This window comes from Bos taurus, chromosome 1, assembly GCF_002263795.3.
Source record: "Bos taurus isolate L1 Dominette 01449 registration number 42190680 breed Hereford chromosome 1, ARS-UCD2.0, whole genome shotgun sequence".
NCBI classification, from domain to species: Eukaryota; Metazoa; Chordata; class Mammalia; order Artiodactyla; family Bovidae; genus Bos; species Bos taurus.
In genome coordinates this window covers 108,003,221-108,579,936 of record NC_037328.1, presented here as the reverse complement: position 1 = coordinate 108,579,936, position 576,716 = coordinate 108,003,221, and the positions used below count along the sequence as shown (strand labels likewise).

The following is a 576,716-nucleotide window of genomic DNA, read 5'->3' as shown; positions in this document are numbered from 1 at the left end:
TTCAATACCTCACATCGCTGCCAGTACTTGGATCACCCAGCTTTTGATTTTTCCAACCTAATGTATATAAAATGAGATTTGTTGTTTTAATTTTTCTGATTATTAAAGAATTAGCAACACATCTTGGGAGGCCAGAAGACCACATAATTGAGAAGCTGGGAACCTGCCATTTTGCCTTTTATGAAATTTTTACCAATTACCTGGTCTCTCTGAGCATCAGTTTTTTTATTGATAAAATCTGGAATAAAAATAGTAACCTACTTATAGAGTTACTGTTATCCCATTATTATCTCATCATCATAATAAATGAGACAATAAAAGTTAAGCTTTGCCTGGCGCATAGTTAGCACTAAATGAAAATGCTATTATTTTAATGATAATATAATATGATACCTTTCTTACTCAGATTATATACCTCCCAGTACTTGGCACATAAAAATGCTTCATACGGTGTCATTGAGTAAAGAGCCAAAGGCTGCAGGAAGAAGGGATAAGGGGAGGAGGAACAGGTACTCTTGTAACCTGGCCCACCTTCGAGCTGATGATTTATTGCTTCCACAGATGTTGTAAATCTCAGGGCAGCCAAATTCAAGGCTGCAAAAGACAACTCCATTCCTCTCATTTTCTGATGATGCACAGTCGCAAAGACAAGAGTCTACATCTTAAGGGCACTTTCTATTTATTAAATAAATGCCTACCAAGCTCCATGCGTTTCACATACAGATATATCATTCAGTTTTCATGACTGCCCTGTAAGGTAGATGTTTTTATCCCCATTTCACAGGAGCTTAGGTGGTCTGCCCAAGCCACCTCCCTCTTAAGTAGTGGAGGATTTGATGTTGGGACTTCTGGAGTCCACCTGTTCCCTCTAGTTGAATTTAGGTGAGCTCTCAGAGACTATGTGTTTTCTTAAAACCTTTTTTATTGGAGTAGAGTCAATTTACAACATTATGTTAGTTTCTGCTGTATGGCAAAGTGATTGTTATACATATTTCCATTATTTTTTAGATTCTTTTCTTATATAGGCCATTACAGAGTATTAGTACTCTTGCCTGGAAAATTCCGTGGACTAAGGAGCCTGGTAGGCTATAGTCCTTGGGGTTGTAAAAAGTCGGACACAACTGAGCGACTTCACTTCACTTCACAGAGTATTTAGTAGAGTTCCCTGTGCTGTACAGTAGCCCTTATTAATTATCTATGTTATATATATAGTAGTGTGTATATTGGAGAAGGAAATAGCAACCCACTCCATTATTCTTGCTTGGAAAATCCCATGGACAGAGGAGCGAGGTGGTTTATAGTCCATGGAGTTGCAAGAGTTAGACACAACTGAGCGACTAAACCACCACAGTGTATATCTGTCCATCCCAATCTCCCATTTTATCCCTCCCACCAATCTCCTGGTAACCATGTTTGTCTTCTACATCTGTGACTCCAGAAAACATACTTTAGATGTGCAGTGGCTTCGGGAGCCCAACAGCTCATGTTCTCTCATTTAGTCACAGAGTCATCAGATGAGTCTGACTGTATGCAGGGGTCTCTGGGGAACCTTGTACACTGAAACAAGGGTGTGAGAATTTCTGAGTGTTGTGTTACAGGTTCCTCTAATGGCTCCAGGCAAACAAAATACAACATGGTGTGTACTGGAGGCAGTGTTCTAATTCAGCTGTGGTTTGTGCAGCTAGGCAGATGATCTCTGAGCTGGGTCATGAAGCATCTCAGGCTCAATCCAAATGCCATAAGCAGTGTAGAAACTGAGCTGAATACTGTGCCCAATTTGTACCCTGATCTTCGAGTTCTCTTCACAATTGGATTTACAGAACATCTTCATAATTCTGATGGTCTGATGGAAATACTGTTTGCCTGATCTCCATAAAAACTGACTTCAGGAAAGGTTAATTCTGGGCTATAAAAGGACTAAATCTTTTCCTGAACAAGCTTATTGCCTGCCTAACAAATATAATGAGCTAATTAATAAACATGAGCTCAATTTGGCCACTCTTCTGAAGCCAGACAGTCTGATTTTTACTTCTGAGAGGCACAAAGGGACAAGGAGAGCTGCATTATTAAGTGCTGAGTGGAGTCACCTTCCTTTGTGCCTGGTTCCTTGTAACCGCTCCTCTTATTTAAAGGCCAGATGCTCAGATCTGACACCTGGGAAGTTGAGAACTTGGCGACAATACCAGAAGGAAAAAGTGGTACTTAATTACCTTCTTGCACCTATCAGTTCCACCAGGAAGGCAGGCCCCAGGATAATGATACTGACACCCTGAAACTTGTGTCTTTGTGCTTCTCTTTGATAGCTATAAAATGCGCTGACATGTTTCACTGCAAATTACTTCTTAAACCGTTAACCATAACCTAATAAAGAGACATTTTGACAGAATAAAATGGGAGAGGTTATTTTTGTATAATGAAAAAATATTTATGAGTTGATATAAAAATACAGTCTAAGTGACATAACTTTGCTCCAGCATCCAGCATGGATCAGGTGGGCTCCTCCTTAGAATGGATTCAGCATTTTTGAATCTTTTGTGATGTGATCCAGGAGGAACTGCAAGTTTGGTTTTAGCGCAGAATTTTTTTGTAAGACCCAAGTTGTAGAATGGCTCAAAATAGAGGTGTAAGGTGATAATGGAAACCTTCCAACTCAGAGCTGCCTAGGACAGGAGGACTTAAAAGCTGGAGGTGGGGGTGAATATTTGGGGGGTCTCTCAGTGAGATTTTGAGTGGGTGGACTTTGTCTCAGAAGGGTTGGGCAGCCTGGGCTCCCAGAGCCATCAGACACTCCACTTTGACAGCTGTTCTATGTAGGGCAGGGCCATCCTAGGGTGTGTTCAACCCTGGGTGTGGGACCCTGACTATATAAACAAGTCTGATTAAAACTGTGTTACAGGATTCCTGGGCCCAGACTAGGTAAGTGACGTACTGAAGATGATTTAGGATAAAGAGGGGGAAGCAGTGCTGGCTTGCTGCTGCTAAGTCACTTCAGTTGTGTCCAACTCTGCGAGACCTCATAGACGGCAGCCCACCAAGCTCCCCCGTCCCTGGGATTCTCCAGGCAAGAACACTGGAGTGGGTTGCCATTTCCTTCTCCAATGCATGAAAGTGAAAAGTGAAAGTGAAGTCACTCAGTCGTGCCTGACCCTCAGTGACCCCATGGACTGCAGCCTTCCAGATTCCTCCATCCATGGGATTTTCCAGGTGAGAGTACTGGAGTGGGGTGCCATTGCCTTCTCTGAGTACTGGCTTAGGTGTTGGTAAATTGTCCAGTCATTGCCAGTGAACACCTGCGTGGTATCCAGGCTCTGTCTCTTCCTGTTCTCATCTGGAAGCCATCTCTTTGTGTTCTTTATTGTTAAATGCAGTCTTCCTGGCTAATTTCATAGCTCCCACAATCTGGAAAATGTAGCAGCGTTATTGTTGCTCACACTGCTGTGCGTCATCACACTCTGTCTGTATGAAACCCAAACCATCAGTGGAGGGGATAAGGGGGGATCCTGGGGACAGAGTGAGCAGAGGGGCCCATGTGAGCAAGGGCTGTTCATTCTATATCTGGCACAGCGTAGCACCAAGTGTCTGTGTCACTCGGGTCAAGTGAGGACACAAATTGGAAGGGCCTGATAGCCTCACAGAGTAATTGTCTTGAAGGCCCTGGGGATGGACACAGCCATGTGGGAAATGGAGCCTGGCACAGGTAGTGTGGAGTCTGTGGGGATGGGCATTGGAGTGGGAGGGCCTCTCTGCTAGCTGGCAGTGGGGTCACACATTATGGAAGACCCTTGCTGCCACCACTGCCATCCTTGGGTGCTGTACACTGGAGGTAGCACCCTGGTCAGAATACAGACAGGCAAGAACCAAAGCTAGAGCCCACACACGTGGCTCAGGACTGCTGTGACCCTTTGTAAGTGATGTGTCTGACCTGAGTGAGAGTCATCCCCTATCTGTATGTCAGCACTTTGCACGAACCAATCTTGTATTATCCCAAGAAAGAAACACTCTGCCAGCTAGGTCACTGTGTTGGAACTGGAGCTTCCCTAAGATGACAACTGGATTGCTGGAGCTTTCTGAATCACCTGCGGGGCTCTCTGTACAGAGCCTGGGGATAAACAATCCGGGAGTGCCCTGAAGGGGAGAGGTGGGAGCCATATGGTGCTGGTGCAGAGAGTGGCACTGCTGGCCCTGGCACGTCCCAGGCGGCAGAGGAAGGTGCTACTACTGAGTGATAGCCATCTAGGACCTGGTCCAGACCTCCAAATCATGGGGGACTCTGAGGCCCGGGTCTAACAGTGTACATGAACACAGCTGGAAGGAGACCAAGCACTGGGACCATTGCGAAGCCTGAGAAGGGCAGTGGCAAGAGTGGTCACCTTTCAGCCCGGCTGCTCTTTGCCCCACAGGCCGCCCTGCCAAGCCCCGGGGTACTGTGATGCTCACGTGTTGCCCCAGGGTCTCTCTGACTCTGTGCTCTGGATCTGTGTATTTGTTTTTGGCTTTCTTCTTCTAGCAGTACCTAAGAAATTTGTGTTTGCTTCTTCCATTTTGCATATTCTTATTCTCATGATTGCATCTCCAGTTTCTTTTAAATAACTAGCTGTCTCCTCCAACTCTCAGCATGCATTGTTGGAGCAGGACTATAGTGGGCCAGATAATAGTTTTGGCTTTATGGTTTGCATGGCTTCTGTTGCAACTACTTGATTCTGACACGGGAGAGTGGAAGCCGCCATAGACAGTATGTAAATAAATGGGTATAGGTGTTCTCCAGTAAAGATATTTTTACAAAAACAGGCTGCATTTGGTCTTCAGGCCATAGTGTGCTGACCCTTGCCTGAGAATCTAGGGCCTAAAGCAATGGCTTTAAAACCTTTTTGAATGTGAGTCACAGAGAGCACATATTTTACCTTACTACTTTATTTACTGTACACACACACACACTCACACACACACATATATAATTTAAATAAAAGTTTCATGAGGCTCTATTTTCTACTTTTAGTATACTCTGGTCTATCCCCTTCCCTTCCATTCTGTCTCATAGTTAAAACATGCTGCTGCTGCTGCTAAGTCGCTTCAGTCGTGTCCGACTCTGTGCGACCCCATAGACGGCAGCCCACCAGGCTTCCCCTCCCTGGGATTCTCCAGGCAAGAACACTGGAGGGGGTTGCCATTTCCTTCTCCAATGCATGAAAGTGAAAAGTGAAAGTGAAGTTGCTCAGTCGTGTCCGACTCTTAGCGACCCCATGGACTGCAGCCTACCAGGCTCCTCCGTCCATGGGATTTTCTAGGCAAAAGTACTGGAGTGGGGTGCCATTGCCTTCTCCTAAAACATGCTAGTCCTGGTCCTGACTAATTTGATTTTATGACCTACTAAAAGTCACAACGCACCAATTTGAAAGACAATGCCCTAATGAGGTTGACCTCACTGAATGACCCAGGAGTGGGCATGTGGCAGTCAGCACATTCTGTTTCTTTCTACCCCGGGCCCTTCTCCCATCCTGCTAGCAAGGTATTCTGAGTTTATTTCCTTAGGGAAGCAATGGTCTACTGGTTTGCTTTGAGAGAAGAGTCAGTACTTGACTTTTGGCATACAGCCTAATTAAATGTAAAATTTGAAGACAAGGAAAAAGCATTTGAAGGGAAATGCTTTGCAGGGCCTAGTGTAAAATGAAATTGTAAGGGTCCTCATTAAAAACCAAGAATTCCTTGACGGACAGTCGAGCATTACACCAGGCAACCGGAGCCCTTCTAGGCACCAGGCCCTGTGTGGGTGTGTACTGTAAGCCAGCCCTGTGTGAAGACAACGTGGTGAGTGAGACGAAAGCTCCTATCCAAACTGGGAGCAGGAAGGGAAAGGAGAGAATGCGAGGGGAGAGGAGAGGATGAAGGGTCTGGGCTGGAGTGATGTGTGGATCTGAGTTTATTCAAGTCTCTTGATCTCTCCCAGCTCCCATGGGCACTTCTGTGAGTGGAGCCTGAGTCAGTGCTCTGGGACCCCAGTGTACACCTGGGTGAACACTGTTTTTCCTGCATGGCTCAGCTGTCTCTGCAGTATCTGGTGGAGACTTCCCTTCTGCAGTAACGATGTACTGCTGTTAGCCTTGGCCATAGAGCAGGAGAGATGCCCTGGAGGTGTGGCTTAGCCCTCCTCTCATTTACCTCTTTGGCAACAGCCCTCTGACATTCCCAGATGCTGCTGTGCCCTGAGATGCAGGAGTGCCATGGCCATCTGGTGGAGGGGTACCTGCATTTGGACGGGTGGGGTTTGTGTTAGTTTGCCAGGGTGACCTTAAGACGATGTCACAGATTAGGTAACAGAATAACAGAAATGCATTGTCTCACAGTTCTAGGTGGCAGAAGCCCAAGATCAAGGTGTTGGTAGGACTGACTTTCTTCTGAGAAATTCAAGGAAGAATCTGTCCCATGTTGCTCCTCTGGTTTCTGGTGGTTTGCTGGCGGTCTTGGGCATTCCTTGGTTTCTGCTGCATCAGCTCCATCCTGCCTTCATCTTTCACGAGGTTCTCCCTGTGTAAATGTATATGTCCGGATGTCCTCTTTTTATAAGGACACCCATCATAATGGATTGGGGGCTTACCCCATGCCAGTGTGACCTCATCTTATACCTACAATGACACTGTTTCTAAATATAGTCACGTTCTGTGGTGCTGTGTGCTAAGACATCAGAGTATGAATTTTGGAGGGCATAGTTCAGTCCATAAAAGGGCTAAAGGAAACCAGCTTGTCTTTCTCCTGAGCTGCTACAGTGGTGAAACATACTTCTATCAACACAGAACCGTAACCCTGGGAGAGGCTTGTGGCTTTGGGTTGTGTACCTGGCAGTTACTTACAGTCATCTTTTCCTTACCTACTTCCCACTGCTGAAGCTGCAGAAACCAGGTATTACCCAGGTTCTCAACTTTTGAGGCTTCCCTGGTGGCTCAGAGGTAAAGAATCCACCTACCAGTGCAGGAGATGCAGGTTCAGTCCCTGGGTGGAGAAGATCCCCGGAAAAGGAAATGGCAACCCAACTCCAGTACTCTTGCCTGGAGAATCCAATGGACAGAGGAGCCTGGCTGCCTATAGTCCATGGAGTTCCAAAGAGTTGGATATGACTGAGCAACTTAAACTACAGTAATAGCTTCCCCTTGCAGTTTGGGGTGGCTGTATGCCCTAGTTCTGGCTAATGATGTATAAGAGGTGGTCTTTGTAAAGCTTTTCTTCCTGGGTGAAAGGCGAGAGGGGCCAGTGGAGAGGGATACTTTTCCTGTTCTTGGAATGTTGCTGTGTGAGATGGAGGCTTGGTGCCATTCTAGTTTTCTGCCACCATGAGGGAAAGACAAGCAGAGTCACAGAGTGTCACACCCAGCACTGTGACCTCCATGAGCCTCAGACCAAATAGAGGAAGTCTTCCTCTGCCCTGTGTGACATGTGAGGTGTTTGCTGCTGCTGCTAAGTCACTTCAGTTGCATCTGACTCCGTGTGACCCCACAGATGGCAGCCCACCAGGCTCCCCCATCCATGGGATTCTCCAGGCAAGAACACTGGAGTGGGTTGCCATTTCCTTCTCCAATGGATGAAAGTGAAAAGTGAAAGGGAAGTCGTTCAGTCGTGTCCGACTCTTAGCCACCCCATGGATTGCAGCCTACCAGGCTCCTCCGTCCATAGGATTTTCTAGGCAGAGTACTGGAGTGGAGTGCCATTGCCTTCTCCGTGTGAGGTGTTTAAATGTCTATATTAAGACAGTGCTGGCTAGGTATCGCCACTTGCAGCCAACAATATGCCAACTTTTATAGAAGTTCTGCAAAAATAGTTAAATAGATGAGAGAAAATGATAAATACTATCATTCCTCTCAAAGTTTTAGAGTGAATAACAGCAATTCAAAGACTTTACAAAGTTTTTTTAATCCCAGTGTTTCATAAATATTTGTAACTATGAGACTTGTCTTATCCATCCTCACTTTCTCTCCTTCTCCCTCTCTTCTTTCCTCCCTCTCTCTCCAAAGACATCTGTTGATGTAACCATTGTCTCTTTTAGTATAACATATCTTGATGGAGCTCATTTTGGAAAACGCTAAAACTATGGTATCAGACATACTCAAGCTCTTTGCTGAAGCCCAAGTTTCTGACTTTTTCCTGCCACCCACACCACCTCTGTAAATTACCACTCCCAGCACATCCGTCTTCGAAGAGCAGACAGCTCACTACCCTCACCCGACTGTGTCTGGAGAAACAGAGCTGCACACTTTGGCCCCCAACTTTGGGCAGATGGTTGACCACTGAGGGCCCCCTCATGCCCCATGGGAGATCTTCCTAGATGAAGCAGTGACCTCTAATCAGATCATTTACCACCTCTCTCTGCTTCTATTAGAGACAAGCAGAAAAATGTGGGAGCCAGAGGCTGTGCTTAAACTGTCAGCTACAGAAGAGCCATTGTCACCCCGGAGCTGGTTGAGACTAAATTCAGGGAGAATGTATGTGCTTCCTCTCCAGGAGACAGAATGGAGCAGATGGCCTATTAGCCAGAAAGGAGTTTCATTAACATCAGCTGAAACAACTACAAAGAAGCAGCTTTGGTGAATACCACTTGCAGCTTCCAGGGGGACTTGGTTGCTTTTGAACAAAACCTCTACAACTTCCTGTCTTATGCTTTGTTGTTTCTGGGCTGGCAAGGTGGAGAATGAAGCCAGCTTATGCTGTGTTATATTTGTATTGCGTTCTTTGTGTATTACGTTCCACAAAGGCTTCCCTTGTGGGTCAGCTGGTAAAGAATCCGCCTGCAGTGCAGGAGACCTGGGTTCGATCCCTAGGTTGGGAAGATCCCCTGGGGAAGGGAAAAGCTACCCACTCCAGTATTCTGGCCTGGAGAATTCCATAGACTGTATAGTCCATGGGGTCCCAAAGAGTCGGACACGACTGAGGGACTTTGACTCCACGTGTATACAGTTGTTTTCATCTGGTCCCTATGGAAAGCTGTCTTTGCTCTCCCCTTATCACAAGAGGAAAATCTACCTTGTTTCACCCCCTAAATCCACAAAGGTTAGAATGTGCATCTTGTGAATTGCTTAATTCATTCAGGGGGTACCTTCATAAAGTCGAATATCTCAGTAACTGCAGAGTGAAATTCACACACCTAGCACAATGAAACACACTGAGTAGTGGAGAGTGACTCTTAGTTTGGAATTAGACCAAGCAGACCACTAATGCCAGGCCTCTTACAGGTGATTTTTCAGTAAGTGACTGGAGTTTTCTAAACCTCTCTGTCCTCGTTTGTAAAGTATGTGTCCTGACCACGCCATAGCATTGTTGTGTGGATTCCACAGAGAAGGCTGAGCTCCTCATCTTATTCTGTGTCTGTAACAAATGGCAACACACTCCAGTATTCTTGCCTGAGAAACCCATGGACAGAGGAGGCTGGTGGGCCACAGTCCATGGGTCTCAAAGAGTTGACATGGCTGAGTAACGAAGCACACACATTTGTAACATTGGGCCTGTTCCCTGGTGAGTCATAAATATGTAATTAATAAATGTTGAATGAAAGGAGGAATGAATAAGGGTTACTGTTTCTCATGGCACTTTCAAATATTACTCCTAGCAATTATAGATATAGTTATTTGGTTTGTGAAATGGCTTGTTTAATATTTTGACACTTGTTTAACTACAAAATGACATAGAAATATAATAATAACTATAATGTTAATTTTTTCTTTTAACACAGATTGTCCAGGATCTAGATAATTTAAATAGATGTTAGAAGATTATAGATTCCCTCTCTCAGGTTGTAGTCAAATGGTTGTCACAGTGTAGACTCAGACCAGTTCATGCCTTCTTGCCTGTCAAGGTGCTCTCTGTTTATGTTCAGCATATGGAAGTTACAGTGTGTATGCTGCTGCTGCTGCTAAGTCACGTCAGTCGTGTCCGACTCTGTGCGACCCCATAGACGGCAGCCCACTAGGCTCTCCCATCCCTGGGATTCTCCAGGCAAGAACACTGGAATGGGTTGCCATTTCCTTCTCCAATGCGTGAAAGTGAAAAGTGAAAGGGAAGTCGCTCAGTCATGTCTGACTCTTTGCGACCGCATGGACTGCAACCCACCAGGCTCCTCCATCCATGGGATTTTCCAGGTGAGAGTACTGGAGTGGGGTGCCATCACCTTCTCTGTACAGTGTGTATAAGAGCTTCCAAAGGTTAGGTTCAGAAGACAGTAGGGATAACAGAATAACTTTCAGGATATATGACTTCATACTTTTGAGGAGTGGCAATATTTCTTACTGACATGAAGGTGGAGGTTCTTGCCATTTATATATTAAGAAACATACTGAGCAAATATATATATTGAGCCAGGCATATATATATATATATATATATATTAATATATATGTATAATAATATATATGTATATTGTGACGTGATGTATATTGTGATAATATATATGTGTATTGTGACATGATGACCACAATAAGGTTAGTTACACATCACCTCACATAATTACCTTGTATGTGTGTGTGTTGAGAACATTTAAGATCTACTCTCCTGGCAACTTTTAAGCACAGAACATAGTATTATTAATTATAATCAACACACTTCATGTTGTTGTTGCTGAGCTACTAAGTCATGTCTGAGTCTTTGTGACCTGCTGGACTGCAGCATGCCAGGTTTCTCTGTCCTTCACTATCTCCCAGAATTTGCTCACTCATGTCTATTAAACCCTTGATGTCATCCATCTCATCCTCTATCACCTACTTATGCTCCTGCCCTCAGTCTTTCCCAGCATCAGGGTCTTTTCCAGTGAGTCAGCTCTTCATATCAGATGGCCAAAGTGATACTACATGTTAGAGCCCTAGAACTTATTCATGTTATATCTGGAAGTTTGTATACTTTGTCCAACATCTCCCCATTTCCTCCAACCCCTGGGACCTGCTAACCACCATCCTACTCTCTATTTCTATGAGTTTGGCTTTTTTAGATTTCACATGTAAGTGAGATCATAAAATATTTGTCCTTCTCTGCATTATTTCACTTAGTGCCCTCAGGGTCCATTTATGTTGTCACGAATGACAGGACTTTATTCTTTTCATAGTTGAGTAATATTCCATTGTGTGTGTGTGTGTGTGTATCACATTTGCTTTATCCATTCATTTGTTGATGGACGTTTAGATTCTTTCCATGTCTTGATTATTGTGAATAATGCTGCAATGAACATGGGAGTACATAAATCTCTTTGAAACACTAATTTGATTTCCTCTGGATGTATACCCAGAACTGGGATTGCTGGCTCTTATAGTACTTCTACTTTTAATTTTTTGAAGAACTTCCACTCTGTTTTCCACAGTGGAATTGGTGCATCAAGTTACATTCCCATCAACAGTGTACAAGGGTTCTCTTTTCTGCACATTCTCACCAACACTTATTATTTGTTGTCTTTTTGATAATAGCCATTTTCAAATGTTTGAGGTGATATCTCATAGTGGTTTTATCTTAACTGCAATGCGAACCTGTTGCAGAGTTTTTAACAGGGCTAAGATTTATGTTTTTTAAAGATTGTGTTGACTGATGTATGGAGAGTGAATTAGGGTCACGTGAGAGTGAACAGTTCAGAGGTTATTGCTATAAGTCAGATAGAGGATGATGGTGTTCTGGATGCAACAGATGAAGGTAGAAAAAAATGGAGGAATCTGAAATACTTTGGAGGCAGTATCTCTGACTGTTAGAGGAATTGAACATTTGGACAATGGAGGAGAAGATGGATGATAAAGATCTCCAGATGTGGGGCCTGAGAAACTGGTTGGAAGGAGGAACTACTGGAGGAGTAGTAATTTGATGAGAAAGTTTAGATCTATAAACTCAGGGTAACTTTGCTTTCTTTTTTAATTAAGACTTAAATTTGTAGAGGAGTTTCAGGTTCACAGAAAAAATGGGGTGGTACATTTGTTGTGATTGGTGAACCGACACGGACACCACAGCATAATCACCCAAAGTTCATAATTTACATTAGGGTCACTCTTGGTGTTATACAGTTTGTGGGCTTGGACAAATGTATAATGACATATATCCTTCATTATCAGACAGAGTATTTTCACTGTCTTACAAATCCTCTGTGTTCTGCCTGTTCACCCCCTGATGCTCCCCTTTTTATCTGCATTTCCACCTCCTACTGCCAACCACCTAATCTTTATACTGTGGCCATAGTTTTACTTTTCCTGAAACGTCATATAGTTGGAATAAAACAGTATGTAGTTTTTCAGACTGACATCTTTCACTTAGAAATATGCATTTAGTGCTGGAGAGGGTGTGGAGAAAAGGGAACCCTCTTACACTGTTGATGAGAATGCAAACTGGTACAGCCACTATGGAAAAGAGTGTAGCGATTTCTTAAAAAAACTGGGAATAGAACTGCCATACGACCCAGCAATCCCACTGCTGGGCATACACCCCGAGGAAACCAGAATTGAAAGAGACACATGTACCCCAATGTTCACTGCAGCACTATTAACAATAGCTAGAACGTGGAAGAAACCTAGATATCCATCGGCAGATGAATGGATAAGGAAGTTGTGGTATATATACACAATGAAATATTCAGTTCAGTTCAGTCGCTCAGTCGTGTCTGACTCTGCAACCCCATGAATTGCAGCACGCCAGGCCTCCCTGTCCATCACCAACTCCTGGAGTTCACTCAGACTCATGTCCATCGAGTCAGTGATGCCATCCAGCCATCTCATCCTCTGCCGTCCCCTTCTCCTCCTGCCCTCAATCCCTCCCAGCATCAGAGTCTTTTCCAATGAGTCAACTCTTTGCACGAGGTGGCCAAAGTACTGGAGTTTCAGCTTTAGCATCATTCCTTCCAAAGAAATCCCAGGGCTGATCTCCTTCAGAATGGACTAGTTGGATCTCCTTGCAGTCCAAGGGACTCTCAAGAGTCTTCTCCAACACCACAGTTCAAAAGCATCAATTCTTCGGTGCTCAGCCTTCTTCACAGTCCAACTCTCACATCCATACATGACCACTGGAAAAACCATAGCCTTGACTAGACGGACCTTTGTGGGCAAAGCAATGTCTCTGCTTTTGAATATGCTATCTAGGTTGGTCATAACTTTCCTTCCAAGGAGTAAGCGTCTTTTAATTTCATGGATGCAAGCACCATCTGCAGTGATTTTGGAGCCCCCCACCCCCCGCAAAAAAAAAAAAGTCTGACACTGTTTCCACTGTTTCCCCATCTATTTCCCATGAAGTGATGGGACCCAATGCCATGATCTTGGTTTTCTGAATGTTCAGCTTTAAGCCAACTTTTTCACTCTCCACTTTCACTTTCATCAAGAGGCTTTTGAGTTCCTCTTCACTTTCTGCCATAAGGGTGGTGTCATCTGCATATCTGAGGTTATTGATATTTCTCCCAGCAATCTTGATTTCAGCTTGTGCTTCTTCCAGCCCAGCCTTTCTCATGATGTACTCTGCATAGAAGTTAAATAAGCAGGGTGACAGTATACAGCCTTGACATACTCCTTTTCCTATTTGGAACCAGTCTGTTGTTCCATGTCCAGTTCTAACTGTTGCTTCCTGACCTGCATACAAATTTCTCAAGAGGCACATCAGGTGGTCTGGTATTCCCATCTCTTTCAGAATTTTCCACAGTTTATTGTGATCCACACAGTCAAAGGCTTTGGCATAGTCAACAAAGCAGAAATAGATATTTTTCTGGAACTCTCTTGCTTTTTCCATGATCCAGCAGATGTTGGCAATTTGATCTCTGGTTCCTCTGCCTTTTCTGAATCCAGCTTGAACATCTGGAAGTTCACGGTTCACATATAGGTGAAGCCTGGCTTGGAGAATTTTAAGCATTACTTTACTAGCGTGTGAGATGAGTGCAATTGTGTGGTAGTTTGAGCATTCTTTGGCATTGCCTTTCTTTGGGATTGGAATGAACACTGACCTTTTCCAGTCCTGTGGCCACTGCTGAGTTTTCCAAATTTGCTGGCATATTGAGTGCAGCACTTGAACAGCATCATCTTTCAGGATTTGGAATAGCTCAACTGGAATTCCATCACCTCCACTAGCTTTGTTCGTAGTGATGCTTTCTAAGGCCCACTTGACTTCACATTCCAGGATGTCTGGCTCTAGGTCAGTGATCACACCATTGTGATTATCTGTGTCGTGAAGCTCTTTTTTGTACAGTTCTTCTGTGTATTCTTGCCATCTTTTCTTAATATCTTCTGCTTATGTTAGGTCCATACCATTTCTGTCCTTTATCGAGCCCATCTTTGCATGAAATGTTCCCTTGGTATCTCTGATTTTCTTGGAGAGATCTCTAGTCTTTCCCATTCTGTTGTTTTGCTCTATTTCTTTGCATTGATCACTGAAGAAGGCTTTCTTATCTCTTCTTGCTATTCTTTGGAACTCTGCATTCAGATGCTTATATCTTTCCTTTTCTCCTTTGCTTTTTGCTTCTCTTCTTTTCACAGTTATTTGTAAGGCCTCCCCAGACAGCCATTTTGCTTTTTTGGATTTCTTTTCCATGGGGATGGTCTTGATTCCTGTCTCCTGTACAATGTCACGAACCTCATTCCATAGTTCATCAGGCACTCTATCTATCAGATCCAGGTCCTTAAATCTATTTCTCACTTCCACTGTATAATCATGAGGGATTTGATTTAGGTCATACCTGAATGGTCTAGTGGTTTTCCCTACTTTCTTCAATTTAAGTCTGAATTTGGCAATAAGGAGTTCATGATCTGAGCCACAGTCAGCTCCTGGTCTTGTTTTTGTTGACTGTATAGAGCTTCTCCATCTTTAGCTGCAAAGAATATAATCAATCTGATTTCGGTGTTGACCATCTGGTGATGTCCATGTGTAGAGTCTTCTCTTGTGTTGTTGGAAAAGGGTGTTTGCTATGACCAGTGCATTTTCTTGGCAAAACTCTATTAGTCTTTGCCTTGCTTCATTCCGTATTCCAAGGCCAAATTTGCCTGTTACTCCAGGTGTTTCTTGACTTCCTACTTTTGCATTCCAAAAAAGGACATCTCTTTTGGGTGTTAGTTCTAAAAGGTCTTGTAGGTCTTCATAGAACCATTCAACTTCAGCTTCTTCAGCATTACTGGTTGGGGCATAGACTTGGATTACTGTGATATTAAATGGTTTTCCTTGGAAACGAACAGAGATCATTCTGTTGTTTTTGAGATTGCATCCAAGTACTGCATTTCCAACTCTTTTTTGACCATGATGGCTACTCCATTTCTTCTGAGGGATTCCTGTCCACAGTAATAGATATAATGGTCATCCGAGTTAAATTCACCCATTCCAGTCCATTTGAGTTCGCTGATTCCTAAAATGTCAACATTCACTCTTGCCATCTCTTGTTTGACCACTTCCAATTTGCCTTGATTCATGGACCTGACATTCCAGGTTCCTCTGCAATATTGCTCTTTATAGCATTGGACCTTGCTTCTATCACCAGTCACACCCACAGCTGGGTATTGTTTTTGCTTTGGCTCCATCCCTTCATTCTTTCTGGAGTTATTTCTCCACTGATCTCCAGTAGCATATTGGGCACTTACTGACCTGGGGAGTTTCTCTTTCAGTATCCTATCATTTTGCCTTTTCATACTGTTCATGGGGTTCTCAAGGCAAGAATACTGAAGTGGTTTGCCATTCCCTTCTCCAGTGGACCACATTTTGTCAGACCTCTCTACCATGACCCGCCCATCTTGGGTTGCCCCACGGGCATGGCTTAGTTTCACTGAGTTAGACAAGGCTGTGGTCCTAGTGTGATTAGATTGACTAGTTTTCTGTGAGTATGGTTTCAGTGTGTCTGCCCTCTGATGCCCATCTTGCAACACCTGCCCTCTGATGCCCTCTTGCAACACCTACCTCTTGGGCGTGGGGAATCGCTTCACAGCTACTCCAGCAAAGTGCAGCCAATGCTCCTTACCTTGGATGAGAGGTATCTCCTCACCGCCGCCCTTCCTGACCTTCAACGTGGGATTGCTCCTCTAGGCCCTCCTGTGCCCATGCAGCCACGGTGTGGGGTTGCTCCTCCCTGCTGCCGTCCCTGGCCTCGGGCGTTGGGTAGCTCCTCCCGCCCACCACCCCTGACCTCGGTCACGGGGTAACTCCTCTCATCGCCGCCCCTGACCTCGGAGGCTGGGTATTTCCTCTCGGCCACTCCCTCTGACCTCGGACGCAGGGTAGCTCCTCTCGGCTGCCACCCCCCTCCCCCGACCTCAGACGCGGGGTATCTCCTCTCGGCCGCCCACCCTGACCTCAGACGTGGAGTAGCTCCTTTCGGCCGTCCCTGCGCCGTCGCAGTCTGGAACTCTCGGCTGCTGCCCCTGACCTCGGACGTGGGGTAAGTCCTCTTGGCCACCGCCCTTCAGGCATGGGGTCCTCCCAGCTTCTGCCCCTGACCTGGGACATGGGGTAGCTCCTCTCGGCTGCTAGCGCGCCAGTCGCAGCCGCCCGCGCTTAGCGCGCTGGTGAAATATTACTCAACTATAAAAAAGAATGTATTTGAGTCAGTTCTAATGAGGTGGATGAACCTGGAGTCTATTATACAGAGTGAAGTAGGTCAGAAAGAGAAGCACAAATACTGTATGTTAATGCGTACATATGGAATTTCGAAAGACCATAACGATGGTCCTATATGCAGGGTGGCATATAGGACACAGATATAAAGAACAGACTTTTGGACTATGTGGAGAAGGCAAGGGTGGGATGATTTGAGAGAATAGCATTGAAACATGTATATTACCATATGTAAAATAGATAACTAGTGCAAGTTCAGTGCATGAAGCAGGGCACCCAAAGCTGGTGCTCTGGGACAACCCAGAGGGATGGGTGGTGAGGGAGGTGGATGGGGGATTCAGAATGGGGGGACACATATATACCTATGGCTGATTCATGTCAATGTATGGCAAGAGTCATTGCAATATTGTAAAGTAATTATCCTCCAATTAAAATAATTTAATTAAAAAAAGAAATATGCATTTAAGGTTCGTCCCTGTTTTTCATGACTTGATAGTTCATTTCTTCTTAGCACTGAATAACATTCCATTGTCTGGATGTCCACAGTTTGTTTATCCATTCCTCTACTAAGGAACATGTTGGTTACTTCCAAGTTTTGGCAGTCATGAGTAAGTCTGCTGTAAACATCCACGTGCAAGTTTTTGTGTGGACATAAGTTTTCAACTCATTAAGGTAAACAGTGACTCATACAAGAAAGAATCTGCCTGCAGTGCATAAAACTGGGGTTTAATCCTTGGGTCAGGAAGATCCCCTGGAGAAGGGAATGGCTACCCACTCTAGTATTCTTGCCTGGAGAATTCCATGGACAATGAAGCCTGGTGGGCTACAGTATATGGGGTCTCAAAGAGTCAGACATGACTGAGTGACTAACACTTTCATTTTCATGATTGTTGGATCATATGGTAAGAGTATGTTTAATTTTGTAAGAAATCATCAAACTGTCTTCCAAAGTGGCCTTGGCATTTTGCATTCCCACCAGCAATGAGAAATTCCTGTTGCTTCACATGCTTCTTAGCATGTGATTTTGTCAGTATTCTGGATTTTCACTAGTAGGTATGTAGTGGTAATGTTTTAATTTGCATTTCCCTGATGACATATGATGCGCAGCATATTTTTATAAGCTTATTTGCTATCTGTATATCTTCTTTGGTGAGGTATCTGTTAAAGTCTTTGGCTAGTTTTTAATTGTTTTTTTGTTTTCTTACTGTTGAATTTTAAGAGTTTCTTGTTTATTTTACACATGAAAAGATGTTCAACATCACTCATTATCAGAGAAATGCAAATCAAAACCACAATGAGGTAGCATCTCACGCCAGTCAGAATGGGTGCTATCAAAAAGTCTACAAACAATAAATGTTGGAGAGGGTGTGGAGAAAAGGGAAGCCTCTTACACTGTTTGTGGGAATGCAAACTAGTACAGTCACTATAGAGAACAGTGTGGAGATTCCTTAAAAAACTGGAAATAGAACTGCCATACGACCCAGCAATCCCACTGCTGGGCACACACACCGAGCAAACCAGAATTGAAAGAGACACGTGTACCCCAATGTTCATTGCAGCACTGTTTATAATAGCCAGGACATGGAAGCAACCTAGATGTCCATCAGCAGATGAATGGATAAGAAAGCTGTGGTACATATACACAATGGAGTATTACTCAGCCATTAAAAAGAATACATTTGAATCAGTTCTAATGAGGTGGATGAAACTGGAGCCTATTATACAGAGTGAAGTAAGCCATAAAGAAAAACACCAATACAGTATACTAACACATATATATGGAATTTAGAAAGATGGTAATGATAACCCTGTATGTGAGACAGCAAAAGAGACACAGATATATAGAACAGTCTTTTGGACTCTGTGGGAGAGGGCGAGGGTGGGATGATTTGGGAAAATGGCATTGAAACGTGTATAATATCATATAAGAAGTGAAGCGCCAGTCCAGGTTTGATGCAAGATACAGGATGCTCAGGGCTGGTGCACTGGGATGACCCTGAGGGATGGGATGGGGAAGGAGGTGGGAGGGGTTCAGGATGGGGAAGAGATGTACACCCATGGCTGATTCATGTCAATGTATGGCAAAAACCACTACAATATTCTAAAATAATTATCCTCCAGTTAAATAAATAAAAGAGTTTCTTGTTTATTTTGTATAACAGTCCTTTATCAGATATATACTTTGCAATTATATTCTCTCTGTCTGTGGCTTATCTTCTTGTTCTCTTGACATTATTATTATCAGTGCAGAAGTTTTTACTTTTAATGAAATCCAGCTTATTAATTATTTATTTTGTGAATTCTGCCTTGGTGTTGTATTTAAAAGTTACCACTATACCCAAGATCATCTAGATTTTTCCCCTGTGTTCTCTTCTAGGAGTTTCATAGTTTTGCATTTTGCATTTAGGTTTGTATTTCATTTTGAGTTAATTTTTGTGAAGGGTGTGAGTTTTGTGTCTAGATTAATTCTCTTGCGTGTGGATGTACAGTAGTTCCAGCACCATCTGTTGAAAAGATTACCATTGCTCTATTGTATTGTCTCTGCTCCTTTGTCAAAGATCTGTTGGTTATATTTATGGGGATCTATATCTGTGGTCTCTGTTCTCTTTCACCAATCTATTCCTCTATTATTTCACCAGTTCCGCACTGTCATGATTATTATAACTTTATATTGTCATGAAATCAAGTAGTACCAGTCTCCCATCTTTGTTTTTCAATATCTTGTCGGTTATTCTGTGTCTTTTGCCTTTATTTATTTATTTTTTGGGTAACTTTTAGAATCAGTTTGTCAGTATCCACAAAATAACTTGCTAGGATTTTGATTGGAATTGTTTTGAATCTATAGATCAAGTTGGAAAGAACTGACAATTTTGAAAAGTTGAATCTTCTTATTCATGAGTTTGGAAATATGTCCTTTATCTTATATTTAAAAACATATCTGGGTTGTTTTCAAAAGATTCAACTTCTTATTTTTTCTTAGCAGCTGCAGGATATATTCATTGACAAGGAAAGTGAAATTTACATCTGTAATTCTTATGTTTTTATTTTTGAAAGCACACTTGTTATTGGCTGTGTTATGTTTCTTAGTACTTTTGATGCAGATGTTACAGATAGGCCTACGTTAACTACCACACATTCATTTTGTTGAGCTGCATCAGGAGAAATGTGGGGAAATCAGTCATACTTTATGATGAAAGCAAGTCTACTTGGCATTATTTGGCAGAGATGCTGGTTAGATTTCTCAGGTTATTAGAGATAAAGAGCAACTAAGGTGAAAATTTCTGTTTATCCCTTCACTAAGAGCCAGTCATATTAGAAGATTTTTCACAGTGGGAGGAATGGTTGAAGGCAGATTAAGTCTTCCAACCTGCCAGAATCCTTCAACAGACTCTTTCCATACTTGATAGCATTTGCCAGTGGGCTCCATTCATGTAAGGAATATGGTACTTATTCCTTAGCTTTTGAAAGGAGCTTACAGCCCCTTTCAGTTCCACTAAAATGTTTACTTTGATGAAGAATGGTTTATTTTAATTCCTAGGCCTATGGAATTAAATAATTGATAAATTTCTAAAATTGGTGCTTATTTTCTTGGTAGAAAATTTAAAAAGATTTTACTTGAATAAAAGCAATCTAACTATAGTTGAGGTCAAAGTGGGAGATTCAAAAGCTATCTTAAAGAGAATCAGGTGACTTCATTTATTTGCTCAAGTTGATAATCTGAATTAAATGGCATTGAGACACATTGCTAATCATACACTGAAATATCAAAATTGGGTACCAATCACCAGAAATTCCAATATAAATATATTTTGGATCATTTATTGAGTATATTCCAAGTTTCCCATTTATAGATTGTATGTCAAAACAGACAGTTCAAAAATATCAAGTTTAAGATCTATTCTTCATGCAGTGCAAGAGTTAAGTCATTGTGTGAAATATTACATTACCTTAGTAACCAGAATGGGGATGTGGAGAGTGCCATGCTGCTGCTGCTGCTAAGTCGCTTCAGTCGTGTCCAACTCTGTGTGACCCCATAGATGGCAGCCCACCAGGCTCTCCCGTCCCTGGGAGAGTGCCATACACATTTAAAATCTCTTAAATTATTTGACATATGAAAATCCATCTGTGTTACTGTTTATGTAAAAAAGCTCTTCCTATTTCCTTGGCAGCAGCAATTAAGCTTCATTTATTCCAAGCTTAATGATCACAAAATATGGTGCATATACTCAATAAACTTAATTATGAAGACTACTGAGTCCTCCTTGGTAAATTAAATATATTTAAAACCCTCCTCCATGAAATTTAGAAACTTCAGATTCATGAAAGGCTATTTAAGAAATACTGAGATTAGGACAGAAGGAAAGAGAATAAAGTTGTAGGATTTAAGCCGAGGTTAAAAATAATTTTGCAATTCACCAGTCCTTTATTGAGAGTAAGCAAAGGTAATTATACTCAAAAGTGAGAGACAATATTTATTTCATTTGTTATCATTACCTGGATATATTTGCTTCCAAGAGTTACTGTAACAAAGCTCTACAGCTGGGTGTCTTAAAACAACAAAAATTTATTCGGCCTGAGATAAACTCAGGACCTTTAACTATATGCATCTTTGAACCTTGCTCTTAAATTTCTGCTATCAGTTCAGTACTTACTGATATGTTTGACCTATTTGATCACTGGTAATATCCCAGCTTGAGATATTAGTTGTTTTAAATTGCTGGAACACAAAGTTAAATCCTGTGTTTGAAGAAAACCAGGAGAAATCTTCATAATTCTCCTCCTGGTACTTAAATACTAATCGTGAATTCTGCACTCCAGCACAGATTACAAGTAACAGTATTTTACTCACATACAATATGCTGATGTTGAGCTTTCTTCTCCTGATATCTGTGAGCCTAGAGTTACTGGTGTCAAAGTCTTTTCCACTGTGCACAGCCTAGGATACTATTGGTAGAGACTGATGGGGATATCTGTTAAAAACTTCACTTTTTAGTGCCCATTACAAACTGATGATCTGTACTAATTTAGGATTGAAATTTAATTATGTTTACATTTAGGCTATCAATGTCAGCTTCTATAAAAATGATTACTTTTATATTTTGAGTCACCTAACATTAAATATAATTTTTCTATTTATTCATCCTTACAGCATCCCTGCTCTCCTCTCTACTTGTCACAGTACTTTGCATATGGTAGGTTAAATAAATGTTTAGTAAAAAACAAAGAAAATGATAGTAGAAAATTTTTGAAAACTTTCACCTACTACAAAGGGGGCATATTTTAAACAATTTGCTTTTAGAATTTCATTAAACTAACATTTACTATGAACTTATTGCATTTGAGATATTTTCCTAGGTAATGATAACGAATGGGACCTGGTCCTGGAGCTTATGGTCAAGTTGGCCAGAAGTACAGGATTGTCACCAACTATGGTGCTACTTATATAAGTCTCTAGTTGACTCTGCACTTTCCCCATTTCCTAGGATGAGTGTGGACTTTCCCTTTCACTACCTGTTTAAAACCTCCTACCCCTGTTACATTCTGGATTTTCTGGAGTGTGGAGAGGTTTGATGGGGTGAGAACCAAGTAATGTCTGCTGGTGTGGGAGTACTGAGTGGTCAAGGGTGAGGTGATGGAGCAGAGGGGAGAGGAGAAGGACATCCTCTGTGGTGTAGAAGAGGGATCAGGTGGGATCCTGCTCACAGACCCTGGTGTAGGACATGCAAGACTCTCTTTGAAGGTGAAAACTGAGCTGGCCTTGGGCAAGGACTCAGTTCACATGACTTCCATTGGTTCTCAGGCCCCCAGCTCTTTTCATTTCCTTTGCCCTGATTGCTCCCCTTTTTCCTAGTAGCCTTGAGTCCCACCCTTCCCTCTGCCATACAGATTCTCCTCTATTCTCTTCTTCCATAAAAGAACTTATTTGTAAGATGTCTCCTTACCCCCCCCCCCCCCCCCGCCCCGCCCCGCCACCCAGTTTTTTCCTAAAGCTTTTGGAGGTCAGGAATCAAACCTTCAAAGGGGGAATATATTTTCTTTCATTCTTTGCCGCCCAGTTTTTTCCTAAAGCTTTTGGAGGTCAGGAATCAAACCTTCAAAGGGGGAATATATTTTCTTTCATTCTTTGACTGCAACAAAAGAGGGGAAGAAGAATATTTCCATTTCCATATTAAAACAGGTTAGCACATTGATAATTGACACTTAGACACAAACAATTATGGTAGGAATCCAGTGAGCTTTAGTAGAGGCAGATAGAAAAGTTTATGAGAGCTATAAACTTAGTCAAAGCAATGGGTTTTCCAGTAGTCATGTACAGATGTGAGAGTTGGACCTTAAGGAAGGCTGAGCACTGAAGAATTGATGCTTTCAAATTGTGGTGCTAGAGAAGACTCTTGAGAGTCTCTTGGACAACTAGGAGATCAAACCAGTCAGTCCTAAAGGAAATCAACCGTGAATATTCATTGGAAGGACTTTATGCTGAAGCTCCAATACTTTGGCCACCTGATGCAAAGAGTTGACTCACTGGAAAAGATCCTGATTCTGGAAGAGATTGAGAGAAGGAGAATAAGGGGGTGACAGAGGATGAGATGGTTGGATGGCATTGCCGACTCAATGGACATGAGTTTGAGAAAATTCTGGCACATAGAGAAGGACAAGAAAGCCTGGTGTGCTGTAGTCCAAGGGATCGCAAAGAGTCGAACATGACTGAGTGACTGAACAACAACAACAACAGCGTGAGAGCAAAGTGGAGGGAGCCAGAGGTGAGTGCAGCCTTCCCTCGGGGAGTGGTGTTGGACGTGGGTTGGCAGATGTGTAGGATTTTAAGAGGGAATTCCAAGTGGGACAAAGATGTGCAAGGAGCCATAGAGGAAAGAGCTTTGGGCAGGCAGGAGTGGATTCTGTGGGGTAGTGGTGGGCGCTGCGTCAGGGTGGCTCAGGAAGAGCTGACTGTGATGGGCCATGTAAGATGCGCTAAGGAGTTGGGTCTTGACCTTCCAGGCAATGAGAAACTATTACCTAAAACAGAGGCACCCTTTCCTGCCCTCCCTCTAAATCAGTCTAGATGTTAATAGCATCCCTCAGCCTCACAATAAATTTGGGATCGTCCTGCCAACTCGGGCTCACCCCGAGAAGCTGGTGAACAGCTGTCATCTAGTAAATGAACCATATGTTTAGTAGGAAAGGCTCTGCCTTCTCGCATTCCTCCCAGCCTGTCTAGTTAATCAATACTTGTATATCAACCGAGAGCTGAAGAAAAAGAAGGGAAGATAAATTATAGTTGTTGAGTAAGATGGAACCTGCAGATTCATGGAGGCCTTCGAGGGAAAGGCAAGGTCTAATCGGCATTTCTTATCTTCTTGGCTTGGGTTCAGGTGATGAATGGAAATGGATTGATGGACACTGGTGACAAGGCCTGGAGCTCCCAGAGTGATGAACTCCTGCCACCCTTGTCTGCTCACTCTGTGCAAAATGAGGAGTTGGCTTCACTTTTTCCTTTGTTTTCCTCTTGCTGTCGAATAATTTAAAAAATCATTTGAAAAATGAGTTAAAGAGTCATCACTTGTCCTGCCATGTTGGTCAAGAGAGTAAGTTTAAATCCCCAAATAATTTTAAGTAACCCATTTAGAAGTAATACCAAAAAGGTTAATATTTATCAGGAAGGATACACATTTAAGTTTTGCCCTTTTCAGATATCATCTCGGGGGATATTTATCCTTTCAGGTCTCACTTTATCTACACAGTTTTTGTCTTGAACGCATCCTGGTGCCTCGCAGGCCTGACCAGGTGTATTTACTGTGGTAGAGCTTCTGTAAATCTTGTCTGCGGATGGGTACAGCCAGCGACTGCCTGGGTGAATTATTACATATGTGAGCATGAAAACGAAGTGCTCACTTGAAGGGCACAAATGTTGGGAGTTACCTGAGGGCATTTTGAAAATGGCACGTGTCTGTAACTATGATTTCAAAAAGGACATCTCATCTAATTAAAGGCAGTAGGCATCACGTTAAAGTTGTAAATTATGTGCTTGGAATTTCATTTGGGATTCCACACAAAATCTCATTGCAGACATTTACCTGGACATTTGAATCTGGGTAAAGTGAGAGATGCCTCTGGACTCTATTTTTAAAGGCAGATATCCACTGGCTTCCATTGCAATAATTCTTGAGCTTTCCTGGCAGAACTTCTCCCCAGCCTTTCCTCTCCTGTTGATTTCCCCTTTTGGTGGCTGTTGGCCTGATGCTGTCAATGTTAGGATGAAGGCAGAAAGGTAGTTGACTAACAACCATCATTGGTGGGGGTGGATAGGAAGCCCAGGGGTAAAGAAAGGTATTGCTGTTTCTGTTTTTCTTTTCCTTTTAAAAAGTTTTCATTTTGTACATTTTTTTGTTCTGTCACTCAGTTGTGCTGGACTCTCTGCGAACCCATGAACTGAAGATCTCCCAGAGTCTGCTCAGACTCATGTCCATTGAGTCAACGATGCCATCCAACCATCTTATCCTTTGCCGCCTCCATCTCCTCCTGCTCTTAATCTTTCCCAGCATCAGGGTCTTCATATTGAAGTATGGTTGATTAACAGTGTTGTGTTAGTTTCAGGCATACAGAAAAGTGATTCAATTATGCAAACACATGTTTTCTAACTAAAAAGTGTGGGCAGTTGCCCAGGGGGTGTCAATGTAGGTTCTGCCTTTATTTAGAATCCTAACATCTTAGAATCTCATATGCCTGGGATCACACTTGAGATTTGTATTTAGTAATTTTGAGTGGGGAATCCCAGAAATCTGGCTGTAAATCAGACATTCCAGGTGATTATTTTTTTAATAGAATGTTGTTTATTTTTAAAAGTTTTATTATTATAGAAAATTTTAAGTAGTCACAAAAATAAAGTTAAATAATGAATGTCCATGCATCCATCACTCACTTTTATCAATTATCAATATTTTTTATCTATGTACCCATTAAGAGTTTTCCCCTATATATTTTAAAACCAATCCAGATAGCAGGTTGTTTCATCCATCTCTGGGATCAGAGTTTTCAGGGGCTCCCATTATGCAGGTGTGAGTGACTACTCACAGAGTTGATCTCAGTCTCTGATCCTCAGCCTTTGGATGTTGACTAGCACTGCTGATACCAAAGCCCTTATCCTAAAGCATAGTGGTAAGACCTGAGGTGGCCAGCCTCCACTCTGCAGCTATTTACTCAAAATCACATTGTTGGACTATTCTGTGTGACCCAAAGCCAAGGCAAACAAAGATACACCTACGAGGCATCACGTTTCAAGAGCTTAGAGATTATATCCCAGAAGCTAAGGGCAAAGAACAGACCTCTTTTAACCCTTTTTGAGCACAGTTAACTTTTTTTTTTTTTTTACTGTATACCTATTACATTATTATTATTATAACAGAAGGAGAAACCATAACCTGCTCACCAGGGGTACCACTTAGAGTCATTCAGGAGCCATTCATCCCTCCTTAGGAGTGGAAGATCATTCTTGGGCTTGTTCAGGGTCAGCCCAGCACATGTGGTTGGGGGAGAGAAGATGAGCCTGTGAGAGGAAGGAATTGCCTTCTCTGTGTCCCCATTCTGTTAGCATATTGGGCAAGTGGTGATTATAAACATTGCAAATTCTACTTAATAAGTTAGTTTTTCTCAGGGGGTCTGAGATATTAAACCAAAGAAAACCAATACCATCTTTGGTCATAACAAAAGTGATGAAAAACAGTTACACTATAAGAAATGATTAGTCTTGAGTTGAGGTGTTATAAAATTAATGGACATTGTGGAATCTTAGTTTCCTTCTGAACCCTCCAAAAAGTGGTGGTGTTGATTTTTACAACTGGAATTAAAAAGAACTCTAGGTCACTTAACTCTTCCTCTTGCTCACTAAAAACTTCACTTAATCATCTCAGCCAGACTGAAACCTCTCCTAATTACAGAACCTCTCAGGAAAATCTGTTAGATGGGGCTCCTTTTCACTCTTATCAGAGATAATTGCAAAAATGTGCATTAACCATAGGTTATTGAGCAGATACCCCACTGCTTGCTAGGGCACCCAAACGAAAGGATTTATCCTAAGCGTCTGCCTTTGGCCAATGGAAGGAGCTTTGATGATGAGTCCTTACTAGCAGAAACCTTGTTTTACTCTTGTCTGCACTCTCAGTGCCCATCCCAGGGATTGGCAGTCAGTGGGCTTTGCCTGAGAGCCTTCAAAAGGAACCCTAAAGTAATGGTTTCTGTATAAAGGTTTACTGTGTCCAGGTTAGCTTTAGTTTGAAAAACTTTTGAAAGAGCCTGTTTTATTAGTTACTGAAATGATCCACACTACATGGCTCAGCTGGTAAAGAATCCACCTGCAATGTGGGAGACTTTATCCACGGGATCGCAGAGGGCAGATACACTGAGCGACTGTCACGTTCACACTTTCACTTTTACATGCAGAAAAGGAACTGGAAGCCTGTCATGGCATAAAATGTTGGGAATTTTTTTAACAAATTAAGCAAATTAAACAAATTAAACTTATTTTCACAGTGCTGAAGTATCACTGAAATAATAGCCAATTGAGAGTTGATGGGAAGAGGAGAGAATGAAAAACTTAATAACATAGTAAACATACAAGAATAATTAGTAAAACTTGGTATCAACTTAATTAGCTTAATATAATAATAATTTATTTATATATATTTTTAAATGGGGTGTTTTAGCCTTCTTGGTCCTTTTATTTAAAAAAACTTTTTTAATTGGCTGATAATTGTTTTACAGTATTGTGTTGGTTTCTGCCAAATATCAACATGAATCAGTCATAGGTTTTGGTTGAAATATTTCACATGTAAATTAAGTCATTCTTTTTCTGACTTATTTCACTTAGTATGCATCTAGAGATCCATCCATGTGTTGCAAATGGCAAGATTTTTTTTATGGCTTGGTAGAATTCAACTCAATCTTTTTATGTAGTACTCATCTTCTTTATTCATTTGTCTGTTGATGAACACTTAAGTTGCTTCCATATCTTGACTATCGGAAATAATGCTGCAGGGAACATTCACTTATCTTTTTGAATTAGTGGTTTTTTTTTCCCTTTGGGTAAATACCCAGGAGTAGAATTGCAGGATCATATAGTAGTTCTATTTTAAATTTTTGAGGGACCTCCATACCGTTTTCCACAGTGACTGTATTGATGTACATTCCCACCAACAGTGCACAAGGCTCCCTTTTCTCCACATCCTTGCCAACACTTATTTGTAGTCTTTTTGATGATAACCATTCTAAAAGGTGTGAGGTGATATCTCATTGTGGTGTTGAATCCTTGGCATTAGTGATGTTGAGTTCTTTTCATATATCTGTTGGCCATCTGTATGTCTTTGGAAAAATGTCTATTCAGATCCCCTGCCCATTTTCTAACTGGATTGTTTGTCCTTTTTGATATTGAGTTGTATGAGTTCCTTGTATACTTTGGGAATTAACCTCATATTAGATATGTTGTTTAAAAATATCTTCTTGAATTCACCAGGCTGCCTTTTTATTTTGTGGATAGTTTCCTTTGCTGTGCAAGCCCTTTTTAGTTTGATGTAGTACCATTTGTGTATTAAAATTTTGAAAACAGTTTTACTGAGCTATGATTTACATACCATATAAAGTATTAAATTCCACTCATTTAAAGTATTAAATTCAGTGTTTTTAAAAATATATTTAAAGATATGTGCAACTGCTACTGCAGTCAGTTTTAGAATATTTTCATCACCTCAGACAGAAATTCCGTACCCCTTAATTATCATTCTCTTATCTTCCCCTGCCTTCTCCAGCCCTAAGCAATCGCTAATCTCTGTTATATCTCTGTAGATTTCCCTGATTTGGACATTTCGTATGATCGGAATCATATAATATGTGGTCTTCTGTGTCTGGCTTATTTTGCTTAGGACAAAATCTCTGCTTATTTGTTCTATAGCATGTATCAATGCTCCATCTGTATGGCTTCATAGTATTCCACTATAACACATTTGTATGATACATTTTATTTTCTATTTATCATCATTTGATGGATATTTGGGTTGTTCCCATCTTTTGGCTAATATGAATAACATTGTAGAAAATGCTCTTGTACAAGTTTTTGTGTGTACATATGATTTCATTTATCTTGGGTATATACCTGGGAATGGAATTGCTGGGCTTTTGACAATTCTGTGTTTAATTGAGGAGGAGCCAGACTATTTTCCAGGATGGCTGAATTATTTTACATTTCCACTAGCAGTGTATGAGAATTCTGAGATGTCTACATCCTTGCCAAAACTAATTTTCCATTAAATTTTTTTTAAAATTACAGCCATCCATGTGGATGTGAAATGTTCTCTCATTGTGGTTTTGATTTTCATTTTCTTCATGACTAATGAGATTGGGCCTCTTTTCATGTGCTTATTGGCCATTTGTGTATCTTCCTTGTAGAAATGTCTATTTTTCATTTTTCTTATTCAATTCTCCTTAAGCTTCATCTGAAAAATGAGGTTGTAATGCCTAGTTGTTAATAGAACTAAATGAAATGGTACATATAGCCATTTAGTCTGTGTCAGCTCTTAATTAATAATTCTCATTATTGTCATCACTTACAACAACTCTGAACCTCTGTCTTTTCATCTCTGTTGTCCTAAAACTCTGTGATATTTTCCCTAGTATACCACAATTATAAAAGTAATCACTGGTATTTAACATTAAATCATATTCTGTGCTAAGTCCTAATGGATAGATTTATTTGATTCCTGCAGACTGTAATCTTGATATCTGATACAGATCTTCCCCAGCTTGAAGCATTAATGAGAGTGAAATGGACATCCTGGGAGATCATTTGGAGACCCAGTGTTTGAACCTCAGATTCCAGGTAGTTCAGGGATGGCGTTAAAGGCCTGTAACTGGAATGTCACACCAAGAAATCTCAAGAATTAGGTAGAACAAGAGTTAAGTAAATCTGTAGTAATAATTATGGATGGAAAAACACTGTCTAGCATAGCTAACTCTTAAAATAATAACAGTCACTTGCATAGCACTTACTTTGTACTGTACCCTTTTATAAGATACATATAATACACTTATTTAACCTTCACACAAAATGTTGAGTAAATGGAATGAACAGATTCTTAATAAGTGCTTCTTTTGTGCCAGGCAGGCCCTCTCCTCTATGCTGGCAAACCAAGTGGTGAGCCAAAAGCACAGTTTCTACCTTCAGCGTCTGCAGTGTAGATAGAGAGATGACGTGGCTCAACTGATTCCATCAGTGATTGTGGATTACACTGAGATGGGAGCCACAGAGGCATGAACATGGTGCCGTGCAAATGCATGCTGGAGGGGAATTGCCTTTCTGGGGAAATAGATGAGCTGAGAGATGAAAGGAGTGTGTTGGCTGGGGTAGAATGAGATGCCAGAAGAAAGAGTAGGAGCCAATGTCCTGTGGCTGGAGGAAGCAATGTGAAGCTGAGAAACTGAAAAGTCAGGCTGTCTGGAATACAGAGAGCGAGGGGAGCATCCATGAGGTGGGCAAGAGCCCTGTAAGCCTAAAGGATTTTGGTCTTCGTTTTGAGAGCACAGGGAGTGATTGAAAGATTGTAATTAGGGGGATAACATGACCAGATTTCTGTTGCTATGGCTGCAACATGAGAAATAAAGGGGAAGGGGCCCAAGGGGGCTGGGAAGACCAGCACAGATGAAGACTTAAGTGAGCAAGTTGGGGGCGTCCATGTTCATTAGGTGGATGACTCTACTGGCACGATTCACCTTTGTAAGGCTTGGGTATTTGTCTTCCCAGTCATAACACAGGCTGTCTTCCAGGTGCCGGCAAGCATCTGACAGGAAAAATCAATTTTGTGGACATATATGCATATGACCCAGAGACAGAACATGGAAATACTGAGCTCATCCAGGATGCTGTTCTGTTATAAATCTTATAATGCCTGAGATACAGCTCCTCTCTTGGTGCCTTTTTAGCTCTTGACATCCTGCTCAAAGGACCTAATTTTGAGTCCATTTCTTCCTTGATTTCTTTTCCCAGCACTCTGCCCCTCTTTGATCTCTCCTTCTCTGAACTCCTATTAGAGTTTGTCATCTATTTCTAGTTTAGGTTTTTCAAGGTCAAAGCTTAGAGTCTTTACTGCAATTGGACCTCCCGCTGTCCCCAGGTGAATATACCTTTTTATGACCTCATGTTTCTGACAGCTGGGTTCTCCACAGGGAAGGTTAACGGTGAGGGAGAGCAGCATCCATTTCCACTAAATGATACCCAAGAACAGTAGGCATTAGAATCACGTTTGTTAGACTTACTTTGATTAGAGTCACTGAACATATATATATATATATATATATTAGCTTATATGAATAATCACTGAATTTAAATAAATGTTCAGTAATTACCACTACTACTGAGATAGAGACTCCTCCTTGCCCCTGCCCCCCACCCCCACACCTTTTGGTCTGTTCTCAATTCTGTAATCTGAATACTTATAAAAGTGCCTGGCACAAAGTAAGTTGCTCAATAAATGTTGCGTGAATGAGTGGATAGCTGAATGAGTAAATGGAGAATTTTCTGCATGTCAAGCACGTTCTATGTGCTTAACTTGGATAATTTTCCCTTAACCATTATAGCAGCTCTAGGATCTGAGTTTAGTATTACCTTTCTAAAGCAGTGCTGTCCAACAGAAATATAATATGAGTCATGTGTGAAATTTCAAATTTTGTTGTATAGCTACATTTTAAAAGGCTTTAAAAAGCAACATTAATTTTATAGTATATTTAATGTAGTTAAAGCATTTAATATTTAATCAATATAAAATATTAATAAAGTCTCATTTTGCCTATTTTGTCCTTTGTCTCTGAAACGTAGTGTGTATCTCACACTTATAGCACACCTCTGCTCAGAGTGGCAATAGTTCTAGTGTTCATTAGCCACATGTGGCTCCCAGCCATTGGCCAGCAGAACTCCAGAATCTAGGATGGCTCTAACTTAAGAAATACCTAGATATCATTAGGCAAACTTATTAATCCTTAATCATTATCAAGTTTCAGTCAATATAACCCAATAATTCTGTGAGGCTTGAATACAAGGTATTTTTTAGTTCCTGATGAATCTTTCTTCTCATTGACCTCCTTTGGGACTTGCTGTCTGATCCAGGACTTGAGGCCACCTTGCCGTCAAAGCCCCTCCAGAGGGATGTCCCCAGCCTGATTCTTCTCTGTGATTGGTACCAATAGTACCAACAATCTGTTCACATTGCTAAGACCACTGGGAGAAAGGAAAACATGGCCTTTGTCCTGCCTGGTCCTGCTGGGTCCTGAGCACTGGATCCCTCCCTGGTTCTCCTTGGCTCCCTTGTATACAGCGATCAAATTGGAAGGGAAAGAAAACTACACATTTGCCTCATGTGTGCCTTTTCCACCAGAAGTCTTTTCCTATCATTTTGAATTTAGAGTTGTGTCATTTCTACATTTAAGTTGAATAATTCTATCAATGATTACAACCCTGGATGCCATACTTTAGGTTGGACAAAGACTGCTTTTAAAAAGGAGAAATCTTATCTTTAAAAAAAAAATTTTCTGTTACAAATTAGTGCTTATATTTTTCAGATATAAGAAATGATTACCACCCATTTAGCACTTGGTCATTGTTCAGCTTTCTATTGCTATGAAATAAATAAAGCCCAAATTTAGGGACTTAAAACATTTGTTTATGTAGTTCATGATTTTTTGGGTTAGAAATTTTGGAAGGGCTCAACTGGATGGTTCATCTCGTGGCTGGGGAAAGATCTACTTCCAGGATAGCTTCTTCACCTCCAAGTGCCTCAGTACTTCTTAGCCTCTCTTGCTTACCATATGGCATTTCATCCTGCAGGATTTCTCCAGCGTAGCTTGGATGTCACAGACGGATGGTTTCATGGTGACTGCTATTCTTCCACGTAATTGGCTTGTAAGAGGTAGGATGCAGAAGTTTCCAGGATGGTAAAGGGCTATGCTTGGAACTGACATAGTATTACTTCTGCCATATTCTGTTAGTCAAATCAGTCACCAGGCCCAACCAAATTCAAGGGGGTGGAGAAATAGATTCTACCTTTTGAGAGGATACGTTGAGGTCATATTTCACATGAGCATGTGGGATGGGAAATACTGTTGCATCTATTTTTGGAAAATGCAGTCTGCTAGTTTTATGCCATCTTGGATGGTGTCCATTTGTCTCATATTTGTCTCTTTTCTTCCACTGAGGTTACATAAATCTTCATATACCTGCTTTTCTCTTGTTTTCTATAGAGACCATCAGTCCCATAATAGATACTAACTAATTATTATTGATTTGCAGATTGTTGTTGTTTAACTGGTAAGTCATGTCTGACTCTTTGCCACCCCATGGACTTCAGCATGCCAAGCTCCTCTGTCCTCACTATGTCCCGCAGTTTGCTCAAATTCATGTCTGTTGAGTCAGTGATGCTATCTAACCATCTCATCCTCAGCCATCCCCTTCTCCTTTTGTCTTCAGTCTTGCTCAGCATCAGGGTCTTTTCCAGTGAGCCGGCTGTTCACATCCGGTGGCCAAAGAATTGGAGCTTCAACTTCAGCATCAGTCCTTCCAATGAATAGTCAGGGTTGATTTCCTTTAGGATTAACTGGGTTCATCTCCTTCCAAGGGACTCTCAAGAGTCTTCTCCAGTACCACATTTCAAAAGCATCAGTTCTTCGTGCTCAGCCTTCTTTATGGTCCAACTCTCATACTTGTTCATGACTACTGGAAAAACCATAGCTTTGACTATACGGACCTTTGTCAGCAGTGTGTCTGCTTTTTAATATGCTGTCTAGGTTTGTCATAGCTTTTCTTCTAAGGAGCAAGTTTTTATTTTTCTGATAAAGTACCTGAAGATAAATTAATATTTGAAATTTTAGGAAAAATATAAATATTTTTATATTTGTACCTTACATTAAAACCAGTGTTAGCCACATGATTTTCTTAATTTCCCTAATTAATTTTTTTTCCTTTACTGTGCCCACCCTTCTAATTTCCTTCTAAATCATCCTTTTAGATTCATATTATAGCCATCTCCTTCATGAGGTCTTCTCCAGTTAACTCAGCCTATGTGATCTGTCCATTATCTCTACTCTAGCCATTTATGCTGGCTCCAAAACCACCCTTTTATACCCTGCCCAGTGATATTGAGCTGGCATCCTTCAAACTAGATTTTTCTTTTGTAACTATCTTCCTTTCAGGTTTCACCAATACAACACAGTAGAAGGATACTGGAAGGCAGGAACGGGAAGGAATGGCCTCGCTTCTTCCTGCCCGCTTGCTCTTCCTGCCCTGTCCTCAGCAGTTGTCCTCCTTAGAGAGGACAGTTGTTCACCCAGAAGCAATGGCTAGTTCTGATTTAGCTCAGCTACCCACAGAGTAGGTGTGGGTAGCTCAACTATCCACAATGTGGCCCCTCAGAGACACAGTGTCCTCTCCCTGGGAATCTGCATCCTAGCTCCACTAAGCCACTCCTCTGAGCTCCTACTACCAGCCCTAGAGGGTAGTGCTACCCTTCCAGGAGTCTAGGTCTCAACTCCAGGGGTCCTCTTCTATAACTTGTCTGATATCCTAACTCCTTCCTCTTGTTCCCCAGTCCTGAGGTTGGTAGTCCCTTCCTGCAGTTACCATCTCTATGTCACATTCAAATTCCCTTTTTATTTTCACCATCCTCCAGCACCAATCTCTTATATTAAATTTTCTCTGTTGAAATACCTAGAGTGGCCTTTGTGTTCCTGACTGGACCGTGACTGGTATTCTGTGCATACTCCTAATTTGATAATTGTATAAACTGTGTACTGTTTTGTGACATGTTCTCTAGGTGCCCTGAGCTGTCATTTACTTGTTTTTTATTTTATTAAAAGAATTTTTTTTTTGGCTGTGCTGCAGAGCATGTGGGGTCTAGTTCCCTGATCAGGGATCAAATCTGTGCCCACTGCATTGGAAGCACAGAGTCTTAACCACTGGACTGCCAGGGAAGTCCCTGTTATTTACATTTTTAATAATTGTTTTCTCATATTCCTGCCTTTCAACTTCATATTTTAAACTCCTAGAGAGGAGAGACCATTTCTCCTGGTGGTTTGTGATTTATATGTCATGTGTTTTACATGGTAGCTTGTACTAGCTCATAATAACTGTGTAATAAATCTTTATCAAATTTTTGAATCGAGTTGGCAATCCACAATAGAGGATGTGGAGTCCAAGGCAAAGGTCAGGGCAAAGGGATTGATTGCTCATAGAGATGGAGATGTTTCTCAGCCAAGTTATTATTGTGAGCGGCTGGTGGATGGGTCACAATTATAGGATGGCTGCATCAGGGTTGTACGTTTGGGAGGTTACATTCATTGTCAGCTGAAACCCTCTTAACTGGTATTTGAAAACACTCAGTTCCTTGAAGTAATTTTCCCCTCCAGTTGAGGCATTTCTAGTTGACATCTTCTAGGTTACTGAAGTCTCATGTTTTATTTGTTCAGGTTAGTTTCAAAACAGCTTGTTTTGAGCATACATCTTACTTAGGTGGTGAAAATTGAACTTACTTAAGTAAATTGAGATATTTAAGTTTGGATTGTTGTAACAGATGTGGGATGAGTTCTACTTTGATGTTAGTGGGGCTGTTCTTATATGAGCTTAAAGAATAAGGAGAAAACTCTTTACAGTTGTATTTAATGGTCTTCTTTCAAGACAACATCGGTGATGGTTTATGCTTCAGCACTTATGGTAAAGTGGAAATTACTTTGTTAAACTGATTTCTATCTTTCCCCCCCCAAGCAACCCAACCTTCTATTTTGTCAGAGTAAAATTTTCTCCTTAACATTGTCCTGTGTTGATCTTCCAAAACCTGTTTTTTTCAGTTTCTCCTAAGCACTTATATATTTATTGGAGTTAACCAAGCAGGTAAGTCCTATCTGATTCTTGACTTCGCTTTGCTCACCTTGCTGTGAGTTTTAGTAAAATAATGTACTTAATCAGGTGTCAGTGTTTGGATAATGGAGATTTCTGTGGTATCTTTTACTTTCTTTTGGTCAAGCAAATGTGTTGATTAATCTATGACATTAGATCACAAGATAGAAGCCATCAGAATGAACCTTTTTTATTTCTTTCTTGTTAATGGTTCCTGTCTAGATGTGTATATCATTTGGAAAAGGATTAATGGCCACATTAGCATCAACATTAATTGTAAGACCAGTCACCTGAAGAGGGATTTCTCTGTTGAATATCAGAATAAGCAGATAAGCCTACATGGCTTTTTTGGTATTAACAAGTACAAATTTAATCATCTATTTCTTAAATTTGGCACTATTTAAGGATCACATACTGTTTGTTTCATTTTGTTTTAATTAGATTTTAACTTGAGGAACTATATCCATGAAAAGAAAACTGATTACCAGTCATCAATGTGCAATTTTATGTTGTTGATTATGCAACCATCCTATCATCTCTTCTTTTTGCCTAGAAAGCTGATTCATATTTGGTGTTCATAGACAATTTAAGTGCTTTAATAATGTTTAGTACTTTCTGATTTTAGGATCTGATTTAAAATAAATTTGATTTATTAAATGTTTAGGGTGCTTGAACCATTGTTTGTGTATCAGGAATTAGTAGTGTATCCCTGGAGGAATAAATCAAGGCACAGAAGGAAAGTCTATGTGCTGTTTTAAAGTTAAGAAGAGATGCCTTTATAGCTTTCAAAAGTGTTTGAAAATTAAATGTTTGATTTATAAGGGCTGTGTACATACAGGGCTCAAATTATTCATGTATCATTTGGAAAATGTAAAATGCTTAATGTTCTGGCATTATGTGATAATTGCTATTCTAATATATAGTGTCTACTAAATCTTTCTGGGAGCGGGTAAGGGTGGCATTGATATACAGGAGCACATGCTTTGTGTGCTAGTAAATCATTCTTCCATTGAGTTAAGGCCAAGGAGGGAGCAGTGAGTGGAACTTAAAGTAATATTACAGTATCTGGTACTGTTCTAATCAAGAAATATGTAGCAGTGCTAGTGAAAAATGAGTGGAAACACAAAAATCCACTAAGGAGAAAATGCAGTCAGAGATTTATCAGTGATGCTTTTTGCAAGGTTTCCAAGAATCATGATCATCAGTCAGTAGAGTTGCTTTTCAAGGTTGAGGCCATCTTAATTCTCTTTTTTGTGTTGGTACCACTCTGACAACATGTTCTTTGGGGGTGCGTATTCATCAGTGAGGGCTTCCCAGTTGGTGCAGTGGTCAAGAATCTGCCTGTCAATGTAGGAGATGCAGGTTTGACCTCTGCATCGGACGATCCCCTGAAGTAGGAAATGGCAACCACTCCAGTATTCTTGCCTGGGAAATCCATGGGCAGAGGAGCCTGGTGGGGTACAGTTCATGGGCTTGCAAAGGGTCAGACATGACTGAATGACTGAGCACACACATTCATTAATGAGCTAGAGTCCTCCTGGGTCTATCACTAGCCATCTGGGTGAACTTGAACACGTTGCTTCACCCTCTAAGTTTCCTTCATCTTCAGTTTCCATATAGCCATAGCCTACCTTGTAGGGTTAATATGAGTAAATGAGATAATTCATGTCCAGCACCTTACCTGGGGCTTGGCACACAGTAGTCACTTGATACTGCTGCTGTTACCATTTATCTTCTGCAGATACCTGCCCACAGTTATTTTAACAAAGACTGAAGGGGTACATGGTAGAATAGACTAGGAAGAGAATTAAGGAAGGACTACAAAATCAGTGATTTTATCCTCACAGTGCCAGTATAGCAAAATGGAACTCTCTGAGTAGGCATGATGATGTGAAAGACTTGAACCAAATGTGTGTAGGAACTAGTTGACTAATTTCAATACTTCTTTTTGAGTTGTAGAAAGGCAGTTCCACCCAGTGTGCTTTTTTTTTTTTTTAATGTACTCTGGCCTCTATTGGGGAACTCACTTTCTGCCAGTGACAATATAGAGCTCAGTACATGATGAAAGGGGAAGTGTTCCTTAGCTACAATCACTCTCTTTTCTTTTCTGGAAATCAGAAGTCAAGGAGATGAGCAGTACACCTCAGTTTAGGAAGGTGATATATGAATGTATATTCAGAGTGTAGGGGTGAGGAGTGAGAGCAGACAAATAAGGCTAGATCAGATCAGTTCAGTTGCTCAGTTGAGTCTGACTCTGCAAACTCATGGACTGCAGCACACCAGGCTTTCCTGTCCATTACCAACTTCTGGAGCTTACTCAAATTCATGTCCATCGAGTCAGTGATGTCATCCAACCATCTCATTCTCTGCTGTCCCCTTCTCCTCCTACCTTCAATCTTTCCCAGCATCAGGGTCTTTTCCAATGAGTCAACTCTTTGCATCAGGTGGCCAAAGTATTGAAGCTGCTGAGTCAGCATCTGTACTTCCAGTGAATATTCAGGACTGATTTCCTTTCGGATGGACTGGTTTGATATCCTGGCAGTCCAAGGGATTCGCAAGAGTCTTCTCCAGCACCACAGTTCAAAAGCATCAATTCTTTGGCGTTCAGTTCTCTCTATAGTCCAGCTCTCACATCCATATATGACTACTGGAAAAACCATAGCTTTGACTAGATGGACCTTTGTTGGCAGAGCAAAGTGTCTGTTTTTTAATATGCTGTCTAGTTTGGTCATAGCTTTTCTTTCAAGGAGCAAGTGGCTTTTAATTTCATAACTTCAGTTACCATCTGCAATGATTTTGGAGCTCAAGAAAATAGTCACTCACTGTTTCCATTGTTTCCCCATCTATTTGCCATGAAGTGATGGGACCAGATACCATGATCTTAGTTTTTTGAATGTTGAGTTTTAAGCCAGCTTTTTCACTCTCCTCTTTCACCTTCATCAAGAGGCTCTATAGTTCCTCTTCACTTTCTGCCATAAGGGTGGTGTCATCTGCATATCTGAGGTTATTGATATTTCTCTTGGCAATCTTAACTCTAGCTTGTACTTCATCCAGCCCAGCATTTCTCATGATGTACTCTGCATAGGTAAGTTGAATAAGCAAGGTGACAATATACAGCCTTGATGTACGCCTTTCTCAATTTGGAACCAGTCTGTTGTTCCATGTCCAGTCTTAACTGTTGCTTCTTGATCTGCATACAGATTTCTCAGGAGGCAGATCAAGTGGTCTGGTATTCCTATCTCTTGAAGAATTTTCCACAGTTTGTTGTGATCTACACAGTCAAAAGCTTTGGCACAATCAATAAAGAAGAGGTAGATGTTTTTCAGGAATGCTCTTGCTTTTTCTATGATCCAACAGATGAGTATCAGGCTAGATACTCTATGTCAATATTAGGATAATGAGTTCATTAAACATCTTTAAGAGCCAACTCTATAAGGAATATTTACTTTATTACTTAGAATACAGGAGAAAACCCATGCAGGAAATATCATGGATCCCTTGTTCTTGAGGATTATATCACCTAATGGCTATAGCTGCTGCTGCTGCTAAGTCGCTTCAGTTGTGTCCGACTCTCTGCGACCCCATAGATGGCAGCCCACCAGGCTCCCCCATCCCTAGGATTCTCCAGGCAAGAATACTGGAGTGGGTTGCCATTTCCTTCTCCAATGAATGAAAGTGAAAAGTGAAAGTGAAGCCGCTCAGTCATGTCCGACTCCCAGCGACCCCATGGACTGCAGCCCACCAGGCTCCTCCATCCATGGGATTTTCCAGGCAAGAGTACTGGAGTGGATTGCCATCACCTTCTCTGAATGGCTACAGAGTCTGAGGGATTCCAAGAGAGAGGCCATCACACACACGTGCATAGACACACACACACACACACACACACACAGAGGAAATGACCTACCTCTGTATGGGGAAGATCATGACACTACTCATGCCCATCTGGATTTTTTTGTCTCCTTACCCCTTCTTTGTCCTTTGGGGAAGGATAGTTGAAGCCTTGGCTTACTGGTCTGGACTATAGAGAGACCCCCAGACTCCAGTGGAGATAAAGTTACCAGTGAAAGTGAAGTTGCTCAGTCATGTCCGATTCTTTGTGATCCCATGGACTGTAGCCTACCAGGCTTCTCCGTCCATGGAATTTTCCAAGCAAGAGTACTGGAGTGGATTGCCATTTCCTTCTCCAGGGGATCTTCCTGAACCAGGGGCTGAACCCAGGTCTCCCACATTGCAGGCAGACAGATGCTTTACCGTCTGAGCCACCAGGGAAGCCAGTAGGTCTCCTAAAACAGTGACTCTAAAACTTGTTAGTCCTCAGGACCCATTTCCACTCTTAAAAATTATCGCGGACCTTAAAGAGAGTTTATGTGTTGCATCTATTGAAATTTACCATGTTAGAAATTAAAATTTATTAATTCACTTAAAATATCAATAGCACTAATCAATTCATACTTATTAACATTAATAGCAATTACTTTAAGCAAAAAATACATTTTCAAAACTAAATTAGAAGAGTAGCATTGTTTTACTTTTTTTCTACATCTCTTTAATGTCTGAGTTAATAGAATACAACTGGGTTCTCAGATTGGCTTCAGGACTCAGTCCAGTGTGGTCCCACACATCCAGTTGGCTCTGGAAGGCTCCATTATCCATTCGTGAGAGAACGTGACCAAAAGGCAAGTGACAGCATAGTATTAGCATGAAAATAGTTTTGAACTCACAGACACCCCTGGGCCCATGACTGAGGCTGGAAAGATACTGCTTTAGCTGATTTCAAGGAAGGAAGAAGAACGGCTATTACCTCGTAGTTTGGGGACCATCAGGAAGCTGGCTGTGTTGTCAGCGCTTAGAAGTAAGGCTGTGGCTCTACCCTGATTCTGCCGCTTTCTTACAACTGTGTGACCTTGAAGTTACTTAACCCTTTTTGCCTGCTTTTTCATCTTTAAAATGGAGTTTGCGATAGGATCTGCCTCTAATGGCTGTTTCGAGTCTAAGGGAGATTAACGTAAGCAGAGTGTTTAGCTGGTTCTAAGTGCTCAATATTAGCTTTGTTTCTTAGGTGTTTATCACTGTTAAGGTGCCAATCCATTATGAAACTGTTTCCACATCTAACAAATGAGGCTGGTCTAGATGGTCTTAAAGATCTCGCACAGCCCTAAACATTCTGTGATTTTGCTCCGAAGCTTGTCTTTCCCACATTACAGACGGGATATAGGGGTGGTGATGGTGTATACAGTTCTAGTGGTAAGAAAAAGTACTTGTTTTTCTGTTATTTTTGATAATTAGCCACCATTCCCTTTCCCCTTCTCCTGCTTATAAGTCTGTTAAAAACTTTCAAGGGCTTTAAGAATAAAACTTGGTGAAAAAATTGTTGTTTGCTTGGGAAAAATTAAATTTAGCCCTTTCAGTTGGAGCCAATATAGATAACTGAGCAAACAAAAATTTACAAATTTGTTTCCAGGTCCCATGGTGGTTTCAGGTCAAAGTCATAATAGGGTTTATCTCATGTCTAAATTTAATTGAAGGGTAAATGAAATGATGCTGAGAGATTTTGCTGACTCCTCACTTTACAAAAATATACAGAGTAGGTAATAGACTTTTAGTGGAAGAGGAAAGTAAGGAGCCTGGATTCATGGACTGGGGCAGAAGACAGAAAACAGGTGAAAAAGCATTTTGAAAAGGCGAACATTAGACCTGTAGTTTGATTGAGGACCACGATCAAAAGAAATCAATACAAATGTTTTGGTTTATTTTTTTCCCCTCCATTTTCACTTAAGTAGCAGTCTCTAATACAATGGAAAGCTGGCACAAAGCGTATTAGAAAGGAGGTAAGACGAATGGGCTCAGCAGTAATAGGAAGTACCGCATGTGTTGCATGCTGCTTAGTTTAAATTTACTGGAGCCTTGCTACAGAGCCCTGAGGGGAGGCTTGGGGATTTGCATAGGAGGACTTTATTAAAAGGAGATACTTAGTGGATGTCTTGAGAACATCATCCCTAAAGCACTGTTGCTTGCTGTTGGCTTGCAAGGAGAGTACAATAGCAAGGCTTGACTTTGGTGTGAAAATGTGCTAGAATTCAAATCACAGAAGCTTGTGTCCATAGTAGCATCATGAATGGCAGTCGTCATGGAATAATGCTAAAATTCTATACATAGAGGTAACTGTCAGGATAGCAGCTTTAGAGTTTATAGATAGAATTGTTTACCTGATATGGTATGATATTGGTAATTTTGATACTACTGACATCTCTAGAGTGATGCTTAATGTCGACTTTGCCATCAAAAGCCATTTGATATAATAATGGAAAGCAGGGGGTCTTGCAGGTGAGAAACGAGCTCAGGTTGAACCAGCAAACTGCTTCTGACAAAGACAGATATGTTTGTGCTCAAAGGAAAAGAATAATAGCTGTAATCAGATAGATCAGGAACTTTTACTTGTGGTAATCACTGGAAATGTGAATAATACTTTTCATTTTTCAAAAATATATAGATCAGAAGGAGCTGAACCTGGTTTGTTACTATTTGCAACCTAAAAAAAATTATCTCTTGACCTTATCCCATATGGAAGTAGAAGTCATCCACTTGCAGTTTGTTTCATCAATCAAAGCTGTTATCTGCCTGAGTCTTTCATCTATCCCAGGAAGTTTCAATATATGAAAAAAGCCCTAACATGGCAGATGAGCACACATGTACACCATGGGCTCTTCTTTTTGTGTCGAGCAAATATGTTCCCGATTCTGGCCCCAGACAGTTCTCTTGAACTGGAGACACTGCACCTCTGGTTGATGCTTTTGGAGATCCAGGACGTGGTTCTGTGGTTACCTGGTGCTATGGCAGATTTGTGCCCTGATGGCTGTGTCTGGGATCAGGCATCCAGACTGCGGGTCATTAAAATGGCCAGGAGGGGTAACTGGTGAGAGCAGCAGGAACCGCTTTTCCCTCTGAAAGACTGAGTGAGTTGACCTGTACAGCAGACAGACTTCTGTTGATGCTATTGGAAAGTGCCTGGCATTTTCTGGGCACATAGTAGGTGCTTAAGTAACAGTTTGATTGAAGTCCTCAGACAGTACAACAGAGCAGGATGTGCCCATGTAATATAGTCCTCGGATGATTAATTCAGAGAAAAGGCTGGAAAATGATTTCTCTTTTCTGTTTACACATTAGGCAATCTGCTTCAGAAAGAAAATGATGACATTTAAATCCCAATACTGTCTGTTCTTTGTAATAATTGGCACTTTAGCAAAACTCTGCTGAAATAGGAAGGATTGGAAGGATGTTTACCTCCCTGAAACTGGTGGAGAGACATGAGAGAGGAGGGTTTCTGGTATCGACTTCAGCGTGAATTTATGAAAATTACTTAACTTCTTTGTCCTCACTTCTCATCTTTCAGAAATGGGATGCTTCCCTGTGGGAGATGTTGCTAATGCTCAGCTCACCATGTCTAGTTCTCTTTACCTTTCATATGTGTGAGAGGTTTGCACTTGTCAACCCATTTTAAAGTGTGGTGAAACCATGAGGCCAGTATTGGCTAATTGAGTTGTGGGCAGAAGTAATGTGTGCCCATTTCCCAAGGAGAGCATTCAGTTGCTAGTGGGAGAATTCTAGCTTTGTCTTGTCCATGCCTCTGCAACCAGAAATATTCTAAATGGCAGAGCCTCCATCAGCATCTGAGTATCAGTGAGAAGGTAAGGAGCAGAGCTCTCCCCACTTTCACCTGTATCAGCATCAGTGCCCACTCGACATATAATGTGAACAGAGGTTGTTTCGGGTCTCTGGGGTGTGAAGGGCAGCTGTCACTACAGCTAACTTAGTTTATTCCAAATGATACATGCCCATTATTTGATTCTTTAACTTGAGAATTATTTTATTGGTTTTCTTTTTTCAATACACAGATGTCTGGTTCTCAGGTTTCAGAATCATATCCTGCTGGTTCAGTTTGCAGATTTCTGGGCCTTTTTGCCAGAGCATCAGACCTCAGCATACCTGGTAAGAGCTGCAGGTATCTGCTTTAAAGAAGCAAAATGGGTTTTTGCATGATTCTGATTCAGGACGGAAGACCACGCTTCAAGAAATGTTGTAAATCTCTATCATGCTATAAAGATTCTGGCAATTATTTCTCAAGTTCTCCTAAACAGACATGTTCAGATATTAGCAAAAGGTTAAAGGCATTTATAGCAGGAATAAGTATAATGGATATAAAGTTCACCAGCTCTGTTTCAAGGCTGCATGAAGCAGTGATAAAGTGAAGACACAGAGTGGTGATTAATAGACCTGACCACTTTCTAAATGAGAATTCTAAAGATTGTAAATCATTTGGAAATTGAAGTGATGACCTGGAAAACAAGTCAGAATTAAGAAATATCAAGTCAGAAATGGATTTAAAGAAGTAAAAGCAGAAAACATTGAGACATTTCTCTCACAGTTGATTTGGGAGCAAGGTGGAGAGTGCAAGTTACAGGGACCTTAGAGTAGGAGGAGGAGGAAGCTGGGTTGAACTCCACTTGTGGGCTTTGTCCTAGATCCAGATCTCCCAGGTTGATTCAGCATCTTGATATAGTGCCGCCATTTATGAAGATGATAGTTTTCTATGGATTGTGGTTTTTTGACCTTCTGGAGGTGGGTTTTTACTGATTTTGCAGAAGGAATTTGCTCCTCCAAATTTTAAAATAAAAGGCTTTTGGTTAATATAATGATTTTATTCCTTCCACCCACCCTCCAGCTATCTATCAATTCTCTTAGTACTAAGACATGACAGACCTGTGAAGTTAGTAGCATTGCACACCAATTCCATAGACTCATTTAGGGATCCTTCCTCTTATAGTTGTCATGGGCGGTGGGGTGACTGCTCACAACTGCTAAATGCAGCAGTGGAGACAGAGCAGCAGCAGCATGGTGTCTCAGGCAGGGTGGTCCTTCTCAACCTTTGGGTCTACTTGCTTCAGGATTCTGTTTAGAGAAGAACCAACTGCCCAAAGCAGAATCATCCATAAGAAATGGAGAGGGCTTATCAGGGTTTGGGTAGAGGAAAGCAGGAGCAGTACCCACCAAGGACATTAAATCCAGGAGACAGTCTAGCAAAATTGAAAGTGGTTCTGCTAACTGGTATTTGAGGTGTCCTGAAGTCATGGTCTTATACATTGAGCAGTTCATCTTCCCCATCCCGTTATCTTCAGGGAAAATCACATGGGGTCCACTTGTCCCCACCATTATCATTATGCTGCTCAGTCTATCCTTGGGTGATTCCTTTTTCCCTGGAAGTTTCCTTATGCTGTTCCCTGTGAACAAATGGTATTTGTATAAACATTTGAGAAGAGAGGGTAGAAGCAGTGGGCAGCAAAATTTGTTTGGTTCCTCTATGAGGGTTGGCCTGTGTCCTGCACTCTGCACCCTTGCTTCTACCCCGAAGAGATTCAGAGTATAAAATGCCAAAATATACCACTCTGGCATCGGATTATTTTGAACTGAAGGCAATTGATTAAAAGCTCTCTGTCTTCCCTCTATCTGCATAAGAGTAGAATATAAATTTCCCTTATGAAGGTGCCCCTCCCAGCATTTCTCATACCAGGAAGAGAATAACAACCTTATCACTGGAGATGAATGGTACCAAAGAAAAGTCTACACAAATAAACCTTGTGAAATAGCCCTTACCTTCTATCAGTTTCCCCATTTATTTGCCTTCCCATCATTTGCTACCCCTGGAGGCTCAAGGCTCAAGATCCTCTTCTTGTCACTTCTCTAAAAAATTCTTGTTCTTTGCTAAGATGCTATATGTGTCCAAGTTCTAGCCACCCCTCCGAGTTACTCATCACATGTGTATGCATGATGTGCATATCAATAAACTTTTGTTCCTTTTTCTCTTGTTAATCTGCCTTTTGTCAGTCTAACATATAGGGTCCCAGCCTGAGAATCTAAGATGAGTAGAGGTGTTCACTGGAAGGACTGATGTTGAGGCTGAAACTCCAATACTTTGGCCACCTGATGCGAAGAGCTGACTCACTTGAAAAGACCCTGATGCTGGGAAAGATTGAAGGCAGGAGGAGAAGGGGACGACAGAGGATGAGATGGTTGGATGGCATCACTGACCCAATGGATATGGGTTTGGGTGGACTCCGGGAGTTGGTGATGGATAGGGAGGCCTGGCGTGCTGCAGTTCATGGGGTCGCAAAGAATCGGATACAACTGAGCGACTGAACTGAACTTAAGAGGAAATGTATATTTTTCCTCCCCATAGTGCCATATCCTCTTTTTTCACGTCATTATTTTAATGATTTTTAACTCATGTAATTTAGAAGGAAATGTTTTTGCTGAAAGGGAGAGAAAGCCAAACTAAAGTAGGTCATGAAGGAAAAAGAGAGTGCACACATATGTCGTATGTGCGTGCATGTCTGTGTCATGTACTTTGAATAGTCTAGGGGCATTTGTGTTGATTATGTCCCAGTGTATGTACTCAAATGATATTACCAGGAATCTGATTGTGTTTGTCTCAGTCCTGCTTTCTTCTGTGTTGTTTTATTCTAAGATTCTCCTAAAGAGCTAGCAGATATTCTCTTGACTTGCGTTTTTTCTAGATTAGTGAAATCAATGGAAGGAGAGTCCCAATTTCTCGGGAATTACAGAAGTTCTAGGGCTGACATCTGCTGGCTCTGACTGGCTTGTCTTGAATCATATCCCCTCCTTGAGCCCATTATGGCGCATGCATGTTCAGGTGGACTCTGCCAATCAGCCAGGCCTTGGCTGCATTCCCACCCCTGAATAGTGCAGGTTGGGAAATCCCACCTGAACCATGTGAAAGAGATGAGGGTAAAGAGTGGTTCTCTAAAGGAAAATCAGAATATTCTTACCAGAGAGAGCAGAAGTAGCTGCTGGAAGCCAAAATTCAGAAAACTGTCTACAGCAGAAGATGTCTCCTGGCTAGCAGTGAAAATTGAAGTTTTTAAATTAAGTAGGTGGGAGAGTGAGAATTGGATTTACTTCTTTCTCATTCACTTTATCAATATCAGTTTATGAGAGGATAAAATCTAGTTTTCATGAGGAATGTTCTTAGTTTGACCTGTTTTAGGAACCAAGAGAGAATTTGCATAATAGGATTAATGTGGCTTCTTATTAGTGACACATAGTCTAAAGGTCTTCAGGATTCCTATTATAAACTTCCATTTTACTCAAATATGCAAACTTGTCATTTTTGTCAATGAGAGGTATATTGTCATATGTACAGTTCAACATGTATTTCATTATTTTATAGTTGGTGCAATACTCTTTACTGTTTTTTATAATGAAAGTCACTAGTTGTCGTTCTTAAAGGTGCAAAGCAAAGTTCACCTTGATATTGCTTGAAATTTCACTTGAAATAAAAACTCCAGAGAGTTTTTCTGTGATGGAATTCTTTACTTTCTTAAATTCAGTATTAAGAAGATGGATTTTGGTCAAATCCCAGCCACCCAGTGAATGACAGGGTGACCTTGGACAAGTTACTTAGTCTTGTCTGTAAAACAAGATAATCAGAAAACCTCTGTTTCAGTATTGTTTAAGGATTAAATGAATGCTTGTAAAGACCTTAGAACAGTGTTTGGCACATTGTTAGGATTCAATAGATGTTGCCTATTCTAATCTTTTAGACATAGATGGTCTGAATTGTTAATTCCTTTCACAGGAGTTCTTTTTTGGACAATTTTATGTGCTTGTTGAGGGTAGGAGCTGATGGTTTGGAATTTGCAGGCTAAATATTTTTTACCCAATCTTTACAAAAAATTCCACACTGGATTGAGGTTTTAAGTAAAGAAAACTCTAACTTCTAAATGGTTATATTTATCATGAAAAAAGAAAAATAAAGCACTTATAAAAATTGTGGGAAAAAACCCTCCAAATTAATTCTCCATATTGGCAGATTATAAAAGCCTAGGCCTTTAAACAGGTAAGCAATTGGAGAAACTGATTCATAAATATTTTTAAGATATAAAATATTCAAAAGTATACATATATATACTTATAAATAATTGTGCACTCTCAGGGAGGTGAGATGGGGAAAAAGAAAGGGAGGAGAGAACTGAAGATGCTAGTTTGGGGGCTGGTTAAATCTACACTTCTGTTTTCTTCATTCTAGATTCTGCTCTCTGGTATTTCTGATCTGGGTTTTGTGATCTGATTTGACTCTTTCATGATTCCTTTTTCTAGCTTCATGTTTTTGAGCTGCTTCTGAGTCTTCTTGACTCTAATATGACACCTTGGGCATGCACCCCAAAGTGGGTATTTTAACACAAGATCCAGCCCTACTGAAATCGAGAGCATGTTTAGTTCATTCAGAGAAAAAGAAAAAATGTCTTCTCTAGTTATTTAACTAAATTGGGCTTTCAGTCTAAGAGAATGGTAGGCCTGGTATTTCCATTAGGACGTAATCTTATGTGACCAACAGACCAGTGAAAATATTGTGGTTTAAGAATTCATCTGAAAAAAAAAAAATTCATCTGATAAAGCATAGCATCTCAGATAATAGGACCATCCTTCAGTTGGTTAGTCTAGTCAAAACTTCAATGGACTGAGTGTTTAAATGCATTGACCCATGTGATGTTTGCTTTTATCATTTTTTCTCCAAGGTTTTATGTTTAAACTTTGTGGAATTTTCCCAGGAGCAACATTTACTTACATCCATATAAAAACAGAGCACAACCCAGAGAGTTTGTTAAAATAAAGCACAATTGTCATTGGGTCTCTAATTCCTTACATGGAAAATTGATTCATTATATAGGACAGCATTTAAAGAACTATCTAATGTAATGGGTTTCAGTTGTTATATATTGCTTATTTTACCCTGATTTTATCAAATTTGCTTCCAAAAAAAGGCATTTATTTTTTATTAAAATTTTTTTTATCTTTACTGAAGATTTTATTTTTTTTATTTATTTTTAAAAATTTTATTTATTTTAATTGGAGGCTAATTGCTTTACAATATTGTATTGGTTTTCCAAATATTGACATGAATCCACCACAGGTGTACATGTGTTTCCCATCCTGAACCACCTCCCACCTCCCACCCATCCCATCCCTCTGGGTCATCCCAGTGCACCAGCCCCAAGTACCCTGTCTCATGCATTGAACCTGGACTGGCTATTTATTTCACATATGATAATATACATGTTTCAATGCCATTCTCCCAAACCATCCCACCCTCACCCTCTCCCACAGAGTCCAAAAGACTGATCTATGCATCTGTGTCTCTTTTGCTGTCTCACATACAGGGTTATCATTACCATCTTTCTAAATTCCATATATATGCATTAGTATACTGTATTGGTGTTTTTCTTTATGGCTTACTTCACTCTGTATAATAGGCTCCAGTTCCATCCACCTCATTAGAACTGATTCAAATGTATTCTTTTTAATGGCTGAGTAATATTCCATTGTGTATATGTACCACAGCTTTCTTAGCCATTCGTTTGCTGATGGACATCTAGATTGCTTCCATGTCCTGGCTATTATAAAAAGTGCTGCGATGAACATTGAGGTACATGTGTCTCTTTCCCTTCTGGTTTCCTCCATGTGTATGCCCAGCAGTGTGATTTCTGGGTCATATGGCAGTTCTATTTCCAGTTTTTTAAGGAATCTCCATACTGTTCTCCACAGTGGCTGTACTAGTTTGCATTCCCACCAACAATATAAGAGGGTTCTCTTTCTCCATACCCTCTCCAGCATTTATTGCTTGTAGACTTTTGGATAGCAGCCATTCTGACTGGCATGAAATGATACCTCATTGTGGTTTTGATTTGCATTTCTCTGATAATGAGTGATGTTGAGAATCTTTTCATGTGTTTGTTAGCCATCTGTATGTCTTCTTTGGAGAAATGTCTGTTTAGTTCTTTGGCCCATTTTTTGATTGGGTCATTTATTTTTCTGGAATTGAGCTGCAGGAGTTGCTTGTATATTTTTGAGATTAATTCTTTGTCAGTTGCTTCATTTGCCATTATTTTTTATCATTCTGAAGGCTGTCTTTTCACCTTGCTTATAGTTTCCTATGTTGTGCAAAAGCTTTTAAGTTTAATTGGGTTCCATTTGTTTATTTTTGCTTTTATTTCCAATATTCCAGGAGGTGGGTCATAGAGGATCCTGCTGTGGTTTATGTCAGAGAGTGTTTTGCCTATGTTCTCCTCTAGGCATTTTGTAGTTTCTGGTCTTACGTTTAGATCTTTAATCCATTTTGAGTTTATTCTTATGCATAGTGTTAGAAAGTGTTCTAGTTTCATTCTTTTACAAGTGGTTGACCAGTTTTCCCAGCACCACTTGTTAAAGAGATTGTCTTTTCTCCATTGTATATTCTTGCCTCCTTTGTCAAAGATACGGTGTCCATATGTGCATGGATTTATCTCTGGGCTTTCTATTTTGTTCCATTGATCTATATTTCTGTCTTTGTGCCAGTGCCATACTGTCTTGATGACTGTGGCAAAATATTTCTATGCATATTTTGTAGTAGAGCCTGAAGTCAGGCAGATTGATTCCTCCAGTTCCATTCTTCTTTCTCAAGATTGCTTTGGCTATTTGAGGTTTTTTGTATTTCCATAAAAATTGTGAAATTATTTGTTCTAGCTCTGTGAAAAATACCGTTGGTAGCTTGATAGGGATTGCATTGAATCTATAGATTGCTTTGGGTAGTATACTCATTTTCATTATATTGATTCTTCCAATCCATGAACATGGTATATTTCTCCATCTATTAGTATCCTCTTTGATTTCTTTCACCAGTGTTTTATACTTTTCTATATATAGGTCTTTTGTTTCTTTAGGTAGATATATTCCTAAGTATTTTATTCTTTCCGTTGCAATGGTGAATGGAATTGTTTCCTTAATTTCTCTTTCTGTTTTCTCATTATTAGTGTATAGAAATGCAAGGGATTTCTGTGTGTTGATTTTATATCCTGCAACTTTACTATATTCATTGATTAGCTCTAGTAATTTTCTGGTGGAGTCTTTAGGGTTTTTTATGTAGAGGATCACATCATCTGCAAAGAGTGACAGTTTTACTTCTTCTTTTCCAATTTGGATTCCTTTTATTTCTTTTTCTGCTCTGATTGCTGTGGCCAAAACTTCCAAAACTATGTTGAATAGTAGTGGTGAGAATGGGCACCCTTGTCTTGTTCCTGACTTTAGAGGAAATGCTTTCAATTTTTCACCATTGAGGATAATGTTTGCTGTGGGTTTGTAATATATAGCTTTTATTATGTTGAGGTATGTTCCTTCTATTCCTGCTTTCTGGAGAGTTTTTATCATAAATGGATGTTGAACTTTGTCAAAGGCTTTCTCTGCATCTATTGAGATAATCATATGGTTTTTTTTTTTCAATTTGTTAATGTGATGTATTATGTTGATTGATTTGTGGATATTGAAGAATCCTTGCATCCCTGGGAGAAAGCCCATTTGGTCATGATATATGATCTTTTTAATGTGTTGTTGGATTCTGATTGCTAGAATTTTGTTAAGGATTTTTGCATCTATGTTCATCAGTGATATTGGCCTGTAGTTTTCTTTTTTTGTGGCATCTTTGTCAGGTTTTGGTATTAGGGTGATGGTGGCCTCATAGAATGAATTTGGAGGTTTACCTTCCTCTGCAATTTTCTGGAAGAGTTTGAGTAGGATAGGTATTAGCTCTTCTCTAAATTTTTGGTAGAATTCTTCTGTGAAGCCATCTGGTCCTGGGGTTTTGTTTGCTGGAAGATTTCTAATTACAGTTTCAATTTCTGTGCTTGTGATGGGTCTGTTAAGATTTTCCACTTCTTCCTGTTTCAGTTTTGGAAAGTTGTACTTTTCTAAGAATTTGTCCATTTCTTCCAAGTTGTCCATTCTATTGGCATATAGTTGCTGATAGTAGTCTCTTATGATCCTTTGTATTTCTGTGTTGTCTGTTGTGATCTCTCCATTTTCATTTCTAATTTTGTTGATTTGATTTTTCTCTCTTTGTTTCTTGATGAGTCTGGCTAATGGTTTGTCGATTTTATTTATCTTCTCAAAGAACCAACTTTCGGCTTTGTTGATTTTTGCTATAGTCGCTTTTGTTTCTTTTGCATTTATTTCTGCCTTAATTTTTAAGATTTCTTTCCTTCTAATAACCCTGGGGTTCTTCATTTCTTCCTGTTCAAGTTGCTTTAGGTGTAGAGTTAGGTTATTTTTTTGAATTTTTTCTTGTTTCTTGAGGTAAGCCTGTATTGCTATGAACCTTCCCCTTAGCACTGCTTTTACAGTGTCCCATAGGTTTTGGATTGTTGTGTTTTCATTTTCATTCATTTCTATGCATATTTTGATTTCATCTATGATGTGTTGGTTATTCAGCAGCGTGTTGTTCAGCCTCCATATGTTGGAATTTTTAATAGTTTTTCTCCTGTAACTGAGATCTAATCTTACTGCATTGTGATAAGAAAAGATGCTTGGAATGATTTCAGTTTTTTGAGTTTACCAAGGCTAGATTTATGGCCCAGGATGTGATCTATCCTGGAGAAGGTTCCATGTGCACTTGAGAAAAAGGTGAAATTCATTGTTTTGGGATGAAATGTCCTATAGATATCAATTAGGTATAACTGGTCTATTGTATCACTTAAAGTTTGTATTTCTTTGTTAATTTTCTGTTTAGTTGATCTATCCATAGGTGTGAGTGGGGTATTAAAGTCTCCCACTATTATTGTGTTATTGTTAATTTCCCCTTTCATACTTGTCTTACATATTGCAGTGCTCCTATGTTGGGTGCATATATATTAATAATTGTTATACCTTCTTCTTGGATTGATCCTTTGATCATTATGTACTGTCCTTCTTTGTCTCTTTTCACAGCCTTTGTTTTAAAAATATTCTATTTCATCTAATATGAGTATTGCTACTCCTGCTTTCTTTTGGTTTCTATTTGTGTGGAATATCTTAGCCCTTCACTTTCAGTCTGTAGGTATCCCTTGTTTTGAGGTGGGTCTCTTGTAGACAACATATATAGGGGTCTTGTTTTTGTATCCATTCAGCCAGTCTTTGTCTTTTGGTTGGGGCATTCAACCCATTTACATTTAAGGTAATTATTGATAAGTAATAATTGATAGTACTTATTGATAAGTATGATCCTGTTGCCATTTACTTTATTGTTTTGGGTTCGAGTTTATACACCCTTTCTGTGTTTCCTGTCTAGAGAAGATCCTTTAGCATTTGTTGGAGAGCTGGTTTGGTGGTGCTGAATTCTCTCAGCTTTTGCTTGTCTGTAAAGCTTTTGATTTTTCCTTCATATTTGAATGAGATCCTTGCTGGGTACAATAATCTGGGCTGTGGTTATTTTCTTTCATCACTTTAAGTATGTCCTGTCATTCCCTCCTGGCCTGAAGAGTTTCTATTGAAAGATTAGCTGTTATCCTTATGGGAATCCCCTTGTGTGTTATTTGTTGTTTTTCCCTTGCTGCTTTTAATACTTGTTCTTTGTGTTTGATCTTTGTTAACTTGATTAGTGGAGAGTGAAAAAGTTGGCTTAAAGCTCAACATTCAGAAAACGAAGATCATGGCATCTGGTCCCATCACTTCATGGGAAATAGATGGGGAAACAGTGGAAACAGTGTCAGACTTTATTTTTTGGGCTCCAAAATCACTGCAGATGGTGATTGCAGCCATGAAATTAAAAGACGCTTACTCTTTGGAAGGAAAGTTATGGCCAACCTAGATAGCATATTCAAAAGCAGAGACATTACTTTGCCAACAAAGTTCCGTCTACTCAAGGCTATGGTTTTTCCTGTGGTCATGTATGGATGTGAGAGTTGGACTGTGAAGAAGGCTGAGCACCGAAGAATTGATGCTTTTGAACAGTGGTGTTAGAGAAGACTCTTTAGAGTCCCTTGGACTGCAAGGAGATCCCACCAGTCCATTCTGAAGGAGATCAGCCCTGGGATTTCTTTGGAAGGAATGATGCTAAAGCTGAAACTCCAGTACTTTGGCCACGTCATGTGAAGAGTTGACTCATTGGAAAAGACTCTGATGCTGGGAGGGATTGGGGGCAGGAGGAGAAGGGGACAACAAAGGATGAGATGGCTGGATGGCATCACTGACTCGATGGACATGAGTCTGAGTGAACTCTGGGAGTTGGTGATGGACAGGGAGGCCTGGCGTGCTGCGATTCATGGGGTCGCAAAGAGTCAGACAAGACTGAGCGACTGAACTGAACTGAACTGAACTGGGGTGTTTCACCTTGGGTTTATTCTGTTTGGGGCTGTCTGGGTTTCTTGGAGTTGGGTGATTATTTCCTTCCCCATTTTTGGGAAGTTTTCAACTGTTATCTCCTCAAGTATTTTCTCATGGTCTTTCTTTTTGTCTTCTTCTGGGACTCCTATGATTCGAATGTTGGGGCGTTTAACATTGTCCCAGAGGTCTCTGAGATTGTCCTCATTTCTTTTAATTCTTTTTTCTTTTTTCCTCTCTGTTTCATTTATTTCTACCATTCTATCTTCTACCTCACTTATCCTATCTTCTGCCTCTGTTATTCTACTGCTGGTTCCCTCCAGAGTGTCTTTGATCTCATTTATTGCATTATTCATTATATATTGACTCTTTTATTTCTTCTAGGTCCTTGTTAAATCTTTCTTGCATCTTCTTGATCCTTGTCTCCAGGCTATTTATCTGTAACTCCATTTTGTTTTAAAGATTTTGGATCATTTTCACTATCATTCAGAATTCTTTATCAGGTAGATTCCCTATCTCTTCCTCTTTTGTTTGGTTTGGTGGGCATTTATCCTGTTCCTTTACCTGCTGGGTACTTCTCTGCCTTTTCATTTTGTTTATATTGCTGTGTTTAGGGTGGCCTTTCCGTATTCTGGCAGTTTGTGGTTCCTCTTTATTGTGGAGGTTCCTCGCTGTGTGTGGGGTTGGACGGGTGGCTTGTCAAGATTTCCTGACTAGGGAAGCTTGTGTTTGTGTTCTAGTTTGTGGAGCTGGATTTATTCTCTCTGGGGTGCAATGAAGTGTCCAGTAATTAGTTTTGAGATGTCAATGGGTTTGGTTCGACTTTGGGCAATCTGTATATTGAAGCTCAGGGCTATGTTCCTGTGTTGCTGGAGAATTTGCATGGTATGTTTTTCTCTGGAATTTGTTGGCCCTTGGGTGGTGCTTTGTTTCAGTGTAGGTATGGAGGTTTTTGATGAGCTCCTAGCGATTAATGTTCCCTGGCATCAGGAGTTCTCTGGTGTTCTCAGGTTTAGGACTTAAGCCTCCTGCCTCTGGTTTTCAGTCTTATTCTTACAGTAGCCTCATACTTCTCCATCTATACAGCACCCATGATAAAACATCTAGGTTAATGATGAAAAGTTTCTCCACAGTGAGGGACACCTGGAGAGGTACACAGAGTTACATGGAGAAGAGAAGAGGGAGGAAGGGAGATAGAGGTGACCAGGAGGAGAAGAGGGGGAATCAAAAGGGGAGAGAGCAAGCTAGCCAGTAATCACTTTCCTATGTGCTCTCCACAGTCTGGATCCCTCAGAGATGTTCACAGAGTTACACAGAGAAGAGAAAAGGGAGGAAGGAGACAGAGGTGGCCAGGAGGGTAAAAGGGGGAATCAAAAGGAGAGAGACTGATCTAGCCAGTAATCAGTTCGAGTAAGTGTTCTCCACAGCCCAGAACACACAAAGAGATTCACAGAGTTGGGTAGAGAAGAGAAGGGGAAGGGAGGAGATAGAGGCAGCCTGGTAGAGAAAAAGGAGAGTCTAAAGGGGCAGAGAGGAATCCAGCCAGTAATCTCGCTCCAAAGTAAAAATGGGTACTGAAGATTGGGTTCTTAAAGGTACAAAATTGATAACAAACACCAAAAAGCAAAGATTAAAAATCTAGAGTAGAGGTTAGATTCTCAAAAATACAATGTTAAAGAAAAAAACAAAGTCACAAAAATTATAAAACATATATATATATATATGAAGTTTGCTTTAAAAATAGGGTCTTTTTTTGGCAAAGTAAGAGTAGGTTATAAAATTGAAAATTAAAGGAGTAATAGAGGACTTTAACTGCAGATAGTGAGTGCAGCCATGAAATTAAAAGATGCTTACTTCTTGGAAGGAAAGTTATGACCAACCTAGATAGCATATTCAAAAGCAGAGACATTACTTTGCCAACAAAGGTCCATCTAGTCAAGGCTATGGTTTTTCCAGTAGTCATGTATGCATGTGAGAGTTGCACTGTGAAGAAATCTGAGCACCGAAGAATTGATGCTTTTGAACTGTGGTGTTGGAGAAGACTCTTGAGAGTCCCTTGGACTGCAAGGAGATCCAACCAGTCCATTCTAAAGGAGATCAGTCCTGGGATTTCTTTGGAAGGAATGATGCCAAAGCTGAAACTCCAGTACTTTGGCCACCTCATGCGAAGAGTTGACTCATTGGAAAAGACTCTGATGCTTGGAGGGATTGGGGGCAGGAGGAGAAGGGGACGACAAAGGATGAGATGGCTGGATGGCATCACTGACTTGATGTATGTGAGTGTGAGTGAACTCCGGGAGTTGGTGATGGACAGGGAGCCCTGGCGTGGTGCAATTCATGGGGCTGCAAAGAGTTGGACATGACTGAGTGACTGAACTGAACTGAACTGAACTGAGAGGACCTTAAAAAGAAAAAAAATTTTTTTAATTAAAAAAATCAAAAAAATGATAATAGTAAAAGTATATCTAGGACTTTCTCTGGTGTTGTGGACCGTGTGGGGTCAGTTCATTTTCGGATAGTTCCTTGATCCAGCTTACACTTTTCAAGATCTATAGGCCCCTTCCTATGTAGTCGGTGCTAACTGCAGGGTTTAATCTATTGCACTTGTCACTTCTAAAGCGGTTCCCTCTGTTTACTTTAGCTTCTGTTTGCTGGTCTCTTCAGTGTCTAATTTCCGCCCTGACACAAGGGGGCGGTAGTGGCCACTTTTTTAGGCTTACTTGTTCAGTCGTGCTGTGGGGAGGGAGGAACACTGCAAACAAATATCACTGTCTTGTGTAGGGAGTGCCCGCAGTGTCTCGGTCACACTGGGTTTGCCCCCGCTCACGGCGTGTGTGCTTTCCCTGTCTACACTGCTCAGGCTCTAGGTTGCTCTGCTGGGAGCTGTCTGAGGCAGGCCCTGGGTTGCATGCACTTCCCAGGTCTAAACTGCTCAGGTTCAGGTTCTCGGGTACTCCACAAAGGTTGGTTGGGCCTGCGTTTTGTGCCCTTCCCAGGTTCGAGCAGCTCAGGTGACCTGGTGCTTGGCGAGTGCAGTCGCCCCCGGTTGAAGGCTGCGACTTATCGCCTCCCCCATCCTTGCCACTCGGTTTTCTGGGTGTACAATGGGCGCGCCTTCTCAGGTGTGCCGTTTGTCTCTTCTGGGGAGCTGATCTCTGGCTGTGACCCTCCTGGTGGATGTCTACCATCCAGAATCCCAAGAAGTCTTGGTTAACAACAAAGCCTGCTTGCAGTTTGGAAGATGATGCATCTCTGGAGCCGCGATTGCCCCCTTGCAGCTCTGGCTGCCCCCAACCTGCTTGTTTCTGGCGGGGGATGGGCCAGTCCCCAGCCGGCTAGCTCTGCTCATTCCTTTGTTCTGTGAGCGGGCCTGGCGGTATCTTAGGTTAGGGCTTTTCACAGGATAGCTATCCCACAGTCTGGGTTGCTATCTCTAGTTAGTTCCCTCAGATTGCCCTCAGAGCATTCAGGCCCAGTCCTTACCCTCAGCAATGCAGCCCGCGCCTCCCTGCCCAGCCGCGGCTTCCTAGTGGTGCCTGTGAGCGTCTGGGCTGCTTCTCTGCTGGGAGTTGCTGTTAGGCCCGTAATCTGTGGGTTTTAATTATTTATTTATTTTTCCTTCTGATTATATTGCCCTCTGAGGTTCCAAGGCTTGCCATAGACTTGCCGGTGAGAGTGTTTCCTGGTGTTTGGAAACTTCTCTCTTTTTTTAAGACTCCCTTCCTGTGACGGATCTCCATTCCTACCTCTTTTGCTTCTCTTTTTATCTTTTATATTTTGTCCAACCTCCTTTCGAAGACAATGGGCTGCCTTTCTGGGTGCCTGATGTCCTCTGCCAGCATTAGAAGTTGTTTTGTGGAATTTGCTCAGTGTTCAAATGTTCTTTCCATGAATTTGTGGAGGAGAAAGAGGTCTCCCTGTCCTATTCCTCCACCATCTTAGCTACTGCCAAAAAAAAGAAAAGCTTTTAAAAGTCATTTTAAAGTTATTTTTTAAATTATGAAAGTGATAAATGAGAATCCTGGAAGCTGTTAGAAACAACAGGCCAAGTTTGCACACTTTACCGATAGGTCTTAATATAGTTCTGAATGAAAAAAAGTAAAAATAAAATGAAAGAACTATCACAATACTATTTATGTAATTAAAAAATACATTTCAAATCAGTATCACACATTTTACTACACAGCACCATGGTTTTCTACAAGAAAGAAATAGGAATAAAAGAGGAAAAAAATGATCAGACGAGAGAAAGGCCTTGTGAGAACAAATGATGATATATATATATATGCTCCTGAGGACCAATAAAAAATTGTAAGTGTAATGAATACTTACTGTAAAAAGGCAAATAAAAACACACTCATTAATCCACTGTGTCCTACCAAATAATCACTGTTGGCATGTTTATCTTTTCATTTACAGCCTTTCCTTCTTTTCTGAAGAAAAAAATCTTGAACACTTTCCATTTAGTTTTCTGAAGGACAAAAAGGCTTACGGATTTATTCATAGCAACTTGAAATTTGTGGCCCTACAGAGCCAACACAAGCTACTTTATTCTTTGTTTTTACCCCATCCTAATTTACCATTCACCCTGTCTTTTCCTCTCCCCCTGCAGAACATCTGAGCTGAAGTATCCAGGGATAGTTGGAAATACAATCCAGATCTCTTGAGAAGGGCCTGAGTGGTGATAATTATGTGGGTGGTATAAGCTTTTGAAAGCCATTCATTTAGCACATGGTAAACACTTCATTTATTAATTGGTATAATTAATTCTACAGTTATTTATTGAGAAACAGGTATGTGCTAAACACTGAAATAGTAGAGGGAACTGGGGGAGGATTAAGAATCTTGGGATTGGTCAATTCTTTATAAGTGCTTACTGTGTACCGGCCATGAGCATAGTCCCCTAACTTGGAATTTTTAAGGTAATTTGAAATTTTTAGAAGTAAAGTATCTGGGAGTAGAGTCAATATGAAGCAAATCTTCCTGTAAGGAGGAAGGCTTTTCTGTTGGAAGAATTTCCTTCTACACTCTAAAACACTTCAGCCTGTAGATGGACCTTTTCCTTAAAAAGGTTATGTAGAATTTTACCTCTGCTTAAACTATGAAGAAAAGATTGGATAAGAAAAAATTAACTTGTACACAAGATTGTGAGAGAATGTTTAAATCTACTTAAGGACATTTTCAAGCATATTTGCACTTTCCTTTTTGTACAGTGCAAAAATATTCATGACATAAAAATTATAATTTTAAGCTTGTTTAAGCTGCAGTTCAATGGCATTAAGTGCATTCATGTTGTTATGAACCATAATGACCATCTATCTCCAGAACTTTTTCATCTTCCAAAACTCCATACTTACTAAAGAAAAGCTTACCAAACCCCCTCCTCTCAGCCTCAGGCAACTATGATTTTACTTTCTGTTCCTTTGAATTTGACCATTCTAGTGCTTTACACTAAATTCAAATTCCCTCCCAAATCCATGTGTGTGTGTGTTAGATGTTTAGTCGTGTCCGATTCTTTGCAGCCCCATAGACTGCAGCCCACCAGGCTGCTCCATCCATGGGATTCTCCAGGCAAGAACACTGGAGTGGGTTGCCATTTCCTTCTGCAAAAGGAACTATACAAAGAAAGAAAGTGAAGTCGTACAGTCGTGTCCGACTCTTTGCAACCCCATGGACTGTAGCCTACCAGGTTCCCCCATCCATGGAATTCTCCAGGCAACAGTACTGGAGTGGGTTGCCATTTCCTTCTCCATCCCAAATCCATAGGTTGAACCCTAATCTTCATTATGATGGTATTTGGCTCTGGGGCCTTTGTGTGGTGATTAGATCACAAGGTGGAACCTGCATGAATAGAATTGGTGCCCTTATAACAGAGACCTCAGAGAAGGAGACTTGTGAGGACACAGTGAAAAGATGGCTATTTATGAAGCAGGAAATGTGGTCTTATCAATGCCAAATCTGCCAGTGCCGCCTTCTTGGACTTCCCAGCCTCCAGAGCTATGAAAAATAAATATGTGTTGTTTAAAAGCCGCTGCTGCTGCTAAGTCGCATCAGTCGTGTCTGACTCTGTGCGACCCCAGAGACAGCAGGCCACCAGGCTCCCCCATCCTTGGGATTCTCCAGGCAAGAACACTGGAGAGGGTTGCCATTGCCTTCTCCAATGCATGAAAGTGAAAAGTGAAAGTGAAGTCGCTCAGTCGTGTCCGACTCTTCCCGACCCCATGGACTGCAGCCTACCAGGCTCCTCCATCCCTGGGATTTTCCAGGCATTGCTGCTGCTGCTACTGCTGCTAAGTCGCTTCAGTCATGTCCGACTCTGTGTGACCCCATAGACGGCAGCCCACCAGGCTCCCCCGTCCCTGGGATTCTCCAGGCAAGAACACTGGAGTGGGTTGCCATTTCCTTCTCCAATGCATGAAAGTGAAAAGTGAAAGTGAAGTCGCTCAGCCGTGTCCGACTCTTCGAGACCCCATGGACTGCAGCCTACCAGGCTCCTCTGTCCTTGGGATTTTCCAGGCAAGAGTACTGGAGTGGGGTGCCATTGCCTTCTCCTTCCAGGCATTATAAGCCACTAAATCTATGCTATTTTGTTATAGTAGCCCAAACTGACAAAGGTACCTTGTGGTCTCATGTAAATGGAATCATACAATATTTGACTTTTTGTGCCTGCTTATTTCTCTTAGAATAGTTCATTCATGTTGTAGTACTGTTCCTGAAAGTGGGGTCCGGCTGCTCGCTGCTCAAAAGTCAATAAAGAAGAAAGGTTGGTGGAAAGGAAAATTTGCTTTGTTTTGGATGTCAGCAATTGGGGTGGGATGTGGTGGGGCATGAGAGGGGGTTTCTGTCCAAAGGCTGACTCCCTCCTCATCCCCTCTGTGACAATCAGAGGGTAAGAGCGTTTATAGGTGAAGGGAGGGGGGTTACATGCATAAACAGTACAGTCAGCTCTGATAGTCATCTCAAAATTGGTCATGGGGTGGTCTAATCAGTGTCCTCTTGTTCTAAATGCAGTTCATCTTCAGTTCCAGTATTGGTTTGTTCCCATTTCTTTGAAGCCAGATCTCAGAAGTGTGGCAGCTTATGTCATGGCTACAGTCTGGTTATCATGTAGTCAACTTCTTCCACCTGGTAGGGGTTTCAGTATCTACAAGACAGCTCAGAGGAAATAGCTCAGAATATTATCTATCACCCCTGACTATACCTAATGACTAAACTATAATTTTTTAGTCTTGTTGGACTGTTTTCCTTTGTTTTTGAATTTTCTCACTTCTCTGATTAAACTTATTCTTTGGCTAAAGTTTTTCCATAGACAGAAGGCAGGTTGAGGCCATGGTGGCAGAGGAGGACCCTAGGACCCTGTTCCATTTCAGCATGCGTCAGAACTTCCTTTTTAAGTCTGAATAATATTCTGTTGTGTGTATATGCTACACTTTGCTTATTCATCTGTTGATGGACACTCGATTGCTTTCACTTATGGCTAGTAAGAATAATTTGGCTGCTGTGAACATGGGTGTACAAATATCTGATTGAGTGCCTACTTTCACTTCTTTTTGGTATATGCCCAGAAAGGGAATTGTTGGATCATATGATAGTTCTATGTTTACATTTTTGAGGAACAACCGTACTCTTTTTCATAGTTGCTGCACCAATTTATACTCCCACCAGCAATGTACCAATATTTGAATTTTCCACATCTTGGCCAATACTTAAAAATATATATATATAATATATATATATATATATATATATATTTAGCCATCCTAATGGAGAAGGCAATGGCACCCCACTCCAGTACTTTTGCCTGGAAAATCCCATGGATGGAGGAGCCTGGTAGGCTGCAGTCCATGGGGTCGAGAAGAGTCGGACACGACTGAGCAACTTCACTTTCACTTTTCACTTTCATGCATTGGAGAAGGCAATGGCAACCCACTCCAGTGTTCTTGCCTGGAGAATCCCAGGGACAGGGGAGCCTGGTGGGCTGCCGTCTATGGGGTCACACAGAGTTGGACACGACTGAAGTGACTCAGCAGCAGCAGCAGCCATCCTAATGGGGGTGAGGTAGAATCTCATTGTGGTTTTAATTTGCGTTGTCCTAATGATTAGTAATATTGAGCATCTTTTCATATCCTTGTTGGCCATTTGTGTATTTTTTTTAGAGAAACATTTAAGTCTTTCATTCATTTTTAAAAACAAATTGGTTTTGTTGTTGCGTTTTAGAGATTCTTTATTCTAGATATTAATTCCTTATCATACATAAAATTTGAAAATCTTTTCTCCCATTCTGTGGGTTGCCTTTTCATTTACATCTCTTTCAGTATATTTTTTAAAATTAATTTTTATTGGAGTGTAGTTGATTTACAATGTTGTATTAGTTTCTGCTGTACACCAAAGTGAATTAGTTATACATGTACATATGTGCACTCTTTTTTAGATTCTGTTCCCGTATAGATCATTACAGAGTATTGAGTAGAGTTTCCTGTGCTATACAGTAGGTTCTTATTAGTTATCTATTTTGTATATAGTGGCGTGTCTATTTCAATCCCCATCTCCTAATTTATCCCATCCTTCCTTCCCCCATAGTAACCACATAACCACATATCTGTGGCTCTATTTCTGTTTTGTAAATAGGTTCATTTGTACTATTATTTTAGCTTCCTTATGTAAGTAGTATCATATGATGCTTATCTTTCTCTGGTAGAAAAAGATACCAGATGGAGAAAGATACCAGACGTCAATCAGTATGACAATCTCTAGGTCCATCCATGTTGCTGCAAATAGCATTATTTCATTCTTTTTTATGGCTGAGTAATAATCCTGTGTGTGTGTGTGTGTGTGTGTGTGTATACCACATCATCTTTATCCATTCCTCCATTGATGGGCATTTAGGTTGCTTGCATGTCCTGGCTATTATAAATAGTGCTTCAGTGAACATTGATGTACATGTATCTTTTTGAATTATGTTTTTCTCCAGATATATGCCCAGGAGTGGGATTTCTAGATCATACGGTAATTCTATTTTTAGTTTTTTTAAGGAACCTCCATTCCATTCTCCATAGTGGCTATACCAATTTACATTCCCACCAACAGTGTAGGAAGGTTGCCTTTTTTTTATACCCTTTCCAGCATTTATTATTTGTAGATTTTTTGATGATGGCCATCCTGACTGGTGTGAGATGATACTTCATTGTAGTTTTGATCTGTATTTCTCTGATAATCAGTGATGTTGAGCATCTTTTCATGTACCTCTTGGCCATCTGCATGTCTTCTTTGGAGAAATGTCTAGATCCTCCATCCATTTTTTGATTTTTTTTTATATTAAACTGCATGAGCTCTTTGCATATTTTGGAGATTATTCCCTTATTGAGCACTTTGTTTGCAAATATCCTCTCCCATGTGGAGAAAAACTGTGGAGTTGTCTTTTGAAGCATGTTTAATGTAGCTTAGTGACATGTGTTTACATGGAAGTACCCAACATTCACGGAGACACAGAGACAACAGGAAAGGGCCTTTGCTCTGCATCTTTGCATATTCAGGTTAGGGGAGGAGACAAGCACCTTATTAGAAAATGATGTAATAGGGAGTGCCAAAGGTTGGAAGAGCACTGAGGGAAAATCTCTGCTGCGTTAAGTATGAAGTGTTTATATTTGTTTATTAAAGCAGTTACCCCAAAGACTGCTACAGGATTTCTCATCCATCTCAGGGTATCAAATCCATATCCATATACAGATGACTCCCAAGTCCCAAACAGAAGGATGAGAACCCAGTTTTCACTTCTTGACTTAACATCTCTTCCTAGATGTCTTGTAGGTATGTCATAATCTTGTTAGGATCAGTTCCTAACAAATATATTTAAAAAGAAAATATATGAACTTATTCTATCAAAAAGTATAATGATTTACCTCTTCATCAAATTCTGAGTTTACTTCCTTAAAAAAAAATCACTGCACTTTCATTTTCAAGGTCATTTTGTACCTATATGATGCTTAGATGATACAGAATAAATAAAAATAAGTAATTTTCAGCTCAGTTTGTCATTGCCATATTTTGAAATTTGATTGAATGTGAACTATTATTCATAGATGGTATTTAGAATTTCAGCAAGAAGGTTAGTATAAATTTCCAAGACTTTGGGTGACTGCTTTTAATATTCTAGAAAGATTTTGATTGAGTAAATATTTCACTATTTTAAAAGCTGGCAAGAGCTATTGATCACAAAGAAAACAATGTAGGTAACTTCGAGATTCTAAAGTTAGACTTAAATTTTTAATCTTATCCCTAATTTATTTTAGTCATTGAACATTCATATTGCTCATCCATTTAATAATTGATTTTGGATAGCATCATTCTTTAAAGGAGACCAAAACAGAGCAGATAAGTCAGATTTTTCCAGTGCATAAATGCTTTCCTATGAATATATTAGATGTTCAAAATCTATACAAATACTTTCTATAAGGCTGTTTATTATTCATAGATGGTGATAAAATGATGATGAATAAGAGTTATGTGTTTTTTATAGTTTACAGAGCACTTTTGCATATATTACATCATTTTATCCTCATGGAAGCTTTGTGACATAGGCATTATTTTTATCATTTCCACTTTATAAGTGAGGAAATAAAGGCAAGGGAGAATTTAAACAACTTTCCCAAGGTCACTGAGCAAGAGATTGGATCCAACTCTAGCCTTTTAACTACAAACTGTGTGTCTTTTCCATCAATTACCACATCTCCCCTCATGTCTGTTAGTACATGAGTTTGCTTTAAACTTTACACAATCTACTACTGACTTGAGTGAAAATCACTTATGATCATTTTCCAAGGTTTCTCATATGAAGAAGTTGACTCATGTCATTCACAAGAGAAATATGGTTATTGTTGTAGAGGGAATGAATTCTCAGTCCACCAACTGAATTACTTAACTTCTAGTTCATGGTCCCACGCTGCCTAGCATTTCCTACTAGGAAAAGCTCAATCAATCATGATACATATATTCCTTTGTTGTCTCAGTCAGTTCAAGATTTTCTTCCATCACCATCCTTTTCACAAAGACTGCTTCTAAATTCCCAGAAACGTTGTGGAGTCAGGACATCTGTGGAATGTGGGAGAAGCTTTAGGTCCCTGGGTGTCATTTGTCCAGGCTGGCATCTGCTGAACAGTCAATCATCCCATCTGGTCCCCAGGCATCATCTCTTCTATCAGCAGCTGCTGAGATGTCTGAGCTCCCAGCTGGCCTCTGAGCATCAGCCTCCTCTGGCACCTGCTGTGGTGTCATTTTTCTTACAACAAGCCTCGCTCAGGCCTGCTTACTTTCAGTGCCATTTCTTTTGGGCTCTTGACCACAAGGGACAATGGTCTTCTGCTCCTTAGGTCTTGCTCAGAGGCTGTGAACCTGTGGTGGGTTGTCTGTAGACTTTGCTTACTATTCACCAACACTGCAAGGCAGGGAGCCTCTCTCCAAGGCTTGCTCCTCCCTGAGCTGTACCTGGGAAAGGTGTTGCCTTACCATTATTTCCTCCTCTCTCCCAATCATGCCTGGGTATGGATGGTGTGCAGGGAACACTCATCATTGGCCATCTATCTTGCTTTCCCAAGACTACCTATTCCATTCTCCAGTTCAGGCACTTTTTTCCCCTCATGTATATGATTCACTTGAATGTATTAATGGGTTTCCCTGGTGGCTCAGATGATACAGAATCTGCCGGTGATGCAAGTGACCTGGGTTTGATCCCTGGGTTGGGAAGATCCCCTGGAGCAAGGCATGGCAACTCACTCCAGTCTTCTTACCTGGAGAATCCCCATGGACAGAGGAGCCTGGTGGGCTATGGTCCATGGGATCGCAAAGAGTAGGACATGACTGAATGACTAAGCACAACAGTACTCAGTACCTAATACGACTGAAGTGAAGTGAAATCACTTAGTCGTGTCTGACTCTTTGTGACTCCGTGGACAGTAGCCTGCACCAGGCTCCTCAGTCCATGGGATTTTCTAGGCAAGAGTACTGGAGTGGGTTGCCATTTCCTTCTCCAGGGAATCTTCCCGACCCAGGGATCGAACCCAGGTCTCCTACATTGATAGACAGATGCTTTACCGTCTGAGCCACCAGGGGACCTGTCCAATATGACTAGTACTTATTTACTCAATTACTCAATGGATAATTTTCTTTCATCCCTGTGCCCTCCTTCTTTTTCCTCCTTACTTATAGACAACCACTTTAGCTTGTTTAATGTGAAAATTTTTGTTTGCATATCTTCTTAAAAATGCATATTATTTTGTGTGCCCACCTTTAATTTAAATTAATTAACATTCATTTAATAATTAATATCATAGCTAACATTATTAAAATATGATCCTTTATCTAAGTCATCCCCTCATAGCAGGTTGATTCTAAAGGGAAATGGACACAAGAAGCAGATTGTTTCAATTTAGAGAATGGCCCACCCTCTCTGAAATCTTTCTAACCATGTGAAATATTTTCACTTATTTGGATAATTTATTCATTTTAAAACAAATGTTAAGGACTTCTTATTAGCCGGCCAAAAACAAATGCGGTTTCAGCTTTCAGCAGTTCTAGTCTTGAGGGCTTAGTATATGTGGGTGTCTTGTTAACTATGAGAAAAGCCACGTGGTCTGCTTGGTATTCCACTTCCAGAGGCATGAGTGGAGCCGGACAGCATGCCCTACCTTAGGTTGAGATGAGGTGCCATCATGGCAGGCTCTGCAGACCCCTCACTGCAGGGCCCCTACAAGTCATTTGTTTGTCAGAGCTCCTGCTCCTGTCAGGTAAGGAAGCCTACTAGTCCTGGAGTGACTCAGTCCTGGCTTAAATGAAAGAAACATATTCCCAGAACCACTCAGAAATCTAAAAAGACATTGCAGATCAGAATTCTTCACTATCCTCAAGATACATAAATACTAAGCCCTGAACTTAAAATCCAGGCATTTCTGGATTGAGTGTATTCTTTTTCTACGCTGTGAATGACACTCCAAGGCCAAATGTGTGTGGGGCTATTTAAGCACTGTGATGATTAACCATTTTAGCCTCATTCTGTGGCTGCCAATACCAGGCGGGGATCAACATATGGCTCTTCTATCTTTGTTAACATTAACCTTGAGCACAAGGATGGCCAGACTGGGGAGCCAGAGAGAACAGTTCCTGTAAAAACCAAAACTATACATGAGACTGAGGGATGGGATTGGAACAGGGGTACATATGGGGATGGGAAGGTGATGCTAAGGAGAGGTGGTGAAGAGACACAAGAACTGCTTCCTTTGAAGTCTTGGAAGGAGTTTCTTTTTTCATTATTCCTGCTTCTTGCTTCCTGGGTCTCTCATTCCACATGACCCTCTAATCCCCTCCCAGCATTCTATGTACTTACATTCAGGCTGCACTCAAAAACATATGGTGTACTGTGCCTTATAAAAATTATACTTATTTCTTCTCCCCTTCTAGGAAGTTTTACATTGTTATCATAGGAAATTCGGATGCAGAGGCCTTAGTCTATGGTGATTCAATTTGCAAAGAACTCAATCAGTTAGACATTTCTGAGAGATTATGCTTTGGTTAAAAAAAAAAAAAAGTATAGTCTCTATTTTTGAGTGCAACATGGTTCCTGTAATAAGTTTCTGAATTTCTTGAGAAATTCAATTGTGAGGCCATCTGGTTCAGAGGTTTATGTCCTTGTCTTGAGATAATTGTATTATCTATACATCAACAGTGATGTCCTCCTTAACTGAGTCATTCCACAATTTCTGAAAATATTTTAATTTGATCTCTATTTTTGATCAAAGGACAAAAGCAATGCCACCTATGAAAGGATGTTCACAAAAAAGATCAAATATAGCATTTTTCTGGTTTGATTTCTTCAACAGAGCTAAGGTGAATTTTATCTGCTTTTGTTGTTTCTTTCCTTTCCAGTTGTAACCCTGCAGAAAAATTTACTAGGACACAGCATGAATGCAAACTGGTAAATAGTGACAATAGGTAAAATGATCATTTAAGAAATTATAGGTGAGCATAGTGATGAGGAAAATTATAGATGAGCATAGTGATGAAATTAAAAGATGCTTGTGCATTGGAAGCTCCATGAGAAACCTAGACAGCATATTAAAAAGCAGAGACATTACTTTGCCAAAAAAGGTACCTGTAGTCAAAGCCATGGTTTTTCCAGTAGTCATGTATGATGTGAGAGTTGGACTATTAAGAAAGCTGAGCACCGAAGAATTGATGTTTTAAACTTTGGTGTTGGAGAAGACTCTTCAGAGTGCCTTGGAATGCAAGGAGATCAAACCAGTCCATCCTAAAGGAAATCAACCCTAAATATTCATTGGAAGCACTGATATTGAAGCTGAAGCTTCAATACGTTGGCCACCTAATGTGAAGAGCCAACTCATTGGAAAAAGCCCTAATGCTGGGAAAGATTGAGGGTAGGAGGAGAAGGGGGCGACAGAGGATGGAATGGATGGATAGCATCACAGACATGAAAGTGAAAGTTGCTCAGTCAGTCTGACTCTTTGTAACCCCATGGACTGCAGCATACCAGGCTTCCCTGTCCGTCACTGCAGCTTACTCAAACTCATGTCCATCGAGTCGGTGATGCCATCCAACCATCTCATCCTCTGTCATCCCCTTCTCCTGCCTTCAATCCTTCCCAGCATCAGGGTCTTCTCCAATGAGTTAGCTCTTGGTATCAGATGGCCAAAGTATTGGAGCTTCCGCTTCAGTGTCAGTCCTTTCAATGAATATTCAGGACTGATTTCCTTTAGGATGGACTGGTTGGATCTCCTTGCAGTCCAAGGGACTCTCAAGAGTCTTCTCCAACACCACAGTTCAAAAGCATCAATTCTTTGGCACTCAGCTTTCTTTATAGTCCAACTCTCACATCCATACATGACCACTGGAAAAACCATAGCTCTGACTAGATGGACCTTTGTTGGCAAAGCAATGTCTCTGCTTTTTAATATGAAGTCTAGGTTTGTCATAGCTTTTTTCCCAAGGAGCAAGCATCTTTTAATTTCATGGCTGCAGTCACCATCTGCAGTGATTTTAGAGCCCCCCAAAATAAAGTCTGTCACTGTTTCCACTGTTTCCCCATGTATTTGCCATGAAGTGATGGGACCAGATGCCATGATCTTAGTTTTTTGAATGTTGAGTTTTAAGCCAACTTTTTCACTCTCCTCTTTCACTTTCATCAAGAGGCTCTTTAGTTCCTCTTTGCTTTCTGCCATAAGGCTGGTGCCATCTGCGTATCTGAAGTTATTGATATTTCTCCTGGAAATCTTGATTCTAGCTTGTGCTTCATTCAGCCTCACAAGCTAGATGAATTCACATGATGTACTCTGCGTATAAGTTAAATAAGCAGGGTGACATACAGCCTTGACATACTCCTTTTCCAATTTGGAACCAGTCTATTGTTGCATGTTGGGTTCTAACTGTTGCTTCTTGACTTGCATACAGATTTCTCAAGAGGCAGGTCAGGTGGTCTGGTATTCCCATCTCTTTAAGGATTTTCCACAGTTTGTTGTGATCCACACAGTCACAGGTTTTGGTGTAATCAATAAAGCAGATATTTTTTTTCAAACTCTCTTCCCTTTTTGATTATCTGACAGATATTGGCAATTTGATCTCTGGTTCCTCTGCCTTTTCTAAATCCAGCTTTAACATCTGGAAGTTCTTGGTTCACATACTGTTGAAGCCTGGCTTGGAGAATTTTGAGCATTACTTTGCTAGCATGTGAGATGAGTGCAATTGTGTGATAGTCTGAACATTCTTTGGCATTGCCTTTCTTTGGGATTGGAATGAAAACTGACCTTTTCCAGTCCTGTGGCCACTGCTGAGTTTTCCAGATTTGCTGGCGTATTGAGTGCAGCACTTTCACAGCATCATCTTCTAGGATTTGAAATAGCTCAACTGGAATTTCTTCACTTCCATTAGCTTTGTTCATAGTGATGCTTCCTAAAGCCCTCTTGACTTCACATTCCACGATGTCTGGCTCTAGGTGAGTGAAAACACCATCATGGTTATCTGGGTTATGAAGATCTATTTTGTATAGTTCTTCTGTGTATTCTTGCCACCTCTTTTTAATATCTTCTGCTTCTGTTAGGTCCATACCATTTCTGTCCTTAATTGTGTTCATCTTAGCATGAAATGTTCTCTTTGTATCTTTGATTTTCTTGAAGATATCTCTAGTCTTTCCCATTCTATTGTTTTCCTGTATTTCTTTGCACTGATCACTGAGGAAGGCTTTCTCATCTCTCCTTGCTATTCTTTGGAACTCTGAATTCAAATGGGTATATCTTTCCTTTTCTCCTTTGCCTTTAGCTTCTCTCCTTTTCTCAGCTATTTGTAAGGGCTCCTCAGACAACCTTTCTGCCTTTTTGAATTTCTTTTCCTGGGGATGGTCTTGATCACTGCCTCCTGTACAGTGTCACAAACCTCTGTCCATAGTTTTTCAGGCACTCTGTCAGATCTAATCCCTTGAATCTATTTGTCACTTCTACTGTATGATCGTAAGGGATTTGATTTAGGTGATACCTGAATTGTCTGGTGGTTTTCCCTACTTCTTTCAATCTAAGTCTGAATTTTGCAGTAAGGAGTTCATGATCTGATCCACAGTCAGCTCCAGGTTTCATTTTTGCTGACTGTATACAGCTTCTTCATGTTTGGCTGCAAAAAATGTAATCAGTCTTATTTTGGTATTGTCCATCTAGTGATGTCCACGTGTAGAGTCTTCTATTGTGTTGTTTGAAGAGGGTGTTTGCTATGACCCATGTTTTCTCTTGCAAAACTTTGTTAGCCTTTGCCCTGCTTCATTTTGTACTCCAAGGCCAAATTTGCCTGTTACTTCAGATATCTCTTGACTTCCTACTTTTGCATTCCAGTCCCCTATGATGACAAGAACATCTTTCTGTGTGTGTTAGTTATAGAAGGTCTTGTAGATCTTCACAGAAACATTCAACTTCAGCTTCTTCAGCATTACTGGTTAGGGCACAGACTTGGATTACTGTGATATTGAATGGTTTGCCTTGGAAACAGAGATCATTCTGTCATTTTTGAGATTACACCCAAGCACAGCATTTCGGACTCTCTTGTTGACTATGAGGGCTACTCCATTTCTTCAACGGGATTCTTGCTGACAGTAGTAGATATAATGGTCATATGAATTAAATTCACCCATTCCAGTCCATTTTAGTTCACTGATTCCTAAAATGTCAATGTTCACTCTTACCATCTCCTACTTCATGAGCTTTCATGAACCTAACATTCTGGGTTCCTATGCAATATTGTTATTTACAGCATCAGACTCTACTTCCATCCCCAGTCACATCCACAACTGGGCGTTGTTTTTGCTTTGATCCGTCTCTTCATTCTTTCTGGAGTTATTTCTCCACTCTTCTCCAGTAGCATATTAGGCACCTACCGACCTGGGGAGTTCATCTTTCAGTGTCATATCTCTTTACCTTTTCATACTGTTCATGGGGTTCTCAAGGCAAGAATCCTGAAGTGGTTTGCCATTGCCTTCTCCAGTGGACCACATTTTGTCAGAACTCTCCACCATGACCTGACCATCTTGGCTGGGCCTACACAGCACAGCTCATAGTTTCACTGAGTTAGACAAGGCTGTAGTGGGTAACCTATCCCTTCTCCAGCGGATCTTCCCAACCTAAGAATTGAACTGGGGTCTCCTGCACTGCAGGCGGATTCTTAACCAGCTGAGCTACCAGGGAATGAGTTTGAGCAAACTCCAGGAGATAGTGAAGGACGGGGAAGCCTGGGGCACTGCAGTCCATGGGGTTGCAAAGAGTTGGACATAACTTAGTGACTAAACAACAACAAAAGTGATGAGGAAGAAGCTGGAAGAATGTAAGGGGGTTTGCAGTTTCAGGCAGTCAGTGACTTATGACTGAAATACAGAGACAAACGTTTGTATGTATGTGGAGGTAACAGAATTGATTCATGGTGAACAGACCTTAATAAAGGAGAAGTAAAGTATAGCAGGGAGATGGATAAGGAAAAGACATTTAGGAAGTGAGAGTGAAAATGAGGCGAGCTTAACATGAGAAACCTGGGCCTAAAACATTAGGTAAAACACCTTACAACAATGAAAATATAATTAACATTTCAAATCAGTGTTTGTAATTAAAGGCATTGATTTAACAAAAAGGGAAGAAAGGGAATGAACTTGAGAATGAAATCACTGGAGGAGAATAAGTCACCATAGTGATAGTCTAGTTATTCATTTATTTTCTATTGAAAACACTTCTGTGGGTCTGGCTGATATGAAAACCAGTGACCTAGACTCTAAAGCCATTGTACCCCATTAGCAATTTTCTCAGTCATCTTAAAGAAAATTTGAAGGGCAAACAAACATGATCCAGGATAACCTGGTACTATGAACCGAGTGGGAAGCTGAATGAGAAATCTGACCTGTTGAAATGAAAAAGCATGTACCTCATGTTTTTGTCTAAGAGTTTCCTATTTGGCATGAGAAATATGAGTGGTGTCTGGATAAACTGTTTTGGTAATGTTTCTGAGTTCTGTTCTCCTACACAGTTTCAAAGAGTTTTACTTCTCACTCCTCCTCCGCTGCTTCTTCCATTTTGAGGTTTAAGTTTTGCAAACGTTATCCATAAATATAAAGTTTTTAGCAACTTCTTTTCTAGGATTTTATCTTATGGACAAATTCACACATGCAGGCAAATATGAATGTCCACCCCTGTAGAATTACCTGTAATAGCACAAGAAAAAAAGGTCTCAATGTCCATCATCCGGGTAGCATCTATAAGTAAAAGAAGTCACATTTAGAAAATGATTACTGTGCTCTTCTTTCTTTCTTTCTGAGCCCCTGGGAGTCTCCAGTTAGTCTTAGAAATCCATCAGCCTGGGAAGGGAGCATAATCAGTTTCCGACATGCAGAGTCGGATCACGGAGTAAGATGAGAGCCTGGCAATCCAGGCCATTGTGAAGAGAGGATTTTTTGAATATCACTGCTCCCCTGCTTCAACATAGAAAGGAACAGAAATGATATTCTTTCCTATGACAGTAATGCCACAGGGCTTTCTTCTGTATCTTTAGTGATAGAAGGAGCCTCTCAAGCAAGGGAAATAAGAGAAAAGATTGACCTTTTTCTACCCTGGGAGACTTGGGGACAAAGAAAGGAAGGAAGTCAGTGGAATAACTTATGTATGTCCCAGGCTTTCCCTTCCTGATTGTTGCAAATAGGGAGGGAATGGGGCATTAGGTGAGAGAAGATGCTCTGCTTCCCCTCCCCAGGGAGGATCTGGAGAGAGGTCTCCTGTGGGACCACACCTTCATGCATCTGCTCACATGGAGTCCCATTGTTTCATAGCACAGCTTCAAATTCTATGTGATTCCAGCAAATGCAGTAAAAATAGCTGGAATTTTTCCTCTTTAGGAATTCCTTAGTAAAAGCAAGTTTGACATTGTCATTCTTACCTAAAAGCATTGTGCCTTGTGGCCACTGTAGCTGAACTTGGGCAACTGACCACGACTGTGAAATTCTAGAAGGAAATAGCAGACCACCAATCTTGTCAAGACGCTTTGTCAATAATTAAAGAATTATCAGAGAGATATGGATAAAATCCATCCCTTTCTCATCTGGGGTCGAGGTAGGGTATGTGCAGTAGTGATACCAGTATACCCAGACTGTTTATCCCTCCACTCACCTCGGTGTGTCCTGAGGATTCCTGCCCTTAGCCAGGACTCCTCCACACCCCAACAGGCTGCTCTACTCCCATCAGGGGAAGATAAGTCACCACTTTAGACCATTCCAGCTATTTAGAACATCACCATTCTAAGTAACTAGACGGTTTACACTTAGAAATAAGTGGTGGTTTATCTTCATTTTTTTTCTACTATGGGCTGGCTGCAGCACGCAGGCCCGACAGCAGCTGCTTTCCAAATGCCGGTACTCAGGAGTCTCGGAGAACTGGGCTCAGTGCCCCCAAAGCACAAACACGAATGATGAAAATGCGCACCAAAGAAAGTTGGGCAGAGAACAATCCTGGCTTGGAATTAATGAGCCCCAGCAAATCCCTTTCTCAACAAGAGCATTTCATGTCTATTTTGTGTAGAGGTTGATTTTTATTTTTAAATAAAATTCTGATTTATTTTAAAGAGGGCTTAGAGGTATTCCTGATATGCATATTTCTGAACTTGCTGGCAAAATTTGACTCCCAATTCCTTCTCTTTAAAAAAATTTTTAATAAAATTCTTGAAATACAGGAAAAGCACATACCTTCCACGCTTAAGATTTGCCCCTTTATCATCTGGGGTAGACATGTAGGGAGTGTGCAATTAATTAAAAATTAATACTCAAGTTTTAAGGTAAATATTTCATTGGAAAGTAGACAGATTCTATTTGTGGGTTTTCCATTATTTAGTTCTGTGACCTTGAGTGAGCCACTTAACCTTCATGGACTTCAGTTACCCCATCTGAGAAATGGGCTCAGGTTGATTTTCACAAACTTGCTCCTTCCAACCTCGAGAGTGTCTGGATCTGTGCACACACTCCACCTCCCCTTTCTGTGACCTTCTCCACACTCTGAGATGTCTTCTTACCTGTCCAGATGTTCCGTAACCTTAGGCTAGAGACTGTTAGACCTCTGCCCTTCCCACCCCCACAGTTTTTCTGCTCCCTATCCTCCCTTCCCATCTGATCTTCATTGGCTGAGGAAGCCAGAGAGCATGTGAGTGTGGATTGTCCTGCTAGCTTTGGCACTTCCCTATTTCAATTTAAATAAATGCAGTGTCCTTCCAGGCATTTTTTGCAATGGTCACCAACTAACCCTCCATTTCTGTGTACTTGATTAATGCCTACCTCACAGATGGTAAACCTCATGTGGGCAGACAGCATGTGTCTTTGGCCTACCCTGAGTCCCTAGTGCCCAGCACAGTGGCCAGTGCACAGTAGTGGCACAGTTGCGTATTTGTTTGAATGAATGAATCGGTCCTTTCCAGGCAGGACCCCTTAAATCACATTTAGCAGGCAGTGAAGTTAGACCTTGCTGAAATCCTTGTTGGCTTATATAGATCTATCCTGACCCCCAATCTAAAATAACCCCCAGCTTCCCTCCCTCCTTCCACTCATCTACCCTCGGTCTTTCTTCATTCTTGTATCCTGCCTTATTCCCTTTCCCTGCACTCACACTACCTTTATTTATTTGTTCCCAGCTTTGTTACTGTCTCTTCTATCAGAGTAAACTTCATGAATCCAGAACCTTCTTTACCCTTTTTCAAGGCTGTATCCTTAGCATCTAGAACAGCAGCAGCACAGAGATGTTGGCTGAGAGAATGAAAACTGACATATTGTTTGTAGCCAATCCAAATGGCGTGGACTCTCTCTGCTTTGACGTTGGCTAGAAATCTTTTCCTTGCAGTGTCCCAGGCAGCAGTGCCAGGTACGACTCTTCTCCCTGTTCCCAGCATAATATTGGCTCATCGTGTTCTCCTGGTTTCCCTTTCAGGGCCCAGAGCAGAAGCCGTGTTCTTGAATGATGGTCAGTTCAAAACAGGTCATCTTCTCCTTTACTTGTTTTACTTCTTTTTCTTTATTTTTAACTTTACAGAGCTCTGAGAAAAAAAGAGAGCAAGAAACTTGAATAGGGTGTACTAACTCTTCAATCTGATAATGTTTCCTTTGCTGGGCAGGCAGGCATGCATGGTACCCAGGCCTCTCTGGTGAATGAGAAACATCTGCTCTAGCTAAGCCTGATGTCTTGCAAAGCACTCAAGGCTCCTAGCTGCCTCTAGCATGGTACCCAGGGTACCTTTCTTGCCTGCTGTTGCTGCTGCCTATTTGATGGTTGTTTTTCTCATTCTTTTGTGCCTTGGGGTGTGTGTTTTTTGTTGTTACCTACAAAACCTCTGAGCTTTCTTAATGTAAAAGCCAGAGAGGAGCTGGATTAACAGATGTTTTTGTTTTGCTATATAGAGGAGAATTAATATCTTCCTTGTTCAATAAAAGAACACTTTCCTAGTGTTAAATATATTCCTTGTTTAATTATGTTTTAAAGTCATGTGTGTGCGTAGGGGAGTGGAGGTTTAAAAGTGGAGGCATGAGCAGTGGCACATTTGAGATGATTTCTGAGGGAAAGACTTCCTGGCTTCTGAAGATATTATTCTTCATGCTTCTAATAAACTCTCGTGTTTGTCTGTGTAGCAGGCACAAATGAATTTGAATTTAATCCAAAGTGGCTGAGTGATCGACACACTGCTCGCTAAAAGCAGGATAAAAATTTCTAAACATTGGGAAAAGAAGAGAGAATAAAAAAGGGAATGCTAGGGAAAAGAAAATGCTTATGTTGTACAACATTTCTATACAATGAATTTGATAGAATTAGAAGTCACTGACTGCTTTTCATATTATCTTGGCCTTTAGTACTGGCTTTGTAAGAGGTAAAGTCAGCTTTAGTTTAGAAAAACATTCCACTTATAAAGTACAGCTAATTTTTGTGAAGACTTGACTTTCTTGAAATGGATTCTTCTTCTGAACAACAAAGTGAATATTGAAAATAATTTCTCACTAATATGATGTGGATTTGATGAAAAAGTCATTGTTTCTGTATATAATACTGCAACACCTTAAAAAACTATTGTTTAACCTGTTTATTCACTTGCTTTGTATTAGAATCAGACCATATAAATTATTTCTACCAAGAATGTGCTGTTTGATGTGACTCTATTGTTAGCATTCTCCTTCAGATTTCTTCTATAGCTAATTTAGCAAAGCTGCATTTAAATCAGTCCCCGATGAGAGGACCTGGAGTTCACATTTTTGCTTTTAATAGACACATTAGTCTTCCTACATGGTAAGATTTCATAAATGGCTTCTTATTCTTTTCCTGGGAGATAGCTATTATATATCACTCAGTGCATTTCTGGTCTTACCTTAGGGAATTTACAGGGGTTGTCATTGCTTTGGCTTCAGCTGAAACACAAGAGGTTTTAAATTGGATCTTGTATTTGTGTTCAGGATTGAGAAAACTCTTCGGGTACCTTTAATAAGAATCCTGTAAAGATTATGTTGGCTAAACTAGTTTGAATAACCAGATATTACTGTGATACTTGGTTATTTGCAGGTTGCTTTCCCCCAGTAAGAAAAGGAAGAGAGGGACTCTTAGAGGCAGGGGTGAGGTGAGGCTTATGGCAGGGTTATTTACATGCTGGCATTGGGGCATAAAAGCTGTGAGTACAGTCTTCTCCTGCTAAATGAAAAGCTATGGTTGACTTTAAAACATCACACAATATAATTTGCGTTCATAGTAGAAAAGCAGATAATGCAAATTAAAAAAAGTAATAAAAGAGTGTTCATAATCCTACCAGCCAGAGATAACTACTGTTGAAATGTTGTATATAACGTTTTATACTTTTTCTAAAGTTTGTCTTTTTTTAATGCAAAAATGGATCCTTTGACAGGATGTTCAATTAAAAATATATATCTTTACCTGTTCCTCAATCAATAACCCTTGTCTTGTGCCTCATAATACAAATAGTGTTTACAAAGAGTAGAAGAAGGTGATTACCTTCTGGTAATTACCCCAGGCCCCCAAGTGGCCTGGCCTGAGTTGAACTCAAGGAGCACATGGTGGTCCCAGGGAGCTTTTGGGAGAGAGAGAAATGTCATGGAAAAGCTGCCTTAGTGAAGTCTTTAGTTACAATGAAAACAAAAGCCCTGGCTGTGCATGTCCAAGAGTCACAGAACTGAACTGGGGCATGAAGACTCCTACACAAAATGGTTTAGGTGAAGGCAAGCGGGGTTGTGGGATCAGATTTTCAGTATTTGTAACTCCTACCCATTTACTTGTCATTTTTAAGACCTGGAAAGGCTCTGAAATGTGATCCCACTTGCAAGCTAGTAGGTTAGCCTGCTACAGTGTTATGGACGCTGCTAGAAGACACAGGATGCCTGGATCACAGGCAGAGGACCTTATTACTCATGGTACAGCAAGAAGCATGAGCTTCATGTTCAGTTCAGGTTTTCCTGTCCTTCAAATCTCATGAAGTGACACATGGAGGCTCAGGTAGATGTTACCCATAATAACAAGGTACCTCTTTTGGTTTCCACACAGTGGGTGTCTCAAAAAACTCAGACCTTTGTTCCCTTCTCTGTTTAACCTTCACACACATATTCCCTCCTAATAGATGTTCCCTACTTTGGTAGAATAGTAGGATTTTCCCCTAAAAATGTACTGTTAAAATGTGATTGTTGCTTTTCAAAATAGCTATCAGTTTTGAAGGGCAGTTTATTTAAGCATTGGTGAATTCAAACAAAACCTGTTTAAGTACCTTCCCTGTTGAAAAATAATGTGCTAGATGTTGAAGCTTGGGCCTCCTGCAGAGTTTAGGGGCCTATTTCAGGCCTTGGATGAGGAGAATCAGTGATTAGGTTACTATTTAACAGGACACTAGATCATTAAGTCTCAGAGGAGACCTGGGTATTTTACATTTTAGGCTAACTACTCCTTTTATGACTTTAGATGACATCTAATTTGGAGAATAAACACCTCTGTAATTAGCCTAGAGGCATGAAAAAGTATTTGATGTTTCCACCTTTGTAATCAGGATTTGGCTCTGCCAGCCACAGTAAGCTTTAAAACCCTGAAGGTAAAGCCTGTGTGTTCAGGAAACTCCATTAAGGCATCTGGTAATTAGGATTAATTTCCATCCTGGGCTTTCAATTAGTGTAATTAATATAGTGTATTGTGACTTGGTCTGAGGATATGAATTGTAATCTTTCTTCTTTCACAGTATGAGTTTGGTAGGTTTGGACTGATGCTGAAGCTCCAATACTTTGGCCACCTGATGGGAAGAACTGACTCATTAGAAAAGACCCTGATGCTAAGAAAAACTGGAGGCAGGAGGAGAAGGGACAACAGAGGGTGAGATAGTTGGATGGCATCACTGACTCGATGGACATGTTTGAGCAAGCTCTGGGAGTTGGTGACGGGCAGGGAAATATGGCATGCTGCAGTCTATGGGGTCACAAACAGTTGGACATGACTGAGCGACTGAACTGAACTGATAGGTTAGGGTGGGCCCTGGGAAGTGTGATTTCAGGCTTGGCTGGATTCCACTTGCCTCATTTGTTGTGTGCTCAGTCACTCAGTCATATCTGACTCTTTTGCGACCCCATGGAGTGTAACCTGCCAGGCTCTTCTGTCCATAGGATTTTCCAGGCAAGAATACTGGAGTGGGTTGCCATTTCCTACTCCAGGGGATCTTCCCAACCCAGGGATTGAACCTGCATCTCCTGTGTCTCCTGCGTTGGCAGGTGGATTCTTTACCACTGAGGTACCAGAGAAGCTGCCTCGTTGGTTAGAGGATCTTTTAAAAACTGGCTGTTAAATTCCAGTCCTAACCTCCTTTCCCAACCTTAGTTTTTCCCATTGGAAGGATTTGCTCAGCAGGCTATTTACTTTCTGGCAATAGGCAATGAGTCATCTCCAGCTTCATGCCTTTGCTCATGCCTTTCCTTCCCCTCCCTCATGGAGATATTTCCTAAGAATGGCCAGCCAAGTCTTCATCCTTCATAAGCCTCTCTACGTTCATGCCACTTCTCAGTGATGGCTCGCTCCTCTCAGATTCACAGCAGGGGAGTATGAAGTTTGAAGGCAGGAACCTCACCTTCTACCTTGCTTAATGTGCTACAGTACAAGTAGGAAGACTTCAGGGGCCACCTGGCTACTTGATCAAATTAAATCATGAAATAAATAATAAAAGCATGTGGAAGCTTGAGGGATTTAGGGGCTAATTTAGAGAAAAGAATCGCAAGAGGCAGTAACACATCACATGCTTTATTGGGTGGTGACTGGACAGGGTGCATGAGAAGGGAAGTTCTCACAGCACGACACCATCCAGAGGCTTATGGTGAGGGAACCACCATCCAGAAACGTGGAGGAGGGCAAGTGAATTCCAGGGAACAGAGGAATCAAAAGGAGGGCTCAAGTGTCTATACAATGTCCCTCAGCAATGTAGTGGGAATCTCTTTGTCAGAGAGCTCTGAAGGGCAACAGTGGCTTGGGGTTTTATAGCTACAAAGCCCATCTTATCACTGCTGCTGCTGCTAAGTCACTTCAGTCGTGTCCGAGTCTGTGCAACCCCATAGACGGCAGCCCACCAGGCTTCCCCTCCCTGGGATTCTCCAGGCAAGAACACTGGAGTGGGGTGCCATTTCCTTCTCCAGTGCATGAAAGTGAAAAGTGAAAGTGAAGTCGCTCAGTCGTATCCGACTCTTAGCGACCCCATGGACTGCAGCCTACCAGGCTCCTCCGTCCATGGGACTCTCCAGGCAAGAGTGCTGGAGTGGGGTGCCATTGCTTTCTCCGCATCTTATCACTAGTTAACAGCTATTGGTGAGGTCTTGTGGGGTATGCAAAGTAAACAGGTCCTGAATGGATAGAAATTTGCTAGTTTGGGCTATATTTTATTGAGTTATAATTAAATGCAATATATATTAGTTTCAGGTATACAGCATAGTGATTTGATGTTTTTATACATTGTGAAATGATCCCCACAGTAAGACCAGTTACCATTTGTCACCGTACAAAGCTGTTAACTATAGTTTACCTGCAATGCAGGAGGCTGGGATTCAATCCCTGGCTCAGGAAGATCCTTTGGAGAAGGGAATGGCTACCCACTCCAGTATTCTTGCCTGGAGAATTCCATGGACAGAGGAGCCTGGTGGGCTACAGTCCATGGGGTTGCAAAGAGCTGGACACGACTGAGTGATTAGCACTTTCATTACTTCGCTACTTCATAGTCCCTTGTGTACGTTACATCCTCATGACTCATTTATTTTATATATGGAAGTTTGTACCTCTTAATCCACTCACCCCAATTTTGGCTTTCCCCTCAATCCCTACCCCTCTGGCAACCACTGACTGATTTTTTGAATAAGCTAGAATGTATGAGTCTGTTTGTTGTTGTTGTTGTTTTGTTTGTTTTGTTTTTCAGATTCCACACATAAGTTAAATCATAGAGTATTTGTTTTCAGCAATATGACTTACTTCACTTAGCACAATACTCTTTATGTCTGTCCATGTTGGTGCAAATGGCAAGATGTCATTTTTTTTATTTTACGGCTGAGCAATATTCCTTTGTGTCTGTATATGTCTTGTGTCTCATCTTTTATCCATTCATCTATTGATGGACACTTAGATTGTTTTCATATCTTAGCTATTATAAATAATGTTACAATGACCATGGGGTACATATATCTTTTCAATAGTATTTTTGTTTTCTTCAGATAAATATCCAGGGGTGGGATTGCTGGGTCATGTGCTAGTTCTATTTTTAGTTTTTTGAGGAGAGAAACCTCCAAAGATTTTTTGCCTTAGTGTCTGCACCAATTTACTTTCCCATTAACAGTGCATAAAGGCTCCCTTTTCTCCACATCCTCACCAGCACTTGCTGTTTCTTGTCGTTTTGAGAACAGCCACTCTAACAGGTGTGAGTTATTATCTTCCTGATTTACAGTTCCTGGATGATCAGTGATGTTGAGCATCTTTCATGTGCCTGTTGGCCATCTTATATCTTCTTTGGAAAAATGCCTATTCAGGTTCTCTGCCCATTTTTAATTTTTTTTTAAATATTGAATGAGTTCTCTATATATTTTAGATACCAATCCCTTATCATATGTATTGTTTGTAAATATCTTCTCCCATTCAGTAGGTTGCCTTTTCATTTTGTTGGTTTCTTTTGTTGCAGCCCCATTTATTTTTGCTTTTTGGACCTTGCTTGAGGAGACATAGCCAAAAAAATATTGCTAAGACCAATGTCAAAGTGTGTACTGCCTATGTTTTCTTCTACAAGTTTTGTGGTTTTAGACCTTACCTTTAAGTTTTTACAAGAGGGAGGGGATGTTACACATTTTGACATTGGTCTTAGCAATAATTTTTTTGAGATTTTATATATATATATATATATATGTATATACACATACACACACACACACACACATATATATAGACACTTTGGCATTGGTCTTGGCAATATTTTTTTGCTATCTATATCTATATAATTATGACTGTTTTCACGTTTTTATATGGCAGAAACCAATACCACATTGTAAAGCAATTATATTCCAATTAAAAACTTTGAAAGTTTTAATCCATTTTGAGTTATTTTTAATATGTATCAAGTTGTCTCAACATCAATTATTAAAGAGACTCTTTTCCCCATTGTATATTCTTGCCTCATTTGAATAGATGAATTGACCATATGAGCATGGGTGTACTTCTGGGCTCTTGTTCAGTTCCATTGAACTATGTGTCTGTTTTCTTGTGCCAGCACTTTATTGTTTTGATTAGTATAGCTTTGTCATATAAAATAAAGTAAATAAAGCTTTCAGCTTTGTTCTTTCTCAAGATTGCTTTGGCTATTTGGGGTCTTTTGTGGTTCCATATAAATTTTAGGATTATTTGTTTTGGTTCTGTGAAAAATGACTTGGGTATTTTGATAGGAATTGAATTGAATCTGTAGATTGCTTTGGGTAATATAGATGTTTTAATGATATTGATTCTTCTAGTTCATGAGCATAGTATAACTTTGAATTTATCTGTGTCATCTTCAGTGTCTTTTCCTCAATGTCTTACTGTTTTTTAGACTATAGGGCTTTCAGCTCCTTGTACTGTGCTGTGCTGTGCTAAGTTGCTTTAGTCATGTCTGACTATTTGCGACCCCATGGACTGTAGGCCGCCAAGCTGCTCTGTCCATGGGATTTCCTAGACAAGAATACTGGAGTGGGTAGCTATGCCATCTCCAGAGTATCTTCCTGACCCAGGGATTGAGCCCATGTCTCTTATGTCGACCTGCATTGGCAGGCAAATTCTTTACCACTAGTGCCACTTGGGAAGCCTTTCACCTTCTTGGTTAAAGTTATTCCTAGGTAATTCATTCTTTTAATGCAATTGTAAATGGGATTGTTTTCTTCATTTCTCTTTCTGATAGTTTGTAATTGATGTATAGAAATGCAGCGTGTTTCTATATATTAATTTTATATCCTGCAACTATACTGAATTTGTTTATTAGTTCTATTTTTTTGGTGGAGTCTTTGGGATTTTCTATATATAGAATCATGTCATCTGCAAATAATGACAGTTTAACTTTTTCCTTTTCAGTCTGAATGTCTTTTATCTGTTTTTCTTGACTAGTTGTTGTAGCTAGGACTTTCAATACTATATTGTATGAAAATGTTGAGAATGGGCATCCTTGTCTTGTTCCTGATCTTAGAGGAAAAACTTTAAGCTTTTCACCATTGAGTATAATGTTAGCTGTGGGTTACTTATGTCCTCTATTATGTTGAGATATGTTCTTTTTATATCTACTTTGTTAAGAGTTTTTATGATGATGAGATGTTGAATTTTGTCAAATGTTTTCTATGCATCCATTGAAATGACCATATGATTTTTATCCTTTTTTTTGGCTAATGAGAGGTATCATATTTATTGATTTGTACATATTAAACCATTTTTGCATCCTTGAAGTGAATCACACTTGATCATGGGCACTCAATTTGATACTGAACTCCAGCCCACTCTAGCCATCCTGTCCCACCTAAGGAAAAAGAAAAAATCTGAGGAACACTTTTGAAGGACACAGACCAGGATTTAGGCTCACTGAAAGACTGAGACCTAATCATGGGACTCTAGAACATTTCCCCTCCTCCCTCACCTCACCGATACATTACTAATGGCTACTGATAGTAATTCCTTTTACCAAGTAGATCATGTCTGTGTATCAAAAAAAAAATAATAATAATAATGACAAGACATACCTTGATGAGTCTGGGCAAAGATTGTCAATTTAATTTATCTTCTCAAGGAATCAACTTTTAGTTTCATTAATCTTCAGTTTTTTTTTTTTTAGTCTCTACTTAATTTATTTCTGCTCTGATCTTTATTGCTTCTTTCCTTCTTCCAATGGTGGGCTTCATTTGTTTTTCTTTTTCTTTTCCTTTACGTGTCAAGTTAGGTTGTTTATCTGGATTTTGTTTTCCCCTTGAGGTAGGCATGTATGACTGTGAACTTCCTTCTTAGAACTTCTTTTGTTGTGTCCTATTTTGGACAGTTGTATTTCCATTTTCATTTGTCTCAAGGTATTTGTTGGTTTTGCCTTTGATTTCTTCATTGACCCATTGATTGTTTAGAAGCATATTGTATAGTTTCCACGTGTTTGTGTGTTTTTTCCAGTTTTTCTTTTGTACTTAATTTCTAGTTTTATCCTGTTGTGGTTGGAAAAAATGCTTAATCTTAATTCAATTTTAAATTTCCTCTTAAGTTTAATAACACTTGTTTGTAGTCTAACATGTGATTATTCCTGGAAAATGTTCATGTACACTTGAAAAGTATTCTGCTTTTGAGTGGAGTAATCTATATATATCTATTAAGCTCAATTGAACTAATGTGTTACTTAAGGCCAGTGAGTGTTTCCTTATTGATTTTCTGTCTGAACGATGTATCCATTGGTGAAAGTGGAGTATTAAAGTCCCCTACTATTATGGTATCATGGCCCCTTTTCTCTTTATTTCTGTTAATATTTGCTTTATATATTTACGTGCTTCTATATTGGGCCCTTCAGTGTTTACTAATGTTATAACCTCCTGTTGGATTGACCCCTTTATCACTGTATAAGGCTCTACTTTATCTTTTGTTACAGTCTGTTTTAAAATCTGTTTTGTTTGGTATGATTGTTGCCACCCCAACTTTCTTTCTGTTTGCATAGAATGTATTTTTCCATCCCTTCACTTTCATTTTATGTGTGTCTTTAAATCTGAGATGAGTCATGTGTGGGCAGCATTTAGATATGTCTTGTTTTTCTGTCCATTCAGCTACTATGTATCTTTTGATTGGAGCATTTGCTCTATTTACATTTAAATAGGTCTATACTTATTGTCACTTTGTTAACTGTTTTCTGTTTTTTTTTTGGTAAATCTTCTCTGTTTCTTTTGTCTTCTCTTAGTTTCATTCCTTGTGGTTTGATTGATTACTTTTGTGTTATGTTTTAATTTCTTTATTATTTATGTATACCTTTTAGGTTTTTGGTTTGTGTTTATCAATCAGGTTTATATAGGTATTGACCTCTATATATAGCTGTCTGTTTTAAACTGATAGTCACTTAAGTTCAAAGCCATTCTAAAAGTGTTTGAAATACAGTCTTCTGTCTCTTCATTTTGTTTTTTGCTTTTTGTTTCTATGAATTAGCTGAAACAGCTACCTCTCTGTCTTGAGCATCCCCTGAGTAGACTGTTTGCATCTGGTGGCTTTGGCAGGCTGGCTGGAGCTGAAGCAGGCCTGAGCTGAGGACCATCCCTGGGAAGTGCTGTGCCCAAAGCCGTTCTGTGAGAGTGGCTGCAGTTGGAGCAGAAGTGGGCCAGGGTACGTCCCTAGGGAGCATTGCACTAAGGCTGCCTTGGCAGGTGTGGGCCAGGGGAGTCCCAGGGGAAACCCAAAATGACATTGCTGGTTTTTCTACTTTGGAAAGGGTCCCAGCAGTTTTCTCTCTGTTTGTCAGAAGCTCCAGGGTTAGTAAATGGATTTCATTTCTGTATAGTCTCATTGACCTTTAAACTGCCCCTTTTTTCCTGTGTCCCAGGGTGGGTGAATCTGTGCTTGGGCCCCTCAGCAGTATCTCTCCTTGCTGCAGGTTGCCAGGCTGGTGATGGTTCCTGTGGATACTGTGTCTTCATCTTTCCTGCTCGTTTCTGTGTGGTCCCTCTATGTGCAGTAACTGTTCATTCAGACCTCAGGTCTTCTTCAGGAGGAATTACTCTGCATATAGGTATAGATTTGATGTGTTTGTGGAAGGTGGTGAGCTCAAGGTCTTTCTAGCCACCATCTTGGACCTAGTTTGAGCTACTTTTAAAATAACTTAAAGTATTAAAAATTGAGTTTGGGGAAGGAAGATGACAGAAGAGTAGGTGGGTGTGGAGTACATCTCTCTCCACGGATACGTCAGGAATACACCTTCAGACACAGAAATTTATGCAGAATACCAGCTGAGAGCAGACAGGAATAACTGACCAGTGGAAAAGAATTTAAGAACCATGTAAAACTCGGCAGGATGAAGGAGCTAGGGGGAAAAACAGTGTTAGTAGGACTGGACCTGCTCTTGGCAGGTGGGGGAGCTGAAGCTGGGGTCCGATCCCCACACTGGGGCAGTTGTCTGAGTCAGAGGAGAAACACTGAAGGCTGATAGGGAAACAGCTGATCTGTGGCAGCCTAAATGGAATGAGAATCATATAGTCCTTGCCACAGACAGGAATGCTGGTCCCCTGGAAGATACAGCGGCTGGGAGCTGGAGCTTAGGGACTGTGGAGCAATCCCAGGGCTAGAGCTGCTGTTGACTGTGGAGACACAGAGTGAGGGGATGTGAGGGAGGAGACTGTGGTGGGAAATGCTGGTGGAGGAAAACCAGGCAGCCATGGAAGCAAGGTTCGATACTGCTGAGTCACACCTAGAGGGTGGAACCATCACCATAGCCTCTCTCCCCACGCCAGCATTGGCAGCTGAACAATAGAGAGGCTGGCCCGTCAAACACCTGACGCACTGAACTACAGAATAGGACCCCACCTAGAGTGCCCCTTGAAGTGTCTGATGAGCTGATCTACAGAGTAAGACCCCTGCGAGGGGGGCCTCTCTATGTGCTTGACGGGTCGAACAACAGAGGACTCCAGACAAGGGAGCCCTCTAAGTGCCAGAATGGGTGGAGCTATGGATAAAGACTGGCCAAAGAGGCTTTCTGATTGCCAGTTACAAGAGACTAGAAAAAAGACTCTGATAGGGCCATAACTCCTTCAGCGGAGGCAGTCTGTGTTCCTGCACACTTGGCACTGCCACGGTCCCTGCAAACCAAGCAGCTGTGCCACCTTCACACTCAACTCTCACCGGGGCAGAACTGCCACAGGCAAAAAAGTCTTGCATCTATGTGTGCAGGGTCACTTGGGTCGTGTCTGACTCTTTGCAACTGTGTAGACTGTGGCTTGCCAGGCTTCTCTGTCAGGGAGGGGAGTTCTCCAAGCAAGAATATGGAAAGTACTGGCCAATATTGGTTGCCATACCCTTCTAGAACACTATATTTCCTGCTGTTCTAGCCACCAACCCCACTGAGTACTTGGTGCTGCCAGAACCCCTGCAACCCAAGCAGCTGCACCACCTCCACACCTGGCCCTCACAGGGACAAACCCAAGTCCTCCAGGGCAGCCTCAGGCGCAAACCCCAGTGGACGACCCACATGCAGAGGTGGAAATAAAACCACAATTGAAACCTAGGAACAGTGCCGCTAAGGAAGAAGACCCAAAACCTTCCCACCAGCTGTACAAGTTGCAGATTAAATCCACATGATCAACTAGGCAGACTCTGTGTCTATGGAATATATTAAAGGCCATTGAGAGCTCCCACAAAAGAAAATTCACTAGTTCTGATAGCTGTAGACATTGGAGGCAGGAACACACAGGAGTAGGACCAGATTAGAATCTGAGCTGCCCCCACAGCAGGTCCAGAGATCTTCACAGTGTTGGAGGGCATCCTAGGGAGGTGAGGTGGACTGTGACTCCCAGCGAGGGAATGGACTCTGACAGCAGTGACTCAAGAAAAACATTTATTACTCTCATTTTTTGACTTGTTCTGTAGAGTTTTTTGGATTTTTTTTCTTTTTTCTTTTCCTTCCCCTCCCCCCCCCCTCCCCCCCGTTACAGTTGTCTATTTTATTGGCAGTAAGAAATCCAATTAAGCTTTTGAGCTTTTTTTTTCTCAATCACATTTTTTATTGTTGTTACAAACCTCTGCCTCTATGTTGGGCTTTTGCAGATCTGTGGAGTTTTCCTTTTTTTCTCTCTCTCTTTTTTTTAAATTTAATTTTTTAAACCTATTGTTTTTTATACATTTATTCCTTTGTTTGCTTTTCCTACTGTTCTTTTCCTTTACCATTAATATTTAACATATATAAATCTTTATCTACTTCTATTTAACTTTGCATATCTATCTTTCTTTTTTTTCTCTCCTTTCCTCTCAACATATTTGTTAGTTTTATTTTCATTGATTTATTCCCCAATTGGCACCTTTAGTTTTGTTTTCCAGTTTGTGCTTTAATTAGTTTTGTTTTGGTAGATATAATTCTTGGTTTCCCTTGTTCTCCAGGTCAATCTATTGTATTTTATTTTTGTTGCACTGTTTGGATTTTGCTTATGGGTGCATATGTATATGTGTATATTCAGTCACACTTTTTATTGTTGTTATAGACCTCTGCCTCTACATTGGGCTTTTGCAATTCTGTGGAGTTTTCCATTTTTTTTCCTTTTTTCTTTCCTTTTCCATTTTTTTTCTCTTTTTTTAAATAATTTTAATTTTTAAACCTATTATATTTTTTCTACATTTATTCCCTTGTTGCCTTCCCTACTGTTCTTTTCCCCTTGCAGTTAATCTTTAAATGTATATAAATCTTCTTCAACTACCTCTGTTTAACTTTGTATATCTTTCTTTCCTTTCCTCTTAACATATTTGTTAGTTTTGTTTTCATTGCTTTATTCCCCACTTGGCACCTTGCTTTAGTTTTGTTATCAAGTTTGTGCTTTAGTTAGTTTTGTTCTTAACTGATAAATATAATTTTTGATTTCCTTAGTTCACTGGGTCAATCTACTTTACTCTATTTTTGTTGAACTGTTTTGACTTTGCTCATGGGTGTATATGTATATGTGTATATTCCATTATTTTTGTTATTATTTGCCTGATGTTGTAACTGACATTTGCCTGGGGTTCATCTTTGATTTCTTATTCTTGGAAATTTGTTTTCATAGCACTTAATGCCATAACAAACCACTTGTGGAATCTTCATTCTTGACCAGAGATCAAGCCCTGAACCTTTGGAGTGGGAGCACTAGACCCTAGACTACCAGTGACTAACCCTGCTGCTGCTAAGTCACTCAGAGAAGGCGATGGCACCCCACTCCAGTACTCTTGCCTAGAAAATCCTACCAGAGAACTAACCCTAGGGAATATCAAATAGTGAGAACTCACACAAAGGAAACCACTTGAATACAAGACCTGGCCTCACCAACCACCAGTTGCACCCTGTGCAGGACACCTCATTTAAACAACAAACAAAACAAAATACAAACCCTGTCATCAGCAGACAGGATTACCACCTCACTCAGCCTTACCCATCAGAGGAAAAACAAACAAACAAACAAACCAACAAACAAAAACTTAGCACAAATCTTACCCAATAGAAGCTTACACAAACCACTGGACCAACCGTGGGAGGGCAGAAACCAAAAGGAAGAAAGAATTCAACCTTCTTCAAAGAAACTCAACTTTTCTTGAATTCTGGGAAAAGGATATCTCAAACACAATAAGTTTAAAAAAAATAATGAAATGGCAGGAAATACTACACAAGTGAAGGAACAAACTAGAAACACAGAAGTCCTGTATTTGGAAATAGGCAAACTGGAGAGGAAATAGGCAACCTACCTAAAAAAGATTTTAGAATAATGATAGTAAAGATGATCAAAAGCCCTGAAAACAAAATGGAGAAAATGCAAGAATCAATTAACAAAGACCTAGAAGAATTAATGAATAAACATACAAACAACTGAAATTAAAAATACTCTAGAAGGAATCAATAGCAGAATATCTAAAGCAGAAGAATGAATCTGTGAGCTGGAAGATAAAATAGTGGAAATAACTTCTGAAGAGCAGAATAAAATAAAAAGAATGAAAAGAACTGAGGACAGTCTCAGAGACCTCTGGGACAATATCAAATGCACCAACATTCAAATTATAGTGGTCCCAGAAGAAGAAGAGAAAAAGAAAGGGTATGAGAAAAATTTTAAAGAGATTATAGATGAAAATTTACCCAACATGGAAAAGGAAATAGTCAATCAAGTTCAAGAGGCACAAAGTATTCCATACAGGATAAACCCAAGGAGAAACATGTCAAGACACATACTAATCAAGCTAACAAAGACTAAACACAAAGAAAGAATATTAAAAGCAACAAGGGAGAAGCAACAAGTAACATACAAGGGAAACCCCATACACTTAATGGCTGATCATTCATCAGAAATTCTGCAGGCCAGAAGAGAATGGCAGGATATATTTAAAGTACTGAAAGGGAAAAATCTACAACCAAGATTACTGTACCTGACAAGGGACTCATCAGAATTGATGGGGAAATGAAAAGCTTTTCAGACAAGCAAAAGTTAAGAGAATTCAGTACCACCAAACCAGCTTTACAACAAATGTTAAAGGGACTTATATAGTCAAGAAATACAAGAGTAGAAAAAAGATCTACCAAATCAACCCCAAACAATTAAGAAAATGGCAGTAGGAACATATATATCAATAATTACTTTAAGTGTAAATGGATTAAATCCTCCAACCAAAAGACACAGACTGGCTGCATGGATACAAAAACAAGACCCATATGTATGCTGTCTAAAAGAAACCCACTTCAGACCTAAGGACACAAATAGACTGAAAGTGAGAGGATGGAAAAATATATTCCATGCAAATGGGAAGCAAAAGAAAGCTAGAGTAGCAATCCTCATGGACAAAATAGACCTTAAAATAAAGAAGATTGCAAGAGATAAGGAAGGACACTACATAATGATCAAGGGATCAATCCAAGAGAAAGACATAACAATTGTAAATATCTATGTACCCAACATACGAGTACCTCAATACATAAGACAAGTACTAACTGACATAAAAGGATAAATTGACAGTAACAGAATAATAGTAGGAGACTTTAACCCCCACTCACACTAATAGACAGATCATCAAAACAGAAAATTAATAAGGAAACACAAATCTTAAATGATACATCAGATGAGATGGATCTCATTGTTATCTTCCAGACATTCCATCCAAATGCAGAAGAATACACCTTCTTCTCAAGTGCACATGGAACATTCTCCAGGATAGACTACATCTTGGGTCACAAATCAAACCTTGGTAAATTTAAGAAAATTGAAATTGTGTCAAGCATCTTCTCTGACCACAATGCTATGAGACTAGATACCAATTGCAAGAAAAAAACTGTAAGAAACACAAACACATGGAGATTAAACAACACGTTTCTAAATAAACAACAGGTTTCTGAAGAAATCAAAAGGGAAATTTAAAAAGTTCTAGAAACAAATGACAATGAGAATATGACAACTCAAAACCTATGGGATGCAGCAAAAGCATTTCTAAGAGGGAAGTTTATAGCAATACAATCCTACCTCAAGAAACAAGAAAAACATTGAATAGACAACCTAACTTTATACCTAAAACAACTGGGAAAAGAAGAAGAAGAAGAACAACAACAACAACAACAAAACAAAATTAGTAGAAGGAAAAAAATCATAAAGTTTGAAGCAGAAATAAATGAAAAAGAAATGAAAGAAACAACAGTAAAGATTAATAAAACTAAAAGCTGGTTCTTTGAGAAGATAAACAAAATTGACAAACCTTTAGCCAGACTCATCAAGAAAAATTGAGAGAAGAATCAAATCAACAAAATTAGAAATGAAAAAGGAGAGGTTACAACAGAAAATGCAGAAATGCAAAGGATTATAAGTGACTATTATGAACAACCAAATGGCAATAAAATAGATAACCTGGAAGAAATAGACAGATTCTTAGAAAAGTTCAGTCTTCCAAGACTGAGCCAGGAAGAAATAGAAATTATGAACAACCCAATTATAAGCACCAAAATTGAAGCTGTGATCAAAAATCTCCAAAAAAGAAAAAAAGCATAGGACTAGATGGCTTCACAGGAGAATTCTATCGAACATTTAGAGTAGAGCTAATGCCTATCCTTCTCTTTCAGAAAACTGCAGAGGCAGGAACACTTCCAAAATCATTCTACGAAGCCACAATCACCCTGATACCAAAACCAGACAAGACAACACAAAAAAGAAAACTACAGGCCAATATCACTGATGAACATAGATGCAAAAATCCTTAGTAAAATTTTAGCAAACATAATTCAGCAACACATCAAAAAGATCATACACCATGATTAAGTTGGGTTTATTCCAGGCATGCAAAGATTCTTCAACATATGCAAATCAATCAATGTGACACACCATATTAACAAATTGAAAGATAAAAACCATATGATCATCTCAATAGATACAGAAAAAGCCTTTGACAAAATTCAGCACCCATTTATGATTAAAACTCTTCAAAAAATGGTCACAGAAGGAACCTACCTCAACATAGTAAAGGCCATATATGATAAGCCTACAGCAAACATTATTCTCAATGGTGAAAAACTGAAAGCATTCCCCCTAAGATCAGGAACAAGACAACGGTGTCCACTTTTACCACTGTTATTCAACATAGTTCTGGAAATCCTAGCTACAGCAATCAGAAAAGAAAAAGAAATAAAAGGAATCCAGATGGGAAAAGAAGTAAAGCCGTCACTGTTGCAGATGACATGATACTGTATATAGAAAACCCTAAAGATTGTATTAGAAAATTACTAGAGCTAATCAGTGAATTTAGCAAAATTGCAGGATACAAAATCAATACACAGAAATCACTTGTATTTCTATATACTAACAATGAAAAATGAGAAAGAAATTAAGGAATCAATCCCATTCACCACTGCAACAAAAAGAATTAATATTAATTTAAATATTAAATTAAATATCTCTGTGTACAGAGTCAAAAGCACTGTACACAGAAGATTATAAGACACTAATGAAAGAAATCAAAGATGATATAAACAGATGGAGAGATATTCCATGTTCCTGGGTAGGAAGAATCAATATTGTAAAAATGACTATACTACCAAGTGCAATCTATAGATTCAATGCTATCCTTATCAAATTACCAATGGCATTTTTCACAGAACTGGAACAAAAAATTTCACAATTCATATGGAAACACAAAAGACCCCGAAGAGCCAAAGCAGTCTTGAGAAAGAAGAATGGAACGGGAGGAATCAAGCTTCCCAACTTCAGATTATACTACAAAGCTAGTCATCAAGACATTATGGTACTGGCACAAAAACAGAAATATAGACCAATGGAACAAGATCAAAAGCCCAGAAATAAACCCATACACCTATGGATACCTTATCATTGACAAAGGAGGCAAGAATATACAATGGGGCAAAGACAGCCTCTTTAATAAATGGTACTGGGTAAACTGCACAGCTACATGTAAAAGAATGAAATTAGAACACTTCCTAACACCATACACAAAGATAAACTCAAAATGGATTAAAGACCTAATTGTAAGACCAGAAACTATAAAACTCCTAGAGGAAAACATAGGCAGAACACTTGATGACATAAATCAAAGCGAGACCCTCTATGACCCACCTCCTAGAGTAATGGAAGTAAAATCAAAAGTAAAAGAGTGGGACCTGATTAAATTTAAAAGGTTTTGCACAGCAGAGGAAACTATAAGCAAGGTGAAAAGGCAACCCTCAGAATGGGAGAAAATAATAGCAAATGAAACAACTGACAAAGGGTTAATTTCCAAAATATACAAGCAGCTCATACAACTCAATACCAGAAAAACCAATGACCCAATCAAAAAGTGGGAAAAAGACCTAAACAGACATTTCTCCAAAAACCTACAGATGGCTAACAAACACATGAAAAGGTGCTCAACATCACTCATTATTAGAGAAATACAAATCAAAACTACAATGAGATATCACCTCACACTGGTCAGAATGGCCATCATCAAAAAGTGTACAAACAATAAAGCTGAAGAGGGTGTGAAGAAAAGGGAACACTCTTGCCCTATTGGTGGGAATGTAAATTGATACAGCCACTATGGAAGATGATATGGAGATTCCTTAAAAAACTAGGAATAAAACCGCCATATGACCCAGAAATCCCACTCCTAGGCATATACTCTGAGGAAACCAAAATTGAAAGAGACACATTTATCCCATTGTTCATTGCAGCACTATTTGCAATAGCTAGAACACGGAAGCAACCTAGATGTCCACTGACGAATGGATAAAGAAGTTGTGGTACATATGCACAATGGAATATTCAGTTCAGTTCAGTTCAGTCGCTCAGTCATGTCCGACTTTTTGCGACTCTTTGCGACCCCATACATCGCGGCACGCCAGGCCTCCCTGTCCATCACCAACTCCCGGAGTTCACTCAGACTCACGTCCATCAAGTCAGTGATGCCATCCAGCCATCTTATCCTCTGTCGTCCCCTTCTCCTCCTCTCCCCAATCTCTCCCAGCATCAGAATCTTTTCCAATGAGTCAACTCTTCGCATGAGGTGGCCAAAGTACTGGAATTTCAGCTTCAGCAGCATTCCTTCCAAAGAAATCCCAGGGCTGATCTTCTTCAGAATGGATTAGTTGGATCTCCTTGCAGTCCAAAGAGTTCTCCAACACCACAGTTCAAAACCATCAATTCTTTGGCACTCAGCCTTCTTCACAGTCCAACTCTCACATCCATACATGACCACTGGAAAAACCATAGCCTTGACTAGATGGACCTTTGTTGGCAAAGTAATGTCTCTGCTTTTGAATATGCTATCTAGGTTGGTCATAACTTTCCTTCCAAGGAGTAAGCGTCTTTTAATTTCATGGCTGCAGTCACCAACTGCAGTGATTTTGGAGCCCCCCAAAATAAAGTCTGACACTATTTCCACTGTTTCCCCATCTATTTCCCATGAAGTGATGGGACCAGATGCCATGATCTTCATTTTCTGAGTATTGAGCTTTAAGCCAACTTTTTCACTCTCTTCTTTCACTTTCATCAAGAGGCTTTTGAGTTCCTTTTCACTTTCTGCCATAAGGGTGGTATCATCTGCATATCTGAGGTTATTGATATTTCTCCCAGCAATCTTGATTCCAGCTTGTGCTTCTTCCAGCCGAGCATTTCTCATGATGTACTCTGCATAGAAGTTAAATAAGCAGGGTGACAATATACAGCCTTGACATACTCCTTTTCCTATTTGGAACCAGTCTGTTGTTCCATGTCCAGTTCTAACTCTTGCTTCCTGATCTGCATACAAATATCTCAAGAGGCAGGTCAGGTGGTCTGGTATTCCCATCTCTTTCAGAATTGTCCACAGTTTATTGTGGAATATTACTCACTCATAAAAAGGAATGCATTTGAGTCAGTTCTGATGAGGTGGATGAACCTCATTATACAGAGTATAAAAGAACCTATTATACAGAGTGAAGTAAGTCAGAGAAAGATAAATATCATATTCTAATGCATATATATGGAATCTAGAAAAATGGTACTGAAGAATTTATTTACAGGGCAACAGTGGAGAAACAGACATAGAGAATAGATTTATGGACATGAGGAGAGGGAAGGAGAAGGTGATATGTGTGGAAAGAGTAACATGGAAACTTACATTACCATACATAAAATAGATAGCCGATGTGAATTTGCTGTATGGCTCAGGAAACTCAAATGGGTTCTATATCAATCTAGAGGGGTGGGATGGGGAGGGAGTTTGGAGGGAGGTTCAAAAGGGAGAGAGTATATGTATACCTATGGCCGATTCATGTTGGGGTTTGACAGAAAACAGCAAAATTCTATAAAGCAGTTATTCTTCAATAAAAAATTAAAAAATTTTTTAATTGAGATTGGTACTGGTGGGCTTTTGAGCTAATGGTTGTCAGACTGCAGTGACTGCCAGGTCTTAGTTGTGCCACTCTGAATCTTTGATCTTGATTGTGGCATGCAGAACCTTTAGCATAGGGATTTTTAGTTACAGCATGTGAATTCTTGGTTGTGTCATATGGGATCTAGTTCCCTGAGCAGGGATGAGACTTGTCCCCTGCATTGAGAGTATGAAGTCTTAGTTACTGGACCACTGGGGAATACCCCATTCTTATTTCTAACTCCTCTAAGAATCCCTACGCTCTCTATGCCCTCAAAAAAAGATAGGTGGAAGAATTTATATAAACTTGCTAAACTACTAATAGACAGATACCATTTTTTCATATTAAAGGTAGTGGATCTAAACCTATTGTTGAGCAAGAAGTAAAATGCTTACCATCTGGAGGTTAATTAGTTCTCTATGTCATTAGTATACTATTTAAAATATTCAGTGGTCTTTACTTGTGAGCATACTGTAGTATATTAAAATGGTATCTATTGGGAATCACTTCATGCACTATTCCTTTTAGTAATTGAACTAGAGTAGTTCTTTGAAAGTATTTCAGATGGTGTGGCTCAGTCATGGGATTTTGAGTAGGCAAAGAGGTCTTTTCCAAATCATCATCTTGTACTCATCACTTATATTTGATTTTCTCTCTGCTCAGCCTAAACTTCTCCTCTTTTCTGTTTCTCTCTTCTCTGTCTCCTTTTCATAGTAACTCCCTCTCTTCTTGTCATCTTCTATGCTAAAAGAAAGGGAATGCCAAAGAAAGCTCAAACTACCACACAATTGCACTCATCTCACACGCTAGTAAAGTAATGCTCAAAATTCTCCAAACCAGGCTTCAGCAATACGTGAACCATGACTTTCAGATGTTCAAGCTGGTTTTAGAAAAGGCAGAGGAACCAGAGATCAAATTGCCAACATCCACTGGATCATCGAAAAAGCAAGAAAGTTCCAGAAAAAACATCTATTTCTGCTTTATTGACTATGCCAAAGCATTTGACTGTGTGGATCACAATAAACTGTGGAAAATTCTTCAAGAGATGGGAATACTGGACCACCTGATCTGCCTCTTGAGAAACTTATATGCAGGTCAGGAAGCAACAGTTAGAACTGGACATGGAACAACAGACTGGTTCCAAATAGGAAAAGGAGTACGTCAAGTCTGTATATTGTCACCCTGCTTATTTAACTTATACGCAGAGTACATCATGAGAAACGCTCAGCTGGAAGAAGCACAAGCTGGTATCAAGATTGCCGGGAGAAATATCAATAACCTCAGATATGCAGATGACACCACCCTTATGGCAGAAAGTGAAGAGGAACTAAAAAGCCTGTTGATGAAAGTGAAAGAGGAGAGTGAAAAAGTTGGCTTAAAGCTCAACATTCAGAAAACGAAGATCATGGCATCTGGTCCCATCACTTCATGGGAAATAGATGGGGAAACAGTGGAAACAGTGTCAGACTTTATTTTGGGGGGCTCCAAAATCACTGCAGATAGTGATTGCAGCCATGAAGTTAAAAGACACTTACTCCTTGGAAGGAAAGTTATGACCAACCTAGATGACGTATTAAAAAGCAGAGACATTACTTTGCCAACAAAGGTTCATCTAGTCAAGGCTATGGTTTTTCCAGTGGTCATGTATGGATGTGAGAGTTGGACTGTGAAGAAAGCTGAGTGCTGAAGAATTGATGGTTTTGAACTGTGGTGTTGGAGAAGACTCTTGAGAGTCCCTTGGACTGCAAGGAGATCCAACCAGTCCATTCTAAAGGAGATCAGTCCTGGGTGTTCTTTGGAAGGAATGATGCTAAAGCTGAAACTCCAGTACTTTGGCCGCCTCATGCGAAGAGTTGACTCATTGGAAAAGACTCTGATGCTGAGAGGGATTGGGGACAGGAGGAGAAGGGGACGACAGAGGATGAGATGGCTGGATGTTATCACGGACTCAATGTATGTGAGTTTGAGTGAACTCCGGGAGTTGGTGATGGACAGGGAGGCCTGGCATGCTGCAATTCATGGGGTCGTAGAGTCGGACACAACTGAGCGACTGAACTGAGCTGAACTGATGCTCTAAATATGTCATCAAGTGTTCTCAGCCACTATGGAAGATGGTATGGAGATTCACATACCTAATCTTTAAGTTTAACTAATCTCTAAATTCAATCTCTAAGTTCATACTTAATCTCTAAATTCAACTTCTAAAGGAAGGGAATGGTCAATTCTTATCCTTTCAATAGGTCAGAGTGATGGGGATGGAGGCTGATGGGGGAGGTGGGAAGTGGGGGGTAATAATGGAGGAGGGGATTAAAAACTACTAGGCTTTTTTCCCTTTTCTGAATAAAGGGTCAGTTGTGATAGGTTACAGAAAAATCAAAATACCTGAATTCCTCTTTAATTACATGACAAATAGATTCTCCTAGAATTCTACAAGGGAGCAGTGTTGAGGTCAGCAAGGATGAGGGAGATTGAGGAGGAAAGAAGGCATAGTAGTCTAGACCCCCAAAGAGCACCAGCAGCTAAGATAAATAGAGCATAAGAAACCACCAAAAGAAACCCAGGAGATGGGAATATTGAGTGGGGTCAACAAAGGGTCAGTACTGCTGAGCAGTCAAGCGTTATGAGTTTAGAAATGACTTTACTTCATTAGCTACATGGAGGTCATTGGTCATTTTGCTGAGTAGAGTTCAGAGGTACACTGAGCAGATGACTGATTGGAGTGTGTTAAGGATGAAAGAAAGCAAATAACAGAGACAGTTTGTGTGGTCATCTACACTCATTTTTTTTTTTCCATTCTGAGACCCACTGTTTCCTTTTTCTCTCTAACCCATATATTTCAGGGGGTGACTTACAATGGCTCTCAAGGATGCCTGCCAGAAACTGGGTGGAGGAGTGGGCTGGGACAGATTTGTCAAGGCCTCAGGTATATGTGGACAGAGCTTGGGCAGAACATGTTTATCCAGTTAGCACCTCAGTTGAGTTCTCGGATCTGAAGGTACCACACTCTCCTGAATCTTGACTTAAATTCCTATCTCTTCTGTGGATTAAAATGTCTTCTAAAAGGGTGTTACAGTGATGCAGCGTTGAATTCAAGCATTTTTAGACACTAGAAATTAATTATAGAAAGACAGTCCATGACTCTGAAGACTGTGAAAGGGGCCAAATGCCTGGTTCTAGTCACAGATTTTCAAATGTGGAAGAGTTTGAGGAGTGATTCATGCTTCTGAACACCTGTCTGTTAACCACATCTGGCTAATTTCAAGGCATACTGTTTAGCACTACACCAAGTATACTTTTTAAAATGAAATGAAAGTAGCATACCTTATTCATACTATGACATTCTTATTTGGAGCTTAAGTCTTTACATCTAGAGATTATGAATTACTTCTAGCCATTTTTAATAGTTATGTTTAGCCTCAGAAGGACATGCTAATTTTTATAAGCTGAACCCAAGGTTTTGAATTCTGTATCACATTTAAGGTTTGGCATATATTTTTTTCACACAGTAGTCTTTTCCATATAGTGATGAACTTTATTGGCTAATATTTGTTAGAGTTTTATAAAATTTGCATTTTAAGTTTGACCTAGCAAGAAAACATTATAACTGATATGCTAAGAGGAAAGAGGAAATTGAATCATATAAAATGCTCATTTAAAATCACAAAAAATGAAAAGACACAAATAGGAACAAAGAACAAGGACAATCAACAGGGAAGAATATGAACACATGTACTACATATAAATCCAGCTGCTCAATAAACAGTTTGAACATCAACAGTCTAAATGCACCAATTAAAAGAGATTGTCCGAATGGAAAAAACAAGACTCAACTCTTCACTGCCATAAAATTCCACTGCAAATATAAGATGCATATAGGTTAAAAGTGAATGAATGGAGAAAAAGATACTGTGGAAACACTAATCAAAAGAAAGCAGGAGTAGCTGTGTTAATTTCAGGCAGAGTTTGGAGCACAAAAAGTTATCAAGGATAAAGAAGGGAATTATAAAATGATAAAGGTGTCAATTCTCCAAGGAGACATAACAGTCTTTAATGTATATGTACCTAACCAAATCAAACTGCATGAGGCAAAAACTGATAGAACTACACAGAGAAATAGATGAATACATTATCATAGCTGGAGACTTCAAAACCCTTCTAGTAGAAATGGACAGATTAATACAATCAGTAAGGACATAGGTGAACTCAACAACATCATCAAGCAAGTGCATGTAATTGACATCAATAGACTACTTCATCCAGTGTTTGCAAAATATACATTCTTCTCAAGCTCACGTGGAATGTTCACTGAGATAGACCACATTCTGGGCTATAAAACACAGCTTAACACTCTCTGTTGTTGTTCAGTTGCTCATTTGTGACTGACTCCTTGTGACCCCGTGGACTGCAGTATACCAGGCTTCCCTGTCCTTTACCATCTCCCAGAGCTTGCTCAAAATTTTAATACATTTAAAAGAGGAGAAAACATGCAATATCTGCTCTCAGACCACAAAGGAATTAAACCAGAAATCAATAAAGAACAATAACTGGAAAATCCCCCAATAGGCAGAAGTTAAATAATACAGTTCCAAATTACACATAGGTCAAAAAAATGAAATCTCAGGATAAATTTTAAAATATTTTTAAGTTTGAAAATGAGAAAATAACTTATTAAAATTTGTAGGATGTGGCAAAAGCAATCCTTAGAGGGAAAATTGTAGCACTGAATGCATATACTGGAAAAGAAGAGAGGTCTAAAATCAGTAACATACATTTCCACATTATGAAACAGTAAATTAACTCCAAATTAAGTAGAAGAAAAGGAAACAATGAGCAGAAATCAGTCAAATTGAAAATAGGAAATCAATACAGAAAATCAGTGAAGCCAAAACTGTGATCTTTTTCTTCAAAATGATCAACAAAGTTGAGAAGCCTCTAGGCTGATCAACCAAGAAAAATGAAAGAGAACACGAATTTCTAGATTTAAGGATATCAAGTAAAAACACCCAACATACCAGATTTCCCTGTACCTCTTGTTTGACTGCCTTTACAGTTTCACTTCTTCTTTTAATGGTAATTCCTCCTAGTTCCATCGCCACTTCCCCTGCTTGGTCACCTCTAGCTGGGAGGCAAAAGCAGAAGCAGATTATATTCAGAGAGGCTGAAGAGGTTCCTCCATCTGTGGAATTTGCCCACCATTCATCTCTTGATGTCTGAAACCAGTGTTGTGAAGTTTCTTTCAATTGAATGAATGGTCTCTGAAGGGTAGCGATGCCAGCTTATAAAGTGTAAAGCATCCCCTTCAGATTGTTTCTTATAGAGCAGCCAGGTGACACGCCCTGATAGGGAAGAGGTGAGGGAAGGTTGGGTGCTTGGCAAGGTGGGTGCCTGGAAGGAATCTGCCTCAGAAAAACCTGAGAAGCTGAGGGTGGAGCTGGACAGTAGCTGACCATGGGTGCCCATCTTCCCAGTCAGGCCTCTTTGGCTCCCATCTGTGATGATGCTGTCACAGGCCACTCTCCTCATGATCTTGCCTCTTTGTCTCTCATCAGGTGCCAAACCACCTCAGTTCTTTGACTTTAGAATGGCTCTGCGGTCTGCCCTGTGCCTGAGGCCCCTGTGCTCAGCTGCTCAGGCTTGTGGTGGCTCAACACTACTGATCGTGACTGTGAAGACTATGGATGGTGACGTGTGTGTGTGTGTGTGTGTGTGTGTGTGTGTGTGTGTGTGTTTAATCTACAGCTTCTCTGTTTAGCATCATTGTGGTAGGGAGATGGCTGTGATATTTCTGGCTTCCCTGGTTGTGCAGATGGTAAAGAATCTGCCTTCTACGTGAGAAACCCATGTTCAATCCTTGCGTAAGGAAGAGCTCCTAGAGAAGAGAATGGCTACCCATTCCAGTATTCTTGCTTTGAGAATTCCATGGACAGAGAAGCCTGGTGGGCTACAGTCCATGGGGTTGCAAAGAGTCGAACACAACTGAGTGACTAACACTCTCACTTTTACTTGGGATGTGTCTGCTGCAGTGTGGAATAACTGGAAATGACTTTCTTGCTCTTCAGTTATATGAATATATCCTTATTAGAGAGGATGATACTCTTTCTGGCCTAAGTCTTGCCTTATGGATCCTGGGGAGATGTAACTCCTTTTTGGCTTGCATCACTGGGCATATTTAGGACAGTTCAACTGTGGTTTTGGCTAGCCTTACTGGGTAGAGGACTCAGGAAAATTCAGAAAACATTCTTGCTTACTAATATCGTCCTTCTACCCTTTTGGATTCACATTTTAATTTTGGAAAAATCTTGTTAAAATTGAGACCAAAGATAATCTGAAAGGATAGAAAAGATACACCTCAAAAGAGCCAGAAGTCTGCATGTGAGAAGATAGAGTTTATTCAACTCCCCAGCACTTCCCTCCTCCTCCCTGCTTTGAACATTATGTCTTTGTTCCTGAAAACTCCTGAGAGGAGCATATGACAATTTGGATAGTAGTCATGATAGTCTTATTCTAGGAAGGCAGAACAGGAAAAGGTTAGAGGATGGGTTCTGGAGTCGGTGTCCCTGGGTTCAGGTGGGTCATAGGGAAGGCCACTTTAGAAAGCTAAATTCTGAATAATGGCAAGGTGGAAGCCATGCATGGATATGGGAGGAGGGCGTCCTAAGTGGAAGTGTGAAGGTTGTGAATGAACAAATCATACTCAAGAAAGAACAGGGTGTGGAATGGAGCTGAATTACCATGAATGGAGAGAGTATCTGGAGAGCAGGTGGAGGCAGCTTGTATATCGCCTTGTAGACTAGGGTAGGGAGTTAGATCTCACTCAGAATGCAATGAAAAGTTCTTAGAGTGTTTTAAGCAGGTAACAGACATAATTTGATTTTTTTTTTTTTAAGATCACTCTGGCTATCATGGCAAATGGGTTGGGGAAGAGTAAGAGTGGAAGCATGGAGACCAGTTAAAAGCCTATTGTAATAATTTAATACAAGAGAAAATGGGGTCTTAGGCCAGAGTGGTTGTGGTGGGGATGGAGTGAAGTGGGTAAGTTTGGATATATTTGGGTGTGGGAAAAGATGGAAGGACTGATGTTGAAGCTGAAACTCCAATACGTTGGCCACCTGATACAAAGAGCTGACTCATTTGAAAAGACCCTGATGCTGGGAAAGATCGAGGGCAGGAGGAGAAGGGGATGCAGAGGATGAGATGGTTGGATGGCATCACCGACTCAATGGACATGAGTTTGGGTAGGCTTCAGGAGTTGGTGATGGACAAGGAGGCCTGGCATGCTGCGGTTCATGGGGCTGCAAACAGTTGTACATGACTGAGTGACTGAACTGAATTGAACTGAAAATATGGAGACTGATGCTAGATATTTGGGAGTCATTGTATGTAGATGACATTTGAAGCTTCAGGAATGGATGTGATCTTGAAGGGAGTGGGTATAGAGGAAGCAAAGAGGCCTGAGATCTGAGCTCTCTAGCATTTAGAAGTCCCAGGTGGCTCAGTGGTAAAGAATCCGCCTGCCAACATAGGAGACATGGGTTCAATCCCTGGGTCAGGAAATGCCAACCCATTCCAGTATTCTTGCCTGGGAAATCCCATGGACAGATGAGCCTGGTGGGTCACCGTCCATGGGGTTGCAAAGTCAGACACAATTAAACAGCTAAGTATGTGTGTGCGCACATGTGCGTGCGCGCGCGCACACACACACACAAAAGAGAGGAAACTGAGATGACTCAGCCAGACAGGTGTATAAAGTACTTAACTGAGAGCTTGACAGGTAGTAATGGTCAGTATGATTACAACCACTACCACTGCCTCTATTTCATAAAGAGCTAAAATACATAAAATCTCTGATTTTACTTTTCCTTGGAGACATTATGTTTGATTATACAATGCCAGCATTTTATGCATGTTCTTTAATTTCCTTATTTGCCTTCACAGTTGAAGACACAGGCAACTGGCTTGAGTCCAGTGAGCTACCAATGGAGCCTAAAGATTCGCTGTTTTCAGCACACCTAGTGATTTCCAAGTTTGTACCAATTATATTAACTTTATGAGAATTATACTTGCTATCACTAGTATCAGCACTTTCATTTTTACGCTTTCCACTCATTTATAAACCAATAAGGACAAAACGCAATAAAGTATTCACATAATCGCACAAATTGCTGCACAAAGATGGTGCCTGCCAAAATGGAACTGGCTGCAAGCAGGCAGTGCCATAGTGTGATAGATTTAAATGTTTATTACTCAGCTGAGGTATGAAAATATGCACATGAGCACAGTTTTGCAAGGGCCTATGTTTTTCTACAACTGCATTTTCTTCCAAAAGTCAGCTATATGAAAAACAAGACTCACTTGTACATGTCCACGACCAGGTATACCAACCTTCTTTCATATAGGTCTCTAGATGCTTTCTTCACAGAATCCAAAGATCAAGAATTATGGCCCCCATTTGTAATACTGGTGCTTGACTTAGTAATCAATAGCTCAAAATATCATTTAGTCAAATAGTCCTCTTGTTTAATGAGGAGTTAGAGATTGGCTAGCAAACACATCACAGATGGTAAGCAACAGACTTGAAGGGAGCCATGCCAGCCACTAATTACTAAGACATATTTGGTACTTGTCTTAACCCACAAGTGAAAACTTCCATTGCTCCAGGCTTCCTTCCATTTCCACAACTTTGAGGCATGGTTGAAATCAAATTCTTTAGCAATTGGCTTGACTTCCCAAATATCAGGCCATTTTAATTCTGAAGAAAGATCCCTTATCCAGAAAAGATTTAAAAAATTTACTTTCTCTAAGAACTCAATTCCCTCATCCTTGACTTAACTATACCTGCTCCCAAGACTGCCAGACTCCCAAGACTGTCACACACACACACACACACACACACACACACACGTATATGGCTATATATATGGATGCTTACTGATGCATTATTTTAATTGGTGCAGCTTCACTTTTGCAGTCTTTACATTAGTAGTAGAAGCACCCAAATTTACATTAGTGACCCATTTCTGAAGGTTGATCATTGATAAAAGTTATTCTAGTTTACAAATTCTAATGGATATTGTAGTATTTATTTACAGAGAGCTGGGATGAGGAGATGACATCTTAATGCTTCAAACACTCATTTTAAAAAACTTTTAAATTATGTACCACCTATGTCCAGTATACAACATAATAATAAAGTGAACATTCATGAACCTTTAAGAAGAACTTTGCCAATGCTATTGAAGTTTCTGCCTGTTCTTCCTTTCCTCCCCTTTTGTTAGCTGTATGATTTTTACATCATCAGAGCATATGACACTTTCTATACTATTTATTTTCCCCATCCTTATCTTTTAATGTTAGTTCTACAGCAAAATAGATTCAATACTCAGTCTATTCTTTATACTGAAGTTTTCCCAATAATTTCTTTATTTGTTTGAAACTCATTTTCCGGTAGAATAGTCAGGAAATTTCATGGAATCAATATCTCTGAATTCTTACATGTTCATTATTATTTAGTTAAGGCATGTTTTCTGGAAAGATATATATAAAATCCTTGGCTTATGTTTTCTTTCTTGGAATATCTTTAAAAATATTGTTCCATTGTTTTCACCATAAAATGTTGTTGTTATGAAGTCTAACACCAATTTTATTCTCTGCCCTTCATGTGTGACCTGGTCTTTCTGTTTGGATGACCAAATACATTTTCCCTCTTTTAAAAAGTCTAATAGTTTTACAAATATATATGTATTAGCAATCTCATGATGTGCCTTTTCCATATTAAGATGTCTTTTAAAATTTCAGACATATTCATATTTTCTTGAATTATTATTAATTTTTTTCAGTTACATCTGCTTTAGTTTTCTTTTTGAAGACTCAAATTATATGCATGTTTATGCATTTTTCCCCTATCTTTTCTCTCACTCAGATCCTTTTTACTGCTTTCTCTATTTCTGTGTGAGTCTGTTTTCTCTCATGTTCCTTTTGATTAATTTTTTCTGGTTCTATCTTATTTCTGATAATTTTTCATATTTATTCTCTTCTTTCCTGTCATTTTATTTATGACTTCATTTATTTCTGATGGGTGCTATTTTTTTAAACTAAGTTTTCTCGATTTATTTTTGCTCATTTTGAAATATTAGATTATCACTTCTGAGTCCACATTTTCTGGTTTGTTCTCATTGTCTGTTGGGATATTTAACAGCTTATTTTAATCTTTTTTTCTAGCAATCATTTAGTATGGAATTAGGCAGTATACCTATTTCATATTTAAGGGAGATGAGTTTTCTTGGGCTATGTGGAAAGGATTTCTTTTTTTTTTTTTAAGTTTTATTAGAGTATAGTTGACTTACAATGTTGTTAGTTACACAACTCTTACAATGTTGTGTTAATTACAGTAAAGTGAATCAGTTTCATATATGCATATATCTATTCTTTTTTAGATTCTGTTCCCATATGGATCATTACAGAGTACTGAGTAGAATTCCCTGTGTTATACATATAGTAGGTCCTTATTAGTTATCTGTTTTATGTATATGTCAGTCCCAAACTCCTTTATCCCCCCACCCCGCCCTATTTCCTTCTTGGTAACCATATGTTTGTTTTCTACATCTGTGACTCTTTCTGTTGTGTAAACAGGTTCATTTTTACCATTTTTTAAAGATTCCACATGTAAGCAATATCATATGGAATGTCTTTTTCTGTCTGACTTCATGCCATGTGACAACTCTAAAGCTCATTTATTCTAAATTTTGAAACATTTTATACTCAGGTATTTATTTTATATTTGTCATCTGATATTTTCAACTTCAGAAGTTCTTAGAGGTCTTCTTTTTTCAGTCTGTGAACTCATACTCATGAAGGCTTGTTTCCCTTTATGCTTGGCAGGTTTGATTAAACTGATCTGGTGGAAATTCTGAGGGCCTAAATGTTAGTTGTTTTTTGCAGAGAAGATTGGAGTTTGCACCTGCTGAGAGCCAGGAGGTTTGCCAATCTTGGAATGTTTCAGGCTCTTTTAAGAGTCCTTGCTTGAAGCAGGAGCATTGGGTTCAATTTCTTCACCTGGCCAAGGGCGGCCTTCCAGACATCTTATCAGCTCTGGCTTCTGGAAAATTTTCTGACTTTGCTCCTTCATTTGTATTTGCTGACTGGCACAATGCATGATTCAGCTCATCATTTTTCTTTTTTCCCTCTCTTGGTTCTTGAGGATTTCTCCTAAGCTCAAAATGCCTTATAAAATATGTTTGTCTAAAATAATCTATGAGTTTGTCTTATTTATCCAAGCATCTAGTTTTGGGTCCATCATTTTGCTGAAAGGGGATGCTACTTTTCTCCAAAGAAAATAATTTCTCCTGTATATAGTACTTGAAATATGTAAAACTCAGAGGGCAAAGATAAGATCTTTTCCATTAATAAAAATCATAGTGTTAGGTATTCAAAAAACTCCATCAAAAATGGTTCACAACATTCTTTTATTTTTGTCTTGCATTCTTCCATGAAATTAATTTAAATTAGTTCTGTTGTAGCTTATCTATTAAGAATTTTTTTTTTTTTGCTATCACTCTAGTCATGGTTCTATAAATGCATCAATTTTCTTTTTTTTTTTTTGCATCTATTTTCTAAATTCTTTTTGAAAATACATTTTTAAATTTGTGAAATCAATAAAACATGACAGAAAATGTGGGAAAAACTGTAACTGTGCCTCCTTGACCTTGAACTGAGATACATAGAGCCTAGGTAAAGAAGAGGTACAAGGATTCACCTACTCATGGTTCAGTCTTCTGGGATAAACACATGGGAGAATTCAGGAAACCTGGCAAAAGAAATATTCAGAAGGAATCAGAGAAAAAAAATTTTTTTTTCCTTGACACCCAGAGACTAAGAATGTCTGTTTAAGAATGTCTATTCCTGAACACTGTCCTAGACCCACCAGTCAGGATCTGTAGTTTTGATAAATTCTCTTTGTGATGAGTTGCTCACAATGAAATTTTAAAACCACTGGCTTTAGGAATTTCTTAGGAAAGTAAAGAAACTAGATATTAACATCAGACTTCTGACTGCTTTTAGTTGTTCTAATTATCAATGCTTAAGTTAATATGAAGTAGATGTTATATAGTTCTTATTTCAGACTATGGGTTCAGTCCTCCTTAAAAACATTAATATGGAATACATTTTGTTATAATTTCCATAGACTCTTCATGTAACTGTCATTTTAAATTATAATATGGGGAATATTATAATGTGAGGAATAAATAATAATTTTCTTAGTCATTTCTTCATTCTGTACATTTAAACCATTTCTAACTTTGGGCTATAATATATGATCCTTTGATAAACCTTGATGTTGTTGTTGTTCAGTTGCTAAGTTGTGTCCAACACTTTGCTACCCCATGGACTGCAGCGTGCAAGTCTCCTCTGTCTTCCACTATATCGCAGAGTTTGCTCAAATTCATGTCTATTGAGTTGATGAGGCCATCTAACCATCTCGTTCTCTGTCGCCCTTTCCTCCTTTTACCTTTAACCTTTTCCAGCATCAGGGTCTTTTCCAATGAGTCGGCTCTTTGCATCAGGTGGCCAAAGGATTGCTTCAACATCAGTCCTTCCAATGAATATTTAGGATTGATTTCCTTTAGGATTGACTGATTTGATCTCCTTGCTGTCCAACGGATTCTCAATCTCGTCTCCAATACCATAATTTGAAAGCATAAATTCTTTGGTGCTCAACCTTCTTTGGCTTTGTTCATGGCTTAGATGGTAAAGAATATGTTTACAATGCAGGATACCTGTGTTTGATCCCTGGGTCAGGAAGATACCCTGGAGAAGGGAATGGCTACCCACTCCAGTATTTTTGCCTGGAGAATTCCATGGAGAAAGGAGCCTGGTGGGCTACATTCCATGCTGTTGCAAAGAGTTGGATATGACTGAGTGACTAGCACTATACACAACCTTCTTTATGGTCCAGCTCTCACAAGTACATGACTACTTGAAAAACCATAGCTTTGACTATACGGCCGTTTGTTGGCAAAGTAAGGCCTCTGCTTTTTAATACTGCTATCTAGGTTTGTCAGTTTTCTTTCCAAGGAGCAAGTGTCTTTTAATTTCATGGTTGCACTCACCATCTATAGTGATTTTGGAGTCTGAGAGAATAAAATCTGTCACTGCTTCCACTTTCCCCCCTTCTATTTGCCATGAAGTGATGGGATCACATTCTGTCATCTTAGTTTTTTGCGTGTTGAGTTTTAAGCCAGCATTTTCACTCTCCTCTTTCACCCGCACCAAGAGGCTCTTTAGTTCTTCTTCACTTTGTGCCCTTAGAGTGGTATCATCTGCATATCTGAGGTTGTTGATATTTCTCCTAGCAATCTTGATTCCAGCTTTTGATTCATCCAGCCCAGCATTTCACAAGATATACTCCGCATATAAATTGAATAAGTAGGATGAAAACATACAGCCTTGTTCTTCTTTCCCAATTTTGAACCAGTCATTCCATGTCCAGTTCTAACTGTCACTTTCTGACCCTCAGACAGATTTCTCAGGGGACAGGTAAGGTGATCTGGTACTCCCAATCTCTTTAAGAATTTTTCACAGTTTGTTGTGATCCACACAGTCAAAGGCTTTAACATAGTCAATGAAGCAGAAGTAGATTTTTTCTGGAATTCCCTTGCTTTCTACATGATTAAACAAATGTTGACAACGTGATCTCTGGTTTCTCTTCCATCTTCAAAATCCATCTTGTACATCTGGGAGTTCTTAATTCATGTACTGCTGAAGACTAGCTTGAAGGATTTTGAGGATAACCCTGCGATCATGTGAAATGAGGGCAATTGTACAATAGTTTGAATATTCTTTGGCATTGCCTTTCTTTGAGATTGGAATGAAAACTGACCTTTTCCAGCCCCGCAGTCACAGCTGAGTTTTCCAAATTTACTGACATATTGAGTGCAGCACTTTAACAGTATCATCTTTGAGAATTTGAAATAGCTTAGCTGGAATTCCATTATCAGCACCAGATTTGTTAGCAGTAATGCTTCTTTGTCAAGTAAGGTCCACTAGACTTCACACTCTAGGATGTCCAGCTCTAGGAGAGTGACCACACCATTGTTATTTGGGTCATTAAGACCTTTTTTGTATAGTTCTGTGTGTTCTTGCCACCTCTTCTTAATCTCTTATGCTTCAGTTAGGTCCTTATCATTTCTGTCCTTTATCATACCCATCCTTGCATGAAATGTTCCCTTGATATCTCCAACTTTCTTGAAGAGATCTCTAGTCTTTCCCATTCTGTTGTTTTCCTTTATTTTTTTGCATTGTTCATTTAAGGCCTTCTTGTCTCACCTTGCTATTCTCTGGAACATTGCCTTCAGTTCGGTATCTTTCCCTTTCTCCTTTGCCTTTCATTTCTCTTTGTTCCTCAGCTATTTGTAATGCCTCCTCAGATGACCCCTTTGCCTTCTTGCATTTCTTTTTCTTTGGGATAGTTTTGTTCACTGCCTCCTGGAGAATGTTTCGAATCTCCATCTGTAGTTTTTCAGGCACTTTTCTATCAAATCTAATCCCCTGAATCTGTTTGTCACTTCCAGTGTATAATCATAAAGGATTTGATTTAGTTCATATCTGAATGGCCTAATGATTTTTCCTATTTTCTTCTATTTAAGCCTGAATTTTGCAATAAGGAGTTCATGGTCTGAACCACAGTCAGCTCCAGGCCTAGTTTTTGCTGACTATATAGAGCTTCTCCATCTTTGGCTGCAGAGAACATCATCAGTCTGATTTCAATATTGACCAAAATATTGACATGTGTTGTCCATGTGTAGAGTCCTCTCTTGGGTTATTGGAAAAGGATGTTTGCTATGACCAGCGTGTTCTCTTGACAAAACTCTGTTAGCCTGTGCCATGCTTCATTTTGTACTCCAAGGCCAAACTTTCCTGTTACTCCAGGTATCTCTCCACTTCCTACTTTTGGATTCCAGTCCCCTATAATGAGAAGAACATCTTTTTTTTTTTTTGGTGTTAGTTCTAGACAATGTTGTAAGTCTTCATGGAAGTGGTCAACTTCAGCTTCTTTGGCATCAGTGGTTGGGACATAGACTTGGATTACTGTGATGTTGAATGGTTTGCCTTGGAAATGAACCAAAATCATTCTGTTATTTTTGTGGTTGCACCCAAGTACTACATTTCAGACTCTTTTGTTGACTATGAGGGCTCTCCCATTTCTTCTAAGGGATTCTTGCCCACAGTAATGGACATAATGGTCATCTAAATTAACTTTGCTCATTCCAGTCCATTTTAGTTCACTGATTCCTAAAATATCAATGTTCAATCTTGCCATCTCATACTTGACCATGTTCGATTTACTTGATGCCTGGACTTAACGTTCCAGATTCCTGTGAAATATTGTTCTTTACAGCTTCAGACTCCACTTTTACCACCAGACACATCCACAACTGAACATTGTTTCTGCTTTGGTCCAGCTGCTTCATTCTTTCTGGAGCTATTAGTAATTGCCCTTCACTCTTCTCCAGTAGCATATTGGACACCTTCCAATGTCTGGGCTCATCTTCTGGTGTCATATCTCTTTGCTTTTTTATCCTGTTCATGGAGTTCTCCAGGCAAGAATAATAAACTTGGTTCCTATTTCCTCCTCCAGTGGACCATGTTTTGTCAGAATTCTTCACTATAGATCACAGCCTTGTTGTGGTGAAGGGCCTTGTATAACCTTTGTATGCATAGACTTTTTTTTTTTACTCAGTTTAAGCATTATTTCTCTGCACTTAGATACTTAAATTTGTAATTACTGGAAAGAAAGACATGAATGCACTTAAGACTCTTGATGAAGTTTGCCAAATTGCTTTCCAAAACCTTATGCCAATTCAAACTGTTGCCAGCAATGTAAGAATATATTTCACACCACCCCAGCCAGCACTGGGTATTATCATTTATATTAAGCAAGTAGTCATGGATAGATGTGAGAGTTGGACCATAAGGAAGACTGAGCACTGAAGAATTGACGCTTTTGAATTTTCATGCTGGAGAAGACTCTTGAGAGTCCCTTGGACAGCAAGGAGATCAAACCAGTCAATCCTAAAGAAAATCAACCCTGAATATTCATTGGAAGGACTGGTGCTGAAATGGAAGCTCCAATACTTTGGCCACCTGAGGCAAAGAGCTGACTCATTGAAAATACCCTCATGCTGGGAAAGATTGAGGGCAGGAGGAGGAGGGGGTGACAGAGGATGAGATGGTTGGATGGCATCACCATCTCAATGGACATGAGTTTGAGCAAACTCCAGCAGATACTGGAGGACAGGGAAACCTGGTGTGCTGCAGTCCATGGGGTTGCTAAGAGTTGGACATGACTTAGTGACTGAACAATGAACAACAACATTAGGAAAGTATTGTTCTTATTGATTTTTAGTTTTCAGCTGTTGGATTCCACTGAACCTACTTAATGAGTCTTCTGAAAGAGCAGGGCTAGGTGAAGAGGGAAGAGATGTAAGGCAGAGTGGATCCCCATTGTTTGTATATTCATCATAGAATCTAACTAATATCTGTTTCCTCTTGGTCTACCAAACTGCAGGTAACTTTCTTCTTTCAACCTCTATTTTGGCATTTATGAAAACAAATGGCAGGGTCAACTGCCTTTAAGATTCTACCTGGCTTCTAAGTTCTGATAAATCTCTTGTTGTGAACTTCACATTTCAAATCTGTGCAGATTTCTCTGGTTGTCTTGTCAATAGCTGCAGGGATTTGTCTGTCTAACATGCATATTATATTCTTTTCTTTGGTGTCTTGAGTAGGATATGTTTTAACTTTTGTTCCAGCTTTGCTTTCCCTCCTCTTTCTGAAAATTCTGATTAAAAAAAAAAAGAATGCAAATATGGTATATGAATATTTAAAATGTGATTTGCATTTAACAAATTACACATGATCACATAATTCCCAGTGTGATTTTGCATCAGGGTAGAAGTGAGAATATGTGTTTTATATTAAATGCATAGCATTTAAATACTTTAATACAAACAAACTGCGTTTGAATATTAATCTCTCCCAAAAAGACCTTGCCAGACATATTAAATATTTAAGCCTTTTCCTCTTGCAAAGTTCTTGAACCCCTTGAACATTTCTACTTTTCTCTGTTATTTTGAAGTCTGGAGAATCTAGATGTTTTCTATATACCTATTGTGAATTTGGTATCTGTCCTCATGGAGTTTTTCTTCTATAAGGACAAGGGTGAATTAATAGGCCACACTCTAATCCTCAGCATTGAGAGTGTTAACCCCATCATGCTAAATGCAGCCGTGAGGAGAGCTTGAGTCTGTGGTAAAGAGAAGGAAATTATTCAATATTAAGACATGATAGAAGCATAGATTCTAATTGTGGGGCTTGACCTTGAAAGTTGTCAAGTTTAATCATCTACCTAAAGCAGAATCCAGGTAACACATCTTTAGGTGATTGGTTAATCACTTCTTGCATCCCTTTGGTATTACGGAACTCACTACCCCACTACCCCACTACCTGCTTATACTGTAACTAGACAGCATTCATTTGGGGAACATTATCTTGAGTTCAATATTACCTCTAAATGAGCCACTAATTTTAATTTATTCTCCTGGAGCCATTACATGAAATTAGGTAATTCCGAACATGATTTTGTATAAAATAATTTTCTACAGGCATGTTTGCTGTACTTAATAAGTTCCACAAAAAGGAATGATTTTCCCAGTATGCATTGAGGGAATTGAACTCAAGAAAATTTAGGGACAATAAGGGAGATGGCTGAGTAGGAGAATGGGGAGTTGCTGTCTCCTCACAACAGGGTACGTACAAGACACTGGCAGGGGACCCTGGACACCTAAGGGCACAGGAGAAACCCCCATGACTGGGTAGAACATGGGAAAGGGAGAGGTGGAGAAGTGGAAGCGGGATGGGATCAGTGCCCCCGAGGGCTGGCTGGGGAAGGGCAGGGGTTCCTATGCTTGGTGTGGCCCACCCACAGTGAAGGATCAATGGGCACAGGGAGAAACCATGGAGGGATCAGGAATTGGAGGGGAGTGACCAGTGTTTCCACCATCCGCTGGGGCCCCAGATCACCTGCTGAGGCTGTGGGTCCTAAATCTCCTCCCTCAGAAGCCCCTGCAGGCAGAGATGAGTCTAAGCCCTGCCTCCTTAGGCCTTTTCTGGTCACACACATCCTAAGCCCAGGTCCTGCCCAAGCCTACGCCCCACCCCTGCCTGAGCCCCACCCCTCCCAAGGTCATTTCTGGCCCTTTTAAAAATTTTTAAATTTTTTGTTTTGTTGTTGTGGCTCTATTTTGCATTGTTGTTGTTTCATTTATATTTTTATTTTCTAACATGCATCTTTAATTTTTCTAATTTTATTTTTAATTTTTGTTCACCTCCCACATTTTTCTTTTCTTTTTTTTTTTGCTGTACACTTGTGGTATCTTGGTTCCCAGGCCAGGGGTCAGGCCTGAATTCCTGTGGTGGGAACTCTGAGTTCAAATTGCTAGACTAACAGAGAACCTCAGACCCCAGGGAGTATTACTTGGAGTGAGATCTTCTGGAGGTTCTCATCTAGGCACAAAGATCTGGCTCTTTCCTACTGCCTTCAAACCCCAGAGCTGGACACCTAAGGCCAAAACAACCTGTAAGACAGTAACACCCACCCATCAAAAAAAAAAAAAAAATGAGATGACAAGAAAATATGTTACAGATGAAGGAGCAAGGTAAAAACCTAAAAGACCAAATAAATGAAGAGGAAATAGGCAACATATGTGAAAAAGAATTCAGAGTAACAGTTGTAAAGATGATTCCAAGTCTCAGAAACAGGATGGAGACATGGATCAAGAAAATACAAGAAATGTGTAACAAGGACCTATAAGAAATAAGGGATGAGCAAACAGTGGTGAACAATAGAATAATTGAAATGAAAAATACACTAGAAGGATTCAATAGCAGAAGAATAAATAATGAGATGGAAGATAGAATGGTGAACATAACTGCTGAGGAGCAGAATAAAGAAAAAAGAATAAAAAGAATTGAGGACAATCTCAGAAACCTCTGAGACAACATTAAACACACCAACATTCAAATTATAGGGATCCCAGAAGAAGAAGAGAAAGAGAAAGGGTCTGAGGAAATATTTGAAGAGCTTATAGTCCAAAATTTCCCTAATATGGGAAAGGAAATGGCCATGCAAGTCTAGGAAATGCAGAGAGTCCCACACTGGATAAATCCAGGGAGAAACATGCCAAGACACTTATTAATCAAACTAACAAAAATTAAATTCAAAGAAAAATATATTAAAAACAGCAAGGGAAAAGCAACAAATAACATACAAGGAAATCCCCATAAGATTATCAGTTGATTTTTCCACAGAAACTCTGCAGGCCAGAAGGGAGTAGCAGGATATATTTAAAGTGATGAAAGGGAAAAACCTATAACCAAAATTACTCTACCCAGAAAAGATCTCATTCAGACTCCACAGAGAAATCAACAGTGTTATAGACAAGCAAAAACTAAGAGAATTCAGCACCATCAAACCAACTTTACAACAAATGCTAAAGGAACTTTTCTAGGTGGGAAACACAAGAGGAGAAAAGGACTCACAAAAACCCAAAACAATTAAGACAATGGTAATAGGAATATACATGTTGATAATTCTCTTGAAAATTATCTATGTAAACAGATTAAATGCTCCAACCAAAACATGCTGACTGGCTGAATGGGTACAAAAACATGACATGTATATGCTATCTACAAGAGAACCACTTCAGACCTAGGGACATATGAGACTAAAAGCGAGGAAATGGAAAAAGATACTCCATGTAAATGGAAATCAAAAGAAACCTGGAGGGAGGAGGGCGGAGGGTTCAGGATGGGGAACACATGTATACCTGTGGCAGATTCATTTTGATATATGGCAAAACCAATACAATATTGTAAAGTTAAAAAATAAAAAAACAAAAGAAACCTGGAGTAGCAATATTCAGATAAAACAGACTTTAAAGACTGTTACAAAAGATAAAGAAGGACATTACATAATCTTCAAAGAATCAATCCAAGAAGATATAACAATTATAAATATTTATGCACAGTGGTGCTAGTGGTAAAGAACCCACCTGCCAATGCGGAGACATAAGAGATGCAGGTTCAATCCTGGGTCAGGAAGATCTCCTGAAGAAGGCATCACAGCACACTCCAGTATTCTTGCCTGGAGAATCCCATGGACAGAGGAACCTGGCAAGCTACATTGGGTTGCAAATAACTGGACTCAACTGAAGTGACTTAGCACACGCGCACATGTACCCAACATAGGAACACTTCAATACATAAGGCAAATGCTGAGAGCCATAAGAGGGAAAATTGACGGAAGCACAATAATAGTGGGAACTTTAACACCCCAGTTCCTCCAATGGACAAGGCGTCCAGACAGAAAATAAAGGAAGAAATATAAGCTTTAAGTGACACAATAGACCAGATAGATTTAATTGTTATTTATAGGACATTCCACTCAAAAGTGGCAAGATACATTTTGTTCTCAAGTGCATGTGCAGTGTTCTCTAGGATAGATCACATCTTGGGTCACAAGTCAAGCCTCAGAAAATTTAAGAAAATTGAAATCATATCAAGCATCTTTTCTGACCACAACACTATGAGATTCAAAATCAATTACAGGGGGAAAAAAAACCAAAAACCTGTTACACAAACACATGGATGCTAAACAGTACACTGCTAAATAACCAAGAAATCACTGGAGAAATCAGAGGAGAAATTTAAAAAATACCTAGAAACAAATGACAAGAAAGCATGATGACCTAAAACCTATAGGATGCAGCAAAAACAGTTCTAAGAGGGGCACTCATATCAATTTAGTCTCACCTCAAGAAGCAAGAAAAAACAATCTAGCCTTATACCTAATGACACTAGAAAAAGAAACAAAGAAAACCCAGAGTTAGTAGAAGGAAAGCATAAAGACCAGAGTAGAAATAAATGAAATATAAATGAAGAAAACAATAGCAAAGATCAATAAAAACAAAAGTTCGTTCTTTGAGAAGATAAAATTGATAAACCTTTTGCTGAAGTCATAAGGAAAAAAGGGAGAGGGCTCAAATCAATAAAATTAGAAATGAAAAAGGAGAAATGACAATTGACACCACAGAAATATGATACAAAGGACTAATAAGAGACTACTACAAGCAACCATATAACAGTAAAATAGACACCCTGGAAGAAATAGACAAATTCTTGGAAAGGTACAACTTTCCAAGACTGAATCAGGAAGAATTAGAAAATATAAACAGACCAATAACAAGCAATGAAATTGAAACTGTAATTAAAAATCTTCCAAAAAAAAAAAAAAAAGTTCAAGACCAGATGGCTTCACAGGCAAATTCTATCCAATATTTAGAGAAGAGCTAATACCTGTCCTCAAACTCTTACAAAAATCACAGAGGGAGGAACACTCCCAAATTCATCCTATGAGGCTACCATCACCTTCATATGAAAACCCAAAGATACCATAAAAAAGAAAATTGCCAGCCAATATCACTGACGAGCATAGATGCAAAATTTCCCAACAAAATACTAGCAAAAAGAATCCAACAGCATTAAATGGATCATACATTGTGATCAAGTAGAATTTATCCCAGAGATACAAGAATCCTTCAGTACATGCAGATCAATCAGTGTGATATACCACATTAACAAATAAAAGAATAAAAACCATATAGCTATCTCAATAGATGCAAAAAAAGCTTTTGGCAAAATTCAACACTCATTTATGATAAAAAAAAAAACCCTCCCCCTAAGCCCAGAAAGAAGACAGAGGGAATCTACCTCAACATAATAAAGGCCACATAAGAGAAACCTACAGCAGACATCATTCTCAATGATGAAAAACTGAAAGCATTTCCTCTGAGATCAGGAAGAAGACAAGGATGCCCACACTTACCACTCTTATTTAACATAGTTTGGGAAGTCCTAGCCGTGGCAATCAAAGAAGAAAAAGGATACAAATTGGAAAAGAAGAGGTAAAATTGTCACTGTTTACAGATGACATTATACTATACATACAAAATCTTAAAGATGCCACCAGAAAACTACTAGAGCTAATCATTTTAGTAAAGTAGGAGAATATAAAATTAATGCACAGAAATCTCTTGCATTCCTATACACTAACAATGAAAGATTAGAAAGAAAAATTAAGGAAACAATCCCATTTACCATTGCAACAAAAGAAATTAAATATCTAGGAATAAACCTATCTAAGGAGGCAAAAGACCTGTGCTCAAAAAACTATAAAACACTGATGAAAGAAACCAAAGATGACACAGCTGGAGAGATACACATGTTCTTGGATGTGAAGAATCAATATTGTGAAAATGACTATCTGACCCAAAGCAATCTACAGATTTGGTGCAATCCCTATCAAATTACCCATGATGTTTTTCACAGAATTAGAAGAAAAAAAATTGGCAGTTTGTATGGAAACACAAAAGACCTCAAATAGCAAAGCAATCTTGAGAAAGAAAAACAGCTGGAGAAATCAGGCTCTCCTACTTCAGACTATACTACAAAGCTACAGTAATCAAGATGGTATGGTATTGGCATGAAAATGGAAATATAGAAAGCCAGAGATCAACCCACACACCTATTATCACCTAATCTATGACCAAGGAGGCAAGAAGGCAAGAATATACAATGGAGAGAAGACAGGTCTCTTCAATAAAGGGTGCTGGATGGCTCCATGTAAAAGAATGAAATTAGAATACTTCCTAACACCATACACAAAAGTAAATTCAAAATGGATTAAAACCTAAATGTAGACTGGACACTGTAAAACCCTTAGAGGAAAACAGGAAAAATACTCTTTGACATAAATTACAGCAAGATCTTTTTTGACTCACCTTCTGGAGTAGTGAAAACAAATGGGACCTAATTAAACTTAAAAGCTTTTTCACAGTGAACTATAAACAAGATGAAAAAACATCCTACAGAGTGTTAGAAAGTATTTGCAAATGAAGCAATGGACAAAAGTTTAATCTCCAAAATATACAAATAGTTCATGAAGCTCAGGACTTCCCTGATGGCTCAGACAGTAAAGAAGCTGCCTACAATGCAGGAGACCTGGGTTCAATCCCTGGGTTGGGAGTATCTCCTGGAGAAGGACATGGCAACCCACTTCAGTATTCTTGCCTGGAGAATCCCATGGACAGAGGAGCCTGGTGGGCTACAGTCCATGTGGTTGCAAAGAGTCAGACACGACTGAGCAACTTCACTTTCTTTCTTTCATGAAGCTCAGTATCAAAAAATGAACAACCCAATCAAAAAATGGGTGAAAGACTTACACAGACATTTCTCCAAAGAAGATGTACAGATGGCCAAGAGGCACATGAAAAGACGCTCACCATCACTAATTATTGGAGAAATGCAGACCAAAAGTACAATGAGGTACTACCTCAAACCAGTCAGAATAGCCAACATCGAAAAGTCTATAAACAGTAAATGCTGGAGAGGGTGTGGAGAAAGTTGACATTGCCACTATGGGGAATGGTATAGAGGCTCCTTAAACTAAAAGTAGAACTACCATATGACCCAACAATTCCACTATTGGGCATATACCCTGCTGCTGCTGCTGCTAAGTCGCTTCAGTCGTGTCCAACTCTGTGTGACCCCATAGACGGCAGCCTGTCAGGCTCCGCCATCTGTGGGATTCTCCAGGCAAGAACACTGGAGCGGGTTGCCATTTCCTTCTCCAGTGCGTGAAAATGAAAAGTGAAAGTGAAGTCGCCAAGTCGTGTCCGACTCTTTGCGACCCCATGTACTGCAGCCTACCAGGTTCCTCTGTCTGTGGGATTTTCCAGGCAAGAGTTCTGGAGTGGGGTGCCATTGCCTTCTCCATATACCCTGAGAAAACCATAATTCAAAAAGACACATGTACCCCAGTGTTCACTGCAGCACTCTACAATAGCCAGGACATGGAAACAATCCAAGTGCCCATTGACAGATGAATGAATAAAGAAGATGTGGTACATATATACAACAGAATATTAGCCACAAAAAGGAATGAAACTGGGTCATTTGTAGAGACATGAATGGACCTGGAGTCTGTCATACAGAGTGAAGTAAGTCATAAAGAAAAAAGCAGTGGTATATTAATACAAGCATGTGGAGTCTAGAAAAATGGTACAGATGATCCTAGTTTCAGGATGGGAATAGAGACACAGACATAGAGAAGGGACTTACGGATACAGCGGGGGAAAGGGAGGGTGGGATGAGTTGGGAGATTAGGTTTGATCTAAATACACTACCATGTGTAAAACAGATAGTTAGTGGGAACCTGTAGTGTAGCATTCAGTGCTCTGTGATGACCTAGATGGTTGGGATGGGGGTAGGGTGGGAAGGAGGTCTATGACGATATATGTGTGCATATAACTGATTTACTTTTTTGTATACCAGTAACAAATACCACATTGTAAAGGAATTATACTCCAATAATAAAAATAAAAGAACAAGTTAGACTGTTTTTGAATTTGACACCGACAGCAAAGACAACAAAAGGAAAAATAAACAAGTGGGACTACATCAAACTAAAAAGCTTTCAAACAGCAAAGAAAACTATCAACAACATGCAAAGGCAACCTACAGAATGGGAGAAAATATTTGCAAATCATATATTTGATAATTTGATGAAGGGTTAATACCCAAAGTATATAATGAACTCATACAACTTAAAAGCAAAAAAACCCAAAAAACACTTTTTTTTTAATTTGAAAATGAGCAGAAGAACAGAACAGACATTAAAAAAAAGACATCATTATGGTCAACACAAAAAGATGCTCAACATCACTAATCATTAGGGAAATGCAAATCAAAACCACAGTAAGATATTACCTCATACCTGTTGCGTGACTATCATCAAAAAGAGAAGGAGTAAGTGTTGGTGAGGACTTGCAAAACAAAGAACCCTTGCGCACTGTTGGTGAGAATGTAATCTGTGCAACTGTTTGGATGTTTCTCAAAAAATTAAAAATAGAACTACAATCTGACCTAGCTATCCCACCTCTGGATATATATATATATATATATATATATATATATATATATATATCCAAAGGATGAAATCACTCCCTCAAAGAGATATCTGTACTCCCATGTTCTTTGCAGTATTACTTACAATAGTCCACATATGGAAACAGTCTGTGTCCATCAGCAGATGAATGAATAAAGTATGATCTAAATCTAAATCCAAATTAGATATCTGTATCTAAAATGTAATATTATTCAGCCATAAGAAGGAAAGAAATCTTGCCATTTGAAACAACATAGAGAGACATTGAGGGTCTTATGCTGAATGAGTAAGACAAAGAAATATGCATACTTTATGATCTCACTTATATGTGGAATCTAAGAAAAATGAACTCATATGAGCTGAAGATATTGGTGGTTTCTAGAGGAAGGGGGTGGGTTGGGGGAAGTTAGTAAGTGTGATCAAAAGATACAAATTTCCAGTTATAATAAGATAAATAAGTTCTGGGTATGTAATCTACAGTATGGTGACTATAGTTAACAATAATGTATATTTGAAAGTTGCTTAGAGTAGATATTAAAAGTTCTCATAACTAGAAAAAATTATAACTTTGAGGTGCTATATGTTCACTAAGCTTATTGTGGAAATCATTTTGTGGTATCAACATAAATTAAATCATTATGTTGTATACCTTAAACTAAAATAATGTTATGTGTCAATTATATCTCAATAAGACTGGAAAAAAGTGATCAAAAGTCAATGAAGATATCTTTTAATCAGTGATTATACATACTAATGGGGCTTCCCTTTCAGATAGTAAAGCGTCTGCCTACACTGCGGCAGACCTGGGTTTGAGCCCTGGGTCGGGAAGATCCTCTGGAGAAGGAAATGGCAACCCACTCCAGTACTCTTGCCTGGAAAATCCCATGGACAGAGGAGCCCGGTAGGCTACAGTCCATGGGGTGACAAAGAGTTGGACACGACTGAGAGACTTCACTTCAAACATGCTAATATTCATCAGTAGATTATTAGCTTTTTACGGGCACAGTGCTTTCTCATAAATAAATATTGATAATTAATTTGTTAAAAAGAGGAGTTTATAATAATTTAACAACAATAACAATAGCATATAGTGCTTCCTCTGTGCCAGGCACTGCTCTAAGTGCTTTATATATATGGGCTCCTTCAATCTTTATAAACATCTATGAGGTGTATGTACTTTTATCTTCATTTTACATATGAAGCACAGAGAAGTTAAATAACTTTAAGTTTAAATAACAGTGATTGGTTTTCAACTCAACATGTTTATCCAATTTATGTTCTTATCTATTATTCTATGTGTAGAGAGACCACATCATCTATTATTCAAACTGGGATACTTTTGAAAGTAATAATAACTACTTCTTGGAAAACATCCTCACCTCTCAAATCACAGGCTGACAAGAATATATTGAAAGTCTAAATATCACCATGAAGGGCAAATCCAAGTTTTCTGGGGCCTTAATGTGATTTTGAGGGCTTTCAGAAAAAGGACATGAAGCTGTGAATATTTTGTACATCAAAGTGAATTTTTAAAATTAAATTTATTTAGTTTTACTTGAGGGATAATTGCTTTATTGTGTTGGTTTCTGCCGAACGTCAATATGGATCAGCCATAGGTATACCTATGTTCCCTCCCTCTTGAACATCCCTTCCCATGCCTCCCCATCCCACCCCTCTAGGTTGTTACGGAGCCCAGGTTTGAGGTGAATTTTTTTTTTGAACGAAAAGAAATCACAACAAATTAGTGGAAACTTGAGGATACAAGTTCCTTTCTTCTGAGATCTCTTTGGGAACTATAGATTTCCCAAGCACACCAGAAATCTGTGCTTGTAGCTTGCCTTCCCTCTTCACTTGGAACATTCTGTAACTTCACAGGGGCGATGCAAATCAGGGGCCTTGAAATCAATGCTTCATTACGTTTATGATAGATCTACCTCTGCTTATCATTTTCAGGTCACTTGGAAAATAAATTGAACACCTAGAATGTTTGTGGTGCTCACTGCTTGATAAGATAAATAGCATTTTACAGTAGCGTGTCCAGAGATCCCCATAGACACATCGGAATAGCCACTATACAATTCTTTGATCCCAGCCAGTTACCATTTAGATCCCCTGGGATCTATAAGGACAGTTCCTACCCAAGAAGGTGGTTGGGAGACTTGCTGTGAATGGGTTGAGCTCCTGGTTCTAAGTTTTGAGTATGGGCTCACCACTTGTCAGTGTGTTATTTTAACATGACCCTCTCTCTTCCTATTGATCTCTTTGACTCTCTCTTCTAGGTCAGAGATGATTTCATATACCGAGCCTTCGAATGGCTGTTTCTGTGAAAATGTGATTCTGCAAGGTCTGGTCGCCTAATATCTAGGAATCTCATGGTGCCGTATGCATTAGCAACATTAGATCCACTAATAAAAGACACAGAAGGCAAATGCTCCCCACAAAATGATCATTTATTTGTGGTTATGTATGGATTTGAATGCTCTCAGAAGCATACATTAGATTCTTGTTAATGTTCACCTATCGTGCAATACCAACTCCATTCGCTTCCTCTTCTTGCTCCAGTCCTCCACATCTTTCCTCACCCCCATCCCCTTAATCTTCTAGGACAGCCACAGCCAGTGCAGTAGTTTGGGTTAGAAAATCATTTCAGGCTTCTTTTTTTTTTTTTTTTTGAGGTAGTAAGTGGAGGGATAGTGCCTCCGCTGTCTCACAGGAATTTTTTTTTTCTGTGATAACCCCCACTTTTTCCCTACAAAAACAAGTATGAGAAATGGAAATCAAAAAAGTTCCTCCTAACTGTTCTAATAAAGGACAGGAAGTCTGAAATCCGAAGCTAGCTACTGCCTGTCAGCCCAAGTTTTTCATTATATTCCTGTTTGTCTTGTTTAGCTTATACCTCCCCTGGGCAAGAGGCCAGGTGGTTTTATTACAATACCCATCGGTCTGTCAACACCATCTAAATTAAAGCAAACGCTCTTCTCAGATGGCACTTTTTGATCACATCTCCCTACACCCAGACTGCCTAGGACTGAAAGGTTTGAGTTGGCTATGACATCATTAAAATGGACTGAACCCAAATGACTGGGATGTTCTTGAGAAAATTCATTTTCTCATCCTGACATGGGCTGCAGAAGACACATTGAAGCTGTAAAACACAGCTTGGAAATGACTAGGCTAATTTTAGAACCCGTTTACACAGCTGCTCCACTGAAAAGCTGACTTTCATTGTAATTCTTGCTCTGGGAGGACCTGCCTTTTATTTAATTAAAAATGATCCGCAAGGCAGGCTTTTGATATAGCAAGATCCACAGTAACACTGCAAGGCGAGTGGAGTTGCAGTAGCTCTGTGACATTCTGCTTTATTAGATGTCAGTTTATAATTAAAAGTTTGAGTGGCAGAGTTCTGAGTACCCAGAAAAATGGTTTTGAGGATCTTAATTATTTCCAGCCATCTTTCCAGAGAGTATATGAGATTGTGAGATTTGACGTGGGGGGAGACATTTGGCATTGCCCAAACATTCCCTTTGAAAACTGCAGAAATGGGAAATTCTCTAGGGTTTAGAACCCAGGAGAAAGAAATTCATATTTTGAAATGCAATTGAGATCATCTCCTACTAGGGGAAGGAGTTTACGTGTTTGAAGCAATAGATACTAGAAGCAAAACAAAAGGAGTCAAATATCCTAGGGAAAGATATCAGTCTTGGCTATAAAGTTAATTAGAAAAAGAAAAGTACTTTTCCCTTCCAGTTATGCTTGTTATTACTGACACCATGGTATTCATTTTATGGAAATGCTTCATAGAAAAATCTAAATTTTATTTTAAAATGTTATGAGATTTTTTTCCCCCTCTTTGTGCAAACTAATACAACAATTATGGAACATCGGGAGTCATCAAATGCTTTTTTTTTTTTTTTTTTATCACCTATATGCCCAGAACAGAATTAATCAGAATCATCAAATGTCTTTCTCATAAGGGCTATTTATATGTCTGAAATTTGGCATTTCACAAGTTAGTAATAGAAATAAAAGGAATTTCTGGGGAATCAACTAACTCAGTGGTTAACCTTATTAACAAATTACATAGAATAATGTTCACATGTACTTCATATTAATAGAATCAAAGCTTTTTGCAATTAAGATTGCTAACTTCAACATTACCACATTTTAAAGATCTAGTCAAGTTTAAATAATAAAACTATCAACAAGATTACAGTTGAATCTATGTCAAGGCTATTTTAGTGGATTAAAGTTAGGTTCATTACTTCCTGTTACCTAATATTGTTTAATATAGAGACTGATTAACTGATAGGACAGAAACAATGTAAAGAGAGATTACATATTCCAAAAGGCAGTAGATCTATTTGATGACTTGGAGTCTTTGCATCCTTGTTTTCTCGAAGGAAATAGTAGTAAGCAAAGAGAAAATATCCTCTTTTTTTTTTTTTTTTGCCATCATATTAATAGCTGGCTGAAATTTCTGCAAACTCAGTTTGAAAGTCAAGTTCAGAAATTATTAAGCCATATTAGTTTCCAGCAACCTCAGACTGGCACATTTTTAGAACTGTCTGGTAATTCAAATGTGGGAGGTAAATTACAGATTTAAGTGAAGTACACGTGGTGAGTGGAGATGACTTTTTTACCTTGCAAGTTCTCCACTAATTAGATCCCAGGAGGTGAATGAGAGTTATTGTTGTTCTTCTAGGTTCAGCTTTAAACAAAGTGAGCCAGCAGAGTTAGTCACCTATGGGCATTCAGACAAGGTATTGTTTAGAATACCCTCCCTCATCAAAGAAAGAAAAGGAGAGAGAATATGTCATATAGGAGATAAACTAACTTTGGTTGACAAAATGTACTTTCAAAATGTTTTGTTTGTTACATCATCTCCTTCGAATCATCATCACCATTTTAGAATCATAAAGTTAAATAATATATTTTCTTTCAAAAATTCTGGCACAACCTTTCAAAATACTTTAACTTGAGAGTGAGTTCAAGTTATGCCATGTTTTGGAAAACAAGCTCTGAGAGTCTGAGGCGGCAGAATTATGAAAGCTGAAGAGACTGTTAAGCACGTTGACAGAGAGCCTCTCAGCTGCCTATTGGAGAACAATGTCCCTCATCAAGTCCTTATCCAAATTCTGTACTCTGCTAGCCAGCTTGGCTAAGTCCCTCTCATCAGGTTAATTAGTAATGTTGGGAAAAATAAAGGGCTATTGAAGAAATTATTTATCTCTGCAGTGTGTGTTTGAAAGACCAGATTGTGCTTTAAAATTCTTGGCGCAAAGCAGTACTGCTGTGTGCAATCCCCCACTCTCTTTATCATTTTTTTCACTGTAATGCACAATATGTGTTTTTAATTTGTTTCCTTCAATTCCATAAAACAGCACTCAAGCCCTATTGGGATGAATTAAGCCTTTCCCTTCTTCCAGTTTTAACGATTACACGTGTTAGTGCATCCTCTAAAGGTAGTCAGCCTGTATATTGAAAAGAATCATTGTAATAGCACTGATGCTATGCTTAGTCAGTCATGTCCGACTCTTTGTGACCCCGTGGACTGTAGTCTGCCAGGTTCATCTGTCCATGGGGATTCTCCAGGCAAGAATACTGGAGTGGGTTGCCATGCCCTCCTCCAGGGAATCTTCCCAACCTGGGGATTGAACCCAGGTCTCCCACATTGCAGGCAGATTCTTTATCATCTGAGCCACCAGGAAAGCCCAATAGCATTGTTATGTTAATGAATTCATTCAAGAACATCAGATCATGTACTATGAATCACTAATGGTTCTGGAAGTAAGAGTGAATGAAGCACAGTTCCCCTCTTCTGAGGGACTATTGAGGCAGTGCAACAAAGTTGTGCTACAATGAGGGATAATAGAGGACAGTTTAGTTGCTCAGTTGTGTCCGACTCTTTGCGACCCCATGAACCACAGCATGCCAGGCCTCCCTGTCCATCACCAACTGCCAGAGTCTACCCAAACCCATGTCTATTGAGTCGGTGATGCCATCCAACCATCTCATCTTCTGTTGTCCCATTCTCCTCCTGCCCTCAATCTTTCCCAGCATCAGGGTCTTTTCAAATGAGTCAGCTCTTCGAATCAGGTGGCCAAAATATTGCAGTTTCAGCTTCAACACGAGTCCTTCCAATGAATACCCAGGACTGATCTGCTTTAGGATGGACTGGCTGGATCTCCTTGCAGTCCAAGGGACTCTCAAGAGTCTTCTCCAACACCACAGTTCAAAAGCATCAATTCTTCGGCGCTCAGCTTTCTTTATAGGCCAGCTCTCACATCCATACATGACTACTGGAAAAACCATAGCCTTGACTAGACGGACCTTTGTTGGCAAAGTAATGTCTCTGTTTTTTAATATGCTGTCTAAGTTGGTCATAATTTTCCTTCCAAGGAGTAAGCGTCTTTTAATTTCATGGCTGCAATCACTATCTGCAGTGATTTTGGAGCCCCCCAAAATAAAGTCTGACACTGTTTCCACTGTTTCCCCATCTATTTGCCATGAAGTGATGGGACCAGATGCCATGATCTTCGTTTTCTGAATGTTGAGCTTTAAGCCAACTTTTTCACTCTCCTCTTTCACTTTCATCAAGAGGCTCTTTAGTTCCTCTTCACTTTCTGCCATAAGGGTGGTGTCATCTGCATATCTGAGGTTATTGATATTTCTCCCAGCAATCTTGATTCCAGCTTGTGCTTCCTCCAGCCCAGCATTTCTCATGATGTACTCTGCATATAAGTTAAATAAGTAGGGAGAAAATATACAGCCTTGACGTAGTCCTTTTCCTATTTGGAACCAGTCTGTTGTTCCATGTCCAATTCTAACTGTTGCCCCCTAACCTACATACAGGTTTCTCAAGAGGCAGGTCAGGTGGTCTGGTATTCCCATCTCCTTCAGAATTTTCCACAGTTTCTTGTGATTCACACAGTCAAAGGCTTTGGCATAGTCAATAAAGCAGAAATAGATGTTTTCCTGAAGCTCTCTTGCTTTTTTGATTATACAGCAGATATTGGCAATTTATCTCTGGTTCCTCTGCCTTTTCTAAAACCAGCTTGAACATCTGGAAGTTCATGGTTCAAGTACTGTTGAAGCCTGGCTTGAAGAACTTTGAGCATTACTTTACTAGCATGTGAGATGAGTGCAAATGTGCAGTAGTTTGAGCATTCTTTGGCATTGCCTTTCTTTGGGATTGGAATGAAAACTGACATTTTCCAGTCCTGTGGCCACTGCTGAGTTTTCCAAATTTGCTGGCATATTGAGTGCAGTACTTTCACAACATCGTCTTTTCAGATTTGACATAGCTCAACTGTAATTCCATCACCTCCACTAGCTTTGTTCATAGTAATGCTGCCTAATGAAAGGTTGTTGTTGAATCACGTGAATACACTGGGATTCTTGGCCCCCGGAGGAGAAGAATTCAATCCGGGGCCAGAGACGAGGTTTGATCGCTCAGAGCTTTTGTGTAATAAAGTTTTATTAAAGTATAAAGGAGATAGAGAAAGCTTCTGACATAGGCATCAGAAGGGGGCAGAAAGAGTACCCCCCTGCTAGTCTTCAGCTGGATGTTATATAGTCACTAGCAGTCTGTTAATGAAAGAAAGGAATGTCTTAAACTTCAGAATGGCACCAGGCCCCTCACCCGTAAGATGCATTTTGGGATAATCTTGGCACCAAATGGTTTATCCTGTTGCCATAAAATGATTAACTTGAATCTTGAAGAAGGGCAGACCACCATACAAATAGTTTCATTTACATAGATTAGGGGAACAATATCTGAGTATAACATACTGGTTTGTCAAGTAGGTTCTGGGCCAAGAGGCAGAACCGACTTGGAGACAGAGTTTGGGGTAAAGGCATAGTACATTAGCATAGCTTAAGATGGACATTTCCATAAGAAAAAGGCATTGGTTATCTCTAGGCTAGAGAATAGCTAACTTCAGGGGAAACCAGGTGTCATTATGGCAACACAGTATTTTAAGAGAAACCTCCCTTTAAATTTGTATAGAGAAGGAAAAAATATTGCTAGTTTGTTTCCTCCTGCCGCTTAAGTGAGATAAAAATGTCTGACACTTGCAGGCTATTTCCTCCATTTGGAGACCCCTGGCCTTCCTGCCTGTTAACCTCTCTCATTTTCATCGACTCCAGTCCCCAGGTCCTGGTCTACAAAGACTGTGAAAAGTTTGTCCTTTCTTCCTCCTTGAGAATTTCAGACCCCTCTCTCCTTGGGGACCCCTAGATTTCCTATCAACCTGCTTAGGAAATGACTCTCTCACTAAGGCCCACTTGACTTCACATTCCTGGATGTCTGGCTCTAGGTGAGTGAGTGATCACACCATTGTAATTATTTTGGTTGTGAAGATCTTTTTTGTACAGTTCTTCTATGTATTCTTGCCACCTCTTCTTAATATCTTCTGCTATGCTAATACACTAATGGTAGACACATACCTGTATTCATGTTAATATAATCCCCAGAGAAACCCAGAGAGACAGCTATTATTAGCCTCATTTTACAGTTGATGAAACTGAAGCAAAAGAGGTTAAGTAACTTGTCCAATGTCACATATCAGCAAGTAGTTGACCCAGTCAGCCTGGCACATGAGCTCCTTAATTTCTGCTCAGGAGGATATTGGTTCCACTTTGAACCCCATTATTTACTGTCTCCACTCTCCCTGCTCCCCACTCAGTATCAGCAACAAGCCATCCCCTGCAAGGCCCATAGTGGTACCTGTACTTTCATGACTTTTCTTGTCTGGCCTGGCTTTTGCCCCCCAACCCCCCTACCCTTTTCCTTTCTCCGGATTTATATGGCAAGAATTGGGTTGGCAGATTATAAGTATGGACAGCCACCTTATGATACCTTCCTGGTTGGGCTAAGATATGTAGATAATGCATGCCAGTAATAAAATATTCCTTTGACTTCCAGGTTTGAGCTTTCAAATAGTATTGAGTGCATTGTTTTGAAGGATCTTGAGTTCTGAGATAGTGACTGAAGAGGTTTATATTTGTAACATTCCTAACGGTGTATAAAGTGTAAACAGGGAAACAATATATTTACACTGACTTAGTTGTGGCTTTAAGCCTAGAATTCTTTTTAGGTCCACAGACATCCTTATGTAAGAGAAGCCGGGAACCAGTTATTCTTTAAATATACAATAATGATATACACATTGCTTTTCCTGGCTTTGGGCAGTTATTATTTGTTTTCTGGAAATGAGATGTGTGTATATTAATTCAGTAATAGAACAATTCCAAGAGTTATCTTAGAAACTAAATGGAACAGATAGTCTTTCAGTAGGTTGCCTTGATAGTGGAGGCAAGGTTTCTGATCATTGGCCCAGAGAGTGAGTAATAGAATGAGAAAGGAGTCTAGAAATTATTTAATTCCCCATTTTTCAAACTTCAAGTCAGTTGGGTACCTCTTGTTCAAGATTTAAAAAACATACCCATGTTAACTAGCACTATATATTATTTAATGTTTCTCTTTAAATCAACTTCTTGTTTTTATTTAAATTGCATTAAACCGTAAATAAAACCAGTTTTGTATGCCATAAATAGAAATATAGATATAACTAAATCAATAAAGATAAATCAATATGTTAATTCTAGATAGTGACTTTGTCTTTGGAGACCTCAGAACTTAAGGCCTGCCCTCTCTTTCTTAAAAAATGAGATTTGCTTTTATTATGGAGGTGTCAAATCTACACTAGCAACAAGCTGAGACTTTCTCCTTGACTTTAGAAAAGTTAAAAAGGGCATTGAAAAGCAAATAACTTTCTTACTAAGAGATTCAATATTATTTAGTGCTTTTTATAGCTCAGATGGTAAAGAATCTGCCTGCAATGCAGGAGATCTGAGTTCACTACTTGGGTCAGAAAGATCCCTTGGAGAAGGAAATGGCAGTCCACTCCAGTATTCTTGCCTGGAGAATCCCATGGACAGAGAACCCTGGTGAGCTACAGTTCTTGGGGTCACAAAGAGTCGGACACAACTAAGTGACTTAACACACACACCAACTCATTTACTACTTCCACCATTATAGATCCCAAAGCTTGGAAGACATTGACTTAGTTTAATCTCCTTAGTTTTTAAAGTGGAAAATCTAGATTTCACAAAGATGAATTATTGGGCAAGTCAGCCCTGGAACCTATCTCTTGATCCCCATTTTCCCCAAACACTTTCTCCCTGCAATTAAAACAACACAAAAGAGGGATGCTTTTTAGTGGTAACCTGTCAACTTAGGGCATGGTCTATCTGAACTCTCCTATACTTAGGTACCGATAATGCTTTTGGTGGAGAAGGCAATGGCACCCCACTCCAGTACTCTTGCCTGGAAAATCCCATGGAGGGTGGAGCCTGGTAGACTGCAGTCCATGGGGTTGCTAAGAGTCGGATACAACTGAGCAACTTCATTTTCACTTTTCACTTTCATGCATTGGAGAAGGAAATGGTGGCCCACTCCAGTGTTCTTGCCTGGAGAATCTCAGGGACAGGGGAGCTTGGTGGGCTGCCTTCTCTGGGGTCACACAGAGTCAGACACGACTGAAGTGACTTAGCAGCAGTAGCAGTAGCAATACTTTTGGTAATGGAGTACTGTTGCTTTCCTGCCTTCTTTGGGTAGATTCACTATTCCCTTTACATATCTGCTTGCTTATTTGTATATATTTATTCGTATTTGAACACAACACAGTGTATGAATTTTGGAGGTTCTCAAAATTAAAAGACTGAATTCAACTCAACATCAGCAAATCAGCAATAACAGTAAGTGCAATTCCTGCTCCACTCTCACCCCTGCTCCACTGCCTGTGATGAACAGCTGGAGTTTTACTACTACCCAGGGAATGGTTCATTTTGACCTTGTCAGAGTCTACCTGCTTGCTATTCCTAGTATGGTACCTCTTCTCATCAGAGAACTTGAAGCAATTATTATATTATGCTCTTTAAAACCTGGCTATTTCCCAGATGGCTCAGATGGTAAAGTGTCTGTCTGCTTGCAATGTGGGAGACCTGGGTTTGATCCCTGGGTCCGAAAGATCCCCTGGAGAAGGAAATGGCAACCCACTCCAGTACTCTTACCTGGAAAATTTCATGGATGGAGGAGCCTGGCAGGCTCAGTCCATGCGGTAGCAAAGAGTCAGACACAACTGTGCAACTTCACTTTCACTTTTCTTTCTTTAAAATTAAAACTAAAGTATGGCTTAGGACCATACCAAAACAATACACTGGGAGTTGGGGGAGAGGGCTAAGGCACATTATCATTTTCTCTGAGACATATTTCATCACATTTTTTAAAAGGAATTTTACACTTTACACCTCACTGTGAAAGAAAAGAGCAGCTGCCCAAAGAAAGCAGGTTTACAATCACAAAAAGCTTCTGAGTTTTAAGGGTCTGTTTTCTGAAAATAAGTATTATTCTTTTTGGGTCTTCCTGTTATCATTACCCTTATTCTTGTTTTTTTTTTTTTTAACACCAACACCTCTCTTTTATTTAGTGATATCTCTTGAAGTCCCTTCTATATCACTTCGTATAGAAATGCCTTTTCTTTTCTTGCCTAGTATCCTATAGTATGGATATGCCATAATTTATTTATAGTCCTCTATTTGTAGCTATCTTGTATTTTGACAGACTTGTACAGACATGCACTATTAAACCATTGATTCTGTAAGTATTGTTGCACCTATGTAAGTTCCTTTGTGCTTTTGTCATTAGCATAAATTCCTAGAAGTCAAATTCCTGAATCAAGGACTATATTCACATGTAAAATTGAACAGATTTTGCTCAGTTTCCCTCTTAGAGGTGTACCAATTTTTATTTCCATCACAAGAGTGTGTATTTTCCTTGATCTTCAACCTCATATTTTTTGATCATTGCAAATCTTATAACAAAAATTTTCCCATAGTTTTAATTTGCATTTCTCTTACTGTAAGAGTTGTTTGAGCAACTCTCCACAGGTCTAATAGTTGTGGCCATTTCATTTTCTGTTAGTTATCTAAGTCTTGCCCTTTTATCCTTAGGTTCTTGGTCTTTCTCTATTGATTACCCAGAGAGCATATGTTAAGGAAAACAGCTTTGGGCCTGTTATATGAATTGCAATTATTTATTTTCCACTTTTGTGACTGGTATTTTCTTTTACTGGCCTTTTATTATTTTTGTTTGATGTAGCAACTTTTGACTTTTATCTGTTTGTATTTATTGTCTTTTTCTAAAGTCTGGGATTTCATCATTCTTAGAAAAACCTTCCCTGTATCATAAAAATAAATTCTCCCATGTTGTTTTCAGCATTTTATGGTTTCAATATTTACTATTAAAATTCTTATTTATCTAGAATCTATTTTGATATAAAGTGTGAGATATGGATCCAACTTTTTCCTTTTGATCCAGATTAGCATTCACTCTTTATCCAGTCATTTGTATTTTATTCACTAATATAGACTTCATTTGGAGAAGGAAATGGCAACCCACTCCAGTGTTCTTGCCTGGAGAATCCCAGGGACAGGGGAGCCTGGTGGGCCACCGTCTATGGGGTCACACAGAGTCGGACACGACTGAAGCAACTTAGCAGCAGCAGCAGCAGCATAGACTTCATTACATAAAACTACTATATGCATTCTAGCTATTGTCAAACTTCTTCTTCTTCACACTTTGTATTATATTTTACTATAAAAAGTTAACACAAACTTAGTGTTAAAACAATGTAAATTTATTATAATCTTACCTTTCTGGAGGTCAATAGTCTGATATGGGTGTCACTGACTAAAATCAAGATGTCCGCTGACCTGCATTTTTTTTAAAGCTGTAGGGGAGAATCCATTTCCTTGCTTTTTACAGTTGCAAGAGATTGCCTGAATTCCTTGGTTCATAGCCCTCCCCCTCAATCTTCAGAGCCAGCAATGACTGGTGGAGTCTTTCTCATATTGCATCACCCATACATAGCTCTTCTTTCTTCTCCTTCCACTTTCAAGGACCCTTGTGATTATACTGGGCTTCCCTGGTAGCTCATTTGGTGAAGAATCTGCCTGCAATTCAGGAGACCCTGGTTTGATTACTGGGTCAAGAAGATCTGCTGGAGAAGGGACAGGCTACCCAGTCCAGTACTCTTGGGCTTCCCTGGTGGCTCAGCTGGTAAAGAATCTGCCTGCAATGTGGGAGACCTGGGTTCGATCCGTCAGTTGGGAAGATCTCCTGGAGAAGGGAATAGCTACCCACTCTAGTATTCTGACCTGGAGAATTCCATGGACTGTATAGTCCACGGGGTCACAAAGAGTCAGACATGACTGAACGAGTTTCACTTTCACTTGGGCTCACCAGGATAATCCAGGAAAGGCTCCCTATTTTAAGATGAGTTGATTAGTAAATTTCTTTGCATCTGCAACCTTAATTCCCTTTGCCACTTAATGTAACAAAGTTACAATTTCAAGTGGTTGTCTGTGGGGGCACATTATTGTGCCTAATACAGTCCTTTCTTCAAAGTTACGGCTTTTTACATTTAAAAGTAAAATATGTCTTGAACAAAATATGGATTGTTGTAAGGAGATTATCAATTACATTTTAAAATTTATTAGTGTTTAGTAATCTTCTATGTGTTTTTGGTATTTGGATGTGAAGCTTACAGAGATATTAATCAACTGTTTAGTAGGTGGATTTTATAAAGTTTGGTTTTGCTTTTCAATCCACTGCTCTTTCCTTCTCTCCCCCAGTCCTTTCTCTCCACATTTCCCCTGTATTTCCTTCTACTCAAAGCTTTTCCTGTAATTACTGACAAAAGTCAACCTTAACACTTCCAATAGGAGCTTCAGATCCTGAGTTTTAGGGAGAAAAGGATATATTCTACTTATTCTACCTTAGACTTACTTTTTTTTTTGGATTTACTTTTAATTTGTTTTGGCCTAATCGAAAAAGATCCAGATTCTGAATTCAATCATTACATCAACAGATATTACAATTTGGCACCTACTGTGTGCAAATGTGTTTTCAAATAAGTTAAAATGTTTTATATATGGTTTCTGTTTTCGGAGAGGCAAGATGAAGCTATTAAACCAGCATAAGAGTAATGTAATAATACTGATTGACAAGACAGGAAATGTCACAGGCAGCACATGATCAATGATTAATGGGCAAATCAGTGGAACAGGAAATGAATGTAATGAGTTCAGAGAAAGGATAACTCTGTGTTGTGTGTACCCCACGCTCATATATTACCCACTACCACTTAATTAACTCCATCAAGCATACCCCCAAAGCCACTGCAGTTCTCCATATCATCATTAACTTGTTCTTGCAGAAGGAAAAATCTTGGTGCCAGATGCAAGTAAGGTTATAAAATTCATGCTCAGTTTTAGAGGAATTATGACTATTTTCAGAAATCTGGGGCTCATAGGGTTATTTTCAGGAGGTGGTCAGCATTAAATGCTCACGGTGAGTGCTCAGCAAATATTTATTAAAATGAAATGATATGACTCAACTCTTTCTATTTCTCCCACTTTCCTAATTTTTTGCTATCTTAATTTTCTCATGACTCTGTCTTTACCATCTGAGCCACCAGGGAAGCCCACCTATGATTTTATCTTTGAGGGATTTTTCAAGTTATCTGTACAACTTAATTTAAAATCAGTGGTGGATTTAATTTACATGGTGTTTTCTTGTTATTAATGAGCATTAAATAAAATCCAGCCTTATATCATTTTAATTTAGATTTTCCTTCAAAGGACCACCACTTTCATTAATCTCAAATTATGAATGTCTGTATGGGATGGGTTCATTTGACTTTAATTATATAATTTTAGCTGCTGCTGCTGCTGCTGCTGCTGCTAAGTCGCTTCAGTCGTGTCCGACTCTGTGCGACCCCATAGACGGCAGCCCACCAGGCTCCCCCATCCCTAGGATTCTCCAGGCAAGAAGACTGGAGTGGGTTGCCATTTCCTTCTCCAATGCATGAAAGTGAAAAGTGAAAGTGAAGTCGCTCAGTCGTGTCCGACCCTCAGTGACCACATGGATTGCAGCCTTCCCGGCTCCTCTGTCCATGGGATTTTCCAAGCAAGAGTACTGGAGTGGGGTGCCATTGCCTTCTCTGAATTTTAGCTTCTCCTAAGAAATTTAAAACTATAGAAGACTGTTTTTTAAAAAGGCTTTTTTATTTTTTGGCCTTATTAGTTTAAGAAGAAAGGGTAGAGTTTTCAAAGCATAGACTTTGTTCATTAGTAATTATTTATATCCTGACTTATTCCCTGGTAATCATGTTTTTCCTAGATATGTATTGCTTTTAAAAGTTTTAATTGGACTGTTTTTGATACTGAAAAAGACTTTCCGTAAAACAACCTGATTCTGTTGTATGACTCTTAATTTCTTGCCCTCCTAACATTGATATTTTCTTTATGTTATTTATAATTGCATTTTATAACAACAGTGATAACTCAGTTTTGTATTTATGTATGTAATCTCTGCATAATCCTCACAACAGTCTTGCTGATATGAGTGACAGAGTGAGAAAATTCAGAGACAACTGGTGGTTAAATTGCAACTAAATCTCATGAAGCCGTGGAGGTGAGTGTATTAATGATAAGATTTTTCTGTCTGTGCAATCTCTTCCGTCCTCGTCACAACATGTCTCCACCTGATCCTTCACTCTGTTCTGTGTCTCTCTCTCCAGTGTTCTCATCTCAGTAAGATTAAACTACTTGACAATGGAAAGTGTTCTGGCTGGTAGCAGATAACTAGAAATTCTTTTATCTCCTGTCTCATATTATCATTAGCACCAATTATTCACTTTGTAGAGAACATTGTTTTCATGCACACATGTGTATTTTCATGCACACGTTTGCAAAGGAAGAAAGCAAGGGGCTAGGAGGAAGGCCTGGCTAGCTGCTTACCAAATCCTTTTTCCTCATCTTCCTGCTAGAATGTATCTTCCAGTCTCTTTTGTGATAGGTGCTTGTCAAGTAACAAAATGATAGAGGATGAGTGTTTGTGGGATTGCTGTGTGCCATTTCTAGGTTGGCCTCTTACCAGCCTCCTATATGTGATCCTCTATAATCTCTCCCTAACAGACACCAGAGATTAACATCTGACGTGTGCCTGGCATTGAAGATGGTAAAGACACAGTATGGAAGGAGGCTGGGTCTCTGAATCACTGCTTGGAGGAGTCCTCTGCTTTTTTTTTTTTTTTTTCTGTAAACAAAGACACACTTCTCTTGAGTTGAAGTATTTGGTCATTTTGTTATGGCAGCTAATATTAACTTAATGGGAACATTTGTGTCTGCCAAAATTAGGCTCCAATTTCTTCTTTTATAAAATGAAAGAATTTGCCATGCTGCCCTCCTTGCTCTTTCCCAAACACCGAACATTCAGCACTTATTGTTTCTTCGGCTTGAAAACTCTTTTCTCAGAAATTCACGTGACTTGCACCCTCCATCCTCAGTTCAGCCCAAATGTGACCTTATCAGTGAGGCCTCGCTGGCCACTAAGTAAAATGACATTTCCTCTCGTCCACTGCTCTTTTCCCCTCTTATCTTGCTCTACTTCCCTTTATAACACAATCACCAAACTTTTATTTATTTGGCATTCAGTAAAATATTTGTTGAAGAACTGTGTGAATGAAGAGCTCTCTCCAGGGTGCCAAACAGCTCTAAAAGATTGTGTTCCTTAAATGTAAGAATTTATCATCTAAGGGGGAAAATAAAACAGATTAAAAGAAATCAATCTTAAATTCACAAAATGCATATAAACTTTGTCAACATTATATTGTCAAAAATGTGAGGGAAGGTAGGAGTTCTAGTAGTTACTGACCTCTGCATTTGGTCCACTGTCTTAAGGGCAGGACTGCGTAACTAGCACGTACATATCTAAGCCCAGGAGGTGTGCAGGGGAGGTGTTTTGGGCCATGGGTCAGGGGTGGTCTGAACAGAGCTCGAACTTGTCTCTGGGTTGTTGACACACATGTCTGTGAGGCCCCACGTGCTGCTGGATGGACGTGGGATGTGGAGATGTGAAGAGAAGGGGCGGCCGAGGGGTGGGGGTGGCAGCTTCCAGCTGCATCGTTGCTATGGAGCTGCCAGCCACTGGGCTCAAGTGATGTTGTCACTCTGTTCTACGCTCCGTGAATCTTTTTTTCCCCTTGGGGGAAAGGATGTCTTCATAACTTATGGATTTAATTAATTTTGCTTGAATCTTCAATTAAGGAAGTTGAATGATACACAGCTGAATGCAGTATATTTACTGATTCTTCAAGCATTCATTCAGAAGGGCACCAATATGGTATCATCAATAAATATTTGCACTGCCACTGCAGATGTGGGCCTAATCAGAGTGCTACAGGGGAAAAGAGAGATTAGACTCAGCCCCTATTTTTAATGCCCTTCCAGTTTTAGCAAAGATCTTTTATCACGAGAGCCATTTCGAGTATACTAAAATTAACCACCATGTGATTGTAGCATTTACAGTAACATCATGTTTGTGTCTGGCATCTGTGTTTATCTCCTTGTTAATTCCTCAACCTTACCATTTATTTTTCATGTTCACAAAGGTTAATTGACATCGACTACTGTTTACATGAGGAATTCCTGGGTGAGTCTTCGTGGTGGCCACTTTGCAGGGTTTCAGTTCAGTTGAGCAGGAATTTTGATAGTCAATCTACGAGGCTGTCTGGAAGCCTGGCACTTAATTGAAGTTGCACTGCCCCTGACTGGGCTGGACTGTTTAACAAGGGGGAAGTTTGATTTTTCTTGTCTCTCTTTGCTATGGCTTAATCCTCCATACGCTGACTCCCTCTTCAGGTTCTTAGGGGCAATTTCTCCCTTTGCTTAAACTTACGTGGATGGAATAGTAATGATTTACTAGTGATGATCTGGGCTGAGGTAGGTCAGTAAGACTACAGTATATTTGCATACTGTTTTCAGTCAGTATACAAATTAGTATAATAGTGTTATTTCTCCATATATCAATACTGCAAAGTAGGCAGGGCATACATAATCCCCACTACACTAATGAGAGATCTGGGGCTGAGATCACAGAGCTGGGTGATGGAGCAGCAACTGCAACCCTGGGTCTTCTGACTCCTGGTCCAGTGCTGTTCCCTGCTTGGACCCATTTCCTTTGGAGTGAGGATCAAGTGTGCCTGCTGTGGAAATGCCCCATGCTCTGTACAGCATGACATTGTAAAGCAATTCTCTACATACACCCCCACCCCATTCTGAGTGGTAACTGACTCCTGTATGTGTATGGGTTTCCCTGGTGGCTCAGAGGGTAAAGAATCTGCCTGCAATGTGGGACACTTGGGTTTGATCCTTGGGTCTGGAAGAGCCCCTGGAAAAGGGAATGGCAACCCACTCCAGTATTCTTGCCTGGAGAATTCCATGGACAGAGGAGCCGGCAGGCTACAGTCCCTGGGGTCACAAAGAGTCAGACAATTAATTCCTAGGCACTTTCCATACCTTGGATTTCTGTGGATGGTGCTTACACATTGTTCTCATTTTCTTCCACTGGCTAGCCTTTCAGGGCTTGAAAATATTGTCACTTGCTGTTGTCACTTAAAGAATACAATGTATTTGCCTTACAGCAAAATAGAGAATGATAAAGAATTATATGTGTGTCTGTTACATTATCTTGTGAGTTTATAGCAATTATCACCTGCTGAAATTGATGTAAAAAGCTAGGTTGGGGGTAATTAAGCCTAATTGTTGCTAGTTTACCAGAGGTGGGGAAATCACATTAATGTTTTCTTATGTGAGTAAGTGTTTAGGGTTGAGATGTCTGTCTAGCATGGCACCGTCTGTTACCCTTTCATAAAATTACCTCCTTATTCTTTGTCATTTGCATCCAAAGAAATAAAACCATAAGTTTAGGAAAGGGGCTAATACCATCTGCCCTCCAGCTTCCTGTTCCATGTCCATAGGCTTAGTAATGGTGCTCAGTCAGCATCTTGGCTGAGACCCCCTGCAGACCCATGGCGTCTGCCCCTCCCTGTCTATGTAGAGCACCATCTGTGGTTGCTGGCCCCATGGCAGTGCCACATCTCTGGGGATGAGCAGATACCAGAAGCTTCTAAGCCTCTGGCCCTTCTGCCTGAGGTGGCCTGCCAGCTCCTAACAGGCGTTTCACTTATGCCTCAGTTTCACAGTATCTAAGGACCCCAGATGGGCCTAAGATGGACGTGGGTGCACTCCCTTCCCACACACAAGCCTTTTCAGGTTCATGGAGGAAGCTGTGTGGCTTTGGAGCTCACTTTCTATAGCCCCTGACTGTCTTGATTATTAGAGATTTTCTGGAGGTTATTAGAGATTTTTGAGGGGAGATTATTAGAAACTTTCCAAGCAGCAAACATGGATTTACAAGGCAAAACTCATAGGTAGAATAATCTTGCCAAACTCAACAGCTGTGACAACTGGGGCCTCATTCTACTTTAAATTCCTTTGCAACTGAGCATGAGTTGTGTGGAACTGCAGAACCCCACGTGGTCTCTGCCTGTATCAGCTCTACTTAGACATCTGCTGACCAGCACTTGCAGAAGCCGAATTCTTACCTAATGCTGTTTGCCAGGAGTCTTATAGCCAAAGCCTTTTAAATCAAAGGGAATCATCAGGGAGAACAAAAGGTAGTCTCCTGCCCTTAAGACACAAGCTCTAATGTTGTTCCATTAACTGTCTGCCTTAAGTATCTGAACGGTTTAAGCAACTGGGGTGCATTTGTCTCCCTGACTTTATCCTCATTAGGCAGGATGAGCATTAAAAAACATGCACACACATGCACACATGCACACACATGACAATCCATAGTCTGGTTCCTGTGTGGGTATAGTACATGTCACTATCATTCATTGAAATATATGAGATCTCTGTTATGAAATGTTCTGTCTCCAAAAACAGATATTGCTTCTCTTTTAGAAAAAATATCCTTGGCTGGATCCCTGGAACTTTAATTAAAATCCTGGTTGCTCTTTAAAAAAACGTTATTGCATTTCTGACAGCTTGGATGTAGAACAGTGAGGCCAGGAATCAGAGCGTTTTGCTGGTGGGATGAGAGGGCCCATGAGGACAGATCAAAGGGTCACCCGGACTAGCCAGTCTGGTGGGTCTCAGGGGGAAAACCTGCCACTTGATGAGGGCCAGCCCACCTAGCCCTGAGACCCCAGTTTGTAGATGATTATTGGAAGCAGTCACACAGATTCTTTCATTTGTGTTCTTGACATTGTTTGGGCTGTTACAAACTAAAAAGATTATCATTAACAAGTTAGTTAATTCCTTTGTATATTTTTATGGATTGAATGTGCCTTTTCAAAATTCATACACTGAAGTCCCAGCCCTCAACATGATGGTATTTAGAGGTGGGACTCTTGACAAGTGATTAGGTTTAGATGAGCCATGAGGGTGGGACCCCCACGACAAGAATGGTGCCCTTGTACAAACAGGAAGTGACACCAGGATACAGCGAGAGAGTATCTACAAGCCCTGAAGGGGTCTCTCACCAGGAACTGAACCTTTAGGCACCTTGATATCAGACTTCCCAGTCTCTGGATCTGTTGTTTAAGCCACCCCGTCTATGGTAGTTTGTTATGGAAGACTGAAACATGTATTTCAGTAAGCACTTAACTTATGTATTGAACTTATATATTTTGTTGTTCAGTCACTTAGTCATGGCCAACTCTTTGTGACCCCATGGACTGTAGCACGCCAGGCTTCCCTGTCCTTCACCATCTCCCGGAGTTTGTTCAGACTCATGTTCATTGAGTTGGTGATGCCAACCAGCCATCTCATCTTCTGTCATCTCCTTCTCTTACTGCCTTCAATCTTTCCCAGCATCAGGGTCTTTTCCATTGAGTTGGCTCTTCGCATCAGGTGGCCAAAGTATTGGAGCTTCAGCTTCAGCATAAAGGACATAAGATGTCCCCCTTTTTTTTTTTTTTTTGAATTGGCTGTACCTTGAGGCTTCCAAGGTTTTAGTTCACTGACCAGGGATTGAACCTGGCCCCTTGGTAATGAAAGCCTGGAGTCCTAACCGTTGGACTGCCAAGGAATTCCTGAAGTATTATTTTCAAAATGCTTGAAAGCGTTAGACACTCAGTCATGTCTGACTCTTTGCGATCCCATGGACTGCAACACTTAATTTTCATCTCCCTCACTGGACTGTGAGTCAAATGAGGGCAGGAGTCACCTGTGTCTTGTCCATTGCCATGTCCCTGGCACCTAGCTGGGAATATGGGAGAGGCAGATGCTAAAAACGAACAAACTTGTGTAATGCCGTGGAGGCACATGGCGTACATACTAGGGAGAAGGCAGATGACTAAGACATTGCCTGTTTCCACAGGTGAATGGTGTCTTGATGATGATTCAACACTTTTCATTATTATAATGAGAATAATTATTTCTTGATGTATCAGGAATTTTTAAGATTTTTGATTCTCAGAATAACTTGATAAGGTCAGTATTTTTTCTTTTACAAAGGAGGAAGCAGTCTGAGGAAATTTAAATGGCTTACCTGAAGACCCACTGGGTAGAGAATCTTGTCTTCAAACTCAAGCCTGTGTCTCCAGCATTTCTGCAGTGCCACCACCTTTGAACATTGGTGTTATTCCTTCTCTTTGTGCATCAAGGACAAGCTTTTCTGATCTTCTTAACTAGAGAACTAGACGAGAGAGAAATCATTTAATTTTTAGTAGAATTGTTGCATGAAGAGATTTATATTTTAGTTGGTCACAGGAGCTTTGTCTTCAAAATACCTGCCAGGATGGTTTTCTTCCTGAGTGAATGCAGAGCAGTCATGTGGAGAGGAGGCCAGGTGAGCCCTCCCCGCTGAGCTATTCTTATTGTCACCGTGGGTGGGCTTGTGGAACAGAATGAGCTTGTGCTGAGGGAGGGGTGGGGCGGGCAGGCAGGCTGGCCATCTGAGGATGGTGTGGCTGTTCTCCTCCTACATCTATGAGGAGTGGCCTGGACTCTCCTCCACCATCAGAAATTAGCAGCAGAACCTGGAGGAGCTGTTCTGGAAGGCGCAAGTCCACCCTTCCAGGTTCTCACACTCATTAGAAGGGAATTGGCCATAGAGGGGGATGGCGCTGGGTGACAGCCTGGCTTCTGGCTGTGTGACCACTCTACCTGAAGGTTCCAGTAAGTCACTTACTAGGGGGTCCTCTGGGACTGGAGCTGAGGCAGTTGCTGGAGCAGAGGAAGGAGGGAGCCAGTTGGATAGCATGCTTGTTTCCACATTCTGAGTTCCTCAATGGTCCCCTGTGAAGAAGTAGAGAAGGAGACGTGTGCAATGCTGGTTTCCTAGCTCCTTATGCTAAAGCTTCACCCTCACAAAATTCGATTTGCTGAGTAGGTACTTTAAAGCAGTGAGCTGGTAGAAAGGAGAATTCTGAGTTCTGACCAGGCTTGCTGTTGTGTAGGTGCCAGTGTAGCATAGAACTGACTCCCTCAGAGAGGGTGCACATATGTTTTGGCAGAGAAATCACAGACTCAAAGCCCGCCCTGCCCTCTCATTCTACAGATAAGGAGATAGAGGCTCAGAGAGGTGACATGAATGAACCAGAATATCTGCTCTTTCTTTTGCCTGTAGCTTTGGCTTCCAGATCCATTCAGAACCTGTAGATCCAGGCTCTAGGGCACACCAATGCAGTGTGGGATGAACAGACACAGAGGGTAGGTTGGCTTGAGTGGCTCTGCAGCTTGAGTCACAGCAGTGGATGGGATGCTCTCCTCTCAGTTACTAGAGGGCTGGTCACAGTCATGTTGAATCACCCTTACTCCTGTGTGGTGGAGGAAGGAACCAATCAGAATCACCTAGGGAGATTTTCCAAAACGCATGCGCAAACTCTGCTTGCCTCTCCTTGTCAAAAGTGCACCCAAAGGGAAAAAGAGGTGGTGGTGAGCCTAGGTGCTGATAAGTACTTTGGTTGTGCTCATCCCTTCCTGACACCCATTGTGGTACTGCCAGACAACGGTAAGCATCTTGAGGGGGGCCTTGTCTTAAGTGTCTGCAGCACCAGGTGGAGTGTCTCATTCACTACATATTTGTTGAATGGAAAGATGAAACAGATGGCATTGGAGAGATAAGGAAAACAAAACTCCTAGACAGAAAGGACTGGGCCCTGGGATGTGAGGAGGCTGGAAAGTTGCTTGGTCAATACGTGTTTATTGAGCCTGGCCATCTTCAGCTGTCTTGCCATCGACCCTCTTATCAGTGTACATAAACACTGTTCTGCCCTTGACCTCAAGAGTTAAAATAATAAATAGCTTAATTGGTCCTCATTAATTCTACTTTGAATTTATTACAGATAAACATGGCCTTGAAAAGAAACACTCCCACGTTCAGCCCATGTGTTTTATCCCAAGCCTCTCAAAGGTGCACGGGTAGTAAAACAAATAAAACCGGCCTCCCACCTCCACCCTCCCATCAACAGCACATTTGCTATTGAGTCCAGGCAAATGGCCATTTGCAAGGTTGGATGAGTAGTTAAGCCACACAGGCACAATGTAATATGACAACATTCTTCATGGTAATATCGTCCTGCTCCTCATTACATTTGAATATAGATTGCCAGCATGCAACGCTTCCAACCTTGCTCTCTATGCGTGAGCTGAGGAGTTCTTCAGACAAGGTGAAGCCCACATGTGCTTCCCAGGAATTATTAGCCTATTTGTAAGCCTAAACAAAATCACAGCTATTGTCTCTAAGAACTTAATTTGCCAAAGCTCTTTTCTTCCCATCCTTAATTATGTATGTATTTATAGACTTGAGCCACCTGCCTGCTCAATGCTCATGTATAACCGTATCTCTTATGTGGCACTTAATGGCTCAGGGCGCTTCCTTTATACTCTCTTTGCTTCAAACTCTATATTTAAATATCTGTACTCAGCTCGGCTTTTGAGTATTAAAACATTTTTCTCCCCTTCCTTGAAAAGCTGCAAACAAACCTTTTAGCATTTTATCTGGACCAAACAGTAGTGGTGTTACACAAGAAACGAGAACTCTGTAAGTAAATCTATGTGTTCATATGACTAAAGTGCATTATAAAAAGAAGCAATAAATCCAGTTTTCTACATAAAAGGAATTAGATTTTCTAGTTTACCTCTGCACTGGGATTAATAAAATGTGCAACAAATAGCTGATGGAATGATCCATTTGAAGTTTGTAAAGGCATCTTGGGAAGCTGGCAGGAGTAGCCTTTTTATTTTTTCAGAGAAAGGGTGCCTGTTAATTTTTTGATTCAGTCTTGCTCCTGAATGACTGTTTTAAAATGAGCTACGAGACGGCTACCTGCCCATTTCTGCATGGCTGAGCAAATTCCCCCGTAAATCCAAGTTTCTCTTCATTTCCATCACTATACGTCTCCAAATTACAGAGAATTCATTCCTGAGCTGGAGAGGTGCCAGAAGTTTCTCATCTAGCTGTCTGTGGGCTGCCTTTTTCTTTCCCCTCTTTGAGGCTTTCTGATGCCTAGAGTGAGCTCAACTCAAAGGTTTCCAGCCTCACACTCGCCTCACATTCCCCCACAGTCACACCGAGCTCTGGGATTTGGAGGAATAACCGCGTGCCAGCATCCGATTCACAGGCTCCTTTTACCTGCAGGTGTTCCAGAAACTTCAAAATGCGTCTGGTAATGTATTTGCTCCTCTTAACATGCCACTTTGGCATGCATTATATGCAGCTGCTTATTTTTTTTTTTTTAAATCTGTCTTCTGAATAACATGCATGCTAAATGTTAAAGGGGGCTTGGAGGACAGTGTAAGCTTAATTAATGCCTAGGTGTGTGTGTGTGTGTGTGTGTGTGTGTGTCCTTGTTAATGTAGGCATGTTGACATAAATATGTATTATTTATGGACACATTTGTCTGCAGACAGATTTCACTAAAGGGATCTCACTGAAAGCACTACTTTTTATGTACATCCAGGTTTTCTAATCAGATCTGTAAACATCTCACACAGCAGCAAGTAGAGGAAAAATACGTTTTTCATCCCTATGCAAATGGCATGTTTTAGGCACCTTTTTGAAAAACCCTACTTTCTTTCTTAAAAAAAGGTAGTGTGTGTGTGTGTGTGTGTGGGCAGGGAGTGTTGGGTTTTTGAAAATTTGGAGAGTTGTCTTGCTGCTGCACGAAAATTTCTACCCCATGTTACCTGCCTTCTTAAAACTCAGTAATCACGGCGGGGAAGAGATGTGGTTCTGCTTCAGAGTAACCCCATGGGGATGCTGAGCTGCAGTGTTCAGCAGGCATTTTAGGTACTCTAAATACTGGTGCTGGAATAATAAGTAGATGGGGTAAATTTGCTATTGCCGAGTCCTGCTCTGTTTCCTGGCTTGTAGAAATCGCATTCACACTGTACATTTAGGATGTGCGTGTGTTTATTGAACTCTAGTAAAGCAGCATGAGAGTGTGGGCTCATAAATCACATCATTTCTTTGCCAGTACTGGGTGCTAGCTTCTAAAATTAAGAAATTATTAGCAATTAATAATACATTCAGCATCCCTTGTCTCATTGGGTGAGATTTACATCCTGGGGACTTGCTCTTCTAGTTATAGAGACTGATGATTTAAGGTTCAGACTTAATTGCTATTTCAAATCCTTTAGCTAGAAAGATGCTTGCAGTACTTTATTTAAAAGACTTGTTTTGAAAAATGTGTATGTATATTTCTCACTGTGGTGGTGAGCTAATTAGGACTGTAATGTGCTATGCATTTAAGATAAACAACTTCTCTTGAGTATTGCTCACTTGTAGAATAAGATTTGCTTTCTTGTCTTCATATTGTAATAATTCTTTTACTTTGCATTCTGTTCTTGCTTTTTGAGAAATCAATAATTACTAATTGTTGTGAAGATGAGAAAATAATGTAGCAACTCAGAATTCACAAACAAAAGTAGGTTGAATTAGCAGTTTTCTGAGAAATTAAATGAAGCAGATTTTCACAAGTGAGTTTCTAAGTGTGCAGTAGGTATTGATATTTGCAAATGGAAACAACTTAAATATAAACTTGTTAAATATAACAGGTTAGGATAGTGTTAATGCCATCTTGTTGTAGTTACTTACCATATATAAAATGAAGTAGTAAACAGGTTAATTATTTTATATTGGTTATTAATTACTTTTACTTCATGATATTGATTATAGAACAAATTAATTTTAACTTTGGTAAAATAGTTTACTGAATTGTAAAAGTGAAAAGGTATATTCTTGAAAATTAGTGTGAAAATCATTGTTACTTTTTAGTGTTTGAGATCTACTGTTTTATCACTTATAGATCTGTATACTTACAGAGGATTATATGTATTTCCAAAAATTTTGCATACATTTTAATACTTATTTTTATCAGCCATGTTCAATTCATAATTGCTCAAAACAGTACAGTAAAAATGCATTTCATTATGTACAAATGGTTCCTTGAAGGAACATATTATATTAGAAGCCATTAAAAACCGGTGTTGCCTATTAATGTTATACTCGTGTATTGTTCTGTGTGTAATTGATTTTAAGTACTATTCATTTCCAATATTTAAATACATCTAATATTGTGACCTGTTTGATGTAGAAATCTTGTCTCTGTGAGTAACTTGATGAAGGTCTCAAATTGAATGTACAGGATGACTGAAGATTTAGTACTTTTTTTGTATGTATTGCAATATGCATTAATGTAATATACAAATATTAAGCTATGTAAAAACATTCATTGCATTCAACCGCAATACAAAACCCTTTCATCTTACTTTTGAAGTTGGTTATTTTGTTTGAAGTCAGTTTCATAGGCATAAAAAGAGGTTTTATTTTTCTGAGTTTGTGTGGCACTGTGTGGTAACAGGAAAAATACAATGCCATTTTGAAGGGAATATTATGTGTACCAAATAGAGGAAAGAATGCCACATTCACCATCTGTCTCTAATTATGATTTCCTACTCGCTTTTAGATGGATCATAGATCAGGTCTTTATTTTATAAAACAGATTTATCTTACCTATAATACCTAAAGTGAAGTAAAACACTTCCCTCATACAATAATTTCTCTGTTGTATGACTGAGACTGTCTTATGAAACATTTCATTTTTTAAGGTTCACATATAGAAAGAAGCTATAAAAATATAATTTGTGGACTGACCATGCAACATGGCTGAAACATCCATCCTTTAAGTAAGCATTTATTGAGCATCCCTTTGCCAAATCATAACCTGGCCTTGAGTAAGTGGGTGGGTGGGGGTGGGAGGTCTTAAGAAAGAGGAGATGCTTTCCTGCTCTTTTGTTATTACTAATTGGAGAATATTTTGCCCTACCTAGTTTCAAAATGTTTCCATTCTTAGAGTCTGAAGTAGAGAGGAATGATCACAGTTGGGGTGGATAGGGCAGACAAGCCAAGGAAACTGGAGAAGGTGAATTCTCAACCAAGTTTTTAAGGCAGTTATTAGCAGCAATTGAAAGAAAGGACAGAAATAGGCATTTTGCATGGATGGAAAAGAAATCTGAGAGGAAGCAAATCATGTCAGGAGGAAACAAAGGTGGTATTATATGGGGAAGAGGGACCACACTGGGAGTAACAGCAATAGAAATTGAAAAAAAAATTACAGAGGTGGGTATGAAATATTTTAAATTACTCTTTACTAGCCTTAGTATGTCCTATGGAAAATTCTTTGAGCCAGTGGATATTTCTTCTATTTTATTCTGTCAAGCTCTATAAAACAGCATTTCAAAATCTATGCAATAATGTTAATATTTCTTGAACATTTACTCTGGGCCAGGTACTATGCTAATACTTTAAATGGAGGATCTCATATAGTCTTCACTGACTAATTAAAATATTCATCCTATATATGAAGAAATTGAGGTACTGAGAAGTTCTATAACTTGTCTAAGATTATACAAGGTCAGAAATGGGTGAGCTGCGATCTGAACCTAGACTCTGGAGCCCAGTCTTCTAACCACTGCATTTCAAAGCCCCTTCACTTCATCTTAGCTCCAGATTCAGACTGGTGTGACCAGTTGCTGACTAGATGTGTCATTTAGGTCCTTTGGTAACAAATGCTGAGACAGAATTACTGAGCAAGTATTTTACTGGAGGGTAAAGATAAAGAGGAAGGAAGCAGAGTTGTGCAGGGAAAGTCTTCAGACCACAGTGCAGACACAGCCTCATCCAATCCAGGAACGATCTCCAAAAGGAAGACTATCTATTAGAGGAACCCCACACTGGACAGAAATGGCCAGGCTGAGTACCCCTAACCTGCTCAGCCACTGACTGGAGATTCCCAGGAAGGAAGGGCATGGCCGTGTCTCAAAAGTTGAGGCCATTCCTGAATGTTCTGTTAGCTGGAGGCTGTCAGCTACCTGTGCTTCTTGTAGTTGAACAGCAAGTTCTTTTTTGAAGGGTGATCTGCGATGTGTACCTCCTTGGCTGCCAGGGTGATGTCTATAGAGAATATACCATTGAAATTCAGGGTGAGGCAAGCTAGATACACAGGACAAAGAATTTAAGGAAGTGTTCACTTTCAGGGTCATGCAAATGCAGGGCATGGCTTAAGAGTGAGTGCCTCCTTAATTCTATACCCTATGTGCTTTGCTTGTCTCACCCTGGTCTTCCAAACCTCAAATTCAACACACTTAGAATTTTGCTCAGATCCTCCCCTCCAAAACATTCCCTTCCTTCAGGGAGATTCATGGGTCCATCTATCGCTAGTGTCTTATCTACCATCCAGTTCAGTCTCTCCACTGCCAGAGCATCATCTGAGTTAGATGCAACTCTGATTTGTAATTCCAATGCTTAATACTGTTAATTGATTCTCTATAGCCTAGAGAATAAATCCCAAGCTCCTTGCTGTGGCACAGAAAGCCCCTGTAGAGTCTGATGTGATTTTGTGGACAGTGTGGACCCAGAGCTGGAGGAATTTCAGTACTCCAGCTAAGGAATAGCAGAAGTGTTGATTTGTATATATAGAAAGGTTGTATTTGATTTTAGGGTTGAAGGATGCGTAGGAATTTGTAGAGTTGAGAAACTATTTCATTATGGAAGAGGCAGAATGAGGTGATTTGGGGTGTTTAGGGGAATTCCAGCAACTTGGCTGGAATTTGGAAGATATATAAGCAGTTAATGGGAAATAAGCCTGGGAAAATCACTCAGAATCAAAGAACTGTAGCCACGGAGCTTAAGTTTTTCCCCTGGAGGTTTTGGAGCAGAAAAGTGACATGATATAAATGATCTTGTATGAAAGTGATTATGGTCTTGGTGTCAACACTGCACCAGATGGAGAGCGGTCAGGAGTCAGGGAGATCACTTAGAAGGGTCTTTTGCTATTCCAGGCAAGAGGAAGTGGATTCTTGAACTCAGTGTGTAAAGAATGGAAAAGATGTTGGAAAATATGAAGTAAAGGTGAACAGGACTCCAGGATTAATTAAAGGAAGGGGTTCAGGGAAGAGAGTACTCAAAGACAACTTAAAAGTTTAAATTGGGTTCCAGGAGGCTAGTGTATGGCAGCCAGAAATGAACAGGGGAAAGCTTTTGTTAAGGGAAGACAACAAGGGTCCACTGGCTGTGTGCATGACGGACCTCCTCATTGATTCCCCCAAATAAATGACATACAAATCTTTTATTTTTGTCTCATCTCAGGCACTGCTTATTCCGCTTCTCAAGTTTTGACTAATATTTAATTCACTGCCTTAATTCCTTGAACAAAAGATTAAGGTATAGAAGACAGAAGTTGTGTTTATAGACACCAAGCATTCTGATAGAACTTAGGTTCCTTTTTCTAAATTCAACTGTGAAAATACCTATTTTGGACCCACACAGTTTCCAGCAGCCGGTTTGAGTGAATTATTTTTATTATGCCTTTTTTTTTTTTTTTTTTTTAAAGAAGGTGTCTTGGTTTCATATACACCTGATCCTGGCCAGTAGGACCAGCCTATCTCACTGATGGTTTTTGTTCATGGGGGAGATAGAAGAGCTAACTTTGTCTCATGAGATGCAAACATCTCCTCATAGAGAAGACCTGAGCCACTGCCTCCCACAGGAACAGAGGTTATTGATTTTACATAAACAGAAAAAAAGATTAAATTTCTTTGCAAATAAAATTCACATAATATAGGATTATGATGCATAATTGAAAACCCAATTTTCAGTGAAAGGGAAATAATGGCAAAGACATAATGCTAAATAAGCTTTAGGTACAGAAATGATAGTAGGTTTTTTATGGATTTGCAGTGTAATGTGAGGAGCTCAAAGCAAATATTTAATTGCCCTTAAAACTGAACAACATAGTAAAATTTGCATATTCTTTCAGGCTTGCTTATTTTACTGTGTAGTGCAGGAAAATACTTGTGGTAATATTACATTATCATCTGTAGTGTACAAAAAAGTAAACTTTTAAGAACTGATCAAATTAACCTCCAAAGGCTACTAAGTGGCATATACAGACAGACTGGTGACTAACAAACAGTGATAATCAAAGATAAGCTCTGGTAATGTGTTGTTTTGTGATGATAACATAGATCTGATGTCCATTCAAAACTAGGGCTACCAGACATAGAAATAAGGATTTATGTACTCTGACTTCTAGAATGTAACTCTATACGAGTAGAAATCCTCTCAGTTCCAAACGTAGATGTAGATATATATTTTCCTGATTGCATTAAACAAGAAGTAATAAGACGGCAGCATGAAAGGGAGGGATCTGTCTGTGTGGACTTGGGTGATTCTGTTCTGTACTCTCAACCTTCAGGGCAGCAGTCTGTACTGGGTAATATTTAATCTTCATGACAGGCTAAAGAGCTAAATACTATTAGTACTACTCATTTTCCAGATGAGGAAACTATGACTAGAGAGGTTCAGTAACTTGTCCAAAGTCACACAGCACACAAGTAGCGGGGAAGATTTGAACCCAGAGCCTGAACTCTCACACACTGCACTGGTTGTGATGAGTGCGAACAGAGCAGTGACTGCCTGGCTTTTCTACCTGGAAGCCTCTTCTCTAAGCTCCTCTCTTTCTTACAGCTCTTCTTATTTCCCTTGACTCCTTTCTGTATACATTAAAGAAGTACAGTTGTAAACTCAGGAACCAGTGCCAAACTTCATTTTCTGATGGACTGATAGTGAATTGTTCACTTAGATAAAAATATGTTGCTGCCATAGTCTTGTGATATATGTTGCTGTAGTGTGAGCGTCCATCTGCATATCCTCACCCAACTATGTCACTTTTCTTAAATGGGCTTTGTTGATACTTGGAATTGGGGGACCTTAATTCTGCCTTCAATTTTGGTCCACACTGGAAAATTTGAGCTCACTCTTAATGGGAGAGGGCCAATTGCCACTATGTGATCACATGCAAGGGATTAAAAGTACATGAACATTCTAACTATGCAGAAGTCAGACGAAGGAAAGGTTAGGTGTGATACAGCCCCAGATACACTCTATTTATTGACATCAATGACTCTGGGTTAGCCTCCTTATATTGACACATTTCATTCTGAAGACATGGTATAGTAAAATCAACACAAGCTTCAGAACCAGACATGCCTGAGTACAAATTGTCCCTCTGTCATGGGAGCAAGTCACGTTAATATCTTTGAGGAATGGGGATAGTTTATATTGCTGTGAGGACAAAGTGGTGCAGGATCATTTCTGGCATAGAATAGATATTTAACATGTGTTTAGCTCATCAACAGGAGTAGACACATAAGCGGTTATAAGTACCTGACTTGGAGAAGGCAATGGCAACCCACTCCAGTACTCTTGCCTGGAAAATCCCATGGATGGAGGGGCCTGGTGGGCTGCAGTCCGTGAGGTCGCTAGGAGTTGGACATGACTGAGCGGCTTCACTTTATTTTTTCACTTTCATGCATTGGAGAAGGAAATGGCAACCCACTCCAGTGTTCTTGCCTGGAGAATCCCAGGGACAGGGGAGCCTGGTGGGCTGCTGTCTATGGGGTCACACAGAGTCGGACACGACTGAAGCAACTTAGCAGCAGCAGCAGCAGGACTCAAACTTCCTAAGTGCAAATCTGAGCTCTGTCATTTAGCAGCTGAGTGACATGGGATAAGTACTTGATTTCTCTGTGCCTTTGTTTTCTGGTCTCTAAAATGGGAATAATAAAAGCACCTTCCTCTTAGAATTGGGAGGAGGGATGCATGACTTGATCTAAATAAACACTTAGAGCAGTGCCTCGCATGTAGGAAGCACTCCATGAGTGTTAAGCCCCCTCTTTATGAGCTTCAGTTCATTTCAACCTTGTTTCTTCTCAGAGCGAGGAGCCTGGCCATTCCTTACCAAGTAAACTTAAGTTTCTTGGTATCTAAGACCTACGAATATGTATTTTAAACCAGTGTCCACTGAATCACAGATATCATGCACCTAATCAGCCTACTGATTTCTTATACAGTCCACACTCACTGCTGGTGAAGGTCGCATACTGATTGTGAGGGAAATAATAGATTAGTACAGCCACCTTGAGATGCCAATCTGTAATATCATCAACATTTTAAATGCACCTCTCTTGTGACCTCTCAGTGTTACTTCTAAGAATTTTCCTACAGATGGTCTCATATCATTGAGCAAAGGCATGTGGTAGAGTCATTGTTTTCAGCATTGTTTGTGATATTAAAAACCTATAAACAACTAAATATATATCCAGAGAAAAAGTTTAAATAATTGATGGTATTTCCATGCAATGGAATACCACAGAGGAGATTTAACTGTTAGAGCCATATAAGTGGATAGCAAAAGCTGTACAAACATACTTTTAGGAGGGGGAAAAACTCTTTTCAGAGGAAACCCTACCATAAGAATGATACTGTTTGTGTTAAAAATAGGCTAATGTATTTATATACATATTCATGTGCTTATTTAATCATAGAAGAAATTTCAAAATATATATGAGTAACTGTCAGTAGTGTTTGCCAATGAGAAGTACAAATGTGTATTGAGTGAACATCTTTACCTTTCACTGTTTGTGTACTATTTGAATTAACATAGGTGTGTATTGCTTTTGCAATTTAAAAAATAGTCAAGACAAACTCCTTTCTTTCCCCTACCACTAGATATTAGTTTTTAAAAGAGTAGTCCTTCATGCAAGTATAATCCTAAGCTTTGGTATATTTTTGAATTATTGAGCCAAATATCATCCTAAATTAAAATAGAATATGTATCAACTCACTGCCAAAGCTCCAATTTGCTCCCAGGGAGCAGAATACAAAATTACTAAGGAGATTTCCTAACATCAAGTCACAGGAGAGCCTTAAGTCCTGTGGCAAAAATTCCTGTTATTTGAAAGTTCATGCACTTAGCGAGTAAACATTAAATCAAAGAGCATTAGATGGGAGAAGGGAATGTTGAGTCAATAATGTTTCCTCAGGACTTGTTAAATTGAATGCTAAACATGGGGAAATGTTACACTGGGATTTTTTTTTTTTTTTTGCATTAAGGTTTTTCTGTATTTCTAAAGCTTCTTGCTCAGTCTTTTGCAAAATGCTATATAAAAGTTCCGTTGCTTTTGGGTTTCGAGGGCAAAAGTAATTTGCATGCAGGGGTTAATCAAGATTCCTTGCTCTTTGTACTTTTAAAAGTGCTGGCACATACATTGTCTCCTCTGATACTCACAAATGAGATATTTAAGACAAGTACTATAAAGCTCATTTTCTACATGAGGATATGAGGTTTGGAGAGGTTAAATGAGAAGCTGAAGCCAGTCAGTGTGGACCTGAACACACAAGGACCCTTGGTTGTATCTTGGGTATTCTTGCCACCACTGCCAAGAGCAGAGCTGTGAAGCAGAATTACTCCTACGGTTGTGAAGTTGGTTTAGTGTTTTTGTGAAATCACTGCTCTTCTGACTCTGGAAGACCTAGGAATGCCCAGTTGAACTCCACCCCCCACATTGTGAATTATAAATGTGCTCATTTGAATGATTAAGGGACATTAATAAAATCCAGATGGATCCAGGTTCCCATTTTGACTCTACTCCTTACTATGTACTAGCTATTGTTCCCTCATCTATCAAAATAGGAATAATGGTAGTATTAATCTTCCAGGGCTGCTATTAAGAGTTTAAATAAAATAATGTATGACGAGTGCCTGACAGAGTGCATGAAGCATAGCAAAGGGTCAATACGTACAACTACAATAATAATTATTAATAATATTATAAATAAGTCAGAGTCCTGGTCAGTGCAGCAGGCATGGCTCTGATAGAGGCACAGCTTTTGTCCACCTGGAGGTGACTGCAGGAGCTACATCCCGGAGTGGGCACTGATCAGTTTCTTTCCTTTTGAAAGAGACCTTCTTGAAACTGCAAAGAACTAAGCAAGAGCAAAAAAGTTGCCTAAAACCACTGAGCCTCAGTGCTCAGGAAGGGGCTTGATCTAAAGAGACTACCCCTATATTGAAACAGGGTCCATCAGTTTATGATCCACAGTGAGATAAGGCAGGTAAAAAGACCCAGTCATCCAGGGCTTTAACAAAAGGATAGTCACTTCTCCTAAAAGAGCATTCTTGCCCTGGGATTTTGTCTTCAGTCTTTTAAATTTCAACTTCTTAAATCAGATTTTAGGGGAAATCCAGAAAGCCAGAACTCAGAATCCACACAATGAATGATAAAGGAATCTATTTGCTGTTTAGCTTAAAAGTACTTTACTAAATCTTCTTTTGAATTTTTAAAAACTTATTTTTCTTTATTATGCAATTAATTTATACTTACTGCAGAAAATATGCAGAATTAAAGCATAAGGGAAAAAAGTCCTTAGAAGCATTATTCACATTTATTTTGGTATGTAGTTATTGAAACTTTTATAAGTAAGTATATTTATTTTTATAAAAACTGTAGAGCACTAAAGAAATAATTTATGGCCTTTCAAATCCTAACAGAATATTCACATATTTCCATGTCTGTACGTGTTTTTTCTATAGCTTCATTTTCAATGGTTGCTTAGTATTCTTTTGGGTATTTCATTATTTAGCTAATATTTAGATATTTCATTATTTACCTAATCTTCTAATGTTGAATACTTAGGGGTTTTCCTTCCTACAAGAAAAATTTTCTTGAAAAATCATTATATAAATCTTTAATTATTATTAAAAAAATAAATTCCTTTAAGTGGAGTTTCTAGGTTTAAGTGTAAATGCATATTTAAGGATTTGGTATCAAATTATCTGCCAGATAAATTTTATCATATTAGTACAAGAGAACATCTAAATCAATGACTATTTAAGTAAACATAACTTCTATTCATTTATTGTAAAATAATACAGTAATGATTAAGGAACATCTAATAAAATCCAGATGGATCCAGGTTCCCATTTTGACTCTACCCCTTACTAGCTACTTCATAGCTATTATTCCCTTTACACTAGCCTGTATTGTTGTTCCAATAATAGAGTACTTTCTATTAATACCAATATCTCATTTTGGTTTTATACTCTAAACTTAATATATCCAAAAACTAGTGTGCTAATTGTACTTGAGAGGTTGGTTATGATATCAGTATAATATCATTAGCTTTTGAAAGAAATGTTGTAACAGAAAATGTTGAAATAATTTGGAGGAAAACTTACTACAAGCAAACTTACACTGGAGCTAATTAATTCCACCCACATATTCTTTTTAAGGTGTGAGAATAAGACAATCAAGGGTGTATAAACCCTTCCACTGTGGTTATCATCCCTCAGTGTTCTCTAGGGCTGAAAGTAACCCTGCCTGATCTTTTCTGTACTATGCTAGGATTCACAGTAGAAATGTGAAGATTGGAAACTTTTCAGTAGGAATTTCTGTTGATGACACCAGCCTTGCTGGCAGAGTAATTCCTGCTGGAAAGAAAGCATCTGCATTAATGGTCTAATAAACTGAGTTAGTGTTTCAGCTTGGCAAAGGATTAATTAAGGGAAGAGAAACTAACATTTATTTGGGTTCTTTATTTGACAGCCCCTTTATTATTACATTATTGCAATTAATATTCCCTATAAACCTATGAGGTAGGCATTACCAGGGGCATTTTACAATGAAGGAACTGAAACTCAGTCAACAAAATGTCTTGCCTAAGGCCACAGAGCTGGTGAATTGGCAAAGGTGGAATTTGAGCCTAGATTCCCTGCTTCTGGAGCCTGTGTTTATACCGTTCCTTCTCACCAGCTACACAGCATGCCTGACTGTTCCTCTTCTAGAATATTCATTGTAAACATGAATACACTTTTGAACAACTAAACTGCAGTTTCCCTCTTAAACATCAGTGTGTTAGGCAGACTTAGAGACTCAGTCCACTTATAAATGCTGTGTCAGTTAAGGTAATTTTGTAGGCCAGAAACAGGAAGTTCAGTATCTTGTCTAACAAGATATCCTGGGACAGAGGGGCTCTGGGTTTTTTCAGGGGCTCAGTAATTATGTTCAGTGGGAGAAGAGAACACTGTTGCTTTCTAGAAAATTTTATTTTTATATAACCACCATCTACAAATGAACATATTTTTTCAGTGTGGTCCCCAAAATCCTCATTTCCATCACTTTGCTCTAATAGGATTTTGTATTTTTATTCTTTACCCAAATATTTAACTATTCTAACTCTTCTGCACCTTCTTGAGACAGCTTCTAAGAATGAGAAAGTAAAATTTTGCTGGAAATTTTAAACAATGCCTGTGTACTAGACTTAGCACAATTTTTTTGCTTAAAAAAATCAGCGTTGTCTTATTGAGAAGCATTAAGTAAAAGAAACCTGTATTTTCTATCATGAATGAATACTCTGATTATCTCACTGCAGAAAGGGCAAGTGTTTTTTTTTTTTTTTTTTTTAATATTCAGGCTTGAATTAGCACGATTGAAACAGAAATTGAAGTAATGGGATATCCATCAATTGCCAAAATAATTAGTTCAATAAAATAGTTTGTTGATTCAAGGGGGAAAGCTAGTTTAATAATGTTTAAATTGATTTGACTTAGTTCAATGAATTATCAAGAACCTACAATATACTAAAATAGAATAAGTAATATATACCATCAAAAGTCTTACAACCTGGTAGAAGAGTACATTCAGTTCAATTCAGTTCAGTTGCTCAGTCATGTCCAACTCTGTGACCCCATGGACTGCAGTATGCCAGGCCTCCCTGTCCATCACCAACTCCTGGAGTTTACTCAAACTCATGTCCATCGAGTCAGTGATACCATCCAACCATCTCATCCTCTGTCGTCCCCTTCTCCTCCTGCCTTCAATCTTTCCCAGCATCAGGGTCTTTTCAAATGAGTCAGTTCTTTGCATCAGGTGGCCAAAGTACTAGAGTTTCAGCTTCAGCATCAGTCCTTCCAATGAATATTCAGGATTGATTTCCTTTAGGATGGACTGGTTGGATCTCCTTGCAGTCCAAGGGACTCTCAAGAGAGGAGTACATTACCAATACAGAAAAATCATCTATGGTAAACCACTACATGAGATACAGCAAAGGTATATAATAATTTTAACAACAGTAATAATGTATTGAGCACTTACTGTGTTCTAGCATATGCTTTTGTTATACTTTACATGTATTAACTCATTTAATTCTCAAAACAAACTTACAAGAGAAATTTTTTTACTATCCCCATTTACAGACGAAAAAACAGAGCTAATAGGGAAGGATAAAGAGAGTCTCATGGAGATGCAGTTAATTTTGCCCAATGAGGTGTGGGGTTCATTTTTGGGGGGAAAGATATGGAAAAAAGGTGACCTTTCAACTAAGATTGAGGGACAAGGCCTAGATAAAAAGGCCCTGTTGCTGTTGTTTTGTGGCTCAGTTGTGTCTGACTCTTTGCAGCCCCATGGACTGTAGTCTGCTAGGCTCCTCTGTCCATGGGATTTCCCAGGCAAAAATACTGGTGTGAATTGCCATTTCCTTCTCCAGGGAGTCTTCTCAGACTGGGGATTGAACCCGTGTCTCTTGCATTGGCAGGAAGATTTTTTACCTCTGAGCCACCAGGGAAGCCCACCTTAGAATACTACTCACTGGTAAAAAGAGACGAACTATTGACATACACAATTTGATTCATCTCTAGAGAATTATGCTGAGTGAGAAAAACTAATATCAAACATGTACACACTATATGATTCCACTTATATAGTGTTATTTTTTAAAAAACCCTTTTTACTTTGTATTGGAGTATTGCCAGTTAACAACGTTATGATAGTTTCAGGTGAACAGTGAAGGGTTTCAGCCATACATATACATGTATCCGTTCTCCCCCTGACTCCTCTCCCATTCAGGCTGCTATGTACTCTACCACATGGAGCAGAGTTCCACGTGCTTATATAGCATTCTTAAAATGACAAAATCATAGAGATGGAGACCAGAAGTTAGAGATACAAAAGAATCAAAGAAGTTAGTGGTTATCAGAAGTTAGAGAATAGGGAAGAAGGTGGGTGTAGTTATACAATGGTAGCGTGTGGGATCCCTATATGGAACTGAATGGTATTTTATCTGTGGTGGCAATTACTCAAACATGTACATGGGTTAAAATTACAAAGAACTAAATATACACACATACACACAGTGCATATAAAATATAATTACGGAAGATAGATTGTATCAGTGTCAATTTCCCTACTGTGATATTTAGTTATGCAAGATGTTATCTTTGGGAAAAACTAAATAAAGAGTATATAAGATCTCCCTGTATTATTTCTTACAACTGCATGTGAATCTACAATTATGTAATAATAAAAAAGTTAAAAGAATAAGCAAAATGGAAAGACACTGTATGAAGTTGTTAGAAGGGTGGTTTGGTTCTTATAAGCATGTGTTCTCAGAGTTGGTGGGTAGGGCTGGTACCAGGTCTATATCCATGATCAGTGTTTGAGGACCGCGGGAAGATCAGGAGACTTGGTTGAAAGGTGGAAGGTATGCTGTAGGTATGTCATCATGGAAGATCTGGGAGGAAGGGAATGGAGTAAAGTGGAGGTCAACTGTGAGAAATCAAAGTGCAAGCGGGTGAAATGAGATGATTCTGCAGCTGAGTCTAGAGCTGAGGAGAGCCTGCAGCGACCTTCCTTTTCATAAGGCCTGGAACTGGCAGGGCCCCTCCTTCCGAGAGACAGAGCGAGACCTGACACAGACCATTTGTCTGACTTAGTCCCAGGCTTCCACCCATTCTTTTCACTAAATTGTCCAATTGGAAGGCATTGATCAAAGTGATCAAATATCTGGGTTCATGTGGGCGTAACATAAACACATGACCAGCTTTTAGGAAAAAGGAAAAAATGTATTTTTTCTTACATGAATGTTCTGATTTCCTGGTTGATTTGTATAATTCCTACAAATGTAGCTAAAAAGTTAAATTCCTAAAGGATAGTCAGAAACATCAAATAAGGACCTTTTAAAATTATATTAATAACACTGACACCTAGCAACCTAAATTTGAATTTTTTCTAGTGTGTTTTTGAATGCTTCAGCAGTGTCATCTTTATAGATCATCAATCCATCAGTTTTGCTATTGTAACATTCATGAAAAAGAATACTCCTGGAATAAATGGGTGATTACAGGTGTAAGGTAGGGAAAATACATGGTGAATCTGTAGTATCAGATATCTTAGTCAGTTCTCTTCCTGATCTCAATCTACATTACAAAGTTACAGTAGTCACAACAGTGTGGTAACAACATAAAAACAGACACATAGATCAGTGAAACAGAATAGAGAGCCCAGAAATAAACTCATGCATATATGGTCAGTTAATTTTCAATAAGTATGCTAAGACTACACAATGGGGGAAAGAATAAACTCTTCAATAAATGGTGTTGGGAAAACTGAATATTCACATGCCATGGAATGAAATTGGACTCCTGTCTTACACTATACACAAAATCTGCTCAAAATGGATTAAAGACTTGAATGTAAGACCTGATACCATGAAATTCCTAGACGAGAACCTAAGATAAGTTTTTTGATATCACTAGACCATTCAGGTTTGACCTAAATCAAAACCCTTATAATTATACAAAGTGAAGTCACTCAGTCGTGTCTGACTCTTTGCAACCCCATGGACTGTAGCCTACCAGGCACCTCCATCCATGGGATTTTCCAGGCAAGAATACTGGAGTGGGGTGCCACTGCCTTCTCAGTAATCTTTAGGGTTATGCAAATCAGAACTGCCGTAAGGTATTACCTCACACCTGTTTGCTTATTATCAAAAAGACAAGATGTAATAAGTGTTGGTGAGGATGTAGAGAACAAGGAGCACTTGTGCAGCGTTGGTGGGAGTATACATTGGTGCAGCCACTATGAAGAACAGTATAGAAGTTCTTAAAACAATCAAAAATAGAACTACCATATGATCTTGTAATCCCACTTCTGGGTATTTATCCAGAGGAAATGAAATCAGGATCTTGAAGAGATGTCTGTACTCCCATGTTCATTGGAACACTGTTCACAATAGCTAAGATATGGAAACAACCTAAGTGTCTGTTGATAGATGAGTAAAGAAGATTATATATATATATATATAAAATAATAAATATGAATCCTGGAGGAAGGCATGGCAACTCACTTCAGTATTCTTGCCTGGAGAATCCCATGGACAGAGGAGCCTGGCGGGCTACAGTCCATAGAGGCCAAAGAGTTGGACATGACTGAAGCGACTTAGATACAAGCATATATATATATATATATATATATATATATATATATGAATATTATTCCGCCATGAGAAAGAAGGAAATTCTTCCATTTGTGACAACATGGATGGATCTTGAGGGCATTATGCTAAGTGAAGTCAGTCAGACAGTGAAAGACGAACACTGTATGGTATTATGTGTAGGATCTAAAAAAAAAGTTCAACTCAAAGAAACAAATACAAATGGCAGAATGGTGATTGCCAGGGGCTGAGGAGTGGGAGTATTGGGGAGAAATTGGTCAAGGAATACAAACTGTTATAAGACGCATAAGTTTTGAGGATCTTATGTACAGAATGGTGACTATAGTTAATAATAATGTGTTTTATAAGAGAGTGGGTCTTAAACATTTTCATGTGAGTGTGTTAAGTGAAGAACGTGTTAATTAATTTGATTATGAGAATCTTTTCACAATTATTGTGCCAAATTATCACATTATACACTTTAAAGTTTTACAGTTTTCTTTTTCAATTATACTTCAGTAAATCTGGGAAAAAAATAAAGGCAGTGGTCAAAACCTAAGGGAGTCATTAAACACACACACACACACACACACACACACACACAAGATAGCTTGAAGGGGCACCCTTTGGCAAAGTTTGGGACAATTTAAGCATCATAAAAAGACCACAAATGGATTATAACTCATTTAGTAAAATTTTAAACAGTCTATGGGTTCATAGTGATACTAAAAATAAAGGCAGGAGGAGTGAGGAAAACTGTTCTTAGAAGAATGTAAGCCTATGAATGCAGAATTATTTTTTCTAAGAATACAGACGAAATAATGGCGTTAAGCAATCCCTATTTTGAAATTCATAATAAATTAGGCAAAGGTCACCAATGGGTGCTAAAATCATTTTGGAGATAAAGGACATTCTTATAATCTTAAGATATCACCCCAAAAAGGAAAATACACCTGTATAATGAAGTGATCCAGAGGACATCACCTTACCAGCTGTCATTATCCCTGTCATTATGTGCTTCCTCATGTGTAAGAGAATACAGTATCACCTACCAGTACCTTTGATAAAAATGTTAATTAGGAATATAATCAGAAAGAAACAGTCTGAAAAATGAAGAAATCCATTTATAAGACAAGTGGCTGATGTTTGTATAAAAGTCAGTGTCTTGAAAAACAGACAAACAAAAGGCATTGGGGCTATTATAGTTGTAAAAAGTCTAAAGAGAAACACAGCCTCCTAATATAGTTTATGAATATTGGTTGGATGCTAGATTCTCTTCCCCACTACCCATCTTGAGCAAAGACTGTAAAAGACATTTTAGAGACAACTGGAGAAATTTAAATAAGGACTGTATTCAAGATAATATTCTTGAATTAATATGATATTTTTTTAAAGCCACGATACTGCACTGTGGTCCTCGTTATCCGAGGGTTCCACATCTGTGGATGCAGGACCGACTTCAATACACCATTTTATTTAAGGAACTTGAGCATCAGCAGATTTTGGAATCCGCTGTGGTCCTGGAACCAATTCCATGCTGATACGGAGCGACAAACTGTATTGTGGTCATGTAAGAGATACCCTTGTTTCTAGAATATACATGTGAAAGTATTCAGAGATGAAGCATCATAATATCTACAATGAACTTTCAGATAACTAAATTTTCTGGGAACTTATGATCTGATACAACTGGCTTTGATCTTTAACTCAGTGTTTATTAATTTGGAATTTCCCATTTCTCAAAGTTATGACAGTTCATTTAACATCCCTCTGTGGCAGTTTGAACTTTGCCTCCATTTCATCAGCTTTTTGGTTTCTTTTCATCTTTGTACTTTCTCAGCAATGATGAAGCAAATGCCTGGATTTGTATTAATCTCTTGTGTCCTTCAGGATCCTCCACCTGCATCTCAGTCAGTGGGTGTAGATTAGCATATAAGCCTGCATGATCCTTACCATTTTTTAGATTCTTGTGACAATTTTGCAGAAGGAATTTGTCTTTTCCTGGATTCCATCTAACCTTTGTCTGAAACTGAATCTAGACCACTAGTTTCTGAGAGAATAATCATTTAGAAAAAAGTCCGGGACCTCTGTATCACCACTGAAAACCCCTTTTGTGAACTAGTTCTTTAGATTATCATTATTCATGCAGACATATCGTTATTCATATAGATGAGGTATATAAAGACTTCGCATACTTTTATCAAGATTTGACTCCCCCGCTTTCCATGAACTCCATCTCCTTTGTATGGCAGCTGGAGTCAACTGTGTTGTGTGTTGTCCTCCAAATGGAACTTCACCAAAACCTGGTGAGGCTGACAAGACAGGGGCCACCCTCTTTTCATGATGGGGAGATGGAGGCTGGGGAGGAGAATGTGTCACACAAGTAGTTCATGCTTGAGTGATGAGAACAGGCTGGGCCTCCTGGTTCTTTGGGGTTTTTCCCTCCTTTACATGTGTCCTCTTGGCAATGCCCCAAGCCTGTGCTCCTTGCCATGTCTGCAGTGGCATTTTCTTCTGTCTACCTCAGGGGTCTCCAACCTCTGGGCCGTGGACCAGCACCTCTTGTCAATGTTAAATTAGAAATAAAGTGCCCAATAAATGTAGTGTGCTTGAATCATTGCAAAACCGTCCCCCATCCAGTCCATGGGAAGATTGTCCACGAAACTGGTCCTTGATGCTAAAAAGGGTGGGGAGCGCTGCTCTACTTCACTGTCTTCTTTCTTTGCACAACTACAAAATAGTGAGAGCAAATGTGTCACCCCTGGATGGGCTCACTGACGAGGCGGGAGTGGCAGCGTAGCCTCTTGTGAACCCTTAAAGTAGGAGGATGAGATTGAAGCTGCTAAAAGATATCTGCTCTCTGTCAAGTGTTAAGTTCATGAAACTGTATTTTAGGAGATAGGATTTGACCTTGGATGGGTCAAATCCTGAAAGATGTTTTAAAGTTATCTTCCTTGTTATCAACTGTTGGTTGATATACATTTGTTTTCATCAGAACTGTGATGATATTTGTTTAGTATGCATCTGTACAGTGAAATCGGTTGTTACAATATTGAAATACTACTATAATACAAATAGTACTTCCACATTATTTGATTATAACTGCTGTTGCATGAAAACACTCACCTCCACTCTCCCAGCATCCTCTTTGGAACCAAGTCCACCATCCGTATCTTGGAAATCCAGCCACCAAAGGATTGACGCTTGGCACAACAAGGAAACTGGTTGTTATATATTTTGAGTATCCTCTTTTCCCTGTTATTATTATAGTTCCTAATTTCATGCCAATCAATTATAAAGTTATTCCTATAAAATATTCTTATAATTTAGAACTTGGAAAACTATTAAAAACTATTTCAAAACCATGACATCAAGTGAAAACTTACAGTCTTAGTAGTTTTCTAGTTAAAATTGTAAATGTCTATAGATAATGTTCATATTCCTGAATGCTTGACAGAGAACTGGCCTCTATATGGAATGTGGAAACCATCAGTCAAAAGGAAAATTAAGGTAATATCAAGCACAACATAGCTATGCATACCAGAGGCACTCCATGCATGTTGGTAGATTGTCCTATAGGGGATGAGGCTGTTCCATGTGAAGGAGAGAGTTATTTAGTGAGAATCAGCTATCATGCCAATGTGCTTTGTTACAATGGCAACCTTCCCAAGGTATTGACGTCTCTTGACTCCATCTTTGTCAGGAGAGGTTCTGCTAGTGACCTCCTAAGAATTGTCCTTTGGTGTCTCCCATGACGACTTCTCCTCATCCATGGCCTTTAAACCCAGTGTCCTCCAGACATTAGATTTTCCTTTTCTTCTGGTTTCATCAGGTTTAGCCTGAAGTCTTTCCAGGATCAATACTTTTATAATGCCAATATCCATTGTATCTAGCTTGTGTACATTTAAATTTTTTTTTTTTTTTTTAGTGTAGGAAAGGCTAAACTCATTAAATTATTTTGTAGGTAAAGATATTTCTATCCCATGAGAGTATATTTCTGTATATAATTTCATTTATGTACTATTTACACATAACAGCTGTACATTTTTAGCTTCTAGTGTGTTAGGTTGCCTTTCAGATTCAGAAAAAAACGTAATCACAGCTGGCTTGAATCTTCAGAATGGCTGTCTTTGACTACATTTTCTCCTGCTCTTTTGCTATGATGAATGTCATACTAGTAGCCAGTCAAAAGCATATTCACCTAAAATGGTTCTTTGTACAAACAAGAAACATGACTTTAAGTGCTGTACATCAGTTGCCAAGCTAATAAGATAATCCTCTTTTCATTTCAAAGACTATACTCTAATCTTAAAACAGAAGTCTCCTCTCCTCTATGAAACAGTCACTGGATAAAGATTCTGTTATCATAATCCTATTAAAATGTATTCACTTTTGCAGTACACCTTGATAATAGTATTTATCCTTCTAAGCACCTAGGGAGTAGAGTGATAAAAGACAAATCTATTCAAAATTTCAGTAAAAAATAGTTTCAGAGAAAAGAGCAGGTATTTTAGAAGCTTAGAAATGAATAGCAACTAATATCCATAGCTGGAAAGAACAATCATTAATTCATGAATTAGGCTTCTATTTAGACTCTGACCAGGAAAGATAGTAGTTTTCCAGTTGAAATGCCCTGTACTGATCACATGTGTCCACACAGGCAACTGCTGGTTAGGCTGAATTACCTGAGCCCTGAACTAGATATCTGCTCTCACCTGTGGCATTTTTGATACATCATCCTTTATTGATACTAATGGTTTTGAGGTTTCTAACCTTTAAAATCCAAGGTAAGGAGCAGTGGCTGTGATTTGCTGGAGGATCCATGAAGAGATACCCCACATCCAAGGTAAGAGAAACCCCAGTAAGATGGTAGGCTCTGAGAGAGGGCAGACTGAAACCACAATCACAGAAAACTAACCAACCTAGTCACATGGACCACAGCCTTATCTAAATCAATGAGACTAAGCCATGCTGTGTGGGGCTACCAAGATGGACAGGCCATGGTGGAGAGTTCTGACAAAATGTGGTCCACTGGAGAAGGGAATGGCAAACCATTTCAATATTCTTGCCTTGAGAACACCATGAACAGTATGAAAAGGTAAATAGATAGGACATTGAAAGATGAACTTCCCAGGTTGGTAGGTGCCCAATATGCTACTGGAGATCAGTGGAGAAATAACTCCAGAAAGAATGAAGAGATGGAGACAAAGCAAAAACAATACCCGGTTGTCATTGTGACTGGTGATAGAAGCAAGGTCTGATGCTGTAAAGAACAATATTGCATAGGAACCTGGAATGTTAGGTCCATGAATCAAGAGAAATTGAAAGTGGTCAAACAGGAGACGGCAAGAGTGAACATCAACATTCTAGGAATCAGCGAACTAAAATGGACTGGAATGGGTGAATTTAACTCAGATGACCATTATATCTACTAGTGTGGGCAGGAATCCCTTAGAAGAAATGGAGTATAATAGACTCCAGTTTCATCCACCTCATTAGAACTGATTCAAATGTATTCTTTTTAATGGCTGAGTAATACTCCATTGTGTATATGTACTACAGCTTTCTTATCCATTCATCTGCTGATATGAAACGAGTCGCCAGCCAGGTTCGATGCACGATAATGGATGCTTGGGGCTGGTGCACTGGGACGACCCAGAGGGATGATACGGGGAGGGAGGAGGGAGGAGGGTTCAGGATGGGGAACACGTGTATACCTGTGGCAGATTCATGTTGATATATGGCAAAACCAATACAATATTGTAAAGTTAAAAAATAAAATAAGTTAAAAAAAAATTTAAAAAGACCCTGCCCCCCCCCCCCCCAAAAAAAGAAATGGAGTAGCCATCATGATCAACAAAAGAGTCTGAAATGTAGCCATCATGGTCAACAAAAGAGTCTGAAATGCAGTACTTGGATGCAATCTCAAAAATGACAGAATGATCTCTGTTTGTTTCCAAGGCAAACCATTCAATATCACGGTAATCCAAGTCTATGCCCTGAGCAGTAATGCTGAAGATGCTGAAACTGAACGGTTCTATGAAGACCTACAAGGCCTTTTAGAACTAACACCCAAAAAAGATGTCCTTTTCATAATAGGGGACTGGAATGCAAAAGTAGGAAGTCAAGAAACACCTGGAGTAACAGGAAAATTGGCCTTGGAGTACAGAATGAAGCAGGGCAAAGTTAATAGAGTTTTGCCAAGAGAATGCACTGGTGATAGCAAACACCCTCTTCCAACAACCCAAGAGAAGACTCTACACATGGACATCACTAGATGGCCAACACTGAAATCAGATTGATTATATTTTTTGTAGCCAATGATGGAGAAGCTCTACATAGTCAGCAAATATAGGACCAGGAGCTGACTGTGGCTCAGATCATGAACTCCTTATTACCAAATTCAGACTGAAATTGAAGAAAGTAGGGAAAACCACTAGACCATTCAGGTATGACCTAAACCAAATCCCTTATGATTATACAGTGGAAGTGAGAAATAGATTTAAGGGACTAGATCTGATAGAGTACCTGAAGAACTATGGATGGAGGTTCATGATATTGTACAGGAGACAGGGATCAAGACCATCCCCAAGAAAAAGAAATGCAAAAAAGCAAAATGGCTCTGAGGAGGCCTTACAAATAGCTGTGAAAAGAAGAGAAGTGAAAAGCAAAGGAGAAAAGGAGATTTATACCTGTTTGAATGCAGAGTTCCAAAGAATAGCAAGGAGAGATAAGAAAGCCTTCCTTAGTGATCAGTGCAAAGAAATAGAGGAAAACAACAGAATGGGAAAGACTAGAGATCTCTCCAAGAAAATTAGAGATACCAAGGGAACATTTCCTGCAAAGATGGGCTTGATAAAGGACAGAAATGGTATGGACCTAACAGAAGCAGAAGATATTAAGAAGAGGTGGCAAGAATACACAGAAAACTGTACGAAAAAGATCTTCATGACCTAGAAAACCTTGATGGTGTGATCATCACCTAGAGCCAGACAGTCTGGAATGTGAAGCCAAGTGGGCCTTAGGACGCATCAGTATGCACAAAGCTAGTGGAGGTGATGGAATTCCAGCTAAGCTATTTCATATCCTAAAAGATGATGCTGTGAAAGTGCTGCACTCAATATGCCAGCAAATTTGGAAAACTCAGCAGTGGCCACAGGACTGGAAAAGGTCAGTTTTCATTCCAATCCCAAAGAAAGGCCATACCAAAGAATGCTCAAACTACCACGCAATTGCACTCATCTCACATGCTAGTAAAGTAACGCTCAAAATTCTCCAAGCCAGGCTTCAGCAGTACACGAACCCTGAACTTCCAGATGTTCAAGCTAGATTTAGAAAAGGCAGAGGAACCAGAAATCAAATTGCCAACATCCGTTGGATCATTGAAAAAGCAAGAGAGTTCGGGAAAAACATCTATTTCTGCCTTATTGACTATGCCAAAACCTTTGACTGTGTGGATCACAATAAACTGTGGAAAATTCTGAAAGAGATGGGAATACCAGACCACATGACCTGCATCTTGAGAAATCTGTATGCAGGTCAGGAAGCAACAGTTAGAACTGGACATGGAACAACAGACTGGTTCCAAATAGGAAAAGGAATATACCAAGGCTGTATATTGTCACCCTGCTTATTTAACTTCTATGCAGAGTACATCATGAGAAACGCTGGGCTGGAAGAAGCACAAGCTGGAATCAAGATTGCCAGGAGAAATATCAATAACCTTAGATATGCAGATGACACCACCCCTATGGTAGAAAGTGAATAAGAACTAAAGAGCCTCCTGGTGAAAGTGAAAGAGGAGAGTGAAAAAGTTGGCTTAAAACTCAACATTCAGAAAACTAAAATCATGGCATCTGGTCCCATCACTTCATGGAAAATAGATGGGGAAACAGTGGAAACAGTGACAGATTTTATTTTTGGGGCTCCAAAATCACTGCAGATGGTGACTGCAGCCATGAAATTAAAAGACGTTTACTCCTTGGAAGGAAAGTTATGACCAACCTAGATAGCATATTGAAAAGCAGAGACATTACTTTGCCAACAAAGGTCCGTCTAGTCAAGGCTATGGTTTTTCCAATAGTCATGTATAGATGTGAGTGAAAGTGAAAGTGAAGTCGCTCAGTCGTGTCCGACTCTTTGCGACCCTTGGACTGTAGCCCACTAAGCTCCTCCGTCCATGGGATTCTCCAAGCAAGAATGCTGGAGTGGGTTGCCATTTCTTCTTCAGATGTGAGATGTGAGAGTTGGACTATAAAGGAAGCTGAGTGCTGAAGAACTGATGCTTTTGAACTGTGGTGTTGGAGAAGACTCTTGAGAGTCCCTTGGACTGCAAGGAGATCCAACCAGTCCATCCTAAAGGAGATCAGTCCTGGGTGTTCATTGGAAGGACTGATGTTTAAGCTGAAACTCCAATACTTTGGCCACCTGATGCAAAGAACTGATTCATTTGAAAGAACCCTGATGCTGGGAAAGATTAAAGGTGGGAGGAGAAGGGGACGACAGAGGATTAGATGGTTCGATGGCATCCCCGACTCAGTGGACATGGGTTTGAGTAAACTCCATGAGTTGGTGACAGACAGGGAGGCCTGACGTGCTGCAGTCCATGGGATCGCAAAGAGTAGGACACTACTGAGTGATTGAACTGAATTGAACCTTTAAAAAACAAACAAATAATTAGATTTGACTAAATATGTAAAAGCAGAGCCAAAAAGTGAATTAATTCTTCTGAGAACAATAGCTGGTACTCAGTCTTTTAGTTTGTATAGGTATTGTGCTTTTTTCTGTTCATCATATGGGAACAATTAAAAATCCTGGTGACTAGTGACATTTTTGCCTTAATTGAGGGGATCTGTCTCTTTCTCTCTTCCTCTCTCTCACTTTCTCTTTTTGGAAAGAACCAATAGCAGTAACGTTTGGTTGTCTATCCCTGGTATGATCATCCTATAAAAGCTCTATGATATGATCCAACTTCGCTTGTGTAAAAGCTGCATGAAATGATTTGCTACTTCCGCAGGTTTTGCTTTCATTTTTTTGTTTTTTTTTTGTTTCAAATCAAAGTGCATTTCCAAGCATCTATGCATTTTACCTCTAGCATATGCTCTTCATTTATTTTTACATCAGAGATGAGGCTATCATATATTAGCAGTATGTTTCAGGTATGTCTGTGGTTCAGATCACTGAGGAAATATCCACTTCTGTTCACAAAGATTCTACGTGAAAGTTATTTACAAATTAGTATAAACTTAACTTTTAATATTATTAAATGTCTTCTCAGTTGTAAAATGTGCACATAATTAAATATTTGCAGAAAATCTACAGTGTCATTTTATATTTTAAAGCCTTGGAGGATTACTTCTTTTGTAGGTAAATTGACTTATGCTTTCCATTCTTAGTTACTGACCTGTGATTTGACAGACATTTATAAAGCTTCCTGAAATGTGTCATATTCTACTCTTCAGGTGTTTGGTGAGTAGATTAAGCACAAAATGGAGTTGTAATAGCTTATGGCTTGATTTAAGGGTGTTTTAGGATCTATATTTTCCCTTACTAAAGAGCAAGTATGTTTTATAGGGCAGTTAAGGGCAAAAAGTCCAAACAAAATTCATCATTCTCAAATAAAATATTTATGAAACAAGTTTTGTATTTTCCCATTTCTGGGCTAAACTTAAAATTCCATAATGCTGGTATTTCTTACAGAAGTTTGTGGGGAATCTTCTGAGAGCTAACATTTAATCACTGACTTATCTGCAGTGTTTTATATCTACATTGCTGGTTTACTGGACAGATGCAGTGTTCATTTCTCTTTACAGCAGACAAGGGCACTTTAAATGCCTAATAGCTGTTGGGGCTTAAATATGGAATAGATACAATTTTTTTTCATTTTATTTTATTTTATTTACTTTACAGTATTGTATTGGTTTTGCCATACATCAACATGCATCCACCACGGGTGTACACATGTTCCCCATCCTGAACCCTGCTCCCACCTCCCTCCCCATACCATCCCTCTGGGTCAATTTTTTAAGAAGGAATAATGCTGGGTAGTTTCAGTTTCCCATTTTTGAAAAGTAAACCCTGCAATGATTTGATTTAATATATATTAACATTGCACAACCTACATGTATTTCTTTTTTTAATAATTGAAGTATAGTTGAGTTACATATTATGTTCGTTTCAGGTGTACATCATACTGATTCAGTATTTTTATATATTATACTTCATTGAAACTCATTACAAAATAATGACTATGTTTCCCTGTGTTGTGTAATATATCCTTGTTTGCGTATTTATTTTATACATAGTATTTTTTACCTCTTAATCCTCTACCCCATCTTGCCTCTCCCTCCTTCTGTCTCCCCACTGGTAACCACTAGTTTGTTCTGTGTCTGTGAATCTGTGTCTGTTTTGTTATATTCATTTTGTTTGTTTGCTAATGTATGTATATATGTTTCATTTTGAGGCCAGGCTGATGAGGCTGAGAGCACCTCCGTCCAGTCTCTCCCTTTTTCATTTTCTCTAATAGATTTATTTTCAGTCTGGAATCCTTAGAAATAGATCCGGTGTCTTTGCTTCTTGACCTATAGATCTCAAGTGTGATTGTTGGGGAAATGACAGTTTAGAAATGAGCAAAGCAAATGTACCCTGTGCTGTCTGAGGAGGGATATGAACTTGCTCAGGACCACTCGCTGTTTCCCAGGTGGGTCATAAATGTTCTCTCCTTGGCCTCCTGGTGATCTAGTCTCTGGTCTCCTCCTACTCCACCCCTCCTTTCGTTCCTTCCCTTGGTACTTGGACTTGGAGTTGAGCAATTCCCATTCCTCAGTTCATTGGACTCTCTTATCAATAGTTTGTGCAAGTTCTCTTTTTTGTTTTATAAAATTATTTTCCTCTTAATCCATACTCATTCTCCTTCCCCCCAAGACATCCATTCAAATGTGTTTGATGTAAATGTGATGATGTGTGATTCCCTATAAAATATGAAGTCTTTGTGTCTGTTTATATATGTTACTGTGTTATAGCTCTCATTCTTTCTTGCCTTTTCCCCTCAATACATTTAAAATGTCTATTTGTGTGTATAGCTGGTTCATTGCTTCTAATTCTGGGCAGTTATTATGGTATAAAGTCATTATGGTGAATTTATACTTCTCCATTATTCTAGAGCTCCTGCTCCCACCATTCTCCAAATCTGAATCCAGATCATATTGACTTCTTTAGTTTCCTCTAAAGCAGCAGAAGTCTTTGCATCTCCTGTTTGGCCCCCATGCCTATCACCTGCATAACACCTATTGTTATATTGAATATATTATTTATATTTCTTTAAAATATCATTTAGTTTGAGAAGCCATTCCTGATATCCCCTCCAGAGTATGCTTAGGGTCCTGTTCTTCACTCAGTTCAGTTCAGTTCAGTTGCTCAGTCATGCCTGACTCTTTGCGACCCCATGAATTGCAGCACGCCAGGCCTCCATGTCCTTCACCAACTCCTGGAGTTCACCCAAACTCACGTCCATCGAGTCAGTGATGCCATCCAGCCATCTCATCCTCTGTCATCCCCTTTTCCTCCTGCCCCGAATCCCTCCCAGCATCAGTCTTTTCCAATGAGTCAACTCTTCACATGAGGTGGCCAAAGTACTGGAGATTCAGCTTTAGCATCATTCCTTCTAAAGAACACCCAGGGCTGATCTCCTTTAGAATGGACTGGTTGGGTCTCCTTGCAGTCCAAGGGACTCTCAAGAGTCTTCTCCAACACCACAGTTCAAAAGCATCAGTTCTTCAGTGCTCAGCTTTCTTCACAGTTCAACTCTCACATCCATACATGACCACTGGAAAAACCATAGCCTTGGCTAGATGGACCTTTGTTGGCAAAGTAATGTCTCTGCTTTTCAATATGCTATCTAGGTTGGTCATAACTTTCCTTCCAAGGAGTAAGCGTCTTTTAATTTCATGGCTGCAATCACCATCTGCAGTGATTTTTGGAGCCCCCCAAAATAAAGTCTGACACTGTTTCCACTGTTTCCCCATCTATTTCCCATGAAGTGATGGGACCAGATGCCATGATCTTCGTTTTCTGAATGTTGAGCTTTAAGCCAACTTTTTCACTCTCTTCTTTCACTTTCATCAAGAGGCTTTTTAGTTCCTCTTCACTTTCTGCCATAAGGGTGGTATCATCTGCATATCTGAGGTTATTGATATTTCTCCCGGCAATCTTGTACTTCCTTTATTGAAACCAAGATGACACTTTATATTATAATGCTCTACTAGGCAGTAAGCTCTCAGGAGCCGGGATCATGTCTGCTCTGCTCACTGTTGAATGGCTAACTTCTCAGTAACTATTCCAATGTGTAAAACATGGTAGATGTTCTATCAAAATGTTGTTGTTGATAGAATGAACAAGTGTATGAATGAAATCAAAATGTAACCACTGAATCCAAGAAGCTCTTAATGCTCCCAGTGACACAGTCAGTAGTAGCATGCCCATTTTATTTGAAACTGAAGCTCAGGAAAAAAAAAAAAATTCTTAAAGTTACATGCAGATGAGTCATGGAGGTGGGCTTCAGACACAAATCTTTGTGTATTGTGGTATTTTAGATTCTGAAGCCTTTTGGGACTAGTCTGGGGCTTTTTCTGATTGATGATTTTGCTGTAATCAAGACTCTTTTAACTTCTGATACCTAGCACACTTTTTCTGGAGCTGTAGGCTGAAGGGGAAGTAAGTAGAGAAATTCAGCAGAGCATCTCTATTGAACTCCTACTACATTCTAGACTCTGTCAAAGGAGCTGAGAATGGTAGCTGAGGTAACAAGCAAAATCTCTACAGTAGTGTAGCTTATATTTCTCATGGGAGAGACAATGGACAAATAAACATATAGTTTCAGGTGGTTTCAAGAAGCTTCAGAGTGGTCTTATGGTGGTAGTGGGTAATTTAAATCAGTTGGTCAGGATATTGGAATAGGTGAGGATGAGAAGGAACCAGTCACATAGAAGTCCAGAGCAAGAACATTCGAGGCAGAAGGAAGAGTACGTGTGAAGGCTTGGAGGGGAGAACAAGCTTGATGGTTTTTAGAACAAGGAGGAGGCCCCTTGCAGCTTGGTGAACAAGCTGGGAGTGGAGGAAGTGAGGTGGACGGTGGCTCTGTCCATTTGGGGCTGCTGTAACAAAATACCACTGTACTACAGGCTTAGTGACTTATAAACTGTAGAAATTAATTGCTCACAGTTCTGGAGGCTGGAAGTCTAAGATCAGGGTGCCAGAATGGCCAGGTTCTTGTTAGGACTCACTTCTGAGTTGTAGACTGCCAACTTCTCATTGTATCCTTATATCAGCGAAGCATGAGAGAGCTCTTTTAGGCCTCTTTTATAAAGGCACTAATCCCATTCAGGAAGATAAACCCTTATGATCTAATTATCTCCCAAAGGCCTCACTTACATATATGATCACCTTGGAGGTTAGAATTTCAACATATGAATTTTGGAGAGACACAGACTTTCAAATTATATCAGATGGATAGGTAGATGACATGTCACATTAAGGCTTTCAGTTCAGTTCAGTTCAGTTCAGTCGCTCAGTCGTGTCTGACTCTTTGCGACCCCATGAATAGCAGCACGCCAGGCCTCCCTGTCCATCACCAACTCCCGGAGTTCACTCAGACTCATGTCCATCAAGTTGGTGATGCCATCCAGCCATCTCATCCTCTGTTGTCCCCTTTTCCTCCTGCCCCCAATCCCTCCCAACATCAGAGTCTTTTCCAATGAGTCAACTCTTCACATGAGGTGGCCAAAGGACTGGAGTTTCAGCTTTAGCATCATTCCTTCCAAAGAACACCCAGGGCTGATCTCCTTTAGAATGGACTGGTTGGATCTCCTTGCAGTCCAAGGGACTCTCATTAAGGCTTTAGAGGCCATGATTAAGACATTGTGAGTGTATCTGGAAGCCATGGACAGATTTTAAGCCAGGGAGTTACTTGATCTCACTTTTGTTTAGAAAGGTCCATTTGATTGATTATGGAGGCATATAGAATAGAAGGAGAGAGATCAGTTGTTGTAGGAGAGAGACCATTGTTGTAGCCCAAGGAGGTATCCGTGGGAATGGTAAGAAGTGGTCAGGTCTGAAATATATTTCAAAGTAGAGCAAATAAGATTTGCTAACTCACTGGATGTGTCTAGTGGAAGAGGGGAGACTGGGGTGGGGAAGGTGAGAGAAAGGAAGACTGAGTATAGGGAATGATGGAGCTATTGACTGAGATGGGAAAGACTGAGGAAGGAGTGGATTTCAGGAAGAAAGCCAGGACCTTGGTGGTGGATGTGCTTGGTTTGTGATATCTGCTGGAAATCCACGGACCTTATCAAGTAGAGAAGCAACCCAGGGCTGGAGCAAAGGTTAGGCCTTGAGATGGAAATGTGAGAGCTGTCTGTGTATGAAGTGAGAGTGGAAGTGTTAGTCGCTCAGTCATGTCCAACTCTTTGTGACCCCATGGACTGTAGCCCGTCAGGCTCCTCTGTCCATGAAATTCTCCAGGAAAGAATACTGGAGTGGGTTACCATTCCCTTTTCAGGGGATCTTCCCAACACAAGAGTTGAACTCAGGTCTCCTGCATTACAGGCAGATTCTTTACCTTGTGAGCCACCAGGTAAGCCCCTGTTTGTGTATAGATCATTCTAAAGCCAGCCCTGAGGGAGTGAGGGGAGCTAGAGAAGGAAGAGGAAGGGTGAAGGATTTAGCTCCAGGTACCTCCACACTTGGAAGTCCAAATGAAGAGGAGCACCCAGCAAAAGAGACGAGAAGGACTACCAGTGAGATAGGAAGGAAAGGAGAGAAAGATAGTGGAGGAAGTGGTCAAGAGGGAGACTGGTCATTTCCATTAGATGTTGCTGAAAAGTTGCACAAAATCCACTGCTCACTGGATTTGTCAAAAATTGGGGTCATCAAAAACTTCCCCAAGATCTATTTCCTGCAGTGTAGCTGAAAAATGACTGCACATACTTTTATGTTGTTTGTGTTTTTATAAATCAAGTTCTGGTTTATAGATGCCAGAGGATCCTGTTACTTAGAATGATTTTCCTGAAGGGAGTCCTTTTGGGAAGTCAAATATTCTGTTTTACTGCAAATTACCAGCCCTTAATTTTTCTAAGAGCTGTGATTCAGGTGGCAGGCATCTTTCTTTTCTATTTGTTTCAAGTAAAACTCTCATTCCTTTACCTGACATACTCAACTGCTTGATATACTTGAAGTCGTTAAATTTATTTTCTGATTTTAAAATTAAAATTTAATTTAAATTGCCATGCACCTGCTAATGAAACTTCTGTCCAGTTTGTTTAAGGATGGTGCTACTGATTCTAATATTAATACTGTTAAGTGATGAGTAATATTAATCAGACTGAAAGCAATAGTAAAACAACTTATTAGGTATTTACCATGTGCTAGATATTGTTCTGAGTGCTTTACACTTATTGCTTCCTTTAATTTTCATGGCAGCCCATGAGCTAAGTACTGTTATTACTATACTTTATGGATGAGGAAACTGAGGCACAGAGAGGGTAAGCAAATTGCCAAGGTCAAGCACCTGGACCGTGTGGAGGCCTAAGAACCCAAGGCCTGAGCTTCCTAACCCTCAAGGTAGATTGTCTTCATTCATTCACTCTTTCATTAGATGCTCTTGAGGTATTGGGCACAGATGACAGACAGGGACAGCAGCCTTCTACACCCTGAACTTGCTGTCATCCCTAATTCCTGTTTACCAGGGCTTTCCAGAATAGCTGTGAGAATATGCATGTTGCATCTGTGGATTTCCAAAACATTTTCTAGAGAACAACTTGATGGGCATGGAAAGGACTTTAATATTGGTTTGACAAACACAACATTGTCTCTAGTTCAAGTTACTGAAATGAGAACTTGCAAAATATAAGTGCTTGCCAGGAGCCCTGAGGAACTGCCATTGTGATTGCTGTTTCATTTAGAGATTGTAAATATTGACAAATTGAGATTAAATTTCCCAGCTCTCCTTTACTGTCAGCACTAAGGATATTGAAGACCTGGTTAAAATTAATTACTTGATTTCCATGTATTTTGTTAATCAATCGTTCTCTACAAACCTGAATATTTTCTCATCTTGTAGAACAACAACAACAAAAAAATTAGATAGTAACAAGACTAGAAGAGACAAAGACTTAAATTTATAATCATATTTGCTTATTTTAAAGTAAAGGCAATTCTTTGACCTCTTAAGTGTTAATTTCAGGGGATTAAAGAGGAATGTCTTCTTCCCTACATAAAATAGGTGATGAGGAAAGAAAACAGAAAAGAGTTTTTTTGATTTGTTTGTAAAAATACTGTGTATTCTATTTGATTACTTATATCAAGTCTTTCAAAAAAAACCTCTCTCAAATTGTGATTTACATAACCATTAGCCATGAACCTCTTCTGCAGTTATTTATTGGTGAATTTCATGCCCCAAGATGGAGCTCAGCAGTAAATCCCCATCATCCTGATACCCTCACACGCCTACCACTTAGTCCCAGAAGTAACTATTTGAAGTCACAAAAATATAAAATGATTACACTATAAACTCCTTGTGTTTTATTGTTTTCATCAGATTTCTAAGAAAGCACTGTAACAAAAAATGCTGTTGTTTGGCAGTCTCCACCAGGAGATAGGGAGGAAGTGGGGTTTGTGTGTGAAAGGGGATGGGATCAACCCATATTTGATGCCTCCCAGGTCCAAGACTGTGATAGACATTTTAAATACATTATCTAATTTAATCCTCCCAATAACTCTGTGAAGTGGATATAATAGCTCTTAAATTATCAATGACAAGCACTGAACTCAACCAGAAATCTTTAGATATGGATGTTGTTTCTGCCTGTCTCCTGTCTTAACGACAGCTTTGAGCTAAGTGGAAGCCCGGTGGAATGAATCTTGCACCTGGCACTTACTGAGTAGGTTAATGGAAAGTTGTTTCCATGCCTGCTGTTTTTGCTATGATTTTTTTTTCCTTTTGTAGAGTAGAAGGGATTAGCTCCCTTACAAGAGCTCTCTCCAACTGCGGCAATTTGAATACGTAAATCCACCCTTTTTGTTGGGCTCACTTGAGGAGAGCAGGACATTTACAAGGAAATGATCATACAACCTGCAAAAGTTAAGGCTTGGCTTGCTAAGAGCCTTATGATAATGATATTCACTTTCTTTCAACTAAGGAGACAACTTCTCTTTAACTCTCAAAGAGCCAAATTAAAAAAATTACAAGCACATAAAATTTCTCAAAGACTAAGAAACTACATCATATCATAGACTATTTTTAATTGTATTAACCAATAACCATGCCAGTTGTAATTGTTGTCATTTAAATCCCTCCATTTTCAGCAAGAAATAATCATATTCTCGGTTATTTTGCTAGTTTCTAGAGACAGCCTCAGGATTCAATGTTTTGTATAGCTGGTGTGTGTGTGTGTGCGCGCGTATGTATGTATTGATTTCTTAACCTGAAATTGGGACATATGGACTAATAAAGAATTTTGTCTAATTCATGAGTTTATTTATACATGAATATCTTGTGAAGATGTTCATCACATTCCCTTGAGTATTTAAAATCAAAAGTAAACAAAAATTCCACCTTTCACAAGAAGAATGAAATCAGAGTCTGTAATAAAAAAAAATGTCTAATACATATTAGTTAATAACATTGTGTGTGAAACATCAAACCTATCCTTTGCAACAACTTTTGAGGGGGTTTTATAGTATTTCATGCTCATCCATAGAAATGTTGATAGAAATATCAATATTTTTTAGCAGTCAGATATGTTTTTCCTCTCTGCCTTCTACTTCATGCTCTAGCCTTCTGAACAGTAGACTGGAGAGGTGGAAAATGTAGGCTGTGACTATCTTCTTCCTAGTTTGACCTGAACTTTGCCACTTATTAGCTGTAGGATCTTGGACAGGTGAATCTCTCCAAGGCTTAAACTTCTTATCAATAAAACAGGGATAAGTCTGTTGTGAAGACTGAATGAAAGAGAGTGCCTGGAGTGTTTAACAGTATCTGGCACATAGAACCACTCAGTGAATGTTGGCTATAATCTGATTATCATCTTTGTTATCACATTCTACTGTTTGCATCTGTCTTTCTGCTGCATCTTCTCCCACTTGGCCTTTTCCTAATGAACTCCTTTTCATTTTTTTCAAAGCCTGGCAGGAATATCCTAGAATATTCCTCTAGGGATCCTTTCCTCTCCTCTAGCCCAGACACAATGATTGTTCCTCTTCAGTGCTTTTTCCTCTTCTTCTGCTTGATTCTGCTGTAACATTAGATGCCCTGCTTGGATGGTTGTTTCCTGAGTCACTCTTTCCTTGTCCAGACTGTGACTGTTATGAGGAACAGTTCTTTCTTACTCACCATTGTATCCCCAGCACCCAGCACAGTACCCAGGCAGTTGGTGCTCCATGAATGATTACTCAGTTGAAAGTCTAACAGACATAGGCTGTGCCACATTTGGTGTCATGAATCCAGAGACTGAGAATCTGAGGATCCAGGTGTTTAACAGTAAGCATTCTTCTCTTCACCTGCTGCTTCAAGTTAAGATCTGTTTACAGTTGTTGTTTAGTTACTGAGTCATGTCTGACTCTTTTGCAGCCCCATGGACTATAGCCACCAGGCTTCTCTGTCCATGGACTTCCCAGGCACGAATACTGGAGTAGGTTGCTATTTCCTTCTCCAAGGGATCTTCTCGACCCAGGGATCCAACCCACATCTCTCCTGCATTAGTAGGTAGATTCTTTATTGCTGAGCCATCAGGCAAGCCCTCTGTTGATAGACTTAAAAAAAAAAAAAAAAGAACATCCAGTTTGAAATTGTGGTTAAGGAATTTTAGTGTGACATTGTATTGTATACAACAGAACTTGAAAATGACCTGTATCAGAAAAAGACTAGACCCTTTATGATAACAGAAGAGGCTTATAGCAAACCTTATTGATGTGGTCCTGCAAATTATAGTTTCAGATGTTTGTCCTGGGCTTCCCTGCTCTTGCTGCAGGCCTCCTTACTACTGGGATTCCCATCTTGTGGTTTAGCCCTCACTGGGGACTCCCTTGTAACTGCCACACAGTTTTGACTTATATTTGTGATTTTTATATTCCCAGAAAGCTCCAGGACAAGACTTTATGAATACAGAGTGTCCTCAAATCCCATACCAGCAAATGGGTGGGGATACATTCATTGTAGGGGATGGAGTTCAAGTATGAAAGCGATGCTCTAACTTGAAATAATATAAAACTATCCAGTAAAATGATTTTGTCTTAATCATATTACATTGAAACATATTTCTATTTGAGCCAGCTTCCTCTTCTGATTATATGACTTTAAATGGAAAACAATGAAAAAAACTGACAAGTTGACCAGCATCTCTCGAACAGGTCTGTTCTTGAGGGTACAATGTGTATTCTAAGAGAATCTTTACAATTAGGGCTTTTATTTTGATGACAGTGTGCAAATTAACCTAAGCATCTTCTAGGCCATCCTGTAACTGAACACTGGGCTTGTATTCCTTCTCGTATTGGGGTCAAATGATTCCTAGTCTGGACTAAGGAGGAAGCCCAGAAGCTGGCTGAATGGGGCAGCCCCCACATGCGGTGGAATGGGTGTGCTCAGTCCAAAGAACCTGCCATTAGCAGTCAGCAGCACAATGCACGTTCCCAACAGTGACTCAGTTTTGGCAAAAGCACATAAATTCGTCACATTAAAGTAAGGCTATTAATTGGATTTTTTTGGTTTTGTAGTTTTATTTGCATTTAATTTGAAAATTTGCTCTGGTTTGATAGTTGCTTAAAAGAACAATAAGTATATAGGGTTTAGTTTTACATTTATACATATTTAAATAGCATTATAATTTTTTAATGTAACGCAATATTAGGTCTTGAGCTTTTTTTCCTTCCAGTTCTTTGAAAACAAGTCGTATAATTCCATTTTGAGAAATACTTCAATGGGTCATACTTATGACGCTGATTTGTGGGGAAGAGTTTGTCAGTGACCTAAGAGCCCCCTGTTGTATGGCGTACTGCATGCCACAGGTGCCCAACAAACTCTCAGTGCACCTGAGGAGCACCCTGGGGTCTTCCTCTCATTCTGTCCCCTGCTCATTGGGCAGATGTAAGCAAGTTGCAGACTTGGTTTCCTTACCTAACCAACTTGGTGCTTTTTCAGGACTTCTTTAGCTCCTTCCGTCTCCAAAATGACAGCCTCCAGAGCCTGCCAGTGTCTGCCATTTGTTTACTTTTCTACCACATCACCCACCCTGACCCATAAAATTGGATTGTTTTTTTCAATTTCTTGGATATCACTGACAACGCTGCCATGTTTGAGTTCATCCAATCAATTTTGTTGAAACATGAACTCACCTTTCTTATTGGAAGTTGTAAAGTCTTTTTTTCCCCCCTTGAAAGAAAAGAAATATAAGAGGAAAATGCTTAACCCAGACCTTTGGGCTTATAGAAATAGTATATCCCCTTTGAAAGGACTTTAATATCTCGCACAAAGGCTGCTGGCAGAACGCTGAGGAGCGTTGACCGTCCCCTCCCTCCCTCTGCTCTAGGGGCCATCAGTTCTCTTAATTGGTGTGAAGTCTCTCCAGCATGATAACAGACCTGGGACCTGATCCACAGCCATGCACACTCTCGTCTGGGGCCCTGGGGAAGCTGAAACAACTCAACTGTGGGTGGCACGGTTGTGGTACTTTGGGACAGAGCTCGTGCTGAATGAGTGGGGAAGATCGTTTGAGCAGTCTGAATGCAGCCCCAGATTATTAGCTTCCTGGGTCTCTCTGGGGTAGAACCTGCAGAGCTGGAGGGAAAATCAGAAAGAGAAGAGGGAACGCTGTCCCCCACTGGAGGAGAGTGGGCCCGCCTCCGAAGCAGTCAACTGGCCTCAACTAGAGGCCTAAATTAAGCATCAGAAAATTCCTAAAGAAATGGCCCATTTAAGAAAATTCCTCTCTAATGTGTGATTAATTCAGGCTCTTGTGTGCTAGGCGGCAGATTGGAAAAGGGGAATGTGATCTTATAATAATTTTTTGGTTGCTGGGCTGTAGGTGAACTCAAGTTTGATTTGAAGCAAAAAACCATGCCATGAAGAAAAATGTTTATAGTTGCCATTTGGTTTAAAGAGCCCTGGGGCTCCCAGCTTTACTATGAAATACAGTCTTAGAACAAAAATATTTAGCTGTGCTGCTGTGAATTAAAATCTAGTCTCTCCTTAGGCTTATGATTTGAAGTCAAGTTTCTGACTGAAGTGAGATAATTAAAAGGAAAACAGAAGCAAGAGGATGATAGATGCGGCCCACAGCCTTGGCATACAGAAAAGCTCCAGCTATTTTTCTTCTGCTCAGCGGAGACTGTAGATTTATCATCAGGACAGCAAACATATTCAAGGGGAGGAAAAGAAAGAGAAGTTATATATAAGCCCCTTGACAGCATCTGTCACAGAGAAGGAAATGAATATTCTTATAGGGAGATTCTGCTTAAAGAATTGCTTCTTTTTGTCCTTTGAGTTGCTTTATGTCCATTTAATAAGCAACAGAGAGTTCAAAGATAGCTCTGCCTTTACAACACTCATGATACAAAGGGATATTCTTGGCACCTCGATATGATGGCTGGGATAGTAGTTACATCATTGGTACCTGTCAGAGGCTGAGGCCGCTGAGTACAGGGGCTGGGCTGCGAGAGCACTTAGGGATGGAAGATGCACACATGGAATTAACTACAGCTTACTCAGTGATCTCTGATGATACAAAATGGCCCTGACTTAGTGGACTCTGAACTTGTGCATAAGACTTATGGTACTATAATAAGGGGAAAAGTTAAAGGAAAAGTTTGTTTTTCTTAAATTATTTTTAAAGATTTTTTTGACACGGACCATTTAAAGTCTTTATTGAATTTGTTACAATATTACATTTGCTTTATGTTTTGGTGTTTTTGGCCGCAAGGCATGTGGGACCTTAGTTCCCCGACCAGGGATCGAACCTGCACCCCCTGCATTATTAGAAGGCAAAGTCTTAACCACTGGACCACCAGGGAAATTTCACATCTGTTTTCATGCATTGAAAAATTAAGTGGCAGCAATGGTTGAAGAATAAATGAAATATTTGATGGTACAAGCTTGCTAGAAATGATAGAAAGTCAAATGACAGCTCTAGCCGATTATTCTTTTCAGCTCCATACTTGGCTGCTGGGTGTAATTTTGTTATCATTTCCTTCTCCTTCTCTCCACTGTGAAGAAAAAGAAGAAATGAGTCAGAGGTTTGTGTACTTCAGATTGACACTCGTTTCTATGGGTTGAAGAGCGGTTGACATAGGCTCCAGGTCCCTGAGTATATTGGGTTTCTGGATAGTCTTGCCATAGAAACAGTACACTGTATTTTCTGGGGTTCTCTGGTGTGTGAATAATTCTTTTGTATTTCATACTTATCAGTAACATAGGTTTAATTTCACGCAAGACTTCTTGTTTCTAAATGGTTTTAAGTATTTCTTTGGGCTAAATTCTGAGCTCCCTTGCATGCTTAACCCAATGAAAGAGAAGCTGAGAGATTGGTGAGCAAACCACGGCCTCTCTGTACCTCTGCAAATAGAAGCCTGCCATGTCGAAGCTGCCCCTGGTTTCCTCAGCTGCCCAAGAAACAGTGTTGTGTTATCTCACTTTGCCGTTTTCTCTCTTTTTCTGCCTCCTCCTGCTCTGTTCCTGAAGCTTAGGTGAAGAGAAGGAAATTTGGCAGTAGGATCAAGCAGAGGGAGGTGATCAGGTCTCCCAAGTTCCCCTTGCCCTGGGTGAAGAGCCAGTGTATAAGTCATCCATTCAAACCAGGTGACCAAGACCAAGGAGACTAGAAATATGTCGGTTATAAATAGGTCTTTAGAATGTTGTTGCCATTGCTTTCTCCCATAGATTCTGTGGAACACTATTGTTTTTAAATATTAAGTAATGTGATTCTCTTTTTAATCAGTATCTTATGCAAAACCTCAATACTGATCCTTCTCCTCCTTCCCTTGTGTAGCCTCATTCCTTCCAGGATTTAGGGCACCCTCATTAACCAGAGCAGCAAAGCCATCACCTATTTTCTGTACTGACTGCACGTGGATGTTTTTATGAGAAGTTTCCTTGCTTAAAAATTGTTTTAAAACCACTGCCCTAGAACAGTGATGTTCATGATTTTTTGAATTGTGCATCCTGTTCAGTAAAAAGAACATTTTTGATCATACTTTTCAGTATAAACGTATTTATTTGTTTTATACATGTACTACTTTACCAACATATGTTCATTTAAAAATAGCCCAAAATTGGTTACATTCATTAAAATGTGGTTAAGTAGAGGCTACTGCAGTGGATCGTTTTGCTTACCTGCTATAGTACTTGCCCTCCACTCTGGAGACCATTCCTAGAGGTATATTCTTAGTAGGCTGACCAGCAACCTCAAAATCCCAGTGACTTCACATAATACACGTTCTTCTTTTGTGTTGCTGTCCTGGGTCAGGGACCTGGGCTCTTCCTTTGTGTGGCTCTTTCATTTGCCAGGAGTTTGTCCTCCTTCCCGTTCAGCTGGAGGATGGGAAAAAGCCAGCTTGGAGAATTGAGGGAGGGGAGGGCTTTATGCTAACATCACCGCCTTTCCTGTTTCACTGACCGGAACTCAGCCACACAGACTCCTCTGGGGAAGATGTGAAATGTACTCAGCTGTGAGACCAGAAGGAAAACTGGGTCGGGGGAATGTCGACAACACTCTGAACGCCAGCTGAATGCTACACCAAGAAGGAGATTCTCTTCTGTCCAGTCTCCCTGGACTTGAAATCTCACTTTTAGTTTGTTGAATGAAGCATTTAGAGAGATGGGTCTGTGTCTATTTTTCAGTTAGAGATTATGTTCTGCTGATTGTGACAAAAACCTATCTGGAGTGGCTAACTCAAAAGGGGTCTCTTTATTTTCTTTCACTTCATAAGAAGGGCAGGGAAGCAGTGCAGAACTGGGGTTGGGGGTGCTGTCTGGAGCCATCGGTACCCAAGGTCTTTTCCAGCTCCCTTTTCAGTGGTTTTATATCTGTTTTTTACACTTGTTGTCCATAGATGGCTGGTCTTTCTTCAGACATTTTGTTTGTGTTCAAACAAGATGAAGGATGAAGAGCAAATCAAAATCAGTGGAGTCCCATTTAGCAAGAGACCTCTTCCGGTAGAATTTGTTCATAGCTCCTTGGCCATAACTGTGTCAACTTATGGCAAGTAACATGGCGAGTAATTCTGCAAAGGAGTCTAGAAACCTGATGATTTTCAACTGGGTAGACTGCCAACCTGAGCAGGTTGGGGTTCTGTTACTAGAAAGAAGAGAAAAATTGCTCTCTGCAACCATTTGATCATTCGGAAATCTCAGTCCAGCCTGGTGAAAGGAGGCTGGCATGCCAGTTAACTGACTATATCACTGGCATAAGTTACACTTCCCCAAGGTTTTTGTCTGACTTCAAATTGACTACTGAAATCTCTTATAACTGGAGTTATAAATTAAACTATATTTGCTTTGATTTTGAAATTCTTTGCATGTTTGTTTCCTCTAAGTTAACTGTAATATAGACCCTTTGAGACCCACTTTCTAGTTAACAGGAGTGAAGTGAAAGTTGCTCAGTCATGTCCGACTTTTTGTGACCCCATGGACTGGGGCCTGCCAGGCTCCTCTGTAATGGAATTAATATTGTAAAGTAATTAGCCTCCAATTAAAATAAAATTTATATTAAAAAAAAAAAAAGAATACTGTTCCCTTCTCCAGGGGATCTTCCCAACACAGGGATCAAACCCAGGTCTCTTGCCCTGCAGGCAAATTCTTTACCATCTGAGCCACCAAGGAAGCCCAAGAATACTGGAGTGGTTAGCCTATCCCTTCTCCAGGTGACCTTCTCGACCCAGGGATTGAACCAGGGTCTCCTGCATTGCAGGCAAATTCCTTACCAGCTGAGCTACCAGGGAAGTCCAGTTAACAGGAGTGCAAGCACTTAAAACTCAGTCTTGTATTGATTTCCAGATATTTCCCTAACTCTGCTGTCTGCAGCAATCATTTTTTTCAGAAAGCATGTGCTTGGCAGCACTTTATTCTTAACAATCATGTCTTCTTGTTACACATTTAGATTATAGGCAGGACTAGTAATGAAATGGAGAACTTTTTGCAGCCCTCAACATTACTACTTGGAGGTACTGTTTGGTAGAACTTTGGTGGTGGTGGAAAGTGTGTCTCTTTTAAAGAACTGAGAATCTGCTCCTTAACAGGCTTTGAGAAACGTGTGACCCTCCTCCCAGTTTTTTTTTTTTTTTTTCCTTTGCTTTGGCTTCTAGGAAACTCAGAGCCCATTTAGTGCTCATATGAATAATGTCTGATTTCAGATTCACAATTAAATTATTTCTTTTTTCCCCTTTAAACAGCTTCTGATATTGTTTTCTTAACTTCACTCTTAACTATCTGTTCTTGTATATGGATTTTTATCATAAGTTGCCTTTTGAAATATAGAGTAAATATGACAAATAAATAAAGTGAAAATAAATGAGGAAAATCCAGATTGTTTATTAATGTCTTATTCTATCAAAACCATTTCCTTTGGTAGGATGTAATTTAGGCTGTCAGATTTGTCTTAAAGTCTTTGGATTGCAGAATGGCACTTTCTCTTTGAAAATAAATAAATAAGCTACATTCTTCAGTCTGTTCATCTTTCTGCATTTTAACTAGAGTTTAAATCTTGAGGGGGGTTGGCATGAATGGGTAATTACCACCGAGATGAATGGTGATGATGTTTATTATGATGATGTTTTTTCCTTTATTTGAACCTTCAGAGGGAAGCAGCGTCTATCTCAGTCAGTCATCAGATTTGGAAAGGTAGGGACATGACATTTCCCCCTTCTTTCAAAACAGTAAATTTTAAATGTGACAGGCAGTAAGTTATGCTCAAGGTAATATGACAGTGGTGCTTATGGTGAGTGTAATTGAAATAAAGTCAGCACCAGCGGGGAGAAGAGTTCACACCAGCCTCCTGGAATACATGTCCTTCTTAAAGCCCTCCGTGCAGATGTCCAGGATTCGGGACACTCCTGCCCAGTTGACATCTAGGATCTGTGTAGAGGTAACCAAGGAACAGCTACTTTTCCTGGGGGTGGTGATGATAGATGGACCGGAGCTTGAATAAATGAGTTGGGCTGTTCATAGACTTGAAGTCCTTCATGGCACTGGTGGATTTGAGGGTGGGAACAGAAGGGGCAGGTAGGCCAGAGTCTGGGGGCCAGAAGCTGGGGGCTGACTCTCTTCATGTTTCTACACTCAAGTGCCAAACTCTGGAGATCTGAGAAGTCTAAATTCTAACCTTCCAGCCTCAGATTCTTTTAAAAAACCTCAAAGGGCATTGCTGACAGGGCTGAGGAGCTGCCTTTGAGTTGGTGGGATGAAGAAGAGTTTTAGGAATATATAGAATTAAAAACACTGTCTAGACTCTTGCCTTGGGCCAAAACAAAGGAACAGGTCCACATAAAATGTTCCTGTTTTTCCTGGGTTCTGCTGCTGTTGTTGTTTAGTCTCTAGATTGTCTGATTGTTTGTGACTGCATGAACTGTAGCCTGCCAGGCTCCTCTGTCCCTGGAGGAATTCTTTCCCAGGCAAGAATGCTGGAGTCATTTGCCACTTCCTTCTCGAGGTGATCTTCCCGACCCAGGGATGGAACCCTCACCTCCAGCCTCGGCAGGTGGATTCTTTAGCGCTGAGCCACCTGGGAATACATAGGTTCTCCTGTATGAAGTCCATACTTCTTCAGGGGGTCCATCAGGGTCCTATCCCACCTGGTACCCTGATCTCTGTTAGACTCTTGCCTCATCATTTCATTCACTCTGTCTCATTTCAGTGTCCCACTTTCCCTAAACGTCACTGCTTGCCATCTGATCCCTCAAGACAGAAAGGTAGAGTCAGGCTCCATAATTCTTGCTCCCTCCTCTCTCATTTCCAGTCTGTGACTAGGCGCTCCAGAGTCCTTCCACCTCGCATTTCTTTGTGGCCGCCTGTCTGGTACAATTTGCCGTCATTTCTACATGGATTACTATAGTAGCTTGGTCTCCCTACATCTGGGCTGACCCCATACAATCCCAGCTCTACATTGTGGCCAGAGTGATCTCTTTGAAACTAATATCGGATCAGATCTCTTCTTGCTTGACCATCTGCAGTGGCTACTATGGATCCATACCATAGGTGTGACCCACCTACCTGTCCTGCCTCCCATCATGCCACTGTCCATCTCACTCTGTACACCCTACTCACTTCTCACAGGTGCTACCTAAGCCACATGTTGCCCTTGGGGGAAACATGTCATGTCTTTAGAGGAAAAATAAGGAGGTTTCCCTGAAATATGCCCCCATAGCTTCCATGAATTTTCATCATTGCACTTCTCACTGTTTGGAAGTATGTGTTCATTTGTGTGATTACTTCATTAATCTCTTTTTATGTTCTGTAGGTCAGGAGATGTATTTGTTTTTGCTCAACATTGTAACTCCCAGAGTCTAGGACCATGCCTGGCACATAGCAGGTGCTCAGAGTATGGTGGTTAAGTGGATGAATGATGATCTCAGTGCATTTTTCCATAAGGAATCTGGTATAAAAGGAATATAACAATAAGAGTTGTTAATGCTTAGTGCTTATTCTGTGCTGGACACTGTTCTAAATGCTTTACATATATTAACTCCGTATGTGCAACATACTGAGACATTCTATTATTATCCCCAGTTTTACAGATGAGGAAACTGAGGCACAAAAAGGCAAAATATCCACTTTTTTAGTGTGGGCTACACATAGGGACTTCCGTGCAAAGAGTCCATCATGGAGAAGGGGACAAAAAGAGTAGCCATATATAGTAGAGAAACCTGACAAACCCAACCTCAGCCAGGTAGTCAAGGCCAACATCAGTAGTCATCCACGTGAGTAAGTCCTAATGATGATATTTGGTTTGCGTGTGCATGCTAAGTCACTTCAGTCATGTCCAACTCTGTGACACTATGGACTAAAGTCTGCCAGGCTCCTCTGTCCATGGGGAGTCTCCGGGCAAGAACACTGGAATGGGTTACCATGCCCTCCTCCAAGGGATATTCTTGACCCAAGGATCAAACCATGCCCTCCTCCAGGGTATCTTTCCAACCCAGAGATGGAATCCACATCTCTTGTATCTCCTGCATTGGCAGGCAGTTTCTTTACTGCTAGCACTGCCTGGGAAGCCCTCCCTTGGGATGATGTGATGAAAATGGTGCTTTACCTCTGTGATCTTCCTCCCCCAAACACAAGACTAAAGAAGAAACCATCAGTCAAATCCCAACTGAGGACATTCTACAAAATACCTGATTAGTCCTTCTCAGAACTACCAAGGTCATTAAAAACAAAGAGAGTCTGAGAAACTGTGAGAGCTAAGAGGAGCCTAAGGATACATGAAGACTAAATGTAGTGTGACATCCTGGAAGCGATCCTGACTGGAAACAGGACATTAGGTAGAAGTTAAGTCAGTCTGAATAATAGATGGGCTTTCATTAATAAGAATATATCAATATTGGTTTATTAATTGCAACAAATGAACCATACTAATGTAAGATGTTAATGACAAGGGAAACTGGGTGTGGAATTTAATGGGAACCCTCTGTTCTATCTTGGCATTTTTTCAAAGACCAAAAACTGCTCTAAAAACTAGAGTTTATTTAAAAGAAATTAAAAGAAAAGGCAAGGTCACAGAGCTGGTAATGTTCATAGCCAAGATTCAGTTTGCTGTTATCTGACTATATTCCCTGCCCTTAATCTCTGTACTACTATGTGAGGGGTTCCTTAAGGCTGTCCTTGGAAAGTGTAACAACATTCCAAATTCCATGGTGCAAACTTGGATCAGCAGTTCAAATCTAGACCTAATTCATGGCAATCTTGACATAGGGAACAAAGCTGGGGGACCTCCCAGTGTAGCAGAGTCATCGGGGTGCTGGAGGAACAATATTCTAACCAGGTGGGAGCAGAGATAGTCCCTGTAGGGTAGGAAAATGGGGACACTGCTTTCTTGAGTTTGTCTGAGGCTCCAAGTGTGGCAGCTTCCCAGCACCTTATTCTGAGAGACTGAGGGGCTCTAGGAATAGAAAGACTGATCGTCTTTTGTACCACAAAAGGAGTGGTACATTTAGTTGTGTTAGTCAAGAAGAGGGTGGCAATTAGAAAACTTTATCAAACCTATTATCAGTAATTACAAAATATAGCTTGAACAATTATTATCAAAACTTTAATAGAAAGCCACATTATTGATAGCATGCTTATTAACTCAGTGGGAATTACACTTAATTAAAAACCAGTGGGGGGCTGCTTTTGGGTTTTCTGTCCAACATGTACCAAACATTTTGCTGCAATGCAGAAGTTTAATAAATGCTTCTCATTTAATCTGGGAGTTCTGTAACTCACAGTGCTTATTCATGTGATAAACAGTTATCATTGATCCCTTATAAGTTATTAATTCTGTCTACTTAAAAAGAGACCTTGGTCACTTTTATTATAGTGTATCTGAAAGGCTGTAGATGGAAATATTGGAAATTATTGCTTCCTGCTTACCATCTTCATAAACCTATAAAACAAGTCAAAAAATTCTTTTATTTCATTTTGTCTGAATAAACCATAGTCTAGTAAAATGGTTCTGTTTTATATTCAAGCAAAGTTATGTGTTAAAATTCATGGGACAATAAACCAAGATTACCAGAGGATACAATTGTAAGAGAAATTTTGGAGCCTTGTGAACTTGAAGTACATTCTAAGATGAAAATTAGTAATAACTGAGCTTAGCATTGGTTTCAGATATGTCTATGTATGAGCTAGAGGAATGGGTAGAAATCAGGACATCAAATATTAATTTTATACTACCTGTGTCATTTCACCTGGTATAGACATGAATTTTCTTATCCGTCTGATAACAGAATGGGAGTTAGAAACATGTTTTTTCCTCTCTTGTTATCTAGGAATATACAAGCAGATTTCACAAATATTTTTCTAGTGATACCTGTTGGAATTTCCCTTCCCAGGTGCAAGTTTCATCCACACATTCCATGTTCTTTGCAGTGTTGGCACATTGGCCTCTTGTTTCTAAACTTAAATCCTCTACATTAAGTCTTGCTTAGACATTCTCATCTTCCAGTCCACATGCATTCTGGTCCATTCTGCCCACCTGTGTGACCACACATTTTCCCCTAAAATCCACACTGAACACATCATTCCCTTTCCTTTCCCCAAACACACAAGACACTTTTCTTTCCACAGTGCCTTCAGAACTGATTTCCCTTCATGATTTAGCCAGACTCACCTTTTTCTACCTATAGCTTCCCTGGTGGCTCAGATGGTAAAGAATCTGCCTGCAATGCAGGAGACTTGGGTTCGATCCCTGGGTTGGGAAGATCTCCTGGAGAAGGGAAAAGCTACCCACTCCAGTATTCTTACCTAGAGAATTCCATGGACTGTATAGTCCATGGGGTCGCAAGGAGTCAGACACAACTGACTCACCTTTTTCTACCTACCTCACCCAGGCTACTCACACACTCCTCCGTGTTCTATGCAAATAGGGTTCTCTTTGTTTCCTGAACACAGGTGCCTTCTGCTTTCCTGCCTCTGTGCTTTTGGTCCTCTTGATTCTTTGGTATGAAATACCTTCTTTTTTACTCCCATCTCCATGTACTAATGTCCTATCTGTAAAATCAATTCACATGTTCAATAATGCATTTTTTAAACTTTAATTATAAAAAATCACTAAACAACATTAGTGATAATTTGGAAAACAGGGAAGAAAGATTACAGCAATGCCTATGATGTAATTATTATTTCCATTAGGTTTTTTTTGAGATAATTTTAGATTCTCATGCAATTGTAAGATATCATACAAAGAGCTCTCATTTGCTCTTCACCTGCTTTCTCCCAGTGGTGGTAAAGTCTTGTATAACTATAGTTCAGGATGGCAACCAGGAAATTGACGTTGTTACCATCCACTGATCCTATTGGAATTTCACCAGTTTATCATGCACTCACTTGAATCTGTGTGCACGTGTGTGTGTGTGTGTGTGTGTGCACGTGCTCATGGATGTGTTTAGTTCTATGTACTGTCATCACATGCATAGATTGGTGTGGCTACCGCCAGTCAAGACACAGTTCCATTATCAGGATCATTAGTGTTAAGCTTCCATAGCCACAGGCCCCTCCCACCCCTAGCCTCTGGGACCCACTGATCTGTTTGTTCTCCAGTTCTCAGATTTTGCAATTTCAACAATGTTATATAATAGAGTGATACAGTGAACAGACTTCATTATATAATATTCTTGAAATCACAAAAATCTATGGCGTCATACAGTAAACATAAAGAAGGCTTCCCTGGTGGCTCAAAAGGTAAAGAATCTGCCTGCAATGCAGGAGACTCGGGTTCAGTCCCTGACTCGGGAAGATCCCCTGGAGAAGGGAATGGCTACCCACTCCAGTATTCTTACCTAGAGAATTCCATGGACAGAGGAGCCTGGTGGGCTATAGTCCATGGGATTGCAAAGAGTCATACACAACTGACTAACGCTTTAACTTCACAGCAAACAGAAACCTTTCGTAGGCATTTTTCAGGTGCTTGCTGGGAAGTTTTGTGAGGTAAGTACCTCCTCCTTCCTCCTCGTGTCATCTTCAAGGCAGTGTCTTGCTGCTCAGAGTTTCTTTACAGTTGAGGCTCTGCAGAGACTGTATGTGAGATAATGAAAGCTCCTGGGAATTAACAAAAGCTTCCGGGAGAGCTTTGACTTTCAGTGACCACGGAGTTGGTGGATCTTTGAGATCATGATACCTGGGTCTCTGAGACACAAGAGGACTACAGATGACAGTGTATGGAGCTCATCCTGGCCACACCACCTGCTAGCCATGTAAGCTCAGCTTCCTCATCTATGAAATGGGGATGATGATAATTTCAACAACATAGGACTGAGGAGAGGATGAAATACAGAGGTTGTATAACTTCTCTGGCACATAGAGTTTGAAACATAAGTAGCTCTTCAGGTGTAGACTTAACAAAAACTTCTAGAGCATCTGCTATGCTAGGGTGTACCCGGGTTGGATGCAATGGTGAGCAAGGCTATGTGGACCTTTGTGTGATAACTGCTTTTAGTTAAGTAGGGTATATTTTCAGATGACATGTGGAAGCAGGACTAGTGCATCATCTAATCTGATCTACTTTTCAACAAAAGTAGACATATTTAGTAGAATTATACTTCTCCTGGTTAAGGTCTTTTTATTTCTTTTAATACATTAAAAGTGTTTCTCTTTCGATATCTTTTAACAATCCCTTCCATGTTGTTAACAATGGAAGCCCCTTGCTCTTAAGATGCTAGAGAATAGGAAATGGTTTTGCATCACACCTTTAAAATCATGCAGTCTACAGCTTTACTGGGTGATCTTTTTTCAGAAGGCACATCATTCATAAAGCAGCACTCAGTTAGCCAGATGTTAATTCTTATCTTTTTTAATGTAGTCTTAGGGAAAAATAAAATTTAGACTAATGATGAAAGACATATGCAAAATTAAAGATTGCAGCAATAAATACCTGCTAGTGCCTTTCTTATTTTTAAATTTGCAAATTATTGATCCGTGCTTAATCTTTTCTGTTCAGCTAACATGTATCAGGCAGCCCCCATCCTCTATTGCCTAGTCCCTTCTGCTGTTGGATCAAAGCCATTCATTATCATCTGACTTTTAGAAGAAAAGTGTTAATTGCTTCTTTGATCCTTAGCTCCATCATCTGTAAAATAGAGCTAAAATCTGACTTTCTTACCCCTCAGAGTTATTTAGGGAACAGATACAGAAAAGTATGTGAGAGCTCATTTGTGTCTGACTCTTTGCAACACCATGGACTGTAGCCCACCAGCCTCCTCTGTCCATGGAATTCTTCAGGCAAGAATACTGAGGTGGGTTGCCATTCCGTTCTCCAGAGGATCTTCCCAACTCAGGGACTGAACCTGGGTCTCCCACATTGCAGACAAATTCTTTACTGTCTGAGCCACCAGGGAAGCCCCTTAAAATATGTGAAAGAATTGGTAAATAGTGAAGGGCTTACATATAGGAAGTGTTATGAGAGTGATATGGAGGAGTTAAGTGTGAACTTGGAGCCAGACAGACCTGGGTTCAAATCCCAACTCAGCCAATTTGTGCTGGTTGTGTGACCTGCGACAAGTAATTTAACTACTCTGATCCTCAGCCTGCTGACATTTCAAACAGGAATGCCATTACATACATGGGTGTCTCTTAAGGTGTGTTCTGGTTATTTTCCATGCCCCCTTCCTCCCTGCCCCAATCCCTTCTCTGCTTTTCTCTGTGCCTCTGGTGTCTCATCACTGTGACTGCATCATCCAGGCATTTGTTGCCAGTTGAGTTGGCCAGGAGGAGGCATTGATGGTGATAGGAAAGAAGCTGGCATTTCTTTGCTCTCTCCTGCTTCAATGTAAGGAATAACCGAGTCTCTGGCAAGGAATATGCCCTCCTTGATCTCAGCCTCCTGGTCATCACCTCCCTGACAGTTCTTGTTCTTACTGGGCTCCAGGAATACTATCTTTTCCTGGTGAGTGGTGACTGCTACCTGCTCTTGCTAGTCTCTGGGTGCCTGGCCACTCCTTATTGGTTCCTTTAGCCTTCCTGTATCCACTTCCGTACCCTTCACTGAGGTCTGTTACTTTAAACCAGCTGCACTGATTATTGTTCCTGCTGAGATTCCAGCTGGTATAGGTAGAAAGGGATTACATTTAAACATAAATGAACATTGTTTAGTCTTCGATCTGGCACATAAACAGGGGTTCTCAGGATCTCATTTATCTATGTTGTTTTGCCTCATTTTTGTGCAGAGAGTAACTTTCTTTTATTCTTCATGGCTTACATAAAATCTGCTCCTTTACACTAAACACACAAAACACAGAGCAAGTCTGATCCCCCACACAGCGATTACTCCTCTGTTAATTTTCCCCTGCCAGCCCCTCCAACCAGTTTATAAATCCTTACTCTCAGGTTTGGAACACGTGCTAATCAGCCAAGCTCCTCCTGGAGTTTTTAACAGTCTGCTTTTTGGCTGAGAACATTCTGTTGTTGCTGCTTTTAAGATTCAGACTCAGAACTGGAAGCTACCATGGGGTCACGTCCTTCAGCTTCCCTTCTGTAAACAATCTCCAAAGCACTCCTGGCAGATGGGCACCCAGGACTTTCAAGCTCTAGGTAACTAAGGAATATAATTTGAGGAAAAAATTAACCCAATCTTTTCCCCTATGATATCCAAGTATGGATTAAGAGGCTGCCATTTATAAAATGAATTTATGGTTACCAAGGGGAAACATGGGGGGTGCGGTGAGGAATAGTTAGAGAGTTTGTGATGGACATGTGCTATATTTAAAATGGATAATCAATAAGGATCTACTGTACAGCCCATGGAACTCTGCTCAATGATATGTGGCAGCAGCCTGGATGGGAGGGGAGTTTGGGGGAGAATAGATACATGTATATGTATGGCTGAGTCCCTTTGCTGTTTACCTGAAACTATCATAACATTGTTAAACAGCTATATCCCAATGCAAAATAAAAAGTTCAAAAACAACACAAAGATGCTGCCATTTGACGGCCTTTCTGATATTTGTCTTCTCCTAAATGGTTGAATGAGTACAATTAATTTTACAAGTCTTTTTGTAATCACAAATGATTTTTTTAATTATATAATTTTCAGGAGGAGAAATATTGGTGAACAATGAAGTTGTATGGCCAGAGACAAATAACATGATTGTCAGTATTCAGGGTCTAATTCAAGTCTGTTTCTTGCTTCTGAACTCTTATGGTTTTAGAGACAGAAAGAATCGTACTGACCACTGATCAGTTCCTCCCATTTACAGATAAGGCAGCTGAGGCTCAGCATTAAGGACTGACTTGTTCATTTGGAAAGATGCCATCTCTAGTTTTAAGGATAGTGAATTCAAAAGCATAATCTGAGTGCTGCTATTGACCTGAGGACCTTGAGTAGAAAATGATACCATTTACATGGACTTTTTGAAATGAAAAACAGAAGCTTGAGTATACTGATCCACATAACCCTAGTTTAAAATTAAGAAGAAGGTCCTGATGTGTGTCTGTATGCATGTGTCTGTGTGTGTGCTTGCTTTCTTTTTGTTTTTCACTAACAAGCTCTGAAAACTGTGGGCTTCTCATATGGCACAGTGTTGAAGAATCTGCCTGCCAATGCAGGAGACACAAGAGAAGTGGGTTCAACCCCTGGGTTGGGAAAAGCCCCTGGAGAAGGAAATGGCAACCCAATCCAGTATTCTTGCCTGGAGAATTTGATAGACAGAGGAGCCTGGTGGGCTACAGTCCATGGGGTCACAAAAGAGTCTAACATGACTGAGCTTGCACATATGTGTGCATTATTTTATTCTTCTCTTTTTGATATCACTATATTTGACCTATCCATGACATTTGCATGAATGAAAAATCATAGATTTAATTTTAAAAAGACATATACAAGAAAGACAGCCTTTTTTAATTCGTTAAGTATTACTGGCACAAGATCCAGGACACATGAGGTTCTCGGGGCGGGGGATAAAACAGATTGGGACCTAAACAAGAAACCATGGGCCCCACAATTCTTAAAAAAGCCTACAAAAATGAAATTAATAAGTATTTAAACATCTCCTAAAAATGCATTTTTCCAACTTCATTAAGTGTTCAATTTGGTATGTGTGAAAATTTCATTATATTGGAAAACATTTGAAGGTGATATGTTCTTCTTTCACAAGTTCCTAAGTATGCATGGTAATTGCCGAGACATAATTGACATTCTAAATTAGATGAGTTTTTGAGCCAAATAATTTCAAGGTAAAATTATAAGTTAAAAAATTTCATTTTCCTGCAGAGAAAATTTAATGTGTGACATGAATACATTATGATATTATTTATGTGATGTGGATGCAAGCCCTCTAGAATGTTGAAATACATGGATCTTTGAGGGGCTTAAAACCTGTCCAGGGGATGATGAGGGAAGTGGCAGAAGCATAGTATAGTTTGCTAGAATAAAATTCTGTAGCAGTACCGCCCCCCTCCCCACCCACAACATTACAAGTGTTACAAGAGTAACATTAATGGAATGCAGGAAGCTGTGATCACTTTCTATTAAGGAAGTGTATTAGCTATCTATCGCTGTGTAACAAATTGCTGCACACTTAGTAGTTTAAAGCAACACCTTATCTCACAAGTTTTGTGAGTCTAGAGTCAAAGTGTTACTTAAATGGATCCTCTGCTGAGGGTCCCAAAGGCTGCAATCAAAGTGTCGACCAGGCTGTATTCTCATCTGGAGCCTGGACAGGGAAATAATCTAACTTCTGAGCTCACTCAGGTTGTTCGCAGAATTCATTTTCTTGTTTGGAGGAAAGTACAGAGGTCACCACCATCTTTCTTGCTGTCAGCTGGAGGTTGCCCTTGGCTCTTAGAGGCTCCCCAGCATTCCCAGAAGCTATCCACACTTCTGTACCATGCTGGCTTTCCAGTATGGCTGCTTACTTTATCAAATCAGCAGGGAGAAAGAATCTCTATGATCCAGCAATCCCACTGCTGGGCATACACACTGAGGAAACCAGAATTGAAAGAGACACATGTACCCCAATGTTCATTGCAGCACTGTTTATAATAGCCAGGACATGGAAGCAACCTAGGTGTCCATCAGCAGATGAATGGATAAGAAAGCTGTGGTACATATACACAATGGAGTATTACTCAGCCATTAAAAAGAATACATTTGAATCAGTTCTAATGAGGTGGATGAAACTGGAGCCTATTATACAGAGTGAAGTAAGCCAGAAAGAAAAACACCAATACACTATACTAACGCATATATATGGAATTTATAAAGATGGTAACAATAACCCTGTATACGAGACAGCAAAAGAGACACCGATGTATAGAACAGTCTTTTGGACTCTGTGGGAGAGGGAGAGGGTGGGAAGATTTGGGAGAATGGCATTGAAATATGTATAATATCATATATGAAACAAGTCGCCAGTCCAGGTTCGATGCACGATACTGGATGCTTGGGGCTGGTGCACTGGGACGACCCAGAGGGATAGTATGGGGAGGGAGGAGGGTTCAGGATGGGGAACACGTGTATACCTGTGGCAGATTCATTTTGATATATGGCAAAACCAATACAATATTGTAAAGTTAAATAAAATTAAATTAAAAAAAAAGAATCTCTAGAGGAAGCTTGATAGCAAGAAGTCTGAAATATAATGTAATTATGAGGAGAACATCCCATTACCTTTGCCACATTCTATAAATTAGAAGCAAGTCATAAATTCCTTCCTTAATCAGCGGGAGATGATCGCACAAAGCTGTGGATGCCAGGAGGTGATGGTGCCACCCTAGAGTCTATTCAACACACAGAGAATGAAGAGGATCTGTTCACTTGAATGAATTGATTCAGCTTCTTTGATTAGGTGTTTAGAATAGTTCCGCTTTTGGAGAGAGTGATAGAACAAACCTGAGAGTGACCAGAACTTCTGCATCCTTCTTCAGTGGCCTTTTCTGACCATCCTGGGACCCTTGGCAGATCCTTGCTAGTACTCAAATGGTTAGCATTTCTACGGGATGTGACATACCCAAACATGCCTTTCTCAGCATCAGTCCATGCAGAGGACTAGCCCCTCTCCTGTCATGAAAATATTACCCATGCATCTTGTTTAATTTGCTCAGGTCTAAGCAATTAGGAAAATGTTCTTATAAAGCAACACAAGCTCAGAAATTCATAGTTGATAATAACCTTACTTTTTGTCCCGTGTATATATTGCATTTCCGTACTAATAGGGCACAACACTGCATCAGCCTGAGTTGTAGGAATTACGGGGATTTTTGTCACTGAGGCAGACCCACTTGGAAAGATGTTTGGGTGCATTATACCATATGCAGTCAAGAAAGTTTTACCTATAGGATGCTTGGCTTGTGTTCATGGGAACAGGAACTTTGGCCAAAAAAAAAAAAATTTTTTTTTTTCCCTAAGAATCATCTAAGCTGATTGGAAGTGCTTGTTCTTAAGCCTTTGACAGCTTTTTTTTGGACTGAAGCCATCTTTCAGTTTACACTTTCTTCTAGACTGTTATGCTTCACCCTTTGGATTTGACATTTCTTGCAAGGTTTACTTGGCATCTGCCTCTAGCCACTGCATAACTCTGCTTTCCTGTCTAGATAAAGTTTTTCTGTTACCCATGCTCTAGGCATCAGTTTTCAGCCCAGCGACTTGCCTCAATATGCAGCACCCTAGAGGAAACACTGGACTGTGTAGTTAAGACAGTGTTTTGTGTGTGTGTGTGTGTGTGTGTGGGTGTAGAGGTGGGGGAGGCATGTACACTCAGTCATGTCAGACTCTTGCAATCCCATGGACTCCAACTCTTGTGATCCCACGGACTGTAGCCCATCAAGCTCTTTTGTCCATGGGATTCTATACTGGATTGAGTTGGCAATTCCTTTTCTATGGGATCTTCCCAACCTAGGGATGGAACCCATAACTCTCGTGTCTCCTGCACTGGCAGGCAGATTTTTGAACACTACACCACCTGGGAAGCCCTTAGACAGTGTTGCTTGCATGTTGTTGTTTTTAGTTGCTCAGTTATGTCTGACTTTTTGTGACCCCATGACTGCACCACTCAAGGCTTCCCTGTCCTTCACCATCTCCTGGAGCTTGCTCAAACTCACGTCCATTGAATTGGTGATGCCATCCAATCATCTCATCCTCTGTGGTCCCCTTATCCTCCTGCTTCAATCTTTCCCAGCATCAGGGTCTTTTCTAATGAGTTGGCTCTTTGCATCGGTGGTCAAAGTATTGGAGCTTCAGCTTCAGCATCAGTCCTTCCAATGAATATTCAGGACTGGTTTCCTTTAGGATTGACTGGTTTGATCTCCTTGCTGTCCAAGGGACTCTCAAGAGTTTTCTCTGACACCACAGTTCAAAAGCATCAGTTCTTCAGTGCTCAGACTTATTTATGGTACAACTCTCACATCCATACTTGAGTACTAGAAAAACCATAGCTTTGACTATATGGACCTTTGTTGGCAAAGTAATGTCTCTGCTTTTTAATACGCTGTCTAGGTTTGTCATTTCTTTTCTTCCAAGGAGCAAGTATCTTTTAATTTCATGGCTGAAGTCACCATCTGCAGTGATTTTAGAGCCCAAGAAAATAAAGTCTGTCACTGTTTACATTGTTTCCCCAACTATTTACCATGAAGTGATAGGACCCAATACCATGATCTTCGTTTTTTGAATGTTGAGTTTTAAGCCAGCTATTTCACTCTCCTCTTTCACCTTCATCAAGAGGCCCTTTAGTTCCTCTTTGCTTTCTGCCATAGGGGTGGTATCATCTGCATGTCTGAAATTATTGATATTTCTCCCAGAAAGCTTGATTCCAGCTTGTGCTTCATCCAGCCCAGCATTTCTCATGATGTACTCTGCATATAAATTAAATAAGCAGGGTGATAATATACAGCCTTGATGTACTCCTTTCCCAATTTGGAACCAATCCATTGTTCCATGTACAGTTTAAACTGTTGCTTCTTGACCTGCATACAGGTTTCTCAGGAGGTAGGTAAGTGGTCTGGTATTCCCATCTCTTGAAGAATTTTCCAGTTTGTTGTGATCCACTCAAAGATTTTAATGTAGTCAATGAATCAAAAGTAGATGTTTTTCTGAAATTCTCTTGTTTTTTCTATGATCCAAAGGATGTTGGCAATTGGATCTCTGGTTCCTCTGCCTTTTCTAAATCCAGCTTGAACATCTGGAAGTTCTTGGTCCATGTACTGTTGAAGCCTAGCTTAGAGAATTTTGAGCATTACTTTGCTAGCATGTGAAATGACTGCAATTGTGTGGTAGTTTGAACATTCTTTGACATTGACTTTCTTTAGGATTGGAATGAAGAATGAACCTTTTCCAGTCCTGTGGCCACTGCATAGTTTTCCAAATGTGCTGCCATATTGAGTGCAGCACTTTAACAACATTACCTTTTAGGATTTGAAAAAGCTCAGCTGAAATTCTGTCACCTCCATTAGCTTTGTTCATAGTGATGCTTTCCAAGACCCACTTGACTTCGCACTCCAGGATGTCTGGCTCTAGGTGAGTGATCACACCATTATGGTTATCTGGGTCATGAAGATCTTTTTTTGTATAGTTCTGTTTCTTCTTGCTACCTCTTCTTAATATCTTCTGCTTCTGTTAAGCCCATACAATTTATGTCCTTTATTGTACCCATCTTGGCAGGAAATGTTCCCTTGGTATCTCTAATTTTCTTGAAGAGATCTTTCTTCCTGCTAAAGCAAAATTTGATGAGCTTAACACAGTAAGACTATTTCTTATCAGCACAACAGGACAATGCAGGTGTTCCTGGTCAGGTAGCTCTCCCATAGATGGGGTGATACTGGGGCCCAGGCTCCTTCCGTCTCTGGCTCTGCCATCTCTAGCACACAGCTTCCCCCATCACTGTGTTTTTCTGCATCAAGCCATGGAAAGGAAAAGTTTATCAAAGATTGTGCAGAAAGGGTTTTATGTGCTAAGCCCATCAAGTCTCACTTTCTTGGGGCACACCCAAATGCAAGGTTGGCTGGGAAGTGTGATCTATGTGGCCAAGAAGAAAGGGAAACTTAGCTAGCAGTGTCTGCCACAGGGAATCTTTTGACAGCCATGAGGCTACTGTACCCACATGCATACTGGGGAGACTTAGTGGGCAGCACTCTTGAAAACAAGGACAATAATCAGTGGGTTTTTAAATTGAAGCTTGTATTGAAACATACAAAATTTATTATGTTTCAGATGTTGCTCTAAGTGTTTTTCAATAGCCCTATGGAGTAGTCCTGTTATTGTCCTCATTTATAGATAGGAAAATTGAGGCACAGACTAGCTAAGTAGATTACTCTAGGTAATAGCACCACTAAATGGGAAGAGTGAGGATTTGAATCTAGACATCTTGGCTTCAGAGCCTGTGTTTTACCACTGTGCCTCATGGACTTCAGCTTCATCCCCACTGTGATTCTTTCATGAGAATAAATTTTTTATTGATAAGGAAATTGGGTATCCTAGTACAGCCCCCTGAAGAAAGATAGTATTATTCCCATTTTATAGATTGTGTAATACACTTCACAGAAATCGATGAGCCTCCCCACATTACACCAGCAGAGCAGTAAATTGCCCCTTTGGGAAGAATGAGTTTCCTCATGGCCATACCTGGGCTTTGTGGGTGGGTCTTTGAGTGTGCTCCCCTCAGAGGGCATTTGGTGCTACTTTTATGGGCAAAAATGTGAATATCTGAGGCAAAAGACTTATTTAATCCAAGAAGAGCAAGGGAAGACTATGAATTAACTTCAGTTCTTGTAACCATCAAGCTGTCAGGAAGTCTTCAGCATGGTGTGAGTTAATAGCACAAATACCAAGAGTCTTTCCCTGTCAGGTAATGCCAGCAGCCACTTGTATCAAGGAGTGCAGTGAATGTTAGAAAATCCTTCTTATAGCTCAAGTTTACTTATTGTTGAAAAATAATACATGGAGCTATTGATGTGACCTTCATATTTCTTTATGGGTGAAGGTTACTGAGAGTATTAAAGAATATTCCACAGCAGTGATCTGACCTTTACACTTCAGGTAGCAGTCTATGAACAATACCTAAAGACCTGTCTTTTAAGTGTTTGTGTGTGTGTGTTTTTCCTTGAGTTTTTGATGTTATCAGATTCATCATAGGACTTTTAAAAATGTAAAGCAAAAAAATTGAGGACAGTATTCTCTGCTTTAGCAATTCAATTACACTTAGATAATTCTATAATTTTAGCTGTTCTTTATTTTTGACTTATTGACTATCTTAATCCATTCAGATTGTTCTAACCAACTATCATAGACTGAGTAGCTCATAAACAACAAGTGTTTCTTTCTCCGAAGGCTGGAAGTCCAAGATCAAGACACTGGCAGGTGTGGTGTCTGGTGAGAGCTCTCTTTCTGGCTGATGGATGCCTGTCTTCTTGTCGCATCCTCACGAAGTGGAAGGAGTGAAGTTACTGTCTGAGGTCACTTTTGTGAAGGCACTAATTTCACTCATGAAGGCTTCCACCCTCAGCACCTATTCATCTCTTTAAAGACTTCACTTCCTAATGCCATCACACTGAGGGTTAGTTTCTGAATCCAAATTTAGAATTTCAGGGGGAACATAGGAATTTTGAGGGGACACAAACATTCAGATCACAGAATTGACCTTTTTATTTAAGTTACAAGATCATGTATCTGATCTCTTTGGATTAAAATCTGTTAAAAAGTTTTACTCTTCCACAATTTTTAAAAGAAAAATTTAAAAACAAAACCAATGGGTATGAGATATATTTATTCCAATGTAACTTTTCATATTTCCATATACTTTCCTTTTATCTATACATAAACTAGAAATCACAATATTTTAAGAGTACCTTGAAATTTAGAGATGAATTTCATAACATCTTTTTATTTAATATATTCACCACAGCTGTGGGAAGTGAATATAATTATCATTTGATTTCATACATAAGAAGACAGAGGCCCCAGGAGGGACTTGTCTGTGTCCCACAGCTCACTAGGGGACAGCTTGAGGTTCAGGTTTTTCACAAGGACTCAGTGTCTCAGCTTTCCTGCCTCTTCCTGTTGGCAGGGAGTTAATGTGAATATTTCCACTGAAATGTGGTCGGTGGAGTCAGTATAGCCGGAAAGAGCCTTATGCGTGTTCCCAGAAATCTGCTAGGCACCCCACTCTCCTCAGGAGCCTGTCATCCTCATGACAGTTCTTTGGGTCAGTGTTACTGTCTCTCTTTAAATAGATGAAAAGCCCTGAAATTTAGAAAGATTACATAACTTACCCAGGGGTTCATGGTTTATAACAGTAAAATTAGAGTTCAAGCCTCAGTTTATTTAGACCAAAGTTCTGTGCTTTCCCTATACATCTTCCAAAATAAAACTTTTGTTTCAAACACTGTGTGTGCTTGTGTGTCAGTCACTCAGTTGTGTCTGACTCTTTGTGACCCCATGGATTGTAGCCCACCAGGCTCCTCTGTTCATGGACTTCTCCAGGCAAGAATACTGGAGTGGGTTGCCATTCTCTTCTCCAGGGGATCTTCCTAACCCAGGAGTTGAACCCAGGTCTCCTGCATTGCATGAAGATTCTTCACAGTTTGAGCCATCAGGGAAGTCCACCTACCTTTATTGAGTTAAACAGCAAATCTTAGATAACTAGGCTCTGGTACTGGCCTGTGGCTTAACCAGTACTTGAGTAAGGAGAAGTTGGTCATTAGCATGGGCTTGTGTTAAGGTGTGCCTTGTTGGATCAGGTGGGTGTGTTCATGTTCCCTTTATAATCTTTAACACCTGCACCTGAATTTCCCTGGTGGATATGTTCTACTGCTTTCAGATGAGATTGTTCCCGTCTCTGTTTCAGACTGATGCTCTTGGCCTGATAGTCCATACTTGATTTTCTATATGTATTTATTTATTGCGGTCTTTCATAAGAAGTAATTTGGAGGTTTATTCATAAAATAGTGATTGATTCTTATATAAGAAGCAGTTATTTTCTTCCAACACTGAGATCCTGAAAACAAGACCTATGACCTATTTGTTACTTGGCCTTGAATAAAACAATTATCTTTTCTCTGAGACCTTGAAACAATGCCTTTATTTCTGTAAGAAGCCAAGCTAATAGTCAAGTAAATCTATACATTTGCACTTAAATCTTTATAAAATGAATTTTCCTGAGTAAGGAAAGAATATGAAACCACAGGGCATTTTTTTTCTTCTTTGGATTCTGCTTAGTAAGAATGTTGAATTTTTATTTACATGTTTATTTACTTTATTTGTATTGACTTAGTGATGAAAAAGTGAAACCTAGGTTAGTTCTGTTGACATGTTGGTCTTGAAGTAACATAATTAAAAAATAAATTAATTAACTATCTTTGTCTTCACTTCTTTTTTTATAGAACTATATATGAAAACAGCTTTACTTGGAAAAAATATATTTTATGTGATGGCATATTGTTGGCCCTTTTACTGTGAGGCTGTGTGGCTTGAATGCGTCCCAACTTCTCACTCCAGTGTCATGGACATTTTTTTTTCCCCTGGTATTCTTTACACATATCTTTACTGTCAAGCTGCTAAATGATCCCCTTTCATGAGGTCTGGCTCACTGCTCTTACCCCCAGGCTGAAGTCGACTTGCCAAAGTCCTGCTTGGCTGGCTGACCCTGCTCAGCAGCCCAGGAATATTTTGCCGACTGTTGGGGGCATTGATGTAAAGACCAGGACAAATGCCCCTGTGAGCTTGCTCAGGAGCCCACAAACCCAACAGTAGTGGTGGAGATACCTGCTGGGGGGCAGCCCAACAGAAAGATCCTCTTCACACACTCATCCCAACTGGAAGCAACTGCCAATGAGGCATGCCTCAAACATATATTTATTGAGACTCACAGTCATGCATTTGTTTTTCTCTAGCTGCATTACAGATCATGCAAGGAAGGTCAGCAATAGGATGTAGTGTACTATACCCATCTTTCTGATGACGATTTCACATCACATAATCATATCATGTGTAATATCATATGTCACATTAAGATCTGTTGCCCAAGTTCCACAGCGAGTGTTGAGCAGAACCAGGATCAAAATTTAGGTCTTTTAATTGAGTGTCCTAAAGTCACTTTTAAAAAATGATAGGATGTAAATCAAACATTTTTAATAGATTTTATCTTGTAGAGAAGTTTTAGATTCACAGCAAAATTGAATGAACATATTTTCCCCAGTTCATACCTGATGTGTATGTGTGTGTGTGTGTGTGTGTTAGTTACTCAGCCATGTGCTGCTCTCTGTAACCCCGTGGACTGTAGCCCACCAGACTCCTCTGTCCTTAGAATTCTCCAGGTAAGAATGCTGGAATGGGTAGCCATTCCCTTCTCCAGTCACACATGTATAGCCTCCCTTCAAATGCACAGCTGACCAGAGAGGTACATTTGCTACAACTGGTGAACCTATACTGATACATCATCACCCAGAGTCTATAGTTTAGAGTTCATGCTTGGCGTTGTACACTCTGTAGGTTTTGACAAACATATGAAAAGCATTTGCCATTTTATCGATAGTATTGCATGGAATAGTTATGAATTTTTAAAAGAGGGTTAAAAAGGGGCTTCTGATTTGAAGCCTAGTGACTCTTCATTCACTGCAGCTGCCCCAGGCTTCCCAGGAGTGGGAAGGGAAGGCCCAGAGATGAACAGCTGTGGATGGACTGCCATAGAGAGGCTTTGTGCAGAGGCCTGTGGGTCACACACCGGGCTGTTACAAACCTCTACATCCTCCAGGTTTTGAACAACACTGTATGTAAGATATGATCACCCTTTTAAATTTTGTCACATGTCCATAGTGCTAAATCATTAGGCAGTTTCCATAGAGACACCTAAGAGCAAAGTGTGGAGTGTGAAAGGAAGAGTTCATCACAGGGGCAGGATTATATAGGGCCTCTGGGTACAGGCTGTGGAATCAAAGTGCTTGCGTTTCTCTCTTGATTCTGCCGCACACCAGCAGTGAGATATTAGCCACGTCGTTCTGCTGCCCAGTGCCTCAATGTTTCCCTCTGTAAAATGAGGCGGTGGCACCTCCCTGTGCCAGTTTCCTGGGGCTGCCACATGAAAGTCCCACAAATTGGGGTGGCTTAAAACAACTGAAGTGTCTTCTTCACACTTCTGGAGGCTGAAGTCTGAGATCAAGGTGTCGGCCACGATGCCTCTGAAACCTGAAGGGGCGAATCCTGTCTTCCTTTTTCCTGGCTTCTGGTGGATTCCTAGAAACCTCTGGCGTCTCTTGGCTTCCCACTGTACCACTTCAGACTTTGCCTTTGTCACCACGTGGCATGGTCCTTTCATGTATTTGTGTCTCTTTTCTTCTCCTACTCTTATAAACAAGCTGTATTGGATTAGAGCCCACTGTAATTAATTACAATGCCATTTCAACTTGATTATACCTTCAAAGACCCTGTTTCCAAATAAGGTCACATTCTTAGGTTCTATGGGTTCAGATTTCAACATTTTTTTTTGAGGGGGTAATATATATCAACTCATAGTACTACCTCCTAGATTTGATGTGATGAAATAATGTGCATAAAACACATGCCCATCTAGACACTCTGTGTTTTCCATCATCATCAAATCTGTTCAATTAGCAAATATATATTGAGTACCCACCAAAGGCCACATTTGGTGGCAGATTTTTAAAAATCATTTATTTTGGCTGCACCGGGTCTTTGTTGCTGCTCGCAGGCTTTATCTAGTTGTGTGGAGCAGAGGCTACTTTCCTGTTGCAGAGCACAGGCTCTAGAGTGCAGGCTTACTAGTTGTGGCGTGCGGGCTTTGTCACCCTGCGGCATGTAGGATCCTCCCAGTCCAGGCATAGAACCTGTGTCCTCTGCATTGGCAGGCGGATTCGCAACCACTTGACCACCAGGGAAGCCTACCCTGCAGTCTTGATCCATTCAGTAAGACGCACAGGAGCACAAGAGACCCAGGAAGGACTACCTCCCCAAAGGGACAAGATCTCATCTAGTGATTCTAGGAAGGGTTCTGTAAGGAAATTATATTGAAGAACAGGATCAGGGGGAAAAAAAAAAAAAACATCAAAGGTTGACCAGAAGAGGAATGTGGAATAGAAGGTTCCATGCAGAGAGCAGAGACTGAGCAATGTCAGGTTGTGATACTTGGACAGTCCAGAGAGGCTTAAGAGCACTGAATGAGGAGCCGAGGGCAGACAATGAGATTGGAGCGTGGGCAGGGCAGATCCCACAGGACCTAGTAGGATATATTAAGGATTTTGATCTGCATACTAAGACTGATGGGAAACCATTGAAGGGCTTTAAGTGGTAGAAATGGAACGGTTTATTAGAATAATAAAACTCCTGTTTAGAATACTGACAATCAAGAGGAATTTTCCATCTGTATTTATGTCTACAAATAAGGCAATGAAGTGGCTTACATCATTTGCATTAGAGCCCATATTTACTTTGAGAAATTTCTGATTAGCTAAGAGAGTAGAAGAAATTCTCTTCAAATATTGTTAAAACATAGTAAATCTTTTTAAGAAATAAACATTGGTATTTGAATAAATTCTCTTTACAAATTAGAGGTACGATTTAGGTTAATAAATTACTATCCAGTCATATTTTTCCTCCAAATCAGCTAAGCATCTTACTATAAGAATTACTTAGATATCCCATACACTCAGATTTTAATTATATATTAAGTCATGAATTTGTCTACTTTTACAGAATAAATTTTTTATGATGACATATTAAAACATGTCCCATTGTGCTTTGATTACTTTGGATGCATACAGTTTAATCAGATCCAGATGACCTTTTTGTTGTTCCTAAAGGAAAATGAAATAAAGGATTAGTCTCCTCCCTTTTGTCTGTCTGTTCTGTCTGTTCATTTGGTTTGAGTAATTTGAGGCATGGAGTAATTAATTATCTTCCATTCTTAGAGTACTCACCAGTCATTCCTCTGCAGAGTCTAACTATGTTATTATTTTGCTTCCTCCGTTGAACAGATGGTTGTCACAGTTCCTTGAAATGGAGGATAAGTATTTGACTCAATTTTGTATTTTAGTTTTCAGTCTTCATCAAAAACCTGTGACTGCCAATTGAACTGATTGTGGGTCAATCTATTCCCTGAAGATTCCCAAAGCTTGTTCAGAGGGGAAAGCTGTTTGTTGTTGGCACCCCTAAGAGAACATGGGATCTTGGGTCCTTCACAGCAGGTATCCATGGTCCCAAGAACTATCAGTAAGAAGGCATGTCATTTAGGTATTAATGATGGTAAATGCTTGAGGAGCAGGTTGTTACCTAGAGGCCATGTACTGAGGGCACAGGACTTCTTAAAATTTTATTTTTGGATTGTGCTGCCAAACAGTGGCCAAAAATCTGTAATACTGGCTTTCTCACATCCCACTGAGTCTTTTATATTCTTAATAATTTGATAATTGCAACTGATTTTTTTAAGTTACAGACATACAGCCTTAGAGGGTCCTATTATTAATATAGATAAGCCTTTGATATATATTTCTATATTTGATATATAGTCACTTTTGGTAGTGTAAGTGGACATGTGTTTGTCAACAGTGTGCCCAAAATAATTTCTGCAAAAATACAAGATTCAAGATATCCATCAGCCCTTGAGAAGGAAAACATATGTTTTTGAAACAAAATCCTGAAGTCACTGTCTCCATGTCACATAGCCAGTTGTGGGTGTGAAGAAGTCACTCACAGCATTGCTTATAAAGCTGTGACTCATGTGGTCCAGAGCAGGCTACATTTAAAGAATAAGGGCCTAAGTAAATCTTTATTAATATTTCTCCCATTTAAAGAAATCCAAGTACTTGTCCAGACAAATTCTTAGGGTTCTTTCTATCCTTCAGTAGCCTGAACCTTTTGATAGCTTCTGACCTCCCTCCGGTCCCACTTCATCCCAGAAAAATCTCTTTTCTCATCTGTGCTGACTCTTGTCTTTATCATTCAATTCTTCCTTTCATTGTGCCTTCCTGTATGATCCCTCATATTGTATTGTATACCCTCCTCACCACAAATTCCCCACTGGACATTTGTCATTGTTCTCAGAAAAGCAGGGTGAAGGTTGGGGAGGGGAGGCTGAACAATGCTGCTGCTGCTGCTAAGTCGCTTCAGTCGTGTCCGACTCTGTGCGACCCCATAGACGGCAGCCCACCAGGCTCCCCCGTCCCTGGGATTCTCCAGGCAAGAACACTGGAGTGGGGTGCCATTTCCTCCTCCAATGCATGAAAGTGAAAAGAGAAAGTGAAGTCGCTCAGTCGTGTCCGACTCTTAGCAACCCCATGGACTGCAGCCTACCAGGCTCCTCTGTCCATGGGATTTTCCAGGCAAGAGTACTGCAGTGGGGTGCCATTGCCTACTCTGGCTGAACAATAGATGCCTTAATTTTCTTTACAGATTGAGGGAAGAGAAGAAGGCTGCAAAACTCCATGTGTAAATGATTACCTCTGAAATAAATAGGAACAGGTGTTAACTTCAAAATTCTAACCAGTCCATTCCTAATGTGTTCTATAGGAATATTGGAGCCAGAAGGTATGACAGACATCAGAGAGGAAACTGAAACTCTCGTAGGTAAAATGACCCACACAGGCTTGTACATTTAGTTACTTGCAGATCTAGGACTAGAACCCAAGCTTCTTGACTGATCACTCTTACTGTGATTATTCAAAAGAGTTATTTGAAGACTTTTCAGTTATGTCCAAGCACGCTAGACTTGACTGTTGTGTGCATGCAAGTACAGAATAGCTAGCAAATCTTTGGCATGATTTGGGAATCATAAAGGTCTCTGATATTGACCATGGGCGAAACAGTGCTATGGTGGACAAATCCTTTCACGCACATTACCTCACAAAGCCTCACAATATCCCTCTTAGGTAAGCTGACAGATAATATTAGCCTTATTCACTGATGAGATATTGAGGATCAGGGATGCTATGTGACCTGTTCCTGGTCCCATTGCTGGGTAGGTGACTGAGCCACAACTCACTTCCAGATCTCTTGACTACTTGTGATCTATGTTCAGCCTTTCTGAAATATTCAATTTATAGACACACACACACACACACACAATTCCTGTTGTATCAACTATCATAGTATACATTGGATAGAATTTTACAGGATCTTCCTGTCTTCTTTGGGTAGAAAAGACCATACTGCCTATCCATACATGCTTTCTGTGCTCAGTTGCTCAGTCGTATTTGACTCTCTGCAACCCCATGGATCATAGCCTGCCAGGCTCCTCTGTCCAAAGGATTCTCTAGGCAAGAATACTGGAGTGGGTTGCATGCCCTTTTCCAGGGGATCTTCCTGACCCAGGGGTTGAACCCGGGTCTCCTTCATTGCAGGCAGACTTTTTACCACTGAGTCACCGGGGAAGCCCCTTACTGCCTCTGTGTGTGTTAATTGCTCAGTCTTGTCCAAATCTTTTTGACCTCATGGACTATAACTCACCAGGCTCCTCTGTCCAGGGATTCTCCAGGCAAGAATACTGGAGTGGGTTGCTATTCCCTTCTCCAGGGGATCATCCCAACCCAGGGATCAAACCCATGTCTCCTGCATCGCAGGCAGATTCTTTACCATCTGAGCCACTAGGGAAGCCTGTAGGAGGAAATAAATCAATGACTCTTATCATTAAAGACATTTAATGGTAAACTATTTCTTTATTTTTAAATAATTGGATATGAACGGCCTTATTTTAAATAAGAAAAATGTTCATCCTCTTTTAATTGGCTTAAATTGTTTCTACCTTTTCTTCCAGCACTGCTCACAGATGGTTAAAAGTCTGCAGAAGCAAGTCTGAGTGATCATATTCTTCTTTCCCCTTTGTCCCTTTTTGCAACTGTCTGTCTCTGAACTTGAAGCGATGAGATCACCTTCTGGTTCCTTTCATTGGTTGTTATTCAGGTTAGCAGAAAATTCTGCCTTCTTCATCTGTCAGGAGCTTCAGTCTTTTGCTTTCTTTGAAATCTGACCTCTGAACAAGGCTGTAACATCCAGAAAAATAGTAGCTGAATTGATTTATTTCAGATTGTTGCTATGGTGATTCCCTACTGATATAGAGAGAAAATGAAGAAGGGAGAAGAATGTGTTGCAGAGAACAGTGGAGAAGCTGGTCAGACTGAGGAGAAGACATTCAGGGATGTGGAGGGCATTTATGGCACATCTCTTCATAGGTGGAGTCATTTGCGTCCTTAGTTTCGTGTTAATTCATCTAGATTGATCACATACAACCCACTTACTTTTGAGAAGAAGCAGTGAATTGTTTCTGTTACGTGGGTAGGAAAGAATTTGTAACTGTAAGCAACCTTAAAAGTTCCAAAGACTTTTTTTTTCTTCAAGAATAGTGAATATGAATTGTAAAAGAAATTTTTGTGACAGGCAACATTTTGATTCTTGAAATAACTCCTAGGGTTATGCCTTATTAAATATGGTTTTTTGAATCATAGGAGAAAGACTTATCTGGGGAAAAAGATGAATAAATCCATTATTATAAGTTTATTTTTTTCATTCATTTCTCCAACTTCCTATCCATTCTTTCATTTGACAAATATTTATTGATCCTTTATACCAGGGCCCACTTATATATGAATAAATTCAATAAATATTAATAGCTTTAACAGATACTCATTGGGTGTTAACCATGTGCAAGACAGCATGGAGATTGACATGGGATGCAAAGTGTGCCCAGAGTGATTAGAACCTGGGATAAGGTGGGTAGACTAGACCACAGCCACCACAATGCAGAATGTAATCATCTGAGTGATTGAGGAGCTATTAATATTTGTGCCTCAAGGAAGGCTACATGAAGGATATATTTGGGAGAAAATAAGTGCAAGTAGGATCTTGATGGGTGTGTGGAGGTGGGATGGACAGAAGAAGGATGTGAGGGAGATGCATGCTATTGTGATCAGAAAGGGTCAGTTACATTGGCCCCCTTCAGCCGTGGAGGTTGACGGTGTTTGTAGAAACCCTCCTCACTATCCACTTACATTACGGGATTGGCCTTGGGAAGGCAGGGCTTCACCTTGAAATGTGGAACACTTGGGACGAAAGGAAGGCAAGGGTGGAAGATAAAAAAAGAACCAGATGCTGGCTCTACCTTGAAGATATGGCAAATAGTAGAGGTGAGGTTGGGAAGTCTTTGGAAATAAACATTTAGATAAGCTCAAAATCAGAGCGTGGGGGAAAAAAAAGGAGGCAGACAAATGCAACAGAATAGAGTACCACACCGGGTACAGTCACTCCTTTCACATCCCAGGTGCTATTTTCCAACTTTCCTCCCCTACTGTGGCCCTTGAGGTTTTAGAGTTCAGCCTTATGAAAGAATCGAGAGAGGCAAGTCCCACTCCTGCACTTCATGTGACTGCCTTCCCTTAACCCCGCCCCCCACAGGGTTGATGCTACGGACAGTCAGGGGAAAAATCCAGAGTAACTCATGTTTTGAACCTGCTCTGACGCTTACTCTGTGTTTAACCTTGGACAAATCTTTTAACTTCTCAGGACTTTAGGTTTCTCATTTGTTACGATAATACAATCTTTCAGCCAAAACGTTCGTAAAAGCATGATATTAGAAAGGACTGTAATAGCTTCAAAATATATTTTCAGGTGCATAAATAAAAGCCTCCGGCATGAAGGGAATATGTTAATTCTCACTTCATTAATTCACAGGGTATGTAATTCTAAGAACTTTTTGTTTTCATCATATTTTTCAAACAAGATTAAACAGTCAAGGGCTGTCACGGGGGCTTAACTTCCTAAGATTTCATTACTATCACAAATAAACTTTGAAGAATTGTCATAAATAATTAAAATTAATGTCAGCTATTAAAATAAATAAAGGCTGAATCCCTGTTTCTCATGTAGAGTTTTTCAGCATCTGTGCATTAAGTAACATTCCTCTTTCAGTCCCAGGATTTAGCCTTGAGAAAATTCTATTCATTTTTTCACATTTGTATGATTTCCCTTTAATATGTCAATGTAGGATTTATGCTAATTTTTACTAGAGTCAAGCATTCATAGCAAAATGAGGTTTCATCCTTTAAGGATGGGGGAATGGACAGAAGCACTTATTTCAGTGAAAGGGACATGATTTATTTATTTGCTCCTGGAATTCAGACTGAGTTTAAAATATTCATTAAGGCATAAAGACTATCATTTCCAGAAGGTTGTACATCCAAGTCACTTCAGTTGTGCCTGATTCTTTGTGACTCTGTGGACTGCAGCCCATCAAGCTCTTTTGTCCATGGGATTCTCCAGGCAAGAGTACTGGAGTGGGTTGCCATGCCCTCCTCCAGGAGATCTTCCCCACCCAAGGACGGAACCTGAGTCTCCTGCATCGGCAGGCAGGTTCTTTACTACTAGCGTCACCTGGAAAGCATGTATCAGCTGATGCCAAGGACTTTACTTTTCAATTGCTACCTTTGTTCCTTTCTTCCTCTTGGTATCTCAAGACAAAATAATAGTTTATGTTCTCACATTAAGGCAGAAAACACAGAAGATCTCCCAAGAACAAGAATCAGTTTTGTTGACATATTGATCCTCTTTCTCAGAACTTTATATAGTTGTTTGGGGCCTGAGCTTGACATAGATCTTGAAACATCCTAAAACTGACTTTGTGACCTTAGACAATTCTCAGTCAAACTTTTCATTTTGGTGAAGGTTAGATTGGGAATGGGGAAGTAAGGGGGGTTGTAGCATAATAATTAATGTCATGCAAAATTACTATGATTGGATTTTTTGTCAACTGTCTCAGCTTATTCCAAGGTAACCAGTATACAAATTCTGTACAAAGTCTTATCTGCGTGATTTTTACATCTGAATCTCTCTCTGAAACTTGCTAAAAACGGCATAACATAAAGTTTCTAGGGATGCTGACTGAAGTGGAACTGGAAAATTCATTTATACCAGTGGTTTGGAAAATGTGGCTCCTGAACCAGCAGCAGCCGCAGAACTTGGGCACTTGCTCAAAATGCAAATTCTTCGGCCACAGTCCAGACCTTCTGAATCAGAAGCTTTGTGTCTGCCAAACCTTCCAGGTGACTCAGACACACGCAAGATAACTGCTTGCAAACCATTCACTTATAGTGTTGTTGCATACATTCTGTATGTTCACTTGTTGAGCTAAATTTGAAAAGCATCAGATTATAGGAGGGGGCGGTAAAGGATGAGAGGGTTAGATAGCATCACCGGCTCAACGGACATGAATTTGAGCAAACTCTGGGAGATACTGGAGGACAGAGAAGCATGGTGTGCTACAATCCATGAGGTCTCAGAGTCGGACATGACTTAGTGACTGAACAGTAACAACCACAATAAGAAAGTCAGATTACCTGACTATATTGTTGTGTTTATTCTTCACTTCCTGTTCTTGTTTTCCATGGTTCTGTAAGTTGTATAACTAATTAATCTTAAAACTATTATTTTCTCTTTATTTTTAGCTGCTAGGAATCTCACAGCCAAATCTTGTGTTGTGCAAGATCTCATGGTCTCTATCCTAGTTTTTTTATTTTCCACCCTATGGAAAATTTTCTGCCCTTTTGCCCCAATTTCCTTCTACAATTATGTTACATTTTGAATATTCTGAAAGATCAGGTATTAAATAGCAACCTTGTTCCTTGGCATGAGTAATACATGAATATCCCTGATACCATCCCTGGTGTCAGTTCTCAAATTGTTTATTTTATGCACAAAATGAAAACTTCATTTGGGATATTCTTGAGAGAATCTGGAAAACATGTGCTTAAATAGCCAGGCTCATTTTATCTGATCACTCCCACATACTGACATCTTTCTAGTGCAAAGTGATCCATTAGTTTAAATACATTGAAACTGAGAAGCCCTATTTGCCTCGTATAGGTGCTCTCTTTCCCTAATGGTAGTGAAAATTTTCATCAAGGACTCTCTTGCCATCAAAGTCTATTCTTTTTGACACTGCAAAATCACCTCTACCTAATGGCTTTATTAACACATTGAGAACCAAATGTGATTGTAAAGAGGGATTTTTCTTGCAAATGCTTTGAAGATGGAGAATGTCAAAGGTTTTGTAAAATTTCAGCTGTCAGGGAAATTCAGACACACAGCAACCACTCCTTCAGATTGCTAGATACATTTTGACAGGAGTGCCATAATCAGCAAAGTCAGGCTGTAGCCTGATGTCAGCCATATAATCTGGGCCACCAAGCCCTGTTTTATTTAAGTTATGGATGGCACCTCTCACAGTTCTTAATTGTGTCAGATCTGTGAAACAAACATAAATATTTAGGGGAAGACTCATCCTCCTGTATGTTTTGTAATGAAGCTTGTGAGCCCACTAAATAATTAAAATAAACAAATGAAGAATAATTTGCTTATCTTTAATTTTTTCCCAGTCCACATTAGTTAATAATTTACAAGGTAAAAATGAATAGAAGATCAAAATGACTTCTCTTCAGGCTCTCACATCAGCACGATTGCAAAGATTCTGCCTTATTGACTGTTCATTTGTAGTAGAAATAACCCCAGAGAAAACAGTGTTCAATGTGAACCAGGCTTTAATAAAAGGAGCAGCCCACTCCAGAGGGTTTTTTTTTCCTATTTCCATATAATCCCAGGATCATTTGTCTGGAGCTGTTTTTGAATTATTCATACCAACGGTAGCTCTTTCAGATACTGGATGTGAACGGCTTCTATCATACAGTTTCACAGGCAGCATCTTTTTTTGCTGGCGTTTTAAAAATAGAACTTTTTTTTTCCTGTTCCAGCTTGCTGTTGGGTGCTTCTGGGTGGGGTTGTATTAGCAAAGCATTGAACATGAAGAGACTGTATTGAGGCTGATTCTAAGACTTCTCCAGGTAAAAGAGAAGGGAATGGAGAACTAAGATTGGGCTGTAATATTCCTGAGAAATTGTCCTTCTTTTGAACTCAGCTTTTGAAAGTCTCAGCACAGTCACCTGGTATAAGTGTTGTTCAGGAGACTGGAGTTAACATTTCTTCTCAATTCACTGCAATCTCAACTCAAGTGAATTGGATTGAAGGGATTTACTCTGCTGATCCTGTTGTTCTTATGCCCCATTTGACACCAAGCTTTGAGCCTGTGCTTGCAGCCTCCCAGAGAAAAACAACGGTCTCTAGGGAGGCCTCACAGGGCTGGGAGGTATAGTTGCTCCAAACCTCTCCAGTCTTCTCTCCCCACCCCTCCACTCCCTTTATACCACAGCCGTTCCAAAGGCCTTTAAGTTATCCGTCCACCGGGAAGATTCTTTCTCTTTCTCTCTGCTTTTTTTTTTCGCAGTGGTCACATTTGCCTAGGGTGCCAGCATGCCCGCCCCTCCTCCCACTACACCCCGAATTCTCCCTGCCATTACCTCCTTCCTCACCCTGTGGACTTAGGTTACTGCTCAACTCTTTCCCAGAACTTGTTGTGAATGCCTGGTTTATTTCTGCAGAAACAGACCCTGAGCCAGGGATTTGAGTGCTAGTAGTTTTGCGAAAGTGATTCCATGAAGGACTGGTAAGAAAGTGGGTAAGAGAGGGGAGTGAAGGAAGCCAGTGCAAGGTGTGATAGAAGCAGTTTCCTGTGGGCTGTCAAGACTGGGACCTGCTGGGGAACTGGGCGCCAGTGTGAAGTTGGGCCTCCTGGGGAGAATCAAGATGAAGGTGTCCTCTGGTTTCCATCCATCACTGTCTGAGGGTGGCCTGGAGGCACTGAACCCCTGTTAGCTCTGGTCTGTGCAAGGCTGGGGAAAGAAGGTGGAGGGTTGCTGATGCGTTCAGTAGGACACGTAGGTCCTGGAGATTGGGAGGCAAGGGGTTGTGTGTTGGGCATCAGAGCATGTATTGCATTGCCCCCTCCATGTACACACACATGTGCATGCACATGGTGTGTGCTTCTGAATGTTGAGACTAAGAAACTGCTGCTTACTGGCCTCTGTGTCCTCCTTCTCCTAGCACGGTGCCCAGCACACAGTAACCATGCAGGGAACACGTGTTGAAGCAGCACATGTGGGAAGGTGAAGTGACTATCAGACAGATCCGCCTCGAGTCTGGGTTTCTGATGTCTTCTCATGAGTTCACTCTGCCCAGCCTCACATCCTGCCCCTCCTTCTCCTTACTCAGTTCTCATGGGTCAGAGAGAGCCCCGTGCATTGTCCCAGCAACTAGCCCAGTTCTTTTATATTTCTACTTTCTAGAGGAATTTTGCAGCCAGTACAGCCCCCAGTGTGCCCACACTCCATCGGGCCTTTTCCAGTGAGGTGGTGAATGCAGGGGAGCTCTGCAGAAGGTGGTAAGGGTGGAGGTGGTTTCAGTCTCTGTGTCATCTTCTATCTTCCTCCTCAAACACACTGACCTTGGATGGCAGGTACCCCAGAGCCCCACTCTTTGTAAGGAGCACAACCTCTCTTCCAACAAAGCAGTGGGTTGGGGCCCCTTGACCAGAAACAATAACCTCAGCCGGGTGGTGTGGGGAGCCCACTCCCATCTGCTGTGCCCTCCCTCAGTGCCAGCCTGCCCGTGCTTTGTGGCCATGGGCCTTGTATCCTGCCTGTGGGGCCTGGGCCTTCTAGTCGGGTCTGACTGGCTTGGCTTTGTCCTACAGTTGCTGCAGCTGGCCACTTGACTTCTCTCCCTAGCACTTCCCCCCATGATATCCAGACTATCTATGCCTCCCCTCCTTCCACCTACTGTGCCGACTGCTCTCTTACCTGCCTCCTCCCTAACCAGCCGTCCTCTGGGGAGCTGCCTCTCCCAGGGCCATGGCCCGAAGGGAACTCAGTCAAGTCACTTACATGCTAAGTCACTTCAGTCGTGTCCGACTGTTTGTGACCCCATGGACTGTAGCTCACCAGCCTCCTCTGTCCATGAGGTTCTCCAGGCAAGAATACTGGAGTGGTTTGCCTTGCCCTTCTTACAAATCCCACAGAACAGAGGTACTCAGACTAGATGATTTTTAAGATTCTTTCCAAATCTCAGACTCAAATTTCTGTGACCTGAGGTAGTTCCCCCCACCCCTCCCAGTCACGGCTGCATAATTTCTAGGTTTGAAGTCCAAACTCACTTCGTTGAAGTCTGAAGGATGTACAAAGTCCTCTGGCGCACTGGGGACAGGGGAGACACTACAGTGAAGATTCCCACCTCCAGGACCTGCATCTGGTTAGGGAAATGGTCACCAGCCTGTCCTGCTGGTATAAGACGGTGAAGGGCTGTGACTACAGGCTGTTCAGTCGCGGCACCTGTGAAAGCAGGGCACGGGGGGCTTCTGTGGGGGCATTTGGTTGTGCTGGAGAGTAAATGCTCAGCTGAAGAATGCTGCTAATTCTGACTGTTCGGGGCCATAGTCTCCCTTCCTGAAGAGCCCGACCTCCACAATCAGGGTCTCTCAGGGTCCTGCTGTGTTACGAGGGAAGTTGTAGGTAACTCTTCAAGACTCTCTAAAACCAGTAGCTATGTCTCGACTAGGGGAGACCACTGGTTATTTAAGGCAGACTGAAGACCTGGGGTTCAATACTAGCTCAGCCATTCACTGTGTGGTTTTGACCTCTTTTGAACCTCAGTTTACTCACCTGTAACATGGGAATAATACCTGCTCTTTAGTGTTATATGAGAATTAATTCCACAAACAGTTTTGAGTGCTTACTAAGGCCCAAGTTATCATGTTAAGTTTGAGGGGAGAAGTGCAAAGACATAATCCTTGCCCCAGCCCCAATCTGCATTCTAGTAAGGAAGGTAGAAATAGGAACACATAATTCCACCATGGTCTGATACATATAGCAGTGGATGAAGTGAATTAATAATTTGCTTGGAAGTTTAAGGAAGATTTATTTTTCTCCTACTAAGGAGAAAAGAATCTGCTGCAAAGAAGTGAGACAAGGCAGGCTGCTGCAGGTTCCCCTCCTCTAGAGAACTGTCAGAGACATTTACTGCAAAGGCCAGTGGAACTCATACCTGAAGGAATTATTCCTAATCCTACAATAGTAAGTCATATTAATAACCTTGACTGATTAGGAAAAGGTCAAATAGTGTTTCAGAGTCAGGAAAGTATAGAGTATATTTTAGAGAGTTCTCTATCTCAAAATATTAAAAGTATTTATTTTGAATTTTTTAGAGAATGTTTGGTGTATCTCCCTTCCTCTACCCCTAGTTTGAGAATGTGAACTTCTTTTTAGCTTGATATCCCTGGGGCTGCCTCAGTTCTGGGCACAAGACAGGTGCTTAGGAAATGTTAGCTGGATGAGTGAATGAAGCAAAGAAGAAATGAAGGTTTTAGGGTGTGTGTTAGTCGCTAAGTTGTGTTTGACTCTTTGCAACCCCATGGACTGTCACCCACCAGGCTCCTCTGTCCATTGAATTCTCCAGGCAAGAATATTGCACTGGGTTGCCATTCCCTTCTCCAGGGGATCTTTCCCACCCAGAGATAGAACCTGGGTCTCCTGTGTAGCATTCCAGGCAGATTATTTACCATCTGAGCCTCCAGGGATGAGTGAATGAAGCAAAGAATGAGTGAAGGCTTTAGGGTAGCTAACTGAAAAGTTTGGGTAATCTACTAGACAGTGAGGTAGAAAGAATAGCAAACTAGGAGTGGATAGGTCTGGGAGCTGATTTTGGCTGTGTCAGTTTTTAGCTATAGATATTGCAAGTCATTTGCTTGCAGTGAACCACATGGTTTAATCAGATGTAAAAAGGGATGCTTGTTGCTTTTTCACAGGTTGATTATGTAAGTTAAGACATAATAATGTTTTAATTATGTAGAAGTGGGTAAAACTTTGGTGGTGGTTTAGTCACTAAGTTGTGACCCCATGGACTATAGCCTTCCAGGCTCCTCTGTCCATAGGATTCTCCAGGCAAGAATACTGGAGTGGGTTGCCATTTCCTTCTCCAGGGGATCTTCCTGACCCAGGAATTGAACCCAGGTCTCCTGCCTTGCAGGCAGAATCTTTACCAACTGAGGTACGAGGAAAGCCCAATAAAAACTTTAGGGGAGAAATAAAATCAAAATCTTACCATGTATCCTTTACCAAAATCTTACCATACATCTCTTATTAGCAGGTTAAGAAAATTTTCTGTAGGTCTTTTAATCAGCATTCTTTGGATTAACTCTGCAAACAATTTCCCTTGTGGCTCAGCTGGTAAAGAATCTGCCTGCAATGTGGGGAGACCTGGGTTCGATTCCTGGGTTGGGAAGATCCCCTGGAGAAGGGAAAGGCTATCCACTCCAGTATTCTGGCCTGGAGAATCCCCCAGACTGTACAGTCCATAGGGTTGCAAAGAGTCGGACCCGTCTGAGTGACTTTCACTCACTGCAAATAACTGAAAGTCTCCATTCCCTCTGTAAAATATTCTGATGATGCCTCCACCACAGTGACAGTTCAGAGTTACTATACCTACACCTGCTATAACCGATTGAGTTGTAAGGTTGTCAATTGTGCTGATTACTATGTCTGTTTATTCTTTTATTCAACATAAACTTACTGATCATCTGCTCTGTGCTAGATATTGTTTTAAGTCCTGGAGATATGGCAGTAACCAATGTTTTATTGCATTCTGGTTGTATTTGGTTTTGTAATTATGTAATTTACTTAAATATTGCATCAACTGACTAATGAAAAGTAAGTGTGAAAGGAGAATTGGTGACTTTTATGAAAATTAAAAGTTATAGCGGACATCTGTCCTTTATGACTACACAAGATCTTTAAAATTTCTCTCTAAGTCTAAAATTTCCATTTCCCTTGTCACCTAGGATTTATCAATCTGATGCCCCTGTAACTGAAGGACATGGGACTGGGACATGGGACATCTGTTTTGTATTGTGGTTTTAGAGTTGAGTTGGCTGCAGTGGCAGATTCCTTAGGAAATCATTTCTGTGATGTAATTCCACAGAGTTTACTTTGAGCCTACTTCTTCATCTCCTCCCTCCCCAAATTCTGTGTTTCCAAATATTTCTTTATGAATTAATTTTCTTAGTGAATCAGCCATAATGAATCTTGTTGCTTGACACAAAGAGCCCCAACCATCACAAGCCTTCTGAAAATACTTTAAAGTTCCCAAACAAGCACAGAAATTTTCAAGTTGGTTGTGGGCAAAATTATGGTACAAAATTGAAGGGACATTAAATAGCATTAGAAAGAGTTCACACTAAGATTGTTTCACAACTTTTCATATTAGTTTTGGCTCCACTTGGAAAAAAAAAAAAAAAAACTGAAGTGGAAACCAGCACTGTGGCATATTGGGTGGTGCACATAACATGATGGGACTCCAGTCAGAAGATTCAAAAGCAAGAACTTGACTCATCAGGAGATGGAATATGTATGCACAGTTGAAACCGATTGGTGTCATTTCAGGGGCTCTGAAGAGCTCCAGTACCAGAGTTTTTTATGTCTCAACACAGGGAAGAATTCAGCAAGATCAAAGTGATAGATAGGTAAGAAGTGATTTGTTAGAATAGAATGCTTGAGGTGTACAATAAAGAATCTACCTGCCAGTGCAGGAGACCCTGGTTCAATCTGTGGGTTGGGAGGATCCTCTGGAGAAGGGAATGGCAACCCACTCCTGTATTCTTGCCCGGAGAATCCTATGGACAGAGGAGCCTGTCAGGCTAGCATCCATGGGGTTGCAAAGAGTCGGACATGGCTGAGCGGCTAACACCTTCAGGCGAGTAATGCAGTGTCCGGAGAACTTACTGGGCTGCAGTTTTATAATCAAAGGAAAAGTGGGGAGGGGGAAAAGAGTTTTCTTGTTTTTCTTGAGTAGACGTCATGCTTCCATCATCAGCTTCTCCTCCAGCTTGAGCAAGGGAGTTTTCTTGTCCCTACAATGTTCAAGCTAGATCCACAAATTGTCGTCTTCATGTGTGCAGAGAGTGTGTACTAACTTACTGAGCTCACTGGGCAGGATGTGGGTCTCATGCTACCATTGTTTTATTGCTTGGCACATGTCTGGTGCTTCTGCTGCAAGGTTTTGTTGCTAAGCAAGCCTGCTTGGTTTTGTGGTTAAGCCATCCTGCTTTCTTGAGTAATCATTAACTTACAGGGGTGTCCTATATTTTTTCTACTTATAATCCCTAGTGGGGTTATAAGTGGGGTTAATCACCTACTTTGTCCCTTCATTCTGTTCCTATCATATTGATATGTTTTTATTTGAAATAAAATATTTAAATTATTTTTTATGATTTTCAACTTTAATCATTTTGATTAGCCAAGCTTGTGTCAGCCCTGCCTTCTGTCAGTTGAAAAGACTTTCCTATATGACCTGTTTGAGGCCTCTGAGCTTGGAAGACTGTCCAAGGAGGAGCCTCCTCCTCACCACTTCTCTGGGCCTCTTCCTCTCAATGGTTCTGGGGGCTTGGCTCACCTGTCTCTGTGAGCAAAGTCCTTTTAAACTCAAAGATGCCTTTTCAGGTCTGGTATGTCTGGTAGCACCAAGCAAAGCCTCTCTGGTTGGAGTCTGAGAGAGCAGTTACTGTGAATTCAGACTACCTGTAGCTGGGGTGTCATTGTGCATTGTAGCCACAGCTGTCTGGTGTCATAGCTAAGGCCAGTAGCCATGATCATGGTCAACACTCACTGTCCTCTAATACTTACATAAATTTCTTATTTCCTCACATCTTGTCCTTCTGTTGTTCTTTCCTCTCCTCTCTCTGCCCTTCTCTCCTTTCCCCTTTTCTCCCTCTCTTCCATTTTTCCCCTTAATACCTCCTCACCCACCTCCCTCCTTGCATCCTGCTTTCAGTCTTTCCAGCCCTCCACCTCTCTGTTTACACACTTCTTTTTCCAGGCCAACAAGACTGAGATCCTGGTAAGATATGAAACAACTTTCCTTCTTGGAGTACAAAGGTGCAATTTCTCCGGTGATCCTAGCTAAATGGTGTTTCTGGCTGCCCTGCATTGAAGGGCAGCAACCAATACATCATTTCTTCATTTAGAACACTTAGGTAATTGCAGTCCCACCTGTACGACCCCAAGAACTTTGCAGAAGACTACATGTCCTGCTTCTGAGATAATAACACTGTCTTTATGCAGTCTTTTATGGTATCACAGAAAAAAGATTTTAATACGGGACATTTTTAAACAAGACATCAACTTTTGATATGAGAAAATAAAAATACTGTTGATGAGTTTCTAGGCACTCAGGCCTAGTATGTCAGTTTTAATTTGACTTTTTAAAAGATTATTATAGAAACTGAATGTCATAAGCCTTTAAAATATGCAAATCATTTGAAATTCTAGAAAACAGCTAATATTTTAGGCAAAATAAAATAATGACTAAGTTGTACCTTTTTAAAGTAATTTATTACTCATTTAACCAAGCTACCAATAGTACAGGCACCAGACTGGCACTCAGTGAACATTTATTTACTAATGTAGATCATCTCTGAGATAGTGAAATTTAGCTTTCTAGCTAGTGTTAAAATTACCCAACCTATTTTGAAAATTGAACTATAGCCATAACATACCTGAAAGGCATGCCAGAGACACTGAATGCATGTCATCTCCTTTCTAAATATATACATATATTTAGCACTCTTTATGCATTTTAACAGCCTCCAATTTTATCTAATTCCCTACATATTTTCATCAAATATTTCTTAAGCTCTGCTATGTGCTAGATCTTAGAGATGAGAGAAATCTAAGATAAAACTGGATTCTGTTTTGGAGAAGCTTCTAATTTTATTGGGAAGATTGAATGTGTTTATAAGAGATGAATAAAATGCACAGTTCAAGTGAGTGCCACAGAGGTATGAAAAAGCAAGATTTCCTAAAGAAAATGGGTGTTGATGGAGGCCCTGGGCTGGGCTTAGAGGGAGGTGAAAAGTTCAAGTACTAAAATAAAAGCTTGAAAACCAGTACCATAGTCAATGAAAAGACATTAAGAAGTTTTAAGCCCATCCATTGAGTAGTAACATACCAAGATGCACCTCCCAGCCCTGCTACCAAAAGTGGCCAGCCAATGGCCCTTTTCCATTCTCTTAAGTCTTTACAACGTACACTTGACTATTGTTACCAATGGACTTGGCATTTCAAGGCAGTTGATAATCCAAAAGTCAGTCATATTTGGTTTTGTATTGTGCCGCCTCATCACATCAGTGGCAGATTAACCTTCGCAATTGTGTTTTGCTTAGTCTATTGTTGAACTTAATTTGCATTCCTTGAGCATACAATGGCTGGACAGCAGGGGAGGAGCTGGAGGGTAAGAAATGAAGGGGGAAGGGTTGTTACCATCAACTGTGGTAGGGTCAACTGACCATGGTCAGTTTTAGGTAGTGGTAGTCTGCTCAAAAGAATGTAAGTGGCACTCTACAAATTTCAGGAGTATAAGGTTTTTATCTCTTACCTCTGTCCTGCATATGCTTATTTCTGGTGTTTCTTATCCCATGGAAGCAAACATTTAATAATGTCACTGGTCAGAGGAAACCTCAGGCAGTGTTGTCTTGTGAGTAAATATTTATCTTTATACAGTGTGAATAATGACCTCATTCTAGACTATTAGTAGGTATGAGGTAAAACCATGGAGGCATTCTCTGAAAGATTTTTTTGAATAGGTGTTACCCTCTTATGGTCTTACTTTAAGTGTATGTCTATCAGTATAGCTATAGGTTATATAAAAAGATATTATAAAAGGGAAGAATTTCTGTTTTACCGTTGTCAACCATGACACAATTCCCATGGCCCCACAGACAAATAACCACTGTTCTTGTGTGTCCTCCTCCTTCTAAACAAGTACTCATAGGAAGTCTTTATGTTCAGCGGGGGGAAGCTTCTTAGTGATGTCAGCAGCCTTGCGCTTCCTTGATGGCTGTCTAGAAGGGAAGTTTCTGGAACTCTTAGAACTCCAATCTGACCTGAGTTTTGGAGAACTGCTGGCCTTAAAATCAGTACAAAACAAGTCAACAAGTTACATCTGTTTACAGGGTTTTGTGTCATAGAAGCTACAGATCACAGAATTGAGGGACCTATGAACTTACATGAGAAAATTACCTTTTTCTTCTTTTCTAACCTCTGTCTGAAATTAAATGTTTTCTTTAATTTTGTTTTGTGGCTCAGCTGGTAAAGAATCTGCCTGCAATGCACGAGACCTGGGTTCTATCCCTGGGTTGGGAAGATCCCCTGGAGAAGGGAAAGGCTACCCACTCCGGTATTCTGGCCTGGAGAATTCCATGGACTGTGTAGTCCATGGGGTCACAAAGAGTCGGACACGACTGAGTGACTTTCAATTTTCAGTTTTTAAATTTTGAATATAGGGAAAACTACAGCAGAATTGGCAGGATGTGTGATTTTGTCACCGAAGAAATCACAGGTATAGCCATGTCATATTACACACATTGTAAATATTCCACATCATCTGCACTTATCATTATGTTGAAATTATGAATTTATTAGACCCCCCCTGGTAGTGTTCTAAATTTCATAGCCAGGATTTGTCTTAATTAGGTGTGGTAAGACACATGGTGGAGTAGGAAATGGCAACCCACTCCAGTATTCTTGCATAGAGAATCCCATGGACAGAGGAGCCTGGCTGGCTACAGTCCACGGGGTTACAAAGAGTTGGATGCAACTGAAGTGACTTAGCATGCACAGACGCATGCATGCACAAGACACATAGACATGGAAATAATCATATAGGAATAAACTTATACTCACAGATCTCTAGAAATAGAAGGTATGCCATACCACTCAAGGCCACATGAGGAAAGAGTTGGGTTGATAAGGAGGCAGAAGGGAAGAAGGGAAGCGCATGGCCCAGAGCATTTATTGAGGTTTTCAGGTAAAGGAATGAGTGAGGCTGTTACTGAATCAGGTCCAGTGCTTGCCACTCAAAAATCAATATGAAAGACAGACAGACAGACAGACACAAATATTGGTAGAAAGCAAAGTCACTTTTAATCAGAACGCTGGCAATCTGGAGAGATGGTCTACTCAGTGTTCCCCAAAAACCACCTCTGAAGATTCTGCTCAGCCATACATGTTTTAAAGGGAAAAGGGGAAATAATTTCAGTTTAATCTCTGGGGGTCAGAATCATGGCCCTTCCCACTGTGGGCAGACTTGTCAGCTCCTAGTGATCTTTCTTCAGATGCTCTATTGTGCATACAACTTGCTTGAGATTACAGAAGGGGAAGCTGGGGTTGAGATCTGGTAATCTGTTACTTACTTATTCTTCATTTCTACTTTTTGATCTATGAAATAACCAACAGATTAGGCAGGGTATTGTGTGATCCAAAGATTGGAAAAATATGCTAGGGCCAGAGATGAGTAGAGGGGTGGGGTGGGGGTGCCTGGTTTAAGGTTAATGACAAGACAAAGGGGCTTCCTACAGAGAGCTCTTTCCTGCCAGAAGCTGCTGACAGGGCAGCATAGGTATGCTGAATGAGTTTGGGATTTGACAGTTTGAATAATTCCATCAAACTCTGGGTTCCTAGTTACCCTGTACCTGGCCCTGAAGTGATTTTCGATATGGGGGAATATTGGCTTGGGGTGTGAAAATTTGTTCAAGCAAATAGTTGTAGTGTGGGCTCTAGACAGTTGGCTTGTATATCAAAGTTGAGCATGTGGGCAAGTCTTTGCTATCTTTAGGAACTGGCTAACCCTAGGAGGGGCAGTCCCTCTAAGTTGAAGGCTCCAAATGTCTGTGTATCAAAAATACAGAAATAAAAAATACTCAAAAATATTTATATATTATGTTAATAATGAAGCACAGGTACTACATAATTCCAGTTGTGCTTTTAAAAATATTTTAATTACTAAATTTCAATCTGGTTAGATTTCTTTGTAACCCTGTGTATTTTATTTCCTTATTTATGAAATTACTGTTCTGAGAAGGACTGTGGTCTTCACTGGGCTACCAAATGGTCCATGGTCAAAGATATGAAGCTCTGAAGAGAGATTCAGTTTCTTGCCTTCTTTACTTAACTCTCCTGCAGTTTCCATCTGTCTTTTCTTGTGGACCAAAGTTTGGCCAAACTTAGCACCAGAATCAGAGAAGGCAATGGCAACCCACTCCAGTACTCTTGCCTAGAAAATCCCATGGATGGAGGAGCCTGGTGGGCTGCAGTCCATGGGGTCGCGAAGAGTCAGACACAACTGAGCGACTTCACTTTCACTTTTCACTTTCATGAATTGGAGAAGGAAATGGCAACCCACTCCAGTGTTCTTGCCTGGAGAATCCCAGGGACGGGGGAGCCTGGTGGGCTGCTGTCTATGGGGTCACACAAAGTGGGACACGACTGAAGTGACTTAGCAGCAGCAACAGCAGCACCAGAATAAATACTATAAGAGATACTGCCCTAGCCCCACTACAAGCACCCACATATTCACCCATTCTTACACTTGACCTTTCTACACCTGACCTTGTGCTGAATGGAGGAGATATTCATTATGACTATAATTTATTGAACGTTCACACATGCCTCACGCAATTCTATTTATTTTTCAGGTTTTGTCTCATTTGATCCTCATACCTTTTCTATGTAATAGATGCCATTATTATCCCCCTCATTTTACAGGTGGGGAGACTGAGGCATGGAGGGCTTATAACCTGCTCAGTGTCACCGAGTGGTGGCAGAGCAGTACTGCGGTTGGGCAGTGTGGCTCCAGGCCCCGCTTCCTCAACAGTTCTACTGCGTATTCACTATGCTTGAGCTATAAGGTTAGGACCTGTTTTCTGAGTATGTGTACCAGAAAGAGTGCATTTTCTCTTACCAAGACTTCAAGTGATTAACTATCTGAACTTACAAAAGCTTAGAAGCCAATCTGAGTGCCAACGTCAGTTCAGTTCACTTCAGTTTCTCAGTGTCTGACTCTTTGCGACCCCATGGACTGCAGCACAACAGGCCTCCCTGTCCATCACCAATTCCCAGAGCTTACTCAAACTCGTGTCCATTGAGTCAGTGATGCCATCCAACCACCTCTTCTGTCATCCCCTTTTCCTCCCACCTTCAAACTTTCCCAGCATCAGGGTCTTTTCAAATAGTTTAGTTCTTTGCATCAGGTGGCCAAAGTATTGGAGCTTCTGCTTCAGCATCAGTCCTTCCAATGAATATTCAGGACTGATTTCCTTTAGGATGGACTGGTTGGATCTCCTTGCAGTCCAGGTGACTCTCAAGAGTCTTCTCCAACACCACAGTTCAAAAGCATCAATTCTTCGGCGCTCAGCTTTCTTTATAGTCCATCTCTCACATCCACACGTGACCACTGGAAATACCATAGCTTTGACTTGACAGACATTTGTTGGTAAAGTAATCTCTCTGCTTTTCAATATGCTGTCTACGTTGGTCATAACTTTCCTTCCAAGGAGTAAGCATCTTTTAATTTCATGGCTTCAGTCACCATCTGCAGTGATTTTGGAGCCCCAAAAAATAAAGTCTGACACTGTTTCCCCATCTATTTGCCATGAAGTGATGGGACCAGATGCCATGATCTTCGTTTTCTGAATGTTGAGCTTTAAGCCAACTTTTTCACTCTCCTCTTTCACCTTCATCAAGAGGCTCTTTATTTCTTCGCTTTCTGCCATAAGGGCGGTGTCATCTGCATATCTGAGGTTATTGATATTTCTCCCGGCAATCTTGATTCCAGCTTGTGCTTTATCCAGCCCAGCGTTTCTCATGATGTACTCTGCATATAAGTTAAATAAGTAGGATGACAATATACAGCCTTGATGAACTCCTTTTCCTATTTGGAACCAGTCTGTTGTTCCATGTCCAGTTCTAACTGTTGCTTCCTGACATGCATACAGATTTCTCAAGAGGCAGGTCAGGTGGTCTGGTATTCCCATCTCTTGAAGAATTTTTCACAGTATGTTGTGATCCACACAGTCAAATGCTTTGGCATAAGCAATAAAGCAGAAATAGATATTTATCTGGAACTCTCTTGCTTTTTTCGATAATCCAACGGATGTTGGCAATTTGTTCTCTAGTTCCTATGCCTTTTCTAAAACCAGCTTGAACATCTAGAAGTTCACAGTTCATGTATTGCTGAAGCCTGGCTTGGAGAATTTTGAGCATTACTTTACTAGCGTGTGCGATGAGTGCAAATGTGCAGTCGTTTGAGCATTCTTTGGCATTGCCTTTCTTTGGGATTGGAATGAAAACTGACCTTTTCCAGTCCTGTGGCCACTGCTGAGTTTTCCAAATTTGCTGGCATATTGAGTGCAGCACTTTCACAGCATCATCTTTTCAGATTTGAAATAGCTCAACTTGAATTCCATCACCTCCACTAGCTTTGTTCATAGTGATGCATCCTAAGGCCCACTTGACTTCACATTCCAGGATGTCTGGCTCTAGGTGAGTGATCACACCATCGTGGTTATCTGGGTCATGAAGATCTTTTTTGTATAGTTCTTCTGTGTATTCTTGCCACCTCTTAATATCTTCTGCTTCTGTTAGGTCCATACCATTTCTGTCCTTTATTGAGCCTATCTTTGCATGAAATATTCCTTTGGTATCTCTAATTTTCTTGAAGAGATCTCTAGTCTTTCCCATTCTATTGTTTTCCCCTATTTCTTTGCACTGATCACTGAGGAAGGCTTTCTTATTTCTCCTTGCTATTCTTTGGAACTCTGCATTCAAATGGTTATATCTTTCCTTTTCTCCTTGGCTTTTCACTTCTCTTCTTTCCACAGCTGTTTGTAAGGCCTCCTCAGATAGCCATTTTGCTTTTTTGCATTTCTTTTTCTTGGGGATGTTCTTGATCCCTGTTTCCTGTACCATATGAAACCTGGGAATACTTGATTTTTTGGTCCAGAAGGCTCTAAGATAAATATTTAAGTGATTTAGGGGAAAAAAATCTAGAAATGAATTCAACATGTGATTAAACTATTTTTATCAAAAAATTGGCGGGTTAAATTCATGCAAGTGGTAACCTCTTTGAAACTTACCTTTGGTAAAGGGCCATAAAAATCTCAAAGTAACTGAGTCATACCAAAGGCTTGTTCCTGGTTTCTCTGCCAGAGCTATGATTTCTACTGGCTTTTTTTGCTGTTGATACCATAAAAAAGAAACCTAGATCAGGTTAGACTTCTTGCTTCCTCACCATCTTGCCTTTTACAATACTGGTATGTGTAAATCAGGTGTTCACAAAGAAGGAAGTGGCCATATCTTCTTCCTTCAGATTCAGCTACATGGCCATATCTTGCTTCAGGTTCAGCTACATGAGATTGAAACCCAAAATAACAGTGCATTAAATACAAGAGAGTCTTATTTTCTCTTGTCATCCTAGAGAGGTTTTAGAAGGACACCTTCATTATGATTGAAGCATCACTAGGGCAGCATACACTAAGCTCAATTGGCTTGTGAGACAAATAAATCTCCTGGACACTATATCTGCAAGCCCAAATATATAGTGTGATGATAGCACATATCACAAGGTGTTAAAGTGTTTGCCCTCCCAGATGACGCCTCATGTTAATAGGGTCTTATGAATACAAGCACTCAACTCAGAGACCTGCCTCCAGGGGTGGTGACTTTGGATACTGTGTGTCAGTGGAAGGTTTGGGGATTGCAGAGCTCTGGGGGTTAGCCTTCAGATTATACCACATAGGCAACTGCATAGTCTTTCTGAATATAAAGCTGTTTTTGTATATTTAGTTACAACAGAAACTATACTAAACAAGCCTCATTTTGGTAAGCCTGGGCTATTAAGTTTTATTAAAGTACATTTTATAAAATATTGTTTTAAAAAGGAAATGCATATGTGTCTGTGAAAGTTTTTGGAATCTTGCAAATGTATCATGCATTCATTTGAGTCACTGGTTCATTTTCCCTACTTTTCTGATTTGCAAAGAAATAATTTTATTGATTTTTTTCCAGCAGGTGGAAATCATAACAGCATCATGCACGCAGGAAGCAGTTGCTAAGCAACCATTTTCAGTGTGTTAAAAAAAGTCCAAACAAACCTTTCTTTCAAATGTCTGTAGCATGTGAAAAATTAGATAACTCTCCATCCAACTTTAAACGAACTCATACAACTTATAAAAATTACATCATTCTTTTCTGTTTCCTACTCTCATAACTTTCATCAACAATGCCACAATCTTCAAACATGTAGTTTTAGATCTGGGTCAAGCTAACCGTGGAACATAGCAAATACAGTTAGAATTCCTGTTCCACTTTCAATTATGGCTTTAACAATCTGACATTCATTGACATGAGGATTCTTGTAATTTATTTTTGATGTCCTTTGAGTTAAAATTATGTTAGCTCAAGCCTTGGGTGCTCCCGGAAAGTGAATCCTTATGGGCACTGGATTGTAATTAAACGTCAACACTAGCTCCCTCACTTCCCAAAATAAGTGGCCTGGTATAAAAGAAGTATTTTCAGGAATTTAGAAATACTCCTCTTCCCAGCACTAAGAGCAATGACATCATTGGGGGCATTTACATAGTTAAACTTGCTGTTGTGTAAAGACTGGAGGATGGTTTCATAGAAGTATAGGGTACTTTAATGCCAAGGGAGAGTTGAATGGCTCCATCTGGCCAGTATAGTTGATTTCAAGACCCGCCAAATCTCAAAACTCTTCCTGGAGGAAAGAAGGAAGAATATTTTGGCATCTGAGATGTGCTCCCCCAACATGGCTTCCTAGAGGTCATTGGGAGTGACCCCTGGCAGCTGGAGCCGATCTGGGGGCTAAGGGGCATGTGTCCGATATGAGTGGAAGTGTTAGGGGTGATGGAAACTTACCTCTAACTATGTTGTTGTTGTTATTAAGTCGCTAACTTATATCGGACTTTTTGCAAACCCATGGACTGTAGCCCACCGGGCTTCTCTGTACATGGGATTTCCCAGGCAAGAATACTGGAGTGGGTCACAATTTCTTCTACAAGGGATCTTTCTGACCCAGGGATTGAACCCACATTTCCTGCATTGGCAGGCAGGTTCTTTACCACTGAGCCACCAGGGAAAAATTCTGTAGGAAGGGAGCTCAGTATTTGCTAGTCTGGCTGGTGGTCTTGCACATACAGCCTGCTTCTGATCAGACTGGGAAGAGGCAGAGTTTGCCTTTAAACCCTGTTTATTTCCTCTGCTGTGTCCCCTTCTCAAGTATCTTCACCTGACATGGTAGTTACCTAAAACCCTAGCACAGCTGTCTCTTGCCTTCAAAACGTATGAATCCACTGGATTCAGCTAGTGAGGAATTCTCATATTTCTATAGCTCTTTTTAAGTTTCACATTCCCTGTCTCATTTGCTTTCCAAGGTAGCCGTAGCAACAAGCCAAGGCAGAATGCTTTATTTATATTTTCCAGTAAGGAAAACCACCTACTTGGAGCTGAAATTGGAACCCAGGACTTCCTACTTTGACTTTAGGGCTCTTGCCACAAGTTTTAATTCACAGTTTCACTAATTTATGCCTCATTTGGGCTCTGCTAGGGGCTTCCCTGGTGGCTCAGATGGTAAAGAACCCACTTACAATGTGGGAGATGCAGGTTCAATCCCTGGGTTGGGGAGATGCCCTGGAAAAAAGAATGACAACCCACTCCAGTATTCTTGCCTGGGAAATCCCATGAACAGAGGAGCCTGGCGGGCTACAGTCTGTGTGGTCACAGAGAGTCTGACACGACTGAGTGACTAACACTTTCATTTCACTGGGCTCTGCTAAGTGCGTGATTAGTGAATGAGTGAGCGAGTGATAGTCACTCAGTCACATCCGACTCTCTATGACCCCCATGGCCTGTAGCCCACCAGGCTCCTCTGTCCATGGGATTTCCCAGGCAAAAATGCTGGAGCGGGTTGCCATTTCCTTCTCCAAAGTGCATGATTAATGTACACGTAAAAATAAATCAAGTTCCCATATTAGCATAAAGTGCTGTTCTCTGCAGGCAACATTTGACTCTCAATCCTGGAATATAATGCCATACTTTAAAATAACAAAAAGGTGAGGATTTAAGGTGTCATGAATTGTTTCTGAAGATGGAAGATGGTATTTCCAGGCATAATTCTTAAATTAATTAATTCATAAGTCAATACTAATTGAGTTACTACCATGTGACAGGCCCTGGCATTACAACTGAAAACAGACAGACATGATCCCTGCTCTCCTGGGTCTCTCATGGGTCTCACATCCCAGGTAGCTCATTTGTATTCACAAAAATAGATACATGTTGTCTATATCTCAAGCTACTTCTGATGTGAAGGCCCAGGCAAGATTATTGGATCCTGGCCATGACAGAGGAAGAAGAGAAGGACAAGAGATAAAATTTAACTACACAGGATTCCAAACTATTTTTGACTTACTATTCTTTTCAGAGAAGTTTCTCCTCACCTGGAAGGACTGGAGTGGGCAAGAAGAGTCAGAAGGTGAGTGGATACTGGCAGTAAAATCCTTCGTAGAGACAGAAAACGGGCCTTTTATTTTTTTCATTCTGGACATGTGCAAAGCCTCAGAAAGGTGGATGGATGCAGAGCATAGCTAAAGAGTGCTGATGCTGTTGAGGGGACTGGCTGTGAGATGAGCCAGTCCTGCTTTGAGGCCCGTGTATAGACATAATCTGCTGTTTTTGGATCTTTGTTTCACTTATTACCTTTCATTGTGTCCTGTGAGCTTGAGTGGGGAGGCCCCAGACAGAAGGAATAGAGTGACAGTGAAGTTGAAGAAGTTTCTTGAAATCCTAAAATAGGGACCTGTGGAAAGCAGAGACTCCTAAAGTACAGTCCTCCCATAGTATACGCACTGTGCAAAATTACTAGTGATCGGTGGTTTTAAAACCTTCTCTCAGTTATACTTGTCATGTAAATTTTTATGTTAAAAATGCGGTGGATTATAATTGTGGTTCCTCCTCTCCTATAACCACTGCTATGAAGCAATCTTATAAATGGTTTCATTGGTCATAGGTGATTAGATACCAGTTTTGCAAAATCACTGTATTTGAGCAGGAATGTAAGTAACTGACTTTTTCACTGCCTTTATGTGTATTCATTATTTCATCCGTGAGATTAGTAATAGACCACTCTGCCTGTCTACTTAGGCTTCCCTTGCGGCTCAGCTGGTAAAGAATCTGCCTGCAATATGGGAGACCTGGGTTCAATCCCTGGGTTGGGAAGATCCCCTGGAGAAGGGAAAGACTACTCACTCCAGTATTCTGGCCTGTCTACTTCCCATTCTTGCATGAAACAGTTGATTTTTAACACTGAAGATGGGTACTGTTGTAGCTAGTAGTTTGATTTGTCTTCTCATAATTATTGACCACAACATTTATTGTGGAATATTCCACAACATTTATTCTCATTGGTTACTACTTTTTAAACAAAATATTTTGAAGTTATCATTAAAAACAAGTAAGACAAAAACCAAAAGCCACCCCCAAACTTAATTTAACAGAGACAACAGATCCAAATAGCTGATGTTACTCTGGTGTGGGATTTGCTAGACCCAGCAAACTCTCCCAGTGATCCTGATGAGGATGATGGTGACTATGGCTTAGTGTCTGCCACTTTTTTTAGCACATACTCCTGGCACATGTCACAAGGACGTTGTGGCCCTACACTGATCTCTTTCCATGCATCATCTCATTGAGCCCTCTGAGTCCTCATCTCTCCTAAAGGAGATGCTTTTGGTATTCCTTTTTTATAGTTGAGCAAACTAAGCCTCAGATGGCTGAATACCTTGTCAAAAAGCATATAATTTGAAAATAAAGGTTGCAGGTGAGCGTCAATGATGCCAAAGCCCATATTCTAAATTACACCCTAGCTCTAGCCAGTTGCCAGAATAAACATAAGGAATAAAGAATACAGAGGGGCACTTGAGAGCCTTGGTGCCTTGCCTCGTTCCCTCTCAGGATTCCTGACTCCAACTTAGATCACTTGGGCCTAGTTGTATTCTTTGGACTGGAAGGTTATTTGGGGGTCAGATTCTGGGTGTGTGTAGAGGAAGTACTGAAAGAGGAAGGGAATGGGCCCAAGGATTTTAGCCATCATCAAATGTCCTTCCTGGGTGGGATAGGGAGGATAGGATATGAAAACCCTAGCCTGTTTGTGACCATCTAGTGTCAGGTCACCACATCTCAGCAACTCACTATTCCAGGTCAATAATTATAAGTAGATTGTTCCCCACCCATTTCTAGAACTGACCTACTGGATATACTTTAGAGACTCAATCCTAGAAGGAAGGATAGTTTCTCTCAGCAAGTGGTTTGTAAACTTTCTTGATACCCAAATACCTTTAGTGTTATACACCATGACCCTCTTCCTTGGGAAAGATGCACAGCACACCTGCATACAACTTGTTATTCACAATGTTAGGCATGCAGAGACCACTTTTAGCCCATCCACACTTCCACTGAAGTGTGAAGAAGCCCGGGTTAGGAAGTCATAGTAGGTTCAATGTCATAGATGAGATGTTAGTATTTTTTTTAAGATTACACAATAAGTTAGACAAATAAAGAAGGAAAGAAAGAAAAAAGGGGAAGGAGGAAAGAGGAAGGAAGAAAGGGAGGAAGGAAAGAAGGGAAAAGAAAGGAAAAAGAAAAATAGAAATAAAGAAGGGAAGAAAGAGAAAGAAGAAATCAAGTAACATGATGCCTCTTTTTTTCCAGCTAGAATGGTCACTTATGTACATAACTTTTGAGGGTTGTCTAATTGGACTGGTTCTAATGACTAGGGACATGTTCAATTTTAGCCAGTTGGCTATTCTGAAATAAGACCACAGCCAATGAGCTCTTAATGAGCATATCTTTCATGCTTTTTAATGTGCTAAGCAAAAATTTGGTAAGTAACAAGAAGATCTTCAGAGGATGAAAGCCGGGCATCCCTCGTGACTCTCGGCCTAATGTTCTCTCACTCTTCCAGGTCCTGGCTCTTTCTCTTGCCTTTCCTGTTTGAGCTTGACGGTACTGGTCTGAGTCAGAGATTGCCCTAGTTGGGGTGAGATGCCGTGGCTGTCCTGGGAAGTGAGGCCAGGTTGTGAACCTCAGCTCCTCAGATGTCCTGTGAGAAGTGGCAACCTGTCCCCACAGCTTCTGCTATGGATTCCTCATCAGCGTTCTCTCAGAGCCCAAGTTAAAAAAAAAAATGAGCAGTGAAAGTGAAGTCATCCGTCATTTTAGTACCATCTAATATTAGCTTTCCATTCCCAGTTAATTAAGGTGCAATGTTTTCCTTAGTCATTCTGCTAGGCATGATTGTATTTAAATAACTTTTCTGGTCTCTCCTTATGCTTGTGGAAAGTTTTCTTCCTCCTTTGTAAGTTAGTCATTAGTAATTGGCCAGTTCTTTAAATTTTTTTCTATATCAGAATATTCAAACTTTATCTATGTTTAAAGTCATTATTCTTGGAAACCAGTAGGTGAACAAATATGGGTCATGATTAGTCTCACTAGTAATTAAAGAAATATGATAAAACTAGCAATGAGGTACCTTTTAGCACTCCCCTCACCAGGAAATTAACCAACATCTCTGTCTAAATCTGTATCTACCTGCCCATATCCTTGTATCTATGCACTTTTTAGTATGTGTACATACATGATTGTATTTGTATATATGTATTTCTAGGAGTAACTGATTGATTTAATATATCATAGTACATCCCAAAATGGAGTAGTTATTTAAAACGATGGCTGTGAAAGCTGACATTATGGAATAGTATATGATTTAAATCTAAATTAAAAATGTGTAAATGCTATGATTCCAACTGTGAATATATATAATATACATTAGAGACTGGATATGTGTGTGTGTGTGAAATCCAAAGGGAAATCAATCCTGAATATTCACTGGAAAGACTGATGCTGGAGCTGAAACTCCAATACTTCGGCCACCTGATGCGAAGACCTGACTCATTGGAAAAGACCCTCATGCTGAGAAAGATTGAGGGCAGGTGGAGAAGGGGATGGCAGAGGATGAGATGGTTGGCATCACCTCCTCAGTGAACATGAGTTTGAGCAAACTCCAGGAGACAGTGAAGGACAGGGAAGCCTGGCTTGCTGCAGTCCATGGGGTCTCAGAGAGTCAGGCACGACTTAGCGACTGAACTGCAACAACATGTGTGTGTGTGTGTGTGTGTGTGGCTGTGTAGGCATTTGTGCACCAGCAACACTGGATGCTGTCTTATCCAAACAGCCCGTTAGACACGTGGTTAATGTCTGTGAACTTCATCTAGGCTGCTTGTTCACCACAAATCCCTGGACCCCATCCCAAGAATTCTAGAGTGGAGCCTGAAAATATGTATGTCTAACAAGTTTCCAGGTGATGCGGTTGTAGATTCAAGAATCACAGGGTCAGTTAGCATTTCCTGAAGCTAATAATTCTGGGCCCTGGCTGCACATCACTCAAGGGGACCTTGTAAAAAATACAAATGCCTTTGTTTCACTCCAGACAAATCAGAACCCCTGGAACTGTGTCTCAGGGCATAACAGGTTTTTAGAAGTTCTACAAGTGATTATTATGTGCAGCGAAAGTTGAGGGTCACTGATTTTAGACCAGTGGTTCTCAGTCTTAGGGTGTATTATAATCACTTGGAGGGCTCGTTAGCATGGTTTGTTAAGCCCCACTCCCAAAGTTTCTGATTCAGTAGGTCTCTGGCCAGAGAACTTGCATTTCTAACGAGTTGCCCGGTTATGCTGATGCTGCTGGTCCAGGAACCAACCACTGAAAGATCCTGCTTTCAAGATTAGACTCTGATGTTCTGTGCTGGCTGACTGAACTGCAACACTTCCACTGGTTGTCACTGCAAATTGCAACATTTTTGGAAAACATTGTAGCAATATATATTAAGAATCATAAACACCTTTATGCCTATTGGTCTGGTAATTCACTTTGGGGAATTTATTCTGAGAAAATAGACTAGATATGGAAAATAGCTATAAGCTTGATGTTCACAGAACTGATTTTTATAATTGTCAAATATTATTCAGCTAAAAATGTCCAAGAGTAGGTGATTGGTTTAATAAGTGATGGCACATCCCCATAATGACATCCCCATAGTCATTAAAAATGAGAGCTGTGAAAGCTGGCAACATGGAAAAGTGTTATGATTTAAATCCTCATGAAAATGTATAAATGCTATTATTGCAACCATGAAAAAGTACACATAGGAAGAAAATACCAGAAGGCAATAAACCAAAACAATAAATGTCATGTCAGGATGATGGGATTTTTTTTCCTTTCATTTCCAAATTTTCTATGACTGTGTTTATCAGTTTTATAACTGTAATTATAATTATACTACATATAATAAACATACATTTTACATCAGATTACTCATTACCACTTCTTTCATGATAATGGAGTTTTATCTCGGTTTGAAGTAAAATTTAAAAGAATTCTGCATTTGCCTGCAGATCCTAATTGCAACTTTTCCCAAGTAACAGTGCTTGCTCTCTCTGCTACAGCTCCTGTTCAGATATTTTCTGAGTGATGTTAATTATCTCAGAGGTGACATAGAAAGAGCTTAAGGTTCCTATTAGGCAGAGCGCAGCCAAAGAAAGAGGCAGAAGGCCTGTTGATGTTTCGTTTTCATGCTGAATGATAAAGCATTCAAATGAAACTGATCTCTATTCACTATGCATGCAATATCTTAAGGATTTGTAAGAAGCTCCAAATATATTCTTTGGTTCTGTGCTGGTTCATCAGAGATGTTGAGAGTTATTTTCCTATATCATCATGTAAGATGATACAAAACAGATCAAATCCCCAGATCAAATCCCACAACTGGGAATATTATTTCAGGAGATTGCTCACTATAATTAAAATAAATTTAAGACTTAGATGGCCAGAGGCAATCTTGCTTTGCAGACCTTATTAAGACTAGATTACTTGTCATAAACACCCATGCCATCCTTAGGATCAGACTGTGGGCAACCCTTAGGATGGCATACAGAATTTTGAAACAGGAAAAATGAATAAATTCTGCATTTGGTCTTTAAGTGTTCCTTCATGCTAACTTTTTTTTTTTTTAATTATACTAGCCATTTTTTATAGTTTCTTTTCTTGACATTAACCCAATGTTCAGAAATGACATGTCCTTGGAACTCAAGATGATTTTTATATCTTTAACTAGTTTTCTGTATTTTTGGAGAGTATATTTTCTACTATTAGTATTTAGATTTGTAAACAAAATTTACCAATTTGTTTGTTCTCTTTGGTTCCTTTTATTCCACCCTTATCTTCCAAGATAATTTCTTTTCTTGTTGAAGTACACCTCTTATTTCAAAGATCTGTGGGTAATAATTCACTCTTATGTACCCCAAAATGTCATTACTTCCACACTTTCTAATTAAGGTGAAGAATTCTAGATTTTCCCACCAAACATTGGAGATAGTCTGTGTTAACTTTTGCATCTCTTGTTGCTAATGAGTTTGCTGCCAAGTGATTATTACTCCTTCTGGGCAATCTTTTCCTTCCATACCGTTTTCGCCCTTGATATTGTCTCATTTCACTGTAGTATGCATGGATGTCAATTTAATTTTATATTTTCTGCTTGTGTATCATGTTTTCTTTTTATTCTAATGACTCGTGTTTTTCTCCAGTTCTGGAAACCACTTAGCAGTTTTCTTCTTCCAAAAATTCTATTAGGCATATCTTGAAACTTTTGAATAAATCCTTCATATGTGTCAATTTATTCATCCCTTTATATTTCTTTGCTGTATTGTCTGAAATTTCACCAGTTCTAACTTCTAATTCAATTACAATTTCATTACATTTCTCTTCTAATCTACTTGTCTCTGAGTATAAAAAATTATAATAACTATATTTTCATTTATAAAATTTCTAATTGCTCTTTAAAAAAAAACTTTCAGTTCTAGATTTGTATTCTTTTGTTTTTATATTCATAAGCTCCTGGTCTTATTTTATGATTATTATCTTCTCTTTAAAGATTTTTAACAACTAAGTAATTTTCTGATTGTTCAAATATTTATCTTTTCTTGAATATAAAGTCACATTTGATTATAGTTTTTAATTATTCTTTGTAGTTAAAGTAGCTCTAACAGTTCTTTACTTAAAAAAGGAAATATTTCCAATGTACATATAAGCACAGAGATTCGAACAAACACCTATTATTTCTACCCCAGAAAAAAATACAAAAATTTATTATAAATATTTCAGATCATTTTAGAGTAATAATCATTATGTTGTTTTTCAGTTGCTCAGTCATGTCCAACTCTTTGTGACCCCATGGACTGCAGCCAACCAGGATTCCCTGTCTTTCACCATCTCCCAGAGCTTGCTCAAACTCATGTCCAATAAGTCAATGATGACATCCAACCAGCTCATCCTCTGGTGTCCCCTTCTCCTGCCTTCAATCTTTTCCAGCATCAGGGTCTTTTCCAGTGAGTCAGCTCTTTGCATTAGGTGGCCAAAGTATTGGAGCTTCAAGTTCAGCATCAATCCTTCCAATGAATATTCAGGACCGATTTCCTTTAGAACTGACTGGTTGGATCTCCTTGCTGTCTAAGGGACTCAAGAGTCTTCTCCAATACCACAGTTCAAAAGCATCAATTTTTCAGTGCTCAGCCTTCTTTATGGTCCAACTCTCACATCCATATGTGATTAATGGAAAAACATAGCTTTGCCTATATGAACTTTGTTGGCAAAGTAATGTCCCTGCTGTTTAATATGCCTTCTAGGTTTGTCATTGCTTTTCTTCCAAGGCTGTAGTCACAATCTGAAGTGATTTTGGAGTCCCCCAAAATAAAGTCTCTCACTGTTTCCATTGTTTCCCCATCTATTTGCCAGGAAGTGATGGGACTGGATGCCACGATCTCCATTTTTTGAATGCTGAGTTTTAAGCCGATTTTTTCACTCTTTTCTTTCACCTTCATCAAGAGGCTCTTTAGTTTCTTTTAGATTTTTGCCATAAGGGTGGTGTCATCTGCATATCTAAGGTTGTTGATATTTCTCACAGTAATTTTGATTCCAGCTTGAGCTTCATCCAGTCCAGCATTTCTCATGATGTACTCTGTGTATAAGTTAAATAAGCAGGGTGACAATATGCAACCTTGATATACTCCTTTCCTAATTTTGAACCAGTCCATTGTTCCATGTCTGGTTGTAACTAGTGCTTCTTGACCTGCATACAGGTTTCTCTGGAGGTAGGTAAGATGGTCTGGTATTCCCATCTCTTAAAGAATTTTCCAGTTTGTTGTGATCCACACAAAGGCTTTGGCATAGTCAATAAAGCAGAAGTAGATGTTTTTCTGAAATTCTCTTGCTTTTTCTGTGATCCAATGGATGTTGGCAATTTGATCTCTGGTTCCTCTGCCTTTTCTAAAACCAGCTTGAACATCTGGAAGTCACGGTTCACATATTCCTGAAGCCTGGATTGGAGAATTTTGAGCACTGCTTTACTAGCATGTGAGATGAATGCAACTGTGCAGTAGTTTGAGCTTTCTTTGGGATTAGAATGAAAGCTGACCTTTTCCAGTCCTGTGGCCACTGCTGAGTTTTCCAAAAGTGCTGGCATATTGGTACAGCACTTTAGCAGCAGCATCTATTAGGATTTGAAATAGCTCAGCTGGAATTCTATCACCTCCACTAGCTTTGTTCATAGTGATGCTTCCTAAGGCCCACTTGACTTTGCATTCCAGGATGTCTGGCTCTAGGTGAGTGATCACACCATCGTGGTTATCTGGGTCATGAAGATCTTTTTTGTATAGTTCTTCTGTGTATTCTTGCCACCTCTTCTTAATATCTTCTGCTTGTGTTAGGTCCATACCATTTCTGTCCTTTATTGTGCCCATCTTTGCATGAAATGTTCCCTTGGCATCTCTAATTTTCTGGAGAAGATCTCTAGTTTTTACCATTCTATTGTTTTCCTCTATTTCTTTGCATTGTTCACTTAGGAAAGCTTTCTCATCTCTGCTTGCTATTCTTTGGAACTCTGAATTCAGATGGGTATATCTTTCCTTTTCTTCTTTGTCTTTCACTTCTCTTCTTTTCTCAGCTATTTGTAAGGCCTCCTTAGACAACCATTCTGCATTTTTGCGTTTCTTTTTCTTGGGGGTTGTATTGATCACCACCTCCTGTACAATGTTACAAAACTCCTTCCATATTTCTTCAGGCTCTCTGTCTAGCAGATCTAATCCCTTGAATCGATTTGACACTTCTATTGTATAATCGTAAGGGATTTGATTTAGGTCATACTTGAATGGCCTGGTGGTTTTCCCTAGTTTCTTCAATTTAAGTCTGAATTGCAATAAGGAGTTCATGATCTGAGCCACAGTCATCTCCCAGTCTTGTTTTTGCTGACTGTATAGAGCTTCTCCATCTCTGGGTGTAAAGAATATAATCAATCTGATGTTGGTATTGACCATCAATCTACAATAATTATTATAGATGCTTAAAATATATTTTTAATATATTATGAAAATATATGTTTTATTTATCCTTTCTTTCTCTTGCCTTATAAAGGCAGGACACCTCTATCCTAAAGTTGTGGGTTGTATTACTTATCCATACTAATCCATATTTGTGCCCATATATTATGCAATAATATATTTATGATAATATTTATTTGATATCTCAAAATCACAACAAAGTATATTGTGTTATTTTTAAAATGTCCATTTTTAAAATTAGCCATTAAAAAATTATGTATTTATTTATTTTGGTCACACTGAGCAGTATGTGGGATCTTTATTTCTTGATCAAGGATTGAACCTTGCCTCCTGCGTTGGACGTTCTGCATCTTAACCACTGGACCACCAGGGAATTCCCCTGATTAGCCATGTTTTTAAAATCTGTGTTGACACACATAGGGCACACATTTTTGTACATATCTCATCATGTACATGTTTGGAAATCTTTCACGAGAAGATTCTCATAGTAAAATAGCTGGATCATTGACTGGGCTCGTCACCAACTTTGTTCAATAGTGCCATGTTACTATCAAGTTGTTGTACCAATTCATACTCGCATCCACCAGCCATCTATGAAAATTTCCATTTCTTCATTTTGTTATTGATAATTCTATTGCTGATTTTACTTTTTAAATCAACTTTATTGAGAAGCAATTTATATATAATCACTTCAGTTCAGTCGCTCGGTTATGTCTGACTCTTTGTGACCCCATGAACCACAGCATGCCGGGCCTCTCTGTCCATCTCCAACTCCCAGAGTCCACCCAAACCCATGTCCATTGAGTCGGTGATGCCATCCAACCATCTCATCCTCTGTCGTCCCCTTCTCCTCCTGACCTCAATCTTTCCCAGCATCAGGGTCTTTTCAAATGAGCCAGCTCTTTGCATCAGGTGGCCAAAGTATTGGGGTTTCAGCTTCAACATCAGTCCTACCAATGAACACCCAGGACTCATCTCCTTTAGGATGGACTGGTTGGATCTCCTTGCAGTCCAAGGGACTCTCAAGAGTCTTCTCTAACACCACAGTTCAAAAACCATCAATTCTTCAGCACTCAGCTTTCTTTATAGTCCAACTCTCACATCCATACATGACCACTGGAAAAACCATAACCTTGACTAAACGGACTTTTGTTGACAAAGTAATGTCTCTGCTTTTTAATATGCTGTCTAGGTTGGTCATAACTTTCCTTCCAAGGAGTAAGTGTCTTTTAATTTCATGGCTGCAATCACCATCTGCAGTGATTTTGGAGCCCAGAAAAATAAAGTCAGCTACTGTTTCAACTGTTTCCCCATCTATTTGCCGTGAAGTGATGGGACCAGATGCCATAATAAAATTCGCTAATTTAAACTTACAATTCAATGAACAGTAAGAAGTGTATACAGTCTACCACATTTAAGATAAAGAAGATTTCTATCATCCCAGAAGTACATTCTTACTCCTTTTTGATCAATTCCTTTTCCAACCCTGGCCCCTAACAACCACTGGTCTTATTTCAATCATCATTGTAGTTGTTGTTGTTCAGTCACTAAAGTGAAATGTTAGTCACTCAGTCATGTCCAACTCTGTGACCTGATGGACTGTAGCCTGCCAGGCTCCCCTGTCCATTGGATTCTTCAGGCACTAATACTGTAGTGCATTGTTATTCCCTTCTTCAGGGGATCTTCCCAACCCAGGAATCAAACCCATGTTTCCTGCATTGTAGGCAGATTCTTTACTGTCTGAGCTACTGGGGAAGCCCTCAGTCATTAAGTCATGTCTGATTCCTTGTGAGCCCATGGACTGCAGCATGCAAGGCTTCCCTGTCCTTCACTATCTCCCCGAGTTTGCTCAAATTCATGTCCATTGAGTTAGTGATACTGTCTAACCATCTCATCCTCTGCTGCCCTCTTCTCCTTTTGCCTTCAGTCTTTCCCAGCATGAGGGTCTTCCCAGGTGAGTTGTCACTTCACATCAGGTGGCCAAAGTATTTGATTAGTTTTCCTTTTTCTAGAATTTTGCTTAGCATAATGTGCTTGAAATTTATCCAGTTTACTGCATGTTATACAATATTGTATAATCCAAGCTTATGTGCCTGAACAGTGAGGCTAAGCAAAGCAAAACATCAGAGCAGAGAAAAGGCCAAGCAAGAACAGGTGGCTTGTGCTCAAAAGACCTGAACCCCACCATGGTTCTCAAGGAAGAGTTTTTAAACAAAAAATTTGGGGTGAGGACTTCAGGGTATGTGATTTTCTACTGGTTGATTGGTAGTGAGGTAGCACAGTGGTGCTCCAGGAATCTTGGGCTCAGCCTGAAGTTACCATCTGCCACCTGGGTGAGGGTTTTAGATTCTGTGAAGCTCAAAGATATAATGTTATGTATATCCCTTGGGCAGGAACTAGGAGTCTATTGTCACTGCGCTAATATTTCTTGAGAGCTCCTTTTTTATTTATGTATTCCCTCACTTCCCTAATTAGTAACTGTTTGAATCTGCCCTTTAGAACTCAGGGAAGGTCTAGGAGGCTGAAGCCTTTTTCCTACAAATAAGAAATGAGAGCACAGAAGGGTTTTTGTACCTAGGAGGGCCCCACAGAGTCCTGCTCAGTTTCAATAGTGTCTGTTTTTTTTTTTTTTTTTTTAATTGCTAAGTAATATCCCCTATGGATTTTCCTCATATTGATGGCATGTTGACGGAAATTTGGGCTGGTTCTAGATTGGGGCTACTATAAATAGAGCTACTTTTCACCTACAAGTTTTTGTGTGGATGGGGCTAATACCTTGTATTAGAATTTCTGAGTTGTAGGTACACATTTAACTATTAGAAACTGCCAAACTGTTCTTCCAAAGTGGTTGTACCATTTTAAATTCCAATATAAACATATGAGTTCCAGTTGCTCTACATTTTAATAAACAATTGAAACTATCAGTTTTCTTAGTTTTAGTTTTTTTAAATAGGGATATACATTTTTCTAATGACTAATGATGTTGAGCATCTCTTCATGCTCTGGTTTATGCTTGTATGTAAGGTCTTTGGTAAAGTTTCTATTCAAAATTTTGGCCATTTTCAATCAGATTGCTTGACTTCTTAATATTTATTTGGGGGAATTCTTTGTATACTCTAAGTAAACTCTTAAATATATATATATATTTATAATAGTTATATTATATATGTGTATATATATATATATATAGTTGTACTATATATACTTTGTACTATATATACATCAATTCATTTGTGCAGTCATGTATGACCCTTTGCGATGCCATGGACTGCAGCATACCAGGCTTCCCTATCCGTCACCAACTCCTGGAGTTTGCTCAAACTCATGTCCGTTGAGTCGTTGATGCCATTCAAATATCTCATCCTCTGTCGACCCCTTCTTACTCCATCAATCTTTCCTAGCATCAGGGTCTTTTCCAATGAGTCAGTTCTTCATATCAGGTGGCCAAAGTATTGGGGTTTCAGCTTCAGCGTCAGTCCTTCCAATGAATATTGAGGACTGATTTCCTTTAGGATGGACTGATTAGGTCTCCTTGCAGTCCAAGGGACTCTCAAGAGTCTTCTCCAACACCACAGTTCAAAAGCATCAATTCTTCAGCGCTCAGCTTTCTTTATAGTCCAACTCTCACATCCATACATGACTACTGGAAAAACTATAGCTTTGACTTGACAGACCTTTGTTGGCAAAGTAATGTCTCTGCTTTTTAATATGCTGTCTAGGTTGGTCATAACTTTTCTTCCAAGGAGCAAATGTCTTTTAATTTCATGGCTGCAGTCACCATCTGCAGTGATTTTGGAGCCCAAGAAAATAAAGTCGGTCACTGTTTCCATTGTTTCCCCATCTATTTGCCATGAAGTGATGAGACCAGATGCCATGATCTTAGTTTTCTAAATGTTGAGTTTTAAGTCAATTTTTTCACTTTCCTCTTTCACTTTCATCAAGGAGCTTTTTAGTTCTTCACCTTCTGCTATAGGTGCGGTGTCATCTGCATATCTGCTGCTGTTGCTAAGTCGCTTCAGTCATGTTCGACTCTGTGCGACCCCATAGATGGCAGCCCACCAGGCTCCCCCGTCCCTGGGATTCTCCAGGCAAGAACACTGGAGTGGGTTGCCATTTCCTTCTCCAATGCATGAAAGTGAAAAGTGAAAGTGAAGCTGCTCAGTTGTGTCCGACTCTTAGCTACCTCTTGGACTGCAGCCCACCAGGCCCCTCCATCCATGGGATTTTCCAGGCAAGAGTACTGGAGTAGGGTGCATATCTGAGGTTATTGATATTTCTCCCAGCAATATTGATTCCAGCTTGTGCTTCATCCAGCCTGGAAAATCCCATGGACAGAAAAGGCTGGCAGGCCACAGTCTGTGGGGTTGCAAAAAGTTGGACACAACTCAGCATGCATAGAGCTTTTCAATGTAACCAAATTTAACTCTCTTTAGCAATAGTCCTACATTCTAGAGTAGTGTTACCTAATAGAAATGTAATGTAAGTCATGTATGTAATTACTACTGTAATTTAAAATTTCCTAATAACTATATTAAAAATTAAAATAGACACAATTAATTTTAGTAATATATTTTATTTAACCTAAATATGTCCCAAAATGCTATCATTTCAACATATAATCAATATAAAATTAATGAGATATTTTACATTTTTTCTTTCATACCCTGTTTTAGTTTACAATTTTAAAATATGGCATTGGCCACATTTGAAGTGCTCTGAGGCCACATGGGTTAGGGTTGTACCATCTTGGTACACTAAAGGAAAGGCAAAATTTATTTTAACTGAATAATCTCCTATGGTGTAGACAGAATTGAACCAAGTGTTGATGATAAAATATAAAAGATTCAAGTGTGTAGCCAGGTGAATATCAAAAAGCAATTTCAGCTTTGAAGATTTCCTGGAAATACCATTGGGTGGTTCATTAATGTTCTGTTTGTGTGTTATATCTTAGAAAGTGGATATAGGTCTTAAGAATCATGTTAGTGACAGGAAAACTTTTACTCTTAAACAAAAAACAGTGGGGAAGCTTTTGATCAGAAACTACACACCCAAGTTTCTTCCTTCAGGTAGAGAAATTTATAGTTTAGCAATGTTATTGTTCTATAACCCATATCAATGGGACTCCTTTGGAATGGTCTTTATTGGTTTAATTATCACAACACTCCTAACTGTATGGAGGAATCTGGGTGTGTTCTCTTCTTTCCTCCCCTGTCCGATAATTCACATATAACACTTTTACTGCAGCACCACATGTTATTAGAATGCCTGACGAAAAACAACCATCAATACCAAATGCTACCAAGGATGTGGAGCAACTGGGACTCTCCTGCACTGCTGGTGAAAAGGGAGTCGGGCACAATCACTCTGGAAAATAGTATGGCAGCTTCTTATAAAGCTAAACTCATATTTACTACATAACCCAGCAATCCCACTCCTAAGATTTACCAAACTGAATGAAAGTTTGATAAATGAAATCCTTGCACAAAGCAGGGATTGTCAGGAACTAGAGGTTGTGGGGAGTTAAGGACTACAAAGAAGCACAGGAGAATTTTTCGAGGTGATAAAATTCTATTTTGTTTGCATCAGTAGTTACACAATTGTAGGCATCTGCCAAACTCATAGAGCTGTACACACAAAAAAAGAATGTTTTTTACTACAGAGGTTACTGCAAAAAAACAAAACAAAACATGTATTATGTAATTATTAAATACTAGGACCAAAAGAGATGCAACAAAAAGAGAATATAAAGATACAATACCAGTTCATACAAGCAATGGAATTTGACCTGGAAACAAATATTGCTTCCGTTTAATTCACTGTGGTCAGTGGATGTTGAATGCCTCACCTGTGCTGAGCACTATACTTTGTCCAGGGATAGATAGTGAACTCAGCTTCTGACTGCAAGAAGCAGTGTTTTCTGTGACACATGCACAGGCTTATATAATGGACATTTTAATGATTTGCTCTCCTCCAAAATGGGGCAAATTCAGTTCTAATCATGTTTGCTGTTTTAGAGCAAATCCAAGGGAGCTGTTCAGAGGCAATACCAGGCAGCAGCAGCTTTTGAAAAGCGTTTCCTCATTTCTATCTCCTCATACTGGGGATGTCAGTATCCTGAGAGTAAATTCATGGAGAGATGATGGGTGACATGAAGCAAACGAGCATCTTCCTACTAACGGGAGTAGTCAGAAAAGGCCCCATCACAGGCCAGGGCATGCTGAGGTGTATCACACAGCTCTGGGACAGGTGGTTCCATCCATACCTCCACTTGACTGACAGCCACTTACTCTTGGGTGAATGACTTGTTACCTAGTAATGAAACCACTCACTCTGATGACTGAAGTCATTGCAGCCCTGCAATCACAATCAGCCAGAAAAGTCATTCCTTGTGGGAATACAACAGGAGTCCTGGCACAAGGAAATATCCAGAGAGCAATAAAAGTGTTATTACCGCAGAGTGCAACATTGTCTATGTGGCTGGTGGTTCTACCCAGAGGTGCTTTCTACCAATTCTGTTTATCTGCCCATAGTGCTGCACCCCTGTGTTATATGCTGTCTCACCTTTTCATTGTATTCTGTTCTGAAGGAAGGGAGCATGCTGGAAGATATCCAGGTAGAGAATAATCGCTATATCTGCGTAGCACTTAACAGCTATTGAACTCCTTAATCTTCCATACAGCTCTGTACAGTAGTAGAGGGCATTATTATCACCTCAGTTGTAGAAGGAAACAATAATCCAACAGAAAAGGTATGGAATCAATTCCTAAGTGTGAGTTTTCTGACCCCTAGCCCAGCATACTTTCCTCTCTATCATGACACACATGTCTGCTCAATCGTGTCTGACTCTTTGTGACCCCATGGACTGTAGCCAGTCAGGCTTCTCTTCCCATGGGATTTCCCAGGCAAGAATACTGGAGTGGGTTGCCATTTCCTACTCCAGAGGGTCTTCCTGACCCAGAAGTTGAACACTGATTCTTCCTGCTTTCCATGATCTTTCAAGGAATCTAATAAACTGGTAATTGGTTGGTGGGCTTGTAGCACTCCTGGTCTCATCAATGTAAGTGAGAATTACCATGATGCAGTTATTTAAGGGAAAATGGAAAAGCCCTCACACAGACTTTTACTGTAATCCATGCCTGTTCTTAAAATTATCATACTTTTCTCCTTGGATTAAAATATCTACTATAGGTGTGTGGGAGCCAGAGAGGCAGTTGTGATATTTGACCAGTATCAGTTACTAATGAGTTAGTATTAGTATTAATTAAGCAGGTATTTATTGAACAGATCTATGAAGAGAGACTATGATAATAGCTATAAAATAACTACCACCTATTAAGTATTTAATAGAGATCCATCTTTAACACATTGTTTCCTTTCATAACAACCTTCTGAGAAAATTTTAAATGAGGGACTGAGAATTAGAGGTTAAATAATCAGATCAGATCAGTCGCTCAGTCGTGTACGACTCTTTGCGACCCTGTGAATCGCAGCATGCCAGGCCTCCCTGTCCATCACCAATTCCCGGAGTTCACCCAGACTCACGTCCATTGAGTCAGTGATGCCATCCAGCCATCTCATCCTCTGTCGTCCCCTTCTCCTCCTGCCCCCAATCCCTCCCAGCATCAGAGTCTTTTCCAATGAGTCAACTCTTTGCATGAGGTGGTCAAAGTACTGGAGTTTCAGCTTTAGCATCAGTCCTTTCAAAGAAATCCCAGGGCTGATCTCCTTCAGAATGGACTGGTTGGATCTCCTTGCAGTCCAAGGGACTCTCAAGAGTCTTCTCCAACACCACAGTTCAAAAGCATCAATTCTTCAGTGCTCAGCCTTCTTCACAGTTCAATTCTCACATCCATACACGACCACAGGAAAAACCATAGCCTTGACTAGACGAACCTTTGTTGGCAAAGTAATGTCTCTACTTTTGAATATGCTATCTAGGTTGGTCATAACTTTCCTTCCAAGGAGTAAGCGTCTTTTAATTTCATGGCTGCAGTCACCATCTGTAGTGATTTTGGAGCCTAGAAAAGTAAAGTCTGACACTGTGTCCACTGTTTCCCCATCTATTTCCTATGAAGTGATAGGACCGGATGCCATGATCTTCGTTTTCTGAATGTTGAGCTTTAAGCCAACTTTTTCACTTTCCACTTTCACTTTCATCAAGAGGCTTTTTAGTTCCTCTTCACTTTCTGCCATAAGGGTGGTGTCGTCTGCATATCTGAGGTTAAATAATATGTTCACCTAAAAAGTGGAAGAGCCAGGTTTGCGAGCCAGATCTACCTTAGCTGTGACTTTGTGAACAAAACAGAACTTTTGTACTCAAGTAGATTCAAGTGTACGAGGAATCCTGAGAAAAACTCCTGAAAGATGTGATGGGAGCTATAAGAGAAGGATGAGCAAATATGCTTTGATATTTGAAAAGAAGGAAAAGTTTACCTGGCTGAAGGGGCTTCCTGGAGGTAGTGGCACCCAAGGTGGGTTCAGAAGGAAAAGGAGGACTATTGTCGTAGACAGGGAGGTTTGTCTGTAGTCTATTAATATGCTTAAATAGAAACTTTGATGCTGTATATCAGCAGAGAACAACACAAGCAGATTCTGACTCTTGGAGTTTTATTTGAAATTTGTTCTTGACCCATGGGTCAAAAATCAGAGCTCTTCCTCTCTCCTAGAGTCAGTAACACACACACTCTCTCTCTCTCTCTCTCACACATACAATCCTAGTGATTGTGTGAACACATATACACATAATTGGTGTGGTTTTAATAATTATCTTTTTCAAAATGTCATTTTTCCCAGGAGAACTTAAAAGCAAAATGACATCATGTCTGCCATTTAAAAGTAATTCAACAAAAAATGTTATATATGTATATACATATATGTTCTTGTTGTTCAGTCACCCAGTCAGGTCTGACTCTTTGCGACCCCATGGACTGCAGTACCCCAGGCCTCCCTGTACATATGTGTTGGTGTACATATATATATATATATATATATATATGTAATATTATACATTATATATAGACCACTATTAAAGAAGAGTAGAGTAGATGGAGAAGGCAATGGCACCCGACTCCAGTACTCTTGCCTGGAATATCCCATGGACAGAGGAGCCTGGTAGGCTGCAATCCATGGGGTTGCTAAGAGTCAGACATAACTGAGTGACTTCACTTTCACTTTTCACTTTCATGCATTGGAGAAGGAAATGGCAACCCACTCCAGTGTTCTTGCCTGGAGATTCCCAGGGATGGGGGAGCCTGGTGGGCTGCCATCTATGGGGTTACACAGTCGGACATGACTGAAGCGACTTAGCAGCAGAGTAGATGGATGAATGGATGGATGGAGAGAGGGAAGGAGAGAGAGAGACAAGAAAATGTGGAACAGGTTAACAATTAGTGAAAGATAGGTTCTAAATGAAGAGTATGTAGGTATACACTATGTGATCATTTAACTTTTCTTTAAATTTTTCTATAAAAAAGAGAAAATGTAAAAGATAAAGAAATGGCAAAAGAAGCAAATAAAAACCACCCATAACCTACCCCACCCCCTCCATCAGACATAGCCACATCAACACATCATAACATTTGGGTGCATTTTTTTCCAGCCTTTTTTTCTATGGCTATGGTTTTCATTTACATGATTTTGTCATCAGGTTGTTTGGACAGCTCTGTGACCTGCTGCTTTTCACTTAGCACTGTGGCCGAAGCATTTTCTCACATTAGTGAAATCCCTCAATGGAAAAATCATTCTCCTGGATCAAGATTTACTAATCTATTCATACTGCCCTCTCCTCTTCCTGTCATAGCTAAGCTTCTTCAAGGGTGCTCTCTCATTCCTCAACCTCCATTCACTCTTCCGCCCACTTAAATCCAGCATCTTCATGGCAACTTCTTGGACAATGTAAGACACCACTAAGCCTGGTTGACACATTTCGGTTCTTGTCTTACTGTCTTCTCATCTTTCTTTCTTGAGGTTTCCTGTCTCCTTTCTTGAGGTTTCACCACTGTGTCCTGTTGCCTTTCCTGTGTTAGTTGGATCCTTCTCAGAAATTTCACATGCCTCTCCTCCTTCCCATTTCTTAAACACTGGTATTCCTCAATGCCCTGTCCTTGATCTGAGGTTCTCCTCCCTCTGACATTCTCCCTGGGCAAGAGGTCTTACTGGCTCACCTGGTTTTAACTTCCAGCTAGGGACCTCCCTGGTGGTCCAGTGGTTAAAAATCTGCCTTCCAGTGCAGGGGACTTGGGTTTGATCCCTGGTTCAGGGAACTGAGATCCCACATGCCCCAGGGCAACTAAGCCCGCAGGCTGCAACTAGAGAAGCCAGTGCACTGCAGCTACTGATCCTGTCTTCTCTAGAGTCCGTGCTCCACAAGAGAAGCTCATGTGCCACAACTAGAGAAGGTCTGCATGCCGCAGCAGAGACCCAGCAACAACCAAAAGTAAAACTTAATTAATTAATAAAAATTAAACTATTCTTGTCAAACAAAAACTTCCACCTATATTCTGACAACTTTTAAATCTTCCTCTTTATCTCTGAACTCTCACTTGTACTTCAGTCTCCGAATCTCATGGCTGACTGAGAAATCTGCAAGTTCCATAGTCATCTTAAATGCAACATTCGTTTGATTCTGATTGGTGGACACTAAATCTCATTTGAAACCCTAGCTTCAAGGATGTTTCTGAAGTAAGGTTTTCAACTTTACAATGTCTGCAGTAGAGGAGGGCACTCTAGAAGAAGGTTGGAAAAGATCTTAAATGCCACTCTACTATATTCATAAAACCTGCAGTTTCTGGAAAGTCATTGTATTAGTTATCTACTGCCTGCATAGCAAATTATCCCAAAACTAACAGCTCAAAGCAACAGACATTATTTTCATAGTTTCTCAGGGTCAGGAATTTGGGAATGGCTCAGCCAAATGGTTCTGGTTAAGCATCTCTGACAACATAGCTGTCAAGATGTTAGTTGGTGTTGCAGTCATCCAAAGTCTTGACCAGGTCTGGAAGATACACTTCCAAGATGGCTCGTTCCCATGGTGGTTTGCAGGAGCCTCAGTTCCATGCTAACTTTAGCAGAAGGCCTCTATTCCTTACCATGTGGGCCTCTTCCTGGAGCTGCTTGATTGTCCTTACAACATGGTAGCTTGCTTCCCTCCCCACCCCACAGAGCAAGTGTTCCAAGAGAGAGAACCAGGAGGAGGCCACAAACATTTTAAGAGCTAGTCTTGGAGATCCACACTGTGAATTCTGTCAAACTCTATTTGACAGACTGCAGTCCATTGGGTCACAAAGAGTCAGACATGACTGACCGACTGAACAAGAGCAACTGTTTGTTAGAAGCAAGTCACAACAGCAAATCCATTCTCAAGGTGAGGGAAATTTGTTTCCATTTTTTGAAGAGAAGAATATCACAGAATTTGTGGATGTATTTTAAAACTTCCGTGGTTATCTTATCAAGAGTTAACAGGGCAGGAGGGTAGTTAAGATGGAAATAATGCTACAATAAAGCTGATCCAGTAAGGGCTATACTTTTGGGGTATGAGATAAATATGATTGATCTAGGCAGCCTCATCATTATGTATCCCCAGCACCTAGTATGACGTAAATATGTCTGATCCACCAGGGAAGCCCAAACCATAATATAAAGTCATTCAGTAGCCAATCTGCTTGCATTGGGTTCTAACTTGCTTCTTTAACAAGACAACTCATTTCAAAACAGTTCACAAAACCCAAACATCATGGAAAGTCAGTTTGAAACCCTCATGTATCTGTTGTTCAGGGTTTGTGATCAGCAAATAGAAGCTACAGTGAAGAGCAGGTCAATAGCCCCATGTGTTGTAGATATTATTAAGATAACCATTGCTTTTCGAGCAGCAGAAAATGTGCTCACCCTCTCAGCTCAGCAAACTCAGATGGGAGAAAAGGTGACTGTTACTGTTCTTTCTTTTTTCACCAGCCTGAATCGCTAGCTATTTTTGAAAAGTTGCTTCCTGTCTAGCAAGATGCAGTTAATGACAGAGCAGCGTGTTTCTCACTCATCAATCTGAACTAGCAGGTCTAAACCAGCGCAGCACTTTTGAACGTATCGTTGGAGAGATAAAATGGAATGTCAGATTGGTCATCTTTGAAAGGCTTTCTTGAATCACATGGCTGGTTTTCTGAAGAGTGAAAAACAAGCCTCAGGGTGACAACACCCCATTGCTCAGGCAAGGATTTCTGAGAAATCCACCGAACTCCCCTTTAAAATGTTGGTTTTGGGCATCTAATCTTGAAACTTGCCTCAAGGTTTTGTTTGGAAGACACTGGATTGGACATGCTGTTATAGCAAAATGTTTCTTTCAACCTAGAAAACTTAGCTTATAGTTAAATAAAGGCAATTTTAAGCAATTTATTTATTTTTCAGCAGACATGTGTTGAGCTCTTATTAGAAACTTGTTGGTATGCTAAGTCTTGGGAATTCAGGGTGAACGAGAAAAGTGGTTCCTGCCTCCATGGCTGTTGAAGTCCAGCTTTTTATTCCTGACTGAGAACTCAGTGTCAGAATCAAGTAAAGCATGACCCTTTGATCTCTACTTAGTCTTGCCTAGAACTGGAAGGTGACTTGATTTGACAGGCCTTTGGAAAGAACACAGAAGGACCTATCATCTGACACCATCTCAGTCTTTTTGCTGCTCTGTTTTCAAAGTCATAAACAAGCTCTATAAAACTGTGACTGCGTGTTCCTCTTTAAGTGAGTGGGGCTCTGCCACAAGGCCTGGTGATGTCAGTAAAGGCAGGAAACATCTCTCTGCGGGCACCCTTCCCAGATCAGTCAGGTGGGCACCATGGGCAATTCTGTGAACTTTGTACGTCCAAAAATTAGTTTTTCATGCCGCAAGTGACAGAAACCCAAACACTCTGCTATCCTCAGGAGCAGTACATAGTCTGTCCTGTGTGTGTGTTCAGTCGTGTCTGACTCTTTGCAACCCCATGGACTGTAGCCCACCAGGCTCCTCTGTCCATGGGATTTTCCAGGCAAGAATACTGGAGTGGGTTGCCATTTCCTCCTCACAGAGGATCTTCCCTATCCAGGGATTGAAGTCGTGTCTCTTGCATCTCCTGCATTGGCAGGCAGATTCTTTACCAGTAGTGCCACCTGGGAAACTCAAATAATGCCACCCGGACCTGTTTCTCAGCTTTGCTTCCCCAGGCTGTGAGCTGTCTCATAGCATCCCTCGGTCTTACTCTCTTCCTGGTAACAAGGTAACTTCTACAGGCTTGGAAACCTCAGATTTTCATACCCTGATCCAGAGGAAGAATAAAAGCTTTTCTTGCAACTGCTGGAATCCTATTGCTCTGATTGGTTACCTGCCTACTTTTGAACAATCACATGGCCCATGTGAGTGGGATATTCTCATTGGCTTAGACCATGAGAGCTCTTCTTTGGAGCTGGAACTGGGATGGATCCCACCCAAGTTGCCTACTGACATTAAAGGAGAGGTGATTTAAAGGAAATCTGGGCACTATTAGAAACGGAGGGGTTGTGGATGCCTCTGTCACTGTTTTTAGTGTTCTCATCCTTCCTTTTTTTTTTTAAATAGATTAAATTTTTTTAGAGTAGTTTTTGATTTACAGAAAAATCGGCAGGATAGTATAGAGGATTGCCATATATACCCCATGCCTAATTTCCCAGATTATGAACACCTTCCAGTGTATGCTGCATGTATGATCAGTTGTGTCCAACTCTTTGAGACCCCGTGGACTGTAGCCCACCAGGCTCCCCTGTCCACGGAATTCTCCAGGCCAGAATACTGGAGTGGGTAGCCATTCCCTTCTCCAGGGTATCTTCCTGACCCAGGGATCAAACCCGTGTCTCTTGCATCTCCCACTTTGCAGGCAGATTGTTTACCTCTAAACCATCAGGGAAGCCCCAGTATATGGTACATCTGTCATATTAATGAACTAATACTGATAAATAGTTGTTCAGTAAGATCCATATTTTACTTAGATTCTCTTATTTTTACCTAATATCGTTTGCCTGTTCCTGGATCCCATTAATGCAGTTCCTGGATACTATATTACAATTAGTTTTCATTTCTTCTTAGGCTACTCTTGGTTATGGCAGTTTCTCAGACCTTCCTTGGTCTCCCTCTCCTTTACTAAGTGGTTTAAAATCAACTATTGCCTTTATTGAATCAACGTGTCCAGCTCATAGTAGGAGTTGAAGAAATTACTTTTTGGATGGTTGAATTAATAAAAGTTGACTTTTATAGCCTGTTCATTTAATGGTTTTAGGAATTTTCCCTTTAGGAGAATTTATATTTTTAAACCAGAATTTGATTTAAACCAGACAGGATGATGCTCTAAGCATGAAATTACAGGTTCAGTTGGGGAAGGGGGTGGTAATGAGATTGTGGTAGGAAGAATTTGGCTAGTGATGACTTCAAGGCACATCTGAATTCATGTTATAGAAGCAGGCTTATGTCGACTCCCATATCATGAATAGAACTTTGATATAATGGAGGATTGGATTCAGAAAATAGCCACTGTGTGGGATGTTTAGGAGGGATGTTTACTGGTCAAGGAAATAACTACTGTAGCTAATCTGCTGCTTTCTGTAAAAGGAAATTTGGAAAAGGAAACTGGGGCTACAGAAGGTGGTAGGAGGTATTATTTATTTTATTATTCATTTTGTATTTTCATAGCCCCTGAAGGTGGGATGATAATTAAACCCTCCCATTAATAAATAAACAAAATGTATTTATTTATAATTTTAATAACTTATTTATTATTTATAAATAAAATATATTAATTAATATATATATAAATAAAATAATAATACATAATAAATAAAGATATGTATATATTTTAAGCTGAATTTAGGGCTTCCTTCATATCTCAGTTGGTAAAGAATCCACCTGCAATTCAGGAGACCACAGTTTGACTCTTGGGACAGGAAAGATCCACTGGAGAAGGGATAGGCTACCCATTCCAGTATTCTTGGGCCTTGTGGCTCAGCTGGTAAACAATCCACCTGCAATGTGGGACACCTGGGTTTGATCCCTGGGTTGGGAAGATCCCCTGGAGGAGGGAAAGGCTACCCACTTCAATATTCTGGCCTGGAGAATTCCATGGACTATAGTCCACGGGATCCCAAAGAGTTGGACATGACTGAGCAACTTTCACTTTCACAATTAACAATTCAATGTTTAGCCCTTCATAGTTTGCTAATAGTCAGCTGTGAGCTTTAGCCCTGGAACATTTAAGACCAGGATTATTCTAGCAAATTCTGGCTCTTTCATGGTTTTATGCTGCATATAGCCTCATCCACTGGTACTGGAGGGATATAGTGACAGGCAGTTCCTAAAACTGACAGAGATAGTGAGTGAAGCTCTGGAAACTAATTGTATGGTATTTGCTGCCCTAAGGCAGTTAGTGGTTAGTCTTGGCCAAGGGTAGGATTTTTGAGTCCTGTTTCAAGAAGACTTAGTTCGGAAAAATAGGAGGATGTCAATAGCTTCCTCCCTCTACATAAAGGCATGCAATCCCGTGGGGATTTGTCTCGGGCTTGGACCAACCTTGAGTACATCTGTGTAGCAGGCAAGCCCTGTGTTCCACATCCTGGTGGTTCTTTCCCTCTCTCTCCCCTTGTTGCCAATTCTGATTCCTCTCTTTTTAAATGAAAGGGCCATCCTTGTACCCTCTTGTTTACCTCTCATAGTACACTCTCTGGAAAGGGCCTGCCAAATCTGTTTGTATCAGGATATAAATACCTGAAAATATTCAATCTTTGTCAAGAAATGGACCTTTAATTGTAAAATTTCAGGCACTAGATAGCTGTGAGCAGGGCGTGGAGGGTGGATACAGTTTTCAGTAGGATACCTTCCATCCCAGTGCTCCTGAACTATTGCTGGAACTACCCAGCACCCACCTGATGTATGGCCAGAGTTGGGAACTCGGGTCAGGGTCAGCACCTGCTCAGATGTACTGAATTGGAGAAAGCCTCTCCTTTCCCAAACTAGATTCTTCTGGGTTTGATACAGAGATCTTGCAGTTGTCTTGGTGTATTATTGAGGAAGACAAGCACTTGTCTCCTGCTCTGTATTTTATGTGCATGTGTTCAATCCAATAAACATTTCCTGAGCACCTACTTCTTCCAGGTAATGTGTGAAGCTCTGAGCTAGGTAAGTTAGTACTGAATTCCCAGTATGTGAAGCCTAAAAAAGGATAAGTTGTTCTTCCAGAAGGCCCATTAGGGAGTGTATTCTTTTCTTGTGACAGAATGACCTGTGAAGGACATAGTGAGACTTTGGAACTAAGGGGTGAGTCCTGCTGGGAAGGACTGCTTCAGAAGCAAGTGGAAGTTCCACAGTGCCTTGCTGGATTTGACAAGAAAAGATGGACGAAAGGAAAATCATTCCCAACAGTAAGACTAGTCATGAGGTACATGATCAGGTTAGGCTGTAGCCTGAGGAGCACCGAGGACAAAGGAAGGAAGATAATGGAGACAGCGTCTTGGGGCCAGTGAGGATTCAACACTCAACTCAGCACTGTTTACCAGCAATGTGGCCTTGTATAGTTTACATATCTCTTCTGTGCCTCATTTTCTCATCTGTAAAATGGGGATAATAGCAGGAGCTAACTTGGGGGCTTGATGTCAGCATATGGAATCTAGAAAGATGGTACTGATGAATGTATTTGCAGGGCAGCAATGGAGATGCAGACACAGAGAACAAGAGAACCGACTTGTGGACACAGTGGAGGAAGGAGAAAGTGGGATGAATTCAGATAGTATCATGGAAACATACACATTACCATATGTAAAATAGGTAGCAAGTGAGAATTTGCTGTTTAGAACAGGGAGCTCAACCCAGTGTTCTGTGATAATTTAGAAGGAGACGGGGACAAGATGGGTCAGGAGTTCAGGAGGGAGAGGATTTATATATACTTCTGGCTGATTGGTCTTGATGTGTGGCAGAGGCCAACACAAGCTTATAGAGCAGTTGTTCTCCAATAATTGTATTTTGTTCTATACTTCTCCAAAAAAAGAGACATATCCAGGATATGTGCTTGGAAAAATCCATGACACACAGTAACAGCTCAAGATGTTCTTGTATAGTTAAGATAATACTAGATATTATACCAAATAAACCTCCAAATATCAGTGCTTGGCACAACAGAGGTTGATTTTTCATTCATGTAATTTCATTCATTTCATTAGTCCTATAGGGATGGTCCTCTTCTCAGAAGTTCTTCAATTCAGTGACTCACCATTCATGAGCCCTTGGCATTTAGTCAGCAGATGGGCGTGGGAAAAACACAATTCCTTTTAACCTATACCCGGGCCTGAAAGTGACACGTATCATGTGGTGAGAACATGTCCCGTGGCCCTACCTAGCTGGTAGCTACTTCCCAGGACAGTTTTTACTCATGGGGTGGGGTGGGGTGGGTGTGGATTTTGATGTTGAGTTAGATGCCTCTGCCTCTGTTAGTTAGGAATATGAAGAGGAAGAAGAAGAGGAAGAAAAAGAGGAAGACGCTGGGGACTGATCATAAACATCGTGGCTCTGGACTGAGAATCTAGATTTCGCCCAAAGATGTAATAGTTGTTAGGCAGGGCAGCAGTGATACCCTCCTCCCCCATTTAGGCACCCATAGCTCAGTGTCTCTTGTTTTCCCTTCTGGGAGTCTGACACTTCAGCTGGCCCACAGAGCTAGCTAGTGGTCATCTCGTTTTCCCTGTCATTGCTGAAATGAAGTGGGCTATGGGATTTATAGCCTATATAAGGCTTTTGAGTTGGTTTATTAGAGTGAGTTCATGCAGAGGGTTAGCCAAATAGCCCTCCAAGTTGAAAAATAATAACACTATAGCTTTATCTCTGCTTTTATCTGAGGAGCCACAAAGCACTTTGCAAAGCCTGACAGCATCCCCCTGAGGTGACTAATATTATAGCTATTTTAACAGGGAGATTTTATCTCTGTTACAAGATACTATAAAGCCGTTCTGAAAACACCCTGGCCAAGGTTGAAAATTCTATTCAGGAAACAGAGACGATTGGATACCGGCTCTGTTTTCCCTTCTCCCCATTAGGTTCTATGTAAAGGTCTATATTTTATCATTATGATGACTTTCTTGTCAGTATCTCTGGTACATTTCTCTGTACAGGAGACTACTGGGGCCACTGAAGCCCTTTCAGACATTTTAACAGAAAATCATTTCCCTTAGAAAGCTGACATTTCCTCCCCAGAGTAGTGATGCTGTTAAATTCAGAAGAGTGAGAAGAGACTCTTCCCTCTTAATTAAGCTCACACATGAATTTATGCTAAAGTTATTAGGGGGAGTTTGCTTTCCAAAGTGTCTTGGTAGATGATCATTTGGAAAAATCAGAATTTTGGCTCCTTTAAGCATGCTCTCCCTAGCATCTCTCTCATTTTTACTTTTATTAATAAGAGTTACATGCTCTAGAAACAAATTTCCTTTAGAATCCATGAATTGCCACTCTCATCAAGAGTAAATTTAGAGTGGAGGAAATTGTTTCTTTTATCCATTAAGTGGATGTTCAGTCGCTAAGTCATGTCTGACTCTTTGTGACCTCATGGACTGCAGCATACCAGGCTTCCCTGTCCTTCACTATCTCCAGGAGTTTGCTCAGATTCATGTCCATTGAGTTGGTGATGTTATCTAACCATCTCATCCTCTGCTTCCCCCTTCTCCTTTTGCCTTCAATCTTTCCCAACATCAGGGTATTTTCCAATGAGTCAGCTCTTCGCATCAGGAGGCCAAAGTATTGGAGCTTCAGCTTCAGCATCAGTCCTTCCAAGGAATATTCAGGGTTGATTTCCTTTAGGATTGACCGGTTTGATCTCCTTGCCATTCAAGGGACTCTCAAGAGTCTTCTCCAGCACCACAAGTACAAAACCTTTATTCTGTTGTCATAGTGTTATTCCCTTAGACTCTGAGATGGGTATTTGTGTCAAGATATTTATAGGAGAGTACTGTCATTAATCACCTATATGAGGGGGCGAAGAAAGTAGGATTGGGAAGAGGGAGGAGTTGACCTGTGAAACAGTTGTAACAAAGGCCTCAGCTGGGAATTCTAGAACTAGAAAGGTCTATCAAAGTTGTCCGGAACTGAGATAAGAGGGCCTTGCTTTCCATATCTCTGCATTATCAGCCATTGAATATGAACCACCTGTGGGAGGTCATATAACTTTGAGGAAAGGAAGCCAAGAGCAGTTCCTGGGAGGGATGCTGCTGTGTGCCACCAGTGGCCAACACTCTTGGCACCTGAGGAAATGGGTGTCTTGGTCCTGAAGGGCATCCCGAGCCATGCACCTCAGCAATGACTATAGTTCACCACTTGATTGCTCAGATCTACTGTTTTCAAATATTAAGTTCCCTCTGTTTGGAAACAGGTCATCCAGAATTCCAGTTAGCCTCTTTCCAAGGGAAGCTTATAAAAAGAAGGTTAGAAGATGAACCTCAGCCCCTTCACAGTTGCTGGTCTCAGGGTCACATTGATACTCATCATTTCTTTCCTTTACTACCCACCATTCACCCTAAGTTAGCACTTTGCAGGTCCAAGTGGCTTATTTTATGAGGCAACCCAGATTCTCATCCCTTAGGGGTCTGAACCCCTGATTCCGATGTCCTTCGTGGTCTGTGACTGCTATGTTTAATCTTAAAAACTGGGTAGGAAAGTACCAAGAGACACCCCAGTAGACACCTGGTCAGAAGGAATTACTCCCTCTCTGCTGGCCAGGACCTATGGAGCTGATGAATTATGAAGATGGAAAACACAATTTTCCCAAGTAGGTCACTGGGAGTGATCATAGTGGGGCCACTCCTACTTCTATCCCTTGGTTCCTGGTCTAGGCAGCAGATAGTATTTGAAAGGTGTCATCTCTAAACTGATATCTCAATAAGCCTTCCAAAGGTCAGCTGAGTCCAGCAGCTTATGGCTTGTGCAGTAAGCGATAGGAGCCCGGATACCCACTGCTGTACCTTCTTTGTTCCAAAGTAGGTTCCTTGGTTCAATGTGATACCAAGTGTGATTCCATATTGGTGGGACAAACACTCTATAAGCCCTTGGATAGTAGGGTAGGATGAGATCCTATGGGTAGAGAAAGCAAATCTAAACCTAGAATATGTGTCAGTTCCAGTCAAGATCAATCACTATCACTTTTAAAAAGAAGGGCTTCAGTGTAATCAACTTGTCTGTAAGTAGATGTTTGGTCTTCTCAGGGGATGGTGCCATACGGAGAATCACTGGTCTTTTGTACTAACAGATGGAATGTTTGATAGCAGTGGAAGCTAGATAAGGCTTGATGCAAGGAATCCCATGCTGTTAAGCCCCTTTGTACCCTCCCTTCCTGTCATCATGGCTACTTTGTTCATATGGCCTTTGGCCAAAACTGATAGCGTCCAATGATGGAGGCTATTACCATGTGCTCTAGTAGTTCTGTCCACTTAGTTGTCAGAAGGTATCAGTGTCCATGGTCCTCAAAATATCTAAGTATTTCCCTTTCTTCAGTGTATTGCCTAAGTAAATGGTCATAGATCCCTTTTGGGAAGACCTGAGTTAATATTGATTGCCTTGCTATGGCATTCAGTCAGTATTATTTAATGATTACTTTTCCAGGATCTATCAAACATCTGATGTATTTGCACCTGCCAGTACACTCCCCTCCTTTGGTATCTCTTTCTAGTTCACCATTGGTTAAAAGGTTTAAAAACTGCACTGTTAAAATATGCCAGGGTTAGTCCATTCTTCCCCTCTGAGTGGTGATAGAATCATCTTTGCAGCTGGCTAGCAGATGACCTCTCCCCAAAATTCCATCTTATAGTCTCCTTCATTGGGTCACTCTGGTACCAATAAACCCAAAGTAATGACAATAAGGATAATAATAGAGTAAGCACTTTCAGTTCAGTTCAGTCACTCTTTGCAACACCATGAATTGCAGCACGCCAGGCCTCCCTGTCCATCACCAGCTCCCAGAGTTCACTCAAACTCATGTCCATTGAGTCAGTGATGGCATCCAGCCATCTCATCCTCTGTTGTCCCCTTCTCCTCCTGCCCTCAATCCCTCCCAGCATCAGAGTCTTTTCCAATGAGTCAACCCTTCTCATGAGATGGCCAAAGTACTGGAGTTTCACCTTTAGCATCAGTCCTTCCAATGAACACCCAGGCCTGATCTCCTTCAGAATGGACTGGTTGGATCTCCTTGCAGTCCAAGGGACTATCAAGAGTCTTTTCCAACACCACAGTTCAAAAGCATCAATTCTTTGGTGCTCAGCTTTCTTCACAGTCCAACTCTCACATCCATACCTGACCACTGGAAAAACCATAGCCTTGACTAGATGGACCTTTGTTGGCAAAGTAATGTCTCTGCTTTTGAATATGCTATCTAGGTTGGTCATCACTTTCCTTCCAAGGAGTAAGCATCTTTTAATTTCATGGCTGCAGTCACCATCTGCAGTGATTTTGGAGCCCCCAAAAATAAAGTCTGACACTGTTTCCACTGTTTCCCCATCTATTTCCCATGAAGTGATGGGACAAGATGCCATGATCTTCGTTTTCTGAATGTTGAGCTTTACGAAGTGCTTATTCTGTGCCAGGAACTCTTCTAAGTTCTCACATATTAATGCATTTACCTTACAAATTAACTCTCTGTGATTATCAGTGATATAATCCTAAAGGGTAGAAAGATAAGTAACTCTCTCAAATTAGTACAGGTGAATAAGTGATTTGAACCCAGGCCTAATTTCAGAGCCCATGCTCATAATCGGTACATTATTCTACTCTAATTGCTAGTAAATGGTGGCTATTATTTTTCTTATATCTTCTAACAAGTCTTTGACATACAGTAATGTTATAAGAAAGGGCTTTGTTGGAATTTACATTTAGAGCTACTTTTTGATGGATGGAGCCCATTTTAAAATGAGATATTCTTTCCTTGGGCTTGCCTGGTGGCTCAGTGGTAAAGAATCCACCTGTAATGCAGGAAACCGACGTTCAACCCTTGGAGAAGGAAATGACTACCCACTCCAGTTTTCTTGCCTGGGAACCTGGTAGGCTACAGTTCATGGGGTCTCAAAGAGTTGGACATGACTGAGCAACTAACACTCATATTCATCCTTTCTTTAGGAATGTGATTCTCAAAATTGTCTGTGTGTTCAAATCACCTGGGTAACTTTTAAAACTCGTAACCCTCAGGCCACATGCCAAAAAGTCAGCATCTCTAGGGGCTAGACCAGACACGAGTATTTTTTGGAAGGTCTCCAGGTGATTATAATATGCAGTAGTATTTGCAAACTGCTGCCCTAGGGCTCCATCTGCCCCTCTGTCTCCCAGCAGGACTGTGCTTGAGTTTCTTCCCTTTGCAATATCTTCTCCAGGGAGCACATTCATTGTCCATGCTTGGGATGGTTCATGTCTCTTTCTAGGATCCCAGACTCACTCCTGCCCTATACACTTATGCAATAGGCTCAGTTTGTAATTTCCATTTTTCAGAGGAAATCAAGGCTCTGTGAGACTAAGTAACTTACCCAGAGTCACATAGATAGGAAGTCGTGGAGCTAGGATCCAAACCCAGATCTGATTCTAGAGTCCATGGGATTGGCCATTATATTATGCCACTACTTACTGTACATATCCATCCATTTCTTAATTCTTATGTGCCAAGCTAAACCTTTAACTCCCCCCACCTCCAGCCTCTCCCATGCCCCACCTTCTGAAAAAGAAAACAAATGTCCATTCTCCTGCATTCTTTGTCTTCTTTAAAGGCAGCTACAATTTGATTTGTCTTTGATGCCCCCATTTCCTCCGTTACTTGTGTGTAAGTGACCTATTAGAATGTTAGGCGGAAATTGAAACTGAGCTGTAGAGCCTGACTGGAGTGGGGAGTGTGGGTGTGGGAAGTCTGGTCGGATCTGGGGAGCTGTGAAGGGTGGGTTAGTACTAAAATCCAACCCATTGTCAGCTCTGGTCCACTGACCTCCGTAGAATCTCCCACATCCAGCATTTCTCCATGGCTGCCGCCATTGCCCTGTTTCAAACCGCTGTTTCCTCTGTCTCTTCTAAATGATTTCCCTTGTTTCCTAACTGTTCTCTCCCACCTCCAGTCTTCCTTAGATCCAGATAAAGCCAGACTGAAATACAGGTCTGATCATGGCATCTGAGTCCACCTTGGATCCGCTGATGAGAAATACATTCTCAAATGTGAGAATTATTTCCATAGACATCATAGAAAGTTTAGAAAATCATGTCACTTGATCCAATAGATTTTCTCCTGAAGACATGGAAACTATGCCAGAAGCTATCTTAATTATATCTTATAGGCTATAGGATCCAGAACACAAGGCACAAACTCAGTTGCCTACAGGGGCCAGGCAGGGAATATAGATAAATATGGAGATAGGGAGGCAGGATGCTCAGGCAAACTGAAGTGTTTTCCTTATGCAGAGAGTAGCTGCTGTCAGCTGAGCACATCATTACCTTGTGTGCTCTGGGTCCAGGGAAGCCAGCTCTTCCCATTTTCCTCCAGAAGCCAGAATTTTCAATTTAATATCACATCTCCTGACTTTTAAATGTTAGGAACTGAGTCAGAATTTTTACTAGCATAGTATATGCTCACAGACAAATCATACCCAGGACTGATATGGTCTGTGGCCTCCAGTTTGCAACCAGTGGACTAGGGAAGGTTGTTTTCTCCTCTGTGTACTCTGACTCTCTGGTTGAATTGTAAATACTCTAGGGCCTTGAATTTTAAAAGTAGGGCCTGTAAATCCTAATGAAAAGTGCTCTCCAGCAATCTCTGAAATGAGCTTTATCCTATTAAACAAAGAATGTGTGGCAGAAATGGAGACATTCCTTCAATGGTTATAGGGTAACTAGATGGACTGTGAAATTTTAATCAAGCAGAAAAGCATGTGTACTTCACTGAACCAAGAATTCCTCACAGAGGCACGTTTCTCTAATTCTAAACAATTGGAAAAGGGAAAGGAGAAAATAATGGGATGTACCATTCCTGAGCATCTAGTATATACAAAGCATGCTGAGAGGGATAGTAAATATGGTATTCACTCTTCCTATGACATAGAAATGTGGCTGGGTGAGCACTTACTGCCCCTGAACACATTCTCCATAAAATAAGTTGATATGATGACGTTAAAGGAATGATGAGAAGCTATTAGCTTTGCCAGTGAGATATTAGTGATTAGACTATGAGATGTATGGAAAAAAGTAATCATGGGTAAAGTTTTCCTTTTTCCTTGAAAAAAAAAATGAGAGTTCAAAGAAATGAAGTAACACAATGGAGATGAAATAGCTAGTGAAGGAATAAACCCAGGATTCAAGCACAATTGTATATTAATGATAAAATCTGTATTCTTTCCATGGTACTCCACCATTTTTCTACTTTTAATGAAAAGAGTTTGAAAGTTGGGTGATGCTGATCTGAAATCAGTGATCTGAATAATATTAAAAGTGGGAAACCATGGAATCTTAGAGGCATAATTCTCAGGTACTTCCTACTACCTTCTAAAACAGAGTAGAACAGAATTACCTACAAAACAGAAGTAGAGTTACAGGTATAGAAAATACACTTATAGTTACCATGGGGCAACAGGGGTGGGAAACATGGGAAGATTGGGATTGACACATATATCCTACTATATATAAAATAGGTAACTAATAAGGACCTACTGTATAGCACAGGGAACTCTACTCAATACTCTGTGATGAGTATTGAGTACTGTACTCAATACACAGGAGAAGAATCTTAAAAAGAGCAAATATATGTATATGCATAGCTGATTCACTTTTCTGTACACCTAAAACTAACACAACATTGTAAATCAACTATACTCCAATAAAAATTTAAATAATAATAAAAAATGAAACAGAGTAAAGCAAATAAGGCAGTTACCCTAGAACTCTCACTTTGATGAGCAGATAAACCAATCAAAATGTATAGTTCTGGAAACTAAAGTAGATCACCCTCTGCAGCCTCCCTTGCAGATTGGCCAGTGATTTTGAACAATGGAATTTGGACTGAAGAAAAGTGTACCATTTCTGGGCCCCAGAACTGAAAAATGTGTCTGTGGTCCTTGCATGCTCTTTCTCCCTTTATGTGAGCTGGATGTAGGTGATGGCAACCAGGACCTGGAACTGATGGCAGAGCCTCAGGGTACAAAGAACTGAGGGCACTGAACTACCTCATGATAGGAAGCCACTCATTACCTGGAACACTCACATAGGCCTATATATGTTGAGTAGAGTTCCCTGTGCTATATATAGGTCCTTATTAGTTATCTATTTTGTGTATAGCAGTGTATATGTGTCATCCCCGATCTTCCAATTTATCCCTTTCCTTTTGCCTCCTGATAACTATAAGTTGTGCAGGAGTTCTTTGAGAAATTTTTTTTTTACAACAATTGATACTACTCTAATATACAAATTAGTACTGTGAAGTGAGTATTGCCATATGCAAACCTAAAATATGTGGTTCTAAATTTGCAGTCAGCGAGTTAGGAAAATAGATATTTCAGGCTGAAAAGTTGGAAACTTCAGTGGCAGGACATTTGGTAATGGTTTCCTTGCTTCATTAGACAAGATGTTAAAGCCAAAATTGGCTAGTTTGAGATAAAAAATGGGAGATGATATACAGAATCCAGAAATTCAGGGCTTCACTGGGCTTGAAAAGCCAGCTGCTTCTGAATTTAAACAATAAAATATAGACTCAAAAAGTGTTGAAAGATAAAAGCTCACATAACTTTTGCAACTAATCAGAGGGAGTCCCAATTTGTGATTTTCCTTTCTCCTGGATGTCTGCCTGCATTTCTCTGGCACAGAAGGAGGATTAGATCCTTTAATAAATATTCATTTAGAATAGTCCAAGAAATATGGAATTCCCATCATTGTTTCTGGATTTAGATGTCTGAACTCCCCTCCATTGTTGTGGTAGATTTAACTGTTGTGCATTTAGACAGAGTAGTAGGCAGAATAACTGTCCTTAAGGATTATTAATATCTTAATCCCTGGAACCTGTGGATATGTTACCTTACATGCAAAAGGGACCTCACACCTATGATTATGTGAGGGGCCTTGAGATCAGGAGATTATCTAGGTTGGCCTTAACTATAATAACAAGGGTGCTTAAAAGAGCCATAGAAGATGTGATGACCAAAGTGAGAGAGTCACAGGATTAGAAAAGGTACTACATCGTTGGCTTTGATGTTGGAGGAAGAGGCCATGAGCCAAGGAATGCAGGCAGCCTCTACAAACGAAAAGGCAAGGAACCTGATTCTCTGCTAGTATCTGGAGAAGGAACCAGCTCTGCAACACCATGCCTTCAGCCTAGTGAGACCCATTTTATACTTACGATCTCCAGACCTGAAAAGAGTAAAAATGTGTGTTGGTTTAAGCCAGTATATTTGTGGCAGTTTGTTATGGCAGCCATAGGGACAGATGGTTAAGCTGAAGATCATAGGTATGGCAAAAAGAGAGCTTTTCCCTGTCTTGATTAAATAGGCTCTGAAGACAAGCTGAACATTCATCAGGAGCTGAAGAGAGGGACTGGGGCGTTTCAGAGATGGTGAAAGCTTAAAGCAGTCACGAGGGGTGCAGTCCTGGATCCTTCATGCTTGGTCACGATGGTCTATAGTTAGAGTACACATCTCTTCCAGACAGAGAGTAAGATCCTCAAAGCAGTTCAGTTACAACTGAGAGAAAAGTTCACAAAGACCCAGAAGGGCAACATAGTGCAGGGGCTAAGAGTACATAGGCTTCAGATTTTCCTGGATTCAAACTACTTCCTAAGTTGTGTCATGACTTCCTAAGAGAATATTTAGCCTCTTCATGCCTCAGTTTTCTAAAAAAAGAGTAACAACTGTAGTATTTTTGTAGAACTGTTGTGAGAGGTAAATCATGTAAAGCACTTAGAACAGTGGTCGGCACATAGTAAGTGCTCAAGGAGTGTAAGTAAATGAATAGTCCTGAGACCTAGCCGGTTATTGGCATAGCCGGGCTCAGTATCCAGACGTCCTATGTCCTGGTTTAGGGATTTTTCTACTAGAAGACAGAGTGATCTCCTGAAATAGCTGGGAGGGGAGACGCAGTTAATCTCCTAGTGGTATGATGCGGCTGTGGCATCAGGGAGGCAGTGGAGTGATCTGGGTTAGTCTGCTCCCTGGGTTTCTTCGTGAAGCAGTAAGTGTTGTTTGTTTGCAATCAGAGAAACTGCTTGGGCTGATTGAATAGAAAGAGAGCTGATTGGTAGGATTGGTGGTGGTGGACGGAAGACCTGGGAAGCAGGTCCTCCAGCTGAAGGGCCAGTTTATCCTGGTCTCTTGCTGAAGACTGAGTGTCCTATAAGAGAACATCTGATTCATTGCACTCTAGCCTCGTGCCCTCTCTTTAGCTGTACTGGGCAGACGAGAAAAGGATCTGGCCTCTGACCTTCCCATCACAGCAAGACTCTACCACATCTTTACTGACTTCTCAAAAGCCTCATGATAAAGAAAGAAAGCTAAAGTTGGGGATCCTATCTAGTCTGAGTTGAGTGAAGGAGCAGTGTGCTGGTGAGAGAGGTGGTTAAAGAAGGAAGTGTAAGAAGTTCTGTGCTCTCATGAGGCACTGCCACGGTTTAATAACAATTGCAGAAAGATAAGAAAGAAGTGAAGGGACTTCCCTGGTGGTCAGTGGCTGAGACTCTGTGCTCCCAGTTCAGGGGGGTGAAGTTCAATCCCTGGTTGGGGAACTGGATCCCACATGAGGCAACTAAGAGTTTGCATGTCACACAACTAAGTCCAAGCACAGCCAAATAAATAAAAATAAATATTTTTTTTTAAAAAAAAGAAGTGAAGAAGGAAGTGAATTAAAAGCTAAGAGAAGTTCATCAGTAATCATAAGGAGGCCTTAAAACTTACCTAGCTAGGGTATGAAATGAGAGAAGTAGGGAACATGTGTTTTTGTAAAAGAAAAGGCACTAGTATAGAAACTGACATGTAATTGGCTGATTACACTTGTGTGAGGGCCTGTGCTTATTATGTATATATGCACAGAAAAGTTAATATTAATTATTACCTAATTTAATAATTTTACATTCAATAGACACTACTCTGTGATTCCTTTGAAAAGTAAATATCTGAATTTTTTATAGTAGTATGATTTAGAAAAATCCAATCAAAGGTATTTTATGTACAATTGAGCATGTCAGAAGGGGAAGATTGAGATTTAGAAAAAAATTATTATTTAAAGATGATTCTCTGATATACTTAATGCTGGTGCATTTATATAAGAATTTCTAGAAGCGTTCTTTATGAAGCCATGCATGTGGAAGAGCATTGTTTCAAATTGAATAGAAGACCAAGTCTGCTGAGAGTTAATGGTATACAATGCCATTATTAAAAAGAAAACTCTTGACAGTGATTCTTCATCTAATTTTTCAGTCTTCCTCATGGGTAAGTGAGTTAATTATGGTCTAGGTTGGAAAGCAGAAACTCTCTGATCCTCGTCCTTATGGAGCTTACAGTTCAGTTGAGTCACTTGGCAAGTCTGTTTTTCCAGCATAGAGAACGTGAGATCATGAAAAGCACTACACTGGAAGATGGGAGATGTGGGTTCTTTCCCAGTCCCCTATAATTAGAGTGTGACTTCAGGCAAGTCAGTTCACTTCTGAGATCCTACTCACTGGTAGTTGCCTGGAAAAGTATGTAAATTTTGCATGCAAGTTCATGTTCATGTTTTCCAGAGGAGAATGTCTATAGCTTCATTAGCCTCATGATGGCCCACTGGCAACTTGAAAGACTCTTTAAGATCCTAGTGGTTAAAAGTTATTCTCATCTATAATGGAATCAAGATTGCTGGGAGAAATATCAATAACCTCAGATATGCAGATGACACCACCCTTATGGCAGAAACTGAAGACGAACTAAAGAGCCTCTTGATGAAAGTGAAAGAGGAGAGTGAAAAAGTTGGCTTAAAGCTCAACATTCAGAAAACTAAGATCATGGCATCTGGTGCCATCACTTCTTGGCAAATAGATGGGGAAACAGTGGAAACAGTATCAGACTTTATTTTTTTAGGCTCCAAAATCACTGCAGATGGTAACTGCATCCATGAAATTAAAAGACTCTTACTCCTTGGAAAGAAAGTTATGACCAACCTAGATAGCATATTCAAAAGCAGAGACATTACTATGTCCACAAAGGTCCATCTAGTCAAGGCTATGGTTTTTCCAGTAGTTATGTATGGGTGTGAGAATTGGACTATAAAGAAAGCTGAGCACCGAAGACTCTATGCTTCTGAACCATGGTGTTGGAGAAGACTCTTGAGAGTCCCTTGGACTGCAAGGAGATCCAACTAGTCACTTCTAAAGGAAATCAGTCCTGGATATTCTTTGAAAGGACTGATGTTGAAGCTGAAACTCCAATACTTTGGCCACCTGATGCGAAGAGGAGAAGAGGACGACAGAGGATGAGATGGTTGGATGGCATCACTGACTCAGTGGACATGAGTATGGGTAGGCTCTGGGAGTTGGTGATGGACAGGGAGGCCTGGCATGCTGCAGTTCATGGGGTCACAAAGAGTTGGACATGACTGAGTGACTGAAAAATAAACCCTAGTTCTCCTTCTGGAATGTTCCAAGACAGGAAGAGTTGTCAGTCTGAGAGCTGGAAGGAAAGGTGAAATCATTAGATGGATCAATGTCATTTTCTAAACATGAAAACTAATCCAGGTGGTTTATGAAAACAGAAAGCAAATCAAAATATGAAGATGTGATTGAACAGTAAGTTCCTGGATTTCTGTTCCCTGAGGGACTCTCCATCTCCCTGTCTCCATTTCCCAAATGCTTTCTAAGCATCTCAGAATTCCCTCAGAGAACTTGGTTCTGTCCTGAAGCAGATAAGCATAAAGTGGTGGCCATTCCTCTATGGTTCCTCTGGATGCTCTCGGTCCTCCCTTATATGCACTCCAACTGCCAGAGCAGAGTGGGATTTATGGCGGGAGCTAAGCAAGTTGTAAATGCCAATCACCACGCTTGTTCTGGGCTTCTTCGTAAGCAGCAGTCCTGCATAATGGTGCAGATTGCTGCCTGTGCCGTTTGGAAAAGGAGGGAGCCGTCTCTGTCAGCTTTCTTTTTAGCTCGATGATTACAGCTGAGCACACAGACAAGTAAGACAGTTTCTTTTTGATAAGGTACAATGGGTTTTTAATTGACTGTTACATTCCTAACTGCTTTTTGACCTATACATGCTGGCTGTTAGAGGAGCTAGCATTCCAGGAAATGTGTCGTTAATGAAATTCCTTCCTACTGGCTTTTTTTTTCACCCAGAAATTGACTAACTTCTGATAGCTTATGAAAACTTTTTCTCCTTTGTCCAATCTGTAAACTCCCAATGTCACTGAGTGAGTTAAAAAGGATACTGCTCCCTTTTCAGTGGTCATTTGTGAGTTAATCACTCAGTTGTGTCCGATTCTTTGTGATCCCATGGACTGTAGCCTGGGCTCCTCTGATGGATTTCTCCAGGCAAGAATACTGGAATGGGTTGTCATTTCTTCCTCCAGGGGATCTTCCTGACCCAGGGATTGAACCAATGTCTCTTACATCTCCTGCATTGACAAGCAGATTCTTTACCACTAGTGTCACAGGAAAAGCCTCATCTAACAAGATTGTGTACTGAAGGGCTAAGGACACTGGTTTGAGCAGGTCAGCAATAGTTAGGGAGGGTGTGGTCTGTGGAGTGACTCTCCCTACTTTAGTGATAAGGAACCTGCAGCTCTGGGAAGCAAGGCCACTTGTCAAGTTCACAGTGGTGATAAGGAATGAACATCCTGAGTTTCCTGGTTTAGTGTGCAATGCTTTTGTCACAGCATGGCCCCAAATGTCACTCTCAAACCCACTCATTTGCCTAGCAGTCTGTCCCATCTCCTAAAAGGTTTGAAATGTTGCTTATCAGAAGTGACTTATACCCCAGACCCCAGAGGTTCCATTATGGTCTTTTCAAGGTGGCTGTTAAGTACAAATTGTAGCTGAAGAGGAAAAGACAGTGTATATAGGGGCTCCTGGATTCTTGTGAGTCTGTGCATGAGAGGAGCACCATGCAGAAGGCAGAATCTGAATCCTGTCTAAGAAAGGAGACATCTCTGAGCATGGGAGGACAGGCCATCAAAATACCTCTAGGTGGGCATAAGAGGGTGGTCCTCCAGGAGTGTAACAGCTCAGTCCCTGGGTGGGAGAGGATTCAATCCTTTCATGTATGTTAAGGGCAGTTTTCCATGGAGGTAGGAGGGCCACGCTGGTGTGTGTGAAAGGGCTTTGTCCTCCTGAGGGTCCCCAGGAGGAAGAGAGGATTGAATTCTTGCATGTGTAGCAGGGTTGGTTTCTGCAACTGCCAGAGGGTCATGGCTCTGTGTGTGAGAGAGAACCAGGCCCCCATGGGCATGGGAAGGCAGAGACCCAGGTAGGAAAGACTGGGCCCTGTTTGTGAGGGAGCACTGTAGTTACCTATGGTCACATACCAAACTTGTTAAAACTTAGTGTCATAGAACTGTGACGCCCTTTTATGATCTCTCACAGCCCTATGAGTCAGGAATCTGCACAGGACATGCCTGCATGGCTTCTGTCTGCATGCAGTGACCTCAGCTGGGTGGTCTCAGGTGACTGTGGATGGCAAGAATGGCTCACCTGGGGCCCTCTCCGCGCTGTCTCTCTTTCTGTTCCTCTAGGTCACATTGGCTGAGGCTGGAATGTGTAGAAGGGCTTCTTCACTCTTGGGTTTGGGATCTTGCTCAGGTGGCTGGCACAGCTGAAGCTGGCCAGTCATCTTTCCTAGTGGCTAGATTGGCTTTTTATGGGATGGCTGGCTTCCCCACATGGCTAGTACTTCAAAAGATAGGAGAGGGAAGCTGTGTTTCTTATACAGAAAATGACTCAGTGTTGCTTCTGCCACCTTCTATTAGCTGAAGCAGTCATAAGAGCCTGCTCAGATTCAAGGGGAGGGAACGTACCATCTTCCAATGGGAGGAATGTCAGAAAATTTGTGGCCATCTTCAATCTGCTGTAATGATGGATTAGTCTCTGTGTGCCTAACAGAGCTGCATACTGCTTGCTAAGTTGCTACAGTCATGTCCGACTCTTTGCGATCCTATGGACTATAGTCCACCAGGATCCTCTCTCCATGGGATTCTTCAGGCAAGAATACTAGAGTGGGTTACCATGCCCTCCTCCAGGGGATCTTCCCAACTCAAAGATCGAACCCACATCTCTAATGTCTCCTGTACTGGCAGGCAGGTTCTCTACTACTAGCATCACCTGGGAAGCACTACAGAGCTGGGTCCTCGGGTATTTCAGGAGACAGGGGTGTGTGTGTGTGTGTGTGTGTGTGTGTGTGTGTGTAGGAAGCAATTCCTGCAGGGTGGACTCCAAAGAGAGGGGACCAGTGTGGCTGTGTGCTGGAGGTGGGAGAATCTGGCAGAACGGGGGTTTCTGAATGGGACTGAGTGAATGTTGTGCTTCTGCATTCAGAACATCGCTGGCTGCACCGTCACTTCCTGTGTCACTGGGTGGTAAGCTGATGTTCTGAAGGGTGCCAGGCAAGTCCTGCTGTGGGTCTCAGACTCGAGTGGCGGGTGACTCAACCAGCTGCCCTGGCCTCACAAGTTTAGTTCCATGCTGACAAGTAGCAAACATTTCTACACCATGCAGTGTGTCTCTGTGAGGAGTTTGGCCAACTGTAAAGTTGGAACAGTCCTTAAGACTGCCCTCACCGCTGATATCAGGGGCCTCCCCAGACTACCCTCAGTTTTGGTAATTTGCCAGAAGGACTCACAGAACTCAGTGAATGCTGTCTCATGGTTGTGGTTTATTACAAGTAAAGCATACAGATTAAAAGCAGTCAAGGGAAGAAGCACACAGAGCAGAGACAGGAAAGTGCCAAGCACGGAGCTTCCACGGTTCTACTGTGGAGTCGGGCCGTGCCACTTTCCTGGCACCAGTGTGTGACAGTACACACACAGTATTGCCAACCAGGAAAGCTCATCCAAGCCACTGTGTTCGGTTTTTGCTGGGACTCCCTTACACTGGGATAATTGATTAATTTCCCATATGGTTGGTCTCAGTTTCCAAGTCCACTAAGACTATATGACTCAAATCCTCCACCCTAAATCACGTTGATGTTTTTCTCAGAGTGTCCAGCCCCTACCCTTATTCATGCTGTTAATAATCCAGCTAGCTCAAGGACCACAGCTGAACAAAGATTATATCTCAGGAGCTGAGGGCAGAGGCCAGACCTGTTACAGTAAGGTTAAATTATTTGCTCCACAATCTCATGTAAATAAGGCAACCAGCAGTGTGGACAGTTTCCCTCATGTGAACACTCTGAGTGGCACCCAGGAATTAGGATGACATGTTTCTTTACAGTATATGAATTCTGGCAACTGTAATGTTCCTGCTTCTAGACTATAAAGTATTTCAGAATTTCTTCTTCTTTTCTCCACTCAGTGTTCTCAGTAGCCCCCTGCCACCAGCCCCAGAACTCTGGGTACCTCCTTCCCTTTGCTAGGAGCATTAGAAGAATAAATGGGATGGGCACTGCCTCACCTTCTCTCTGTCACAGATTTGCCTGTTTCCTTTGTCTCCTGTGTTCCTTCCTTCCCACCCCCACCCACTCCTCTGGATTTTTGATCTTCAGTCATTCCTGTTTTCAGTTTCAGCTTCTGCTACATCAGTGGAACATGCTCACACCTATCAACTTCCCTTCTACCATTTTCTGTATTTTGGTACCTTCCATTTTTAAACTGAACCATTTCTTACATTTCCTTTTTTTTCTAACTCTCTCCACTGATAGAGTCATAATGACTAATGGGCATTTCTGTGGTGCCATGTAGCTAACCCCTGGAGAAGGAAATGGTAACCTACTCCAGGTATCCTTGCCTGGAAAAACCCCATGGTCAGAGGAGCCTGGTGGGCTACAGTCCATGGGGTTGCAAAGAGTTGGATATGACTGAGCAACTAAGCACACACACATGCATGTAGTTAACCATGCACCATTGCATACCGTGGTGGGACCCCTTGTTTTCACGTACCTAGTAGCTGTTTCCTTTTCTTTAGGTAATAACACCCCAATTTTGCAGAACAGTATCTTCCCCATTTGGGACTAACAATCTTGCTGGGACTGTCAGTCAAGATGCTAACCCTGTTCTTGCCAAGGGGTTGTTGTGTGATCCTGGCCGGTAAGTGGCTCCCTCCCTGGAACAGAAATCTTAGCTGAGTAATACAAGATTCAAAGTGGATAGCATCATTCATCCCTGTGAATGATGGAACAGGTGGACCCTTAGATTCACTACCTGCATCCTCTAACTCTGCCTTGGTTCATGCCATTTCCCAAGACCTAGTTCTTCAGCTTTTCTGCTCATTCTATGAGCTAGCCATATCCTGTTGATAAATTCTTCCTTTTCCTCTAAGTTAGCCTTGCAGTCTCTGCTGCTGGCAACCAAAGAACCCCAGTGGAACCTTATTATTGACTTTTCATTAGTCTTATAAAGTACAGGGATGAGGAAAACTAATATCTACTGAATAAAATTTCTAGTTCAGCTAGTTTAAGTAATTTAAATTCACAAAGGTTATGCACTTTGTCAAAAGTCCCATATGGTTTTTGCACTTGCCGATTTCTTGAGACATCAGAGCTTGCCAACTCTACTTTTAGTTCTTGAACCCTAGTAATTTGGTTTCTCTAACTTGCTTTCATCTAAGATCCCAAGATACTAGTCAGTGGTCAACATCATAATAGAACTCTACTAAGCTCTGGAATTACTGTGCAGAGCCCCTGAGCCCGGCAGTCACTGTTCCACATGCAATAGTAGAAGAAGGACATTTATACACATGGTCTATTTATATTTCCTATTTTGTTACTCCTTTTGCTTTCATGCCATATACCTAAACAGTTAATTTTATAATTAATATTCTATGATTTTCTTCATGTTTTAGAACTTTCCTTCAAAACCCAAATAGTTACGTCATTCAACTGTGTAGAGTCATGAAAAAGCTGTAGATAAATGCTTTATTGTTTTATTTTCCATCAATATTCCTTTCTTATTAATAAAATATGAAAGTTAAAAGTGATGGCATTTCAAAATGAAGAGCCATGGGGAAATTTAAGATACCATAAAATGATCAGAGAGTAAAATAAATGTCTGTATATTATTTTGGAAAAAAAAATAGATGACTTTGAAAGTCACTTGACTGTTGCATTGATGGGTTTCACAGCAGTTGCCTCTCTAGTGTCATGGGTGCAAGCAGGCCTAACGGAGTCCTATTCTCACTCAGGGAAGTTGTAAATAAGATTTCTGATCATTCATCAAAAGCTGATAAGAAGGAAAGTTTAGCATTTGGGGAATATGGCAAACAAGGCTAAAAAGTTGTTTTTGAAAAGATCTCTCTTTTTGGGAAAATTTGTAGCTGTTATTAAAAATCTCGCTCCATCTGGTTGGCATTGTGAGGGGGTAATAACTAACTTCATTCTGAACCTTTGGGGCACTTGGAAATTGCTCTGATTTTTCCAGTATGCATCCCTAGCTGAACAAGCAGAAAAGCAAATGCAGCAAGATCTTTTGACTTCATTTGTACACATGCTAAGAAAGCTAACACAGAATAGTTCGGAGGCAATTAGGGCTGTGGTGCAGAGCACCATTATTTTAAAACTTATCCTTTAGCACAGTTGTGACAAGATAATGAATGTGCATTTGCTAGTGTGGGAGTGGAGCAACTTAGAAGGGAAAAAAAAATGAGTTCATTGAGTCTTCACGCACCATCAGGTCCTGAGACCTTTCAGTGTGAAAGGATTCTTTGTTAGTGCTTCCAGGAACTCCTCACAGATGATAGAAAGACTGTCAGACTATTCCTCCAGGAACAGCCATCCCCAGAACAATTGTGCCATGTCCAGCCCTTGTTTCCACCTCACCCCACCCAGCTAGTCCTACTGATGCCTTCCACTTCCCACCAGCATCAGAGGGACCAGATCAGCAGTCAGCTGCCCCAGCTGATGAGCCTTCAGGGGCCACAAACTGTTCTGTCCACATTTTGCCCCCCCCCCGCCCCCCCACAGTCAGTATTCTCTACAATGCTCTTGACTCCTACCACTCTCCTCCGTGGAGAGGTCAGGTGCAATCCTAAGCCTCTTTTTCTCTGCTTCTTGCATTCCTGATATTTCTTAGCTTCCTTCTAAGGAACTTGTCCCCAGTGCAAAATTATTGACCAATGGACTGGAAACTACTCTATTCCTAATAATCCTCACTTTGCCAAGGGAAATTCTCTTTTCTCCAACTTCTTATTTGTGGAAGGTTCTTGAATTAACCCAAAACTGTCACTGTCTATAGTGGGCTTTGTGCTATGCTTGGTCGCTCAGTCATGTCTGAGTCTTTGTGACCCCGTGAACTGTAGCCCTCCAGGCTCCTTTGTCTATGAGGATTCTCTAAGCAAGAATACTGGTATGGGTTGCCATGCCCTCCTCCAGGGGATCTTCCCAAATCAGGGATCAAACCCAGGTCTCCCACATTACAGGCAGATTCTTTACCATCTAAGCCACCAGGGAAGCCCATTGTGGGTGTGTTCAGTTCAGTTCAGTCACTCAGTTGTGTCCAACTCTTTGCAACCCAATGAGCTGCAGCACGCCAGGCCTCCTTGTCCATCACCAACTCCCAGAGCCTACCCAAACTCATGTCCATTGAGTTGATGATGCCATCCAACCATTTCATCCTCTGTCATCCCCTTCTCCTCCTGCCCTCAATCTTTCCCAGCATCAGGGTCTTTTCAAATGAGTCAGCTCTTTGTATCAGGCGGCCAAAGTATTGGACTTTCAGCTTCAACATCAGTCCTTCCAAGGAATATCCAGGACTGATTTCTTTTAGAACTGACTAGTTGGATCTCCTTGCAGTCCAAGGGACTCTCAAGAGTCTTCTCCAACACCACAGTTCAAAAGCATCAATTCCTCAGTTCTCAGCTTTCTTTATAGTTCAACTCTCACATTCATACACGACTACTGGAAAAACCATAGCCTTTTTTTTGTTGTTTTGTTTTGTTCCATAGCCTTGACTAGACGGACCTTTGTGGACGAAGTAATGTCTCTGCTTTTTAATATGCTATCTAGGTTGGTCGTAACTTTCCTTCCAAGGAGTAAGCGTCTTTTAATTTCCTGGCTGCAATCACCATATACAGTGATTTTGGAGCCCCCCAAAATAAAGTTTGCCACTGTTTCCACTGTTTCCCCATCTATTTGCCATGAAGTGATGGCACCAGATGCCATGATCTTCGTTTTCTGAATGTTGAGCTGTAAGCCAACATTTTTACTCTCCTCTTTCACTTTCATCAAGATGCCATCCAGAAAGTTCTTCACTTTCTGCCATAAGGGTGGTGTCATCTGCATATCGGAGGTTATTGATATTTCTCCTGGCAATCTTGATTCCAGCTTGTGCTTCTTCCAGCCCAGCATTTCTCATGATGTACTCTGCCTGTAAGTTAAATAGTGGTACACAAAAGTTATGTCCATGTCCTAACCCTAGGAACCTGAGAATGTGAACTTATTTGAAAAAAGAGTCTTTACTGATGTAATTTAGGATCTGGATCTCTTGACGAGATAATTCTGGATTAGGGAGGGCACTAAATCCAATGATAGAGGTCCTTATAAGATAGATAGGAGGAAGAAGACAGAGAAGGCCATGTAAATGGTCTCAGGGAGCCAAGGGGTGCAGCAGATTGACTGATAATCAAACCTGGGCTGCATTGGTGAGCATGCCAAATCCTAACTGCTAGACCACAAGGGCCAGCTATCTTGGAGAACCTCAGTACTTGCTTCTTTGAAGAAAGAATTCTGCAAAGAGATGGAGGGTAGTGAAGCAAGTAAAGTGTTTATTTAAAGCAGAGTATGTGTTAAAAGGACACATGAGTGAACTCAGAGAAAGGTGTACTTTTGGGATGGTTTTGCAGATTCCATCTGGCCAATCATCTTGTTCATTGTCTGGTCAGGGTCTCATCTGTCTGACTGTCTGACTGTCTGATCTGGTCTGACTCAGGGCCCTCCTCAGTGCATCTGTGCATCTTTTAGCTAAGATGGATTCTGGTGAGAGGGCTTCTGGGAAGTTGGCAGGACATATTATGGGTTGCCACTCTCTCTCTTCCCTGACTTCTGAGGATCTTTTCTGCACATGTGTGGTCTAGGAGGCCTCCATGATCCCTAGAAAAATATGACCTCCTTATCTTTATTCATGGAGAGTCTGCTCCTACCCTTATTGTTAAATCAAAGTAACAGGAGACAAGTTCCAGGAGCTCAGACTGGGGCCCAGCTGTCTCCGGCCTCATGAAGACAGGAAAATTGGAGTTGTTACCAAACTAAGCTTGGCTCCACATGCTGTAAAGCCAGTCTATGGACACAGAATTGTGGGGAAGGAAACTGAAGCATTTGTTGTAAGGCACCATAATGCACAGGACAACTAATGCTCAAAAAGCCCAAACTCTCCAGTGGGTTTGAACAAAGCAGTTTTAAAGGAAAGGTGAGAGAGGGGGAAGTCTCAGGGTACGTGACCTGCTCATGCACAGTTCTCTGGTTGATAGTGAGATAATAGTGTGGTGTCACAGAGGCTAACATTGTCAGTCCTTAGGCACTGGTAGTTCTGGGGGCTTTGTGCTCATAGGCATCAGGTGGTTAATTTCTTCTATTTGGTGTATGGTGGGAGTTCAGTTCAGTTCAGTTCAGTTGCTCAGTCATGTCCGACTCTTTGTGACCCCATGAATTGCAGCACACCAGGCCTCCCTGTCCATCACCAACTCCCGGAGTTCACTCAGACTCATGTCCATTGAGTCGGTGATGCCATCCAGCCATCTCATCCTCTGTCGTCCCCTTCTCCTCCTGCCCCCAATCCCTCCCAGCATCACTTCGCATCAGGTGGCCAAAGTATTGGAGTTTCAGCTTTAGCATCAGTCCTTCCAAAGAACACCCAGGACTGATCTTCTTTAGAATGGACTGGTTGGATCTCCTTGCAGTCCAAGGGACTCTCAAGAGTCTTCTCCAACACCACAGTTCAAAAGCATCAATTCTTCAGTGCTCAGCTTTCTTCACAGCCCAACTTTCACATCCATATGTGACCACTGGAAAAACCATAGCCTTGACTAGACGGACCTTTGTTGGCAAAATAATGCCTCTGCTTTTGAATATGCTGTCTAGGTTGGTCATAACTTTCCTTCCAAGGAGTAAGCGTCTTTTAATTTCATGGCAGCAATCACCATCTGCAGTGATTTTGGAGTCCCAAAAAATAAAGTCTGACACTGTTTCCATTGTTTCCCCATGGTGGGAGTTAGCATCTGTAAAATAACTCAGGAAATGGGCATCAGATACAGTTATCTAGATATTTCAGAGAGGAGCCAAAACAAAGGATATGGGAGCGGAGTTTGTCCTGGGAAGACCCCATAGAGTCCTACTTGGATACAGAGTTACACAGATGCAAGCCAAGGAATGCCTAGTACCATCAGAAGTTGGAAGAGGTAAGGAAAAATTCTCCCGTTGAGCCTTCAGGGAGAGTGCTACCCTAACAACACCTTGACTTTGGCCTTCTGGTCTCCAGAATTGTGAAAGAATAAATTTCTGTTGTTTTAAGCCACCAAGTCTGTAATCATTCATTATGGCAGCTCCAGGAAACTAATAAATGATCTTGCTGTAGTCAGGGATGGACTTGGATGAAACTGCTCCATACTAACCTAAATTTGTACTATGAAAGCTGGAGGGATGGGGGGTATCTTGGCAATGACCATTAAACAAATCACAGAAGTGAAGACCTGTGAATTCCCACTTTGAGGATGAGAATAAATCTACTTCCCTCCTTGGGAAGTTTATATCCTAGCTGTCAGCGCAATGCCTCAACATGAAAAAAAAAAAGTTATGTTATTATGTCATGGGTCATCTTACCTGTAAAGACAGATACCAGGCACACCAAAATAAACTGGCACAGCTAAGGAGAAGTGAAGCCAGAGCTCAGGAGAAGGAGAGGTTGAGTGAGCTGGAGGGTCCATGGTCTTGAGAAAGCTGTGCCTGGCCAGGAGTGGGCCCGTGGGTGTGCTCTGCCCAGTGCAGACAGTGAGAGGCTCATAGGCTATAGGCAACATAACAAAATAACAAAAGCCACTAAAAGTCAGCCTGCTCTTTGTCAACACCATGGGCCAACAATTAGAAATGATTTTGTCTGATAAAATGGTTTTGTCTGTCTCCTCATAAATCTATATTACTGTGTTTTAAACAATTGCTGAAGTACTGATGAGTTTTAATATTATATACATAAAGCTTAAAATGAGCATGTTTTTATTACTTAGACTTTAATAAACATTGTATTCTACATAGAAGTCAATGCTGTCAACCCCTGACAGGCAGAGTCAACTACACATGGTTGAGAGTCAGTGTCTAGGGTCAGATGTTGTTTGATGTTTTTTTGGGGACCATTCATGTTTTCAGTACCTGGGACTACATATTTCCGTGTGTAAGGGGCCGATTCATAAAAACCAGGGATAGCTCATGGATTCTAAAGACCAAGAAATAGTTGGAGTTACTTTAATTCTGTCACTTTGAAAATACTTTGAAATTTTATTTGGGACTGAGTTTTGAAACAGTTTTTTGAGAGTCAGTGTCTAGGGTCAGGTATTGTTTGATGTTTCTTTGGGACTGTTCATGTTTTCAGTACCTGGGACTACATATTCCTGTGTGTAAGGGGCTGATTCATAAAAATCAGGGATAGCTCATGGATTCTATAGACCAAGAAATAATTGGAGTTACTTTAATTCTGTCACTTTGAAAATAATTTGAAATCTTATTTGGGACTGAGTTTTGAAACAGTGAAATAGAGGGCACATCGCAAGGTGTACTATTTTTCTATAGTAAATGCAAATTTTGTTTCATACATGAAGTATTTTACTGAATTTGAATATCTTTAAAATTGCAATGAATTATTTTAAAATTATTAATTGTTTAAGAGTAAAGGATAGAGCAAGAAAATAAGATTATTTTCAGTGAATATTTTTCTGAAAATAAATTTTATTATATTGGGTGGGGTATTAAAAAATGATCCACCCTGGGTGTCAAATATGTGTCAAATATGCCATTTGGGAAAGGAGTACGTTAAGGCTATATTTGTCACCCTGATTATTTAGCTTATATGCAGTGTACATCATGCAAAATGCCAGGCTGGATGAAGCACAAGCTGGAATCAAGATTGCCGGGAGAAATATCAATAACCTCAGATATGCAGATGACACCACCCTTATGGCAGAAAGTAAAGAGGAACTAAAGAGCCTCTTGATGAAAGTGAAAGACTACAGTGAAAAAGCTGGCTTGAAACTCAACATTCAATAAACTAAGATCATGGCATCCGGTCCCATCACTTCATGGCAAATAGATGGGGAAACAGTGGAAACAGTGACAGACTTTATTTTCTTGGGCTCCAAAATCACTGCAGGTGGTGACTGCAGCCATGAAATTAAAAGATTCTTGATCCTTGGCAGAAAAGCCATGACCAACCTAGAGAGCATATTAAAAAGCAGAGACATTACTTTGCCGACAAAGGTCCGTCTAGTCAAAGCTATGGTTTTTCCAATAGTCATGTATGGGTGTGAGAGTTAGACCGTAAAGAAAGCTGAGTGCTGAAGAACTGATGATTTTCAACTGTGGAAAATTCTGCAAGAGATGGGAATACCAGACCACTTGATTTGCCTCTTGAGAAATTTGTATGCAGGTCAGGAAGCAACAGTTAGAACTGGACATGGAACAACAGACTGGTTCCAAATAGGAAAAGGAGTTCGTCAAGGCTGTATATTGTCACCCTGTTTATTTAACTTATATGCAGAGTACATCATGAGAAACGCTGGCCTGGAAGAAACACAAGCTGGAATCAAGATTGCTGGGAGAAATATCAATAAACACAGATATGCAGATGACACCACCCTTATGGCAGAAAGTAAAGAGGAACTAAAAAGCCTCTTGATGAAAATGAAAGTGGAGAGTGAAAAAGTTGGCTTAAAGCTCAACATTCAGAAAATGAAGATCATGGCATCCGGTCCCATCACTTCATGGGAAATAGATGGGGAAACAGTGGAAACAGTGTCAGACTTTATTTTGGGGGGCTCCAAAATCAGTACAGATGGTAACTGCAGCCATGAAATTAAAAGACGCTTACTCCTTGGAAGGAAAGTTATGACCAACCTAGATAGCATATTCAAAAGCAGAGACATTACTTTGCCAACAAAGGTTCGTCTAGTCAAGGCTATGGTTTTTCCTGTGGTCATGTATGGATGTGAGAGTTGGACTGTGAAGAAGGCTGAGCGCCAAAGAATTGATGCTTTTGAACTGTGGTGTTGGAGAAGACTCTTGAGAGTCCCTTGGACTGCAAGGAGATCCAACCAGTCCATTCTGAAGATCAGCCCTGGGATTTCTTTGGAAGCTGCTAAAGCTGAAACTCCAGTACTTTGGCCACCTCATGTGAAGAGCTGACTCATTGGAAAAGACTCTGATGCTGGGAGTGATTGGGGGCAGGAGGAGAAGGGGACGACAGAGGATGAGATGGCTGGATGGCATCACTGACTCGATGGACATGAGTCTGGGTGAACTCCGGGAGTTGGTAATGGACAGGGAGGCCTGGTGTGCTGCAATTCATGGGATTGCAAAGAGTCGGACATGACTGAGTGACTGATCTGATCTGACCTCATCTGAACTGTGTTGAAGAAGACTCTTGAGAGCTCAAAAGAAGACTCTTGGAGAGAAAGGAGACCAAACCAGTCAATCCTAAAGGAAATAAGTCCTGAACATTCACTGAAAGGACTGATGCTGAAGCTCTAATACTTTGGCCACCTGATGTGAAGAGCCAACTCGTTAGAAAAGACCCTGATGCTGGGAGAAATTGAAAGCAGGAGGATAAGGGGTTGACAGATGATGGCATCACTGACTGAATGGACATGAGATTGAGCAAGCTCTGGGAGATGGTGAAGGACAGGGAAGCCTGGCGTGCTGCACTCCATGGGGTCGGAAAGAGTCAGACATGACTGAGCGAATGAACAAAAATTGTGTAGATGAGGAAAAGTAGATGTAGAATTTGAGCAATGGTGGGTTTTAAGTTCATTCCTCCAAATTTAAATCTTTTGCTTGCAATTACTCTATTCAATCTGAATACTATTTTATAAAAATTTTAAAGAAAAGAAGGAGGCTATTCAAATAATGAAGGTGACCATATGTCCTGGTTTTCCTAGGATACCTCTAGCTTAAGCCTGTTGCCTTGCATTGGGCATTAAGCTCAGCAATGGAGCTCCTCCCTCCCATCCATCAGTGTGTCCCATTGATTATCCTTTAGATGACGGGCAAGTTTTGCCACACAGAACAGTTAAAAATCTGAAATCTTGTTTGTAGTTTTAAATAAATGGACATTAAAGTCATTCTACTAGTAAGAATGGTAACTGACAACTTTACTGTCAGTTGTGAGTTACAAATATTGAATAACCAGCAAATAGTGAGGTAGTTATGAATCTGTTTAAATGGCAATAAATTGCAACTCGTCCAGGGTAAGGAGCAGTGGCTGCGCTTTGTGGGAGCAGTCGTGAAGAGATACCCCACGTCCAAGGTAAGAGAAATCCAAGTAAGATGGTAGATGTTGCTAGAGGGCATCAGAGGGCAGACACACTGAAACCATAATCAAAGAAAACTAGTCAATCACATGGACTACAGCCTTGTCTAACTCAGTGAAACTAAGCTATGCTATGTAGGGCCACCCAAGATGGGCAGGTCATGGTGGAGAGATCTGACAGAATGTGGTCCACTGGAGAAGGGAATGGCAAACCACTTCAGTATTCTTGCCTTGAGAGCCCATGAATAGTATGAAAAGGCAAAATGATAGGATACTGAAAGAGGAACTCCCCAGGTCAGTAGGTGCCCAATATGCTACTGGAGATCAGTGGAGAAATAACTCCAGAAAGAATGAAGGGATGGAGCCAAAGCAAAAACAATACCCAGTGGATGTCACTGTGATAGAAGCAAGGTCTGATTCTGTAAAGAGCAATATTGCATAGGAACCTGGAATGTCAGGTCCATGAATCAAGGCAAATTGGAAGTGGTCAAACAGGAGATGGCAAGAGTGATCATCGACATTCTAGGAATCAGCGAACTAAAATGGACTGGAATGGGTGAATTTAACTCAGATGACCATTATATCTACTACTGTGGGCAAGAATCCCTCAGAAGAAATGGAGTAGCCATCATGGTCAACAAAAGAGTCCAAAATGCAGTACTTGGATGCAATCTCAGAAACGACAGGATGATCTCCGTTCATTTCCAAGGCAAACCATTCAATATCACAGTAATCCAAATCTATGCCCAACCAGTAATGCTGAAGAAGCTGAAGTTGAATGGTTCTATGAAGACCTACAAGACCTTTTAGAACTAACACCCAAAAAAGATGTCCTTTTCATTATAGGGGACTGGAATGCAAAAGTAGGAAGTCAGGAAACACCTGGATTAACAGGCAAATTTGGCCTTGGCATACAGAATGAAGCAGGGCAAAGGCTAATAGAGTTTTGCCAAGAGAATGCACTGGTCATTGCAAACACCCTCTTCCAACAACACAAGACAAGACTCTACACATGGACATCACCAGATGGTCAACACCGAAACCAGATTGATTATATTCTTTGCAGCCAAAGATGGAGAAGCTCTATACAGTCAGCAAAAACAAGGCCGGGAGCTGACTGTGTCTCAGATCATGAACTCCTTATTGCCAAATTCACTTAAATTGAAAAAAGTAGGGAAAACCACTAGACCATTCAGGTATGACCTAAATCAAATCCCTTATGATTATACAGTGGAAGTGAGAAATAGATTTAAGGGCCTAGATCTGATAGATAGAGTGCCTGATGAACTATGGAATGAGGTTCATGACATTGTACAGGAGACAGGAATCAAGACCATCCCCATGGAAAAGAAATACAAAAAAGCAAAATGGCTGTTTGGGGAGGCCTTACAAATAGCTATGAAAAGAAGAGAAGCAAAAAGCAAAGGAGAAAAGGAAAGATATAAGCATATGAATGCAGAGTTCCAAAGAATAGCTAGGAGGGATAAGAAAGCCTTCCTCAGCGATCAGTGCAAAGAAATAGAGGAAAACAACAGAATGGGAAAGACTAGAGATCTCTCCAAGAAAATTAGAGATACGAAGGGAACATTTCATGCAAAGATGGGCTCGATAAAGGACAGAAATGGTATGGACCTAACAGAAGCAGAAGATATTAAGAAGAGGTGGCAAAAATACACAGAAGAACTGTACAAAAAAGAGCTTCATGACCCAGATAATCACGATGGTGTGATCACTCATCTAGAGCCAGACATCCTGGAATGTGAAGTCAAGTGGGCCTTAGAAAGCATCACTATGAACAAAGCTAGTGCAGGTGATGGAATTCCAGCTGAGCTATTTCAAATCCTGGAAGATGATGCTGTGAAAGTGCTGCACTCAATATGCCAGCAAATATGGAAAACTCAGCAGTGGCCACAGGACTGGAAAAGGTCAGTTTTCATTCCAATCCCAAAGAAAGGCAATGCCAAAGAATGCTCAAACTACCACGCAATTGCACTCATCTCACACGCTAGTAAAGTAATGCTCCAAATCCTCCAAGCCAGGCGTCAGCAATACATGAACCATGAACTTCCTGATGTTCAAGCTGGTTTTAGAAAAGGCAGAGGAACCAGAGATCAAATTGCCAGCATCCTCTGGATCATCAAAAAAGCAAGAGAGTTCCAGTTTTATTTCTGTCTTATTGACTATGCCAAAGTCTGTGACTGTGTGGATTGCAATAAACTGTGGAAAATTCTGAAAGAGATGGGAATACCAGACCACCTGATCTGCCTCTTGAGAAACTTATATGCATGTCAGGAAGCAACAGTTAGAACTGGACATGGAACAACAGACTGGTTCCAAATAGGAAAAGGAGTACATGAAGGCTGTATATTGTTACCCTGCTTATTTAACTTATATGCAGAGTACATCATGAGAAACGCTGGACTGCAAGAAGCATAAGCTGGAATCAAGATTGCTGAGAGAAATACCAATAACCTCACATATGCAGATGACACCACCCTTATGGCAGAAAGTGAAGAGGAACTAAAAAGCCTCTTGATGAAAGTGAAAGAGGTGAGTGAAAAAGTTGGCTTATAGCTCAACATTCAGAAAACGAAGATCATGGCATCCGGTCCCATCACTTCATGGGAAATAGATGGGGAAACAGCAGAAACAGTGTCAGACTTTATTTTCTGGGGCTCCAAAATCACTGCAGATGGTGACTGCAGTCATGAAATTAAAAGATGCTTACTCCTTGGAAGGAAAGTTATGACCAACCTAGATAGCATATTCAAAAGCAGAGACATTACTTTGCCAACAAAGGTCCATCTAGTCAAGGCTATGATTTTTCCAGTAGTCATGTATGGATGTGAGAGTTGGACTGTGAAGAAAGCTGAGCACCGAATAATTGATGCTTTTGAACTGTGGTGTTGGAGAAGACTCTTGAGAGTCCCTTGGACTGCAAGGAGATCCAACCAGTCCATTCTAAAGGAGATCAGCCCTGGGATTTCTTTGGAAGGAATGCTGCTAAAGCTGAAACTCCAGTACTTTGGCCACTTCATGTCAAGAGTTGATTCATTGGAAAAGACTCTGATGCTGGAAGGGATTGGGGGCAGGAGGAGAAGGGGACGACAGAGGATGAGATGGCTGGATGGCATCAACAACTAGATGGACATGAGTCTGGGTGAACTCCGGGAGTTGGTGGTGGACAAGGAGGCCTGGCGTGCTGTGATTCATGGGGTTGCAAATAGTCGGACACGACTGAGCGACTGAACTGAACTGAAGTGAAAGTGCATCTCTTTTCACTGTTTGAGCAGGCCAATGAGGTGTTTAGAAGGAAAGCACTAGTGTGGATCTTCAAGTTTCTATTTCTTTGCTTAATGGTTTTAGAAGGAATGCCATAGTGATAACACGCAATCTAGACAGAAAAGAGATGGAGATTTGAAAATTGTCACAGCTAGAGTCGAATCCTACAGCATGGTAGTGAAGACAGTGGAAAGAGTTGAAGGAGGCAGAGAAGTTCTAGTGTTGGACTGTGTGGGTAAAGTCAGCTGAGATTCAGCAGAAGAGTGTATAACTATAGAGAAAATAAATCAGATTTTTTTTTTCATTTTAGAAATAAAAGTTTGTTTTTTATTTCTTATGGATATATATTTAAATGCAGTTTGAGTAATACGCAAGTTAGGATTAACATAAATAATTATACAATTCAAATTTGCATCCAGATTTTCTCCACTTTATATTACAAATTGAGAATCTTCCAGTGATACTGCACAATTTAAAAAATCTACACAGTAATCAAAGTAATGCCCTACATTTAATCATTGATTTCTCCAATTTAGATTTTAAATAAAAGCACAACCTGAATTAGATAGCGGATAAGACTAAGATGCCCTGGAGTGCTAAATGGCAATCCACTTCAGTATTCTTGCCTGGAAAATTCCATGGACAGAGGAGCCTGGTGGGCTACAGTCCATGGGGTCACAAAGAATTGGACACAACTGAGTGACTGAGCACAAAACTAAGATGGCATACCCCAGGGTAGTCGTGCGTGAAACTCAGTGTAACTGCATGTTCCTTCATGTTTCTTTGTCTTATTGCATACTCTTTCTTAGATTAGGAACAACCATTCCCATCTCATCCACTGAACAAATTCTGAGCTGTCTTTTGAAAGGCAATGTGAAAAGTGAAAGTGTTCATTCCTCAGTGGTGTCCAACTCTTTGTGACCCCCTAGACAGTAGCCTGCCAGGCTCATCTGTCCATGGAATTCTCCAGACAAGAGTATTGGAGTGGGTATCCATTCCCTTCTCCAGAGGATCTTCCAAACCTACATTGTGGGTAGATTCTTTAATGTCTGAGCTACCCGGGAAGCCCCAAAAGGCAATGTAGTATAGTGGTTTTAATCACTAACTTTGGAAGCAGAGAACTAACATTATCACTTTCCAGCTGTGTGATCCTAGGCAAGTTAATATCTGTATTAACTTCCTCTTCTTCCTCACCTGTAAAATGTGGGTCATGATAGTGCTTACACTTTGGGGTTCTTGTGAAGATGAAGTGAGTTAAATGTTTAGTATTTAGAATGAAACTTGGCTCCTGAGAAGCACTACGTTAATGTTAGCTGTTAATATTTAAAATTCAGCTTATAAACTTATTTCCTCTTGAGAGTACTTCCTGACTTCACTTCCAGGCAATCATAGGGAATCCTCCCATTAGACACTGTAACAGCTTGTCCTATGCTGTATACATTTATTTTATTTTCCAATTCAGTTTAAACTCCTTCCACCAAATATTAGGTCTTATAACTTTTTACATCTCACTGCCTAGCAGAATTCCTCTTGGTACTTGTTGCTCAATAAATATTTGTTGAATGAATCAAATAATGAATGATGGTGATTCACCTCTCCAGGTGTTTGAAAGGGATTTCTTAGGGAGTTGAAAATTCATTTTTAAAATTTATTTATTTACTTTGATTGGAGGATAATTGCTTTGCAATTTTTGCCATACATCAATATGAATCGGCCATAGATATACATGTGTCCCTTCCATCCTGACCCCCACATCCCACTTCCCTCCCGACTCTATCCCTCCAGGTTGTCGCAGGGCACTGGCTCTGGGTATCCTGCTTCATACATCAAACTTGCGCTGACAACTGGTAATGTATATGTCAATGCTATTCTCTCAAATCATCCCACCCTCTTCTCTCACTGTGTCCAAAAGTCTATTCTTTATGTCTGTATCTCCTTTGCTGCCCTGTACATAGAATCATTGGTTTTATCTTTCTAGATTCCATATATATGTGTTAATATATGGTATTTGTCTTTCTCTTTCTGACTTACTTCACTCTGTATGCTGCTGCTGCTACTGCTAAGTATAATAGGCTCTAACTTCATCAACCTCATTAGAACTGAGTTCCTTTTTATAGCTGAGTAATATTCTGTTGTGTATATGTACCACAATTTCCTTATCCATTCATCTACCAATGGACATCTAAGTTGCTTCCATGTGGGAGATTTCTTAGGGAGTCATAGTGTTTTAGGGAGAAGCTAAGCCTACTTTAGTGGCAGAAGGCTCTGGAAAGAATTACTCTTCAACTACTGAAATCTGCACTTGCCCACAACATACCATTAGACCAAAGGAATAAACTTTGCTGTTGCCACAGACAGTCTCCCACCTATGAAAGCCGGTTTTCAATTCTGATCTTGATTATTTTTAAGCTTGTTTTTTGCAAACTCCTAACTTGCTTTCTGTGACCCCCATTTTCTCTTCCTATTTTACTAGCTTGGGATGTTCCATCTATTCTGTGGGCTTCTCTTCTCCAACTCATTCTTTTTTTTTTTTTTCAACTCATTCTTTAAATGTTCATGTTCTTAACAGCCATTTTTGTTCTTTAATTTTCATTTGACACACTTTTCCTGAGGAAACCCTTCCTTCCTATTTGTTGTTGTTGTTCATTCACTCAGTCGTGTCCAGCTCTTTGCAACCCCATGGATTGCAGCACACCAGGCTCCCCTGTCCTTCACTATCTCCTGGAGTTTGCACAAACTCATGTTCATTGAGTTGGTGATGCCATTTAACCATCTCATCCTCCTGCCCACGTTCTTTCCCAGAATGAGGGTCTTTGTCAGTGAGTTGGTTCTTCGAATCAGGGGACCAAAGTATTGGAGCTTCAGCATCAGTCCTTCCAATGAATATTCAGGATCGATTCCCTTTAGAATTGACTGGTTTGGTCTCCTTGCAGTCCAAGGACTCTCAAGAGTCTTTTCCAATACCACAGTTTGAAAGCATCAATTCTTTGCCACTCAGCCTTCTTTATGGTTCAACTCTCACATCCATACAAGACTACTGGAAAAACCATAGCTTTGTCTATATGGACCTTTGTCAGCAAAGTGACATCCTTGCTTTTTAATATGCTGTCTTGGTTTGTCATAACTTTTATTTTTCTTTCCTATTACTACCTGCTGCTGCTGCTGCTAAGTCGCTTCAGTCGTGTCCGACCCTGTGCGACCCCATAAACGGCAGCCCACCAGGCTCCCCTGTCCCTGGGATTCTCCAGGCAAGAACACTGGAGGGGGTTGCCATTTCCTTCTCCAATGCATGAAAGCGAAAAGTGAAAGTGAAGTCGCTCAGTCGTATCTGACTCCTAGCGACCCCCATGGACTGCAGCCTACCAGGCTCCTCCATCCATGGGATATTCCAGGCAAGAGTACTGGAGTGGGGTGCCATTGCCTTCTCCGTATTACTACCTGCTGATTCCTAAATGTCTGTCTTTATCCTTGACTGTTCCTTGAGTTGCTGACCTGCCTTCTGGGCATATCTATCTAGACCTTAAACTCAGCATGACCAGAACACAGTACTGGACTTATGATCACCTCTATGCCCACCTGAGCCTATCGTTTTACTCTCTCTTTGTTCATTCTTATTAATGACACTTGTTAATGGAGTAAAAAACCTGGGGATTATTATAGTCAACTCTCTTTTTCTCCTTGATTTGATCTGGGGCTGGTGCTAGCTGTTCGGCCTCCTGGAGTTCTCTTACCTGCATCCCGCATTCCCTGGATCCTCACTGCCATTGACCTAGTTCACTCCTCAACACATTTTGCTTGAACTATTTCAAGATCTTCCTATTAGGATCTTCACAGGATTCACTGGTTCTGCATGATTCTTAAGCTTAGTTTCTTGGCTTGATGCTTCTAATCAAATGGGTGTTTCAAATTCAAGCCTCTCACTTATATAGCACAGGTTTTAGGTCCTCATCTGTCAATGATGTCTCAATTTCACCATGTGGCCAAGGGCAGGCTGCTGGCAATGATCTCCCCTCACTCATTCACATACACCAAACCTTCTTTCTGGCTCACAGCCCATCGATGAGACCCTTTTCACCTTATCAGCAGGTCCTGTGCATTCACAAACATAAAAACCCACCTGCGAGGCAGGCACTAACCCAGTTTTTCTGGGAGCACCACAATTTCAACTCTGGCCTGTAGCTTTGGCTATTGTTTCCTTCTTTGTTTCTGGTAACCGGAGTTTTTCCTTTCTTAGTTTTGAGCTTGGCTATGAACCTACAATTTTTTTTTTTTTTTTAAAGTCTGTTCCGCAGATCCATGTGTTTGGAGTCAGAGGAGGTATTGCTATCCCTTTTCAGCCTGCCACACTGAAGGGAAGTCGGTTGTTAAAAAATAACTTCAAAAGAAGTTACAATAGCCCTCATTCCAATTTCCAAATGAACACATTAATGATTTTATTTAATTCATTAATGAGAAAACCAGCAAAGTTGAAAAACACCCATTATAGAACAGGAATATTGAAATATGAATGTGCAAATGAAACGGAGGTAAACTTGGTTTCTATAGTGCAGAAAGGTCAACTAAACCTTTCCTGGACAGGACAGAGTCTGCAGGTGGGACTTATTTTGCATTGTTGTCAGTTATCTACAATTTACAGAGTTGTGAAGTACCTCAAAGGCAATGAACAGCTAGAGCAGATAAACTAGAGGGTGTCTGGATTAGATAATGTGTAGTTTTCCACTGAAGCCCAATTTCCCCCTACAGTTAGCAGTAATTATTTGTTTTGTGTTTCAGGTTTCTCTCAGGAATAGGGGTTGGGTTCAGGTCACACTTCCAGGTTCTAGAACATCTTACATTTCTTAGAAATAACTCAGTAACTACAGATGGAATGAGTAAATGTGTTTCATATAGATTCTGAAGGATTTTCTCCCTTCCATTAAAGAGGGAGAGAAAAAAAATACACACATATATATTTATGTCATATATATGACTCAGAAAAGGAACTGAGAAGCTTCTGTCCTCCACCCTACTCTCTCTCTCCATGTGCATGCGTGTATGAAGAAAGAATACTGGAGTGGGTTGCCATGACCTCCTCTAGGGGAACTTCCTGACCCAGGAATCAAACCTGCATCTCTTATGTTTCTTGCATTGGCAGGCAGGTTCTTTACCACTAGCACCTCTGGGGAAGCCCCTGCTTGCTCCGTGAGTTCAGGCATTCACGGGCACCTTCTCTGCACAGGTGTCCTGTGACAGCAATGCATCACATTGTTATGAGTGAACATCAAAAAAGATCCCCCTTTTTCAGCTGTCAACCAGGTGTAATTTAAGGCATTTTTGCCAAAGTATCTTCCTATTAATAAATAATGCTAGTTCTCCTCCTTTAATACATGTAAAGAAAATTCCTAATTGCTTTCTTTTCAGATGCCTCTGCATCTGAATTGCTTAATGGCTGCTGCCCTTTAGGTCCTGCCTTATCACGGGGATTTTAGGGGCCTTGCCAGCAACACAATCAGTCAGGTAATTTGCATGAATAGTTCTTTAATAAACATCCAGCCCCCTTATCACTGTTCCCTGCAGGATCCTCATTAGTCAGTAACCTAATTCAAGCTTGAAAGATTTCCATTATGGTGCCCTTTGTTTCTTGCCCATTGCCTAATTTTCTGTTCAGCAGGACATTTTTTCTGCAGTCCATGACTTGTTTCTTGACTGACATATATGATTTTTTTTTCCTCAAAATAAATGAGTGCATACATGCACACAGTCCATTTCCCATCAATGGTGAATTCATTTAGGCAATACGATAAAATGTCAGAGGGGTGTTATCCAAACAGCCCCTAAAGTTAGCTTTAAAACCAAAATAGAGTGACTTGGGAAAAATAGCAGTCAGTAACTTGACTGTGGGTATATGTGAAGGTAAATAGACAATCCAAATAGCAATATCAATTTAATCATTGAATTAATAGTTGTCATTTCACCAGTTTAAGAACTCGATTATCTCTCCCTTTTTTGCCTAACAAATTTGGGATGAAATAGTTATCTAAATTGGAATAGATCACTTACTAGAAAAGTTTGGAATATTTCAAAACTCTAGAATCTTACACAGAGTGCTAAGCCAGTAATTTTCACCCCTGACTGCATTTTACCATCACCTAGGAAGGTTCGACGGAGAAGGCAATGGCACCCCACTCCAGTACTCTTGCCTGGAAAATCCCATGGATTGAGGAGCCTGGTAGGCTTCAGTCCATGGGGTCGCTAAGAGGCGGACACGACTGAGCGACTTCACTTTCACTTTTTCACTTTCATGCATTGGAGAAGGAAATGGCAACCCACTCCAGTGTTCTTGCCTGGAGAATCCCAGGGACGGGGGACCCTCGTGGGCTGACATCTATAGGGTCACACAGAGTTGGACACGACTGAAGTGACTTAGCAGCAATAGCTTCAGGAAGGTTCGAAAACGTATGAGTGAACTGTTTCCATCCATAGATACTCAGTTTTAATTGGTTTGAGATGAGGCTTGGGAATAGGTAATTTTCAAAAACTCCATAGGCAATTCTTTACATGTATATATAATTTTATTTATTTATTTTGGGCCGTGCTGGGTCTTCGTTGCTGTGTGGGCTTCTCCAGTTGTGGTGACAGGGGGTTACTCTTTAGTTGCCTAATTGCTGTGCCCAGGCTTTTCATTGCTGTGGCTTCCCTTGTTTTGGAGCACAGGCTCCGTACACAAACTTCAGTAGTTGAGGCTCGCTGACTCTAGAGTACAGACTCAAGAGCTGTGGCTTCCAGGCTTAGTTGTCCCAGGCATGTGGGATCTTCCCGGATCAGGGATCAAACCTGTGTCTCTTGCATTGGCAGGCAGATTATTTACCCCTGAGCCACCAGGGAAACCCCCTTCCCTAGGTAATTCTAATGTCCAACCAGGGTTGAAAACCTCTAGAAATTTTGCTCAGTAGAACTCTTATAAATAACACTAAATTGTGCTTTCTTTATTGTTGGATGATTGAGTTGTCATCTAGATTTCAAGATGGTCCTTCAAGACACTTTTCTTTAGAAAAATAAAATATCTTTTGTGTTTGCTGGGCATTTATGACATGCTTGGCTGAATTGCATCATGATGGCTTAAAAGTTTGTGAGACGTATAATTTCTGTCATGTAAGAATCTGGAGCATGAATTCTCTCTCAATCTCTGTTACTTAGGAACAATGATCTTGAATTTGCATATTGTACTAAAAGCAGGATTCAACTTTCTGGATTCCAGTGAATTGAGAGAGAGTAACTTTTAAACCAAGATACTGTCCTTTCTGGACACATTCTGTCTTTGCTACAGGAATGCTTAATTCCCACTGCTCTCTTGTCTTCTCTTTTCTCTGCCTGTCCCAGATCACAGCCTCTTCCCTTAATTCCTCCATTTACTTGTCCAACTCCTTTTGCTTTTCAGACCCTAGCTGAGGGATTTCCTTCCTCAAGTAGTCTTTCTTAACTGCCCCTTCACCCCTTCTGCATCCCCATAAGCACTTCCAGAGCCTGTGTGTTGAAGCATGGACCCTCAGTCACACTGACCTCTTTTCTTACTTGAATCTCCTTCTAGAAAACTCTGATGACAAGGGCTGTGTTCTCTTCCTAGTACAGCTTTGGTGGCAGTCACTGTTCCAAGCACTTGCCTTGGATTGATTATATAATCAATACATGGAAGTCTTAAAAACAACCCTATATGGTAGTTGTTGCTATTATTACCATTTTAAACATGATGAAGCAAAAAGGTTAAGTAACTTGAATATTTCAGTTCATATAGCTAGCAAGAAGAGTTACTGGGATTTGAACCCAGGTAATCTGGCTCTGGGTTCTGAGTTCTTAATGAATAGCTGAATAAACAAGTATACTTGAACTAGTACAGAGTTACAGATGCCAAGAGGCACCATGAGTGGCTTTCACTTAGGTGTGCTCTAAGTGAGTATGCTGAATTATTGAGATAGTAATAATCACATTTCACCAAAGAGAAATTGTGTGTATGTGTGTGTGTTTCTGTGTGTGTGAGAAAGAGAGTGGGGAGGTGAGATGGAGAGAAAGATAACATATTATCATAAATTTAAATACACAAGATGCAAGATTATGACAAGTCAGTCAATGGGATGACTCAGGAGCGGTCAGAAATGTAAATATGCAATACTGTGTCACAAGCTTTTGAATCAGCTTGTCTTTGTCTTTTGTATAAGAAGAGAGGACAAGAAGTAGTGTCAGAATCTACCTGTGGCTTAACTGGACCATTTGAAAATCCCTAGGTGACCTAGCATGGGGAAAAGGATTTGAGAGTTCACAAGACTCAGAGCTGTTTATATTGTCAGTGGGGTAAATAAAAAAGTAGGCATAATTTTCTATTTCAAACTTTATTTCAGAGTTGTATGGATTGAAACTTTTTATTAGTTTTCCATTGCTGTTGTAATGAATAATTATAAACTTAGTGGCTTAAACAACACAAATTTATTATCTTGTCTACCTGACGGTCAGAAGTCTGAAATAAGTGGGTTTTACTGAGCTACAATCAAGTGTACAGAAGCCTGCATCCCTTCTACAGGCTCTCAAAGAGAGCCTGTCCCCTCCTTCTAGAGACTGCCAGTGTTCCTTGGCTCCTGGCCCCTTCCTCAATCTTCAGTGCCCTCAGCAGAGCATCATCAAATCTCCATTCTCACTCTGACTCTATTTCCTTCCTATAAGGATGCATGTGATTACATTAGCCCATCTGGATAATTGGTCTTCCTTCAGTGGTAAAGAATCCGCCTGCTAATTCAAGAGATGTAGGAGACTCGGGTTTGATCCCTGGGTTGGGAAGATCTCCAAGAGGAGGAAATGGCAATGCACTCCAGTATTCTTGCCTGAAAATTTCTATGGACAGAGGGGCCTGGCAGGCTACAGTCCATGGGTCACAAACAGTCTGACACTATTGAGTAACTGAGCACATACCTGGATAATCTGCAATAATCCCCCCATCTCAAGACTCTTAATCACATCTGTACTGACCCTTTTGCTATGTAAGGGAACACAGATTCCAGGAACATCATTCAGGGTGGGGACCATTATTCTGTCTATGATGACTACTAATGATCTCTAAGAAAAGCATGAGTAGCCAAAGGACATCCGGTTGAGGGCATTGTAGAAAATAAATCCAAAGACTCAGATTTTTTTATTCAAACTTACGATGTAAAAAGAAACTACTTTTAAAAAGAATTGAGTTGCAGAAAGGGTGGGAGGAAGTCTTCCCAGTTAGAAGCTTGGGACTATCCTATCTCAGTTCAGTACATATCAAAGTTACTGGCCTTCTATACATGAGACTAGACTAGGACCCCACATCCTCTGACCTGCAGTTAAAAAAGAGGACCATCTCTAGATGTATAAGAGAGATAAGACTATCTGGTGCTTAACAGAGGAGGTAGAGGTAAATTTTGTAGTCATCAATGAGCAAACTTCAAAAAGGTTATTTGAGAAAGAGTCAACTCCAGATCTTTCAAAAGGATCACAAGGTTTTTCCAATAAAGCATTAAGGGTCTCTCCTTTGCTAGAGACTTTAAATTTTTTTTTTTTTCTCTAACTGTACTGGCTTGTATCCCTGACATAATGGAATGGCTGATCTCATCAGGATATACACATAGGCTTGCTCATATTTCTATATATGAGAAGTGACTTTTGGTCTAAGCTAAAACAACTTCTTTATAACTTCCAGTTCACATACAAGTTTGCAATATTCTCCAGTTGGTCCCATGGGATGAGGCCCTCGATGAGTGAAAGTGGAAGGCTAGTTAAATGGGATGCTTTCCTCTGCACTCAGGAATATCTATGGAGCAATTTAACGGGTTTCTCTTTGCCCTTTATGTTTTTTGAAATTTTTCTCTGTTGAGGCATGAATAAATCCTAATGGACAAGAAGTGAGTCTACAGCAGGTCTGTTTCATTCTTTGTATGTCTCAGATTTCCATGACATATGCTCCCCGATATTTCCTTTTTCACTCTCACATTAGACTTTGAGAGGCAGCCTCCGTAGCAGATTAAAAATGGGAGAAGATTATGGGATTGAAGTCAATGCATAGTTCTCTATGGTCTCTGTTTTGGTCTTAGTTTTGCAACCCTCTTCCCCTGAAAAAATTCCTTTTCTGACGCCCTAAGGCCCTAGGTGAATGTGTTTGGAGATAGGGCCTTTAAAGAGGTATGCGGGCATGCTAAATCACTTCAATCGTGTCCGACTCTTTGTAACCCTATGGACTGTAGCCCGCCAGGCTTCTCTGTCCGTGGGATTCTCCCGGCAAGAATACTGGAGAATCAGAGAGCTTTTCTTGTATCTGCTTCATCTCAGCTGCTTTCAGCTTAATAATTAAAATGTCAAAGTGGCATATTTGGGGGTAATATTCCCTTCCTCAGGGGATCTTTCTGACCAGGGATTGAAACCACAACTCTTATGTCTCCTGCATTGGTAGTCATGTTCTTTACTACTAGCACCACCTGGGAATCCCTTTAACGACATCAGTTCAGTTCAGTTCAGTTGCTTAGTCGTGTCCAACTCTTTGTGATCCCATGAATTGCAGCACACCAGGCCTCCTTGTCTACCAGCAACTCCCAGAGTTCACCCAAACTCATGTCCATTGAGTTGGTGATGCCATCCAGCCATCTCATCCTCTGTCGTCCCCTTCTCCTCCTGCCCCCAATCCCTTCCAGCATCAGAGTCTTTTCCAATGAGTCAACTCTTTGCATGAGGTGGCCAAAGTACTGGAGTTTCAGCTTTAGCATCATTCCTTCCAAAGAACACACAGGGCTGATCTCCTTTAGAATGGACTGGTTGGGTCTCCTTTAACGACATAATTGAGGTTAAATGAGGTCATTAGGATGGAGGCCCTAATCCAATAGGACTAGTGTCCTTATAAGAGCAGAAAGAAATACTAGGGAAGTGTATACATAGAGAAAAGTACATGTGAGGACATAGCAAGAGGAGATGTCTCAGGAGAAATCAACCCTGTTGGGACCTTGATCTTGAACTTCCAGCCTCCAGAACTGTGAGAAAATACATTTTGTTGGCTGAACCACCCAGTCTACATATTTTGCTTTGGGAGTCCCAGAAAACAGATACACTCTCTTATTTCTAGTCATGAAACATCTGAACTGGAAACACTTCAGGTAATATCAAAGGGTGGCTGCTCCATTGGCCTGGGTCCCAACCTCAGCACAGCAAAGACAGCAGCTCAACAGTGGATCTGTGATGAATGTGGAACACAGGCAAAAACTTTAATTCTGTGGGTTTGGAACACTAAGATTTGGGGCTGCATATCCTGGCTGCTGACTATGGTGGTGGTTATTTTCATCTTCAGTATTGGAAAATAAAGTTGATAGTTTAGGTGACTTGCCCAAGTTCTTCTGTGTCCTGAACTAAAGCTTCCATTTCTGTACTAGACTCCTTCCTTAGCAGTTGTCATTTACATGTTTGGTTTGTAGGGGAGGGAAAAAAATCTTTTTCCTCTGCTTCTTTTAGATTCTCAGGCATGGGTGCCTTTATTAGATTGACAAAAGAGAGTAACAAATGAGTGAATATCAAACAAGTTGATTAACATGTGCATTACATAGACATGCGGGAGCACTCAGCAATGAGTAATTCGAAGGAGTGCTTAGAACCTGGGTTTCATAGCATCTTAACAAAAGAACAATACATTTTTTAGAGAACACAAGAGAGGAAAGGAACTTTGAGTTTCTAGGGCAGCAAACTGTGAAAGTAGTAAATGTATGATGGGACTAATGGTAGATAAGCGCTAGTTTCAGCAAGATGTGTTATGTAGATTCCTCTGCACTGATAAAGGTCCTGAATTGTCTCTGGAGATTAATGCCTGTCCTTCCTGGTGAAAAGGGGAGGGGGGGTACCTTTATAAATTTATGTCTTGCTTTAAGGCAAGTAGGAAAGGTCAGAGAGCTTTTCTTGTATCTGCTTCATCTCAGCTGCTTTCAGCTCAATAATTAAAATGTCAAAGAGGCATATTTAGGATAGCATATTGTGCTACCCTTCAATTTCTTTCAGAATTTGAAAGACCTAATGATATAAAGGAAAAATCTGTTATAGAGAGCATAACAGTCAGGTTGCCAACATTTGAAAGGTTATTTAGAATAATCCAGCAGAGAGCAGGTAAATTAGGAAGTCAGAAACAACAACACCTGGGTTTTGTTTTTGTATCTTTCAGATTTCAAACAGAATGTGACATTATTTATAGTCTTGAAGTGAGAACATGTCTGAATTCAAATGCCCACCCTTCTGTGTAATCTTAGACAAGTATTTAACCTTTCAGAGTGTTAGTGTCTTCCTCTTTAAAATAATGATGATTGAAATAGTGTCATAGGCTTGTGGGGGAGAATTTGGTTGTGTCATAAATGTAAGGTTCCTGATATAGGATAGATGCACCATTAACTTCCAGACACCTTCTCCAGTACCACAGATGCTTAACAAGAGACCTTCAAGAATTACGTAATGCTTTTCTGAAAAGTTGTTCTTAAAATTGTATCTCAGCCCTAGAATTCTGAAGGAAAAAGCCTGAAGGTGATTGTGTCTAAGAGTTTTCCTACAGAAAGTGAAGTGATTATAAATTGCAACAAGTTTTTCTAAGTAGAGACAAACACTGGGGCACGACTTTCTTCTTCTCACAGACTTCATGGAGATATGAATATAGAATGCATGTCAGCTTTCTATTTGGTCCAGATTCTTCCAAATGACAAAAAAACCCTGCTGTCTCAGTCTCTTAAGCCAGACCACAGTCGCTATTAAGAGAAGTTTCTACTCTATTCATTCTTTCCAATCTGGTGGGCTTATCCTAGATCCAGCCTCTCTGCCAGGGAGATGACAGAGCCCAAGAAAGAATTGAAAATAAAGAAAGAAACAATTTTAGGATTGAACACGAAACTAGAAGACACATGAGTGAATAAGTACACAGTCCCATAAGAGAAATAAAAAAGTGAAAAAGAGAAAAATGCTTAAAATCCAAAAGAAATGGAAGAGGAAAAAAAAAGATTTAAGAGAATATGACAAATACTTAGGACACGCAAGAAAGGTCTAACATACTCAATCCCTAAAGAAGAAAATGAAATCAAGGAAACCAAATAACAGAATTACAATTCATCAGGAAATTTTGCTGAAATAATTATTTGTAACTATATATTGAAAGAGAATCCTGTGTACCCAAACCTATCAATCCATAATGTCAAATACTACGATATATTCTAGTGAACTTTTTCAACTAAAAAGAAAAAGAAAAATAGCCATTGAATATCTAGGCAGGAAGAACATGTGATTTACAAGGGAAAAAAGTTAGATTACCTTTAGATTTTTTATTAGGTCCAAGGAAAATGGAGTAACATATTTAAGAGATTAAAAAAAAAAAGTATGCCAAAGACTTTATGTATTTGAAAGAAATTTTCCAAATGTAAAAGACTCTGTAGGGGATGAAAAAGCCTTTCCTCTACCTCCAAGTTAGTTAGCTGGGGCTTGGAATAAACTGATAATAGGTAGATTAACAGGAAAAAAAATGACCATTACTATAAACAACATTTATTAATTTTAATATGACATACACAGAGGTATCACAAGAGAAAGTAAATACTCTAAAAGCAGTGAGCTTTCAGAGTTTCTATAGCATCATAATAGGGGAAGGGGAGGGGATTGATTTTTAGGGAGGATGAATGGACCCTTAGAAAACTGGCTGGGAGAGGTGGTCATTTGTGATCAAGTTGCATGTGGCGTGGGCATTGCATCTGCTCTCCTGTAATGGTCAATAAACCTCCCAGGGAAGGAATTTGTGGCAATCAAGTTCCTTTTGGAGGATCTGTCTTTAAGCAGATAAGAGGAGTTCAGAGAAACCCTATCCCTACTTTTGCTATTTTTCAACTTCCTTGAGCTCAAAATAATCGATGTAACAAGCAACACATTTTGGTGTGGCATGAGCTAAACTTCTTCAAACTCTTACAGACATATAAGAACTTAGGGGATTTTGTTTCTAAGAGGAATTTACTAGAGAAAAAACTTCAGAGAACCAAACTGATTAGAGAGATGCAAGCTGAGGGCATGGTGGTCTTTATTAAACATAAACTCACTGAATAATTAAGATTAAGATCAGGATCAAAAAAGATAGAATATAGTATACAATGACCACAGGCAACAATGTAGATATAATAGAGCTATTTAAAGAAGTGAGGGATCAAAATGAGGATGACATACGTAAAAATCTAATTATTTTTGGTAATTGTAGTGAGTGGTAGTGGTATTAGTAACATTACATGTGTAAGTTCTTCTGTGTATAATGTTATTATGGAGTGAGTAATTATGCAGGATTCTATTATCTCCTATGTCCTTGAGACCAGACTTCAGTGTGAGAGATGGAAATAGAGACATTTATGAAAGAGGTTAAGTTAAAACTCTGCAGTCCTGAAATTGAATTGGAAATCTCAGTGGGAGCCCGTGAGGTATTTTATTATATATCCTATCTCAGTCTACTGAAAAGTACTTGAAATAATGACCAGTGCAGTGATAATGAGCATTCCTACTGCCCAGATGATGATATTAAAATACCATTTCCCACTAAAAGAAACCAGGGCTTCTTGAAGAAATGGCTGATTCCTGGTTTGTGGCAGGAAATATATAAGTCTGGATTATATTGTCAGAGCAAACAGCCAGGAAGCTATCAGAGATTACAGGGCTGTATCAGAAGGACACAGGAGCCAGTTTCAAGGGGGTTCTCAATGCTCCATAATGGAACAATTTGAGTGTTAATAATAAGAAACACAACAAAAATTAAAATATGTAATATTTAATAATAAGGGAAAAAACGATTTAAGTTCATGAATTCCTAGTAAGGTTAGAAAAATAACTGGCCACGTTTGCAGGATGACAGAGAACCACTTCATCTTAAAAACTGTTAAAATAATCAAAATTTACTTTCCTATATCAATCTACTAGTGGATAAGCAAATAGTAAGGGAAAGTTTCTTTATAAAATTATTTTGTATATTAAATACAATAAAATCATTTAATTAGTACACAATCATTTTGCAACTCACTCCCCAAAATTAATGGATGTAGACTAAGCAGTCTGGCTCAGTGATAAAGAATCCACCTGCCAACACTAGAGACACAGGAGATGTGGGTTCAATCCCTGGGTGGGGAGAAGGAAATGACAACCCACTTCAGTATTCTTGCCTGGAAAGTCCCATGGACAGAGGACCCTGCTGGGCTACAGTCCATGGGGTCACAAAGAGTCAGACATGACTGAGCAACTGCGCAGACTAAGCACTAAGCTTTAGTGGTTACTATCATCAGAGATACATCAGACCATGATGAACCTCCTGATGAGAGGAAACACAACCACCTAACTGTATGCCTAGAGGACCAAACTAAAATCTGATGACGTCTCTGGATCCAACTGTATGCACAAATTCATCATTACCATATAAATCAGTAAAATCCAGACTAGGAAACTCTGTAATTCAACTTGCCTGAGTTTCTCAGCAAACACACTTTTAGGAAAAGAAAGAGATAAAGGGAGAATCTGTAAACTAAAAAAAAATCAAGTACATATCAAAAAAATTTTAATGGGCAAAACAAAGTATTGGCAAGGATGCAGAGAAATAGGCTAACTCCTGTACCTCTGGTGGGAATGTAAAATAGCACAGTCACTCTGGATGACAGTTCCAACAGTTTCTTCTAAAATTAAAAATGCACCAATCATATGACCCAGAAATTGCATTCTTTGGCATTTATCCTAGAGAAGTAAAAAGTTATGTTTATACAGACATCTATATATGAATGTGCATAGCAGCTTTATTCATAATAGTCAGAAATTGGAAACAATCTAAATGTTCTTCAATGGATGACTGGTTAAACAAACTGCAATATGTCCATACTGTGGAATACTACTCAACAATAAAATGGAACAACACATAAAGAATCTGCCTGCAGTGTGGGAGACCTGGGTTTGATCCCAGGGTTGGGAAGATCACCGGCAGGAGGGCACGGCAACCCTCTCCAGTATTCTTGCCTGGAGAATCCCATGGGCAGAGGAGCCTGGTGGGCTGTAGTCTGTGGTGTTGCAAAGAGTTGGACATGACTGAGCAACTAAGCACAGCACAGCATTCAACAATAAAATGGAACAGTACTATCAATACACACTACAACATGAATAGACCTCAAGGATATTATGTTATGTGATAAATACTCTCAAAAATTTATACGACTTATGGATGCATTCAGGAATATTCTGGGAAGAAATTATGGAAATGGAAAACAGATTGCTAGTTGGCAGGAGCAGGACTGGGAAGAGGAAGAGGTGGCTGTGGCTAAAAAGGGGCACATAAGGGAGCCTTGTGGTGATTAACAGGTATCCTGATTGTGGAGGTCACTGCACAAAGCTATATGTGTGATAAGTACTGCATAGTGCTATAAATACATACACACATAAATGAGTGAATATAAAATTGATTAAATTTGAATAAGTTCTGTGAATTGTATAATGTCAATTTCACAGTGCTCCTAGTGCACCATAGTTATTCAAGATGCTAATAAGGGAGAGTGAAGGGTGCATGAAACCACATTGTAAATTTTTTGTAATTCCCTGAGAATCTATAATTATTTCTCAAAAAGTGTTAAAAATAGGCAAAGTTAGACCATAGTGGTTAAGTCTGTACAACTGGATGAGAAAACTATCGCAAAATGAGAGGAAGTGGCTCCTATGTAAGTTATGGTGAAGGTGGTTCTGGAGGGAGTGAGGAGGGAGTTGTAATCAGAATGGACATGTGAAGGGGCTCCTGACATGTTTTGTGAAGTTCTCTTTCTTAGGAGATAGTGATAGGAATATGCATAATAACAATTCACCAACTTTACCTTTTTGTGCAAGTGTTGTGTCTGTGGTGTGCATGTTCATACTTGTGTGCATTCTCTGGATGTGCTTTTGTTTGTGGAGCAGAGGAAGAGGTGAACAGGGACCATTTAAGCACACACAGTAGATTGCATTCAGCTAATACTAGACAGCTGCTGAAATCGGAAGGCTTAATGAGCTGGTGTGACAGTCTTAGGTTTATGTCTCTGCATTAACAGGGAAAACCTCCAGATGATCCAGGTTTAAGTAATAGGATGCATTCTGAATGGTTAAAATTAGATTATTTTGGTAGCAATGAATGTAGACAACACCATGCTTCACCTTGAGAATGCATGTTTTTAAAGATATCAGGAAATCCACAGTTTTGGCTGTGGTGAATTATAACTTAATGAATTTGCAATTATCATAAATTATTAAGCCACCACAAAATTGCAGCTAATTGGATTCCAAGGCCTATTAAAGCTTATAACCACTTACATTGATATTTTCAAGACCTTCTAACACAGTGAGAATCTTTATTCTTTTTTGTGTAGGATCAGGGTGGGGGTGGAATAGCATGACTATTTTCCTTAAAACGGATGTCCCAGAATGCATTTGCCCCACTCACCTTGCATCTGGGTGTATTATAATGGCCTTTAAATGTGACATTGTAGATTCATTCATCTAAGGCTGTCGCCCTGCCTTAGATCTTCAAAGCTGCTTGATGGCAGAGAATGACCAGGTGCAGAGTGGACTCTAAACAGATGCTAGTGGGGGAGGAGCCAAGATGGCGGAGGAGTAGGACGGGGAGAACACTTTCTCCCCCACAAATTCATCAAAAGAGCATTTAAACGTCGAGTAAATTCCACAAAACAACTTCTGAATGACGGCAGAGAACATCAGGCACCCAGAAAAGCAACCCAACTCTTCGAAAGGAGGTAGGAAAAAATATTAAAGACAAAAAAAAGAGACAAAAGAGGGAGGGACGGAGTTCCATCCCAGGAAGGGAATCTTAAAAAGAGAGAAGTTTCCAAACACCAGGAAACCTTCTCACTGCCGAATCTGTGCCGAGCTTTGGAAGCACAGAGGGCAACATAACAGGGAGAAAAAATAAATAAACAATTAAAACTCGCAGATTGCGAGCCCTATGGTAACTCCCCCAGCGGAGAAGCAGCGCAGACGCCTGCATCCGCCATTAGCAAGCGGGGGCTGGGCAGGGAGGCGCGGCGTGGGCTGCATCACTGAGAGTAAGAATCTGGCCCGAATACCCTGAGCGCTATCTGAATGAAACAATTTGGGCGAGCAAACCAGACTGTGGGATATCTACCACGCGAAAAGCCAGCCCTAACCTAAGACCGCCAGGCCCGCGCATGGAACAAAGGACTGAACAGAGATAGTCGGCTGCAGACCTTCCCCCTCCGGTGACAGGCAGCCAGAGCCGGAAGGGGGCAATCGCAACCCCAGAGAGACATTATCTATAAAACTGTAAGCAGGCTTCTTTGCTAACTAAAACTTCTTGGGGTTCTGGACGGTCAACATCTGCCTGAGAAGGTGCGCCGGTTTTACACCCAGATAACCGAGTGGCGGGGAGGCGATAAGTCGCAGCATTGGCGCTCGCCAAACACCTCATCACCTGAGCTGCTCGGACCTGGGAAGAGCACAAAACGCAGGCCCAACTGAGTCTGGGCCTCTGAGGACTACCCGAGTGCCTGAACCTGAGCTGCTTGGACCTGGGAGGTGCATGCAGCCCAGGGCCGGCCTCGGATTGTTCCTGGCGGAACAACCTAGAGTCCGAGCAGTGTGGACAGGGAGGCTACACGCGCCGTGAGCGGGCGCAGACCCAGGGTGGCTGAGGCACTGCGAGCGCACGCCAGTGTTATTTGTTTGCAGCATCCCTCCCTCCCTCCCCACAGCGCGACTGAACAAGTAAGCCTAAAAAAAAAAAAAAGTGTCCTCCACCGTGCCCTTTGTGCCAGGGCGGAAATCAGATACTGAAGAGACTAGCAAACAGAAGAAGATATAACAGAGGGAAACGCCTTGGAAGCTACAGGCAATAGATCAAAACCCTGTGGTTACTACGGACTACATAGGAAGGGGCCTATAGATCTTGAGAAATATAAGTCTGACCAAGGAACTAGCCAAAAATGAACTGAACCCACAACACCCACAAAAAAAAACAAGAAAGTCCTAGATATATTTTTATTATTTTTACAATCATTCTTTCTTTTTTTTTTAATTAAAAAAATTTTTTTAAGTCCTCTATTGTTCCTTTAATTTTCACTTTTATAACCTATTACTTTGCAAAAAAAAAAAAAAGACTATTTTTTTCTTCTTCAGCAAACTTCATATATATATTTTATAATTTTTTGACCTTGTTTCTTTTTGTTTGTTTTTTTTTTGTTTTTGTTTTTTTCTTCTTTTCTTTAACATTGTATTTTTGAAATTCCAAACTCTACTCTAGATTTTTAATTTTCGCTTTTTGGTATATGTTATCAATTTTGTACCTATAGTTTTTTTAATATAATTTCTGTGACTTTTTTTTTTCCTTCTTCTCTGTTTCTTTCTCTTCTTCTTTTATATAACATTGTATATCAGAAATTCCAAACTCTACTCTAGATTTTTAATTTATGCTTTTTGGTATTTGATATCAATTTTGTACCTGTATTTTCTTTATAATTTTTGTGACATTGTTTGTATTTGTTTGTTTGTTTTCTCTCTTTATTTTTCTTCTTCTTCTTTTTTTTTTTTCTAACATTGTATTTTTGAAATTCCAAACTCTACTCTAGATTTTTAATTTTTGCTTTCTGGTATTAGTTATCAATTTTGTACCGGTACTTTCTTTATAATTTTCGCGACCTTGTTTGTTTTTGTTTGTTAGTTTTTTCTCTCTTTCTTTTCCTTCTTCTTTTCTTTAACATCGTATTTTTGAAATTCCAAACTCTACTCTAGATTTTTAATTTTTGCTTTTATGTATTTGTTACCAATTTTGTACCTTTAAGGACCCAATCTTCAGGACCCATTTTTCACTAGGGAGTGAGATTACTGGCTTGACTGCTCTCTCTCCCTTTGGACTCTCCTTTTTCTCCACCAGGTCGCCTGTGTCTCCTCCCTAACCCCTCTCTACTCTACCCAACTCTGTGAATTTCTGTGTGTTCCAGACGGTGGAGAACACTTAGGGAACTGATTACTGGCTGGATCTGTCTCCCTCCTTTTCATTCCCCCCTTTTATCCTTCTGGCCACCTCTGTCACCTTCCTCCTTCTTCTCTTTTCTGTATAACTCCGTGAACATCTCTGAGTGGTCCAGTTGTGGAGTGCACATAAGGAAGTGACTACTGGCTAGCCCGCTCTCTCCACTATTGATTCACCTCATCTCATTTGGGTCACCTCTAACTCCCTCCTCCCTCTTCTCTTCTCCATGTAACCCTGTGAACCTCTCTGAGTGACCCTCACCGTAGAGAAACTTTTCATCTTTAATGTAGATGTTTTATCAGTGGTGCTGTATAGAAGGAGAAGTTTTGAAACTACTGTAAAAATAAGACCGATAACCGGAAGCAGGAGACTTAAGTCCAAACCCTGACTCCAGGGAACTCCTGACTCCAAGGAACATTAATTGACAGGAGCTCATCAAATGCCTCCATACCGACACTGAAACCAAGCACCACACAAGGGCCAATAAGTTCCAGGGCAAGACATACCAAGCAAATTCTCCAGCAACAAAGGAATACAGCCCTGAGCTTCAAGATACAGGCTGCCCAAAGTCACCCCAAAACTATAGACATCTCATAACTCATTTCTGGACATTTCATTGCACTCCAGAGAGAAGAAATACAGCTCCACCCACCAGAACACCGACACAAGCTTCCCTAACCAGGAAACCTTGACGAGCCACCTGTACAAACCCACACACAGTGAGGAAACGCCACAATAAAGAGAACTCCACAAACTGCCAGAATACAGAAAGGACACCCCAAACTCAGCAATTTAAACAAGATGAAGAGACAGAGGAATTCTCAGCAGATAAAGGAACGGGATAAATGCCCACCAAACCAAACGAAAGAGGAAGAGATAGGGAGTCTACCTGATAAAGAATTCCGAATAATGATAGTGAAATTGATCCAAAATCTTGAAACTAAAATGGAATCACAGATAAATAGCCTGGAGACAAGGATTGAGAAGATGCAAGAAAGGTTTAACAAGGACCTAGAAGAAATAAAAAAGAGTCAATATATAATGAATAATGCAATAAATGAAATTAAAAACACTCTGGAGGCAACAAATAGTAGAATAACAGAGGCAGAAGATAGGATTAGTGAATTAGAAGATAGAATGGTAGAAATAAATGAATCAGAGAGGATAAAAGAAAAACGAATTAAAAGAAATGAGGACAATCCCAGAGACCTCCAGGACAATATTAAATGCTACAACATTCGAATCATAGGGGTTCCAGAAGAAGAAGACAAAAAGAAAGACCATGAGAAAATACTTGAGGAGATAATAGTGGAAAACTTCCCTAAAATGGGGAAGGAAATAATCACCCAAGTCCAAGAAACCCAGAGAGTCCCAAACAGGATAAACCCAAGGAGAAACACCCCAAGACACATATTAATCAAATTAACAAAGACCAAACACAAAGAACAAATATTAAAAGCAGCAAGGGAAAAACAACAAATAACACACAAGGGAATTCCCATAAGGATAACAGCTGATCTTTCAATAGAAACTCTTCAAGCCAGGAGGGAATGGCAAGACATACTTAAATGATGAAAGAAAATAACCTACAGCCCAGATTATTGTACCCAGCAAGGATCTCATTCAAGTATGAAGGAGAAATCAAAAGCTTTTCAGACAAGCAAAAGCTGAGAGAATTCTGCACCACCAAACCAGCTCTCCAACAAATACTAAAGGATATTCTCTAGACAGGAAACACAAAAACGGTGTATAAATTTGAACCCAAAACAATAAAGCAAATGGCAACGGGATCATACTTATCAGTAATTACCTTAAACGTAAATGGGTTGAATGCCCCAACCAAAAGACAAAGACTGGCTGAATGGATACAAAAACAAGACCCCTACATATGTTGTCTACAAGAGACCCACCTCAAAACAGGGGACACATACAGACTGAAAGTGAAAGGCTGGAAAAAGATTTTCCATGCAAATAGGGACCAAAAGAAAGCAGGAGTAGCAATACTCATATCAGATAAAATAGACTTTAAAACAAAGGCTGTGAAAAGAGACAAAGAAGGTCACTACATAATGATCAAAGGACCAATCCAAGAAGAAGATATAACAATTATAAATATATATGCACCCAACACGGGAGCACCACAGTACGTAAGACAAATGCTAACAAGTATGAAAGGAGAAATTAACAATAACACAATAATAGTGGGAGACTTTAATACCCCACTCACACCTATGGATAGATCAACTAAACAGAAAATTAACAAGGAAACACAAACTTTAAACGATACAATAGACCAGTTAGACCTAATTGATATCTATAGGACATTTCATCCCAAAACAATGAATTTCACCTTTTTCTCAAGCGCACATGGAACCTTCTCCAGGATAGATCACATCCTGGGCCATAAAGCTAGCCTTGGTAAATTCAAAAAAATAGAAATCATTCCAAGCATTTTTTCTGACCACAATGCAGTAAGATTAGATCTCAATTACAGGAGAAAAACTATTAAAAATTCCAACATATGGAGGCTGAACAACACGCTGCTGAATAACCAACAAAGCACAGAAGAAATCAAAAAAGAAATCAAAATTTGCATAGAAACGAATGAAAATGAAAACACAACAACCCAAAACCTGTGGGACACGGTACAAGCAGTCCTAAGGGGAAAGTTCATAGCAATACAGGCACACCTCAAGAAACAAGAAAAAAGTCAAATAAATAACCTAACTCTACACCTAAAGCAACTAGAAAAGGAAGAAATGAAGAACCCCAGGGTTAGTAGAAGGAAAGAAATCTTAAAAATTAGGGCAGAAATAAATGCAAAAGAAACAAAAGAGACCATAGCAAAAATCAACAAAACCAAAAGCTGGTTCTTTGAAAGGATAAATAAAATTGACAAACCATTAGCCAGACTCATCAAGAAACAAAGGGAGAAAAATCAAATCAACAAAATTAGAAAGGAAAATGGAGAGATCACAACAGACAACACAGAAATACAAAGGATCATAAGAGACTACTATCAACAATTATATGCCAATAAAATGGACAACGTGGAAGAAATGGACAAATTCTTAGAAAAGTACAACTTTCCAAAACTCGACCGGAAGAAAGAAAATCTTAACAGACCCATCACAAGCACGGAAATTGAAACTGTAATCAAAAATCTTCCAGCAAACAAAAGCCCTGGTCCAGACGGCTTCACAGCTGAATTCTACCAAAAATTTAGAGAAGAGCTAACACCTATCCTGCTCAAACTCTTCCAGAAAATTGCAGAGGAAGGTAAACTTCCAAACTCATTCTATGAGGCCACCATCACCCTAATACCAAAACCTGACAAAGATGCCACAAAAAAAGAAAACTACAGGCCAATATCACTGATGAACATAGATGCAAAAATCCTTAACAAAATTCTAGCAATCAGAATCCAACAACACATTAAAAAGATCATACACCATGATCAAGTGGGCTTTATCCCAGGGATGCAAGGATTCTTCAATATCCGCAAATCAATCAATGTAATACACCACATTAACAAATTGAAAAATAAAAACCATATGATTATCTCAATAGATGCAGAGAAAGCCTTTGACAAAATTCAACATCCATTTATGATAAAAACTCTCCAGAAAGCAGGAATAGAAGGAACATACCTCAACATAATAAAAGCTATATATGACAAACCCACAGCAAACATTATCCTCAATGGTGAAAAACTGAAAGCATTTCCTCTAAAGTCAGGAACAAGACAAGGGTGCCCACTTTTACCATTACTATTCAACATAGTTTTGGAAGTTTTGGCCACAGCAATCAGAGCAGAAAAAGAAATAAAAGGAATCCAAATTGGAAAAGAAGAAGTAAAACTCTCACTATTTGCAGATGACATGATCCTCTACATAGAAAACCCTAAAGATTCCACCAGAAAATTACTAGAAATAATCAATGACTATAGTAAAGTTGCAGGATATAAAATCAACACACAGAAATCCCTTGCATTCCTATACACTAATAATGAGAAAACAGAAAGAGAAATTAAGGAAACAATTTCATTCACCATTGCAACAGAAAGAATAACAATACTTAGGAATATATCTACCTAAAGAAACGAAAGACCTATATATAGAAAACTATAAAACACTGGTGAAAGAAATCAAAGAGGACACTAATAGATGGAGAAATATACCATGTTCATGGATTGGAAGAATCAATATAGTGAAAATGAGTATACTACCCAAAGCAATTTATAGATTCAACACAATCCCTATCAAGCTACCAACGGTATTCTTCACAGAGCTAGAACAAATAATTTCACAATTTGTATGGAAATACAAAAAACCTCGAATAGCCAAAGCGATCTTGAGAAAGAAGAATGGAAGTGGAGAAATCAACCTACCTGACTTCAGGCTCTACTACAAAGCCACAGTTATCAAGACAGTATGGTACTGGCACAAAGACAGAAATATTGATCAATGGAATAAAATAGAAAGCCCAGAGATAAATCCACGCACATATGGACACCTTATCTTTGACAAAGGAGGCAAGAATATACAATGGATTAAAGACAATCTCTTTAACAAGTGGTGCTGGGAAATCTGATCAACCACTTGTAAAAGAATGAAACTAGACCACTTTCTAACACCATACACAAAAATAAACTCAAAATGGATTAAAGATCTAAATGTAAGACCAGAAACTATAAAACTCCTAGAGGAGAACATAGGCAAAACACTCTCCGACATACATCACAGCAGGATCCTCTATGACCCACCTCCCAGAATATTGGAAATAAAAGCAAAAATAAACAAATGGGACCTAATTAACCTTAAAAGGTTCTGTACATCAAAGGAAACTATTAGCAAGGTGAAAAGACAGCCTTCAGAATGGGAGAAAATAATAGCAAATGAAGCAACTGACAAACAACTAATCTCAAAAGTATACAAGCAACTCCTACAGCTCAACTCCAGAAAAATAAACGACCCAATCAAAAAATGGGCCAAGAACTAAATAGACATTTCTCCAAAGAAGACATACAGATGGCTAACAAACACATGAAAAGATGCTCAACATCACTCATTATCAGAGAAATGCAAATCAAAACCACTATGAGGTACCATTTCACACCAGTCAGAATGGCTGCGATCCAAAAGTCTACAAATAATAAATGCTGGAGAGGGTGTGGAGAAAAGGGAACCCTCTTACACTGTTGGTGGGAATGCAAACTAGTACAGCCACTATGGAGAACAGTGTGGAGATTCCTTAAAAAACTGGAAATAGAACTGCCTTATGATCCAGCAATCCCACTGCTGGGCATATACACTGAGGAAACCAGAAGGGAAAGAGACACGTGTATCCCAATGTTCATCGCAGCACTGTTTATAATAGCCAGGACATGGAAGCAACCTAGATGTCCATCAGCAAACAAATGGCTAAGAAAGCTGTGGTACATATACACAATGGAATATTACTCAGCCATTAAAAAGAATACATTTGAATGAGTTCTAATGAGGTGGATGAAACTGGAGCCTATTATACAGAGTGAAGTAAGCCAGAAGGAAAAACATAAATACAGTATACTAACGCATATATATGGAATTTAGAAAGATGGTAACAATAACCCGGTGTACGAGACAGCAAAAGAGATACTGATGTATAGAACAGTCTTATGGACTCTATGGGAGAGGGAGAGGGTGGGAAGATTTGGGAGAATGGCATTGAAACATGTAAAATATCATGTAAGAAACGAGTTGCCAGTCCAGGTTCGATGCACGATACTGGATGCTTGGGGCTAGTGCACTGGGACGACCCAGAGGGATGGTATGGGGAGGGAGGAGGGAGGAGGGTTCAGGATGGGGAACACATGTATACCTGTGGCGGATTCATTTTGATATTTGGCAAAACTAATACAATTATGTAAAGTTTAAAAATAAAATAAAATTAGAAAAAAAAAATAAACAGATGCTAGATGGATGGAGCCTATTGTGTGCATCAAGTTTTTCTTGAAGATTGTGGCTGAGAGCATTCTTCAGAGAAGATTCTGCCAGATTTTCATATAGCAAAGGAGAAACATTTACCTGAAGACTATGATGTAAATTTTTTGTCAAAGAAGGATTGCATTTTCAGAAGAGCTTTGTGTTATTGGTGGGGACACGGAAGTTACAGAGCAGGTGTGCATGAAATCATTGGAGAATTCAGAATGAAATCGTCAATTTGAAGATTTTACAGATATTGAGAGTGACTATTTCATATTGAATAGGGAGGGCTAAGTGATAGTCAGTAAGGCAATTTAACATGAAGAGAAGACAAGAGATGAGCAGTCTAGTCACCAGGCTGGGGCTGGGAGCTTCAGGGAGCTGCTCAGGAAAGTTAATATCACTCATGGATTTAGTAATCCAGACTCCATTCCCTATTGTTTTCCAATAATTTATTTTTATCTTCTTCTTATTTGTCTCTTTATTTTTTTGTTCCAATAATTTCTTATTCTCTCTTTTCTTTTCTTCTTCATCTTCCACCTTTAGATAACCACTCATTTTTGCCCCCATGTATTCCCACTTGGTTTTTAGATAACAATGTCACTATATCTTGAGTACATAGAGATTGCATGTCTAAAAGATGTAATAGTAATTTTAATAAAAGACAGATCAGCTGAAGTTTAATATCCTCTTCAGGATGTTGGTGTTCTTTCTGAATATTCTGCTATAGCTGTTGAAGGAAACATCAATTCCAACATACCTCAGTTCAGAATATATTACTTCTTATCAAGTTGTTCAGCTACTTGTTATGAAGCGATCTGGGCAATCACTAAAATCATGAAATGTAATGAGGAATTTTCACGTATAAGCAGGATAAAGTCATCTCATTGGAAATTTCTTTGGTTTTTGAAAAGTGATGTCCTGTTTATTTGCCGTTCAGCATGGGTTTCTCTGTTCAAGAAAATTAACAATTTAGAATGGATAATCTATAGAAGGAAGCATTATTATTCAGTATGATCTGCCTTTTGTGTTACTATATGTATATGATACTCAATTATTAATAGGTTATAACGTGCAAGGATTAGCTAGGCATTCTTGTTTGTGATGATGTCATGGCTGATCGTGTGACAAAGCAGATTCGGACACACTGTCTTCTGTTCTCTTGTCTGCCTGCCTGCCTCATCTCTGCCTCCCTGAAGACATGTCATGCTTACGGAATGAGCCCCTGATATGCGCCCTAGAACTTTGGTGCCATTTCCAACACCTTTGCACACTGCACGCAGGCACACCATTCTAGTCAGCTGGTAGGAGCAAGTGCTCCACCACGAGCACATCGGCCCACTCACCTCCTTTTCTTGGCCCTCTTAGGATATCATGTTCAGGCTCTATTGTCGCACACACAAGAGTCAGCCTTATTTGACTGATCTGCATTCTGTTCTGAGTGTCAAAATATTTAAACCAGTTTTTGAGTAAAAATAATCTTAAGACAACTCCTTGGCTACTTAAAACTCACCTTTCCCCCTCTGGTTATTTTTGGACCTTTCAAGTGGCAGGTTGACGGCTGTGTCTGCTTGTCTTTTCCCTGGGCTCCATTGTTTCCTCATGCCTAGCACAGTGCTGAACATGTAGGATTATATTTTCATTAAATCATGAGTGAAACCATGAAAAAATGATGAAAGGACAGCTGCTGACTTGTGGAGCCTCTTCTTCACGTTCTTCTTCAATCTGTTTTCAGTTTCATGGTTTCTGTGTTGTGGCCTCCATTAACCCCTAAGTGTCTCTTTCTTCATTTAATGACTGTTTATTAAATATTCCTCTTAGCAGTCAAGTTATTGCTGAGTCCCAGAATTATGCTGGGCGCTAGATTTATCATATTGATGTACCCTTGAGATCATAATCCAGGCGTAGAAAGCTCAGTATTCACTGGGTCTGATGGGCAATCAGTTGTAGGAGTGAGTTTTCCCTTCCATAAGTACAGTAATATCTACTTCATTTGATCTCATATGTACAGGCATACATGGATTCCACTTCCCTCTCCAATGAGTGCCACAATAGAACTAGAAATAGCCTTTCTATAGAAATATAGTCCCATGGCAATGAAAAGAACAGTGTTACCCTTACAAGTACAGAATGTTTCTTTTTTTTATTCAGTGTTGATAGAAATCATACTATTGCAAACTGCTCAGAAATCTTAGTTTTAAAAATACATGATAGTCACTTTCCTTCCTGACTAGGGTAGTGCTTATCAAATTCTCAGAAATATCAAAAGCATAAAATAGTGAGCATGTATATAACCCACTTCAGTATTCTTGCCTGGGAAATCCCATGGACAGAGGAACCTGATGGGCTACAGTCCACGGGGTCGCAAAGAGTTAGATATGAATTAGCAACTGAGCACATATTATTATTAGGGGTTATGAGAAGAAGCTGCCATAAGGAAACCTAAACCTGATTTTAGGCCTTCTGTTTTTACTTTAAAATTGATGTAAACCTTGAACTTCATTTTAAAACCACGCATTTGTTATCCTTGGGGTGAAGCGATGCCCTGGGAAAATGTGTCCTAATCTCAGGGTCCTAGTTCCCCTGGCCTGTTGCTGGCACACCCTAGTTTGCCAGATTCAGAAGTAGGGTTTGCAAGCTTGAAAGATACTTACACTTAATGAAAAAAAATAAATTTTACCCTTAAACATTTAGGTTATATTAAGGAAAATAAAATACAAAGTATATGAGCAACATAAGGGCTATACCCAGAGTAAACACATACAAGGTTTCAGCAAATTAAAATTACTTCAAAAGGGGAGAACTTGCAGGAAGTTTTCAAGAAAAGGCAACATTCCAGGCAGTAAGAATTTTCCTTTATGTGTTCAGTGAAAATATAGATCAGGATCCACTTTCTAGTTTTTCTGTTTCTTCCTCCCACATTTAGTCTGAGAACATCTCAGCTCACAACTTCTGATAATCTCATTTTTTGGAATTTTTTTATTTGCTGCAAGTTAGAAAACACAATACATTTGCTGAAGAATTGTTTTCTTTTAAAAAATTTATGAGTATAGTTGATTTACAAGGATTGTTTTCTAAAGAAAACTCTAAATGAAGACTCCATAGGTAATATGGGTGGGTTTAGAGACTGTGTGAGGAATTCAGAGGACCTAGTACCCAGGAGACATGTTCCAGTGTAGTATGGAGTTTTCCAAGAGCCCACACTCCAGATAATTGAGGTGATGTTGTAGTATTTGATGATAAAATATATACTATAGTGCATTATTACTCTTTTGCTTCTGCTTTTAAAAATATCTCTATCATTGTTTTATTTCAACTCATGTGTGGACTGACTCTTCTTAAGTTTTTGAGCACTTGATCTTACATTTGAGTTTTAATGACTTGTTGATGTTCTAAGAGGATTAAGTGGGATAGGGAGGTCAGATGATCAGGGAAAGGAGTTGGAGGGACAGATGGGGCAGGTCACACAAAACCTCATATGCAGTCCTTCCAGGCCCAGCGGCTTAAGCTCTTCCTATTGGTGAAGGGAGGCAAGAAAGGTTTCAAACAGGGGACTGACCCAAGGATGAGGTTAGCATTTAGGTTGCTCCATCTGGCAGTTGATAAATCCTCAACCAGGGACAGTGGAAACAGAGAAGGTGTGCTCTAGACACAATTAGGAAGTCTATTTGGCAGAATAGGGTGACTAATGGACAATGGGTTTAGTGCGGGCCTGGGGAAGGTGTTGAGGTATAGACCCATGTTTGAAGGGGCTACAGAAGTATACTAATAAAAACCATGAAAATAACAAACATACTGAGCACCTACTCTGTGCCTAGTGCAAGGCTGAATGACTTACATGAATTTTGAATCATCACGCCTCACAGCAATCCTTGGAATTTGGTACAATTAGTGTCCTCATTTTAAAGATGATGAAACTGAGGGGCCACCCAGCCCAAGAGCTCACAACTAGAACTGAGAGAGATGGCACCACAGGAATGACAAGAGAGATGTCATTGCTGTCCTTAGGAACACAGGCACTTAAAGAATTTCTTTATGAGTGGCCAGCACTTTGTTGTACACAAAACACTTTAAAATATGTCATTTTAGTTGATCATCACAAAACACTTTGTACTAGAGGTTGTCATCATTTTACAAATGACAGAAGTGAGGTGAGAGGTGTGAGTCAGTTGTCTAAGGTCACACAGTGGGTAGATGACATGTCTGGCTCAAGTAAGAAGTCTGAGTACTTTGCAGACCTGTATGACTTCTGCTTTACAAGCACCACTGGTGAGAGACTGCTGCTGCTCACATTGTCCATGTCATTCATGGGGAAAGAGTGAAAAGGAAAGAATCTGGAATCAGACTGCTTGGGTTGACATGCCATTTCTCCTGTAAGACCTTGGTCAAGTTCCTTAATCTCTCAGAGTCTGTTTTCTTATCCAGGTAATGGGAATAATAATCACATCTTTTGCTATTTTTATGGGGCTGAAGTCATAATTTTCAAAAGATAATTTATGCAAAGTGCTTGGCACCTGGTAAAATTCAATAAATGTTAGTAGTAATAACAGTAGTTCAAAGTAATGACATGCAATTAGCTGTGGAAGGAAATACTAAAATATACAAAATGGCATTTGCAATGAACTTGAAAGGATTTCATAGCCTTGACTAGATGGACCTTTGTTGGCAAAGTAATGTCTCTGCTTTTGAATATGCTATCTAGGTTGGTCATAACTTTCCTTCCAAGGAGTAAGTGTCTTTTAATTTCATGGCTGCAGTCACCATCTGCAGTGATTTTGGAGCCCCAAAAATAAAGTCTGACACTGTTTCCACTGTTTCCCCATCTATTTCCCATGAAGTGATGGGACCAGATGCCATGATCTTAGTTTTCTGAATGTTGAGTTTAAGCCAACATTTTCACTCTCCTCTTTCACTTTCCTCAAGAGGCTTTTGAGTTCCTCTTCACTTTCTGCCATAAGGGTTAGATAGCTTATTCAAAAGCAGAGACATTACTTTGCCAACAAAGGTCCGTCTAGTCAAGGCTATGGTTTTTCCTGTGGTCATGTATGGATGTGAGAGTTGGATTGTGAAGAAAGCTGAGCACCGATGAACTGCTGCTTTTGAACTGTGGTGTTGGAGAAGACTCTTGAGAGTCCCTTGGACTGAAAGGAGATCCAACCAGTCCATTCTAAAGGAGATCAGTCCTGGGTGTTCTTTGGAAGGACTGACGGTAAAGCTGAAACTCCAGTACTTTGGCCACCTCATGCAAAGAGTTGACTCATTGGAAAAGACTCTGATGCTGGGAGGGATTTGGGGCAGGAGGAGAAGGGGATAACAGAGGATGAGATGGTTGGATGGCATCACTGACTCAATGGACAAAAGTTTGGGTGAACTCCGGGAGTTGGTGATGGACAGGGAGGCCTGGCATGCTGCAACTCATCGGGTCACAAAGAGTCGGACATGACTGAGCGACTGAACTGAACTGAACTGAAAGGATTTCAGAAGGGATTGAAGGAGAGATGCTGGGGTTAGGAAATTAACAGTTAGTTTTAATCCTGAAGATGATTTTTGTTTAGGCTGGCAAAACTCAGCAGTGGCCACAGGACTGGAAAAGGTCAGTTTTCATTCCAATCCCAAAGAAAGGCAATGCCAAAGAATGCTCAAACTACCACACAATTGCACTCATCTCACATGCTAATAAAGTAATGCTCAAAATTCTCCAAGCCAGGCTTCAGCAATAGGTGAACTGTGAACTTCCTGATGTTCAAGCTGGTTTTAGAAAAGGCAGAGGAACCAGAGATCAAATTGCCAACATTCACTGGATCATCGAAAAAGCAAGAGAGTTCCAGAAAAACATCTATTTCTGCTTTATTGACTATGCCAAAGCCTTTGACTGTGTGGATCACAATAAACTGTGGAGAATTCTGAAAGAGTTGGGAATACCAGACCACCTGACCTGCCTCTTGAGAAACCTGTATGCAGGTCAGGAAGCAACAGTTAGAACTGGACATGGAACAACAGACTGGTTCCAAATAGGAAAAGGAGTATGTCAAGGCTGTATATTATCACCCTGCTTATTTAACTTATATGCAGAGTACATCATGAGAAATGCTGGACTGGAAGAAACACAAGCTGGAATCAAGATTGCTAGGAGAAATATCAATAACCTCAGATATGCAGATGATACCACCCTTATGGCAGAAAGTGAAGAGGAACTAAAAAGCCTCTTGATGAAAGTGAAAGTGGAAAGTGAAAAAGTTGGCTTAAAGCTCAACATTCAGAAAATGAAGATCATGGCATCTGGTCCCATCACTTCATGGGAAATAGATGGGGAAACAGTGAAAAGAATGTCAGGCTTTATTTTCTTGGGCTCCAAATTCACTACAGATGGTGACTGCAGCCATGAAATTAAAAGATGCTTACTCCTTGGAAGGAAAGTTACGACCAACCTAGATAGCATATTCAAAAGCAGAGACATTACTTTGCCAACAAAGGTCCGTCTAGTCAAGGCTATGGTTTTTCCTGTGGTCATGTATGGATGTGAGAGTTGGACTGTGAAGAAGGCTGAGCACCAAAGAATTGATGCTTTTGAACTGTGGTGTTGGAGAAGACTCTTGAGAGTCCCTTGGACTGCAAGGAGATCCAACCAGTCCATTCTGAAGGAGATCAGCCCTGGGATTTCTTTGGACGGAATGGTGCTGAAGCTGAAACTCCAGTACTTTGGCCATCTCATGTGAAGCGTTGACTCATTGGAAGAGACTCTGATGCTGGGAGGGATTGGGGGCAAAAGTAGAAGGGGACGACAGAGGATGAGACGGCTGGATGGCATCACTGACTCGATGGACGTGAGTCTGGGTGAACTCCGGGAACTTGGTGATGGACAGGGAGGCCTGGCGTGCTGCGATTCATGGGGTCGCCAAGAGTCGGACACGACTGAGCGACTGAACTGAACTGAACTGAGGGTTTATGAGCAGGAGTGTTAAATTATTAGAAATGTACTTAAAGAAAAGCATTTAGGCAACCCAGTGCAACCCGTTCCTGGTGAGAGTCAGGAAAGGTCCTGCATACATTGGGAGTGGAGAGAACAGAGGGAGGGGTGAACAGGTCTGAGGTGCTGCAGTTGTGTTAGGAGAGCTCTTCCCAGCAGGCACTTGGGCTGCTTTTCCACAATATCACTTGATGAGTACCTAAGCAACCCAAACTCATTTTCTGATTGGACTAACCCAAAAATCTAATCTGGACAGCATTTGCTGCACTACAATGAAATGCATTCCAGAATCTTGCTTCAGGAGTCACATGTTTTTCTGTATACCTGCACTTTCTTTTTGTCCTTTGGCACAGGAAACCTGGACTTGGTGTGTGTGGATTCACTCATCCACCTTTGCTATTCTGTCTGCATTCTCAGAGGGGTTTATTTGCTGGCTTGTGTGCTTATGTGCATTTGAATTTTCTGCTTGAATCATGGTATTTAGATTTTTTTCCCCCTCAAAATACAGAAATACGTAAGATGCAAAAATATCTACACCCTAGTGATTGTAACTTAGTATTTCAGCCTCAGTTGAGTCTTCATGGTTGTCCTGCTGAAATTAAGCTGAATTAACTTTGAGTAGAGTGAACAGGTGGAGAAAGCAATGGCAACCCACTCCAGTACTCTTGCCTGGAAAATCCCATGGACGGAGGAGCCTGGAAGGCTGCAGTCCATGGGGTCACTAAGAGTTGGACACGACTGAGCGACTTCACTTTCACTTTTCGCTTTCATGCATTGGAGAAGGAAATGGCAACCCACTCCAGTGTTCTTGCCTGGAGAATCCCAGGGATGGGGGAGCCTGGTGGGCTGCCGTCTATGGGATCGCACAGAATCGGACACGACTGAAGCGACTTAGCAGCAGCAGCAGAGTGAACAGGAACATGCACAGTCAGTCCTGTCCAACTCTTGCAACCCTATGGGCTGTAGCCCTCCAGGCTTCTCTGTCCATGGGATTTTCCAGGCAAGAATACAAGAGTGGGTTTCCACTTCCTATTCCAGGGAATCTTCCCAAGTGGGAATTCAAACCTGCATCTCCTGTGTCTCCTGCATTGCAGGAGCCATCCAGGAAGCCTGGATTGGTTGAGTAGAGTAACCAGTTTAAGATTAGTACTGCTGCTGCTGCTGCTAAGTCGCTTCAGTCGTGTCTGACTCTGTGCGACCCCATAGACGACCTCCTACCAGGCCCCTCTGTCCCTGGGATTCTCCAGACAAGAACACTGGAGTGGGTTGCCATTTCCTTCTCCAATGCATGAAAGTGAAAAGTGAAAGTGAAGTCGAGCAGTCATGTCCGACTCTTCGAGACCCCATGGACTGCAGCCTACCAGGCTCAGCCGTCCATGGGATTTTCCAGGCAAGAGTACTGGAGTGGGGTGCCATTGCCTTCTCCAAGATTACTACTAATAGTGTTTTAATTCTTCATATCCTAGATTTAGTCGAAGTGGTTAGATTTTTTGTAATGAGCTGGGGCTTCATTCCTTCATGGTAACTTTAGAATGCCGGTGATCCTAAAAACTAGCAAAAGTCCTTGAGAACATCATGCACAATCTTAGGAAAAGGTCATGCGGGACATTTAAGCCTAGAGGATGCTTTTCCACATGGCTTTGGGCTGGCTACCCTGTCTGACAATCCTGGATCCACTGGCGCTGAATAGTGAAAGTGGATGGAGTTATAGATGCTTATTCAGATTAGGGCACAGGGTTGACTTGGGTGATCTGGTTATAGGTGTACCCTCCCATCCATCACTCCAGGAGAATCTTAGGAGCTGATATCATATCAGATTCAAGGTGACCAATGATTGAAACAGTTATAACTGGATTTTTACTTAAGGTGTTTCTCTTTGGCATCTGTTCAAATGAGCTCAGGTGTTTGGCATGCTCAGCATTGGCAGTCAAAGGCTTTTATGTCCTAATGCCTATAATGAGAGCCTGGTTGGTCAAACAAGATTAAAGAATGAGCTATCACAATGATGCCTAGCATCATATTGTATGTTCTTAAGTCTGTAGGTTTCACTATGTATGAGGTGATGAATAATCATGCTACTGAGACCTTGCATAGTGAAACCAGGATCACCTCACTAAGTGATTGTCACCACAAAACCATAGCCCCCGATGCATCTCATTGGACATTCAGAATGTTCTTAAAGTGCTAGAAACAGGCAAATCAAATCTCTTTCAAAGTCTGCTACCTCATATATGCCTCATGTGCCCATAGCTTACCTGAATGAATCTTTTAAATGAGCTGTTGATGTCCTATTAGCCATTTTTTTCCTCCCAAAGAAATTCACATTCAGCTGCAAGGTAACTTCCCTGTGTAAAATTTACAGGTCTGTCAGCCATAAAAAACATTAATGCATAATACATAAACAAAATGTATGTGCTTTTTGCACACACACACACACACACACACACACACAAACCAAAGAAAAAAAGAAAGGAGTTTAGCCTCTGCTTTCCAAAGGGAGAAAACATGAATCTTGCATTTTTATTTTTGATGCCTTTTTGCCTTTAAATATATGAGATGACTGTTAATGCTCATATTCACAGCAGGGGTAGGAGGGAAGTGCAGTAAATTGTAAAGCACATTTACATTATAACAAGACCCATGGAAGCATTGTAATTCACACAGTTATTTCAACAGAGGTTTGGACTCCCTCCAATTTAATTTTCTGAAGTTGGGCTGTGCAGCTGGGTCATTCCTGGTCTAATCTGGGAAATGTATCTCTTAAGGCTGTGGATCAGAATGCCAGCCTCCCAGCTGTCACCAAGGAGCATCATTTACAGCCACTGAGGTCCGAGGGCAGAGCCTCAGACTCACTTTATGTGGATACAGCAGCCTAGCTACTAGCTTCATAAATTCTGTGGCAAAGAGTAATAATCAATATTTCATGTTTAATGATGCAGAGCTAAAATTAGTATAGATTTTATGTCTTCTACTTTTCCAAATTATGCAAACATTAGTAACCCCTTTTTTAGTGCCCTTATTACACTTCCATTAAAAAAAGGGCAATGGGCGGGTGGTGGAGGGGATTGAGGAAGCCTGGTGGTGTTTAATTGAATGATTGAATAATCAGAAGTAATTTTGGCATTTAACTTTTGTTAAATAGCTACCCTTAGGTTAATATGAAATTATTCCCAACTCAAAAATGATGTATGGAAGTGGTACCGGTTTTGTCACCCATAGCTACACAAAGAAGTAAATTGTAGATTGTTGCTGTGGGTTTTAAGTTACCTTAAATGCTCTGGGATATGCTGAGAATAAAACAGCAAGGGCATAATTCAGAAAAGTTAAAAGGTTGCCGCTTAGACACAAGTGTACTTTAGAGAGAAAGCAGTTTTGAGTGAATTTCTGATTTTAAACTTGTCCGAAGAACACTCCCTGCTTGTTTATACAGTAAAAGTGGCAAAGACAGGAAAAAACAAGTAGAGTGTTTTGTTATTGGTCAGATTAAGGGGCTGACCAAGTGGCCACAGAGATGCATTTGTCTAACCTCTTAGCCGTATTCTCCTGATTGTGACAGGAGAAAACCTACAGGATTAAGGTGGGAAAGGGAAGCCAGACACAAAAGAACAAAATCCAGAATCCATCATCCAGTCTAGCATTTCACACCAAAGTGACCTCAGAAGGACTCTGATGCCAGTGGGAAGCATGGGCTTTGTTTGGCAAGTAGTCAGTCAATTATTCCCCCTTAGGGCAGCCTACATTCACAGTCCCTTATAACATAGATTTCATTTGGAGAAATGATATTAAGGAATATGTAATGCTCTATGTCCAGGTTGTACTTGAATAGCTCAACTTGCACTTTGTTGAGGGGCTTAGCCCACATGTCAAAAAGACAGACATTAAATTGAGCATGGTAGAAATTGTCCCCTGATCTGGTGAGTCAAACTGAGTCATAAAGCTGAGCTGGGCCCTTGAGTTAGGACAACTTCTCTAATAGGGATCAGCCATCAAACAGACATGTTCTTATGTTAATGAATGTGATTAATTAATGTTAATTAAACTTGTTGGATTATATTAATGGGAAAGGAATTACATGGATAGGGCAAACAAAAGCAATCTTAGCATCCTTGAGACATGTGAGCCAGAGTCCAGGGAGAAGGCAGATGACTCACTTAGAAGGGTGATTTGAAGAGCTGAACTGAGTGACTATAGATATGGGCAGGATGTAGGGAGAACCACAGGGAATGGTGAAGCATCTGGGGCTATCAACAGCTGGAAGGGCCAGAAGAAGGAAGGGGAAGGAGGGAAGAGAGGGAAAGAAATGTTTCAGAGGGGCAAGAAAATGGAGCGGTTATGGGAATGTGACAAGAATGACCGCGTGAGAGAGGCCACCACCCCACAGGCGCTATGGCCTGCAGTGACTCGAGCCTGTACTGAAGGCAGTAAAAGAAGGAAGCACAGAGGAGAAATACTTCAGCTTCTCTCTTCTGTTCCCTTCTAATCTCCTGCCAGTGCCTCCCACTGCTCAAAGCCTATTCAAAGCCACAGAGCCAAGGGACCTGCATGATAAAGTCTAATTTTGAGCCTCCCAGAGCATAGAAGAGAATAGAGATGATGCATAAGTGTGTAAATGCGAAGATGCTGGTCAAGGTCTCATGTGCAGTTATGCAAGACAAGTAGACTCTGAAGATCTAATGCACAGCAGTTTACTGTACTTAACAATACTTCAGTGTAAATCTGAAATGTGCTAATAGGGCAGATCTTAGGTATGCTCACCACCACCAAAAAAAAAACAACAAAAAAAAAGAAATTGGCAGGGGTAGGAGGTGATAAATATGTTAATTAGCTTCATTGTGATCTTTTTTTTACAGTGTATACATATATCAAGTATGTACCTTAAATATATACAATTTGTAACTGTCAGGTATACCCAAGTAAAGTTAGAAAAGGTATGATGTTAAATAAAAAAGAAAGCTAAAGAACGATTAAAAAAACAAACAAAAGAGGTGGAGAGGCAGGGAAAAATCACCGGAGGACATACAACATCTTGAGATTTGGAGGGAACACTAAGCCACTAAGTTTTCTTTTCATCTCATTCAGCTCAATTCATTTATTCAGCATATATTCAGTAGGCACAACCTAAATGCATCATCTGGGGAGTAGGAACCTCAAGGTGAATAAATCACCACCCCTGATTTTGAAAAGCCCAGTGGTGGGGTGGGTCAGGTAACGAGGTAAGGCTAAACCAGGGATCACCATCACCCCAGGATGCTGAGGAGGCAGGGTGAGGTACCGGATCCTCTTGTTGAGTTAGGGAAGGCTCTATGGAGGAAGGGAAAGTGGGGGGGCTTCCTGAAGGAAGAATGAGAGCGGGCCAATAGAAGAGTTGGGGCCCCAGTGTCCCCCAGCGTAAGAGAGCATGTGAGTTCAGGGTTGGGTGAAGTTTCACAGGACCAGACTTGGAGAGGGAGGGCATGAGGCAGGGCCCTCCCTGGTAAGACAAACCAGCTCTGGCTGAGATGCTGGAATCCATCTGAAAGCACCTGGGAGCCATGCTGGTTTCTAGTAGGAAACGGCATGCTTGGATGTGCAACTGAGGCAAGGAAGACTAGTGAGAGAAACCAGGGGTGGGAGAGACCAACATGTATATATTTTTAATGGTAAATCGATGGAAAACTGTCAGAGTGAAACTCCGAGCAAAGATCCATGGAATAAGCCAGTTTCTTTGTCTATCTCCCAGAAAACGAGGATACGGTGTGGAACTTGCAGGCCAATTGAACTGAAGTGTTTTTGTATAGTTAGCTTAAATAACCAAATGATGAAATCAATCCTCCAAATTGTCAGCAGAGCAGCTGTTCAGAAAGCTCTTGTTAGTCATTGACCTTATGTTTAATATGATTTCCTAGAACGTGGACAGTCAGATTGAATAAAGTGCTGTACCAAAGCCTTCCTTCTCCCTCCCCAAAGCTCCCTGCAATGAAAAAACCAAAGGAAAGAGAGTGGCTGGCCCCAAGTGCAGAAACCTGTTCCTTCCTGCCCCACAGATGCCCAGGGAAAAAGAAAAGAAACCCACAGGCACATGCAAGAGAAGAAAGTGCCAGAACCACCACAACTCAGTTTCTTTCCTTATCCTAAAACAGGTGGGAAACAAGGAAAAGTTCATGGCCTAAAAATCCACCTCTGGTTTTCAAGAACTAAGAATCCTTATCCAACCTATTTCCTCTCTGTATAAAAGTGGCTTTAAGCCTGACCTTTTCTATGACCTGGATTTATTGCTCTGGTTGCTAGAGGTGGGGTGGGATATGCTGAAGGATTAGTTGGGAGGAGTGGAGGGTTGGGAGAAAATAGAGAATAGAGGGGGCTTCCTAGGTGGCGCTAGGGGTAAAGAATCTGCCTGCCAATGCAGGAGTTGCGGGAGCCATGGCTTTGATCCCTGAGTCAGGAAGATCCCCCAGAGTAGGAAATGGCAACCCACTCCATTATTTTTGCCTGGACAATTTTGTGGACAGAGGAGTCTGTCAGGCCACATTCCATGGGGTCACAATGAGTCGGATAAAACTGAGTGACTGACAGTGAGAAAGTAGAGGTAGAGACTTACTCTTAGGAACCAGAGTCTAGAAACTAGAGTCTATAGGGTTGAAGGGTAAGTTTTACCTTGAAAATAAAATGTGTAAGAGTGAAAAGGATGCTGTGTCTCTCTCTGTCTACCCTTAAGTCATCTCTATCTTCATAGCCATTCACCATATATAGCTGCCTATTTATCAATATGATGCTGAGGGAATTAAGCCAGATACGAAGAATAGACAAATATATGTGAAATTCTAGTCCAGGAAAAATTAACCTATGGTGAGCACCTATGCTCCCATAAAAATTAATTAAAAAATTAATTATGGTGATAAAAATCAGAACAGAAATGCCTTTGGGAGAGGGGAATTGATTGAACAGGGACACAAAGAAACCTTCAGGAGTGAAGTAAATGTTCTGTATTTCATTTAGGGTGGTAATTCTACCAAAGTATGCATTTGTCAAAACTCGTTGTGCTGTACACTTATGATGTGTGCTTTTTAGTCATTTAAAAAAGCAAACCCAAATACTCAATGGTCGTGCTGGTTGATATAAGGAGAAGCGAATGAAGTGGGCTAACTTGGGAAGCAGGGAGATAGGAGACTCTCACAGTTGCCTTAGAGCAGACTGAGGAGTAGTGGTCAATTTCTGGATATATTTTGAACTTGGGACCAACATAATCAGCTGATTGATTGTCCGTGGATTGAGAGAGGAAGGAAGGAGTAGAGGCTGAATTCTAGGTTTTAGGAGTCATATTGTTGCATATCTAGGTAAATATTGATGTTATTTGTTAAAATGAGGGAAAAGTGGTGAAGCAGGAGGTTTGGGTGGGAAAGTCTAGGCAGTGAAATCAAGACTTTGGTTTGAACTTGAGATGCCTGTCAGCCAGGCACACAGAACTCCCAAGAAGGCAGGTGGATGTGTCAGATGGCGTTTAGAGGAGAGGTCAGGTGCAAGCATAAATTTAAAGCTGAGGACTGGATAAGACCTCCTGAGAAGAGAAGATAGATGAGAAAGACCAGAGCCCTCAGACAGGCTGCTGGTGTGTTTCCAGAAGAGTGAGGTTTTATAGGATGAAGAGGATCTGGGAACAGCAGGGAGGAGCAAAAACAGCCCCATCCCTCCTCCAGAGTGTATTGTATATGGCACATGGGGAGGAAATGGCCACCTCTCCAGAGGATTCCAGAGGAGACTGGGTGCTCAGGATCAGCCAGGTTTGTCATCAGCAGACTCCTTTATATCCTAAAACTCTTTTTGAAACTGTTCTTTGATCTTCTAGCTCCAGCAAAGACTTAGCTGTCCCCAGAACAGCAAAGGTTCAGTTAGAGTGGGACAATTAAGGGAATGTTCAAAAAAACTGAGGAGATAGAGGATTTTAATAATGATGGACTGTGAGTTGCAAAGGGTTCAGTGGAAAGACTGGAGGGACTGGGGAGAGTTGGGTGATCGGGTCAAATTTGGGGTTGTACAGTCAAGTAACAAGTTAAAGAAAATGGTTAACCGAGGAGACTCAGATGGCTGATGGGTTGGAAACATGTTGGGACTAGTCTGATGGTCTTTCAGAGGTGAATGAGTAGTTAGTGCAGACTGGGGCTTCCTCTTGGCATTTCAGTCACTTGTGGTGATGAGACAAGCAGGTTGATCTCAAGGAATTGTGGTCTTCCCAGGTCCAGACTTCCGTGCATGCCTGCATGCTAAGGCTCTTCAGTCATGTCTGGCTCTTTGTGACCCTATGGACTGTAGCTGTCTGTGGGCCTTCCTTAAATCCTGCTGTGACTGACAACAAGTCTGGAGACAGGCAATCTCACCAGGAACCTGGGCTGACTTCTGTCGCATCCCTGAAGCAATCGCTGTGGCTGAGGGAATGGGATTACCGAGACTGGATGCCTGAAATTCAGGGAAGGAGTGTGTGCGTGTGTTTGTGTGTGTGTGTGTGAGCACTGGGGCTGAGGTAACCAAGAGTTACCAAGAGACAAGAGACGCTGTTTCCTAAATGGTCAAACCCAGTCCACTTTCCTTAGAGCCCCTCGCCCAGCAACCAGCAAACATAACCCTGTGGATAAGAGTATATCTGGGAGGTGTGTGGGTGGATCTATATAAACATATTGCCACTCTGGAAAAATAACAGGAGGCATTATCTTTAGTGGTTAAAAAAAAAATCATACAATGTAAGTGGAAGAACTGTATTTTAATTTGATCAAGGATAAAATTGTATGTGAAACACTCATCCATTGCAAAGTCCAGAACTCGTAACAGTGATTATCTCAATTTGCGTAACAATTTTCCTGAAATATTACCCATGAGTACATGGAGTCAACCTGTAAGACATTTTTTTTTTCTTTTTCACAGGAAGAATTGAAAAGATTGCAGAACCCCTTGAAACAAGTTAATGATGGAAAGTATTTGCTTGAAAAGTAAGTTAAAACACTAAAGTTGAAAGGCTGGCATCAAAAAAAAAAAAAACAAAACTATTCACAAGGCAAAAATAATTAAGTAAATTCATCTTAGGATATTATTTGATCAGGACCCAGAAATGTGGCTCATTTGAGATATAGTGAAACAGACTTATGGCTACTTGAGCTGCAGTACACAGACTGTGCTGGTTAACAGAGAGACATGATACCTGGAGATGTATCTGATGGTATGTCTGAGGGCTTGAAACTTAGCCCTACTCTGGCTTTGGCTTTTAATCAGGGATGTGTAGAGAAGGAGGTCATAAAATTTGTAAAAATACAAGGGTAACATTAAGACTGATAGAATGAGCATTCAAAATAATACTGAAGAGTGGCACAAAACTGAGCTGGAATTAAAAGCAAGAATGAAAGAGACGAAATTGAACAGAGATTAAAGTACAGTCTTTTATTTAGATATTAAAGAAAATTGTACCATTAGAGCTTGTGAAAGACATATTCTGACTTCTGTGTCAGTGAATGCTTAGAGGTTTTATCTGACATTAACACAAGACCATGATTTTATATGGCTTCTAAAAATATCACCATAATAGTCTGAGTAGTAGGTATATATTGTCAAGATAAAAGAAGAAAAAAATGAGCTATCATTAATTGAGCATTTACAGTGTACTTTGTACCAGTGGATGCTTACAGATGTTTCCTCAGCACACTCTGATGATGGCCTTTTGATATAGACATTATTATTTCCATTTTACCCATAAGAAAAGAGACCCAGAGAGCTTTCAGCACTTGTCTAAGTACACTCAGCTGAGAGTGGTGAGGATGAGAATGAAAGCCAGGTTCAGTGCCACCAGAGCCCATGCTGGTAACCAGTAAGCCCCATGTCATTGCTGTTATTCAGTGGCTATATCGTGTCTTTTTGTGACCTCATGGACTCACGGACTATAGCACATCAGGCTCCTCTGTCCTCCACTATATCCTGGATTTTGCTCAAATTCATGTCCATTGGGTCAGTGATGCTATTGATATCTAACCATCTCATCTTCTGCTGCTCCGTTCTCCTTTTGTCTTCAAAGGGAGCCCCATGGTCAAGTCCTTGTGGGGGTCACATTTGTCTCTGGGTACCACATTTTCAAAGCACATTGACATCCCCAAGGGCATCAAAGGGTTAACATTGTGAGGGTTCTGGGACCATGTAAAAACTACTGCAAAGAGTTGAGGATGTGTAGCTTGGAGAAAAAAGATCTTGGAGGGGACATAAATACCTATACTTAAACATTTGAAGACATTTTCCTATAAAAGAGGAACTACATTGTTTTTCTTGTTTTAGAAAGCAGAACAGGGATTAATGAGCAGAATTTATGGAGCAATAGCTGGTGACACAGAAAAAAGAATGAATTTAGTAAAGATTCAGCCTGCTCAACAGAGAGCACTTTTTTTGTTAAGCAGTGAGGTGATAGACACTGGAAGTGCCTAAGAAGAGTGTGCATGGCCATCTGAGATGCTGTTGAAAACATTTCTGCACATTGGAAAACCTGGATTTGATTCCTCTTTCTGCTTTTTCCTGGCTTTATGAATCTGCAAAAATTACTTAATCATCCTGAGCCCATTTCCCCATCTTTAAAAATGAAGCTAAGAATGCTGGCTTGACAGTCTTATGGAGCACATGAAATGTGGCACCCATGATAGCACGGTGCCTTCAGTATCAGCCCTTTCCCCACCCTTCTGGGGGCTGTTTGAATTAGCCACCCCCCCAGGTTCATCGCCATCCTATGGCAATACTAAGAATTCTCCATGGTACCACTTGAAGAACAGGTCATTTGATCAAATGAAGACGCTGACTTATCTATGGATTTGATTTATCTTTGTTATGCTGGTTCTCATTAATTTGAATAAAGAAGAATAAAATAGTTTGATTTTCCTCTTCTCTCTCATCACCATCATCACTATTTGTAAACAATGATAAATGAAAACTTTTTGGCTGAAACTAGGAAGAAGATTTTTCTTCTGTGGAGATTAATTAGTATTATAATGACATTAAATCAGTGGTTCTTCATCCTGGCTACACTTCGAATCACCAGGGAGTTTAATAAAAATACCAGCCCAGACAAGTCCAATATGAAGCCCTGGGACTGAGGTCCAAGAATAAGTATTTATTGAAAGCTTCCTTTGTGTGATACTAATGAGGATCTGAGGTTGAGAACCAGTGGTCTACATATATTTTAGATTTTTTTTTTTTAGTTATTCAATAATCTCATTTAGCTTAATTCTCTGAGGACACACTTTCTCTGTGATGTTCAGCTCAGCTCGTTTACTTTTTAAATCTAACTATGCTGTTTTGTCATTATTGATTTTAATGTGGGAAGTGAACTCTAGAAGTTTTTTCCTCCTAATTGACCACTACTCTGTATTAAACCCCTCGCTAACACCAGCATGTATCTTTCCCAGCTCTGTGCTCTCAAGAAGATACGCGAAGACTAGTGGTCAATATGTGGACTTCTGCCTCATTGCCCGCCCTCTGTTTTTCTCTTGAATTTTCTCGAAACTCGAGAAAGCTAAAAGCTTCTGAAAATGGCCAATCTGTTTTGTACACTTGTATTGCCCAGTCATGATTGAGGAATTCGAGGGATGGGATTCAGAGTCTTCTCTCAAAACACACAGGCCTGCGGGGCAAGCTTCTCTTTCATGCTGGTCCTAACTGCTCCGTCCATTTGCCTGGAATTCTGGTCTACTTCAGGGCCACACTGTGTCCTTGAAAGCTGTCAAATTTGATTGAGAAATTGGGGTACTTTGAGTGAGCAGATTAGGCATTTCATTATAGCTGTAGCTGACTTGGGTGCTGATGTAAATCATCTCAGCTACTTGAAATGACCATAAGTTAAGCGATAGTGGTGTCGTGGCAGTTGATCTGTTATTCCCCCTTGGAACATTACATTTATTCTGAATGCTCAACAGGATTTTGTGGTAGACAGTTGATAGGAAGGGAGGGGAGGCTGCAACTTTATTCTGCTGCTGCTGCTGATGCTAAGTCACTTCCGTCGTGTCTGACTCTGTGCGACCCCATCAACGGCAGCCCATGAGGCTCCCCCGTCCCTGGGATTCTCCAGGCAAGAACGCTGGAGTGGGTTGCCATTTCCTTTCTCCAAGGCAACTCTATTCTACTTGAGACCATATGCAGGAGCTTTGGGTGCATTTTTCTCTCTGTCTGTCTGTCTGTCTTTCTCTCAGTGAAGTTTGGCATATGCCCATAAACAGAGAAGAGCAACTACTAAGGCCATTAATCAGGAAGGCGGCTGCTTGTGACTCTGTTGTTTTTGAGAATCATTTATTAACTTAAGACCTTAGGTTGAGTGCTATTTTTGTAAATATTGAGCCAGGCTGGGTGTAAGAATAGGAAATTCATGATTGCAAGTCACACAGTCTTCTGACATATTAATATAATCATTTTATTGTGCTGTGCTTAGTCACTCAGTCGTGTCTGACTCTTTGTGACTCCATCCATAGACTGTAGCCTGCCAGGCTCCTCTGTCCATGAGATTCTCTGAATTGCCATGCCCTCCTCCAGGGGATCTTCCCAACCCAAGGATCAAACCCAGGTCTCCCACATTGCAGGCGGATTCTTTACTGTCTGAGTCAGCAGTAAAGTCCAAGAATACTGGAGTGGCTAGCGTATCCCATCTCCAGGGGAACTTCCTGACCCAAAAATCGAACCAGGGTATCCTGCATTGCAGGAGGATACTTTACCAGCTGAGCTACCTGGGAATCCCCAATCACTTTATGACCCACTGGCAATTATTGATATTAAAGTTCATTCTAGTTTAAACCTATTGGTATTTATAGTGTATCAGTTCCTGAGGATGTATAAATTAACAAACATTAACAAATTTGCTAATATTATAAAAATTGTTCTCATTATGGACTTGAGCCTTGTCTTTGGTTGCTGCGTATAGCAACAGGTCCCACAATACTTCATGTATATCTGTATTGCCCAAATTGTTAATTTCTTATTGTAATAATACAGTATTTTAAAGTATCCTTTTTACAAGGCTGTTGTTCCCACAAGACCATAGAATTATAAAAATAAGATTTTTCATGCCTACCACCACTGGCTCAGGTCTCTGTGGTGCCCTTTAATAACATCTGCCACATTTTTAGTTACTTTTTCAATATACATCTCCTAAACTGTAGGACCATAAGAACAGTAACCATGTCTAATCTTTTCATCATTGTGTCTCCCACGTTTTGCATCATTCCTGGCACAAAGGAGACATTTAATATAACTTTAAATGAGCAAATAAAGTTAATAATGGACCCTGAATACCAGTGGCACAGACAAGACAAGGGTGTTTTTTCCCTTGCCCTTGAGCACCCCACTTGAGCAACCACAACAGTATGTCGGGCTGTTGGCAGCATGCAGTGGCCATATCTAATCTACCATGCTTTCCCCATCACTTGGGTATTCCTTTCTCGAGAGGAGAAAATACATTCGTTATTTTAATGATGTCTCTTACACAAATTTTTTTCTTATCCTTTTCTCTTCTTTACTGTAACTATAATCCTGGTCTTTATTATCTGGCCAATTTGAATACCCAGCTAAATGATTGCCTTCATTCTCCTTGCTCACTCCCACCACAAGCCATTCTAAAACATCCCATTTATCTCATTTTCCTGCTTCAAGTTCTTTGTTTCCCTGTAGCAACATTTTTCAAACTGTAGATCACAATCCACTGATGATTTGTTAAACTGATTTGTTGGGTCACCACTGACCTTTTAAAAAATCTGAAATATAATTTAAAAATATCAGAGTACATTATATGTAGTTGGAGAATTCATAATTCCTGAAACTTTTGTTTCAGTTTTAAACACACGGACACATACACATACACCCATTACCACATGATTAGATGTCAAATATTTTATGGTAACCACAGTCAGTAGAAGTTTAGTAAAGTCTGATATTAAAATCTTCCAAACGGTGCTTTGTAGTGGCAAGAGTTGAGTTTTAATGTGATTTCTGTTGAGTTGCACATAACCTCTCTGAGCTTCAGATTTCTCACCTCTATGCTATGGAAAATAATGCGTGACTAATAGAGGCCATTGGGAGAACTAAATGAGGTAATACATGCAAAATGTCACAACAGTGTTTTGTACACATTGTGTGGCTAATGACTATTAGTTTTCTGCTTATACAAACTTATTTCCTCTTCTATTCCCACTTGTATTGTCCCCTTCTACAGTATTTTTTTTTTTATTGTTCAAAAATAGCCTGAACATTTCACTTCTACTCTTTTTTTCCAAAGAACATGGGTCACTTTTATAATCATTTAACAATGGCACTTCAAATCATCATTTCAATGAAAGAATACATTCATTTGTTTAGTTTGATGCTCACAGTCATGGAAATAAATTGCCATCAGAGGTCCCAATAATGTCAGTAGAGTCACTTTCAATGAATCATTTTGCTTGTAGGTGAACAATAAAGTCACAGGTGAACAAGATCCTTAAGGTGGTGTAGAAAGATACCAGATCTAACTGGGCCCGACCAATAGCTGCATCCCAGATCCCCTTACCTGCACGGCCAGGTCAATAGCTTCCTGCCCTCCTCTCCCTATTCTCACGCCTTCAGAATGGGATCTCAGTGGGATTTAGTCCTGCCTGGGCCTGCCTGGGTTGTGTTTCTGGAATCAGTGACCTAATTTTTAATTGATACTTAGTTAATTCACAATATTATATTAATTTTAGGTGTGCAACATAATGATTTAAAATTCTATAGATTATAGTACATTTAAAGTTATTATAAAATATTGTCTGTATTCCTTGTGCTGTAAAATATATTCTTGTAGCTTATTTACTTCGTACATATTAAGAGTAGTTTGTACCTTGTAATCCTCTGCTTCTGCTTTGTTATATCCACTCATGTGTTTTATGTTTTAGATTCAGCATCTAAGTGAAAACAATACAGTATGTCTTTGACTTATTCATTAAGCATAATACCCTCCAGGTCCATCCATGTTGTTGCAAAGGACAAAATGTCATTCTTTTTATAGCAGAATAGTATTTCACTGTATGTATATACCGCATCTTCTTTATCCATTCATCTTTTGGTGGACACTTAGGTTACTTCTCCACCTTGGTTATTGTAAATAATGCTGTCATGAACATTGGGGAGTGTGCAGCAGTATCTTTTTAAATTAGTGTTTTTGTTTTCTTTGGATTTTACTCCTTTATTTTAATATCTTCCTCATCAGTTGAGTTCAGTTGCTCAGTTGTGTCTGACTGTTTGTGACCCCATGGACTGCAGCATGCCAGGGTTCCCTGTTCTTTGCCAATTCCCAGCGCTTGCTTAAACTCATGTCCATTGAGTTGGTGATGCCACCCGACTATCTCATCCTCTGTCATCCCCTTCTCCTGCCTTCAATCTTTCCCAGCATCAGAGTCTTTTCCAATGAGTCAGTTCTTCGCATCAGGTGGCCAAAGTATTGGAGCTTCAACTTTAGCATCAGTCCTTCCAATGAACACTCAGGATTGATTTCCTTTAGGATTGCCTGGTTGGATCTCTTTGCAGTCCAAGGGACTCTCAAGAGTCTTCTCCAACCTCACAGTTCAAAAACATCGATTCTTTGACATTCAACTTTCTTTATGGTCTAATTCTCACATCCATACATGACTACTGGAAAAACTATAGCTTTGACTATACAAACTTCATCAGTAAAGTAATGTCTCTGCTTTTTAATATGCTGTCTAGGTTTGTCATAGCTTTTATTCCAAGAAGCTAGCATCTTTTAATTTCATGGCTGCAGTCACCATCTGCAGTGATTTTGGAACCTAAGAAAATAAAGTCTGTCACTGTTTCCATTGTGTCCCCATCTATCTGCCATGAAGGGATGGGACCAGATGCTATGATCTTAGTTTTTTGAATGTTGAGTTTTAAGCCAGCTTTTTCATTCTCTTTCACTTTCATTGAGAGGTTCTTTAGTTCCTCTTCACTTTCTGCTGTAAGCGTGGTGTCATCCATATATCTGAGGTTATTGATGGCAGATAAGGTGGTCTGGTATTCCCATCTCTTGAAGAATTTTTCACAGTTTGTTATGATCCACACAATAAAGGCTTTAGCCTGGTCAATGAAGCAAAAGTAGATTTTTTTTAAATTTTCTTGCCTTTTCTATGACCCAGTGAATGTTGGCAATTTGATCTCTGGTTCCTCTGCTTTTTCTAAATCCAGTTTGAACATTTAGATGTCCTCTGTTCACGTACTGTTGAAGCCTCACTTGGAGAATTTTCAGCATTACTTTGCTAGCATGTGAGATGAGTACAATTGCTTGGTAGTTTGAACATTCTTTGGCATTGCCTTTCTTTCAGATTGGAATGAAAACTGACCTTTTCCAGTCCTGTGGCCACTGCTGAGTTTTCCAAATTTGCTGGCATATTGAGTGCAACACTTTAACAGCATCATCTTTTAGGATCTTCCTCATAGGCATTACCTTTACATGTTAACTTACTAATCCCTGTCCATTCTTCAAGACCCAGCACAGCAGCTATAGTCTTCCTTGACCATTGTAGCACCCAGTGGTTGTCCTAGGTTCATAGGAGCAATGGCATATATTCACAGTTCCTCCATCTTTATCCAGGGCTGACTGATGCTTTGTTCATAGTGGGAGCTCTGAAAAAGCTTACACAATGAAAGGAGAAAAGGTTCAGAGGTAGTGACACCATTGGGAATGAATGAGACTCTCTCTACAACTTACTAGTTGGACAATACCATGGGCTTACATTCTACTCATGGCTTTTATTCCTCTGAAACAGTTTAATATTCTGCCTTTGTCTTTGTGTAAAGTAAATGATTTACATGCCTTAGATATGAATGTTGAGCTAAGTGGTAGAAATAAAAAGAAAAGCAATGTTAAAAGGCAAAACCACATTTTCTTTCTATGATATGGTTATTTATCTACTATCCATCAATCAGAACTTTTAGGACTGTATTAATAAAATGAACATAAGTGCATATGTACTTGTTTTGTCAATTAAATTTAAATTGGCACTTTTATTGATGACAGCTTTATGGATTCATTTATATTGAGGCATTATTTCTGTTTGTAGTCACCAACTGGCCATGGATGTGGAGAATAACATTCAAAAGTGTCACCTCAATCTACAGCCCTTGGACTCCAAGGTGAAAATGTAAGTTATTTTAAAGTTCACATTAAAATTTTTGTGTTTTCACAGTTCTTACTCTATTAATCTATGAACTATTCTGGAGTTCATGGGTATAAGAATCACACATTTATTCACATTTATATTTATATATTACACAGTATTTCTTCCCAGTTGTAAGTAGCAACAAAGCTGTTTTGAGCACACAGCACCATTAATGGATAACATAGGGAAGTATTTGATGGCCATCACTTTGTTTCCCTTTCAGGCAAAGTAACATTCTTCAGATCTCACTAATATTTGTCACTGCCTTTCTTCTCCGTAACTTGGTTTATTCCACCTTAGACCATGTCATTTACACACATACACTCTTTCCACCCTCTTCCTTCTGTTTCCAGTCCAACTCTTGTCCAGTTATTTTAAGAAAAAATCCTTTCCTTTTCCTCCTCACTTCTTGTCCTTTCCTTTCCCTCCTCACTTCTTGTCCTTTCCTTTCTTATTCTCTCTTAATATGGCCTAATGAGATTCTCCTTCTCCCACTGCAAGTGACTAAAGCATAAAAATACTGGTATATACACCTCAGTGTTAACAAAAATAAAACTAATGAGATCAAAAGACAGACAGGCTGTATTCTAGAACAAAATAACAACCTTCTAAAACTTTATTAAGAAAGGACCCATCATAGTCACTTTGGTTGGCTGGTTGGTTTAGTCACTAAGTCGTGTCCGAGTCTTGTGACCCCATGGACTCTAGCCTGCCAGGCTGCTCTGTCCATGGGACTCTCTAAGCAAGAATACTGGAATGGGTTGCCATTTCCTTCTCCAAATAGTCACTTTAGAAGTAGTTTTAAACTGTTTATGTTTGTACTCTGTGATCCTTTCCCATTCAGATTTTTTCTTTGGGGATAAGTTATGAGCATTACCAGTGAGTGTACATAGTCTTTCTCTCTCTCTCTCCCCCTTTCCCTCACCTTCCTTCCCTCCTTCCCTCTCCCTTTCTCTCTCTCTCTCTCTCACACACACACACAGCTTAACACTCTGAAAAGCATGTATCTAGAAAATCTGAACCTGTCTGTGCTTGGTCAGGAACACTGATCATTTGCAAAAAGCCCAAAGAGGAATCTTTTAGGAAAGAAGTCACCTTGAAGAGGGGAGCATTGAGGTGTACAACTTTGAAAAAGTAAGCCATTGCTGAATGTAGGAATTGAAACAGAAATGATGCAGATATATAATATCCTGCTGGATAAAAGCAAATATGAATACACACCCCTATAAATCTACATTAACCTTGTTTATCAGTAAAAAGCTTGCCTCTGAGTGAGCACACAGGGCTGCCTCTCAACGTAAAGTTCAGATGTGGCTTCTCAACCAGTCAGGCCCCCTGCTAAGGAGCTGTGTGTCACACTTACTAAGTGAATAATGAATCAGGCTACCAAATCGTTTTATGTAAGCCGTGTGTCAGCCTCGTTCCACAAGATGCTAGTTTCCAAACATAGGTTGCTTTATTGTTAGGAATTTTCTCATTAAGATAACGTTCTCTTAACTGAAAAAGCACTGGAAAGGAAGGTTGGCTGTGTGAAAAATTAAAGTGATTAATTTGTATGCTGAAATTAAGTTAAGAAACCTCCCTGGTCTTTTTTAGTTTTCATCTTCTCCAATCTGTAGAGACAGAGGGGCAGGTGCCAGAGAGAGGAGCAGGCAAAGAACAAAAAGAATCTCTGTGCCTAAGAGCCCAGTAGCTCTGAGAATCTGGGATTTTATGTGTAGCTGGTATGATGGAGGAGTCTCAGCTCAGTGAGGTGCAAACAGAATGGTTTTATCTCTTCTAATAACTCTGAACCCCATTTCCACTCAGTGGAGGGGGATGAGGGAGAGAAAACTTAATCTTACCCAATAATGGAATTTGAGTCCCATCGGAGAATTGACTCCAGTTCAGTGACTATTGTCTAATCTGGTTATTAAATTCCTAACTCTCATGACAGTTTGAACACCTCCCCTCTACATGCATTATATCTTCCCCACAGCTGTGCAGCCGGCTCCCTTCCCTTCCCTCTCCTCTTTCTCTTTCCCTGTCACCCCTCCTTTCTCCTCTCCTCCCCTTCTGGTGCCACCTCTCCCACCCTCTGAGGGCTAAACATCAAGGCTGCTCCAGGTTTCCTGTTGATGGTGAGCTTTCACACCCTAGGCAGTTCCTTCCTTAAAAGAGTTGGGACTCTGTGGGAAGGGTCGCTGGGTCTCCCCTGAGCCCCTACCTGTGGTGTGGGTTGCACCCCTCATTGTGTCTCTTGCTTTGCTGGTGGTCTTCCCCAGGCTGACCTTGGCATTCTCAACAAGGAATACCTTGGCATACACCCATTCCTGCTTCTCAAGGGACCTTTAGACCTACAGAGCCTTGGGTATGAAAGGTGATGTTTTATTCCATGTTCCAGAGTTACTGTCAAACTTCACAAGCTTTCTGTATGGTCTTCTGTCTTCTCTTGGTGGGAACCAGCTGGAAACCTATCTTTCCCAGGTAGAAGGGGTATGGGGAGAAGGAGAAGCTGGGGTTACTACATCGTAACATTTGCTTTCCCGTAGACTCTTCAATCCCCTCCCTAATGAGAAGAGAGAAGTAGGTTCCAATGAAGGTTTTCTGGACGGTCCAGCCCCTGCAAGCCCTGAGATGGGATGTACTTTGGCAGGCCAATCTCTGGTGGGGGTCAGTAGGAGCAGGAAAGGACCTCAGTCATTCCTTCACACTCAGGACAACATTAAAAGGAGGCAGTTTGATAAGAGCACGTCCCTGGCGGTTCACTTGGTAAAGCATCTGCCAGCAATGCAGGAGACCCAGGTTCAATCCATGAATGGGGAAGATCCCCTGGAGAAGGAAATGGCAACACAGTCCAGTATTCTTGCCTGGAAAATCCCATGGACAGAGGAACCTGGCAAGCTGCAGTCCACAGGGTCACAAAGAATTAGACATGACTTAGAGACTTAGTCCTTAGTCAGGAAAGTACACCATAGGCCTCGTCAGGGGCCTTAAAGAAAAAGACAAAAATCTAGACTCCTGTTCATTTAATTAATAGTAGTTTGGGGGAACCTTGCTTTGCTAGGAGGTTTAGTGAAATGATTCTCTGGTGGCTCAGATGGTAAAGCATCTGCCTGCAATGCAGGAGACCTGGGTTCGATCCCCAGGTTGGGAAGATCCCCTGGAGAAGGAAATGGCAGCCCATTCCAGTACTCTTGCCTAGAAAATTTCATGGATGGAGGAGCCTGGTGGGCTACAGTCCATGGGGTCTCAAAGACTTGGACACAACTAAGCAACTTCACTTCACTTAGAGACTAAACCACCGCAACCAGTAGGTGGCAGTGCAAAGTATTTGCCCCCTGGAAGGAATTAGAGGCCTGTGGGGGAAAGAACAAGTGTGCTGAGAGTGGAATTTAGAGGAAATGTCAGGAAGAGCAAATCCCCTGGCTCAAGAATGCCGCTGTTAAGAGGTAATTTTGTGTTTTAGACTCAGAGGATCAAAGAACTGCATCAAAAGGGCGAAAGCAATCAGGATTGCACAGCTATTAATAAAAAGTCACTTTGGGGAGGTGAAAGGCAGGAAGATCAAGCAAAGGAAAGCCTCTTAAGTCAGAAAACTTAGTGAAGGCAAAAGTCATAGTGAAAGCACCATGACAAATGCTCTTATGCAGCCCTAAGACACAAAGTATTCTTTAAAAAATTATTTTTAATTGAAGGATATTTGCTTTGCAATATTATGTTGGTTTCTGCCATACATCAACATGAATCAGCCATAGGTACACATATGTCCCGTCCCATCTCCTCCCACCTCCCACCCCATCCCAGCCTTCTAGGTTGTCACAAGGTTTGAGCTAGGGCCAAGGCTGCCCAAGGGTCTGGGAATGAGTGTGCACAGCAGAGAAGTGCAGGCTTTAGCAGGGAGGCCTGGCTGCAGAGGAAGGAAATGGACCCTCCAAACCCCTTCAAATCCCTGCCCTTCACATCAGGGTCACTCCTTGCATGTTGCAGTGAGACCGAAAGTACATCTTCTGAACACAGGCCATCATTTAAAACTTGATTATTAACTCTGTGTGGTCTGTCTCTTTATGTTTTTAACAATATGTTTATTTTGTGATGGAATAACATAAAGATCTACCAAATACGAATCATCTTTTAAAAGTCTTCTCATTAAATATGATCAATTCCTCTCCTTACTTTTTATTAGCATATTTTATTTAGTGATGAAATAACATTTCGACTCTAAAAGGGAGAGAGACAGAGACAGACAGACATAGTCTTGAGAAGGAAGACAATTCCCCAAATAAGTCAAACTCAAATATCAGTAAAACCCGAAGTGCCTTTGTTTGAAAGTACTGCCTATCAATTTGTCAAAATTTTGTTTAAATTTCATTAAAAGAAGCCATGAGGGGTGAGGGGTTAAGAGAGCAGACTTTGAAGCTAGAGCACCCTAGGTTCAAATCCCAGCCCTGCTCCTTGTCTGCTGAGTGACCTTGGGAGCATTGCTTACCTATCTGGGCCTTCATTGCATTCTTCTATAAAATGAGAACACGAACCATATCTTAAAAGATTGTAGTGAGCTTTCAATGAGAAAATCTAAGAAAAACATTTACACTAGTGTGTCTTCCCCATGCAATTGTACCTTTTCTAAACATATTTTTATATCAAATTGGGCTAATAAAATATTTCCTGTAAAGATCCTCAGAAATCCAGTATATCATATGCTGCAGCCCACCAGACCCCTCTGTCCATAGGATTCTCCCAGCAAGAATCCTGGAGCAGGTTGTCATTTCCTCTTCCAGGGGATTTCCTATCCCAGGGACGGAATTTGAACCTCCTGAATTGGCAGGCAGTTTCTTTACCACTAAGCCACCAGGGAAGCCCTTATGATTTGCACCTATTACTTAAAAATATTTGAAAGTGTCTGGTTTTCTTAAGTAATTATAGTGATTTATCTAGAACCACTATTTGTCGTTTGGGGCTAAGTGACATAAATATAAATACCATATCTTTGACTCCTTGCAAGAATATGGAAACATTATTGTTGTTCCCATTTTGTGCATCAGCAAAGTGTAGGCCTGAAAGTTGAGTACTTTTCCCAAGGCCACAGCTAATAAGAAGTAAAACTGAGCAAGAACCTACATCACTCTAATCTGCCTGCAATGCAGGAGATCCAAGATCAATCCTTGAGTTGAGAAGATCCCCTGGAGAAGGGCATGGCAACCCACTCCAGTATTCTTACCTGGAGAATCCCATGGACAGAGGAGCCTGGAGGGCTACAGTCCCTAAGGGTCGCAAAGAGTCAGACACGATTGAGTGACTAAGCATGTGCAAACATGTTTAGTTTCCACGAGGTTTTGTTTCAAGACATCAACACACAAAGATCCTGAACTATGTCCTCCCACAGACACACTGAACCCACAACTACGAATGGAACAATTCCCTCTCAGAGGGAAAATTAAAAACTGGTGGAGTAACCCCTTCATATTGGGCAGACAAGAGGGAAACCATATCAAAGTGGATAGGAAAGGCTGAGACACAATCTCTCCATGAAACGCTGGTGTGATGACTCCTATTTGGGAGTGCACTCAAAATCTTGCGCTTCTCTCTGAGGAGACAAAGAGTTATACTCTGCATTGAACACCCCAACTGTCATGACTGGCCCCTGAGAGATGAGTTCCCCAAGCATTTGGCTTTGAGGACCATTTGGCTCATGCTCACGAGATTCTAGAGGTTATGGTGAACTGAGGAACCTCTCTTAAAGAGCCTGTGTGCAGATTCACCCACTCCAGGGCTCAGCACAGAAGCATCCTTTAAAAAAGTGCCCAGACTTCATGTCAAAGAACTCATTTGCTGATTTGAAAGCTGGTCAGCCCCAGCACACAGTCTCCCTTTTATAGCAGAGGAGTAGGATATGGACCACAAGCAACGGAGAAAGTGTTCTTATAAACAGTTACCACTCCCAGGGCACAGCGAGAGGGAGCAGAGCCAAGAGCTCAGTCTTGATGTGAAACAGGAGGCTTCTAATTAAGTGCACATCTAAGGGCTGACTGTAAACCTTTCCTGAGACATTGGGGGGTGGGCACTAATCTTCAAGTTGCCCCTCGGCCATACTCCAAAGCTTCATCGTCTCTTGCAGAGGAGCTCTTGTGAGTGTCTGGGGCCCCAGTTTTTACATCTGGTGCCCTGGATATTGGGCTTCCTTGGTGACTCAGTGGATAAAGAATCTTCCCACAATGCAGAAGACTCAGGAGCCTCGGGTTTGATCCCTGGGTTGGGAAGATCCCCTGGAGGAGGGCATGGCCACCTACTCCAGTATTCTTGCCTGGGATTTCCATGGACAGAGGAGCTTGGTGGGCTACAGTCTATGGGGTCCCAGAAGAGTTGGGCACGGCTGAAGCAATTGAGTATGCACACCCTGGTTATTGTGACTGCCACCCAGGGAATGTTACCCCTTGATCCCTTCCTGGCTCTGGAGGCCAGCAGGGCTTGTGCTTATGGTCCCACAAGACTGTGCGTATTTGTACTTTTTTGAAAGCTGCTTCCTGACGGTCTAGCTTCCAATGAGTCCAAATCTAGGTGCTGACTGAGATCCTCCCCTTTGTGGCACTCACTGGTCTGTGTGTGTGTACTCAGTCATTCAGGCATGTCTGATTCTCTGCAACCCCATGGACTGAAGCCCGCCAGGCTCCTCTGTCGATAGGATTTTCCAGGCAAGAATACTGGAGTGGGTTGCCATTTCCTCCTCAAGGGGATCTTCCTGACCCAGGGATTGAACCCACGTCTCCTGTGTGGGCACACCCTTAGCTACTGGGAGTTATTAAAAGTGAAATGGGTTGTTTGGATAAGCAGAAGCTTGGGAGACAATCAAGAGCTGGGGCAAGGTTGAATGATAAGGTTTATCTCCTACACAAGGCCAACCCTTCAAGACTGGGAGAAGGGGCTGTTTCATCTAATACATAGAAACTGGTAGTTGCAAGTAATAGAAACTCAACTCAAACTAACTTGTATATAAAAAAAGAGATTTTTTATTATATTACCTAACATAAACATCCAAGGGGCACAGTCACCAGGCATCTCTGTCTTCTGTAAGCTCTTCTCTCTTCATTCTCTCCCAACATTGTAGCAAACTGGTCACGGATAGCTCAAGGTTACCAATTGCAAACCTCCAGGGGCAAGAGGGGGCTTCTCTTTCTGTAGCCTCTTGTTGCCTGGCTTGAGCCATGTGAGCTTCTATGAACCAATCGCTGCCCTCTGGGTGTTCAGTCTGGCACACAAGCTGCTCTCTACGGTGGAGGGGTGGGATCTGCCTCATTCATAGCTCATTGGTTGAGGGTTGGTGGGTCCCCGTGGAGAAATGGGTGCTGGAACCAAGAGAAGTTAATGTTGGGCAGGCAAAACCTACCACTATGATAATAATATTAGTGGAGCCTTCCCGACAGCCCACATGTGGTAGGGCTGATTGGGAGAATGCACACAAAAAGAGCTGTATAAAATCGTTTCCTAAGATACTTAGACTTGTCTTTTCTTTGATGGTGCCCTCTTTTCTCATCCTCAAATTCCACTTACTTTGGGTAATAAAGTATTTTTTTAAATTATTTAGTAAGTTTTACATGAGAATCCAGATATCTGGCTGCCTTTGAAAAGGTCTGGTAACTACGGACTGTGCCTTGATGGGGGATTCCCCCTCACAAGGGGCAGGTATTGCCCAGTCTTGCCCCCACCTGACCCCGTCGACATCGGGATCCTCTTCCTATCTTCATATCCTCTGCCGTCATTTCTGGGATCCTCCTGCATCCTACCAGGTACCTTCACTTCCATGCCTTTGTCCAAGGTCTTTTCCTCTTCCTCCCTAGCAGTCTAAATCCCATCCATCCTTGAAAACCAATTGAAAACCAGGACTCTCTCGAACCTCCTCTAAGCATCCCAACTCTCAGAGTGTTCTCTGCTGCTCTTCCTCTGTAAGGACATCCAGAGACGACCAGAACTGCCCAGGCTGTAAGTCCCCAAGTAGCTGTGAGTGTGGGAGAGAAGCACCACCCTATGAAACTGACGAGGTAGGGTAGAGGCAGATGATTATGCCGTCCCTGAGACAAGGGAAGATAAATCGGAATTGAGCTGGCAAAGAAATTGAAAAATGTATTTATCATCTCTTTTGAAGTAAATTTCTACACTTTATTTATAATTCAACATATGGGAACACACAGAGAGTGCTCCCTCTCTGCAACCAGCTTTTAAAGCATTATATTGATGGTATTGCTTAGTTTCAGAAGTAAAAATGTCAAGGTAGTTAGTGTTCAGGGTTTTCACTGCAGCCGTAAAGGAGACTTGTGAGTAGAAATTGTGATAAAGCTGGAATAAGAGAGTGAAAGTCATTCCCTTTGACTGAGGGACAAATGCCTCTGCATTTTAATTCTCTCCTACAGTAAAATAACATTTAGAGATGGTATTCTGAGGTTAAATTAAATTAAATTAAATTAAATTCATAATTTAATCTATGAACATCGTATCAGTGCAAAGAGGAGTAAATGTATGATGCAAATACTTTTCTATGATTCAGAGAGTAATAATAGCAAGGCTCTACCATTCAAAAGAAATAGTGTAGCAATTTAGAATAGCAGCCTAAAGTGATGTGACTGGCCTTTCATTTTTGACCCCTAAATTTAAAGAAAAAAGAACGTAATATAATATGCTTTCGACTAAGTAAAACTGTTTTCATATATGTAGACAAGGATAATAAGGTAAATATTCAAAAACTGAAATAGCTTTTTAATTAAGGAAATGAGTGGGCTTATACCAATAGATGATTTTAATGCCTATTTTAAAGCCATTTGTATATATAAGATTCTGATGCTGGGAAAGATTGAGGGCAGGAATAGAAAGGGGCTGCGGAGTTCCAAAGAATGGCAAGGAGAGGTGAGAAAGTCTTCGTCAGTGATCAATGCAAGGAAATAGAGGAAAACAACAGAATGGGAAAGACTAGAGATCTCTTCAAGAAAATTAGAGATAACAAGGGAACATTTCATGCAAAGATGGGTTCGATAAAGGACAGAAATGGTATGGACCTAACAGAGGCAGAAGATATTAAGAAGAGGTGGCAAGAATACACAGAAGAACTGTACAAAAAAGATCTTCGTGACTGAGATAATCACGATGGTGTGATCACTCACGTAGAGCCAGACATCCTGGAATGTGAAGTCAAGTGGGCCTTAGAAAGCACTACGAACAAAGCTAGTGGAGGTGATGGAATTCCAGTTGAGCTATTTCAAATCCTGAAAGATGATGCTGTGAAAGTGCTGCACTCAAAATGCCAGCAAATTTGGAAAACTCAGCAGTAGCCACAGGACTGGAAAAGGTCAGTGTTCATTCCAATCCCAAAGAAAGGCAATGCCGAAGAATGCTCAAACTACTGCACAATTGCACTCATCTCACACACTAGTAAAGTAATGCTCAAAATTCTCCAAGCCAGGCTTCAGCAATACGTAAACCGTGACTTCCAGATGTTCAAGCTGGTTTTAGAAAGGGCAGAAGAACCAGAGATCAAATTGCCAACATCCTCTGGATCATCGAAAAAGCAAGAGAGTTCCAGAAAAGCATCTATTTCTGCTTTATTGACTATGCCAAAGCCTTTGGCTGTGTGGATCACAATAAACTGTGGAAAATTCTGAAAGAGATGGGAATACCAGACCACTTGACCTGCCTCTTGAGATACCTATATGCAGGTCAGGAAGCAACAGTTAGAACTGGACATGGAACAACAGACTGGTTCCAAATAGGAAAAGGAGTACGTCAAGGCTGTATATTGTCACCCTGCTTATTTAACTTATATGCAGAGTACATCATGAGACGCTGGGCTGGAAGAAGTACAAGCTGGAATCAAGATTGCCAGGAGAAATATCAATAACCTCAGATATGCAGATGATACCACCCTTATGGCAGACAGTGAAGAGGAACTAAAGAGCCTCTTGATGAAAGTGAAAGAGGAGAGTGAAAAAGTTGGCTTAAAGCTCAACATTCAGAAAACGAAGATCATGGCATCTGGTCCCATCACTTCATGGCAAATAGATGGGGAAACAGTGGAAACAGTGTCAGACTTTATTTTGGGGGGCTCCAAAATCACTGAAGATGGTGATTGCAGCCATGAAATTAAAAGACGCTTGGAAGGGAAGTTATGACCAACCTAGATAGCATATTCAAAAGCAGAGACATTACTTTGCCAACAAAGGTCTGTCTAGTCAAGGCTATGGTTTTTCCAGTGGTCATGTATGGATGTGAGAATTGGACTGTGAAGAAAGCTGAGCGCTGAAGAATTGATGCTTTTGAACTGTGGTGTTGGAGAAGACTCTTGAGAGTCCCTTGGACTGCAAGGAGATCCAACCAGTCCATCCTAAAGGAGATCAGTGTTGGGTGTTCATTGGAGGGACTGATGTTGAAGCTGAAACTCCAATACTTTGGCCACCTCATGCAAACAGTTGACTCATTGAAAAAGACCCTGATGCTGGGAGGGATTGGGGGCAGGAGGAGAAGGGGACGACAGAGGATGAGATGGCTGGATGGCATCACCGACTCAATGGACGTGAGTTTGAGTGAACTCTGGGAATTGGTGATGGATAGGGAGGCCTGGCGTGCTGTGATTCATGGGGTTGCAAAGAGTGGGACACAACTGAGCCACTGAACTGAACTGAACTGAACAGAGGATGAGATGGTTGGATGGCATCCCCGATTCATTGGACATTAGTTTGAGTGAACTCTGGGAAATATTGAAGGATAAGGGAAGCCTGGTGTGCTGCAGTCCATGGGGTCACAAAGAGTTGGATACTAACTAGAGAATAAACAACAAACAACAAATGTCACATTTTATCAATTAAGAAAAGAAGAGGATATCCTTCCACTTCGAAGGGGAGAATACTCTCTTCTTAATCTTTGACTTAAGGAAAACTGGTATGTCATTTTCCAGATCCCATAGAACTACAAAGGAGAAGAAAATGCTTTAAATTCTTTGCAGATCTCACCTGGGTTTTTGTCCAGCAGTGTTTTGTTTTGTTTTGTTTTTTTTTGAAGGTGTCATGCTGCCCCCTGCTGTTCATCACGCTAAAATATAACTTCTCAAAATGAAAGTTGCTCAGTCTTGTCGAACTGTTTGAGACCCCCATGGACTATACAGGCCATGGAATTCTCCAGGCCAGAATACTGGAGTGGGTAGCCTTTGCCTTCTCCAGGGGATCTTCCCAACCCAGAGATTGAACCCAGGTTTCCCACAGGTGGGAAGAATCTCCCAGGTGGATTCTTTACCAGCTGAACCACAAGGGAAGCCCAACTTCTCAAAAGGCTACTATATCTTCGTTCTATATTTTCTGAATAACCAAGACAATTAAAAAGTGGGGCTTAGAGAGAGGAATACTTCATGTCCTATAAACGTGTGGGTATCCTATGAGTTGTCAGTATTCTCTATTTTTTAAGTTACTTTAAAAAAAATCACATGCTTTTAAGTCCTTGATGGGCAGGTTTACAAGCTGTAGGTGTCCAAAAGTAGCAGAACTTTTCAGCAGTGCTCTGGCAGTTGCCAGCGCTTCAAGCACTTTGGATGACATGGAAATTAGCTGCCAAAAGTTTGATACTCCCTTAGTAAAATGGATCCCAGAAGAAACAAGAGGATTACCACACTCAGCCACCCTTACAGGACCCTCTTACTCTTACAGGAGTCTCTCTGAGATCCTGTTTAAAATTTTAAACCAAAGGAAAATAAATAAATAAGGGTATATTTTGAGAAGACATTAAATAAGAAAACAGTGACCATCTATGACCAAGGGCCCCAGCAGCTCATAGTTTCAGGGAAAATTGGCCTCTGATCCCTGGGTTGTTTCACTGTAGTTTCTGGACTTTTCCTTGAACATTATAACTCACAAAGCCTTAATAAATGAGGGAACACATACAAATGTGTATGTGTTCTTTATGTTCTCTGATTATTGAGAATGGACAGTTTCTGAACTATTCTAGCCAAATGAAAACAAATGTTTGTTTATACAAAAACACCTTCAGTAACTTTGTTTGTATGTGGAAGAATTGAAGAAGATCAAATGCTTCCAGGAGTTGAGAAGAGATCATGAGAGAATCAGCACAGCCATTTAAAACTATTTTCAAAAGCTGAATCCTGACAACTGGTGTTCATGTCTAGCAACTCCCAGGAGAAAACAGATTCAGTTCCTTGGTCACATGTGAAAATCTAGATATTAATCTCTTCAAAGATTAGAAACTAGTCCAAATGGAGAAAAGTCACTTAGCTTTCATGAAGAAGTGAAGTGAAATGAAGTTACTCAGTCGTGTCCGACTCTTTGCGACCCCATAGACTGTAGCCTACCAGGCTCCTCCCTCCAGGGGATTTTCCAGGCAAGAATGAAGAAGAGGTTTCTGTTATTCAGATCAGAAGATGACTCTTTTGAGAGTTACTAACCACAGGACATAAAAAACTTCCTTGGGTGAAATCTCAAGAAGCCACCTAATCATGAGTTAATTTTCTGCATAGTACATAACAGTTTGAAATATTTTTGTCTTCTCTGTTGATGTCTTTGTTTATTCATCATACATTACCAGTTTCCTTCCACAGTATGTAAAATCCATGACCGCAGGGCACTTGCCTGTCTTGTCCCAGAGCAGAGCCAATGCCTTTGGTCACATAGACTATACCATCTAACATCATGGAACGCCCTTCACCTTGAAGTCTGTGTGAATGGCCCCCCTAGGGCTGTGCTGTCTCCTCTATCCAGAGCCAAGTGCTGACCCTGGCACAGAACAGTTCTTTCAACAATAATTTATTATTCTCACTTGAAAAAGTGATGAGAAATTGAAAGGTTTTGTGTCCCATAAGTCGAAGCATGTACATTTACATGTGCAAACTGATTGCACTTTGACAGATGACTTTTTCTAAGTTATTTCTTATAGACTGGTTTAGTTCAGGTAAGCTTGTGAAAGTCAAACCTATAACACAGACAGTCCAGGTCTTCTGACTTCCCATGTCACGCTCTGTGTGCTTGAGGTTCCTGGTCAAAGTCAATTCCTTCGGAATCCTCGTGCTTGTCAGAGTCTGAGTCTATGACTGGAGTGACGGTGCCTGTGCTTTTTGTTTGTTTTTGGCAGCATTCAGCGAGCATGGCGTGAATACCTGCAGCGGCAGGAGCCCCCGGAGAAGCGGAGCCCCTCCCCGCCCTCCGTGTCCTCGGACAAGCTGAGCAGCTCTGTCAGCATGAACACCTTCTCCGATAGCAGCACACCCGTGAGTGCACATGTCCTTCTCATGACTCGGTTGGCCAGTCATCTGGTCTCCAGGGCTTTGGCTCCAAGAGAGGAATCTGGGGATGTGAGCAGGTGGTTTGTGATCTACAAGTTGCTTGTTTGCTATGGTGAGGGTTTTGTCATCTCAAAGATGTGGGTCATGAAGGCAAAGAGAACTTTATGAAGGCTTAGGGAATTGACTGCATTTGAAATCAGTCTAAACTATGCATTTGTGTGTTGGCATTCCTCTGTTACTTTTTACTTTTCTTGATGATAGTGTGTTCCTTTTAATCTGTGCTGTTGGCAGCCTTTTGTGGCACAAATAGGATAGATTAGCTTGGTTACTAGGATTTTAAAGAGAACTTTCAGGAGAAGAACTGAAAGGGGTCTTGGATTCAGAGATTGCATCTTAAAGGCTTTCAGGGCTGGGTAAGTAACCCATGTGACTGATGGGGAGAGTTGTGACTGGCTCACCTAAAGGGACACTCCCCACCCCCCACTCCCGCCACACACACACCTCCCCCGGCTCCTGGAAGTATGTTGCCAAGTGTTGCCAGAGATCATTTTCCTTCTTCAGAAGATTTTTATATGTTGGCAATCAGTAAGAAAATTTTAAATGTAAATAGACCATGCCTGCAGACCACAATTTTCCCAGGTCCACTAGTTTAAGAACTCTGGAGTACAGGGTTGAGGAATGGAGGAATTTGAGGGAAGCCTCTGTTTAAAAAAAAAAAAAAGAACACCAAATGTATAAGGAAATAAATGATTAGGCAATTGTAACACAGAGTTGTGTGGATTTAGCCATTGTGATCAGTTACCATAGTCACTGGAGTACTGAAATAGGAAGAAAAATGAACTATACACGTGTATTGTTATTTTTAAAAAAATCATCCTTGACTGCTTTGTAATCAAATTTATTTGGTTGTAAAAATGCTTCCCAACAGCCAAAATAATGCATTCACATTGGGATCAAGCAAAGGTACTTTGAAATGTTTTCAGATGATTGCATTACATATTCTTTAATAAATGGCTTTATCTAGTTACGGATTCTAAAGAGAGAAGCAAGTTAAGTTTATAGCTGTGGAAATAATGGTGGCAGAAGATCTATTTTTAGCTGGCATTAGAAATGGAATACGGTGAATCTGCACTTTTTAAATACAGTTTTGGTAGGGGGCATGTGTTGTCTTAACTGGCCTCACCGTCACTAGAGGGCGCTCATGAACCACTTTGGAAAAGGTCTGCGTTTAGCAAAGTTTGTATTTAATTCTTGATTTGTCAGTGAAAAAGAATGTGAAAATTGAGTGTTTAGGATACCTTCGCTGTAAATGTTAATAGAAGGTACAAAGTAAACGACTCGGAAGCCTTGATCTGAGTGATGGAAACTGAGTATGAGAAATCACTCTGCCCCGGAGTTAAAGGCTTGAGTTTACTACCACCTTCGTGCTTTCTCAGCCCTAATTCCAGACAATAGCAACTGTCTAGAAATCCCTGATGGTTTTAGTATTGCTTTAGGATAGTTAACCTTTTGGCTTATTGAAATTCTGGAAGAATCTATCTTTGCTTTATATTTATGCTGCTGCATCGCTTTGATTCTAGCACCTCAGGTGTTTTTGTGCCTAAAATGCATGTTCTTCCCCCTCGTTGGTCATTATGTTTACATCTATCTTTGCACAGCTTTGCTAATGGTTTCGCCTTATTTAATGTAGCCTAGACTCCAGGGGCCCTGAGGTTTCTTAGTAGCAGAGATTTTCCCTTTCTGGTGTGCCCAGCAATTTGGTTTCCCATAAGGTGTGTCAGACTGAATTGAGAGTGGCACCCTGCTCCACCACCATGTCATCATGCCTTAGCTCTGTGCCCATGGGACAAAGATGACTCTATTTCCTGTGTGGGAGTCTGGCTCACTCCTGACTGCCTACAAACACTGAAAATCAAAGCAGACTTTCAAAAATCATTACTGGAATTAGCTTCAGAAAGCAAGCAGATCCTGCCCAGAATTCTAATGTTGACTATGAGAACAACTTTGGTATTGATGATGGCAATGGTGTGACACTAAATACAGAATAAAACATGAAAATATAAGATGTTGGCACATTCCCAAGTCTCTCATTTGTCAGGCAGGTAAAATACCAAAGCCATTATTGTTTAAAACTTTATGCTTCATTGTTTGGAACTGGTATAACTAAAGGTTGTTTTATCTTCCATGATTATCCCTTTGCTGAGGCTTCATTCAAAAAGATTCATTCATTCTCACATCTTTTGTTGGTGACAGCCCCATGAAAAGAAAATGACTTTGCTCTACCTTGACTGACCTGCCAGACCCACTGGGTTCATATATGAACCCTATCAGGGGAGCAGATAGGAAGACTTGGTTTTACCACCCTCTGATGAGTAGACCTCAAATTTATGGACGGGATAAGGATGACCCCCAGCTCACCTTGGCTAAGCCTGTCATAAAGAGAAGAGCTTTTTCAAATAATCAGAAAGTCCTTCGGAACTTCAGGGTTAGAAGCCTTTGGTCCCAGTCAAATTCTGTCAGTGAGGTGTCTCCCTAGGGGATTTCCCAGGCCCCTGACTTCTGCTGGATCCTCTCTGCTTGCTGAACCACAGTCCTCTTCCTCTGGGCTTGATCTGTCACTGTTGCTGCTGAGACCATTGTCTGTCTTCTCCAGTCTGATCAGCGGTCTGTTTCCTTCTACGCCTCTACTAACCTCTAACACAACCTCAGTTGGAGGCCAGTCTGCTCTTGCCTAACCTGTGGGCCTTGCCAGCTGCTCACCCGCCCCCATGCCTATAATAACTGCAATTACTGTTCATCCTAGCTGTCTCCTCTGGGCATGTGCTACATGGGAAGCCAGAAACCTGATCCAGGGTAGTCCTTGTGCTGAGCTGAGAATGATGCGTTTGCATGCTCGTGTTCTCTTTTGGCCAAGCATGTAGTTAATACAGTTCTTAGAATGTTTCGGCTGTAAATTAAACAGCAACAGTAATGTTTCCGTATGAGCTCTCAAATTCACCATCTTAGTAAGACCTGAGCACTTGTTGTATGCCAGGCACTTCGCCAATGCTTTCTGTGGATTATTTCCTTTAATCGTCTCTATGACCATATAAAGGAGGTCCTGTTATTATCTCCATTTTACAGATGATGAAGATAAGACTTTGAGAGATAACCAGCTTGCCTTGGGTTACTCACTGGGCTGGAGCCTGCATGCTTTACTGTTCTACTATATTGCAGCACTTGAAAATAAGCCTTCATTTAGACATGGTCAAGCAGTGAAAGACATAATCATTGCATTAATGCATTTCTAGGGCTGTTTTACAATTGAGTAGGTATAAACAGTGAATGAAATAATTGAAAAAAGAACGCTCATTTGATTTTATAAATTGCCTCATTCAATGCTCTTTGATTAAAACCTCAAACCTCAGCTGCTCAATGCCAAATTAAAGAGCAACAGGAGGGAAGATAATATTAAGTTATGTTAGCAATTTGCATATTAAGTGCCCTTTATCACAGTGTATCATGTGGTAACAGAAAAATTTGTTTTAGAAATAACAATTTTGAATACCAGCTGTTATTAAGAAAAGGAACTTGTGGGTATCAAAGTGAGAAGCAAAGAATAACTTTTTTTAACCATAAAAATATTAGTTATTGCATAGAGGACAACACTGGAAAATGCTTTGTGGTTTTTTTTTTTTTTTTTTTTCTTAAGCAAATTCATGTGACCAAATACTTATTTTTTTAGTTCCCAGTTTTAAGAAATCTGTGATTTATGCAATAGGATATCATGGAAAGAAGCTATAGAATGGTACCTTGTAAAGCATTAGGTTTATACCTTTTTAAAAAATCAATAGCATATCCCTGCATAAATACAAAAAAATCTTTCCTTGTTTGGAGACATTCTGAGTCCCATTTGTTTTGAAGGGATTCCCTCTGCCTGGGTCTTCCTTCCTGGCCACACCCACTTTCCCCCATTGGTTCCCATACTGTTACCGTCTGGCCTGTAGGGGGCAGTGTGGATCAGGGAATAGAGACCTGGCTTGGTAAGAGGACCTGAGGACCTGACTTAAAATAGCAGTTCTGCCACTTCTTTTGAGTCTAAGGTTATCACTTGAGAGGCCCTTCTTCAACTGCCAATTGGAAATAATAGATTTAGAGACAGATAGATTGTTACTGCTGTGAAGATTAAATGGCACTGCATGTGTAAAACAGCACAGAACCTGGGCCCTGAGGTCTCTCAATAAATGTTAGTCAATTCTGAACCCACTCTTGAAAACACTCCATGCCTTCAAAACACTGTGGAAAACTTGTGAAGAGCACAGGTAACAGTTTTACCTTGATTCCCACTGAGGGAGCCGGGGCTGCGTGCAGCCTGTTTTCAATTCACCAGATGAATCCATGAGAATCAAATTGTGCCCTCAAGTGTGTGTGTGTATATAAATATATTTTTTTCATATGTTCAGGGTATATATGTATATGTGTATAGGTTTTGAGATTGGAGCTGTACTTTAAAAAGTAATATATTATGCATTCATTTTAGTATTGATCCTTTAAAAACGAATTTTCAATGCTCAAAGTTGATGTCAGGTGCAAGTACTTTTGCCTCTAAACGAGTTTCTTTTGATAAATCACACCCACATACATAGTAAAAGAAAAATTTTTGTTCAGTTGCTCAGTTTTGTCTGACTCTTTGTGATCTCTTGGACTGCAGCATGCAAAGCTTCCCTGTCCTGCACTATCTCCCAGAATTTGCTCAATCTCATGTGCAGTAAGTTGATGATGCCATCCAACCATCGCATCCTCTGTCTCCTCTTCTCCTCCTGCCCTCATTCTTTCCCAGCACCAGCGTCTTTTGCAGTGAGTCAGCTCTTTGCATCAGGGGGCCAAAGTATTAGAGCTTCACCTTCAGCATCAGTCCTTCCAGTGAATATTTAGGGTTGATTTTCTTTAGGATTGACTGGTTTGAAAAGAAAATCTAGATTATTCTACTCACTTCAGACTTGAGGAAAAACAAATGGCGGACTCTGCAGCGTGTTGGGGAGAACAGGGTTTCCTGGCCTCACCTCTCAGGCAGGCCAGTGCAGAAAGAGCCCTTCCAGCAGCTGCCCACACCCCCACAACCACCACCACCACGAGGCCCTACTTCACTCCTGGGCAGAAGCAATTACAGTTCTTGTGATTCTTGAGCAGTTTCTGTAGTTCTTGTAATTCTTGACCAGGTTCAGGAGCAGTGGTCTAGACCAACTCAAGACCCTGATACCCTAATTGTCCTGGTGAAAAGCCGTGGAGCCCTCATATTTATGGGGCTGCTGGAATGGTCCTGGCGTTCAGCGTAAGTGCTGAGTAGTCAATAACAGGCAGCCAGGTGACCCACCATACCTCCCCAAGGACACCACCAAAGCCAGCACTGAGCCTGCCTGCCAGACATGGCAAGTGTGCCTATATTAAATATGCTTAATTATCCTCAAGTTTTATTACCCTTTTTGAGATTTACAACCTCTAGGCTTTAAATACATCAGGAAAAATCTAGTAACTAAACGGAGAAAGTCTTCTTACAAAGTTGCACTTGTTCTAGGAGGAAACTCAGGCCCTAAAAGACTGGACTTCCAGTACAGTCTTGAGGGCTGTGACATTATAGAGAATGTAAGCCTTGTGCTACTTAATAATTTAATAACCTAGATTTTCCAGGTCAGGGACAAGTTACAGTATTATGCTCAGCTGTTATAAATTTAGGTTCCATGAATTCTAATATTTCAGCACCCAAGTTCTATCTATCTAGTCTTTCAGACCATGAAATAGAACAAATTTTTTTGCCAATCTCTTTGTTTCAAATTTTAGTTCAGAGAATACAGTCAGTTCAGTCGCTCAGTCATGTCCAACTCTTTGCGACCCCATGAATTGCAGCACGCCAGGCCTCCCTGTCCATCACCAGTTCCTGGAGTTCACTCAAACTCATGTCCATCGAGTTGGTGATGACATCCAGCCATCTCATCCTCTGTCGTCCCCTTCTCCTCCTGCCCCTAATCCCTCCCAGCATCAGGGTCTTTTCCACTGAGTCAATGCTTCGCATGAGGTGGCCAAAGTACTGGAGTTTCAGCTTTAGCATCAGTCCTTTCAAAGAAATCCCAGGGCTGATCTCCTTTAGGATGGACTAGTTGGATCTCCTTGCAGTTAGGGCACTGTCAAGAGTCTTCTCCAACACCACAGTTCAAAAGCATCAATTCTTCAGCACTCAGCTTTCTTCACAGTCCAACTCTCACATCCATACATGACCACTGGAAAAACATAGCCTTGACTAGATGGACCTTTGTTGGCAAAGTAATGTCTCTGCTTTTGAATATGCTATCTAGGTTGGTCATAACTTTCCTTCCAAGGAGTAAGCATCTTTTATCTGCAGTGATTTTGGAGCCCCAAAAAATAAAGTCAGCCACTGTTCCCACTGTTTCCCCTTCTATTTCCCATGAAGTGATGGGACCAGATGCCATGATCTTCGTGTTCTGAATGTTGAGCTTTAAGCCAACTTTTTCACTCTCCTCTTTCACTTTCATCAAGAGGCTTTTTAGTTCCTCTTCACTTTCTGCCATAAGCATGGTGTCATCTACATGTCTGAGGTTATTGATATTTCTCCCGGCAATCTTGATTCCAGCTTGTGCTTCCTCCAGCCCAGCGTTTCTCATGATGTACTCTGCATATAAGTTAAACAGGCAGGGTGACAATATACAGCCTTGATGTACTCCTCTTCCCACTTGGAACCAGTCTGTTGTTCCATGTCCAGTTCTAACTGTTGCTTCCTGACCTGCATATATGTTTCTCAAGAGTAATCATATGTAAAAAGAGAAGACTTCTTGATATAGAAGTAAATACATTTTTCTCTTCTTCAAACTAGGGTCTTAGAGAACAAGTGTTTTCTTTTTCAAACTTTTAGAAATTATATGATTTATAACCATATATGACCGTGTGAATGAATAAAATGGAATTGTACAAAAATAATGTTTCTATAAATTACTTTATTGAAGTTTAGTTGGTTTACAATGTTGTATTAATTTCTACTGTATAGCAAAGTGATTCAGTTATAAATATATAATTCATTTTCCTATTCTTTTCCATTATGATTTGTATTGAATATAGTTCCCTGTGCTATACAATAGGACCTTGTTGTTTTTCCATTCTACATATAATAGCTTGCATCTGCTAACCCCAAACCCCCAATCCTTGACTTCTCCCCTCTGCCTCCCTTGGCAGCCACAAGTCTCTATGTTAGTGCAGCTGTTTATATTTCATACCTAAGTTCATTTATGGCATATTTTAGATTTCACGTATAAGTGATACCATACGGCATCGGTCTTTCTCTTTCTGATTTACTTAGTATGATAATCTCCAGGTTCATCCATATTGTTGCAAATCGCATTATTTCGTTCTTTTCTATGGCTGAGTAATATTCCATTGTATATATGTACCACATGTTCCTTCCATTCATCTGTCAACAGACATTTAGGTGGTTTCCGTATTTGGTTATTGTAAATAGTGCTGCTGTGAACATTGGTGTACAGGTATCTTTTTGAATTATGGCTTTCTCCTATATATGCCCAGAAATGGGATTTCATGATCATGTGGCAACTCTACTTTTAGTTTTTTGAGGAACCTCCTTACTGTTTTCCTTAGAGGCTGCACACATTTACATTCCCACCAACAGTGTAGGAAGGTTCCCTTTTCTCCACATCCTCTCCAGCAAAAAACAGTATCTGTATACCACAAACACTCTCTTCTTTATGTATTTGAATATTGGTTGGTAATACTGATTCCTTTTCCCAAATCATCCTTTTGACTTAATGATTTGTGGACATTTTTCTTGTTAGGTTTAAAGGTGAGCATGTTGTTTCAGTTTGAGGATTAAAAAATTATTTTAAGAACTGCTAACATTGAACATTTCCTGAGTTCAGAATGATATGCAAAATCGACAATTCCTTATTTGATAACTGACTCATTCATCCATAGTAAAATCATAAATCCTTCTAAGCAGTCTAAAAGTTATTGACCTTGGAGTACAGATGCAAAAATCTAGGCATTAAGTACCTCATTTTACACAAAGAGAGTTGAAAAAGAATTTGTTCTTTTTGAAGTTTACCTCAAGTCCAGTCTCAGCATTTGTCCTCATAAAGATCCTCTCCTTAATTCTACAGCTTAGGTGAGATAAAATGTTGAATCCCTAGTTTAGAACCAGATGCACCTTCTGTTACAAAACCTGTTTCACCATCACAAATCAGCATTTTACTCTTTGGATGAACATCGAGCGATGCTTTAGAATTCAAGGAGAAATTGGATGTGGTGGAACTGGAGTGAGGTCTGTTAATGTATTCTTTTTTCTTTTTCCTGGATAGCTCATTGGCCTAAGACTCTTTGAAAGCGAAAGTGAAATTGCTCAGTCATGTCTGACTCTTTGCGAGTCCGTGGACTATAGCCTACCAGGCTCCTCCATCCATGGGATTTTCCAGGCAAGAATACTGGAAATTCCTTCCCAGGAGATCTTCCTGACCCAGGGATTGAACCCAGGTCTCCAGCATTGTAGGCAGACGCTTTACTGTCTGAGCCACCAGGGAAGTCACTCTTTAGGATGTAGTTTCTCTAAATAAGACATCTTGAGGGGAAGAGGAGTTATTCACATCCTTGGGTTAAGTCTATAGCGTTTGTTCACTCATTCAACAAATATTTGAGTGCCTACTGTGTGCTGGGCCTTTCCTAGCACTGGAGGTAAAAATGACCTCCTAAATACACACAACTTCTGCCCTTGCATAATTTACATAATTCCCCAGTAGGGGTTGGCAATTCTTTTAACAGAGGTACTGACAACTTAAAAGAGATCCTCAATAACATTTCAGTGATTAATTGTATAGATGGTTTAGGTACAAAAATCTGACTGCTAAAACATCTTCCAGAGCAGAATTTCCCAAAATGTAAAACCTGCAGTACTAGTCTCATAGGATATTGATAGATGCTAATTGGGTGAACGGTGAAATAAGTCAATTTATTTACTTCAGGACTTATTGGGGCCTTACTAATAAGCTAATACACATTTTGAATTTAAAGAAGGCAGTCATGTCTCCATGTTTCCCAAACTTCTTTGACCAGGAAACTCTTTAAAAGTAACATCTTATTGGATTGCTGATCCATGGAACACTACTAGAGTTAGTACTTATTGAATCAAATCCTAAGAACTGGAGTTTCTAAGTGGCTCAATAATAGTATAAATTGAACAGTGCATTTTGAAAACTTCCAATTAAACTTTTACACATGACATCTCCTTTTTTTTTTTAATAGGTCTCTATCACAGAGCTATATGATGCAAAATTTACTCAATTGGTTCACATATAAAACTTATTACATTAACTGGCTACAAAGACCAAGCCTAGTCAACAACATAGCAGCATTAGGAGATGGGGTTTTAGGGAGTTAATAAATAGCTCCTTTTCTGCCTTTAATTTGGAAACATATTTTGAAGGACAAGCGATTCAGGCAGAGGGATGTAGAAATCTGAGCTTTATTTCCTGTCAAAGCTGGATTTGAGAGTGTACTTAGGACTTGCCGACATAGTGCCTTCTGCTACTAAACTGTGGCTTTAGGGAAACTTACCAATCCCAGGAAGCACTAAATACTGTCAACCTCACCCACAGATCTTGTGCAGAGAGGTGGATCCCATTAAAAAGCAGAGGGAGAATGATGCTGGTTGCCAGGACCTTTGCCTAATCCTCCAATTAGAGTAACTCCTTCCACCTTCCTGAAATGGATCAAAGGGTAGAAGTCAAAGACTGGTAGTATTTAGGAAATTTCTTTCTCATAGAAACCTGAGGAGATGGGAAGAAGGGAACCTCCAACATTGGATGCTTCATGCAGCAATAATTGGCCTTTTATTATGACAAATATTAATATCATAAATATTTTTGTACTTCCCTTGCACTTAGATAATTGTATACTTTGTAATTTATTAATTATTGCAGTTTTCTGAATAAGAATTATTTTTGAGAGCTTTAAAAAATACAGATTCTATAACCACAGTAGATATTTTGAATCAGAATATCTGGGAATTCTGTATGTTTTATTTTAATATTCTAGGTAACTTTCATTATCATTGAAGTATAGAAAACACTGAGTTATAGAAATTGCAAAAAAAATCTATTTTATTTAAGAAACTTACATGATCATCCAGGTGATCAATATTTTTTCTAATTTTCATCTCGATATTTTTGTATTGTAATGATGTACCTTGAGGAGGTGCTTAGGCAAATTTTCATAGTTCCTATAACAAAACACCCACTATTGTTTTAATAGAATTTTCCCAGGGGCACTCATTGTGTTGAAAACTCTATTTTCTCTTTCTAAGATTTATGGTTCTTTTCTTTCTCAAGAATATAAATACAGTGCTCAACAAGGAAGGCTTCTGTTGTTTGATCCATTTTGGTCTATATTAAAAGAGGATACATTCAATAAGCACTGATTAGATTAGTTTCAATTTATTCTTCACTTTGACTTTGAGAGCTCTAGCTGCTGCTGCTAAGTTGCATCAGTCATGTCCGACTCTGTGCGACCCCATAGACGGCAGCCCACCAGGCTCCTCTGTCCCTGGGATTCTCTAGACAACAACACTGGAGTGGGTTGCCATTTCCTTCTCCAATGCATGAAAGTGAAAAGTGAAAGTGAAGTCGCTCAGTCATGTCCGACTCTTAGCAACTCCATGGACTGTAGCCTACCAGGCTCCTCCATCCATGGGATTTTCCAGGCAACAGTACTGGAGTGGGGGTGCCATTGCCTTCTCCCAGCTCTTGAGAGCTCTTAGTTGGCATGAAAAGATATTTGATGATTTAATTATTAGTTGACAAGAATGTCAACTATAACTGAAAACCCTAAATTATGATGTGTGACTACATAGTTGAGAAAGAGAAAATATATTACACTACACAGAATAGAAATAGATATTTGTCATTATTACACTTTCTTTAAAATAAATCTGTGTATACAATTTATTACCAGTTACATGTAAAATTTATAGTATAGCTAAAGTCTTGTTACTTTATTCAAAGCTGAAAAACTTCTAGAAATAGTGAATAAAAAAGTTTCCTACCAACATTTGAAAACATATTCAAATCCTTTGTGAGATAGTGTTAGTAAAATTTTTGTCTATGGAAAATTTTAAATTCCATCAAGTAAAATGTCTGGAATTGAGGACAGTTGCCTTAATTTTTATTTTGCAATTTTCATGGATTGATGTTACAACATAATTTTAAAAAACTTGCTAAAAATTCTGAGAGATGTTTTAGAAGTAGATTCTATATCTCTGCAAGTCCTCTCATTCCCTTCATATCTCTGTGAGGGGAAATCCCTTCTTTGCTATCTTCACCATGGGTTAATTACAACCTAAAGGAGCAGCAGAAGCTGATCTTAATTTAAACAGAAATTCTGCTTCACATGTGGGGAATAATTTGTTTTTCTCTTTATGGTATTGATAGGGTTAAGTATATTGATAGAAGACCACACTGTTTAATGCAAGTAGATTTTCAAGAAAATCACCATGTCAAATACTTCACTAGAAGGACTTCATGTACATACAGCAGCAACTGTGACCTGCTTTAGAGATGACATCATTGGGTGTCATGTGGCTCTTTATACGTTTCAGCCTCAGAAAGAGATAATCTGTGAAAGCCATACGAGCCTGATTTCTGCTGTCATAATCTTCAGCAGACAGAGGCTGGGGCTAGAGAGAGGCATACCTGTTTACACAGTGTGTGCAGTGCCTCGTGGAATTCTAAGCTTTATTTCATTTTATTATATTTTTATCAAAAAATAGAGGCAATGATAGGATGAAGCGAATTGGCTTCTTTGGACTAATGGGAGCTTGTTTTCTGCATTAAGATCAAGAACTTTTCTGGAATCCTCTGTTCTCTAAATAGCCTTGTAGACTCTCTCTCTCTCTTTTTTCCCCAAATTTGAAGAACATTGACAAAAATCAGCAAACTTCATCTCCCAAAGAGCTTTCCCTCTTTCTTGTCAATACTTGAAGATTTGTGCTCCAAAATCTTCTTTGAGCTGCCTGAGTATCGTGGTTGATAACTGAAGAGCAAAGCATCTCGTTTGTAGTATGTGGTACAGAAATTCTTCAGATAACTTCACTTGCTAACGCAGACAGTCCTTTATGGATTTCTTGCAAAGCCAGTTTGACTAAACAACTCTTTCCTCTCAAATGGGCAAGAGTAGCTCTTCAGCACCATGGAGAGGTCTGGCCAGCGAACAAGGACGACGTGGGACTGTGACCAGGGCAAGCAATCTGACAGTGTAAGTTTTCTAAATGTCTATCATCTATTTTTGGTTTACCATATTTTTATAGGTAGAAAGAGGAAACTCCAAACTCTAACCAAGTCAGTCTAAGCTATAAAAAGTGATGGTGTTCATCACATTTCAAATTCAGGGTTAACCATTTAAAAATACAATATTAGAAAGTGTTAGTATGTTAATTTGAAGAATTGCTTTCTTATTGCAGCAGTTGATAACTGTCAACTATGACTAGATTTTGATAATCTGAGTTTTTGTTTTAATTTATCACAAATTAATTGCAGTTGTACAAAACAATTGCTTTGGATAGCATTTTTATATACTTACTTAAATAGCCCTAAATGTACAGTTTGTTGCCTTCTGAAAATACGAGGCTGTCTTTGGAAAGTTGTTTCTGATTCACACTTGTTTGAAAGGACAGTTTTAAACTTTTAAATTGCAGATTTTATTTTACTTACCAAAAGAGAAAGTGTCTGGGTATTCTAATGTTGGCATTCATAGAGTATATCTGATGACTTAAACTTACTGGTATAAAATGCATACAGTAAAAGCCAACAGTAAGTGGAAAGGGCAGATCCTTTTATAAAATGATTAGATATGGACCACTGGAGAGGTACTTTTAGCATCTCTGAAGTATTTAATTTGTTTCAAAGTAGTCCAATTTAACTGTTCAAACCAGAAATTTAAAAAATAGTTTATTCAAAATATCTTATAACAACCTCATTAAAACTGTCAAAGGTGTAGTTCTGTGATGCTGTTATATCACACAGCCAATGAAGAAATGATACTTTGAATTGCTATGAAGAATCATCTCCATAGATATTTTGATTAACTATTTAAATTTGTCTAAGGGAACAGAGTGTCATAAAAAGGCAATTTAACAAATAATTATCTTTTCTCAGGATAATTAACTGAGGTTTGGAACAATATGCTGAAGCATTTATTTTAAAGTCTAATAAAGCTACCATTTATATTATTGTAATATGGAATTTATTTCCCTCAGTAGTTCTCCTCATATGTAAAAACCATTATAAATGTAACTTACTTAACTAAACAGCTAATTCAAGTATCACTAATTTCTCTATTATAACTTCCAAGTAAATTTACTGTTACTCTTAACTCCAGTAATTTGGCATTTGATTTTTGGATAAATGGCACTTAAACATTTTGACAGTGTGTTTGGTGCAAAATTTTGGAGACTCATGACTTAGTTTTATATTAAGGAGCTCTTGTTATATATTTTTGTCAGCTTTGCTTAATAGATCCACTGATGATTTCTTTAATTGATGTCAATGTTTAAAAGAACTTCATTTTTGAAAATAATTAAAGATAGATTTATGATTCTAGTTCTTTGAGTTTTATTTCCCTGTATTTTATAATTATGCTTTGATTTTTGAGATGAATAAGTAGAGCCTTTTACACACTGTTGAGCACACTTTTGTGATTTTAAAACTTTCATTGTGGCTTTATGATAAACTGTATCCATTTCTTGCAGTGGTAGACTTTGGACAAATTGCTCTGGTTAATTAGACTGTAATATTCCAATTTAGAAGATTTGAGGCTCATATTGTAAGATGTACCTTCTTTATTCTCTGAAATGGGAGGAAATGTACCTGATTCAGAAACATATTTTCTAGCAGTCTTTTCTCTGTCTCTATCTCTCAGGGATGTGATTTACTTACGATATTGTCTGACATGTAACATTTTATATTTCTTGCGTTTTTGCACACATTTTAGTGATGTATTTATAACAACAGCTATCTAACATATACATTTTCTAGTTGAGATATGGTTGTCTGTATATTTATTTAACCAGAAATTGTTGCTACATGACAGACCACAAACATGTTTTGGCTTCTGCTTTGATAGCCTTTCAATCATTGTTGAAATAGCATAAGTCATTTGAACAATAGAAAAATGTCCAGAGCTATTTAGACTGTGAACTATTCTCATTTCTTTTTCTCTTTTTCTTTTTTGATTTTTTATAACATTCTGGTGGTAGCAGATGTGTGTGAACAATCTTAAATTTAGTTGAGTGACATTTTGTTTTTCTTGCCAATGTAAAAATATGCTCATGAATCTCTTTTTTTATGGTTCACCCACCCTTGCAAAGGCTTTGTAACCTTTGGCTACAAAGGACTTTAGGGCATATTTACTTAATGAAGGTTTCCTTGGTGGCTCAGATGGTATTAGAACATGCCTGCAATGCAGGAGACCTGGGTTCAATCCCTGGGTCAGGAAGATCCCCTGGAGAAGGGAATGGCAACCCACTTCAATAGACTTGCCTGGAGATTCCCATGGACAGAGGAGCCAGGAGGGCTACAGTCCATGGAGTCACAGTCGGTTGCGACTGAATACCTAACACTTTCACTTACATAATGAAAATCACCTTAGTTAGGATGCTTTGCAGGGCATCTGAACATAAGGGGAGCTGACTGACAAGGGTAGTTCTTTCTATTGATCTCAACCTTTTTTGACAATAAGAGAGAGAAGTTGGTTCTGCAAAATACTTCTTCCATCCCAGGTACTCACAGATGCATTGCTGTTGCATGTCTCCATCACAGCTTCCAACCAGAAGCAACTCTCCCAGCTACAGTTCCAACAGAAGCAGTTTCAGGAAAGGAGAGCCTGCAAGTGGAATGTGCTATATTAAGTTCCCAAAGGTAGCTTTTTAGAGGAAAATGGGTATTCTTAGGGATTATTTCAATAAAGCAGGACCCTGACTGGTTCCAAATGGATTCTAGGCTTGTTGTAATGAGTAAGGGCAGGGCTCAGATTACATCAGGTGCCCTGGGTCGGTGCTTCTGCATAGAGATTACCACCACATGATTTTTGTCCTCAGTTACCATGTTTTATTGTTAATATACCTTCTTTCTTTCTTTTGTAACTCACAAGGGCCATTCCTACTTTACAGGACACGTTGGACCTAAGTAGATATGACCTAACTGATTTGAGATTTATATTAAATACTATTAGAAACTGTGGAGTAATCTGAACTGTTTCAGGAAACTAAACAGAGCTTAGAGAGATTCCAAGGGAAGCTAAAATACCAGAAATATCCTCCAAAGAGACAGAAGTCTGTACCGTGCTTTTCTCACTGTAACTCGTCTTTCAAATCCCATCCCCTCCATACGAAGCTGCATAAGTAAACTCAAGCCACAGCATGTAAAACATATCCAGGCATCCAGTCCCTGGGATGGATTCAGGCCATTTCCATCTTCTCTAGCTTCTCCCATGCTCCTAATTCTCATCATATGTGTATCTTCTTAAAATTTTTTACTGGAGTATAATTGATTTACAGTTTTGTGTTAATTTCAGTTGTACAGCAAAGTGAGTCAGTGAGTCATATATATATACATTATTTTTAGATTTCACTCGTGTCTTTGACAGCATCTAATCTGTACTTCTGCACTTGACACAGTACATTACACAGCACCTGACTCCATTAATAAGACCTGTCTTGATGGAAAACCCATTTCGAACGCAACACTCTGCCGTTATCTCAGTAACACGCTTCTCCAGCATACACTTCTGGTGCTTGACGTCTGACCCCTGTGCACCACAGGAAACGTCTCTGCTCCCGGAGTTTCATTTGGGTGCAGCAGAACTGATAGAACTGTACTGGGCAGATCATGGTGCTGGCACAGAGAGCACGTCCTTTGACCATGCACGACTTACTAAATATCTTTATATTTTAAGATAAGAGTCTAAGATAGACTCAGACTAGTGATTTGAGAATAGTTAGAAAAAGAACATCAAGTTTCAATACCTTACAGCAAGTCATACAAACTGACCTTATTTAACTTTTGGGGGGACTATGACGAATATAAATGTAGGCATTGTATCTGGACTTCAGTATTAACTATGAGGATTTTTTCTGATATCTCTGTGGAGAAGGTAATCATTGTGGATGGAATAATACAAATTGGTAACTTTTTAGCTGGTTATATAGCCTTACCAAAATCATGTTAACTGATGAACCAGAGCTAGCCTGGACATGTGTCTAGTGGTGTGTCATAGCTTTCTGTTATAAGCATTATTTTAATCAATGATCTTAAATACAATATTTTTCTCATCTCTTATTTCATAATTGAGGACATGTCATGCAGGAGAGGAGAGACAGTTTTCCTAAGGTCAGCTAGCAGGTCAGCTGCAAAAGTGGAACTGTTAAGAGAAACCAGATTTTTCTGACTCCTAAGCAATTTGTTTTCAGATATGTGATCACCAAGAACCCTAGTGCTGAGCAATTAGTGAAAGTTTCATTGATAATTTTTTTCTTTACTTAAAATAAGAACAACTTTTTAAACTTTGAAACTGTCATTCAATGACATCGACTTTCCCTTAAAACAGTAAGCTTGTCACCAGAAATATACATGCACAGAATGGATGGGCTGCATAGAATGAATGCTATGGAAGGGGACTCTATATTGTGGAAAGGCGTGTGGGTTTGGGTGTGTAGTGACTGGACTAGATGATCTCTAAGGTCTCTTTCAACTTGAACATGGAGAGGAGACAGTGCAGTTTTCTCATTAAAAAGAGAAAACAAGAATAATTTCTTTGCTCAACAGACATTAGGTACACATTTAAGCTAACGTTTGATTCTAAAAACTGATCACCCATGTCTCACTGAGCCACCAAGAAACCACTCTCTTGAGAAGGAGTAAGAAAATGGGGAGATTGAGAAATGGATTAAAAATACAAGGGTGGGAAAAAAGACCCAGGAGAGAGAGTAGGTTCCATTACTTGGATCTATTTGAGAAGAAAACTGGTTTAAAGGGGTAAAAGCTGAACCCAAGTTATAATTTATCTTTTCATTATCTCTAGCATGAAGATACTTCAATGCAAGAAAAGAAACAAAAATTTAGGATTTATTGACCTCTAATAAATTCCACAATTCTATTCACTATTGTCAAATCTCTAATGAACTTTGTTGCCTGCATCCTTTCGACCTGTGTAGCTATAGCCGCATAATTGACCCTTAGAGATTTTATCCCAGTTGTTATGTGTATTTTTTCTAATTGAGAGAAATTTCAAAGCTGTGACTATTGACTCAGGGGCTCAACACTGAGTCAGCCTTGCTGCTGGTACTGCCCCGAATTTGACTCTGTCTTTGATTAACTGAGTTTGTACTATTCATTGTATATTTATGCTACATTGTAATAAGCATGTGCATGCTAAGTCACTTCAGTTGTGTCTGACTCTTGGCAACCGCATGAGCTCCTCCATCCACGGGATTTTCCAGGCAAGAATACTGGAGTGGGTTGCCGTTTCCTTCTCCAAGGGATCTTCCTAATCCAGGAATCAAACCCAGGTCTCCCACATTGCAGACAGATTCTTTACCATCTAAGCCACTGTGGAAGCCCTTTCTTTAGCATTAGTCATTGCCTATTTCAGTCTTCCAGGTTGCAAACTACAGAATCTGAGCCTAGTTAATTTCAGCTAAAGATTCGAATTCTAATGAATTCGAATTCATTAGAAAGATATCGACTCTCTGCCTGAATTAGCAGGAAGACTGGAGACTCAGGCTCAGGAAACAAAGAGGCACTAAGGGAAATTGTTCAGCCAGAACTCCAGGCAAAGGCACATCTGAGGGAAAGCATGGTGACAGCATGGTTGGAGTGCTGCAGTGGTCATAAGGAGCTCTAAAATGTGCCCTCTTCTGACATACTCCCTCCAGATGCAGAGTCCTTATCAGGGCCATCCCATGGACTGGTTTAGATCCTATGTTTGAATCCAGATTGCTAGGCTGCAGGAAAAGGGAGTTACTTTTGTAGTGAAGGGTAAAGTCCTGTTCCTTGCTGTAATTCCTATAACAGTGGAATTTATAAATATGGGATGGGGGCTCAGAAGAACTGAACAAAAGAAAAGAAGTCTACTCTGCCTGCTGTTGTAAGATGCCCCTGATGCCACATTTGATCTTCTCATGGCCCATGCCAAGCTCACTGATTCCAACTGGCCACATGCCTACACTGTGCCTTATTGCTATGCATAGACTATGCCTTGTTATTCCCCCTGGAGTGCTTTGATCACTTTTGCCAGCTTATTACCCCATCCCACCTAGCATCCTGTGTGAAACTTGCTTTGGCCCTTTTAAATGCTGGCTTTTCAGGTCCTTTCCTACAACACTTGGCTTTGTTTTGAGAAGTAAATTCAGACCTGGGTCCTATGTGATAAGTCTCGTGACCATTGCCCCGATTTGACCCATCTCCTGTGGGGTTTTCTGATCTGTAAAATGAGTAAGTCGGCTCAATTCCCGTTAGTCTCAAAGGGACGCTGATGGTGCTTAACAAGATGGTGCTTCGAGATATTTGGAACACAGGGTGGCATTATCACATTATTATTTTCACAAGCTGTTCACCTGAAGGGAGAAAATAAAGAGTGGAAATTTAATGCCAGAGAGGGTTTTTGGCACTTTGTCAATTCGACATTAGCTTTGAGGGATTTTGGAATTTTGCCTGAAATTTTCAGTACCAAGCAGCTAAAAGCTGTGTTTTTCTGGGCTTATGATATTCCTGTCCCCAGGGATGGCATTCAGCATTTGTGAGGGATGAGCTGTGCCAGACCCATTTTCCGATGTGCCACCAACAGACACAAAAAAAAGCAGTGCACACTCTGTGAATTGCTGCTTGTACCCACATTTCACACTTGGAACAGCACCTCTGACTGGTTTCAGCAGGAAACGGATGAGAGAGGAGTGATCCACGTAGGCTGTGTGTAGGAAGCTCCCTGTCTGACACGTGGGTGGTTTGTGGCTGGGCAGCTTCTGTTTGAGTGGTCAGATGGACCCTACTGAAGGTCACAGAACCTTTTTTAGACCTTTCAAATTTACCCACATCACAGTTCTCTTTGAAAGAGAGCTATTGGTTATGCAAATGTCACATTTGCCAACTAAACTGAAGAGTGGGCTAATTAGAAGTAGAGAGGAGAAGTACATACTTTTGGAACTTCATTTTAATGATTTTTGGAAGGAAGAGAAGGCAGGAAAATGTGTTGGGATCCAGGGAAGCTTTTGTTCATGTGATTGAAGTTTAAGTCTTGTGATGTTAATTACATGGAAAAGTTATAAATGATTTCCTTTGTTTGGACCAGAATCATTTTCAAATACTTAGGCTTCCACATATGTGCCTTAAATACATATTTATGTGTATTTTAAAAGTGATAATATACCATCCATACATTAGAGTAATAGTTGTTCACAGAAACTGTTCAGTGTCAAGCGCTAAAAAGTACAGCTTTGAACACGCTTACTCCTAGAAAATAGGTCTTGCCTCTTCGTAAAGAATGACTTACCCAAATTTTGTCAGTGAAAGAAGGAAGCTACTTGCATTTCAAAACAAAATACAGTGACCACCAGTTCATCTAACACTGTTGGAAAATGAAGCTTCTACATAAATGAAACCTACCAATAATGGCAGGTGACTTTTTTTTTCAATCAACATATTTCAAATGACAGTATTCCAAATTACATTATAAAACTCTCTGTTCATTTTATAGCAATGCCTATTTGCTTCTTAATATGTATTTATGCTCATTTTAGAAAATATACACAGAAGTTTAAAAATATTCCTCACCCTTAACCCAATAGAAAGTGGCTGCCATTATTAACAGGATTAGATGATTGGATGGCATCACTGACTTGATGCATATGAGTCTGAGCAAGCTTCAGTAGTTGGTGATGGACAGGGAAGCCTGGCACGCTACAGTTCATGGGGTCGCAAGGAGTCAGACATGACTGAGTGACTAAACTGAACTGACCATTATTAATATTTTGGTGAACTGCTGTCTAACCTGCAGTCCCACTCCTGAATATCAGTTCAGTCACTTAGTCATGTCCGACTCCTTGTAACCCCATGGACTGCAGCACGCCAGGCTTCCTTGTCCATCACCAACTCCCGGAGCTTGCTCAAACTCATGTGCATTGAGTCAGTGATGCCATCCAACCATCTCATCCTCTGTTGTCCCCTTCTCCTCCTGCCTTCAATCTTTCCCAGCATCAGGGTCTTTTCTAGTGAGTCGGTTCTTTGCATCAGGTGGCCAAAACATAATATTTAAGACAGTCTGAACCAGGTCCTAGAACTGATAAATGTAACCAGGAAAATAGTACAGAAAGAGATTCAAACAGATAGATTTTTAACACGTGATAAAGATCATGTCACAGATCAGTGACAAACAAGGAACTGGTCAGTGAATGGTGCTCAGGTAGTAGGTTAACTACTTGGCATAAGACAAGACTATTGCTTCTCTTCCTACTACATACCAAAATTTCAAATGAACTTAAGACATATGTTAAAAATGAAACCATTTAAAAAATGGGAAAATACATCAGTAAAAAAGAGATACTGAAATGTTTTATATATAAAAATCATTAAATATAAATATAGCAGATGCCATGATCTTAGTTTTCTGAATGTTGAGCTTTAAGCCAACTTTTTCACTCTCCTCTTTTACTTTCATCAAGAGGCTCTTTAGTTCTTCTTTGCTTTCTGTCATCTGTGTATCTGAGGTTGTTGCTATTTCTCCCAGAAATCTTGATTCTAGCTTGCGCTTCATCCAGCCCTGCATTTCACATAATGTACTCTGCATATAAGTTAAATAAGCAGGGTGACAATTACAGCCTTGACATACTCCTTTCCCGATTTGGAACTAGTCTGTTGTTCCATGCCCAGTTTTAACTGTTGCTTCTTAACCTGCATACAGATTTCTCAGAAGGCAGGTAAGGTGGTCTGGTATTCCCATCTCTTTCCGAATTTTCCAGTTTGTTGTGATCCACACAGTCAAAGGCTTTGACATAGTCAATAAAGCAGAAGTATATATTTTTCTGGTACTCTCTTGCTTTTGCAATGGTCCAACGGATATTGGCAATTTGATCTCTGGTTCCCCTGCCGTTTCTAAATCCAGCTTGAACATCTGGAAGTTCAAGGTTCATGTACTGTTGAAGCTTGGTTTATAGAATTTTGATCATTTTTTGCTAGCGTGTGTGATGAGTGCAATTGTGAGTTGGTTTGAACATCTTTTGGAATTGCCTTTCTTTGGGATTGGAATGAAAACTGACCTTTTCCAGTCCTGTGGCCACTGCTGAGTTTTCCAGATTTGCTGGCGTATTGAGTGCAGCAGTTTCACAACATCATACAAAGAGTTACTGTATTAATTAATTAGATATTCATATTCTTTATTCCTACCTTATTTTTATGTTTCCCTGATAAGTAAGTTACTAAATTTATTCTCCACATTTCTGAGTCATTTTAAATGATCATTTGATAAGCAGTATGTGGTTGAATTTATTTCAAACAGAATATCTTTTTCATGAATCCTCCATTAATACCATTTGGGGGCAGAAACCATGCCTAATTTTATTTTTATGTATGTCCAGAGCCTTCCAAATAGTTGATGCTCAGTAAACATTTCTATTGAATGATTGAATGAGAGAATTCATTAGATGCTGCAACTCTCAGAAAACATCAAGAGAAGATGATACTTGTGCTGTTCACTCAGTCATGCCCAACTCTTTGTGACCCTGTGGACTGCAGCAAGCCAGGCTTTGCTGTCCTTCACCATCTCCCAGAGCTTGCTCAAACTCATGTCCATCGAGTCGGTGATGCCATCCAACGATCTTGTTGCTGGTCTTCCCTTTCTCTTCTTGCCTTCAATATTTCCCAGCATCAGGGTCTTTTCTGATGAGTTGCCTCTTCATCTCAGGTAGCCAAAGTATTGGAGTTTCAGCTTCAGTGTAAGTCCTTCCAATGAATAATCAGGATTGATTCCCTTTAAGATTGACTGGTTGGATCTCCTTGCTGTCCAAGGGACTCTCAAGAGTCTTCTCCAATACCACAGTTCAAAAGCATCAATTCTTTGGCACTCAGCCTTCTTTATGGTCCAACCCTCACATCCATACATGTCTACTGGAAAGACTGTAGTTTTGACTATATGGACCTTTGTTGGCAACTAATGTCTCTTCTTTTTAGTAAATGGTGGTGGCATATTTCAGTTTGGAAATGTTTCTTCAAATAGAGGATAAGAGAGAGAGTCTTGGTAGCATTCACTGTCCGCACTGTGCTCTTTTTTATACTTCTCTGGAGTAAAGTACCAGAGGGCCGGGCAGTAGGGTGAGAAAAGATTCTGCCGTCATCCAGTGAAACCACACGGGAATAACTGGTACCTGTGGGCATGGAGCTGTACTTATCAAACTAATGTTTTACCTGCAGATCCAAGAAGAAGAAAGTTGGCTCTGGCAATGGGGACTAAGTAATTTGGAATAATCTGCCCACTGAAGACAGCTGAAAAAGGTGGATAACACAGCAGGCACTTGTACAAAAAAAGAATGCAGAAGATTTAACTCATTAGTGTGAAGCATCTCCGGTATATATATTGAGAAAACAAAAGAAAGAAGCAGAGAGGCATATGTAGTATGCTACCTTTTATGTAAGAACAGCAGGGGAGGGGTGGTAATAAATAAATATCTGTACAGAATATTTTTCTTTGCCAAGAAGAGATGAAAGGATAAACTTGGCAAACTAACACAACTAATGAAAATGATCACCTGTATGTGGATTCAGGGAACATGGTGGACTGAGGGTAGTGAAAATGAAACCTCTTTGACTTATCTTGTTTTAAGGTTTTGAACCTGGAAATATGTAAATATATTCAGAGAATAAAATTAAAAAAGAAAATAAAGCAATGTCTAAAATTTGAAAATTAATGAAAACAAATGAATCTAATTGTATGTGCCATAACCACAGAGAAAGAATTATTTCAAGTGATTTCAGAACATGGGTATTTTTACAATCTTTAAGGGAATATTATCTGAGGAGATATAGAGCTGCAAAGAAATCTTACACTTCACTCATTAGTGATATTGGTATTATAATATCAAAATATTTTTTGCTTGTTTTTAGTGTTATAGTTATTTACAGAATGCAAGTTAGTGATTATTTTAGTGTTTTAAGGAATAAAGATTTTCAGATATCAGAAAAGAAATTTAGTATAAAAGTCAAATATACTAAGCAAAATCCTACATTATTTAATGTAATTGGTAATGGCAATATAAACTTAAAGTTTTATCTTTATTTATAATTATGTATTTCTTAGTTCTGTCCAGTGAGGAGGCATAAAAGAAATAATAACCCAACAGAAATGAGCATCATGCTATTCAAATTGTCATCTCCAAAAACCGTTTTACTCTGATATATATGTGTAACTGACTCACTTTGCTGTAAAGCAGAAACTAACACAACACTGTAAATCAACTATACTCCAATAAAAATTAATTTTAAAAATTATACCTCAGTAAAAAGAATACTCTACCATTCTGAAGGGAACCAGGATTACTAGAGGAATGACTGGTTCCAGGTTTGGGGTAAAAATATGTAGAATTCACAGGGGAGATTCCAAAGACCAAAAGAGTTATCAAAGGATACTGAGCCAAACATGAGACAATTTGGGCATGGAAGAGGTATTGAATGCAATTATTGGAAACAGAATAAATACATTAAAACCAAGGGGTTGTCATAAAACTACAGAGATAGAAGGAGACATTATTGGACACCACTTCAATAACTAGAGCAACAACTCCACTCTAAAAGTAGAAGACTATGAATCATATGAAAGAATTAATTGTATATTGTTTTTCCAGTATGAACTTTATTTTTGGACAACCAGATGCACCTACCTAAAAAGGGAAATTTCTTCTTTACAAAATTCCAAGCAATGAATAGGGAAAGAATGATATAATTAGGAAATCACTGTTTTGCAGCCCAAATAAAGCAACAGAGTTAGGTAATGCTCATGAATTCAAGAAGCCACAAGATGAAAGATTGATGGGTAATCATACCAACGAGGCTTCAGGCAGTCCTCACCTGATCCCACTGATTGATCAATCTCAGCAGCAGTAAGATCAAGTCCTCTTGACCTAATTCACCCAAATTACACAGCACCACCTATGGTATGGGCTTCCCTTGTGGCTCAGCTAGTAAAGAATCCACCTGCAATGCTGAAGACCTGGGTTCGATCCCTGGGTTGGGAAGATCCCCTGGAAAAGGGAAAGGCTACCCGCTCCATTATTCTGGCCTGGAGAATTCCATGGACTCTATAGTCCATGGGGTCGCAAAATAGTCGGACACAACTGAGCAACTTTTACTTCACTTCACTTTACCTATGGTATATCCCTGGGAAAATAGTAAAATCTGAGTCTAATCAAGTCTTTGTGGCTAATTTCCATTTACAAGGAAGATGGCAGATGAAGAAATAAGTTAAATGATCTCAGAAGAAAGCTAACAGAAAAGTTGTGAATGTGTGATATTCTGTCAGACAACTGACTCAAGTTCTTTCATAAATCAATGGGATGAAAAAAGAAAAATAAAGAGAGATCTACTCTAGATCGGGCTTCCCAGGTGGCCTTAGTGGTAAAGAACCTGCCTGCCAATGCAAGAGACATAAGAGATGCCAGTTCAATCCCTGGGTCGGGAAGACCCCCTGGAGGAGGGCATGGCAACCCATTCCAGTAGTATTCTTGCCTGGAGAATCCCATGGATAGAGGAGCCTGGCGCACTACAGTCCGTGGGGTCTCAAAGAGATAGAACTGAAGTGACTTAGCATGCACTCATGTACACTACCCTAGATTAAATGAAATCAAACAAGCAAGTGCAGTATGTGGGCTTTGTTTGAATCCTGACTCAAACATACCAACTGAGAATCAGGAAAATTTGAGTATGTATAGGTATTCGATGATTAGAGAAAAGAAAAGTATTTTTTCTTTTTTCAAGTGCAATGATGACATAATAGACCAAAATTATTTGAGAAAAACATCCATGTTATTTTAGAGATGCATATTGTAGTTTTAGCGGTGAAATGAACTGATATTTGGGATTCTCCATAAAATAACTGAGAGAAGGAGGGAGGGAGAGAGAGAGGGAGAAGGAAATGGCAAAGGAGAAGAGGAAGGTAAAGTGAGAGAGGAGTGTGCAGATAGAAACACGAAGTATAGGAAAATCTTGATATTTGATATTTGTTAACTCTGAGGATGAATACTTGGGGTTTATTGCTATATTCTTTATTTTTATATTTTCATATTTTTCATAGATATAGGTATGAACAGTGAATTTATAACCTGGTAGCTTAGTCGGTAAAGAATCTACCTGCTATTCAGGAGACTGCAGTTCGATCCCTGGGTCAGAAAGATCCCCAAGAGAAGGAAATGGCAACCCACTCCAGTATTCTTGCCTGGGAAATCCCATGGACAGTGGAGTCTGATGGGCTACAGTCCATGGTATTGCAAGAATCAGTCACGACTCAGTGACTAAACCACCACCACAAATTAAACAGAGTCTTGGTTAGTTGGCTGATCAACTGAGACAAATACTTAAAAAATTTTTTTTTACTTGCCTTTATTGTGCTGATCAAAAAAAAAAGATCTTTCTGTCTGCACCATATGGCATGTGGGATCTTAGTTCCCTGACAAAAGATCGAACACTTGCCCCCTGCATTGGCAACGTAGCATGTTAACCACTGGACTGCCAGGGAAGCCCCCGAGACAAATACTTACGCCTTATTATAAGTAATATATCTCTTTTGTGTTTGCCAATCATTTAATACAAAGTCATTAGGACCACAAGGTTTCCCAGGTGGCTCAGTGGTAAAGAATATGCCTGCCAATGCAGGAGTTACAAAAGATGTGAGTTCGATCCCTGGGTTGGAAATAGCCCCTATTTCCCCTGGAAATAGGAAATGGCAACCCATTCCAGATTCTTTCTGGGGACAGTCCATGGACAGAGGAGCCTGGCAGACTGCAGTCCATGGGGTTGAAAAGAAACAGACATGGCTGAGTGACTGAGAATGCACACACACTTTTAAAGGGGCATCAAAGAACTATCAAGGGAGGGGGGAATTAATTTGCTAAAACCTTAGAGATGAATTCAGCATTGGATATAGTACGTACTTAGTTGAAGTATTATGAGGACTGATGGGTTAGTGTTTGTCAAATTGCTTTCAGCAACACATGGGACATATATTAATATATTAATATTTAAACTAGTTAAATAACTGAAGTGTGAAAAAGTGTTAGTTGCTCAGTCATGCCTGACTCTTTGCAACCTCATGAACTGTAGCCTGCCAGTCTCCTTTGTTCATGGTATTCTCCAGACAAGAATACTGGAGTAGGTAGCCATTCCCTTCTCCAGGGGATCTTCCCAACCAAGGATTGAACCTGGGTCTCATTCATTGCTGGCAGATTCTTTACTATCTGAGCCACCAGGGAAGCCCAGACTATCTTTTAATATGTTCCTGGTTACTCTGCAACATTGTACCTATTTTCTGTTTTGTTTTTTTCAATGTATTTGCTTATTGGTATATTATACAATATATATGGATTTCTGGATATTGGCCTCATAGTTCCATTTAGGTTAGTTTTAGGGAATCATGGGATATGATAGGGTCTCTAATCTACGAACACCAACCTTTATTGTGCTGTACAGACTTTGTCATCCCATCTATGGCTTCCCCCTTTTATCCTTTCTGCCAATAAAGGAGCATCTTCTCAATAACTATCTCATCTGATGTTAATCTCAGCACCATAGGATGATGTTCATAATCAATATCCATTTGTATGAATTAAAAATAATAGCTCTTATGCAATCTTTCATAAGCATCACATGATAGCTAATAATTAGATTTTTTTTTTCCTATTTGGTTGGTTGTTTTGGTATTTTGTAGAGGTAGCCTGTGTTAAGTGGCTGCATTTCTAGACAAGCTACAACAAATTCTAGTATTACCTTTGAAGTTCCTTCCTTGTTTGACCATTTGCACTGGCCTCTTTAATAGAAAGAATGATTCCAGATCCATTTCCCAGCCAAGCTCCCCATGTGCAGATTGGTACCAACTCAGAAGGGAAAACACCTATTCTGAAAAAAGGCTGTGAGACCATGCGTGAACATCCTGAAGCCTTTGTTACCTTATCCGGGAACCAGATATGCTCCATTCCTTCAGCTTGATGGATGCTGATGTTTGTATGGAGGCAAGAAGGCCTTTAGCGATGGAAAAGTGGTACTGAAGACACTGTTCTGTTTCTTGCTCTGGCCTTTGCTTATTCTCATCTGTGTTCTGAAACTATACTGCAATTCTGATAGGTCATTGTTGACAATGGCAAGTAGCAGTCTGTCTGGAAGAATTATAAATGAGGCAAAGAGCAGGTGGTTAATGCAAAAGGGATCTCAAATAGGAAGCATGTGTCTCTCTCCCTCCAGACCTCCTTTACTCTGTTGTCCTGGATATTAAATTAGCTGCTGAGCTTTCTTGAAAGCCTATTATTCTCAGGATGTCATTCGGACAATTTGACTCAATAGTTACTAGATGGAAAGTAGTATTCTCTCTCTCTCTCTCTCTCTCTCTCTCTCTCTCTCTCTCTCGTGTGTGTGCGTGTCTCTCGTGTGTGTGCGTGCGTGCGTGTGTGTGTGTCTGGGAGGAAGGGAGGTGAGAGGAAAATAGAAACTTTTTTCAGATAATTATTTTCTTCACAGGAAAATTAAAGTAATACTGGGGACTTACAAGAGCAAAAGAGCACAAAGACTGGAGTTAGATACATGCTTAGAAATCAAGGTCAGAATCTGCAGGGCAAGATGCCCTCGGGTTCACTCTAATGGCAGACAGTACCCTGCAATTGCCATGTCTTTAGGGGGTGCTGTGTGATCATCCATCTTGGGTGGGTCATCTGGTGCTCAACATTGTGGACAACTGTTTAATCCCTCTAGGACTTAGTTTCCACTTTTATAGGATAAGGAGGTTGGATTAGTTGCTCATTAGGATCTTACAAGGTGCTCCTCTGATAGCTTCATGTACTAGGGCAAATAGTGTGCTTCCAAAGCCCACAAGTATACAATAAATGTGGATTACTTTTATCTTACTAGTAGCAGAATGTCTGTGTAGTTCCATCTTGGTATCAACAGTACATAACAAATACTGATATCACCAATTCGATTTGGGTTTTTCAATGAGCTCTCATAAACTGGAACTGCTAATGATATGCTTTTAAAATATCCCCCTTTGTATGGTGAAACAACTTGGAAATTGTAACTTGAGAATATATAGGTATTTATTTACAGCCTACTTTTGGCCTGAGACTTGAGATGATATATTTCTTTCAACAAAACTTTCAAGTGGCATTATATAATTTATAATTTTATTCAATTATTATCTGCATATGCTGCAGAAAGTTGAAAAATTATTCAAATCTTGCCAAAATGTATTTACAGTTATTTTTCTGCTGCAAAACATTTGGAAGTCTTCATTTAGAATCAAGATTGGACTTTTCAGAGGGGAACGAAAACCAGAGAATCCTGAAGTAGATTTGAGGGTCTTAAATTATAATTGAAAATCTAGGGTGGAAACAAATCTCTATTTGGCAACTTGAATTGCCCAGTCTCCGTAGGTATTTCATCCTATGTCCTGCTGGGGCATAAGAATTACTAATGCTCTTACTAAGCATCTTAGAAGAGACCAGAACCAAACCATTCCTGGTGACAGGTGCGGGGGGTGGGGGAGGGGGGTGGTGAGTGTGGTGGTTTTCACCTCCTTATCTTCTTTTCGGAGTGTCCTTTTGCCAGGTCATCTGAATTCAGGTTTTGGAGCTGGAAATGGCATGTATCCTCAGCATGTTTCTATTACCCTAATAATTCAAGGTTGAAGTCATACCCCACGTTAAAGAAGTGTCCAGTAAGGAAGTTACAGTTGCCCCCAATTTGTCTCTTTCAATTTCATTTCCTGATTTCAAAATAAGAAGATCTGCCCATTTCAAAATAACATTTTAAGCACCCTGTACTCTCCTGCCCCTTTCTGTACTCTTCTGCCCCTTTCTGTTTTTCCTTTGGCTCCTTCTGTCTCCATCAGGGATCCTCCCCCATCCCTGCTGGCGAACCCCCTGGAGAACCCTTCCTCTCACCAAGCAGGGACCACTTTAACTTCCACCTCTCAGACTCTAAGAAATAGCACTTTGATCCCCTTCCCTGCCCTTGTGGCATTTGCTTTGTACTATCTGGTGCGAAGTTGCCGCTTCCCTGTGCTATAACTATACAGTCAGCCCTCTGTATCTGTGGGTTCTGCATCTATGGATTCAATCAACTGCTGATCAAAAATATTAGGAAAAAAATTCTAGAGAGTTCCAAAAGGCACAGGCAACTATTTATATAGCACCTACATTGTATTAGGTATATAATCTTGAGATGATTTAAAATGCACTAGAGGACACACATCAATTATTTGCAAGTACTATGTCATTTTATATAAGGAACTAGAATATCCATGGATTTCAGTAACATTAGGGGTTTCTCCCACCGGTCTCCCTTGGATACTGAGGGACGACTTACATGCTTATGTTTTTCTTTCTAGAGACAGATGCAGTTCCTTTTGACCTTTGTATTTCTCTCAAGTTATTTATACATGAAGATATCACATAAAGGTTTTTGAATTGAATTCACTGGTATGTAATCTTTCTTAATATATAAATTGTTCCTGTGTATGTCCATGACAGGGGATAAACACTATGAGGTTTAAATGTGAAGAGGGCATAGAAACTTCAGGCATTATCCATGTTTGCTTTTTCTAACAGTTTGCACAGTTATACTTAATTGTTCCAAACCTCAGTTTCCAGTAATAAATAATGTCTTTCCGGAGGCAAGGTGGAGGAAGTTGAGGACCAAGCTTGGTGCTCTAAGACACACATTTTTAAGGGAGGTTAAGTCACCTGTTCAGCTCCTCACAGTCAGAAAGGGCTGGAACCAGAATCTGAACTTGGGGCTGTAAGAAGCCAAAGGCCTGACTCCCCCATCACACTACACTCACACTCACTTCTTAAACAGTGGCCTTTTCGACCTCTCTTTGTAAATTGGCAGGCACACCCCCAGAATCTGAGAGCAGGAAGTTGAATTCTATCCTGTACAGCGCTTTCCTCAGAGCATTCCTTCTAATCTGGAACACTATGATACATTTGTTTCCTTGTTTAATGCCTGCCTCCTGCTCCCCATAGTGTAAGCTGCATGAGGGCAGGAGCTTATTTCTGGTTGTTCCCTGCTATATCTCCAACACATGGCCAACTCCCAGTCCATATGTCTTGACTGGATGAACAGACACAGAAGAGATGGTCCTACAGCTTACTTAGCTGATTCAATATTAGTGTCACTGACAGTTGCTCAATGACTGGGAAATTTCTTTTCCCAATGTATGTTCCTACAAGCCCAGAAAGTTCTTGCCTCTGCTCACCCTACTACTTTCCAAACTGCTTCCCACAACTCCTCTTCTCTTGTTTTTGCCACAGGCATCTTTTATTACAAGTCACCCATGTAGACCTAAAGCTGTTAACACTTGTTGCAGAATTTCTTGCAGCAAATCATATGTGTCACCCATGGGCTCCCCAGTGTCTCCAGTGTGTTAATGATATCTCTGCATGTAATTCAGCACACAATTTAGAGATTCAAAAATATTTTTTAATTGCCAATATTTCTATTCATTGCATAACTTTACTATAATAGCTTATGCTGGGAGCATTTATTAGGGTCCCTTTAGGTTATATACAGACAGAATAATAAAAGAAATAGGCACCTTCCCACTTCTTACAGAGTCCCAGTTTTGTTCCTATGGGGTTCTGCACCTGAAGCCACTCAAACACTTGACACTCAAAGCCAAGAGTACAGAAGCCTCCATGGAGAACAACATACATGTGTTTATAAAGGAAGGACCCAGAATATTGAAAGGCGAATGTCAGAAATCATTAAGGAGACTAAAAGCATAGGAAATAAAATCTAAAAAAAATAAACTTCAGTCTTTTAAAATAAACCTGTTTGGCCCATGTCACGTATTATTGGAATTAAGCTATATGGGCATTTTGTTAAAGTTAATTTTGAAGACGTTTTTGTATCTACCCCAGTTCATCTACTCCAGCCCTCACTGCATCTCAGTAAATGCTGCCAGCATCTACCAGATGCTTTAGTAGGAAACCCAGAGGTCTCTGCCTCTCTGCATTGTACCCAATCACCAAATATTTTCATTTAAAAAAATCTACTTGACCACTACTCTAAGGAAAACCTAGACTACTGCAGTAACCTCTAATTTGGTCTTCTCCCATTATTATAGGTTACATTGTATCTTCTTCAAAACATGTTAGGTCTAACCCCCGCCCCCGTACCTGTGAGTGTCATATTCTTTGGAAATAGTCTTTGCAGATGACTACGTTAAGATGAGTTCGTTAGAGTGGCCACTAATTCAGTATGACATCCTTAGATAAAGAGGAAATTCGGATTCAAAGATACACACACACACACACACACCCCCAACACACAGAGAACTCCATGAGAAGATGAAGTCAGAGATCAGGGTGATACATCTACTAGCCGAAGGAACACCGCGGGTGGCCTGCAAAGCACAAGGAACTAGGAGAGGCATGAAGCAGATTATCTCTCATCTCTCTCAGAAGCAACCAACCCTGATGACACCTTGATCTCAGACTCCCAGGTTCCATATACAAGTAATGCATTCTGCTTATAAAAACTTCAGCAGTTAATACCTAGCGTGTATTGAAAGCTTTTTCTTTAAGGTACAGACACTAAGTGATTTACATGTTATTTCATGCGGCATGTATTTTGTTGCTGTTTAGTTGCTAAGTCATGTTCAACTCTGTGACCTCATGGACATTACCCTGCCAGGTTCCTCTGTTCATGGAATTCTCCTGGCAAGAATATTAGAGTGGGTTGCCATTTCCTTCTCCAAGGGATCTTCCAGACGCAGGGATCAAACTCTTGTCTCCTGCGTTGGCAGGCAGATTCTTAACCACTGAGCCAGTGGGGTAGTCTGTATATCAGCCCTATAATCACCTTCATTTTAAAAATGAGGAAACGGAGGCACAGCAAGCTGAGTGACTTGCCTGTGGCCATATAGCGGTTGTTTGAACTGGATTCAAAACCACACAAGGAGGTCCAAAGCTCGGGTGTTCAACACCATTGCTTAGCCCCTCTGATTACACCCCCAAATGCAGTACTCTTCCCAAGTCCTCAGAAGTAACTTCTGTTAGCTTTAGTTTGCAGTGTGCTGCATTTATATGTATGTGTGTGTTTCTGTAATAAGTAAGCAGTCTTAAGTATGCCCTAAAGTGTTTAGTTCAACTCTTTGCAATCCTGTGGACTGTAGCCCGCCAGGCTCCTCTGTCCGTGGGATTTCCCAGGCAAGAATACTGGAATGGGTAGCTGTTTCCTTTTCCAGGGGATCTTCCCGACCCAGGGATCAAACCCTGGTGTCCTGAATTACAGGCAGATTCTTTACCATCTGAGCCACCAGAGAAACCATTTGCTGCTGCTGCTAAGTCGCTTCAGTCGTGTCCCACTCTGTGCGACCCCAGAGATGGCAGCCCACCAGGCTCCCCCGTCCCTGGGATTCTCCAGGCAAGAACACTGGAGTGGGTTGCCATTTCCTTCTCCAATGCGTGAAAGTGAAAAGTGAAAATGAAGTCACTCGGTCGTGTCCGACTCCTAGTGACCCAATGGACTGCAGCCTACCAGGCTCCTCCGTTCATGGGATTTTCCAGGCAAGAGTACTGGAGTGGGGTGCCATTGCCTTCTCCGAGAAACCATTTACATACCCTCTAAAGTACCACATATGTCTTCCTATAATTTGCTTTTTTTTTTTTTAACTTAATTTATCTTAAATATTTACCCACTTAAACAAGTATATACCTTCTGCTTAGTAGCCTACTGTATAAAGTGTTTAAAAAATACCTTTTTTAATATCATGAATGTTTAAATTTGTGCATAATATGGGGTTCAACCACCCTCCATGTCCTTGAAATGCCTTCCAGAAAATGGTAGGAGCAGGAAGATGCTCATCCATGTCTGTGAGTTGTGGGTTTTGGGGATGGAGGGTGAAGCTGGTGGGAGACCCAGCTTGTATGGTGCTGGTTCCTTCTATGTCAGTTTCTGTTGAGATTTTAGAAAGGAGAAGAATATGGGCCAGGAAATTTCAATATTTAGGATTCACGCACAACTTGGTTTCACTGGTTGAGTCAGTTAACTTCTCTGAGCTTTATTTATTTCTTTTGTTTAGCAAAACAGAGATAATAGTTCCTGACCTTCCTTGTCGTAGGATTTCTTTGAGGAAAAAATTAAATGAAAAATAAAAATCGTTTGCAGACACAGTTGTTATTATGGTTATTACTTTGCACTGTTTCCAGATACTAGGTATCAGAAATGTTGGTTTGCAGAGTCTTTGGAATGCAAACCACTGTACGTGATGCTTTTTATTGACTTGGTGGGATTGTTGTAAGGAGGAGATCTAAAATTCTTTTCTTTTCTCCCCTACCCCCACCCCTGTTGTGTTTTTCTTTTTTTTTCCTACATTCAGGGCATGAGTGTCCTTACCATCTACTCTTTGTTGAAAATTCTAGGATCTACCTTCTCATGGTATGAATTGAAAGAGATTTATAATTAATAAAACTTTTCAAGGCTTCATACAAAGAGGGCATTAAATCATTATTTAATTTTAAAATGCATGGTTTAGTGAATTCTTCATTGATTTCACAAGCAAGATTATTTGGCTGCTTGCATTTGTATATGTGTACTTTGCCTTCTCAAAACCTTCAAATTAATTTGCACAGGAAGGCACACCCCTAATGTTTCAGTCATTCAAATCTCCTTTACCTCTGATAGTCTGAACTTCAGCTAAGACTGTTTTTATTTTCCTTTCACCCACATGAATGGGAATTGGGAGCCTTTACAGGTGTTGCTTTGAGTGATGGGATTTACAACAGACCTAGACTTTGTCCTATCAAATTATGGAAAGGATACAGATGAAACTGAATATAACAAAAAATGAAGGCAAAAGAGTAGAATCTGAAGAGACATCCATCAAACCATGGCTATGACCTCACATAGGCATTTACTACGCCAAGAAGAGAGATTCTCTAGATTGATTATCAGAGCCTAAAAAGAGAGAAATGTGTGTTTCTCATTTTCCTAGCTCTGTGGCTTATATCCTTAACATCTTTGTTTGTTTTCCTGTTGTCATTGCATTATTTTTCATACAACAAGGTGTGGCCTGTCCCATGTCACTCCCTTTGGCTCTCTGAATGTGTCTTTCCCAATGTGGGGTGAGGGTTCCTTGCAATGATTCCTATTTTCTGCAGGTCACTCATATACCACATGTCCATGCCAACAGATGAACAGAGAGGGATTCCTTTGCTGATGTGGCCTTAACTACCCTTTAAGGGAGAGAGCTTTGTATGGTCCAGTCCATACACTGGACCTCAAAGAAGATTTAAGAGTACATTCACGAGTTCATGTGATAATTGCACACTCACAGAGGAAGGCAGGAGAGTTATTAATTTCCCAATCTAGCTGCCTCCTCCCCCTGCATCTCATAATAAAGGCAGATCTTGGGGAGGTGGGAGTCAGAAGTAAGAACTTCAGAAGATGACTCTAAGGCTGTCCTCTCCTCTCCTGGAACATCTTCCTGCCTCCTTTTACTACAGCCCTCTCACTTGATCTCAATATCCCCCATTCTTCCTAAGAAATCTGCATTTTTATCCAACACCATAATAGAGTCTAAGGGAAATACTCCAAGGAGACCGCTCACTTTGAGAAGCCATGGCCGACACAATGGAGCCAGTGACTTAGTGTGGTGTTGGTGTGCTTTCCGGCCTTTCCTGGCCTCCACCTGCCCCTTCTCAGCTTCCTTTTCTGCTCTTCTCCTGTATTTTTTCACCTGCCCTCAACACCATGTTATTATTATTTGGCCGAAACTGAACCATTAACTTTTTCCAGACACGTGGAGTTACATCAAAATTCAGAGCTGTTGCACTGGCCACGGTGGCATGTTCCCACTTTCACTTCCCACAGAGTTGTGCTGCCCTCAGAGAGCCAGTGAGGAGCATCTTATTGGGTGAGGCCCCCACGTGCCCTCCCTGTTCCCCATAATCCCTCAGCCTTCTTCCTTCTCAAGTTCTAATGCCTCATCTCTCCATCTGCTGGGTCACTTCTCCCTTTGCTTATCAGTCTTATTGTCCTTGTCACGTGGCTTAAAACCCAGCTCATTTCCTCCCTGAAGTTCGTCCTGCTCTCCTGAGATGTGCTTCTATTTCCTTAACCATCTATTACACGTCTTCTTAACTTGTCTTATGTTACCTGTAACATTCTATCCTAAAATTAATAATAATACATACATATACAGCACTCGCTCTGTGTCAGGCCCTATGCTAAGCCCTTGATGTAAATTAGTTCACGTAAGCCTCACATCAACCTTTGCAAGCAGGTGCTACTATTACCCCTTGTTTCACAGATGAGGAAGTGCAACACAGAGAGGCTCAGTGACTTATGGACTCACACCACTGCTAAGTGGCTAAGCAATGGTTCACACCTAATCAGTCTGGCTCAGAGACCATTCTCCAAACCATTATACTATGGAGCCTGTCTCTATATCTTGTGTTTTGTAGCTATTTGTGTACTTGCCTTACGATTTTATTTTGTTTCATCTTTGTATTCTTGTGTCTCCTAGCACATGGTACTCTCCAAACACTTGAAAAATGGAATTCTATGGGGATGACTTTTTTTTTTTTTTAGGAGATCCTTGATAACTCTAAATTTTGAGAACCCTTAGGAAAAGCTTTCAATATATCTGGGGATGATATTTCTGGTGGCGATAAAGGGCAAAGCATAAATTTCTTTTGGCAGTTAGCATTTTCTCATGATTTTCATTTTCCTGCATACCTTTCCAAGCAGTTTTCATTTTGTTTTACATTTTCTTAAGATATGTTCACACTTATATTTTAAACGATGGAAAGAAAAAGATCACTTGCAAATGCCAACTGGGAAGAGTGTTTATTTTAAACAATGCTGTTCCGGTGTACCAGCTGCTGTTGCTAGGACTGCATACTGGTTGCTAGGGGTGGTGAAGAGAATTAAGCTTGTGATGTCAAGATAAAAAGTTGCTTCAACTCCGCATTCTATTGGCTAGGATTTTCTGTAAATGAGGAATCCTCAGTCTTAAAAAAGTAGAAATGTACTTGGTTTCAACTTGCACAAATAAACTACAGAGAAAATTAATTAATCTAGTTATTTTCTAAGGGTAGAAGAAAATTTGGCAGTTAATACAGACTCAGAATTTGGACAAAAGTTTTTAAAGTTTGCTTCTTCCTTGTATTGTCAGGATTCTTCCGCAGAACATTCAGGTTTGCATCTCTCCCAAAGATGATATCAGTTCAGTTCAGTTCAGTCGCTCAAGAGGCAGGTCAGGTGATCTGGTATTCCCATCCCTTTCAGAATTTTCCACAGTTTATTGTGATCCACACAGTCAAAGGTTTTGGCATAGACAATAAAGCAGACATAGATGTGTTTCTGGAACTCTCTTGCTTTTTATATGATCCAGCGGATGTTGGCAATTTGGTCTCTGGTTCCTCTGCCTTTTCTAAAACCAGCTTGAACATCTGGAAGTTCACAGTTCACGTATTGCTGAAGCCTGGCTTGGAGAATTTTGAACATTACTTTACTAGTGTGAGAGATGAGTGCAATTGTGTGGTAGTTTGAGCATTCTTTGGCATTGCCTTCCTTTGGGATTGGAATGAAAACTGACCTTTTCCAGTTCTGGGGCCACTGCTGAGTTTTCCAAATTTGCTGGCATATTGAGTGCAGCACTTTCACAGCATCATCTTCCAGGATTTGAAATAGCTCAACTGGAATTCTATCACCTCCACTAGCTTTGTTCGTAGTGATGCTTTCTAAGGCCCACTTGACTTCACATTCCAGGATGTCTGGCTCTAGGTGAGTGATCACACCATTGTGATTATCTGGGTCGTGAAGATCTTTTTTGTACAGTTCTTCTGTGTATTCTTGCCATCTCTTCTTAATATCTTCTGCTTCTTTTAGGTCCATGCCATTTCTGTCCTTTATCAAGCCCATCTTTGCATGAAATGTTTCCTTGGTATCTCTAATTTTCTTGAAAAGATGTCTAGTCTTTCCCATTCTGTTGTTTTCCTCTATTTCTTTGCATTGATCTCTGAGGAAGGTTTTCTTATCTCTCCTTGCTATTCTTTGGAACTTTGCATTCAGATGCTTATATCTTTCCTTTTCTCCTTTGCTTTTCGCTTCTCTTCTTTTCACAGCTATTTGTAAGGCCTCCCCAGACAGTCATTATATTAATAGAAGGCTAACATCAGTGTTGTAAAATGTACAAGAAAAATTAAATAACTTTAATATTGGATTAAAACATAATCTGTTTTTTAAAAAGGATTTGTTTAAATATATCAATTGCCATATCAACACAGGAAAAGAGAACTTATTGTTCTAGATTGAATGCAGATTTTTAGATCTATGTTTATACAGGAAATATTTGTGTTTGTATTATGATTTTAGATACAGACTCATTCAATAAGAATTCTTTAAATATCTCCTATGTGTAAGACATTTGCCTTAGGCATGAATGCAGGGCAAATGTCCCAATTTGTCTGGGATTTCCTCAGTCTTAGTTCTGAAAATAGCGAATCCTGGGAAATCCATGAGTCCTGGGCAAACAGAGACAGTGGTTACTATGTAAGACTAAAATTGTCTCCAAAAATTTGCACTGTGGTAAGGAAAACAAGCTGAACACCCCAATAATCAAGGAACACAAATAATAAAAACCTGCATTTGTTGAGTGCTTGTGAAGTAAGTTCTATCACTGTCACTATTTTAAAGATGAGTAACCTGATCATATCACACGCTAGTAAAGTAATGCTCAAAATTCTCCAAGCCAGGCTTCAGCAATACATGAACTGTGAACTTCCAGATGTTCAAGCTGGTTTTAGAAAAGGCAGAGAAACCAGAGATCAAATTGCCAACATCCACTGGAACATTGAAAAAGCAAGAGAGTTCCAGAAAAACATCTATTTCTGCTTTATTGACTATGCCAAAGCCTTTGACTGTGTGGATCACAATAAACTGTGGAAAATTCTGAAAGGGATGGGAATACCAGACCACCTGACCTTCCTCTTGAGAAACCTGTATGCAGGTCAGGAAGCAACAGTGAGAACAGGACATGGAACAACAGGAACAATTGGTTCCAAATAGGAAAAGGAGTATGTCAAGGTTGTATATTGTCACCCTGCTTATTTAACTTATATGCAGAGTACGTCATGAGAAACACTGGGCTGGAAGAAGCACAAGCTGGAATCAAGATTGCCGGGAGAAATATCAATAACCTCAGATGTGCAGATGACACCACCCTTATGGCAGAAAGTGAAGAGGAACTAAAAAGCCTCTTGATGAACATGAAAGAGGAGAGTGAAAACGTTGGCTTATAGCTCAACATTCAGAAAACGAAGATCATGGCATCTGGTCCCATCACTGCATGGGAAATAGATGGGGAAACAGTGGACACAGTGTCAGACTTCATTTTTTGGGGCTCCAAAATCACTGCAGATAGTGACTGCAGCCATGAAATTAAAAGACGCTTACTCCTTGGAAGGAAAGTTATGACCAACCTAGATAGCATATTCAAAAGCAGAGACATTACTTTGCCAACAAAGGTCCATCTAGTCAAGGCTATGGTTTTTCCAGTGGTCATGTGTGGCTATGAGAATTGAACTGTGAAGAAAGCTGAGCGCCAAAAATTGATGCTTTTGAACCGTGGTCTTGGAGAAGACTCCTGAGAGTCCCTTGGACTGCAAGGAGATCCAACCAGTCCATTCTGAAGGAGATCAGCCCTGGGATTTCTTTGGACGGAATGGTGCTGAAGCTGAAACTCCAGTACTTTGGCCACCTCATGTGAAGAGTTGACTCATTGGAAAAGACTCTTATCTGGGAGGGATTGGGGGCAGGAGGAGAAGGGGACGACAGAGGATGAGATGGCTGGATGGCATCACGGACTCAATGGACATGAGTTTGGGTGGACTCTGGGAGTTGATGATGGACAGGGAGGCCTGGCGTGCTGCAGTTCATGGGGTTGCAAGGAGTCGGATATGACTGAGTGACTGAAATGAACTAAACTGAACTGAACCCGAGATAACATGGGTAAATATCCCAGGTAGTGGAGAAGCAAGAATTTATGCTCAGAAAATTTGGCTTTAGAGCACATACCACATTCAGTAAGAGTTCCACAGGAAAATTCTCTTTGAGGCAAGATTGATAGAAGGCAGGAGCATTGGGGAAAGCATCTCTGAGGAGCTGGGTAGCTGTACCTGGCTTAGGTGAGCAGTTTAAGGATAGGAAGAAGAGATCAAAGTGTTGTGAAAAAGAGGAAATCATACAAGCAGTGGTCTGGAGTGAAGAGTAGGAAGAACCTTCTTTCTCCAGAGACAGGATGGAGTTAGCCTGGGGAAGACAGTATTGCAGAGATTGCAGACAACTGAATGCAAAGACAGAGAGTTGGGGAGATTTAGCCTATGGTCAAAGGCAAGGTCGGAGAAGGCAATGGCACCCCACTCTAGTACTCTTGCCTGGAAAATCCCATGGACGGAGGAGCCTGGTAGGCTGCAGTCCATGGGGTTGCTAAGAGTCAGACACAACTGAGCGACTTCACCTTCACTTTTCACTTTCATGCATTGGAGAAGGAAATGGCAACCCACTCCAGTGTTCTTGCCTGGAGAATCCCAGGGACGGGGGAGCCTGGTGGGCTGCCCTCTGTGGGGTTGCACAGAGTCGGACACGACTAAAGCGACTTAGCAGCAGCAGCAGAGGCAAAGGCAAGGTCACCAACTGGGTGGAGGAGGTGGGATTGAGACTGGAAGAAGGGTTTTTTTGAGCTCCTTTCTTGAGCTGTTTTTAGGAAGCCCACAAGGAGAAACTCCTAAGCAGTAGGAAAGAGTTGAAATTGAATGCAATAATTTAAAATTTTAACATAGCCATGTTATAAAAAATGCGAGAAAATTGAGAGAAGGGAAATCTTCCATAAAACCTGCTGTTAAGATTGTCTTCATCTTATATTTGTTTCCTACACATTTAGAATCATGGTGTACTGTGTACCTGAATACTACATTTGATTTTTACTTAATGTATTATCATAAATATTTCCCATATTATTATATAGTCTTTATAACCATCAGTTTAACAACCAGATAATATTATATCGTAAGTATATTCCCCAATTTTCTTAATTATTATACTTTGTTGATACCCATGTTTCCAATGTTTTCTTTTCATAAATGAATCTTAAATGACATTTTTTTTGTTTTATTGCTTTACAATATTGTGTTAGTGTATAGTGTACAACAAAGTGAGCCGGCTGTATGTATACATATATCCCCTCCCTCTTGGAATGGCATCTTCATTCGTATATTTTTTCCCAGTCTAACGAGCTCTCATATGGGTTTTATATATTGTCTTTCTTTAGCTGCCATGTGGCTACAAAGCTACAAGATTCTTTTTTTCACACAAACACACTTGTTAACATATCCAAGTGTGTGTTATCTCCTTTAAAGAAGCAGAAATTATTTTCTTGGAGAAATATTCACTTATTTCACTAGCATCTCTAATGACTTTGAACTTTTGGATTTGTTTTCTTCTTGTAATTCCTTCAGATACAGCCTGAGTCACTTGGAAAAACTAGTCTTGTATCTTGTCTGCAGCCTGAGATCTTCTTCAGCCATGCCATGCTTTGTTTTAGAGTACTTGGCTCTGATTAACCCGGGGCTGGACCCAAACCATTACTATTACCCAGAGGAACTCTAGGTAATCCTCTGAGTAAACCTAGAAATGCTTGCCTCTTGGCTTCTGACAACAGCGCCCCCACCCCACCCCTGCTCTTGACTCTGTCCTACCCTTATCCTTCCATGGTTGTTGCTCTTTGAGCTCCTTGGACTCTTGGCACCTTGGCTCATCCTGTTCCTTCAAGACTTTCAACCAGCCCTTGGCTTCAACATTTCTCTCTGATCACCATCACATCATCCTCTCTTGCTGTACCTTCTGTCCTGCCTCATCTTTCTGCTACCCCTGCCCTACCGATTCTGATTCCTGGATCAGTCTGACTGAGTGCCTTCTCCACTTCCACATCTGGCCCAGGGCCACACTGGGCTTGGATGGCAGAGGGACACCTCACAAATGTGGTCTCCCACCAAGCCGTGTCCTCTGGGCTGCTCAGTAATCCACCCCCTCCCCCTAGCCACCCCCTCACCCCCCCACCCCCGCCCAAGGCCATCTCTTCTTCCTCTCTCCCTCAGCTCCTGGCTCTAGACCAACTACTTTTTATTGAACAACACAGAGAAAACAGGCTGTCAGGTGTGAATCTCTTGACCTCCCCACTCCACATCTGCAATTTTAAAAATTTAAATGCTGCCATACTTCCTTGTTTCCTAACAGGAAGTATTGTTCTGCTTTCATTCCAAAGCTAATCCTTCCACCTTCCACTGATAACATCCATTCCAGATTCCTCTGTGATCACGTCTCATCAATAACAGATTCTCTTTCATTTCCACTGGCTCCATCTTTCAGTAGAAAGATACACCTAAGACTCTCACATCTTAAGGGAGAGAGGAAGATAGATTTATATTTAGTCCCTACTATACCAGTGACTCTTGCTTTTTTCATGATCCAGCAGATATTGGCAATTTGATCTCTCGTTCCTCTGCCTTTCCTAAAACCAGCTTGAACATCACCCTGCTTATTTAACTTATATGCAGAGTACATCATGAAAAACGCTGGGCTGGAAGAAGCACAAGCTGGAATCAAGATTGCTGGGAGAAATATCAATAACCTCAGATATGCAGATGACACCACCCTTATGGCAGAAAGTGAAGAGGAACTCAAAAGCCTCTTGATGAAAGTGAAAGAGGAGAGTGAAAAAGTTGGCTTAAAGCTCAACATTCAGAAAACGAAGATCACGGCATCTGGTCCCATCACTGCATGGGAAATAGATGGGGAAACAGTGGAAACAGTGTCAGACTTCATTTTTTGGGGCTCCAAAATCACTGCAGATGGTGATTGCAGCCATGAAATTAAAAGGCGCTTACTCCTTGTAAAGAAAGTTATGACCAACCTAGATAGCATATTCAAAAGCAGAGACATTACTTTGCCAACAAAGGTCCATCTAGTCAAGGCTATGGTTTTTCCAGTGGTCATGTGTGGATGTGAGAATTGGACTGTGAAGAAAGCTGAGTGCCAAAGAATTGATGCTTTTGAACCGTGGTGTTGGAGAAGACTCCTGAGAGTCCCTTGGACTGCAAGAAGATCCAACGAGTCCATTCTAAAGGAAATCAGCCCTGGGATTTCTTTGGAAGGACTGATGTGAAAGCTGAAACTCCAATACTTTGGCCACCTCATGTGAAGAGTTGACTCATTGGAAAAGACTGTGATGCTGGGAGGGATTGGGGGCAGGAGGAGAAGGGGACGACAGAAGATGAGATGGCTGGATGGCATCACCGACTCGATGCACATGAGTTTGGGTGAACTCTGGGAGTTGGTGATGGACAGGGAGGCCTGACCTGCTGTAATTCATGGGGTCACAAAGAGACAGACACGACTGAGTGCCTGAACTGAACTGAACTGATACCGGTGGCTCAGTGGTAAAGAATCTGCCTGCCAATGTAGGGAGATGCAGGAGACATAGATTTGAACCCTGGGTCAGGAAGATCCCCTGGAGGAAGGCATGGCAACCCACTCCAGTATTCTTGCCTGGAGAACCTCATAACAGAGAAGCCTGGCAGGGTACAGTCCAAAGGGTCGCAAAGAGACACAAAATTGAACACACCCGCATGCATACGTTGGTCACAACGCATTTAATCTTCATACCCAGTTTCTTTTTTTTTTCAAATTTAACTAAGTGACCTTTACTGGTGTTTTGTATCTTTTTTTAAATTTTATTTTATTTTTAAACTTTACATAATTGTATTAGTTTTGCCAAAAATCAAAATGAATCCGCCACAGGTATACATGTGTTCCCCATCCTGAACCCTCCTCCCTCCCCCCTCCCCATACCATCCCTCTGGGTCGTCCCAGTGCACTAGCCCCAAGCATCCAGTATCATGCATCGAACCTGGACTGGCATCTTGTTTCATACATGATATTTTACATGTTTCAATGCCATTCTGCCAAATCTTCCCACCCTCTCCCTCTCCCACAGAGTCCATAAGACTGTTCTATACATCAGTGTCTCTTTTGCTGTCTCGTACACAGGGTTATTGTTACCATCTTTCTAAATTCCATATATATGCGTTAGTATACTGTATTGGTGTTTTTCCTTCTGGCTTACTTCACTCTGTATAATAGGTTCCAGTTTCATCCACCTCATTAGAACTGATTCAAATGTATTCTTTTTAATGGCTGAGTAATACTCCATTGTGTATATGTACCACTGCTTTCTTATCCATTCATCTGCTGATGGACATCTAGGTTGCTTCCATGTCCTGGCTATTATAAACAGTGCTGCGATGAACATTGGGGTACACATGTCTCTTTCCCTTCTGGTTTCCTCAGTGTGTATGCCCAGCAGTGGGATTGCTGGATCATAAGGCAGTTCTATTTCCAGTTTTTTAAGGAATCTCCACACTGTTCTCCATAGTGGCTGTACTAGTTTGCATTCCCACCAACAGTGTAAGAGGGTTCCCTTTTCTCCACACCCTCTCCAGCATTTATTACTTGTAGACTTTTGGATCACAGCCATTCTGACTGGTGTGAAATGGTACCTCATAGTGGTTTTGATTTGCATTTCTCTGATAATGAGTGATGTTGAGCGTCTTTTCATGTGTTTGTTAGCCATCTGTATGTCTTCTTTGGAGAAATGTCTGTTTAGTTCTTGGCCCATTTTTTGATTGGGTCATTTATTTTTCTGGAGTTGAGCTGTAGGAGTTGCTTGTATATTTTTGAGATTAGTTGTTTGTCGGTTGCTTCATTTGCTATTATTTTCTCCCATTCTGAAGGCTGTCTTTTCACCTTGCTAATAGGTTCCTTTGATGTGCAGAAGCTTTTAAGGTTAATTAGGTCCCATTTGTTTATTTTTGCTTTTATTTCCAATATTCTGGGAGGTGGGTCATAGAGGATCCTGCTGTGATGTATGTCAGAGAGTGTTTTGCCTATGTTCTCCTCTAGGAGTTTTATAGTTTCTGGTCTTACGTTGAGATCTTTAATCCATTTTGAGTTTATTTTTGTGTATGGTGTTAGAAAGTGTTCTAGTTTCATTCTTTTACAAGTGGTTGACCAGATTTCCCAGCACCACTTGTTAAAGAGATTGTCTTTAATCCATTGTATATTCTTGCCTCCTTTGTCAAAGATAAGGTGTCCATATGTGTGTGGATTTATCTCTGGGCTTTCTATTTTGTTCCATTGATCTATATTTCTGTCTTTGTGCCAGTACCATACTGTCTTGATAACTGTGGCTTTGTAGTAGAGCCTGAAGTCAGGCAGGTTGATTCCTCCAGTTCCATTCTTCTTTCTCAAGATCGCTTTGGCTATTCGAGGTTTTTTGTATTTCCATACAAATTGTGAAATTATTTGTTCTAGCTCTGTGAAGAATACTGTTGGTAGCTTGATAGGGATTGCATTGAATCTATAAATTGCTTTGGGTAGTATACTCATTTTCACTATATTGACATACCCAGTTTCATTAAGTGTTATTTTCCTCATTTTCAGATAAGAAAACCAGGATTCAGAGAGGTTACATTAGCTAATGTTTTAAGTTAATAAAGAGACTTGGTCTAATGGCAAGACCATGAATGCTACATTCTTTAGTCCACTCTAAGTTCTCTTCTCCTTCACTTCACAACCATATTGTTAATGGAGTGCTATAACAGATTGCTCACTTAAATTCCACTTCCACATGCTTTACTAGTGAGTTGTCTGTGTGGGAGTTGTTTACAATATATCTGCACACTGAATATGCAAATGGTAGCTTCTTAAGCAACTTTGAGCATGCTTTACTAGTCAGCAATACAGAAAGAAACCCCACTGGCCACTTATTTTTTTACCCACTTAGCTTGTGGTTTGATTACCATCGTAGCATCTTTTTCCAGAGGAAGGGTAATGTATATATGAATAGTAATAGTCAGTAGTATGCTGGTGAAATGTGTAATAACCACCCTTCGAACAAAAGTCCTTGATTAGTAGCATTTACCAATTTTTGTGGTGTAAATAGTACCATGATGAGGAATATTTAATAACAATTGTGCTTAATGACTTCCAAAATACTAAAAGCTTAGTAATCACAAGGCTGTCTGAGCCGGTTCCAACACACCATTGAATTGGCTAGCAGTTACTGAGCACTCACTAAGTGGTATGCACCTCTCCAAGTGCTCAGAGGTACTATCTCAGTTAATCCTACAGAACTTTATATCCATTCTGCACATGTGGAAACTGGAAGATTAAGTGAATTGCCCAAGAATGTGCCCTAAGTGTGGGAGCTGGAACGTGAGTGTGTGTGTGCTCAGTCGTTTCAGTCGTGTCTGTCTCTTTGTGACCCTATGAACTGTAGCCCACCAGGCTCCTCTGTCCATGGGATTCTCCAGGCAAGAATACTGGAGTGCGTTGCTGTGCCCTCTTCCAGGAGATCTTCCTAACTCAGGGATCAAACTCGCATTACAGGTGTATTCTTTACCCACTGAACTACCTGAGAAGCCCAAGCTGGGATGTACTGAACACCTAAAAATGCTATATTCCTTAGTGAAAAATATGCAAATATTTACTAGTTTAGTTTTCTTTATTTTTTATAGGCTGATTTTTATTTACGTATTTATTTTTGGCTGTGTTGGATCTTCAGTGCTGCACAGGCTTTTGTCTAGTTGAGGCGAGAAGGAGCTGATCTCTTGTTGCGGTGCGCAGGCTTCTCACTCTGGCGGCTTCTCTTGCTGCGGAGCACAAGGTCTAGGGCACGTGGGCTCAGTGGTTGCAGTTCCTGGGCTCTGTGTGCTTAGTTGCTCCACAGGATGTGGGATCCTCCCAGGCCAGGGATCAAACCTGTCTTCTGCATTGTTGGGCGGTAGCTTTACCTAAAGCCTAAAACTTTACCACTGAGCTACCAGGGAAGCCCCTAGGTTTCTTTACTCCTAATAAGTTAGAAGACTTGGTGTGAATTTTGTCATCGTGTAACTTATGAAGAAAATGTATTTTTAATATAAATATGTAATTTTCTAGCTTAGTAAGATTAAGTACCAGGAAGGCGAGAGTCTCATCTTCTGGTGTTTTGTACACCTAATATTTAGTTCAGTGCCCAGCATGTAGCAAAAGCTCACAAGGATTGTTGTAAGAATGGAATATAATAATTCTTATCTCTTCATTAAAAGTTCTCTAAAACCTCTGTAAGGTATGTAAAATATTTTAAAATATTTTATGTTTATATCACTTGAAAAATAATACCACTCCTAGGATTTTATCCTTAGAAATTAATTCAAAAGAAGGAAGAAAAAAAGCATTAGGCAAGAAAATGTTCACTGTAGTACTAGCTACATAGCAGAGAAATAAGACATACATAAATATCCAGAATACTGAAAAGTTAAACTACAATATGTTTCTTCAAATGAATGTTGTGCAGTCAATAAAAAAGATAAGTTCATTTAGCAAGATGGAAAAATAAAGCAGGATACATTTGACCTGATCACACAACACAGGAACCATGTTACAGATAAGTTAAAAGTATAGACTTAAGATTTGGATCCATCAGAACTCAATTCCAGAACCTTGCCATACAACGTAGGACGAGTTGTTTAACTTTCCGAGTCTCACCTGTGCAATGGGGACAGTGCTCTTAAGGTCATTGTGGGGATTAAATGAGCAAATGTGGACAGTGCCTGGGCACCCTGCCCTACTACCTATGCAGATGAGCAAGGACTGGCAGGGAATATGGACAAGGAAAAATAATCTATGCCTTTGGTGGGGGAATTGTGGATTATTTTTACTTAAAAATTTTTATTACATTGCAAACATAAGTAACAACTAATTAAAAAGTCACTTTTAAAATATCCTACAAATTAGGATTATGTCTAATTTAGACAACCTTCCTTCCCAACAAATGACATTACTCAGTGAGTGCACCCTGACTCTTCTTAGGGACCTCATGAGGAGAGCCGATGCTTCTGTGTTTCCTACTGCTTATGAACTGTTGAGATTCACCATCGTACACTAGTTTATCCAATTCCCACTACATATATGTGAAACAGATTCATTTGCAAGCTACCAGGATACACACAGAGTCATGCTCATCTGATACTGATGAAGATGTGGGCTGGTCCTTTGGATTCCTCACCACATGTGGAAAGTATCTTGTAACCTTCCAGGTTATCAGATCACACACTCCTGTTTCTCTTCTTCCTCTTTGTTCATCTTCCTCTTGTCAGACTGAAATTGGTAAGGCAAATTAAAGGTGCCTACATTATCCCTTGACCTGCACACAATGTTTCCATACTGAAGCCTTACTTCTCATGAATTTTATTTAGGTGACTACCTTGCTGGATCCACAGTGGAATATTTGGATCACAGTTTTACTCAAAGTAAGATTTTTGAGCATGATTTACCTGAAGTCATTATGATAAAGTTCTATGTAGTAAGAACCAATAATAATTATATTGGTATAAATTCTTTTCATTCTTTAGGGCCCCAAGACTCAGAAACTTGTAGAGAAAATAGGCTTCTGAGTCTTTAACTCAAGCAGAAATAAAATCCAGAGTTCAGGGTATACTCAAGGTTGTCAACACCTGCTCAAATGTGAGAGCAGTGCTTTGGGCATGCCCGAGTCTGCTTAGATTCCTTTTATTAGTGGGGGCATTTAATTAAATCAAGACAGTCTTTCTGCCTGACCAGGGCAACTACTGATGAGAATAAAATTGATGGGAGATGAACAGTTAACAGCAGGAGATACACGGGAACAAGAAATAAAAGAGCCATAGTCAAAATGAAGAATATTGCTGTAGTATATTATATTTGACATTTACTGCTGTGTCTAATAATGCGTCCCTCACTTCTCTCCAGCAGCCACGTGATTTCATTATTTCAAATTTTGGAAGCTTTTGTTTTTGAAAAATGACGAAAATCTCAGTTCTCCATTCCTCATTAGAGTGCATATTTAATTGTGTTCCTCTCTTCATTATATTTGAATGTTGCCATTCAACCAGAGGAGTGCTGGCAAAAATCATGTAAATGGCTATGCCTGGCTTTTCCAAGGTATTTAAAATTCTATCGTTGTTTCCATAAGCCACAGACAGTGGGTTATTTTTCATGGACAGACAGTGCATTCTTCTCTTGGGGTTTTTATGGACAGACTGTATAAAATGATAACACAATGAATGGGGTACCAGCTCTACTATATCAAGGGCTTAAATCAGCTATTTCAGACAGAAACTCAATGTGGTAGAGCACGTTTCAAATAGGTTTGCAGGTACAACTATAACACAGAAATTTCAGCATCTTTTGTGATTAATTCTCAAGAAAGGTTAATGACATTTTTCACAATAAATTAGAGCTAAGGTGAAGGAGATTTAAGTAATGTAGGTTCAGGGGGTGACCTGAATAAAATCAGTAAGATTTGCATGGAAGGATTAAAATAGGGATGTGATCCATCTTCAGAATGGCAAGGGTTTGGAGTATTGTGGAAGGTGTAACAAAGGTGAATCTCCTGCTTGCCTGTGATCTCTTCCATGCCACATGGTGGTTCTTACGTGTTCATAATACCATAGTCACTAAACTCATTTCCACACTCTCCCTTCCTGAAAGGGACATTTCTTCATTGTAATTGTTTTAAAAGAAGCTATTTTGAGGTTAATTTATAATTAAGCCTAACTTAATTATCATCATTAGACCCTCTACTTTGTTCTTTCTTTTGTAAACCTGTTGTGGAAATGCTCTACACTAAGGTGATTTCTTAAAACTGTCTCTAAGGAGTGTGAAGGAATGCCTATTTGCATTTAATGATCTGGAAATCAAGAATTACCCCCAGTTTGACAATAAAGTATACTTTTTATCAGTTTGAAATTCTTTTTAATGGAAAAAAATTTACATGGAATTAATTTTATGCATAGCTTTTAATACAAATTTAAATTCCTAGCTACCCAAGTGTGACACACGGTCAGATCCCTTTTCTAGTTATGTTTCATGTGGAACCCTAAGTTTGTACATAGTTTTTATTGAAAACTATTATGGGCACACTTTTTTTTATAATGACTCTTGTTTAAAACAAGATTCATTACTCAATAAATAATAATAATGTCATGTAACATATATGAACATAGTTTTTAAATTTTTGAAAGAATTTCAACATCGTAGTCTACAGGCTTTCCACTTAATCTTTTTCTAATCAATGTGATTGATAAACTTATGAAGAAATTCTATTGTATAATGCACTGGGGAGAAGGAACCATATTTCTGTGTGCCAACTCAATTGTGTCTGACTCTTTGCAACCCCATGGACTGTAGCCCACCAGGCTCCTCCCTCTATGGGATTTCCCTAGCAAGTGAGTTGCCATTTCCTCTTCCAGGGGATCTTCTCCACCCAGGGATGGAACCCATGTCTCCTGGGTCTCCTGCATTGCAGGCAAATTCTTTACCACTGAGCCACCAGGGAAGCCCACCCTATTTTTAGCTACCTAAGCAAACAATAGGGGGAAAACTTATGTTTCCTCTGCTCTTAAGAAGAGGGTAAGGTGGCTTATCATTAGGATAACCATATAATTTAAGCTATGTAGAGTATACATATAGCTATGTATAGCTATGTATTAAGAAATGTATGCTTAAAAAATTATTCACAACCTAAAAGTTGAGAGTTATGTTTTATTTGGTTGGAATTTTTAAGAATTTAAGCCCAGGAGACAGCATCTCAAGTAACCCTTAGAGAACTACTCCAAGGAGGTGAGGAGAGGAACCAGGTTATATACAACTTTGTAACAAAGGCTAGGCAGTCTGAACATCAAAAGATTATTGCAAATTAAAGAAACCAGGGTGAGATGAATGAGGAGAGCAGCATGGAAGCATATACACTACCATATGTAAAATAGATAGCCAATGGAAATTTGCTGTATGACTAAGGGACCTCAAGCTGGGGTGCTGTAACAACTTAGAGGGGTGGGAAAGGGTGGGAGGTGGGAGGGAGGTTCAAAGGGAAGGGACATTTGTACACCTGTGGTTAATTCATGTTGATGTATGGCAGAAATCAAACCAATATTGTAAAGCAATTATCCTTTAATTAAAAATAAACAAATTAAAAAAAAAAAAAACAGATATCCCTAGTTATGGAATTTGGTGTTTTTGTAAGTATGGGAAGATGCAAGAGTCTGGGCTTACTGAAATCATTCTTTTGATATGCACCTTAGCTATCTGGGGCCAGTATCCTGTATTTTCACTGTGGTGTTGGAAAAGACTCTTGAGAGTCCCTAGACTACAAGATCAAACTAGTCAATCCTAAAGGAAATCAATCCTGAATACACATTGGAAGGACTGATGCTGAAGCTGAGGCTCCAACACTTTGGCCATCTGATGTGAAGAGCTGACTCATTAGAAAAGACCCAGATGTTAGGAAAGATTGAAGGCAGGAAAAGAAGGGGACGACAGAGGACGAGATGGTTGCATGCCATCATTGACTCAATGGGCATGAGTTTGAGCAAGCTCTGGGAGATGGTGAAGGACAGGGAAGCCTGGCGTGCTGTAGTCCATGGGGTCACAAAGAGCTGGACACCTGAGTAACTGAACAACACCATAGGAAGTGGCTGCAGTCTGATGGCTGCTAGATAGCAGGTATTCTTTTCTTTCCTGAGTTTCCTTAGGGCTCGCAGACTCATGTTGGAGGGTTGCAATCACTGATAACTGTGACATCCTTGTTTACTGATATGGCAGGAAATATTCCATTTCTCAGCAACATAAGACAAGAAGAAAAAGGAGAAATAAGAAAGAGGTAGTAAAAAAAAAATTCTGAAATACCTGTTTGACTTTGATCTATCTAGACACAACTATCTCATTTAGTTCCTGCCTGGTGCTCAAACTCAAACTCTGAAATCTCTATCAGCTTCAGATATGGCTCCTTGCATTCTGCTGACTTATGAATTAGAAAGACAGTATATCAACACCCCACTCACCCTCCCATATGTTCAGTAAACCATGATAGAACAGGGATAAACACTATGGTTGACATTTTCTGTAGGGAAAACAGATAATCAATAGTCAGCAAGAAAGCATTTTTCTTACTTTTGCTTTTACAGAACCTTGCATTATTCTTTAGCTTCAATCACAAATGCCATTGCCTTTCGTTTTTGCTGTCATTCCTCTTGAGAAATCACCAGAGTATTTGATCATACTAAACACATTAAATCTGTTTGCTCTTTTGTAACTCAGATTAGCAATTTTGGCAGCTACTTAGTAAAACTCTCTATAGTCCTCATTATTTAAAGCGTATAATGGAGTTAACAAGAAAAAGAGCTTCTTTATCAGTGGTTATAGGATTATGGAAAAAGATTTATGAGCTCTAAAAGAGTTGAGAAAATTACTTCTGGACCAAGATACATAGGAAAGGAGGAAATGGTGTAAGAGCAAGGTAATTTGGTCTCCCAATACTCAAATTCTTGTCAACTGACTTCTATCTTTCTATATCACCCTAAACTTTGGTGCTTTCTACTTTTTTGTTTTATAGTTAGTACCTAGGAACCATAATGATTTCACTTGATTTTGGTGGCACAACGCCACTGCTGTAGTGAACTGAGAAAATGTGTGAAAGTCTGATAATATTTATTGAAAATGTTAAACCCTGAAATAGAATAGAGTAGCAAATAAGCAGTTTTATTTCTTAATATTTAATCTAAAAATAATTTTAGACCTAGAGAAGAGTTACATCTATAGTGTAGAAAGTTCCTATATATCCTTTACCCAGTGTCTCCTAATGTTAACTTCTAACATAACTGAAGTATAATTTTCAAAAGTAAAAAACTAATTTGGTGCAGTACAATTAATCAAATAAACAGGCTTTATTTGGCTTTCATCATTTTTTCCACTCATGTCCTTTTCTACACCAGGATCTGATCCAGGAGCCCATGCTGCATTTTGTTGTCATGTCTCCTTAGTCTCCTCCAGTCTGCGTCTATTAGTCATTATTTCCTGGTCTCCTATCACCTTAACTCTTTTGAAGAATATTTTCATGTATCTTGTAGAATGCCTCAAAATTTTGGTTTGTGTGAGTTTTTCTTGGGGTTAGATTAAGGTTGTGGAATTTGAAGAAGAATACCACAGATGTAAAGTACCTGTCTCTTATTATATAGACAGCCCATCGCATTCACCTGACTTATCTGTGGTGATATTGTATTTGATCCCATGGCTAAGTGGTACCTATCAAGTTTTTTCATTGCAAAGATACTTTCTGTTTGTTCTGAGTAAACACTGTGGGGGAGACACTTTGTGTTAGTGTTTGTATCTCATCTCTCACTGTGGGCATCCACTTTCCTCTAGATTCTGTGTAGCTAAATTCCAGACCACCTGATCTGCCTCTTGAGAAATTTGTATGCAGGTCAGGAAGCAACAGTTAGAACTGGACATGGAACAACAGACTGGTTCCAAATAGGAAAAGGAGTATGTCAAGGCTGTATATTGTCACCCTGCTTATTTAACTTCTATGCAGAGTACATCATGAGAAACACTGGACTGGAAGAAACACAAGCTGGAATCAAGATTGCCGGGAGAAATATCAATAACCTCAGATATGCAGATGACACCACCCTTATGGCAGAAAGTGAAGAGGAACTAAAAAGCCTCTTGAGGAAAGTGAAAGAGGAGAGTGAAAAAGTTGGCTTAAAGCTCAACATTCAGAAAACAAAGATCACGGCATCCGGTCCCACACTTCATGGGAAATAGATGGGGAAACAGTGGAAACAGTGTCAGACTTTATTTTTGGGGGCTCGAAAATCACTGCAGATGGTGACTGCAGCCACAAAATTAAAAGACACTTACTCCTTGGAAGGAAAATTATGACCAACTTAGATAGCATATTCAAAAGCAGAGACATTACTTTGCCAACAAAGGTCCATCTAGTCAAGGCTATGGTTTTTCCTGTGGTCATGTATGGATGTGAGAGTTGGACTGTGAAGAAGGCTGAGAGCCGAAGAATTGATGCTTTTGAACTGTGGTGTTGGAGAAGACTCTTGAGAGTCCCTTGGACTGCAAGGAGATCCAACCGGTCCATTCTGAAGGAGATCAGCCCTGGGATTTCTTAGGAAGGAATGATGCTAAAGCTGAAACTCCAGTACTTTGGCCACCTCATGTGAAGAGTTGACTCATTGGAAAAGACTGTGATGCTGGGAGGGATTGGGGGCAGGAGGAGAAGGGAACGACAGAGGGTGAGATGGCTGGATGGCATCACTGACTTGATGGACGTGGGTCTGGGTGAACTCTGGGAGTTGGTGGTGGACAGAGAGGCCTGGCGTGCTGCGATTCATGGGGTTGCAAAGTGTCGGACATGACTGAGCGACTGAACTGAACTGAACTGATGGCCCTGTGATCTCAGCCCTCTGATGATAGAGAAGATTTGTGAACTTGCTGTTTGCTCAGCATTTTTGTTATAAATTTGAGTACTTTGCTGTTTTCACCTCTCAACAGAAACCAGGAATCTAATATTTTAGGTTTAAATAAGTGCTCTTAATGTTAACTTTCACTGTTAGTTATCATGGTGATTGATGCTTCAACATTTATTCTATTCCAGATCCATCTTAGTCAGATTTTGTCATCTCATTTCTCCTGACAGTGATTGGTTGGTTTTGGAATAGGCTGTGATTCACTTTTGTCCAATGAGATATGAGGGAAAGAGTGCTATAGTCCTCCTGATGAAAAGTTCTTTCTCTTAATAAAAGGAATAGTTCACTTACTTCTGGGTGTAGCTATTTCTGGATATATTGTCTGAAACTATGACCATCATCTTGTTTCCAGTAAGAAAATGAAGCCAATACAGAGGACAATAGAACAAAAAGTAGAAAGAACCTGGATCTTTTTTGGCATTTATCCACTCCTATTCCAACCAACTATGGAATAAAGCCTATCTGTGGTTTTCTACTTATGTATTATTGGGTTTATTGTTTAAGCTCAATTTGAGCCTTGGTACTTCAATTACTTGGATCCAGTGACTTGTAACTGTTACCACCACTATAAGTGAAGTATGATTTTTGTGCAAAAATACTACAATCTATTTATCCATTCTACTGTTCATGAGTATTCAGGTAGATTGAAGTTTTTAGCTTTTAGGAACGATACTGCTATGAATATTCTAGTACATGTTTTGTACTGAATATGTCCACATTTCTTTTGTGTGTATGCCTAAGAATTAAGTTGCTCAGTTAGAAACTACGTGAATATTCAGCTTTAGAAAAACTACTAAACACTTTTCTAAAGGGGTTACATCAGTTTATCCTCTCAACAGAAATGTATGAGAGTTACAGTTGCTCCATGTCCTTCTCAACACTTGGTATTATCAGTCTTTTCACTTAAGCCTTCTGATGCATGTTTATGTGTATTACTATCACATTGTGATTAATGATATATATTAATATCTATATTCATTTCTATATTATATCAATTTCTATATATTTTGTAATTTTAGAATCATAGCCTGAGTGTAAATTGTTGGGAGACCATGGAAAGACAGTTAATAGCCATACAAACTAAAGGTCTTTACACTGTACTTGAAAGCAAGGTAATGAAGAGATGTTAAACTTAAGTATATGTTGTCCAAAGAATAAGCTCTCATCCATTTCTAAGGGTAGAGTTGTTTGTAAAGTAGAATAACAAGATAAAACAAAAGGCAGAAATTTCAACTTATAATATGAAAAATGAAAATGAGATATATTCACCAGTGGGAGAGATATGGAAAGGCGCAACAGAAGCAAGGGTCTTTGGGACTTCCCTGGTGGTCCAGTGGTAAAGAATCCACCTGCCAACGCAGAGGACACAGGTTTGATCCCTAGTCCAGGAAGATCCCACATGCCACTGGGCTACTGGGCCAATATACCACAACTCCTGAGCCCATGTACCACAGAGCCTGTGCTCCCCAACAAGAGTAACCACCGCAATGGGAAGCCCGCACATTGCAATCAAGAGTAGCTCCTGCCCCTCCCCCACCCCACCCCACCCGCACAATACCTCGCTCGCTGCAGCTAGAGAAAGCCTGCACGCAGCAACAAAGACCCAGTGCAGCCAAAGTAAATAAGAAAGAAGGGTCTTATCAAATGATTTTTTCTTTTGGGGCTCATCTATAAAGTGCAGAAGAGTTAGATGACTATTATATTCTTTTAACACAAATATTGATTGTCATCCACACAAAATCTTGAGACTAACTATGCGATCAGGAGAGCCCTGTGAGATTCAATCGTTTCCCATGATCATGGGAAAACAGATGTCCCAATGGAGGATATTTTTGGTTCACATCTAAACATGGGCAGGTATGATATGGACACTTCTCTAGAGAAAAAGCTTCATTTTTTTTCTTTATGTTGAAACTCATACTTGTGAGCAGTAGTATTAACCTAAAATAAATAGATTCCCAGAAATTTCTCCAGCAAAATGGAGTTCTTTATTCAGAATCAGCAGAGAATTGCAATTCAGGATCTGCAACCATGGCAAGCCACATGTAAGTTCTTCCATGGCAAGGGAGGAACAGCTGTATAAAGGGGAAAAGGAAGTTGGCAAGGATCTAGTTAACAGAGTCCACGGCATTTCATTGGCTGAGTCCTTGACAGGAAGGAAGATTCTTTCTTCTTTCTTTTGGGCTCTGTTTTAGTCATAGGCCACCTGATGCTCTGTTATAGTCAAAGACCACCAATATATTGGCCACCTGATGCAAAAAGCTGACTCATTAGGAAAAACTCTAATGCTGGGAAAGATTGAAGGCAGGAGGAGAAGGGGACAACAGAGGACAAGATGGTTGCATGACATCACTGACTCAGTGGACATGAGTTTGAGCAAGCTCCAGGAGATGGTGAAGGACAGGGAAGCTTGGTATGCTGCAGTCCATGGGGTCACAGAGTCCGACATGGGGACACAGAGTCAGGAGAATGGGACAACAGAAGATGAAATGGTTGGATGACCTCATTGACTCAATGGACATGAGTTTGAGCAAGCTCCGGGAGTTGGTGATGGACAGGGGGGTCTGGCTTGCTGCAGTCCATGGGGTTGCAAAGAGTCAGACATGACTGAGCCACTGAACTGAACTGAGCTGATTGAATGTAGGGCATGAAAGCTCCCCCTTCTGGTCTCCTGATTCTATTTAGTTGAAGTTTCTGTTCATCAATTTTTTTTTTTTCAACAGTGATCAGTGTTTCATAAGTTCAAGCATGAAAACCCCTGGATATTGTTTTTTGAGGAGAGAGCTAACCATAAGATAAACAAATAGCTATTTCAGTCTCAAAATCCCCTGACAAAAATATACCTATAAGTTGATAACCAAAATATTGTTATAAAAGTCTAGTAAGTCTATATGTTTATTTAGAGTATGCTTTTAAGATCATGGATTGTGGCTGAGTTTGGGCCAGATCATTTGTCCAATGACTATAGTGAAGTTCTCTTAAAATGCCAGTGGAGACATTTTGGGGGAGCAATAATATTAATATTTAAAATTTATTTGTATAAGCAGTTATCTTCTCTGACATTAATGCCAAATTTCCCACTTGCATTGAAATCTGTTGCTCTTTTTTTGAAAATGTTGCTTTCTAGTTTTCAAGTGTAATTAATTATAAAAAGCATTTCCTCTTTTATAATCATGGTTTACTCTTCATGAATCTAACAGGCAGTACTTAATGTTGGTCAATTAAGTGTTACAGCATGTCACAGATTTGCTCTGTTGATGCTCTAATAGCATGCCCCTGTGGCACAGATAGTGAAACATGGGTTTGCTTGGCAACCTGGTTCCAGTGGTTCGCGTTTGACTATCAATCTAATGCAAGCTCAGAGCCGCTTGGCATTTTGAACTCAAGGACTATTTATTTTGGACATATGGTGGTGAGTCCTGGTTTTTCTTAAAAATAGTATAATCTTGGCTGGTTGAGTCATGACCATTCCAATTTATGAAGTGCATTTTTGCTTATAGGATGCTTTCTTAATTTCTATAATTTTAAAAAATGTGCAGAGAGCAACATGGAATGCTTGAACACTGTGGAGTGTCACGGCTGTGCTTCTAATGACAGCTTCCTTATTTACCAATGGCATCTACCAGAAAGGGTTTTTGCAGATTTAGATAAAAGAAATTTAAAATATCTGGCACAAACTGAGCACTCAGTACTGTGTGGATATTTTAATTATCAGAAACATCCCTCTTCCTTAGTGACAAACCCTCTACGTTTCTGCAGTAACGTACTCTCCTCATTGCAACTGGTTAAATATCAATAATTGGGAATCTGAGAAATAAAGACTAATGTTATTTTAGAGATGGCTAAATATAAAGATACATTTTGCTTCTTTTATTTAACACATTATATTAAGACAAAAACTTATATAAAGAAATTATGCCAATGATTTATTTTTTCAGGCAAGAATTGAAATGGGAACAAAAGTTGATTTTTATTTTTAAAAACTATTTTTCTTATTGAGTAATTTTCTTTAAAAAAAAAAATCACTGTAAAGTCATCATCCACTCAGATAAACTAAAAAAGACATCTTTAGAACATAGTACATATTAATTAACCCAACTATATAAATAATAATTTCAAAAGGGAATTTTTTTCAAAGGAGATATCTTTAAGATTTCTAGACAATGGCATGCATCCTAAACATCGTTATGAAATAATAAAATTTTGACATTTTTTAATCATCCTCTTGACTTAGAGTGATGTGATTTTTGACTTTATACTTGCTAATTCTTTTGACAACTGGGAAATATATTTAGTGAGTTGTATTTTCTGAGTAGTAGTTTAGTCAGAGAATATAGTCTCTTTTACTCTATATCCATTTTATCTGTGTGGAAAGTGTTATTCTGCACTATGTCCTTGCCAGTAGTTCCTATCAATTTGCCCAGGCAGAAGACACCGAAATTGCATAGCATTTGGGGCAGAATTAGAGGACTAGATTTGAGTGATTAATTAATAAAACTTAAGTCTAGTTTCCTAACCCTAGGTGTGAGACATTAGGGCTCCTGAATTGTTTAATTTGCACTGAGCACCTACTATGTGGCAAACACTATTTAGGTGCTTCAGAAATGTCAGTCAACAAAACAGACCAAAATCTGCAGTCTACATTCTGATGTGAAGGCTGTCATTTATATGAATACTTGTAGTAAGAATAGCGTAAAGTCAAAACTGTTGGATAGGAGCAGGCACCAACATATTAACATGGTCACTCTATCTCTGACATCTTGCAATTCATTGGAAGCCTTGGGATTCTGAGTCCACATTGCTGCCTCTGTCTTGTAACCCAGGTATATTGTTGGAGGCCAAGGGAGCACCTCCCCCACCCCCCACCAAAGCTCACCTACAATGCTGAATGTCTGAATGTCTCTGACAGCCACAAAGTCACACCAAGTGGTGAGACTGTGTCCAAGTGAAAAGAACATTTCACAGGTCAGCCGGGCCCAGCTGAGCTCATTCCTCCGTAGTGGCCCCGCCACATAATTCAGTCCTGAACAGCATTTGTCCTCTTTGCCATGTGTAACAATGATGGGGATGTTAAACATGCTGAATCAGGGCAGGAATCTGTCCCTGTTTGAACATCCTCCCAGCGCCCCTGCCCTGTTAATGGTGATGCAGGACATCTTACTGACCTTTGGGAAACACTTCGGGCTCTGGTCTTCCCCAGGAAAAAAATAGTGCCAGGAGAGGAACAGAGTTCCCTATAATAATGTAACTCTTAGTGAAGAGATACGCAGCTATAGAACTGTTTCGAATGCAAACTTTAGGAATACCAGGAACTTCTCTATCTGTGACTCAGTGATCACCAGTTTATTTGACGACCTGTCACTCACTGCTCGAGCTGTAACTGCGTTGTTCAAAGGGCAACATTCCTGAGAGCAGAGGACTGGAAAGCCGCACCGTATATAATTATCTTTGGTCCCCACACAAAGGATTAGCATTAAAGTTATTTTTGTAATATATTAAAGTTATTTTTATAATATACTACTATATTTTTAAGACTGGATTTCAAGCGTCTTTATGGGAAAATGGCCACTCTTATTACTCCAGGTGTTGCAAAAGCTAGATCTTTTAAATATTAATCTTTTTATTTGAAAAGATAATTAATAGACATAATACAAAATTCAAAAGAAACAAAAGAATAAACATGTATAATAATATTGCATTTGGTTTTTATTTCTCAATCCTTCAATTTATTTCCCCTGGACAACCATTCTTAGTAATTTCTTGTGACTAGATTTAGACGTATTTAAGCATAAATGATTGTGTCTTACATACATTGCTTGAAACTTATTTTTTCATTTATTATTATTTTTTTTAATGATGTGACTGGTGAGTTACTTTGGTATGTAGTTACACAGTATTCTATCTACAGATGAACTGTAATTTGTTTTACTAGTTTCTTATTGATGGACATTTGACTTGTCTTTAGTCTTTTGCTACTTAAAACATGCTAGAATAAATGAACGGAGAAGGCAATGGCACCCCACTCCAGTACCCTTGCCTGGAGAATCCCATGGATGGAGGAGCCTGGTAGGCTGCAGTCCATGGGATCGCTAAGAGTCAGACACGACTGAGCGACGTCACTTTCACTTTTCACTTTCATGCATTGGAGAAGGAAATGGCAACCCACTCCAGTGTTCTTGCCTGGAGAATCCCAGGGACGGGGGAGCCTGGTGGGCTGCCGTCTACGGGGTCTCACAGAGTTGGATGCGACTGGAGCGACTTAGCAGCGGCAGCAGCAGAATGAATGAAAGTGAAAGTGAAGTCTCTCAGTCATGTCCGACTCTGCGATTCCATGGACTGTAGCCTACCAGGCTCCTCTGTCCATGGGATTTTCCAGGCAATAGTACTGGAGTGGATTGCCATTTCCTTCTTCAGAGGATCTTCCCAACCCAGGGATCGAACCGGAGTCTCCTGCATTGTAGACAGACGCTTTACCTTCTGAGCCGCTTTTACAAACACTTTTGCACAATATGGAAACAGACAAAGACCAACTAAGTGAGAAAAGCTTTCTATCCCAGCTTGCTATCTCATTTGCATTTTGGCAGCTACCTGAAGGCAGGCAGAGGAGTAGGGAGACTTTACAGTGGAGAAAAATAGAAGGCTTCAGGTATGACCCGATTGGACGCTGTGGGCACAAGCCGGCAGGCTAGCTAGAAGTAGGGAATTCTGTGTAATTGGTTAGGGGAGCAAATTTGACTTTTCCTGATTGGTCTGAATTAGAAGTGGGACAAAAATTAGGGGAGCTGTCAGTTATTATTCAGGTCCTGGACATATTGAACTGATTGTTACAGAAGTTATTGTTTAGCTTCCTGGATTATTACTTGAGATAGCAGACTGGTTTCCTGCAAGTCTGACTTATAGCAGGTTGGCTACATGGGCTGTTTATTATAAATAAGGAGTTGGCTTCCTGGTAAGGTTGCTGCAGGCTGTGGGTAGAGTTCTAATTTTATATATGGCCCAAACATTGTCCATTTGTATATTCAATTTCTCAATACGTTTGAGAATATATGTAAGATATATATAAGATAAATTCCTTTAAGTAGAATTTCTGAGTCAAAGACATATATTATTAATTTATATATATTTTGTCAGATTGGATTCCATAAATTTTTATGAATTTATAGTCCTCATACCTTTGTGGAGATATAACAGTGTGTATTACCAACTTTTTATCTTTTCCCAGTCTGATATGACTATCATATTATGAGATACAAATAGTATCTCAGTGTAGTTTTAGGTTGAGGTTCTTTTTCAAATGTTAAATCACATTTTTTTCTTCTTTGTGAATTGTCTATTCACAGAGCATACTTTAAATTGTTACCAGGCCAGAGAAGGTACTGATAAGAGAGTAAATCTCTGGAATTTGAAATTATCACCTTGAAAATTCAACCTGGAGATGTAAGAGACTCAGGTTTGATCTCTGGGTCGGGAAGGTCCCCTGGAGGAGGGCACGCAACCCATTCTAGTATTCTTGCCTGGAGAATCTGATGGACAGAGGAGCCTGGTGGGCTACAGTTCATAGGGTCACAAAGAGACAGACATGACTGAAATGACTTAGCACACATGCATACACAGTATTTGGTTTTTTCTTTAGCATAATGACCTCAAGATTCTCGAGATTTATGCATGTTGTGGAAAATGGCAAGATTTCCTTCTTTTTATGGTGGAAAGATATTCCACTATGTATACTGGATCTATATGATTTGTACATGATGATGTATATGTATATATGCTTCTGAAAATACTCAACATTTTTTTTTACCCATTCATCTATCACCAGACATTTAGGTTGTCTCCAAGTACACAGGCTTTGAATTTGGGCAACCAAGGCTATATTTCAATCTCAGCTTAGAATGAGCCTGAGGGAAGGAGTGAACTTTCTCATCCTCCTCTTCCTCATTGGTTCAGTGGAACTATTCAGAAGTTCTGTGGAGAGGCGTGTTGATTGGCACAGTGCCCGAAATGCTGTGAGTGCCCGAAATGCTGTAACTGCCCAGTAACTGTTGGCTCAAGTTCTCCTCTTGAGTATTCAGAGGACTTTCTTCACCTGGAAATCTAGGCTAGGCAATACTTCGATTTTTAGCAAAAATTTCAAGTTAAGCTCTCGTGAACATGAGTCATAGACCTTAAAACTTTCTAAGTTGGCAGGAATTCTTTAATTAAAGAGTCCAAGTAACATACACTGGGAAGGAGTGGAGGAAGGGGGCCATGGTGGGATGCATGTGGTGTAATTTTGTTGTAAATGCAAATTAGTTTTCCTGTCATTTGCTAGTAAGCCCACTGTTTATAATAACTGTTCATAATGAATCAGGCTGATATTTTGTTCATACATTTTCCCTTGAGGCTTTAATAACTCTGCTCCAATGTTTTACGGTTACGTGTTGTGGAATGAGACTCTGGTGAAATACAATCCTATGTTGTAGCCTCTATAGAAATAAAACAGCAAAGGAAGCAAATTAGTGGTCAGAAAGAGCTCTGAGAAAGAGAGGGGTGCTTCTCCAGCCAGGCCAAGAAAGTGTATGGAGAAGATGAATGATGGTCCAGAAAGTCTCCATCAATGAAGTGGTTGAGCAGAATTAAAAATATACCAAAGGTTATATTGACTGGGCTTGGTTGGGTGAAAGCCTTGGGTAACCTGAACCGAATGGCTGTACAACTCAGCAAATACCTACTGATACCTACTATGTTCCAGATCCTTTATAACAGGGGTCCCCAACCTCTGGGATCTGATGATCTGAGGTGGAGCAGATGTGATAATAATAGAAACAAAGTGCACAATAAATGGAATGTGCTTGAATCATCCTGAAACTGTTATCCCCCTCCCCCTGGTCCAGGGAAAAATTGTCTTCCATGAAGCCAGTGCCTGGTGCCAAAAAGATTGGGGATCACTGCTTTATAAGCACTAACGCTACACTATTCAATATGAGAGCAATTATTTACATGTGCCTGTTTGAATTTAAATTACTTAAATAAAATTTTAAAATTCAGTTCCTCGGTTGTACTAACCACCTCAAGTTCTCAAGCCACAAAACACATGGCTAGTGACTGCTGTATTGGGTAGCATAAGAGAACATTTCATTCATGACAGAAAGTTCTGTTGGGCAGTGCTGCACTGGAGGTACTCAGATGGTAAGAGATGTCTCCTGCCCTTGAGAAATATATAGTCTTGGAAGGAGGATAACATGTCAAAAAATAAGTTGATTATATGTCACATAATATTGCTGAGGTAGGGGTATGACGAGAAAGCTTAAAACACATGGAGGTCAAGTATAGGAGCATAAATGAAGAGCAACTTCAGAAAAACTTCATAGGAGATGGAGAAGAGACTTGAATCTTAAAGGTAAGTGGATTTTCCCCAGATGGACAAAGATGGGTGAGAGCATTATGAACAGAAGTAGAAATGCAAATCAAGGAAGAGTGAAGCATCATGAAATGTTCAGGAAAATTTCCCTTGTCTAGTAAGGCTGGAGGGAGAAGGCAATGGCACCCACTCCAGTACTCTTGCCTGGCAAATCCCATGGACGGAGGAGCCTGGTAGGCTGCAGTCCATGGGGTCCCTAAGAGTCAGACATGACTGAGTGACTTCACTTTCACTTTCCACTTTCATGCATTGGAGAAGGAAATGGCAACCCACTCCAGTGTTCTTGCCTGGAGAATCCCATGGACAGAGAAGCCTGGTAGGCTGCAGTCCATGGGGTCACACAGAGTTGGACACGACTGAAGCGACTTGGCAGTGGCAGTAAGGCTGGAAGATGTCTGTGGTGGGGAGCAGCCATAACTAAGCCCAGGAAGGTGGGTGGGGCAGACTGGGAGGGCTTGGGCACCACTCCAAGGGGACAGGCTTTATCTTTTGGATAATGAGGAGACAGGGAAGGATTTTAAACAGGAGAATGAATTACATGGTCAGATTTATTTGAATTAGAGTGGAGACCCCAAAGAGATTGAGTCAGAATTGTGTTTGAGTGTCTCCTGAGGAGGTATGGGTCAGCAGTGGACTGCTGCAGGGGCAGGGGCTCTGGGTGTAGTAGACCTGGGTATGACATAAGCCCTCTTGGAGGAGATCGCCATTAACCCCACCATAGAGCTGCCAGAACTTATACAGGACTGGGGAAACAGACTCTTGGAGGGCACAAACAAAACATTGTGTGCACCAGGACCCAGGAAAAAGGAGTAGTGATCCCACGAGAGACTGACCAAGACTTGCCCGTGAGTGTCCAGAAGTCTCCAGTAGAGGCATGCATTGGTGGTGGCCTGCTGCAGGGTTGGGGGCACTGAGTACCGCAGTGCCTGCTTGGGACCTTTTGAAGGAGGTTGCCATTATCTTCATTACCTACACCATAGTTTGGCCTCAGGTCAAATAAGAGAGAGGGAACACAGCCCTGTCCATCAACAGAAAATTGGATTAGAGATTTACTGAGCATGGCCCCGCCCATCAGAAAAAGACCCAGTTTCCCCCTCAGTCACTCTCTCCCATCAGGAAGCTTCCATAAGTCTCTTATACTTCTCCATCAGAGGGCAGACAGAATGAAAACCACAATCACAGAAAACTAACCAATCTGATCACATGGACCACAGCCTTGTCTAACTCAATGAAACTATGAGCCATGACATATAGGGCCACCCCAGATAGATGGGTCATGGTGGAGAGTGCTAACAAAATATGGTTCACTAGAGAAGGGAATGGCAAACCACTTCAGTATTCTTGCCTTGGGAACCCCATGAACAGTATGAAAAGGCAAAAAGATAGGACACTGAAAGATGAACTCCCCAGGTCGGTAGGTGGCCAGTATGCTACTGGAGATCAATGGAGAAATAACTACAGAGGGATTGAAGAGATGGAGCCAAAGCAAAAAAAAACACCTAGCTGTGGATGTGACTGGTGATGGAAGTAAAGTCCGATGCTGTTAAGAGCAATATTGCGTAGGAACCTGGAATGTTAGGTCCATGAATCAAGGCAAATTGGAGGTGGTCAAACAGGAGATGGATGGTAAGAGTGAACATCGACGTTTTAGGAATCAGTAAATTAAAATGGACTGGAATGGGTGATTTTAACTCAGATGACCATTATATCTACTATTGTGGACAAGAATCCCTTAGAAGAAATGAAAGTTTCTTAGTTCTTAGGTTTCATCATAGTCAACAGAAGAGTCCGAAATGGCAGTACTTGGATGCAATCCCCAAAATGACAGAATGGTATCTGTTCATTTCCAGGCAAATCATTCAATATCACAGTGATCCAAGTCTATGCCCTGACCAGTAATGCTGAAGAAGCTGAACGGTTCTATGAAGACCTACAAGACCTTCTAGAACTAACACCCAAAAGAGATGTCCTTTTCATTATAGGGGACTGGAATGCAAAAGTAAGATGTCCTTTTCATTATAGGGGACTGGAATGAAAAAAGTAAGAAGTCAAGAAATACCTGGAGTAACAGGCAAATTTGGCCTTGGAGTACAAATGAAGCAGGGCAAAGGCTAATAGAGTTTTGCCAAGAGAATGCACTGGCCATAACAAACACTCTCTTCCAACAACACAAGAGAAGACTGTACATATGGACATCACCAGATGGCCAACACCGAAATCAGATTGATTATATTCTTTGCAGCCAAAGATAGAGAAGCTCTACACAGTCAGCAAAAACAAGACCGGGAGCTGACTGTGGCTCAGATCATGAACTCCTTATTTCCAAATTCAGACTTAAATTGAAGAAAGTAGGGAAAACCACTAGACCATTCAGGTATGATCTAAATCAAGTCCCTTACGATTATACAGTGGAAGTGAGAAATAGATTTAAGGGATTAGATCTGATAGACAGAGTGCCTGAAGAACTATGGATGGAGGTTTATGACATTGTACAGGAGGCAGTGATCAAGACCATCCCCAAGAAAAAGAAATACAAAAAGGCAAAATGGTTGCCTGAGGAGGCCTTAAAAATAGCTGTGAAAAAAAGAGAAGTGAAAGGCAAAGGAGGAAAGGAAAGGAAAGGTATGCCCATTTGAATGCAAAGTTCCAAAGGAGAGATAAGGAAGCCTTCCTCAGTGATCAATGCAAAGAAATAAAGAAAACAATAGAATGGGAAAGACTAGAGATCTCGTCAAGAAAATTAGAGATACCAAGGGAACATTTCATGTAAAGATGGGCACAATAAAGGACAGAAATGGTATGGACCTAACAGAAGCAGATGATATTAAGAAGAGGTGACAAGAATACACAGAACTATACAAAAAAGATCTTCATGACCCACATAACCACAATGGTGTGATCACTCACCTAGAGCCAGACATCCTGGAATGTGAAGTCAAGTGGGCCTTAGGAAGCATCACTATGAACAAAGCTAGTGGAGGTGATGGAATTCTAGCTGAGTTATTTCAAATCCTAAAAGATAATGCTGCTAAAGTGCTGCACTCAATATGCCATCCAATTTGGAAAACTCAGCAGTGGCCAAAGGACTGGAAAAGGTCAGTTTTCATTCCAGTCCCTAAGAAAGGCAATGGCAAAGAATGCTCAAACTACGGCACAATTGCTTTCATCTCACATTCTAGCAAAGTAATGCTCAAAATTCTCCAAGTCAGGCTTCAACAGTATTTGAACCATGAAGTTCCAGATGTTCAAGCTGAATTTAGAAGTGGCAGAGGAACCAGAGATCAAATTGCCAACATCCGCTGGATCATGGAAAAAGCAAGAGAGTTCCAGAAAAACATCTACTTCTGCTTTATTGACTATGCCAAAGCCTTTGACTGTGTGGATCACGACAAACTGTGGAAAATTCTTAAAGAGACAGGAATACCAGAACACTCTACCTGCCTCCTGAGAAATTTGTATGCAGGTCTAGAAGCAACAGTTAGAACCAGACATGAAACAACAGACTAGTTCCAAATCAGGAGAGGAATACGTGAAAGCTATATATTGTTACCCTGTTTATTTAACTTCTATGCAGAGTACATCACAAGAAATGCTGGACTGGATGCAGCACAAGCTGGAGTCAAGATTGCCGGGAGAAATATCAATAACCTCAGATATGCAGATGACACCACGCTTATGGCAGAAAGTGAAGAAGAACTGAAGAGCCTCTTGATGAAAGTGAAAGAGGAGAGTGAAAAAGTTGGCTCAAAACTCAACATTCAGAAAACTAAGATCATAGCATGCAGTTCCATCACTTCATGGGAAATGGATGGGGAAACAGTGGCAACAGTGACTGACTTTATTTTTTGGGGCTCCAAAATCACTGCAGATGTGGCCTGCAGCCATGAAATTAAAAGATGCTTATTCCTTGGAAGGAAAGTTATGACCAACCTAGATAGCATATTGAAAAGCAGAGACATTACTTTGCCAACAATGGTCTGTCTAGTCAAAGCTATGGTTTTTCCAGTGGTCATGTATGGATGTGAGAGTTGGACTACAAAGAAAGCTGAGCGCCGAAGAATTGATGCTTTTGAACTGTGGTGTTGGAGAAGACTCTTGAGAGTCCCTTGGACTGCGAGGAAATCCAACCAATCAATCCTAAAGGAGATTGGTCCTGAATATTCATTTGAAGGACTGGTGCTGAAGCTGAAACTCCAATACTTTGGCCACCTGATGCAACGAACTATTTGAAAAGACCCTGATGCTGGGAAAGATTGAAGGTGGGAGGAGAAGGTGACAACAGAGGATGAGATGGTTGGATGGTATCACTGACTCAATGGACATGAGTTTGAGTAAACTCTGGGATTTGGTGATGGACAGAGAGGCCTGGTGTGCTGCAGTTCATGGGGTTGCAGAGTTGTACATGACTGAGTGACTGAACTGAACTGAACAGAGTGGAGAATGGTTGGGATTTGTTGAAGAAGTGTCAGCATTTTGAATGTTTCACATTTCACTGTGTTTTCATCAAGTTGTTTAACCTTTCTTAGCCTCAGTTTCCTCATGTGTTAAGCGAGACTTTTATCTCCACCTCATAGGGATGATATCAGAATGAAATGATATAATGTAGGTAAAGCAGAATTCCTGGTACATAAAAAGTATCTAAAACTCTTAGATATTGTGTTTTTTGGTCTTGCTCTTGTGAAAGAAACAAAGTGAGTGAGGCCCATCTGTGCCCTCAGAGACACAATATGCCTTAATGCTGAGTGGAAGTAAGAATGTGTGGATAAGTAAGACAAGGACACGAGTTCCATGGTACCCACACACACCCAATCCATATACAATTTCACCTGCCAAGGAGATAGTCTAAAGCTCTAAGTGGGTACTGGCATTGTGTAACTGTGTATGGATGGGGGGGGGATGTTTGTTGTGGATTTATTTTTAGTGATGGAATGGGTATGCTTGAAAGCAGAGAATTGATTGAACCAAGGAATAAGTAATGTTGACATAGAGAAGGAAAATAAAGGTGGTCTCCAGCGGAGTCCTGAGGTAGAAAAAATGAACACTGGCTGACCTTCTTCCTCTCCTAGAGGCTGAGAGGCTGCCCTAGGAGCTCCTTAGCCAGGGGGTTGCATGAAGGAAGGAAATGGCAGGTTTTGTGAGACCGTTGCAGGTCTGGGATGTGAAGACCTAGCTATGGAGTTAGTTGGATTTCCTATTTATTTATATAAAAATGGTCTGTAGTCTGATTTCATACCTAATCCTACTTAATTTCTATGGCCATCATCTCAATCCCATTTTTTTTCTTTCTCAGATTTCTAATTTTCTCATAACAATTGAAAATTGTATTTATGTAGTGAATTAGAGGACATCCCTGGTGTTTCATATGGTTAAGAATCTGCCTGCAATGCAGGAGATCTGGGTCAGGAAGATCCCCTGCAGAAGGGAATGGCAACCCACTCCAGGATTCTTGCCTGGAGAATCCCATGGATGGAGAAGCCTGGTGGCTATAGTTTGTGGGGTCCCAAAGAATCAGACACGACTGAGTGACTAACACAGTGAATTAGAACTTCAGTCCTAGTTGTAAATCTACAGCAGTGTTTCCCAGTTGAAGATCCTCAGCTCCCACATGACAATGGAAGAAAAAGTGAGGACACAAGACTCTTAGTATTAACAAAAGAAAACACAACCAAACAACCAATGACCTTTGTCATAGAGTGCTATAAAATCAGGGATGATGGCAATGGTTATGTTTTATCCATTGAAAGCTCTGAGTGGATTTATCTCTGATTAATAAAGCAATGGAAAATTAATTGTCAGGATGTCCAGTATGATGCATGAAATCTTTCAAAATACCTGACACATGGATGGACATTAAAGAGACATTAGGAAGTAAATAGCCAGGAATCACTGGCCTGCAGTAAGACTGTTGTACATGGAAGGGTAAATCCATTCATGTTATCTTTTCATTAAGATTGTTGAAGGTTGATCACAATTTTATATATTTTATTCTGATTTTTGGAGTAGCCTATTATCAAAGCATGCATAGAGCAAGAATGCCTTTTTCTCTGTGTTGTTTAGACATGTAACTGAAGCAATGCATCCTGTAAGATTGCACAGTAATCATGTACTGTGATTTGTCACAGGAAATCATTTGTCATAACACATGTAGTGAGAGATGGCAGACCGCTCTAAGGACCATAAACGTCTGAGGTCAGTGTAGTCTTAGACTTCAAGGGCTAAATTTTCTTCAAGTCAAACTAGTGGTTCGCTTCTGATTCTTCTTTTGGTGCAGTTGTGCTATTTTAATAAATATTCAACTTAGAACATTCCACTTAAAATTTTTAATCTTTGTAGATTTATAGTATTGCAGTTCCACTGTCAAAATGACAGATACTGATACGTATTTTAAGGTAATCTTATATGATTATTTTTCAGTGTACCGTATCAATCAATGCCTTGACAGGCCATAAAATGTTACAGCTCATAAAGAACCAGTAAATACTCAATTTTCAAGGTACAGCAGAAGAGCTATAAATTAAATTGATTACATAACTGTAAAGTAATTAGTCCAGTATTTCTAGATAACTTTGTTTGAAAAGTTCTCTGCCCTCGATCACTGAAAAGGAAGTGGTACTGTCTAAGTCTACCTGGTTTCACAGACTATTTCACTTTGTGTCCGAGTATCTCCCTTCATATCCCTTCCTCAGAATGAGCTTATTTCCTCTTATGGCTTCCAGGATCTCCTAAATTCAGATAGCTTCTAAATTCAGATCTCCTACCTAGACATCTTTCACTGCACAAATCCATAGGCTCCGAAGCCCACTGGGCATGGCTTAGGGGGCATCTTCCCTTACAGACAGACCCTGAGACCAGGCTTTGAGTGTGAGTTAATTTGGGAGGGTTTCCCGGAATGCTCCAGCAGGAGAAGTGACGAAGTGACACAGGAGCCAAGGGTTTACCACAAGGCAGAATGCCACTGGTGTGCAACTGGGGTTCAGTCCCATTGGGGTCGGAGAACCTGGGAGACAGCACAGAAGATACATGAGATTTACCCTCCCTAGAGGGCTGGGGGAGCTAGAGTGTGTATCCTTCAACCCCTCGGTCATTGCCTGCAGGCTGCTTCAGGGACTAACCCCCATCGCATTGATTTGGATGCCCATGAATGTGGGGGAACAGGAAGCTCTTGGGTGGGAGGAGACCAGCACCTGTACAAAGGGGTGTGGGCAGCACACCACAGCAGCTGGGACTGCCCATTCCACCGAATGGCAGGTGGATCCATCCAACTCTGCATATCCAAACCTGGCTCCCCAAACTTGTTTTTTCCTCCATACCCTGAGGAATATGCTACAATTTACTCCTAGATCCAGCCAGGAGCCAACCTCCTCTGGCTTTCTCGGGGACTGAATCTTACCAATTTTTCTCCTCAGTAGACCCTGACTCTGCCTACATTTTTCTCTCAGTGCCTGGTGCTGTAGTACTTTAGACCCTCATTGTTTTCCCCACACTGCCCTACATTAGCCCCCGACTGTCTCTCCACCATTTACACCGGTCTACCAGCCTTCCTCCTTCCAATTCCAAAATGTAGATCTGACCATGTACCCTCTCTGCTTAACATTGTTAATGACTGTCCTGGGTGGAGTGGAGTGTAAACTCCTGGCTGTGCTCCCAAGGCCCTTCATGGTATCACCGTTCTCTTCCCAGGTCACCTCCCCGCCTCACCACATACTCGGGCCACACTGAGCTGCTGCAGCCTTAGAGCAGGCCCTACTGGGGCAGCTCAACCTGAAGTCTCCCCTCCTGAGGATGCCTCCTCCTGACTGCTCACCTGACAGGGCTGCGCCTGCTCGCATTCCTTAACGTTTCAGTATTACTGCCACTTATTTGCCCTTGTCCTCACTCAGCTCCAAGTGCTCCAAGGACAGAGGCTCTTTATTAGTCTCAGCATCTGGCTACTAGCAGAGTACCTGCTCACATGGGTGTTCAATAAATATTTGATGGATTAATTAACTTGCCAAAATTCTTTTCCTCTCAAATCAATTCTATAAGATTGTATTATTATCTTTACAGATAAAAATGTTGAGGTCAAGTAAGCTAAACACCTTACTCAAGATCACAGAGCTAACGAATGATCAAATCAGAATTTGAACTCAAACCTGCCTCTGAACTCTGTCTTCCTTCTATTTACTATCTATTAAGTAGCATTGATTTTTAGAATCATCAGTTCAGTTCAGTTCAATTGCTCAGGCGTGTCTGACTCTTTGCGACCCCATGAATTGCAACATGCCAGGCCTTGTCCATCACCAACTCCCGGAGTTCATTCAAACTCACGTCCATCAAGTTGGTGATGCCATCCAGCCATCTCATCCTCTGTAGTCCCCTTCTCCTCCTGCCCTCAGTCCCTCCCAGCATCAGAGTCTTTTCCAATGAGTCAGCTCTTCGCATGAGGTGGCCAAAGTACTGGAGTTTCAGCTTTCGCATCATTCCTTCCTAAGAAATCCCAGGGCTGATCTCCTTCAGAATGGACTGGTTGGATCTCCTTGCAGTCCAAGGGACTCTCAAGAGTCTTCTCCAACACCACAGTTCAAAAGCATCAATTCTTCGGCGCTCAGCTTTCTTTATAGTCCAACTCTCACATCCATACATGACCACTGGAAAAACCATAGCCTTGACTAGACAGACCTTTGTTGGCAAAGTAATATTTCTGCTTTTGAATATGCTATCTAGGTTGGTCATAACTTTCCTTCCAAGGAGTAAGCATCTTTTAATTTCATGGCTGCAATCACCATCTACAGTGATTTTGGAGCCCCCAAAAATAAAGTCTGACACTGTTTCCACTGTTTCCCCATCTATTTGCCATGAAGTGATGGGACCAGATGCCGTGATCTTCGTTTTCTGAATGTTGAGCTTTAAGCCAACTTTTTCACTCTTCTCTTTCACTTTCATCACGAGGCTTTTTAATTCCTCTTCACTGTCTGCCATAAGCGTGGTGTCATCTGCATATCTGAGGTTATTGATATTTCTCCCAGAAATCTTGATTCCAGCTTGTGCTTCTTCCAGCCCAGCATTTCTCATGATGTACTCTGCATATAAGTTAAACAAGCAGGGTGACAATATGCAACCTTGACGTATTCCTTTTCCTATTTGGAACCAGTCTGTTGTTCCATATCCAGTTCTAACTGTTGCTTCCTGACCTGCATATAGGTTTCTCAAGAGGCAGGTCAAGTGGTCTGGTATTCCCATCTCTTTCAGAATTTTCCACAGTTTATTGTGGTCCACACAGTCAAAGGCTTTGGCATAGTCAATAAAGCAGAAATAGATGTTTTTCTGGAAGTCTCTTGCTTTTTCCATGATCCAGCAGATGTTGGCAATTTGATACCTGGTTCCTCTGCCTTTTTGAAAATCAGCTTGAACATCTGAAAGTTCACGGTTCACATATTGCTAAAACAGTACAAATTTCCTCTATTTCACCCTTTATGAATTTAAAATGATCAAAATTTTTAAAATTTCCAAGAAATGAATGTGTTCATGTTAACTTCTTCTAGAAACAAAATATTCAGCCGTCAGCAATCCAAAGACCTACAAGGTTTGGTATAGAGCTTGCTGAGAGTAGCCTGTGAATTTTGTACTGGAACTTTAATGTGTGGGGGTTAGATCATGGTAATGAATATCCATGGTTAGATTGTGATGCCTCTGAGCTTGAGAAATTTAAATAAGCATCAGTCAGTTTGACAGCCAAGAGGATATATGTGGGGGCCTGTGGGGTGGGCAGGGTGAGAAGATTTGGAAATATAAGCAGTAAATTTTCATACATCACTGATTGTGGAAGTGAAATGATTATCCATCAATTACAAAGCAGTTAAATGGATCTGTTTCTGGTTTTTACTGCACTATTTATGTATCCAAGTCTCCTGCCAGAGCTACTTATGCACCACGATCCATGCTTGACAGTCAGCATCAGTTTCAGTGTATGCTGGCAATACACGGTGGTCATTGGATTTAGAAATAAGTGCTGAGGTGACTTAGCAGCAGCAGCAGCAGCAAGCAATGAAAAGGAAGGAAATGTGCTGAAAGAATGCCACTTTTGAAATAAAGCCTGTACCTAGGAAATTATAAGTATATAATTTCCAAAGATAAAATTAGGTCACCTTACAGGAGTATTTTTTTAATGTTGTGAAACTTAAAAGACGAAATTATTTATAAAAGCTATTAGTCAGTTCAGTTCAGTCACTCATTCATGTCTGATGTTCTGCAACCCCATGGACTGCAGCATGCTAGGTCTCCCTGTCCATCACCAAATCCCAGAGTTTACTCATGTCCACTGAGTCGGTGATGCCACCCAACCGTCTCACCCTCTGTTGTCCCCTTCTCCTCCCGCCTCCAGTCATTCCCAGCATCAGGATCTTTTCAAATGAGCCAGTTCTTTGCATCAGGTGGCCTAAGTATTGGAATTTAAGCTTCAACATCAGTCCTTCCAATGAACATCCAGGATTGATCACCTTTAGGATGGACTGGTTGGATCTCCTTGCAATACAAGGGACTCTCAAGAGTCTTCTCCAACACCACAGTTCAAAAGCATCAATTCTTCGACACTCAGCTTTTTTCACAGTCCAACTCTCACATCCATACATGACCACAGGAAAAACCATAGCCTTGACTAGACGAACCTTTGTTGGCAAAGTAATGTCTCTGCTTTTCAATATGCTGTCTAAGTTGGTCATAACTTTCCTCCCAAGGAGTAAACGTCTTTTAATTTCATGGCTGCAGGCAACATCTGCAGTGATTTTGGAGCCCCAAAACATAAAGTCTGATACTGTGTCCACTGTTTCCCCATCTATTTGCCAGGAAGTGATGGGACCAGATGCCAGGATCTTAGTTTTCTGGATGTTGAGCTTTAAGCCAACTTTTTCACTATCCTCTTTCACTTTCATCATGAGGCTTTTTGGTTCTTCTTCACTTTCTGCCATAAGGGTGGTGTCATCTGCATATCTAAGGTTATCGATATTTCTCCCAGCAATCTTGATTCCAGCTTGTGTTCATCCAGCCCAGCATTTCTCATGATGTACTCTGTATATAAGTTAAATAAGCAAGGTGACAATATACAGCCTTGACGTACTCCTTTCCCTGTTTGGAACCAGTCTGTTGTTACAAGTCCAGTTCTAACTGTTACTTCCTGATGTGCATACAGATTTCTCAAGAGGCAGGTCAGATGGTCTGGTGTCTCTTTCAGAATTTTCCACAAATCCAAAGTTTCACAAGTATGTTTCCTTAACATCCATTTAAGTTCTTAGATCAGGGCTTCCCAGGAGGTGCAGTGGTAAAGACTCCACCTGCCAATGCAGGAAATGCAGGTTTGATTCCTGGGTTGGGAAAATCCCCTGGAGGAGGAAATGGCAACCCACTTCATCATTCTTGCCTGGAAAACCCCATGGACAGAGGGGCCTGGTGGGCTATAGTCTATGGGCTTGCAAAGAGTTGGATGCAACTAACCACAGCACACCCAGCACAGGCTCTGGGTCACTTGGATTCCTAATGCAAAATGTGAGACTTGGAAATTTTAAGCATTCTTTGAGAATTTAGAATAAATGAGAAAATTAATATAAAACAGTTAATATAGTACATGGAATATGGCAAACAATCAATTAATGCTTGCTCCAATTATCATTAATATTACTATAGGAAGGACAATCACTGAATGAGATTTTACTTTGTGATGCCAATATTAGACACACACATACACACCACTGACTCTTCCTATGAGACTAAAGTTAGATTTATGATCTATAAAGTTCTCACAACAAAGAACACAGCAGACACAAATGATTTGTTGTTGTTGTTGTTCAGTCACTAAGTCACGTCTGACTCTTTGCAACCTCATGGACTACAGCATGCCAGGCTCCTCTGTCCTCTACCATCTCCCAGAATTTGCTCACATTCATGTCCATTGAGCCAGTGATGCTATCTAACCATCGCATCTTCTGCCATCTCCTTCTTTTGCCTTCCATCTTTCCCAGCATTGGGTCTTTTCCAATGAGTCAGCTCTTCCCATCAGGTGGCCAAAGTATTGGAGCTTCAGCTTCAGCATCAGTTCTTCCAATGAATATTCAGGGTTGATTTCCTTTAGGAATGACTGGTTTGATCTCCTTGCTGTCAAAGTGACTCACAACTCACAAACTCACAAACAAAGTGACTCACAACTCAAACTGTGGTGTCTTCTCTAGCACCACAGTTTGAAAGCATCAATTCTTTGGTGCTTAGCCTTCTTTATGGTCCAACTCTCAAATCCATACGTGACCACTGGAAACACCATGCTGCTGCTGCTAAGTCGCTTTGACTATATGGACCTTTGTCGGTAAAGTGATGTCTCTGCTTTTAAATACACTAAGTTTGTCAAAACTTTCCTTCCAAGGGTCAAGTATCTTTTAATTTTGTGACTGTGGTCACCATCTGCAGTGATTTTGGAGCCCAAGAAAAGAAAACTTTTCACTGCTTCCACTTTCCCCCCTTGTATTTTCCATGAAGATTGGACTGGATTCCATGATCCTAGATTTTTAATGTTGAGTTTCAAGCCAGCTCTTTCACTCTTTTTTTCACCCTCATCAAGAGACTCTTTAGTTCCTCTTCGCTTTATGATATTAGTGGTATCATCTGCATATATGAGGTTGCTGATATTTCTCCCAGCAATCTTGATTCCAGCTTGTGATTCATACAGCCCATCATTTCACATGATGTATTCTGCATAGAATTTAAATAAACAGGGTGATAATAGCCTTGTTGTACTTCTTTCACAATTTTGAACCAGTCAGTTGTTCTATGTCAGGTTCTAACTCTTGCTTCTTGACCCACATAAAAGTTTCTCAGGAGACAGGTATTCCCATATCTTTAAGAATTTTCCACAGTGTTGTAATCCACACAGTTAAAGGCTTTAGCATAGTCAATGAAGCAAAAGTAGATGTTTTTCTGGAACTCCTTTGCTTTGTCCATAATCCAACAAACGTTGGCAATTTGATCTCTGGTTTCTCTGCCTCTTTGAAACCCTCATCCTACTTCTTTTTACTTTCCCACAACTCCTAACCCCAGTTAACCACTGATCTGTTCTCCATTCCTGTGTCTTCTCTGGAATGCCGTATACATGGTATTATTCAATATGTGATCTTTTGAAACTGCCTTTTTTTACTTTGTATAATGCTTTTGAAAGTCATTCATCAGTAGTTTGTTCCTTTATATTGCTGAATAGTATTCCATTATGCGGCTGTACCTTCCTTTGTTTATCCATTCTCCCACTGAAAACTGTTTTGCTTGTTTCCAGTTTTTCACTACTATGTATAACGCTGCTGTAAACATTCATGTATGGGCGTTTTTGTTGTTAATGTATTTCCTTTCCATTCTGCTTGGGTAAATAACCAAGCGTGGGATTGCTGAGCCAAATGGTATGTGCTCAGGTTTATAAGAATCTGCCTAGGTTTATAAGACTCTGCTAAGTATTTTCCAGAGTGGCTGTACCATTTTGCATTCTACCAGCACTGTGTGAGAAATCCAAGCCTCCCACATCCTTATGAGCACTTGGTGTGATCAGTCTTTTTTTGTTTGTTTGTTTGTTTTAGCCATTCTAATAGCCTCTTTGTCTTATAATTATTAGAATTCTATTCTTCATAGTTTCAGGGACCCTCTGGTACTACATATTGTTCTGTCAAGAAACCTTGGGACACATTCTCTAATTTAATATAGTGGCTTCATTTCAATCCTGAAATGCATCATGGAATGAGATACTTCTGAATATTGTCAAGCCTTATGTAGTCATTATCATCTCTGTCCTCTGCCAACTAGAATACTTTCTCATTATCAGTAATTAAACATATATTGCAATTATGTAGATGAGCACTCATTTTTGCTTACATTGGGCCTGGCTTAAGTATTTAAATTGACAAATGTCAAGGAACACTCAACAAAACTTTACATATCCTTTGCTTTTAACTTCATTAACATTTGCAATGAAGCAGAAGCCTCCTTTCTTCCTCTTTAGAAACTTGCTTTGAACAAACATCTATTGAGTTCCCTCTTTGTGCCAGAAAGTTTTCCAGATGCTCAGGGTACAGCAGTGAATAAAACTTGCCCTAACAACGCTAAAATTTTTAGAGCAGATCAGACAATAGAAAATAAATAGTTGAGCTAGGTAATATTTTACATGAAAAGTGTTCCAATCCAAGAACATGGTATATCTCTGCATCAGTTTGTGTCATCTTTGATTTCTTTCATCAGTATCTTATAGTTTTCTGAATACAGGTCTTTTGCCTCCTTTGGAAGGTTAATTCCTAGGTATTTTATTCTTTTTGTTGCAATGGTAAATGACCTTGTTTCCTTAATTTCTTTTTCTGATCTTTTGTTGTTAGTGTATAGGAGTGCGAGAGATTTCTGTATATTTATTTCATATTCTGCTACATTGTCAAATTAATTGATGAGCTCTAGTAGTTTCTGGTAGCATCTTTAGGATTTTTTTTGTAGTATTGTGTCATCTGCAAACAGTGACAGTTTATTACTTACTTTCCAGTTTGGGTTTCTTTTTTCTTTTTCTTCTCTGATTGCCATGGCTAGGACTTCCAAAATCATGTTGAATAAAGGTGGGTAGAGTGGACATCCTTGTCTTGCTCCTGAACTTAGAGGAAATGCTTTCAGTTTTTCACCACTGAGAATGTTTCCTGTGGATTTGTTGTATATGGCCTTTAATTATTTTGAGGTAGGTTCCCTCTTTGCCCACTTTCTGGGAGAGTTTTTACGATAAATGAGTGTTGAATTTTGTCAGAATCGTTTTCTGCATCTATTGAGGTGATCATGTGGTTTTTATTCTTCAGTTTGTTGACATGGTATATCATATTGACTGGTTTGCATATGCTGAAGAATCCTTGCATTCCTGGGATAAATCCCATGTGACCATGGTATTTAATCCTTTTACTCTGTTGTTGGATTTAGTTTGCTAGTATTTTGTTGAAGATTTTTGTGTCTGTGTTCATCAGTGATGTTGGCCTGTAATTTTCTTTTTGTGTGTGTGATATCTTTGTCTGGTTTTGATATCAGAGTGATGGTGGCCTTGTAGAATGAGCCTGGGCATGTTCCTTCCTCTGCAATATTTTAGAAGAGTTTCAGAGGGTAGGTTTTAACTCTTATCTAAATGTTTGATAGAATTCACCTGTGAAGCCATCTGATCCTGGATTTTTGTTTGCTGGGAGTTTTTAAATCACAGTTTCTATTTCATTACTTATGATTTGTCTGTTCATATTTTCTATTTCTTCTTAATTCAGTCTTTGAAGATCGTACCTCTAAGAATTTGTCCATTTCTTCTAGAGTATCCATTTTTACTGGTGTATAGTTGCTTGTAGTAGTCTCTTATGATCTTTTGTATTTCTGTGGTGTCGGTTGTAATTTCTCCTTTTTCACTTCTAATTTTATTGATTGGAATTTTCTCCCTTTTTTTCCTTGATGAGTCTGGCTAAATGCTTATCAATTTTGTATATCTTCTCAAAGAACCAGATTTTAGTTTCATTGATCTTTACTATTGTTTTCTTTGTCTTTATTTCATTTATTTTTGAACCAATCTTTATGAATTCTTTCCAACAGTGAAGGACTTTACACCCTCACTTACACTGATGGGTAGGTCATCAATAAGGAAACACAAGCCTTAAATGACACATTAAACCTGATAGATCTAATTGATATTTATAAGACATTCCATTCAAAAGCAGCAGAAAATTTTTCTTCTCAAATGCATGTGGAACATTCCCAAGGATAGATCACAGAATCTTGGGTCAAAAATCAAGTCTTGGTAAATTTAAGAAAATTGAATTCGTATCTAGCATCTTTTCTGACCACAACACTATGAGATTAGAAATCAATTACAGGAAAAACTGTAAAAAACACAAACACATGAGGCTAAACAATATGCTACTAGAAGCCAATAGATTTACTGAAGAAACCAAAGAGGAAAATACCTAGAGGCAAATGACAATGAAAGCACAGTGATCTAAAACCTATGGGATGCAGCAAAAGCAGTTCTAAGAGGGAAGGTTATAGCAATACAGTCTTACCTTGGGAAATAAGAAAAATCTCAAATTAACAACCTAAGCTGACACCTAAAGCAATGGGAGAAAGAACGAATAAAAAAGAATGGCTGTATGTATATGTGTATAACTGATTGACTTTGCTATACAGCAGAAACTAACACAAAACTGTGACTCAACTTTACTTTGATAAAAATTTAAAAAATAAAGCAAGGAAGGAGTTTGCAACCTTAAATAGAGAAGATATGGAGAGCTTCAGTGAGAAGGTGATGTTTGAGTGAAAACTTGAGTGAGGAGAGAGAACACCCTGTAGTTATCTCTGAAACCATGTCACAGAGATGACAGAGGAAGAGGATGAAGACGGCAGAGGAAGCAAGGGCATGGGCTTCAAGGCATGATCAGAGAGCAGCAAAGAGCCTAGGTGGCTGGTTGACAAAATGAGCACGAAGATGGCACAAAATGAGGTCAGAGAGGTAACGGTGGCCCATACTATGTGGGACCTTGTAAACCACTATAACGATTTTTGCTTTTACTCAAGATGTGAAACCACCAGAAGATTTTTAGCAGAGAAATAATGTGATGGGACTTTATAACTTTTGTGTAGGATATAGACCTGGGGCCAAGGGTGGAAGCAGGAAGACCAGTTTAGAGACTAATCCAGGCTAGAGATAATGGTGGCTGGGATGAGGGTGACACCCAATGGCACCATGAAGCCAACCAGGCTGAAGGAATAACTTTTATCTGAGCATTCTAATAATGTATTTTATGCTATTCCTATTTTTAGGGTAGAGAAAAACTCATTTTTAATATGCTGGCATATTACCAGTGTTTGGATTTCATCAAATACATAGGGGTGTGCTTGAAGAATCAATATAATGCATACTGCAATTCCAAGCAGAAGCTACAGCTCTACCAATCATAGAACTTTGAATCCATGTGCTCAGGAAAATGCTGCATTTACAGTTTACAGCTAAAGTCTGGTGCCTCAGTCAGATAATGCAATCCATCCCCAGTATTGAGGACATTTCTCTTACATTTTGTAGTTGATTATGGAGATAATGGCAGATTCCATGGCTGCTCAGAGGCAGCCAGCTTAAATAATCCAGTGAAGCTCCCTCAAGGATTTCATCTCTTCTGTGCATGCCTATTACATCAAAGAGTTACTATATTGTGAGACCCTTTCAAAAACTACAAATGCCTCTGACATATTCAAAATGATGAAAATTGTCTTTGCTAAATAAAGTGTGATTAGAAAACAAATCTTGGTATTTTTTATTCAGAAGGCAGCACTATGATGTTAGATCACACATCTTTTTTGGATATTTTGGTGAGGAAAAAATAAAATCTTGCTTCCACATCAGCAAGTACTGGTGTTAGTCTTTGCCAACAGATTTGAAAGAAATCTGTCCAAGGTCACAAGCATCATGTCCCTCTTCAGAGCCACTTTTCCAAAAAGTTTCATTTGTGAAATGGGAAGAGAATATGAAGTTTTTCTACATACATAAATGTTTTCTGGTCTTCTACTAAACATTTTGAAACATGAAATTGCATTTCAGGTAGCAGTTTTCACTTATCTTTAAAAAGAACAAGGTCTCCATTGCCACAAACTTGTTAAAGAAGTATGCATTCATGTATTGATTTACTATATGGATGTGTTAAGCCCATAGTATTCAAATTAGGGATCTACATAGATTTTCCAAGGCGTATGAGGGCATGAATGGATTTTAATGGACAAATGCTTCCATAATTTCAATTTTCTGTTAAAATTTCTCTAGACCTGAGCTACATGAGAACATACTTCAGGTTATTTTTTTTCCTTCTTTCTCTTTATAAGTACTTCTTCCACATAAAAAAGAGAAAATATATCTCATCCATCAAAAATTTAATATGCAGCTTTGCCCAAGGTGTTACAATGTCCAAGACATAAAATACTAACCCTGATTTTCAGAAAGGGATTGATTCCAATGACTAGGTAGTAAATTGTTTTGCAAGTCAGATAGTTTTTAATGAAGTTGAAGGAGGATCTAATTCAGTTTTCAGCTGATAGATCATTAAATACAATGTTTGATGAAAGGCACTGCAATTTTAAGAATATGACTTACAAAGAGTTTAGAGACTTAAGCAACATTTATAGAACTGAAACTTTTATTCTCGTTTATCTATTCATGTAAATAAGCTTTCTCAGGCTTACATCTCTAAAGATGATAAATAGAAATGATGCAAAACCCTCTCTCATTCTCCCAGAAAGGAATACTTATTCAAAGATAGATGAACCAATAGAAAAATGGCTTGATTCATCTCATTAAATGATGCAATCCCAATAAAAATAATTTTGCCTTTGTTAATTATCTATCAAAATTTGTAATATATTTATGTTGTTTTGGTAAATACTACTAATAATACTACTAATAATTATAATTAAAACTAGAATAAATTTTAAATGCTTAAAGCCTTACAGCCATAGGAAATAAATTCTAACAATGCATTCACATTTTATGGAGAGAAATAAGATTGAGTAATCAATCAAAAGACTTTTAAGCATATAATTTATATTAAATTTAGATAAAGTTCTATGGTGGTGGTGGTTTAGTTGCTAAGTCATGTCTGACTCTTGTGACCCCATGGACTCTAGCCTGTCAGGTTTCTCTGTCCATGGGATTCTCCAGGCAAGAATACTGGAGTGGGTTGCCATTTCCTTCTCAGGGGGTCTTCCTGACCCAGGGATCGAAGCTGGGTCTCCTGCATTTCAGGCTATGAGGGAAAATCAAAAGACTTTTAAGCATATGCTAAGGTGAGTTGCTTCAGTTGTGTCCGACTTTGTGTGACCCCATAGATGGCAGCCCACAGGGCTCCGCCGTCCCTGGGATTCTCCAGGCAAGAACACTGGAGTGGGTTGCCATTTACTTCTCCAATGCATGAAAGTGAAAAGTGAAAATTTAGATAAAGTTCTATAGGTGAAATAAAATGTCAAATTCCTCATCTGCTCATTCTTATGGCCACCTTTTCTGTAGATCTTTTAGCATTTTTTCATAATTGTTTTCACCTCTGACCCTGAAAGTTCTAACTTCTGAGCCACCTCTCAATCTGTTTCTGTTGATTGTTTCTTCTCTTGACCATGAGTCATATTTTCTTGCATTTTTTGCACATTATAATGTTTCTTAGGAAGAACAGTTTGTATAAGGGGTAAATATAGACTGAACAAAATGGCATCTTCAAAAAGGGGAACATTTATTTCCTACCAGGTCACTAGAGTGGAAACTTATTCAATTTGAACTGTATTTGAACAGACTTGAAGCTTTTTGCACCAGTAGTCTGATTTGGCTCACCACCATTGGTTTCAGATATTTTGAGGGCATGACCCAGACTTTGCTTCCAACAAGATAGCATTGGAAAGATTCCAGAACACTTCCTGTGCTTTGGAGTTCTAAACTATGGGTGATATTTCCTTGCTCATAGCCCAGTTGATATTGGGCTTTGAGTTACTGGGGAGTTTTCTCCACTTACTAGTTCTGCCCCTGTTTTCTGCACCATGGAAACTGAACCTTCAGCCTGATTGAAACTTCCTTCACTTTTGGAGTGCTGCCATCCTGCACTACAAAGACTGGGAATGTCCTGGAAAAGCTTCTCTTACCAGCTTTTAATCTTTGGTAGCTGAAAGTTTGGAGTGCTTCAATGCATTTCCTTCAGCTCTCTTCCCATGTCCTCCATCAGTCTCCATATTTTGTGGGGTGGGAGGTTTGCATTGGAGAGAGTCTTTGTGAGCCTCAAAGAGAAATGTTTCTCAGCTTTCCTGCCCTCAGCCTCTTGCTTTGGGTATATTAACTTCTATACCCATTAAAGATCTGTGAGTAAAAGTTGGTAGGTAGGTACATATTCACAGAGTTGATTGGAGTTCCTAGGCATGTCCTCGGTCATGTCATCACAATATGGCTATGCAATATCAGTTTAATGTTTGACTGGCTTCAGTTCTTATACCTACCTATCTATGGGGGGAGCCATAAATTTCTTCTCTCCCAGGAAAAGCTTATCATCTTCTGAAATTTCCCTTATTTATGTATCTTTACAGCTTATCTGGTTTTTTTTTTTTTCTGCAGCTTATTTTATTATTATTTTTAAGATTTTTATTTGTTAAGTCAAGGGCAATGATCTATTGTGACTTTCTATATACATACCAGAAGTCCTATTCAAATATATATTAAACCTGAGAACAGTGGATATTATTCAGTATTTAGATCCCATTAGTTTCATTCTAAGTGATGTTTCAACATGATTTGAAAAGATTAAATTTATACAGTATTACAAGAAGCACATCCTTCAGAACTATTTAAACTTATAATGAAAAGTTTTAGATGTCAACTTTAAAAATGTAAGGGAATACATAATTCTTAATATTTTTTGGAGGTAGTACATGACTGATCTCAGCCATAATAATAAAGGTGATCTTTTTTATTCTTTCCTGATCATGGGAGTTGTTTGACTGGCCCAGTTTTGCTTTAGGCTGTGGGTTCTCTAGGCTTAGCTCTAATCCTCTTTCTATAGGCTGTGGTGGAATGGGATCAAAGCCTTGCCAATCCCTCTCTAGATGGAAACTGAAGACATTGGAACAGCCTAGAACTCTTTTGAAGAAGAGATTTTAAAAGCTATCACTTATTAATTTTATAATTTTCATCTCAAAGATATATAATTTTTAAACATCCTTGATTCAGATAAAGCTAAATTTCCATTTTTTTCTCAAATGTAATACATTTTAGAATTATTCCTGGAAAATATTTTTTAAATTGTATAACAAATGTTTCTTTACCAAGTCAGCAATTTTAAATAGTCTGTTCCAAAATAAACACTATTCAACATATATTATAGGAAACAGATTTTGTTTTTTTAGTATATCATGTGTAGATTTAATTTCCTTCTTTAAAACCTACTGCTACTGCTACTGCTAAGTTGCTTCAGTCGTGTCGGACTCTGTGTGACCCCATAGACAGCAGTCCACCAGGCTCCTCTGTCTCTGGGATTCTCCAGGCAAGAACACCGGAGCGGGTTGCCATTTCCTTCTCCAATGCATGAAAGTGAAAAGTGAAAGTGAAGTGACTCAGTTGTGTCCAACTCTTAGCGACCCCATGGACTGCAGCCTACCAGGCTCCTCTGTCCTTGGGATTTTCCATGCAACAGTACTGGAGTGGGGTGCCATTGAGTTTTCATTATATAAGATTCACTTTGGCATTGAATCCAGTCAGATTTAAAAGATAACAAAATTGCCTTTTTTTTAACTCAAATTTGAAGAAAAGAATGGTAATCTCTTTTTCATAGGTTGCAGACTTTGCCATTTGATAACTAAAAGCAATTTAGCAAAATCATTTGTATATCAGTTTTGGTTGCATTGTTTGTTTGTTGTTTGTTTGTGGAGTGCTTCTTATGGGTGTCAATAATTAGATAGTCCACAGTGCAAAACGGTATTTTTTCAATCTCTATCAATTCAAGACTTATAATTATCTGGCCATAAAATAGAATGAAGCTTGCTTAATATCAGACCTTATAATGTAAGTTAACTGTGTAATCATAATTAACTAAAAATTAAATGAAATAGTTTTAAATCCTCAAACACTTGAGGTAACCAAACAATTAAAATGCTGACTGTATGTCAGTCTTATATTTTGACCTAAAGTAAGTTCCCTGAAAGCTGAAGAACTGTGGTTTTCCTTTTATGTATCTATCCAACAATGTAAAAGCACCCCCAAACTTCACATTTCTCAGTAAGTCAGGATGCTCCTCCTTTACAATTAGAATATTTCATTGTAGTGCATAAGGTTCTGAATGCAGTAAATCTTAAGTTGTTGATATTTTGTGACTTTCACTTGATAACTAATGATAGCAACTAACATTCATTCTATGCCAGGCCCTGTGCCAAACTTTTTACGGAATGATCTCATTTGACTCTCATAGCACCCTGTGAAATAAGTATTATTGTCTCTATCCTGGAAATGAGGAAGCCAAGCTTAGTGGGTCAGATAGCTTGTCTAAGCAATAACCAGTAAGTGACATAGCAAGCATTTGAACCCAGATCTGTCTCATTCCAATACCCTTGACCATACTATTTTCCAGTGTATTTTATGTGCTAAATGTTGTATGCAACTATGCTCAGTCACTCAGTCACTCAGTCATGCCCGACTCTTTATGGCCCCATGGGCTGTAGCCTGCCAGCCTCCTCTGTCCGTAGAATTTTCTTTGTGTGTGTGTGTGTGTGTCTGTAGAATTTTCTAGGCAAGAATACTGGAGCACATTGCCATTTCCTATTCCAGGGGATCTTCCCAACACAGAGACTGAACCTGTATCTCTCGTGTCTCCTGAACTGGCAGTCAGATTCTTTACCACTGGCACCACCTTGGAGGCCCATGTGCTGAATAGTCATATTCAAAGACACCAAGTGGAATAACAGACTGGTTCCAAATTGGGATGGAGTACAACAATGCTGTATATTGTCACCCTGCTTATTTAACTTATATGCAGAGTACATCATGCGAAACGCCAGGATGGATGAAGCACAAGCTGGAATCAAGATTGCAGGGAGAAATATCAATAACCTCATATATGCAGATGACACCACCCTTATGGCAGAAAGCTAAGAGGAGCTAAACAGCCTCTTGATGAAAGTGAAAGAGGAGAGTGAGAAAGCTGGCTTAAAACTCAGCATTCAAAAAACTAAGATGGCATCTGGTCCCATGACTTCTTGGCAAATAGATGGGGAAACAATGACTGACTGTATTTTCTTGGGCTCCAAGAATCACTGCAGATGGTGACTGCAGCCATGAAATTAAAAGATGCTTGCTCCTTGGAAGAAAAGCTATGACAAACCTAGACAACATACTAAAAAGCAGAGATATTATTTTACTAACAAAGGTCTGTCTAGTCAAGGCTATGGTTTTTCCAGTAGTCATGTATGGATGTGAGAGTTGGACAATAAAGAAAGCTGAGCACTGAAGAATTGATGCATTTCAACTGTGATGTTGGATAAGACTGTTGAGAGTCTCTTGGACTGAAAGGAGATCCAACCAGTCCAACCTAAAGGAAATCAATCCTGAATATTCATTGGAAGAACCGATGCTGAAGCTAAAGCTCTAATACTTTGGCCACCTGATGCAAAGAGCTGACTCATTAGAAAAGACCCTGATTCTGGGAAAGATTGCAGGCAGGAGGAGAAGGGGTTGACAGAGGATGAGATGGTGGGATGGCATAACCAACTTGATGGACATGAGTTTGAGCAAGTTCTGGGAGTTGGTGAACGACAGGGAAGCCTGGCATGCTGCAATCCATAGAGTCGCAAAGTGTAGGACATGACTGAGTGACTGAACTGAAGACACCAAGTATCAAATCCTACTCTTGACATACATATGCTTTGTTTTAATTAGTTATTTCTGCAATAATGCCATGTAATAGAACACTCCAAACTGAATGCTTCTGGCAATCAGGATCTGTAGTTTTTTGATCCCATGAGTGTAGGGCAGCCAGGAGAACTGCTTCAAGCTGCTGGTCAGCTGAGCTTAGCTTCAGCCTTAGAATTGGGTCCATATCTGCTCTAAGTGTCATCATACTCTCCTTGGGCCAGGAGCTCCCTAAGGCATGTTTGTCTTATGGCAAGGCACAGTGGTGCAAGGGTATAACCCAAACCACACAAGCAGATTCTAGGCTCCTCCTTGTATCACGTCTACTCACAGTCCATGGACCAAAGGAAATCACTGGTCCAGGTTCCAAGTCAGTGGGGCAGAAAAATATGCTACACCCCATGGGAATATATATTTCTTCCCTAAGAAAGAGAATATTTCTAACACAAAATCAGTCTATCACATATTGCTTGTACAGTGCTATGGGGTGAGTGCTTTCTTTTGTTACAGTCAACATTGTACATGGTTAAGTCTATGAACTGAAGGTGTATGTATATCACAGACGCTACATAGAATAGAAACAGAAACATATTATAAATTATCAAGTGCAGTTTCTTTCTTTATAAATAAATGTTTATACCAATTCTTTACTTTTTAAAATAAAAAAACCTGCTTCTATTTGGAAAAATAAAACTAATAAAGCTTAAAAAGTATTTTGAAACAAGGTTGGCTATTTAAAAAAACACATGCACATAAATTAAAATTAAATTGCATCTTGGTTTCTAATAGCATTTTCCAATAAAAGGAAAAATTATGAAAAAGTGGGGGAAAAGAGTAACTTTACATGGAGAAACCTGACAAACACTACTTCTAGCAGGTTGTCAGGATTAACTTCAGCGGTGATAAGCCAGGTTGATGTGACTGACTTACCACTGCAATTTATGTCTATGGTTTTCCTCCCAAAATACACAACATAGAAAAACATTTAAAAATCTCAGTTGAGAGACATTTGAGAAAATACCTATCCAGTGCATCTCAAAATTGCCAGTCATTAAAAAATAAAGTCTGAGAAACTGTCAAAATCAAGAGCAGCCTAAGGAGACACAATGTCTAATGTAATGTGGTGTCATAGATAGGGTCCTGGGGTGGGAAAATGCACATTAGCTTAAAACTAAGAAAATTTTAATAAAGTATAGACTTTAGCTAATAATGGGCTTCCCAGGTGTTTCAGGGTAAAGAATCCACTTGCCAATGCAGGAGATGCAAGAGACGTCAGGTTCAATCCCTGGGTCAGGAAGATCCCCTGGAGAAGGAAATGGCAACCCACTCCAGTATTCTTGCTTGGGAAATCCCATGGATAGAGGAGCCTGGAGGGCTATAGTCCATGGGGTCACAAAGATTCAGACGACTGAATAACTGAGCATGTTAGCTGACAATAATGTATCCATATGGGTTTATTAGGGCTTTTCTGGTGGCTCAGTAGGTAAAGAACCTGCCTGCAATCTGCCTGGGTTTAATCTCTGGATTGAGAAGATCCCCTGCAGTAGGAAATGGCAATCCACTTCAGTATTCTTGCCTGGAGAATTCCATGGACAGAGGAGTCTGGCAGGCTATAGTCTACGGGGTTGCAAAGAGTCGGACATGGCTGAGTGACTTAGCACAGTATGGGTTTATTAATTCTGACAAATACACCATACTAATGTAAGATGTTAATAGGAGGGAAACTGGGTGTGAGGTGAATGGGAACTCTGTACTATCTTCACAGTTTTTATGTAAATATAAAACTATCTAAAACAAGTTTCTTTAAGACAAATATTAAATTGCAATGATATAGAGGAAAGAAAAACAGTAAAAACTAATCAAAAGAAAAAGCCAAATACCAGAAAAAAGTTTCAAGAAGGAAATTTAGTGATACTAAATAATTGTGAAAAACTTTGACTGGAAAAACCCAGTCAAAGCTAAAAACTATGTAACTCTTGCTGAATATGTCTCATTAATATTTGATCTTTAAACATTTAAAGCTGGGTATTCTGAAAGCATTGCCCTGGGACTGCCTAAGACAAGGCATGCCATGCCCTCATCCAATGAATTCTCCCAACCCAGGGATCAAACCCAGGTCTCCCGCATTGCAGGCAAATTCTTTACCATCTGAGCCACCAGGGAAGTCAAGAAAAAGCAAGGAAGAGTCACATGCCAGTCTTTAGGAATGAAAGTCTTATTGGTTTGACAGAATTCTCTCTCTCTCTCTCTCTCTCTCACACACACACACACACACTGTATGTGGGGTACCATCCATCCTCCCTGTGGTTTCTGATTCCCTCCTGAACCCTTCAGCCTTGGCCCTCCTGGTTACACACAAACACACACAAAAGCGTGCTATAATTACCTTGTGCTTCTCAGAAAAAGAGGAACATGGACAGGAAAGGGTTAAAACAAATGCCTGGCAGTGTGTGTAGGGGGGGAGTTGGGGAGGGTGTCTTGGAACACCCCAGGGTCACTAGTAGGAGGCTGGCTAAGAACATCTGAGAACCCTTCTTAAACTATTGACTGTATAGAATGAAGGCAAAACTCCATTAAATGCATAAAAAAATAAGGAGTAATTATGCTCTCAATTTTTAAAAAAACACAATAAAACATTCAAGAAAAGATATGGTTGGATTTTGATAAAGCTGAAATGGCTTCCAGTAGCAGTTCTCTCTCTGCTTTATATTTTACTGTTTCTCTTGAGAGCAACCTTGACATCCCATTTCTGGTTCACATGTTTCAGAAAAAAAAAAATGAAAGCATATTGTCAGTCATGGAATTGATATACAGTGCTTCTTGACATGTCTATTTTTAATTAAAACACATTTTAATTAAAAAAGGAGAGAGCAATTTTAAGAAGAGAAACTCTCTGCCAGATGGTGATTCCTAATTTACCTCAAATGTGTTGGGAGCCACATGATTCATTTTTGATTAGCTTGGGTTTGTACATTGTAGAGAATAGTAATTTTATTATGAAAAATAACCATCTACAGCGCCCCTGCTAAGTGAGGTAAGTAGGCGTGTGTGGGCACGGTCACCTGCCTTAGTGGGCGTGTTTTACAGCTATTCACCCAGGAATTCTAATGGCATGAATAACATTTCTGTGTAAAAATCCATGTGTGCAGTAGCACTTTTGTTAATAAATAAAACTCCTGCAATATCAGATTCAGGTTTGCAAGGGTAAGGACCACATTTGAGTGCCAAGTCTCAGAGCCAAGAAATACCTCTGGACAGGGGTCCACTTGCAGTCGTGGTCAGGACTTCCAATGAAGCCGGATGGGAGGAAAATGACTGTTCTTCCTTTTTCTTTTTCCCCTATAGTTTCATATCTCATTGGCCTCATTACCAAATCTAAATTCCTTGCAAGCTCTTTGCTCCACAATGACGTATTCCTCACATGTTCCCAGTCTATAGACCATAGTAAGTATATACTATACAATAGTACTTTGTGTAGAATACTGTGTACTAGAACTACACTAAGTATAGTTAGGTGTCTTCAGACTGTAGTGAGTAAAAAGAAGATGACTAGAAGGTAATAGTTATTCTAAAGAATTTGTCCCTGGTTAGAGGCACAGAAGGGCTTTCCGGGTGGCTCCTGCCTGCCAGTGCAGGAGATGTGGGTTCGATCCCTGGGTCAGGAAGATTCCCTGGAGAAGGAAATGGCAACCCACTCCAGTGTTCTTGCCTGGGAAACCCCATGAACAGAAGGAGCCATGGAGTCTCAAAAGAGTCAGACACGACTGAGCAACTAAAATAACTCAAGAGGGGCAGAGTGAAACTAACATTGAAGCATTCTAAGTCCTAATTACAGCATGAAGTTAAGCCAAACCTAAATTATCAAAGTTAAAGCACTAAATTTAAGAGACCAGCAGTAACGTCCCCTCCATATGTGACTTGGATGAACCAGTTAACATCTCTATTTCCCCAACTGTCAAAAAGAAATAATAATTCCTGCCTGCTAGAGCAACTGCAAGGAATGAATGTCATAATGACTATTAAAGCATTTTGTATGGTCAAATAATAAAATATTAATAGTGAATTCAACAACACTTTTTCTTGGATTTGAATATCATACTATATACAAAAGAGACTGTTGGTATTGTTGTTTGCTGTTTGTTTCTTAATGTTCTCTCTTAAGATTGAGAAGGAATAAAAGAGAAAATGCCCCAGGTATCTTTGGACCTTAAATGAACCAAAATAGCTATTTAAAATAAAGCTTTGAGGCTTATAATGTTAATCACTCATGAGAAACTCAGTTTCCTTTTTCTTGCTCGGATTCAATTCCTGGAGTCATGATTGGTGTTAAAATAGCTCTAGAAATGAGAATACAAATTAAAGGCATTGTCAGAAATAACCATGCCTTTCAAAATAAGATGCCATTTAATTCAAAATCCTGGGATGAAATTGACCCTAATTTGAAAAGAAGAAATTGTTCAGTGGACTCAGTGAGATGACTGACCTTTCTGGTGTCTTTAAAAAAGATGTTTTAGTGTTTAAATACTGAGTTTCTGACCACAATTTTGAGAAATGACAGGGTCAGAATATTATATTGATTCTTACAAGTTATTATAATGTAGTGAGATATATTTGATTGATAAGTTGTAGAAACTTAAATTTCAGACTTGAAGATCTTCAATAATAAAAAAAACTTTAATCCGCTTGTAATTCAAATTCACTTTTAGTGTGTGTAACTCAAATTTTCTGACTGTAGCAAAAATACCATGTACCCAAATCATAGAATTTATCAATGATGATAATTAGTGTGAGAAAATGGAGTAAAGAAGTTAAGTATCCTTGAATGTACCTCTTAGAAGTTAGATAGTTGACAGATGTCACATTTATCTTGAGGTTAGTTAACATTAATCTTGCCAAAACACAGTTTACTTCTAAATATTAAAGTTTATTTATACAAAGGCTATAAAGACGTGGTTCATTACTTTTACCAAAATGCAATTGATATGACACTGCTGTAATTTATCTATCTAACTCCTACTTTTTATATTAATTTATTTTGCATTGGTGTGATTTCTGAAGAGTTCAGATCTTTTAAATTTGCATTTCAAAGTAGCTATAAAATATGTATTCCACTGCAAAACATTAGCATAAAGCGATTCAGTATTATATATTCTGTCGGAAATGCCAGGAAGAATTCCACAACTATTGCATTTCCATCTGGCAGCATCTTCCTACACTGAATATCTGCATAAATATTTCAGCAATAAAGTAAAATTATGAAACATAAACTCTTTAAGTTATATTCCAAATTGATAACCTCTTCAAAATTTAATAAGCAAAGGAACTATGCAATTGCAAAGAAATTACTAGAGTGCTTTCCACCTATTTTCAACTGTCCTAGGGAAATAGTTCCTCCTTCAATACATATTTCACTCATATCTTACCTTTTCTGTCCATAAGGAATGAGTATTCAGTGGTTGAAAAATGAATTCCTACCCAAAATAAGTATGAATGTTTGAGTAGTCTAGCTGCCTTTTCCAGAACATTATTCAGCCAGAATGAAAGAATTACATGTTGAGTTAATGACAGGTGACTGTAGTGGAATTGGGACATTATAGAGCAAAAACTTTCTGTTTTATTTAAATGAATGCCAGTTTTTTTAGTGGAAGGATAACATTCATCCTCAGAGCTACGTTTTTCAGGAGTGGTGATGATTGGTGTGCTAACCAAATTTCCAGACCCTCACTGAGTTTTTACCAGTAATAGCAGAGAGCACCTGTGTTCTATATTGTGAAAGGAATGTTCACATTTTCAAGTGTAAATCAGGCTATAGAGATAGGAGATGTACTTTATATGCTACTTTATTTAATAATCTAACTCTGCAAGTATCATTATATGTTATTGATGGCTGAGTCCCTCTGCAGAGTCAGAAAGAAGTGAGTATCAGTTTGGCTCTGCCCTTTATTGATTTCGTGACCTTGGGCAGGTTCCTTAAAATCCTTTAATTCTTTTGCTCATCTGGAAAAGAGGGTAACAGTAATGCCATTCACTGGGATTGTTTTATAAGTTAAGGGAGATAATGTCTGTCAAGTGTTCACTCCAATGCCTTGCATAGGTAGAAGCTGAGAAACTCTGAGGTATTATTATTAAAACTATTCTTGTTTTATTATCATAGTTGTTATTACCCATCTGTCCAAACTTTACTAAATGACTTCTTTCGTATATATGTGATATACACGCATATACATATGATATACATTCCCATGTACATTGAAAGATTTATATGTGATTTATTAGGGAAAGCAACAGCCTGGGAGTCAGGGCTCTGGTCTCAGATCTAGTACTTATTAGGGTCTTTGGGTCAGTAATTTACATCTCTGAACCTCATTTTCCTTATATAAACAGAAGGTTAGGTTTAAAGATGGTAGTCATGAAAAGATAGTGAATGAGAGAAAATATTGGCAAATGATATGACTGGTAAAGGATTGGATTATATATATCCAACATATATAAACAACTCTTATAAATCAACATGACAAAAAAAAACCAAGCTGAAGAACTGAATATGTATTTTCTAAAGAGGAAATCCAGATGGCCATCAGGCTCAATCTCGTAAGCATCAGGGAAATGTTAATCAAAACCGCAGTAAGATAGAACCTCACGTCTCAGAATGGCTATTATCAAAAAGAAGACAAATGACAAATGCTGGCAAGGATGTGGAGAAATGGAACCCTTCACACTGTTGGTGGGAATGTAAGTTGGTATAGCCACTATGGAAAACAGTATGGTGATTGCTCAAAAAAACTAAAACTAGAATTACCATATGATCCATCAGTTCCATTCATGGCTATATACCGCCCCCCCCCAAAAAAAAAGCTGAATAACTTAAACTTCCTTCACAGTGCACCCGTGGATGTTCAGTGTCTGTGATGGGCCCAGTATAGTCTAAAGCTCACATGTCCTCCAAAAAGAATACTTGTATCAGAATGAGAGGTGGGTCTGGTGGAGTGGAGCCTATAGTATTTATGTATTTACTTACTTGCTAGTCTGTTGTTTTGAATTACGTTAGTCATAGCATAAGCCTTAGAATTGTAATGTTGCATGCACATGAGTTTGATACAGTCATCCTCTTCCTCCACTAAGTATACTCACTTTTTTGTTAAGTGTTTTGCTGTTTTGTCAACCATGGCGATCTGAACACCCCTGTCAAACTATATTACTAGCTATCACTTCATCATCATCTACTACATGCCCATCACTGTGCTGTCCATACCACAGGACCCAGCTCTTTTATTCCTAGGTATATGCTTGGCAGACATACACACACATACACTCACACACATATATATAAAGGCATATTTGAAAATATTTGTAGTAGCAACTTTTTCTTTTTTTAATGTTTTAATTGGAGGATAAGTGCTTTATAATGTTGTCTTAGTTTCTGCCTTACAGTGCAAATCAGTTATAATTATATTAGTGTATATATATATAGCCTCCCTTTTGAGCCTCCCTCCGTCATCCCATTCCACCCCTCTAGGCTGTCACAGAGCACCAGACTGGGCTCCTGTGTTTTACAGCAGCTTCCCACTAAGTTATCTGTTTTACCCATGATAGTGTATATATGTCAGTGTGGAAAAGCACTTTTTGTAATATCCTCAAAATGTCATTGACCCAAATGCCCATCAGCAGCAGAGTGGATAAAAAGAATTATAGCAGGGTCACACTGTGTGTCAGGCTTAAAGAAGATGTGCATTGTATGTTATAATTGCTTAAAAATCTTCAGAATTATGCAAATATTATTATTCTGTTTTACAACAAATCAAGGAAGCTCTGAAGGCTAAACTGACTTGTCTAAAAGTGTTCATGTGGTAAGTGAAAGCGAAAGGTGCTCAGTCGCGTCTGACTCTTTGCAATCCCATGGACTATACAGTCCATGGAATTCTCCAGGCAAGAATACTGGAATGGGTAGCCTTTTCCTTCTCCAGGGGATCTTCCCAACCTAAGGGAGCGAACCCAGGTCTCCTGCATTGCAAGCAGATTCTTTACCAGGTAAGCTCCTACAGAAGCCCTATGTGGTAAGTACTGTAGCCAAATAAAGTTCTTCCAGATTCTAGAGTCCAGACTCTTGATTACACATCACTGTTGCTTAATAGCTGTTATTTATTAAGCACTTTGTATGTGGCTCCTAGATGCTTTACATGTATCAGTGGATTTAATCTCATCCCATTTAACCTCACAATAACTGCAAGGTTAAGAAACTGAAACTCAGAGAAACAATAAAGCGGGAAAGTTGAAGTTAAAACCTAGCTCCTTTTGACCTCAAAACCCACACTTGTTTTGTCACGACACAATATCTCATATGGTATAAGCTGCGTGCTTTTTTCTATAAATAAGTTTATGAGATTTTTGGTGGAAAGTTTTCATGTTTAAAATCAGAGATTGTATAGTAAAAAGCATTTGGTTGTATTGTAATTATTTATCCTGAAGTGTAAAACTGTGACTATTAAACTTGATAGTCTGCTTTGATTTTTTTTTCACTCTTAATTAAAAATAGTGATGGGGAAAAAGCAATTGGAGGAGATTGATGTTTCTGTAAAATAAACTTGGTACTTTAAACATTTATGTTCAGAGAATAATAGTAAGGTGGACTGATGTTTTTTATCTGGAATTTGTTGGGAAAAATTGGTAAATGTGTTTAAGGTTATTTTCATTAGAAAAACGGAGAAGGCAGTGGCAACTCACTCCAGTACTCTTGCCTGGAAAATCCCATGGACAAAGCAGCCTGGTAGGCTGCAGTCCATGGGGTCGCTAGGAGTCGGACTAGACTGAGTGACTTCCCTTTCACTTTTCACTTTCATACATTGGAGAAGGAAATGGCAACCCACTGCAGTGTTCTTGCCTGGAGAATCCCAGGGACATGGGAGCCTGGTGGGCTGCCGTCTCTGGGGTCGCACAGAGCCGGACACAACTGAAGCAACTTAGCAGCAGTAGCAGCATTAGAAAAAAAAAACAAAAAACCCAAAATCTATAAATTAAGAGAAAACATCTAATTTAAGTATAAAGAACACACAGACCAATGCAGGAGACATAATAAAAGTGGGTTTGATCCCTGGGTCACAAAGATTTCCTGGAGGAGGGCACAATAACCCACTCCAGTATTCTTGCCTGGAGATTCCCATTGACAGAGGACCCTGGTGGGCTATGGTTCATAAGTTTGCAAAGAGTCACACACAACTGAAGTCGGACACAAACGCATGCACCTAATTAAAAAGTACGAAAAGTTTAAAAATATATCTGTATAATATTTCAAAATTTGGTCTCTAGTAAGTAAAGCACTGTGCCAGCTCTTAGAGACCCAACAAGGACTCTCAGAAAACCACTGGAGGAATTGAGTATCAGTTTTTGCCATGAACAGATCCTGAGACCTTCCTCCATTTAGAGCTCTATTGAGTTGAATAATAATTATGCCTCCCATTTCTGTATGATTCCCAGGCAATACTGTAGTTTTCCAGTGGGTCAGCTGTGTAGCTGGATATACCCATTTTGCATATGAAGAAGCCAAAATTTGTAGAGGGAAAGTGACTTACCCAAATTCTCATGGCTGCTATGTGACAAGAGTCAGGAATCAAACCCACATCTTCTGACTCTAACTCAAGTATTTCTCCAACACATATCACTTATTCTTGTAACGATCCAACACATAACTGCTGATGTTTTTGTGTTTTCAGAGAGCTGGGGGAAATGGTCAACATTCTGTGTCCTTGATGGCATAAGTACCATAGTGTAACTGTAGAATTTAAATCATTTTTCATGCTACTGCTGTAGGAATTGATGCATTCCATGGTATACATTAGTGAGTAGGAGATGAGAGTGAAAGAATTTTTGCATCAGTTGTGTTCTAATATCTTCACTGGCTTAACCCCAGTGTATGGTACATTAAGTGCACAGCAAAATGGGTAGAGAAATCATAGACCATCAGATCTAGAAGGAACCTTGTTGTTGTTTAATCACTAAGTTGTGTCTGACTCTTGCAAACCCACGGGCTATATAGCCTGCCAGGCTCCTCTATCCATGGGATTTCTTAGGCAAGAATACTGGAGTATTCTTGCCATTTCCTTCCCCAGGGGATCTTCTTGACCCAGGGATAGAACCCTTGTCTCTTGCATTGGCAGGCTGATTCTAATGCCACTGAGCCTCCAGGGAAGGCCATAGAAGGAACTTTAGAGTTTGTCAAACCCCTTACTGTACAGAAGGGGGAAACTGAAGCCTTAGACATGAGGGGAGGGACTACAGATAACACAAATTTTCCAGGACAGAGTGAAGCAAACTTAATCATTATCTCCAAAAGTGTGGGAGATAAGACTACCACTGGTGCAATGGATAAGTTTGGGAGCTACTGAGATGAGAATTTTTAAAAATGTATTGATATGTTTTTTGTTTATTATTCTCACTGTTGAAAAGATGTAGAAGAATAAAAAATATTTACCCAGGAGTTGTCCAAGCCTGTTCCATTCTTATTCCTTGGAAGTAAAGTTATGACCAACCTAGACAGCATATTAAAAAGCACAGACATTACTTTGTCAACAAAGGTCTGTCTAGTCAAGGCTATGGTTTTTCCAGTGGTCATGTATGGATGTGAGAGTTGGACTACAAAGAAAGCTGAGCACTGAAGAATTGATGCTTTTGAATTGTGGTGTTGGAGAAGACTCTTGAGAGTCCCTTGGACTACAAGGAGATCCAACCAGTCCATCCTAAAGGAGATCAGTCCTGGGTGTTCATTGGAAGGACTGGTATTGAAGCTGAAACTCCAATACTTTGACCACCTGATGTGAAGAGCCGACTCATTGGAAAAGACCCTGATACTGGGAAAGATTGAGGGCAGGAGGAGAAGGGGACGACAGAGGATGAGATGTTTGGATGGCATCACTGACTCAGTGGACCTGGGTTTGGGTGGACTCCAGGAGTTGGTGATGGACAGGGAGACCTGGTGTGCTGCAGTTCATGGAGTTGCAAAGAGTCGGACACGACTGAGCGACTGAACTGAACTGACTGAACTGTCCCATTTAAGTCTGAACAGCCTTCATGCTTCATCATTAAGGGACTTTGGATCTGCAGCAGACCTGACAGTAATCACATATCTACCCTGTTTGGCGCTGTACCACAGAAACCCCAGATTCTCACAATTCCTCATTTTGTTCTATTTCCCACCTTCCTCACAAGGATACATTCAGCTTCTTAATTATACCAGGCCCCTCAATTATACCAGGCCTTTTGTACATGCAGTTCCCTCTGCCTGTGATACTTGTATTCCTCAGCTTACTTAGCTAGAATCTTCTTTCAGTTTAGGTCTGAAGTTAAATGTAGGGTTGCCAGATAAAATATAAGATGCCCAGCCAAACTCATATCTCAGATAAGCAGCAAATGTCTCTTTTGAATAAATATCTTCCAAATATTGCACGGCAAAGCTTATACTAAAAAATTACCCATTGCTTACCTGAAATTCACAATTAGTGGTACACCTTGTATTAATTTTTTATATATAAGTGTAGACTGATAAGCAATTGTAGGAAATAATACAGAGATACTGTATACTCTTCATCCAGCTTCTCCCAGTGGTAATATCTGGTATAACTATAGTATAATAGCACAACTAAGAAACCGACAATGATACAATCCAATGATTTTATTCAAATTTCACCAGTTTTACAAACACTGTGTGTGTGTGTGTGTGTGTGTGTGTGTGTGTGTATGTAGTCTATGCACTTTTACCAAGTGTAGATTTATGCACCAACCACAATCAAGATACATACCAGTTCCATCATGAGGATTCATATTACTGTTTAGAGCCATAGCCACACTCTCTCTTCCTCCTTCCCTAAGCCCTGGCAGTCACTAATCTGTCCCCTCGCTAAATATCTTTGTTAAGAGATGAACATTTCTAATAGTTCAATTCTTACTTTAACATATATTGGGAAAATGTGCTGTACTTAGTCACTCAGTTGTGTCCAGCTCTTTGTGACCCCATGGACTGCAGCCCGCCAGGCACCTTTGTCCATGGGATTCTCCAGGCAAGAATACTGGAGTGGGTTGCCATCCTTTCCTCCAGGGGATCGTTCCAACTCAGGGATCGAACCCAGGTCTCCCACATTGCAGGCGGATTCTTTACCACCTGAGCCACCCAGAAGCCCAAGAATACTGGACTGGGTAGATTATCCCTTCTCCCGGGGATCTTCCCAACCCAGGAATTGAAGCAGGGTCTCCTGTATTGCAGGCAGATTCTTTACCTGTTGAGCTACTAAGGAAAATGTATACTTTATAATCATCGATTTCAGAGATATTGCTTAGGATGAAGGTAACTTAGGTATTTGAGTTTTGTAAAAGAGTCAGCTTAAAGAAACATAGTGAGTAAGCAATAATTCCAATGATGCATAGCTATAAGAAAAATTGTAGAGGTGGTGGGTGAGGTGTTAGGAAACAGAACATTTAAACCAGATAGAAGAAGTAGATTGAATGGAGGGAAACCATCTGTTCATCTCTTTTTAATTCTAAAGGTTACCCTTAAATGTGAGCTGGGCATCCCAAGCCAGTACCTCTAATCCAGTTTCCAGGGCTCAGTTGCAAATTCGGCCAATTATCCCCATACATTTGAGCAAACCTAAGTGATTAAGTACAAGATAGCTCAGATATACTCTGGCTGATTCTCTGTGAATAGAATAGAAATTACCATGTGGCAAGCAGAGCCTAAACTTCTGAAGTTTTTGTTAGACATAGTTTGGTTTTTCCACTTGTAATTCATATTCAGTTCTTAAAGAATCAAAGGGAAAAAATAAGGTAGAAATTAGCATACCTGAGCATATTCTAACATAAGGGCTAAGGAGAGGAGTTTGCATAAATCTGCAAAAATTATTTGTATCTTCATATGCAAAAAGGGGGAGGAAGAAGCAGGGCTGAAAATATATATGATCATGTGGGTGGAAGGTATTCTTATTGCTTGTTTTATTCTTCCTGTAGGTATAATAACAAAGGAAATAGTTTAAAAAGAAAGCTTAAGTACAGATATTTTACTATTTTCTTCATCAAGAAAATAGTATTGCATTTAGTATTGCAGCTTTTGTGTTAATTATAATAGAATCTCTACCCCCAATGTATCTATTTATCTTCTGTCTGTTAAACTAAAACCACAACAGGGAATCTACAGTGAGTTTTCATCCAGAAGAAATACAACATAATTCCATTAAACACCACTTTCTACCCTCCTGTACACAAAGTAGCCATTCAATAAATATTTGTTGTCTCCTGCATTGATTTAACTTAGAATAATGTTTTACTAGTTTTAACAGCGAATCTTAAAGTTACAAATTGTTTCATATCCTAGTGAATTTGAATTTTATGAAAACTATTACCACTAGAGTTATTTTAAATTTTTATTTGTGTTTTCATTTCCTATGAACTTCTAAATGACAATGAAATTAAATGAAAAATTCCTCTTACGCACTGACTTACAACATTAAGAACAAATCTAATCTTTGATTTGAACTAGATTCACTCCACAATTTCAGTACTCTTTCTTAAAAAATTAACTTAGACAGCTTTTACTGAAAATACACAGCAGAAATGGGATGGTGATACAGTTAGCGTAATCTTTAACACAAGCTATTCTAATTCTGGCTCTTAATATAAAATAACAATTTTGTATTCGAGAGTCTTCCTGCATCCTAATTAGAAGCACCATGTTACTATATATCCAGAGGCTATATCTGTAATATTTATCACTGCATTAATTCATAGAAGTTTCCCCCTGAATATTATGAAGACAGTCAGTGCATATTTTCTTTCAGAAAAATGTGTCTGGAGTTTCTCAATGGCTATTTAAGGAAAGAAAAAAAAAAACCTTCATTTCATGTTCTAAATTTTATAAACCAGACTTCTATAACATTCTTCTTATTGGAAATTTGAAGAATGGGAAGTGATTATTCTCCAGAGGAAAAAGTACAGTGAGGATGGCTTAAATGTCGATTTCTCACTAAATAGAAGGACTATTGATACCAGGGTAACTCTCACTTTAAAATCTGGTGGAGGTAAAGGGAAAAACTTTACTAAGAGTACTAGTAGGGTTAGCATGTTTAAATGCTAAATGCAATAGCTATTTATAAGAAAAAACTTGTAGCATTTATTCCACATCCAGTACCAGAATTGTGTTAGGAAGGAAAATGCAAGTGTAACTCTAGTTTGACACTTCATCATAATATTTAAAGGAGTCACAGAGAGAAATGGGTTTCTCCTGGAAGAATTTCTTGCCTTTTCTATCCTGCTAATTAATAGGCTAAACATAACTAGATTGGCAAGGCTGAATCCATTTCCTCCCAAGGATGGATTGAACTTCTGGCTGTGTTTATTGACAAAGCATTTGCAAGTCCACTAGACCTGCCAGGTTGTGCCCAGTTTACAGATAAAGGGTGGCTTTGGGTCACATCAACAGTTTTCTCAGGTTGTCCTACCCTGAAGACATTACAACAAAACAGGCGGGGAGGATGGACTCGACTCTTTTATACACATACACAGAGACATGCCTGCACACACACACACATACCCTCAAATTTGCTGGGGAAGAGTTTAAAGAAACTGAGCAAGTCCTCTAAAAGGATGAAAAGGCAGCTAATAATTTACTCCCTAGAAGTCTGTCAGGAGGCATAAATCAATGACACTCATGCCAATGCAGCATCTCTCTTGCATTGAACCCTCCAACACCATTACTGTGTCAGAGCAAAAACAAGGAAATGACTAGATCAAAACAGCCAGGGCTGAGGACATTTATCTTAGTCATTAGTGCACAGGAAGGTGACATTATATAAGATCAGATTGCTATGTACTCAGAAATCTGAAATTCAATTTCTTCAGATGCATGAAATAGAAACTTGATAAACATCTATTGCATTTCTGGTATTCGGTATTTATCATGGACTCAAAATTAAATTCACTTTCTTGAAGAGTTTCTCCACTCCCTAGTCATAATAGTCCTGATCCTTCCTGAACAATCCTCTGCAACCCTCGAACCTAGCCCCTAATATCCTCATCCGCCACTCATCCCCACTACCAAATCTCTGCCATTTCCCACCTTACCATATTTTTCCTGATGAGGATAAATTTGACCTGGACAATTTAAATTATAATTTCTCCAGGGAGATTACAAACCATAGTGACTTAAGATACTACTCCTTTTACTGTGCTTCATGAAGTCATTTTCCCTGCTACTTTATTTTAGAAACTGGGATTAGTAATTTAATGTGAAATTCTTTCTTGAATGTCAGTTCTGCTCATTGAGCTTTCCTGGTGACTTCAGTTAAGTTCAGTCACTCAGTCGTGTCAGACTCTTCGACCCCATGAGTCGCAGCACGCCAGGCCTCCCTGTCCATCACCAACTCCCGGAATTCACTGAGACTCACGTCCATCGAGTCAGTGATGCCATCCAGCCATCTGATCTTCTGTTGTCCCCTTCTCCTCCTGCCCCCAATCCCTCCCAGCATCAGAGTCTTCTCCAATGAGTCAACTCTTCGCATGAGGTGGCCAAAGTACTGGAGTTGTCAGCTTTAGCATCATTCCTTCCAAAGAAATCCCAGGGCTGATCTCCTTCAGAATGGACTGGTTGGATCTCCTTGCAGTCCAAGGGACTTGCAAGAGTCTTCTCCAACACCATAGTCCTGGTGACTTAGCAGTAAATAAACTGCCTGCAATGCAGGAGACCCAAGTTTGATCCCTGGGTCAGGAAGATCCCTTGGGAAGAAAAATGGCAACCCATTCCTGTATTCTTTTTTTTTTTTAATTTTGTTTTATTTTTAAACTTTAAAATATTGTATTAGTTTTGCCAAATATCGAAATGAATCCGCCACAGGTATACATGTGTTCCCCATCCTGAACCCTCCTCCATCCTCCCTCCCCATACCATCCCTCTGGGTCGTCCCAGTGCACCAGCCCCAAGCATCCAGTATCGTGCATCAAACCTGGACTGGCGACTCATTTCATACATGATATTATACATGTTTCAATGCCATTCTCCCAAATCTTCCCACCCTCTCCCTCTCCGACAGAGTCCATAAGACTATTCTATACATCAGTGTCTCTTTTGCTGTCTCATACACAGGGTTATTGTTACCATCTTTCTAAATTCCATATATATGCGTTAGTATACTGTATTGGTGTTTTTCTTTCTGGCTTACTTCACTCTGTATAATAGGCTCCAGTTTCATCCACCTCATTAGAACTGATTCAAATGTATTCTTTTTAATGACTGAGTAATACTCCATTGTGTATATGTACCACAGCTTTCTTATCCATTCATCTGCTGATGGACATCTAGGTTGCTTCCATGTCCTGGCTATTATAAACAGTGCTGCGATGAACACTGGGGTACATGTGTCTCTTTCCCTTCTGGTTTCCTCAGTGTATATGCCCAGCAGTGGGATTGCTGGATCATAAGGCAGCTCTATTTCCAGTTTTTAAGGAATCTCCACACTGTTCTCCATAGTGGCTGTACTAGTTTGCATTCCCACCAACAGTGTAAGAGGGTTCCCTTTTCTCCACACCCTCTCCAGCATTTATTACTTGTAGACTTTTGGACCACAGCCATTCTGACTGGTGTGAAATGGTACCTCATAGTGGTTTTGATTTGCATTTCTCTGATTCTTGCCTGGAGAATCCCATGGACAGAGGAGCCTGGTAGGGAGCAGTTCATGGGGTCGCTAAGAGTCAGACACTACTGAGTGACTAAGCACTCACACACACAACGTCTATTCCAAAGAAATTTCTCTTAGGGTTGAGTTTTCTATTGTTTAGCCCTATGCTATACTTGGAATGTAATCTTGTAGGCTATGAAAAGTCCCCAAGAACTACAATACCATGTGCCCTTGGCCATGCCAGATTACCTTCTCTTTGTAATAAAGCCAAAGTTAAATTCCGTCCGAATGGTAGGTAGATCCACATTCAGGCTTTGGTGGGATTTTTTTTTTGCTGTGTTTGGACTACCACGATGCTGTGCTCAGTTGTTTTGGACGTGGTCTACTGTTTAGCTTCCATTGCTACTCTTATCTTGATTTTTTTTGCTAGAGTTTGAACTAGGCATTTTAAGATGGAAAAAGACAGTCTGAGGAGGTCGTGAGTTTAACTACACCTCATTAGCTAATTAGAATCAAGTTTCTTGAACCAGCACTAACTTTTGAAAAAAAAAAAAAAAATACATCTTAAGGTCTGAAAGAATTAAGAATCCAGAGATGCCGAATTTACTCCCTAGGAGTGGTTTGGGGCCTGGGAGAATTTTGACTCATTATAGTTTTTAACTTTCTGTCTGAAGGAGCAGTTCACACGGAGGCAGACAGACGGAACAGAGCCTTCATTAGAGCCGAAACACGCATTGCGAGCACCCTTTATGTCTGACAGAGGCCAGCTAAAGAGAGTGCAGTTCTAAATTATACTTCTCACAATGCTTCCCAAAGCGAACATGGCAAATGGATTCAATTCTTTTAAACCAAATTGGATATCCGAAAATAAATTCAAACAACCAACCTAGTTTTATGTGTTCCTTTTCCATAATTTCACTGCATTCTCATTATTTGAATTGAGTTAGATCAAATTGAAGATAAAACACCTTAACACAAATTTGTAGAATGAGTTTTTAAAAGAGAGCAAAGGAGACTTGTTTTGAGATGGAGAGATAGCTTACCTATATTCGAATATCATTTGTTTTCATAATGTTTCACTGTCTAGCAATGGTGGCTTTTGTTATGAAAATAAAGCTGAGAAAATCTGAGTTTAGGAGTGAGACGTCACAGAACATAGTAAGATATTATCAGATGCCCACATGAAAAAACTTAGAGCAGACTAAGAAGAAAGTGCCTTTTTCTTATGCATTTCAAGATTACTGAGAATAATTGAAATTCTAGGCAGAGGTATATTTTTCAGACTTGGCACAAAATCTGTGTAGACACACACACACAGCACACACACAAACACACTTACTAGCTGGACAACCAGTCCAGTCAGCCTCAGGGGAGTTTTATCCATGAGAGAACAGGAACCATCGCCCTTTGGAACATATGTTTCTAGGGGAGAATTGCCACACAGACTGTGCAATGTGCTTAGTCACTCAGTCGTGTCTGACTCTTTGTGACTCTGGACTGTAGCCTGCCAGGCTCCTTTGTCCATGGAATTCTCCAGGCAAGAATGCTGGAGTGGGTTGCCGTTTCCTTTTCCAGGGGATCTTCCCAACACAGGGATCAAACCCAGGTCTCCTGCATTACAGGCGGATTCTTTACCATCTGAGCCACCGGGGAAGCCCATACTACATAGACTAGAATGACTCATATATCTAACCAAAGTTTATGAATGAATTCTAGTGTGGGATCTGCTGAAAGTGTTGCATTTATCTTGATTTTGGAATCAACATTTTTATTTCATTGAAGTGTTTCCCTATTGTATTAATATGTATAAAATCCTCTTAAGAATGTGTAAATAGTATCTATTTCTTTATTGAAACAAGAAACATATATTGAAAAATTACTGAGCACCAGGCACTATCTTCCATATGTAATGAAAGCATGGATAAAAAAAACAAACAAACAAACACAGTCACTACCCTCGGAATCATACGTTCCAGGAGGGCCACAGGATATAATGAACTGAGGAATAATGTGAGTGCTGTGGGAGCCGTGTGTAGATGGCATAGAAGATCGGGTTAAGAACAACCAACTCTGCCTCCATGGGATAAGTACAGGGGAAGGCTTCCATTGGTGGAAGGAGGGGAGTGGTGGTATCTAAACCAAACTTTGGAGGATGAGACTTGGTACCTGGAAAACACTGGTTGCATGAAAGACAAGGTAAGAAGGGGCTTGATTTAGCACAAAACCAGGAGCCATCAATGGCTGTCATAGAGGCAAACACAGAGCCTAAGGGGAAGGAGGAAAGAAGGGTGGGGGCAGTCAGATGGGAAATTGTTGGACATGCCTGGCTGCTCCGTCATCTTTTATTATACTCAGCATCTATCTGAGGACCCCCATAAAGGTGGTTGGAGGTGTCTGGCAAATCCTCAGGAATGGTGGGAGAAAAAGGCAATCCAGGCAGAGCAAACAGCCTCTCAAAGGCAAAACTTTGCAGCGTAATCAGGGAAACTGCGAGTGGTAGTGGCGACTTGAGTGTGAAGCATGGGCCTGAGGCACAGGGCCAGAGCCCTACCTACTGGAAGGCCTGTGACGGGAATCAACCCCCTCTCCCCCCAGAGCATGGCAAGGGCTCCCAGGGGCAGTGAGAGACTGAAGGCCTTAACAGTCCGCACTTCTCAAAACGAGCCACCCTGCTAATGATGAAACTGCTTCAGCAGAACTTTGCTGTTGACTTTTAAGCTTCCCAAGCAAATACTTCAGAGAGTATCAAAGCCATTGCCAAAAACAGGTCCTTAAACAATTGGACAAAACTCCTGTTGGTACATCACATCATGTAGGCTTAAAATTGTGTAATCTGTATAAAATCCACAAGGCAGCCTAGAAAATAGGTAGGTGACTAAGAGATACTAAGGTACATTTATGAAAGAGTCCCTTGGTAGAGGAAATAAAAATGCAAGCATTGTGAGCTGAAGCGCGCGTGGACTTTCATATGCGCGCGTGGACTTTCATATGGTATTCGAGTCAAATGTCTATATAACTTAGTACTCATCAATCTTTTAAAGGACGAGACTGAAAAGAACATGATTATATGCTAATAGGTTTCAGAGTCGCATAAAATGGTGTGAGATTTCATTTTCCATAAAAGAAATGAGGATTACTGATCTCTTACATGTAACAGGAATGAATCTAGTCCTTGCCCTGCCTCTGATGGGTCATGTGACCTTGAGAAAGTTACTTAACCATCTTGAACCTCTGTGTCTTTTATTTTTGTAGTGGCAACGATACCAGCTGTCTGCCCACTTAATCAGTTAGTGTGAAAATTAAAAGATGCCATCTATAACAGATAACATGTATAGTAAACTGTAGGATACATCGTAAATATAGAGTCTAAGCAAAATAACTGGAAATTGTTGTTGTTATTGTTTAGTTGTTCAGTTAGGTCCAACTCTTTTGCAGCCCCATGGACTGTGGTCCACCAGCCTCCTCTGTCCATGGGATTTCCCAGGCAAGAATACTGGAGTGAGTTGCCATTTCCTCCTTCAGGGTATCTTCCCAACCCAGGGACCTAACCCAAGTCTCCTGCATTGGTAGGCAGGTTCTCTACCACTGAGTCACCAGGGAAACCCAACTAGAAATTAGAACAGAATAAAAATGCAGTGTCAGGGTGGGGAATGGCTGATCAGTCAGAAAGAAGCTTGTTCCTTAAAGCAATAATCAAAGGACTGTATGCTTCTCTAAGAAAATCTGTCCTTTAAAAGAACAAGTCATCTGATGCATGAGTAGGTAGCTCTTATAAAGTGAAAGCCGATCTCGTCTCAAGCAGACATTGTGAATGGCAAGCCTGTTGTAAAAAACAAAGACCCACAGGTGTGACTTTTGTGTACCTTCCTGGTTGCAAAGAGTCGGACACAACTGAGCAACTGAACAACAATTTGTTTGCTAGCTGACAATACACATGCGGAGGTGACAGGCCAGGGCGGGTTTAATAAATGACACCTTGGAGCAAACACATACCCAGAAATTTTCACTGCCAAATAATGCATGACTGGACAAATGTAAATACCTGGACCCAAAGGAGCCCTCCCTGCTTGTCTAAAGATGTTCAATGCAAACATCATAAGGAACCCCTGGGACCATTAACCTTCTTCTACTTTCTTTAAAATTTATAAGCACGTAGCCTTACAGCTTAGATTTTAGCAGAGCATCAGCAGTATCTTGTAAAGGGGAAATGTCAGTTTAAAAATTTGCATATAATGATATTCACTTTTTATAATGCATAGGTCTATGAGTTTTAACAAATGCAGAGATCTTGTGACCACCACGACAAACAGGGAAACAGACCCTTTTCAATATCTTTTGTGGTCAAAGTCCTCCCTATCCCTAATCCCTGGTCATCTCTGATCTGTCCTCCATTTCTATAGTGTTGCCTTTTTCAGAATGTCACCTAAATGGAGTTATTCAGCATGTGGTTTTTTGCTGGTTTAGGTTTTGAGCTTTTTCAAGTTATTATAAAAATGCCCCTAGACCAGGGCATCAAAAGAAAGCTAAGCTCAGATCCAGCTGGAGATGGGGCTGGTTTTAGTGAGCCCTGTGCCTCCCCCTTCATTCTTTGTTGCATCAGGCTGACAGGAGTTATATTTTCATAAATGTTTTTTGCATTGGGTTTTTCTTCTCTAGGGCATCAGTAGCTTGTCATGGGCACAGCCAGACATTATTCTGCAGTCTTTTACTGACCACTTGTTTTCAAATCAGGATGTGGTGTATACAGTGCTGGCGATTCAGAGCTGAGAGACCCTGGTCTCTGCTATCAAGAGGCAAAAAATTCTCCATTAACTGCTCCCTGGTGTCAGGTGTGTGCTACGGAATTCTCAATTCTTTTCAAACAACATCTGGCTTATTTTCACTTTTATATATTTAATATTTGAGCATGTGTTATATGCCAAGCACCTTTCTTGACATTTGGAATAAAATAGTGAGCAAATACAGAAAAACCTGTCTTTAAAAAAAAAACTCCTATCTTAATGGAATTTATAGTCCAACTGGTGGAAACAAATAATAAAACACTCAGTTCAGTTCAGTTGCTCAGTTGTGTCCAACTCTTTGTGACCCCATGGACTGCGGCATGCCAGGCTTCCCTGTCCATCACCAACTCCCGGAGTTTACTCAAACTCATGTCCATTGAGTCGTTGATGCCATCCAACCATCTCATTCTCTGTTGTCCCCTTCTCCTCCTGCCCTCAATCTTTCCCAGCATCAGGGTCTTTTCAAATGAGTAAAACATTTTTCAAATTAATAAAACATTAATATAATAAGTAAACTAAGTGCTATGTTGGAAAGTGAAGAATACTATGGAAAAAAAGAAAGTAAAATGAAAGAATGGAGTGCTCGGGGAAGGTAAAATTGCTATTTAAATGATTTATTTTAAGAAAAGGTGGCATTTCCTTGACAAAGGTAAGAAGATTAGTTATAAAGTTATCTAGTGAAAGAGCATTCTAGGCAGAAGGCATTTCTCATGCCTCTGAGGAAGGAGCATGCCCAGAGTGTCAAAGGAAGAGGAAGAAGGACAGACTGGTTGGAGGTGACAGAGCACAGGGGTAGGAGATGAGATCATAGAATTAATTAGGGGCTGGGTAATGAGAGCATGTGGGACCAAGTCAACCATTACAAAGTGTCTAGTTTTCACTCTGAGGGCTATAGGAGCTTTTGCAGGGTTTTGAGAGGAGGCCTTGCTTCACCTGACTCACATTTTATAAGGATCTCTCTGGAAAGTGTTTTGACAGTAGATTGTGGGAAGCCATGGGAATCTATTGTGGTGTTCCTGGAGAGAAATGAGGTTGTAAGGACAATGGTTATTAGCAGTGGAGGTCAGAAAGTTGAATTTAGGATATATTTTTAAGGCACATCCAACATGATTCTCTGAGTTTGTATGTGAGTTCTGATTTTTTAAAAAGACTATTCAAAAATGACTTTATTTATTTGGGGCCTGAGGAACTGAAAGGTTGGAATTCCCATCAAGTGAGTAAGGACAAGGCATGAATATAATATTACTTGGAGAGAGAAGATCAGGACATATTGAGTGTTAAGACAGATATTAGATATCCTTGCAGATCTGGTAGAGAAGTACGAGCTAGAGATGTACATTTGAGAATTCTTGGTGTAGAGATGACATTTAAAGTTATATGACTAGATCACACAGAGTAAGTCTCAGATCATCTTCCTGTCTTGGGTTTAATAGCTAAACTGAACTAGAAGCCTGAAATGAGATAGGAAAACCTCCTTCTCTCAGAAATTCATTGTCTCTTACAGTTTGGTCTGGGTTTTTCTGACTAGCAGTTCCCCCTCCCTCCCTTCTTCCTCCCACTGTGTCTTCTTATCATCAACATCACCAACCTCCTCCATTTAAAGAAAAGGAAGAGAAACAGAGAGAGAAGAGGAAAGAGGGAAGGGAAAGAGTTTTTATACTACTGATCATATAGTCATATATGATCATATATGATCATATAATCCTACTTCTTATTTTCACAATGTAATATATATACATATATATATATACATACACACATATATATGTACACACATATATATGTAGTGACTGACGAGCAACTTATCCATATATATGTATGTATAAAAATTAGTTAACAATGAAAAAATTTTTGATTATTTATATATCTAAAGAACCAAGGAGATAAAATGGACAGTTTTATTTATCTGTTTTATATTGGAGTATAGTTGATTAACACGTTAGTTTCATGTGTACAACAAAGTGATTCAGTTATACATATACATGTATCTATTCTTTTTCAGTTCTTTTCCCAATTAGGTTGTTACAGAATATTGTGCAGAGTTCCCTGTGCTAAACAGTAGGTCTTTTGTTGGTTATCGATTTTAAATATAGCTATGTGTACATGTCAATCCAAACTCCTTCTTAACTTCCCTTAACCCCTGGTAACCATACATTCATTCTCTAAGTCTTTGCATCTGTTTCTGTTTTGTAAATAAGTTCATACATATCATTTTTGAAAGGTTCTACATAAAAGCGATGTCATATGATGTTTCTCATTCTCTGACTTGCTTCATTCAATATGACACTCTCTAGGTCCATCCATGTTGCTCAAATGCCATTATTTCATTCTTTGTAGTGGCTGAGTAATGTATTTTCCCACTTTCAAATTTCATTGAAAAGGGCGATGAAGAATGTTTGTTGTGAAAGAGAAGGCAGCCAGTGAGTTTTACTAAAGAACTTTGTACAGCATGAGGAGACAGTTGTTTACTTCCGTTTCACTTTCAAATCCTCAAGTGTCTGGACTTTTAAAGTTACCCAATAAGGTCAAGATTCAGCAATAAGGCAGGCTTTTCATAATGTGATATATGATTAGCTACATTTTACCAAGAACTGCTTTTTCTCCCCCTGAAACCACAACCTGTCTCACAGATGAGCTGGAATCGTGTGGAAAGTGTTGCTGTATGCACTGTCCTGAAGTAACTATTTCCTCTCCACTCCACTGGATGCCCACAGGAACACCAGGGAGACCCAGGATCTCCTGCCCACGGAATAGAGCCCAGCGTTTGCACATCTGACCATAAACCTGTCATCCCTGGCATGAACATGTATAAGTATTGGTCAGGGGAACCTTTACCTACCTCTCGCCCTGCACGTGGCCTCTCTCCAGATTGCTTTCTCTACATCACTGGGACCTGCGGGCTGATCCCTCCACAGAACTTTTGCCTCGCTGCTTCTTCCACCCTCACCATCATTGATGCTGATCACCTTCTCCTGTACCAGGATGAATGGGTCCTTCTGCAGAAAATTGCAGACAGAAGCCTAGTTCAAAAAGCCTCCATTTAACACTCACTTCTTACCCCATTTCCCTCTCCTCCATCTCAATTTCCTTCTTTTGAATGTTCTCAATTACAACTTTTCTGAAATTAAACTCATATTACTCTTCTTAGTTTAAGTGTATTACCTTGGCCATGACCAAGGTCTGGCTTAGGGAAAGTTAACAAGGAAAATAAAGAGCCACCGTAAGATTAAGTTCATTAAAAAGTGAAAAGAGTAGATTGAAAGATTTAAAAAAGAAAATTGACATAATAAATAAGTAAATCACTTTAATAAATAATAGTTTTTTTATGTAGGTGTAAGAAAGTAAAAAATAATCAAGGACCTTGTCTTTTGATAGTAAGCAACATTTCCTCTTTCATAAGGAGCAGAGTGAAGCATAGAGAGATGATAAATGAGCACAACAGCTGCTGCGTTGGCTCAAAAGCTAGTAATGTGATAGTAATGAACCCAAAGGATGATGGGCCCTTGCAGGTTGCCCAATAATGAAATATTGAGTAAATACCACAGCAATTGTTCCTCCCCACCAGACAAATACACATCTGTGCAAGTGGCCATCTGGCAGGATTTGGTAGATGAAATTGTCATACTTCATTATCTGAGTTTCTGTGAGACCCCTAACAAAACATTCACCAGCCCTATCACCCCCACAACAACTATTTTTATATAAAAACAAGACAATTACCTGGTATCTCTGCTAACATTTGGTCAGCTCATTTCAAGGGTGGTATTCAGGATTGCAAATTGACATTGTCTCACTGGAGGTCATTTGTTTGGTGTTATTTAGCCCTATTCTGGGCTTTCCTGGTGACTCAGTGGCAAAGAGCCCACCTGATATGCAGGAGATTCAGGTTCAGTTACTGGGTCTGGAAAATCCCCTGGAGAAGGAAATGGTAACCCACTCCAGTATGGTTGCCTAGGAAATCCCATGGACAAAGGAGCCTGGTGGGCTACAGTCCATGGGGTCGCAAAGAGTCGGACATGACTTAGCAACAAAAAAGCCCTATTCTGACAGAAAACATAAAGGTATAGTTTTTAATATTAATAATGGGTTCTATTTTTACTAGGTGCCTGGAGAAGAATAAAAAATACCTGAATCCAAGTAGGAGAATAGGTGGAAATTCTTCAACTTTTGTTTAATGAAAACTGAATTCCTTTAGACAAGCTAGTTCTAAAACAGCTACCTCTTGCTCTTTCTCAGAATGCTAAATAACTATTTTGCATATTGCTGGTTTCAATAATAGTTTAATACAGAAATTTGGAACTTTCCAAAGAAGGGACACTTTTTACTGTTCTCCGTTGTTAGCACATCTTGCTATCATCACTCTACTTTTCATTGATTTCGAGATAAGAATTGCATATTAGCAAAGCTAGGAAACAGGGATTTGTAGTTTGATGCAGACTTCTAAATGGTCAATAAACATAATCTATGAAAATGTTATTAATAGAAGTTGAGGACATAGTAGACACTCAAAAGTACTTCCTGATTTGTTGTGAAGGACCCTGTGGTCTAAAGGAAATGGATTTCCTAGAACTATTGGTATAGGAATTAAAACTGCATATAATAAATGGAACTCCCAGACAAAGAAATCTTTGTTCTTGTTCCTTTCACTGCAAAGGAGAAGTTGTAGGAGTCTGTGTCTAGCACCTAGTAGGTACTCCATGAACATTTCTTCAATGAATCTATAACAGAAAATATTTATAATATACTCCCTGTGGCTCTCCCAGAGGTACTATTTCCTCAGCTCTACTGCTAGAGATTTAAAATTGTTCTGCAGTTTGTAATGGAAAGAAATGGAATGGCACCTCTACAATTTGGGAGGCAGAAATGAGAGCTACAGCTAGTGCAGAGAGTCAGACAGAGCAATGTGGAAGTGACTCATGAGTTAAAATTCATCATAGATCCTCCAATTGACTAATTAATCCACCCATCATTCAAGAGTTTATGTGGCCCTTTCCCTCTAGTTCAGTTCAGTTCAGCTCAGTCACTCAGTCGTGTCCGACTCTTTGCTACCCCATGAACTGCAGCACCCCAGGCCTCCCTGTCCATCACCAACTCCTGGAGTCCACCCAAACCCATGTCCATTGAGTCACTGATGCCATCCAACCATCTCATCCTCTGTCATCCCCTTCTCCTGCCCCCAATCTTTCCCAGCATCAGGATCTTTTCCAATGAGTCAGCTCTTCCCATCAGTTGGCCAAAGTATTGGTGTTTCAACTTCAACATCAGTCCTTCCAATGAATACCCAGGACTGATCTCCTTTAGGATGGACTTGTTGGATCCAGACAGTGCTTTTCAAAGTCATAGTCATTGGATACTTTATAGCTAATATAGATTTGTGTACAGGATGGGGGTATATGTCCATTCATTGTCTTAAATGTCCTGGTTTGTTCATAATGTTTCAAAACCATTTCAGTGCAAAATGAAACACTTCATAGGCTCAGAGTAAAGTATCCTATATATTCTGGCTCTTAATCTGGTATTTAGTCTTATGTCAAGAATTGAACCTGGCAGTGATGTTGTGGAGTGATGCCTGTATTGTACTGAATTCATTACCATCTACACACCCTGAAGGGCGAAGGATGTAGGCAGGTACCCAACTCAAGAGATGAGTCTTGACAGGACTGTCTTCTAATATAAAGTATAATCATCTTGGTCTGTCTCTTGTGATATCATCCTATTGACTGATATTTTGCTTTTAGAATATTCTCTAACAGAAGCTGTATGTTACATGTTGTTAAATATGTTGCTCTGTTAGAGGGTAGTGTTTTGAGATGTGCTAAAGTTTTTGAGAGTGGTTGTAGAGTGCTGGGGCGTATGATGCATATCACCACTAAGTGTGTAAAACCGCACCCACTCTGCTACTCTTTGTCCCTTTGTCTTGATCACTTTCTCATATTTTATATATTTATTAGTTATTGTCCCTTGCTCACACTAGAATGTAAGGTCCATGAGGGCAGGCAATTTGTCTGCCTGTTTACCAATTCACCCTGGTGTTTAAATCCTGACATAGGATGAACACTTAAAACATTTGTTGAATTAATAAACAATGTATTCTGTGATAATCCTAAATCTGAGCATGGATTTCTTTGCTCTCATGCTTTCTCTGTGCACTCTTTTGAATTATTTCGCTGGTTGCTCTGATCCAAAACCATCCATCGGGATCCAGATGTGTGATTTGGTTGAATCAGTCACCTCTCTTCTTTGTGATGTGACTTCTAGCTAAACAACTCTATTAATAGCTCATCCCATTGCCTGATGTGTCCTCAGGTTGGCCTCCGGTGGCCTCATGTTGGCCAAAAGCAATGGCTTCTGTGCTTCAGCTCCCTCTTACACTGGACAGAGTGAATTACCATCTTGTCTCACTGTCACTCTCGCCTTTAGCCAAGGACCACTCTCTCTTGGTTTTTAATTTGTCTTTCCACCCTGGTCCTCTTGGCAGGCTTTTCTGTACTGAGGGATTCTAACAACCACTTAAACTTAATGGAAGTTGGAACAGCACAGTAAACAAGAACTCAAGCATTTAATTTGTGCAAATATGGGTTCAAATCCTGGTGTCAGCACTTGCCAGTTTGTGCCCTTGGACAAGTTACTTAATCTTCCCGACCTCTCAGTTTCCTTATCTGTAAAAATGAGTTAGTGATAATATTCATTTCACATAGTGGCATAGAGTAATCCTTCAATAACCATTGCCTCTTGATATTACTGGCAATTTGTGTCTAGACATGCCTCCCCAGGCTGATACATCTGCTGACTCTCTGGACCCATCTCTCATGGGCCCCACTCATTTTAAAGTTAAGAATCATCTGGCAAAAGCAGAGCTGCCTGTCTCCTCGCCCATATCTCCCTCCATGACCAATAACCTAGGGGTTACCCACCTGTAGTTTGCAGGGGACAACAATATTTAAAAAGACATTTTTTTGATAGGGGAAAAAGTTTACATTATAAAAATGCTAATTTTTACTTAATAATTAATGACCTTTAGAAAATACTAGTTTCTCCTATCTCCATGATTTTACTAAAAGTATTTTAATTCCCCCCCAAATCTAGAAAGGATAAAATCTTGTAGTACGGAATGAATAGTCCTTCTCCAAAAAGAGCATCTAGCAACTGTATCTGTACTGTGCCATCTATGAATTTGCATCCTTACCTATTGTGCTGCCTTTCCGTTTGTTTGTTTTTCTCATTTCAATGGAGACTGGTGAAAATTTTGTACAGAAAAGCACTGGGTGACAGTCTGGCATTTGAAATCCCATCTTTATCGTGTCAAAACTATCTCAAGATACTTTGAAATCTTCTAGGGAAGATTCTGTAGCCTCCTTTAAATATTCTCCTACCATCTGTCAGAAATGTTAATCCCATTTGAAACCTAATGACCTGTATGTTGTAATTTACTTTAGTTCACTTGAGTATCTCCTCAAATACTCCATCAAATAATAGATACACGCCTACATACTAGACACTTTGCTTGCATAATCTACATAGAATTGGGGCATAGATCCATAATCCAGACAAAACCCCATAGACCATCTTCCAGACAAAACTTGTTCAAAGGCCAGAATTTTTTTCCATCTCACATAGAATTGAGACTTCACTCCCACCAGCTAGCTTCACCCGAAATGCCCTCAGTCCCAGAACATCCTGAAGAGATGGTATAATCAGATATGCTCAATAATGCAAGAAGTAATAACTGCTCAAACAATATAAAGAATGTCACAAGACAGCATATGATTAATTGCCAAATTAATGGTATTGAAAATCTATGCCTCAGTAGCCCAGAATTAGTGAGTGCTCACTGATGGCTTTGAATGTTTGTTCTAACTTATTTGTAAAATAGCACATTGCTGCCTTCACTACTTTTTTTTCAGATACCTCTCTATATTTCTGTTCCAACTTTCTGATTCTTGTCTAATTCCTGACCTTATCAGCAATCTTTCTAACCACCATCTCCAGCCTCTCCTCTTTACTTAAGTTCTTCCAACTCCTTTGATTAAGACTTTTCACTTTCTAAATGCACCAATAGAGTGATTTTCATAAAGGATCATCTATGTTTGTCCTAGCCTCTATTATTTTTCACAAAATCCCAATTATTACTTACCTAATCGTCCTTTTCTAACTGGTTTGTGCTACCGTAAGGATGTTACCTCTTTCTTCTTCCACGACTAAACATTCCCCACCACATTTTCCCCTTGTTTCAGATATCTAATCATGATGATTTTTGGTTAGCAGACCTATGGTTTTTTTTAGAATGAAATTGCAGTTCTTAACACTGACCTTGGATCAGAAGACCAAGTCTTAAGTAATGAAGAGCCCATAGTAACTAACTTTGAACAAGTCACTGGCCCAGTAAAAAACCACAGAGTAAAATGGTGATTCTAGAAAGTGGTACTTTAAAATTGTTGTTACTTAGTGAAATAAAAGTAAGGCAATCCATGAAGTAGCCTTTGTCCCTAACAACAGTAAAAATTGTCTTCTAAAATATTGCTGATCCATGCAATCCATGAGTCTGAGAATGCCTAGGTTAGCAAGTGTGGTAAGAGATGTGGGCAGGGTAACAATGTAGCTTAGCTTTTATCAGATGATGCTTAACTTTAAATCCAGTGGGGCCTGAGAGAGATGTGTCTGGAGAGTCAGTGAGTGATTAAGCCCAGAGAGGTATGTCTAGACACAAGCTATAAATTATTGGATTGGCCAAAAAGTTCATTTTGGTTTTTCCATAAGAATAGTGAGAAGAAAATAGAGAGCCCAGAAATAAACCCATGCACAGATGGTTGATTAATTTATGAAAAGGAGGCAAGAATATACATTGGAGGCAAGAGTATTAGTCTCTTCAATATATGGTTTGGGAAAACTGGACAGCTACCTGCAAAAGAATGAAGCTGGACCCCACCTTACAACACACACAAAAATCAGCTCAAAATGGATTAAAGATGTGAATGTAATGACTATGCCAAAGCTTTTGACTGTGTGGATCAGAATAAACTGTGGAAAATTCTGAAATAGATGAGAATACCAGACCACCTGACTTACCTTTTGAGAAATATGAATGCAGATTTCTCTGCATTCAGGAAGTAACAATTAGAACTGGACATGGAACAACAGACTGGTTCCAAATAGGGAAAGGAGTACATCAAGACTGTATATTGTCACCCTGCTTAGTTAACTTCTATGCAGAGTCCATCATGAGAAATGCTGGGCTGAATGAACACAGCTGGAATCAAGATTGCAGGGAGAAATATCAATAACCTCAGATATGCAGATGACACCACCCTTATGGCAGAAAGTAAAGAAGAACTAAAGAGCCTCTTGATGAAAGTGAAAGAGGAGAGTGAAAAAGTTGGCTTAAATCTCAACAATAACCCTGTATAAGAGACAGCAAAAGAGACACTGATGTATAGAACAGTCTTTTGGACTCTGTGGGCTGGTGCACTGGGACGACCCAGAGGGATGGTAGGGGGAGGGAGGAGGGGGGAGGGTTCAGGATGGGGAACACATGTATACCTGTGGCAGATTCATTTTGATATATGGGAAAACCAATACAATGTTGTAAAATAAAATAAAATTTTTAAAAAAAGCTCAACATTCAGAAAACTAAAAACAAAACAAAACAAACAAACAAAACTCAACATTCAGGAAACAAAGATCATGGCATCCGGTCCCATCACTTCATGGCAAATAGATGGGGAAACAGTGGAAACAGTGTCAGACTTTATTTTGGGGGGCTCCAAAAACACTGCAGATGGTGACTGCAGCCATGAAATTAAAAGGCACTTGCTCCTTGGAAGGAAAGTTATGACCAACCTAGATAGCATATTCAAAAGCAGAGACATTACTTTGCCAACAAAGGTCCGTCTAGTCAAGGCTATGGTTTTTCCAGTAATCATGTATGGATATGAGAGTTGGACTGTGAAGAAAGCTGAGCGCCAAAGAATTGATGCTTTTGAACTGTGGTGTTGGAGAAGACTCTTGAGAGTCCCTTGGACTGTAAGGAGATCCAACCAGTCCATCCTAAAGGAAATCAGGCCTGAATATTCATTGGAAAGACTGATGCTAAAGCTGAAACTCCAATACTTTGGCCACCTGATGTGAAGAACTGACTCATTTGAAAAGACCCAGATGCTAGGAAAGATTGAGGGCAGGAGGAGAAGGGGACAACAGAGGATGAGATGGTTGGATGGCATCATCGACTCAGTGGAGATGAGTTTGGGTAAACTCTGGGAGCTGGTGATGAACAGGGAGGCCTGGCGTGCTACAGTCCATGGGGTCACAAAGAGTTGGACATGCCTGAGTGACTGAACTGAACTGACTGAAGGCCTGAAACCATAAAGCTCCTAGAAGAAAACACAAGGATAGGCTCCTTTATTAGTCTTGATGATGACTTTCAGGATACAATACCAAAAGCAAAGACAGCAAAAGTTAAAAGAAACAAATAGACTACATCATAAAAAGCTTCTACATAGCAAAGAAAATCATAAACAAAATGAAAAGTTAAGCTATGGAATGGATAAAATATTTGCAAAGTGTATATCTTACAAGGAGTTAATATCCAAAGTATATAAGGAACTCATACAACTGAATAGCCAAAAAAAAAAAAAAAAACCAAAACCTGATAAAAAAAAATTAGGCAGAGGAACTGAACAGACATTTTTCAAACAAAGTCATACAGATGGTCAACAGATACATGAGAAGGGGCTCAGTATTACCAGTCATCAGGGAAATGAAAACTAAAACAACAATCTATTACCTCACACCTGTTAAAATAGCTGTCACCAAAAAGAGAGGAGATAAGTGTTGTTGAGAATGTGGAGGAAAGGGAACCTTCCTCCTCTGTTGGTAGTAAACGCAAACGGTGCAGCCACTATGGAAAGGACTTCCCTGGTGGCTCAGACAGTAAAGCGTCTGCCTACACTGCGGGAGACCCAGGTTTGATCCCTGAATCTGGAAGATACTCTGCAGAAGGCAATGGCACCCTACTCCAGTACTCTTGCCTGGAAAATCCCATGGACAGAGAGCATGGTAGGCTACAATCTATGGGGTCGCAAAGAGTCGGACTCGACTGAGTGACTTCACGTTCACTTTCACTCTGGAAAACTGTATGAAGGTTCCTCAAAAAGTTAAAAATGCAACTACCATGTGATTCAGCAATCTTACTACTGGGTATGTATCCAGATATATATATATATATATATAATATTGTTCACCCATAAGGAAGAAGAAAACTGCCACTTGCAACAATGTGGATGAAACTCGAGGGCATTATGTTGAATGAAATAAATCAGGCAAAGACAAATAATGTGTGGTTATCACTTCAGTGTGGAATCTGAAAAGGTCAACCTCGTAGAAACAAAGAGTAGAATAGTGGTTGCCAAGGGCTGAGGTTTGCAGGAAATAGGGAGAGATTGGTGAAAGGGTACATACTTCCAGCTATGAGACGAATAAAATCTGAGGAGCAAATGTAAAATATGGTGACTATAGTTGATAGCACTCTATTTTATAACTGAAATTTACTAAGATAGTAGAACTAAATGTTCTCACTAAAATAAAATAGTATGTGATGTGATAGATGTATTAGCTAACTAGATGGAAGGGAATCCTTTCACAATTTGTGTACATATATATATATATATCAAATCATCACAATGTACACTTTAAATATTTTACTATTTTGCATGTCAATTATACATCACTAAAGTTGAAATTTTAAAAAGTTTAATGAGATCGATGACAATTTTCAGGGTTCTTTCTCAGTCCATTGTCTTTAATGAAAATTCATTAAATATTTGTAGCTCCTACTCTGTTTAAATCCCTGTTCAGTCATCACTTTTATTTATTTCAATAATTTATTTAACCATCATCTATGATATCCTTTTTCCAGTGAAGTGTTAAATAATAAAAATGTGCTATTCAAAAGTTTTATTTCAATAATATAGCAGTATTGTAATACTGATAATAACTCATGTTATATACCATTTGTCAGCTGTACAAGTGAATTTTCTTTCTCCTTTCAAGAACAGAGATAATATTTCAGGGAGGTAAGTGACCAATGTTATGTCTATATGACCTAAACATCAGGTTGACAGTCTGTACCTAAGGATTCAGATGTTGGGAGGAGGGTAGGGGAAACTAAAACAAATTCGTTTGATATTATAATACTTATATAAAAATATATGTAGAATTATTTTTATAAATGAATGTTGTATAACTTTCAAATTCATGGCTAACTGCCCCCAAGTGATACTTGTCATGAACATAAATAAAATTGAAGAGACCAATTTGGTACATAAATAACCCAAGGGTAGCTAAATGAAAAGTGAACAGTTTATCTCACATACAAATATGTTGTCTGGACAATGCCAAAAAAATGCACAATTTTAAATATTCAACGTATGTAGAAAGTTGGAATTATCTAGTTAAAATATCAGAATTGATCAATTTCTTTTTCTTGTGAGTAATCAACTGGCCCTAGACATAATCAATGAACAATTTACAGGGAAACAAAAATCATTCTTTTCAACCATATTCACACTCCTGAGAACTATCAGACAGGTTGCTGCTGCTGCTGCTAAGTCGCTTCAGTCGTGTCGGACTCTGTGCGACCCCAGAGATGGCAGCCCACCAGGCTCCCCCATCCCTGGGATTCTCCAGGCAAGAACTCTGGAGTGTGTTGCCATTTCCTTCTCCAATGCATGAAAGTAAAAAGTGAAAGTGAAGTCTCTCAGTCGTGTCCGACTCCTAGGGACCCCATGGACTGCAGCCTACCAGGCTCCTCCGTCCATGGGATTTTCCAGGCAAGAGTACTGGAGTGGGGTGCCATTGCCTTCTCCGATCAGACAGGTTAGGAAGCTTAAATTCTCATCCCACATTTTCCAAGTGTTAATGTGTGTTCAGGCAAAATGCTTTCTTTATGCATCAGCTTCTTCACATGTACATTCTTTTAATGAGCATAATCTTGCTAAAACCTCAATCGAATATGTCCCTACTCTGCTCAAAACCCTCCAATGGATTTCAGTCTTTGCAGTAATCTTTGAGACTGTGGATCTGAATGCCTATCTCTCTCCTGACCTCTACCCTGACTGATTCTCACTCATTCACCTGGTACCAGCCACTCTGGCCTTGACAGACCAAGCATCCTCCCTGCCCTCTTTCCCCCAGGTATCTATGTGGTTTGTTTCCCTCTTTCCTTAAGTCTTTATTTAAATGTCACATTCTCAATGAGGTAACCCAGTCTCAACAACACTCATTATGCCCCCCCTGCTCGATTTTTCTCCATGGTGCTTACAATTATCAAACATATTGTACATTTTCCTGATCTGTTTCACTGATTGTCTTCCTTCTTAGAATGACAGCACCACAAGAGCAGGGGTTTTATCTCTTTTGTTTCACTGTTGTATCTCCAGCACCTAGAAAGAAACTTAGTGGAACATAAAAGGCATTTAACAAATATTTGTTGAATGAACACATGAATCGGTCATTTATTTCCTGAGCACGTGAAACTTGCTGTGCATCATGCTGGCTGCTGAGATCCAAATGTGAATAAAATTGCAGTCCTAACCCTTAGGAAGGTTACAGTCTGCAGATGTGACCCAGCTCTTGCCAAACAGCTTGGTTAGTTTAATGAGATACAAGGAGCATTGGTCACACGGAGGTTGGACTTTTATAAAACTGGGGGTGGTTTCATGGAGGAAGGGAATTTCAAGCTGAGACGTGTAGTGTTCCATCAATTGAGTGAAGCCAGAAGTACTACGGGGAGAACGAAGTCAAGTATAGGGGCACTTCTGACATCACAAATTTTTAAAAATTAAAAGAAATAGTGTATATGGAAGTGCTTTGCAAACTAATGTAATAATAGAATGTATGTATTATCATTATCTACCTTTGTTAATTTTTCTTTTCCCATTGGCATCATCTCCCAGAATGTCCAAGATACAACTTTATGGCAAAAGACAATCATATGCATTGAGTTTTACTGAAATAGATTATAAATTGAGATATTCATATTGGTCAAAGAATATCTGTCAAAGGATATATGAAATGTTTGGCATGCCTAAGCATTTTGTAGATCTGTTTTTCAGTAATTAAAAGCTGTTATCTCTAATTTCTCAGGCTGAGTACAAATTAAGTAGGACACTGAAAAAAATTAGTCTTAAAATAAACCATGCTGTATTTCTCAAGTGTACAAATTGTTAATTAGAATTGAGAAGTGAACAGAAGGGGCTTAAAATAAAGACCTTCCATTTCAAATAAAAGCTGGAAATGGACCATATTTGGCACTAGCATTAAAAAAACTAAGGATTATGGGGACTGAAATGGAAATTGAGAATTTCTGAAATATTTAAATAATTTTAATGTAAAATTTTATATTGAGTGATTGAAATGTATATTTTGCCTTTTAGTAGTCGATTTTAATATTTTAAAATAAAAATAACTTTTTTGAAAGCATGAAAAATTATTTATTTTTGTATTTTTACATTTATTTTAATTTACATTTTCTATACTAGACTCAAACTTTGCACACTTTGAAATAAGCTGCATTTTGTTTTTCAATTATTTATATCAGAGTTTAGCAGACTATGCCTTGCAGACCAAATGTGCACCTGTTTTTGTAGTCTGCATGCTAAGGATGTATTTACATTTTAAATAGTTGGGAAAAAAATCAAAAGAACAGTAATATTTGTGGTATAAAATAATCATATGAAATTCTGTCTGTAATGTCTATCAGTGAAGCTTAATTGGGACCCAGTCATAGTTTATGTGTTGCTTATAACTGCTTTCCCATGACAACAGCAGAATTGAGTGGTGGCAACAGACTATGTGCCCCATGATGCTGAAAATATTGGCTGTCTTTTACGGAAAATGTTTGCTGATTCCTGCTTTCAATCAGTCCTTCCAGTAGAATACAAATTATATGAAAACCTTAATTATAATAACACAGTATATCTTCAAGGAAAATAACTTTTATATTTTAAGTCAACAATTATCAATCGTACATTTTTATATTCATTACTCTTCTAAATATCGCTGGCCCAATAATAGAACATAAAAAACCCACAACCTTACATGTATATTTTGAATTTTTGTATTTTTGGTATATGTTTGTCAATGGTGAAGGGTGCATGTATTTTATTTAACAGTGAAGGATGAATGTACTTTATTTGACAGTTTGTTCATATGGTTTGTAAGTATTTAGATATGTGGTAGATGGGGCTCCATTTGTGCTGTTGGCTCCACCTCTGCTATGTTAGGAAAGCTGAAAAACAGAGTAATCACTGAGAAACAGAAAGGGCGCAGGAAGTGAACAGGATTACGGCCAAGCAACTGATCTGACAGAAGACATTTTGAAAATTAAGCAAATTAGAATCAAAGAAGCTTGCATATCTCTGGACCCTATGGGAATCTGTGCCCCCTAAGAAGACAATTAACTCTTGGAAAAGCGTTCTCTTCCTAAGTTATTCCACACATTATGGAGGAGACGGCTGAAGCACAGTAAGATTGTTGGTCATACTGTTACTTATTATGAGATATGATTAACTGAATCAATCCATGCACTGAGTAATTTAAAGAACCCGGAGATTATAGGAAGATTTACTTTAAAAATTTTTATCATAATGACATACAAGGAATTTTCAACCTTATGACACTAAAGATGCAGTAATTAATGTTGCTTGTGATGGAGACTCGTTTGTCAGCAACATTTCTTGAGTATCTTCTGGGTTGCAGACACTGCCCTAGAAGCAATGGCATAGAGCTATGTAGTCCAACGTGGTGACCACAAGCCATATGTTGGCTGTTGAGCACTTCAGTAGTGGCTGGGCCAAACACAATTGTGATGTGTGCTCTAAGTGTAAAATGCATGCTGGATTTTGAAGACTCACTATGGGAAAAAAAAGAATGTAGAAGTCTTTATTCATAGTTCTTTATATTGGCTACATATTTAAAAAATAATATTTTAAATCTATTGAGTTACATAAAATATCATTAAAATTACTTTTACCTGTTCCCCTTTCCCTTTTATCATGTGGCTACTAAAAAGTTTTAAATTGCATATGTGGCTCCCATGATATTTCCATTGGACAGCACTGGAATGAAAGGAAGAAGGAGTGCCCTCAGGGAGCTCATGTTTTGGGCAGACCGATAAGTAAACAAGTAATGGCAGGTGACAGGCATACACTTATAGCTGCTCAGGTAGCATCCAGGCAAGTCACAGGTGTCTGCAGCAGGTGGTGATGGCTGCTCTGAATCTTCCAGTAGAAGCAGGAGAGAAACTTCAGCCAGGGGAGAATGTTCCAGGTAAAGAATACAGCATGTGCAAAGGCACAGTCATTTGAAATAGCGTATCATGTTTGTGCTTAGTCACTCACTTGTGTCTTGACTCTTTGCAAGCCCATGGACTGTAGATCACCAGGCTCCTCTGTACATGGGGATTCTCCAGGCAAGAATACTGGAGTGGGTTGCCATGCCCTCCTCCAGGGGATCTTCCCAACCCAGGGATCAAACGCAGGTCTCACACATTGCAGGGGAATTCTTTACTGTCTGAGCCATGAGGTAAGCCCAACATATCATGTTTGGGAAGCTATTAATAGTTTGGTATGTTTAAAGCTGGGCTTCCCTCATGGCTCAGTGTTAAAGAACTCATCTGCCAATGCAGGAGATCAGGGTTCAATCCCTGGGTCAGGAAGACCCCCTTGGAGAAGGAAATGGCAACCTATTCCAGTATTCTTGCCTGGAAAATCCCATGGACAGAGGAACCTGGTGTGTTACAGTCCATGGGATGGCAAAAGAGTGGGACACGAATTAGCAACTAAACAGCAACAGTATACTTAAAACTAGGGTGGGTTTGTGGGAATGAGAGAGGCAAAGCTAGAGAGAGGCAAAGCTAGAGAGACAGGCATCACTGATGAAGGGTTTGAAGGGCATTAAGGAAAGTTTTGGGGAAATTTGACCCCGGTCTCACATCTAAAAATTTGTCATTTTCCAATAATGTTGAAAAGGCACTTACAAGCTTTGGAGTGAACCTTCTTCAAAACAGTTTAATGTGAATTCTAGAAATGATATTGATTATTCCTTTTCTGTTGATCCATGAATCAATGAATGTATGACTTAGACAACCGGAAAAGCATGCCCAGAGTACTGCTGTGTGGTTTACAAAATGTAAATATTGCCTAGAAAGGTGCTGAAAAGTCAAAAGACCCTTTTAAGTAACAGAGCAAATGGTTTTGGAGGATGCAAAAATTACTTACACAGAGGCTACTTCCTTCAGTTGTAATTCACTAATTATTTATGCAAAAAGCAAGCAATATTTCACTGTCAAGGAGACGCTGCAACTTAGGTGACTTATGCAGTCTTCATAAGAAAGAGACAAATGACCATGACATCAAGGACTTTGTAAGAAAATCATTTTTCAAGGCCAGTTCTGTACTGAGAGATGATCATCCTGGCATAACTATTCTTGACTCTTGATGGAAGAGCCTTCTTCTGCCAACAGCTGTGACTGTCTGACTCTCCAAGCAAAGCTTCAGCTTATTCAATATCCTGGGACCAGTTGCTTCCTAAGTAGAAAACACTTTAAGGACCCTAAATTTAGCACATTGAAGTGTTAGTCACTCAGTCGTGTCCGACTCCTTGTGATTGCATGGACTGGGACTCGCCAGGCTCTTCTGTCCATGGGATTTTCCAGGCAAGAATACTGGAGCTGGATGCCATTTCCTTCTCCAGGAGATCTTCCTGACCCAGGGATCGAACCTGGGTCTCCTGAGTTGCAGGCAGACTCTTTACCATGAAAGCCGCCAGGGAAGCTCAAATTTAGCACATTATTTGACTAAAAAACACTTCAGACATGTTCTGAGCTTGGACTCTGGGTCTGGTAACCAGACTTTACAAAAGCCCTTACTTTGAACCTCGGCAACTCATAAATGGGAACCTGCCATTTTCTTTCATCTTATCGAGGTGCTGTGCTTCATATACTTGTCTTGATCTTCTTTCTCTCCATGCCTGTTCTACTCCAATGACCTGTCTTATCAGTCTCCCTCTCTGTACTTGTCTATACATGTGAACATGTCACAGTTCTTGGTCTTTTCTACCCATTGGCCAGTGCCTAACAGTTGATAGACCTGTATACCCTCTATTTCTGCATCAATAACAGAAATTTTAGACTCCATGTTGAAAATGCTCACTGAGAAGTATACACTGTTTAAGAAATCAGGAAAGCACAGGCTTTTGAAAGCACTGTCTTTGAGCCTTACTCTTATAGTTTTTCGATGTGGTATCTGACTACTTGTATGAGCTTAGACTTATTCTTCACAGGTGAACTATTCCATTGTAATGCCAAAGTTGAATTTTCAAAGGTGGTTGAACTTTTCAATTTTCACTTTATTCTTTTTTGATTCCTTAATTCTTTTGAACCAGAAAGTAGACTTGATTGCTGGGGGTTGGAGGTAAATTAATTGTTCAGTTGGATTGTAGAAAGTAGCATGAATGGTTCTGAAAGCGAAACACTTTCATTAATATAAACAGCCCATTTTCTCTATACTCCTGCTAATTTTTCTGGTTTCCAATCAAGACACACTGGACAACTTTAGCCTATCACAGAAGAGCCCAGTATCTGATCCTGGTGCTCACTCAGCAAAGGAAGTATGGCTGAAGCACTTTCTTCCAAGTGCTTTTTACATGCTCAGACTCTGAGTTTCATTGGTTTACCTTGGTCAGGAACTAGGCCTGCTCACCTCTTTCTTTTGCAGATGGTTTGTTGTATCCTCAGACCTACACCCTATAAACACAAGGGAAATAAAGTTAAATGGCATGAATAGGCAATCACAAACCTATTGCTTTGTTCTGGCTCGGGCTATTAGCTGCTGTGTCGGTTATCTGTTTTTTGGTAGTCATTTGAGATGCTGAGTAACTGGAAGAAAGTGACTGGTTTTTAAGTAATTGAAGAACAATACTTCTCCAGGCGAGTCACCTACATTGGAACAATTTTCACTTCTTCATCTGAAACTATATAAAGCAAGGTTAATTTTGTGCTTTTAGGCTCTCATCATCCAGTGTTCTTGCCTGGGAAATGCCCTGGACAGAACAGCCTAGTCCATGGGGCTGCATAAGAATCGGATATGACTTAGCAACTAAACAACAAGACATAAGGAAGACAGAATCAATAGCTGTGACTTTCTCTCTTTGAAAACAGAATCCATCCCTAACGATGAAAACTCTTCAAAGGCAAAGTATTTTCTTGGGTGATTTGAAGCTGAGAAAACTGCGTTCAGCAGCCCCACACATCTGCATTCTTATCACCTAATTTATAGTATTTGGGGAGCAGAGCAGGCAGTAATGAAGGTTAATCTCAGTGTCTGTGTGTTGTCATCAGCAATTCACTTTGTAGAGCTGGGATTTGCCGAGCTTTGCCACACCAGGCAATCAGTTCCAGCCACAATCAGGTGGTAAGTAGAGGTATTTAGATAAAAAGAATATTTCTTCCTGAAGGGAGGTGGTTGATTTTCAAGAAACCTTTCCTGGAGGTATAATATCAAACAGATCATTGACTCCTGGGGTGGTTGTTTTTGTTTGTTTTGAAACTTTCAAAATATTTAGGAATTGTAATGTCTTTTGACTCATCTCACAGGCAAGTGTTCTCTTGGAGAAAGAGGTAGTGAATTTGCATCTTTCTCTTTTGTGAGTGCCCTGATTGGGGTCAGGTCATGGGGCTTGTGAGCACAACCTTGTTTTTATGTCGGCTGACACTGTACTCTTTGAGCTCTGGGCCAGCCCTCCCAGGAAACCTCTGAGCTCTCTCAGGCAGGAAAGCAGGTAATTGAAAGCAGCTCTGGAAGCTGTATCTGTTCACCATCATCAGTTATTATCACCTCGACACAGCCTCTCGTGAAGGCTTTGTATCTGAAGACTCTGCCTCTGAAGTCACAGTGGCAATTAATAATGTCCACACCGAAATAAAAATTCCTACCACAGCTCTTGCTAGTAATATAAGATTTTTCCTGTTTCTTTCATAAATTAGTTGATAACTGTCTCTGCTTCTCTTTTGAGTGAAAGGATTTTAATTACACAATGTACAGGAGCACAAAGCTTCATCTCACAGGCAACCGACAATGGAGGCTTGTGATAAAAGCACATTAAACCTTCATTGAGGTTGTTTACACATTTGTAACGGTGGCTGTGGTCGTCTCTGATAGCAGGGACAATAAATCAAAACCTGAGGATGTTCTTTTCATTAGCCAATGATTTTATAGCCTGTGGTGGCTTTTTAACTATCCATGCGTAAAATAGAGTGATATAATTTGTAATTACTGGAAATAACTAGCTTTAATTCCCTCCACAGATATTTAGAGCTTTCATGTGATTTGAAAGACTCAAGTTGACTTCAAAATAATGCATTGGTAGTCCCCTGTTAGTGACTGCAGCCCACTGTGTACTTGGAGAATTTCTGTAGGTGTCTTTCTCAGCCTTTACTAGGGGTTACTTTAGTCCTGTAACTCAGAGTATGACCATCAGAGTGGCAATGTTGATCCTAGACAGATGACAAGAAAAGCTGCCTGGTATCCTGGGGAAAAGATGGAATGGGAAGATGAAATGAAACATGAGAAGAAATGTGGGGAGAGACTTCTCTCTGAGAAAGCTGGAGAGATCTGTTCTTATCGTAGGTGTACTGAGTACCAGGTGTGTGGACTTTGGCTTGTTCCCCAATCTCTCTCAACATCAGTTTACTCATCTGTAAAATGGGAGTGTAATAGCTGCCTTGTTTCAGGACTGATGAGATGATGCTATGACAGTGCTGCACACAGATTTTGGTTTGGTAAAAGGTGCCCAGTATGTCTAGACTCTGTTCACTCACCTGCAGCCTGTGCCAGAGAGTGGTCTGATTCATCCTCAACTTTTCCAAAAGTGTATGAAAAATCAGCAGTGCTTTGGCTCATCTGAAGTCCCCCAGATATCATCATTTTATTTTCTAGCAGGGACTCACAAATGAAAACTTGCATTTCAGAACCCTAATCTGATGCCTGAGATGTGGATTTAATTTATAATTTGAATTCAAAGGCCAGCCTAAACAATCAATGTTAGAGAAAATATGGCAGAAAGGAGAAATTTTGACACCAGGGATATCTAGTGTGAAATGCTAAGTTTTCTTGAGTGTCAGAAGGTTTGCAAAGTTCTTTCATTGAAAAATATTGTGACAGAGACAGGCAGTCTTAAAATCCCAAGAGGGTGGTTGACAGCATGGATGCCATTTACAAGTGGTCCTTGGAGAGAATAATGTTTCTCCCAGCCCCTGTGGTCTCATCAAGACATCAGGAAACAGTTTCTGGTTGCTTTGTTTACCATCAGTTGTTGATGTGTTTAAGGCTGACACATTTTCATTTTGCGTGTCTATTTTCTCCAAGCAGCTAGTGATATAAAGGGCACCAAAACTCTAGATATGAAATGTCAAGCTAGAACTTTCCTGTGTCTTCTAATAAAATACATACCATCAATTAATTCTGCTTTGAATCTGCCTTAGATGTCACTGTCATATTATTATTATATTAATATGTAGAACTTATTAATACAGTGCTGACAAATTAAAATATAACTTTATATAACAATATATAATAGCATACATTAATAATTTTATATTATATATTATGAAAGTATCTCTCTATGCTTAGCACCTGCCATGTGCCAGACTTTATATACATTGTTTTAAAGCCTCACAATTACTTTAAAGCAAGTAACATGGAAATTGTCCCAAGGCTAAAGGCAAGGAAAGTGAGAGAAGTTCAAAGAGGTTTAGCGAATTTTTCAATACCACATAGCTAATATCAAAGCCAGGATTCAAATACAGTCTGGTCTAACTCCAAAACCCAGGCAGTTTTCACCACATTCTGCTGCATCCCTTTCCTGGAAACTGGACCACACACTCGTAAAAAAGATGTGTTATATACAGAACAGCACAGTCCACAGCTGTTCATAACTGCTCATAAGTATCACTTTCATGTGGGCAAATTTTAACTACTGCATGAACTACATTTACAAGGAGATGCTTAATTTACTATGGGTTGTTTATGAGTGCTCTTGAGCAAGGTGAGTCATTTAGGACAGTTTATTTTCACAGTTACCCAAGGGGTGGATGAATAAAAGACAAAAAGAAAAATTTCAAGCAAACAGCCAGCACAAGGTGGACATAGAGGGTTATACATGCTTCCCATTGAACTTAGCCCTGATTCCTGTTTGTAATCCTGATACAGACATCACTGCTTTGCATTTCACAGAATCAACTTTTTAGTGAATATAAAGCTTTTTGTTTTAGAAAATCTGAATTAAACTTTATTACTATAGGTTTGCTTGCTTTCTAATTTTTTAATTTTATTTATTTAGGCCCCCAAATTTAGAGCTATCCTTGACATCTTTTCTTACATCCCATCCCTAATCCATACAGGAACCCTGTTGGCTCACCTTAAAGATCTATCAAGAGTGTGAACTTATCTTACTACTTTTGCAGTTTCTTGCCCTATTCATTTCTTGCCCTGGATTTTTGTAATAAGCTGCTAACTAGCCTCAGTGCTGCAACCCAGTCCCTAGGGTCTTTCTCAACACAACAGTCAGAATTATTCTCTTAAAACTTTAGTCAGCAAGTCATTCCTCTTCTCTAACCCTGTGAGGGCTACCCCATCTCTCTCAGGGCAAAATCCTAGCTGTGCTATGAGATTTTCTCCCTGTCAATGCTTCTGCCCTCATTCCCTACAATACCTCTTACTCCCCTACTTTAGTCACCTGGCCTCCTTGCTGTTGTTTGAGGACCCAGATGTATTCCACCCTTGGGCCTTCACATTGATTGCTTGCTCCATCTGCCTATAAGACCTTTCCCTAAAGATTTGTCTAGCCAATGACCTCACCTCTTGTAAGTTTTTGATCAGTGGTCACCTTCTCAATGAGGCTAACCTTCCATTGTAACCTGCCAATTTATTCTGTTCTACTACTTCTTTTTATAATCTACTTTATTTTTCATTATTTATTTTTGGCTGCACTGAGTCTTTGTTGCTCCTCACAGGCTTTCTCTAGTTGGAGTAAGTCGGGGGCTACTCTCCAGTTGCTTCTCATTGCGGTGGCTTCTCTCGTTGAGGAGCACTGGCTGTAGGGTGCAGGCTTCAGCAGTTGTAGCACACGAGCTCAGTAGCTGTGGCTCACGGGCTCTAGAGTTCAGGTTCAGTAGTTGTGGCACACGAGCTTAGTAGCTCTGTGGCATGTGGAATCTTCCCATACCAGGAATGGGTCCCATGTCCCTTGAGTTGACAGGCAGATTCTTAACCACTGGACCATCAGGGAAGCCCATTACTTTTTTTTTTAACAGAGCCATTATCAACTTATTTATTATGCCAGTTGTCTGAGTTCATCTGCTAGAATGTAGGCCATAAGAGAGCACTGAGCTTTGTTTCCCTAGTTGACCTATTTTAAGTGGCTAGAAAAGTGGCTTACTCCTTGGAAGGAAAGCTATGACCAACCTAGACAGCATATTGAAAAGCAGAGACATTACTTTGCCAACAAAGGTCCACCTAGTCAAGGCTATGGTTTTTCCAGTGGTCATGTATGGATGTGAGAGTTGGACTATACAGAAAGCTGAGTGCCGAAGAATTGATGCTTTTGAACTGTGGTGTTGGTGAAGACTCTTGAGAGTCCCTTGGACTGCCAGGAAATCCAACCAGTCCATCCTAAAGGAGATCAGTCCTGGGTGCTCGTTGAAAGGACTGATGTTGAAGCTGAAACTCCAATACTTTAGCCACCTGATGGAAAGAGCTGACTCATTTGAAAAGACCCTGATGCTGGGAAAGATTGAGGGCAGGAGGAGAAGGGGACGACAGAGGATGAGATGGTTGGATCTCGGATCTCATCACCGACTCAATGGACATGGGTTTGGGTGGACTCCGGGAGTTGGTGATAGACAGGGAGGCCTGGTGTGCTATGGATCATGGGGTCACAAAGAGTCAGACACGACTGAGCAACTGAACTGAACTGAACTGAACTGAGAAAAGTGGCTGGCACATAATAGGTGTACAATACATGTTTGTAGAGTGTTGAATAAATAAAAATAGGGTGCCGGAATAATAAAAGAAAATAATAGTTCTTATGTTTCAATATTTGGTAGATGTTTTGTAAATGTATGTTTATGCACATGGACAATTTCCTATTAGACAAAGGTGGCATTTGACTAACATTTTGGACCAAAGTAGCATGAGAATCATTGCCTGATCTCTGACCCAAGTGGCCATTTAATGAATATAAGAGACCTTTGGCTGTTTCTGGAATGCAGAGGACTGACCTCTGGCTCTACACCTGGAGGGCTTGCTGCTCTTCAAAGGTTAAATGATGTTCAAGAGAAACAGTGACTTTTATGTTTGCTCCCAGCTCTGCTTTTTAATGCCTGTAGTAACAGCAACTCTTCAAAGCAACAGTAGCATGAAATGACCAGTACCAGTATCAGTAGATGTTATAAACACCCCTTAACAAAAAATCGTGGAGGCACACAGAAGAGGTAAAGAAATACCAACAAAAATGTAGTCACATATCTATGCTAAGAAACCATCAATAAAAACAGTAATAAGAGAATCACTGTTTGTAGTAAACCAATTCTAAGACATAAAAGCAAGCAGCAGCAACAACAAACTCTAGTATGGACTTTCCATATAATGCCTACAATCACATTTTTTTTTAATTTTTTCACATTATTAAATTGAGCCAATCAGTTTGACCAAACTGACCCAATAGTTAGAAATTTGTGCCCATATTGACTGTACTCACAGGGCTTCCCTGGTGGCTCAGATGGTAAAGAATTCACTTGCAAGGCAAGAGATCCATTTCAATCTCTGGATCAAGAAGATCTCCTTGAGAAGGAAATGGCAACCCACTTCAGTATTCTTGCCTGGAGAATTCCATGGACAGAGAAGCCTGGAGGACTATAGTCCATGGCATTCCAAAGAGTTAGATACACCTGAGAGACTTCACACTCTCACTGTGGACTATACCCTGTGCTGTGCTGTGCTTAGTCGCTCAGTCATGTCTGACTCTTTGTGACCCCATGGACTGTAGCCCACCACACTCCTCTGTCCATGGGGATTCTCCAGGCAAGAATACTGGAGTGGGTTGTCATACCCTCCTCCAGGGGATCTTCCCAACCCAGGGATCAAACCCAGGTCTCCCGCATTGCAGGTGGATTTGTTACAGTCTGAGCCACTAGGGAAGCCAAGAATACTGAAGTGGGTAGCCTATCCCTTCTCCAGGGGAACTTCCTGACCCAGGAATTGAACTGGGGTCTCTTGCACTGCAGGCAGATTCTTTACTAGCTAAACTACCAAGGAAGCCCTGACTATACTCTCCCTGCCTCCAAAAGGGATTAAGAACAACCACAAAAGAGGAGTAGGTTACTTGCAAAGATCCTGATTGATCAACCAAAAAAAAAAAAAAAAATGGAAATCAAGGGAAAAAGTAAAAGATAAGAAACACTAGAGAGTAGAAGATTATAATTTTAAAAAAGAAGTATAAGTAATTGAACTTTTAAAAAGCATGAAGTTAAATAACAGGGTATATATAGGAATATACTTTTTAAAGCAATATTTAATAAATTTAACATAACATTAAGGTGTGTTAGGATATGATAGATAACGTTACAATAAAGTAAAATCTCAAAATACGAACAGCTTAATACAATATAAATGTATTTCTTTGCTCATGCTAAGCGTCCAATATAGTTTGAGAGTTGTGTCTGCCTCTAAGTGATAAGTTCTAAGCCAAGACTGATAGATTCCACCATCATTTAGATCTTATACATAGCGTTTTTGGTTACTACAGTCTGAGAAAAAGAGCTGGAGAGTTGGCCTTTAGCAATTAAATGCTTTGGCCTAGAAGTAACTTATATAACTTCTAGTCACCCCTTTTCAAAGGAGGGGGTCCATACTATGTCTTATAGTCATACCTGCCTCCAAAGGAGCAGAAACTTATAATCTATGTATCAGATATAGAGTAGAAATGGATATAGGTGAACATAATTAATACTATCAGAACTTAAATCTAAGCTACTTGACAATGAAGGCAAAATCTGAGTGTTTCAACAACTCTCTTTGCCTAAGAAAAAAATCACACCAGTTTAAGAGAAAAAAGCTTTTACCCATATCACACTTCACTGTGTTAGACTTTGGCCCTTTTACTAAAAAATGCTTTGTGTTTTATTTATGAGCATCTTATATATCAGTCTTTGATAAAAGTGCCAAGGGATTGTGTTCATTTGTAGCTTTATCAAGACCATTTTATTGAGGAGACAGGTAATTCAGATATAGAGGATTCTGGTAATCCATTCCAAGGGGTAACCAAATAGAGAAAATCTTGGATAACTAATGTTTGGGCGTATCCTTCAAACTCTGTCTAGAATTTTAACTATTTACCTAGGATTTTGCTAAAATACTATTTCAGATTACTTAAAGTCTGTAAGCAGTATTTAGTGATCAAGAAGGGATGCTCCAAATTAGTAGAAAACCCCTGCAATTCTAAATACATGTAGCTTTCTTTTGAAAGTGACTTTGTGTTATTCCTTTTGACCTGAATATTTATTCATTCCTTGAGCAGAAAAAGACTGAAGGCAAAGTCCTAAAGCACAAAAGTGCAATTTGAATCTACCAAGTTGTCAGAGAATTGCTCTATTTCAGACGCCAGAATCCAGTATCATTGGGCATGGAAGAAGTAACTTCCACAAAAGATTTTTGAACATAGGAGTTACTTATCTAACTCTATCATAAAAGCCCATGAAATGACATATTTTGAACAAGGCTGATTTTACCGAGATAAATTAGTTGCAATATGCAGCTCTTCAAAGAGGGAAACAGTAAGGGTGGGATGCATTGGGAAATTGGGAACTTCTGGATAAAAGACTCAATAACAGCATTTTGAATTCTCTCCATGTATATTTATAAATTCAACGTAAATCCACTCAGAACCACTATAGGCCTTTTTCTGAACTGGACAAGGTGATTTTAATATTCAGTGGGAAGATTAAATGTGAAAGAAAAATTAAGTAAAATGTGAAGGAAAAAAGAACATTGAGGGGCATTTGCCTTTCCCAATATTAGAACTCCTATAATGCTATAGCATTATTATCATGCTATAATAATACAGTGTTGTATCATGACAAAAATTTCACAATAGATCAGTAATATACATGACAGACTTCAAAGGTTGACTCAAAAAGATATTTGTAATAAAAGTAGTATTTCAAAGTAGTGAGGAACAGATAAACTATTTGATAAATTATCTTGATAATTATTTATCCATCTGAAAACAAATAGATATAAATGCATATCCTCTCCTCACATCATATACAAAATAAATTCCAGATGGACTAAAACACTAAATATATAAAAACTTATAAATTCTTTAGAAAAATATTTTCATAAGCTTTGAATGAGAAGTATGTTTCATAGGAAATCATATAGCCCTGTGCCCAAGAAGGAAAATACTGAAATATTTTACCTAGATGAATGTGTTCTCACACACACACACACACACACTCATTTAGGTCAAATATCTCAGTATTTATATTGGGCAAAAGTTTAATATCCCCAGTGTAGAAAGAGGCCCTAAAATTAATGAGAATTTTTAAGCCATTTTTTCCCTAAGAAAATGTATAAGTATTGAGTGTTTTATTAAATGGCAAGGACAGTTTTATGTACTTTATTTCATTAGCACACCAATTCTGATATATTTTTCCCCACATTACTAATCATCATGGGAAGATATGTTGAAATGAACATTTTCCTCTATCAAATTGGTAAAATCAAAGATATATAATATTGTGTTAGCAGTGTTTGGGGATGTAATGAATCCCTCCCTCCCATACACATATGCTTTTATTGAAATAAAATTATTAATAGCACAGAATTTGGGGAGGATAATTTGGCTGTTTGATCACTCTTTAATGGTCATACTTTTTGACCTAGTAATTCAACTTACGGGAAACTTTCTAATACAAATGCTAGTAAATATGCATTAAAATACATGCATACGGATAATCAGTGAAATATTGCTTCTTACAGGAAAAAAGTTGGAACAATCTGAATGTTGCATTACTCTGACAGACCAAGAGTAAGGCAGGGAAATATGATGACTCATCTTAAATTGTTTGGAAAAATTGCCCAAGAGTTGGTAATGGTCAAAAGAGATTACTAGGTGTTCTTTCAATAGGGGAAGGAATGCACACTGTATGGATTATCAGGTTCCGTAAGACATATATACCTTTATATTTCTATTGACTAAGCTCTTTTGTAACCCTGAAAGAGTAGAAGTTAAGCTGTAGAAGATACATATCAATGCAAAATGATTCTTTGTTGTTGTTTAGCCAGTAAGTCCTGTCTGATTCTTTTAGTAACCCCATGGACTGTAGCCCTGCCAGGCTCCTCTGTCCATGGGATTTCCCAGGCAAGAATACTGAAGTAGATTGCCATTTCCTCCTCTAGGGGATCTTCCCAACCCAGGAATTGAACCCCAATCTCCTGCATGGCAGGCAGATTCTTTACCACTGAGTCATCTGGGAAGCCAATTATTGTCTATAAGAATGTAAATGAATTACATTCCATAGAAAAGCAATTGATTTCCAGCCTATGGAAAAGATAACTTCAAACATTACATTTAATTGACCCATGGAATATTAACCAGTTTTGCATCTATTACCACATTCATTTCACCGTTCCTGACTGCCTAGCTATATAATGTTTGTTCTTCAAGTTCTCTTTCGAATTGATCTTAACACATTATTGTGATTTCCTTATTAATTTATGAGTTGAAAACAATCTTTGATATATAGTCATTTTATATTTGCATGAGAGAATTGTACCTTTTTGAAAATTCTATGTCAGCATAATATTAAAGTCATTGCTTTTTATGAGACAAGAAGTTCTTTACTGATCTTTGCTATGGCTTTAACCATCTGTTCTCATTCAAAATCAAAATAAATTTTATTATGCCCTGGACAAGAATAAGGTTTTATTTGGTAATACTGTTGAACTCTACATTGGGACAATGAGATTTAGCTCTTGTATACAAAAAAAGGTGAACCAGAGAACATTTTCTGGAGGTTCTGTATTGTCTTATCCAAAAGTCTTTCAACACAAAAGCTTCATGTGAAATTTATGCTAAAGGAGAAGGAGATTGTGGATCCCCAGAAATTGAAGAGTTGGGAGTGAACTCATTAAAAAATAAATAAACCCAGCTCCAATGATAATTAAAAAATAGCTCTTGAAAGATTTTTTTGAATTTTATCCTTAATCTTTTTCCCTTTTGCTAGCATAAAATGCATTGTGGTATTCAGGTTCAACAAGATAGAATTGTGCCCTGTTCTAATCCATGTTGCCACATGTAGGCTGCCAAAACTGGCATTTGTTGAGGCAGAAGTGAAGGCACAATGGTATAGACTTTGTCGTGCATATAGCCAATTCATTCTTGCCATGTGTGCAGTGCCTCAGGGAGTGGGGAATCAAGATGCTTAAGGAAGAAAAAAATAAATAAATAAAACAGAAGAGAGAACTCAATCTATAGAGCTCTGTGAAGTACCACTTGCTTCTTCCCTTCATACAATCAGTTAATCACCTTATAAAATGCCAAAATCATCAGAGCCTGAGTTGAAACAGCGAATTCAATTTTTTCCTCTCCTTTAAATGTCTCCTTTTCAGTTATACAGTATTTTATGAAAAATTGATGTCTTGCTAGTCAACATGATGAATGTTGGGACATGCAGGGAATAGTTTAAAGAGTTTGTTTTAACAGTTATGCATTTAAATTGTCCCATTACAGTGGACATGTTTCCTCTGCCAACAAAAAAATCAGTTCTTAAAGGTCCAGTTCTCTTAGAATTTTTTGCTGCCTTCAATCATTTTGATAGCAATCCTGATGAATTCATGAATTAAAATTATTTCATCCAAATGTTAGATTTCAAGGCAGCAGTTCAGGTCCCCTTTTTCTTTTATTGCAGGGCTTTAATACATAATATTGAAGCCATTTAGAGTTTAAAAATATGATACATTCTCTAAGGAAAACCTTTAGATATCTAGGCTCAGTAGGGCATTTGTCTGAAAGCAATTAAGTTATGCAGTATATATCAGTATAAAAACCATTTCTGTACTCAGTGTGCTTTTGTTTAGGTTCAGTTCTTGGGTCAAGGTCCTAGCTTCTGATCTTGCTCATAGTACATACATAACAAATATTTACTGAACAAATGAGCTCATTGAAAACATCATCCATTTATCCATTTCTGTAGTCCATCAGTGGAAGAGCAAAGGTAAATTGTTCTTTTCTTTCCTTGTCCTTCTTTGTCTACTTACCCCAGAATCATAGATTTATAGAACAATATAGCTACATCTTAAGAGCCATTAAAGCCAATTTCTACACTTTACAGATGAAGCAACTGAAGCCTAGAATTTTGAAGTGGCCGGTATACTGCTACATAGTAAGTTAATGGCATGACAGCCAGATGGCAAATCCAGGTCTTTCATCTGTAAAGCCAGTGGCCTTCTTATCGTGCCAGATTGCCTCTAAGATCTGTTCCCAAATTACTGGTAAAGGATAACCCGGCCAGCCTATTGGCTTTTGTTCTGCTGGAGGAAAAAGAGACAGATCCCAAAAGACCTTTTGGGTCTTGGGTTCCCAAGATTCATAGCTGCCTGTCATGAACTCATTTCAGTTCCTAGGAGGCAGTATCATTTCTGAGCTCTCAACAAAGCAAGATTAGTAGCAATGCAGTCAGGCCAGTGTCTGAAGTACTGTTCTAATAAAGACAGGTAAATATGACTGAAATTTAAGAAAATGCCTTTGCCAGAACTCTTTTCAAGGAGTTCTACAATTAGGGCAAGTTAGCCAAGGCTTTGAGAGCCACAGTGAAGATTCTGGTAGGTCAGGGGTAGTCATGCAGGAGTTTTAATTTGGATATTAGATGTCTGATTGGCTCTTTTCAAAAAGTAACTTTGGAAGAGTAACTGAGGCAGTTGAATGGTAGCCTTGGTGAATGCAAGAACAGTTAGCAAGCAGCAGCTGTGATTGTGGTGGTCTGAGATAACGGCAAGGTAGAGAAGTGAAAGGATTTGGAAGGTATCTTGGAGTAGGATAGTCAGGACTTAATAATTGATTGAATTTGGTGGAGGAGGGTAGTGTGGGAGCAAAAGACTCAATTCCCTGATATCTCGTTTGGTTGACTGGGTAGATGTGCCATTAACAGGAATGGAGAAGTCTGAAGCAAGGGAAGGTTTGCAGGGGAATGTATTAAGTTTTTCTTCCTGTTGAACTTGAGTACCTTGGGCCACCCAGGTGGAAATGTCTCATAGATAATCAGATATACTATCTGAAACTTAGCCATATGTAGGATCATCAAACAATCATGGGCAGCATATTCAGGCTACAGCATAGTTCAGAGAACCTGTTGCTGCTCTAACCTCATTTCCTAGTGCCCACCCACCCCCACTCCCCTCCAGCTACACTGGCTTCATTGTTGTGGCCCCAACACTCCAGGCACACTCCAGTCCTTTTCAACTGTTCCCCTGCTAACACTGGGATATCTTACTACTGTAGCAACCTGAAAGCTTAAAGTATAAGATATGCATTCTTATATTTCCATATTTAATAATATTATACAAATAAGTAAGTGAATGAACTGTAAATATCCACTTTTAATATCCCTTTCCTTTATATGCTGAGTTCTGCATTTGGTGGTGAGAATTTGTTCAAAATACATGAGCCCTGTGCCTTTGAGTGATCTAGACTAAGTGTTATGGTAGTTCAATGTAACCAGTGTTGAATGACATCTATTTATTCAATGAAATAATTTTTGGTTATATTAATAAAAAGCTACCATTTTTTTCCCTTCATGTCATACACCTGGTACATGCATAACTTGATTTAATCCTCACACCTACCACAGATGACAGGTACTGTCAGGTACTAAAATAAGGGCTCACATCCAGATCTGTTTAACTCTAAAACTCATACTCTTCTAATCCTCCTCTCTGTGCATACTGTGAGTTACTTATAGAAACATCTCTTGACTATACAAACATTTATTCCTGTAAGAGTCCCTGTGCACTCGTGGATAACATTGTACCCAACTGAGGAGCTGTGAAAGACAAGGGATCAGTGAATCTAAAGGTGAGAGAAGCCCAGTGACGAAGAGTAAAGATTCCATGGCCCACATGTTCTGCCCATTCCTCAATGAGCAAAGAGGGCATAGGACTAACCAAGAAATGTCTCAGCAGAAACAAAAATCATGATAATTTTGTATTAGCTGATTAATTATACTCTAACTACACATTAAAAATACATTTAGATACGCATCTATTGTGCCCCGTCAGAGTGTGAATGGCTCCTACTTGCACTGTAGCTTGCACTTGTCAAAGAGTAATGATTAAAAAATAACAGGTCAAAAATGGTATTGATGCACCAATATACACCAAAGGATTAACTAACTAATCTCAAACAGAGTAAATAATAGCCTTTAAAAACTGCTAATATGAAACCCTTAATTCTTTATTAAATGGAAGCCTATAAAGTCACATGTCATTTATTCACAACAATAAAAAGAATCGCCTGCATGATCTCAGGTCTCAGGCCACTATCTGGATCCTCCTGGCTTGGCACTGGGTCACAGATCGCACACTGAGAATTACTCTCATATAACCTTGTGACAGCAATTAAAATTGAGGTCTGTGTTCATCAGACCCCAAAGTCACTTTGTAAAGCTCAAGTTCTTGAACCAGACACCATTCATGAGGCATGAAGACCAGGACTGTGACACCTTTTATTATAGGGAAAATTAAGTGCAGTCAGAGAGGAAAGTCCAGCGTTGAAATGAAAGAGAAGAGCAAGATGAGGATGGGAAATGAGACCACTTACCACTGGACACAACTATCAAAATCAACTGTCAATTATCAAGTGTTTATTACCTACTGGAGATTATGCTAACTGCTTCCCATGTATTATCTTGTTTAAATCTCAAAACAAACCAATAAGGCAGTTAATGTTATCAGTCCCAGTTTATAGCTGAGGAACGGTAAAAAAGATAAGCAACTCCACTCAAGATCACTTAACTAGTGAGATTTTTAACCCAAAGCCAGATTTTTAACCCAAAGCTAATGTTTTTAACCACTACCCAATTCTATGACTGCCATTAAACCACGAGCCATTAAATTCCAAATTTAATATGCTATCGGCTACTGTCCTGTCAGAGATCAGACTGCACGACTTAACCTAAGGGTTATTGTTCAAACTGAGATACTTTTTATGGTAAAAAGCAGGCACCCTTTTTTTATTGGACTTTCACCAGGATTTTCCCAGGCAAACAGGATGATCAGTTCATATCCTGACATGATTCATATATAGCAAGAATTCACATACCAGTATGTAATTGTAGCTGGGAGTACAAGTTTAGATGGCGTACCACAAACACCTGCAGGGAATCGTTATGATATATGTGTTAACAGACCTCTTGTGCACTTGGAGAAAATCTATTTTCTGGCTTTGAAAAGGACCCATCAATTGCATGGGTCCAAAATGATGCTCTGAGGCTATGTGTAGCAAGGTTGCACTATGAAATTTCACAGAGGCAAGAACTTCTGTGTCAGTGATGAAAGGCTGGGATCCATCAGTAGTTACAAAGCCAACTCCCCACTGTCTCTGGCCCAGCAGGAAGGTAGTTCTGCTAAACAGGGGACAGGCAAAGCTGTAGCTTCTCCATGTGCAGCCTGAATCCAGGATGGACTAGGATGTCAGAGCAGAACCATCAGCAATAGAGATTGAGATATGGAAGTTGGGCTGGGGGCAAATGGAGCAAAATGAAGCTGCAGAACCAAGCTAGAGTCTCTTCCTTCATGTTAGTTGTACAGATTCCTTCCAGATATTTGTCTGTTATATTCATTTTTTTGTGAATTGCAAAAGGAACTTTCTAAGCTCTTTTACTTGGATATTCTTTTCAACCATCATATGCTGGGGCTTTGGGTGATGCAGTGGTAAAGACTCCGACTGCCAGTGCAGGAAACGTGGGTTTGATCTCTGGGCTGGGAAGATCCCCTGGAGGAGGAAATGGCAACCCACTCCAGTATTCTTGCCTGGGAAATCCCATGGACAGAGGAGCCTGGCAGGCTACAGTCCGTATGGTCGCAAAGAGTCAGACACGACTGAAGCGACTTGGCACACATGCATGCACGTAACCACATCTTCGTGCGAGTTCACATTTTTAGTGGGTTAATATAGAAACTAACAAGTTTGTCTCATTGATGAGGATCTTCATCTTTGTCTGAAACTATCAGTTAGGATTTCTAGTTATTTTGATCCAAAAGTTCCACTATAATCAACAGGAAACTTATCTCCCAGAGCTAAAAATTTCTGCATTCATTCAACAATGAGCTGATCGAGTGTTCCAGGAGGTCTTCTCAGGGCTGTGGATGTCACAGTGACCATGACACATTCCCTGATCTCATTCTTGAGTATGTTTACATACTTTTATGGAAAATGGCACTTTAAAAAAGGTATTTATACAAATGATCTTGTTCCAAGTCATGAAAATTATATCTCCTCTCTAGCCATCAGTTTCCTCAAGTGTAAAATGAGGACACTGACCTGGATGCCTCCACGGAGCCCTTCCAGCTCTAAAATCCCACAAGCCCCTTGTCATATTCATCAGGTGGCTGTGAAGGGCAATTTCTTTAATTTTTCCTTTCTTTCCTCAACTTTTCCACTCCTAATATTAAAAATCTAAATCCATCTCAAAGCAATAGATTTGACATTTTTCCATACACTGACTATGAATCAAAAGGTCAGACACATAAATCAACTGAGGAGATATCGGGAAGCATGGTTATGCATCCAACATGAAACAACACTTTGCTCTGAGCACTGGAAGGGGCATCAGAAAAGACTTTTGCCTGCTTTTTGTGGGCCTTATGTAAACCAACACTCCAAAGTAATCATGCAGTGGCAGGGCACCATGGTTAAAAGAGAAATTTTATCTTCCTTATTATTTTTGGTTCAGAAATAAAGTAGACTCCAAAGGTGACTGCCCTTTTCCAGAATAAGGTGAAAATCTCACCAATTTCAAGGTCAGGACTGGCAGCAATTGGCAAGCTAATGTAGGGAGATGAGAGAGAAAGTACATTAATACTCCCTTTCTGCACATCAGCACCATGCAGTGACTTAACATGACCTCTAAACCTCACAAGAAGTCTATCCAGCAAGCCCTGTTAGCTTCCATTTTAGAATCAAGGAAACATAAGGATGAGAGGTAAAATAGACTTCACGATGAAGTGGCTAGGAAATGGCAGAGTTGAGATGCACTTTGAGTCTAGAGCCACACTCTTTCTGGGCTACCCCTATATATTTACTCCAGTTTAAAGACTCCAAATTAATTATATAGCCAGAATTCCAACTGTTGGTTCCTCATAATTATATTTAAAATAACATGTAGAAATTTTCCTAATTAAAGAAAATTTCTTTAAGTCTTTGTCAGATAATTTTGACTTCTGCATTGTGTTGTCATTGGCATCTACTGTCTTTTGTCTTTTCTATTGTCATCTATTGTCTTTTCCCAGGTGAGTTGTGACTTTCCTGATTTTGCATGTATGCGTATTTTTGTGTGTGTGTTAAACAATTTTAAAATATTTTGAACATTATGTTTTGCGGTTCTGAGTCTCATTTAGCCCCTTTGGAGAATGTTGATATTTTCACATTAGCAAGTAACTAACCCAGTTGGTTCAGGTCACAAGTTCCTACCAGCCTTCTGTGTGTTATGGCTTCAATGTCAGTCTGTTGTTCCCAGCCTTGTGCGTGTATGCCACACAATTGTGAAGATATATGTAAATGCAGAGTGGCTCAAATATTGCTAACTGTTCACAAGTGGTCATAACCTATGTCTACCTAATTTGGCAAGTTATATGATTGAGGACAGTTTGGTTTTGAGACTAGAAGAAGAATTAGGCCAAATTATTGAGGAAACTGTTGATTTGGCACTAGCATGATGAAGAAGAATGAACAGAGCCCAAAGATTCAGAGACTTAACTTGAACACCAGTTTGGACACTTAATAGCAATGTGACTTTGAGTGCATTACTCTAAAGTGCATTACTCCATCCTCTAGAAAACAAGTTAAACATACACTACAGGATATTTGGAGGATTAAATAAAAATATACAAATTAAATGTTGAAACTAAAATACTTAAACCCCCTAAAACAATGCCTGGCATATAGTAAGTACTCAATAAATACTTTATTATTAACTCAAGAAAACACGTACTTCAATAATAAACTTATTAAAAAGAACAACAATATTTTTAGTGCACACACCAAAGTCTACTTTTCTTTTGTTTTAAGCGCACATTCCCAGTAGTGAAAGATGCTGATGGGGTTATAATGGGCTAAAACCCTTCCAGCAGCAAACAGTCAAGCTGATGTCCTCAAAGATTTCATGCAATGTCACCCCTCCTACCTCTCTGACCTTATTTCCTACCACTCTCCATTTATTTACTATTCTTGGACCTTCTTCAGAGCTCCCCAAATTTTCTGACCACGAGGACCTTTCCATCAACCATTCAGTCTTTTCCAGAATCTTCACATTGCTGGTGCTTTCTCATGGTTTGGGTCTCAGAGCACAGATAATCTCTCAGAGAGCCTCCTCTGACAACCCCATCTCAGATCACGGCCCTACCCCTACGCTTCACTGCCTATCCTGTTACCCTGACTCATTTTATTCACAGCATTTGTCATTATCTGAAATTATTTTAGCTATCTACTTATTTAGTTTCTTGTTTACTCCTGTTTTCATTCAGAAAATGTCAGTTCTATGGGGCAGGCATCCTTTTCCTCCCACTATGGTATTACTAGAACCTACATGTGCCTGGAACATGACAGGTTTTTCAATACATGTTAAATGAATGAATAAGCCAAGTTGTATTTTGTTGCCTATAATTTCTTGGATTTTTTTTTACTCCATTAGAAGAAAACCTGGAAGTATTATTTGCTCATTTAACTGGACCTTTTTCAATTTCTGGTATCCACTAACATTCAATGATCCATCAACATACCTGAGTAAATTTTACATTTGAATTGATTTCCATATTTAAAATCTTGATTTAGTATTTTTATTGCAGAAAAATCCAGTGAAAACAGGAAGCTATTAATTGTACAACTTCTCAGCATCTGACACATGCAGATGGTGTGGCAACGTAGGGCTCCTTGGCAGGGCATTAAATTATCTAACAATCACAAAATATCAGTAACACACTTGGGGTTGCGTCAGACAGAATGATCTGTTCAGATGTGGTTAATGCCATTTCTCCCTCAAGGGAAAACAGTCTTTAGTTTTACATAAAGCCAGTATGGATCCTTGACAGAAATCTGCAGCCAGACGCAATCACATTTAAGAAATATAAACTCCGCGATGATTCTGGCCACCTTTAAGCTGTGTGTGGCTGGAAATGAAGACAGATCGGCTGCTGGATTTCAGGCCAAGATATCTTGCCTGGCACTGATTAACAAGTGTCATATTTCAATTTCTTTGGTCTATATCATTTGGCAGGATTTGTTCAGGAGAAGTCTTGGGGTCATTTATCCTGCTCAGTAACGTACTCTTCCTCCACCAGAGAAGGTCTACCTGCAAAGCTGAGGCTTAAAGAATCTGGATGGCCATTCAGAGCATGGGAGACTGACTTGCCAGAGGGAACTAGAGGTTCAAAGTCATCAATTGTGAAGAGTCACACAATTACTTTGAAACTCATATGCTTTGATGCCTCAATAAATAAGTATTTTTAAATTTTAAAATTAACTTTTGGATTTATTTATGACAAGTATGCAAATTATACAATCCTGCTGCTGCTGCTAAGTCCCTTCAGTCGTGTCCAACTCTGTGTGACCCCATGGACTGCAGCCTACCAGGCTTCTCTGTCCATGAGATTCTCCAGCCAAGAACACTAGAGTGGGTTGCCATTTCCTTCTCCAATGCATGGAAGTGGAAAGTGAAAGTGAAGTCGCTCAGTGGTGTCTGACTCTTAGCGACCCCATGGACTGCAGCCTACTAGGCTCCTCCATCCATGGGATTTTCCGGGCAACAGTACAGGAGTGGGGTGCCATTGCCTTCTCCCTATACAATCCTAGAAGTTGGGAAATAAATTTAAAATTCTCTTCCACTTTCCTCTACAAACCTACATTCCCAAGATAAAACTAATAGTCTAAGTTTTCTTGGCATCTTTTTAGAAATTTTCAACATATCGCTGTCTATATTCAGTTCAGTTGAGTTCAGTCACTCAGTCGTGTCTGACTTTTTGCAACCCCATGAATTGCAGCACGCCAGGCCTCCCTGTCCATCACCAACTCCCGGAGTTCACCCAGACTCACATCCATTGAGTCAGTAGCATATTGAGTGCAGCACTTTTGCAGTATCATCTTTCAGGATTTGAAATAGCTCAACTGTAATTCCATCACCTCCACTAGCTTTTTCATAGTGATGCTTCGTAAGGACCATTTGATTTCTCATTCCAGGATATCTCACTCCAAGTGAGTGATCACACCATCATGATTATCTGGGTCATGAAGATCTTTTTTGTATAGTTCTTCTGTGTATTCTTGCCACCTCTTCTTAATATCTTCTGCTTCTGTTAGGTCCATACCATTTCTGTCCTTTATTGAGTCCATCTTTGCATGAAATGTTCCCTTGGTATCTCTAATGACAGGTAAATAGTTGGATAGTAATGAAATCAGTCAGTGAATACGATTCCTCAGATTGTTGAGTGCATTCCTTCCTGTAGCCTTGCAGTGCTCTCTTCCTATGGGTAGTTGACCTCTTCTATCTTTTGGCACTGGGCTCAGCTATGCCACTTGTTTTGGCTAATAGGATGATTGTTCTTTTTGTTTAGTTGCTAATTCATGTCCAGCTCTTTGTGACCCCATGTATAGCCCACCAGGCTCCTCTCTGCATGGGATTTCCTAGGCAAGAATACCGGAATGGGTTGCCATTTCCTATTCCAATGGGATGATAGTAGATTTCAAAAAGCAGTCGTTTCAAACAGAATTGTGCATTAGAGGCTGTTCTTTTGAGCCTGTGACACCATCATTTTTTCTCTTCCAGTTTTACTGAGATAAATGACATACTGCATTGTATTAGTTTAAGGTATACAGCATAATGATTTGACTTACATACATCATGAAATGATTATCAGAATAAGTTTAGTGAACATTAATCATCTCATATACATGTGAAATTAAAGAAACAGAACAAAATTTACCTTCTGCTGAGAACTCTTAAGATGTATTCTCCTAACAGCTTTTGTATACAACATATAGCAGTGTTAATTATGTTTATCATGTTGTATCAATACTTTATATCCCTAGTACTTGTTTATCTTATAACTGGCACTTTGTACTTTTTGACTCCTTTTGCCACTTCTCACTTCCTCTATTGACATGCCTTCATCACAAATCTGATCTCTTTTTCTATGATTTTGTTTGCATGTTGTTTTTTTTAGTATAGTTGACCTACAGCACCGTGTGAGTTCCTGTTATACAACATAGTGATTTGATATTTCCGTACATTTCAAAATCATCACCACAAATTTACATCACATTGCAAAGATGTGATGTACATCTCCATACTGTACATTTCATACACGTGACTAATTTACTAAAATATTGAAGTTTTAACTCTTAATCCTTCACTTATTTCTTTCCTCCTTTCAACACTCTCCCCTCTGGCAACCACCTGTTTGTTTTATCTATAACTCTGTTTCTGTTTTGTTATGTTTGTTCACTTGAAATCATACAGTATGTGTCTTTCATTGTCTATTTCACTTAGCAAAATATCCTTAAGGCCCATCCATGTTGTTACAAATGGCAAGATTTCATTCTTTCTTATGGCCAAGTAATATTCTGCTGTGTATATATACCGCATCTTCTTTATTGATTATCTATTACTGGTGGGTATTTAGGTTGCTTTAATTTATGGGCTATTGTAATTAATGCTGTAATCAACATAGGGGTGCATATATCTCTTCTAATTCTAGTGTTTTTGTTTTCTTCAGATGAATACCCAGGAGTGAAATTGCTGGATGCTATGGTAGTTCTATATTTAGCTTTTTGAGGAATTGCCATATTGTGTTCCATAGTGGATGAAGCCATTTACATTCATGCCAACAATGCACGAGGGTTTTCTTTTCCCCACATCCTCACTGACACTTTTATTTTTTATAATAGTCATTCTGTATAGCTATATTTCATTGTGGTTTTGTTTTGCATTTCGTGATGATTAATGATGTGCATCTTTCCCTGTATCCATTGACTATCTGTATATCTTCTTTGGAAGAATGTCTATTCAGGTCCTCTGCCCATTTTTAAAAATTGAATTGATTGGGGTTTTGTTGTTGTTGTCATTGAATTATATGCGTTCTTTGTATATTTTGGATATTAACCCATTATCATCTGTATCACTTGCAAGTATCTTCTCCCATTCAATAGGTGGCCTTTCTATTTTGTTGGTAGTTGCCTTCATTGTACAAAAACTTTTTGGTTTCTTTGTAGTCCCATTTGTTTATTTTTGCTTTTGTTTCCCTTGCCTGAAGAGACATCAAAAGAATACTACTTAAGACTGATATTCAAAAAACTTACAGCCTATGTTTTCTTCTAGACATTTTGTGGCTTTAAGTCTTATATCTAAGTGTTTAATCCATTTTGAGTTGCCTTTTGTGCATGATGTGAGAGACTAGTCCGGTTTGATTCTTTTGCATGTATCTGTCCAGTTTTCCCATCACTATTCATAGGATGGGCTGTCTTTTCCTCATTGTGTGTTTTTGCCTCCTTTTCTGTAGATCATTTTCCTGTGTGAGTGTAGTTACATTTCTGTGTTCTCTATTCTTTTCCATTGATTTTGTGTCTGTCTTTATGCTGGTGCCATACAGTTTTGGTTACTGTGGCTTTGTGTATAGTTTGAAATAAAAGAGTATGATTCCTCCAGCCTTGTTCTTCTTTTTCAGATTGTTTGGGCTATTTGGAGTGTTTTGTGTTTCTGTATAAATTTTAGAATTATTTGCTCTAGTTCTGTGAAAAATGCAACTGAAATTTTGATAGGAATTGCATTGAACCTGTAGATTACCTCGGACATTATGGTCATTTTGACAATATTAATTCTTCTGGCACATGAACACATTATATCTCTCCATCTGTTTGTATTATCTGCAATTTCTTTTATTAGTTTCTTACACTTTTCCAAGTAGAGGGCTTTTATCTCTTTAGGTAAAAAGGAAGCAAAATATTCCCAGGTATTTTATCCTTTTTTGATGCAATTGTAAATGGGATTGTTTTCTTAATTTCTCTTTCTGAGAATTGTTGTTCTTACAAGTTTACCAAATGCAGATGAGTGTTTGGTGGAGCCTTTAGGATTTTCTGTGTATAGTGTCATGTCATCTGCAGACAGGGACAGTTTTACTTTTTCTGTTCCAATTTGGATTCCTTGTATTATTTTTTCTCATCTGGTTGCTGTGGCTAGACTTCCAAAACTACACTGAAAAACAAGCTATGAGAGTGGTTATTTCCACTAGTGCCATGTTCCTTGTCTTGTTCCTTATCTTAGAGGAAACAGATTTTCACTGGTGAGTATGATGTCAGCTGTGAGCTTGTATTTTATGCCTTTATTAAGTGGAGAGAGCATCACATGTTCTCTGACATGAAAAGCTTGACATGCCTCCTAGTGGCTGCATGATCTTGAGTGTAGTCAGTTCGCCTCTTTGGACTTTTCCCTCTCTTATAAATGGAAATATGGTTCCTACCTTGAGGACTGGTGTGAGGCTTAGAAGTACTGCGTGTGAAGTCCCTGGCATAGGGCATGGGACACAGCAGGCACTCAGTGGTGGTACTGAGTACATTTATTTGTGTGACTTTTGTGACTGTAACTAAGTGATCGTTACTTTCCCTTATTGTTTCCTTCTACAGTATTTTATTTGATTTAGGGAGCCCATTCCTCACATTTTCACGTCTCTGAATAGTGCTCTGTGACTTAATATCAATGATATTTTGTGAATGCTATCAGGCAGGTGGCAGTCATAATGCTATTGTCATTGCCTGTGCATGGAGGAATTTAGTGATATAAATGGACAACTGAAACCTTTCAGTGTCTCATTTCAGAGACCATTTAAGGAGCAGGACTAACATTCCTATTTTCCATCTGAAAACTGGCTATTTCCACTAGTGCTATTACCATTATCACCAGTTACATCCAACATTTATAAAGCATGTAACAGGTGAAGGAAACTGGGCTAAGACCCAGAAAGGCAAAGCCCTTGAATATCTTACAATATCACCAGAGAAATAGGACACAGACATAAAACATAATTAACTGTACAAGGCAGTCTGTGTCTGGTGCCAAGAAATAGAGCAGACACGATGTAAATGCTTCCAGAGGCAAAGAAAAGAGATGACTGGGAGGGTGAGGGTTCAGAGACAGCCTCACAAAGACGAAAATCATCATGAAGTTTTAAAATGAGGATAGAACTTTGGAAAGAAGGGAGATCTCTCTGGCATGTGGGATGGCTGGAACAATGGAAGAATGGGAAAACCCCAAAGTGCATGACAAAATTTAAACAGTCCCTTTAGATATTCTTCCTTTTAGCATCAGGTAAAAGGAAGGATGAAGTAGTGTGGCCAGTAAGTTAGGGACAGTGTGACCTTAAAGTTGCATTGTACAGCCCTCCTTTTTTTAATTCTTAAGATAATGATGTGAATGTTTGTGGAAGATTGCCATTTAGGCAATCAAGAATAGGGTGGAAATTTCTTCTTCATGGATCATTTGATCTGATCGTACAGAACTCGAAGAGGTCTCAAAAGACTATTTGTCCTGCTCTCTATTACTGGAAAGAATAGCATAATTATCAACCACTCAAAACTGGAGATCATTATTTTTTGGCAGATGTCCTTTAAATGTAACTGGTTCAGTTTGATAGCCCCAGGAAACAAATCAGTTCACCTGGTTACCAAGAAGTTTTGTTGAGACATTTTATGGTCCTGGTGGGCAATTGGCAACACCTGCTTTGAAGATCATACACGCCCATATCATCCTGGCTTCATAATGTACAACTTTTAAAATAGAAGCAATCATTTGTTAAGTAGTATATCAGGGCATTTCTTAAGACAAAACCTACCTAATGCTGAAAAAGTGACCCCGTAAATTTAAGTGAGATTCTCACCTCATTAAGGTCCATTAAGGATGAACCTCACCTTCTCAGTGAGAATGAGATCTGGACCAATCTATGAAAAACTGCACCCTGTCCCCCTTTCCACCATAGCCCTACACTCTAGACCCTTTTGCTGCTGCGTTTATTCCTGCAGAGTTGGTCATCTCTAACATGCTATGTATTTGTTTGCTAAGTTTATTGTTCCTTGTGTGTCTTTTCCGACTGGAATGTATGCTTCCAAAGGGCTAGGAATTTAGTCTGCTCTATTACTGCTTCGCGAACATCTAGAACAGTGCCTCAAATCTGAAAATTCCAAGTATTTGAATAACTATTTCTTGGATGAGTGAACTCAACAACAAAAGTCAGGGATATTGTAGAGAGACTGTCACACTCTGGGGATTGGTTCCACATCTTGTTCTATGGCTTCATTGTTTCTTTAGTCTAAGAGTCTATGATGTTATACTACAAAAGAGGAGAATCACTAAAGTTTAAATGTTTTTAAAATATTGATTGAGGTGTGATGCATGAATAACAATGTGTCATCGGATATTTCTAATGATACCAGGATAAAGATCCAGGTAGGAGTTCTGATTAGGAAAACGTGGAGAAGAACACCTGAATGTATTTCTCTTATTTATAAAAACTGACTCTGCCTATTGCTCTTAAATGCTGGAGTTTGGGATTGACATTGCATATACTGCCAAAATGACCAAATTAGATACACCAATTCATCTTCTGAACTTCAGCTTTTACAAGGAATTCCAACCACCACCAACCCCCTTAAATTAAGTTCACATTGAGTCCACGGCATGTGTCTCTCAAGCTCTTCATGGGCACTCGTAAGTCATGCTGCAATTTTATCATCATATGACAGTGCAAGGAGGGACTTTCGACAGAAAGTTTCATGGAGACAATATTTTTCCAATGCTAGTAGACTTCTGAGAATGCATGCCCTATATTTAGGTGAGCATTGCATTGTGTTTTGTTATTCAGTTGCTGAATTTGAACTCTCAGGGTCATTCTGAGCATCTTCCCTGAAACATTCTGTAGACCTTTTATCTGGTATGGCTCTCCATCTACCATGCAAGACAGTAACTTGCCAAGCAGAAATCCGAAGATGCCTTGTTCAATTTCATCATTGGATTACCAGCTAGGGGATGGGAAGAGTGGGAATGTGTTATCTGCTTATCCTTGGACTCAGACTTTTTGGAAAACTTTCGTAACTTTACAAAAGGTCTCCCAGCTCAGATCATTTTTGTCAGACACATCTAGCAAATGCTTTGCTATTTTCAACAAGACAGAAGCCAGAAATAAAGGGCACCTGGTCCTTTGAAATCCAACTAACCTAATGCTGGTGTTTTAATTATTATTCTTTTTAAAATGTTTACTTAAATTTGTCCTTAAAAAGCACTTAAGTTTACATGAGCTTACAGCTCAATGAGTTTTCACGACATGAATACACCTGTGCAGCAACACCCAGCTCTGGCAGCAGAACCCTGCCAGCAGCTCAGAAGCACCCCTGTGTGATTATTTCCAGTCACTACCTACCTCCTGAGGATAGTCACTATCTTGACTAGTAAGTAACAGCATGCATTACTTCTTCATGCTTTTTTGTTCTTTATATAAATGGAATCATACAGTATGGATTCTTTTGTGTTGACTTCTCTCAATTATTTTACCTTGATAGTATTTTTTCATTGAATTTAATTATAGATCATTCTCACTGCTCTATAGGAATCTATTGTGTGAATATACCACAATTTATGTATCATTTCCAACACTTGATGGAAATCCTGATAGTTTCTAGAGTAAGACTAATGCCAATAATGCTGCCATGCACATTCTAGTGCATGGACTTATGGTGAAAATATGGAGGTAATTCTGTTAGCTATATACCTCAGAGTGAAATTTTGGGTTCTGTAATTGCACTGTAATTGCTTTTCTGTAATTGCACTGTTCATTCTCTGAAAAGGAAGACACACCTATGCATGAAGGAGGAACGAACATGTGAAGGCAATAGAATCCAGTGATAGCCATCAACTTGATGATTTCATAAGAGGACTACAAAACAGGGCCCTCTACTGCTGTCACCATGAAGAATTCAATTACATGTTCTCAACACTTTTCCTTGTCTCTTCCATAGAGGGGTGGGGCAAGATATAGATGCTTGGGTCACCTCAAAACCCACAAAGAATTTCACTCTCCAGAAATCAAAGCATCAACATGATACATTAGACCATTGCTTCTTGTTCCAAGAAATTATCCTATTTGTATCTGCCAAGGAGGGCAGGGAACTGTAATTAAAATTCACACTTGCATATCACTCTCCATCTGCAAAGTACTTCATAGATATTAACTAATTAATCCTCCACCTTTCTCCTCCTGCTCTCCCACCATTGCTCCCCACCATGAAGCAGGTGGCATCTCCATAATATGTCGCTCATTTGCAAGAAGATAAACATGAGAACAGGTTATGCCATTTCCTTGATGAGGTCCAGGAGTGTAAAATAAATACTTTGCTGCCTGGGGCTTTTGTGAAATAAAATTACCACATACTTTAAGCCTGCAGATCTAAATTGCATAAATAAGGCCTCTGAAGAATTTTTGTCACATATGACAGGAAAGATGGATTTATCGTCAGGTTTGTTTACTAAACTGTCACAGTGGTTGCTCATGAATATCAATGATGCCACAGCTCCTGGGAAAGCCGTGTAAGAAGCTTGAGATGGAAAAAAATCACTAAATGTTTTCTAACATGGGACCAAGAAAGGCTATTAATGTGGTTATTCTATATCTTTTCCCCCTCCCAATACAAGAAGAGAAGATTTTAAATTGGTTAGAAAAGAGAGTATGGGGGAAATAACTTTTAAATGTAAATATATAGAAAACAAAGTGATGTCTATTCCTCTACATGTCTGTGAATAGAAGTGAGCCTTTTGTTATACATTTCTGTCTGTTTTAAAAATAATAAAATCCCATATAAGTTCTAGTTGTCTATATCCAGATATTAACACAAATCAAATTCAGCTTAAGTTATTATTTTTTAGGAGGAAAAAGCCTAGGCCTGTGGAAATTTTCGGTCATTTTATGTTTTTAATTTATAAATACAGAGTAATCTACTTTAATTTTAGATACAACCTACATTTGTAAAATCAGGAGCCAGGAAAATCATCAAACTAGTAATTATACCCAGACAAAAAGGAATTCTTCCTGAGGCTACATTCTGCTCTGGTTCTTTGCATGCAGTTTGCTCTGGTTTCCCAGGACTTTCTTGTGCATATTGAGGGCACTGGAGGCTCCTTAGGGTTTTGAATAGAAAAAAAAAAAATTAAGAAGGAGAAATAAATGGCTATTAAGCTTGATAAGTCTGTTCAAAAGAGAAATTAAGATGCTTAATATTTGATTTTTTTCTATCCATCTGAGCACGGCTGGGGTGAAAGCCCTGTATCAGAAGCTACCTAAGAAGAATAATTCAAAGCACTGCCCTGAGGGAATTTCCATAGAGCAGAAGATATGAGTCAGGTAGTCTTATGTCTATATTATGAGATAGACCAAGAAATTAGTCTGAGTGACTGAGCTGCTCAGGAGGGGCTTCACTCCCATCCCCTTACAATATATAGAAGTGTCCCCAAATAATAATACACTTAACAGAAATACAGAGCAGTGCTCCAAGCAAGCAAAGGATATACTGAGATTCTGGAAGTGAAGAGGGAACTCAAAGCTGGGATGGTAAGTGGGATTCAAAGCCAGTCTCCCAGGGAGAGAATCTACCTTAGGGCTGAGACTTTTAAGACTAATTTGAGGTCTGTATTGAACATCTCCTATGGAGAGGCTTAATGAGAAGTCAAGGAGTAACACATTTGATTCAGGAAACAAAACAAAACAAAACAGCACGAGGAAGAAGAACCGCTAAAGGAAGCAGGAGAACATGGGTAGGGAGGTGGGCAGAGCGAACAGGACTCAGCTGTGAGCATGGCAGGCGCAGCGACAGTGGGCCCTGGAACCAGGGGCTCATTTTCCAAGTCTGGCCCACCGAAGATTGTGGGCGACGTGATTTAGTTTGACAGTTAAGAATCTTGGTGATGCTTGGGAGAGTGGTTTCAGCATATGTGAGGCTGGGTGGGGTGGGGGGATGGGAGGGTTGGGAATTAGACCTCAAAAGCAAGTGGGCTGAGAAAGAGCTAAAGTAGCTGAGGAGGAGGAGAAGGTGGAAAAATGAGAGGAAGGCAAATGGGGCAAGAGGGTCATTTGTTTGTGGTTGTTTTGCTATTTTAAGATAAAAGAGATCTTTCTATGTTTGTAGGCAAGAAGTCACAGAGAGAGGGAAAGAGACATTGAAATTCAAATGACAGTAAGAGATGGAGCAAAAACCCAGGAGGAGGCAGGAAGGGCTGCATTCAAAAACAAGATGGAGGATTAGCATTGGGTGGAGTAGTCAAAAGCAGTAACTTTTTATTGAGTATTTCAAGATATTTTATTATCTTTCATCATTACTACTGCTGAAAAGGCTTCTCTGTCTGGTGTCATTCTTTGGTAGGCCATCTACCTTTTTATTCTGGTAGTATATTAGTTATCTAATTTTGCATAACATTATTCTGACAAGTAGTAGATTCAAACAAGGAACATTTGCTATCTCACATGGTATCTGTGGATTAGGAACCCAGGGGTTACCTGGCTGAGTGGTTCTGATCCAGGGTTTCTGTGTGTTGGACTGAAGGCTTGCCTGGTGCTGGAGGACCCAGGTCCAAGTGGCAGACTCTCTCACCCGGTAAGGTAGTGATGGTTGTTGCAGGAGGCTTAGGAGCTCCAAGTGGACCTCTTCAGGGTGCAACCTGGCAGCTGGCTTCCCTAGGGCAGGTGATCTGCGAGGGAGAGAAGGAGGAGGGGGAGAGAGAGAGACAGAGAGAGAGAGAGAGTGCTAAGTCACTTCAGTTGTGTCTGACTCTTTGCAATCCTATGGACTGTAGCCCTTCAGGCTCCTCTGTCCATGGGATTCTCCAGGCAAGAATACTGGAGTGGGTTGCCATTTGCTCCTCCAGGGCATCTTCCCAACCCAGGGATCCAGCTCAAGTCTCTTATGTCTCCTGCATTGGCAGGTGGGTTCTTTACCACTAGTGCCACCGGGAGAGAGAGAGAGAGAACCAGGAGAAAGTTTTAATGACCTCACACGCCCTTGTGTCTACAACATTCTGTTTCCTGGAAGTGAGTCCCTAAGTGGAGCACACAGTCAAAGAGAAGAAAATTGGACTCTGCGTTTTGAAAAAAGGGGTATCAAAGAATTCGTGGTTATTAAACGACAACCGGCAGTTAGGACCTGAGGTGGATGCAGTTAAGAAGTTGGGGGAAATCTCACATTGGAAATGTTTAACTTTCTTGATGAGCTGAGATTCGTTAGGTGTGAAAAATAATGAAGTGCCCACATATCGCATCATGTTATTCTGCTTTGCATGCCCAAGAAGGTTTGTGTAATTCTGAGGATAATATCACTGAATGGTATGTGCTATGCTGTCTCAGATAGTGCGGGCGAAGGCTTGCGTTGATAATGGGATGGACAGTTGATGGGGGAGGGAGTGGACACATTCGCAGCGCCATTTGTTACTTCATTTATTTGCAGATCTCAGTGAGTGCCATTTTGTGTTGTATTTCACAGGAGAAACAGTACTGTTGGTCATAGAGTTTCTAGAAGTCCTGACCTTGCCTGTCCAGCTGCTCAGAGCAGGGCAGCCCTGTGTGAGTGGAAAGAGCCAGGTTTGCAGTGAAGTTTCTAACATACATTAAAAAGAGAAGAATGTGCTCCCAGTTTTGTTTCCATGTTCCTTCATTGAGCTTGGAAAGAAGAAGGAATTAATGAGACTCATTGTGTATGCAAGGGTGAGCACAGTTTGTGTTGAGCTCAGTCTAGCAGAAGCTGAAAAAGCATATCTGGAACAGCTAAATAATTAGACTTCACTTTTCTTGAATTTTGTAAGGAAAAATGTTGTTAGTGGGAAGTGTCTTTAAACTCATTTTCCACAGACAGAGATGACTTTCTCAGCCCAGCCCTAGGCTTGGTCGTTTGTTGACCACATTTGAAATAATGGTGGAAATCAATGTCGTCATTGTTTAGGTTATTTTTATGCTCTGCAAGAGAGGGGTGACTGCTGGAGGAAAAAGAGCATGGCTGATGCTATGCTCTTGACTAGAATGGAAATCCAGCAAAATGTCCATCCAGATCAAATGCAGACACAAGAGCAGGGATGAAAGCACCCATCTCTAGTCTTCTCAGATAACTGGAAATATATCAAGAAAGGGCTTCCCTGGTGGCTCAGATGGTACAGAATCTGCCTGCAATGCAGGAGACCTGAGTTCAATCCCTGGGTCAGGAAGAGCCTCTGGAAACTGGAATGGCAACCCACTCCAGTATTTTTGCCTGGAGAATCCCATGGACAGAGGAGCCTGCCAGGCTACAGTCCGTGAGGGTGCAAATAGTCGGACACAACTAGGTGACTAACACACACACACACACACACACACAGACACAGACACAAGTAGAAAGCAGTGAGTATGTCTTACAAATACTGGCTAATAACTGGTTTCTAGAGCCAGACAGCCTGGATTCAATTTTAGCCCTGTCACCTACTCTCTGTGTAAATTAACTTCATCTTTCTCTCAGTTTCTCCATCTGTAAAATTAAGGAAATAAGAGTATCTGTCTCACTGGGCTTTTGTGAAGAGGAAATATATGAATATATGTACACCACAAAAAACAGTGACTGGCACACTATAGCTCTCTAAAGCTGTAGTTCTGTGATGATTGTTAATTATTACAAAGAATAGTGTCATGCCCAGAGTGACTGTTGAATGAATATTTGCTGTTTGAACTGAACACCAAACTGAAACTAGAGCAGAGGTTACTCCTTCATCCCTCATCCTGCCCCCCACTACAGGGTTAGTTATTCCTTTCCCCATGCTCAGGCAACAGTTATACAGTAATCCCCTGTCATAGCACTTTTCACACTGCATCCTAACTATGGTTCATATCTGCCTCCCAACTTGAACTCCCCCTAGCATATTAAGGATAGACTGCATATCTTATTTATCTCTTTATCACCTGAATCTCTCTTAGTGCCTGGCACATAATAGGGATGAATAATGAATATTTGTGCAGACAGTATTTGATTAATTTAATTGGCAAATATTTACTAAGCATATACTATGTGCCAGGCACATTGCTAGTGACCAAGACACAAGCTGTTCTTGCTTTCATGGAGTTTACCCTCTAGTGGCTCTTTTTCTAGAATTCTGGACCCTTCTAAGACACTGAGAGGAAGTAAAGGCAAGGAATAATATCTGCTGATTCCTACTCCACACGAGTCACCAAGTATTAGATTGTGACTTAAAACTTAAGACACATATGTTCAAGTAACAGAAAGTCTGGGGTTTGATGGTTCTAAAGATGGTTCCCTCATTTTCTGAGGTCAGAATGATGGGTTAGCGTATCACCACTTTACACAACTCAGCTATGAAGGTAATCACATCAGAGAAATAGAATACTCCAAACAAGCCCCAAACACTCCCCTGCACCTCTAGTGACAAATGCGAGCCCCCTTGAGGAACCTGGAGATCGCTGTGCTCACAGTTGTCTGTTTTCTAGCTACAGGTGCCAGTGTGTGAGCTCTTGTTTTAACATGTTCCCATGCGCTTCTGGGATCTTCAAGATGATTACATGTGAACCAAGAAAGGCAGATGAAGAACTTTGCCTTAGGCACCTCAGAATTTCAAGGTTCACTCATAACAGAGGGTACATTATTTCAGACATTATGTATGTAAACGTAGTCTTGATCTTGCTAAACATTGGAAATATACTAATAAGAAGGGTGTGGTTGTGTTCAGTTATGAACTGCAATGCCACACTTTACAGGAGTCATCTCCCCAGCCACGTGTGCGCCACTCCATACACCAAGCAGGTGCAAGTTTCTCTCCTAATCAGACTTAAAAATCCTTGGAGATATTCGAGGGGAGGTGAGGGTGTAATAATTTCCTAAATCCAACTCAAGTTCTTTAAGAGCCAAGTTTATGGAATCATATCACCTAGCAGGAGACACAGACAGCCAAGCCAAACGGAAGAAGAGCAGATTTGTCCTGTTTGCATGATAAAAACCTCCTAAGCTTGTGTCTTAACTGATGGAATCTGACAGCCAGACCTGAAAGCTTCAGCTGGAAAATGATAAGAGAAGCAAAAGCTGCTGGAAATGCTCTAGAGGTGCGATCACCTTAAGTAACCCCTCAGTGTTACAAGTGATTCAATCAGCAGTGGTAGCCAAATAAGACTGCTGGAATTTTCCACACATCCACGCATATTCTTGCACAGATTTCTTTACCCTTTTCCAACCTTTTATGTTAAACTATCTCTGGAGAGTAGTAGCGCAGACATTGCAGTGAAGCAGACATGGGCTCAGATCTCTTCAGCACCCACTTGAGTGATACTTCTTTGCACCACCATTTTCTCATATGAGAAATGAGAAGAAAATGGGAAGAAGAGCTCCTCACCAAGTTGCCTTGAGGATTAAGGAAAATAATCCTTAGAATCTAGCAGTCTGTCTCCAGCACAAGTGATCAATAACAGTTCCCTTCTTTGCCCTGTCAATGGGACTAGAGGAGTTTGGTGCCTTTTCTTGGCTGCGCTTTCTTTCTCCACGTGTCAATGGCTAAAATAGTTAATTTTTGGCAAAACTAATGAACATGGGCTTCCCAGGTGGCACTAAAGGTAAAGAAGTGGCCAATTCAGGAGACATAAGACATGAGGGCTCTATTCCTGAATTGGGAAGATCCCCCTGGAGGAGGAAATGGCAACCCACGCCAGTGTTCTTGCTTGGAGAATCCCATGGACAGAGGAGCCTGGAGGGCTACAGTCCATGGGGTCACAAAGTGTCGCGTATGACTGAAGCAACTTAGCACGCACACATGCAATGAACACTCCAGTTATTTTATTGGGCCTTAAATTTGGTGGGTACAGCCTATTTTGAGCACATGATGAACATTAAAGAATGGTTGGGACCCAAGGTTACCTAAAAGGTATTTGCAAAGGGAATTAAATACTGAGGGCAAGCGGCACATTCATTGTGTGGGCAGGAGAGCTTATGTACCAGATACAGTGGAATGAGATTTTCTCTGACTTTTTGTCAGTTTGTCTCCTGGTCAATACATATGACATGTGTCAGGACTCTCATGGGACCATCTGACTCTGTGGTCATTTATTTGTTTTCTAAGCATTGCTAGGGAGCTATGATATAAAATGATCCATGGTGAACATGACCAATTCCCACCAGTTCTTAACCTTGAATTACATATAATCCAATTACTGTCAATAGATGGTAATAGAAATACTGTTCATACTTTTCCACCCTTATCTCCTGTGGCCTTTTTCTAAGTCCATACTGTAATTTATGAGACTCCAAAAATCCAAACTCCTTAGTATAGAAGGTTTTCTCTTACCAGGTCTTTGCTCTTCTTTTGAGTCATCTTCATGGAGAATACTCCTGAGAGTCCCTTGGACAGCAAGGAGATCAAACCAGTCAATCCTAAAGGAAACCAATACTGAACATTCTTTGGAAGGACTGATGCTGAAGCTGAAGCTCCAGTCCTTTGGCCATTTGATGCCAAAAGCCGACTCATGGAAAAGACTTTGATGTTGTGCAAGATTAAGGGCAGGAGGAGAAGGAGGAGACAAAGGATGAGACGGTTGGATGGCATCATGGACTCAATAGACATGAGTTTGAGTAAACTTCAAGGGATAGTGAAGAACAGGGAAGCCTGGCAATTGCAGTCCATGGGGTCACAAAGAATTGGACATGATTGAGCAACTGAACTTCAACATTGATAGTCCAGATATCCAATAGCTTCCAGTCACATTAACTATTTGAACAGCCCTAAGAAAGCTGTGTTCTCTCTCATCTGCCTGCCTTTGTGTTCTACCTTTAGCCAGAGTTAGCCTTTACTGCTTTGTCTATCTAGATAAATCTTCCTGTGATCATCCTCAATTATATAAATGTTCCTTCTGTAGGATTCTTTCCTATCTTCTTCTTTATTGACATGTCATCCCAGCTGATAGCTGTCTCAGGAACTTATTCTGTGAATTACAGATTTTCCTTTCACTCTAGACTTTGAGGTCCTTAGTGTCAAGAACTGTGACTTCAATCCCCTTATCTCTACTGTTTTGTTTGGTTCCTGGCCTGTGGCTCATTGTCAGTAAATGTGAGAAAAAGGAAGGAAAGAGTGAATAAGAAAAATTAATCCCCGTTTGTCTTTCAAAACTCTTACCTGTGAAGGGAATACAAAGTCATTCTCTTGCCCAGCCTTAGCTAAAAGGGCTAAAAGCCTGAATTCTTGCTCTAAGGAAGCCCTTAGTAGAGAATATTTTGGGACTTCCCCAGTGGTTCAGTAGTAAGGAATCCACCTGCAATTCAGGAGACTCAGGTTCAGTCCCTGGGTTGGGAAGATCCACTGGAGGAGGGCAAAGAAATCCACTTTTGTATTCTTGCCTGGAGAATCCCATGGCCAGAGAAGCCTGGTGAGCTACAGTCCATAGGGTCGCAAAAAGTCAGACATGACTGAAATGACTGGGCATGCATGCACAGAGTATTTCGGGTACCAAAATTAGTTTTATGAGAGAAGACTTATATTTAAAGACAAGACCTAGTTTCTGATACTGGAATCATGGAATCTTTGAGAAAGATACTGGGGAGAAGTAATATAGCATAGGCATTAAGAACATCAGTCATGGAGCTGGACTGCCTTGGTTCACATCTCAGCTCTGCCATTTACAACCTTTATGAACTTGGGTGAATTGCTTAATATTAATAGCTCAGTTTCTCAGACTACAAAATGGGGATAATAACAGTATTTTATAGGGGTTGTTGTGAGGATCAAATGCTTTGATGTATGTAAAGTGCTTAGAAAAGAGCCTGGCACATGATAGGCGATATAGAAGCATTTGCTCTTATTCACAATTACGTAGATCAGAATTTTCCTAAATATTTAGCTGCAGTCTTGTTTTGCACAGTCTTACATGGAAGCCCATATATACAACTTATAAAAGCAGAGCTGTCTTATTGAGATGAGGGAAAAGACTGGAGCAAATTTCCAGGGTTCCTCCCTGCCTACTCCTGAGAGGTTCTTTGGAAACCTGCTGCTGCTAAGTCGCTTCAGTCGTGCCTGACTCTGTGCGACACCATAGACGGCCTCCCACCAGGCTCCCCAATCCCTGGGATTCTCCAGGCAAGAACACTGGAATGGGTTGCCATTTCCTTCTCCAATGCATGAAAGTGAAAAGTAGAAGTGAAGTCGCTCAGTCGTGTCTGACTCTTAGCGACCCCATGGACTGTAGCCTACCAGGCTCCTCTGTCCATGGGATTTTCCAGGCAAGAGTGCTGGAGTGGGGTGCCATTGCCTTCTCCGCTTTGGAAACCTAAGACCATAGAAACCTAGTTAAGAAACTCTGATCACATCCCAAAGCCCCTTGTTCTCTGGAAGAAAGATTAGGGCCCAACCTCACTCCCTGCAGGAGCACCCAACCAAGCAGCAGACTCCCTTTTAGGAACCAGATCACCTGGTCCTCAATCCAGAGCTCTCTCCATCCACCTGTGCTCCCTAGCTTCAAAGGACTCATGGTTAGGACAAAAGGAGGCAGGTTCTGCTCCTCTTCCTACAGTCATTTCTCAGTGGCCCTTCAAAAAATTTGCTTCATGATGTTATCATACCCACTTGCTCTCTGCCAGTGGAAGAGTGTATTTCTACAGACTCTCAGATTTATATCCCAGAGTCTTATGTTTCTATTGTGCAATTTGCCATGTTTGTTTTGGTAAAATTAGAACTGGAACTCACTCTTTTCTTTTGCCAATATCTTAAAACTTTTCTTACCCTTAATTCATCACATTGCCCTGAAATAGATAGGCTGTGGATATACAATATTCAACTACACTAACTAAGTAAACAAGAAATTTTATATTATTATATAGTTAGATACACATGTAAACCAACCCAGCTTTTCCTGGATTCCCCATTGGTCACTTGGTTGACTCGGCAAGTTGTTTGAAGCAGGATAGCATCCTCATGGGAGAAGGCAATGACAACCCACTCCAGTACTCTTGCCTGGAAAATCCCATGGACGGGGGAGCCTGGTGGGCTGCTGTCTATGGGGTCATACGGAATTGGACATGACTGAAGTGACTTAGCAGCAGCAGCATCCTCATTCAATTCACTGTTTCCTTTACTATTTAATAGTAACTTACATTCACTTTGATGGAGAAAATAATATATTTCTATTTTTTACAGCACAGTTCTCTGACAGAGTAGCACACTGTAGTGCTGTATAGATGATTTTCTCAAGAGAGAGTTATCTTTGTATGGCTTGGTCCAGAGAACCCTAATGACCCTGGTTGTAGGGTAGGAACTTTGAGCTTTCTTGTTATACATGAGGTCATGTGGAGTGGTTCTAGAAAACCAGTGTTTTCCACTAGGTGTGTGTGTTTTTTGGTTTTTGGGTTTTTTCCGCTAGACTCTAACCAAAAGAGAAGTCTTAAAACAACACACTCACACACACACACACACACACACACACACACACACATACACGCACACATATTTATAATTCCTTGGAATATGTGCTATTCATTACATCTTTCAATTTTGGATTGTTTGTTTTATCAGGACACTAGAGGTAACTTGAACCTGTTCAATTATTCTTTTTTTTTATTTTATTTTATTTTTAAACTTTACATAATTGTATTAGTTTTGCCAAATATCAAAATGAATCTGCCACAGGTATACATGTGTTCCCCATCCTGAACCCTCCTCCCTCCTCCCTCCCCATACCATCCCTCTAGGTCGTCCCAGAGCACTAGCCCCAAGCATCCAGTATCGTGCATTGAACCTGGACTGGCATCTCATTTCATACATGATATTTTACATGTTTCAATGCCATTCTCCCAAATCTTCCCACCCTCTCCCTCTCCCACAGAGTCCATAAGACTGTTCCATACATCAGTGTCAATTATTCTTTTAACAAAAGTTTATTGAGAACCTAGGCTTTATTCTACCTTCTCAACCATCTTGTAAAGTAAGTATTGTGATTTCCATTTTGTAGGTGAGTCAGTTTAGAAAATTCAAGTAACTTGCAAAAAGCCAAGCAACTTTGGGGAGTCAGAGCTGGGATTTGAACCCAAATATGTGAGACTTCAATGAATGGTGGGTAAGGATTATCAAAGGGGAGAAGGATGGTCCAGTAAGAAATAGCATGGACAATTGTGTGGCTGTGTGTTGTGTCCAGGGAGTGATGATTCACTGATGAGGCTAAAGCATGGTGTGGGAAATGGGAGAACAAACAAGAACTAAGATTCTGTGTCTTTATCCTAAAGTCAGTGGTGAGCTGTATCAGCCAGAGTTCCTCTCTTGGAAGCAACAGAAACATACTCCATGTTAATTTAAGCTCTGAAAAGACCCTGATGTTGTGAAAGATTGAGGGCAGGAGGAGAAGGGGATGACAGAGGATGAGATGGTTGGATGGCATCACTGACTCAATGGACATGAGTTTGAGTAAACTCTGAGAGTTGGTGATGGACAGGGAGGCCTGGCATGCTGCAGTCCATGGGGTCGCAAAGAGCTGGACACAACTGAGCGACTGAACTGAACTGAACTGAACCTCACAGGATGTACACTGGCAGCTGGTAAAGACTATGGGAAGGCTGGAGAACCAACCTTGGAGACTGGTAGGAATTTCTTTTAGAACAATAGCTCCAGAGGGCCAGCAGAGAGAAATATCAGGAATGGTTCCTCATCAGGAAGGATCTGGTCAGTTATAGGAGCTCCAACTGTTGTCTCCCTCCTCCATCTCATGTTGAAGGTCCAGAGCCTAGAAGGATAAACACAACTGGTAAGCTTAGGCATCTCATTGTCCCTGGATCTGAGAGGAAAAGGCAGTGGGAAGAGCCTCTGGAGGACTTTTCAACTTTTCACACAAAAGGGGAGAGTGTTTGGCCAGAAGGAAAAGAAAGGGGCTCTGCTGGGAGGGCAGAATGAATGCAGGGTAGATTTTTTTTTTTTTTAATTCACTGATATACTACCAATTATTTCAGAGCAGGGCAGTCACATGAGGTGGATGCCATGACAACGTGGTGGGTGGTTCGGAGAAGTTTGGGAGTGGACCACTGGTCTGCCCAAGAGGCAGTTAGTTGCTTTGCTCCAGGTGAGAATCACTGCTTTCGGAGTGAGCAAGCATGGGGATAAATAGAGGTGAGGAGACAAGCTCGAAGTGTGATAGGAATAGCACTCAACCGCCACAGTTATCTATAATAGTCCTCACTAGGGCAGTGTTACATTCATTTGATGAGAATATTATTGATCTAATGAGGGATTATCCCAAGGCTTATGATTTTACAAATGAGAAAATAACACACACTCCAGGGAGACTTAGCTGTTACATTAACAATTAATAGGAAAATCTGACAAAGCCAAGGCTTGGAAGTCATGCTTATCATGAATAATATAAAGCTGGGAGAGTTGGTCTGAGCCCAAATACATTCAGAGTAATTTTCCATAAACCTGCCACCTCTAGTTTGAAAATATTTCATGTGTGAGACTGCGATTTTCTCTGACAGGCGAGGCTAGGAAGAAGAGGAAGTTGGAAAAGTAAATTGCTCTTTTTGTAATGGTAAAAATGTCATTACTGTGAAGAGCATTAATCTTCCTGATCAGGTATTAGATTTTGAGCTAAGATAAGAGCCTGGCTCTGGAATACTCAGGGTTACAAGCAAGCATGTTTGAGAACCGCTAAATATATGATAACCAGTTTTATTTTATTATCCAAACAGTAATAGGTATATTTTTTAAGGCATTCAGTGCAGCCAATCACTTTTCCCAACACTGAAAACTGCAGTAATTTCAAGGAGAAGTCACTTAGGCCACAGCCCAGCTGGCCCTGGCAGTTCCAATGAACTTAGATTCTAACAGCTCCACCACATCTCTTGGATCCTCTCTTGTGCCTTACTGGGTAGGACCTGCTAGAGACAATGAGGTGGGTTTTTTTCTTGACCAGTTAGGTTCACTGAGGTCCATATTCTAATCACAGATCTGATTGCCAGAGGACTATGGGGAGAGGATAGACATTGTCTTAGTTTGGGTGGTTCCCCTTGCTCCCTGCCCTACAACTGAAGACTCTGAGACAAGACTTTGGAAGCCATTCATTTATTTAGGAAGCACTAAGAGGGGGTTGGTGAGGCTTCCCAGGTGGCTCAGTGGTAAAAAAAAAAAAAAAAAAAAGTCCACTTGCCAGTGCAGCAGCCACGGGAGACACAGTTTCTATCCTTGGGTCAGGAAGATCCCCTGGGGGAGGATATGGCAACTGGCTCCAGTATTCTTGCCTAGGAAATCCCATGGACAGAGAAGCCTGGCAAGTTACAGGCCAGGGAGTCACCAAGAGTCAGACAGGACTTAGTAAATGAGCACACACAAGAGAGGTTGGCAAGGTGAGTAGGAAGGGAGAAAGGCAGTGAGCAGTACAGCTGTGCACTGGGGGAGCTCAGTTCCTGCTGAGCATCCTCTGGGAGACTGCTCGGGACACACTTGAGAACTATCCAGCCAAGACGGAAGGAAGCCGGGGCATTTATCCACCTGCTTTCACTTATTGAAGGTCACTCCTGGATGCTAAAGCCTCAGGACCTTGGGTCAGGCTTCCCCTGACCCCTCCCAATGCAGGCCAAGCATGGCCTTACAGAGAATGTTCTCAAGAAACCATTTGCATGCACAGTAACTGTCGGCAGGCATCCTCCATGGAAGGCCCAGAAGATGTAAACAGCAGCTGATATAAAATGAACTAGGAAAAATTAATTGCTGTGCTTGAAAAAAAAAAAAGCCAAAAATGCAGCAAAGAGTATCCTTAAAGAATGTCCCATTATGTTAAATGAGGTAGATTGATTTCTTCTCTGAGTGAAGCAGAGTAGATAGTCAGCCGTGGATCACACTAGAAAGCACTGACAATTTAATAAAGGAGTTAGGGTGTATTTAAAACTAAGTCTAATATAAGAGACAAAGGGATGGGAAATTAACAAGTTATATAGAGAGAGTGAGAGGCAAGAGGGATAATCTCTAGGAAAGAGGGGAAAGACTCAAGAATGACTTCTTAGACAAGGCAGTCCTTGGCTTTTATATTCAGAGGTGAGCAGGATGGACGTTCCATGCAGAGGAAACAGAATTATCACAGACACAGAGGATGAAAAGTGAGGAACAAGATTCAGTCAATCTAACCTCACCTTGGGGGAGTGAAGGTGAGAGGTTGGAAGAAGATTAGAAAGTTTTATTGGGCCCAAGGGGCTTCCAAGTTGGTGCTAGTGGTAAAGAATCTTCCTACCAATGCAGGAGACATAAGAGACGTGGGTTAGATCCCTGGGTCAGGAAGATCCCCTGGAGAAGGGCATGGCAACCCATACCAGTATTCTGGCCTGGAGAATCCCATGGACAGAGGAGCCTGGTGGGTTACAGTCCTTGGGATTGCAAAGAGTTGGACATGACTGAGCAACTGAACATACACACGTTGGGCCCAAATTGTGAAGAGTTTTAAATACCAGACTCAGGATGTTGATCTTTACCTTTGCTACGGGTGTGCCAGGCACAGATGGGTGCCACCAACCCTTATGGACATGCTATCATAGTTTTTATTAAAATTAAAAATTGATTTTAGCTGAAGCAGACACATGTACACATACACACATAATACATACTGTTATCATGGTGTCATTCAGGTAAGCCTAGTGGGTCATGTGTCACAGTGTAGGACCGTGTATAGCTTGCAGAGAACAAGTAGAGAGAGGTGGAACAGAGTGACCAGACAATGTTTCCCGTAGTGTGAGAGAATGCAGCCTTTTGTGTCTATATGCGAGCATACAAACAATGCAATGGGAAGGGCTCAACCACTGCCTCAAATGTGAAAGACAATCAAGTAAATAGTTCAGAGACAGTGGATAGAATCCACTCAATACTTTCAACTGGGCACATGCTTTTTTCTTAATCTTAATACTTAGAAGCGTGCCAAGAAATCCCCCCAAAAGGTTGTCAATCATCTTAAGACAATGGAGAATCATTTCAGGATTTTTCTGAGCAGAGTAACATGTCTGCCCTTGACTTTGTTGTTAAGAGCATGAGCAGTGATTTGGGTCCTCCATGGGTCTTCATGGGTGAAGGGTTTTCTGGTAATACAACTCTGTGTTGAGGTCATTTGCCAGGCTACTTATGCATGTGGCAAAAAAGGAAACTAAATTGGATATTCTGAGATTAGAGACAGAATTTTCTTTGGTATAGATAAAGAAGAAGGAATCTAGAGTCTTCACATCAGCATTTATCAATATGCATTTGAAAACTATGTCCTGGACTTTAGCTGTACACAAGGGTCCCATTTGTGTGTTGAGTCAAAAAGACACATAATACTCTGTGGTCTTAGTAAGTTACTCATCTTGGTCTCAGTTTACTTACCTAGAAAACTGGAGATAAAAAGAGCTATTTTGCAGTCATGAGAATTGAATGATACAATTTGTTAAAATTCTTAACCTTTAGTTGAGCTTAATAAATGAGAAATCTTAGATATTTTCTTAGGAGCATATTTTGAAAATCACTCAAAGCAAATCTCCTAGCAATTCTAGGAGAAAGCAGAATTTCTTCACTAAGCTATGGTCTATATAAAGAAACTTCCTGTCACACTAGTGTATATCTGTTAACTTTGGGTGTTGTTCTTGTGGAAAATGTGATATACCTCTCTCTCTCTCTCTCTCTCTCTCTCTCTCTCTATATATATATATATATATATATATGTATTCTTAATTGGCACATAAGACTGAAATTTATGAGAATAAATATATTGTACAGTGCTGCAAAGAGCTGACACATTGGAAAAGACCCTGATGCTGGGAAGGATTGAGAGCAGGAGGAGAAGGGGACAACAGAGGATGAAATGGTTGGATGGCATCACTGACTCAATGGACATGGGCTTGGGTGGACTTTGGGAGTTGGTGATGGACAGGGAGGCCTGGCGTGCTGCGGTTCATGGGGTTGCAAAGAGTCAGACATGACTGAGTGACTGAATTGATAGTACTTTAATTCCTCTTTCTAGAGCACGGTATTTTCATTCCAATCCCAAAGAAAGGCAATGCCAAAGAATGCTCAAACTACCGCACAATTGCACTCATCTCACATGCTAGTAAAAGTAATGCTCAAAATTCTCTAAGCCAGGCTTCAACAATATGTAAACCATGAACTTCCAGATGTTTAAGCTGGTTTTAGAAAAGGCAGAGGAACCAGAGATCAAATTGCCAACATCTGCTGGATCATTGAAAAAGCAAGAGAGTTCCAGAAAAACATCTATTTCTGCTTTATTGAGTATGCCAAAGCCTTTGACTGTGTGGATCACAATAAACTGTGGAAAATTCTGAAAGAGATGGGAATACCAGACCACCTGACCTACCTTTTGAGAAACCTGTATGCAGGTCAGGAAGCAACAGTTAGAACTGGACATGGAACAACAGACTGGTTCCAAATAGGAAAAGGAGTACATCAAGGTTGTATATGGTCACCATGCTTACTTAACATCTATGCAGAGTACACCATGAGAAACTCTGGGATGGATGAAGCATAAGCTGGAATCAGGATTGCTGGGATAAATATCAATAACCTCAGATATGCAGATGACACCACCCTTATGGCAAAAAGTGAAGAAGAACTAAAGAGCCTCTTGATGAAAGTGAAAGTGGAGAGTGAAAAAGTTGGCTTAAAGTTCAACATTCAGAAAACGAAGATCATGGCATCTGGTCCCTTCACTTCATGGCAAATAGATGAGGAAACAGTGGAAACAGTGTCAGACTTTATTTTGGGGGGCTCCAAAATCACTGCAGATGGTGACTGCAGCCATGAAATTAAAAGACACTTACTCCTTGGGAGGAAAGTTATGACCAACCTAGACAGCATGTTAAAAAGCAGAGACATTACTTTGCCAACAAAGATCTGTCTAGTCAAGGCTATGGTTTTCCCAGTAGTCATGTATGGATGTGAGAGTTGGACTATAAAGAAAGCTGAGTGCCAAAGAATTGATGCTTTTGAGCTGTGGTATTGGAGAAGACTCTTGAGAGTCCCTTGGACTGCAAGGAGATCCAACCAGTCCATCCTAAAGGAGATCAGTCTGGGTGTTCATTGGAAGGACTGATGCTGAAGCTGAAACCTCAATACTTTGGCCACCAGATGTGAAGAACTGATTCATTTGAAAAGACTCTGATGCTGGGAAAGATTGAAGGCAGAGGAAAGATTGAAGGAGGAGAAGGGGATGACAGAGGATGAGATGGTTGGATGGCATCACCGACTCAATGGAAATGAGTTTGGATAAACTCTGGGAGTTGGTGATGGACAGGGAGGCCTGGCATGCTGCAGTCCATGGGGTCACAAAGAGTCGGACATGACTGAGCAACTGAACTGAACTGAACTTGTTTTAAAATCATTCATTCTACAACCATTTTAAAAATATATACTATAAATCCTAAGCATAGAGGAGAAAGAAGTGTAAAATTTCTGTATCTTACAGTCTATATGTAAAAACAAACTATATGTGTGTGTGTGTGTGTGTGTATTATACAATGCACATATAAATTATGCCAAACATATAAGCAATGCTACAAGATAGCTTCCTTGCTGGCTCAGACAATAATGAATCTGCCCGCAATGCAGGGGACCCAGGTTCAATTCCTGGGTCAGGAAGATCCCTTGGAGAAGGGAATGCCTACCCACTCCAGTACTCTTGCCTGAGAATCCCATGGACAGACAGATACTGGCGGGTCACAGTCCATGGAGTCACAAAGAGTCAGACATGACTAAGCAACTGACACTTTCACTTTCACCAGATAGTATAGATTAAGAACAAAGACAAACTGTAATGGTGAATATTATAATTGTTTATAAGAGGAAATCGTTAAGAATGTTCCATGAAGGACATAGAGCTTAATGTGGCCTTGAAGAGCATCTGAGATATTATCATTTAGGGAGGAACAGGAGCCTGGCTTCTGTGAGAATAAATATTAATGGGACAATGAGAAAGTCAAGCCAGAGAAGAGCGTTGTGTTAGGGATTAATGGGAATTTGGTAGGTACGCATAGCAGGATTTGGGCTGCAGAAGGGTTTTAATGTCAGACCGAGTCATCTAGTCTATAGCTCAAAATCATAAACCAAAATGTCTTCAGGAGCAGGTAAAAGTTTTGGGTGGCCAAGGGTAAGAAAGGAAGTATGCAGATGGTGGGAAACCTGGAGAATATAAATACCTTTAATTTAAAAATATTTGAAACATTGGGCTCCCCAAGCAGAACATGTCTCCAGGCCAAGTTCTGTCTCCTGGATCTTGGTTTTTGGCCACTGTTCTGGACCATTATTCAGGCTACCTGCTGTCATGCACACAACTGGCAGATGTCATCAAACCAATAAATCGCTATTTCTTACTTAGCCTAAATGAGCTCTCAGAATCCTTCTCAAAATAGTAAGTCAGGAGATTATTTCTGTGTTGATCCCTCTCTCTCCCACCCTGTTCTCCAGTCTCAATAAGGCCATCACAATATTTGCCGTGCACATATTTGCAAAACGATATTAATTTATAAGTGAAGGGGATGGTATTTATTGTATAAATGTGTACTCTCTAACCCCCAACTATCCACATTCAAACGTTTTTCTTTTGCATTCATTTTCAACTATGTGTCAGTTTTGTAGTACTAAGGCCTTTAAGGTAACTATAAGGTTACCCGTTCTTAAGAGAATCAAAGTCTCGTGGTGTCCTGTTGGAGTTAAGAGCTTAGGGATCCAAGCAGGGGTAAACTAGGATATAGACAGAGTTATTTAAGGCACTGGGGCTTCCCAGATGGCGCTAGTGGTAAAGAACCTGCCTGCCAATGCAGTTTAGACATAAGAGACACAGGTCCCATCCCTGGGTCAGGAAATTCCCCTAGAGGAGGGGCCAGCAACCAATTCTAATATTCTTACCTGGAGAATCCCATGGACAGTGGAGCCTGGCAGGCTACAGTACATAGGGTTATACAGAGTTGGACACGACTGAAGCGACTTAGCATGCACAAGCATTTGTGTGTGTGTATGTTAGTTGCTCAGTTGTGTCCAACACTTTGCTACACCCCCATGGACCGTAGCATGTTGGGCTCCTTTGTCCATGAAATTCTCCAGGCATGAATACTGGACTGGGTTGCCATTTCCTCCTCCAGGGAATCTTCCCAACCCAGGGATCAAACTCGGTCTCCCACATTGCATGCAGATTCTTTACCATCTGAGCTACAAGGGAAGTGGTTCAACCATTTAGGGCATTGGAAACCAATTTCTGGCTCTGTTGATGATTGACATGAGTAACCTAACCTCTGAGTTTCAGTTTCCTCAGCTCCCAATGAAGATAATCATCTCTACCTAATGATGTGGCTGTGAGAATCAGATAAGTTCATGAGTATATAAGGGTCTGACAAACTGAAAGAATTTTAACATTACTCTTAAATCTATTCCTCTTATGAATTAATCATAAGGGAATTGTGGGAGGTCGATGGATAGGGTGGGCATACATCTGATGAGACTGTATTTTATATGTTGATTAAGTTGTATAATTTTAAGGTTTACCATAAACTATCCTGTTTTAAAGGTTGTCCAGGAAACCAGGAGAAAATTTTTTTTTTTTTTTTGCAGGGAACCATGTTTGATGATAATAAACACAAAAACTGAGGTCATACAAAGAAATAAAACCATTTTGCAGAGTGACTATGTCATCCTGTACTACAATGAAGCTTTCTCCTCTCCAGCCTCTACCACCCTAACAACCCTTACACACTCATGAACTCAGGTGGTCCTCACAGTGGAAATAGTCTGGGAGGGGATGATTGCTGTCATTTGAAGCTGAGAAATCCAAGATTCAGCGAGGTGAAATTGCTCCTCCTGGGAGGAGCAATCCAAAAATAGGATGTGGATTTTCTGATCCCCTGTATAACCCTGTCAATTTCTTTGTCTATCCCTATCTAAATCTATTTTTTCAGCTCAAATTCTGAAAGGATCACTGAAATAAGAAAGAAAGAATAAACCAGAACATGACCATTCCTTCCCATGTCTTTTGCCAAGATTGTACTCCCAGATTTCCGCTGCCCTTGGCTTGCAGAGCCGTGCCCTGCTTTTAATCATCAGCATAAAGGTGGCCTTACCTGCAGCTAACCCAATGCCCTTCTGCATTGCCCAGATGCAAGAAGGAATGGATTTACACTGAAATCAATATTTAATCTAATGTACCTCTCTTGATTCCATTTGTAAAATGGTGTGTAGATCTTGGATAAGAAACGTAAGCCTGTGAACTGAATCAAAGCCATTTGAAAGACAACTCAGGAAAAAGACATGGTAATACATGCAAAAGAGAGGAAGTCTCCTTGGTGAGGACCAGTGTATTTCCTTACCCTCCCTATTATTAAAGATATGAAAAAGGGAATCGATAGTGATTTAATTGTGCCCTGTTGCAAACGAGGCTCAGGATTCCAGTAGGACCAAAGACATTAGCAATAATGAAGAAAAATAACCTAATAACATGAATAGGCATTCTTTTCAGTCATATGTCATAATACTTCACAGGATATTTTCTTTATTTGGAGGAGAAAAGGCCCATGTATGTCATTTTTCCAGATCATAAAATAAGAACTAAACACATAATAGTAAATGAAACCTAACCCAAATATTTCATTTTCATGTAGAACCTGAAGTCTATGTATCCAAAGTGTCCCTGTTTCAAAACGACTTGTCCAATGCCATTTACAGTGTGAATTTCAAACTAGAAATGGAATTCTCAGCCTGACCATTAAGAAACAGGTTGAACTTCCATTTCCCAGTCTGGGAAATAAATTGCTGTCTGTGGAATGGAGATGCTGAAGTGAGCTTGAAGCGTGAAGCAAGAATGCAAGGAGAAAAGAAGGGGAAAAGGTGGGGCGGGGAGTAAAAAGAGAAGAAAGAGGAAGTAAGTTGTAGAGAAAGAATTGTAGAGAAAGAAGAGGAAGGGAAGGAAAGGAGGCGGAAGAGAGGGAAGGTTTTACCTCTAGTGACCTGCAGGAGTCAAAGCCTCTTCATAGTAAGCTTTTACATCTTTCTTATCAGCAAGATCAGACTCATTTTTTAATTAACAGATTTCAAGGTTTCAAGTTCAGTGAATTGGTCTACTTAATTTAAAAGTGTGTCACCCTCCCCATGCTAAAATATTGTCCCATGTTCAGCAGTGTTCTACATGACCACGTTTTTGATTGACAGTAAAATCACAGTAAGGGATTCGTACCATAAATTCACAATTAAGTGGCTCTATGAGGCATATGAAATGAGCATTTCATCAGTGAATTCTATTGCCCGCATCTAAGGATCAACAAAGTGCCTCTAACTCAAGGATGCCTTTGGAAGCACTTCTAATGCTGATAGGAAACTTTAGTTATATGCTTCTAAATGCATAGTTCCAACAGGCAGTGACACCATAGTATTTTTAGTATTCCTCAGGAAATGGCAACCCACTCCAGTACTCTTGCCTGGAAAATACCATGGACGGAGGAGCGTGATAGGCTACAGTCCATGGGGTCACAAAGAGTCAGACATGGCTGAGCGACTTCACTTCACTTCACCTGGTAACTAGGGCTTTGGGAAGTCAAGTCAGATTCAGGACAAAAAGCACATTTTGATAACACCTCTGTTACAAGACATGAGCTTTGGATTTCTATAGTGGAAAATGCCCCCTCATAATCACTTTCAGCTTCTGTTTCCAAAACTCCTCAAATAGACATACAGTCAAAGCAGAAGATTGCTGCTTGCTTTGCAAGTGCAGCTTCAAGCCAAGTGGTTTTTCTCCCTGCAATCTGATGGCCTCATCTAAGATTGTCCTGAAAATTTTAGAGCTTTTACTGAAACAAAATCATTACATCTGAAAACTTACAAGATGCCTAACTTTGTACTTTTATAATGGCTATGAGATTTTGGACTTCTTTTATTAAATCTTTGTAATAAGCTGAGATTTTGATATAAGCATACAATGAGGAACACTGTCCTCTATCTGGAAGATAAATGTTATAGTACACAGGGGTGGTCATTTGTTTGTAAGTTAGTGCTTACACACCCCCTACCCCTCTTAACCCTGATGATACTTGTCTGATTATATCAAAAGGCAAAAGACAAAGCCACTGTGGTCAAAATAACAGGGATAGCAGATAAACCACATGAAAATCATAGCTTTTCATCTGCATCCTCCTTAAGAGCACACATTTCCACTATGAATGTTTGATAATGATATCTACTTTGTCATTTTAGGTTTAACTAAATAGATAGTCAATTAGAAAGGTAGCAATGGCACCCCACTCTAGCACTCTTGCCTGGGAAATCCATGAACAGAGGAGCCTGGTAGGCTGCAGTCCATGGGGTCACCAAGAGTTGGACACAACTGAGCGACTTCACTTTCACTTTTCACTTTCGTGCACTGGAGAAGGAAATGGCAACCCACTCCAGTGTTCTTGCCTGGAGAATCCCAGGGACAGGGGAGCCTGGTGGGCTGCCGTCTTTGCAGTCGCACAGAGTCGAAGACGACTGAAGCGACTTAGCAGCAGCAGCAGCAGCAGCAACTATGCTTTAACTGACCTTCATTCTAAGTTAGATTACACCACTTCTTTTGCATTTATCTGAAAATATTAAATCAATATTTTCTTTAAAATTCACATCCAAGAATTTTTAGTTGACATCTGAATCCCTTCACAACAGTTCAAGCACTTAGTCAACACATGTTTATTGACCAAACAATCTGGTGCCACGGAAGACACAAAGATAAATAAGACTGTCTGCTCTGAGAGAGTTCAAATCTAGAAAGGAAAGTAAGATTCACATGGAGACCCATGATATAAAGCAGAATGTACTGGAAGGAAAACAGAAGCAAAGTGCTGTGAGAGCTGAGAAGAGCCTATCAAGAGGTGGATATCAGAGAAATGTGAGGAGCAGGTGGGATTAAGTTGGGTACTGAAAAAGGTCAAAAATTTTGACCTTCAAATAAATTTACATTTTCCTCCTTCCAGAAAGGAGAATCCCAGCTTTCTTTATCTTATTATGAAGATAATTATAAAAAGAAGTGTTCAAGGTCTGCGTTGTATACAATTATTTCACCAAAATGCTCTAACTTCATTGAGCCAAGACAATAAGGCTAAAAAAACAAAAACAAAACCTATTGAAGTATCTCTTGTAACAGATTTGATCCTTTGCCAATGCAAGAGAAAATTTTAAATGCCTAAAGAAAGCTAGTAAAATACTAGATGCAGCTCAGTTGCTCAGTTGTGTCTGACTCTTTGTGAACTCTTTGTGGCCCTATAGCCTTTAACCCGCCAGGCTCCTCCATCCATCAGAGTTTTCAAGCAAAAATATTGCAGTGAGTTTCCTCCTCCATGGGATCTCCCCGACCCAGGATCAAATCCACGTCTCCTGCACTGGCAGGTGGATTCTTTACCACTGAGCCACCTCAGAAGCCCAAAATATTAGATGACAGAAATTAAGCTGCTAGAATATAGCTCAGTATTCTTTAAAAAACATGCTTTTCTCTATTTAATTTTGTAAACCTTGACACACTGAGCTGGCTTCTGAATCAGACTGGGGACAAAGATTACAACTGAGTCACATCAGTATAAGACGTATGAGTCAGTAGCTGCTTTCCCTCCATCTTTTGTTCCACTTTCCAATTAGACACTCCCAACCAATTCTTCTTGCAGACCTCGGAGAGCCATAAGTGGAGCCAGCATGGGACCAGGAAGGGAGTGTGCACCTAGACAGGGCTCAGCTTTTCAACCCACTCGGTGACCCTGGACAAATACTGTCATTTGTGATCCTCACTTTCTCACCTGCACAATGCTATGCCTACTCACAGGGTTGTTGTGGGTTTCCAGTGAGGTAAGCCACAACATGAAAATGCTCTGTAAACTGCAAAACACAGCCTCAGTATCCATGTCGTCGCCATCATCTGTAGTAGTCGGTTCCTTCCCTAAATAGAAACCTCCCTTACTGAAGCAAAAGCTCTTTTATATTGTCATCAAAGCCATCTTTATTGCCGCTTGCTTTTTGCTCTATGACTTCAAAGAAGCTATTAGACATTTTTAAGCCTTGTTTGTCTCATCTAGAAAGTGGGCATTATAATTGTGTCTGCCTTGCCTATGTTAGAGTAATTAAATAAGATAAAGGGATGTGAAAGCAAATTGCAAACATAAATCTTCCCATACATATTCATTATTATGCTCATATGGAGGCCCCAAGCCTGCATTCCTAACCCAGACTCTTTAACTGAGTGCCCGATCCTTGCTCCTCTGGCCAGCTCCCTAGCTCCCTAGCTCATCACCTACTCTGACCTTCAGGCTTTCAAGCCTCTGCTTATCCTTGAAGCCTTGCTCGCCTCTCTGGTTCTTGTCCTCTGAATGCTGATCCAGCATATGCTCCTACTCTGGAGTGTCCTGCTCTACCTTGCCCATCATTTTAGGAATCCTACTTCTGAATCAAGCTACATGTGCTCCATGGCCCTGACCTTGAGCTCAGCCAGGCCACAGTATTTTCAGGTCTTGACAATTCCAGGCCTCTTTGCCTTTGGCCACTAACCTCTTTGGCTTTCAGAATTCTAGCCATTTCATCTCACTTAGTGCGTGGAAGGTCCGCAGAAGGCAGTGGTTCCCAATGTTAGCTGCACACTGGAACCACATGGGCACCTTGAAAAAAAATATGCCTGGGCCCCACCTCCAGAGATTCTGATATACTAGCTATGGAGTACAGTTTGAGCATTAGAATTTTTCAAAGCTACTTATATAATTTTAATAGGTAGCCATAGTTGAAAACCACCAAGTTAGAGGTTGTTCCAGTCGAGTTATAACCTGGACTGGGAGTGAGGTTGGTGACAAACCACCTTTTACCTGGTGTCGGAAATGGCAACCTACTCCAATATTCTTGCCTGGAAATCCCATGGTCAGAGGAGCCTGGGGGGCTATAGTTTGTGGGGTTGCAAAGTCAGACAGGACTGAGCAACTAAGCATTTCTTAGCTGCCCAGACTAACGTTCAGCAAGACCATGCGACTTGTCAAGGTGACACATGAGTAAGGTTAATGAAAATGACCAGTGTTCACATATCACATGGAGTTTATTTTTCTATCACATCCCAGATGCCTCAAGGCAAAGAAAGGTAGCCAGAGCTGAGAGGCCTGTAGGCAGGATTGGCAAGAACAGCACCCCCAGTGGCAGGATGGGCCATGAGACTTCCGGGCTCATGAGTAGGGAGGAAGCTGAGGACAGACATTTAGGGCTACAGTCAGCCTGGGGCAGAGGTGCCGTCATTTTTTTCTTTTTATTTTTTTTATTGAAAGGTAATTGTTTTACAGAATTTTGTTGTTTTCTGTCAAACCTCAACATGAATCAGCCATAGGTATACATATATCCCCTCCCTTTTGAGCCTCCCTCCCATCTCCCTCCCCATCCCACCCTCTAGGTTGATACAGAGCCCCTGTTTGAGTTTCCTGAGCCATACATCAAATTCCCGTTGGCTATTTTATATATGGTAATGTAAGTTTTCATGTTACGCTTTCCATACATCTCACCCTCTCCTCCCCTCTCCCCATGTCCATAAGTCTATTCTCTATGTCTGTTTCTCATTGCTGCCTGTAAATAAGTTCTTCAGTGCCATTCTTCTAGATTCTGTATATATGTGTTAGAATATGATATTTATCTTTCTCTTTCTGACTCACTTCACTCTGTATGATAGGTTCTAGGTTCATCCACCTCATCAGAACTGACTCAAACATGTTCCTTTTTGTGGCTGAGTAATATTCCATTGTGTATATGTACCACAACTTCTTTATCCATTCATCTGTCTATGGACATCTAGGTTGCTTGCATGTTCTAGCTATTGTAAATAGTGCTGCAATGAACAATGGGATACATGTGTCTTTTTCAGTTTTGGTTTCCTCAGGGTATATGCCTAGGAGTGGGATTGCTGGGTCATATAGTGGTTTTATTCCTAGTTTTTTAAGGAATCTCCATACCATCTTCCATAGTGGCTGTATCAATTTACATTCACACCAACAATGCAAGAACATTCCCTTTTCTCCACACCCTCTCCAGCATTTATTGTTTGTAGACTTTTTGATGATGGCTGGTATGAGGTGATATCTCTTTGTAGTTCTGATTTGCATTTCTCTAATAATGAGTGATGTTGAGCAGCTTTTCATGTGTTTATTAGCCATCTGTATGTCTTCTTTGGAGAAATGTCTGTTTAGGTCTTTTTCCCACTTTTTGATTGGGTTATTTGTTTTTCTGGCATTGAGTTGTACGAGCTGCTTGTATATTTTGGAAATTAATCCTTTGTCAGTTGTTTCATTTGCTATTATTTTCTCCCATTCTGAGGGTTGTCTTTTCATCTTACTTCAAGTTTTCTTTGCTGTGCAAAAGCTTTTGAGTTTAATCAGGTCCCACTTGTTTACTTCTGTTTTTATTTCCTTACTCTAGGAAGTGGGTCCTAGAGGATCTTGCTTGGATTTATGTTATCAAGTGTTCTGCCTGTTTTCCTCTAAGAGTTTTATAGTTTCTGGCCTTACAGTTAGGTCTTTAATCCATTTTGAGTTTATCTTCATGAATGGTGTTAGGAAGTGTAGGAAGTGTTCTTATTTCATTATTTCACGTGTAGCTGTCCAGTTTTCCCAGCACCATTTATTGAAGAGGCTGTCTTTGCCCATTGTATATTCTTGCCTCCTTTGCCAAAAATAAGGTACCCAGAGGTGCATCGGTCCATTTCTGGGCAAGATGGCAATGCCATTATTAGTGAGTGTTTCTGGCTTGTCTGTTTGCCCGGGTTGTACCAGCTGAGCTGAGCCTGTCTCTGAAATGACCACTCAGATATGGCTTCAACCTAATAAAATAACTTAATGGAATTTTTCACTCTGATCAGATGTCTTCAGAACCAGCTTGGAATGACTGATCACATTCCACCGCCACTCGCTCATCTGCCCTCCACTAGAGCTTGTTGGATTATCTGGTGGCAGGATTTGAATGATGTTGTCCTATGGTTGGCGTCTCTATTTAACTGGGATGAATATCTTGGGACTTAAATAAATTGTTTAACATAAAGAGTAAAAGTGTCTCTGTGCCTTTTCTCTATGTTGAGAGAACAGTAAGATAGAATAATGGACTTCATTTTAGAGAAAATCAGATAAATTGATCTTTTCATTTGTGTGGATACTTGGAGTTTTCATACTCTGAAATAGAAAGATGAGCTCAAACTCATAACCAACTAAATGCGTTATGCCCCAGAAAAATCTCTGTGGAAAAGTGATCTTACAGGAAATCTCAGCTCCACTCTCTCCCTCCTGTGAAGAGTGTAATCTTTGTTCACAATTAAAATGATATGTTTATATACAGCAGTTAATAGAAAGACTCTCTATGAATCCTCTGTTTGTAAAAACAGAATATTTCTTTAGTACAGACTCTGGTGTCCAACTCTCTGTGTTGGGATTTGACTCTGCCATTTACCCTGTATGTGACTGTAGTCAAATTACTTAACCTCGCTTTGCCTCAGTTTCCTTCTCTATGAAATGGGAGATACCTCATAAGGTGGTTGAGAATATTAAACTAGTAAATTCATATAAAGTGTTAGGGGACCTAGCACATGATAAATACTCAGCAAATTAACTTTATCATTATTGTTACAGTATAATTTCCTCCTTCTGGATTATTTTAGTGGTCTCTTCACTCTTCTTTTTGTTTAGTCTCCCTTTTCCAGTTCCTTGATTTAGAAACCCATTCTATATCTGATTACTAAGACAGTCTTCCCAATGAGCACACTATATTATTTTCCTATCCAAAAATTCACATTGAGAAGATCCTGCTACAAAATAAAGTGGAAAGCACTTTCACATATTGTGTTTTTCACATGTAACAGGTAACTATATGCTTATGAATCAATATACTTATGAATCAATATACTTATGAATGAATAAACTATCTAGATCACTATTGGGGCAGGGGTAGGGGAGGGGGGCAGAAAAGCACATGAAAATTATTAATTAGGAAAATTATTAATATATTTTCAGAATGAGATGGGAGATTAAAAGGGCAACAGACTCCCACTTCATAAAATAATTCATTAAATTCTTGATTTGGCTTTCTGCCCAAAACCTGTTAGTCATTCCGACCTGGTCTTAGAAGTCTCAAAATATTATGATATGTAGTCATTTGAATACAAGTAGATAAACATAAAGTTAAGTAGAAAAATTTTTAAGATCATGATATCTAATAAAAGGTTTTATAGAAGCACATAACCATAACAGGAGGGGTTGTTAAAAGCAAACTAATGCTGTCTTACACACTATATATTTATTGACCTGAATTTATATAATTAAAGTGGCAAAATAAAACCCTCAATACAGTTATGATTTGGGATACTTTTGAAATAAGAATTTCTGCCAAAAACTAAATAAGCTTATAGATGCCACTATTTCTTTTGTCTCAAAAAATATATGATATTTTTAGAATAAGAGATGATGAGAAATTCTAGACATGGGTTCTGACATGCTTGTAATTAGCTCAGCTTTCTCATTAGGGAATGCTGCTTTTTTAAAAGTAGGAGATTGCCAAGAATAATAGCTCATCTAATTGAAGATCATTATAAACAAATCAGAAAGTATTTGTGAGTTGTGCTAATGATGCATGTTAAATGTATGAAGTGATATCCTGATGTAGAAATATGATGAATATCTGTCTTCACATTTTTAGTAACTGTTGTTTTCTATTACATATGTGTTATTTCCATTTTACATATATATATATGTATATATATAACTTTTAGGGATAGGGAGGTTACAAAACTGGTGCTGTACTTTGAGAGAATTAATCTAATAAGCAAGTATAAGTTGGTTGGATAAGGGGAGAAAGGTCTTGATGGAAGATCCTTTGATGAAGGAAAGGGAAGAGGCTGTAAAGAGAATCTTAAATTTGATTAATATATAATTTAAAATATCATGTATCATGTTGATTCAGCAGAATCGTGTCATTAAGAAAAATATGCAGTGTCAAAGGGAAAAAATACGTTGTTTAACAATTGCTAGCAAATATGTTTTAAACCTCAAAACTGGCTTAACAATAAAACTTTTGATGGTTTTAAAGTACTTCTTCTCTGTAGGGAATTTAAAGTACTTTACCATGATGCAGAGTGCTAAAGAAATAATCCGTAAGAAACATAAAAGAAAAAATAATATTAAATATTATTAAGTTACCATGAGTTTTTATCATGCAAATGTGTCCATGGTGACTCTTGCACTGATCCAGTGACACCCCTCTTGTCCTTCCCAATGGGTGTCCTTTCTCAGGAACAGATGGTCAAAACTGCCTCACATGCATCCCTTTCCTGAGAAAGATTTCACCTTCTTCCCAGGCCTCCCTCTGTCCCCCAAGTACAATCCCATGAATATGCATTCAGCTACCTCTTCCCCAAGCCAAAAGAGGAGGATAGCCCAGGAAGACAATCTCACGAGGCATGCCAGGTAACAGAAGGTATTACAAGAAAGTCCATGGGCTTTTTTTCTTCCCAGACTCCTGGAAACAAAGAATAAAGGAGTAACTGGACTCAGCATAGGTGACTGTCAAAAGTTATACATTTAGTTCAGCCTCGTAACAGATGAACTGACTTTAAAAAACTAGTTAATGGCTTGGGATGGTGGTAATAGCTCCTTGTAATAGGTAGGAAAAGAGTTGCATGGATTGAAGCCAAAATTACCTTCAGTGGAAAAGTACAGGAAGGTAATTGTTCAGAGAACTTGTACCCCAAAGAAGAAGAGTTCATGACATTTTAACACGATAAATGATTGTGAAATGTCATTTGGGAATTAATCTTTAACCATAGGGCTAGAAAGTTGAAAGGAAGAAAAGTAAAACTATTCTTTTATCTGGCTTTGGAATGAAAAACCACAATCCTGAGGATGCTACCTTTTCCCTGGGAAATACAGGCATTTCCTTGAGATTACACTCTGATGGAAAAAAAGCTTTTTATAAAAACCCACTTTAACATACCTCTTCATGTGTACTTCTGTGTTTTTATTGAATGCCTTTATGTGATTTCTATTAGCATATTATTCATCATTGTTCTAAACTTTGGCATCTAAAATTACACATATATTTGACAATTCAAAGAGGATAATTGTAAGTTTCTCTTCTCTCCTTTTTTTATTATGCAAAATGTACTGAAGGCACATTTTTTATTTCTACAAACACAGTATCAATCATTTTTGCTATTCCTGCATTTTCTACCACTTTTCATTCCAATCCCAAAGAATGCTCAAACTACTACAATATTGCACTCATCTCACACACTACTAAAGTAATGCTCAAAATTCTCCAAGCCAGGCTTCAGCAATATGTGAACCATGAACTTCCTGATGTTCAAGCTGGTTTTAGAAAAGGCAGAGGAACCAGAGATCAAATTGCCAACATCCGCTGGATCATAGAAAAAGCAAGAGAGTTCCAGAAAAACATCTATTCCTGCTTTTTTGAGTATGCCAAAGCCTTTGACTGTGTGGATCACAATAAACTGTGGAAAATCCTGAATGAGATGGGAATACCAGACAACCTGACCTGCCTCTTGAGAAATCTGTATGCAGGTCAGGAAGCAACAGTTAGAACTGGACATGGAACAACAGACTGGTTCCAAATAGGAAAAGGAGTTCGTCAAGGCTGTATATTGTCACCCTGTTTATTGAACTTATATGCAGAATACATCATGAGAAACGCTGGACTGGAAGAAACACAAGCTGGAATCAAGATTGCCAGGAGAAATATCAATAACCTCAGATATGCAGATGACACCACCCTTATGGCAGAAAGTGAAGAGGAGCTCAAAAGCCTCTTGATGAAAGTGAAAGTGGAGAGTGAAAAAGTTGGCTTAAAGCTCAACATTCAGAAAACGAAGATCATGGCATCCGGTTCCATCACTTCATGGGAAATAGATGGGGAAACAGTGGAAACAGTGTCAGACTTTATTTTTCTGGGCTCCAAAATCACTACAGATGGTGACTGCAGCCATGAAATTAAAAGACGCTTACTCCTTGGAAGGAAAGTGATGACCAACCTAGATAGCATATTCAAAAGCAGAGACATTACTTTGCCAACAAAGGTTCGTCTAGTCAAGGCTATGGTTTTTCCTGTGGTCATGTATGGATGTGAGAGTTGGACTGTGAAGAAGGCTGAGCACCGAAGAATTGCTGCTTTTGAACTGTGGTGTTGGAGAAGACTCTTGAGAGTCCCTTGGACTGCAAGGAGATCCAACCAGTCCATTCTGAAGAAGATCAGCCCTGGGTGTTCTTTGGAAGGAATGATGCTAAAGCTGAAACTCCAGTACTTTGGCCACCTCATGTGAAGAGTTGACTCATTGGAAAAGACCCTGATGCTGGGAGGGATTAGGGGCAGGAGGAGAAGGGGACGACAGAGGATGAGATGGCTGGATGAGATGGCTGGATGGCATCACTGACTCGATGGACGTGAGGCTGAGTGAACTCCAGGAGTTGGTGATGGACAGGGAGGCCTGGCGTGCTGCGATTCATGGGGTTGCAAAGAGTCGGACATGACTGAGCGACTGATCTGATCTGATCTAGTTGTCCTGCGCTTCTAATCGCTCCTTCCCCAGGTACTTTGTCTCCAGGGCCCAGCAATGGTTTTATAATGCTGGGATCAAAGCTCAGTGATTTAATTGCAGCCATTTTAACGTTATGGCCCAGAAAACACTAATCAAAAAAGTTAATAAAACGAATAAAATGAAAGTTAAGAGGAGCATTTCTTAGTCTTGCTCTTCCAGGCTTCCTGCTCAAAATGCTAATCTGTGTTTATTCATTTGATAGACATCACCAAGTACCTGCTATGGGGCTGGAGATAAGAGATGTGAATAATATAGGCCTGGCTTGAAAAAGTTTACACACAACTAAGTACAGTGGGTTGACCTCTGAATAAGTTATAATACTAAGTGAAAAGTGCCATATAGCCAAAAAATGTGACAAAGCTGTATCACATAGGCATAGTTCAATGCGAATGACACAAAGTAAAACTGAAACTCAGGGTATCCCAAAGAGCAACTCTATCAGCTTATATAACTAAAACAGATATCTCTGATCCAAGATGAGAATGGACTCAGCAGCTCAAAGTATGACAAAGGCTCTGGCTTCTCTTTATTTGTTTGCTCTTTTTTCCATGATGCTGGTATGTTATGGGCTAAATTGTGTCTCCCACAAATTCATATGTTGAAATCCTAACTCTTATTACCTAGAATGTGACTGTTTTGGGGGACACGGTTTTTAAAGAGGGGGTTAAGTTAAAGTAAGGTCATATGGGTGAATCCTGTTTATTCTCACTGGTGTCCTTGTCAGAAGAGCAGATTAGGACACAGACAAATATATAGAGAGAAGACCATATGAAGACACAGGAGAAGATAGCCATCTACAAGTCAGAGAGGCCTAGAAGAAATAAACTCTGCTCCCACTTGATCTCGTGTTTCTAGCCTCCTTATTGTGATAAAAGAAACTTCCACTGCTTAAACTTCTTTTGTTATGGCAACCCTAGCAAACTAATACAAGATATCATTAAGGCTTCATGGTGGTCCCACATCGACTTTTGGCACCATTCTTGAGGCTACAATATACCATCAGCAGTTCTAGTCTTTACAACTTCTTACTACTTCATCCAAGTGTAGTAAGGGAAAGCTTCTAGTAGTTCTCTGTAAGCTTCAGAATTCTTACTCTCTCCTTTGCCTTTGTTTGAACAGTTGCTATGCCTGAGGATGGAATCCTTGGATTGGCTTAAGCCAACCAGGACCCACCCACCCCTGAGGATGAGTGGAGTCATATCCACCCACACCATGTAAAGCCCCCAAAAGAAAATCAAGGTATGTTAGTGACACAAAGAGATGTAGATAACCAACAAAGATATGAGAAGGATCAAATAAGTTCACCTAGGAAAGCTGAGCAAAAGGAACCCCAGGAAGGATTAGGATGGATCTAGGAGAATTAATAGATATTCACTTGATAGAGAAGGACTCAAAGACAGTCCAAAGGACGCAGCCTCTGTGAGTGCACAGAAGGCACACAGGGCCAGTTACATTTGGTAGGGTGGTCAGCTTGTCCCCGTTTGCCTTGAAAGTGAAAGTGAAGATGCTCAGTCATGTCTGACTCTTTGAGACCCAGTGGACTGTAGTCTACCAGGCTCCTCTGTCTGTGGGATTTTCCAGGCAAGAATGCTGGAGTGGGTTGCCATATCCTTCTCCAGGGGATCTTCCCAACCCAGGGATCAAATCCAGGTCTCCCACATTGTAGGCAGACACTTGACCATCTGAGCCACCAGGAAAGTCACACAGTTTGCCTTAGTCCCAGGCAAACAGATGCAGTTTGCCCAAGACTATATCTATTTCAAAACAGAAGCTCCACGTCTCAGACCTGCTGAGTCCTATAAAAACTGGAATGACTGTTCACTGTGTGTTTAGGAGTTATAAGCAAGGTTTATGGGGCAAAGTGTCTGGAAATAAGATTGGAACATTTGGCTGAGACTAATTGGGAAAGGGTCTTCATGCATGCTAGTTTAGACTAGAAAGACACTCTGTAGTGGTCTTCTGCCATGTTGAAACAGTAAGTTGTAGGACATTATTCCACAGAGGATAAAGGAACTCCATGTTAATAATATGAATTTCATGGACATTCTGCAATTTGACCAACTTGAGGAAGTTCATGGAACTTCAGGGCTATATGCATTTGGGAACAGCAAAAAGTTCCAGGCCAGGTCTTCTAACTCAGAAGTACTGATCTCTGGGGTCAGAGGTCAGCACATCATGAAGTTTGGTTAACAAGCTTATCTTCTTAACTGGAATTCTCTCTTTGCCTTCAGGGACCCATTCTGTGACCTGTCTCTTAAAACTGTCTCTCTCCTTTTTTTAAAAGCTTTTTTCATACCTTCATCTTTCAGCTACCCACCTGGATATTCAACCTCATATCAACCACTAACTGCTCATTTTCCCTCCATTATTACTTATTTTTTCCATTGCTTTGCCTCTGTTGAGAATATTACCTTTCTCCCAGTCACCCAAGCCCATGTCATGGAATACACTGCAGCCACTGAAAAGAAAGCACTCAAATAAACAGAGTAGCAAACAATGAATATTTAGAAGGATCCCATATTTGTAAAATAATATATATGTATTTTTACATATATAAAAATGTATAAGATAAGTGTCCAGAAATTAACACTGCAGACTCTTAAGTGTGATTCACTGGAAGATGCTGGTGAGAAAGTGGGAGGGAGAGGATCCTTTTAGTTTTTATTTTGTTTATCTCTATTTTTTAAATGTTTATAGAATAAGTATATGTAACTACTTTCCAAATAAAGATAATATACATTCACTGTAGAAAATTTCAATTGCAGTTAAACATAAAGGACAATATGGAATCCATTTGAGATTTCACCCCCAGAGCTGCCACTGTTAGCAGTCTAGGGAACAGCCTCCCCACCCTGCCCCTGGGCTCCTGTGCTGATGGGGAGACAGCAACTGCAGAATGGCTCTTCCCTCCTGCCAGAGACCAACAGTAGGTTGCAAAACCCTCCTTTGCTTGTGCACTGCAGGGTGCTGGAACCTGTCACCTTCCACTTCCACCATCATCACCCCTGTTGAGCTCGCATTAACGCACTCTTGTTCTGCTTCTATGGTGTCCTAGCAGGCACCCACTCCTTTCCTCTCTCCCTCCTTGTATCCAGTCTCCCCACAGCCTCCAGATCAAGCTTCCTAAAACCTGGCTCTCATCATGGTTATTGCCTGGTTCAGAAACCTTCAGCGACTCCCTGTTAAAGAAATGCCAAACTCCATGATCTGGACTGAATAGGAACTTTCATTGTTCCCTTAGGAACTTTTCATCCTCGCAATTCTAGTTCACATTGTTTTCTTTAACAGGAATACCATCTCACCCAAGCATTTCCAGCCATTGTAATTCCCCTCCTTCAGATACGTGCACAAGTGTGAGAAAATGTTCCCACAAGAATGTTCATTGTGGTCAAATCTATGATAGGGAAGAATTGGATTCAGCTCTAATGTGCACCAATAAGGGACTGATTAAATAAATTATACTGCATGCAATTTTCCAATGGAATGTAGCTATGCTGTTAAAATGATATAGCTATAGCCTATTATATAGACATGGGGAAAAGCCTACAGAATAGTATAAATGAAAAGAGTAGGTTGTATAGCAGTTAATAAATAATGTTTTTTTTAAAGCACTCATTGGATAATAACAGAGGGAAACTTGGTGGTTGAATTTAGTTGATTCGTCCTTTCTTCTTGGTACTTTTCTATTTAATTTGAATATTTATAAACACAACCAATTGGCTCAGTAGTAATGAATCTGCCTGCAATGTAGGAGATACCTTTTGCACAGGAGATGCAGGTTTGATCTCTGGGTCAGGAAGATTTCCTGGAGAAGGAAATGGCAAGCCACTGCAGTATTCTTGCCTTTAAAATCCCACGGACAGAAGGGCCTGGTGTGCTACAGTCCAAGGGGCTGCAAAAGAGTTGGACATGACCTAGCCACTAAAAAACAACAGCAAATATAATCACAATTATAGAAGTTACCATTTGTTGAGGGTTATTTGTCAAGTACTGTGCCTGGTGTTTGACATAGAATAATTCATTTAGTTCCTACACCCAAACTTCGAGAAGGTTATCATCACTGTCATATTATAGAAAAGGAAACTGAGAGTCAGGGGCTAAAGAAATGTTCCCAGGATCACACCATTACTGAGAAACAGAGTTAGAATTCAAAATTCTGTGTTTCTGACTCCAAAGACCATAGTCATAGACATTATGTTACATAATAATGAAGTATCATTTTTACAAAAATAATAGAGTTACTAAAATATGTTCCCTATAAGAACATACTCTGTTTCTCTGCTCCTCAAAACCCTCCCCTGCTCCATATTCAGAAGTATGATGGAGTATGAGAGTAGAGTGAGAGATATATCAGGAACACATATAATGGTTTTTATTTTTCAGTATAAGTAGCACCATTCTGTATATTATGTTATTTTATGACTATACCTGGTTGTTTATACCTGAAAGTTCATCTTGGACATCTTCCCATGACTGTACATATAAATCACCGTTGATATGTTTGTTAGCAGCTTCATAACTGCATGGACATCCTAGAATCACTTACCTACCCCAACCCTTTGGATGGTCTTTTGCGTTATACATTTTGCTATTATAAACAATATCAGAATGAGCACCCTCATTTAAATCAATGTCTGTATATATGGGGGACTGCTTTTGCAACATAGATTCCTATAGACTTATGAGGTCAAAAAAGTTTTTTTTTCTTTATCAGAATTCCAAAAAGTTTTAGCTGTGCTGAGAGAACCTGATCTAGGAACCAGCTAGTTGGGCTCTCTCGTAGCCTCGTTTCCTATCCACAACCTCCCCAGGTGTTGGCAAGTGTCCGCACACTGACAATGCCATCCTCTCCCAGCCGACTTGTAGAGAAAAAGTGCACTGCGCTGTGTACTGCCCAACTTCTGGTGAATTGTTGGCCAGCAAGTTGCTGTGTGGCCCTGAGCGATAAATGATGCCTCTGGTGACTTACATTTTGACTTCTATAAATAAGATCCTTCCAGCTTTAGCAGTCAGTGTTTCTTAACTTTAAAGAGAATCAGTTCAGTTCAGTTCAGTCGCTCAGTCGTGTCCGACTCTTTGCGACAGCAGTTTGTTATTCTGACTTCTTAGATTTTGAAAAATAGCATACATACCATAAAGGGTTATCCTGCCTCATTGAAGGTTCAAACGATATGGTGATAAGACCATATTAAAAGCATTTATAAAGGTCCAGGTAAAGAGTTCATTATGGTTCATTAAATCCCCTCATGCTTTTATTCACTTTAGTTACTGTATTTCCTGTAAATGGGATTTATGCTAGGGCCACGTTAACACCATTTCACATTTTGCTGTGCTATTACCCAATGAGCTTGAATCAATTGAATGAAAGAGGGCTTTTCGAGAGTATTGATTTTCATTTATCCAAACTCATCTGTTTGCTTTGCTGCATGCTCACACATGAGAACAGGGCACAGCTAACTTTCTCTACGGTATTGCTTTTTTCCCTTAAGCACTGAATACTAGAATATGCATATGATAAACGCTGGTAGAAGAGCTGCAGACTATTTGCTGGAAATACGGTTTTCCAGGGATAAGGGCTTGGTGTTCTCTTATATCCAAAAAAAAACCACCGCCTGAAGCAAGATACTGCAACCTTGCTTCCTACATGAAGGCAGCTGCCCTCTACTTCCCCAGCCCCCAGGGACTCAGTCCTGGGCTCCTGCTCTCCTCTCCCCAGATATTAGGAGTGTTGTCAGAACAATGATTCTTCTAAATGTAAAAATTTGTTCATTGTCAGGAAGCAAAGTATTACACTGCTGCCCTGCAAAGAAACACTCTTGTTTCTTTGGTCAGAGATCAAACTGAAATCTGAATAAAAAGAAATGTGCAGTAGAGAAAGACTTTAAACATACGTTTTAATGCCCTTTTTATACTCTCCTAGCTTGACGTGTTTGTGTTTTCTGTGTTTGACGTGTTGTGATTTTGTTTGTTTGACAGAGAGAGAGACCCAGAGAGAAAGAACACATTCATTTTGACCCATAGTTAGGATTTTTAAAGTGGAAAGCATTTTAACAATTTTGATTGAATTGTTTTTTTTTTTTTTAGGTAGGGTGTTTAGGTAGCCTACCAGGCTCCTCTGTCTATGGGGTTCTCCAGGCAAGAATATTGGAGTGGGTTGCCGTTTCCTTCTCCAGGGGATCTACCCGACCAGGGCACTGAACCCACATCTCCTGTGGCTCCTGCATTGCAGGTGGATTCTTTACTGTTGAGCCACTGGGGAAGCCCCATACTTAGCACAGCACATACTTTAGGTAGGGTGTTCAGTTGCTTAGTCATATCCGACTCATCACAGCACCATGAACTGTAGCCGGCCAGGCCCTTCTATCCATGAAATTTTCCAGTCAAGAATATTGGAGCGGGTTGCCATTTCCTACTTCAGGGGATCTTCCTGATGCAGGGATTGAAGCCGAGTTGGCAGGCAGGTTCTTTACCACTAACACCACCTGGGAACACTAATGTGGTGTTAGTCGCTGGATAATGTGTGTCCATCTGGTGTGGGATTACGTGAGATGTCCCAGATTTACAGTAAATAGATCTTGACTCCTGCTCAGATAAATACTAAAATTTGTTTACCTGGGGGAATAAATATTAGCTAACGCAGAGCCAAGGTCCATATTTTCTTTGAACTGCAATAAATATTTCTATACTATACATTGAAATAAGATTTTATGTTAGAGCTAATAATTAAACATTATCCATGGCCACAGCAGAAACTAAAATTATCAGGCTAATTCTAAGGCATCTAGCTTTTATATTTAATGCTATAAAGGATAATCACTGTTGGTTTAAGATCTGATATTAAATATTGGCATAAATCAGATTGATTAAACCTCAGTCCTTATTGTGAAATAGAAAGTGAAAGAGATTCATTTATGAAAAGCTTGAGTTACTTAAACATACCAATGAATTGGCATTATTGATATAAATATAATGAACAGTTAACTTTTATAAAAGTTTAAATGTTTAAATGTAGCTCACAAATAATTGAGCTAACTATTTTCCCTCATGCATTTCCATATCATATGCAGTGTCATATAAAAAGAGTTTTTTAGAAAAAAAACTTTTCCTTTCAAAAATAACTATATTATAATAAGTAAAAAATGTCTATCACTTGGTTTGGAATTAGGAACAGTGTAGAGATATATATTCAAGGAGATTATCTGTTGTTTCTAATTGAGGAAAACAACAGATACATTCAAATACAATACTGTATAGCTGTTAAAAACAAGAGATTTGGAAACTTAATGAGTTTGAATTCTGGCTCTGACACTGTGACCTCAACAAGATTTTCTGAGTCTACTGTATAAAAATGGGATAATAAATCTGACCTCATAAGATCATGATAAGAATGAAAAGTCTGTAAAGCACTGAGAATGTTCCTGGCAATAGTAGAGCTCTCCAGATGTGGTAGCTTAATGACATACTGTTTAAGTGACAGATGAAAGCACTCATGGAGGAAAGTAAGGAGGTACACAATTACTGAATTTTAATGAAACAGAATATTTTTGCCTTAATTTCAAAGAGGAAAACTCTTATAGGTGAGTTGCATGGTCAGTCAGCTCTACAAGGAAGAGGTAGGATTTGAACTTGAGGTTGTCAGAGAAATCGAGTCTTATTGTCCACACTCAGTCATGTACAACTCTTTGAGACCCTATAGATTGTAGTCTAAGAGGCTCCTCTGTCCATAGGATTTCCCAGACAGGAATTCTAGAGTGAGTTGCCATTTCCTCCTCCAGGGTATCTTCCCAACTTGGGTATTGAATCCATGTCTCCTGCATTGGCAGGCAGATTCTTTACCACTGTGCCACCTGGGAAGCCCCAGGGTTTTATTAGTTGATACATAAAACTAGAAGTAATGAGCACTACAACTGCCAATAAAATAAGTCGTCTATTCAACCATGGCCCAACCACATCTTCATTAATTTTCTCTTCTTGATTAATTGCCATAATATCATTTCCTCCAGGTTTTTCAGCCATTTCTCATGGTTCTCTTTTATTAACACCTCTTCTGCCTCTTTTATTTCCCTCAGCAAAAAATAACTTTAAATAATATATAAACAAAATAAAATAAGAAAAGCAAAAACCACCAAAAGTCTCATCTTTCAGTTGATGTATAACCCTCTGTTAATATTCTGGTGAAGGTCCTTCTAAAATCTTTATATATCTCTATCTTTCTGTCTCCTTATTCTTACATGCATGTGGGCATGCACACACATACAACACACACTTATCTAATATGATCTAAATAAGATTATACTGTACCTACATTACTCTTCATAATCTCATTTTTTATTTGAAAAATATATGCAATATACCATAAATATCCTCCCATATCAAAGAACAACTTCTTTATATTTAAATGGATTTATCACATTTTATTGTATAAATATAACACAGTTTAATAAAAATTTTAATCATTTGCAGTTTTTATCTATTAAAAAATGTGCCACAGTGCTACAGTGACCATACTTGTACATTCATTTTGGTCCACTTATGGGGTTATCTCTTTAAGAAAAATTCCTGGAAGTACAATAGAGGGATCAAATAATACATGCACATTTACAGTTTTGGCATTTAGAACCAGAAATGACACATAAAATCACCACATTTTATTTGAGAGGACTTTAAAATGTTTTTCTGAAGTATAATTGATTTGCAAGGCTGTGATAGTTCCAGGTGTACAGCAAAGTGATTCATATATATATGTACACATATAGTTTTTCAGATTCTTTTCTCATATAGCTTATTACAAAATATTCAGTAGAGTTCCCTGTGCTATACAGGAGATCCTTGTTGTTTATCTGTTTTATATGCAGTAGTATATTTATGTTACTCCCAAATGTAGAAAACTAACTTATGATTACTAAAGGGGAAATGTTCAGGGGAGGGATAAATTAGGAATTTGGGAGTAACAGAAGACTTTTTAAAAAAGAACTTTCCCCGATCTTAACTTTCATAAATGAATAATACAATTATCCTTTTAAAATTAATATTCAAAACTGAAAATTTAAAAATAGAAATAAATAATTAGAGATAGTTACATGTAATTCTATGTAGAACAATGTTTTAACAATAGAAAAAGTTATGGAGAGGGAAAAAAATATCAAACTGGTTTTGTTGAAAGAAGTGTTGTCAATTAAGCTAATCAAACTTTTTCATTTAAATGCCTAACTTCACAATTAAATTGACTTTCCAGCACAACTTTCTGACATTTCGTTGAGTTATTACGATATACTGAACTATACTGATCATTGTAAGTTTCTTGTGTAGAGAACTTGTGGGCTAGTAACAGTTTAATCTGGTCTATGCAGTTCCTTCCTCTCATTGCTCTTAAAACTATAGTAAATAACTTATGTTTTTATTGATTAGTTATCTTGTCATATTTAAGAAGGTTTCATCAACATGACTTCAATTGTCTCAAGGGTGTCTCAAGGGTGTCTGCTTCTTGCAAAGTGTTTGGTTTCTTGACCAATCTGTACTAGTTTATTTTGCTAAATTTGGCTTATTTGTCAGAATCTATGTTACTTTTTAAATTTCATTCTTAGTTTTATCATAGTAGAGTGGATTTGATGATTCTGTCCTATTGGATTATGTCCCTTTGTATGACAATCTACTTCTTAAAATATGTAATTTCCTTGTGTCATTGTAAAATTTTTAGAATCAGAAAAGTTCTGATGCATCATTTCCCAAAAATTCTGATGCATCATTTCCCAAAATTTGGCCCTCAAGGTATATATGCCCCCAGATAATAATATCATATGTGTTATCCAAAAAAAAAGAATATAAGTGAGCGTATATAAATTAATTTGGGAAACTTTAGGATAAATAGGAGGTCTTTTTACTGAAGGATATTCATGAACCCCGTAAGCTAAAATCCTATGCAACCATTCACAAACTGATCTGATCTTGAAATTCACTTTGATAAAGTACCCATTAAAAGCTGTTATTGGCAGAGCTTCCTTGGTGGTAAAGAATTAGCCTGCTACTGAGGGAGGCAGAGCTTCAATCTGGGATAGTAACATGCTGCAGAGCAACCAAGTCCATGGGCCAACTATTGAGCCTGTGCTATTGAGCTCTATAGCTTGGGAGCCACAGCTACTGAAGCTATGGCCCTAGAACTCATGTTCCACAACAAAAGAAGCCACCGCAGTGAGAACCCCCTCATATCACAGCTAGAGAGCAGCCCGTACTTGCATAACTGAAGAAAAGCTCGTGCAGCAACAAAACCAGCATGGCCAAAAATAAACAAATAAAATTATATTTTTAAAAAGGAGTTATTTGTTAACTAGTTAGGCAAGCACAGAGTTAATCCAATCCCCTCACTTTACATGTGAGAAAACATATTCAAAAAGATTAAAAAACTTCAGTATTCTAATGAAAAACAAACTTTTTCATATAAAAATAAATAATAAAATTATTTAAAATTAGCTGCTGTCATTGCATGTTAAGTATACACTGTCAGTCAACAGAGAAATACTCAGCACTTTTGTTAAAGAATGCAGAATTATTAACAACTCTATCCATTCATAAAAATATATATATATAAAATTTTGCAACCTCTGGGAAAAGAGATTCAATGTTAAATCAAACTGTGAAAAAATAAATGATTACATACATGAAAGGGGAGACTTTTAAATTCCAAATGAGAGGGTAAAAGGGGAGACTTTTAAATCCGACATGCCTTATGGAAGAAATTTGCACACATTGAGGTATGAAGAAGTCATCCTAACTTATACATGATTTAACTTAAATCCTGTGCTAACTGGAGCAGCCTGTTTTGTGGCCTATCAAGCATGCATTCTACATTTAAAGAAAAGAATGCATTTAAAAAAGAAACTGGAATAACTGTGGTTCAGGAATCCAACATGGAGCTGGGCGGCCATTGTGGAGGTGCTTTCAGACATGTTCTTATATCCCTGAGAAGTTGAATTTTCTGAACTGCATTGGACTCAAAGATACCACCATATCTCTCAAAATAATGTCATCTAGCAGTTGCCAAGTGCAGCCCTGTGATCTCAAGCTTTCCCCTTATAAATATGCAACCATTTCAGACCCCAACCAATCTTCCTTTAACAAGCCTTTGCTTCTTGTAAAAATTCAGCAGTAATGACAGGACTGGAAAAGGTCAGTTTTCATTCCAATCCCTAAGAAGGGCGATGCCAAACATGTTCAAACTACTGCACAATTGCACTCATCTCACACACTAGTAAAGTAATGCTCAAAATTTTCCAAGCCAGGCTTCAGCAGTATGTGAACTGTGAACATCCAGATGTTCAAGCTGGTTTTAGAAAAGGCAGAGGAACCAGAGATCAAATTGCCAACATCTGTTGGGTCATAGAAAAAGCAAGAAAGTTCCAGAAAAACATCTACTTCTGCTTTATTGACTACATCAAAGTCTTTGACTATGTGGAACACTACAAACTGGAAAATTCTTCAAGAAAGGAGAATACCAGATCACCTGACCTTCCTTCTGAGAAATCTGTATGTAGGTCAAGAAGCAACGGTTAGAACTAGACATGGAAGAACAGACTGGTTCCAAATAGGAAAAGGAGTACATCAAGGCTGTATATTGTCACCCTGCTTATTTAACTTCTATGCAGAGTACATAATGAGCAATGCTGGGCTGGATGAAGCACAAGCTGGAATCAAGATTGCCAGGAGAAATATCAATAACCTCAGATATGCAGATGACACCACACTTATGGCAGAAACTGAAGAGGAACTAAAGAGCCTCCTAATGAAAGTGAAATAGGAGTGTGAAAAAGTTGTCTTAAAACTCAGCATTCAGAAAACTAAGATCATGGCATCCAGTCCCATCACTTCATAGCAAATAGATGGGGAAAAAATGGAAACAGTGATAGACTTTATTTTGGGGGGCTCCAAATTCACTGCAGATGATGACTGCAGCCATGAAATTAAAAGACGCTTGCTCCTTGGGAGAAAAGCTATGACCAACCTAGACATCATATTAAAAAGCAGAGACATTACTTTACCAGCAAAGATCTGTCTAGTAAAAGCTATGGTTTTTCCAGTAGTCATGTATGGATGTGAGAGTTGGACTATAAAGAAAGCTGAGTCCCAAAGAATTGATGGTTTTGAACTGTGGTATTTGAGAAGACTCTTGAGAGTCCCTTGGACTGCAAGAAGATCCAACCAGTCCGTCCTAAAGGAAATCAGTCTTGAATATTCATTGGAAAGACTGATGCTGAAGTTGAAGCCTCAAAACTTTGGCCACCTGATGCAAAGAACTGACTCATTTGAAAAGACCCTGATGCTGGGAAGGATTGAGGACAGGAGGAGAAGGGGACGACAGAGGATGAGATGGTTGGGTGGCATCAACAACTCAATGGACATGAATTTGAGCAAGCTCCAGGAATTGGTGGAGAACAGGAAGCCTGGTATGCTGAAGTCCATGGGGTTGCAAAGAGTTGGACATGACTGAGTGACTGAACTGAACTTGCTTCTTGCTAGCTCCAATCATAATTCTTGACTAACAACTTATGTAATTCTGAAGTTTTTGCCTATATAAGCCTCCCCCATTATGTAGTCTATTGCTATTTCTAAGTCACTTCAGTCGTGTCCGACTCTGTGTGACCCCATAGACAGCAGCCCACCAGGCTCCCCCGTCCCTGGGATTCTCCAGGCAAGAACAGTGGAGTGGGTTGCCATTTCCTTCTCCAAAGCATGAAAGTGAAAAGTGAAAGTGAAGTCGCTCAGTCGTGTCCAACCCTCAGCGACGCCATGGACTGCAGCCTTCCAGGCTCCTCCATCCATGGGATTTTCCAGGCAAGAGTACTGAAGTGGGGTGCCATTGTCTTCTCCGATTATGTAGTCTAATGGGATCTAATTCAAGTGCTTCTTGAATCTGTGTTTCCTGGGTTTTAGTCCTCAGTTTGGCAAAATAAAACTCTTCTCTTCCTATTAGAGATTGTTTATTGGTTATTTCCATTGATAAAGGTAAAATGACGTATGTATGATGGACAAAGCAACCTGAATTGGAATTATAGGCTGCCATTTGTTAGCTGTATGACACTGGGAAATTCCAAAATTTCTCTGAGCTTCTTTTGGCTTATTTTAAAAGTAGCAGTGTTAATAATACTCTCCTGACAAGGAGTTGTAAGAATATAATGAAAAAGTAAATGTCAAAATTGATGATACTCATTCAAGTATTTATTTCCTTTCTTGAGGATGAAAACGTGCAGGAGCAGGCAGGCTGCTGTGAGCAAAGGGGAACAGGCAAATGAGGTCATCTTGGAAAAGCCAGAATTTTTATTAAGTAAATATCTCTCATTCAAAACAATGCTGAAAAAGCTTCTGATTAACTCTTTCATATATTCAGAGAATACAGGGTCAAATAATAATACAACATGACCAAGTAGGTTTTATTCTAGTAATGCAAGGATAGTTCAATATAATGAAATATTTACATATGATCCTAAACTGTTAAATATAAAAATCTTTATGACCATCAATAAATGCAGCAAATGAATTTGATAAAAACAACACTATCCTTTCCTAAGAGCATCAAAAAAGTAATATTAAAAAATACTTAATATTATAAATTGGCTAGTTAATATTATATTTAATCATGAACTACTAGCATTATGATTATGAAAATCACAGCAAACACTAATCTTTATCATCACCATTACCGCATTGAACAAGATTTCCAAAGTATGTTAAATCAAAGGGATGAAACAGAAATAGCAGTTTTATACAATAGAAAAGAAAAGTGGTGTGACTATATAGACAATTCAAAGATATAAGCAAACAACCATTTGATATGATATACAATTTAGATAAGTAGCTGAATACAAGATGAACATTAAAATGAGTGATATTTCTATAATCTGGCAATAGCTATCTGAAAGTATCATTTAAAAATATCTTGTTCACATTAGCACAGAATTATGATGTACCCATTAACAATGTTAGGTTCAAAATGTATTTCCTGAGACTTCCCTGGCAGTCCAGTGGTTAAGGTTCCACACTTCCACTGCAGGGAGCATGGCTTTGATCCCTAGGTTGAGAACTAAGTTACTGCATTCTGTCTGATGCAGGCAAAAATAAATAAATAAAGACTTTTAGTGTATGTCCTATTTGAAGGAAACCACACGCACACACAATAAAATAAGAGTTTGAGAAACAGAAGAGCCATGCATTATTTATTTTCCCTTATTGAGAACAACAAATGCCAAAAATGTCCTTTACCCCCTTTAATATACATATACATATACATCACAAAGAGTTGGACATGACTGAGCGACTTCACGATGACGATAGATATAATCCCAATCAAATTTCTGATAGAATTCTTATTAGAACTGAAAATTATAATTTGAAAATTCAACTGGAGAAAATCCAGTTTTCTACACAAAACCTAGCATGCAAATGTTTATCGCAACATGATTTGTAATCGCCAAAAGCTGTGTGTAGCCCAAACATCTAACAGCCGGTGAATGGATAAACAAATTGCAGTACATCTATATAATGTAAATACTAGTCCTTAATAAAAAAAAAAAACAAAACAGAGTGAAATACTGATGTATTGAACAAAACAGAAGAATCTCAATAACATTATGCTAAGATAAAGAAGTCAGGCTGAAAATTTGCTTAATATATGATTCCATTTATATGGCATTCTGGAAAAAGACAAAACTATAGGGAAGGATATCAAACCAGTGGTTGCCTAGGACTGGAGGAAGAAATTGGCTACAAAATAACACAAGAGAATGTTGGGGAATGGTACTAGTTATATGACTATGTCCCTGGTGCCTCAGAAGGTAAAGAATCCACCTGCAATGTGGGATACCTGGGTTCAATCCCTAGGTTGGGAAGATCCCCTGAAGGAAAGCATGACAACCCACTCCAGTATTCTTGCCAGGAGAATCCCCATGGACAGAGCGACTAAGCTCACAGCACAAGTTTGTGCAGATCACAATAAACTGTGGAAAATTCTGAAAGAGATGGGAATACCAGACCACCTGACCTGCCTCTTGAGAAATCTGTATGCAGGTCAGGAAGCAACAGTTAGAACTGGACATGGAACAACAGACTGGTTCCAAATAGGAAAAGGAGTACGTCAAGATTGTATATTGTCACCCTGCTTATTTAACTTATATGCAGAGTACATCATGAGAAATGTTGGACTGGAAGAAACACAAACTGGAATCAAGATTGCTGGGAGAAATATCAATAACCTCAGATATGCAGATGACACCACCCTTATGGCAGAAAGTGAAGAGGAACTCAAAAGCCTCTTGATGAAAGTGAAAGTGGAGAGTGAAAAAGTTGGCTTAAAGCTCAACATTCAGAAAACGAAGATCATGGCATCTGGTCCAATCACTTCATGGGAAATAGATGGGGAAACAGTGGAAACAATGTCAGACTTTATTTTTCTGGGCTCCAAAATCACTGCAGATGGTGACTGCAGCCATGAAATTAAAAGACGCTTACTCCTTGGAAGGAAAGTTACGTCCAACCTAGATAGCATATTCAAAAGCAGAGACATTACTTTGCCAACAAAGGTCCACTAGTCAAGGCTATGGTTTTTCCAGTGGTCGTGCATGGATGTGAGAGTTGGACTGTGAAGAAGGCTGAGCACTGAAGAATTGATGCTTTTGAACTGTGGTGTTGGAGAAGACTCTTGAGAGTCCCTTGGACTGCAAGGAGATCCAACCAGTCCATTCTGAAGGAGATCAGCCCTGGGATTTCTTTGGAAGGAATGCTGCTAAAGCTGAAACTCCAGTACTTTGGCCACCTCATGTGAAGAGTTGACACATTGGAAAAGACTCTGATACTGGGAGGGATTGGGGGCAGAAGGAGAAGGGGACGACAGAGGATGAGATGGCTGGATGGCATCATTGACTCGATGGACGGGAGTCTGAGTGAACTCTGGGAGTTGGTGATGGACAGGGAGGCCTGGCATGCTTCGATTCATGGGGTCGCAAAGAGTCGGGCACGACTGAGCAACTGAACTGAACTGAACTGAACTGATACCCAGAAAGGGTCATTTTCACTGTGTGTTAATTAGACCCAAATAAATAGCAAAGCAAAACATAAACACATACTTTTTTAAAAAGTGAGGTATTAAAAGGCCCTCCTGGAAAGGAGTTATTTGCCTCTACTTCTACAACATGTTAAAATGTATTTGAAAGAAAAGAATTAAAGCAGTGGCTTATTTATGAGAGGATAGACAGATCACTAGTGGAGATGATATGAGCCCAAAGTCAATCCCATTGTACATAATCATTAAAGATCTGGTAAAAATAAGTCCATCCAAAACAATGGGAAAGAGAAAGATTTGCCAGTAAATTGTTATACAATACTAACTGGTAAACAGTTTCTCAGTTCAGATTCATACCTTACCTACCATAAAATAAGTTTCATTACATAGTCAGCATCAAATCTTTAAAAATTAAATCATTTTCCAGGACTCTGAAACACTTACAAATATTATAAATAAATCACAAAAATAGATCCAGCTGTCTAAAACATATATTCCCGTATAAATAAAATTCTACAAAGAAAAACAATGGGTAAAAGAAAATATTCCCAACAAATACAGCAAAAGATATTTGTAGTTCTATAGTAATAGCAAAAAAAAAATATTAAAACTCTGCAATAGATAATTGGGTGAATGAATGACTTTACATTACAAAAAAGTAAATAAACTATAAAACCAAACTTATGAACATATTTTAATATAATAGAAAAATGCACATTATTTTGATTATAGCATGCTATTCTTTTATGTGTACAATAACACTGATGAGTTGTTTTCTTGCTACTGATGGTAGAAATTTGCACATCCCATTCAAAGAGATACTTCTGAAATATGAAAGCATTCCCTCTTCTGGTCATTTTTACCTTATTAATATTTCAAATAAAGGAAAATAATATTTAGTTAAACATATTCACTGTGGCATTATTTATAACAAGAAAGTGAAATCAATTTAATGTTAACCTTTGTATTAGATAGACCAGTATGCAGTCATTACAATTTTAATTATGCAAACAATAACACAGCATGGGAAGAAATTATTAAGATCTTAAATGAAACAAGCATCATACACATTGTAAACATATTATCTACTCAGCTGTGTTTTTAGAGTCATGCAGTAGAGAAAAAACAGAAAATACTGCTTAAGGATAACAGCAAATGCTTATACAGCTCATACTATGCCAGGCAGGATTCTAAAATCTGCCTGTGTATTTGTTGATTGAATTCTCACAATTCTAAGACTTTCATTTTGTCAATTAGGAACTTGTACAACAGAAAGGTTAGGTAACTTGCTCAAAGTCACATAGTTACTAAGTGCAATTTTTGAAATTCGAACATAGGCCATCTCTTAACTATTATCCTGTATTGCTTCAATGTGCTATACTCCCTGAAACAAAATGGATATAGTTATGTTAATTGTGGCTTTTATTTTTCAATCTTTCTGTTTAATATTCTTAATTAAACATGCACTTTAGAAATGTTTGCATGGGAGGCATTTAAAGGTTTCAGGGAATGGGATGGAAAGCATGAAGGGGAATGAAGGAATCACAATCACCAAACTATCCGTATGTACCAAAAGAAGTTGCCTACAGGCTATAAGGTTAAGGGATCCAGCAGGCCTTCTGACCGGGCCAGCTGGGAAGCCAGAGTGTGCTCTGGGTGAGTATTGCAGGATAGGGGAGGCAGAAGGCTGATCCTCCTTTATATTTTTTTTTTTTTTACTATTTTAATGAAACATAGTTGATTTACAATGTTGTGCCAATCTCTGCTATACAGCAAAGTGACTCAGTTATACACATATATACACTGGTTTTTATATTCTTTTCCATTATGGTTTGCGCTTCTCTGATGGCTCAGATGTTAAAGAATCAGCCTGCAATGTGGGAGATCTGGGTCAGGAAGATCCTATGGAGAAGGGAATGGCTACCCACTCCAGTATTCTTGCCTGGAGAATTCCATGGACAGAGGAACCTGGCAGGCTACAGTCCATGGAGTTGCAAAGAATTGGACATAAGTGAGTGACTAACACAACACTTTCCATTATGGTTTATCCCAGAATATTGAGTATAGTTCCTTGTATTATACATTCAGTTCAGTTCAGTTCAGTCACTCAGTCATGTCAAACTGTTTGTAACTCCATGAATTGCAGCATGCCAGGCCTCCCTGTCCATCACCAACTCCCAGAGTTCACTCAAACTCACGTCCATTGAGTCGGTGATGCCATCCAGCCATCTCATCCTCTGTCGTCCCCTTCTCCTCCTGCCCCCAATCCCTCCCAGCATCAGAGTCTTTTCCAATGCATCAACTCTTCGCATGAGGTGGCCAAAGTACTGTAGTTTCAGCTTTAGCATCGTTCCTCCCTAAGAACACCCAGGACTGATCTCCTTAAGAATGGACTGGTTGGATCTCCTTGCAGTCCAAGGGACTCTCAAGAGTCTTCTCCAACACCACAGTTCAAAAGCATTAGTTATTCGGTGCTCAGCTTTCTTTATAGTCCAACTCTCACATCCATACATGACTACTGGAAAAACCATAGCCTTGACTAGACAGACCTTTGTTGGCAAAGTAATGTCTCTGCTTTTGAATATGCTATCTAGGTTGGTCATAACTTTCCTTCCAAGGAGTAAGCCTCTTTTAATTTCATGGCTGCAGTCACCATCTGCAGTGATTTTGGAGCCCCAAAAAATAAAGTCTGACACTGTTTCCACTCTTTCCCCATCTATTTGCCACGAAGTGATGGAACTAGATGCCATGATCTTCGTTTTCTGAATGTTGAGCTTTAAGCCAACTTTTTCACTCTCCACTTTCACTTTCATCTAGAGGCTTTTGAGTTCCTCTTCACTTTCTGCCATTAGGGTGGTGTCATCTGCATATCTGAGAATATTGATATTTCTCCCAGTAATCTTGATTCCAGCTTGTGCTTCCTCCAGCCCAGAGTTTCTCGTGATGTACTCTGCATAGAAGTTAAATAAGCAGGGTGACAATACACAGCCTTGACGTACTCCTTTTCCTATTTGGAACCAGTCTGTTGTTCCATGTCCAGTTCTAACTGTTGCTTCCTGACCTGCATATAGGTTTCTCAAGAGGACCTTGTTTATTCTAAGGGTAATAGTTTGCATTAGCCATAAAAAAATGAAATAATGCCATCTGCAGTAACATGGATGCAACTAGAGGTTATCATACTAGGTAAAGTAAGTCAGAAAGAGAGAAACAAATATCATAGGGTATCAGTTATATGTGGAATCTAAAATATGGCACATATGAACCTATGTACAGAACAGAAGCAGACTTGTAGACATAATCCTGCTTTTTGATTGGGTCTTCCTCTGAAATCAGTTGAGATTCAAGAGAAGAGCCAAGTATATCCTGTGATTCACATAGTGGGTTGTAGTGCAGTCGGGTCAAATGGTCCTCCCTGATTCACCTGGGCTCACTTATATCAGCACATTTGGTAGCAAAAATCCTGAATTACTAGTCCCAGTGTATGGTCATTATTTTATATCATACAGAAAACTAGAAAGAATACTAAATAGGTTCTGTTTTTTCAATGAACTCAATAAAAAATATATTGCCCCAGACCCATTTGGAACAATTACCCTAGTTGTATGTATAGCTATAGGCTAAATTACTTATTAAAGTTCATCAGAAGAGTATTGACTAAAATTGTGTAATTCATCACCAGTTATTGAAAAAGATGAGATGATCTACTGTCAGTGCTTTAGGCTGCAATTGGGGGAAAAGTCAGAAGTATAAAAATGTCTCATGTTTTTTAAAATACCACTAGGAAAAAACCCAACATTGATTCTCTTACTTTGTCATCTAAATATAAAGCATGTTTCTTTTTTTGGCAGAAAAGCCAGCAATTTCTGTAATAAAAGTTACCCTGGAGGATATGTAAGAATAAGCTTAGAAAAACGTGAATAAAAGAAATCATAAAAAATTACTTGGAGCTATAGTTGTTGATCATGAGGATTAGGTTTGACAGGAAAATATATCCTTTGGGAAATACTATTAATTCTTAAAAGCAAATTTCGCTACACCCTGTACAATTGTTGCAAGGCTGATGCTGAAAACCTATTTTTATTGAATTTAGGAAACAGGTTTCTAATGCCCCAAAATCTACCATACAGGAAATGGGACTACAAGATTCTAAACATGCAGACGAAACAAACAAATTAAAAAACACTAAAACATCAGAAACCTGAAAGTTCATAAACACAGAACAGATAAAGCATCTGGATTTGCAAACATTTTACTTCTGATTTATCAACATACTGAATTTCAAGTAGGGACTCAGTGAAAGCAAAAAGAAAGTGGTTTGGCTAATATTTCAAGTGCTATGCATACATGCTCAGTTGTGTCCGACTCTTTGCAAACCCATGGACTATAGCCCTCCAGGTTCCTCTGTCCATAGGATTCTCCAGGCAAGAATAATGGGGGTGGGTTTCCATTTCCTCCTCCAGGGGATCTTCCTGACCCAGGGATCAAACCTGAGTCTCCTGCATCTCCTGCATTGCAGGCAGACGCTTTACAGCTGAGCCACCAGGGAAGCTCCATTTCAAGTGCTAAGTAGTTCATATAACATACTTTAAAAGGATTATTTACTTTGTGAATAGTTTGATTCCTGCCTTCTCTTCCACTCCAATTGTCTTTCCAGTCTAAGTACAGATTGCCTCTTATTCCAAACTGTGGTTAAATTTTTCTCTAAATAAAAACTGTCTGGTTTCTGACAGACACTGGTTCACTCTGAAAACAGGTTATTTCTTATCTCTTATTAAGTGTATTGATCTCCTTTGAAGCATTTTTCTGTAATCAGTCTGCACTACCTGTTTGATATTCTAGAGCCCTGTTATTACAGATATAAAACCAAAATATCCCAGTTTATAAAGGACCTCTAATCCTCAGTGACTTGGCTTTATTAATGTGATTTCAGATTCACCTTGTTTCTGACCATTTCATAGACTATCAGACCGTGGATTCCTTTAGCAAATCTCAAAATTTCTTAAAGCAACACAGGGAAGATGGACTATATCTGCAAGATGTATTCCTAGCAGTGTTTGGTCAGTGGTTTTTCACAATCTCAAATGTTATGTGTCAAGACATGCTTCTGTTGAAGAAGCATTTTTAAGGCCCTGATTGAACAGGAAAAAAAAAAAAAAAAGCATGTTAGTTAACTTAAATTTTGCTTTCAGAAATCTTAATCTCCAAGACATTATTTCAAAATATTTCTAAACTATTTTCTGATTCAGTTTTTGTTTTTTTTTAAGCAGTAATAGAATAAAGGGGCTTCCCAGATGGGTCAGTGGTAAAGAATCTGCCTTCTCCCCTGCAGAAGGAAATGGCAACCCTCTCTAGTATTCTTGCCTGGAGAATCCCATGGACAGAGGAGCCTTGCAGGCTACAGTCTATGGCATCACAGAGTCAGACACGACTTAGCAACTAAACAACAACAACCAATAGAATAAAGATGTTCAGATGCAGAAATAGCAAGTATAGATGGGATCTCAAACTCATGCCCACAGGAGCTAGGCAGGGGACATGAAGGCCTGAACCCCTGCAGAAGTTAAGTTGTAGGGGGAGCTCTAAGGCATGTGAAGGGCTGGAGAATTCATACCCCACCTAATGTCAAGTGAAACCCATCCTCTCCTGAGAGACACTAGTCAGAGCCCTCCAGTGCAGACAGTCAACCTGAATATGTCCTAAACCCACCCCAGGATGTCTCTTGACTATTACTTTTAAAATTAGATGAGATACCAATACTACAATGAGGTACCATTTCGTGCCCACTAGGATGGCTATAATAAAAAAAGGTGGACAATACCAAGTGTTGATGAGGATGCAGAACAATTGGAGCCCTCAGACATTGATGGTAGGAATATAAGACTCTGCAGCTGCTTTGGAAAACAGTTTGACCATTCCTTGAAAAGTTAAACGAAGACTTATCATATGACCCAGCAGTTTCACTCATAAGAATATACTCAACAGAATATGAAACACATCTGCACAAAATTTTATTCACTAATTTCATGGCAACATTATTCATAAATAATGTGCAGAAACAACTCAAATGTCCATGAACTGATTAAATGGATTAAACAAACTGTGATATATATCATATAACAATGTATTTTTCAGTCACAAAACAGAAACCAAGCACTGCTATGACATGGACAAACCTTTCACACATTATGCTAAATGGAAGAGGCCAGACACAGAAGGCTGCATTTATTATGATTCAGTTTATATAATATGCTTGAAATAGGTAAATTCATAGAGATAGAAAGTAGGTTAGTGATTATCAGGAGCTGGGGAGAGAGGGCAATGAGGACTCTACATTAACAGGTACACAGTTTTGGGGGAGGGGTGAAAAAAATGTTCTGAAATTAGATAGAGGTGATGGTTGCACAACTCTGTGACTATACTAAACACTGCAGAACGCTATACTTTAAAAGAATGTATTTTATCATATTTTAACTGTATTCAATAAAAATAACTAAGCCTTGATAAGAAGAGCTTATATACTTACAGGTTTTACTTTCTCAGTAGCTTCATGCTGACAAATAGAGAACAACCCCCCATCTCAAACCTATTACCCATCTTTGAGTTTCTTATTTTAAAGTTTTTCATATATTGATCTCACTTCTGCACCTCTTTTTGGCAACTTCAAAACTATTGGTGTGTTATCTGGGAGTCACTCCAGTTTAAGGTGATTAGGAAATGAAGGATTCAGAGGCTGGGAACTGAAACAGGAGGAAAGGCAGGAGCTGAAATGTCTATAGTGAGGTCTTGGGAGAAATAAAGGAAGCTGTGGATAGTGAACCAGGCAAGGATCTGCACGTGTGCATCTGTAGGAAGGCAGGTCCTGTGTTGTGTGTCAGAGACTGAGGGCTGTTCCTTGAAGCTGCCACCTGAGGCCTGGATAGGATGTAAGAAGCCTCTGGAAGTCAACAGCTCAGAGTTGGAAAAACTCAAAAGCATCTTGGGTTGAAAGGCCAGTCAGAGAGGAACAACTATGTCTCTAAGTGGGCAGTTCATCTATGACAATTCAAAATGACTTTACAAGCATTTAAGTGAGACTTCACAAGAGAATTAAAGATGTGCAAGGCAGTCAAGGGCTGGTAAATCAAAACTGGTTGTACTGTACTCACTAGCATTAACTTTTTTTTGAGATTTAAAAATATATATTTATTTAATTGGAGGCTAATTACAATATCGTGGTGGTAGATTAACTTTTGATCCATAGGATGCCATGGGTGTGATCTTGAGGTCACAGTGACTTGAGTTCATTGTCTTCAATATTCATTAATCCCCATCTCCCAGCCCATTTCTCCTAATAAGTCTTAAATTCTTCAACTGAAGATGCCCTTATAGAGGGCTTGTCAGTTGTGGTTGGGGAGGGGATTGCTGCCTTTGGTCGACAGAGGTTCTAAATAGCTGGGTACAGTAGAAGCAGATTCAGTGATTTTCATTTTATTGCTACTATCAATATGCACTATGATGCATAGACTACACCACCAAAAGCAAAACAAAGCAGGACAAAACTAGATCTATTTATGAAAATAATGCACATTTTCTAAAGTCTCAATTTAAAGTATTGTCATAAATTATGGCAACTATATATGAGATATTATGCATCTGTTCCAAATGATATTTACAGAGGTTTTAAAAGCATGAGGAAATCCACACATATTAATATATAATATTAAGCCAGAAAAACAGATTGTCAAGTTTTATATATTATGTTATTATGCCTATTATACATTATGCATCAAAAAAAGTTCAGAATAGAGACTAGAATTTAATGCTAATGCTTTAGTAGTGATAACTTTTAGGGAGTGAGATTACTACTGATAATTTGTTCCCTTTTCAATGTTTCTGAATTTTCCAAATTTTCTCATATATTACTTTTTTTAAACTCAAGACTCTCCCCAAATATTTGATAAAATGGAGTTCAAAAAAGTCTAAAACCTGGATCTGAGAATGCTGAATTTCCCAGGTGCCACTGATGTAGTTGTGGAGCACATACAAAAAGGCTCAGCAGAATTCTGTATTCAGTGTGGAATAGCCTTTATGTCATACATTTTGCAATATTCCAAGAAAGCTGTCCCTGTTTTTTCCCACATATGGTCAGATTGAAAATGAATATGGTTAAACCAAGTTGCTTAGCTTTTAAGTAATCATATCATTTATTTTTCCAAAGAGTACGCAACTGGTTGGCTAGTTTGTTTTTATTTGATTCATTACATTTTACACTGACTAATTAGACCTACCAGCCCTATCTTAAAGGATTTCCCTGAATGTCAGGCCAACTTTTCACCCACATTTTACAATAAGAAAATTGTTGTTGTTGTTGAGTTGCTAAGTTGTGTTTGATTCTTTGCGATCCCGTGGGCTGTAGCATGCCAGGCTCCTCTGTCCTCTATTATCGCCCAGAGTTTGCTCAAACTCATGTCCATTGAGTTGGTGATGCTATCTAACCATATTGTCCTCTGTTGCCCCCTTCTCCTTTTGCCTTCAACCTTTCCCAGCATCAGGGTCTTTTCCAGTGAGTAGGCATTTCGAATCAGGTGGCCAAAGTATTGGAGGTTCAGCTTCAGTTAACAGTCTTCCAATAAACATTCAGGGTTGATTTCCTTTAGGGTTGATTTGTTTGATCTCCTTGCAGTCCAAGGGACTCCCAAGAGTCTTCTAGGCCCAAGAAAGTTTGTCAAGTGGCTGTAGGGGAAAAAAAAATCTGTTGAGTGTGGGAATGAAGACTAGACTCCAGCAGCCTGATTTGGCAGCTAACAGGATCTATAAAGCAAAAAACGACAGATAAAAATGACTAACATAATTTCAAAGTTAGCTTCTCTGTTCATTGAAGATTTCTTGAAGCAGGTTGCCATTTTCTGGTAATTAACACAAATGCCTACAAAAAAAGCCACATATTTTTGGCCATTGGGGAAACTAGGGAAGAAAAGTCTCAGCAACTATGAGGCTATGTGTGTAGAAGATAAAAAAAGGATACCAGGCATCCATGATTCATGTTCAAGCTACCCCTGATAGATATGGTTTCATGACCCCTCTGGACTAATGTTCACTGAGTCTCTGTAAAGCGTCAGGGTGTCTCCGAGGCTCCTTTCCTGATACATCTCAGCCACGTTGTGCAGAAGATGTTATTTCCAGCCATGTTTCTGAGCGGGGGAAATTTATTAGGCTCAAAGAGGTTATGAAGATTTCTCAAGATCACCCAGCTAATACTAGCCAACCCAGAATTCCCACATAGACCACAGGACTCCTTAGTCTACCACCCTCCCAAACAGAGAGAACAGTTGGCCTGTTGGCTAAATTCATGGCCTTCAATCCCCAGAGCCCTCGAGTATAGCACATTCAGCCTCCTGCCTCACTTGCAGCTGCTTAGGCAGATGGATTGTGCTAAACATCATTGCTCCATCCTGAAAGAGACAGAAATGAAAGATACTTCCTATTTGGGACAATGTTCTAGAAACTACTCCTCCCCCAGAATTTGGTCCTAAGAAATTGTTAAGTATTTGTTGCACATGTGGCCTCGATATCAAAACATAGTGAAGTAAACATACTTTTCTTACTGTCTCTAGGCTGACTTCAAATTAAACCATGATTTATTCAGAAGGGGTAAAATGAATGATGGTTTGGGAGAACTTAATCTTGTTTTTGTATAAGATACCATATACCCCTCCTCACAGGAATAAAGAACACTACAGTCTCTCTCATTTAATGAGAACTGCTTCTGACATTCCCCTCTTCCTCCTCCACGGTTCTTTCATTGTGTAAGATTGGCTCATGATGACCTGAGCAAAAAAAGTTCACCTCATGTCTATTATGACTACCAGCAGCAGCAGCACCTGTGATCTTACTAGAAATGCAAATTCCTAGGGCTCCACCTTGGACCTAGTGAATCAGAAATTCCGGAGATGGGAGCCCAGCAATCCATGTTTTTAAAAGCCCAGTAGATGATTCTTAGGTACTCTGAGAGCCACCTGCATATAAGTTATTTCCTTTTTAAAAAAAAATATTTGTTTCAGGTGATGTAGACCAGATGTAGATCTAAAAAGATCAAGAAAAGTGAATTTAGTAATCTAGTTCTTACATATTCAATAACTTTATCAGGTAAAATACAAAGTGTCCAGTTATATTTGAATTTTAGGTAAATGACAAATTATTTTAGTACAAATATGTCCCATGGGATACTGAGGACATAGTTCTACTAAAAAAATATTATTGTTTATCTGAAGTTTAAATTTAACTGGGAGTTCATATTTTTATTTGCTAAATCTGGCAGCTGTATCACCAGCACCAACCCATTCTTCTACAAGTAGACTCTGAGAGGTGGGAGTAGCTGCAGTTTGGTGGGACCAGATGGCCTCTCTCTTGTTTTGATTCTCCAGCAGGTCAAGCTGGGAAGAAAGCACCATGTAATTCATGCCTGTGCCTTTTATAAGCACTTGGCTGCATGCTGTGATTTGGGAAACAATAATTACTACACTTAACATTACTTGTTTGTTTTGTATCACAGAAAAAGATAATGCCTCTCTCCCCCTTTTAACCTAATAGCCTATTAGAAAACCACAAGGTAGCCTCCCCATTACTGACTCCAGAGAATTTCAGAAAAATCAAGCAGAGTGAGGTAAAATAAGATGGAGGTTGAGGAGGATGATTTGTTAAAACTGCAGAGGGGCAGCCAGCACACCTTGAATGATAGGAAGGGATCCATAAAGGATTCAGTTCAGTTCAGTTCAGTTCAGTCGCTCAGTCGTGTCCAACTCTGCGACCCCATGAATCACATCACACCAGGCCTCCCTGTCCATCACCATCTCCCGGAGTTCACTCAGACTCACGTCCATCGAGTCAGTGATGCCATCCAGCCATCTCATCCTCTGTCGTCCCCTTCTCCTTCTGCCCCCAATCCCTCCCAGCATCAGAGTCTTTTCGCATGAGGTGGCCAAAGTACTGTAGTTTCAGCTTTAGCATCATTCCTTCCAAAGAACACCCAGGGCTGATCTCCTTTAGAGTGGAAAGGATTAGGAAACTAATACTTACTGGGTTCCAACTGGTATCAGACATTGTGCATGAGCCTTTACATAAATTACATTTCACCATGTTACTACAGAAATATTCTTTGAGAAGGATTGTTGGACACAAGGGAGTTCGGCACTGGTGTCAGCATTACCCTTCCCAATGCTACCTGAGCTTCAACACGAAGCCATCATCTCTGCCTTGCCCACTTAGGTAAAAGAATGCACCCAGCTGTAATTATTGTCCATCTCCTTCCGTCAAGAAGGAAACATGAATAGCTTTTTAAAAGAGAGAAAACTCATCCTAAACTTCAAGGAGTTTAGAATTAAATCCTGAGTGGGAATCTTCTAATAACAAGCTACTGACGCTTTGACTGATTCTATGAGATACAATACAATAGGAGTCAAGAGACATTCAGCTGAATGTGGCTCATGAATTTAATCACCTTGTTGAGCATCCCCACCTACAGGTACTAATTATAAAGCACTGTGAAAATTATCAAAAACATATTTCTTATTATCTAGTTTATGTAAATGTGTATTTCTTAGCTGATAATAGAAATAGTTTATAATTTGAATTTGTTTTTCTAGCACATATATGCTTTTGCTACTGAGGATTAAGGAGAGCAACACAAACAGCCAATACCCACCCCAAACCCTCCCTTCGGAATGCAAGAGAATTGAGGATAGGAGAGTGATTCCATGCATGGGGCGACTTAGAGACCAAATGGCCTCTTCTGCCCTCCAACCCCTGGCTCTGGGCAGGTGTGAGTGACAGTGGAACAGGCTCCGCAGTCACATTTCTGGCAATGCCTGATGGTGAGCAGTGTATTTTTGTTGAATGACAAGTGACAAGTGAGCCAATGGCCAGGCAATGTGATCACGGGCAGTGGGTGAACAGAAAGAGGGGCGAGGGGCCTCGGTGGTCTGGACTGCCTCGTGTTGACTTGAGGAGCAGTTCAAGACTCTTGAACCGTTTGCAACTTTCCATAAAATTTAATCAGTATATTTTATCTGTCTTCAAAGCAGCCTCCCAAGCAATTAGTTTAGATGCAGTTTGGGGACCGCTGACATAGCTCCCACAGTTTTTTACTAGCCATTAACCAAGCAGCTGTTTGGGGGGATTTTTTTTCTAAACTAATTCAAATTTAGAAATCACTTTTATGGGCACTCAAATTGCTCTTATTTCCTCTTCCCTATCAAAGATGCTATTTTTTTGTGATTTCTAACTGAAAGGCAAAGAATTGTTTGATATAATGATTTCACTTTCTTAACCAGGTCTGGATATAATTACGTTTAATTGGCAGAAAGCACGGTGAGAAGTAAAAACAATCTAGAGTTTCCAGAAAGCTCATAAAATATAAATTATTCTCTAAGTTCTTACATTATACTTCTAGATAGAGATACACTTGTATTTGCAGTTAATTGGAAATGAAATTTGTGATAAAAGTGATAATTTTTAAAATATATATATACTTGCCTTTTTTTAATCAGTGACAGTCTTGATGCACTAATTTTTAAAATATATATATACTTGCCTTTTCTTTATCAGTGACAGTCTTGATGCACTGTCATATTAATAAGAAATATGTTTGCCATAATTTTCACAATGCTTTCACATGCACATATTCATGGCTTTATAAGTATTTATATATGTAAATAAATGCAAGTAAGTATATATACACACACACACACACAAACATATATGTTTGTAATGTTCTGGCACATTGTGGTTGCTCAATAAATAGTAACCATTATTGTTACAGAGTGCAAAAAACATGTGGTAAGTAGAGTGAAAAAAATAATAAATCCAAATTGTCAGGTCCCTTTGTTTCACAGTGAATACAAAAAAAAAACCAAAAAAAGAGTATTTTCATCTGGTCTATAATGTTGCCCCAAAGCCCCCAAAATGAAATAGGAAGTGAGATTTCTACTGTACCTACAGATCATATTGTGAACAAAGACAGTTCCAAAGAAGCATCACTTGTTCCTGCATTTAAAAATAAGGGTGGGGAGGCGACCAGAACCAATCATTAATCATATGACATGTAAGCAGGTATAATCACAGGGTTTTATATAGTATTCTGAGTAGTTAAAACTTATAACATAGTTTATGTATGTTATATGTTAGCTGATAAACCAGATCATTCAACTCTCTAGTTACTTCATTTCTCAAACATTTAATACAAATGAAAATTTTCCTATGATTTTATTAACTATAGTTAACACTACTAATTGAACATTTCAAAATTGCTAAGAGAACAAATCTTAAAAGTCCTTATAAAGTAAAAAAAAAAAATTGTAAGTATGCACAATGACGGATGTTGACTAGACTTATTGTGATGATCACTTTGCAATATATAGAAATCATATTGTACACCTGAAAGTAATGTTATATGTCAAGTATAGCTCAGCTTTAAAAAAGTATATTCTAATTCTTATCCCTAGGTTTACCACTATCACATCATTAAAACTGGCTGAAAAGTGAAAGTTAGGTTAAAGAGGGAATCGGGTATTTAGACCTACTGTGAGATAGGTAATAATAGCCAGAGTTGAATTTCTCATGGTAGTTGCATGTGTGTGTGCTAAGTCGCTTCAGTTGTGTTTGACTCAGTGTGACCCCTTGGACTGCAGCCCACCATGCTCCTCTATCCAAGGCATTCTCCAGACAAGAATACTGGAGTGGATTGCCATGCCCTCCTCCAGAAGATCTTCCTGACCGAACCTCTTATGTCTCCTGCATTGGCAGGCAGGTTCTTTACTGCTAATGGCACTTGGGGAGCCCCTCTCATGACAGTTGGGGTCTTCCAAATACAGATAAAAATCTCAGTAGTATAATTGGCAATAGCTAATGGATGCCAAGAGGTTTTTCTATCTCTAAATCAAAATTGAGCAGGTTATCATCATGTGATATGAAGGGATCCTATCTATATTTCGTTGATATAATACAAAGAAAAATTTCTGTTTTCTTTATTACAGGCATTTTTCTTCTTTGAAAAATCAGATGAGAAGCTCTACTTAAATCTCACTCATTGCAGCTTTTGTGGGGGGAAAAAAACCCTGCATAAACAGTTGCCTAGGCTGATTAAAATCACGTATTATATACAAATTAAAACTATTGACCATTTAGAGGAACAATTACAGAGCTCTGCAACACACTGGCACAGAATTCTGTCAGTGTTTTCTGCCTGAGTCAAAGCAAAATGACTCTTTCGATTCCTACAGCTCATTAATTTCCAAGCTGGGTTATTAAGGATAATAACGTTTAGTTTTTCAGTGGATTGTATTCCCATCTCCCTTTTGGTTTTTAGAGAGTAAATGGACATTTTACATCCAGGACATGGATAGTAATTTCACAACTGTGTCTTTAGTACTTTATACATTTGACCTTGAGGAACAAGCTCAAGCCTCCCTTTTCAGCCAAACAGAAGCAGAGTTCTCAAAATCAGCCATTGGTTCCAAGGAAATGGCAGGAAATCCTTTCTCCCCACTCCCTCACAATTCCTGGGTAATCAACCTTTCTCCCTGTTGTCTCAGAAGGGCATTTTAGTGTCTGAGCCAGCCCACCTGGGCTCAGATCTCCAGCCACTCACTTATTCCTCTGGGTAGCTTCAAATAATTACTTCATCTCGAAAGTCAATTTCATCATCTGTAAAACAGGAATAACACACATAAGGCCAGGCACCTAGTAAGCACTTATTAGTGGAGGGAAAAGCACTCCAGAAATCTTTGAGGGACTACATTTTGGTAGAGCAGAATGAGTGATGCTTTCGGAAACTAAAGTGATGGGCTGTGAGATTTGGGGCCAGTAACTACACATCTCTGGAGAAGGAAATGGCAACCCACTCCAGTGTTCTTGCCTGGAGAATCCCAGGGACGGGGAAGCCTGGTGGGCTGCCGTCTATGGGATTGCACAGAGTTGGATACAACTGAAGTGACTTAGCAGCAGCAGCAGCAGCAACAGCAGCAACTACACATCTCGGAGCACTAAATTTCTTCTACGTAAAATAAGAAATAGAATTACCTTATGGAATTGTTATGAAGAGAAAATAAATTAATATGCTTATGGGAAACCTTGCTGAGAGAACATGAGCTTTGGTATTCAATGAAGAGTGTGAATCCTAGCTTTTCCACTTTAATAGCTCTGTGGTCCTGAGCAAATTACTCTCTATCTCCTAACACCTCCATTGCAGCATTGCCATGTGAACTTAGAGTTAATTTCTATAAAATTTCTTACACATGGTAGGGACTTGATAAGTTGCAGATGCATTGTTTTGTGAGATATTTTGTAAGCCATGCACTATGAGTAAAGTAATCTAATAGCACTGTGTAGATATGATATGCCAACCTCATCATTACTATTTTTGTCCTAGACAAGATGGGCCAGTGAGTTCTTTCCCCCTACCTCCCATCTGCTAGGTGTGTTTACCATGAGCTTTAGAATTTGAAGGTCTCATATCTTTTGCAGTCTCAGAAATACAATGCCAAAAAAAAAAAAAAGACATTGCCTCAAGAAAGTGGCCCTGTCAATGATCTGCCTTCTGTAGCAAGTATCAGAAATCCAGACTAAATCCATGATGATTTATTTACATCACAAAGGAGAAGATGCAGGAAAGGCAATTCAGCACCATCAGAGATCCCAGGCACCTTCTGTCCACCTGGGATTTCTTCCTCAGTGTGTAGCTTTTGTCGTTGTGCTGCTGTGAGAACATATTCCAGGAAGGAGGAGGCTGGATGGAGTGGCAACTGCTCTTAATGTCTCATAGGCCAGTGCTAGGTCACATAGTCACTTGTAGCCACAAGGGAGTCTGGAGCAAACGTTCAATTGGACATATTGTCTCTCCAGATGAAGTTGGGATTTTAGTGCTGCTAAGTCACTTCAGTCGTGTCCGACTCTGTGCGACCCCATAGAAGGCAGCCCACCAGGCTCCCCCATCCCTGGGATTCTCCAGGCAAGAATATTGGAGTGGTTTGCCATTTCCTTCTCCTGGGATTTTAGTAGTGGGAATAAAGGAAGAGTATATATTGTTCAGCAGTTAACACTGTCTTCCTCAGTCGTCTGGACTCCTGAAGAAGATGAGAATGAGCTGGTGGCCCTCCTGCAGAACAGAGGTCTGTTCAAATTGTTTCAGAAGATGAGTTGGCATTGAAAATTCTAGGAATTCTAAGATTCAAACTGTCTTCCTTTCTTTTGTGGTGAGAACAGATAACATGAGATCTAATCTCTTAACAAATTTTTAAGTGTATCATAACAATATTGTTACATGTGAAATAAGGTACCGTTTGCTTTTCTTGCTTTACTTACAGGAAATGAAAATGTGAGTCTGCTGTTGAGAAAAGCAGTTATATATCTATGGTGATGTTTGGTTTGGTTTAATCATTTTGTTTTTCTGAGGTTTGCAGAGCCTCAGTTATCCAGGCTAATACACTTCTTCCATCATCTTTGTCCTCACAATCCACAGCTACAGGTCTGTCTCCCCAGAGTAATGTGTGGACATTGCCCACATCAGTCTGCACCCACTCTGGGCTCTCTGTTGTAATTTCTGTAAGTCCTGCTGTGCAGAGCACAGCTCAGGTGTTGCAGGAGCAGTGGCTCTGCCTCACGAGGTGAGAGCTGCTTTCTTCGATGTGAAGAGGGAAGTGCTTGACTGAAATATAAATCCTATTCAAATAAGCTTTGCCTGATTCCACACAGGCCTTGGATATTGCTATGAATTCTCTATCTGAGAAGGAAAGATAAATCATATGTATAAAACTGAGATTGGCGCAATAAATACAAAAAATAAATGTTAACATCTGTAACAGGTCTGTGTGATATACAGACCTGATGTACAAGCCCACCTAAGAAAAATGTCCATTCTTATTTCTGGGTAAGAAAGTGACTCTCAACACAAGAAAAATAAAAAGTGTGCTCCAGTTGTCTTAACCCAGTGGCTGAAGTTTTTAGTAATACTTAGTCTTTTAAAAGGAGAAGGCAATGGCAACCCACTCCAGTACTCTTGCCTGGAAAATCCCATGGGCAGAGGAGCCTGGTAGGCTGCAGTCCATGGGGTCACGAAGAGTCAGACACTTACTGAGCGACTTCACTTTCACTTTTCACTTTCCTGCATTGGAGAAGGAAATGGCACCCCACTCCAGTGCTCTTGCCTGGAGAATCCCAGGGACAGGGGAGCCTGGTGAGATGCCACTATGGAGTCGCACAGAGTCAGACACGACTGAAGCGACTTAGCAGCAGCAACAGCAGTGTTTTAAGGTTCCTGTTAAATTATGGATGTTATAAGCGACATATTACTTAGACTTTATTTTCCATAGTGTTTGAGCTTAAATCAATTTATCAAATTAATTCTAGAAAATTCCATCAAGTTGAAGCTTTCCTGGGAGCAGGAATTGGGCTGTCTTCCTACCTCCAAGGACATGGCATGATGTGGGCAACTGGGCACAGAGCAGGTGTCAATGAATGTTGTCCTAAGTCAATGAAGGGGATTGGATATGGGAATGAAGAAGGAGATGGTCTGAGGAGAGCAGAGCTGACTTAGCAGATGACCTTCCAGGGGGAGGCCCTGGAAGCTAGATATTGGGGGAGAAAGGGCAGAGAAAGAAGACTGAAGAAGCCCCATAGAAAACACGCATCCTATAACATGTATTTGCCAAGAGCAATGCTGCCCTTCATACAGTTGAAGTGGAGATTAGGAACCCATGACACAATGTCTTAGGAAAAAAAACACAGAAGAAATATTTGTCAGCAGGTCCATTTCTGGCTTCTGCTTTGGATTTATTTTTAAATAAAGCAAGTCTTATTAAAGTCATTAGCCTAGCTGTGAGAGTTTTGCCACTGATTCTGGAGTCCCCAAGACAATAGAGCACATGTTGAATAAAAAGATAATTCTGAGCCTCCATGCTTCTCTAGGGTGCTTTTTTAGTACATGCTTATAGCCCAAATTCATAAGTGTTGGCTAATGTAATGTTTTAATTGCTTCTGCTTCTCTGTATGCCATGATAGAATGCAAGCCATAACACTGATTAATTTTACATTTTGCTTAAACAATATAAAATCCTTTCCATCTTTTCTTTTAATCATGCAGTACTTTTTGAGTATATTCTTTTTAGATTTTGTTTAGTAATAGGTGCTGATACTCATATATTGATGAATACTAAAGTGTTTGCCCTACCCTTTCCTTCAACCCATGTCAGTTCCCTCTATCTCTATGAATTTGTGGTCATACTAAGTGAAACCACTAACTCAGGAACACTTATTTAAGGGGATTTTTAATAGTAATCTGATATAAAGGAGCCAACATTCTGGGCTAACTCATTGTATTATATACTATCAGTGCATATATAATCACTGAATTTATCAGGTCATGACTTGTAATGAGGAGATAATTAGCCATATTCCTCTTTAGAGTTGGAGAAGGCAATGGCACCCCACTCCAGTACTCTTGACTGGAAAATCCCACGGATGGAGGAGCCTGGTAGGCTGCAGTCCATGGGGTCACAAAGAGTCAGACACTTACTGAGCGACTTCACTTTCACTTTTCACTTTCATGCATTGGAGAAGGAAATGGCAACCCGCTCCAGTGTTCTTGCCTGGAGAATCCCAGGGACGGCGGAGCCTGGTGAGTGTGGAAAAGCTCTGGGCCTCTCTGAAAAATCATTGATGAAGTTGTAAATAATTGACTAAATTTTGAGGGAAAGCACTGTGTTGGCATGTATCAACATTTTAAGTATGCATGTTCTATGACTAGCATCCATGCCTAGGAATCTGCCCTACTGAGACGCTCACATTATGTACACCAATGAATGTTCAATTCTCCAGTATGGCTTATAACAGCCAAAAATTAAGGGAAACATCTAAATGTTTATTATGAACAAAGTGATCAATAAGCCTCGAGACAGCCACACTTTGGATTATTCTGTACCTACTAAAATACTAATAGACGGTTGATAGTACAAAGCTAATAGAAAGAGCCCAAGACATGTTGGTCAACAAGGTGGTAGCTTCCCTGCTGGCTCAGATGGTAAAGAATCTGCCTGCAATGCAGGAAACCCAGGTTTGATCCCTGGGTCGGGAAGATTCCCTGAAGAAGGAAATAGCAACTCACTCCAATATTTTGCCTGGATAATCCCATAGACAGAGGAGCCTGAAGGTCTACAGTCCATGGGGCTGCAAAGAGTCAGATACGACTGAGGGAGTAACATATGGTAAAACAATGCATATGGTATGACCCCCTTTATATGAAAATATATATATATTTGTATACATTTGTACATATTTGTAATTTTATAGCAGAGAAGGCAATGGCAGCCCACTTCAGTACTCTTGCCTGGAAAACCCATGGGCAGAGGAGCCTGGTAGGCTGCAGTCCATGGGGTAGCAAAGAGTCGGACATGACTGAGCGACTTCACTTTCAATTTTCACTTTCATGCATTGGAGAAGGAAATGGCAACCCACTCCAGTGTTCTTGCCTGGAGAATGCCAGGGACAGGGGAGCCTGGTGGGCTGCTGTCTATGGGGTTGCACAGAGTTGGACAGGACTAAAGCGACTTAGCAGCAGCAGCAGTAATTTTATAGAAAGGGGATTGGAAGGATGTACAGAAGATTATCAATTCTGGTTATTTCTGGGGAGCAAAGGGGTTGAATAAAGAAGATCTTTAGCACTTTGCTGAGATAAATTTTACAATTTGAATCTTTTATATGAAAATGCATTCATGCATTAATGTCTTAGATCTAACTTTTTTTCTGGTTCAAAATAAAAGAGTGCATAATTTTTACTTTTAAATAATAAATGGCATCTGTGGGCATAAATTGATAGAAAATAAGAAATATCAGGAAGATAAAGCAGAAGAAAGGGTTCTTTATAGCTAAATATGTTACCAAACAGCACACACACACACACACACATGCACTCACACCTTCATTCAACTTCATTCAATCACTTATCCAACTGATATTTATTATGTGCTTACAACTTGTCAGTGCTAAGATAAATATATAAGTGCATACATGCAAAACTTCAAACACTGAGGGAATAATGAACTGAAGATTAAATTGATGTCCTATTTACTTCTACCAAAGTCATGGATATAGAAGGGGGCCCTTGTGCATGGGGAGGAAATTAATTCTGTCTAAGATTTACACAGTAAACCACAGGAGGCAGTTTTGGGTGTCATTGGGTGGAGGTAAAGGAATTAATCTTGGGTTCTCGTCTGTAAGATAACTGGCAATATGACCAGTTATAACTATACAGACAGATACCAAGAAGGGAAGGAGAGGTGATTCAGTAAGTGGGTATGACTCTACACCAAAAAGTTGGGAACCTGATTTTCATGATACTTCTCAGCTTTACCAAATAAGATCCTGGCTTGAATTTCAATGTTAAGGAAATTATTCCATAATAAGACCCATTTGACTTACAAGTTTGTAAACTCATTAAATTTATTTTCATGTTTTTGTTTTAAAATTTTTTATGTTGTAATATAGTTGATTTACAATGTTGTATGAGTTTCAGGTATATATCAAAGTGATTCAGTTATACATATGCATGTATCTATTCTTTATTAAATTCCTTTCCCATTTAGGTTATTAAAGAGTACTGAGTAAGCGTTCCCTGTTTTATATGGTAGATCCTTGTTATAAACTATTAAGTTTAGTAGTAGTTTGTAAGTAGACATTTTGCAAGTTCTGGGGAGGCAGAAAGAGAGTAGTATGAGGGTGGAGCCTGAGGCACTATTACACCTTCAAGAGAATCAGACACACAAGATGAGCCAGGAGTTCACTCCTTCCACATTTTAAGTTTATATCACTCTGTATGTGGAGAAAGGGTTTTTATAAATATTCTATCACACACTTTTCATAGCTACATTATGAGATAACAATTACCATACGCTGTTGCTGCTGCTAAGTCGCTTCAGTTGTGTCCCACTCTGTGCGACCCCATAGACGGCAGCCCACCAGGCTTCCCATCCCTGGGATTCTCCATGCAAGAACACTGGAGTGGGTTGCCATTTCCTTCTCCAATGCATGAAAGTGAAAAGTGAAAGTGAAGTCGCTCAGTCATGTCTGACTCTTTTCGACCCCAATGGACTGCAGCCCACCAGGCTCCTCTGTCCATGGGATTTTCCAGTCAAGAGTACTGGAGTGGGGTGCCATTGCCTTCTCCACAATTACCATATATTGAGGGTCTAATATGTACTTTATCATACTGAGGGTCTAATATGTGCTTTATCATACCAGCTGCTTACATAAACTATCTCACTTAATCATCACAATCGCCCTGCCAGTACATATTATTACCATGTTTCAGTGGAGGAAACGGAGGCCCAGAGGTGCCTGGCAAATTGCCTGTGTCATCACACAGCAGAATTAAGATGCCAAACAATGTTTATCTAATTCAAAGGCAATGTATAGTCTGCTAAAAGAAGAAGAGGAAGACCAAGACGATAGGAAAGAAGGGAGGGAAGGAACACACTTGTCAGTCTCATTATTTCATGGGTTTAATATTGAGGACTGAGTTTGCCAGGGTCTCAACTAGTGAGTGGCAAAACCCAGAACAAAGCTCATGTCCTCAAAGTGTTCTTCCCACGGTGCCTCTCCTGGCTCTCCAGTGTCAGGGAATAATGAGACCATGATAAATCTGACAATTCATTATGTCTCGTTTTACATCTGTATATCTTCTCTAAACCAATACCGGAAGGGTAAAAAAGTGATTCAAAATATTTTTTATCTCTCCCTGATAGAAATAGATTTTCTCAATCAAGCTATAATGCAGAAGTGAACAAACTATGTATTATACATTCAGATTACACAGAGCAATAAATAATTCTCAAAGGAAATAAGCAATGATTTCCAAAAATTCAATTGACATCCCAAATTAGATCTACATAAGAAGATCAGCCAATTAACTCTGCCAACCGCTCTTTCTATTTTGCTATTCTCACTTGCATTCTAAAATTTTGTTTATATAATTACTTCAGAACCATAGGGGAAGTAAGCGCATTTCTGTCTTTTAGGGAATAATTGTCTTGTTCAAAGGGCAGCTATTCTATCCACAAATATGAAAAAGATGCAGAAGAAGAATAACAAATAATTCCTTGTATTATGAGAGAAAATTGCTTCAGGTTGCAAAAGGAAGAAAAGGTTAGGAAGATTAACTAAAATGATCTAATCATTTGCTCAGATAAATGTTGGAGAAAAAGGAAATAGAGTTGGTTTCTGGTTTCTCCTTCCTAAAACAATAACCCACAGAGGTGAGTGAAGGAAGAGGTAGCCCTGTAATGGATTCCTTATGTGGAAATTTAGGAATATCCATCACCCAGCATTGGGGAAAAGGGCCAATGTTATGTTCCTACCTACACATCTTCAAAATCCCTTTTCCTTAAGACAAAGTCACACTTTGCCTAAAGAAGTAACCAGTTAGCCCCCAAAAATGTTTTGATACCCATATGTTCATGGAAGTCCTATATGTAATAGCTGGAAGTTACTAAACACAAGAGAATGACTAAATAAAATAAGGGTGCAAATATGTGTCATATTTCTTAATCCTTAGATGCTATCTATGGCAAGGTGCAACCCTATAAGTTTCTTTGAGGGGAAAAAGATACAGTATATTACATATTCATCGAATTTTTTATTAACTAACATTGCAATTTGCGTGTAGAATTACACACTCTTACAACTGAGGTTGAGTCTTTTTTACTCTTCTAGGGTAAAGTTATATCTGGGTCCTGTGGTCCAGGGCAGT

General features: G+C 40.0%; 1 protein-coding gene and 1 non-coding gene across 2 annotated transcripts; both read left to right on the top strand.

Annotated features, from left to right (window-relative positions):
* Window positions 1-144,422: 144,422 nt before the first annotated feature.
* Window positions 144,423-393,911, top strand: IQCJ (IQ motif containing J). Its single transcript, XM_059889873.1, has 6 exons — window positions 144,423-144,868; window positions 331,456-331,520; window positions 339,615-339,695; window positions 352,806-352,941; window positions 358,155-358,267; window positions 393,761-393,911. Exons 1-6 carry the CDS (start codon window positions 144,860-144,862, stop codon window positions 393,909-393,911), a joined length of 555 nt encoding a protein of 184 aa, XP_059745856.1. The 5' UTR covers window positions 144,423-144,859.
* Window positions 342,778-342,849, top strand: TRNAC-GCA (transfer RNA cysteine (anticodon GCA)). Its single transcript has one exon. It is a non-coding gene; the product is annotated as a tRNA-Cys (tRNA).
* Window positions 393,912-576,716: the final 182,805 nt, after the last annotated feature.

Bases quoted from the DNA above. Each gene is read 5' to 3' on its own strand.
- IQCJ (XM_059889873.1), top strand. The intron at 331,521-339,614 runs GTAAGTTAAAAC...TTCTGTTTGTAG, and splicing joins GGAAAGTATTTGCTTGAAAA to TCACCAACTGGCCATGGATG. The intron at 339,696-352,805 runs GTAAGTTATTTT...TGTTTTTGGCAG, and splicing joins TTGGACTCCAAGGTGAAAAT to CATTCAGCGAGCATGGCGTG.